Source organism: Culex pipiens, chromosome 3 (assembly GCF_016801865.2).
Source record: "Culex pipiens pallens isolate TS chromosome 3, TS_CPP_V2, whole genome shotgun sequence".
NCBI lineage: Eukaryota > Metazoa > Arthropoda > Insecta > Diptera > Culicidae > Culex > Culex pipiens.
Window position 1 is genome coordinate 108,433,029 of NC_068939.1, and position 576,716 is coordinate 109,009,744.

The 576,716-nt window shown below is 39.1% G+C and overlaps 28 protein-coding genes, 2 long non-coding RNA genes and 1 other non-coding gene across 41 annotated transcripts in view; 17 read left to right on the forward strand and 14 right to left on the reverse strand.

Moving 5' to 3' along the window:
* LOC120430438 (protein TANC2) overlaps positions 1-35,576 on the reverse strand; it is a 163,681-nt gene extending 128,105 nt beyond the window's left edge. For 2 of the 5 annotated variants that reach the window (XR_008212414.1, XM_052709771.1), the window contains exons 1-2: positions 35,218-35,576; positions 19,484-20,445 (exon numbers count right to left, since the gene is read on the reverse strand). Coding sequence is in view for 4 of the 5 variants with exons in the window: in XM_052709771.1 (XP_052565731.1) it covers positions 19,484-20,426 (943 nt within the window). In the remaining variant the exon portion in view is untranslated. Of the gene's footprint in view, positions 1-2,229; positions 2,843-4,198; positions 5,714-15,363; positions 15,688-19,483; positions 20,446-35,217 lie in introns of those variants that run through there. The other 3 variants (XM_052709772.1, XM_052709773.1, XM_052709774.1) reach the window with 3 other exon arrangements.
* Positions 35,577-52,300: 16,724 nt separating this feature from the next.
* On the forward strand, positions 52,301-55,602 carry LOC120421503 (GPALPP motifs-containing protein 1). Its single transcript, XM_039584724.2, has 3 exons — positions 52,301-52,474; positions 53,903-55,133; positions 55,197-55,602. The coding sequence occupies exons 2-3, from the start codon at positions 53,913-53,915 to the stop codon at positions 55,344-55,346; spliced, it is 1,371 nt and encodes a 456-aa protein (XP_039440658.1). The 5' UTR covers positions 52,301-52,474; positions 53,903-53,912; the 3' UTR covers positions 55,347-55,602.
* On the forward strand, positions 52,549-53,807 carry LOC120421504 (phosphatidate cytidylyltransferase, mitochondrial). Its single transcript, XM_039584725.2, has one exon. It carries the CDS (start codon positions 52,725-52,727, stop codon positions 53,733-53,735), a length of 1,011 nt encoding a protein of 336 aa, XP_039440659.1. The 5' UTR covers positions 52,549-52,724; the 3' UTR covers positions 53,736-53,807.
* Positions 55,603-59,946: 4,344 nt separating the features above from the next.
* LOC120421500 (serine/threonine-protein kinase polo) lies at positions 59,947-67,540 on the reverse strand. 3 transcript variants are annotated; one of them, XM_039584721.2, is made up of 7 exons: positions 67,382-67,540; positions 66,711-67,086; positions 62,038-62,262; positions 61,349-61,970; positions 60,941-61,268; positions 60,637-60,883; positions 59,947-60,570 (listed from the first exon to the last, which is right to left on the reverse strand). In XM_039584721.2, exons 2-7 carry the CDS (start codon positions 66,810-66,812, stop codon positions 60,379-60,381), a joined length of 1,716 nt encoding a protein of 571 aa, XP_039440655.1. In that variant the 5' UTR covers positions 66,813-67,086; positions 67,382-67,540; the 3' UTR covers positions 59,947-60,378. The 3 variants fall into 3 exon arrangements, with proteins under 3 accessions (XP_039440655.1, XP_039440654.1, XP_039440653.1); XM_039584720.2 differs by having other exon boundaries at positions 67,373-67,529; XM_039584719.2 differs by having other exon boundaries at positions 66,711-67,518.
* A 9,499-nt stretch (positions 67,541-77,039) lies between these two features.
* Positions 77,040-78,430, forward strand: LOC120421513 (cyclin-C). Its single transcript, XM_039584731.2, has 2 exons — positions 77,040-77,770; positions 77,829-78,430. Exons 1-2 carry the CDS (start codon positions 77,183-77,185, stop codon positions 78,036-78,038), a joined length of 798 nt encoding a protein of 265 aa, XP_039440665.1. The 5' UTR covers positions 77,040-77,182; the 3' UTR covers positions 78,039-78,430.
* A 4,527-nt stretch (positions 78,431-82,957) lies between these two features.
* Positions 82,958-88,491, forward strand: LOC120421501 (protein RFT1 homolog). The gene is made up of 4 exons (XM_039584722.2): positions 82,958-83,410; positions 83,476-83,684; positions 83,749-84,244; positions 87,134-88,491. Exons 1-4 carry the CDS (start codon positions 83,351-83,353, stop codon positions 88,052-88,054), a joined length of 1,686 nt encoding a protein of 561 aa, XP_039440656.1. The 5' UTR covers positions 82,958-83,350; the 3' UTR covers positions 88,055-88,491.
* Positions 88,492-88,714: 223 nt separating this feature from the next.
* On the reverse strand, positions 88,715-90,604 carry LOC120421502 (DCN1-like protein). Its single transcript, XM_039584723.2, has 3 exons — positions 90,451-90,604; positions 89,698-90,282; positions 88,715-89,636 (listed from the first exon to the last, which is right to left on the reverse strand). Exons 1-3 carry the CDS (start codon positions 90,451-90,453, stop codon positions 89,301-89,303), a joined length of 924 nt encoding a protein of 307 aa, XP_039440657.1. The 5' UTR covers positions 90,454-90,604; the 3' UTR covers positions 88,715-89,300.
* Positions 90,605-92,688: 2,084 nt separating this feature from the next.
* Positions 92,689-124,531, forward strand: LOC120421483 (uncharacterized). Of its 3 annotated transcripts, XM_039584700.2 has the most exons (13): positions 92,689-92,845; positions 93,381-93,548; positions 112,159-112,508; positions 112,591-112,882; positions 113,216-113,287; positions 119,470-119,705; positions 119,774-119,859; positions 119,935-120,374; positions 120,442-120,688; positions 120,750-121,841; positions 121,907-122,257; positions 122,321-122,634; positions 122,700-124,531. In XM_039584700.2, the coding sequence occupies exons 3-13, from the start codon at positions 112,301-112,303 to the stop codon at positions 123,526-123,528; spliced, it is 4,167 nt and encodes a 1,388-aa protein (XP_039440634.1). In that variant the 5' UTR covers positions 92,689-92,845; positions 93,381-93,548; positions 112,159-112,300; the 3' UTR covers positions 123,529-124,531. The 3 variants fall into 3 exon arrangements, with proteins under 3 accessions (XP_039440634.1, XP_039440636.1, XP_039440635.1); XM_039584702.2 differs by lacking the exon at positions 113,216-113,287; XM_039584701.2 differs by lacking the exon at positions 92,689-92,845 and having other exon boundaries at positions 92,863-93,548.
* A 5,537-nt stretch (positions 124,532-130,068) lies between these two features.
* On the forward strand, positions 130,069-130,142 carry Trnav-cac (transfer RNA valine (anticodon CAC)). Its single transcript has one exon. It is a non-coding gene; the product is annotated as a tRNA-Val (tRNA).
* A 5,250-nt stretch (positions 130,143-135,392) lies between these two features.
* On the forward strand, positions 135,393-137,227 carry LOC120421490 (uncharacterized). Its single transcript, XM_039584709.2, has 3 exons — positions 135,393-135,720; positions 135,778-136,896; positions 136,955-137,227. The coding sequence occupies exons 1-3, from the start codon at positions 135,652-135,654 to the stop codon at positions 137,162-137,164; spliced, it is 1,398 nt and encodes a 465-aa protein (XP_039440643.1). The 5' UTR covers positions 135,393-135,651; the 3' UTR covers positions 137,165-137,227.
* LOC120421489 (zinc finger protein 184-like) lies at positions 137,213-139,321 on the reverse strand. Of its 2 annotated transcripts, XM_039584708.1 has the most exons (3): positions 139,115-139,320; positions 138,847-139,053; positions 137,214-138,799 (listed from the first exon to the last, which is right to left on the reverse strand). In XM_039584708.1, the coding sequence occupies exons 2-3, from the start codon at positions 138,954-138,956 to the stop codon at positions 137,248-137,250; spliced, it is 1,662 nt and encodes a 553-aa protein (XP_039440642.1). In that variant the 5' UTR covers positions 138,957-139,053; positions 139,115-139,320; the 3' UTR covers positions 137,214-137,247. The 2 variants fall into 2 exon arrangements, with proteins under 2 accessions (XP_039440641.1, XP_039440642.1); XM_039584707.1 differs by having other exon boundaries at positions 137,213-139,053; positions 139,115-139,321.
* A 143-nt stretch (positions 139,322-139,464) lies between these two features.
* Positions 139,465-141,932, forward strand: LOC120421488 (probable ATP-dependent RNA helicase DDX10). The gene is made up of 2 exons (XM_039584706.2): positions 139,465-140,561; positions 140,621-141,932. The coding sequence occupies exons 1-2, from the start codon at positions 139,599-139,601 to the stop codon at positions 141,860-141,862; spliced, it is 2,205 nt and encodes a 734-aa protein (XP_039440640.1). The 5' UTR covers positions 139,465-139,598; the 3' UTR covers positions 141,863-141,932.
* On the reverse strand, positions 141,845-143,316 carry LOC120421491 (oxygen-dependent coproporphyrinogen-III oxidase). The gene is made up of 3 exons (XM_039584710.2): positions 143,106-143,316; positions 142,076-143,048; positions 141,845-142,013 (listed from the first exon to the last, which is right to left on the reverse strand). Exons 1-3 carry the CDS (start codon positions 143,159-143,161, stop codon positions 141,909-141,911), a joined length of 1,134 nt encoding a protein of 377 aa, XP_039440644.1. The 5' UTR covers positions 143,162-143,316; the 3' UTR covers positions 141,845-141,908.
* Positions 143,317-147,936: 4,620 nt separating this feature from the next.
* On the forward strand, positions 147,937-149,579 carry LOC120421516 (dephospho-CoA kinase domain-containing protein). Of its 2 annotated transcripts, none has more exons than XM_039584734.2 (4): positions 147,937-148,129; positions 148,238-148,359; positions 148,666-148,960; positions 149,017-149,579. In XM_039584734.2, the coding sequence occupies exons 2-4, from the start codon at positions 148,248-148,250 to the stop codon at positions 149,318-149,320; spliced, it is 711 nt and encodes a 236-aa protein (XP_039440668.1). In that variant the 5' UTR covers positions 147,937-148,129; positions 148,238-148,247; the 3' UTR covers positions 149,321-149,579. The 2 variants fall into 2 exon arrangements, with proteins under 2 accessions (XP_039440668.1, XP_052565720.1); XM_052709760.1 differs by having other exon boundaries at positions 147,938-148,129; positions 148,187-148,359.
* A 5,387-nt stretch (positions 149,580-154,966) lies between these two features.
* Positions 154,967-183,749, forward strand: LOC120421484 (transforming growth factor-beta-induced protein ig-h3). The gene is made up of 8 exons (XM_039584703.1): positions 154,967-155,230; positions 156,068-156,165; positions 162,910-163,150; positions 180,757-180,921; positions 180,986-181,253; positions 181,316-181,832; positions 182,258-182,973; positions 183,039-183,749. Exons 1-8 carry the CDS (start codon positions 155,163-155,165, stop codon positions 183,513-183,515), a joined length of 2,550 nt encoding a protein of 849 aa, XP_039440637.1. The 5' UTR covers positions 154,967-155,162; the 3' UTR covers positions 183,516-183,749.
* Positions 183,750-184,046: 297 nt separating this feature from the next.
* Positions 184,047-185,290, reverse strand: LOC120421520 (uncharacterized). Its single transcript, XM_039584738.2, has 3 exons — positions 185,083-185,290; positions 184,739-185,018; positions 184,047-184,685 (listed from the first exon to the last, which is right to left on the reverse strand). The coding sequence occupies exons 1-3, from the start codon at positions 185,223-185,225 to the stop codon at positions 184,062-184,064; spliced, it is 1,047 nt and encodes a 348-aa protein (XP_039440672.1). The 5' UTR covers positions 185,226-185,290; the 3' UTR covers positions 184,047-184,061.
* A 2,375-nt stretch (positions 185,291-187,665) lies between these two features.
* On the reverse strand, positions 187,666-188,489 carry LOC120421505 (uncharacterized). Its single transcript, XR_005605991.2, has 3 exons — positions 188,357-188,489; positions 187,865-188,297; positions 187,666-187,804 (listed from the first exon to the last, which is right to left on the reverse strand). It is a non-coding gene; the product is annotated as an uncharacterized LOC120421505 (long non-coding RNA).
* Positions 188,490-188,923: 434 nt separating this feature from the next.
* On the forward strand, positions 188,924-190,241 carry LOC120421498 (uncharacterized). The gene is made up of 3 exons (XM_039584717.2): positions 188,924-189,102; positions 189,153-189,432; positions 189,489-190,241. The coding sequence occupies exons 1-3, from the start codon at positions 188,960-188,962 to the stop codon at positions 190,110-190,112; spliced, it is 1,047 nt and encodes a 348-aa protein (XP_039440651.1). The 5' UTR covers positions 188,924-188,959; the 3' UTR covers positions 190,113-190,241.
* A 6,160-nt stretch (positions 190,242-196,401) lies between these two features.
* On the forward strand, positions 196,402-201,694 carry LOC120421482 (uncharacterized). Its single transcript, XM_039584699.2, has 3 exons — positions 196,402-197,357; positions 200,435-200,828; positions 200,952-201,694. Exons 1-3 carry the CDS (start codon positions 197,291-197,293, stop codon positions 201,163-201,165), a joined length of 675 nt encoding a protein of 224 aa, XP_039440633.1. The 5' UTR covers positions 196,402-197,290; the 3' UTR covers positions 201,166-201,694.
* A 9,271-nt stretch (positions 201,695-210,965) lies between these two features.
* LOC120421519 (uncharacterized) lies at positions 210,966-211,758 on the reverse strand. Its single transcript, XM_039584737.2, has one exon. It carries the CDS (start codon positions 211,756-211,758, stop codon positions 210,979-210,981), a length of 780 nt encoding a protein of 259 aa, XP_039440671.1. The 3' UTR covers positions 210,966-210,978.
* A 65-nt stretch (positions 211,759-211,823) lies between these two features.
* LOC120421512 (uncharacterized) lies at positions 211,824-214,959 on the reverse strand. Its single transcript, XM_039584730.2, has 4 exons — positions 214,910-214,959; positions 213,077-214,209; positions 212,751-213,002; positions 211,824-212,698 (listed from the first exon to the last, which is right to left on the reverse strand). Exons 1-4 carry the CDS (start codon positions 214,957-214,959, stop codon positions 211,824-211,826), a joined length of 2,310 nt encoding a protein of 769 aa, XP_039440664.2.
* A 66-nt stretch (positions 214,960-215,025) lies between these two features.
* LOC120421495 (uncharacterized) lies at positions 215,026-332,736 on the reverse strand. The gene is made up of 12 exons (XM_039584713.2): positions 332,377-332,736; positions 316,325-317,831; positions 306,868-307,195; positions 306,510-306,805; positions 306,285-306,407; positions 288,810-288,849; positions 255,705-255,838; positions 242,525-242,573; positions 222,318-222,608; positions 222,077-222,255; positions 221,800-222,003; positions 215,026-216,873 (listed from the first exon to the last, which is right to left on the reverse strand). Exons 2-12 carry the CDS (start codon positions 317,459-317,461, stop codon positions 216,259-216,261), a joined length of 3,396 nt encoding a protein of 1,131 aa, XP_039440647.1. The 5' UTR covers positions 317,462-317,831; positions 332,377-332,736; the 3' UTR covers positions 215,026-216,258.
* A 124-nt stretch (positions 332,737-332,860) lies between these two features.
* Positions 332,861-366,940, reverse strand: LOC120421497 (uncharacterized). Its single transcript, XM_039584715.2, has 6 exons — positions 366,403-366,940; positions 360,963-361,371; positions 344,154-344,942; positions 341,311-341,439; positions 341,075-341,226; positions 332,861-333,034 (listed from the first exon to the last, which is right to left on the reverse strand). Exons 4-6 carry the CDS (start codon positions 341,432-341,434, stop codon positions 332,945-332,947), a joined length of 366 nt encoding a protein of 121 aa, XP_039440649.1. The 5' UTR covers positions 341,435-341,439; positions 344,154-344,942; positions 360,963-361,371; positions 366,403-366,940; the 3' UTR covers positions 332,861-332,944.
* Positions 366,941-379,403: 12,463 nt separating this feature from the next.
* Positions 379,404-380,975, reverse strand: LOC120421496 (solute carrier family 35 member B1 homolog). The gene is made up of 3 exons (XM_039584714.2): positions 380,554-380,975; positions 380,133-380,494; positions 379,404-380,073 (listed from the first exon to the last, which is right to left on the reverse strand). Exons 1-3 carry the CDS (start codon positions 380,750-380,752, stop codon positions 379,621-379,623), a joined length of 1,014 nt encoding a protein of 337 aa, XP_039440648.1. The 5' UTR covers positions 380,753-380,975; the 3' UTR covers positions 379,404-379,620.
* A 9,209-nt stretch (positions 380,976-390,184) lies between these two features.
* Positions 390,185-406,053, forward strand: LOC120421518 (pancreas transcription factor 1 subunit alpha). Its single transcript, XM_039584736.2, has 3 exons — positions 390,185-390,774; positions 394,911-395,227; positions 405,716-406,053. Exons 1-3 carry the CDS (start codon positions 390,521-390,523, stop codon positions 405,871-405,873), a joined length of 729 nt encoding a protein of 242 aa, XP_039440670.1. The 5' UTR covers positions 390,185-390,520; the 3' UTR covers positions 405,874-406,053.
* A 5,706-nt stretch (positions 406,054-411,759) lies between these two features.
* LOC120421508 (uncharacterized) lies at positions 411,760-412,968 on the forward strand. Its single transcript, XM_039584728.2, has 2 exons — positions 411,760-412,121; positions 412,187-412,968. The coding sequence occupies exons 1-2, from the start codon at positions 411,855-411,857 to the stop codon at positions 412,655-412,657; spliced, it is 738 nt and encodes a 245-aa protein (XP_039440662.1). The 5' UTR covers positions 411,760-411,854; the 3' UTR covers positions 412,658-412,968.
* Positions 412,969-414,654: 1,686 nt separating this feature from the next.
* Positions 414,655-416,316, forward strand: LOC120421507 (ELMO domain-containing protein 2). Its single transcript, XM_039584727.2, has 3 exons — positions 414,655-414,780; positions 414,848-415,668; positions 415,733-416,316. The coding sequence occupies exons 2-3, from the start codon at positions 415,123-415,125 to the stop codon at positions 416,147-416,149; spliced, it is 963 nt and encodes a 320-aa protein (XP_039440661.1). The 5' UTR covers positions 414,655-414,780; positions 414,848-415,122; the 3' UTR covers positions 416,150-416,316.
* Positions 416,317-416,752: 436 nt separating this feature from the next.
* LOC120421487 (serine-rich adhesin for platelets) lies at positions 416,753-453,623 on the reverse strand. Its single transcript, XM_039584705.2, has 13 exons — positions 453,180-453,623; positions 450,309-450,881; positions 450,047-450,243; positions 448,713-449,986; positions 448,544-448,649; positions 441,887-442,033; positions 438,821-439,623; positions 436,888-438,166; positions 433,781-433,958; positions 433,439-433,702; positions 433,132-433,375; positions 419,904-420,186; positions 416,753-419,737 (listed from the first exon to the last, which is right to left on the reverse strand). Exons 2-13 carry the CDS (start codon positions 450,661-450,663, stop codon positions 419,429-419,431), a joined length of 5,439 nt encoding a protein of 1,812 aa, XP_039440639.1. The 5' UTR covers positions 450,664-450,881; positions 453,180-453,623; the 3' UTR covers positions 416,753-419,428.
* A 2,260-nt stretch (positions 453,624-455,883) lies between these two features.
* Positions 455,884-457,245, reverse strand: LOC120421509 (uncharacterized). Its single transcript, XR_005605992.2, has 3 exons — positions 456,832-457,245; positions 456,210-456,773; positions 455,884-456,149 (listed from the first exon to the last, which is right to left on the reverse strand). It is a non-coding gene; the product is annotated as an uncharacterized LOC120421509 (long non-coding RNA).
* A 6,891-nt stretch (positions 457,246-464,136) lies between these two features.
* Positions 464,137-468,404, forward strand: LOC120421506 (secernin-2). The gene is made up of 5 exons (XM_039584726.2): positions 464,137-464,314; positions 464,375-464,619; positions 464,736-464,844; positions 464,908-464,968; positions 466,763-468,404. The coding sequence occupies exons 2-5, from the start codon at positions 464,464-464,466 to the stop codon at positions 467,535-467,537; spliced, it is 1,101 nt and encodes a 366-aa protein (XP_039440660.1). The 5' UTR covers positions 464,137-464,314; positions 464,375-464,463; the 3' UTR covers positions 467,538-468,404.
* Positions 468,405-498,740: 30,336 nt separating this feature from the next.
* LOC120421493 (cardioacceleratory peptide receptor-like) overlaps positions 498,741-576,716 on the forward strand; it is a 179,018-nt gene continuing 101,042 nt past the window's right edge. Inside the window, exon 1 of the mRNA XM_039584712.2 lies at positions 498,741-499,606. The gene's annotated coding sequence lies outside the window, so the exon portion shown is untranslated. The remainder of the gene's footprint in view (positions 499,607-576,716) is intronic.

Genomic DNA, 576,716 nt, shown 5'->3' on the forward strand with positions numbered 1-576,716 from the left:
CCAGGGCTGGCGAAGACGTTGACGGAGGCCTGCACCGGCGCGCGGCTATCAACCTGGATTGCGTGACAGGACCGCTTAGTGTTTTGGATACGACGAACTCTTCGTTAGGGAGCGTCACTTTTATAGCCGTTTGTTGGATTCTATCGGGTTCTGATTTTTGAAAAAGCAAGAATTTGATCCTTATAGTAAACTGTACGAAACGGGACTACAGGTTAGCTAAGGGACAGTTGGTTTCAGAAAAAATAAAAATTTGAAAATTGATTCATTTTAATTGAAATTATCCCTAGCAACAATATGGCTAAACCTGCTCTCCCCATTCACCCCATGAGTCCCGAATCACCCCAGATGACGTGATTATAAACTTGAGCTGATTTAAATAAAAAGTTTATTTCAGTGCATCAAAAAAAAATTTGTTCAAAAATTCATAAATATTTTAATCAAAGGTGCAATAAATAAAAAACTACTTAACAAAATGCGGAAATTTGAAGGTACAAAAATAGAACCAAACAAGTCGAACATATCAAATCGTTTCAATCGTAAAAATCGAACTGAATCTACCAATCAATAAGGCCATTGCAAAAGTTTTTTTTTATGTCCCTCCACTGGGGGGAGAGGGCGACTCAAATATACAAAATGCTATTTAAACCAGTCCAGTTGTTTAAAATCATTAGTTTTCAAAATATCGAAGTATCTAAAACAAACTTTTTGTGATATTGTACATTGGGATATTACAAAAAAAAAATCAAAATATTTTGAAACAAGTCCAAACGTGCAGTTTAATCCATTTTTAGTTAATTAGACTTATACTTCCATGAAAATTTTGGTTTTTTGACAAAATAATTGGCAAATTTAGTGCATGGATTTTCTTTTTTACACCATTTAGGTCCTCTGAAAACAGCTGTCCCTGTTCAGACTGTAGTCCCAATTCACCCCGGTTGACGGTACTTATTTTGACTGAAACATTGAGATACCGTCAGTGGGGGTGACATTGGGTCTGGGGGATGAGATTGGGTCAAAGTATTTTTTTACGGATTTTACAATTTCTCAGGTACTTCTCAAAAGCAAAGTAATCCACTTTAACGACCCCCGGGTCTTTTGTGGTCTCTGTTGCAAGTTTCTGCTCATTTCTAGGCGTCCGAAGGTTATGTGTGGTGAGTCACTCAAAACCTCTTTTACGCAAATGGACCGATGTTTTACTTCCCCATCCGATAGAAGGCGTGGTCATGCAAATCTCGTCTCGAAAAATGCCACCGGGTCCGTCTGGGATTGAACCCAGGCCATACTGGGATTCAGAGGCTACCACGCTAACCACTAAACCACCGGACCCGGCTGGTACTTCTCAATGAAACTAAATTCTGTTAAAAGGGTTGTGCAAGGGACATCTTAAGATGACTTTTCTGAAAAAATCTCGTTCCTAGAACAAATCCTGTCATTTTAGCAGCTGTCTAAAGTTGAGGTACGTTTTTGGCCAAAAATGACCTCTCGAAAAATCAACTTTTTAAATTTTTTGTTGGAATTGATCAAAAAGTACCCAAATGTTTGAAAATCTCTACTTCAAATATTTTAGCATGTCAATACGATTCCCTCGAACAAGAAACACTGTTGGATGACTTGTTTTTACTATATCTTTGTATTTGAGCATTATTTTAGTTTCATTTGACCCAATGTCACTCCCTCAAAGGGGTGAGATTGGGTCAATTTTCAAACGATTGCCATTTAAGGTAGAGTCCATCAAATTACACCATATTTTGGGAAAATGTTAGTAAACTATCTAAGAACAATTCTACGATAAAAGATTTTCGATGTTATTCAAATTGTTTTTGTTATTAAGAAATTACGAGAGGTGTATCGTTTTTTGACCCATAGTCACCCCCACTGACGATAGTATGTTTTTAGAGTGTTGCCAGCCACTGTTAAAAGAAACAGCAATTTTTCTATGCTCCTACATTCCACATTCAGAAGCGTGTTTTTTTTTAAAGCTTGAAATGTATTTAAGGATTGACTTCGTTTAAAAATAGGGTTTGGTAGTAGAGAGTTAATAGACATGGAAGTAGAACGAATTAAGCCATATCAGTGCAATGCCTTAATTCTTATTATGTTTTCTAACTTTCGCAACATAACCGGTGAAAAACCAGCATTAACCTTAAGCAGTATAACATAACAAGCAGAAACATCTTCCACTACCACCACCAGTTAGTTGTTGTCCCTCTCTAAAAGGCAATTACAAACCTAGTACGCTGAGGCTCAGCCCACTTCCAGGTCGCCCGTTACGCAGTCCTCCGATTCCAGCGGTGGCGTTGGTCAGTGGTGCTGCTCTAGCCACAGCACCAGCCGTTCCATTTGGACCATTTTTCGCACCGATGGCCGTCTGGTCTGCGGACGACTGAAAACTAGACCGCGAGCTTGCCTGACCGTTAGACGACGACGTTGCACTTGGTGCACTTGGCGGCGCTGCGCTGATGGCTGCCTTCGTTGCCGTGATAGGCATTTCCAGTATAAAGTTGTAAGTGTGTGCTTTCTTAACTCGTTAACATTGAGTCTGGGCTCGGGGAGTCGTGGTCGGTGTTATCACTTGGGAGTCGTTGAAGACCGGTGACCCGCGAGGGCTGAATTGATAGTGATTTATTATTGAACTGCGATAGTAGCGTTGTACGCACTTGACTAAACAACAATTGAATACCACACTATTTGTAAGGGAATGTATTCGAATCACAGACACAATCACGTTTTTTCATTCGCTTTATAGCAGATGGAATTTGCCATTTAATTAATCTCGGTTTTTCAAAATAATCACCACTATTTATTTATGTTATGGCTTCTTCAATGGGAATTAAATGTTTCTCTGTTGGCTTGGATCTGGTACGTTTCGCCGAATGTCGTTTCGCCGACGGTCATTTCGCCGAATGTCGTTTCGCCGAATGGTACGTTTCGCCGAAAGTCATTTCGCCGAATGGACGTTTCGCCGAATTGAATAAAAATTAACTTTTTTGTATAATTTATGCTATTTGTTCGCTGCAGTGCCATCTTGTAATTCACTCATGCAAACTTGAGAAGGAGTGGCAAGATAATAATATAATAATTTAAAAAAGTAAAGAACGTCTCATGTTTCAAAGAATGCATAAACTCACAGAAATAATACAAATAATTTGCTTAAAAAAATAAGAATGCAAAAACTAACAGAAATTTTTCAAAATGTTATGCTAAAAATCAAAATAACTGCTCATGTTTGAAAGAATGCAAAACCTCCCAAAAATTATAGAAATAATATGCTTAAAAAACTAAAAATGCATAAACTCACCGAAATATTTGAAAAGTATGCCAAAAATATAGAATGCAAAAACTAACAGCAATTTTGCAAAATGTTGTGCTGAAAACCAAAAGAACTGCTCATGTTTGAAAGAATGCGAAAACTCCCAAAAATTATACAAATAATTTGCTTGAAAAACAAAGAATGGAAAAACAAACAGAAATAATCTAAATTATAAGCAGCCAATTAAAAGAACTGCTCATGTTTGAAAGAATGCAAAAACTCACAAAAATTATAAAAATAATTTGCTTAAAAAACAAAGAATGCAAAAACAAACAGAAATATTCAAAATTATAAGCAAAAAATAAAAGAACTGTTCATGTTGGAAAGAATACAAAAACTTACAAAAATTATACAAATAATATGCTTAAAAAACAAAAAAAAATCAAAAACTAACAGAAATTTATCAACTGCTCATGGTTAACAGAACGCAAAAACTCACAGCAATAATTCAAATGATATATTTAAACAAGAATGCAAAAAACTAACAGAAATTAATGCAAAAAACTCACAGAAATTATATGCTGAAATTAAATAACTGCTCAAGTTTGAAAGAATGCAAAAACTCGCAGATTTTTTTTCAACTAGATTATTTTTAAGTCGATTGTTTATGCATATAATAATGCATAAACTTATAAAAATAACATACTAAGAAACAAAAAAATATTTTTTTAAAAAAAGATTGCAAAATCACATTTTAGGAACATTATACTTTTTCAAAATATTTTAATTCAATTTGTGTCCATTTTAAATATTTATTATACGATTATTTGTCAATTCGGCGAAACGTCCCATTCGGCGAAACGTCCCATGCGGCGAAACGACATTCGGCGAAATGACCTTCGGCGAAATGACCGTCGGCGAAACGACATTCGGCGAAATGTCCCGCACCCGTTGGCTTATCTTGGTCTGCTTCTTCTCTGGGCGTCGTTATCGAGGTCTTTTGTTTCGCCGTGTTCTTTCACTTTTTTACCCGAAAATTTATAGTTTCACTCACACTTACGGGCTTCCATGCACTCTTCTTCTTCGCCAGAGATATCATAAACCAGTCGGATAAGATATGCACTGCACCGCATCATACGTTACGTAAGGATGCCCCCACCAGACAGGTACGGGAGCGTGAAGACGACCGGTAGAACATGGGCAAGTACAAAGAGAACCTCTTCACCGGTCTCGTCTCGGGCTGTCTCTACAGCCGTTTCCAGGGAACGTTTTATGTTCCCTGAAGAAATGCAACGTAATTGTACAAGCCGCCGTTACCGGGGCTCACAGAGGTACAAGAATTATGTTTTATAATTAAAGCCGAACGGAACGAACACACGAAGAACGTTTGGTTTTTTTCTCAAATGACGATAACCTGGGGACGCTGATGATGGTCATCGCCGCCCAGTGTTGCTTTCACAGACAACATCTCACGTTTTAATTACACTAGGAGAGCCAACAGCATCCTTTGTTCGGCCAGGGGGCTCACGTACGGGACAAACCACTTCAGTTATTCCTCCACATCCACTGTTTGGCGTGTATCGCGGTATCTTCCTCCGCTTTCACGTAGCTTCCAGAGCAAATGCTCAAAATTTAATTGAATTCATAAACGTACTCACTTCCTACACGCTGCCAAACTAAACACACACACTCATTTCTATTCATCTTTTATTCACGCTATAAAGCAGAACACTCTCTCTATCTACCTGAGATGCTCCATTCCAAAAAAGTAAAAGAAGAGCTTAACACTGAAGTTGCCGACAACACCACCACTGCTCCTCACATCCATCATCGACACTGATTGGAGCTGGGCGGTTCTCTACCGCTCGTATTGTTGCTGTTAATATCCACAACGATGAGGTTGTTCCATATGTATCCCTCTTCTCGCGACTTGTCCGTCTGCCGCGAACACCTCTTCAAATTCCTTCACACTGACGTATCTCACTGGAGCATAAAGATAACACCTATCGTTATCAGCATTCAAACGGGTCGCTTTTCGATAAATGTGCACGTTACCGAGAAGCGCCAGTTCTTGCACAAGTACTGAGTATTCCTCGTATTCGCATGAAGAGAGCGGGCCTCGTGAGATCACCTCTCCATATGATTCACGCGTTGACACACTTGCGATTAAGCGGTTTCTTATCGTCACAGCTGAACCTGCCAAAAACGACCAGTTAGATCCAGCGAACCGACACCGAAAAATAACAACACCAAACACGACAGAAATAGACTCCGTCTCTTCCACAAAGCACAAGAAGCTGCCCAACTCCCAGAAACCGGTATGAGAGTCTGATCTTCAATACCGTCCGGCACAACAAAAAAAAATCTGCACAAAAAACACAGCTAAGAGAAACCCTCGTAGAATTCGCACAAAAGGGCTCCTCCAAAATACACGTCCGACGCGGTCAGTGGCTGTGACTGAACTGAACGCGCAGTGAACACCTTCGGCGAGCGCAAGGTGATGGAGGAGAATCGTGCAGCTGAATGAACCAAGTTGGATTGACTTTGGACCCAGTCAGCGGTGGAATGGATGGAAATGAGTAGCGTAAAAAACTACAACTGGTGAATAGAGTGAACTGCTCGAATCCGTAGAAATGAATCAAAAAGCAAACGAGAGAGAGTTTTGAATGACACGGGACCGGTTTTGGGAGGATGAATCGTTTGTTTTGAAGAGTGGATTCAACAGGTTGTTGGTGGAGGCGCGACATGGTTTGTTTTTGATGTAGGAAGGAAACGCGATTTGTTTTCAATCAAATTTTTAGATTTCTTCGGCATGTAGCAATGTAGCATGTAATCCTAAGTGTAAAAAAAATATAAGGATTAAAAGGATCGTAAATGATATTAAACCTCATAATAATTTTTATTGGTAAAAAAGAAATTAAATTTCAAATGTCAAGCAAAATTTTCAATCAAATAACGCAAAAAAGACCACAACATGCTTGAAATGCGAAAACGTTTGCCAAATATCAATGAATATTTTTTTTCCCTAAGTTCACTTCTTTTTTTATCTGTGGCCCCAAATTTCAAAATTTGTGCAAACCTTTGAAAAGCTTTATTTGATTAAAAATGCAGAATTAATCTTAATTGAATGTATCCTTAGTTGCTTACAACCGATCGCGATCGTACAAGTTTATTCAATGTAAATTTAAATTTTTGGCAATATTTTTTTCGAGATTCTTCGATTTTTCTTGGGGGGGGGAGGGGGTTTAACACTAATCTAACCCTAGCACAGCCAATCTTTCGAGGGCATCCTGGAGAATGCCTTAAGTTGATTGACGCCTAGCATCTTCTTGTCATTTCAACATTTGCAGTGCGCCATTGCATTACAATGCTTTGAAACATCACAAACGTCGAAGCGGCCAGGCCAACTGCGTAAAGTTAACCGCAAAGATCATTCGTTGAAGTGGATTGAGTTTGAGCACGAATGTTCAACCAACAAAACATTTAATGAATCAACAGGGGGATCATTGGGGAGGGGGGGGGGCAACATCTTGAAATAAAATTTACAATGGCTTTAGGTTTGTTTAAACATATTTTTATTTTTTATGCAAATCCGATGTACAGCACCAAACAAAAATTGGAAAAAATCGTCAGTACTTAGATATTTTGGAAACAATGTTTATAAAACAACTCCTTTGGATACATCATAAATTATCGTTCAAGCTTTAGGACATTACTATTACAAATAATTGTATCACTACATTTAATCGAAATAGTACAATTAGAAGTTTTTCTGAAAACAATGTATTATGATTGGAAAGCAATATTGTATTTCAATTAGTGATATTTAAATACGAAAACGTGTAAGTATAACCTATGCATCAGGTTCTCTTACAAGTCATAAATAAATCTTGAAACAAAACTGTTTTAGTTGGCAATCAGTAAAGTTTTTTTTGTTGTAAAACAAATGCGTTCCAAAATTATTATAATGTTGTGAAGCTCTAATTGACTTCCTGGTTGGCAATCATTGATAAATGTTGATTTTCCTAACTTTACAACACTAGTAAAAAGTATCAACACGTGTTGGGCGGTACTAGCCTCAACAACGAGAAGGAATTTTGTGAAATGTTGTTAACGAAGCGAAATTTATATCAACACCTTAACACCTACACTACCAAGCTCGAGAAAAAGGGGGAATTTGTATGGAAACTCCCCCTTTTTCTCGAGCTTTGGAGTTTAGGTGTTTAACACGTTTTTCTTTCAAACATACAATATTTTATTTGGCATCATTTTCAAACCTCTACTTAGCTTAAAAGAAATCATGCAAATTTAAAAACATGAAATTCTTTAGCATGTTTATTATAAACCCACTAGCAGCTGCCCGCTCGCTGAACTTCCTAAGGAAAAACAATTTCAAAGCAAAACATAATGTTGCTTGTTCTTGTTCAAAGTGCTGTTCAAGCAAAAATGACAAACTCGGCGTCCATCGAGCAATGTAACCTTTTTTTTTGCTTTCCGCCGGCTCTTGTTAGCACTAGTATGTATGGTCTTAATGGTCGGAAAAGTCAACCTGTTCCCTAGTGCGACGGCTGTAACCGCTGCTGCTGCAGGCCTAGCCCGTATGCATAAAGACCTACATAAACAATAATTAGTATAAGTCTGATCACAGCGAGCCCCTTCGGAAAACGTTTTGCAATAAATCTCGTCCCGCTGCTAGTCACGATTAGCATCAGGCCTCATTGATCTAGTTCTGGGCTGACCCACGAGATCAAAAGACCCACAACTTGCTGCTGCTGCTGCTATGGCTGTTGGCCAAGCGAAAGGTGTCCAATTCCGCCCTATCGCGTTATAAATTAATAGTCCGTCGTCAACAAGTCTGAAGTGGTATTTACATCCCGACCAAACCCCTCGGTAGCTGTGCGGTGTGAACTCGACTAATACGTAAGTAAATGTAACTAGACTTTAATCATAAGCTGCAGGCCGAATCTGACGTGTTTCAACATTATATACCTTCTGTTTTTCTATATTAAATTCTGAACCCTACTCCTTGCACACATTTATTGTACAAAAATCATTCAAGTACATACTCGATCGCTTTGGTTCTCCTCGTTCATTCAGCTCCTCGAGTGCTTACTTCCACCGTTCATTAGCGTAAACGGCGGTGGATTCGTCGTTCTGCTGATGCTGCCTGCACATGCCATTTGTTACCCAACGCAATTCTGATCGTCGTCGTCGATGCGATGCCCAGGAAAGGCCAGCCACGCTGGGGCAGGGTAATAAAATATTATTAATGCAGAATCACAGAATCTAGTTTGCCTACGCGTGCTCTCGCCCAAGGGATCTCGGGATCGTACGTGGCGTGATTTGTCCGCCCAAGGTTCAGAACTGCATGGACTGCACGAAGCGATGAGCTACGGTTGTGGATTACTTATGCACAGCGTGAGAGTGGGGCGAGTCAAAATTGGCATCAAATTTGAGTATGTACTTTCATCTTGTATAAAAAAAAACTATACACCAGCTGCTTCTGAAGTTCGCTTTCAGTTAATATTAACTGAAAACTGTACTACTGAAATTGTCTGAACTTAAAAGTTAAAATTTGTATGAGGGTCATTCTCCGCCAACTTACACGAAATCGGACAAAGTTTCCCCAACTTCGATTTGCGTTAAACTTTGTCCTAAGAGGTAACTTTTGTCCCTGATTACGAATCTGAGCTTTATATTTCGATATCTCGTGACGTAGGGGCGGTACGGCCTCGTTTATTTTTGAACATTCGAAAAAATACGGGGGTTTCAATAATTTGCAGCCTGCAATGGTGATAATGGAGCAGTGCGTGGCCGAATGGTTACGCTGTCCACTTTGTAAGCGGATGATTCAGTGTTCGATTCCCATCTGCTCCAACCTTCCATCAGATGAGGAAGTAAAATGTCGGTCCGGCCTTGGTTGTTAGGCCGTCAAGTCATTCCAGGTGTAGGAGTCGTCTCCATGCCATAAGTACAAACAACACACCAAACCAAGCCTACTCCGGTGGAATCGCTGGCGGCGTTTGGACTCGCAATCCAAAGGTCGTCAGTTCAAACACTGGGGTGGAAGGTTCCTTGAAGTAGAAAGAGTTCTGGGTGCTCTTACCATTCAAGCCTTCGGACTCCTAGGTTCGAGCAGAAACTTGCAATAGAGACCACAAAAGACCCGGGAGTCGTTAATGTGGATGGTTTGATTTTTTGAATGGTGATAATATTAAAATTTGAGGACAAAGTGATTTTAATGTAATATTGGACGCCCGATTTGATGGCCCACTCAAAATTCCGAAAAGAAAACTTAATTTCAATCAACAAAAAAAGTTGTAAAAACTCTGCCATTTTTCGTTACTTGACAAAATAAAAAATATAAAAATTTAAATTACAAGCCTAGGTTTCAACATTTGGATGAATAAAGTGTTTTAAAATGCATTTTTGCAATTCCGTCGTGAAACTACTTACTTTTCCTGTCATTCTTGAACGACGAAATAGCCTACTTTTCTGTACCAAAAATAACAGAATCGAATAGCAACACTTTTCAAAATAAATGCTGAAAAGCTCTACTTTTTAGCACTAAAATGGGTGCTGAAAAGTTGAACTTTTCAGCACTTGTTTCGAAAAGTAACACTTTTCAACATTTTTTTTATTTAAACGATTTATTGACAAAATACATGAAAATTTTACTTAAAATTTCACTCAATGGGTGTTTTTCGGATTTGCAAAAAATGTTGTATGGAACTCGTTGCAAAACTTGATTTTTTCAGCACTCTTCGTATTTATCCAACTCGGTGAACTTCGTTGGATAAATGTACGACTCGTGCTGAAAAAGTCCTCTTTTTGCAACTTGTTGCATAAACTACTATTTACGCGCGTCCAGTTGCTTTCCAATAATTAGTGTTCAAAATATCGAAGTATTGACGAAAATATTTTTATTTTTTTTTCGAAAAAAAAACTTTTTGTGGTACTGTAAACTGTACATTGGTATTTCATGAAAATTTAAAATATTTCCAAAGGAGTTCAAACATGCTAAATAAGATGATTATAAACGCAGGAAAATGCATTTAAATTTTGAAGTTTTCCGAAAAAAAAAATTTGCCTCCTGATTTTCAGGCCGACTTTGATGGGGAGGGGGCACATAAACTTTGAAATATATTTGCAACGGCCTTAATAATTCACAAAGTTCAGTTGATGATCTGATATTTTTAGATCAAAATAAAAATTGATAGTAAAAAAAAATTATAAGGCAAATCCTATGCTTTTATTCATTACATTTGCTTTTTATTTCAACAACGAACGACTTGCTCTCAAAAGACATATTAATACAAAAATGGAAAACCCACATGAAATAAGTTGACCAAGCAGTTTTTTTAGATTAGTTTTAATGTGTATTACCATGAACCACCTTAAACAAAAAAAATATGGCTACGTTGTTATAGATTAAGGATTTGTGATTGATTATGTACTCGACGCGGATGGCAATACATAACAAGTAATTTTTCTTTACGGATAACAATCAGCGCTTGTACTAACTATAAATTTAGCCCGGATGATACGAACATTTTTATGTGAAAGTGACGTAATAAACCAACGTTCCCAGCAGCAATACTAAGTTGTGAAGTGAATAATTAAAAAAGATACTATAAAGTTGTAAAATCGTGTGAGAAACAAGAAAGGTCTCCAGTGGATCCAATAAGAAATGAACTTGAGCATAAAATAAATATAAATAACAACATTCAATGCCAGCAGAACCCTGAGGCCCATCCAACCAACCACAAGTCAAGCCAAGCCCCGGCAAGATGGAAAATTTGAAAGCAAGCAAAAATCATTAATCATTTCGCCACAGTAGTGCAGTGCAGTGCAGAGTGCAGCGTTCGCTAAAATCTCGAATCATTAACATACAGCGCGCGCAACACAATAAAAACAACCCAAAACAAAACAGCAGAATCCTTCGCCGCGCCAGCAGTTTCGCCCTTTTGCCTTTCCACCACGGGACCATGGGATCCCGGTAGCCGCAGAGAGTCTCAGCTCCATTTAAATGTGATGTCCTCTCATAAACTTTACAACTCGCCTCGAGGCCTCCCGTTCACATGGGCCAGGGCTCCAGCGGAGACTTTGGCGGACTTGAGAGGCAAAGGACCTCTGCAAATGCACATCAATTAAAAGCTTCGCTCCGATTTTCGATCAGACGGCGATAATGATAATTTTTTATCTCTGTTCGCGTTCTTCAATTAAAATCTCGTTATCTTGCCACCCCGAACGCTGCTGGTTGGCACCCGCCCCTTGCCTAGGCCTTGCCTCGGGACACCACAGAGTGCTCCGCAGAAGTAAATCAGCAACCTGCCACCGCCGCCGGATGGGAACAAAAAAATGTGTTGTTGAACCGACTTCAGGTCTGCGTCGTCAACCACGCTGGCTGATCGACCCCTGATGGCCGGTGGCCACGACGGCGGCGGCGTATTTCATAATCTGGCCACAGCAGTGCCACAATGAAGCAGTTAACGATTTCACGGCCACACTCCACAAGAGATCGTCACCTGAGACCGAACCGGACCAGATCCAATACCTGATGCGAGAGCTCCCCGAGAGGTACAAGGTAACAACCACTGATCAACAGTGAGAGATATTGTGTGTTCAGTAAGTAGGTATGTTCAGTGCCCTTCTTTCCGAAGACTTCAATATTTACATGAGAATTGGAGTCATTATTATATCCGCAGGAGTAATTCTGCGACTCGAGTAAGGAACAAGCCACGACTGTGTTCAGCTCTGGAAACGGGCGTCAATTCGACTGCTGATGAAGGCATAATCAGTGGCATAAATCGACCTCACATTTTAAATTTTATTTTAATTTTAAAAAGACAAATTTTAAATTGCAAGCACGATCCCTTCCCAAAGAAGCGAGTCAAGGTTCGCAGTGGGTTTTGTAACAAGCCGACGTCATCCCTGTCATGTAATCGACAGATTTAATACGAGAAAAAAAAACGGTTGGCTATCTGAAGACTCAGCACACTCAAGGTTACACCATGACCGTGCATATCGATGAGCACAGTGCACCCAGACACAAAAAATATAATTAGGGCCACCATAAATTACGGTCGCGATCTCATTCCGGTCTTATCGATTACCGCATAAGATATACACACCGATATTTAAGGGTGGTTCATATAATGATTTTGAACAAAATACGAATATTTGAATATTTTTTATTGGTTCGGTAAAAACAGATACAGAACAATACAAATCGTGCATCGATTTCCAAATTTCATGTTTTTACGTGCTCTAAAAACTGATGTCCCTATTCAGACTGTAGTCCCGATTCGTCTCAGTCGACGGTACTTAGAAAGCAATTCTCTAACCTTTCACAAAAATATGTATTTATTTTGTGTATTTTTTCTTATTTGACGAAATTTTGACAGTAATATCCTACAATAATGTATCGCAATTCGCAATTTTCGCAATTTTCAGTGTAAGAACGGGCCTTGACCGATCTTATGCACCAGGTTCCCGACGAACACGCACTGTCCTTACACCTACATCTCACCCTTGCTCTGATTCAGTACGAGCAACACGCTAGAACACGCTTTGAGTGTTCGTGCCAGGCATGCACACCTTCTTTTCCGGTTACGCATTTTAACTCGGCCGGGGGTGGTACATTACGTAGGGTTTGATGTAAGTATAAGCGCCTAACCATCTATAGTGTGCCTATCAACTTTCATTAAAGCAAAAACTGTTTTATTTTTAGTTTGAATTCAAAAACTAATTGTTATTTTACTGTGTATTGTTTTCTCCTAAAATATTCCCTAATGTTAAGTCGTGTTTATCTGTTGATATTTCTTTTGTCGCGGTGTTTTGTTACAATGTTTTGGACCTAAGCATGTTATTCAAAAGTTTACCAAAAGTACAATAGTAGTATTTGTGTTAATCCTTCAATCATTCCATAAATTGAGTAAGGGCTCGAACCTCACTTGTTAGAAAGCAATAGACAGTAAAGGAGAATATACTTTAGGGACCATCCATAAACCACGTGGACACTTTTTTGTGAATCTGTTACGCCCCCCCCCCCCTTCGTGGACAATTGTCCATATAAAAAAAAACTTTTTTGTATGGATCGTGGACAATCGTCATATCCCCCCCCCCCCCCTCTAAAGTGTCCACGTGGTTTACGGATGGTCCCTTATGAAGAAGCAATAGTAAGAGAATCATAATTGTATGTTAAAAAATAAAAAGAATAAGCTTGATGTAGTAGATGTAGAAATAGGCAATATAGTTAATAAATAGAGATAACAAACAAGCTTAGATTATTGTTATGATGGGCAAGATAAAAAATTATTCAAATAAATAAATAAAGAAGTAAATCAACAAAGAATAGGCAAATGATAAATAGACTTGGTATTATTACATTAGGGGCATTATTTGGAAAAAAGAGTGACAAGCATTAAGAGATACGAGAATCAAGAGTTAATAAAATCAAAACCAAATGGTAAACAGAAGAATTAGTGAAGAAGTACGAATCAGTAGAGCAAAATAAAAACAGGAGATAGATGGTAGCTGGAAATGGAAAGGAGAGAAACACCGTTCTGCGACGTTCAGGTACATCCACAGCAATTGACTCAACATACTGCGAATCAAAACACACAATATTATAAATTGCTCTGAGCTGTTGGTACGAAATAACATCTTCGGAGGTACTCGGATGTACTGCAGGACTGCAATCATAAATATGTATTGACAAGAAAGAACTCAACGTCCCGATCTCACTTTTTTTTTAAGTTATACGATTTAAGCCTTTTTTAATGTTAGTCGTGTTTTAAAAATTCTGAAAATATATTTGTTTAAAGATTAGAGATTTTTTTTTTGAAAATTCCTCGTTATAGAATAGTTTTTAGACATTTTCTATATTAAGCGAGTCAAAAAAGGTTCCATAAGATGCTAGCAACATTATTCTGACTATGACTTGTTATATAAAAAGTTTAAATAAAATTGTTACAAAAACAGAAAATTGTAAAAAAATCGCACTCAACATTTTGATTTTTCTTATAATAATTTTATAAACACGAACTACCCTAGAACTTTATCACCGTAAAACTGTGAACAAAAATTAAACTCTGCTAGCGTTTCGAAGAATGTGCAACTATCGAAGGTAGTAAACAGAGGGGAAGGGGGTGGGACACCGGTATGTACACCTCTTCTCCCAGAGGCCACTCGCAAAGATCGATGCTCGCAAACTCGGACAAGAAAATGGCCCCTCGTCGAGCTACAGCGCAGCATAAGTTCTGTCAGCCCGGTCGCGTTCGCTCGAGCGCCCAAGGTTCGCGCGTGACCTTTAATCGTATTAATCAGAGTTTGGGGCAAAAATTAGCAGTATTAATAATGCAACGCAAAAGGTCACCGTTCGGTCTTGGAAAGGTGCAAGAAAGGTTTATTGCACGACGGTGTACTAGCAAAACGCTTAAGCCGGACGCGCGATGGTCAACCGTGTGCTGGAAGTGGGGGGGGATAAATAACATGTTTTGAGTACTTATTCTGCGGGATATCTTAGGTATGCCGAGACAATATCCAGTCCGAAGCCAATAAAAACCACCCACTAATCGAGAAATTTAATTAATTGATTGGTCGTGGAGAGATGCACTGCGAGTGGATTTCGTTAAACTGGAATCTTCATGAGGTGGTTCTTGAACTTGAAGGAAAAAGGTGTTCAACGTGCATTACAACGTAACAGTCTTAAATGCTGAAGGTGTGATGATTTAAATTTGATTCAAAACTGGATTCATATGACTTTGTGAAAAGATAGTAAACAACTTTATTAGCCGTCTACGTTAGGTATCACATGGGCTGTATACTGGCGCCTTATCGCGATGTAAGGTAGTAAATACAAACAAAAACATTCCGATATGTTGACCAAACCGACCAGAAAACGTTTTCCAGCACAAACCGCTTGTTCAGTGCACACTACAATCCTCTCTCACTTAACTTATCAGTGGAACAGGGCAGGCAATTGAAAACCTTTCCGGCTGATTACACAGCTTGTTGCCTTGGCGCATGCGAGACTGAACAAGTTTAGACACGCAGCAGTTCGGCTCCAAAAATAACAAAATAACCCACAAAAATATAAATATATTTACCGAATCGATTACTGCTGACGACATCGTTGCTTCCTTTGCAAACACGAGTTCCCATTCGGATTCGGCTGTTGTTTCTTCCACATGCTTTTCGAAACATTGCACTCATTTAAAAACTGAACCAAACGCGATTCTCTCTTCTACACTCGGCGATGATTGATACGCACATTCATTCATCAAAAACTCATTCACGACGACAGCCTAATTTCGTACCATCTTCATCGCGTCAGACAATGCCCCCAAAACACTGCACAGCAATGGCCATTGCAAACTTCCAAGACAAACCTCACCTCGAGAGGAAGTTCCTGAAGCTGATAGCCCTCCGCGAAAACAACCGTCACTTTACTTCGTACAGTTCCTATCGCCGTCAAGTCCCGACGAGTTACTGAGAGAGCACTGATGAGTCGCGCCAACGCCAACTCTACGCGATTTTGCACGAACTTAATTTCAATAATTCTGCGATAACGATTCGGGGCTGGATTTGACCAGCTCGGGCAATTTATTTTGGTGTGTTTGCGTTTTTTTTTAACGCCGAAGATGGGGAGGTTAAATGATTCGTTAAATTCAATTCAGAAAAAAATAAACATAAAACTAGATTGCACATGATACGAAAAAAAACCCTGTTTTGCTAAATACTTGCATACAAGCTTGATGCATTGAATTTAAACAAAAATAACCGTTTTTACAAATCATTCACTATAATGCATGCACAGGTGTATAAGCTTGAAATCTATCAACAAAGAACACACACTTATCGATATCGTGGAGACAGTTTCGATGGATTTAGATTTGCATTGTAAATTATGACATCATTAGTTGTCACACGGTTCGCCAACCAACGCACGGCATGACGATCGTTTGGCATTCTTGTCTGGAGTAATATCAGAGCTAAGCTGATAAATGATTACGATTTTGCCCACACATACACACTTGAAATAGCCTCACTGCCCCTGTTCGCATAAATGTCCCATATGCATTTTTATCACATTTTTTAGTGAATGATGCAGTCCGGTTCTTACACTGAAATAAAAAAAAGTACCAAATTCCTAAATTTTAGGAATTTTGCCTCTTTTCCTTATTTAGTAATCGGGTTTTTTGGATTACTTAATAAGGAAAGGAAGCAAAATTCATAGAATTTAGGAATTTGGTACTTTTTTTTTATTTCAGTGTAGACATGTAATCTTTCAGAAATTCCACAAAAATGTTGTACATACTTTATAAAACGGCACTTTTTAACATATCACCAACACGTAGATAACCTTATGGGTGAAACAAATTTACTTTGCGTTTTTTGAGCTTGCTGTTCTTATATATGAAACATTTATGCTAGCGTGAGTAACTCAGCCATAACCGATTTACAATTGAGATGCAAGCCGAAAAACAGTCCTAAAAACAATGCCTCTTTGGATATCTTAAACCCTCCCTGCCCCCCTCGAGAACAATGGTGAAAAAAAAACATTTTGTTCGCATTGCGCATGAAAAAAAAAATTCAAGCTTAAATTGTCTATTGCTCACTTCAATCTTGGAATGAGACTTTCAGAAGTGATGGGAAATCATCTTTTTAGTAGATTTAATAAAATCTCTGCAATACTTTATTTTGATATTTTCTACATATAGTAACCCCTTAAATAAGTCTAGAAATATCGGAGTATACATATTTTTTTTGTCTCCCTTCAAATTTAAAAAAAATATATTATTGCTAAAACCAAGCATGAAAGCAACATTCAAGATTTTTTTAATTCAAAATCAAATCAACAATCAACAAATTTTGGAAAATCGCGTCTATTTCAAATAGTTTAACTCCATTATTCATGGTTTTGGAAATATTTACCATCAAACTAGAAAAATGATTTTCTTGGTCGTTATAGCAAGATAGCACACAAGCGATGATATAATATCAAAATAGGGCAGCGAATGACCAAGAAGGTTAAAGCTACTAGAAATAAATGAATTTAGGCCGTTGCGAATATTTTTCAAAGTTTATGTCCCCCTTCAAAATTGGTCTGAAAAATCAGGGGGCAAAAAAAATATTTCCATGAAAATAGAAGTCTAATAAACTGAAACAATCTAAAATGGATTTTTCTGCATTGATAATCATATTCAGCATGTTTGGGCTTGTTTAAAAATGTTTTGAATTTTTATGAAATTCCAATGTATAGCACCTCAAAAATTTTATTTTTCGCATAAAATAAAATTTTCGTCAATACTTAGATATTGTGGAAACTAATGATAGCAAAACAACTGGACAACATTACTGTTATAATGTCTGAGTCAGTTTGTGATACTTTTTCTATTTGGAAAATTATGCTTTAAGATTTAAATTTTGTTTTTTATCGGTTTCCGGTTCTCCAGAACTAGGGTAAATTCAAATATATATTATTTGTACATAAACTAAAATTTGTTCGAGATTAAGCTTTTATTAGTTATAATAAAACAAATTTTGCTATACGGCAGTTCCCCTATCAGATTAATAATTTTTAAAGATTTTACAATAAGGCCAAACTCCGTAATTTTTCTTTTCGAAATCAGGGAGATGAAATGATATCAAAACATGAATAAAATTTTAAATTAACAACAGATCTTCAGGCGATTCACCCAAAGTTTATTTTTCCAGTTTCAGATGTTACAAGTTATTTTACGCCATTGAATAAAAAACGAATAAGATCACAATCCGGAAAAAAGTAAACCGGACAACATTATTTTCGTTGGAACGTTGGAAAGGTTTTTTTTTATAACATTTGTAATGGACAGCTGTAATAATGTATCAACAATTTGGTATGCTTTAATTTGACTTTAATTTTATTTGAAATCAAAAAAATCAAATTATTCGCTCTACAGCATTGCCTTGGCGTTCTCGATTGCGAGATTCCTACTCGAAACTAGGTGTTCGAAGGCTTGATTGTTGAGGCAATTGCAAACCTCTTTTTACACCTAAGCTTCCATCCACCTCGGGATTCGAACTGATGACCTTTGGATTGTTATTCCAACTGCCTACCAGCGACTCCACCGAGGCAGGACCCAGGGAGACGACTCGTAATTTTATTTATAATATTGAAAATTAGACCTAAAAACATTGAAAAATGTTATCAGCAAATTCAATTATTTTAAGCTTCAGGATGAATAAGAATGTTCTACTGTTGATTAAATATTGGAATTATTATTTACTCATTTCCCGATTGCACAAGAAAAACATTTTCAAAATGGTTCAGCCTGTGCTAAGCAGACTGAGCGACAGCATCATTAACACTCGAGTAGATTTATTAGCTTTTTTTGAAAAAGTTCATTCTTAGAGCAGTATTCTACTGTCCATAAATGCATATTTGTCCCACGTGCATTGTTTGATAAATTTAAAAAAACGCATTTGAAGTGTTTGTAACATCATTGTGTCCACGTGGCCTTAAGTAAAATACTAAATCAGATTTCTAAAAAAAAAATTTGCTTTAAACAAAACAGTCTCTAAATTGCCCCATAAATGATAACCAAGGGAACTTTATCTCTGGCAGATGCCAAAATGCCGCTATATTTTCAGAGGATTGATCCTTTCAAATGCGCTTCGAGAGAAAAAAAAAACATTCTCAAACTCGTTCCACACTCGGCTCGGTTTATTGAACTCGTAAAGCTGTCTGCTCGTTTGGCTGATACATTTTTATCTACATACCAGTCTGGAAGCGGATTTCACGAAGTAATTTTTTTTTTTTGTTTTGTTTCATTCCTCAAGAATGTTGGCGGCAAATCGGCATGTCGAACGTGACTCGAGAAGACAGCGAGCGCGTTGCAGCTCGTGCAAATGCAATTGCACACTAATCGATTACTCAATTCCAATATAAATCAAAGTGGCATCGTTTGGCGATTAGCTTTTCGTACCTGTTTGCAAATTTGTTTCACATTTCACTTTGGTCGTCCCGGACTGACGGTTTGGCAGACGTGTTTTCTAATCTTATTTTGACTTTAGAAATTGGCCTTTACGTTTTGTTATTTATTCATGCAAATCCGATTAACAAATGAATGGCGCCACGGTTAGTGGAGCGAGGTAATAATTGAATCGAGATGGCCTGTTTCGAGCGATTCAGAGAGAATGTGCGTCATAAAATAATCGAAACTTGTTATAAGAAATTTTACGTACCTTTATCGGCGATTTCCTTTAGCTCCGCTTCTGTTTCCTCCGTAAACTCATCCCACCACTTAACACGTGTTTTCTCATTAGTGGCAAATCTAACAACTTCTATGGACGAGTTCATTGAATTCGGCTCGTAAATGGAACTTGCCATCGACGAGAATCCATCAACGATAGAGTTGTTCATCGAATTATTGTTGCCGGTTGAGAACACTCGAGGATCTAACAAATTTTCGTTACTTTTAACTATCAAACTAGGGTCGTTCCATCCACTGCACGTGTTCATCAAGTTCAACTCTCCATAGCACGAGGTGGTCATGATTTTCGGAAACTTCTCCATGGGGCCACCGGAAGTAATCATCACTTGACAGTCTACGGATTGAATCTGACTAGCAGGCTTATCGCGAGGTTTCTTCTTCACCGTTGCGTAAATTTCAATTTCCTCGTACTTTCGATCTTCCAGCTCCACCCGATGATGAATATCTGCGGCCACAACGACCCTCTGGTTCGGCTGGGCGTAAATCTGCTCGATGTTTTCACACGACTCAATATCCAGGATGGCAGACTCGTCAAGCGTCGTAATGAAGTCGTCTGCGTCTTCTGCCTCCCAGCAGATCTTCTTCACCCCAAGATCCGACTCAAAGTCAATGTCGACCGTTTTGATCGGCCGGCGCATCAAATCCGCCGGAAGTGAGGTGAACTCGTTCGTTTGCATCCACGGCTCGTACATGGACACGGGGCGGGCCGATTTGGGCGGCGTTGGACGGCTGCACGCCCCGACGAGGAAGTCGGGCACCATTCTGTCTCTGCCAATAGTGGCGTACTCCGGCCCATCCGGATTGCTCGATTCGTAGTTGAGATTGTCCACGCCGGACGAATTTAGGTCGTCAGTGTTTGTGGACATCGTTGATATCATGGAGTCGTTCAAAAGTTTCTCCGTTGAGTCGTCCATTTTGATTGTGTTTCGTGTCCTGAAACAAGAGAAAAAATAGATTATTTCTACGTGGAAAGCATTAAAATATGTGTTTCATTTGTAAGCATTTTGCAAGATAAATCAATGAAAATTATTTTTAATTAAGTTCTTTTTGTCAAAGAACAGACCCTGTGAAACAGATTACAATCTTTAAGAAATGTGACATTTGAATGTGATTTTGTAGCAATTGGATTGCAGATATTTTACAAAGATAATTCGCTTAGTCCAAATAACACATGATGCAACAAAATAAAAAAAAACACATTCCATTTCCCATATTAAAAATAAATATCTCAAACTTAATTTAATGTGATTTAGATAAATGTTTTGAAGACATAACTTAAGAAACCCCAAGAATCTTTTAGTGTCAGCAACGTCCCCAAATAATGTAACATAAGGAAAAACAAACAATATCGACCATCCAAATCCTCCGCCATCATCAGCGGAAAATGCATCTTCAAAGCTTAGATATTTCTTTTTTCCCGTCCCGTGGATCGAAGTTACCATGCTGGAAAAACTCCCCTCGCCACTAAGGTAGTATTTCCACGCCATACGGTGTCAACGACATGGCGTGGACTTTCAGGGGTACCACGCGTCACGTCGCACCTTGGCAGACCGATGAGTGACAACGGCTGCTGCACTACTCCGAGGTATATTGAATTTGTAAGGTAAGATGAAAACATCGACTAACAAAACAGTATGTACTTAAAATAAATTTTAGTAAGATTCGTTTTTATATTTCAGTTGTGGTCCATGATAATTCCAAGTTCAAATATTTTTAATCTCATATAGTTTGATTGTAAAACTATTTAACACTAGCAAAAAATCCGGAAAATTCTGCAGCGGTTTTAATATTAAAAACAAACAATTAAAAAAATGTAAACGTTAAGCTCTACCTTGAACAATTTACATACTTTGACAGTGTTCCTTTCTCTAGTGCACTCTCTTGTCACTCACTCACGCACGCACCCTCTCGTGCAAAGCAGCTTCCTTTTTTTTCTTCCTTCCTTGCCACCGTTTGTAGAGTCTCATGCGCATCGTACGCTGATCAGTCTGCGCCGTCGCGTCGTCGTCAGCCGGTAGAAAATCTTTGCTGGGGGTTCTTCCTTACGCGAGCGCATCATTTTTCTTTCCACACATTTCCACTTCCACCTTTTTTTATTTTGCCCTGTCTAACAGCCGGTGTAAGACTATAAAATCCCTAGTAGATGCGGCTGCTGTCGGTCCATCGCTACACGCAGTATTAATAAAATTAAAGTTCAAGTACCATTTGGAGTCCCGGTGACGAACGTTCGCCCCTGGCCCTTCAGAAGGAAGGGACACACATTTCACAAGACAGTTGAGGACCATCCATCAATTACGTCCAACGAGTTGACACCTTCCAGGGAAAATTCTTGGAACGGATACTACTTCGGCAGTGGTCTTTGAGGGGTGTGGTGTGATTTCAAAATAAGAATTAAAAAACTTCTTTTGTCACGAAAATTGATATCATTGATTTGAATTGTCCACATTTAAAGTTTATTAAAATCTGCAAAAAAATAGAGTTATACTAAAATCGAACATTTCAGCACTCAAATGAGTGCTGTAATAGTAGTTTATGCAACAAGTTGCAAAAAGAGGTTTTTTTCAGCACGAGTCGTACATTTATCCAACGAGGTTCACCGAGTTGGATAAATACGACGAGTGTTGAAAAAAACAAGTTTTGCAACGAGTTCCATACAACATTTTTTGCAATTCTGAAAAACACCCATTGAGTGAAATTTTAAGTCAAATTTTCATGTATTTTTCCAATAAATCGTTTAAATAAAAAAAATGTTGAAAAGTTTTACTTTTCGAAACAAGTGCTGAAAAGTTCAACTTTTCAGCACTCATTTCAGTGTTGAAAAGTAGAACTTTTCAGCATTTATTTTGAAAAGTGTTGGTATTCGATTCTGTTATCAGAAGGACAGGAAAAGTTGACAGTTTCACAGCGGAATTGCAAATAGTAGTTAATGCAACAAGTTACAAAAAGAGGATTTTCAAGTTTTGCAACGAGTTCCATACAACATTTTTTGCAATTCCGAAAAACACCCATTGAGTGAAATTTTAAGTCAAATTTTCATGTATTTTGTCTATAAAACGTTTAAATCAAAAAAAATGTTGAAAAGTGTTACTTTTCGAAACAAGTGCTGAAAAGTTCAACTTTTCAGCACCCATTTCAGTGCTGAAAAGTAGAACTTTTCAGCATTTATTTTGAAAAGTGTTGCAATTCGGTTTTGTTAATTTTGGTACAGAAAAGTAGGCTATTTCGACGTTCAAGAATGACAGGAAAAGTAAGTAGTTTCACGACGGAATTGCAAAAAGTTCTCAAAATAAATGCTGAAAAGTTCTACTTTTCAGCACTGAAATGGGTGCTTAATAGTTGAACTTTTCAGCACTTGTTTTGAAAAGTAACACTTTTCAACATTTTTTTGATTTAAATGGTTTATTGACAAAATACATGAAAATTTTACTTAAAATTTCACTCAATGGGTGTTTTTCGGAATTGCAAAAAATGTTGTATGGAACTCGTTGCAAAACTTGATTTTTCAGCACTCTTCGTATTTATCCAACTCGGTAAACCTCTTTGGATAAATGTACGACTCGTGCTGAAAAAATCCTCTTTTTGCAACTTGTTGCATAAACTACTATTTCAGCACGTTTTTCACTCACGCTTTTCAGCACGTTTTCCAAACAAGCTCCAGTTATTTGATGCACATAACTGGAGCGTGTTTCAAAAACGTGCACTAATGTATAATTAGTTCAAAATTGTTTTGAGATTTTCGATAGAAATTTTGGAGTTTCATGTCAAATAAAAAAAAATTCACATTATTATTACATTTAAATTATTATTACTTTTACATCAGATAGATAATTCTGTTAAATGTAATGTTCTCATTTTTAAGTGTGTAATGAACTTTTCAGTATTCATTTTTGGTAATGATAATTATGTCATTTCGTCTCTATATCTATCATGACAGCAAATGTAAGTTTTTCAAACCCAGAATGAAAAAATAACATTAAAATTGTTTTAAATCGGAAACGGTGAGCCTAATGAAATGTTCAAAGTTGAGTACCTGTTAGGATTTTACCTCCAGTGCCACCAGGTTAACCCTTCGTAGCGGTAGCCCGTAAAAAGTGGATTTTATTATTTTTAATATCGCTACCTCAAATCAATTTAGAAAATAACCTCACCAGATCCAAATTTTCATATAACTAACAATCCTATTTTGCCAAATACATGAACAAGAAAATAGAAATTTAAAAATAAACATCACTACAATTATTTTTGTGTAAAATTAAGTGTCTGAAATTGGCTAATTTTTGGCACAGAATGCGATATTTGCTGACCAACCAAAACAAAAGAGAGAAAAACATACCACGAAGCTGATGTTTAACATGAAAAAGGCACATTTCGATTGACTAAACTCTCTTAAACATTTTAAATTAAAAATCTAATTTAATGTCGGCTTTCTAAGGACGCTCCCTTGAAGGTATTACACAACGTCAGCTGAAACTAGACAACAACCAACCGGCACAAACGGTGCGCAAAACACATTAGTATACATCTCCTGTTTGCTTAGTAGAGTCATCTTTTTCACATTTTAGTCGCATACACTTAGCACGCCAAGAAAATGACTTTCCTTCTAAAAATAACACCCCTTGGGCAAAAATGTATAGGACTAACGCGTTTTGCAAATGTGGTGTATAGTGTATACTGAAGAAGAAAAAAAGCGCCACTTATTTACTTTCTCCGATGACGCTGCGCCGCGGCAAAGAATGTCGGCAGAAGTGTGTTGTTTTAGTTGGTTTAATTTTCGCATTTTTTTTTTTTTTGTTTTCGTACGCACATATTCCCTTGCGATCAAATTAAAAATATTTGCGCAAAACCAGATACGCACTGGCAAACACTCGAGGGTTGTGGGGATAATCCACCATGCGTGCTAAGAGAGAAATTTTTCCCGTTTTCTGAGTGCTGAGTCTGTTTTTTCTAAATTGATTTATAATCCATAATTACACAGCTAAAAAAGTAGTAATCACCTCCGTGTACGCACGAGAGCAAGCAGCAGTGAAGTGCTCAGTGCTCTATCTTTTTTTCGGATTTTTTCGTCGCTATTGATTGTGATTACCCGCGAGTTTGCTTCTCCAGCATGCCAAAGGCCGGCCGTGGCCGTGGCAGTTCGAGTGCGGCCTCGAAAAACCCGCGAAGTTCGTCTACCGGCCGTGTGCAAAAAGGTAAACAAAACAACGCCGTGTCGACCGCCATCGCGCAGGGGAGCGTGAGCGCAGAAGGCATCGATAAAAAGTTACTACATCCCGGATATGTTCCGAGATCACCAGTGCGAACCCGTTCCGGTACCTCCGGTGCCACAACCAGTGGCACATCAACATCCGCCAACATCCCCATCAGGAACGAGTTCCAGATGCTGAGCGACGACGAAGAAAACAACAACAACACCGACGGTAGTAGCACTACCGACGACGACGACGATGATGATCGTGCACGGAAAAAAGTGTCGACGTTAAAAAAGAACAATTCTCCTACGGAACGAAGACCACCTCCAATTTTTGTTTTGGACACGTTGGCGGACGATGTTGACGAGTTGCTGGAAGGCCTCGGATATTGTCTAAAAATCGGCAAGTCGTCAGTGCAAGTGATCACACTGACCAAAAAGAATTTCGACCTGGTGCTTGAAGAATTGAAGCGTAGCAACTTCAACTTCTACACATTTAACCCAGAGAAGCCCCCTGTCAAGGTCGTCTTGCAGGGTTACCAAGACCGTCCGGTTTCCGACCTGAAGAAGCACCTTTCGGACGCCGGAATAAAACCGCGGGAGATAAAAGTGCTCTCGCGCAAAACAACGGTAACAGGTACCCATACACTGTACCTGTTGTACTTCGACCGCGGCACCGTCAAGATCCAAGACCTGCGGCGGATTAAGACGTTGGACGGTTTTTGGGTAAACTGGCGGTTTTACGCCAAGAACCCGACGGACGTAGCGCAATGCCACCGTTGCCAGAAATTCGGCCACGGCTCGCGGAACTGCAACCTCCGGCCCCGCTGCGTGAAGTGCGGTGAGTCACACCTCTCGGAGGCGTGCGCACTGCCACGAAAGGCGGACTTGGGGGACAAGGCAGAACAAACCAAGCCGCGCGTAAAGTGCGCGAACTGTGACGGCAACCATACCGGCAATTACCGCGGATGCGTCGCGCGCAAGGCCTACCTCGAGGAGCAGGAAAAGAGGAAGAAGAAAGTTGCAGCGTCCCACTCTCCTCAGCGAAGTACGAGCGCAGCCGTTCCTGCAGCTGGACAGCGTACGGTTCCAGCGGAAAACTCAGCGTTCCCTCCTGGTTGGGGGCGTTCGTTCGCCAGCGTGGTCGCTGCCGGTAACGGCAATGCGGCCCAGCAAGAAGTCACCGGGGAAGATCTCTTCACCCTGCCGGAGTTCTTTGCTCTCGCGGGGGAGATGATGACGCGGTTTCGGAGCTGCCGGAATAAGGCGGAACAATTCCTGGCCCTTGGGGAGCTGATGATCAAGCACATCTATAATTGATATTTTTCTGTGATCTAGTGTTAAGCTTTCTCTTTATCTATCCTTTTCCCATTGCACTTTCTGTAAGTTTTTTGAAAACTTTTTCTTACTCTTGCCTTCTATTTAATATTTATAAGTAATAACACATTCGATTGAATTACGATGTAACACACAGCTGAAAGGAACTCCAAAACTCTGTTATGTACCTAAATGAACTCATTGTAACTTGATTATTCACAAATAAACCGAATTGAAATTGAAAAGTAGTAATCTAGCTGCGTGTAAAAGACCTGGGTGTAAAATAAATATTGCATTATTTTATGCAATTTTATGTGGTTTTACATCCTGAAATTTGTAGCCCATCAGTATGAGAAACCTACTTGACCGAAATGTCAAGCTCATATATGCGTTTATCTTTCCAGCTTTTCACCGGTCTGATGGCCGAGTGGGCTAAGGCGCCAGTCCTTACTGTTGGTGCTGGTTTTGAATCCCGTCGGTTGCAACTTTTTTTTTGTGTTTGCAAAAATTGTTCATGCAGTGGGTAACATTAAGTGTTTATTTTGACGAATTGATGTGCATGCTTTTGCTTGCGATTTTACCATCGAATTTTTTGCTGTGTAATCATAAAGTTAATATAGTTTAGTAGACTCCCACACATTTCGAATATTATTTTAACTTTTAAAAAAAATTCAGTTAAAAAAATATAAAAGCCAATGCAAATTGAGCTTGAGAAATTAGTTGTCGATCCACTGACGACCACTTTTTGCTTTTACTAAAAATGGAAGGTGTAATGTTACCTCAAATTAGACTGGAAAAGTAGTGAATTTCAACATTTTCAGAGGTAAAATCACACATTTTTCTGACATAAAAGATGTACCCATTCCCAGATGTAATATTACCATGATGTTTATTACAATGTAATCGTGTTTCCCTTATCAACAGCACGTATTTTATTTAATGTGCTGAAACGATCGTCAAAACTATGTGTGAACAGGTAACAGTCTTTGGCCACTATCGGCGCCCGCCATGTCAGTTTGTAGATCTCGGGAGGATGGATTCATCCTTTCCAAACCATTCAATGGTTTGGTTTATTCCAAATTCAGAACTTTAATATTTTATTCTTCTACTATGGTTAATAGGAACACTAGTTTTCAAGGGTTCTGAAAAGTTTAAAATCTGGAAAACACACATTTTATGCGGATGTGTTTTCATTTTGCACGTACTTGTTTAGAGGAAGAATTTTTTTTTAACTTACAGTGGAATGTGCATTATTCTGGCCAAATCTTAAGAAACTGAAAACGTATACAATAAAACATTTCTACAAATTTGCATTAATTTGTTTAGATTTTTTTAATTATTTCCAAGATTTTTCAATTGACCCTAAACCTACAGTTGTTTTATCCACCCTGAATAATCGTTTAACATTGTAAAAGCTGATAATATAAGATAATAAAATAAGATACCCTTTTACGATACAAAACTAGACTATAACTCCCCACTAGGGTGACAATAAAAAAAATCGACGTCATGGATACCTAAGGCTACCAACTGTACGGATTTTTTCCTTACCGTACGGATTTTCGACCCTCTCCGCGGATTTTAAACAGGCCGGATTTTTGTACGGAATTTTTCGCATAATACGGATTTGTACGGAATTTTAACAACTTTTTAAAAAAATCATTGCTTTTTTGATTGGGTCAAAGCTTTTGCTATTTAGACATTAATAGAGATAGCTTGCATAATTTTCCGGGTTTTCCTAAGTTCAAACTTGATTGTCAATAATTGTTCTTTTCAAATTCCTTACATAACATATTCATCAAATAAAAGATCAAAAGGCTTTCTAAAGTTTGTGAAAACCTTGTGTTATGCTTGTATTTATAGGACCTTTCCAATAAAAGCTCTAGAAATGTTTTCGTGAAAACACTGACAACGATATTATTCGTAAAAGCAAACTTGATATTTCGTAAACTTATAAACGTTTATCAAAAATATTTCTATTTCTAAAATTCCAAATTTATCTAAATAATTCCTTGACATTTTTTGTTATACCATGGTGTCATGTCGGTAAAGTATACGGCTCTAACGTTTTTCCAAAATTTTCATGTTTTCTTGTCACTCTCCTCGATTTTACATTACGTTATTAGTTATCACACGTCTAAAACGTGTGTTTGAATTGACACTGTTAATATACTGAATATATTATGAACATTGAGAAAAATCTTAATCCGAAAAAAGTTCACGCATACAATAAGCAACTGATCTGTAAAGAACAACCGGAAGAATCAATCATTCTCCTACTCGCGTTTCGTTCCATCCATTTTAGAAGAAAGACTTGCTACGCCACACCGGGACCGAGTCTTTGTCTTCGGGATCGATGCTGGGCAACATTAGAATGCAAACGGGGAAAAGGACCGCGAAACCGTAAATCACATCCAATCTACCAAATATTTACGTCTCGCGAGCCGAGTTAGAGATTCAGCAGTTCATATAAAGCGTGAACTCCCACAACCCTGTCTAGTGATGCAAAAAGCGGCAACAAATTAGACGATTTTCTACTCAACTGTCTGCGAAGAAGTCCGTCATCATGACATTTCGTAGCACCGTAACGGAAATCGTTTTTTAGCAAACCCGACCCTCCAACGCATCCCAGTCGTTGACCCAGATGATTCATCGGTGGCCTCAGACGACTTCCGACGGGATCACCCAGCTAGTCTGGCCCGACCCGACGACATCAGGAGGAAGTAATTGCTTCCTTGATTTACTGCACGTCTACTTCTCACGGTTCGCAGCCAAAAAACGCGCGTTTTCAGGTCAAATCGTGCGATTCAAAATTTTCTGCGGTGGCGATGATGCGTTTGTTATCTTGTGAGAAATTTTGCACAATGTTTAAATTTAAAAATATTTTTCCTCCTCCGCCACTTCGGACTAGAATAACTTCAGACAAGCAAATTATAGCCAGACACCGTCGCCGTGGCCGACCGTTGAGCGCCGACCGAGTTAAACGGCTTGTCGTGCCCCCGCGTGCTGGCAGAATGCATTTCCGATGGTGTGGATGCATGCATACGCCACGCCACGACACGCCGCCATACGATGTGGTTTACTGAATTCGATCGTCAACAAAAAACAGCCAGCGCAAACCGGCCGACCGGCCGGCGAGTTGGCGAGAGTCTCATCTTGACATTGACTTTCAGGCCCGGGCGTCGTCACCGGTCATCGTCGTCGCTGCGTCCACGCGGTACGGTGCGTCTCGGCGCAATGTATTGGGTTAGTAGAGTTGATTGATGGCGTACGCATATCTAATAGCAGGTAAAAATAATTAAGCAATTTTAGATTTTATGCACAGATCCGGATGTTAAATAAATTGGTTAGAATTCATCTCAAATACCATCATAGTATACATCGTTGAAGAGGTAGTTGAAAAACTTTTCCTGAGAGTTTAATTTGAAGATCTTGCAAGCCTGTTTCAAGTATCGCCTCTGCAAAAACTGAGTTTTCTTCGCATTTGGTTCCCAAGTAGTTATTAACTCCGATGAAAATTCTTTCCGAAACTTTTGTGTGCCAAATGTTTCTATTAGCAGTGAGGAAGGCACAAGTTAGATTAAATGAGTTTATTTTATTTGTTTAGTTTTTTTTTCTATATTTCTGGCAGTTTTTTTTTCAAATTTGTAGAAAAATTATCCCTCTACTGCCCAATTTTTTCCAAAATTTTTATTTTTCCCCTGTTTAAGAGGTCATTTTGAGCAACTTTTATTCTACGAAAAACTTTACTTCTCTTGGTTTATGTTTTTCTTGTTTCATTTTCAGTATTTTAATTTGCATTTAGGCCGTTGCAAATATTTTTCAAGGTTTATGTCGCCCCCCTTCAAAAATGGTCCAAAAAATCGAGGGGCAAAAAAAATATTTTTTCAAAAAACTTCAAAAATTTATTGAAAATAAAAGTCAAAACAACTGAAAACAAACTAAAACGCATTTTTCTGCATTGATAATCATATTTAGCATGTTTGGGCAGGATTAAAAATATTTTGAATTTTAATGAAATTCCAATGTACAGCAAAACCTTTATTTTTGGCAAAAAAATAAATTTTCGTCAATACTTAGGTATTTTGGAAAATAATGATTGCAAAACAACTGGACAGGTGTATAATGCATTTTTAAACACTTTTTTCATGAAAATGTTAAAACCGTGGCTCTTATATTCAATTTTAATTTTTTTTATTTTTTTGACTTTGGGACATAAACTTCAAAAAATATTTGCAACGGCCTTATCTTGTTTAGTTTATGTTTGTTTTTGGTCGTATTTGGCCTAGTCTACCACCTCGTATCATTACATTTTGCCTATCCATTTTTTTCACGTTTTTACAGTCACTTTTTGATTGTTTTTCACATTTTTTTTCTATAAAATGGCACAATTTTCATTTAAATTGTAAAAAAATGAGGCATAGTCTGGGACACTAGAAAAAATACTGCATATTTCTTTTTACTTAACCCCTTCCCACCCAGAGCAAAATCGAGATTTTTCACGTTTTTCACCATTACTCGTAACTGGATCGACCAAATTGGATGAAATTTTAATTGTTATAAGTTAACATTCTATATAAACTAATGCAGGTTGAAAAAATGCATGGTTGCAGAGAAATTTAATTTTGAACACAAAAATTAGTGGTGCTCTGGAGTAACCATGGGCGTTAGAGGGTTAAAATATAGGAAATGTTAGTAAAAAACACAGCCAAAGTTGACCTCTAAAAAAATGTCATTTTTAAAAACATTGGCAAAGTCACATAAAACAAGTAAAACTTCCAACCCATAAATTTTCAAAAAATTGCAGTGTTCTTCATTCCAATGCTTTTTAAAGAACAAAATTTGGTTGAAAAATTGATTTTTGGCGATTTTTTAAAGCCCATAGAGGGTTAAACAAAAACTTTAAATGTGACAACGAATGCAACATACTGAATTAAACGTATAATACAAGTGCCACCAAACATTGAATACCTAATACAAATATTCAAGAGTTCTTTTTCCTAATGTTTTTTTACTAATGAGCAATTCTCTACGAAATTGGTCTTTTTTCTTCAATTTTAATATTTGTATTTTTTAATCCGACTGAAACTTTTTTGGTGCCTTCGATATGCCCAATGAAGCCATTTTGCATCATTAGTTTGTCCATATAATTTTCCATACAAATTTGGCAGCTGTCCATACAAAAATGATGTATGAAAATTCAAAAATCTGTATGTATCTCAAGGTCGTATCAACAAAGTCCGAAGAAGCAAAATATAGAGAATTTTCTAAGCTTTTCAAAAATATTTTTTTCAAAGTGGGCAAACATGTGCACTAATTAAAAAAAAAGAAAAACTGCGACTATTTTCAAAAAAGTCACTTAAATATGGCTATAACTTGAAAACGGTGCACTTTATCAAAATTTCACTACAGTACTTTTTGATTGCAAATTCAATTTTACATCGAAAAATAAAGTTGAAAAATTTTTGCGACCAAAATTTAGATTTTTGGAAAAAATCAGTATTGATTAAAAAATTCATAACTCGGTCAATGATTTTTTGCACAACCTGGAAATTTCTGAATAGTTGGCATTTTATGTCCTCTAAAACATATAAAAAAAAATAAAAATAGTGTTTTTTGCAAATCAAGTTTTAGTGATAAAAAGTCAAATAAAAAAATCACCAATTTTTTTTCCGTGTATCATTTTTTTCCAGTGTAGTCCGTATCCATACCTACAACTTTGCCGAAGACACCAAATCGATCAAAAAATTCCTTCAAAAGATACAGAATTTTGAAATTTCATACATCGTTTTTGTATGGACAGCTGCCAAGTTTGTATGGAAAATTATATGGACAAACAAAAGATAAATCATACTTTCTAATAGGTGCAAATCATTGGTTGGAACACTACTGATCTAGGAAAAATAGCATTTTGATAAAATGAGCCTTATAACGATCCCTAAGCCTTATTTTGTACTTTCCAAATATTATTAGAAAACAAAGGTTTAAAAAAAAAACTTCATTAAATCTTGACCCGTGGCGTTTACGTCGTTTTGGCGGTTATGTGGTAGTAGAATCAGCTAATAACACTGCTAGAGACAATTCCTCATACTGGAAATAATTAAAATTGTAAAAATTACGGCCGTACGAGCGATTGTTCCTCTTGCCCCATATACTCGTCTTGCCCCACCTTCCCCTAAACGAATTTTATCACCAAGATTCAAGTTTCCCGCCTCATCACCAGTATTCTCGCTTTTTTTTTCATCCCTCTCCAAAACGTCTATCAAGTTCGATAATTGTGGCTGATCGCGCGCGCCTTAACCACAGAGAGAAGAAACCAAAAGAGAAAAACGGAAAAACGTGCGCCGACAGATGAGTAGAAACAACACGTGTCTCCAGGAGGAGGAAAATCGAACCCCGTGTCGTCGTCGGCGTCGTCGTCCAAACAAGGAAAGCAAGAAAAACAAAAAGATCTTTGAACCCCTCCGCAGCATCAGGATCATCTTCACGTGTATCGGTGCGTGCGTGTAGAGAGGTGCGTAGAAGGGAAGTTTTCTTGGTGTTTCTCACTGGCAGTTCGTTTGGGCTGAGGTTGTGGTTGTTTTAGTTGTTGTTATTAGGAAAAAGTCACTGACTTTGGTTCCGCGTGCGAAGGAGGTCAACAACCGCCTAAAAGATTTAGTTGATGCTCCTTTCCCTGCAGCCGTACTGATGAAACGTAACGTCACTCCACGTGGTGAAAAACAGGAACTGAGAGAAGAAAAAAGGTACCTAGTCCCCGTAGACTCGGGAGAATCCCGTTCGGTTTTGGGGTTGTTGGCCTGTGGTACCTCTCGAGAGTGTGATTCGGTGGGTGTTATTTCACGAGTAAATAAAATTGTTTTGAAGTTTTGAGATGTACCATTTCGTTTGCGCGGGTGCCGAAAGGGCGCCAAAGTACCGCGCGTCACGCACTTCGGGAGGGGTCGCACAAATTCTAGCGAACGCACACACCACGTGGAATACGTTTCCCGGTATCACATTTTATGACAAACTGTAAACCATATCGAAATATTGCATACTTCAACTCGAACTGGATACTTCCGGATTCGAGGAAAATCGTGTCCACCGCGGAGACCAGATCGAATCATTGTTCCAAAATACAATCATGTTGAGATTTTAAAGAAAATATGTCAGCTCAATTCACACCCCACAAGAGATTAATCATCATTAGGGCGATTGTCGGGGAAAACCATTCCAGGGGACGGAGGGAGTGAGTATCTGTCGACGTAAATGGAAAAATGATTAGATCTTCACAATTGAACTTTATTTGAGGGAAAATATTTTCGTTACTAATGTACCACGGTGATTTTCGTGGCATGTAATGACTGAAGCGGAAGTTGATTGAGAATCGATTATAGGGATGTTTTAACATTGGGATCGTTAAACATATTCACAAATTGCACCTTAAGACTTTTTTTTCTTTGTGACGAGCATAAGACTTGTTTTCTTTGTGACGAGCATAAAACGAATTTATTTTAAAGCAATTTGAACTTATTTTTTTTAAACAAACAGTTTCAAATGTTTTAAATGATTTTTTATCAGTTGTTTTGCCACTTTTAATTCATTCAAACTTATTTTAAAGTACAGCAATATTTGGAGTTCCATAAAAAGTTTTGTTTTTTCAGGAAAAAGCATGAAAACATGTATTTGTTCATTGATCTTCAAATTTTCAACTTTAAAGTGCACAGCAAAAAAAAAGTAATCCAGCTGCGTGTAAAAAGTCTGGGTGTAAAATAAATTTTGCATTATTTTATTAAATTCTATGTAATATTACACCCTGAAATATGTAGCCCATCAGTATGGGAAACCTACTTGACCGAAATGTCTAGCTCATATGTGCGTTTATTCTTTCCATTCTTAATCGGTCTGATGGCCGAGCGGGCTAAGGCGCCAGTCCGTACTGTTGGTGCTCGGTTTGAATCCCGTCGGTTTCAACTTGTTTTTTGTGTATACAGAAATTGTACATGCAGTGTGTAATATCAATTGTCTTTTTTGACGAAAGTGATGTGTATGCTTTTGCATGTGATTCTACCATCGGATTTTTTGCTGATAACTGCTGGCCATATTTAGTATGTAGTACCGACTCGCCCCAGTCGACAATACAATTTTCATCAACATGATTTTTATTTGTATATGAAACCAACTTAGGTAACAGCTTGTAGTTTTTATATTGTGCAAAATAACAGAAAAGCAGCAGTAAATAAAAGTTCTTTGATTTGACTGAAAATTGGAAGGGGGGGTTCTTTAGCCCAATTATATAGATTTTTTTTTGTTTGGTCCTATGGCGTTGACCTACGAAAAATGATCATTTTCCAAGCCATTTTTGTCGATTTCGCGAAAACATTTTTTTTTTTTTTTTCAAAAAACCTTGACATCTCGCCATATTTACAGTTCTCTTGGACGCTAATAAAAGTTGATTTGTTGAAGTTTTAAGGAATTATTGTTTGAAATTTCAAAAATCCAGGCTGCTATATTCTAGACGAAAGAGCCTACCATGTCTGAAGATACCTATTGTATAAAATGTAAACAACTGCGAAAGGCCAATTTGAGGTTTTATGGTTTAAAGCGGTATACGCACATCGGAAGGAACCGGTCAAAATTTCAAATGGGCAGCAGCGGCAGCGAAAGCAAGCCAGAGAGGGTGAAGAAAAGCTCCAAGAAAACTCTCCCTCTCCTTTGTTCTGCTGTTCGTAAAGCTGTTTCTTGACCCCTTTCCTTCCGATCTCCATACTAACCTTAAGGCTGAACACGATTATTAATAATTTGAGTATGTCCCGATCCTCAACAAATAATTGTGTTAGGAGCTATCCATCAACCACGTGGACACTTTAGGGGGAAGGAGAATAGCGATTGTCCACGGTCCATTTTTTGTATGGAAAATTGTTTAAAAGTAGGAGAAGGGTGTCAGGAACACAACCCACGTGTTTTGTGAATGGTTCCTGAAACGAATTTATAAAAAAAAAATCTTGATGCAATAACTCTTTTTATTAATTCCATCAATTTAATGGAAATAAGATTTTATAAAAACAAAATACCCAAAAGTTTAATTGTTCCATCATTTTTAAAGATGCAATTAACTTTTAGCTGAACAAAATGATGAAGAAAATACTACAGACAGGGATGACGCCATAGGCTTGAATGTTTCACATTTTATAAATTTAACTATCATTATTACTAACCTTTTCGTTGATTGACTTATTCCACGTTTTTCATATTAAACTTTTCCCTTATATAATCCTTTCGCTTACGGGCTAAGTTTGTTCCTTCACTTCGTAGATAGCTGCATTTTACACTTTCAGCATCTTATAATTCACTTCAATGCACCCATGAGCTCACTCGCACGCTTTATTACCATAGGTATGTATTGCACAATAATATTCAAAGTTACACATAAATAAATAAATAACAATAAATAATGCGATAAATAATTCAATAACTTAATGCCAATAAAACGCACACAAAACGTCAGAATTTTCCTTGCCAGGAAAATTCCTGTTCCTGTCTGGATGAGTTCACTACATTCTGAGATTAAAATAAGCACGATCGGTGGCGCGCCGGGACGCGATGTTGCGTCTACGAAACGAAAGTGAAAACTAACTCTCAAGGAAAACAGACAAGACAAGACACTCGGTTGTGTGAACGCAGTACGTCGGCCAACGATTTTCCGTTCCATCCCCAACAGAAAGAACAGGAGCGAGGAGCACACCAGGAAAGCGTGCTGCAGAAGAAAATGCGTTTCCACCGCGAGAGCTCCTGTAGAGCTAGCAGTAATGTGTTAGGAAAAATAAAGCAGAGGAAAACGGAATTCGAAGATCGTTGTGAGAAAATTTACACTGGATTATTCTGTCTCGCTGGTTTAATGCATTTCGGATATGCTACCACGTGTGAAAGAAAAATACAAATTTGAAAAGGTTTTTAAAATATATTAATCATTTAGTTTGCAATGAAACGATTGATTCCCAGTCGACCTCGTCCGAATTTCTCGAGGTGAGAAATATGTCATCACGCCTTCCATCGGCTGGGAAAATAAAATGTCGGCCCCGGCTTCAGTTGTTGTACGGACGTTAGGTCATCCCAGGTGTAGGAGTCGTCTCCCTGGTATAATACAAACAACAACGCACCAAACCCACCAAACAAAGTCTGCTTCGATGGTGTCACTTGTCGGCGGTTGGACTCGCAATCCAAAAGCCATCAGTTCGAATCCTGGGGTGCAAAGTGCAAGGAATGATTTGGGTGGTCTCCCCCACTCTAGCCTTCGGACTCCTAGGTTCATGCAGAAACTTTCAATAGAGACCACAAAAGGCCTGGGGGGTTTTAATGTTTGACGTGGATAGTTTTGTTTTCTTGTTGTTAAATATATTTTAAGGACATAAATACGTTTTTTATCTGCTTTACAGCATCAATTAGATTGGTTTAAATTTGTGGTAAATAAAAGTCGAGAATACTCGCCTGCGCTCGCGTATGCAAGGAAACGCGTAAAGGCCGGATTTAACGCAGAAAAATGTTTGAAAAGGAAGCTTCTTTATCGCTGTTGTTCATCTAATGCAGGGGTGACCAAAGTATGGCCCACGGGCCAAACGTGGCCCGCGAGGTGATTTTTTGTGGCCCGCGGGCCCATTTTGAAAGACGATGTAGTATGGCCCTTTGACCCATCTGTAAAGTTATTTTACAATTTTTAAAGATTAAGTTTAGTTTTAGTTTTTGCGAACCTTTGTATTGTTTGCATCGTCATCAGAATTTTCAGAATTTTTGTGTGACCCAATAAAAGTCGACACAAATATTTTTTGTTGAAAAATCTTATTGAAAGTTTAAATGTGATTAAAAATAGTAATTTCGTCAAAATTTTCATCAAACATTTCTGAAAATGAGTTATAAAACGTTCAAACTTGATTAAAGTAGAAAACTTTAAAAATAGAAAAAAATAGGTATTCCATACTTATCAACATTTGATTGAGATAGACCAAAATTTATTCAAATTTTATTCAAATTGAAGGAATGATTGTTGAAAATATCCATTTGCAACGATTTATCATTATAGTTGCACTTCAGGCCGTTGCAAATACTTTTTAGCTTATGGGGCCCCCTTCAAAATCGGCTCGAAAAATCAGTGAACAAAAAACTCTTTTTTTTTCAAAAAAAACTGTAAATATTCAATGGAACGAGCAATCAACTGTAAACTATTTAAAATGTATTTTCCAGTGTTGCTAATAATTGTTAGCATGATTGAACCAGTTGAAAAAAAATGATGTTAAATTTCAATGTACAGTTTACTGATCCGCGAAAAAATATTTTTTCCTTAAAACTAGGTTTTTTTTTTTAAACATGCGAATGAAAATCGAGTTCACTGGTGTGTCATGATTTAAAACATTTTTTTGTGGAAATGTTGATTATAAAACGTATACGTGGCTATTTTAATGTTTCATTTAAAAAAAAAACTGTTGGAAGAATGTCATTTTTCGTTCTCTATTATTTAAATGACGAAATTATAAAAAAAACATGCAATTAAAATTAAACATCAATTTTTTTTAGTTTTATAAATAGTAGTAACGTATTTTATTTGTTTCAAATAAAAACAATGTTTCACATATGGCCCGCAAGCTCATGTTAGCTTCAAATTTGGCCCGCTTTTAAAAAACTTTGGGCATCCCTGATCTAATGGCATTCAGCACTTTAAGGGGAGATTAACTTTGCCACATAGGGTTATTTTTTTCACTGTTTGATTTTTTATAATTTTTGTATTTAAGATATCATAAAACCCTTTCAATCAATTGTTGTACACATCATGGAGAATGTTTGGTGAAAATATGAACATTTTTGGGGGTCATCCATAGAAACTGGGTGGTCGATAAACGACGTACTTTTGGTATTTTGATATTAACTCGAATCCAATCCGTTCAAATATAGGCAATATGGGTATCAAACTTCATGATTTTGAATGGCCCATTCAGACAAAATAATTTGAGGTCAATTTTTTGACCATGGCCACTTCGGAACCGTTTCTGGGTACCCCCGGGGAACCTATGAAGTGGCCAATATCATATCAAAGCAAAACCCATCAATATGGGTATCAAAATTCTTCATTTTGTCAATACATCTCAAAAATGGTCTTCCAACATATTTTTTTGGCCACTGGCCACTCCGGAACCGGTTCCGGATTTCCCCCCGGGGAAATCTTCGAAGTGGCCAATGTCATATCAGAGCAAAGCCCATCAATATGGGTATCAAAATTCTTCATTTTGTCAATACATCTCAAAAATGGTCTTCCAAAATATTTTTTCTGGCCACTGGCCACTCCGGAACCGGTTGCGGATTTCCCCCCGGGTAAATCTTCGAAGTAGCCAATATCATATCAGAGCAAAGCCCATCAATATGGGTATCAAAATTCTTCATTTTGTCAATACATCTCAAAAATGGTCTTCCAAAATATTTTGTCTGGCTACTGGACACTCCGGAACCGGTTCCGGATTTCCCCCCAGGGAAATCTTCGAAGTGGCCAATGTCATATCAGAGCAAAGCCCATCAATATGGGTATCAAAATTCTTCATTTTGTCAATACATCTCAAAAATGGTCTTCCAACATATTTTTTTGGCCACTGGCCACTCCGGAACCGGTTCCGGATTTCCCCCCGGGGAAATCTTCGAAGTGGCCAATGTCATATCAGAGCAAAGCCCATCAATATGGGTATCAAAATTCTTCATTTTGTCAATACATCTCAAAAATGGTCTTCCAAAATATTTTTTCTGGCCACTGGCCACTCCGGAACCGGTTGCGGATTTCCCCCCGGGTAAATCTTCGAAGTAGCCAATATCATATCAGAGCAAAGCCCATCAATATGGGTATCAAAATTCTTCATTTTGTCAATACATCTCAAAAATGGTCTTCCAAAATATTTTGTCTGGCTACTGGACACTCCGGAACCGGTTCCGGATTTCCCCCCAGGGAAATCTTCGAAGTGGCCAATGTCATATCAGAGCAAAGCCCATCAATATGGGTATCAAAATTCTTCATTTTGTCAATACATCTCAAAAATGGCCTTCCAAAATGTTTTTCTGGCCATTGGCCACTCCGGAACCGGTTCCGGATTTCCCCCCGGGGAAATCTTCGGAGTGGCCAATATCATATCAGAGCAAAGCCCATCAATATGGGTATCAAAATTCTTCATTTTGTCAATACATCTCAAAAATGGTCTTCCAAAATATTTTTCTGGCCACTGGCCACTCCGGAACCGGTTCAAGATTTCCCCCCGGGGAAATCTTCGAAGTGGCCAATATCATATCAGAGCAAAGCCCATCAATATGGGTATCAAAATTCTTCATTTTGTCAATACATCTCAAAAATGGTCTTCAAAAATATTTTTCTGGCCACTGGCCACTCCGGAACCGGTTCCGGATACCCCCCCGGGGAAATCTTCGAAGTGGCCAATATCATATCAGAGCAAAGCTCATCAATAAAGGTATCAAAATTCTTCATTTTGTCAATACATCTCAAAAATGGTCTTCCAAAATATTTTTCTGGCCACTGGCCACTCCGGAACCGGTTCCGGATTTCCCCCCGTGTAAATCTTCGGAGTGGCCAATATCATATCAGAGCAAAGCCCATCAATATGGGTATCAAAATTCTTCATTTTGTCAATACATCTCAAAAATGGTCTTCCAAAATATTTTTCTGGTCACTGGCCACTTCGAAAATTTCCCCGGGGGGAAATCCGGAACCGGTTTCGGAGTGGCCAGTGGCCGGAAAAATATCTGGAAGACCATTTTTGAGATGTATTGACAAAATGAAGAATTTTGATACCCATATTGATCGGCTTTGCTCTGATATGATATTGGCCACTTCGAAGATTTCCCCGGGGGGAAATCCGGAACCGGTTCCGGAGTGGCCAGTGACCAGAAAAATATTTTGGAAGACCATTTTTAAGATGTATTGACAAAATGAAGAATTTTGATACCTTTATTGATGAGCTTTGCTCTGATATGATATTGGCCACTTTTAAGATTTCCCCGGGGGGAAATCCGGAACCGGTTCCGGAGTGGCCAGTGGCCAGAAAAATATTTTGGAAGACCAGTTTTGAGATGTATTGACAAAATGAAGAATTTTGATACCCATATTGATGGGCTTTGCTCTGATATGATATTGGCCACTCCGAAGATTTCCCCGGGGGGAAATCCGGAACCGGTTCCGGAGTGGCCAGTGGCCAGAAAAAATATTTTGGAAGACCATTTTTGAGATGTATTGACAAAATGAAGAATTTTGATACCCATATTGATGGGCTTTGCTCTGATATGACATTGGCCACTTCGAAGATTTCCCTGGGGGGAAATCCGGAACCGGTTCCGGAGTGTCCAGTGGCCAAAAAAATATTTTGGAAGACCATTTTTGAGATGTATTGACAAAATGAAGAATTTTGATACCCATATTGATGGGCTTTGCTCTGATATGATATTGGCCACTCCGAAGATTTACCCGGGGGGAAATCTGGAACCGGTTCCGGAGTGGCCAATGGCCAGAAAAATGTTTTGGAAGACCATTTTTGAGATGTATTGACAAAATGAAGAATTTTGATACCCATATTGATGGGCTTTGCTCTGATATGACATTGGCCACTTCGAAGATTTCCCTGGGGGGAAATCCGGAACCGGTTCCGGAGTGTCCAGTAGCCAGACAAAATATTTTGGAAGAACATTTTTGAGATGTATTGACAAAATGAAGAATTTTGATACCCATATTGATGGGCTTTGCTCTGATATGATATTGGCCACTTCGAAGATTTCCCCGGGGGGAAATCCGGAACCGGTTCCGGAGTGGCCAGTGGCCAGAAAAATATTTTGGAAGACCATTTTTGAGAAGTATTGACAAAATGAAGAATTTTGATACCCATATTGATGGGCTTTGCTCTGATATGATATTGGCCACTCCGAAGATTTCCCCGGGGGGGAATCCGGAACCGGTTCCGGAGTGGCCAATGGCCAGAAAAACATTTTGGAAGGCCATTTTTGAGATGTATTGACAAAATGAAGAATTTTGATACCCATATTGATGGGCTTTGCTCTGATATGATATTGGCCACTCCGAAGATTTCCCCGGGGGGAAATCCGGAACCGGTTCCGGAGTGGCCAATGGCCAGAAAAACATTTTGGAAGGCCATTTTTGAGATGTATTGACAAAATGAAGAATTTTGATACCCATATTGATGGGCTTTGCTCTGATATGACATTGGCCACTTCGAAGATTTCCCTGGGGGGAAATCCGGAACCGGTTCCGGAGTGTCCAGTGGCCAGAAAAATATTTTGGAAGACCATTTTTGAGATGTATTGACAAAATGAAGAATTTTGATACCCATATTGATGGGCTTTGCTCTGATATGATATTGGCCACTTCGAAGATTTCCCCGGGGGGAAATCTTGAACCGGTTCCGGAGTGGCCAGTGGCCAGAAAAATATTTTGGAAGACCATTTTTGAGATGTATTGACAAAATGAAGAATTTTGATACCCATATTGATGGGCTTTGCTCTGATATGATATTGGCCACTTCGAAGATTTCCCCGGGGGGAAATCTTGAACCGGTTCCGGAGTGGCCAGTGGCCAGAAAAATATTTTGGAAGACCATTTTTGAGATGTATTGACAAAATGAAGAATTTTGATACCCATATTGATGGGCTTTGCTCTGATATGATATTGGCCACTTCGAAGATTTCCCCGGGGGGAAATCTTGAACCGGTTCCGGAGTGGCCAGTGGCCAGAAAAATATTTTGGAAGACCATTTTTGAGATGTATTGACAAAATGAAGAATTTTGATACCTTTATTGATGAGCTTTGCTCTGATATGATATTGGCCACTCCGAAGATTTACCCGGGGGGAAATCTGGAACCGGTTCCGGAGTGGCCAATGGCCAGAAAAATATTTTGGAAGACCATTTTTGAGATGTATTGACAAAATGAAGAATTTTGATACCCATATTGATGGGCTTTGCTCTGATATGACATTGGCCACTTCGAAGATTTCCCTGGGGGGAAATCCGGAACCGGTTCCGGAGTGTCCAGTAGCCAGACAAAATATTTTGGAAGAACATTTTTGAGATGTATTGACAAAATGAAGAATTTTGATACCCATATTGATGGGCTTTGCTCTGATATGATATTGGCCACTTCGAAGATTTCCCCGGGGGGAAATCTTGAACCGGTTCCGGAGTGGCCAGTGGCCAGAAAAATATTTTGGAAGACCATTTTTGAGATGTATTGACAAAATGAAGAATTTTGATACCCATATTGATGGGCTTTGCTCTGATATGATATTGGCCACTCCGAAGATTTCCCCGGGGGGAAATCCGGAACCGGTTCCGGAGTGGCCAATGGCCAGAAAAACATTTTGGAAGGCCATTTTTGAGATGTATTGACAAAATGAAGAATTTTGATACCCATATTGATGGGCTTTGCTCTGATATGATATTGGCCACTCCGAAGATTTCCCCGGGGGGAAATCCGGAACCGGTTCCGGAGTGGCCAATGGCCAGAAAAACATTTTGGAAGGCCATTTTTGAGATGTATTGACAAAATGAAGAATTTTGATACCCATATTGATGGGCTTTGCTCTGATATGACATTGGCCACTTCGAAGATTTCCCTGGGGGGAAATCCGGAACCGGTTCCGGAGTGGCCAGTGGCCAGAAAAATATTTTGGAAGACCATTTTTGAGATGTATTGACAAAATGAAGAATTTTGATACCTTTATTGATGAGCTTTGCTCTGATATGATATTGGCCACTTCGAAGATTTCCCCGGGGGGGTATCCGGAACCGGTTCCGGAGTGGCCAGTGGCCAGAAAAATATTTTGGAAGACCATTTTTGAGATGTATTGACAAAATGAAGAATTTTGATACCCATATTGATGGGCTTTGCTCTGATATGATATTGGCCACTTCGAAGATTTCCCCGGGGGGAAATCTTGAACCGGTTCCGGAGTGGCCAGTGGCCAGAAAAATATTTTGGAAGACCATTTTTGAGATGTATTGACAAAATGAAGAATTTTGATACCCATATTGATGGGCTTTGCTCTGATATGATATTGGCCACTCCGAAGATTTCCCCGGGGGAAAATCCGGAACCGGTTCCGGAGTGGCCAATGGCCAGAAAAACATTTTGGAAGGCCATTTTTGAGATGTATTGACAAAATGAAGAATTTTGATACCCATATTGATGGGCTTTGCTCTGATATGACATTGGCCACTTCGAAGATTTCCCTGGGGGGAAATCCGGAACCGGTTCCGGAGTGTCCAGTGGCCAGAAAAATATTTTGGAAGACCATTTTTGAGATGTATTGACAAAATGAAGAATTTTGATACCCATATTGATGGGCTTTGCTCTGATATGATATTGGCCACTCCGAAGATTTACACGGGGGGAAATCCGCAACCGGTTCCGGAGTGGCCAGTGGCCAGAAAAAATATTTTGGAAGACCATTTTTGAGATGTATTGACAAAATGAAGAATTTTGATACCCATATTGATGGGCTTTGCTCTGATATGACATTGGCCACTTCGAAGATTTCCCTGGGGGGAAATCCGGAACCGGTTCCGGAGTGTCCAGTAGCCAGACAAAATATTTTGGAAGACCATTTTTGAGATGTATTGACAAAATGAAGAATTTTGATACCCATATTGATGGGCTTTGCTCTGATATGATATTGGCTACTTCGAAGATTTACCCGGGGGGAAATCCGCAACCGGTTCCGGAGTGGCCAGTGGCCAGAAAAAATATTTTGGAAGACCATTTTTGAGATGTATTGACAAAATGAAGAATTTTGATACCCATATTGATGGGCTTTGCTCTGATATGACATTGGCCACTTCGAAGATTTCCCCGGGGGGAAATCCGGAACCGGTTCCGGAGTGGCCAGTGGCCAAAAAAATATGTTGGAAGACCATTTTTGAGATGTATTGACAAAATGAAGAATTTTGATACCCATATTGATGGGTTTTGCTTTGATATGATATTGGCCACTTCATAGGTTCCCCGGGGGTACCCAGAAACGGTTCCGAAGTGGCCATGGTCCAAAAATTGACCTCAAATTATTTTGTCTGAATGGGCCATTCAAAATCATGAAGTTTGATACCCATATTGCCTATATTTGAACGGATTGGATTCGAGTTAATATCAAAATACCAAAAGTACGTCGTTTATCGACCACCCAGTTTCTATGGATGACCCCCAAAAATGTTCATATTTTCACCAAACATTCTCCATGATGTGTACAACAATTGATTGAAAGGGTTTTACGATATCTTAAATACAAAAATTATAAAAAATCAAACAGTGAAAAAAATAACCCTATGTGGCAAAGTTAATCTCCCCTTAACGGGCGAGCTTCTAAAAAGCGTTTTCAGCCCAAGCAAGTCAGGACCGAGTCCATAACATGTCAAACCAAGGGGTAGGACAGAGAGTAATATTGAGAAAGTTTGAATAATTTTGAGTAACATTGAACCACTCAAAGTTTTTCAATCCTCCCAAACGACGTAACGAATTTTGACACTGACATTTGGCACCAGAGAGAGACTGATTTTGACAGACACAAAACTAAGCCCTAACAACGTGGAGCGGAAAAAAGATCCCATTCCGGTTTTATTGCTGGCAGCTATTTACGGCGTCGATCCTACCCAAGGCTGGCATGGATCCTACCCCTTGCAGGACCAGATCCATAGAAAAATCCGGCATCTCACGCAAGCCGGAATCGGAACGAAATATTGTGTTTTGGGTGTTTCGCGCCGAGCAGCTGCATCCGGAGGAGGATGATCTGAAAGTGTGTAGGGTGCATGGTGGACATGGTACATCGAAACCGAATTAAAAAAAAAAACTAAGCAAAAAGCAGAAATAAACACTTTTATTTATTGGTTTTGTTTGAATCTTTTGGCAAAAACTGATTTCTCCGAGGGGGATGACACTTCGCGATTTGATAAAAATCGCATCAAATCGCGCCAAATTCCACTATATTCGCTCATCGCACCTTCATCGTGGTTGATTTTTGCTTATCATGGCACATCGTGCCAGATCGCGCTCATCGTGCTCAGATCGTGCTCGACTGAAAATATTTTTTTCATGCAGTCAGGGTTGCCATGAAATATTCGTTCATGCAGTTTTCCGCGAAACTGGCCGCACTGTTGAAATGTTTTGATTCTATTCGAGCAGTCAGAAAAAGTAAATAAACAGAAGAATCGAATCGTTTTTGCAGAATAAACCAAACTAATCCGAATGTGATTGAGCGATTTTAATCTTCAAATTAACTTTAAAAATCCTAAACGTGAATTCTTTACCGGCAAAATATCAGGGGGTGCGAGATTCACCTAATACTATGCCAATTCGGTAAGTTAAATTTTTTAAACAGTTGCGGCTGGATTTTAAGGTTATAATCAACCAGTAAACAATTTTTCATTCCTGCAGATTTCTCCCGTCTACGGCCGGCGTATCAACTGGGTTTGCTGGGGATGAAAACTAAAGTGCGTCTCGACCAAGGTGGGCGTTCAGTTCTTTGATGACAACAAACCCGTGGCCCTTCCGGTGACCTCGTTCTACAAGAGCTTCACGAGCCACTGGAGCTGGAACGCATGGAATATGCTGCCGAATCTGTTCACGGGCCTACCTTGCGGTCGATGTTGATGCTCCAGCTCCTGCAGCGGAATCCGGCGGTTGTCGCACAAGATCTTGCGGCCAATGACTCGCAGATTGGCGTAAGCTGCAGTAGCATGTTCGTTATGCGTAGGTTCTTGGCGCGGTCAACTTCGCTGTCGGTATAGAAGCATCCACTCGTTCTGTAGGTCAGACACCGTGTTCCGTACTTGAGCAGATCGGACATGAAGAAGATGCCTCACAGGCCGATGTCCTTGATGCTTTGACACAGCTTGTCCACGGCATCCCACGAGGTTGGTCAGCGTGTTGGCGACCATCAGCGGAACATTATCCAGGCGCCTACGGTAGCGAATCTTCCCAAACGCGCATTTTCGAATCGGTGAATTGGAAGGGGTGTTTCCGTCAAAGGTGTTGCCACCCATTCCGAGGCTAGACTCGGCCAGTAAATGTAATAAAAAACATTTGTGATATTGTGAAAGAGTGTTACAAACAAAAGTTAATAAATGGGATATTCATGAAATTCTTTATTCAAAATGCATTTACACAAAATTAAAAGTGAAATCGTTAACGTTCTAGTAATTGATTGGGTCGACCTGCTGCTTGACCACTCAGCTTTACTTAAACGGCTGGTACAGTGCTATCTGCCGCTCAAACTGCACTTTTGGACGTCCTTGATTAAATTTGGGAGTACATATTCTACATCAGAACCGCGGAACAGTAGCGGAGCGGGCAATTTGTTCATCATTCTCACTTCTACGAGTCGAACGTCGTCAGCTGGCAAGCCTGTCTGTCTGCTGGAAGCCACACTTTTTGACGTCATCTAGGTTACCAACCGCGTCGTCCTCGATTGGTGACAACATACCGAACGTCACCAGCTGGTTCTGGTTGCCGGCCCAGCGCGTCTAGCAAAAGGGGGTTCATGCCGATTAGGTTCGCGTAGGCGTCAATGTCCTGGCCGCCATTTCCTGATTTTTTTTTTTTTAAGAATCGTTTTTAAATTAACAGGATTATTACAGTGTCGACTTGCTTACCTGTAAGGCAATCGGGATGTCGGTGCAGCCGTTGACTCGACCCCATCCAAACCCCAGTATGGCCTGGGTTCAATCCCAGACGGACCCGGTGGCATTTTTCGAGACGAGATTTGCCTGACCACGCCTTCTATCGGATAGGGAAGTAAAACGTCGGTCCATTAGCGTAAAAGAGGTTTTGAGTGACTCACCACACATAACCTTCGGACGCCTAGAAATGAGCAGAAACTTGCAACAGAGCCCAAAAAAGACCCGGGGGTCGTTAAAGTGGATTGCTTTGCTTTTTTAGATTCCGCCGACGCACTCCGACATGGTTGCGTTCTCGAAGTCTTGTTGAACATCTGCAGATGCTCGTCCGAGCCGTCCTCCATGTCGTGCGCTGCAGCCTTGTGCTGAATGATATTGAACATGTGCTGTTGCATCTGGACAAACTCGGGCGTGGGCAGTAGGTCCAACCGGAAGTCGTGCATGACCTCGCAGAAGATTCCCGACAGATCGGCTAGTTCGGCGTCTGAAAAGTGTGCAAACAAGAAGAAGAGCGAGAATGTTAGTTACGGCTGTCGAGTGGCGCCGGGCTCGTAGCGACAGAGCACGCTTGAGTCCTCCTTGTTGGGAAGTCCTTTACCCCGACGACGGTCCGTCCGGATAGGTGGCCGAGTAGCTGAGCGGTGGCATATTCGGCGGGGTCTCGGGCGAGTCTATCATGAACCGTTGCACGATCCGCTGCAGGACATTTTGGTTGCAAGGCGTATTCAAGGTCGCTGGTTGAACAGATTATCGTGCCCGGAACTGGTGCTGCTGCTAATTCCACCAGTCGTGGCTCCAAGTGGTACAGCCGGACCACTTCTGTTGTTGGTCGTTGTCGTGATGCTGCCTCCACCTCCGCCACTCGAGCTCGAGCTGCTTCTGACCGATCTGCTACTTCCGCCGGAAACCTTCTACTCTGGCTCCTCGAGGCACTGCTCGTGGCGATACTATTTACGGTCATGGCCCACCTACTCAACCGGCCAGCTCGAGCGATTATTTGTCCAGCTAACTGATTAGGTTGTTTGTAGTCTTGACGACGTTCGTCGGCACCGATGTGATGACCGTCGGCGGGTTGGACGAGGATGACGAAGGAATCATATTGTTGGCCGCTGCCGCCACCGTAGACTTGGATTTGTTTCTGGTCTGGGACATGGACGATTCTGCGAACACCATTACTTGGAAGGAAGGAGACATGGAAGGAAGGGGATCGGATTGGGTTTGGGTTCAGCGGCCACGGGTCCCGCAACGACTTCCGGCACAACCTGCGCCGGCAAACCTCAGCGACCCGGGCAGGGACCTCATCCTGCTTATCCTCCTCAACGGGTGCTGCAACCACTTTCTCCTTCTAGTATTCAGGGACCTTCTTTCTATTCGGTCTTCTTAACGACTTCAGCCACGGAAACTGGGGCGTCAACAGGGGTGATGGCAAATCGACAGCGGCGACTTCCACGCAGCTTTCTCGCCTTTTACAGGGATCACTCCGGCTTAAATCGTCGCCTTTGGCGGCGCTCTTCGGGGTGGCAGCATCGTCGTTAAAAAAATCGTCCTCCAAAAGAAAATTTCGCTCGAATAAAATTTCAGCAAGACCTGTCATTTGGTTGCTGTCAAACTCATTCGAGCAGTGCACAGCTGAAATCGCGCGATTTGTCTACATCGCGCTCACATCGCGATGAAATCGTGCCAGATCGCGCTCATTCTTGGCAATCGTGGCAAATCGCGTTCATCGAAGGTCATCGCAGTTGAATCCCGAGCTCATCTCGGGAGTGTCATCCCCCTCGGTTCAGAGCCCTCTGAAGGTCCTTACTTTTACGACCACATCCAAATTCTTCATGTGCGGCAGTTGTACTCGTTGATCTCGACCTTCTTGCCTTGGAGCAAGTCCTGCAGAGTTTTCAGCATCAACTCCTCGTTGAACGCGTCCGGATGGTCAAAGTTGAACTGACCCTTCTCGGGGCGGACCTTCTCCGCGGAGGTTAGCTCCCGGTAAAAACTGTCCTGGCTGATCGAGACTACTTGTCGCTGCGTGTGGTCCATGTCAGCCTAGCCCAGCTGTTCCATGATCGTTTGCAGACCGTCGACATTCCGCTGGCGGTTCCTCCCGCCACTCGACGGACCTTGTTCACTGTCTTCTGGACCGTTGCACCTTCTGCTACAGGATCATGTCCCGATCCGTGATGGCGTCCACTCGTCGACGTCCACTTTGTCGGTCAACTCGAATTACCTTGTAGATCGAAAACAGTCGTTGTTTGTTGCATTTTCGCGGTGGCACTTCTTTGCTTTTGAACCAATTCAGGTCGCTCATGAGCCGCTTCAGCTAGATCAGCATCGTATCGTGGGAAAGGCATGTCCACGTAGAAGCGGTTTTCCAGAACCCTCTGACATTGACCACGACCTTCAACCACAGACAAACTTCAACCTCCAACTTTGCAACGGAGCCCGATATCACCCACACTAAAAATCCGCGGCCGGTGGGGTGGTGAATGACCTGTAGCAGAGACCGTTCCGACGTCAGCGGTCAAGACGACATCGACACGGGGATAAATCCGGGAGTTGAACATGTTGTTTCCCGTAGTCTGTGTCCGACCTGAAAAGGCTGCTTCCAGGGTGTTTCTGAAAAATTGAATGAACTAAGAGATTAACTTCCTGAAGACGTCGATTGAGGAGCAAAAGTTTAGCCGTGGGAACCGATTTGGTTGTGCAGCGGACCTGAGAAAGATGACATTTGCCCTTTTCGCAGGGAATCTACTCCCACTGGACAACTAGATGTAATCCGAGATTGTCCGCACCTGTAATAATCCCCGGAATCTTACTCAAGTAGTTGACTTACCTTTTGAACCTTCAGCATCACTTTTTGTTTGTATACACAGCTAACTGTCAAAGTTACGATTCGAAAATTCCGTAACCAGGCTACACAAAATTTCAGGAGGCAAATTGAGTAACTTTGAGTAACATTGAGTCATTTTGAGAAATTGAGTCACTCGGTTACTCTCTGTCCTACCCCTTGTGTCAAACATACGAGAATTCCCCCTATTTTTATTCAAAGCCAAGTCGTTCAGTTTTTCAAGTGAAGGGATACCAATAGGGTTTTAAATTCCTATGTAATTTTTATGTACAATGGTAAAAAACACGATTAAAAACCATTAAACTTGCCACTAAATGAAATTTTTTTGATCACTTTTTTTTAATTTTAATGCAAAAAAATTTAGGGGGAGAGGGGGTAATATGCACCCCCTAAGGGAAAACTGTGATTTCTCAACCATTACAACATTACTGTGGAAGAATTTTGTTCGATGTTCTAAAACAACTATTATTTTTCGTCATCTATGTGAAAAAAGTCTTTAAAAACCTCAAAATTGTTCGAAAATATCAAATTTTTAAAAACATTTTTGATTCATTTCAAACAACCATGCGGGGCATTATGCACCGCAACATTGGGGCAAAATGCACTACAACAACGGGGCAAAATGCACCACAACATGGGGCAAAATGCACTGGGTAAAAGCAGTTTTCACTAGTCACCACTAGATGTCACCGCTGTTTTTACAAAGGAGCTTCACAGCGGTGCATTTTGCCCCGACCACGCTTTTTGCAGAAAATTTAATTAAAAATGCATTTTTTGATGTTTTTGGACTCATCTATCTACAGAATAGTGAAGATTATGGCAAAAACAATATACCTCATCACTTACATTAACAATAAATGCTTTTTATATTGTCCAAAAATCATAATGAAAGTTCAATGAAAATTAGATGAAAACGCAACATTTTAAAGTTTTGCAAATAACTTAAGCAGTTTTTATACTACGATGCTCAATTTTTTTCAGCATGGTTTAGCAATGTTAAGCTTCCAATTTCTATGATTTTTCCCCGGGAAATTCTTCCAAATACCGAGAAAAGCAGGGGGTGCATTTTGCCCCAGGGGTGCATATTACCCCCTCTCCCCCTACAAGACAACATTTTTTCAATGGATCAACTATAGTCCCCTTGGAACAAGCTGCCAAGTAGAACCTTTTCTGTCAATAAGGGCCGCGATGTTAATTTAAAAAAAATGAATTAAAAATCAATAGAGGAGTAAAGCAACTCGCGACAAAATTTTGAGGCTAGGAATTTTGACAGGTATGATTTTCATAAAGTATTCGCCTCCTTTTCTCTCCCACAAAAAAACTGGGGACAAGGTAGCTGTCAAAGGGTTCGTTCAAAAATTACGTCCATGAATAGGGGGAGGGGGGGGGGGAATTGTGGTTTGTGACAGCCCATATTAAAGTTATAGGAAAAGTGCGTGACAGGGGGGAGGGGGGGGGTCTGAAATCCTGAAAATCTCTGGACGTAATATTTGAACAAACCCAAACTAGCAAAGCATAGCATTGGCATAGCATTGGTGTCTACCCGTAGTTGCTACTCTGTTATTGACCAGGACCTCCAAGAATTGCTCCGTGGACCACAGATGAAGAGTAGGAACCAATCATCACCACTTCGCAACTTTCAAATGTCCCTATCATGCTAGCCAATCACAGCGCCGGCCACGACCAGTGGTAAGACACGGGGGAAGTGGATAGGAATTTTTTAGTCCGATACTTGAGTGATGAAGACCGCTAAATCAGCTGCGTCTTCGACTCCTTAATTCTTCGTATGTTCTTGGATTCATTTTTTGGAAGCTTTCCAATTCGGTTCACCAAGCTTTTTGTGGTGAATTCTGATCGTGTTGAAAGTTCAATATTCGCCTAACAATTATGCAACCAGTGTCCTTGAATTCAACTTGCATTCAATATTGCATTTTCCTGTTCTTAGGTTCACACAGATTCCAATCAAGTTTCTTGGATTCTTATAGCATTCTTAATCCTTCTAGACAACTAAGCCTCGATGGTCTGGTGGTTAGCATTTTTGTCTGCTGACCCAAAGGACGGGGGATCGAACCCCGCCGCGAGCTAATGAATTTTTCGTTCATATTCAAGTGTTCAGAATTATTCCTTCTTTCCATATTTTCTCGATAGGGGCAGATGGGAATCGAACCCAGAACCTTCCGCTTACGAAGCGAACAGCGTAACCATTCAGCCACGCCTACCTAGGGGTTTTGAACAAACCCAAACTAGGCAAAAATGTTAAAGTCACTCACAAAGGAACTTTGAGTGATTTGAGTTCATTTCTGACGTTACGATTTTCTCCTCTATTTCAAATCCTTTGCGGTCGTACAAAGGGTCATTGTACCCAAAAAAATAAGCTTCACCGTTGTGAACAATAATATCACAAATATAAGCTCAATTTTAGGACCCAATTGACTAGTTATTGGTACAGATTGCATTCGCGAATTTCGGATGAAACTGCATTCGAATGAGCGAATCTGAATTCGCGGCTGACAGCTGTCAAAAGCTTGAAACCACGTGCTCGGCAGTCGTTGAACAATGGGGTTACAATGTCAACATCAATTTGTCAACTGGTTTAGACGTTCGAGTGCTTTTGAATTTAAATACGGCCGAATTAGCCAACATTCGAATTAACGAATCCGCTCTGTATTCCATTCACAGAGCAAATTTTAATTGGTTCTGCAGATTCCAACACACTGCTCCGATTTTACTGGCAACACGCCCGCAACATGACAGTAAACTCGATGTAACCTTCAAGTCGACTTTTTGCGCTTGTCCGACGTCGGTTTTTAATTTTCGTTTTTGTTCAAAATTTCCGTAAAAGTTTAACAACATATTCCTGCAGGTGTGCATCGGGTTATTCCGGGACCGGCAAGTGGCAGCAGCGTTTTCCGTTTGGCAAGGTGAGTTTGCTGGCGACAATTTGGTTTAGCTTTTTTGTTTGTCAATGCGGCTTGATGGTTTACCGAGAAAATCACTTTGTTTTGACATTTATCATACGATCGAAGTTTGGCGGAACGCGTGCGTACGCGCGGTCAATATTTTGGAAGCAAAATCTTGTTGGTTTTACGTAAAATAAAATTAATGCTTGATGCGGAAAGTTAAAAGTGATTATGTACCTTTGTGACGTGTAAAAGTTGGCGAGGGATTACGATGCTGTCGAGGGGAAATATTTCTCCGATGTTTTACCGAATTTTGTCCCGGTTTCCGCCGAACTTTGCCTTCTGCTTTGCGTACGGTTCCGGTGTGAAGCAGCAGCTGGGATATGACAAGGTCAAGAAGAAGCAGAACATGATTGATTTGATCTACACCGTAGACAACGCTCATCGGTGGCACGCCAGTAATCTGGAACGGAATCCGGACCATTATTCTGGGTTGGGCAGGTTTGGAGGAAACTTCATTGCCAAATATCAGGAGACGCTGGGGGCGAAGGTGTTCTTCAACACGCTGATACCGATTCCGGAGGAGGACGTCGTGATCAAGTACGGAGTTGTTTCGACGAAAGATTTGCTGGATGACTTGACAGATTGGACCAGTTTGTACCTGGCCGGGAGACTCCACAAGCCGGTAGAGATTATTAAAACTGCTGCCAGTTCAAAGCTTCAAAATGCCCTGGAAAGTAATTTGAAGGCGGCCGTTCATGCGGCGTTACTAGTTCTACCTGAAAAGTTTACGGAATTTGAACTTTACCGAGCAATATCCAACCTAAGCTATGCCGGCGACTTTCGAATGATCTTTGGCGAGAACAAGGACAAAGTGAACAACATCGTACGGCCGCAGCTAGAGAATTTCCGCAATCTATACTCGCCAACACTGACCCAGCTGAACCGCGTACTGTATCTTCCGGTGGACAGTAGTGACAACGTGGTCTGCATTCAGGATCAGTCCGAACAGACAATTCTCTACCATCTGAACCACCTTCCAAAGTGGCCCGTTCGTCGTATTGTCTACAAACAAACCAAGGGACGCTACCGGCAGGACACGGAGGACATTCTCACGGCGGTCTCGAAATCGTCCAACTATCAGGAAGTCGTATCCCGTTGTCTCCGATCGATCGTGTGGCAGAGCAGCGTGAAGCAGTCGATCAAGAATATTCCGTCAGCTGGAATTAGCAAATCCATCAAGTACAGCTGGGCAAAAGCGCTCAAGACGTTCAACATGTGAGCCTCTACCGCCGAAACGCTAGTCACCAACTATCGAACCTTTGTTGCATTTAGAATAAACTTATAAACCCAATCGAAATTGGTTGTTGATTCAAATATCACCTGCTTATCAGATGTCTGTCCCTTTTTCAAGTCACAATATGAATCCCTTTCCTCCTTTCATTTCAGATAACCAACCATGTCCGATTCCGACACTTCGGACTCCGACTCGGGAATCCGCTTCAAGACGACATCCACCCGGTACAAGTCGCACGGAGCGGACAAGTACGGATCGTCGACAAGGTCGAGTCGCTCGTCATTGGACGCTGGCAGCCGCAGCAGCACCAGTCGTCGCCGCAGTCGCAGCCGTGACCGGGATCGCCGCAGAACCAGCGATCGACGCAGCAAAAGCAGAAGTCGTAGCCACAGCAGAGACCGCAGAAGGCGTAGGGATGAGCGGAGGCATCGAAGCCGGACACGATCACCAGCGAAACGATCATCGCATGACCGGCGGGATCATCGCTCCAAGTCCAGTAGCAAAACTAGCAGCCACTCGACAAAGGAGACATTTTCCAGCGTAGAACCGTCCAAGATAGAACCGACAAAGGTGTTGGACATATCCGTGTCCTCACTTTCGTCCCAGGATGATCACCTGGGCAAAGACGATGCTCCCGATGATCAATTTGGTCCTGCGCTACCGCCAGCCATGCATAGCAAAGCGCCGGAACGTAAACCCTCCGTCGAAGAAGAAAATGTAGAATCTATCGGACCGGCACTTCCTCCCCATTTGGCGGCTCGAAAGCTTCAAGTTGAAGATCATTCTCCTGAGCAGAGCAAGCCCACAATCGGCCCAGCATTGCCTCCTGCAGGATTCATCCCCGCCAAGGACGCCATCGCTGGTGACAGCTCCGAGTCGGAACTTTCGCCATTTTCCGAAGAAGAACCCGATGCTGATGAGAACGACGACTTTATCGGTCCAGCAATTCCAGGTGCGTCCACGTCCAAGGCACAACTCGAGCTGGAAAAGCGTGCACTGGAAATGAAACTAAGGCGCTTCGATAGCGAAGATGCCAAAGCTTCGAACGCCACTGCACGCGAAGACTGGATGTTGGAACTGCCCGACATCCGGAAGGTCCCCGACATGGGCCTAGGGGCGAGACAATTTAGAACCCGAGAAAAGCCCGAAATTGGCGACCGGTCCGTGTGGACAGACACCCCATCCGACAAGGAGCGCAAAAAGGCCACCGGGGGTGGTCACTCCTCACGGGACGCCAAACGTGACCTCGAGGAGGAAACGGAGCAGCTCCGGATCGCCCAACGAGACAAACAGCAAGAGGAACAGGTCAAGCGGCACAAGAAGAAACACAAACGGGACAAATCCCTGCTCGACATACATCAGAAAAAGCTCAAAAAGGAAAAGGTTTGTAAACCCCGACTAACGCTCCTACACAGCAAACTAAATTAACTTTAAAACCCATTCCAGAAAGACAAAGACGAACCCACCCGGAGGCCGTTCGACAGGAACGTGGACCTGCACGCGAATCGGTTCGACGATGCGCAAAAGAAGGCCATCATGAAAAAGGCCCAGCTGCTCGATACGCGATTCTCGTCCGGGGGATCCAAGTTTCTCTAGCGTCGTTTTGGGTGGGTGAATTCCAGCCGCAAGCAGCAGCAAGTCGTGATTTCTATAGATATGATAAGCTTGTACCGTTTAACCTACTATTTTTTTAGTGTGTACGATTACTTTTAAATTGTGTGAAACTTGCGCATTGTAAGCAAACTAGCGTGTGTTATTGAAAACACATCTTATTCTTACTTTTAATTCGAACGAAAAATGGCGGATTATCAAATCGAAGCGTTACTGTAATAAAGCGGTTAATTTTTAAAAATACACCTCATTTGCTGCGTTCTTTTATTCTGTAACTGTAAGGTGTAAGAGTGGGTTTCCTATCTGGGGACTCACCTCATCACTATGGACTCATCACACCAATCTACAAGATGGGGCAAAGACTCGATTGTACCAACTATCGAAGCATCACAATCCTCGGTGGGGATTATTGCATTCGATCGTAATTTCTCGACTCATGATCGAGATTTCTCGATAGTAAGATAACGACTTACCATCGACAAATCTCCATCTACCATCGACAAATTACGATCGTAATTTTAAATACTGTTGAGAAATCTCGATCGTGGATCGAGAAATTACGATCGTAATTTGTAATTTTTTTTTTATATTTTTTTATTTAAACGGAATATTGAAAAATCTAAGTTCATTTTTTTAATGTAAAAAAATAACAAAATAAAAAAAATCTAAATTTATTTCTTTTTAATTTCAATCAATTTAAAAAACTTAAAAAAAAAATTTTAAGAAAAAATAAAAAAAACCCATTTTTGTTATTTTAAAAATTCAAAGCAAATCGAATTAAAATTCAATAAATATTTAGCAGCACAAGAACAAATTAAAGATATTTAATTTTAAAAATCCGGAAAAAAATATAGGAAATTTGTTGAAAATTGAGATAGGACCAATAATTCCACCCTCCACCCCTCTTATGGTTTTGTTACAGCTACTTATCTTTATTTTTAGTTTTATGTTTTTTCCGCTATTGTTTCTTAAACGCCCTCTCCCTTCTTATTTGTTTACCTTCTGTTTTTGGTATCTCTTAATACCTAGAATGCAAACTTGCGTTTCCTAAACCAATCATTGAGTTTCTAGCACCTCTCGATGAACATAAACTAGAACACAGTAAAAAAAAATGTAAACTTGGAAGGTTGAATATTACCTTTATTATGATGTAATTTTACCTCAGTTTCTGGTACCTCTCGATGAACTAAACTAACATAAACTACGTCATTCATCGCCATTCAAGTGGCATTACTATTTTGACTGTTTCCACTAATTTTAAATTGCAAACAAGCAGGGTAGTAAAAGCCTGATAATCATGCTCTAAATATAGCAGATCTTTTTTCGTCATTGATATTTTTTGAATTTTTAATGGTTTTTGGATTAACTGAAATTCTATTTTAAAACTTTTAAAATTAAAAAAATATATTTTTTTTAATTTGGAAATCTTTGATCTCTTTTTTATTTTTTTAAAAATGTTGAACTTTTTGAATTTTGTTAATTTATTTAAATTTTTATTTGTTTCAAATTTTTAAAACTTTTTAAATTTTTCAATTAAAAAAAATAAACTTATGAAACTTTTCAAAATTTTAAATTTTTTAAAGTTTTTGAAATTAAAAAAAATTGAAATTTTTGAAGTTTTTGAAAACAAGTCTCAAACACATATCGAGATTTTCTCGATCGTCAGTCCTAATAACGACGTCGTCGTGCTATCTTGTGGCACCCACCATTTCGACGTTCCGAGAAAAACGCGTTTTAATGTTTGACCTTGAATAAACAAAAACGAAAGCACGCAATGTAAACAATAACAAACACATTTTGTTTGGCTGACCATTATGTGCATTGCCCCGAAGTTTGGGTGAAGTTGGTTGCTGGAGTCCCGAGTTATAATTACAAATGTTTACGGTAGTCTAACTTGTACGTGCCACAGACAACAGACGTTTGGGCTCGATTCTTCCCTTGTGTAAATCATTGCTACAGATTTTTTAGTTGTGGCAATCCTTTTGCGGCGCTGCAGTCGCTTTGCCCTGACACATTGCCCGCTGTCAAAATATCGCTTTCCGCCTACTTTCATTTTGTTGGTTTTCAACGTTTGTAATCGTTTGTTCTGGTTCTGGTGTTTGAGGATCGCTTGCACTAGAAATTCGGTGGGGGAATCTGACGCGCCGGGGAGAACATTCAAGATTCAGGCCTTTGGTATGGCGACGAGAGTTCGCCGGAAGTGGCGGCACTTGAAGGTGGGGTGGGTTTCGAGGGCGTTGAAGAGGTTGATGCCTTGGAGGTGAGCGTTGAAATGATCGTGGTAGCTGGTTTGTCGGTTCTGGAGATAATCTTCGGAATGCGGTCGTTTGGGGCCAAAACGTTTACGGGGTTGGCCGTGATAATAGCTCTTGCTGACGGCGCCGACGACATCCAGACTTTACCGTGTCATACCTTGCTGTTTTTCCTTCTTCGACAGTTCCGGATTGTTTCGTTTCTGGTTCCGGATCTTTTATCCTCCAAGAAACGCTTGCCCATCCTCCCGATTTCCACCGGGTCTCCTCCTTGCTTTGGCCAGTTGTCGCACTTACATCAATTTTTAGGGAGTGACAAGATAGCACGACAAGATTGAAACTTCTTTCATATAAAAAGTGACAAACATTTCCGGAGCCTTTTTGGTTTTCATTGAATATCTCAGGATTGATATCGAATTTTGGGGATCTGCGAAGGTCAAAAGATGAGGCATCGTGAGCTGCACAAAATGACGTTCTTAACTCAATTTGGCCCTTAATGCACATACGACAAGTTAGCACGACGGCGACGATATGTCGATGGAAGATCGAGAAATTACGATCGAATGATCTCAGTCTACTATCGACAAATTACGACTTACCATCAACACATTACGGTCGTAACATTACGATTGAGAAATCTCGATCGTGAGTCGAGAAATTACGATCGAAATATTAAGATCGAATTCAATAATCACCACGCTCAATTCAGCGTACAAAGTCTCGCCGTCTCCCACATCCTGTGGGACAAGCTGAGACTGATGACCGAGACCGAGACCGAGTCTGCGACAAGACGATTCTGGAAGTACAATCTGCAAACACACCATTTGTATATCGACTTCAAGGCGGCGTACGATTCAGCCATAACAAGCGAACTTTGGAAGACTATGAGAGATCACAACATTCCAGCGAAGTTGATTAGACTGATTTGTGTCACGCTCAACAGCGCTCAATCGATTATTTTTTCGACTGCATCCTGAGGGTCGAGGGCGATCCTCTGCTGGACTCTGTTTCTCTGCCTTCCGTACCGGAGGTTTTGGTTTCGAAGCCTGCTGCCGCCGCCAGATGAAATCCGTACGCTTGAGGCAGTTGCGGTCCGCGGCTTCGTGGACTCCAGAGCAGTTGGCACACCGCTTCGGCTCGACTTCTTGGACTTTGCTATCGTCCGTCTTGTGGGGACCCCCACAGTTGTTGCACCTCGCCTTGAGGTGACAGTTCCATGACCCAACTGCAAACATTTCCTGCACTGGGTCGCTTGTTCCGCTAGGCCTCCCACCGAATGTGAAGTGCTTTCAAGCGCTTGATTTTACTCAGCTGCTTCAGGTTGGTGTACCCCTTGGGGAACGTAACAATGTACGGGGTTTCTCTGACGAGGCGAACTCTCCTTTTCTCTTGATGGCGTTCATCTCCACAGCATCTAGGTATTGCGCTTCCTTGAGGTTCTTCTCGACGTATTCGGGTGAAGCCGGTGGAAATCCTCTGACAACGATGCGGAGTTGCCGCTTGCTTCGTTTTTCGTGGGTATAGAACTCTACTTTATTCTCAATCAAATGGGCCCGCGCGGTTATAAAACGCTCCTCGGAGATACACAGCAATTTGATCCCGAACGGAGTTAGCTTGGCGTAGCTCGTATTCTTTACCACAAGAGGTGGTGGTTTCTTGGCCACTGGAACAGGTGGGACGCTTCCTTTCCCGGCTGGGTTACCATTGTTGTTGTTGTTCTCCACAAGCGAGCTGAATATGTTGTTGCTGAGAAGATTCTCATCTTGGCCATTTCCGACCACGGCTCCGGCAGGAAAACTGCCAAAAAGAGCAAGTTTGTTTGCCATAGACTAAATCCTCCTTAAGCAGATTATGACCGAGCGAACAATTTGATTCTTCAATGCCGTTTGAATTATTTCGGATTGGTGCAGTCAAAAACAAAATGTCGTTGTCCTACTCAAAAATGCACGTTTATTCTAATGGATCATTTTATCTACAACGTTTGAGCCTAACATCCGTATAAAACAACCAGTCCTCCGTAGCTATTTCCTCGGCAATAGTCCTGCGTGTATTTGTACCTTACGAACGTATAAATCTGACCGTGTAACCCTAGGCGCGCGTTTCGTTTTCCACGAATCGGGAAAACCGTTTATTCTTGTTGGGTTTTAGTATTTTTTTATAATCTCTTGCTCTATCTCTCTCTCTCTAGCTTAGATCTGTCGTGCGAATTTCGATTGTTGCAAGTGTGTGGGTGTGTGGGTAAGGCACAGTTCTCTCCTTTCTTTGAATACTGAACGTTTTCCTCGTCGTGTGTTGTGATTCCGCCGCGGCTTGTTTTTTCTTCTTTCTCTTTCATTCATCACTGTTTTAAGTTAAGTTCGACTGGCGCTTCCGGCCGCGCGGTTCTCAAGCATGAAAAGCGTGCCCATTTTTTCTCTTGAACATTTGTGTTTTATTACGAAGCAAAAAAATGTCATAACCTTACTTAAACAAACATACTAAAGATAATGTCATCCGTTAACTAAAAAAAAAGTATACTCTCTTTCTCGTTCTTTCGCTCTCGCTTTCTCGACACACCTAGGCAGTTCTCTCTTTCTTTCTCTCTTGTATCGCGCGCGATCGCCAGCAAAAGTGGCATCGCGAAGTGTGTAAAAAAAACAGTCAAATATTTTGATGCGGACCTCTGGCCGAGTCGCGCTCAGCATCAACTTTAACACAGGGCGTGAGGGGGGAAGGGGGGTGGCGGCGGTATGAAACTAAGCTAATTTAATCCGATTCCGATGCGCTTAGGTGAGCTTCTCGAGCAGTTTCTTCAGCTTCTCGTGGGCGTATCGGATCTTCTGGTACAGGTCACTCGAGCAGCCCTGCTCCTGGATGGTGGAGAACCGGTACGTCCGGAAGTGCTTGTTGCTGTCCATGAGCGTGACGGCTCGCATCAGCGGACACAGGATGATCTTCTGGTGGTCGGAGAAGTTGAGCTAGATGGGGGAAGGATGAGTGTTAGAGTGAAACCCTCTCTTGGGAAAGCGAACGGGTCGTTGTACCTGGACGGTTCCGTTGGTCAGATGCATCACGACCGCACACATCGTGCGGAACCAGGTGTGCAGATGGGGAATACGCGAAAGCTGGTCGCTTTCTACGTTGACCGCGGCGGCACCGGCTTTCACCAAGTGTTCCGTCATGTAGCGCTTGAAGTACGACAGCAGCTTCATTTTCTTCTCCATCTGCGGCGGGTAGTTGTGAATGTCCATGTACGTCTCGGTGCCCTCCTTATCGATAAAGTGGACATTGCTGAAAGAGAGAGATTCGATCATTTGAGGTCGCGCAAACAAGCCAAACCAAACTTACAGTCCGTTGGCGAGCATGATCAGCTTGGTGGTGTCGTTGAACATGACGCCCATGCCTTCGTCGCACAGCTGATACCCGAAGCCGTACTTGTCGCTGTAGTCGACCCACTTGGACACCCAGAACAGGGGCTGCACCGCCGGATCGGTGTTTTCATCGTCGAGATTGACCGCCAGCTTCGGCGGCTTCGAGGCAATCAGTTTGCTCAGTTCCTTGTACAGGTTCTCGATGTCGGTTCGGTAGCCCTCGTTGTGACGCGACATGGTTCCGGAAGCGGTGATGGCATCGTGCAGGTTGTTCTTGAGGAACGACGACTCGAACCGGGTGTCGTCTGGCGGAAGGGGAAATAAATCGAGAAAAACAACATCAATAAAGACAGTTGGCAGGTGTTCAATGCAAGGGCGTTTGTACCGTTAACTTCGGACAGTGGTTTCCTACCCATGCGGTCCGCGTTCTCGAGCTGGTCAGCGCGGGGCGCCATCGTGAGACAGGAAATGGGAAGCGAGCTGGGAATGTAACTGCCGGTGATGAACTCGAAATCAAACAGCGAAGTGACGTTCGGTCGCTTGATCGGATCGGACTGCAGCATCGAGCAGATCATTTCGGCCGCCGTCGACCGCAAGGTCGTCGGGATGCGGTAGTCGCACTTGCGGATCTTTGTGTACGTATCCTTCAGACTCTTGGTCTCGAACGGTGGCTGGCCAACGAGCAGCGTGTACATGACGCAACCGATCGACCAGATGTCGACCTCGTAGCTGTGGCCCTTCTTGTTCAGAATCTCCGGCGCGATGTAGTTCGGCGTTCCGCACAGCGTCTTCTTGCGTTCCCCTTCGTACTCGATTTTGGTGGCCAGCCCAAAGTCACCGATCTTGACGTGCAGCTCGTCGTTCAGGAACAGATTGCCCAGCTTCAGATCCCGGTGGATGATGTGCTTGTCGTGCAAATACTTGACTCCCGTCAGCACCTGGTGGATGTAGTACCGGCACTCGTAATCGGTGATGATCTTACGACGCTTGTGCAGTTCCATCATCGACTGTCGGTTAAAAAAAAAATGAAAACAAATTAAAACTCAACCCTCAACCCAAAGCCAGGCAACTTACCCGCTTCTTGCACAGCTCCAGCACGATGTAGATGTTCTGCGGATCGTCAAAGTAGCTGTGGAAGCCGACGACGTTCTTGTGGTTCAGCGACCGGTGGATCGTGATCTCCTGGGTCATTTTCTCCTTTTGGTTGTGCTTCATCATCAGCTTCTTCGAGACGATCTTGCCGGCGAACACCTCGCCCGAAACCACGTCCATGATCTCGTAGCATTTTGCGAAGCCGCCCTGTGGTGAAGAATGTTACCGCGAGAGAGATGGGGGTTTTAGTTAATTTTCACTAAAATATGACTTGTGCATAGAAATACAGCAACAGGGTATACAAAATTGTAATCGTGTTTTCCATTTCCACCGCGCACCATTACCAAGGAAAAGGATATGGAAGACGGGAAGCGTTGATCTGCCCACCATTGAAAAAACGGCTTATATCCACTTTTGGCAAAACGAGATATTTGCACCAGGTGGTAGAGGATGTTCCAACGCATCTTCTGAAACTTGAATTTCACTGAAATAGTGTTTAGACCTAGCTGCCGATGCGAAAAACCAAAAGGCTAATATGCCACGCTTTTATTATTATTATTTTATTTTATTTTTATTTTTATTTTTTTTATTTTTTTTGATTTGGCATAATAGCCGAATTTTCAATTATGGGCAGTGATGCACTCCTTTTTAAGAGAACATGGGAAAATCTCCACGGTATCCCCGAATAAGTTTTGCTTGAAGTTGGACGGTTTTTAGGATGGTGACGAATACTAAAACGGGGTTTTCGCAGAATACTTAATTTGGAATAGTACCGTCATCTGGGGCGAATCGGGATTACACTTTGAATAGGGATAGGAATTTTTAGAGCACTTAATAGCTTGAAATTTGGAAAACGATGCACTAATTTTGTTTTTCTGTGTCTGTTCTATCCAAAACCAGTAAAAAATATTAAAATATTATTATTATTAAAATATATTTTCAAATATGGGCTACTCATAACTTTTGATCTGGTAACCTTATCTTTAATTTCACAGTTTCATCGGAAAAAGTGCAGGTGGTTTGTCGATTATCCATTCAAATAATGCAAAAGGGTCGTTGTGTCGAGTGTGTCCTGCTCATGCTAGATGATGTTTACATCTGGCATGGAAGGGATACACTCTTTGTTTACAAACCCACAACGACCCTTTTGCATTGTTTTGCTAGACATGATACAGTTGTTGTTCGCTAACTGGGCTGAACGAAAAATAACGAGGGGACTACCGTTGCATAATATTTTTTTGATGAAATATAAAAATAAAAGTTACTTAAATTTATTTACAATGATTACTTTTCATATTTCTTTAATTGAGTCCTAAAATGAAGCTTATGTTGCTGATATTATTGTTTACAGCGATAAAGCTTATATTTCTAAGTACAATGACCTTTTGTACGACCACAATGAGTTTAAAATGGATTTTTAAATCAATTTTGAAAAATCAACCTTGCGGTCCTTCTTGACAGAAAAGGTACTACTTGACAGCTCTTTCCAAGGGGACCATAGTTGATCCATCGAAAAAATGTTGTCTTGTCAACTTTATTTTTTTGCATTGAAAAAAAAGTGATCAGCAATTTTTTTAAGCGTGTTTTTAATCTTTGTAGGGGAAATATGCCCATTTTAAGTCTAATAAGCGGTCGTGTTTGAATGATGCTGGACAATCTGGATTGTTCCTTGAAATTCACTAAAACCAAGTACACCAGCGAGTAGAGCAACTTTTTGTGAACATTTCTGTTTATTTTCACTTTTATTAAAAGTTATGCTATTCCTTTTACAAGCATTTAAAAAAATATTTCAAAAATGCATTCTAATCAGTCGAGTGCATTGGGCCACGCCCATTTTTCTATTTCAGCTTAGTTCTTTTTTTCTTCCAGCGATCTTTTAAGTGACTAAGTAATGGTCAAAAGAACATGTTGCCGGTAATTGAAAGCAATTTTATACCTTAAGCGCTTTGAAATCGTTAGCGCAAGTGAAAAGATATTGATGTCGACTTTCGTTAAGCAGTTAACCTCTGATCTTGCGTGTGGATGTGTGTGCCACCAAAATGATGAGAAATGGTCTCGCAAAATAGAAATTATGATCAAAAGTGCATTAAATTTGATCTTTTTGGTCAGTAAATGGCATAAATTTGCGTGCTTACTCGAGGCGGTGCTGTTGCTGGTAAGTTTATATCCTAAATAGTATTTTTGGAGCTTTAATCGAGCATCAAACTCTCCATATGACGAAGATAGGTGTTTGATTAGTAAGGGTATATTTCCCCTACATCAAAATTTACATAGGGCTTTAGCACCCTATTGTGACTTGAAATTATATAACAGTTTGAAAAAAAATATTTTTTTTTGAGCATGATTTTAGCATCCATCAACCCCTCGGTGATTTCGGTTTTGTTTTGTTTTTTTTACGTTTGTCTGCTTTTTAACTGGGCTACGGCCCAGTTATCGAGCGCCCAGTTAAACAACGCCCTTCCAGTTAAACTTTCTTCCAGTTACCGAACAACTACTGTATTTCGAACTTAATTTCCATCAAAATACCAAAGGTACCTTCGATCCTTGAGGCCGGATCGAAATAACACTTAAGTGGTCATAACTTTTGATAGGGTTATCAGATTTCTAATCTTTTAGATTCAATGGGAAGGTCTTTCAATTACTCATCCAACGATGGGTCTCATGATGGTTCCGGACATTATTTTCATTAAAATATCTGAGATCCGGCCTAAAAAAACTTAAAATTGACATTTAAGTGGTCAAAACTTTTGGTAGGGTTGTCAGATCTTCATCTTCTGGGCTCATTGGAAGGGTCTTCAATTACCCATCCAACGATGTGTTACACGGTAAATCAGGACAACATTTACTTTTTTTATCAAAATATCTCGGAAATTCACGATTCGAGAAAACCGCTTGTGAAAAGTGGACAACTATTTTCAACTCATGATTTATTTGAACTATATGTATTATTTCACTCCTGATAGATTCACAAATCACGTTTAAGGCAACATTAGTTGTGTTGATGCTTATTTATAAAAATATTTAGTGTCTTATTTTAACATATTTAAACTTTTTTCAAAAGCGATTATTTTCCTAAATGAGCAATTTCTTATCACCCGTAAACGATGTAGGGGAACAGCATCTAATTCCAGCGTGCCTCTAATGTTGTCATATCATCACTTTGACATTCAATTACAGGTCATTTAAAGCGTTCTCGACTGAAATAAATAGCTCGACAAGAAGTGAGCAAGCAAGTTTCTATCAAAAAAATTGCAAAATTAGTTGTTTAAATAGTGAAAATCAGCAAATTGGATGTAGTTATGAGCGAATGCTTAACCTGCCAAACATAATCGAATTTCCCCTATTAGGGAACCATCCATAAACCACGTGGATACTTTAGGGGGGGATCTTTGTCTAGATCTATAATCCGACCCATCGTTGGTTAGGTAATCGAACAAACATTTTAACGATTCCAAAACATTAATGATCTGGCAACCTTGTCTCGAGTTATGACCACTTAAGTAATATGTATGTACCTTTTTGAAGCCGGATCTCACTTCTTAAATGTAAGTAAACTACATATGTCCAATTCTATCCTCCAGCCCATCGTTGGTTAGGTAATCGAAAGATCTTTCCAGCAAGTAAAAAAAAAAGTAAATCTTTCCCAGTTCCTGAGGGGAACACCCGTGAAGAGTATCGGGGCCGGCATTTACAAAGCGGATTCAGTGGCAGTTTTTCACTCAACTAATGTTAACATGTTTAGGTTAATGTTAACATTCCATAGGTCGCCTCCCTAAGGTGTCGTGATAAGGTCCAGTTTGTGACGATACACTACCTTCCCTTTACTAAGCAATCGAATCCAGAAGGGAAAAGATCACCAGTTGTGTTGGTCCGAGCCGGGATTGGAACCCCGATCTACCGCTTACGAGGCGGAAGCGTTACCACTAGGCTACGTGGCTCGGACGTGGCAAGTCCAAAACATTAAAGATCTGGCAACCATGTCTCATGTTATGACCTCTTAAGTGTATATTTTTGAAACTGGATCCTTGCTTAAATGTATGTAAACTATGTCCAGATCCATCATTCGACCCATCGATGGTTAGGTAACCGAAAGACCTTTCCATTGAAGATCTGGTAAGCCGTTCTCGAGCGATATTTTTTTAAATCCATGTCACCCACTGTTTTTAAAATGTGAGGAAGGCACCTACCACATAGGTAGATTAAGTTGTTTTTTTAAAGTTCATTAGGAACAGTTCTAGATTTTTTTTAAATATGACCTATTAACATATGAAACAAGGCTACTTTTAGGACATTTTTTTTTTTAATCTGTAGTTTTTTAAGTTAACTTTTTTTTTTTGTCACTCACAAATTTTTAGGGAACATTCCAAAAGCTTAAGTCGAGAAGACTTCCTTGCATTTTAATTGTAAAAAGAATAACATTTCTCAAGAATTTTGCTTAAGTCAACACCATGGATTGTTGTCAACGACGCTAAATCTTTTAAATTTGAGGTTAGATGAATGTAAACTACTTTCAATGTTTTCGATTAGTTTATGCAAAGTCCATAAAAAAGCAACAATCCAAAACGCCCTCGAACCTTAACGATCCAGTCGATTTCCACTACCCAATTTGCGACAAATTCCGATACCCTGATATCCCATCAATCGCTCCCTCTTACCTTGCCGAAGAACCGCAGCCTCTTGTACGTCTTTTTGGAGCTGGCATCGTACAGCTTCTCCGGGATGTCGCTAGCCTTGTCGTCTGGTTTGACGGAACTCATCTTCCGCGCTTGCTTGTCAACCCGTGTTTCACTCTAACTTGAAAATTTATTCCGGATTCCGGACCAGCTCAACGGAAGTCTGGATCGGCGGCTGCGATTTTTGGCACCTTTATGTTCTCGGCGAGCCCTGCAAGGACCTTCTGCTGCTGCTGCTGCGGATGGCCTCTTATTCTTTCCACCTTCTTGCTGGTGCCGTTCTAGCTCTCACTCACTCGCTCTCAACGGGCTGTAGGCGCACAAAACAATCTTCTTCTGCTTCCTTCCGACCGGTTTTCTGTTGTGGCGAATTTCAAATTGACAGAACGTTCGCATAAACGGTCGTCACAAAAATGACAGATCGACGACAAAAGAAAAGCAAAAAAAACGAATCTTTCGGGGGTTTCAAAATCTGACCTGACCGGGGCCCTCAACAATCAATCTAGCAGGCAGGGAGTGGAAAACTTTCCATTGAAGGTTCCCGCAAAACGAAAAAAGGGCCAGGAAATGACCGTTAACTACGAGCAGACCCGTGGAAAATCTCCCCCCGAAACTTTAACGACAAAAAAAAATAACTAACGAACCAAACTAACTTCTTTCCACCCAGATTCCACTTGCTTTCGGCAACAAAAAACGAATCGAAGCGCAAGTGGGAAAACAGGAAGTTAAACCACGGAACAACCGGCACCGGCACACGGGGCAAACTCTTGCTGGGATCTTGAACCAACTCGCAATGATGGAGGAACGAGAGAACTTTTGCGGGCTTTGCAACTGACAACGGGCTTCGAGAGTGAGACGGGGGAGAGAACGCGTTTGCCAGGCGGGAGTGAGACAGAACAACAAAACGGGCGAAAATGCGCGGTTCGAATCGGGCAACAATTTGGGCAAGATGATAGGCAATCAAACGTCAAAATTACCCCCCACTAGAGGGCGCTGAAACTTGGGGTGATGTTTTCATTATAACCTACAGCGAGTAAATTGGGTACTAAAGCCCTATGCCAATTTTTATGTAGAACGGTAAAAAACACGATTAAAAACCATTTCTGATCACTTTTTTTCATTTTAATGCAAAAAAAAAATTTACAAGACAACATTTTTTCGATGGATTAACTATGGTCCCCTTGGAACGAGCTGTCAAGTAGGAACTTTTCTGTCAAGAAGGACCGCGAGGTTATTTTTTCCAAATTGATTTAAAAATCCATTTTAAACTCTTTGTGGTCGTACAAAGGGTCATTGTACTCAGAAAAATAAGCTTTATCGCTGTAAACAATAATATCAGCAATCTAAGCTTCATTTAAGGACCCAATTGGTTTGAAATTTTAAATTGTTTTATTTCACCATAAAATCGATATTAGTAGTAAAAAATAATATTACTGCGGGCGTCAATAATTAGAGTTCACGTGCGGTGATACGACCGCAAGATAATGGTCGCATGACAGCCGCAAGACAACCGCAGAACAAATTTTTGGCTGTTGTCAAAGGTTGCCTTGAGTTTTGAGCAGACTTTTTGGAAAATATTCAAAACAAACCAAGTTGACAGCCAAATCAACCAGAATTTCAGTTCAACTTGCTGATTTTTACACTGCGGTAATAAGGCGGCAATAATCTCCTGTCACTCACAGCGAAGGAGAAACGTGATTTTATCTCGCAATAAGCAATACCATTTTCAGGTAAGAAATAAATAGCTTAATTGATTTAAACGAAAATATTGTTGTGATGGCCGATTTAACCTGTTCATTATCTGATTCAAAATAAGGGAATGTTTTAATCAACCAAAACCTAACTAATCAATTGAGAATGTAGATTATCCAAGTGGACAAATATTTTTTAAAGTCACTTCTACCATAAAAGCAAAGCTCTGCTTGAAAAATGATAATTGGAATGATTTTCAAAATTAGCAATCTAACCTCATTCTCGCTTTTTCAATCCGGATCTCAGAATTTTCAATGAAAAAGGCAACTTAGCAAAAAAATCAAAAAGTAAGTCGATAGAACTTTTTATTTCTTACCTCCTGTTAACTTTATTTTATTCCAAAAGATCAATTTTCGTTAAAAAACATTAAAATAGTTTTCACTCCCCTTTGCACTTATTGCGCAAAAACGTAAACGTAACCTTGCACCAAAGTTCTCCTACTCAAATGTAGGTGGCGAATCGAGTTTTTAACTTTGTTTTTGGGGGCCTATGGTGTCGTAAAGGTGTAAAAGGTTAAACGAATTTAAGCCAATAGGGTCCTAAAGCTTTAAATCTAGAGTTTTTTTTATTAGGTCCTATAAACATATGAAAGACAATAGTTTATTGGTCCTTTTAAAAAAACAACTCTGGAAATCTATTTTTAAGTACAACCGAGAGTATTACAACAGTAAAAAACACGATAAAAAAAAGCAATCCACTTTAACGACCCCCGGGTCTTTTGTGGTCTCTGTTGCAAGTTTCTGTTCATTTCTAGGCATCCGAAGCTTATGTGTGGTGAGTCACCCAAAACCTTTTTTACGCAAATGGACCGATGTTTTACTTCCCGATCCGATAGAAGGCCAGAAGGATAAGGTGGAAACAGGGATCTGACACGCATGCAGTTTCCTGAAGTCCCCGCCAGAGGCGCTGTCAATATTGTTGAAAAGGTCGTAAACGGTCGTTGACGTGTGGTTTTTGAAAATACATAAATTTTGTTCCCAAATTATTTTTTGCCATAGTTTTTTTTTTTATTAGATTTATTGAGCATGAGCATGAGCATGAGCATGAGAGATCACCCATGGTTGCCCCTCCGTTGCTGAACAGAACCGTAATATCCTTTCAGCACTACTGATTATAGGCTTCGACGATCTAGTGGTGTTTCCCTTATCAACAGCATGTATGAATGCGCTGAAAAGATAAAACACCATGATTGCTAAAGCTAGATCAGTTGCGAATAGGTAACAGTCATTGGCCACCAACGGCGCCCGCCATGTCAGTTTGTAGACCTCGATTTTAAGGGACGGGAATGTTAGTTAGCGCAGGTTGCTACTAGGGCAGCTGATTTACTCTGTGCTTACACCCCACAAGCGCCAGGAACCTGAAAATTTGTTAGTAGGATAGGGTGTTTGGTCAGGATTCATCATAGAAGATGATGATGCGACCCAAAATCATAGTGTTTGTTGAAAGATGTTATATATTATTCTCAAGGCAAACAATCGGATGCTGCGGATGAGACATTTCCCGTTTATCGGTTGTTAAATTTTAAATGAAATGGTCTAGTCTTAGACAGCCGGCTGTGGAAAGATAGAACCAAAATCATTTGTAATTAAAGAATGAAGGATTAAACAATGAAACTTTTAACTTGAGATGATTTTACGAGTTTTAAATGATTGATGTTTAGTGAGGTACTGATTAACGGTGCGAACGACGAGTTTCGATGTGTATGTCAAATCAAACTGGCTAGCTGTCATCGGGACAGCCAAAGCCAGCCGCACCTTCACACGCACACACGCACGCGAGAAAAACGAAAAACACACCGACGGCGGACGCGAAAATTCTACGACCCTACGGAAAGGAATCGCAAATCTGACTGGCTCAACTGTCATCGGGACAGCCAAAGCCAGCCGCACCTTCACACGCACGCACGCACGCCAAAAAAACGAAAAACACACCGACGGCGGACGCGAAAATTCTACGACCCTACGGAAAGGAATCGCAAATCTGACTGGCTCAACTGTCATCGAGACAGCCAAAGCCAGCCGCACCTTCACACGCACACACGCACGCCAAAAAAACGAAAAACACACCGACGGCGGACGCGAAAATTCTACGACCCTACGGAAAGGAATCGCAAATCTGACTGGCTCAACTGTCATCGGGACAGCCAAAGCCAGCCGCACCTTCACACGCACACACGCACGCGAGAAAAACGAAAAACACACCGACGGCGGACGCGAAAATTCTACGACCCTACGGAAAGGAATCGCAAATCTGACTGGCTCAACTGTCATCGGGACAGCCAAAGCCAGCCGCACCTTCACACGCACGCACGCACGCCAAAAAAAACGAAAAACACACCGACGGCGGACGCGAAAATTCTACGACCCTACGGAAAGGAATCGCAAATCTGACTGGCTCAACTGTCATCGGGACAGCCAAAGCCAGCCGCACCTTCACACGCACACACGCACGCCAAAAAAACGAAAAACACACCGACGGCGGACGCGAAAATTCTACGACCCTACGGAAAGGAATCGCAAATCTGACTGGCTCAACTGTCATCGAGACAGCCAAAGCCAGCCGCACCTTCACACGCACACACGCACGCCAAAAAAAACGAAAAACACACCGACGGCGGACGCGAAAATTCTACGACCCTACGGAAAGGAATCGCAAATCTGACTGGCTCAACTGTCATCGGGACAGCCAAAGCCAGCCGCACCTTCACACGCACGCACGCACGCCAAAAAAACGAAAAACACACCGACGGCGGACGCGAAAATTCTACGACCCTACGGAAAGGAATCGCAAATCTGACTGGCTCAACTGTCATCGGGACAGCCAAAGCCAGCCGCACCTTCACACGCACACACGCACGCCAAAAAAACGAAAAACACACCGACGGCGGACGCGAAAATTCTACGACCCTACGGAAAGGAATCGCAAATCTGACTGGCTCAACTGTCATCGGGACAGCCAAAGCCAGCCGCACCTTCACACGCACGCACGCACGCCAAAAAAACGAAAAACACACCGACGGCGGACGCGAAAATTCTACGACCCTACGGAAAGGAATCGCAAATCTGACTGGCTCAACTGTCATCGAGACAGCCAAAGCCAGCCGCACCTTCACACGCACACACGCACGCCAAAAAAACGAAAAACACACCGACGGCGGACGCGAAAATTCTACGACCCTACGGAAAGGAATCGCAAATCTGACTGGCTCAACTGTCATCGGGACAGCCAAAGCCAGCCGCACCTTCACACGCACACACGCACGCGAGAAAAACGAAAAACACACCGACGGCGGACGCGAAAATTCTACGACCCTACGGAAAGGAATCGCAAATCTGACTGGCTCAACTGTCATCGGGACAGCCAAAGCCAGCCGCACCTTCACACGCACGCACGCACGCCAAAAAAACGAAAAACACACCGACGGCGGACGCGAAAATTCTACGACCCTACGGAAAGGAATCGCAAATCTGACTGGCTCAACTGTCATCGGGACAGCCAAAGCCAGCCGCACCTTCACACGCACACACGCACGCGAGAAAAACGAAAAACACACCGACGGCGGACGCGAAAATTCTACGACCCTACGGAAAGGAATCGCAAATCTGACTGGCTCAACTGTCATCGAGACAGCCAAAGCCAGCCGCACCTTCACACGCACACACGCACGCCAAAAAAAACGAAAAACACACCGACGGCGGACGCGAAAATTCTACGACCCTACGGAAAGGAATCGCAAATCTGACTGGCTCAACTGTCATCGGGACAGCCAAAGCCAGCCGCACCTTCACACGCACGCACGCACGCCAAAAAAACGAAAAACACACCGACGGCGGACGCGAAAATTCTACGACCCTACGGAAAGGAATCGCAAATCTGACTGGCTCAACTGTCATCGGGACAGCCAAAGCCAGCCGCACCTTCACACGCACACACGCACGCCAAAAAAACGAAAAACACACCGACGGCGGACGCGAAAATTCTACGACCCTACGGAAAGGAATCGCAAATCTGACTGGCTCAACTGTCATCGGGACAGCCAAAGCCAGCCGCACCTTCACACGCACGCACGCACGCCAAAAAAACGAAAAACACACCGACGGCGGACGCGAAAATTCTACGACCCTACGGAAAGGAATCGCAAATCTGACTGGCTCAACTGTCATCGAGACAGCCAAAGCCAGCCGCACCTTCACACGCACACACGCACGCCAAAAAAACGAAAAACAAAAAACACACACCGACGGCGGACGCGAAAATTCTACGACCCTACGGAAAGGAATCGCAAATCTGACTGGCTCAACTGTCATCGGGACAGCCAAAGCCAGCCGCACCTTCACACGCACACACGCACGCGAGAAAAACGAAAAACACACCGACGGCGGACGCGAAAATTCTACGACCCTACGGAAAGGAATCGCAAATCTGACTGGCTCAACTGTCATCGGGACAGCCAAAGCCAGCCGCACCTTCACACGCACACACGCACGCGAGAAAAACGAAAAACACACCGACGGCGGACGCGAAAATTCTACGACCCTACGGAAAGGAATCGCAAATCTGACTGGCTCAACTGTCATCGAGACAGCCAAAGCCAGCCGCACCTTCACACGCACACACGCACGCCAAAAAAAACGAAAAACACACCGACGGCGGACGCGAAAATTCTACGACCCTACGGAAAGGAATCGCAAATCTGACTGGCTCAACTGTCATCGAGACAGCCAAAGCCAGCCGCACCTTCACACGCACACACGCACGCCAAAAAAACGAAAAACACACCGACGGCGGACGCGAAAATTCTACGACCCTACGGAAAGGAATCGCAAATCTGACTGGCTCAACTGTCATCGAGACAGCCAAAGCCAGCCGCACCTTCACACGCACACACGCACGCCAAAAAAAAACGAAAAACACACCGACGGCGGACGCGAAAATTCTACGACCCTACGGAAAGGAATCGCAAATCTGACTGGCTCAACTGTCATCGAGACAGCCAAAGCCAGCCGCACCTTCACACGCACGCACGCACGCCAAAAAAACGAAAAACACACCGACGGCGGACGCGAAAATTCTACGACCCTACGGAAAGGAATCGCAAATCTGACTGGCTCAACTGTCATCGAGACAGCCAAAGCCAGCCGCACCTTCACACGCACACACGCACGCCAAAAAAACGAAAAACAAAAAACACACACCGACGGCGGACGCGAAAATTCTACGACCCTACGGAAAGGAATCGCAAATCTGACTGGCTCAACTGTCATCGGGACAGCCAAAGCCAGCCGCACCTTCACACGCACACACGCACGCGAGAAAAACGAAAAACACACCGACGGCGGACGCGAAAATTCTACGACCCTACGGAAAGGAATCGCAAATCTGACTGGCTCAACTGTCATCGGGACAGCCAAAGCCAGCCGCACCTTCACACGCACACACGCACGCGAGAAAAACGAAAAACACACCGACGGCGGACGCGAAAATTCTACGACCCTACGGAAAGGAATCGCAAATCTGACTGGCTCAACTGTCATCGAGACAGCCAAAGCCAGCCGCACCTTCACACGCACACACGCACGCCAAAAAAAACGAAAAACACACCGACGGCGGACGCGAAAATTCTACGACCCTACGGAAAGGAATCGCAAATCTGACTGGCTCAACTGTCATCGAGACAGCCAAAGCCAGCCGCACCTTCACACGCACACACGCACGCCAAAAAAACGAAAAACACACCGACGGCGGACGCGAAAATTCTACGACCCTACGGAAAGGAATCGCAAATCTGACTGGCTCAACTGTCATCGAGACAGCCAAAGCCAGCCGCACCTTCACACGCACACACGCACGCCAAAAAAAAACGAAAAACACACCGACGGCGGACGCGAAAATTCTACGACCCTACGGAAAGGAATCGCAAATCTGACTGGCTCAACTGTCATCGAGACAGCCAAAGCCAGCCGCACCTTCACACGCACACACGCACGCCAAAAAAACGAAAAACACACCGACGGCGGACGCGAAAATTCTACGACCCTACGGAAAGGAATCGCAAATCTGACTCTTTTTTTTTTTATTAGATTTATTAGTATAAAACAAAGTTCTACTTGACGTTCTGTTCTGTTCATTCCAGAATTATTCTGGAATGATCACGGCAATGACCCTTTGTATGACCACAAAGAGTTTAAAATGTATTTTTAAATCAATTTGGAAAAATTAACCTAGCGGTCCTTCTTGACAGAAAAGTTCCTATTTCACAGCTCGTTCCAAGGGGACCATAGTTGATCCATCGAAAAAATGTTGTCTTGTCAATATTTTTTTGCATTAACCCACCGGAGGTCGCGTACGTGTACTTTGTATACACAGTTTGTAAGAGCACTTGTAAGAAAGGCGAAACCACGCGACTTCCCTAAGGTTAAAATGAAAAAAGTGATCAGAAATGGTTTTTAATCGTGTTTTTTACCGTTGTACATAAAAATTGACATAGCACGCAGAAAAATAAGGCATATTTGAATCAACAAAACATTTTATTGATTTGAAAATCAAGATTTTTGTTGAATCAACGCTAAACATCAAAGCAACTTTTTCAAAACAACAAAAGATTGTTGTGGAATTGAGAAAATCAAGGTTTGTTTCAACGCAAAATCGGCGTTGATTATATTCAACAAAAATTTTGTTGAAACAAACCTCGTGCAGGCTGATTCTACAAAACATTTTTCTGCGTGAGGGCTAGGAGTGTGTGCACGGAGAATCGGCATTACACTTTTTGCAGTTTGATTTTACACCACCGACTAGTTTCAACCCTCGAACTGAAAAAAGTGTAAAGTGCGAACTGCAAAAAGTGTAAAAGTTACATCTTTGCCAGTTCAGGGGTCCGAACTGAAAAAGGTGTAACTTTTGGACTTAGAAAAATTTTGAAGAATCTGCGGAATCGTTTCACTCGCTGTCAGTGTTGGTATTATCGCGCTCTCGCGAGAAAAATTTCTCTCTCTCGAGTTCTCGCCGCGAGTTTGAGCTGCCGAGAGAAACTCACCGATTGCCCGTGCTCTCCTCCGCTCGCGAACAGGCTTTCTCGCGAGCCAGAATTGCCCGTTCGCGAGAAGTTGAACGTGTTAGAAACGAACAAAAAACAACACAGCGATTGAAGTTACACCTTTATACCATCGCCTGGTCCGTATTCATAAGCCTGATAAACAAATTGCTAGCTTGGGACGAACGGATAGCCAGAGGCGCTCGCGAGCGATCGCGTCGAGAGCGAGAACGCGAACAAAAATGCGAGCGCGAGCGAGAAGAGAAAAGTACTACAAGTTCTCTCCCTCGTTCGCGAGCGAGAAATGCTTTCCTTCTTCTCGCTCGAATTCCAACACTGCTCGCTGTCAACATGGAGTTAAACTTAAAGTACCTAATAAAAAGTAAGGACACGAGCAACTGAGCACCCTGCGATTATCTGTCAAAAAATGAGCACCCTTGTTTGAGCACCGCAAACTTTCATGCACACGCATGACTTTTGCATTATTACACCCATACCAAAAATCATGATTTTTTGAGTTCCAAATCCCACTTTTCATACGATTTTTTCAGTTCAACCCATATAACCATTTTTATGGTTGTAGTACCTGAACTCAAAAAATCGTATGAAAAGTGGGATTTGGAACTCAAAAAATCATGATTTTTGGTAAGGGTGTATGATTCTTTAGTCTGGTCAGGTCGGGAGAAGGCATCTTCTGTGCATTCCTCGACATTTTCGGAACGGGTTCCCGCAGCAGTACGAATTAGAAACTCTCCTCGAGGTCGATCAACGGCCGTTGCGGAACATTCGGCCTCACCTGACAGGTAGGTTTACTTCTACTTCCGATTCGGAAGTTGGTTATAATTTTGCGTTCATCTTTATATCCAGGACCACAATCCTCTGCCTCGGTACATTTGCGTCGGGGGCTGCGCTGCGATGGTGCACAAAAGCAAAACATCGGAAAACCATCCCCGCGGTCAACATTTCCGGCAGGCTCACTAGAGAGCGCGAGGATGATTAGCAAATAACGTCACGATACCGGTTAATTTAAAAAAAAATATTTTTGCGAGAACAAAAAGTTTTTGCGGTACTGTACATTGTAATTTCATAAAAGTTCAAAATATTTTCAAACGAGTCCAAACATGTTAAATATGATTATCAATGCAGAAAAGGGCATTTTAGATTGTTCTCAGTTGATTAGACTCACATTAGACTACTATTTTCATTGAAATTTTGATATTTTTTTGAAAAAATATTTTCTTGCCCCCTGATTTTTCGGACCAATTTTGAAGGGGGGAGCGACATACACTTTAAAAAATATTTGCAACGGCCTTATTTCAGTGTAATAAAAACGTATAGTAATATTTTTTTAAATGATTTATTTAAAAAAAGTGTTTTAAATATTACCAAATTACAATACTACTCGCTTATTTTATTATTCGCTACGATCAAAAAATGAGTTACCATACAGAGTTATTGAGTGAAAGAGAGCCTTGTCTCCACTTTACTATTAGGCACTTTAGATTTTTGACATTTCTAGTTGTTGGTTGATGTTAGCCCCCCTCCATCGAACCGCTTCAGAACGGATCCGCAAATCAAAACAACTTTTATTTTTTTCCAACCGAATCTTTTTGGATTTAGTCGCTAAATAAGTGAGACTTGTAAACGCGTTGCCCGCTCCCAGCAGTTAACAATGGCTGGCAACTTCTGGCAAAGTTCACACCACCAGCAGTGGATCCTGGACAAGCAGGACCTGATTCGCGAGCGCCAAGACGATCTGAAAACATTGACCGATGAGGAATATCAGAAAATCTTCATGTTTTTCGCCAACGTAATCCAGGTGCTGGGAGAGCAGCTAAAATTGCGCCAGCAGGTCATCGCAACGGCGACCGTCTACTTCAAGCGGTTCTACGCAAGAAATTCACTGAAATGCATCGACCCGCTGCTGCTGGCACCGACTTGCATTTTGCTTGCATCGAAAGTCGAAGAGTTTGGCGTAATTTCCAACTCCCGGCTCATCACCACTTGCCAAACTGTGATCAAGAACAAGTTCAACTACGCATACCAGCAGGAGTTTCCCTACCGGACGAACCACATCTTGGAGTGTGAGTTTTATTTGCTGGAAAATTTGGATTGCTGTTTGATCGTCTATCAACCTTACCGTCCGCTGCTGCAACTTATCCAAGATATTGGCCAGGAAGAGCAGCTGCTAACGTTGACATGGCGTTTGATCAACGATTCTCTCAGGACGGACGTTAGTTTGCTCTATCCTCCGTATCAGGTAACTGATTACACTGTTAATATTTGGAATTATTTATCAACTTCAATATCTACTCCAGATTGCGATTGGCTGCCTCCAGATAGCGTGTGTAATTTTGCAAAAAGAGCTGAAAGCTTGGTTTGCCGAGCTGAACGTCGACATGGAAAAGGTTCAGGAGATTGCGCGGGCCATCCTGAACTTGTTCGAGCTGTGGAAGAGCTACGACGAGAAGGAGATACAAGGCCTGCTGGAGAAAATGCCCAAACCAAAACCGGCACCGCAGCGGTGATTTGGCGCAGAGCTGCATGGTTTGATTTTATTCTACATTTTTTCTACTTTCTGTTTATGTATGAGATAGTTTCATATTTTGAAGATTGTCGCGTGTAACTGTGGATGTTTTTGATTGTGAACTTAAAACATACTCACCGTTCTCTAACCAATCTATCAATCCAGTTTATTTTTCATTCTGTAAATGTTTTCACATTCATGTAGAAAATGTTCAAAATTATGCTAAAATATGTCTGTTTTACACTTCAAAAACAATTCAACTTTGCAAAGCTTTCTTTGCGAAGTTGAATCATTTACATTTTCTTCAAACCTACTGGAATTATGATCATATATAAAACGTGGTATATTGAACTGATAGCTGTAACACAAGTAATATAAACTACTTCAAAGATACATTTTAAAGCGACTCTTTATTTGTATGAGAAATATCCTTATATCGAATTATATTCATTTGTTCAGAAGTTCTATCTATCGTCAACTGGAGAGGGATGTGTACTTGGGTGTTATAAAATCTCCGCAAAAACTTTTCAGAGGAGTGTGATCTTACCTGTTTTGCCTAGGGTTACGCCATATTGAAGAAAATATTACGGATTTACTAACGACACTTTTATTTTGTGGGCCCTTAAATTCTTGAAATGGAAAATTACACATAAATTCATGATGGGTCCGAACTTCGTTTTCATGAATATAACTAAGATTCGGTTCGGAATTTAGTTATTATCACTTGAGAGCGAGCCCACGAGCAGATCATATCCATCTTGCATCGACCTCACTAATCTGCCTGACTTTCTCAGGGGTTGTTTGGACATATATTACAGTTTCTTGTAATGATTTTACAAAAAAAAAAATATAAAAATTTAATATCAAGCCATAGTCTAAAAACTTTAATGAAACAAGTGTTTCAAAATGCATTTTACCCTAGTTCAGTTGTTTTGCAATCATTAGTTTTCACAAAAAAATGTATGATTCGACGAAAAAAAAACCGAATATTTTCAAAAACATCAAAAGATTTTTGAATAAACCCAAACATGCTAAAAATTAACCTAAGGGCATCTCCAGCGCTGGAGTGCAAATCAAATTTGCACCCGGCTTATGAATACCGAGATCAAATTTGCCACCTTGAAAAAACTCCGTCATCCCCATTGCTAGGGTAGCAAATTTTCCACCGAAACAAGCCCACCGCGGGGGCAAATATGGGTTTTAATCATTGTTTGCTTTCGTTTACCTTTAAAATCAATATTTATGTGTTGATTCATGCCTAGAAATACTAAAAGTTTATTAAAATTTTAAATCCTGTTGAAAATTTCAAAGAATTTCATTTTTAGAAAATGTCGAAAGTTAAACAATTTGCTACCCGCTTTGATTCCCACCAAATTTGCTCTCGATTTTTGTATGTCTGCTCTTGTGTATGATTCAAAAATTCTAAAAATTCCGAAATTCAAAAATTCTAAAAATACAAAAATTCACAAATACAAAAATTTATAAATTTAAAAATTCAAAAATTCTAATATTCAAAAATTCTAAAATCCAAAAATTTAAAAATTTAAAAATTCATGAATTCAAAAAATCAAAAAATCAAAAATTAAAAAATACAAAAAAAACAAAAATACTAAAATACAAAATTCGCAATTCGCAATTTTCAGTGTAAGAACGGGCCTTGACCGATCTTATGCACCAGGTTCCCGACGAACACGCACTGCCCTTACACCTACATCTTACCCTTGCTCTGAGTCAGTACGAGCAACACGCTAGAACACGCTTTGAGTGTTCGTGCCAGGCATGCACACCTTCTTTTCCGGTTACGCATTTTAACTCGGCCGGGGGTGGTACATTACGTAGGGTTTGATGTAAGTAAAAGCGCCTAACCATTTATAGTGTGCCTATCAATTTTCAGTAAAGCAAAAAACTGTTTAATTTTAGTTTGAATTCAAAAACTAATTGTTATTTACAGTGTATTGTTTTCTCCTGAAATCTTGCCTAATGTTGAGTCGTGTTAATCTGTTGCTATTTCTTCTGTCGCGGTGTTTTGTTATAATGTTTTGAACCTAAGCATGTTATTCAAAAATTTATCAAAAGTACAATAATGTTATGTGTGTGACTTTGATCATTCAATATATTGAGTAAGGACTCAAACCTTACTTGTTTGAAGAAAAGGGCGTAGATTAAAACAATAGACAATAAAGGAAAAAGCATACTGCATAAAGTTCGCTACTGAAAGAATAATTGTATGTTGAAGGAAAGAAGAGTAAAAGCTGTATGAAGTAGATTAAAAATATAGGTAATAATTTATGAAAAAAGCTTTGTGATAAAGGATAAATAATATCATATAAGCTTAGATAGCATTAATGACAACTTTAGGAGCCGATTAAAATAATATTTTAGACAATGAAAAAAGAATACATCAAATATGAACCGGAATTAACCCGAGAATTAACCTCGTTCGCATATTAAGGAGATCAGTTTTTGTTAGGGAAAACACATAGCAGTTAAAACTGGCAAATAGAGTAGAGGAGACTTGAAAGATAAGTGAAACAGAACTAAAGTAGTTGGAGATAAAAAGAAAATATAACCCAAGCTGCGATGTTCTAGGTACATCCACAACAGTTCGTTCAACATGCTGTGAATCAAAACAATACCTTCTACAATCACAAATTACTTCCCTTTCCCACATTGCCGCTTTATAATGTAGTCCATGCTCTGCAAAGAAAGGGATGTTAGTAAAATATAAACACTTTAAAATAATGATACAGTTACTTGCGGGAACCTGAGTGACATCAGGGTTTCTGATGTTGTTGCTGTTGTCTCCAGTGTGATAATATCACTCCGAAGTGGTTGTCGTGGTGCAATCGTTCTCCAACCGTAGGCCCAGACACGACATGAAAATGGAAACAAACAAAAACAAAACAAAAAGATGCATTAGTATATGAAAATAAGAGAAACAAAGGATCATGCAATCAAAATAAAATGGTGGATAGTAAACAGAAGCTAAATTAGAAAATCAGTAATACATAATAAAGAAATAGAAGATAGATAGTAGCTGAAAGTGGAAAGAAGAGAAACCCCGTATTGCGATGTATCAGGTACATCCACAACAGTTAACTCAACATGCTGTGAATCAAAACAATACCGTCTACAATCTTCCCTTCCCACATTGCGCATCCCTTTCTTTTGGCCGTCTCGACTCTGACCCTCGCTGGTCAAAGGTTTACGAGTTCGTTTCCACAGGCCACCAGCAAGGTCACGTGTTGTCATCATGATGACGAAACCAAGCCAACGTGGAGGTAAGAAAATGGGTAACTTGCAAGGAACCAGAGCAGCTGTTTTGACCAAGATCAACCTACAGCACTACGGATGTAGTTCCGCTCCTTCGAGGATGTTCCTCACCGGGTGTCAACCGAAAAGGTATCATTTCACCCTTGGCCAGCAAAAAAAAAAAAAAAAAAAAAAAAAAAAAAAAAAAAAAAAAAAAAAAAAAAAAAAAAAAAAAAAAAAAAAAAAAAAAAAAAAAATAAAAATAAAAATAAAAAAATACAAAAACAACAAAAATGCGTTAAAAAGCATATTTTTTTGTACATTTTGAGTTTTGTGGAAAAGTTACCTGTTGTATCAGAATTTGCTAAGTTCCAGCTGTCAAAATGCTTATCCGCCCTTTTCTCTTGTTGCTCCAGAGTTTACAGATCGGCCAATGTTCAAAAATCATAGCAAATCGATAATTGGGTCCTAAAATTAAGCTTAAATTAAATAATTGTTCACAACGATACAGCTTATTTATCTGAGTACCCTGATGACCCTTTGTACGACCGCAAAGGGTTTAAAATGTATTTTATATTAATTTCAAAAATTACCTTCGCGGCCCTTCTTGACAGAAAAGGTCCTACTTGACAGCTCTTTCCAAGGAGACCATAGCTGAAAAAAAGTGGTCAGAAATGGTTTTTAATCGTGTTTTTTTTACCATTGTACATACAAATTTACATAGGGCTTTAGGACCCTTTTTAACATAACGATTCGCTTTTATTTTCATGTGAGCTTTTCTTGTGATCTTTCGATTGATGTATTGACTGACTGTATTTTTTTACGTTTTATATCAAGTTTCCAAAGAAAAACATTGAGTCTTGAAATCCACAAGTTCGGAACACTTTTTTCTTAAGGAGGTTAACAAACTTTTCTCTCCAGGAGTACATATTTTTACAAAATAGTTACTTCACACACTGAAATCAATGAAACTCAAGATTAGTTATGTTTTATGAATACATAGTCTGATAGCTTTTTTTCTGAAAATATCAGTTAAATTCAGGTGTTCCACAATTGTGGGAGGCACAATAACATCCCACAATTATGGAACATAAATTTGGAGTCAGTATTTTGCTGCTCTGAATAAAATAGTCTTGAAATGCAGTTTTTTTTGTTTAAAAAGTACTACTTTTACTAGTGAATAGCAAGAGAATGTCCAAGTAAAGGTCATAAAAATAGAAGGGTCGCCAGAAATGCTGCCTTGGCATGCTATTGCCAAGTTATCACAAAAGTGTTCCGAATTTGTGGATGTTCCGAATAAGTGGGATGACTGTACCAGTTTCTAAAAATATTCACGAATTCATGAGTAATATGGTATGCATCATACCTCGCCGCATACATCATAAAACGATAATTTTGTCTAGTACGTTTTCAAGATTCCTTTTGTTGTTTTCAATTTCAACTAGGATTACAATTGTCGAGTAGAATGTTGCCGCTGGAGCTGTTTACTCAAGAAAAGTCAAAAATGCGATAAAAGAAAGAGGAGATCTGTTGACCCGTTTTCGGGCCTTGCATGTTATCTATAACGATGATGCACCGAGATAAGCCAGAGGATTGTTTTCGAGTTTTTTTTACCTGGTGATGCTATAAGTATAAGAAGAATCCGTACGGAGTTTTGAATCTGCAGTCTTCAGATAACTTTTGAAACCAGTGAACACGGACTGCGTTTGTTCAAGTTAAAATTTGCGTTCAAATTTAAGTTTTAGATCATTTTAATTGAGTGTCGTACCCCTTGTCATAAAAAAAGTATTTGGCAACCCTGCCACGTTTCCACAGCTGACACGACTCACCTGCGACGTCACATCAGCTGGCGCGGTGAAAAAAACAAAACAAAAAACGGAGTTTATTTACCATCGGCTCATAGAACGAGTAGCAGTGGAAAATATTGCGTGAATTGGTTCAAAATTTCCTAATCGAGTGCCAGGTGTAAAATGTGAATGATAAACTTTCGCGCAAACAAAATTGGTAAAAGTACCAATAAAGTGAATTCTGTCGTGCGTTTGGAAAGAGCCTTCGCGGAAAATGGGACGGAACGTGCTGGCCAGCAGCTTGCAGAATGCATCCTTCAGTATCATATTTCAGGTGGGTATTTGCGATTGAGGTCATCTTTCACCTTGGTTCTATTCTAAACTCGTTGTCGTCACCAGATTTTCTGTCGCTGTATCACGTTCGCGATCAACGCGTTCATTGTTCGGAGCGTTGGCCGCGATGTACTCGGGATCACGAACGTGCGACTGCTTCTGCTGGAAAGTACGCTGCTGTTTCTGGCGAAGGAAGCAATTCTCCGGTCGGCCCTCAGCTCCAGACACAACAAAGATTGCAGCTGGGCTCAGCTGATTAACCAGCTTTGGATCACGTAAGACGCCTAGTTTTGCATTTTGTTGTCCTCCTTTTTAAATGCAATCGTTTAATTCCCCCAGCGTTCCGGCGTGCTTCGTCCTGTCGATTCCCTGTCTGTACATCTGGTTGAACTGGCTGTCCCAGGTGGACGACCACTTTTACGTGCAGTATCGGTTCGGGTGCTTTGCGATTGCGTTTGCCTGCGTGATCGAGCTGACGGCCGAAGCGCCCATCTTCGTGTCGCAGGTGTTCTGCTTCGTCAAGCTGAAGGTGGTCATGGACACGGCCCACATCTTTATCCGGTCGTTTGTGTTTATCGTGCTCGTACTGCTGAACAAGGACATTACGATCTACGCGTTCGGAATAGCGCAGATAACCAGCGCCGTGACGATAATCGTGGGAAATTACGTGTTCTTCTACGTGTACATTGTGCGACTGGCCCGGTACCGACAGGAGCAGAAACGAATCGACGACAAGTACGAGTTGAGGAAGCTTTTTGGAGCGCACTACGAGAACATGGATGACTTTCCGTTCACCTCGATCAAGGAGATGCTCCCCGGAGTTCTACCGAATCCGGTAAGTTTATATCCTGTACACTTTCGGGGATGTTTTTACTTTTGAATTCGTTTTAATTTTTCAATAGGGCGTAACCTTAACTGTTTTGCCTAAGTTTACGTACTATTGTTCTACATCTTATCACATGGTGCTTTTTGCACTCTAAGAAAAACATTTTCGATCATAAGTTTTATCAGCACTGGCTGGATCGGGAGAACCTCCCTAGAGGCAACGGCCACTCCAGGTTGTGGCCAAAACAGTCAAAATGGCCGTTTTCATTAACAGTATCAAAAACCAAGAAGCTTGATACCAATATTGCCCAGTCTCGTTTGGCCTTCCATCGGAACACCCCTGGCCACTTCGGATCCTCCGCTTGGGCTGTTCCTTGCGTCAGGCCATCAGCCAACTGCTTCGGGACCATCAGGCCATCAGCTTCCAGGTCCAGGTTGATGTTTACTCCTCGGCGTCCAGCGATAGAATGATTCCCTAGACGTATGCCCCGCTAGGGTGTAATATAGTTGTATGGAAAAAAACAAAGTTGTTCAAATTTAATGAACACAGCAACTTTTCAGTTCCTTTTGGGGTCCTGAGCAACTGCCCAAAGTTTGAGAACGATTGGTTAAGTCCCCACTTTGCGCAAAGCGATTAAATTTTCCATATAAATTGATATGATTGATTTTTTTTGATTTTTCGTTTTATTATTAACTGATCACATTTATTTATTTGCTTCAAATTGTTTTACATTATTGCATTGAATTGAATACATTTGGGTAAAAATGAAAAAAAAATCACTTCAACAACTAATCCTAACTTAAAACTAAAAAATGTAAATTCATTGAAATATTCAAAATCATTAGAACGAGTAAACTACGAACTGTATTTTAAGATAAATCCTCCAAGCGTTCTTACTTGTTCCGCACGAGTTTTGCAACCACGCAGTGTTGTTGTCATCTCGATGAAAATGTTCAGAAGTTCTTGTGGTGAAAACAGGTCACTACTGCACTCATCCGTTGATGTTGGTTGGTTTTCCCTCGGTTGCTGACTGAAGCCTGGAGGTGTTGTATTCTCTGCAACTTTCTGCCGCTGATTCAACGGCAATGGCTGCAGATTTGGAACCACTCGAACAGATCCCGCTCCATGTGACGCCAAAGCAGGAAAATCCACGTCCGTGAAAGTTGGTGGTGTTTTGCGACGATTTGGTTGGTGCCTCGTCGTCGCTTGCTGCCGATTTTTTACAAACTCAGCTCGTTTTGGGCAGCTTCGATTCTTGGTAGAATGGTCGCCGCCGCAATTGAAGCATTTCGCTTCGATGTTCTCGTTGAGTTTTGTGCTCACCTCCGCAGGATGCACAACGACTCTTGATGAAACAGTTCCTTCCACCATGTCCAAACTGCAAGCAATTCGAACATTGTGTCACGTCACGGTGCACTGGGCGATAACGTTCCCAAGGCACGATGATGTTGAAAATTGCCCGAACTGCTTTCAGCTCAGACGGCGTTGTCGATCCTTTCTCGAGATGAACCAGGTACAGTTGATCACGATACTTGATGTCCTTGTTGTGTCTCGTCATCTTGAAGACTTCGATCACGTTCAACTTAAGAGTTTTGAGCTCTTCTTTCAGCACACTCACATCCATGTCGTACAGGCCTCGGAGGACCTGTTTCAGGGGCGTTTACCTGGATCGTCATGGCTGTAGTATTCAATCTTTGTGTTGTTCAGGAAATCCCGAACGTAGTTGTAATCCTTTCTGGTAGGTAGCAGAATTTTGAGTCCATCAGCACACAAGCGAATGGCAGCTCGTAAAGAACCAGATTTGATAAACCCGGTCAGCCACTTTCGCACCGAATCCGATGACGATGTTTTCACAAAAATGGGCGGCAACTTTTCCCGTCGTTCAACTTCTTCCTTCTCGCTCACGTCCACAGGGAGGGTAGCGAACTGGTTTCCAGACAATTTTTGAGCGTCCTTGCTCAAACTGCCTGACTTTGCAGGTAGCGCTTCGGCATTCTTTAGCTTCTTCAAATCTGCCGATCCTGCTGGTGAGGACCGCCTCTTTTTCTTGCCCTGAAGCATTTTTGCACTTTTTAAGCACTTTTCAGGAGCTAAAATCCAGGAGTACCTCACTGAATGATGGTCCACAAAGGAATGAAAAAGGAACTGAAAAATTGCTGTGCTCGCTAAATTTTGACAACTTTATTTTTTTCCATACAACCATATTACACCCTAATGGGATCATTCAAGCACGGAATTATTGACCATTTATTGCCGTTCTACGCATATTTGTCCCATGTTCAAAAAAGTGCAACTGAGAAAACGGCAGTTTATTGCTTGACTAAGAACTCGTGCATAAACCACGTGGTCTCAAAATTTGTAAATCCTTTCTTCCCCTCACATTTTTTTACCTTTTGTATGGCTTTAATCAACTCTTGCTTACTTTTTCAAAATGTCCTATCGACATAGGAAAACCATGGCGCAATGGTTTTTTGAAAAAGTAATCTAGAATTATTAAAAACTCGATGTTTTTAAGCATGTCGTTAAAAGTGGTCTTTTAACTCTCCCAGAGAAATATTTTAATGATTTTTACGAAATCTGTGGTTTTACTTTATGGAAGAGTTGTTAGTAAGCATCCTAATCATTCCCAGTCAAATCAATCCGAATTCTGAAACGGAATCTAATTAGAATCGTATACAAATTCCGTTTCAAACGCAACAACCGGTTCCGTTTTCGAACTGGTTGTTGCGTTTGAAACGGAATTTGTATACGATTCTAATTAGATTCCGTTTCAGAATTCGGATTGATTTGACTGGGTTAGAGAGAAAAGCCCGTTGATTTCCTAGTCTTAGTATTCGGTTTGGGACACGCTAACGCGCACGCACATAACTCCAAATTAAACTGAATCTCTTCTTCCAGAACTCCGCCTTCAACTCCGAGCTCCAAACGCTGGTGCTGAGTTTCGCCAAGCAGGGCTTCCTGAAGCAGGTGCTGACCGAGGGCGAAAAGTACGTGATGTCGGTCAGTCCGGTGCTCACGTTCAGCGAGCAGGCCACCTACGACGTGGTCAACAACATGGGCAGCCTGGCGGCACGGTTCATCTTTCGCCCGATCGAGGACAGCAGCTACTTTTACTTCACCCAGACGATCGCCCGCGAGGAAAAACTTGTCGACCAGAACCGCGAAAAGGTCAACGAGGCGTGTCTGGTGCTGTCGTACGTGTGCAAAACGGTCACCTCGATCGGACTGCTTGGGTTCGTGTACGGCCAGAGTTATTCCGGCACGCTGCTGCTGCTGTACGGGGGCGCTGAGTTTGTGGAAGGTGGCCTGCCGGAGATTTTGCTCCGCTGCCATTGTCTGGCCATTGTGCTGCTGGCGTTGAACGGCATCACCGAGGGTTACATGTTTGCCACCAACACGTCCAAGCAGATCGACACCTACAACTATTACATGGCGTTCTTTTCGGTTGCCTTCTTGCTGCTTTCCTACCAGCTCACAAACTGGCTCGGCCCGGTCGGGTTCATCCTGGCCAACTGTTTCAACATGAGCTTCCGGATTAGCTACAGCTTGTTTTACATCCGCACTCACCTCAAGGACGTGAGTGACACACCCTTGAAGCGGTTCTTGCCTGGGCCGCTCTTCCTCGCCGTGTTGGCCACCGGAGGCATCCTTTGCAAGCTGTCCGAGGCGTACTTTGGTGGCCGGTCCATTCTGTACCACATTGTGGTGGGGGCCGTTTGCGTCGGATGCACCGTCCTGACGTGGAGCTTCGAAAACCGCGAGTTGCTGCGGACGGGAATGGCGAGGTATCGCGAGCGGAAGATGAGCGTCGCCCAGTGAGGGGAATTAGACGAATTTTGAATGAAGACGTCGTCGGATTAAACATTCGATGGAAGGTAGAGTGGAATAATTTTAGGAATCGATCCTTTAGTTAAAGATTGTTACGTATTAACTTATTTATAAATAAGTTACAAATGTTTTCAACTTTTGTTCACAGACCGTTTAGTTAGTCCACAAACTACCATACGTTTGATCTGAATGAGTGATTAGATTACAAAGAGAGAAAAATTAAACTTTGATAAAAATAAAATTAAAAACAGAAGGCAAAATAAAGATTTGAACCCAACGCACATTAAGTTGAGACACGTTTGTTGTTGACCACTCTAAAATTTTGCTAATAAAAAAATGCTAAGAGATATTTATATAAGAAGCAATTTTAAGAGCGATCATCACTGTTTAAGAATGTAATAAATTAAAGTTAGAAGCAATAATAAGAACATTGGTTTCATTACGTCCAATGATGCAGCAGCTAGCAAAAAAACTGCATATTTTTTCCCAAACCAAAGAAGACATTTTACTAATTAATGGCTTTTTGTACATTGCATAGGTTTTAGAGTGAACCCTTCCACACTAAAGAATGATAATAAATTTCTATGCTTTTCAGCATACGCTAACGTGTTTTTCTTTCCTTTCCATTCAGAACGATCGCAAAGACTGTCGTCAAGTTTCATCATTGTTTCTTTTTTAATGATAGTAATCATAATAATGTGTAGTATATATGTATTCAACATTCAAGTAATTCAAATAGTTTGTTTTCTGCATTACTATCAAAGGTTGGTTTTTTTTTCGTTTTGTTTTCAACAGAAATAATTTTGCTCTACTATTCCTAGGGGGTTTCAAACGGAGGCGCGAAAAGTCTATTGTAAATTAGCATCGAATGGTGCAAGTATGTGTCTAAATATACCCACTAAAGATTTCTGTATTTTCAATTGCTATGGCCAGATCGCGCTACGGGTTTTTCGACGGTCCGACCGTCGTGTACAGCAGCACAGATGAATAATCGTGTTTTTTCAAATAATATATGCGTGTTTTTTTTTTTAATTTAAACCAAATACAATTGACTCGGTGTGCTTCTGTAGCGTTTTTTGTGTGTTTGTTATTCTGTCGAATTGTCATATTTGCAGCGAATAATATTCAACGCATTGGTTTGAGAGATTGAATGAAAAATTCACATCTTTTATCAGGGTAAGGGCCTGGTTAAGCTAACGAAAGATCCCGCACACACGCACTCAGGACGCACGCGGCCTTAGTAGTACATGTTGGCCGTACTGCTGCTACTGCTGCTGTAGGGGTTACCTTTGCTGCTGGCGTACGGGTTGGTCGTCGATGACGGCACCGATGCAGCAGACGACGTAGAAGACGTGGACGGTAGATGAACGCCACCGGTTGCGATCGCACTGGTAGAGGTGATCACCGAGGGATGAGTGATTTTGTTCTGCTGTTGGCACCATTCCACGAAATCGTCAATCAAGACCGGCCAGGCGCCTTCCGCGTCGTAGTTGGACATGCTGTCGTCGATGTAGGTGGCAAAGTCCAGCAGCAGGTTCCAGGTGTCCTTCGGGATCGATCGCTTGTGGTTTTCCTACAAAGAAAAAAAGGTAAATGTCAAAGCGCTCTTGAAAAACCCATAAACTCAAACATACCACCAAAAACTTGCACCAGAGATCCAGAAACTTGAATCTGTCCTTAAGTACTATGTTCCAGTAGGCGACTGCCATCTCTAGGTCCAGTCCTTTCTGGCCCGGATCCTTTGCGTAGTTGAAGGTAAAATGGTAGAAATCCTTAAACTTTGTCGGATCCTTAAGCTCCATCTCCAGCAGCGGCAGCTTGGCCTTGAGCTTATCTATGCTATCTACACCGAGGTCGCTAAATCCGTTCACGAACTCATCCTTGCTGAACTCACACTGCGCCTTTGCCTGGAACCGCCAAGCGATGATCAGAACTAGCTTAGACTCAGGACTAAGGTAAAGGTCGTCCAGGAATTTGACCACTCCGTCGGAGTTTATCTTCTGGGGGTCCGCAGGATCGCGATAGCGGCCAAACAGCTGTTCGATCTTCTTCCGATCCAACTCCCGGTAGTAAACATCCGGATTCTGGAAATAGTTATCACACGACAAGTCCAACTTCCAGTCGTTGTTCTGCAAGCAATAAATTGCCGTCTGCTCCCCCGTCTGGGTAAGCGAGATGAATTTTTTCACTTTGTCCTTCTGGTTCAGCTTCAATTTGTTCTGCAAAAATCCGAATTTATCAAAATTTATTCAACCCTTTTGCATCACTGATGTTATAAAACAATGGAGGAAGGGAAAAGGAAATTTCAGATATTTACTTCTCTCCCCTCTAATATCACTTAAATTTCCTTCTCACTTACTTTACCCATCACAATGAACGTCACTTACCATTTTGAAAAGATAAATCCGTTCACCTGCGTGGAAATATTCCGGAAAAACTGCCCCAAAACAATTTTCAGCAGTTCGACATTCTATTCTCCATTACCACTTTGACGGGGCCAGGAGAAAATTGAAGGAAAAAAAAACAACTGATGCTGCTGACAGGACAGCAGCATAACTTGCGTGCAAGAAATATATGCTGCGCACCACAGATGCAAGTACAATAAAACCCCGTTGGATCGACCCCTTCAAGTTTGACACTTTTGTAGTGTGTACAGCCATGCCAGATATACAGATAAATCTGTATTTTACAGATTTTTCGATCCCAAAAATCCCAAAAATCTGTATATACAGATTTTTTTAAAACGGTTATATTTGAAAGTTTCAACAATTTAGTTATTAATTTATGCTTTAATATGATTAAAAAGCTTAAATCTGTTGTTAAAAATTTCAAAATGTCTTCTATGGCTTCGAATGCGACAAGATACAGATAAAATACAGATTTATTTTTAAGAAAATACAGATTTCCCTCAAAATAATCTGGCAACGTTGAGTGTGTACCATAGATAGACGGACTTATCTTTTTCAAAATCTATCAATCAACGGTTAACGGTTAATTTGAACACCAAAACCATGCAATTTTGAACAATTCACTGTTAATTAACACCTTTTAGAGCAAGAGAAACACGAAGATAAGTCAATCGGCTAACCAATATGTGCAAGGTGCTTCAAATGCTAATCAATCACACAACAATTTATTAGCCTGTACGAGGTTTGATTCAACAAATTTTTTGTTGGATATAATCAACGCCGAATTTGCGTTGAAACAAACCTTGATTTTCTCAATTCCAAAAAAATCTTTTGTTGTTTTGAAAAAGTTGCTTTGACGTTTAGCTTTGATTCAACAAAAATCTTGATTTTCAAATAAACAAAATGTTTTGTTGATTGAAATATGCCTTATTTTTCTGCTTGTGAAGATGTCTCAGAAGAAACCTTGATTGGTTGGTCAAATTTGTGCATTCTTTGGCGCCACGAACCCATAGTCATATTTAGTCATAACAGGTTGGGACCATCCATAAACCACGTGGACACTTTTTTTGAAATCTCAGCCTCAGAAATGGCTTTACGAACAGCAGACAAAGGAGATGGAACGATTTCTTAGGGCTTTTCTTCACCCCCTCCGGCTTGCTTTTGCTGCCCCTGCTGCCATTTGAAAATTTGTCTTGGCCGGATCCTTCCGAAGTGCGTATACCGCTTTAATATGGGCTTTCACTTAGTCTGTCACAAACCTCAGACCTATAAGCTTATTTTAGCTTCATTTTAGGACCCAATTGGGTTGCTTAATGGGTCCTAAAATGAAGCTTAGATTGCTGATATTATTGTTTACAGCGATAAAGCTTATTTTTCTGAGTACAATGACCCTTTGTACGACCACAAAGAGTTTAAAATGGATTTTTAAATCAATTTTGAAAAATTAACCTCGCGGTCCTTTTTGACAGAAAATCTCCTACTTGACAGCTCGTTCCAAGGGGACCATAGTTGATCCATCGAAAAAATGTTGTCTTGTCAAAAAAAAAATTTTGCATTAAAATGAAAAAAAAGTGATCAGAAATGGTTTTTAATCGTGTTTTTTACCATTGTACATAAAAACACGCAGAAAAATAAGGCATATTTAAATCAACAAAACGTTTTGTTGATTTCTTGACTTTTTTTTGATAAGGTCCGATAAACAAAAGTAAACATTGAGTGTATCCCGCTTACTCCGATGGACTTTGACATAAGGTGTGAAAGGGATACACTCAATGTTTACATTTGTTTATAGGACCTTATCAAAAAAAAGTCAAGATTTGAAAATCAAGATTTTTGTTGAATCAACGCTAAACGTCAAAGTAACTTTTTCAAAACAACAAAAGATTTTCGTGGAATTGAGAAAATCAAGGTTTGTTTCAACGCAAAATCCGCGTTGATTATATTCAACAAAAAATTTGTTGAAACAAACCTCGTACAGGCTGATTATATATTTTTCTGCGTGAATTGACATAGGGCTTTAGTACCCAAATTGTAACCCAAGTCTGTTTAGTCTGTGACTTTTTCCTCAAATTCAAAACTGTCCAAATTCCCGTCAGCGTGCACTTATGTTGACATATGCTGCTCTCTCTCTCTCTCGTTCACACACACGCGCACGGTTTATGCTCCGCCGCGGATTTTATGCTCGCTCACACTCCAGTCCCAACGATCAGTTCGATTCTCACCGTCGTCGCGGGTTGAAGCGTTGTTGCGTGCGTTGTGCGAATCTCGTTTGCGTTTTTTTTTCCTCTCATTTTGACTGGAATCAGCCCCACATAAAGGCAAAGTGCGCTGGGAGGAAAAGTGCGTTGTTAGCGAAAAAGCAGGCTACAAATCGGTTAGTTTTGGTTGGGTTTTTGTCCTCGAGGGTCGTGGAGATGCATGCGTAGGTGATTGCGACCGAAAGTGGTCCTGGGGGTTGAGTTTTCTACTGATTTTCCACGTCCAAATTTCGATTGCTGGAGGAAGAAAAATCCAAAGTATGCTGAAGACTGGCGTAACCTTTGCAATTGTCTGGAGTGTGTATTGTTAAAAAATCAGTTTTTAGTTATAATGTTTAGTTATCCAAAACTCAAATGAAAAAGTATTTTTTGATAAAAGGAAATGATTACGTCCATACGTCATTTAAAAAGTTTACTCCAGACCAGTGAAAGAGTTTTCTTGTCCCGGAAACCTGTGTTAGTGACAGCTGGCCTGCTGCGATCAAATGTGTGGTAGTGTTCGTTGAAGAGAGAGAGAGAATCGGGCAAAGTTTTGTGATAGCCTGCTGCTATCGTTTTTTTATGTTCTCCAACACCACATAGTTGTGTGCATATTATTGCGTTCGCTGGGAAGAAAATTCGATTTTCACGGAAATTCGGTTTGTGTTTCAGCGGGGCAAGAATTCGGAGCAATTAGAAGAGCAGATCCGACAACCGTCAGTGCATCAGGAAGCAAAAAGAAAACAATCACAACCCAGTTTGGTGGATTAGGTTGTTCATTTCGGCTGGATTAACACACCCGTTGGATTATGTGGACGACTAACTAATTTAGGTCAGAAGGTAAGTAATGTTAGCATGGATTACATAGAACTACTCGACCAGAGTATATTCTGCTTTGATGGTAAATAATGAGGAAGAAACAATCTTCACCTGTTTTAATGTTGCTTTCAATTTCTCTCGCGAATTTCCCTCGTTAAAAACATAAATTCGATTCCGAGCTTCTCGGCAGACATGACTCTCAAAGCGTAGTCGTCCTTGGGAGGCTGCTGATGTCCCAAACATCCTTTTTTTCATTGATTGAACATTTGTGCGTTCGTCTGTCGTTTGTTAGAATGGAATGGAATGTGTGTAACAATTCCATCTAAATTTTTAGCACACTAAACTTTTTGTTAAAAAAACTTGGCCTAAAATCCTATACATTGGCAGTTGTTGAAATTCGGCTCCATAACATTTATTTAAGTGCTCGTTATTTTTTCTAGAGTTGTTAGATGTTCAAAATTTAGAGCTTCTCCGGAAGATTCGATTAATCATATTGACGGTCACACAAAAGATAAGGACATTTTTACCAAACTATCTTAGAGCATCAAATAAGATAAAACATTTTTTAATGATCATAACCATTGTTGAGCCATCAGATTTTGGATATCTTTTCCTCAATGGAAAAGGCTTTGCACAATTCTATCCTAAAATATAATGGCCTGTCTAAGTTAAGTGGTTGTAACTTAGAAAAAGCGTAGGAATTTGAATCCATGGAAAGAAGAGGTGGGCAAAAATAGAGCAAGCCGCTCAATAAGCCGGTTCACTGAAAAGAGCAAACGAACCGTGGCTCACAAAGTTGAGCCGCGCTTCTTTTGAATACAAAAGAACCGTTCCAAGATTGAATGATGTTTAACTTGTGTCTTTTTTTAAGCATTCAAATATTATTCATTGAATATCCAACAAAAACAAGCATGACATTTGTTTCTGAAATTTGAAAAATAGTTTCAAATACAGTACACCGAATGCTGCTCGCTAACTGGGTTGAACGAAAAATAACAAGGGGACCACCGATGCATAATATTTTCCTGGTAAAATCTAGAGTTTTTTTTGAAAAGGACCAATAAGCTATTGTCTTTCATATGTTTATAGGACCTTTTCAAGGGTGTATCCCATTTGGCATAATGTCATTTGGCATAATGCCGTTTGGCATAACGCCGTTTGGCATAATGCCGTTTGGCATAATGGACGTTTGGCATAACGGTCATTTGGCATAATGACCATTTGGCGTAATGGTCATTTGGCATAATGATGTTAAAATTTCAAAATAAAGTCTAATATTGGAATTGCTTTAAGAAGACCACATTAGGTTGTGATAACTGCCGGCGAAAGCTGATTTTTTCATTCCTTAATATTTTTTTTCTTGATTTAAAAACTGCTGGCTATGGGTGCCCAGAACTTGAAACGTTTGTTCAAAATTTTGCTCCACATGCTGAATATTGTTCCTAGGGCTATTTTAAGCCTTGAGCCCTAGATTGAGCCAAATATATTCGACATTTATGGAGCCAAGAATTGAAATGACTTTTCTTCGGACTGGTGACTCTGGGTTACTTTGTGGTTAATATTTCCTTTGAAGAAAGGGACACTTTCTAGGCTTGCCATAACTGCACAGAAAAAAAGTTGAATTTTGGTTGGTTAAATATTACCTCTTTTTTGAGTAATATTACCTAAAAAAATAGTAAAAATGTGAACCTGATGAATATTCATCAGAAACTGATGAATATTCACCAATTTCTTATGTAAAATTAATCTTTTTTTTACACAAAATCTGTCACTATTTCCTGATGACCATCATTTATTTTCTGTGTGCTAAAAAAAGTTGAATTTGCCTTCTAAAACTGAATTTTCTTCATTAAACAGAGGAAAATGCGCTTCAGCTGTGGTCACAACTCAAGCGTGTTTTCCCTTCTTTTTAAAAAAATATTCACCCATATCAGCAGTCTAGAGAGTTTTCCCTTCTTTAAAGAAGGGAAAATTCAACTGATGTTAGTAGTTATCTCAAATCAAACAAAGTGTTCACTTCTTTAAAGAAAGATAAATTCAACTTGTGTCAGCACACGGAGAAAAAGAGTTCCCAAAATCGTGAACAAGCGTTCATGAAAATGAGAACCACGAACAAAGTGTTCAAATTTCATGGTACGTTTTTCAAAATCGTACCATGGAATTTGAACACTTTGTTCGAGGTTCCCATTTTCATGAACGCTTGTTCACGATTTTGGGAACTCTTTTTTCTCCGTGCAGTTATCACAAGTCAAGGAAATTTTCCCTACAGAAAGGGAGAGAAAAATCAAACATATAGGGATAATTTAACTCGTGTTAGTAGTTATCACAAGTAAAGAAAATTTTCCATTATTCAAAGACTGACACAAGTTGAATTTTTCCTTCTTTAAATTATGGAAAATTCTCTTTACTTGTGATAACTACTAACACTAGTTTAATTATCCCTATATGTTTGAATTTTCTCTCCAATCAAGAAGCGAAAATTCTCTTGTGGCAAATGGGCAGTATTCATGATTGCTGAGAGTCGCAGGACTCTCGCCCTTTGCTATTAGTAAGTATCCAGCAAAGCAAAGTGTATAGCATGCATTTGATACTGTCAACTCCCATTCGGCTGTGTTCTCGTCGCTGTCATGTTGTAAACTGGAGCCGAGGGGGGTCCTGTTGTGAATTCTAGTTGGAGGTGGTCCGAAGATCATTGAAGAAGGTAGAATTCGCCATCACCCAAGACACGAAGGCACGAAGGATAGACCATGTCTTGGGGGGTGAAAGGATGATAGGATTTAGTGATAATACCACAATTTTAATATTTGTCTTTCTCTCTTATTTCAGACAAAATGTCTGGTCCGAATCCAAGGTGTTGCAGAAATCTTCCACTATACAGAAGGGGTCTTCCTTCTATCATTTCCTGTATTTTGAAAAAAGGTGGTGCCCCGAATGTGGACATATAGCTTATCACATTTACTCCATACGGTGTGAACGTGACATGCTGTATGTTTGCAATTGGTGCATTGGCTATTTTCAAAACAAGATAGATGTTTACTATTCTTTTAAGATACAATTTAGTAAAATCTGAAATCTATCCATCTATTTATTTTGCTATTGCTATAACTTGTCCCTTACCTCACAAACTTTAACTACTCTATTCTTCAAACTTGGAATCGCAATACATTATTGTAGAAATGTAACTGCTGAAAAAAATTGGTAAGAAATTTGGGCATAACTGTTATTAATATGATTAAAGGTACGTTCAATCTGTTTTATTATATATATTAACTATTCTAGTTTGCTTGTCTTGTCCCATATTTCACAACTTCAGTTGTTTTCTTGTAAACTTCTCGTTACAAGTTGGTATTTCTGTCTAGTTGCAAAATAAGGTTCTTTATTCTTTCTTTCTGTGTTAGTCTGTTCCAATGTTCGATTTTATTTTACATTGTACTTATCCCATTTTTTCTCTTTTTCTCTTTCATGTACCTTGCGAGCATACGATGACCGAAAAAGTCATTGTATCAGCCAACACACGTGTATTTTTCACAAAGCCGCGAAACAGAACAAGTATTTTTATAAGTGCGTGAATAACAATCGGTCGTTGAAGCTCAAAAAATGTGAGAACAATATCGCGCCGTGGTTCAGTGATAATAAGGCGAAGAAATTAGACGAAGATTCCGCATGAAGAATATAGCGGAAATTATGTGTTAATTGCACAATGAGTGAAGGTTTGAAGTTGACACTATCAAAAGGGAATGGTAAGATGCAATAGTAATATTGCTAGGTTTGATAGTGTCAAAAGGTAAGATTAAGGAATAAGGATTATATGAAACTATATTGTCATAATTATTGTATTCACTGAAATATCTATCCGCTTTCTACCCCCAATGTGTCCTGCACTGGGGGTGCCTGGGGTAACTTCGAGTTGACCTGGGCCGCCCGAGGAATTATGTCGTAGGTGGTTCGTGTACTTCTCACTCACCTCTCCTCGCGGCAAGGTTTTCCGTAGGTCTACACTCGAACATGCAACATGGGACAGCATGAATCTTCAGCTGAAGCCGGACGAATGTATTCCGAAATTACAGAATTACAGAATCAAGAAGCGAAAATTCTCTTGACTTGTGATAACTGCTGACTAGCCTGTCCCATTTTGAGGTCATGTCGAGGAATTTCAGGTGCTCACTTCTTAAATGGTAGATTATGATGTTAGGAACAATGTTTTCTTAGACAAGAAAAAATAATAAAATACTTTCTCGCACCCCCTAGTCGATTTACTGAAAAAAGTCACTTTTTTGAACAAATTTTCTAAAATCGCTTGGAATCAATACAAAAACTGTTTCGATCAGGTGTGTATTATCTTCAAACGATAGGTTTTTGTCCATAGATTAAGATGCACTATCAATATTGGACCAAAATTTAAGTTTTTGGACTCTCCCAGGCGGATTTGTGTCGAAAAATTCGCATTTTTTCGAAACTTTTTTCAGAAATGTTCATTTAATTTAGGGTAGCCTATTTTTCCCAGTAAAACCAATACATGCAGCTTGTAGGAAATTTCATGGCGAACATTTTTCCCTCTGAGAAAATGCAATTTCGACACTCCAGAGCCGAGATATTTGAGTTTTAGTGAGGAAAAAAGTGACAATTTTCAAAATTTCTCAGAATTCAGAAGCAAGGTCTACTAATTACAAGATGTAGCAAGCATATGTCTCAAAGGTCAGGGTATGCTTTTTTATAGTAATTTTGGCCGCTGAATCCGAATCTGAAATCAAATTTCGTGTAAACAGTGATGTTTTGGAGCTACACCCTTTTGGAATGTTATTTGCGTGTTTAAGAGGCAGTTTTTGTAAATATTGATCGGTTTGTTCTAGAGGTCGTATCGAGGTGCTCCGATTTGGATGAAACTTTCAGCGTTTGTTTGTCTATACATGAGATGAACTCATGCCAAATATGAGCCCTCTACGACAAAGGGAAGTGGGGTAAAAAACATAAAAAATCTTAAAATTAAATTGCTCGCATTTTAGTAAAACTTCATCAATTCCCACTCTCTTAGATGCATTCGAAAGGTCTTTTGAAGCACTTCAAAATGAGCCATAGACATCCAGGATTGGTTTAACTTTTTCTCATAGCTTTTGCAAATTACTGTTAAATTTTTTTGCAGCAACCTCCAACACCCATACTCTTTTAGTTCAAAAGTTAGGGAATTTCATGGACTATAAGCCTACGGTAATAACTTTTTGGTCAATCGCAGTTTTTCTCATAGTTTTTCGATTTTTCTATAACAAACATTTTACAACGTTAGTTATTGTCCTGTAGGCATCCATAGCGGCTCTTTTTAGTCTAACTTTTGTCATATTCGAAATCCTCGGAAAATTCAAACTTCAATGCCCGTTTACCCCACTTCCCTTTGTCGTAGAGGGCTCATATTTGGCATGAGTTCATCTCATGTATAGACAAACAAACGCTGAAAGTTTCATCCAAATCGGAGCACCTCGATACGACCTCTAGAACAAACCGATCAATATTTACAAAAACTGCCTCTTAAACACGCAAATAACATTCCAAAAGGGTGTAGCTCCAAAACATCACTGTTTACACGAAATTTGATTTCAGATTCGGATTCAGCGGCCAAAATTACTATAAAAAGCATACCCTGACCTTTGAGACATATGCTTGCTACATCTTGTAATTAGTAGGCCTTGCTTCTGAATTCTGAGAAATTTTGAAAATTGTCACTTTTTTCCTCACTAAAACTCAAATATCTCGGCTCTGGAGTGTCGAAATTGCATTTTCTCAGAGGGAAAAATGTTCGCCATGAAATTTCCTACAAGCTGCATGTATTGGTTTTACTGGGAAAAATAGGCTACCCTAAATTAAATGAACATTTCTGAAAAAAGTTTCGAAAAAATGCGAATTTTTCGACACAAATCCGCCTGGGAGAGTCCAAAAACTTAAATTTTGGTCCAATATTGATAGTGCATCTTAATCTATGGACAAAAACCTATCGTTTGAAGATAATACACACCTGATCGAAACAGTTTTTGTATTGATTCCAAGCGATTTTAGAAAATTTGTTCAAAAAAGTGACTTTTTTCAGTAAATCGACTAGGGGGTGCGAGAAAGTATTTTATTATTTTTTCTTGTCTAAGAAAACATTGTTCCTAACATCATAATCTACCATTTAAGAAGTGAGCACCTGAAATTCCTCGACATGACCTCAAAATGGGACAGGCTACTGCTGACACAAGTTGAATTTATCTTTCTTTAAAGAAGGGAAAACTCTCTTGACTGCTGATACAAGTTAAATTTTCCCTTCTTTAAAGAAGGGAAAACTCTTTGACTGCTGATATAGGTGAATATTTTTAAAGGAAGGGAAAACTCGCTTGAGTTGTGACCACCGCTGAAGCGCATTATCCCCTTTTTAATGAAGAAAATTCAACTTTAGAAGGAAAATTCAACTTTTATCAGCAGTTGTCACAAGTCTAGAAAGTGTTCATTTCTTTAAAGGAAATATAAACCTTGAGTCAGCAGTTGAGAGTTTAGAAAAAATGACCCGCAGCTCTTTTGGGTTGGATCCAAAGCTGAAGACGGTGAATTAATATGTTTCTACGTATATGACAAAGTGGAATGCTTTAAATTACAAATAGAAATCTCACTTTTGTGTATATTTGAATGGATGTAGCGCCACTTGCTGATAAAATATTCAATTAATTTTCACCCTGTACACAGAAAAAAAATAGGGTAATATTCATCAGGAAATGGTGACAGATTTTGTCGCGAAAAAAATGTGTAATATTACATCAGGAATTGGTGAATTTTCATCAGTTTCTGATGAATATTCATCAGGTTCACATTTTTACACAATTTTTGATTAATATCACTCAAAAAATGAGTAATATTCAACCAACCAAATTTTCAACATTCCAAATCCAACTTTTTTTTTGCTGTGTAATATGAACGAGTATATGTTGGCATGATGTAACAAAATGTATGTATGTATGTATGATCCCCATACCCGCAGGCAACTTGGTCCTGAAACACATGTGAGCGCTAGGTGAACAATTCGATCATCTTTTACTGCGTAATCTGTACACCCACGTGCATAAGTTTTTTTGCACGAATTTTAATGCTACAAACACCGGCGCATAGATCAAAATGGTTTCCCGCTTCCCTCCCCAAGCGCCGGAAATTTGTAGCGGGTGTAGGGACACTTTGCATAGACGCCCTTGCTCCCATCACGTCACTGAGGGTATGGAGCGACGAGAAATTAATAAGCATGCCCCCTTAGTCGAACCTTCATTAGAGAAGCAGGCAATCCACAACTCACAGCGAACGACCAAGGAAACACCCTACCGCGTATATAGTAATAATTTTGCTTTGTTGTCTTAAGTGATGTGTGTGTGTGTCAGAATAAATGAAAGAATACTTGTTTTATAAAAAGAACGAGCTCACCAGTTGATATCTTCTTCAAAATCAGCTTCTCTTCAAGCGTCTCGCAAGATACACCTAATATTGAAAGGCCGGTCCCCGGTTGGGCTGCTTCCGATTGCAAACGCTCCACTCGTAATCTGCTCCATCGTTCTTCTTTTTCTCTTTTCGTCGAAACAGTGGCAATGTAATCTCCCCGCTGCAACTGTACTCCACCTTAACCGGTCCCACGGCTCCGATTCCCGTTTCGTTCCTGGGATTTTGACTTCGACCAGGTCCATTCACGCGGAGATGGACTGCGCTCGCCACCTTCCCAATGCGCGTTCCAGTGTTCTCAGGCTTCCGGAAGTTGTCCATTTCCCGGTCGAACCTTCGTCGTCGGGGAAGTTTCGACGGCCTTCAGATTCCAGTTCCGCAACCTACCCGGAATGAGGTAGGTTGCGGGGTCTTTAAACTGTCCTGCTCTAGCACCCCCACCTGTGCGATCCATCCATCCAGGCCGGTTTAGCAATCCAACATCCAACGGAACAGAACTCAACCAAAAAACAAATCTTGAGAAAATTCCACTTCGGACAGAGAAAAAAACGACAGCGAAAATTTTGTCGTCCGAACACACGCCTGTTGGCATGATGTAACAAAATGAGTGAATTTCGCGTACATTTCAGGGCATGATCCCCTGGATGCACTGAGCCCGAATCCCAAATATCTGGAGCAACATTTGAAAAGGGCGCATAAGCATTTTGACAGCTAGAACTATTTTGCAAAATCCGAGCCAACAGGTAACTATTTAACAAAACCCGCACCGTTAGAAGGTTGCTGGGAAGGCCAGCTATTGTTTAACACATCGAGTTTTGTGAAAAAGTTACCTGTTGGCTCGGAATTTGCAAAATAGTTCTAGCTGTCAAAATGCTTATCCGCCCTTTTCTCGTGTTGCTCCAGATATGATTGTGACAGGACCTGGCGCTTTGACTTTAAATTTAAATGGGATTTAAACCCGTATAATCGGTATAATCGGTGCGTTTTGGTTTTGAGTTTTGAGTCCCTTAATGATTTTTGAATTTTTCATCAACCTCACGAGCTCATAGTTCGTGTTCCAGGGCACAACCCAGGAACAACCAGGGAACCGAAGAGTGCGGAAAGATTCGTCAAATATTAAGAATGCTACAGAATTTATATCACCACCTTCAACTTTTTCTGTAAGCTCTTCTGGCAGCACTTGCTGCTACTGCAGAGAAGATTGAGGCATGCAACCACCCACTGAGATTTTTGCTTGAGCCTCGACTCGATCAGGCTCGATCTCGAACCAGATCGACTCGAGGTTCGAGCCAAAATTTTCAGTGGGCAAGCAAGCTGCCAGAAGAGCTTGAAGAAAAAGTTTAAATTTCCAGCGGTGGTGTTATAAATTCTGTAACATTCAAAAAAGTGCATCGTTTTCTAAATGTCAAGCTTTAAAATGTACTAAAAACTGCTGTCCTCATTCAAACTGTAGTGCCGATTGATCCCAGTCTATGGAATTGAAATAATTTTGAAAATTTAATATCATTATGCCAAATGACCATTATGCCAAATGGCCATTATGCCAAATGACCGTTATGCCAAACGTCCATTATGCCAAACGGCATTATGCCAAACGGCGTTATGCCAAACGGTATTATGCCAAATGGCATTATGCCAAATGGGATACACCCCCTTTTCAAAAACAACTCCAGAAATATACAAGTAAAAGTTAATCAAATTTATTTACAATGCTAACTTTTGATAATTCTGATTTGAACTTGACTTGAAGTTAAATAAAAGTTCGTAAATAGTTTTTTTTTATTTAGTGAAAATGATTTTTGCATACATTAACCCCTCGGTCATTCCGGCAGGCCAAGGATTGATACCTAAGAGCATGCAATGGCACTGACCTTGTTGCGTGCTCTTCGGTTGACGTCCACGTAAGGAACATCCTGGAAGGAGCGTAACTAACTACATCCGTAGTTCTGTTAGATCATCCGAATTATCTTGATCAGAACAGTAAAGCTCTGGTTCCTTGCGAGTGTCCTATTTTCTTACCTCCACGTTGGCTTGGTGTTCATGATGACCTAGCTGGTGGCCTGTGGAAACGGATCGTAAACCTTTGACCACCGCGGGTCAGAGTCGAGACGGCTAAAAGAAAGGGGCGCGACAATGTGGGAAAGGGAAGTAATTTCTGATTGTAGACGGTATTGTTTTGATTCGCAGTATGTTGAGTCAACTGCTGTGGATGTACCAGAAACATCGCACAATGGGGTTTTTCTCCTCTTCATTCTCAGCTACCACCTATCTCCTATTTTTATTTTGCTCTACTGATTCTCAATTCTTCACTGATTCTTCTATTTAACATCCATCATTTGATTTTGATCTCTCAAAGCTTTTCCACTCTTTTTTACCAATTGATACTGCTGTAACAAACTTTGTTTTGTTTTTTTTTTTTTTTTCCTTAAGGGTGCACAGCAACCAAGGAAGTTGTTGTCTTCTTTTTCAAACATTGACAAACTTACGGACCCAATCCTGCAACAATCTGATTGTAAAAATAAGCAAATTTGGTTGTAAATCGCTTAGTAGACAGTACTTTAGGGGATGAATAAAAAATTATATTGATAGTTACCGTAGTTTCGAAAATACTAAAATATCTATAACAAAAATCTTGGTGCAAAAGCTCTGGTTGATGTGCACCGTTAAAGATATACTTTTCCTTAATGTACTAGTAATATCAAGTCTATTTATCATTTGCCTAATCTTTTTTGATTTTATTGCGAATTTATTTATTTGAATAATTCTTTATCTGTCCTATAAATTATCATTACTATAATCTAAGCTTGTTTTGTATCTCTATTTATTAACTATTGTCTAATTTTACATCTAATACATCTAGCTTCTCATTTTTATTCTTTAAAATACGCTCATCATTCTCTTACTATTGATTCTTGATTTTTACTGTCTATTGTTTTCAATCTTCACCCTTTTTTTCAAACAAGTGAGGTTTGAGCCCTTACTCAATTTATGGAATGGTTAAAGGATTAACACAAATATTACTATTGTATTTTTGGTAAACTTTTATAACATGTAGCAACATATAAACACGACTCAACACTAGGAAAGACTTCAGGAGAAAACAATACACAGTAAAATAACAACTAGTTTTTTTGAATTCAAACTAAAAATAATACAGTTTTTGCTTTAATGAAAGTTGATAGGCACACTATAGATGGTTAGGCGCTTATACTTGCATCAAACCCTACGCAATGTACCACCCCCGGCCAAGTTAAAATGCGTAACCGGAAAAGAAGGTGTGCATGCCTGGCACGAACACTCAAAGCGTGTTCTAGCGTGCTGCTCGTACTGACTCAGAGCAAGGGTGAGATGTAGGTGTAAGGGCAGTGCGTGTTCGTCGGGAACCTGGTGCATAAGATCGGTCAAGGCCCGTTCTTACACTGAAAATTGCGAATTGCGAATTAACCCCTTGGTCATTCCGATTTGTTTTGGTTTTTTGACGTTTGTCTGCTTTTTAACTGGGCTACGGCCAGGTTATCGAGCGCCCAGTTAAAAAGCAGCCCAGTTAAACAACGCCCAGTTACCGAACAACTACTGTATTTCAATGCTTATAAATTAATGCCAAATTTGACAGATTTTCCAACGGTTTACTTTTTCTGAAAGCGTAGCCCAGTTACCGAATGCTGCTCGCTAACTGGGCTGAACTTAAATTTGTGTCCTGAGCTAATTTTCATGTTTCCTTTGATTGTGACTTGACTTTTACAAAAAAAAAAAAAGAAATATTTCATTTATTACACTCGATTTTTGCATCCATTGACCTCTAGGTTTGTTTTTCTTTTTTGACGTTTGACTGCTTTTAAAGGCTGTCCAGTTAAACAACGCCCAGTTACCAAACAAGTATACTGTACATTAGGATAAAAATAGCAGGTTAAACATGGAATATTTATCTGATTTTGAATGCTTAATCGATATATTTCATTGGAAGGTCTGTAGAGACTTTCTCATCAATATACATTGAAAGACTCTAAAAAATAGGATTTATGATTTAGGATTTATTTATTTGAACATCACCTAAAAGTTTTTTTGGGTTCCAAATTTTAAGTTTCCTATTTTTTTGAAAAGAGATCTTGAAAAACAAAAATAATCCTCTTGCCTAATTCAAATTGCCATTTATTGCAGAAGATTTTCTCAAAAGTAAAATATCAGGATTTGTTTAATTTTTGAAGTTTTGTAAAATTAATAGCAATTTTCTTCGAAATCCATAATTAAATTTTGTGTAGAAATCGAGTAGATATCTTAACATAGAGACCGCCAAGACCTATGGTTTTCAAGCGAATCTTCTCGTTTTTAGCTTTTTCTCTAATAACTTATAAAAGTCCATTAAAAACATAAAAAAATCACACCATTCTTTAAAACAACCTTCTCAACAAAATTTAGAAAAAAAAGCCGTTAAAAGAGCCCCTCATTTTAAAGAGCGAGCAAAAATGAGCGGCTCCTAAAAAAAAGAGCGGTTTTGCCCACCTCTAGCATTCTACCTAGGTGAAATTCTCGTATGTCCATCCAATAGTTGGTGTGTGGTGTTAAAAAATGGAAAATGGGTCGAAACCACGTATTGACTATATGGTTGGTAGTGCTGACAGCCACAACTCACCTCCCATGTGAAATTTACATTTAACAAATTAAACATTTAGCCTTGTCGATAACGTGTTTTGATTAGTTTCCTCAAAAAAGATATAACTTTCTTGTACAAACGTTTCAATTGTCGCGTACTTGTAAGTAAACAGTCGAAAAAGGCAATACCCAAACCACAACGAGTTTCTCTTCGTTTGTTGTGACTTCACTTTACTGACTCCACCAGTAACAGATATCATACATGGAAGTTGTACGCGGGGCCGACATACATACCTACTAAAGCGGCGTAGAGTGACCCTTTCACTTTCGATTTCACTGATGAAGAGGATTTTGCTGGTGGGATGTTAATAGTGCTTTGTGATTATTTTCGCGATTCCTTTTTTTCCGTTGATTTTTTGGACATTATCCATGATTAATATGTGTTACTTCTCTATACGCCTGGTTGCCCTTGAATTCCCTTGAAAACATTGTGCGCTGAACTTGGTGAATTTTTCTCCATCCCAAAATATTTTGTTTCTACCGCGGACCATGTTGGTGCGTCGAGTCGAGCGCTACTTTGCAGGCAAATAAGGTGCCAAAAAACAAAACTTGGGACAATCGCACTGCAAGCCGGTTTGCGTTTTGTCGCCAAAAAACGGAACGCGCAGTTAGTTGGTAGATTCTCGAACGTATTAAACACAGAAAGCGAAATAATCCCGTTAATTAATTCAAGCTATCTCTGCTAACACAAACACAGATGCCGGCCGAGAAAAGAATGCGCGATAAACGCTTTCGTATAGTCACACGCCGTTGCTTAGGCCGCCCTGGAAGTGTTTACGGCTTAAGTTGGGCGGAGAAGTGGGGTTCTATTCGATTTTCGCAGAGGGATCATTCTCCGCGCGCATGTTAGGTCGCATGAACTTTGCTTTCTAAAAATAAGGATTGGTGCTCCAAAATCCCATGTTTGGGAATTTATGGTTCAAATTTTGAAACACGTCGTCCAAACAATAAGCACGGCCGCCGGCATCTAGAGTGGCAGATCCAAGCACATGGCTAATGTATACAAGATAAATCATTTTTAGTACCGCGGAGTGGCACTGTAAATCGGCATTCATTAGCCGCGTTATTATTTAATCGTCACGTAAAATGAAGAAACATCATGTATATAGCAAATATAAGCCTTCGCCACCGTTGGAATTCACTCTGGATGAGGATGTGATAATGTGTTATACCATAATATGGGTTTGGGTATGTGTGTAATTTTTATATGTAGTCCATTGCGGACGGCTGGGAAAACGGATGTCGTTTAGCAAGTCTGATGATTTTTATGTTTTTGACAAGTTCAAGGCATAAATTGCTTCGCCATGGTTATCTGGTGGTAGAATGCGCTTTGCACTGCGTGAATCGATACTGGATTGTTGGAAATGACAACACCCAGGTGACCCAGCTCATTGAATGGACTATTTGTTTTTGGATTAAATTTTTTGACTACCAATCAAATTAGGTTTTATAGTGGTCCCTCTTAAATTCTTAAAAATCGGTGCTAAAAAGGCATATTAGGGTGGTCCAAAACCGGACTTACTCGGGGCTACCTGCACAGACAAAAATAATGCAAATTTGGAAGCTGTCATTTTTGAAGGTTGATAATTACCTCTTTTATGGTGTAATTTTACCTCAAAAAAAGTGACATTACACCAGAATAGTGGTAAAATTACACATTTCCAGGGGTAAAATTACGCCTTTTCTGACATAAAAGATGTACCACTTCCCAGATGTAATATTACCATGATTTTTTTGTCTGTGTGCTGAGATCAAAGATTGACCCATCACTAGGCTGACTGACTATTCTAACCGCGGGAACCCCACCACCTATAAGCCCTTGAAGTATGGGGAAAATCGTCAAAATGTATGGAGAAAAGCAATTGTTTCAGTTATTAACCTGTGGGTAGGTAATTCTCCGCCAACTCACACAGCACACAGCAAATCGAAGAGGGGTCGGGGCAACTTTTCCCGATTTCGTGTGAGTTGGTAGAGAATTACCCCTGTGGAAGGCGCAATAACTTCAATTCTTTACAATTCTCGGAACTAAAATCTTCATTAAATCGAAATGTTATACAATGCACAGTGGTCTTGATTGCTAAATTAAGTGCAATGTAATGTAATAAACAACAACAACAATTGAATTTTTGAAAAATGATGAAGTTTTGGAGCTTTTGTCTTGGGAAGAAGGGTATTTTAAACAATCTACAGTTTTCAGGAATATTTTTGGATTTTTTTTTCTGTTTTCGATAAAAAAAATATGCACTCAATCTTACTTTGGCTGAACAAATTTTGACCGGATAGTCCAGTTTCGGGTCCCATTGCTAGTAGAGCAGTTCTCTACGGAATCGGTCTTTTTTTTAATTTTAATTTTTGTATTTTTTAATCCGGCTGAAACTTTTTTGGTGCCTTTGGTATGCCCAAAGAAGCCATTTTGCAACATTAGTTTGTTCATATAATTTTCCATACAAATTTGGCAGCTGTCCATACAAAAATGATATGTGAAAATTCAAAAATCTGTATCTTTTGAAGGAATTTTTTGATCGATTTGGTGTCTTCGGCAAAGTTGTAGGTATGGATATGGACTACACTGAAAAAAAAATGATACGCGGTAATTTTTTTTTGATGATTTTTAATTTCACTTTTTGTCAATAAAACTTGATTTGCAAAAAACAACTATTTTTTTATATGTTTTAGAGGACATAAAATGCCAACTTTCCAGAAATTTCCAGAATGGGCAAAAAATCTTTGACCGAGTTATGATTTTTTGAATCAACACAATTTTTTTCAAAAAATCGAAATAATGGTCGCAATTTTTTTTTATTTCATTTTTCGATGTAAAATTGAATTAATTTCAAAATTCTAAATGCATCTGAAAGGGCTTGAAAAATGCAACAAAATGCAGGGTAGAGCATCCCAATTGGTGAAATCTAAAGGGAGTTATTTGCATTTTAGTGAAAAAAATAGCATAATTTTTAAACTCAAATAAAAAAGTGTTCCATCAAGATATCATCTCGGTTCGACCTGCAGCTTGTAGGGGACATCTGGGACTACCATCTGAGACTGAGAACGCGTTGGGTAAAGCAGTTTAGCATATTATATAGACACTTTTACTTTTAGTGATTTTTTTCGTTGTAAATTTTTGCTCGAGGGACCCCTTGGATCAAATTTTCCGGTGATATTTACATCATATTCGTGTTCCTGAGACAATTTCACAATAGAATGATGCACAAAAACGTTTATCTTCATCCATTTTAACCCTTCACGCAGAAAAATGTTTTGTAGAATCAGCCTGTACGAGGTTTGAATCAACAAATTTTTTGTTGAATATAATCAACAACAAAATTGCGTTGAAACAAACCTTGATTTTCTCAATTCCACAAAAGTCTTTTGTTGTTTTGAAAAAGCTGCTTTGACGGTTAGCGTTGATTCAACAAAAATCTTGATTTTCAAATCAACAAAACGTTTTGTTGATTCAAATATGCCTTATTTTTCTGCGTGTTTAAAAAATTCAAGTTAGAAAAATTAAGAAGCTGCTTTCCTTCTGGTGTCATTCTAGTATCCTTGAAAACGAACTTGATTTTCAATAAATGTGAATCGAAGATTATTTAACTTTCATTTTTTAAAGGGTTAAAAGGGATAATATTAAACATTTTTATGCATGTTTCTATTGTGAAATTGTCTCAGGACACAAATATGATAAAATTATCACCAGAAAATGGGATCTAAGGGGTCTCCCGAGCAAAAATTTACAACCAAAAAATTCACTAAAAGTAAAAGTGTCTTTTTAATATGCTAAACTGTCTTACCCAAAGCGTTCTCAGTCTCAGATGGTAGTCCCAGATGTCCTCTACAAGTTGCAGGTCGAACCGAGTTGATATCTGGATGGAACACTTTTTATTTGAGTTTGAAAATTATGCTATTTTTTCACTAAATGCAAATAACTCCCTTTAGATTTAACCAATTAGGATGCTTCTCCCTGCATTTGGTTGCATTTTTTAAGCACTTTAAGATGCATTTTGAATTTTTAAATTAAATTGATATTTGCCAAAGTTGCAGCCTTTTTAAGATTTTTGACGTTTTTGAACCGTTGACCTAGAGTGCTCATATTTCGGCCAGATGCTAGTTGTGGGTTTTATAGAAAACCTGAATGTATGGGTATCAAAAGATCGGAAATTTTATGCCCTTTCTGATGCCACATAGGTTGACTTGTAAATTGTGGACCGGTTCAGATGCCGGCGGATTTTCCGACGACGTAATTCCGGGTTGGTACGAAATTCCAACGAAAAATCTATTCTATCGGTACAAATACCCCCAAAACGGTGTTATACCCACTCCAAAATTTTTATTTAGCAATTCTATGGTAATATATTGACATTTAGTTGAATTAAAAGTTTGCAAAATTAAGTTTAGATAAGTTTTATATAGAATTTCCAGAGTTATATAAACTTTTATACTAAGTGGTTAGTAAACTTTATATTCAATCCAAATTATTTTTTTAATCAGTCAAGGATGCCTATTTGGAGTTGGGAGACTGGATTTATGGTGATTTGTCAACAAATAACATTATTTATGTTAATTTTTCGAAATGTGTACAAACTTTTTTTGCACCTTTTTTATTTTCGTAATAGTATTTGTTATATAACTTTTTATAGAAAACTTCTTTTCATGAGCTTTTTGTAGCAAAATGTTTGGTATGAGTTTCTCCCTGGAGATGGAGCCACACGTTGCCGTCGTTTCAGGGCTATTTGCAAAGATGGTTTCCGATGTTGATATATATCACACATTTATTTTATATTTATATACTTGTGTTGATAGAAATCACAACATTTATACTATGTAAAATGGCAAGATATTGATTTTTTTTTTGCATCTCAATATTCTTGTTTATAAAATCTGGTAGGAACAGGTTTAAATCTTTTTGATACATCGTTAGCTTAGGTAGAAATTCATAAAGCAACGCTTACGCACAACAGTAAGAGAGGTCTCTTCTAGGCATTGTGGGATTATATTAAATAATTTAATTAATCACAAAAACAGAAGCGTGATTTTTTCTTATCTTAATGAGGGTGTTAGGTTAGGATCTGGTATTTTAATAAATAAGTTTTTTGCAAGGCACTCAGAATAGCTAGTTTTTTTTTGTAACTTTAGATTGTTTAATAATTCCAGGCCGACAGTTCTGTGTAAACGAGTTAAGTGATGCTATCAGAATCTCTGATTATAATTTAAGTGATATACTAACCATTCGGAATTGTCAAAACATCCATAGAGTCTCGATCAATCAATAATGAAATGATATCGGACAAAATTCGTTAATCTGTTGAACTAACGGTTCTCGGATTATGGTTGTATCGACCATTGTTGCGAATCGAGGATTTACAGGAGTTTTGACGATCAAATGGAGCCTAACATTTCAAATGGACACAAGGGTTTTGTGAACAGGAGTTCATCTCTTTCACTCAATTGACAGTTTATATTAGGTATGATAGGGATACACTCTTGTTTGCAGAGCTTCTGTGCCCTAATGAAATGGAAGGCACGAAATAGTCTTCTTAACGAAGAGTATTCAACTTGTAAAGTATGAACTGTTCATTTATGTTTATTGGTTTTGGAAGCGGCAAGTCAGGTTTAAAAACAAGGTAAAGGAATGTTTGGCTTTGCAATTATAATTTCGGGGATTTGAGATTCAAGTTACTTTCAGACAGTTTTGTTTAGGTTGTTGATTCAAGTTAGTTAGTTTTCCGTAAATGAATAATTGGACTTAAATGATCAGTTGAACTGGTCGGAGTGTACTATTTCATTAGCAGATCTGCTTCTAGTTGTAATGTACGACAAGACTACTGACGGACGCGACAGGACGGGGCCCAGAAAAAAGTCCTCAAGATTTATATTCCCTAGACAAGTTGGTTTCCAGTATTTTTTTAAATTTCCTTTAAATTTGAAATACATCATAGGTTTCCTTTGTATAAATCTGCGATTAGTTACATTTTCTTATTTAATTAACTCATAATTTAATTTCTCCGGGCCTTTTTACTTTGGATCATAATTTCAGATTTCCTTTATTCAGTGTTAAACTTAGATTACCGTAACTGCTCAAGTCATCCAAGTTCTTACTACTCACACCTACACTAATTTTCTTTCACCTTCCCCCTCCCGATCCCCTATATCTTCCGGTGGTGTTCATTTTGTATGCAATACTAGTTCGGCCACTACCCTTTTTTCCACAAGAAACCGGACTTGGACTGACTTGAGGCCGCGTCCCCCACCTTGCTCCGTAAAACGAAAACGAAACGAAAATGTTTGGTATGAGTTTCTGAACAAAACTTAGTACTAGGTTTCTGTCAACATTAAATTGTTTAGATGTTTTATCACAATATGTGCATAGTGCCCAAGGGGTGTAAATACTTTTTTTACATACTGTATATGAATTTGAGGAAGGAACCAACCATCCAAAGGTGGATTAAGTAACGTTTATTTCCTCGGTTTAACTGACACAAAGTTACGATTAGTTTGAACATTATAATTAATCAATTCTTCCCATCTGCCCATTTTGCCATAGAGGAGCCATGTCTTCATTGGCCGGGCGTCGTCAGAAAGTCTACCGATCGTGTTGAGCCAAGTGTTGTAGCAAGCGTTCTACCACCACCACCACAACCATGCTGCTAAAGTGATAACCACCAGAGCACGACGCATCATCGACAATGGTGGAACCCGGTGACACGGCAACCCTCTCGATGGCCACACCTGCGGCCCCGCTTGTGCGGCCAAACACGCTGCTGCCACCCGAGAAGGAACCGGTACACTTCCAGATCAACTTGATCGGCGCACCGCCCGAAGTGGAACAGCTGATCGAGCATATCAAAGGCGTTGCGGAGCAGTTTCTCTACCACTGGAAAACATTTCCGATCAGTGAGTTCGGTTTTTTGGCCCCGAAAAGTGCGCTACTCTTAATTGATTAATTTAATTTTGTGCTCTTTTCTTTCTTGCCCAGATTTGCCTACTCCGCTCTCGGTCAGCCCGGGCGGTGGCGTTGGCAATGGCGGAGGCGGCGTCGGAGGCGGAGGAAATTCCGGAGGGGGTACCGGCGGAATGCTCATAGCTAGCGGCAACAACAACAACAACAACAATAGCACGGCCAGCAGCAATCGGAAGTCACGCCCGATCAACCTGCGTGATCTTTTCATTGCGCCACCGTTCGATGAACTGGATGCCGTGGCGGCGGACGGATCCGGCGAACCGAGGCTGCTCAACAACAACCAGTTGCGATCGCTACGTGAACGAGGGTAGGTTCCGTGTCTGCGCTGTGGCCGCAATCAAGCGCGCGCACGCCCTGATATCAGTTTACACCACTCTTTTACTTTTTGTTTTGTTCGTTCGATTCATTTGTTTAGATCTTTCTCTCTGGTTTTCCATTGATGATTGGCAGAACGATTAATACTTTGAATTCTTATGGGTTTTATGCATTAATAACACAACATCGGTAACAACTTACTTTGAGTTTATTTTCCTTTAAAATTTAAACTTTATTTTTCAAACAAAATCGCTTTCATTATTGTGTACCTGCGAAACTTTAACGACCATTCCTATCGATTCTGTGAATATTTTTCCGTGTAAAGCTTGCAAAAGGACAAATTTGGAAAACCGAAGAAATTGAATTTGGAACAATTGGACTCGATACAGTTGACCGGGTAAAGAGGATTCAGATTAGCGTTGGTTTGTTTTTTCTTGTCTGCTCTCTTATCGTTTTCCGGAGTTTTATGATTTCCGTTTTTTGCTGTTGGATTCGATTTTTTTGTTTGTTTCGTCGTAACATCTCAGCCGTTTTGCCTTCTCCGTAGTCGTTTCTTAACAGGTTTTCTCTTTGGATTTTAGTTTTCACAATCACTACAAGTTAAAAAGGTGCAGCATGTGAACATTTTAATTAGATATAAAAAGAGTTAAACGTTTTCTGTACTAAAAGTCATTTATGTATTAAAATATATTTTTACTATCCAGACTGCCACCTTTTTCATGTTTTTGACATTAACAATTTCCGAGTTCAGTAGAGTACGCACTAGGTTTGCAACCATCGATCGAGACATTTTTTAAATGGGCAGCAGCGTTAGCGAAAGCAAAACAGAGAGGGTGAAAAAAAGTTCCAAGAAGTCTTTTCCTCTCCTTTGCTCTGCTGTTCGTAAAGCTATTTATCCCTTTTCTTGGAAGGTGCGTATTGGCCCTAAAGCTGAGTACGGAGCTCAGAAGGAACGTGGTCAAGAAAGTTGTGCATTCTTTTCGTATTCAAACTTGAGTTTTAAAATTTTAACATTTTAAGATTTAAAAACTAAAAATAAAATACTTGGAACTTCAGAAAATTATAAATTTTATTTTTTAAAGTCTGTACCCGATTCTCCGAACCTCCGATACATGATTCGATTATTTAATACTCGATTATCTGACTAGAGATTCGGATAGTAGAATCACGGCGTGGCTGGAGCAAAATATTATAAACCGAAATACCCCATCGGAGATTTATATGCAGAAAGTGTTGTTTTACCGGCCTAAATCAGAATCTACATATAGGGGAAATATACCCATTTTAATCACTCTAAGCCTTTCGACCAATTCTCATCACTTTTGTCGTTTTTCGCATTAAATCAACATTTTCAGATGTATCAACAATGTAGAGTTGCTTGCTCACTTTTATTTGAGCTATTTATCACTTTGGAACAGTCAAAAACACTTTATGAAAGCAGTAATTCATGATCAAAGTGCTGATAGGCCGATAATAGAAATAGGCTGAAAAAGGGTATGGTTCCCCTATGTGAACATATTCTATCGGTGAAAATTGCGTTTTTTCAAAAAAAAAAGTTTTTTTTTATTTTTGGTACTGATTCCACCAATTTCTCATTACTGAATTCAGTTAAATTTACTGAAATCTGCACTACTGAAATTTTCAGTAAATGGAAAATTGCTGAAATTTCAGCAAACTTTGATCGTTTCATACAAATTCAGCGTTCAGTTCAGCGAAAAAATAACTCAAAGTTTCAGTAATGCAGTTTTCAGTAAATATTAACTGAAAACAAACATCAGAATTTGCTGTGTAGAGTCGCTCAAAATGGCCTACTGATCACGGGAAGAATAAAAAATTTCGAAAAAAAATTGAGCAGTAGAGGGTTTAGGTTCACAAATTGATTCAAGTTAAGCAGAAGTTGTCCAAGAACTCGATGCCAACATTTCAAAAAGCATCATGTACAAACCGAGCGTCTTGAGAAAAACGCATTTGAATGTTGAGCATCCATTTTCAATTCCCATTTTAATATAAAAGCAAAATAAGATGTTCTAATGATAACAAACAATGAAAAACGTTGCTCTTATTGATACTTGATCATGCAAATTCACTAAAACATTATTTCCGTAATTTTATTTGAGAAAAACAAACATAACTTCTTTTGAAATCACCAACGTCTATATCGACGCCAACATTTCAAAAAGCATCATGTACAAACCATGCGTTTTGAGAAAACCGCATTTGAATGTTGAGCATCCATTTTCAATTCCCATTTTAATATAAAAGCAAAATAAGATGTTCTAATGATAACAAACGATGAAAAACGTTTCTTTTATTGATACTTGATCATCCAAATTCAATAAAACATCATTTCCGTAATTTTATTTGAGTAAAACAAACATACCTTCTTTTGAAATCACCGACGTCGATATCACCCTGCTGTCATGATTCGTTTTTCTTCGCCGAATGTACATGGCGCTTTGTTCATGTTGCTTTTTTTTCGTCACGAGGTTCATGTAGTCTTTTGTTTGACAGGTTGACAGGGCAATATAAACAGGGACTGCTGATGGCAGAGATTTTGTTTATGTTACTTTATTTAAAATCATGATTAAACAGACTTTACTGAAGTAACTTTTGCTCATTTTTGGTGGAGAGGTAGCTTATTAGGAGTACTTTCAGAATATGCAATAACCCATAAAGTGTCAAAATGTACATGATGCCTTTTGAAATGTTACCGTCGATATGGGTGTGTTCTCATAACTCCTGAATTCACGTCGTTGAATTGACGTTACCGGTTCATCTGTAGACGTAAATAGTTTTTCACCAATTCACGCATGTTTTTCATCCAAAATCTTTGTCAACATGCTTGCTTACTTTGAAAAAGATATTTGAAGTTGTTTTTGTAAGGATTTTCCCGGAAAAACTTGAAAATTTCCACCTCAAACTTTCCAGGTGGAAGAACCGCTTCAGGTCTAAAAACGTCTTTCACTTGAATTGACGTCGTGACGTGAATGATTTAACGTCGGACGTAAATTGCATGCAAGTCTCCATTATGGAAGTCGCAAATATAGTTTGCCATAAAAAAATCGACTTTGCCGAATAAAGTGTATTTTTTTTATCAAATCGTCAGCAAATGTAGCTAAGTTAACATCAACAAGTAAGCAATTTTAATTTGCATTTAAAATCATATAGCAAGGGTGTCCAACCTTTGGCCATGCGGGCCGGATAGTTTTTTTTTTACAATGAAAATACACCAATTAACATATGTTTGGCCTGGATTCAGGGAATTTTAACAAATGTTTACTGCAAAGCAAATCGTTCGAGAGAATATTTTCACACAATTTTAAAATATAGATCATTGGTAAATGAAACATAGTATTTTTGAAAAACAAATGAATAACTTTTACCGTCCTTGGGGTAAATTTTTATAGCTGTTTCATATACGTTTTTGCAAATAATTCGGTGCTTTTGTATTGAAAATTGATGAAATATAATAAATATATGCCTCTTAAAATTCAAAAAGCTTGTCTCAGAACTCATATCTACCGAAATGCGAAAAAAGAAAATATATATATATCATTTATTTAGCCTGTGCAATGGTGCAATCAAATACATATTCAACAAAGGAACTGACTCACTCTGAACCTATGCTTTATCATAAAAACACATTATTTATACAGAAACTTTGTGAAAATAACAAAATCATTTAGAAATCAACTGAAAATGGAGTTCGCATACCAAAAATGCTTTTTAGACAAAAAAAACTCATTGACGGGAAATTAATGTTGGCTCCGGTCTCACCCAGAGTTCTTTGATACTTACTAACATCAGTTTGGCAAAAACCACCCCATCAGTCAAAACTTAGACTTGAATTGAAAATCGTTGGTCGATGATCCTTGTTTGAACGATTGATTAACGGAACATTCATGGTTATGGAAAATCTAAACGCAAATTAAGCAGTCGGAATAACACCCCAAACACCCGGATCAGTTAAATTGTCATTTTTATTAAAAATATAAGTCACTTTCAAAAATTATTCCAGATTTTCGTCGTTTTCAAAAGCTAAGCATTTACAGAAAATGTGCGATCACTGCCATCTGGCGGAGTTTTCCGAAGACACAAACCAATCGGTTCGACGTTAATTCAAAGACGTCTTTTGCGAATTTACGTCAATTCTGGAGTTATGAGAACACACCCTATCACACTGCTTTCATTGAGGGGGACGCTTTGTTATGATTCGTTTTTCTTCGCCGAATGTACATGGCGCTTTATTCATGTTGCTTTTTTTTCGTCGCGAGGTTCATGTAGTCTTTCATTTCGAGCCAAACATTTCATTAGGGCACAAAACCAAAAACCGCGATTCGAGAAAATCGCTTGCAAAAAATGGACAACTTGTTTCAATTCCTATTTAAAAAAGAAGCTTGACTGTTGGTGTTTTTAACTGATGACACGACAAAACACATCATTATCCTCAACTCTGCTTAAATGCTTCTTAATTTTTGTTGATTTTCGCAATAAAACTCATAATTTAAGAAAATCTCGCTATTAGGCCCTTTTAACTTTTCAACTGTTGTTCATAATGGGCCCTTTCTAAATGCAATTTCGAAGAGAGCTGAAAGGGCACTAAAGCGCTGTCACCGCATTGTTGATTTGAATGATGTTTACGGGCCCTTTTGTTTAGTTAGAAATAATGAGGAATTCAGTAGAAATTTTGATAATTGGTGAAGTTTTGTGATTGAATAGTGTAAATAAGGTACGTGAAACATAAAAATTCTTCTAAAGTGTACTGAACAGCAGCCGCGGGACCGTATTAAATATTGTTTTTTGACGAAGTTTTTCTCTGCAGAAATCCTTGGTAAAAAGTTAACCAAACTTTTTTTTCAGGTGAATTAGTGTTAAGAATGCATGAAAAGTTCACTTTATAATACAAAAAGTTCCTTAAGTACGAGAAACTAACGAAAAATAAAAGGGCACATTTGAACATTTTTTTTGGTTTGCAGTGAAAATGGTTATGTGCCCTTTTGTGTTTTTGATTTTTTCAATAGGAAATTGTTTGTTATCAATCTGATTCTTGGAGGGCATGTAGGGAGTGTACTAATGAATGGAATAGTGGAATAATCCTGAATGTTTACGTTTTGGTTTTGTGCCCTAATGAAATGTTTGGCTCGATTTGATAGGTTGACAGGGCTATATAAACAGGGACTGCTGATGGCAGAGATTTTGTTTATGTTACTTTATTTAAAATCATGATTAAACAGACTTTACTGAAGTAACTTTTGCTCATTTTTGGTGGAGAGGTAGTTTATTAGGAGTACTTTCAGAATATGCAATAACCCAGAAAGTGTCAAAATGTAGGGGAGAGTGGGGAGACTTGATCCCCTTTTTTTGTATCGCACATAACTTTGTCAATTACTCACAAAACTATAAACTTTTTGCATGAATTGAAAGCTTAAACATTCATCTATGTTTGGCTTATAAGGGTATATCATCAGATGAACTCTTCGAATCATGCCAAGCGTTTTAAAAAAATATTTTAAACCGGCATTTTAAAAATGTTAGGGGTAACTTGATCCCCCTTTCAACATTTTGAAGAAATCTTAAGCAAAATGTTTCTTATTCATCCAAACTTTAAATTTTCTATAAGTTACAGCAATTTCACATAAAACCTGTACATTTGTGTTCAAAATTTAACATGTTTAGTATGTAAAATATTTAAAAACTTAAAATATTATTTTTTAGGTCAAAATTCAGCATGTTTACAAAAGCTGGAAATTTTTGTTTACAAAACTTTTGAAAAAAGGTTCAAACTGCAGTAAGTTATGTACAACTATACTAAAGGAAACTAAGTATGAAATCCCAGCCCAATTAATTAATCTTGAGGCTGATTCCAAGGACTGCAAAAATGCAGGGATCAAGTCTCCCTAAACGCACTTTTTTAAACAAGTGATTGTAAAAATAGTATGACGATAAATTTAACATCAAATGCGTAAGGGTTTCGAAGTTGATAAGTTTATCAAACAATTCATATACAAAACATATTTTTTTGAATATTTTTTTAGTGTTTTTTATGCATATCAGAAAAAGAAAAAAAGATCTCTTAGAAGTTTTTTGCAACTCGTTTTAGAAAAATGTGTGTAACTCAATCTAAAATTTTTTTAATTTTTTTCTTTGTTTTCTACAATGAGTTTTAGTTAATTTCGCACAACTTTCTAGAACAAAGCTAATTGTTTTACCCACATGCTGATGAGATACAGGCTTGGGATCAAGTGTCCCCGGGGATCAAGTCTCCCCACTCTCCCCTACATGATGCTTTTTAAAATGTTACCGTCGAACTGGCGCCCGTTTCACCTTAAAATTTTTAGATGTAGCCATTTCGCAATAGTCGGGCGGTTTTTAAACAATTCTTACTGGAAAAAGACTTTGTTGCGTGTGGTGCAGTGTAGCTCTGTTGTTTAGTCATTTTAGTGTATGTCTGTTTACGATTTTTTTCCCCACTGTAGCACCACTATAATCTCGATGTAGTTTTCGGCCTCCTGTAGAGTGTGTATCGCTCCGTTACTCCTGAAACACGCTAAACTTAAATTGCCTCCCTTCCCGTTTCAGCGAGTTCGAGGTGCCGAGTTTGAACTTTCCCGGCCAGATGCACCGCTGGCGGCTGTCCCAGCTGCTGCAGAAGGGCTCCGAGCGGACGCGCGACTCGCTGCTCGGCGATTTGGCCATTTCGGCGCGTTTTCTGGTCATCACCGCGATGGGGCGGTTGTTTGGTAACTTCTTCTCGGTTGCTCACGCCGCCCGGGCCCTGCTGCACGGGTTGATTAAGCTTATCGATATGATAGTGGGTAAGTTGGGGGAAGGTTCGTTTAGCTGGCGTAGATTCCTAATTTGGTTTGTGTGATTTTTTCTTCAGGTGTCCCATCCTTGCTGGCACACAATTTAGATAACAAGATTAAAGAAGAGCGCTGTCGCTTCCTGGTGGCTGAACTAGTTTGTAGGGTAAGTTTTGAGGATGAAGTGTGTGTGTGTGTGTGTGACTAGTTTACGTTGTAATTTGAACGTCCCTTTTTTCAGAATGAATTCGAAGACTGCATGGATGCTCTCTGTGGCTACGTCCGGCACCAGCTCCGGCGCGCCACCATGGAAAAGTTCGACGTCAACTGCCAGCAGGCCCAACCGGTGCCGTACCTGTACGTGACGCCCAAGGGACAGGACATCGATCTGCGGCTGTTTTCCAAAGACATAATGCGCAAGGCACTGCCCATCCTCGTGGGAATTCTGGAGAAGGAAACGCGCGGCTGGTTTCTGCACTTTCGCGAGCGGTTGATAGCCGAGCTGCGGGAGCGTAAAATGACCGACGCCGAAATCGAGGAAGAAGTAAACGACGCCGTGATGAAGGAATATCTGCAGCGCGTGTACACGTCCATTCTGTCGAACAGCGATTTGGCGGACCTGGGCGATGCCGTTCCGCAGCTGTTGGTGCAGCAAGCGCAATCGGTCGTTATCATGCACAAGTAAGTGTTTCAGCGTTTGAGGAACATTGCCCCCTTGAAATCTTAACGTTCGCGTCTTATCTTGCAGAGCTGTCGACAAAATTCAGAAGGAATTGAAGAAATCACGCGATGAACATAAGAAGCAGCTCCAGGAGCAGCACCCGGTGCTGTCTCGGATTGCGCCGTGGCTGCGCGCCAAACTCGAAGCCGGCGAGCAGAGTAAGCTGTCGAAGATCACCTGGGGAGCGCACGAGGAGGCGCTCAAGATTGCACTAAAGCTTAACCTGCACCAGACGATATACTTTCTCAATCGAGATATGGCGTTCATGAAGGAGGTACGTGTTGTTGGGTTTCGTCTAGTTTTATCGAATACTAACTTTAATAACTCTCTTGTAGCGGGAACCGGTTCTCCTGAAGGAGCTGAAGAACGCCAAAACGCCGACGCGCAACTTCCAGTGGGCCTGCCGGATTTGGTCGCCCAAGGCGTGGATAATCCGGCGCAGCTTCCAGGGCCACTCGGAGGTCATACCGACCGTGATTACGCAGCAGGCCACGTCCATAGTTACCCCACGGTCCGATCCTAGTCAACCGGTGTTCCTGGTGGAGAAGGAACTGGTGCGTTCGACCAGCACCCGATGGCCAATGTGGCGCCTGCTGAACCTGTTCCAACGCACCTGGACTTGGACGTGGAATATGATGTTCCTGCTGGGGGTGATCGTACCGTGGTGCAGTCCTCTTGGCTTGCGAGCGCTCTTCTGCGTGAAACCATTCATGGCGGATCTGGAACTATCGCAGGTCAACGGGACCTTGTTTCCCCGCAAGACCAGCATCACTCAGACCATGTGCTCTAGGTTGGTTGAGCTGTGGCGACACATTTCCAAAGCGAGAACCCATTTCGAAACGGAACCGGACACGGGCTTCGTCGGAAAAGGCATGACCCGGCACTTGAATCGTCTATACAACTATTTCATAAAAGGTTTCCTCGGATCGCTGCTCATATTGATACTGTTTCCGTTAGTGTGCATTAGCATTAGCGTTAGCAGCATTGCCTTCGCGATTGCAGCTCCGTTGTGGATGCCCTTCATCACCGTCACGCTGCACTTGTACATGATGCTGGTGTACGATCTGGATTGTCCGGACGAAAGTCGTCGAAATCGGTACTCCATATTCCTGGAGGCGGTCGTTTGGAACATCATTACGCAAGGCTTCCTGCAGCCTTTGCTTGCCCTTATGGTTGCCACGTTCATCTGCCCGTTGGTGTCCGTTGTGGTTCTGTTCATCGGCGTGGCCCGCTACTGGATTCGGCTGTTCTGGGACTCGATCACGTTCCATCTGTTTATCAAAAAGTGCGGCCGCGTGCCGGCCAGTGACAGCTTAGCTGTGCGGCGCATCGCCGGACCCGGTCTGCTGCTGGATTACTATTTTTCGATAAAACCCGAGCAAGCACTGGCGGCTTTCGAGGCCAAGATGGAGCTTGACGAGCTGCAGGTTTGTCACCACAAATCGAATCGAATCCTCCAAGCAATAACCTTCTCTCTCCCTCCCACTACCAGGCTTACCAGCACTCGATGGAAACGGTCATCTGCCAGCCGCAGAAGGATTTCAGCCAGTTTGTGGAGGCCTGCTTCGGGCCGTTTTCCGCTCAACTGTCCAAAACGGTCGGCCCGTATCGGCAGCTGGAACGCGAAGGCCAGGACCTGATGACTTCGCTGCACGAAAAGCTGGAAAAACGACGTCGCGATCTGCAAACCGGACTGACGACGGCGGTCAAGTCGCGCATCAAGTTGAACACGATGGAGCTGAAGATCGTGATCCAGCAGTCGGCGTACATGCTGGAGCGTTTCTACCCGGCGCACGTCATCGCGCGGCTATCGATAAGCGAAGACGAGTTTTGGGATGCGAAGGTAAGACGGAACTCTGTAATTTCTAAGTTGACGACAATAACGTATGATTCCGCCTTCCGTCAGGGACTCTCCGTGGGCGATTGGGCCGGACTGGCGGGAATGCTGTACGCGGACATCTTCAGCCTGGACTTTTTGACCCCGCTGTCGGAGACGGACACGCAGTTCAAGCTGGAACCGCACACGCAGCTGGACCTGTTCCGCTACACCGAGATGGTGCAAAACACCAGCGACATCATGGGCATCAACGGGCCCGACCTGCTGGGGAATGTGTACGCACCGCGGGGCAACATCCAGGTGCACTCGCCGTACTTGGAGGTTTCCGCGTTTAATCCGCGCTCGCGCGTCATGATCAACTCGCGAAGGGCCGAGAAACGGAAGTAAGTAGAACGGGGTTGGGGCTTGGGATTATGAATCTGTTTTCTATCAATTTCTACTGTTGCAGTGACACCTCATCTTGTTTGACCACGCCACGGGTGAGAGCGCGGCGGTCGCCGATACCGATGCCGAAGTCGCACAGCAGTTGGAAGCCCTGGAAGCGGAAACAGACCAAGAAGCACGCCTCGGACAAGCTGTTGATTCCGCTGCCGATACCGCATCCGGTCCACATAGCCATATCAATCTACAACCGTGATTCGGATCATCCGATCCCGATCGAGTCCGACATTTGCTGGGACATTTTGCGGTCGATCGAGGAGTGTCAGGGTGACTTGGAGGCGCTCGTACGCTTCCGGGAGGCCGGAGTTGACGGGAATCGTTCCGTTGGAATCAGCGTTGACGGGCTGGCCGCGATCGATTCCAGCATCGATTCGCTAGACTCGGGCTCGTCAAATTCGGGGACCAAAGATAGTATGGACATGATTGCCGGGGCCAGCGAAACGCTGCCGTGCACAAACCGGGAGGTTACCATAATTATGCCATCGAATGCCAACGGGGACGAGCTGGACAACGGAGTCGAAGACGGGAAGAGCACGGACGAAGGTGACGAGGATGGACCGACGGCTCCGACGCACTTCCACTGGACGTTGCGAAACTGGGGCGGCGGAAATGGTGCCCAGTCGGTTGCGGCCGCACGCCGTCGGAACACGAGCTATACCTACAGCACCAGTGGCACCAGCGGCGGCCCCGGAAACATCAACAGCGCCAGCACCATCTCGCAGAACGACACCCAGCTCGAACAGATTCGTGTCGATCTTGCCAGCCCGGAGGACATCTCTCTGGACACGGACAGCTCGCGGGCTGTTTTCAGCGCTGCTTACGGAACTACCGTTTAAAAAGGAGGGTTTGTTTTTGTGATAAAAGAAAAAGTATGGATTTACTTTTACACGACAAACCACGTCGCCAAGGAACACGCGTTGCTGGACCTTTATATTTTAACGTATTTTTTAATTGTTCTGTTGTGTAATTTTATTTTTTTAAGAGAATGTTTATTTTACCCCGAATGGACACAGTCATTTGTTCGTGTTGATTCCCATATTCAGTTTTGTCTAGTCTACTTGTCACATTTTACTTTTGTAATTGTTTTATTTCGTCGTTTTATTTTCGAAACCACTTCGTAAAGTCAGACCAATTTGTTTAACCATCATATGTTAAGAACTAGATATTTATGTACAACTCGCTGCGCTGTAAATGGACGTATCCAAAAATAAATATATTTACAGAAACAAAAAAAAACTTCTACGAGTCTCACACACTCTCTTGAAAATGCATTCAAGCGATAGGCATTTACTATTTAATGTAAACCAAATCAAATAATGATAAATCAATTACAATAGTAGTAGCATAAACTTGAATTTCGTCTAATGATACAAACAAACAAAATACGCAAGAATTTTTTATACATTCAGCGAAACAAAACACAGTTGATCTGCCGAAAACGCGTTGAATATTATAGACTAATCTTAAACTAGCATTGACAACTAAACGATTCTCTCTATCTCTCTTAAACAGTAGTACTGTTGTTGCTATCAACTTATTTGGGCAAGCTGGTTATAAATGTATAGTTTTGCAGTATTTTTATTCTTCCATCATCAGAATTCCACACAAACACACCAAAATCATTCCTTTCTTTAAAACAGAGCGACCACACAAAACACACATCCGCACATCCGATAATAATGCTCGATTTAATTGGTAAGATACGGACAAAGTGAAACAAACACCTCAATAGTTAAGATCTCTTTGAAATACAACAACCAAACTAACAAACAAAAAACGACAACTTTCGGAAATAGTGAACGCGTGTAGCTTGTTACAATTTCTCTCTGTAACAAAGAAGAAATAAAACGAACAAAAAATAATGATAAAACAAAAGTAGCAAACATTACTAATCAGGAATATCAAAATGTCGTAAGCTTGCGCAAAAAAAAACATTAAAAGTTGCTCTCTACTCCAGTTATCATACAAGAACCAAAAAAAAAAACCTCCAAATGCTTAACAGAACAAATAACAAACAAACCCTGTTCGATCGGAATCTCATGCTTCGACATTTCAGTTTGCCAAATAAAAAGAAAAGAAAACGCACAAAACCAGCGTGTGGCGTGTGTGGCCGGCGGTTTCCTTTAAAGCTAATTAGTGCAACATTTAATTTATCGCAGCAGAAACCGTGTTGTTTGCATAATTAAGAATATTCTTGAGTGTAGCTTTGCGGCAGGAAGTAAATGTAACCGTGGTATTGTACATACGACGATAGCAGAACAAACAACAAACAAAACAAGTGAAATGAAATTTAATCATCAATAGTGACAAAAATAACAGAAGTTTCCCTTGCATAAGAACTTATCGAGGAATGAATAAAATCATCAAGCAGTTTGCGATTATAAAAAAGTGTGTTCTTTTTTTTGAGTTTGAAAGAAATGTCTAATCACTCATTTCAAAGCAATTTATACTGATTCCTTTGTGGACCACCGATCAGTGAGGTACTCCTGGATATTAGCTCCTGAAAAGTGCTTTAAAAGTGCAAAAATGCCTCACGGCAAGAAAAAGAGGCGGTCCTCACCAGCAGGATCGGCAGATTTGAAGAAGCTAAAGAATGCCGAAGTGCTACCTGCAAAGCCAGGCAGTTTGAGCAAGGACGCTCAAAAATTGTCTGGAAACCAGTTCGCTAGCCTCCCTGTGGACGTGAGCGAGAAGGAAGAATTTGAACGACGGGAAAAGTTGCCACCCATTTTTGTGAAAACATCGTCATCGGATTCGGTGCGAAAGTGGCTGACCGGGTTTATCAAATCTGGTGCTTTACGAGCTTCCATTCGCTTGTGTGCTGATGGACTCAAAATTCTGCTACCTACCAGAAAGGATTACAACTACGTTCGGGATTTCCTGAACAACACCAAGACTGAATACTACAGCCATGACGATCCAGGTAAACGCCCCATGAAACAGGTCCTCCGAGGCCTGTACGACATGGATGTGAGTGTGCTGAAAGAAGAGCTCAAAACTCTTAAGTTGAACGTGATCGAAGTCTTCAAGATGACGAGACACAACAAGGACATCAAGTATCGTGATCAACTGTACCTGGTTCATCTCGAGAGAGGATCGACAACGCCGTCTGAGCTGAAAGCAGTTCGGGCAATTTTCAACATCATCGTGACTTGGGAACGTTATCGCCCAGTGCACCGTGACGTGACACAATGTTCGAATTGCTTGCAGTTTGGACATGGTGGAAGGAACTGTTTCATCAAGAGTCGTTGTGCAACCTGCGGAGGTGAGCACAAAACACAAGCTTGCGAAACAATCATCGAAGCGAAATGCTTCAATTGCGGCGGCGACCATTCTACCAAGAATCGAAGCTGCCCAAAACGTGCTGAGTTTGTAAAAATTCGGCAGCAAGCGACGACGAGGCACCAACCAAATCGTCGCAAAACACCACCAACTTTCACGGACGTGGATTTTCCTGCTTTGGCGTCACATGGAGCGGGATCTGTTCGAGTGGTTCCAAATCTGCAGCCATTGCCGTTGAATCAGCGGCAAAGAGTTGCAGAGAATACAACACCTCCAGGCTTCAGTCAGCAACCGAGGGAAAACCAACCAACATCAACGGGTGAAGGCAGTAGTGACCTGTTTTCACCACAAGAACTTCTGAACATTTTCATCGAGATGACAACAACTCTGCGTGGGTGCAAAACTCGCCAGGAACAAGTAAGAACTCTTGGAGCATTCTGTAATTCTGTAATTCTGTAATTTCGGAATACATTCGTCCGGCTTCAGCTGAAGATTCATGCTGTCCCATGTTGCATGTTCGAGTGTAGACCTACGGAAAACCTTGCCGCGAGGAGAGGTGAGTGAGAAGTACACGAACCACCTACGACATAATTCCTCGGGCGGCCCAGGTCAACTCGAAGTTACCCCAGGCACCCCCAGTGCAGGACACATTGGGGGTAGAAAGCGGATAGATATTTCAGTGAATACAATAATTATGACAATATAGTTTCATATAATCCTTATTCCTTAATCTTACCTTTTGACACTATCAAACCTAGCAATATTACTATTGCATCTTACCATTCCCTTTTGATAGTGTCAACTTCAAACCTTCACTCATTGTGCAATTAACACATAATTTCCGCTATATTCTTCATGCGGAATCTTCGTCTACTTTCTTCGCCTTATTATCACTGAACCACGGCGCGATATTGTTCTCACATTTTTTGAGCTTCAACGACCGATTGTTATTCACGCACTTATAAAAATACTTGTTCTGTTTCGCGGCTTTGTGAAAAATACACGTGTGTTGGCTGATACAATGACTTTTTCGGTCATCGTATGCTCGCAAGGTACATGAAAGAGAAAAAGAGAAAAAAAAAAATGGGATAAGTACAATGTAAAATAAAATCGAACATTGGAACAGACTAACACAGAAAGAAAGAATAAAGAAACCTTATTTTGCAACTAGACAGAAATACCAACTTGTAACGAGAAGTTTACAAGAAAACAACTGAAGTTGTGAAATATGGGACAAGACAAGCAAACTAGAATAGTTAATATATATAATAAAACAGATTGAACGTACCTTTAATCATATTAATAACAGTTATGCCCAAATTTCTTACCAATTTTTTCAGCAGTTACATTTCTACAATAATGTATTGCGATTCCAAGTTTGAAGAATAGAGTAGTTAAAGTTTGTGAGGTAAGGGACAAGTTATAGCAATAGCAAAATAAATAGATGGATAGATTTTAGATTTTACTAAATTGTATCTTAAAAGAATAGTAAACATCTATCTTGTTTTGAAAATAGCCAATGCACCAATTGCAAACATACAGCATGTCACGTTCACACCGTATGGAGTAAATGTGATAAGCTATATGTCCACATTCGGGGCACCACCTTTTTTCAAAATACAGGAAATGATAGAAGGAAGACCCCTTCTGTATAGTGGAAGATTTCTGCAACACCTTGGATTCGGACCAGACATTTTGTCTGAAATAAGAGAGAAAGACAAATATTAAAATTGTGGTATTATCACTAAATCCTATCATCCTTTCACCCCCCAAGACATGGTCTATCCTTCGTGCCTTCGTGTCTTGGGTGATGGCGAATTCTACCTTCTTCAATGATCTTCGGACCACCTCCAACTAGAATTCACAACAGGACCCCCCTCGGCTCCAGTTTACAACATGACAGCGACGAGAACACAGCCGAATGGGAGTTGACAGTATCAAATGCATGCTATAGACAGTATCAAATGCATGCTATAGAATTTTCAATGAAAAAGGCAACTTAGCAAAAAAATCAAAAAGTCAGTCGATAGAACTTTTTATTTCTTACCTCCTGTTAACTTTATTTTATTCCAAAAGATCAATTTTCTTTTAAAAAACCTTAAAATAGTTTTCACTCCCCTTTGCACTTATCGCGCAAAACCGTAAACGTAACCTTGCACCAAAATTCTCCTACTCGAATGTAGGTGGCGAATAGAGTTTTTAGCTTTGGTTTTGGGGGCCTATCGGAGCGTTACATTTGTCAGAGGTTACTTGACACCTCGTTCCAAGGGGACCATAGTTGATCCATCGAAAAAATGTTGTCTTGTCATTTACTTATTTTTTTCATGGAAATGAAAAAAAGTGATAAGAAATTGTTTTTAATCGTGTTTTTTACCGTTGTACTTAAACATTTACATAGAGCTTTAGGACCCTATTGTCCACGAAAAAAGGAGGGGGGGGGGGGGGGCCAATTAGTCTGCGCAGGTTCAAACACAGGGAAAGCATAAAATGTGGAGTTTTCAGAAACATGTTCACTTTGATTTTTTTTTTTGACAGGGCCGAATGGTTTTTCTCCAAAGTTTGTATGGAGAATAAGTTCCCCCCCCTCCTTTTTTCGTGGACAATAGGGTCCTAAAGCTCTATGTAAATGTTTAAGTACAACGGTAAAAAACACGATTAAAAACAATTTCTTATCACTTTTTTTCATTTCCATGAAAAAAATAAGTAAATGACAAGACAACATTTTTTCGATGGATCAACTATGGTCCCCTTGGAACGAGGTGTCAAGTAACCTCTGACAAATGTAACGCTCCGATAGGCCCCCAAAACCAAAGCTAAAAACTCTATTCGCCACCTACATTCGAGTAGGAGAATTTTGGTGCAAGGTTACGTTTACGGTTTTGCGCGATAAGTGCAAAGGGGAGTGAAAACTATTTTAAGGTTTTTTAAAAGAAAATTGATCTTTTGGAATAAAATAAAGTTAACAGGAGGTAAGAAATAAAAAGTTCTATCGACTGACTTTTTGATTTTTTTGCTAAGTTGCCTTTTTCATTGAAAATTCTGAGATCCGGATTGAAAACGCGAGAATGAGGTTAGATTGCTAATTTTGAAAATCAATCCAATTATCATTTTTCAAGCAGATCTTTGCTTTTATGGTAGAAGTGACTTTAAAAAATAATTGTCCACTTGAATAATCTACATTCTCAATTGATTAGTTATGTTTTGGTTAATTAAAACATTCCCTTATTTTGAATCAGATAATGAACAGGTTAAATCGACCATCACAAAAATATTTTCGTTTATATCAATTAAGCTATGTATTTCTTACCTGAAAATGGTATAATTTGCTATTAATGTCGATTTTATGATGAAGTAAAACAATTTCAAATTTCAAACCAATTTACTCGCTGTAGGTTATAATGAAAACATCACCCCAAGTTTGAGCGCCCTCTAGTGGGGGGTAATTTTGACGTTTGATTGCCTATCAGTCTGATGGTTGAATTAAGTCGGGCTTTTCTGTCAAAAAGAGCCGCAAAGTTAATTTTTGAAAATTGATTTTTAAATCCATTTTTAATCCTTTGCGGTCGTATAAAGGATAATAATACTCAGAAAAATAAGCTTTATCGTTGTGAACAATGTTATCACAAATTTAAGCTGAATTTCTGGGGTTTTTTTAAAGGTCCAATAAACCAAATTCTCAGTTTTAGCTTTTTGGGTGTTTTTAATACCTCTGACTCAAGGCGGTTTAAAAAAAAAAACCTATAGCAAAAACTGGAAATTTGGTTTATTGGACCTTTTTTTTAAAAAAAAAACTCCAGATTTCAAGACCCAATTGGGTCCTAAAATTAAGCATACATTGCTGATATTGTTTACAGCGATAAAGCTTATTTTTCTGAGTACAATGACCCTTTGTACAACCACAACGAGTTTGAAATGGATTTTTAAATCAATTTTGAAAAATTAACCTCGCGGTCCTACTTGACAGCTCTTTCCAAGGAAACCATAGTTGATCCATCGAAAAAATGTTGTCTTGCCAATATTTTTTTTTTGCATTAAAATGAAAAAAAGTGATCAGAAATGGTTTTTAATCGTGATTTTTACCGTTGTTTTGGCCCGCCCGTGTGGATCAATCGGACCGAGCACTGGACTCACAATCCAGAGGTCGCCGGTTCGAATCCCGCGGCGGGCGCTCTAAAATTCTTTGTGTAAATATGGGTATTCGGCGCCGTCGCTCCGTGCCATACTTTCATACACTTAGGAGCCCAGGGCGGCGAAGTCCTTGTAGATAAAAGGAAGACACTAGTGGTTGGTACTAGCAATGGTGGCCGACAGCTATAAAGTCAACTTCGTTTACATAAAAATTTACATAGGGCTTTACTGCCCATGATCGCATAAATGTCCCATATGCATTTTCATCGTATTTGAGTTATTGATGCAGTATGGTTCAAAATCGTGTGCTCTTTCAGAAAAACCTATAACATCCAGTACTTTTTTCTAGAAATCAGGAGGAAATCCATTTTTTTTACGAAAACTTAACACGTAGCCTTATGTGTGGGACAAACTTTAAATGCGTTTTTCTCAGCTTGCTGTTTTTGCATATGGGACATTTATGCGAACATGGGCAGTTTAGTACCCAATTGTCCATATAAAAAAAAAACTTTTTTGTATGGAGCGTGGATCGCCAAAAGGGCCAAAAGACTCATCGTGTGTTTTCTGGATTTTGTGTGAATTTTGATTTTTGTATGCTTGACTAATTCAAATTTTGAGTGCACATGCCGTCATTTCTTCGTGCGTTACACTGTAACTGAAAATCGCACTTTGCTGAGTTCGTTTTCGCACTTTTTCCTACGATTTTTTCAGTTCAACTGCGATTACACTTTTTTGTGTAATCGCAGTCGAACTAAAAATCGTATGAAAAAGTGCGAAAACGAACTCAGCAAAGTGCGATTTTCAGTTACAGTGTAGGGGAGTTTGGGGTAATATGGACAGTGGGGGTAATTTGGACACCCCTTTAAAAATCACGTTTTCTTCGGATATAAAGTGAAAACGGCAATTTAAGTGATAATTAGCCTTAAGGCTAGTAGATTCTATGACAATTTCCGGAATTCCATTTCCCGGAATGGACATTATCCGGAATGGACGTTTTCCGGAATGGACGTTATCCGGAATGGACATTATCCGGAATGGACGTTATCCGGAATGAAATTTCCCGGAATGGACGTTTCCCGGCATGGACATTTCCCGGAAAATTAGTTTTTTTTTTATATTACCTGATATGAGAATAAATGGAATCTTGCCTACTCCGAGGCCTACTCGCTTACTTGTGGTTAAGAATTATTTAGTTTGTACCCCGTTGGTTTGACCTAGTCACATTGAAGGAACTCGATATTTTGACAACAATATGAATGATAAATACATGAATGATAAAAAGAAAGTGAAATGTTCGGACATGACCAATAGATGCTAGCGTTGACTATTGAAACAATACTTTATCAACCACCACGAGATGTAACAATGTAGATCGATAGATATTAGACAAACACTAGATGTTTTTAACATTCTTTCAATGTGTTGTTATGTAAGAATTTTCCCTTCTTTTGTTAGTCAGTTGACTTTTGTGAATAAATTCTACCAATTTTAAGTTGGTATTGAATACCAAACCTCAGGAAAATAAAAATCTTTTCAGAAATTCAATGTATAATGTGTACTTTTTTTAGGAGTCCGGGAACCGTGGTGTAGGGGCAATCGAAGTTGCCTCTCACCCAGTCGGCCTGGGTTCGATTCTAGACGGTCCCGGTGGTGGCATTTTTCGAGACGAGATTTGTCTGATCATGCCTTCCGTCGGACGGGAAGTAAATATTTGCCCCGGTCTAACCTAGAGGTTAGATCGATAGCTCAGTCCAGGTGTAAGATTCGTCTCTCTGGATCCTGTCTCGGTTTAGTCGCTGGTAGACAGTTGAACTCACAATCCAAAAGTCGTCAGTTCGAATCCCGGGGTGAATGGAAGCTCAGGTGTAAAACGAGGTTTGCAATTGCCTCAACAATCTAGCCTTCGGACACCTAGTTTCGAGTAGAAATCTCGCAATCGAGAACGCCAAGGCAATGCTGTAGAGCGAACAATTTATTTTATTTTTATTTACTATAAAGCAGAATGTTTATTTTCAAAGAAGGGAAAACCTCTAGAAAATGAAAAGTTTTTCAGAAAATCAATGTATAATGTGTATTTTCTTGAGGTTTTCCCTTCTTTAAAAATACACGATCTTTTATCAATGTGATGGAATTTCGCGTAAGAAATTTCCCTTTATGTGTTAATCAGTTAACTATTGAGACTAAATTCTACCAAATTTTACTATAAAGCAGGATGATTATTTTCAAAGAGAGAAAACCTCAAGAAAATAAATAGCTTGAGTGTATTTTTAAAGAATGAAAAACCTCGAGGAAGTACACATTATACATTGATTTTCTGAAAAGCTGTTTATTTTCTAGAGGTTTTCCCTTCTTTGAAAATAAAAATTCTGCTTTATAATAAAATTTTATGGAATTTAGTCACAAAAGTCAACTGATTAACACAGGAAGAAAAATCTCTTACACGAAATTCCATCACATCGATTAAAGATCGTGTATTTTTAAAGAAGGGAAAACCTCAAGAAAATACACATTATACATTGATTTTCTGAAAGCTTTTTTTCTACAGAATTTCCCTTCTTTAAAAAAAAACATTCTTCTTTATAGTGCAGAGCTCCATAACGAAAAACTAGTTGAAATTTAGTAGAATTAACAAAAGAAAGGAAAATTCTTACATAAAATCCCATTATTTCGATGCAAGATCGTGTATTTTTAAAGAAGGGAAAATCTCAAGAAAAAAAAGCTATCAGAAGATCAAAGTATAATGTGTATTTTGAAATACACGATCTTTAATCGATGTGATGGAATTTCGTGTAACAGATTTTCCTTCTTGTGTTAATCAGTTGACTTTTGAGACTAAATTCTACCAAATTTTATTATAAAGCCGAATGATTACTTTCAAAAAAAAAAAATTACTATAAAGCAGAATGATTATTTTCAAAGAAGGGAAAACCTTTAGAAAATAAAAAAAAACTTTTCAGAAAATCAATGTATAATGTGTACTTCTTTGAGGTTTTTCATTCTTTAAAAATACACTCAAGCTATTTATTTTCTTGACAGGACACATTACACATTGTTTTTCTGAAAAGCTTTTTATTTTTTTGAGGTTTTCCCTTCTTTGAAAATAAGCATTCTGCTTTATAGTAAAATTTGGTACAATTCAGTCACGTAAGTCAAATGATTAACAAAAGAAGGGAAAATTCTTACATAACAACACATTGAAAGAATGTTGAAAACATCTAGTATTTGTCTAATATCTATCGATCTACATTGTTACATCTCGTGGGGGTTGATAAAGTATTGTTTCAATAGTCAACGCTTGCTTCTATTGGTCATGTCCGAACATTTCACTTTCTTTTTATCATTCATGTATTTATCATTCATATTGTTGTCAAAATATCGAGTTCCTTCAATGTGACTATAGGTGACTATAGGTGAAACCAACGGGGTAGAAACTAAATAATTCTTAACCATAAGTGAGCGAGTAGGCAAGATTCCATTCATTCTCATATCAGGTAATAAAAAAACTAATTTTCCAGGAAATGTCCATTCCGGGAAACGTCCATTCCGGGAAACGTCCATTCCGGGAAATTTCATTCCGGATAACGTCCATTCCGGATAATGTCCATTCCGGATAACGTCCATTCCGGAAAATGTCCATTCCGGATAATGTCCATTCCGGAAAACGTCCATTCCGGGAAATGGAATTCCGGAATTTGTCATAGAATCGGCTAGTACTAGTAATGGCCTAGGAGTATGGACAAATCAAAAAAGATGGAATAGGTTAGATAGTTTTGGTATAATATGTAAAAGTTTCCAAAGGCCGGTTGGCACTGTCTTAAATTCTAATATTTGAAGGTTAGGGAATAAGGTTTTGCAGGGGTTATATGGCAAAAAAGTGGACATTTTTTGTTTAAGGGGGTTGCTTGGACGATGCCTGAGATATGTACGTATAAAAATTGTGCATTTTATCCATTTTTATCATCAAAAATTGCAATTTATGATAGAATATGCTATGGGGGTAATTTGGACATGGCTTGTGGGGTAATTTGGACATACCTGAAAGTCTACCTGTCAGGCAACAAAAAAGTAACTTTCATACATGGATGAGTTTTTAAAGGGATTTAGATAAATTTAGAGGGATTTAATATGTCAAAACAATCAAAAAGGAATGTGAGCAATGAGAACTTAAATTTGAAGGGCTACAGAATGTAAAATTGAAAAAATGATATTTTCAGGCTAATAAATTCAATATAAAGATTGATTTATATCTAGATTTATATAAACATAAACGATACCTTAATCACTAGAAACTATACTTGTGACTAATGTAGAATCAATGTTTAAATCATTTCAGTATTAATGATTAAATTATGTATACTACACTGAACTATTTGTTATCTTCCTGTTGAATTATAGTTCTATCACAAAATCATTATTTAAACCTTTGATGAAATATTGTGAGCAAAACAACACTTCAAAATATAAAGCAATTACAAAACCAGGTTGAAGGATAAAAAACATACTCAAAAATCAAATGTTAAACTTATTCTTCAACATGTGTCCAAATTACCCCAAAAAAGGTGTTCATATTACCCCACAAGGTATGTCCATATTACCCCACAAGGCATGTCCAAATTGGGTCCTAAAATGAAGCTTAGATTGCTGATATTATTGTTTACAGCGATAAAGCTTATTTTTCTGAGTACAATGACCCTTTGTACGACCACAAAGAGTTTAAAATGGATTTTTAAATCAATTTTGAAAAATAAACCTCGCGGTCCATCTTGACAGAAAAGCTCCTACTTGACAGCTTGTTCCAAGGGGACCATAGTTGATATATCGGAAAAATGTTGTCTAGTCAAAAAAAAATTTTGCATTAAAATGAATAAAAGTGATCAGAAATGGTTTTTAATCGTGTTTTTTACCGTTGTACATAAAAATTGACATAGGGCTTTAGTACCCAATTACCCCATAGGGGTGTTCATATTACCCCCACACAAAAATGTGGGGGTAATTTGGACACCTTTTAATTTTTGTGATAAAAATGGGTTTTTCATCAAAATTTATCGAAATGAATGAAATTTTTCCATCAAATATGGTCTCTATTATCCTCTGGTGTCATCCACATTCCTTTAAAATATCCATACAGCCCGTGACAGAGCAATTTCCTTAGGGTGTCCAAATTACCCCACACTCCCCTACGTACGTTACGTAAATAACATTTGAGCGGCCGGTAAAGGTAAGAACAAGATTGTCCATCAGGCCTGGACGCAAACGCAAAATTTTGCGCCTGTCATCATATATGATAGCCTGCCAGTCATCGACCATTGAACAAAGCAACCCCTGTAGATTGTTCGACTGACAGTTGATGGAAAAATCGAACTGGCACAGCGTTCTGCGTTCACCACTGCGTCGAACGGACAATCTTGTTCATAGCTTAATAACGGGTAATAACCGTAATAACTGTCAAAAAGTTAAAATCGCAGCAGGCTTTTTCTGCTGCTTTCCTTGCGCGAGTCACAGCTTCGCGGAATCGGACTCTTCGGAACGGCCACAACCCGTGACCAAAAATGGAAGTAGACCAGCGTAAAGAAATCGGTGGTGTAGAGGAAACGTTCATCGAACACCTGCCGAACGAGGTAGGTGGTTTGGTTTAATTCGGACCTCTCAAATATAACGAAAGCTTCTTGGTCTAGATTCTGTTGATGATCTTCCGGAAGCTCACCTTTCGCCAACTGGTGCAAGCGTCCGCCGTCAGTCACCGTTGGAACGAGTTGATGTTCTACCTGCTCAAGGACCGCGTGAAGCTACGTATTCAGGGCTTGCAATTCAGCAATACTGAGGAATGGGCCCAAAACCGGAATTATGCTGCACTGACTTTTGATGCAGTAAGGTTTGGCCTGCCGAAAGGCTTCAACGCTCGGTGGCTGGAACCGCTGGCGGAGAATGTGAAACATCTCAGGTTTTATTGCATGCGTGCTAACGACGGAGCATTGCTGGAACTTTTGCGTCCCTTTGGAGCGGTCGAGGAGCTGCTGGTGAAAGCTGATAAGCTTGACCTCAGCAAAGCACTTTCGTCATATCTGCGGCTGTGCCGAGGACTGTTGCCCAACTTGCGCCGTCTGACCATCGGCTGCCGTTACGTTAGGATGATGGAGTTGCTGAAGGAGGTCGCGCCGAGGCTTGTGAGCCTTGATTTGGAGTTGCTGCCTCGGTTGCTGACCAAATTTTACGTTTGCCGGTTTGAAAATTTGAAATCGCTCACGCTGCGATTCCCCCAACGTCAAACGAAGATTCCAAATATGTTGAGTCTTTTGCGGTGTTTGCAGCAAATTAAGAATTTGCGGAAGTTGGGGTTATTTGTGAACGACGGCATTTCAGTTTTCCGTGCAGCTTTTGCACTTACATCCGTCGATGATTTGACCTTGGGTGGAACGTTCACTGTTGAGCACTTCTCACAAATCTTCGATGATATTCATCGAATGACAAACTTGCGCTCTCTGAGTATATTCGTAAGAACGGAACAGTTTTTAACTGTGGAGGCAGCACTTCCGTCTTTAGATTCTCTCTGCATCGGAGGTACAATCAAAGTCAATGTATCGATCCTCACAGAAAAGTTCCCTAATCTCACGTTATTGATGTTAACGACAAGAACCTTCGACTGGCACGAGGTGCAAGAAATTGCCAACGCTTGGCAAAGCACAATGCAACATCTGGCGATCGAAATTCGCGAAACAGATCAATCCGTTATAGCGAGCATCTTAACGATGCTAAAGTTGCGTAAACTTTACCTTTATCTGAACAAAGCGTCCGAGGTAAGCCAACATCAATTTTAAACAAACTCAATTCCTCATACAGTTTAAATATTCACAGAACCACATCGCTGCGTTGATCCCCGTTGCCTGCATGGCCACCCTCGAAGAGCTGCACATCCTAGATAAAGACTGCAAGCAGGATGCGACGCTGGCTGAACTCTGCAACTGCAAGCGTTCGTGCACAATCTTTATCGGTGAAAGTCTGATTGAAGATGTCCTGGCGGATGAGATATCATTCGCCAAACAGTTGTGTGAACTTTCCTTATAACATTTTTTCTTAAACATAATGCGAAATTAATGATAACTCTGCAATAAAATCGTCTGCAATATGTTTTAATCGCAAGAAGCTCTTTATTCGCATTTATTGTGCGCTTTGGCCACGTGTCTTCGCAGGGAGCCCTTGCCGCTGTACGAAGCGCCGCACTGCTCGCACGAGAACGCCTTGTAGCCCGAGTGGACCGCTGCCACGTGGTCGTTTAGGTGAGATTTCTGAAAGTAACTCTTCGAGCATTCCGAGCACGCAAAGGCGCGATCCTTTTCGTGCCGCGACCGGATGTGCTTGGTCAGGTGGTCCTTCCCGGCGAACCGCAGCTCGCAGTGGGGGCACACGTGGTTCTTGCTCTCGCTGTGGACGTTCCGGATGTGGGCGTTCAGGTTGGAGTTGGCGGTGAACTTTTGGTTGCAGTACAAGCAGGGGAACGCTTTAACGTCGGTATGCCGCTTCAGGTGGTACTTGAGGCCGGAAATGGAGGTGAACTTGCGGTCGCACAGCGTGCAGAACAGGCTGTCGCTCGATGTTGAGGGAGTGCTGTTTGGGGTTGCTTTTGGCTGACCGTTGTAGAACGAGCATTGATGCTTTTCAAGGTTGCACTTTTTCGCAAACGTTCGTTCGCACAGTTTGCAGGTGAAAGTGTAACCCTTCTCGTGTTCCGTTAGGACGTATTCTTTCTCCTCTCGCTGCACCAGGGACAAGGCTTCCTCGGCTTCGGGAATTACGTTTTCCCTGAATTTAGTATTGTCCTTCAGGTGCTCTTGGCGATGGCTTTTGTACTCGTTGATGCGGTTGAAGTTGGCTCCACAATCGTTGCAAATTAAACACCGAATGTTGTGTTGCTCAGCCAAGTGGCAATGTAAGTGACATTGCTTGTTGAATCCTTCCTCACATCGAGGACATTTGTAATTGCTTGCGGCGGCTTGTGACGGTCCATCGAGGTAGAATTCGTAGTTATCGATGAGGTATTCTTCACCTCCTGCAATGTACTTGGTCCAAATTTGGTCGTTTTCAAATGCCTCGTCCAGAAACTCCTCCAGAATCATCTTATTTGGGTTGGGTTTGGATTTGCCTGCGGAGTTTGCACTCCGAACCAGATTGAAATGCTTCAAAAACGTTTCCTGATGCTCCTCCTGCTCTTCTCTGTCCTGTTCCATGTCCAGCCCAACCTCTTTCGGAAACAGCGAATCGTTCAGCAACTCTTCGTAAGCGCGTCCAGCTTCCTCCAAGTTCGCGTGACTCCCCTGGATGTGCTCGCTCAACGAAGAAACATCCTCAAAGGTCATCTCACAGTGCCCGCAGTAAAATTCCCTGACCAAAACTCCGTGCACCAACCGAACGTGTCGGTTCAGCGTTTTCCTCAACCGTTCCGTCTTGGAGCATCGCTTGCAGCTGAACAGCTTGTCCTTGTGGGCCTCGCGAACGTGGTCCAGCAGCTTCTGCTCCGTACTCCATCCGTGATCGCAGAAATAGCAAATCGCTTCCGCGTGGCAGCTCCTCACGTGGTTCGTGTAGCTCGTGCCGGTCGCAAAGTCTCGAGAGCAGTGCGTGCAGTGGAATGATTCGTTCCCGGTGGAATTTTGGCAATGATTCGTGTGCTGTTGCAAGCCTCGGTTGGTTTTGAAGTGCTTTCTGCAGGTGAGACACTGGAAGTTTCGGTTAACCAGACCGATGTGGACGAGCTTTCGGTGGCGTTCCAGGTCGAGGTCGGTTGTAAAGGCTGAATGGCAAACATCACAGGTTTGAAGTGTTTCTTCTGCATCGTTTTGTGGTTCTTGAGTTGAGTCATTGGCTTCGATGTACTGAATGATTAGTTGGAAGAATCTGTAGCAGGTTTGTGCTTGGTTCGAGCATTCTTCGCAAATTGAGTGGGGTAGCTGCAGCTTCTGTAATTTGTAAATGAGCCCTTGAAATTTAATTGATAGTCGCATTATAATGAATTCTTACCTTTGGAAACATAAAAACATCAAACATTTTCTTTAAACCAACGTTGCTTGTTGCTTCTAAATCGATGGATTTTGTCGATTCCATGGAACACAAGCGACAAACGAAACCGTTTACACACATTTTAATCTTAGAATCTGTACAAAAGGCACTAGAAATCCTAAAATAAATTCGCTGAAGCGCCACTTGCAAGCATGCACACGATGCTAACGGTAACGTGTTTGTAAACAAAAAGCATAAAACAAACCCGTCGGCAGCATAACACGCATAAAACAGCTGATTGGCAGTGTTGCCAGATTTACACTGCGATGCGTTGTCAGCACACTTTTCTGCTCGGGCTGCACAGTTCGGCTGTCAAAATCGGAATGTTTTGATCGCGCGTGTTGCCGTCGCAAACTTCACGTGTTTCTACCGCGAGTGACAACATTCACTTTTGTAGCAGGTTCCCGTTGGTTTTCTCCGCTTTTCGTGTGTAATTTGTGTGAAAATGGCCAAATTCAAGGAGAAAGTCAAGCGCCCCTTTAAAGGTAAACCTTCTAAGGGTGAGAAACCGAACGGTAAAGTCGGTAAACCGAAGCAGAAGCCAAAGCCGGATCGGTTCAAGTTTTCGGTAAAGGACGAGGAAGCTGAGATCACCCGGCTTAGCGAGCTGTACTCCACTGCGAAGGTTGACGAGACCAGCAAGTTTGGCGATTTTCCCCTATCGAAGAAGACCGTACAGGGGTTGGCCCAGGGACAGTACCGCGTTCCGACGGCCATTCAGCGGCAATCGATCCTGCCGGCGCTCCAGGGGAAAGACATCCTTGCGGCGGCCAAAACGGGCAGCGGAAAAACGCTGGCCTTCCTCATTCCCGTGTTTGAGAAGCTGTACACGAATCGATGGACACGGTTGGACGGACTGGGCGCGCTGATCATCACTCCGACCCGGGAGTTGGCGTTGCAGATATTCGAAACGGTTGCCAAGATCGGCAAAAATCACGACTTTACAACCGGACTCATCATCGGTGGCCAGAACCTAAAGTTCGAGAAGAGTCGGTTGCATCAGCTGAACATAATCATCTGCACTCCGGGTCGGTTGCTGCAGCACATGGACACGAACCCACTGTTCGACTGCACCAACCTGAAGGTGCTTGTCCTCGACGAAGCGGACCGCTGCCTGGACATGGGATTCCAGACGGCCATGAATGCCATCATCGAAAACCTGCCAACGACGCGACAAACGTTGCTTTTCTCGGCTACGCAAACCAAATCCGTCAAAGACCTGGCGCGGCTCAACCTCACCGATCCCGTGTACATTGCGCCCCACGAGAAGGAAGAGTACACGACCCCGAGCCGGCTGCAGCAAAACTACGTTACGGTTGAGTTGAGCGAGAAGCTGACGATGTTGTGGTCCTTCCTGAAGTCCCACTCGAAGCAGAAGATAATCGTATTCTTTGCGACCTGCAAACAGGTGAGTTGTTTGCGAATCTTCCAAAAATCGCATCGATCTTAATCCCTTCCCTCTTTCAGGTCCGCTACCACTACGAGATATTCCGCAAGCTGCGGCCGAGCATCCTGCTGCTGCCACTGTACGGTGGCATGAACCAGGAGAAGCGCAACAAAATCTACGCCGAGTTTTGCTCGCGCAGCAACGTGTGCCTGATGGCGACGGACGTGGCCTCGCGCGGCCTCGACTTCCCCAAGGTGAACTGGGTGGTGCAGCTAGACTGTCCGGAGGACGCGACGCAGTACATCCACCGGGCGGGACGAACGGCCCGGCTGAACACGGCCGGCGAGAGTTTGCTGGTGCTGCTGCCGCAGGAAGAGGAGGGCGTGGTGGCGATGCTAGGCCGGACCAAGGTGCCGATCAACAAGATCAACGTCGATCCGAAGCAGCTGTTTTCGCCGCTGGTCAAGATTCAGTCGTTTTTGGCGCAATCTCCGGAGCTAAAGGACACGGCCAAGCGAGCGTTCGTGGCGTACGTCAAGTCGGTGGCACTGATGAAGGACAAGAGTGTGTTCGATGTGTCCAAGCTGGATCTGGACGCGTTCGCCAAGTCGCTGGGATTGCTGGTGACGCCGCGGGTGAGGTTCCTCGCACGGAAGGGCGGTGACAAGGCGAAGAATGTCAAGACGGATGTTAAGGTAACGGTGGACGATGGGGATGATGGGGAGGACGGCAGCGATGATGAGTTGTTTACGGTGAAGAAGAAGAACGCCAACGACGTTGACCTGGACAGTATCGAGGAAAGTTCCGAAGAGGTTCCGGTGGAGAAAAAAGAGTCGAAGAAGAAGCTCACAAAGGTGAAACTGCTGAAGAAGGCACTGGTGACGAATAAAAAGATCGTGTTTGACGACGGTGGCAATACGGTGGAGGAAGTCGTTCAAGAGGAGGCGTATGATATCGAGAAGGCACGTGCGCAGTTGCGGGCCGCGGATGCGGAAGACAAGGAACGGTACAAGAACCTGCAGAAGGCGAAGCGAATCGCGAAGAAGGAAAAGCTCAAGCGTAAGACCGAGGAAGACGAGGAAGAGCAGGAGGAAGTGGATGAGTTTGCAAGTGACGATGATCACAGCGTTGATTTGAACTGGCTGCCAGATCCGGACAAGGTGTACGGTAATGGTGCCGGGGAGGAGGAGGAGGAAAGGCAAGTAGACGACAAGCCGGTGGTAAGTAAGAAGAAACCATCCAAGAAGCGCAAGATTGCGGAAACGCTTAGTGATATAACACTGACCGAGGCAGAACAGATTGCGTTGAACTTCTTGAAGTAAACTTTAATTGCAGGTTTGTATAAAAAAAATCAACAGGAATAAATGCTTATTGTTTCTGAGGCATCTGTAACCACTCTTTCGGGTTTTTCAGTACGTGTGTAATCTCACTCTCCTTGCTGTCCGCTGGGGGCAGGTTCATGTATTCCCATTTCTGAAAAAGCAAGAATATTTGTAGTTGATCCAACTCGACTTGAGATTTAAAAATAAACTTACCGCCGTCAGTGGCAGCGACATCAGGATACTTTCGTAGCGTGCACCGGGCGTGTACAGACCAAACTTGGTTCCGCGATCGTAGATCAGGTTGAACTCGACGTACCGTCCCCTTCGCAGCAGTTGCCACTGGCGTTCGCGGTCTCCGTAGGCTTCGTTCTTGTGTTTCTTCACCAGCGGCAGATACGACGGGATGACGGAGTGGGCGCACGACGAAACGAAGTTGAACGCGCTCTCCTGGTCGGGCTCGTCAAGGTCATCGAAGAAGATACCTCCGACTCCGCGGCACTCGTTGCGATGGGGAATGAAGAAGTACTTGTCGCACCAGGCCTTGAACTTGGGATAGTACGAGCTGTCGTGCTCGTCGCAGGCTTCCTTCAACGTCCGGTGGAAGTGGATCGCGTCCTCTTCGTTCAGGTAGTATGGCGTCAAGTCGGTTCCACCTCCGAACCACCACTGCTTAGTACCCTGCGAGTCGGTCACCTCAAAGTAGCGGTAGTTGAAGTGAATCGTTGGCACCATCGGATTCCGCGGATGAATGACGGCACTAACGCCGGCAGCAAAGAACGGCAACTCTCCGTCCGCCAGCTGTTTCCCCCGCGATCTCATCTGTTGGATCGCTCCCTTCGGTAGATTCCCGTGCACCACGGAAATGTTCACCCCGGCCTTTTCAAACACGTCCCCATCCTGAAGCACACACGTGATTCCACCCCCACCCTCACTACGTTCCCACCGGTCAACGGTAAACTTCTTGCCAAAGTTCTCCTCCCCCTCGAGCGCGTTGCAAAAGTCCGCCTGAATCTTCATGATCAACAGCTCCATCTGAGCCTTCATGTCCTTGGATGCCAGCACTTCCTTCGGCGTAATCGGTTCCGCCATGAACCGCCTCCCGTAACCGGCCGCCATTTGAACCTCGCCCCGCTGATGCAAGTATGTCGCAATGGTGCCCCCGGCGGCCACGCCAATACCTACAACGCTGATAAAAGAAACAAGTTATCTCTAATTACGGGCATGACTAGTACTTTCGACTCACCTCCAAATTCGCCGACCGCGGCCATCGGCGACCGTACGAAAAACTCGCGAGAACATCTCCAGTTAAAAACTACTACAAACTTTGTTGATTAAGCTAAATAACAAAATAGTTAACTTGTTGTGTTTCTTGCTTGAACTTGTGTGAATGAATGTGGACGTGACAGAGCGCACGCATTTACGCTGGAAGTTGACCGACGAGTGTGGGGCGAAACTTTATGCAACCCCGACAGCATGTAAACATGGATCCACCCAGAACCTGAAGGCAAAGGTGGGAGAGATCATGCATGCATGTGTGTGCGCGTTCAGTTTGTCAGACGAGGGATGCTTGGATTGAAATGAAAGGCCGCTGGTATGATAAACTTTTTTGTCCCTTATACTTATATTAATTATATGAAACTACTTACTTTTCCTGTCATTGTTGAACGACAAAACAGCCTACTTTTCCCTACCGAAATTAACAGAATTGAATAGTAACGCTTTTGAAAACAAATGCTGAAAAGTTCTACTTTTCAGCACTGAAATGGATCTTATTTGTGCAACAAAATAATATTAAAATGCCTAGTTAAATGCCCCATATGCATTTTCATCACTGTTGAGTCACAGAGTAACTTTGTGGTTGAGTCATACAGTATGTAAAAAAAGTATTTACACCCCTTGGGCACTATGCACATTTTGTGATGAAACATGTAAAAAATTTAAAGTTTGACAGGAACCTAGTACTACGTTTTGTTCAAAAACTCATGCCAAACATTTTGCTACAAAAAGCTCATGAAAAGATGATTTCTATAAAAAGTTATATAACAAATACTATTACGAAAATAAAAAAGGTGCAAAAAAAGTATGTACACCTTTCGAAAAATTAACATAAATAATGTTATTTGTTGACAAATCACCATAAATCCAGTCTCCCAACTCCAAATAGGCATCCTTGACTGATTAAAAAAAGAATTTGGATTGAATATAAAGTTTACTAACTACTTAGTATAAAAGTTTATATAACTCTGGAAATTCTATATAAAACTTATCTAAACTTAATTTTGCAAACTTTTAATTCAACTAAACGTCAATATATTACCATATAATTGCTAAATAAACATTTTGGAGTGGGTATAACACCGTTTTGGGGGTATTTGTATCGATAGAATAGATTTTTTGTTGGAATTTCGTACCAACCCGGAATTACGTCGTAGGAAAATCCACCGGCATCCGAAACGGTCCACGATTCACAAGTCAACCTATGTGGAATCGGAAAGGGCATAGAATTTCCGATCTTTTGATACCCAAACATCTAGGTTTTCTTTAAAACCTACGTTTTTAAATACCTGGGCAAAAAGTAAGTTTGATCCACGAGAACAAAAATTACGAAATTCCATACATTTTTGGCAGGTTGCTCAAACGAAACCATAACAACGTTTTTGCTTAGGTATTTAAAAACGTAGGTTTTTAAGAAAACCTAGATGTTTGGGTATCAAAAGATCGGAAATTTTATGCCCTTTCCGATTTCACATAGGTAGACTTGTGAATCGTGGACCGGTTCGGATGCCGGCGGATTTGCCTACGACGTAATTCCGGGTTGGTACGAAATTCCAACGAAAAATCTATTCTATCGATACAAATACCCCCAAAACGGTGTTATACCCACTCCAAAATGTTTATTTAGCAATTCTATGGTAATATATTGACATTTAGTTGAATTAAAAGTTTGCAAAATTAAGTTTAGATAAGTTTTATATAGAATTTCCAGAGTTATATAAACTTTTACACTAAGTAGTTAGTAAACTTTATATTCAATCCAAATTCTTTTTTTAATCAGTCAAGGATGCCTATTTGGAGTTGGGAGACTGGATTTATGGTGGTTTGTCGACAAATAACATTATTTATGTTAATTTTTCGAAAGGTGTACAAACTTTTTTTGCACCTTTTTTATTTTTGTAATAGTATTTGTTATATAACTTTTTGTAGAAATCATCTTTTCATGAGCTTTTTGTAGCAAAATGTTTGGCATGAGTTTCTGAACAAAACGTAGTACTAGGTTCCTGTCAAACTTTAAATTTTTTACTTGTTTCATCACAAAATGTGCATAGTGCCCAAGGGGTGTAAATACTTTTTTTACATACTGTAGATGCAGTTTGGTTCAAAATCGTGTGATATTTCAGAAAATCCAAAAATATCCAGTTCTTTGTTCTAGAAATCTGGAGGAAATCCAGATAAAGCCTAATTGAAGTGATTTTAGTATATTGTTTCCATTTTGAGACCTAAATTTAAAAGGATATCTAGCTTGCATATCGTAATAATTTGTGACAGCGATAATGATTAAATCAATCTTTTTGTTTTGAAATGTTTAACAGTTTGTACACTGCCCCTGAATGCATAAATGTCCCATATGTATTTTCATCACTTTTGAATTATTGATGCAGTTAAGGTCAAAACCGTGAGCTCTTTCGGAAAAGCCTAAAACCACAGGGAACAGATGTATATCATTGAACAAACAGCATTGAAAAACGTGTGTAAAAATTCAAAAGAGCAACGTATTTTTTTAGTTTGCACACAAATTAGAGCCTAGATGTACATCTGTTCTCTGTGCTAAAACATCCAATACTTTGTTCTAGAAATCAGGGGGAAATCCAGTTTTTTCTCGAAAACTTTACACGTAGCTTTATGTGTGGAAAAAACTTTTTTTTTGCATATTTCTTTGCTTGCTGTTTTTTTGCATATGGGACATTTATGCGAACATGTGCAGAACATTTTTTTTTCATAAAATTATTTGTGCAGAACATACTATGCAAATAAAATTCAGAGCTGTCATTTGCCAATACATGTTTTATCCTGTAGACAAATTAATTTGACGAGGTTACTGACCCAACTTTTCACGGGGTTAATATTTCAAACAAATAATGATTTTTCAACAATGCACTTAATCATCTGAAAATATTTTATGTATAATATATAATATATGATTATAAAAGCACGACACAAAAAACAATTTTATTGGGGGGAGGTGTCCACGTGCTTCCATCCCGCCAGTTCATATGTATAGCCTTAGTGTTGTGATCACTGTATTTGATATTTTGTGAACCACACCGTATGCTGTACTCGACAGATATGGACTGGTTCCCGGCCGGGCTGATGGGTCTCGCAGCTGGCTAGTTGAACGTACCTGTTAGAACATCAAATCATGATGTTTTATCCTTTTGTTTCCTTAGTAACAGGAGAATAGTTAGTTCTGCGGTTGAAAGGAAACAAACACGAGGGTACAAAGGGATAAGCTCCCCCCGGATGGGGCTAAATTGTGGAACGCTCCCAGTGAGTTTTACTGAGCTGCTTTGGACATTTTAGGTTATAGTAGTGTGAAAATAGTTAATGCTCGGTATTAATTCACTGGGAGGTCGTGTGCAAATTCCCGTGCTTGTGAAGTTCTTTGCAGATACAAACCACTTTAAAAGTATGCCTCGCGGCCTGCTTTGATCTTTTGCTTATTCTATCCGCTTTCTACCCCCAATGTGTCCTGCACGGAGAACCTGGGGTAGCTTATGGTTGACCTGGGGAGCTCGAGGAATTATGCCGTAGGTGGCTCGTATAGTCTTACTCACCTATCCTCGCGGCAAGGTCTTCCGTAGGTCTACACCCGAACATGCGACGTGGGACTGCATGAATCTTCAGCTGCTGCCGGAAGGGTGTATTCCGAAATTACCGAATTACCGAATAACGACACAAAAAACAATTTTATTTTTCGAGATAACACACTTCTTTACGATTTTGTGTCGTTTTGGTCTATGTCTAACAGTTCTGAGGTTCAACAATAATTTAAATCTTTAAATTGCCTGCATTTTTGTGAACTTTGATTAAAATGTTTTGTAGAATCAGCCTGTACGAGGTTTGAATCAACAAAATTTTTGTTGAATATAATCAACAAAAAAATTGCGTTGAAACAAACCTTGATTTTCTCAATTCCACAAAATTCTTTTGTTGTTTTGAAAGAGCTGCTTTGACGTTTAGCGTTGGGTCAACAAAAATCATGATATATTTAATATTGAATGGATTGTAAAGTGTTTTATTTTTACGAAAATCCAGGTGAAGGTATTAAATGCTATGATAAAGGTGACAATCTTAAAAAACACTAAAACTAAAAATTGCATTGCGAGCATTTTAGAGTTAATTAAAATATTAAAATTCAAATTACAATATTTACTATTGCTGTAATAAAAACTATGCAAAATGTGCGTAAAGATGAACATGATGGCAGTAGCTGAAACCTGCCCGTGTGGATCAATCGGACCGCGCACTGGACTCACAATCCAGAGGTCGCCGGTTCGAATCCCGCGGCGGGCGCTCTAAAATTCTATGTGTAAATATGGGTATTCGGCGCCGTCGCTCCGTGCCATACTTTCATACACTTAAGAGCCCAGGGCGGCGAAGTCCTTGTAGATAAAAAGGAAGACACTAGTGGTTGGTACTAGCAATGGTGGCCGACAGCTATAAAAAGTCAACTTCGTTTCAGTAGCTGAAACAGTTAACAATAAAATCTAGAGTTTTTTTTGAATAGGTCCTATAAACATAACTGGAGTTTTTTTTAAGGTCTAATAAAACAAATTTTCTGTTTTTGATTTTTGCCGGTTTCAAGAACACCCAAAAAGCAAAAACTGGAAATTTGGTTTATTGAACCTTTAAAAAAAACTCCAGGTATGTACTCTGAAAAATATGTGCGACGGTCTAAAACAAAATAATTTAATGTACCAACAAATTTCAGCTGAGAATACGAACACGCCCCGTCTCTTTAAAAATCAGCTGTCAAACCGCTACACTGCTGTTGGCTGTCACACAGACGACAGCTGCAGAAGGAAAATATTTTTATGCTAGCTCGTCTACAGGCATTACATGCGATATTTCGATTAGGTGAAGGAGGAAAAAATCGAGTCCTTTGATTTGTGTGTTAATTTGATCGCGTTTAGATTGGATTTTTAACGTTGATTGATTACAGTGCAGTTACTTTAGTTGGAAGATATCAGTTTTGTGTGTAGTGTGAAAGTGGGTTGAATTTTGCCTGTAGTGATTTCACGTGGATCATAAATAAATTCATTGTAGAACCGCCGCCCACATTGTAATATCATTTAATCAAAAGTAATTCAATTCAAGGATTTTTAGCATGTTTCTTGTCGGATTAACCGGAGGCATTGCCACGGGCAAGAGTACCGTCTCAAAAGTGTTCAAACAGAATGGAATCCCTGTTATCGACACCGATGCAATTGCTAGGCTTGGTAAGTAACAAAAACTTGCATACTTAGTTAGTGAGATTAGCAGCTTTGTCGCGGGCACGTATGACGATAAAAGAAGCTTCTTCTTGTCACTCATTCAGCTCACGCATTGATTAGAGGTGTGAAAACTAAATCATTTTTGCTAATCAATCCAAGCCAGTGATATAACTGTTGAATTTGAGACGTTTAAATATGCCGTCACAGTAACAAAATGAATGAACTCGTACTAACTCAACGCATCATTGCATAACACTTTTCAAGTGTTTAACTAAACAAGAGATGATAATGTTTGATTCGATTCTCTTCCAGTCGTGGAACCGGGCAAACCAGCATGGCATAAAATTAAGGCCGCCTTTGGCGATGGTGTATTTCACGCCGACAGCGGCGAGCTGAACCGAGAGGCACTGGGCAAGCTAATCTTCGACAGCCTGGAGAAGCGTACCATTCTCAACGAAATTACCCACCCGGAGATCCATCGTGTCGTCTACAAGGAGGTCATCAAGTGCTTCTTCCTGGGCCATAACTTTGTTGTGCTCGATCTTCCACTGCTGTTCGAGACTGGCATCATGCTTAGCTATATTCACAAAATCATTACGGTTACATGGTAAGCATTATTAAACTTCTCAAATTCGAACGTTTACACGATCTCCCCTCCAACAGCGAAGAAGACATTCAGCTCACCCGACTGATGGATCGGAACCATTTGTCGGAAGCCGACGCCAAGAAGCGCATCAAGCTGCAAATGCCGCTGGAGCAGAAATGTGGCCAGTCTCACTTTGTGATTGAAAATTCAGGTACCCTCCAGGACACGGAGGAGCAAACGCTGAAGATTCTCGGCGTGCTGCAGGACAGCAACCAGCACTGGAAGATCCGGGGCGTCATATTCGCGACGGCTGCGATTCTGTTCTCCAGCATAGCGTGGATTCTGAACTACAAGTACAAGTTTCTCTCCAGCAGCAACTGATAGCTGGGCGGGCGGCAACTGTGACGTGACGTGTAGGTCGATATCGCCAGTAACTAGACTTAGGGCACATTGAAAATTCCATTGGTACGAGTAGATTGATCCTGTGAGCTGTATGTATAAAATAGTGTCATGTGCATTTTTACTTTCGGTGTTTGTGTACAGTGGAATTTTGACAACCATAAACCAGATTTGACTCGGATAAATAGCATAGAACAATAGAAAATTTGGAAATAACCCATGTATGTTTTCTTTTCGGTTCCGAATTTCCCAATTAATTTTTAGAAGGTCACTCCTGAGACTAGTTGTTGCTGAGCTTGCCAGTGTGTTGTTTTCCTTCTTAGCTTGGAAAGACTTCTTCTATCTTAGAACAACTTTGGGTGGAACTATGCAAAATTACTTGAACTATTTAAAATTACATCATGCTTTAGTATTCGGTCGCCCTGCTTGAGAAAATCATCTTTGGTTCTGGATCAGGCGAACTAAACTTAAAAATGATATTGCCATAACAAAGAAAACTGTCTCAAGCCAACCCTTGATTTCTTAGCAGATTGCGGACAATTTTCTCTGAATCGGCTATAATAAAAAATCAAAATCGTCAAAAAATGTCATGGGACCACTTTGCCGACAAATTTCAAATGAAAAGGCCACGTGGTTTTTGCACGAGCCCAAAATCGAGATACCCCATCTGAGATTTAAACGTAGAAAGTTGTGTTTTGCCTGAATCAGAATCTGTATAAATCAAAATATTCTATTAGCACTGGAACGCCCAACGCATGTCCAACTTACACGGACGCCCAAGCCTCCCAAAAAAGGTGGAACGGTAACTTCAACTCGCTGGTTCTCGGGCATTACTCAACCAATCGGGACGATTCTTGTTTCCAGTGATTTGTAAGAATGTCTAGATGATTCTAAAACTTTGCAAAAATTAATTTGATCAAATCTGTAATTTTTGCGACCGAAAACATCGTTCCACCTTTTTTCAAAACGACTGCCTCCACGGAATTTTTGGAGATTTTTTTTACAAGCGAAAAAAAAGTTGGAACGATGTTTTTGGTCGCAAAAATTACAGATTTGATCAAATTAAGTTCTGCAAAGTTCTAGGATCATCTAGACATTCTAACAAATCGCTGGAAATAAGAATCATCTTGATTGGTTGAGTTATGCCCGAGAACCAGCGAGTTAAAATTACCGTTCCAACTTTTTTAGAGCCTTGGGCGTTGGAATGTTAGTGAAACCTCGGGTAAAACCTGAGTTTTTTTATTTTAGGATTTTAGATTTAGATGGATCGATCTTTAAAAACAATATTTCTAACAAAAGATTTGTAGAGAAAATTCTTACATTGAAAACACTTTTTGAACTTTGTAAACCCATTTTGATTGTGAGAAAAATATTTAATTTCAAAGAATTCTCGATTCAATTTAAAAAAAGGTCCTATCTGCACAGGAAACCTTTGTCTCATAGGTAATTTTGAAAATTTAATCTGGAAATCATTTTTATGCAAATTTCGGTTGACCTTGATCCTCTGGGACCATGCATGTCACTCAAAAATCAGCCTAAATATGGTCTTAGTCGCTTCTCTCTGATATGGTTGTGTTAAAATAATTAGAATATCTTTTGACAATCCAACCGGATTTACAAAGATCAAAAGGGGTTTTAAAGGCAAGATTTTTTTTTCTACAAATTATGATATTTTTTTAAAGATCGATCAATCTATAAGGCCAGCTCAATTAAAAATCCGTACAAAAAATCAAAAAGCTAAAATATAAAAAAAACGGATTTTTTCCCGATATAACATTTTGATTTATATGAATCCTGATTCAGGCCTTGGAAAAACAACTTTCTACATATAAATCTCCGATGGGGTATCTCCGTTTGTTATATTTTGCTCCAGCCACGCCGTGGCCCTCCCCTTTCCCCCTCGTGGACAAAAAAAAGGTTCTATAAGCTAGTCAACAGGTTAATAAACTCTAGAAATGTTCTTTCTGTGTTAAATATTTTACCAAAGAAAAGGGAAATAATTTAATAATAAATTATTTTTGCTGACGTTTAATTGACAGTTAATGGCGTCATCCACAAAGTACGTCACGCTCTACGGGGGAGGGGGGGGGGGTGTTGTCGCATGTGTGACAAGGAGGAGAGGGGGGGGGGGTTACTATTTCTTGAATACTGAAAATTCAGTCTTAAAATATAGCTAAAAAAAGTTTAATATTTGATAAACTTTACTCATAAATCAAACACGATTCAAGGTTATTAACACGGAGAAAAAAGAGTTCCCAAAATCGCGAACAAGCGTTCATGAAAATGGGAACCACGAACAAAGTGTTCAAATCTCATGGTACGATTTTGAAAAACGTACCATGGCATTTGAACACTTTGTTCGTGGTTCCCATTTTCATGAACGCTTGTTTACGATTTTGGGGACTCTTTTTTCTCCGTGAAGAAACAGAGTTTTTGATAATAGATTTAATATGCCTAAATCATCAGATTTTCTAAAAAATATGGAGATTTCTGTCACTACAACATTAAAAACTTTTCCAGATAAAACTCCGAGTTTTAAAATAATAATTTTTATAAATCATGCTAAAACTGCACAAAAACCAAGATGGTGGGGAGGGGGGTCCAGCTAAACGTGACGTACCTTTCGAGGGGGGTCAGAGCCAGCGTGACGAAGTGTGACATAGGAGGGAGGGGGGTTTAGCATTGGTCGATTTTAGCGTGTCATACTTTATGGATGACGCCACACGCAATAAATTAATTCTAGTTCGATTTTTTTTTTGTATCAAAAATGTATCTTTTAATGTACAAAAAAATACAAAAAAACATGGACCCTTTCAAAAAGACTTCCGATTTGTATTCGAAAAATTATAAATTACACTATTTCACCTCTGAGTGATAACGGATTACGGTAAGCCACAGACAAACGGTTCAAATAAATACGCAAAAATTCTAGTTTAGATTACCTATTGGTTGAGTGGTTTATCTCAAAATAAAGATTCAATTCGTCAGATTTTATTTTTAATTTGATGTTATTCCTAACTCTTCTTCAGCTACTTTTTTTTTCTTAAAAATTGAAGCATGTTCCTACGTTTCAATAATTAGTCCATTTTCAATGCTTTTAACTTTGGGCAAGTTTTGTCACACTTTTTCTTGACATTTGAAGCTCATATTCAGCACAGATTTGATGATTTGAGATGAATTTTATTGGCTCACTTTTTTTCTGGGGGTTCCCTAGCCGAATTAATTAGACCCATATTTTTTTGTTTGGCCATTAGGGTGACCTACGCCGTGTTAGGGTGGTCTGAAAAATTGCCATTTTCGTCGATTTTCGCAAAAATCACTTTTTTCGAAAAATCACAACTCCTCGCCATTTCAACCGATTTCAATTATCTTATACGCAAATGAAAGGTGATAAGTGTGCTTTTCAAATAAAAATAATAAGAAGTTTCAAAAATCTAGCCTAACATATGAAAAATGCCGTTTTGAAGGTGTATGGACCAACGAGCCTATGCCTGAAAATATTTTTATCGGATTCCCCGGACATTTTTACGTAACATTACTAAAAAATTTGACAGTTTGACAGTCCGCTTTGCACATGGCAAAAGTTTAAACTTAAATCCGTGCTTAAATTGTCTTCTACTCACTTAAATTACGACATATCTCAATGAAATTTTCAGGAGTGATTGGAATTCATCTTTGTAAAGGATTTACCAAATATTCGGAATTATGAAATATTGAGATTTTCTACATGTATGTAACCCATTAATGAACTCCTCCCATTTTTTTGTATGTTACGTAAAAATGTCCGGGGAATCTGATAAAAGTATTTCCAGACATAGGCTCTTTGGTCCAGACACCGTCAAAACGGCATTTTAAAGTTTCATACGCCCTTTTCATATGTTAGGCTATGTTTTTGAAACTTCTCACTATTTTTCTTTAAAAGGCCAAACTTATCACCTTTCATTTGCGTATAAGATAATTGAAATCGGATGAAAAAAAAAAAAAAAACGGGTCTAATTATTTCGGCCAGGGAACCCTCAGAAAAAAATTCAGTCTGATCCGAGCACTTGTTTTTTCCATGCTGTTTTCGTAGGGAATTGCTGCATATTTTTTAGTTTTTTTCTTCTAAAACTTATAATGTTAAAGTTTTCCTCCTTTTCTATCTATTTTTCTAAAGAGTCCAAAAATATCATATTCTTTTACACGCAGAAAAGAAGGCATATTTGAATCAACAAAACGTTTTGTTGATTTGAAAATCATTATTTTTGTTGAATCAACGCTAAACGTCAAAGCAGCTTTTTCTAAACAACAAAAGACTTTTGTGGAATTGAAAAAATCAAGGTTTGTTTCAACGCAAAATCGGCGTTGATTATATTCAACAAAAAATTTGTTGATTCAAACCTCGTACAGGCTGATTCTACAAAACATTTTTCTGTGTGTATGAAATTTTCTCAATTTTTTCAGGTTGGTTAAAAAATGGCAAGTTTTGTGTGGGGATTTTTTTTATTTAGAACTCAACAAAATGAAAATTTGGGTATCTAGGAGAAAATTCCTACAATAGTATGATATATTCATATAGTTCAAATTATTTGCTGGTACTACTCGTTTAATGTTTTTTTTTTTTGTCAAACTTATGTAGTCTTTTTGAAATACTTTTTAAATGTTAGATTTTATTTCTATTGAACAGATTTTTTCTAAGTTTTTTTTTTTTTCTAATTTCGACATGCCAACATTTATGTACTGTGAATTTTCATTATAAAAGCGCATCATTTGATTTGATGGAATGTTTTTTACTTCAGTCTCTTAAATATAACTAAAAATTGCAGAGCGGATTCGCTAATTCGAATGGAACTGCATTCGAATGACTGAATCCAAATTCGGTAATTGGAACGACTGACAGCTGTCAAAAGCATGAACCAAGTGTTTGGAAATTGTCGAACAATGATGTTGAAACTTCAACATGAGTTTGACAACTGGTTTTGATGGTTGAGTGCTTTTTAATTAGAGTACGTTCGAACTAGCTAGCATTCGAATTAGCGGACATTCGAAGTAGCAAAATTCTGGAAGTTGTGACTATTTAGAGACAATCTTACATACTTTGGTCTCAGAGACATGATTTTAATCAACAGCTATTTTTTTATCGAATAATACCGAGTTAGCCCGGCTTGACTGTACTTTCTTCGGAACCTAAATGATGACCGAGCGGGCGATCAGCGCACCCGCCCAAGAATATCAACTCCAGTCCAAGCGTGAAGATCAGCGAAAGGAAAAAGCTCAAACAAACCGGCCTGCCTGCCTGCCTCAAAACCATATGACGAAGTTGGTGTGGCTGCGACTGCGAGTGTTGGTGATCTTCTAGAAACATTCACCACACGTTTGTTGTTGTTGTGCCTTTTTTATGAAAATGTGTGTTATTATTGTTATTTTTTCTTCTTTATTGTATATGCCCGGACAAAAATACAGCTATCGAGAAATTAAAAGTGAGAGTGTGTGCGTGCAACATGGAGTTAAACTTTTCAAAGTGCCATGGTAACCTTCACAGTAACTTCACAGAAAGTTTAACTCCATGTTGCATACACTCTCACTTTTAATTTCTCGATACAAACCCTGTGCAGACGAGCCAAATGTTATAAATACATCCGCCGAACCGGAGCTGCTCATCAGTTGCAGTTCAAGTCTCGGCGGATCAAGATCGATCGTGGGCAGCGTAGCATAGTTTCGGACGTTTGAATAGTGTGTTGTGCCCTACAGTGTGATTAGTGGTGGAAAGTGAAGAAGAAGGAGGAGTGTGATATTTCCAAGAAGTGAAATTCCACCACCCACAAAACCACTTGGGAGAGCGAGGATGAAAAGCTTTCGTCCGATTTCGCTAGTGCTTTTAGTGACGATCCTCGGCTCAGCGAGATGTTTCGAGTAATTAATTCGCTAGTTTCGGTTTTATTACACGCAGTGCACCTGACTTACTAATCTCCATCTCGATCATCTTAATCGCCTGCAGTAGACGGCAATTGGATTGGATAATAAATAATTGCGACTCGCAACGATGGCGCTAATTTGTATATATCCCGAGCTCACGGGCAACAGACAATAGTGTAGAGTGCTTTGGGCTAGACGATTACTAACAACACTGCTGTTAATTGAAAGAGCTTAGTACAGGATGTGAACGCTAAGTAACACGTGTCGCTTTTAAATATAGTTTAAATTTAGCAACGGTTTCGATTGAAATCGCATTTTAGTCATTTTCAACGTTATTGTTTAGGAAATAGTTTCATATTGCATGAGTAATTCTTAGAATGTGAAGTTATTCTAACCCCAAGTTGACACGCTTACCGTTATCACAAGTTTTGCCAATTGGCACTTGTGTGGAGAGCTCGTAACTCGTATTTGCGTTTATTATCCAATCTTTGAATTGCCCTTGTCGCGTTGATTCGTGCATCATTATGTTATTAAAATATAAATCAAATGCCTCACACTACTCTCACCCGGCATCATACCAACCATTCCTAAACTTGCTTACGATGACCAACAAAAATGCAGCTTGTTCGACGACGAGGACGCCCTCAGACTAACCCATCAGTTCGATGAAGACTTTGGAAATTGGCGAAAAAACTTCCAAAAACTTAAAGAATCATCATCATCATCATCGCACAACATTGGTGGTCTGCTGGAAGTCGGCGGTGGCGGCGTCGGCGGTAGTAGCTTTGGCTTTAGTTGGCCTTTTAGTAACGATCGTGATGAACCGAATTCCAGGCAGCCGGCGGAGTTTCCGTTCGGAGCCCTGGACGGCAGCGAGGATGAGCAGCCCGGGCTGAGGGTTGTCGGCCTGGACAGGGATCGCGAGTCGCTAGGTGAGTTTAAAGTTAAAACAAGTATTTTTAAATCTTCCTTCAAGTGTCTCCATTACAACGTTAAAATATAGATTTGTCGATTTGACGGTTAACAAGACCTTGCGCAAATTTTGAACTAAGGACCCTCTCTTGTTTTGTGTTGTGCCTCTATAATTTTTTTTTGTGATTTTTATACAGACATACTTAAACATTTTAAACAATGGTTACAATAAGTCACAATTGACAAAAATTTAAAAAAGAATGATGATCCGATGTTTAAAATAAAATAATTAGTGAAAATTAAGGTTTCTGATAATTCGTCTTTTTACTTATTAATAGAGGCGCATGGCCATTGGCCATTCACACATATTTTTTTTTAAATTGTTGTTGAGTAATTCTTAAGAATTGCAATTATCTCTTTATGTCAAAAGAAGCTATTTTTATCATTTTTTCCATACAATTTCTTAGGTTGGTCATACAGAATAGGCATTTCAATTTACGAAACTCTATATCTTGAGAATGGAATTCTGATCGATTTGGTGTCTTAAGCAAAATTGTAGGGTTATTGTTAGGACTGTTCAGAAAATAGGTATACAGGAAAATAGAATCACCGATTTTTTTTATTTGATTCCCAAAACAGGTATTTTAAAATTTGCGATTTTAAATACAGTCCAGACTCGATTATTCGAAGGCTTGCCAAAATTTCACTTCGGATAATGAATAATTCGGATAAGCGAATCACAAATTATTTTTCTTCATTGGGTTTCCTATGCAGATAGGACCTTTTGAAAGTTTAATCTAGATTTTAGATTGCATTCCCTTGTGTTTACCAACATTGTTAACGTGTTCAAGTTTGTTTAAGAATATTTTCAATTTTTGTGAAATTCCGTTGTACAGCGCCGCAAATATTTTTTTTTCGACGAAAAAAAAAAATCGTGAAAAAATAAAAAAGTTAAAAACGGTTTCAACATTTGAACGGAAATAGTAGTTTATGCAACAAGTTGCAAAAAGAGGATTTTTTCAGCACGAGTCGTACATTTATCCAACGAGGTTCACCGAGTTGGATAAATACGCCGAGTGCTGAAAAAATTAAGTTTTGCAACGAGTTCCATACAACATTTTTTGCAATTTCGAAAAACACCCATTGAGTGAAATTTTAAGTCAAATTTTCATGTATTTTGTCAATAAATCGTTTAAATTAAAAAAAATGTTGAAAAGTGTTACTTTTCAAAACAAGTGCTGAAAAGTTCAACTTTTCAGCACCCATTTCAGTGCTGAAAAGTAGAACTTTTCAGCATTTATTTTAAAAAGTGTTGCTATTCGATTCTGTTATTTTTGGTACAGAAAAGTAGGCTATTTCGTCGTTCAAGAATGACAGGAAAAGTAAGTAGTTTCACGACGGAATTGCAAAATAGTAGTTTATGCAACAAGTTGCAAAAAGAGGATTTTTTCAGCACGAGTCGTACATTTATCCAACGAGGTTCACCGAGTTGGATAAATACGACGAGTGCTGAAAAAATCAAGTTTTGCAACGAGTTCCATACAACATTTTTTGCAATTTCGAAAAACAACCATTGAGTGAAATTTTAAGATGAATTTTCATGTATTTTGTCAATAAATCGTTTAAATAAAAAAAAATATTGAAAAGTGTTACTTTTCGAAACAAGTGCTGAAAAGTTCAACTTTTCAGCACCCATTTCAGTGCTGAAAAGTAGAACTTTTCAGCATTTATTTTGAAAAGTGTTGCTATTCGATTCTGTTATTTTTGGTACAGAAAAGTAGGCTATTTCGTCGTTCAAGAATGACAGGAAAAGTAAGTAGTTTCACGACGGAATTGCAAAAAAGTTTTTTTTAATGCATTATACACCTGTCCAGTTGTTTTGCAATCATAAGTTTAAAAAAATTTAAGTATTGACGAAAATTTTATTTTTGTGAGAAAAAAGATTTTGCGGTGCTTATAACATTGTAATTTCATAAAAGTTCAAAATATTTTTAAACAAGCCCAAACAAGCTAAGGGAACGCTCTTTTGTTACGTAACGCAGTTGGGGGAGAGGGGGGTAGGAGTAAAGACCCTAAATAGGGAGACTGGTCTAAGTTTGCAAAATCGATCTGGCAACGTATGTTTTGAGCTTGGCAACACTGATAAGTTTTGCTGGACGTAAAGGCAAATGCTCGTTTGGATACGTCAAACTCGTGTCTGTTTGGGTACGTCAAATTCACTTCGACCTGTCTCCCTATTTAGGATCTGTAGGTAGAAGGCCGTGTTACGCTCCATACAAAATTTTTAAAATTTGTATGGAAATTTTGTTACAAGGGGGGGGGGGGAGGGGGTCTAAAATCCGATTTTTTGCGTTACGTAATAAAAGAACGCTCCCTAAATATGATTATCAATGCAGAGAAGGGTGTTTAGATTGTTTTGAGTTGATTAGACTTATATTTCCATTGAAATTTTCCAGTTTTAAGAAAACATATTTTTTCGCCCCCTGATTTTTCGAACCAATTTTGAAGGGGGCGACATGAACTTTGAAAAATATTTGCAACGGCCTTTGTTAAAAAAATGGTACACATCAATCAATCAAGAAAGTACATAAAACATCATTTATCCTACGATATCTTCCATACATAGAATAGAAAACAGCAGCTTCAAAGTATGTATTTCCTACTTTTACCGGCTCACCATTCAAGAACATTCACCTGTTCTCACCTTGAACGCAAGTGCAATTATCTGCACACCCCATCAAACAACATTCAATGTGAACGCAAACCGCCTGGCAAACGATCGTCAAAGCTCGCCGCGTCGTCGCGCCAGCAGAAAGCTCTCTCATCGTTTTGCTATTAGACGCATCATTATGCTATTATATGCACACGCCGGCGCAAATACATAAAAGCAAAAAGGTTTTGGTTCGTTTTGCTTTTACCTTTTTCCTCGCACATTGTTTATGGCTTCCACTTTCTTCGCAAACAAACTCGAGTTGAGTCATGGTCTTTACAACGGCAAGTTCGTCCTACGACCACCCAGATAGTAAATGGTGCAAGTAAAAGCACTTTCAGTTGCTGATGATTCACGTTCAGTTAAACTGGAGCTTTCCAGAAATTTCTAGTGCAATGAATGCAGATGCTCTCTGGAGCGAACTTATTTGAGTTATTTCCCTGCTGGTGTTTAAAAGTTGCTTCATCGACATATTTTTACTTTACTTATCGTCGCTCATGTGCTATTTTGTGACAACGATCGTTTTGGTCGAAAAAGAGATAATGATGATTTTTTCTTCAATTCAGCAAACCGGACATGATGCTTAAACCTGAATTCGCAATTGATTAGTAAATTTCACAACCTTTAAAGGATGGAAAGCGGGGTGTTTCAATTAGTAAATTTTATAGACTTCAAAGGATGGGAAGTGGTGTAATATACTTATTTTAATATGATGAAATTATCATCGGAAATTTTGATCTAAGGGGTCCCCCGAGCAAAAATTTACAGCCAAAAAAATCACTCAAAGTAAAAGTGTCTATTTAATATGTTAAACTGCCTTACCCAAAGCGTTCTTAGTCTCAGGTGGTAGTCCCAGATGCCCCCTACAAGGTGCAGAACGAACCGAGTTGATATCTGGATGGAACACTTTTTTATTGGAGTTTGAAAATTATGCTATTTTTTCACTAAAATAACAATAACTCCCTTTAGATTCAACCAATTTGGATGCTTCTCCCTGCATTTTGTTGCATTTTTAAGCCCTTCAGATGCATTTTGAATTCTGAAATTAAATTTAATTTTGTCTATTCTCCCGTTGACTTAGAGTGCTCATATTTTGGTCAGATGCTAGTTTTATATGTATAAACAACCCCTGAAAATTTCAGGCAGATTGGTGAGGTCCAAACGACGTCCCATACAAAGGGGTATGGGTCGATTAAACTATTGATTTAAGCTTATTTTAGTTTGTATGGGAATCTGTGCACACCTGTGATACGTAGTACATTTTTAACTACCGAAAAACACTGATACGAGCACATTTTAAAAACATAGCTGAATATACTTACAGATCAAATGTGTTTGCTGATCTCTAGACCGACGAGCTTACAGTTGAAAATTTGTTTCTATATCCAAAAATTGTGAAACTTCATTAGACACATTCCGGCGTTGCAACGTAAAGAAATTGTTCACTTTTTTCGAAATATGTCTCGTATGATATCAAAATCAGTCCCAAATTTAAAAATTATTACAGATTCGGATTGGAAATTGAATTTTCTACAAGTAGTGACTATGGTAAACTAATTTTATAAGTCGAGCTTTTCTTTGCCACATCGATTACTCCGTGACGTTGCAACGAAGTGAGAAATAGCGCAATGTCGACCATTTTTGGTTTCATACAAATTAATAAGTCATGTTTTGGTGATTATAAACATTTCTAATTGTTAATCTAACTGAGATTGATGATTGGACCAATAAAACAACGAATAAATAATAAAAATGTTTGACCTATCAGCCAAAAAAGTTTTTGTAGCTGGAGAATTTGTCATTAACAGATTTCTGAGATGATAACCGAATGTATATTGAAAGAACATAAAGCACCATGCGTCTCCACCAACATGTACTAGGAACATATTTCGATGGGGAAGCGTGGTACTGTTGGATATTCAACATTTTTGATCATGTTACGTAAAACATCCTGAAAAAAAAAAAACTAAATTCAGCTGTGAGCTCTTTTCTTTTGTCCCCAGACCTTCAACTCAGCATACAAAGTTTTTATTTTTACTTAGGGAGACAAGAAAAATTTAAAATTTTGGAAAATCTTAAGAGAAACTCCCTGGCTTGATTCTTTAGATAAAAATGAGTAACTATGTCAAATTTGAGCCAAATCGGTTAGCGTTTGAGGGTCGCTATTGGTTGTTGAAGTTTGTATGGGGAAAATCGAAATTTGCCCTTGACCGTGAAATTTCGTAAATACCGTGAAATGCCGCGAAATTTTATTAACTAATTAACCAATTGTCCCTAAGTGTATTTGAACATCGAGTTTTTTTTATTCATGCAATCCACAAGAATTTTAACAGGTATTTTGAAACTCATTTTCGAAAATATTGTTTATTACAATGTTTTACGAAAAGTTCCAGCGAAATAAGCTTTGGTTGTAACAATTTGACGTTCAAAGCATGTTTTTTTACCTTTCACAAAAAAATGTGAACGGACGATTTTCAAAACTGCAAAAAAAGAAACTGCAGAGGAGTTTTGCTATTTATTTTGGAATCTCTGTAAAAAGGAAATTTTGTAGAGAAATAAAGTTGTTTATGTTTTTAGAAATTGTTTTAAGCACTTTGCAACACTTTCTAATTTTGTGGACTCGTCGCTTGTGTGCGATCTTGTGACACGTCCTATCTTTTTACAGCAGACGCGTCACAATATAACACACAAGCGACGAAATGGTAAACAAAACTTTTTCAAATGAAATTTTGGCTAAATACTCCAATTTCACTATTCCTGAAACCCATTTGAAAACAAAATGTACTATCTCTTATTCTACTAATTGTACTTTTGGTGGATTTATCGAGAAGTTGTGATTATTTTTAATTTGCCATTCTTGATGCGATGGTGGCTTACTTTTATTTTTGTTATATTTATACCTACTTAGTTTGTAGAGGAGTCACGACGCAAAATTCGACCTTCAGAATCGCTCTTTCTTGGTTTTAAAGATATTTTAGAAAATTTGGGATTGGGATAAATCGTAAATTTCTTTTGTAAAGCGGTGTATGCACATCGGAAGGAACCGGTCAAGAAAAATTTCAAATGGGCAGCAGCGGCAGCGAAAGCAAGCCAGAGAGGGTGATCTCCATACTAGCATTAAAAAGTTTGCAAAATTTCACGAATTTGAGCTCACATTTTTTTTACTGTTCCAAAATACTTTGTGTCAGGGGATAATATTTGTATCTTAAACAACTGCTTACTTTTTCGATAACTTTCCTGTACACAATTACTCTTAAATGACACAATTTTGCGTTAATTTTAAGCAAATTTTTGAGTGCAGTGAATTTTTTTTTTGCGAAAATCGTTTAAAAACTTATTTGTTACCAACTTAATCGCCAAACAAAAAAACTTCAGAATATTTTGGCCAAGGAACTCCCATGCCAAATTTCAGCCAAATCTGAGCACTTTTGATCTGGTTCGTACTGGTTACGTGGAATTGCTGATTATTATATTCTTAGATCATCACAAAAGTTCCACGCCAAAACGTATCCAGGTTTTTAAGCGAAGATGGCGTTCGAATGTTGAACGTCCGAAATGTCAAAATCGCGCAAGAGCACCAACATTAGAAAAAAATGCGGCTGTCATGCCATGGCACACTTTTTTCGTAATGTTGGTACCACTGCGTGATTTTGACATTTCGGGCGTTCACCATTAGAACGCCATTTTCGCTTAAAAAGCTGGTATCCGCTGGTATGGCGTATAAAATTGATATTTTAAGTTGGCTTTCACCCTACACAACAAAAAATCCGATGGTAAAATCGCTTAAAATCGCTAAAATAGTTAATTTCTGGCAGCAATATATTTATTTGAAAATATTCAATAAAGATGAACCCAGCAAAGTTTCACGACACCAATCTTGTTGATGAGCTCACAATAGAGTTATCTAAGCCCGAGCTCACGCACACTAGCACCCCATTTGTTTTGCTGGCGGGTACAAAATTTAACCTCACTTTTTTTCGTGTACGTACACGCAATACATGCGCACGTAGATAACTCTATTACTAACTCGAATCCATTTCTCTTTCAATTGCAGAGTCTGACTCCGCGTCACTGCCCGGCGAATCGTACGGGGGTGGTGCATCGCAGAGTGGCAATCCCGAGCGGCCATTGATCCGACCCAACAAGAGTCCGTTCCCGGGGCTCGATGCCGGCTCGCTGTTCCAGAGTCACTTCAATAACTTCTTCAACGGGCCGGAAACGAGCTTCTTCGGCGGTGGCGGTTTGCCCGGCTTTGGCTTCTTCGACGTCAACGCCAACAGACCTTGGTGGAAAGGGTAAGTTGCGGCTCTATACTCAAGAAGGCAGGTACTTTTGCTTAAGTAGCAGCACATGGCAGCAGGTGTTGTGAGGTGGTTGATGTTTTGGTAGAGTAACTCTGCAAAACCTGCCAGGTTCACGCTCAAGCGTTTGACTCTTTAGGGTTGCTATTATAAATGTTTTGCTTTTCCAAACAAGTGACTTTGGAAAGTAACGCAAGTGAAACTTTCCTTCATTTGAATATAAGCGACAGCGACAAGAGCACACATGTTTGACAAATATGCCACTTTTTGCTGGCCGGAACGTGTCTCTCGGTGAGGTTCTTTCAGTAAATATTTAGTTCATAAACCGCGGTCTGCCAGCCACATCCACATCGTTTGTATTTAGACTGGATGAAGACGGACAGACTGCGAACTCAACATTCAATTCAATTTGCTAAACGTGATAGTGGTCAGCGTGCAATGTGCAAACAGAATAGCGTTGGAGCTCGGAACGAAAAAAAATGTCGCCATTTGCGCCAAGTTTATATTATTGTGTGCCGGCGAGCGCGTTTTGGAGGGTGACGTGGATCATTCTCGCAATTGGGTGTAATTTGCCGTTCTTGATGCGATGGTGGCTTACTTTTATTTTTGTTATATACCTACTTAGTTTGTAGAGGAGTCACGACGCACAATTCGACCTTCAGAATCGCTCTTTCCAAATACTTGTGGTTTGTCGAAAATTGGACCAAACCCAAACAAATAACGCAGCTCTAAAACCGATGGTCTTGCATGTAGATCTAAGCAAAAGCTCCAGATGAATTTGGTCCTCGAAGTTACTGCATTCGGCAGAATAAATTGTTGAGTGACATGCCAATCTTACAGTTGAATTAAAGGCCTATTTTACTAAAAAAATATTTATATTTAATATATTTTCAATGTTTTGTATATTACCCAACTAATTATCCTTAAAATCAATTTTCAACGTTCATATTTACATTTTCAACCAAATTCAATCAAATTGTTTTACTTCAGCAATTCTTCACATTTTCTTTCGTTTCGTAAATCGACTTTCCATCGCAGTTTATTTTTTTTAAACTTTATCCATCGATTCCATATTTAAAAAAAAATTATTGGGTTTTCCCTACAAGTCTCCATAAAAATTTGTGGGTCATAAAAAAGCGCTAAGAAGAAAAATGGAAAACCAGTATCTTGGAAGGGATTTTCTGATCGATTTGGTGTCTTCGGAAAAGTTGCATTGCACTGCTAAACAGTCAAGGATGACTATTTGTGGTTGGAACACTCGAGTGATGGTGATTTATCAACAAATAACTTTATTTTTGTTTATATTTCGAAAGGTGTACAAACTTTTTTGACAATATTGTTGCATTTTTTAAGTAATGCTACTTTTTTTATATAAAGCACCTTTTCGTGAGCTTTCTATGTCCAACAGTTCAGCTGGGTTTTCTGAACAAAACATAGTACTTGGTTTTTGTCAAACCTTAAATTTTTCGCATGTTTCATCACTAGATGTGTGTTTTGCCTTCCTCACCTCTATGAGGAAAGGCTATAAATTCACTCGAAAATGAACTTTTTTATTCGACCTCGTTGACCCACCTGCACGTATACCTATCGACTTAGAATCAAATTCTGAACAAATGTCAGTGCGTGTGTCTGGATGTGAGTTCTTACACCGAAAAATATGCAAACGATTATCTCCCGGCTGACCGAACCGATTTGGGTAGTTTTTGTCTCATTCGATCCGTCTTGGATTTCCACAAGACCCTAGTTAATATTATGAAGTTTTGAAAAGTACTTCAAAAGTTATGCTAAAAAAACGATTTTAGCTAAACTTTGGAATATTGTAAAATGGGTGGTTTTTGTAAGAAAACCTGTCATGCTCCATTTTTAGAAAGGTATCCAGGTTTTTAAGCGAAGATGGCGTTCAAATGATGAACGTCCGAAATGTCAAAATCGCGCAAGAGCACCAACATAAGAAAAAAAATGCGGCTGTCATGCCATGGCACACTTTTTTCGTAATGTTGGTACCACTGCGTGATTTTGACATTTCGGGCGTTCACCATGCGAACGCCATTTTCGCTTAAAAAGCTGGATTCAAAAGACCTTTCCAGCGCGTCCAAAACGTTGAAGATCTGATAACCTTATCAAAGGTTATATAACCACTTAAGTGTTTTTTATACACTTTGTAGAGGCTGGATCTCACATATTTGATTTTTTTTTTGTACAAGTTAAATTGACTAAAAGTGTAAAACTTCAAAACTTTGACAGCTATGGATATTGAAGGAGCCATCACACTACCGCAAACAAACAAACTCGCAATTTTTCGTGTTTGACAGTTTGCCAAACTCGCAAACTTGTTTGCGGTAAACTCGCAAACAAGGCAAAATGCACGCAGGCTGACGTTTGTACAAACAAATCCAGGCAAACAAACATTGCAGGAATACTGGCAAACTGTATAAAAGTGCGAATTTGTTTGTTTGTTTGCCATAGTGTAATAGCTCCTTGAGACGATCTTCTATCAGAAATAGAGACATTTACCCTATGTTCTGATCAAAACAAATCAACCAAATTTTTTTTGAAGGAGTTTAAGACATTATTTTGTCCATAACTTGAAAATTACAAAACTTGAAAACTTGAAAATGTATGGGATGATTTATGGTTTTTGTATGCATCAAAGTGTTTAGTTTTGATTGTAGAGAGCATCTGCAAAAAAAAATCAGATTTTTTCGGTTTCAAAAATATTAAATTTTCTACATTAAACTTTTTTCAGGATGTCTTTTAATTTGTTGAATACAGCCATAAAAAAATAAGAATTTTGTGATTAAAAAATATAAATTTTCTTCGCAAAACTACGTGTTTTCATAGAAAATCCTCTATTTTTCGAATGTTGATCACGTTGATTCTAGGAAGTAACACAACTCTAAAATCACGTTGTATAACTTTAAGATGAGCATTATGCTTAACGATATCTCTAAACTCAACGATTTGTTCACCTTTTTGCTAACAGTCTCCATTAAACTGTTTTTTTTTCTTCAGCTCTAATTTGCATCAATTAACCTTTACAATGTCGCTCGTTCACAGTTGAAGAAATCCGGAATACAAAACGACTCGTTACATTATAGCTACTTCGTTTAAATAAGCTTAGCGCTCTCAAACTACTATCATCTTCTCCATTATTAGTTTAGTCCAGCCGGTGAGTTAGTTAGTAGGTGAAGTAGAGCCGACCCGATGCGGTTTCGAACTCCGACTCCATTATAATCGCTTGACGTGGGAATCTGCTTTAGAGAAAAAAAAAGTCGTTCGAGAGGGGCTTACACAAAGGGTGCAATCTTCGACTGTGTCAAGATCAGCGTTCAGGTCTTGGGTCGCAATAGAAGGTTCAAGGTTAGCTCGAAGATGTCGACCGAGTGTACTTGAACAAAGGTCCATTCGTTAACTTCCGTTGGGACAATCGTTTTGACTGAGCCCGAGATTGCTGCGTAGAAATTTCGAGTACAACGAATGAATCAGAAAGGTTGAAAGCGGTTACACAGCCCACCACAGTCAATCTAACAAATTATAAATTATGCAAATGGGCAGTTAATGTATTTACTTATCAACCATAAAAAAAACAACACACAATTGGGATTTCCCCGCGGGGGCCAGCTGTTGTCCACAACAAAGTTGAACCACAACTTTCAAACTTTCATCGTCTGCTGAGTCACCTACACACAGTCTTTCCAAGAAACGTTCAAAATGTCGACTCAGCCAGCAAGATTACTTCTTTCAACTCTTCTTTCGCCGAATATATTAATTGTACGAACGAGAAACCCATTCTGCTTTTTTTTGGGGGCTTTGTTGCGAAACTTGAAAGAAAGGCAAAAACCGAAACTGCAATGCTCGCGAAGAAGAGGGATGCTGTGAAGATTTTTATTGAAAAAATGCACTTCGATGCAATCGGATGGGAGTGCCACCAGGCCGAGTGCCGAACCGGTTGCTTTCCAAAAAGTGGATTGAGGTGTACCTTGCAATACGGTTCGATTTGGGGAAATTTTGAAATACTTATTTCAAATTAGTTATAATTATTTATTGTTGCTTATAGCATTGTTTTAGTTCGTGTGCAATGTGCCAAACATGTTGTAAGCGGATATCGTGTCTTAGCAGTTGTTTCAAACTTAAAATTGGTATGTTGAAGCTTTTTTGGCTGAGTCGTCTGGTTAGAGGAGATTTGAGATATATACCACTAGATGCTAGCAGATTCTTACTTCATAAATGATATTTTTATGTGTAATTAAATATGTATCTCATTAATTTCTATTGTCCTACTAAGGCTTGTTGTCTTTTTGGAAATGTTTGATTAAATTAATGAAATAAATTAAACGAAATTTGATCTTTAGAAAACATAGGAAAGAAGAACACTTCAAGTTAATAAAAATGTTAGGGTAGCAAGTTTGATTTGGATGTTGTAATTTTGACAACGTTTAAAAAAAATATTTTCCTAAGACAATTTTGGCAGCGTTTTTCACTAAAATTTCTTTTATTACTGTAAGTATGCAGTATTTTTTGTCATGTCCCAGACAACCTAGAAACACCGTGAACTTTGAATTTTTCAAAAATATTTAGACACGGCCGAATTGTTTTTCTGCAAAATTTGTATGGAGAATTAGTGCTATTCGTTACTCCCACATATTGCTAGCAATTTTTGCTTGTATGCAACAGTAACGAACCACCCTCACGGGGTTTTTTTTTGGGGGGGAGGGGGGGGGGGGGGGGTAGTATTTGTTGAGAAATAGCAAGAAAACTATTTTATACATATGAAAGTATGAAACATCCCCTTTCATTTGCGGGGAGAACGAAAATCTTTGGTCGGGAATAATTGAAGTTATCATCGTTTGAAGTTTGTGAACAATACAGAATTGAAAAAGGCGAAATTTCGTCCCATAGGAAAAAAGTTCAAAAACTTCAAACGATGATAACTTCAATTTTTCCCGACCAAAGATTTTCGTTCACCCGGAAAATGAAAGGGGATGTTCCATACTTTCATATGCATAAAATAGTTTTCTTGCTATTTCTCAAAAAATATCCCCCCTCCCAAATAGACCTCGTGACCCTTAATCCCCATACAAACTTTGTAGAAAAACCATTCGGCCCTGTCTATTTTTTTTTCAAAATTCACAGTGCACGTGTTTCTGGGGACCCCAAACTTTATGTTTTGTAGGTCAGTGTAATTCTACATTCTATAGTAGAAAATGTGAAAAACAAGCAAAAAATTGAAAAAGTGACTTTAAAAACATGGAAAAACAAGTACAGTATGGCCCATAAAAAAATGCGACATTGTTATTAGGTGGAAATCGGGCATGTTTTGACTATTTATGTTGTATGTAGCATGTGTACATGTTAAATAGGTTCCAAACAAACAAATAATACATTGAAAATCTTTTCTTTAGCTATACAAAATGTCACAGCACATTTAAACTTAAAATTCTCAAATTTGCTTCCAGCCCAGGCCATATAAAGGAAAAATGATTGTTCTATGTTGATCGTTCTGAAGAGCACCCTGTGGATTTTTGTATGGATTAAAAAGTAAACAGCCTTCACGGTTACTGTTTTTGAGAGCTGTAACAATTAATTACACTGAATTTTACGCATTCTATTAACCAGTTATACTAAAACAGTGAACTTTTTGGAAATATCCCGATTCTGAAAATGTTTAATTTTTTTTTGAGTTTTTGGAGCCTGCAATGATTTAAGGAAAAAAATAATGCATCAAATGATGGTAATTAACTCTAACAGATGCCCCTGATACAACTTTTAGCAGTATAGAGCCGTTGGGCACCCTTTAGAGCCATTGAAATAGGTTTTAAGTTATTAATTTATTTTGACCGAATCACTCAAGATGATAACCCAAATGGCATGTTTCTCTAAAATGCCTAATTTTATCAAAATTTATAAACTTTTTCGATTGGGCGTATTTAAGAGGGACTTCTAACGATGCTTTTTGCACAGGGTTGGATATTTTAAACTGTTCCGTTTTTAAGATATAAGGTATTAAATAAAGGTAAATTTTGTACCAAAAATACATCCATTGTTGTAGCCCACCAATACCCAGTTTTGGCGAACTGCATAAAACTGTCATGAAAATATCTTCAAAACATACTAAACTAACACCATGATACATAAAAAAATCAGTTTGTTAAGTACATTTTAGAATGGAACCAATTTTCTGTGAAAATATGCACAAGTCGCATTTTTTTATGGGCCATACTGTAAAGCAAAAGATAATGATAGGAGTTGGTAGAATAAGCCAAATAGGGGAAATATACCCTTTCTAATCAAACACCTATCTTCGTCATATGGAGAGTTTGATGCTCGATTAAAGCTATAAACTTACCAGCAACAGCACCGCCTCGAGTAAGCGCGCAAATGTATGCCACTTACTGGCCAAAAAGATCAAATTTAATGCACTTTTGATCATAATTTCTATTTTGCGAGACCATTTCTCATCATTTTGGTGGCACACACATCCACACGCAAGATCAGAGGTTAACTGCTTAACAAAAGTCGCCATCAATATCTTTTCACTTTCACTGCCGACAACATGTTCTTTTGCACATTAGTTAGTCATTCACTTGAAAAATAATCCCGAAAAATGTAAATAATAATAATAATTAGCAAGCACCATCAAAAAAACAAAGGCGCTAAGTCTTCTGACGTTTGAATTTTGAATACCCATTCCAATCGAAGGCTGAAGAAAACCGAGCGAGGAGCGAAGGCAAATAAAGACCAAAGGGTGGCCACCAACACCACCAACATGCTGGTGCAGCGCCAGTTGGAGTGAGCAAGTGCTGCCAGGAAACTTTCGCTATAAATGCTACTTTTCGTGAGTGTTCGCTTAAAATTTCATCAATTTTGGCAGCACTAAGCAGACCTGGAAGAAAAAAAGAACTAAGCTGAAAATAGAAAAATGGGCGTGGCCCAATGCACTCGACTGATTAGAACGAATTTCTGAAATATTTTTTTTGAATGCTCGTAAAAGGAATAGCATAACTTTTGATAAAAGTGAAAATAAACAGAAATGTTCACAAAAAGTTGCTGTACTCGTTGGTGTACTTGGTTTTAGTGAATTTCAAGGAACAATCCAGATTATCCAGCATCATTCAAACACTTCCGCTTATAAGGCTTAAAATGGGCATATTTCCCCTACTATCAGGAACAAATTTAAACAAAACAAGATAATTGCAAAAATAAAATACTGAAGAGATGACCAAAAATTGAACACGTGTGCAAACAGGTGACAGCCGTTAGACTCCAGCGGCGCCTGCTATGTCAGTTTGTAGATCTTGACAGGAATGTTAGTTACTCTTGTTGTTACTAGGGCAACCTCTTTAAGATATGCTTCCATCCAACAAACGCCAGGAATCTGAAAGTTTGTTAGTAGGATAAGAAATTTGGTCAGTATTTATCTTAGAAGATGATGATGCGAGGCAAAAATCAAATCCTTTTGATTCAAAGGTAAGATGTATTATTTCCAAAGCAAGCAATCGCATGCTTAGTTTTGGATGGAATGAAAAGTATGATAATGATATGGAACTGCAGTCCGAATAGGGACAGTAGAACACCCATCTGAAAGGAAAAAGCTCTCAGACTGAGGGTGAAACGGATTAAGAAGAATGGCGCTTGAACCAACATTTTTGTATGAACTTTTTTAAAGCATATTTTATGGGCAGTGATAGTGAGCCTCATTGGAAATTCTAGCAATTCAGTATTTATAAATAATATGGAATATCGTATACAGTATTTGTTCGATAGCTCAGTTTAACACTTTTTAAATTCGCGAGAAAATGGAGGGGTTCTGACGGGAGAAAAACACCGCGCGACTTCTCTTAACAAAGGTTCGGTTTATTCTGATTTTCTCTGCTTACAGGGTTGCCAGAAGGGCCATCAAATTTGTCTGCCGTTTTAACGGGCCAAGAAAATAAAGGTGCAAACAAAACACAACATCTACTTTTCCTTGGGCAGTGTGCCCAAACATTCTCCCCCCGTTGAGGCGTCAGGCTCAACCGAAGGCATCAAAGCAACCTTGGTGATTGCTCGCTTGAACTCGCTCGTTGCAGTTTTCACTGTCACCACTCTGACAGCGCCGTCTTCTCCGGGGTGTGTAGCGACGATCCGTCCGCGCCGCCACTGCTGCGGAGGCAAGTTCTCGTCGATCAGCAGGACCAGCTCACCAACCTTGAACTCCTTCACTCCAGCGTTCCACTTCGGTCGTCCTTGCAGCTGATGGAGGTACTCGCCAGACCATCTTCTCCAAAAGTGTTGCTGCATGTACTGGATGTGCTGCCATCTGCTGAGACGTCCGACCTTCTCATCCGCGTACGACGGTTCCGGTAGAGCCACTCCAGACCGGCTGATCAGGAAGTGCGACGGCGTCAGCACCGTCAAATCGTTCGGGTCTTCAGACATCGGGCACAGGGGCCGGGAGTTGAGGATGGCCTCCGTCTGTGCCAGGAACGTCGTCATCTCCTCGTACGTGAGCTTGGTCTCGCCGACGACCCGCTTCATGTGGTGCTTCATGGACTTCACTCCCGCCTCCCAAATCCCTCCGAAGTGGGGGCTTCTCGGTGGAATGAAGTGCCAGCGGATGCCCTTGAGACTGCAAAACTCCTCCAGCTTGTTCTTGTGCAGTTGACTGTTGAACAGTTCTCGAAGGGCTGCAAGCTCGTTGTTGCCACCGGCGAAGCAAGTGGCGTTGTCCGAATGGATGTCGCTGGGGAGCCCACGTCGGCTAGCGAATCGCTGCAGCGCGGCGATGAAGTTGTCGGTTGAGAGGTTGGTCACGAGCTCGAAATGGATGGCCTTCACCACCATGCATACGAAGACGACCACGTACGCCTTCTGCAGCCTTGATCCTCGTCCTCCGGTCTTCAGCATGAACGGACCAGCGTAGTCGATGCCCACCTTGGAGAAAGGTGGCGCGGGGTTGATCCGGTATCCTGGTAGGTTGCCCATGAACTGACTACCAGGCTTTGGGTTCTGTCTGCGACAGATTTGGCACTTCGTAACGACTTGTTTGATCAGCAGACCTGCTCGCAAGGGCCAGTAGCGTTCGCGAACGATGGCCAACAGTCCGTTTTGGCCAACGTGGAAGTTCTCTTCGTGCAGCTTGCGAACCAGGATCTTCGTGACGTGGTGGCCGTCAGGTAGGAGCACCTGATGCTTGCCGTCGTAGGGTATCGCTGAATACTTCAAACGGCCACCGACTCGGATGAGACCGTCCTCTCCAAGGAACGGCGCCAGATTGGACCACGAGTGTTGCTTGTTGGAGTTCGACCGCAGCAGCTTCAACAGGTCACCGAATGCTTGCTTTTGGACCACCGCAAGGATGGTTTTCTCTGCTCGGGCCACCTCGTCCGCCGAGATGCCAGATGTTTCGCGCCGCTTGTGCACCGCCAGGTTGATGTAGCGCTCGACGTACACCCACGACCGCTGCAGTCGTCGGTAGTTGCTGCATCTCGTAAAGTCGATCGCTGGTTTCGGGTTGACGACCGTCAGGACGATCGCCGGCTTGAGTTCTGGTAGTTGGGACTCGTCGAACGGCTCGGACAGGTCCTCTGGTAGCTGGTGTTCCCACAACTCAGGTGCGCCGTCCTCCCAAAGCTCGTGCTCCAGCAGGTCTTCCGGCAGCGCTCCTCGGGAGAGCACATCGGCTGGGTTGTGTTCCGATCGGATGAAACGCCACGTGAACTCTCGAGTCAACTTCTGAATTGCGGCTACACGGTTCGACACGAACTGCTTCAGTGCCGATGGAGGTTTTTTGAGCCAGCACAGAACGATCTTGGAGTCGCAGTGAAGCACCACGTCGTCGAATGGAACTTCCAGGGCGGCCATGACCTTTTGAGTCAACTCCGCCAACAGTTTTGCGCCGCACGCTTCCAGCCGGGGGATTGTTTGCTCCTTGAGTGGAGCCACTCGTGATTTGCTGGCAGCTCGGCACACGCTGATCTCGCCACGCTTGTTGACGCTCCGGATGTACAGCACACCACCGTATGCTCGCTTTGAGGCGTCCGAAAAGCCGTGGAGTTGCACGTTCACCGCATCCGGGGCGATCAGGCATCGCTTCTTCCGCATCTTGCTGATAGCTGGCAGTTGCACTCGAATCAGCCTCCACCGCAGTGAAAGCTCGACAGGAAGTGGTTGATCCCAGGTTAGCGCACGAACCCAGACGTCTTGCATCACCAGCTTGCACAGCGTGATTATCGGCCCCAGGAAGCCGCAGGGGTCAAACAGGCTGGAGATCTCTGACAGCATGATTCGTTTTGTCCATTTCTCGTTGATGGGTCGGGGCCTAGGGGGGTGCCACTTCAGGTTTTCGGAGCGGATTTGGATCGGCTTCGGAACTTTGGAACCCGCTCCAACTTTTTAACAAAATATGGGTAACTTTTTAAGAGTGCAGAATTTGACGTTTTGACACTTCAAGCTGTTTGTTTATATTTTGTTTCGATTTATCAAACGTGGCCGCGAACTAACAGGATGGTTTTATTGTGGCCAATTCCCTTCGGTTTTCCGGGGGATGCTGCTTGAGAAGCCAAGAAAATAGTACGAATGGAACTTGGTCAATTGGATTAGCTTTGGCACCGTTTTTGGGAGAGAAGACGGATCGACGGTTGAGCTGATGTTCCGGGGGGAATCTTGGACCATGCGTTAACACCGTGGCCAGGTTGAATCTGACTGATGTTGTGATGGAGTTTAGTAGTGCGGAAGCTATGGGAGCAGGATTTCGCACGGCCGGGTCCACACGGAGTAGCGCGCATAAGCCAGCGTAAAGGACAAGGTTCTGGAGGAGGAAGTTCTACGGCAGCTGCTCGAGGGAAAGATTCCCACCGTGGACAAATCTTGGTAGCATGTGTCCCATCCGAGGGTACTTCCGGAATCGATCTTGAGCAAGTACCGAAGGCAGTGGGGATTTTGAAGGGGAACCTCGCAAGAGCACGTAACAGAAAGTTTATCGTTCTGTTGGATGGGGCACAACAGGCTAAGAGGCAGGTCACGGGAAGCAAAGGCGAGCTCAAGTGCAGCAGGATGCGGATCGAATGAAGGAACGTCCGCGACGAAATGTTGGTTACTTTGGCTGTCTTCGGTTGAAGCTTGCCCTCTCGAAACTGGGTCTCGTTGCGGTAAACAGTCGATCGTAGTAAAACATATGTAAACTAACTTAAACCCCTATCTTTTTGGATGAATTACTTCCCGTTTAAGAGCTGCCATCGTAGAGTAGCTGAGACGAGGCTTTAGAACGTTCCGTCACCCTGCGACGCACGTGCCGTTCCCAAGCATGTCCCCAAGCACGGCACTCGTTAACAGACCAAAATCCCATCTGTGACGACGATCTAAATTAGCCTTTGTCAATTTTTTTTTCGTATGAACACCTTCCAAGTCGAGCGCACAACCGATCAAATCCGGGAATTCTTTGCCGCCGAAGGCCTGCTTGTCCCAAGCGTCTTAGTCCATGATTCCGGTCATCATTTCAAATGAGTTTACGGAAGACATTCCAGAGATCTTCTCATAAGATTTGACCTCCATCGTACGACCAACGATAATCGTATCTTGCTCGAGTTCGTTTAGCACGACCGCTTGGACGCCGTCAATTGACCGAATCCATTGAAATCCGGCCTAGTCGAGGGACCGAAGAGAAAGCAACGCTTTCTGGAATCCGACGTGAAGAACAAAATCCGGAAAAAGCTTAGACCAGCGAGGTACCCCCGTTACGTTGCTCAGCTGGAACTCATTAGGATGGTTCGAGCCGTGCAAGCTGGGTCTGCACGCGAAGATGGCCGATTTGAACGCCATCGTTGGCGCTTCAATCAGCAAATCTTTATTTTTTTACAATCGCATCAAATACAAAAATGTTACAATAAATTCAATTGTAATTGCCACCAAAACCATTCAAGAAAAGCAATTATTGTACTTTTAGGCATCCAGTACATCGAAGGCATCCAGTTCCGTCAAGTCGTCATTTTTCGGCTCGTACGTCGTATCACGTTTGACCAGCACTTGCTTGCCGGCGGCCGCGTTGGTCATCACCTTCAGCTGAACGCGCATCACGCGAGCCGGACTGTGCAGAAGCTGTGTCCAGAATGTCGAATCTGAATTCGGGCCCCCTGCGCGGTCTTCTTCTCGGTGGCAGCGTTTGACGGAGTTTCTTGGCGGGGCTCGGGTGGCGTCCTTAGACTTTTCTCTCTTGACCCCAGGACTTTTTTTGTGGCTTCCACCTTGACCTTTACCTTACTTGGAGTGGCGCCGGATTCCTCTTTGACATGCCTCCTTTTTCCCGTCTCGGCAGAGGCACGAGCCGTAAAAGACAGAACGGCGATGGCAACCTTGCGCCTTCTTTGCATTTCTTCTCCTCGAGTGGGCTGAGTAGCTGTAGAGGGATAGGCGCCCGCCGATTTGAGGTGATCTTGGCCATTTCCGGTCGGAGGTGAGTGCGATCAAGCGGGTTGAGGTAATGTACTGTATTAATTACGAAAGTGTGAAATTTTCACAGTTTTAACAACCGTGTCGCCTCCGCGACGGAGATCCTTCCACGATGATCAATATCCGGTCGGCGATCTGCTTCTATCCGTCGCTGTCGGAGAGTTCGGTGAGCTTCAATTCCACCGGAAGGACGAACAAGTTGTGGGCAGATACTTGATCTGTGGAGGGAAATACTAGATATTCCACCGGTCACTATCGAGGGCTTACTCTTACCTTCTTTGCACTCCGACAGAACCAATCGCTGATACCTGCTACGCCTCCAAAGCAGTTTCTATACTTTCACAACCTTTTCTGTTTTTCTGTAGGTTATCTCGGGTGACTGCTCCAAAGGCTTGTGCTTATCGTCCCACGTTAGAATCTACAAATAAAGGCTATGATAAAAATAATCGTTTTCATTTTTTGCACTAAATCTTTGACGAACCTTTTTCGGCGACATCTGCCAAACGTCGCCACCTTTTCCCCGTCAAGACTTTTACCGGGATGCTGGCTGTTCGCTGCCTTGCTAGAATCCACAAGCCACTTCCGCCAGTGCCTCGCTCGTCATCAGCAGGGCCACGCTTAGACATGATTCCGGATCGGTCAGACTGTTTTCTATGGCCAACCGCTCGTTGATGGTGTTGTTACGTTGCTGCTGCTGTGGAACATGCGCTCGTTGCCGAGCAGCTGGAAAAATGTCTCACAGTGCAGCACCCAGATTCGCTTCAGCTGGAGTTGATGCGGCCACGAACGTTAACAGGTTCTGGATCGAGCTGCCCAAACTACGCGGACATTCCTCCACCTTTTTACTTGATTGCGTTCGCACTTCACCATGAAACTGGAGAAAAACAAAATATAAACAAAACGATTGACAGCTCAGCAGAGTGGTACACGCTCATATGGATTAAGTTAACTTTGCTTTGAAAAAAAATCGTGGGTTCGGATCGGATCTGGAGCCGACGGAGCCGATCACGCAGTTTCAGCAGTTTCAGACGCGAGAAACCCGCCAGAACCGAAGTGGCACCCCCCTAGGTCGGGGCACTCGGAAGACAAAGTAGTCCTCGAGCGGGTTCCAAATGAGTCCGAGGGTTTTAATTGTGTTGTTGACATCGGACTCCCCGAAATCAACCTGCTTCTCGTGCAGCTCAGCTGGGATCGCTCGTAGCACCTCGGTGCTATTCGAGCAGAACTTGTGGACGCCGAACCCTCCTCGGCGCAGCAGCTCCGTCAGTTCTTTGTAGATTTTGACAACTTCGGCGACGGACGAACCACCGGTCAGGAAGTCGTCGACGTAGCTGTCTCGCTTGACCACTCGCGCCGCTAGCGGGAGATCCTTGCCTTCATCCGTGGCCAGTTGAACCAATGCCCTTGTTGCGTGGTGAGGTGAGCTGGCGAGGCCGTATGTCACCGTCTGCAACTCGTAGACCTTTGGCTGTCTGTCGTCATCCAACCATAAAATCCGTTGATACTTGCAGTCGTCTTGGTGCAGCCTGACCTGCCGGTACATTTTTGGGATGTCGGCAGTCAGCACGACCGGGTGGGTGCAGAACTTCAGGATGATCGACAGAAGGTCGTTTTGCACTGTGGGCCCAACATCCAGAGTATCGTTCAGCGACAGACCAGACGTGGTCTTCGCCGAAGCGTCGAAAACGACTCTTGTCTTGGTGGTCGAACTTGAGGCCTTGTACACCGCGTGGTGTGGGATGTAGTAACCTCCGTCGTTCACGTGTTGCACTTCCTTCATGTGGCCCAGTGTGAGATATTCGGTTAAGAACGCGGAATACTCGACACGCTTGGCTGGGTTCCTGGCCAACGAGATCATCAACTTGTCCAAGCGCTTCCGCGCGTTGTTGTACGAGTCGCCCAGTTGACTCTTCTGGTTGTTGAAAGGAAGCCGGACGACGAACCGGCCTTCGGCGTCTCGAGAGTGGGTGCGCTGGAAGTGTTCCTCGACGGCAGCCTCAGCTACGGTCAGGTCGGTCTCTGGGTGGACGCACTCGATCTCCCAAAACTTCACCATCGTCTTGTTCAGCTCCTCCTCGAAGTGGTTTAGTTGGCACACACGCGGGCATGGCTTGGCCTTTCTGGTCGGTACCGCTCCTCCTAGGACCCATCCGAGTTCCGTCTCGGCCAGTGTTGGCGCGTTGCGGCCGATCTTGACGCGACCGCTCTTGACCAAATCAAAGAAGATTTCGTTGCCGATGATAAGGTCAATCTCTCCAGGGGTGTGGAACTTTGGGTCAGCTAGTTGCAGTCCTGGCGGCAGGGGCCAGGATGCGACGTCGATCTCAACCACGGGAAGGTTCGACGTGATGCGTGGTACGACCAGGAAATCCAACACGGGTGAGGCGAAGGCGTTCACGCAGGAGTTGATCTTCGTGGACAGCACGTACTTCACTCGGGTCTGGATGTCGTTCAAGCCGCTCACCGGTAAGTCCACGCGATCCATCTTCAGCTTAAGCTTGTTCGCCAACTTCTCGGTGATAATGTTGCTGTCAGACCCCGAGTCCAACAGCGCCCGACACTTGACAGTGGAATCGGCTTGGCCGATCACCATCACTTCCGCCGTCGACAGCAGCACTTGGTGCTTCGCACCGCCGACGTTTGCACAGAGGGACACCGCGCTGCTCTGCTGCACTGGAGCGGTTGCTGGACCGCCCGCTGGAACCGAGGATGCCACTGGCAGGCACTGGCTCGATTCTTCCTTCTTCACTTGACCTTGGTTGCTTCGGGTGGCACTGTCGTGCAGGAGACTGTGGTGCTTGCGGCCGCAGCCTTGCACCTTGCACAGAGTCTTGGACTCGCAATCACTCACCCGGTGTCTCGCCTTCAAGCAGTTGTAACACAAGTTTGCCTTGGTGGCAACGGACTTGCGCTCCGGTACGCTCAGGTCTCTGAACGTCGAGCACCGGTAGATCGGGTGATCCTCTTTGCAGTGGCCACACACTTCCGTTGTGGCCTGCACGAACGACTTGAGCAGGGGCTGGGACTTCTGTCCGAACGCTTGGCGTTGCTTGCTTGGGGCCACTGTTGACTGCTGCGCTGGTTGCTGCTGGGAGCGATTTGTGCGCTGCAGAACACGCCCACGTTCCCGCAGGAACTCCATGAACTCCACGAAGTCTGGCAACGCTCCGCTGCCGATCTTCAGCTCCCACTGCTCTTGCGTCTCCTTGTCGAGCTTCTTGTAGATCACGTTCACCATCACTAGCTCGGCTAGCCCTTCGACTGGATACCCGTGACCAGCCAAAGCTTCGCTGTGCTTCGCACACACCTCGACCAGTTTGGAGATGGACTTGCCGCGACTCTCCTTGGCGACTTTCGGGCAATCCAGAATGGCGTCGATGTGCGTGTCCAGAATGAGGCGTTTGTCCTCGTATTCGTCCTCCAAAATCCTCCAGGCCGCGTCGTAATCGTTATTATTTACGACGTCCTGGTCGATCTTGTCCTTGGCGTCGTCAACGAGCGCATTCCGGAGGTACAGAATCTTCATGGCTGGGGGGTCGTTCGTGTAGCGAGACATAATGCTCTGGAACAGGTTCTTGAAACTGTACCAGCTCTCCGGTTTGCCGTTGAAGGTAGGGAACGGAGCTTGCAGGTGCGGGACTGGCGCTGGGGCTTGGATGTAGACAGGTTGTGGAGGGGCAACTGCGGCGGCGGGTGCCTTCGGCAGTTCCAACAGCTTCGTGGTGAGCTCCGACTCGGCGATCCTCGCTTGCAACTTTTCGTACACGGTACTGTGCAGCTTTTCAAACGCCGCGTACTTCCCACGCTGCTCGGCTCTCTTTTCCTTTGGCAGCAGGACGATGATGTCGGAGTAGTTTTTGTCGTAATCGTCCGCGCTACGCCGCAGCGTCTCCTCGTAGAGCTTGAGCAGGTGGACACTCACCGTCACTTCCTCCAGCGAACCTTTCATCCGCTCCAACTTCTCGACGAGCATGTCCCGCCGATCCTCCAACGCTTCCAAGTTCTTCTCCATCCTGCGCTTCTTCTGCTGGGCTTCTTGATCGGCTTTCTGCTGGGCGACGGTTTTCACCACGCTTCCTTTCGACCCCGTCAGAGCGTCGAGAATATTCCTCCTCGTAATTCCGGTCGACACTCCCGTGGGCGTCTGCTGGTCGCTCATCCGTGCACACTTTTTGCCTCTTCAATGGCCACTTTTGCTTTTTTCGCACTCACTGGTCTCGCGCAGAGACGGACTTTTTTCGCACTTGCCAAGATGGCGTCCTTTTCGACGTGCCACAGGCACGCACACTACTGCAGCCGATCGCAACCGGCGTCAGTTTTCTACGCCAAAATGGCGACCACTTTTTCCTTGTGTGCAACGGGCACACACACACAAACGTTTGTCCGCCGAAACTGGCGTGCTTTTTTCTTTTGTGCCACGGGCACACACACACACACTTGGTGGCGTAGCGCCGACCCCAAACTTCCGTACAGTCGAGCGTTCTCAACTGGTTCTAAAACTTCCGTGCCACGGGCACGCACTTTCTTGGTGGCGTAGCACCAACCCAAGAGTCCACTTCGCCCAAGATGGCGACTTCCCGGAACTTGTGCCACGGACACAAGAACCGACTTCACTTTGGCCGCAGCCGAACTTAGCACCGGGCTAATCACTCACGAACCGGGAACCAGCTCCAAATTCTCCGAATAATATCCGGGAGAACGGACCAAAAAATGTTCGATAGCTCAGTTTAACACTTTTGAAAAATCGCGAGAAAATGGAGGGGTTCTGACGGGAGAAAAACACCGCGCGACTTCTCTTAACAAAGGTTCGGTTTATTCTGTTTTTTCTCTGCTTACAGGGTTGCCAGAAGGGCCATCAAATTTGTCCGCCGTTTTAACGGGCCAAGAAAATAAAGGTGCAAACAAAACAAAAAATCTACTTTTCCTTGGGCAGTGTGCCCAAACAGTATTGCTCACTATATTTAAGGAGTGGAACCTAACCATAACGCTGGCCTAAAATCTTCGGATGTAAGTGTGTCCCTTCCCAATTTAGTGTGCTGTTAAATCTTTTACGACACTTTTATGAGCGCACGTTGGCTGAATTTCAAAGCGAGTGAATAATTAAGATCGCGCAAAAAATCAACCGCACACCACTTACGGACTTAAGCATTCACGAATCGTTTCTTCTTCCGCAGAGAAAACGTGTGCGTCGAGCGTGAAGAGCAGCAGGAGGAGGTCGACGGCGACTCCGAAAACACCGAGATCGCGGTGGACGGCGGCAACTTCCAAAGTTTCGGCTTTATTAATCTGAACTTTGAGTCGTGCGCCGAGCATAAGAACAAGCACGTCTGCAAATCGGTGTAAGTTTAAAAGCTTGGTGCACGCGGGGGCGTTTCTGATCTTTCTCCTCTCTTTCTCCACTAGTAAAAACAATAATGGCCAGAAGAGCACCGTTAAGGTCACCCGCCAGTGCTGTCACGGTTATGCACGGCCGCGTAATGGACCCCCGAATGCGCAGTGTGAGAAGGTGGACCTGTACTCGATGGCGGAAACCGCGGAGCGTCTCGGCGCCAAGGAGTTTGTGGCGACCTTGAAGAAGAGCGGACTGGAGTCGCTGCTGGAGAAGGACCTGACGCTGTTTGTGACCCCGGACGGCGCTTACACCAAGTTTGCCGAGCAGATGTGGGAGAATGTGAGTTGATTGATGTTTTTGATTGTGTGGTGTAATTAATGGGTTGATTTTTGTTTCCGTAGAACTTGGTTGCGTTTGACCCTTCGGGTCGTGCGAAACGACAGGCAGATGCTTCCGGAATGACCGCGCGTGATTTGATTCTGGCGCACGCCGTCAACGGATCGTACCACATTGAGGACGTTAGCAACGAGCAATTGCTGAAGACGGAACTGGCAGACACGAACATTCGAATCAACATCTTCCCACGTGCGCCCTCGGACCGCAGCGGAGACCATCCCTACCGGTACACTGCCAACTGTGCGCCGCTGGTCAAGCTGAACCGTGTCTCCGAGAAGGGCATTGTCCATGTGGCCGATCGAGTGCTGATGCCGGTGCGTAACAACATCATGACCATCATTCGCAATCGCGACGATCTGACGGTGCTGAGGACGATTCTCGAAAAGACTGGCCTCGACAAAACGCTTGAGCAGGTTGGAGATGATAAGCACTTTACCGTGTTTGCGCCCAACGACGATGCCTTCCTGAAGCTGGACAAAGACATTCGTAGAAAGCTGAAGGCTGGAAATGGCTGTGCCACAAGTAAGTTGAAACAAAACAGTAACGACCGATGATTCATCATCTTTCATTTACATGCTCCACTGGAGTGGCCATTCTTAATAATGCGCGCAGACGGAACGCCGCTGGAATAGCAATTTAGTATGGGCGTCATTTGGTTATGCGACGTTATGGTTCTTGAGATTGAGTTGGTTTTTCTAAACGACTCAACTCGATGACCACTTGTTGGACGCTTTTAATTGGATGCTTGGTCAAACACAATGCTGACCTGCGAGCATTTTTCTCAGCTATTCGCGTGGTAATCATTTCGCGCATTGTTAAAGTTTCCACGACTCGAAAAATAAACAGATCATTGGCTCAGCAGCGTGCTTCCGCAAGTTGTACTTCCAATAAGTTATGGGTCTAGTTTCGCCGGTCGAAGGTTGACGATTGCGTTCTCTCTCCCACAGATATCTTGAAGAACCACATCTTGGACATCACGTTCTGCTCGCTGGCGGCCATCAACGGTGTCAAGACGTCGACCTACAATCTGCTGAGCGAGAAGCTCGAGTTTGAGTTTGCCTCGATTGCCAAGAGCGAAACCGAGGACATGACGTCCGACAAGAAGATGCAGCGGCTGAGAATCAATGGCATCGCCGGCATTGAGGAGACCGATCTGATGGGCACGAACGGCGTTGTTCACATCATTGATACCGTGCTGCCGACGGACAGCGGAATGCCCATCTCGAACGCGCTGGCTAATCGCAATCTGACCATCTTCAAGCAGCTCATCGACGACGCCGGTTTGGAGGACGAGTTCGATGCGATGACCAACCGAACGTTCTTCATTCCCTCGGACAAGGCTTTCGAGCAGAGCGAGGCTGGACAGTACTGGATTCAGCAACTCAAGGAACATCCGGAGAGTCTGAAGGACAACGCTCGCCTCAAAGAGTTCCTTGAATACCACGTGGCGGAACCACTGATCAAAACGTGCGATCTGCAGGAGAACATGATTAAAACGGCCACCGGAAGTGACCTGCGAGTGAATCTGTACACCACGAATCCCGTATTCAGCAACGTGCTGAACCGTGCGACGGTAAACTGCGCTAGGTTGATGCACTTCGATGATGAGACTTGTGGTTCCGTTGTGCATGAGGTCGACAAGGTTCTGGAATCTCCAAAATCGGTAAATTTCACCCCATTTGTGCCCGCATTTTACAATTCTAATCTTTTCCCCCCAACTCTTTGCAGAATCTGTTCGATGCGTTGAAAACCAACCCCGAGTACAGCATGTTCCTGGCGCTGGTCGAAAAGGCCAACCTTACCGACCTCCTGAACGCCTCTAACGAGAGTCTCACCATTTTCGTGCCCAAAAACGACGTCTTCCTCGAGGTCAAGGAGTGGTACGACCAAACGATGGACAACACCGAAGAGCTAGAGTACGTCATCAGGTCGCACATCGTGCCGGACGTCATCTGCTGCGCCGGAATCGTCCAGTCCAACTGGCCGTTCATCCGCACCATCGAGACCATCAACCAGCAGCGGCTGAAGCTGAACCGCGACCGCCGCCCCCAGGTGCAGAATGCAGGCGTAACCAAATGTGATATTGTTGCCAAGAATGGAATTATTCATGAGATCAACGATGTGATCAGTGTGCAGAAGAAACGACGCGCCGACTCCGAGGGATTCCCCAGCTTCGCCCGTCCGCTCACGTTCTTCTTCAAGTGAGAACGCGGATGCGCGGAGTTTTTATCTTTGCGTGAGGTGCACCGAAATAATCTGATTATCTAAATAAGTTTATTATTTAAAGTGTCTCGCTCTACGAACTCAATCACTTCTGCTTGTTAATTATTTCAACAAGTACGGAACTGTACAACACAAACACTGTAGAATGAGTGATTGAAACGAATAAATCTCATATTTATACAATGACGAAATAAAGATGTAAAATTATCGAAATCTCCTCGTTCTTGATGTTTTGTATTTAACGTGCTTTTTCTTCCTGTTTCATAAAACCCCACCTACCTCCCAAAACTTTGAAATTACTGAATTTTATGAAGACTTGTAAAAACAAACTAATGATGTAAAATGAGTTTTAATTCAAATCTATAATACACAGAAAAAATCAATTAGCTCTACAACAAATATTGAATCTGCATTGAGTCATAACTGCATGATGTTGGCTAAGGTGCATGGATTTCGAAGCATTCCATCAATAAATATATTTTATATGAAAAGAAAAAAAAAAACATTTAATGTTCACAATGTCGACATTCATTTTTTGAGAGCTTTCATTGCCTCCCAATAACGCTGTACTTCAACTCCTTCCCAGTTTGAGTTGGTGATTTTAGTGAATACATTATTTTTCAAATGCTCCATGACATTCTGCTCAATCACGGTCAATCCACAGATAAATGCCTCCAAATTGATGTTCACCAGATGCTCCGTTTGCATTCCGGACAGGAACGTAGCTGGACCGTCAAGTTGAACAAAATGATACATGGCCAGTTTGCCCAGTTCAACTCCTTGCTGTTTGCAGTATTCGCTCGCCTCTCGACAGATCAGTTTTGTCTGATCTTGGCACGGATGCCATGGCTGGGGTCCCGCGTTCGTTAGCAAGCCCAAACCGTGACCGGAAGCGCAAATTATGGCGAGCTTGTTTTCCTCGAAGAATGGGATGTATTCTTTAAGCGAATCATCGATCAGCGTGTTTCTGCAGTAACATAGAACGGTATCGAATCGACCCGGTGCTCCGGCAATCACCTTCTTAAGGACATCCATTGGGTACGCGGACACTCCGATGAATTTGAGTTTACCTTCGTCTCTTAATTTCTCTAGAGTGGGCAAGGTCTCGTTCCAAATCACGCTTAGATCTTCCACAAACTCAACGTCGTGAATCTACAATAGAAATTGATGAAAATAATGGAAACTTAATCTGCATCACATCAAACCTGAACCACATCCAGATAATCAACTCCAAGCAGCTTTAAGCTTTTCTCCACACTTTCGCGTGTCTTTTTGGCACTGTAATCGAACATATTCTCGTAATCCAGCTCGTAGCGTCCCACCTTAGTGGCAACGTAGTACGCGTGGCGTGGCACACCCTTCAACGCTTGGCCAAGAATCTCCTCGGAGCGTCCCTGGCCGTAGTACGGAGCCGTGTCAACGTAGTTGATTCCTTTGCGCAGTGCCTGGTGGACTGCCTTTATGCCGGTTGCTGCATCGAGATCCCTTAAGTGATATGTATTTGTATATTTTTGCGTTCAGAAAAATGATCATTTAGAAGATATCTTACCCGTAAAACTTGCTCAAGGTACCGGTTCCAAGGGATATTTTAGAAACCTGGAGGCCAGTTCGACCAAATTGGTTATATTGCATCTTTCGGACACTTTCTTCATCGTGAAAACCATTCACAAAAGTTGGTGGTAACTGCTCCATGGATAGATGATGACTGGCTGGATTTTAAATTAATCACTGATAGTCTTTTTATAGCTTCTGTCCCATGTAGGTACTTCTTATCAATGCTGCTCAATTGTTTGGTAAATTAAAACACTGGCTTGAAATACTTGCATACACCAAGTGCTACTATAACTTGATAATTATCTTGAATTTTTTAATCAAAGCTCGCTGATTGTGTGCAATACATGATACTAAATTGATATCAAATTTAAAATTCAGGACACCACTGATAACACTGATGTACATATAACAAGTGAAGCAAAGAACGTTGGTTCCAAACAAATCTCAACCAAAATTGAGGCGATCCGCCCAAACCAGAGAACGTCAGATGGAAGAGAAGTTGCATTCAACACATGCATTCATGGTGTACCACCATGGTAAGTGGTGAAAGCTCAGTAAGTTAAGCTTATTATTAAGTTTTATAGCATCGCATGGACAGTTAGGCTGTTGCAGTCATTTGAAATATTTGAAATTGTTTATTCAATTTGTCTTTTTTTTTCAAAAATCTCAAAAGAATTCTAAGTTGATTGTGGATTAGGGTGACAAGAAAAAATGTAGAGATACCCCCTGGCTCGATCCTAAGTAACTGTGCCAATTTTGAGCCAAATCGGTAAAGGGTTGCTATGTATCGTTGAAGTTTATATGGGAAAAATCGCGAAAATGTATGGGGAAAAACATCGCTTCAGGATTTTGGCAGTAGGTGGCCCAAAATTGTCCAAGTGTGAGATTCTTGTAGGAAATTTAATTTCCTTCAATTTTGTCGAAGGGTGCAAGAAGATCTGAGTTGATCCTGATGAGCTATTAGCAATGCGATGAAAATAAATCGGCCTATATACTTGAAAGGATATATGGGGTCTATAGGAAGTATATAAGAAAATACCTTTACTAAAAAAATCACCAAAAATCAGGATAAACTCTGATCGTTTTGCACTCTTGGGCAAAGTTGTAGAGAATTGAATTTCCTACAAGACAATTTTGGGCGAGACCCGCGCCACCTGGCAGAATAAAAATGAAACGATGTTTTTCTGCATACATTTTTGCGATTTTCCCATATAAATTTCAACTATAAAAAGTGACCCTTACGCCTTAACTGATTTGGCTCAAAATTGGCACAGATACTTACTTTAGCCAAATGAATCTAGTCAGAGGGTATCCCTGACGTAATTTTTTTTATTGTCACCCTATTGTGGATGGAATCAAAGCTATTCTGACTTACTTACTTGCCCACCAGAGTTCAAAAACTGAAACAGTTACATTTTCCCATACAGTTTGACGACTTTCTCAGTCAAATTTTAATGGCTTATGGTCAGATTGAGCCCATATTTTCGATTCTGATTCGAAAATATTTCAATTTAAATTATCAAAACCAATAACATCGTTGAATAATAATTTGCGATTCGAGTTGTGTAGTGTAAAAGCATGCGGTTCAAGTCTCCAGAAATACAGATTTTGGTTGGTTGGTTGAGGTCCCCAGGTTTCCACATCATGCTCTTTGAAGCACAATTTTATGTTGCACGGTGTAATAAGTGCTTTTAAAGCATGTATTATATTATTTTTATCATCATACAGTACTAATGTGTTAAACTATATTATTTTCTTTTTGAAATCATCATTATTTAATTACAGTCATTATTGTTATTGACCTCATCTTGAAGTTATAAACAACCGACACCTCTTGACGAACTCGGGAGCTATAACGTGTGAAGCACAGTTTAAATATACTATAAATTCTTTATTACAGCAACACAGCAGAAGTTTGAAGTAAACTACTGCGTATTTATCGTCATGTTTTATAAGAAATCTGCCTTGATTAATACAAAGCAAGCAAATATTTATGGACGCGTTAGGTTTCTTAAAATAGTTATACCGCGGAAGTTTAAGCTATGTATTTTTCTGGAAAAGAATTAGAATTCAGTTCTTTAGATTGTTGATTTGCTTGGGACAGAGTTTGATAAAAAAACAGCAGCAATTCATATTTTTCTTATGTACACACAAAGAAAAAATACTGTAAATTTAAAAAGATCGTTCGTTGGATTAAAAGTTCGCGTTGGTGAATATTCGTAGAAAGTTCAAACTTTTTCATTTAAAAGTTGGAAAGTTTTTGATACTACCATGCATTTCTGGCACAAAATCGTTGTATCGGTAAAAGTTTTTTACTTTTATTATAAGAAGAAACTTTTTATGGTAACAATAAATAACATTTCACATTACAGTGATGATTTAAGAAAAAGTGATGGATTTTATTTCTTTTTTTATTTTTATTTTAATATCAAAACTGCTACTTATGCTGCTTAACGTCGCGGCCTTCATTTTGGAGCGCGACAGCGATGTAGAGGACAGGGTGGTCTCGTTGCCGGCCATCATCAGGACAGACTTGGAGGAGTTGGCCATTGGGTGTTGATTCGGGAAAGGAAGTCGACGTTTTCCGACTGGGTAGTGAAGCGCCTGAACCGATAGTTCCAGATCACTTGGTCATCCTTCGAGAATGACAGAGATGTTGCCAGTTCATCCGGCCGAAGCTGCGCAGTCGCGAGTTGAGCGTTTGCGGGCGGGAGTTGCTGAAAGAGTTTGAAAGTAAATTAAATTGGCTAGACACTGAACACATTCTCAATACTCACCGGTGAATTCTTCGGTATTCCAGATAGATGTTCTTGATCAGGTTCGTCGGATATCGCTCCAACCTCTAGAAGTAATCCGAGTACGACAGCTTCAGGACCTGCGGCTTTACTCGGTAATACTCGTCAAACATGTCCCGCACCGAGAAATAGACTGCGGACCCTCAGGACATCCCACAGTGTCCCGTCATCACTTCCGGCACATAATGCTGCTGGTGGTCGTAAACCGCCGGCACCGAGTGCAACATCCGCGCTGACCACCTCCGATCGCTTCTCTCTTCCGTCGGATCCTTCTCCTCACCGATAAAATTTACTTTATCGTACTTGTTCAGAAAGCGGATGCATTAACCTGCTCCAACTTCAATCTCGTCTACCCACCCCGGGCCACCACCACCGAATACAACCGGTGCAAATTCACATCCGCATACACGGCGTCCTACAAAAACAAACAACATCAAAAACAAACGCCATAAAACACCCAAGCTTCCTTCTTACCCATTCGGGTCGTAAAACAGCTGTAGATCCGGCAGGAAGCTGGCCTTATCCTTTTGAAAACCAACTTTCTCCTAATCCCCCAACCTTGTTCCGCACCATCCTCCTTCGAAGGTATCCGCGTTCAAGTCCTGGCTGCGGACGCGTTCTGTTTTGATTGACGTCGTGGACCACCACTCACTAACCACCGGAATCACCTAAACGTTTGTTTACATTTTGGACTTAGACGTACACGGTTTCACGAGAACGACAAAATGAAAGAAATTATACAGTCGAATTAAAAGTTAAAACTTTTAAATCAGTTAGCAAGGAGATTTTCAAAAACTGTAGCAGTAAAAGTTTTCATTTTCAAAACAAGAAAAACACTTTTAATGTAGCAAATTTTAACCACTTTTCAATTCCAAAGTAAGTTACTTTTGTCATTAACATAATATTTTTTTGTGTGTAGGTACATATAGTGCTTTGTAATAGCTAGTCCGCTATTGGGAGTTCATCGCTTCATTTTTGCTGTATCACAAAATAAACACTCAACGCAATACTGATAACTTCTTCGATGAACATTTATAAAATCAGTCAGAAAGTCGTCAGTTTTCATCTACACTCAACATGGATCAGTTGCCAGCAACGTTTGTGAAAGGTTTTCACGATGAAGAAAGTGTCCGGAAAATGCAGTATAATTTATTAGGAAAAACTGGGCTACGCGTATCGAAAATAGGATTCGGATCCGCACCCTTTAGTGCACTCTTTGGGTTAGTTTCACAACAAGTTCTTTCCATGATCCAACTTTGAATATTTACAGAAAATTCGACGAAACGGAAGGCATTCGTGCGGTACACTTGGCGTTGCGCAAAGGAATCAACTATCTCGATACGGCCCCCTTCTACGGTCAGGGTCGTTCCGAAGAGGTTCTTGGAAAGGCGTTGAAGGATGTGCCTCGTCAGGCGTACTACGTTGCAACAAAGGTGGCCCGTTACGAGAAGGACTACGCGCGCATGTTCGACCACAGTGCCCAAAAGACGCGCGAGAGCCTGGAGAAAAGTTTGAAGCTGCTCGGAGTGGGTTATCTGGATGTGGTTCAGGTGATTATTTGGAGTAGTGCATTCCTTAAGCGGATATTATTTTTTGAGCATTTTAGATCCACGATGTGGAATTTGCACCTGATTTGAGTGTCATATGGAATGAGACTTTGCCCACTTTGGAGAAAATGAGAGATGAAGGAAAGCTCCGATTCATTGGAATAACAGGATATCCTCTGGACGTTCTTAAACAAGGAATAACCGGAGCTCCTGGACGTTTTGATACTGTTCTTAGTTATAGCCGTTACACACTGATTGATGATTCGTTAGCAAAATATCTTCCATTTTTCGAGAAAAACAACTTGGGGATAGTTTGTGCTGCTGGTCATGCCATGGGGATGCTGACCAATGCGGGACCTCAATCGTGGCATCCGGCTCATGAGCATACAAAGCAGATCTGTTGGGAGGCGAGCGAGTACTGTAAGCAGCAAGGAGTTGAACTGGGCAAACTAGCCATGTATCATTTTATTCAACTTGACGGACCGGCCACGTTTCTCGCGGGAATACAAACGGAGCATTTGGTGGACATCAATTTGAAGGCGTTTTTCAGTGGTCTGACTGAAAAGGAGCGGAATGTTTTGAATTATTTGGAACAGAGTGTGTTCCCGAAAATTGAGCATTTTAACTGGGAAGGTGTTGAATTGCAACGTTATTGGGAAGGTATAAATTCAGTGAAGAAATAATTCAAGAGAACTTGTTAAAAACCATTTTAATTAAAAAAAAAATGTTTCGATTTTAGAAATATTGCATGATCAAAACATGTCACAGAATATTTGCATGAAATTATATAAAATAATGATATAAAATTTTAACCCATGGTTTTCACTCTAAATTGATAGGTTTTATGTTTTTTCTGGGTCCATAGTAGGGTATAATCACGAAGAACAATGATAAAATGACTCTCACAAATTGTAGTTTCAACCAATCAGGCTCATATTTGGGAGAAAAGGCTACTGGATAACCTTTTGACATAAACATGGCTTTGGTTATGGACGCTCCCGTGCAAAGTTATCTATAAAAGCTTGATTCTGGGTTGTAAGAGTAATTTACATTTTTGCACGTAGGCTGGCATTATTACCAAAACAAATAACTCTTCAAAATTCTTTAGTCATTTTATAGAGCATAATTTGGGCTACAATGTCTTTTCATTAGATTTTACCAAATTCAAGGTTACCGTTATCAGGGGTGACATTGGGTCATACAAAAATGCTGAAATTTGTATCACCCAATCTCTCCCCCAGACCCAATGTCTCCCTTGATGATGGTATACCCAGATTCCAGAACTGTGAGCAGAAGTTGTAAAATGTATGCATGCTGGAAATTTTTAACTTTGCCTGCTTTTTAAAATAATTCCTCAAATTGGGCAAAATGGATGGAATGCAAATATTGAATCATTCTAAACGAAATTTTATAGTAAAATCACTCTTTTATAAGCCCTCTTATTGATTAAAGCAGATTCTGTGGGTGTAGGTGTAATTAAACATGAAATTTAAAAAGGGGGTATGTGGAAGCGTTGTTCTGTCACGATTGTTTAGTTTGCAATGGTTCGTGAAATCGGATTTGAATCATATTTCGGATTCTCTTTGTATTCTTAAAACCCACAAATTCTTCTTAGAATTCGAAAATTGGTCACAAGGAACCAGAGTTACGACTGACGCAAGTTTGCGTTGTCCCGTCACGCCAATTTTTTGGTCGAAAAAAGGTGCTCATTAATCGTATTTAGAAGCAAATCGTGTAACAGACCAGTTTTAGATCGATCTAAACTTAATGCGCCCTCCTGAATCCAAATTTGCCTGTTGATTTTCCTGAGTCTCAAAGGGAAGCGAGATATTCAAGATGGCGTCTTATATGGCGGCTGAATGGAAAAACCACAAAAAAGGATTTTAAATTCAATTGACTAGTTAAGTCAAATTCAACTAATTTGGGATCGCTGAACTCGTATACGGTCTCTTGAAAACACCAAAGTATTCAGGGAACGTGAAATTCAAGATAATACAGAAATGTAACTGGCAGTCTACAGATCAAATTTAATTAACTTGGGGTTGCTAAACTCGAATATAAGCCTTAAAATATTCTAAAGTACTCAGTGAATGCAATATATCTTGGATTGCACATTTCCTGAGTACTTTGGAGTATTCTATGGCTCATATTCAAATTCAGCGACCCCACATTAGTCAAATTTTACTTGTTGATTGCCTGATATACCTCTGAAAAAAATTCTAGCTTCGCTATATTGCCCGCCATCTTGGATTGCACATTCCCTGAGTATTTTGGAGTATATATTGGTACCTTTTCCCACATATTTTAATTGAAAAATTGTAAACATATGCGTACAAACGTTGGCCCGTCACGAAAGAATCTGTCTACTTTATTTTTGTATACATAAATATTAAGTTGGCCCTAAAACAAGTCGAAAATCCAAATATGAACTGTTTAGGCACATATAAATTAAGTATTAAAATTGCTGTCCTAAGGTAATTGAAAATTTTATTTTAAGTTTCGTCAAATATACTTTTTGCAAATTTCGAATTTTTGGACCACACATCGGAAAATGACACAATATATTAGAAAAAACATTATTTTCATAGGTTCATTTATTTCCGGAAGTAGCTTAGCTGTAACAATGTATACAGCATTTTGTGATATTTTTTTATTCAGAATTTTGGAGGTTTGCCTTGAAATTTGAATATTTTTTTAGTTCCAAAAATGCTTATCTTTTAAATGTTATGTTCGTTTTTTTTTATTATTTTTTACTTCCAATACATAGAAATCTCTCTTAATGCTAAGGCGTTACGTTTTAAACTAAATTAGACTGTTTAGACTCCTTTTCATAAAGTTGTCCTACACCTCTATGATGTTGATATTATCCTAAAAAAAAACTTATACTTGATTTTTTTGAGAATTTGTCTGTAGATCATGTGGGTCTTGTGGCGCAGGGGTAGCGGCTTCGGCTGCCGATCCCGATGATGCTATGAGACGCGGGTTCGATTCCCGCCTTATCCACTGAGCTTCTATTGGATGGTGAAGTAAAACGTCGGTCCCGGTTTCTCCTGTCTCGTCAGAGGCGCTGGAGCAGAAATCCCACGTTAGAGGAAGGCCATGCCCCGGGGGGCGTAGTGCCAATAGTTTCGTTTTTTCGTTTCTGTAGATCGAATCAAAATGAAATCAAAATTAAGTCCTTAATAGCACAAACGTTTCCTGTCCCTATACACCCCGCAGTTCAGTTTCCTCAGAACTACACGGAAGCTTAATTAAAATTATGTATGACGTCATGTATGCGAAGTACCATAAACTTACTGACTCATTGACGCGTTAACTCAATCGCTGCGTGAACTCGTCATCTACACAGCCACATGTCATGTCTTATGTTGTACACATTAACTCACCAGTAGCATAACCAGCCCAACTAACTCGGTGCTGATGGGAAACTAGTATTTAGTAGAGCCACCGACTGACCAGCTGATGCTGCCTGTATCCCAAGCGGGGAAATGCGGAGTGGCAAGGAAAGAAGTAAATTGCCGGGGTGAAAACATTGCTACTACTAGCCTACATTTTTAAAAACCTGTTACTAGTATAGTAAACATCCACTTTGGCAGCGGTAGCCGGCTCTCGGTGGCAAATGAACATCGTTTCGTTTTATTTTTATGATAAGAAGTGCACAACGAATGACGTAAGGTACAGGAAAAAGTAGCACCTAACGTAGAAGCATTGCGCAATCTAGGAAAAGCATCATTTATAGACAGGCAGAATCGGACTTAACACACAGAACTAATAAGGTTAATACACCGTTATCAATCGGACGATGGATGAAGTTCGCTTCAATCAATGTGGTTGCTCTTTCTCAGATGGGATTGCATAATTTCCGCGACACTTGTTATGTTACGATTCTGTTGTTCAAGTTTATGTGCGATACTTAGCAGGGATGCCAAGAGACGATTTTCCGAGAAAAAACAAACTTCTTTTCCGTATTTCTGTAATGTAAATTGTAGCAACAGCGAGCAAACCATTTCCAGCGCTCGTTCTGGCGTATAATCGAAATGGAGAAATAATTTTCCTTTGCGGGTTGTAGTATTTACACTTCAAAAACCGCGCATCGTCCTCTTCCGATGGGCTTTTTCCTCCCTCTGTAGGTTGAGTACGGTTTTTATGCTCCACCTTGTGGTGGCCATGCGGTTAGTATAACACGGTGAACATGATTGTCTTTGCGTGGTTTAGGCGCGAAAGGCTAATTAATGGCACCATCATAATCGTATGTTGAACCAGTACCATGACGCTGAGGAAGTTTGAAACTTGATGCCATTATGGTTAAACAATGGAGTTTTAAATTTGATTTGTTTCCCATCAGGGTAATTGATTTGATGAACAGTAATTCAATTAGATTTGTATGTGACACTAAACGAATAGAAGGATTTTTAAAATCAACACTAATTCCGTATAGAATCCTTAAAAAATACTTGAAGCTTACATATTTCAAGTCAATTTTTTGTAATAATTCTCAATAGATGTTTATGAGTATTTGAATGCTTTTTCGTTAAAATTTCATTCATCATCATTTATATCTTTAAAAAGATCAATAATTAAATCAACCAATTTCCAATTTGTTCAACGTTCGTTTCTCGCAACATTATTATTTCTCTCTTTCTGCTATTTTCAAATATTTTAGTATGTTTAAATTATTAATTAAATTATGGTAGAAAAGTAACTGTTTCAGTTATTTTGAATTTCAGAGAGTATTGTAATTAATCAATGTTCAATTCAATGTCGCCTTATTTGTAGAAACAAGTTTCAATAAGGCCGCTGCAAAAAAATTCAAAGTTTATGGGCTAAAACATATGTTTTTCAAAAAGAAATTTTAATAAATGGGGTTTAATCGGCTGAAAACAATCTAAAATGCATTATTCAGCATTCATAATCAAGTTCAACATGTTTGAGCTCGCTTAAAAATATGTTGAATCTTGGTTAAATTCCAATGCACAGTACCGCAAAAAGTTTTTTTTTCATTGCTTTGTTATTTAAAAAACTAATGATTTTAAAACAACTGGACTGGTGTAAAATGCATTTTATTTTTTTATCAACCTCCCCCATTCTCGACTTTGGCCAGAGTCGAGGGACATAAACTTCAAAAAATATTTGCAGCGGAACAAGTTCATATTCTACACAAAATAGGGATATGGATGCAACTCACACGAAATTGGAAAAAAGTTGCCCGACCTCCTTTTAATTTGCGTTTCATTTTTGACATCTCGTGACGGTGCAGTACGACCCTTTTTATTTTTGAACATTCTAAAAAAGGCCTTTTCATTTTCTACTTGAAATAGTGGTGGTTTGAAAATTTGGTGTAAAAGTGATTTCTATTTAAAATTGGTCGCCTAATTTGATGACATACTCAAAATTCCGAAAAAAATACATCATCAAAACAAACGACTAAAATAGTTTTAAAACCTTTGTCGTTTTTCGTTTTTTTAAACCTCTTTAATTTTTCGTTCTGACGTTGCAAATATTTTCCAAAGTTTATGTCCCTTGGCCAAAATCAAGGAGCAACAAAAAAAAATGAGAAATGTTGAATACTTGACATGCTTTCAACATTGCATGAAAAACCGTTGTAAAAGGCATTATGCAGTCATCTCACATATTCGGAACAGTTTACAGATCGCCTAATGTTCGAAAATCGTAGAAAATCGGTTATTGAACATAATAATTTGCTTTTCCAATCAACTGCAATCAACTGAAATCAATTTTAAATGCATTTCCCTACGTTTAGAATCATGTTTGCGATGATTTGATCAATTCAAATATCTTTTGAATTTGGGTTAATTTTTGATGTACAAATCCGCAAAAATCCGTTTCACAGTAAAAAATAATGTAAATTTGGAAGCCGTAATTTTGGAAGGTTGAATGTTACCTCTTTTATGATGTAATTTTACCTCATTTTAGACTGAAAAAGTGACATTACACCAGAAAAGGGGTAAAATTGCACATTTCCAGAGGTAAAATTACACCTTTTTTCTGACATAAAAGATGTACCCCTTCCCAGATGTAATATTACCATGATTTTTTTTTCTGTGTTTACTGTACAGTTATTTGCAATCCTTATTTTTGTGGCCTTTTTTTGTTCTAAATGAAAAATCTACCCTTCTACATTATATTTCCCCTCTAATAACATTTCCCACGATTATTTTCAGTTGATTAACGAAAAATGAGGATATAAAACTATTTCTGTATTTTTCGATGAAAAAACCGTTATCACTAAATTGACTCCCGAATTTAACATAAAAGTACGTTCAACACCAGATTAATTAAAAACAACATTTCCCGTTTTTTAAACACTTAAGTGATACATCATATTTTTTGCAGTATTCTTCAAAAAGCTCACACTTTTATGACAATATGCACACACAGAAAAAAAATCATGGTAATACTACATCTGGGAAGGGGTACTTTTATGTCTTTTATGTCAGAAAAAAAAATGTGTAATTTTACCACTACTCTGGTGTAATGTCGCTATTTCAGTCTAATTTGAGGTAAAATTACATCATAAAAGAAGTAATATTCACATTCTAAAATTACACCTTCCAAATTTATACAATTTTTTGCTGGGCAGCCTTATTAAATTGAATGGTTAAAACCTTTATTATCAGATTCGATACATCGCACCGATCTGAACCCAGTTTAACGTTTCTGATTTACCAACACCCAAAACCAATACAATTAATACGGCCCACCAAAATCGATCGAGTTCAGCATGCATGCGTGTGATTCGGTGCTGTATAGGGTATGAGGTCTCATATTGGACTTGGTCCAATCAATTGGCTGCTTCGCTTACAAGTTTATTCAGATAAACCGTGAACAAGCCAATTGTGCCGATTATGCCGGGTGGGCTTTGGCAATATCTCAGATGAAACACATCTCTCTGATATTGGCAAACCATTTTAGATGTGTGTGGTGAAATTGATGGTGCGAAAGGGGTATTGAAATATTTGTAGAACGCTTATTTGAAATGGTTGGAATTTTGATTTAGTTTTAATGGCTGTTATTTTAAATATCGTTCATAAAGCATGTATGATTGATGCTCGAATTACGCTATAGTGTGAACGAACAGTCTAATGATATGATTAAATGTAGAGCAAATTATATACAAACTTTACTGAGTGTTTTATAAAAACAGAAAGCTATTTATCGTTATGCAACTGCAAACAGTCGCTGCTCGCCACCGTCGTCGTCGTCGTCGCCTTTTGGCAAAACCGCGAACTGCACGCACCAGGAACTAAGAAAAGGAAAACCAATAAAAATGCATTTTCCATTTTCCCTGCCAGGCTAAATAAATACCAAAACACTCTCGCTATCTTCCGTGCTGGTGGCAATTTTCCTCCCTCACACGTGCCAACAAGTTTCACTTTCCACCGCGTTCCGTCTCTGTCTGCGCAGCTGGTTCGTGGCCTGCTGTTATGTGATCTGGAAAAGCAAGCTTTCAGCGTTTCAGGTTCTCTTTCTAAGCTTGGCCACCACCTCCACCTGTGTGTTTTCCCTTTCTCTCGCTCTCTTTCGGAAGAACTCCAGACCCGAATGCGAGCACGTGGAACGAAGTTGAAAGAATCTCCGAGCTTTCCAGCACTGATAACCCTTTTTCGTAGGCCCCCACAGAAAGCTCCCTCCTGAGGCAAGCTTTTGTTTGTGCTTCATATAATAGCTTTGCTGGCCCAGCGTACGACGACCAGTCATCAACTCGTGCTCCAAGCAGACGTGTGTCTTCCCTCCTCACCACAGGTGTGTAGAAGAAGAACCGAGAATAACGGTGGTTTCGCGCAGTGCTAACCGTGACTTGAGGCGATTCGGTTGGAAAAGTTAGCTTTCAGCTCAGAAAATGATGAACAAGTTGGTGATTTACGGCGTGTTGATGGCGGTGATGCTGATGGAGGCTAGAACCGAAGGTAATTAAAGAAGTTTTGCACTACTTTCCAAAAGTAATCATCCAATCGAAAGTGAATCCAGAGTTTGATAATGTGATGTGATGTGGTGAATCAATTCCTGAGCAGTGATCGTAACGGGGAGGCTGAAACCGGTTAGCTCATCGCTGTACGGCTCAAATACACCAAATATGTGTGTGGTGAAGGTTGTTTTCGGTATGACACCGGTGTCAGACAATTGGTTTCTCGTTTTTGGATGGCGAGACAAATAGCTTGTGATTTTTTTTGTCGCGATTATCATTATCGTTAAAGAGACACAAAATCACATACTTGTTATTACGCAAAGAGTTTATCATTAGATGTGAAAAAAAATTCTACAAACTTTCAAAAGTTGATAAATGTGTTTGATTCATGCAGTAAATTCTTGTGTTTTGTGGGTTTCTATTTCAAATTGAATATGAAACTAACAAGTTATTTAATTGCAATTTGTGGAACTGCAATGAAATTTGCCACGTCAAGTGACGAACCCGCCTTGCTGGTAGAATAACAACTTTGCTGAATACAAAAAAAAATGCAATGTGCATTTAAACATTGGTAAATTGACATGCAATTTTTCAAAAATCTAAGTTTCTACAAAAAAAAAACAACATTTCGCGTAAATTGTAAAAAAAGTTTTACATAAATGCAAAGTAGTACATATATTTAAACTGGTCCAATCATGCTAAAAAGTTTTATAAACGCAGAAAATTATAAATAGTTTTCAGTTGATTGCACGTCTGTTTCCATAGAAATTTTGAAGTTTTTTTTTATCAATTTTTTTAATTAATTTTCGAGCCAATATTGAAGGGGAAAGCCTGCAAACAAAACAAAATTGATTGAGATACACGTTCGTTTCTTTTTTAAATTCTGTCATTTGGGTGAATTGGGATAGATGCATTAGCCTTGTTACTGTTTCTGTTACTGTTACTGCACAATATTTGGATATTATTCATTGGTTTCGGATAGAACAGACATAGATTAACAAAAATAGTGCATCGATTTCCAAATTTCAAGCTTTTAAGTGCTCTATAACCTGCTGTCCCTATTCAGACTGCAGTCCCGAATCACCACAGATGGCGGTTCTTTACTATCGAGTTTTCACCGGCGGTTGGTTCAACCATATACTTTTCTGAAAACTGTTCAAAAAGCTTCAAAAAACCATTCATTTGCTTCCGATTCTTTGATCTGAATTTTGAAATAAGTTATACCTATTTTCAACACTTTAACAAATCAGAATATTATAGTTCTTAAATTATTGAATTTATGTTTTGCAAATACATTACTAAATAATTTAGACGTTTTGAAAAAGTCTATGCCGCCTGTCCTCGTTTGTGCTGTTCAATAATATTCTACAAATGGCCAACGAAATAACACCGACCAAAAAAATTTCTGCGCAGGCTCAACTCGAGGGAAAGCATAAAATTTGGGGTCCCCAGAAACACGTGCACGTGCACACGAATGGTTTTTATCCAATGTTTGTATGGAGAATTAGTGCGTGTCAAGATTTTGTTTCCTCTCCCTTCACAATTTTCCCAAAAAAGGGGACAAAGAAATAACACATAAAAATATATATTGTAAAACCTTGCAAAATAAGTTGTAAACTACATCATATTCGGAACAGGTAACAAAACGCCCATTGTTCAAAAATCATAGAAAATCAATAATTGGACATAATGATTCGCTTTCACCTTCATTTGAAAGCTTTTCATGGGATCTTTCGATTTATGGGACCAAAAAGTCGGAATAGGTTAAGTAGTTTTGGTATAATATGTAAATGTTTCCAAAGGCCGGTTGGCACTGCCTTAAGTTCTAATTTTTGAGGTTTGGGAAATAAGGTTTTGCAGGGATTATATGGCAAAAAAGTGGAAATTTTTATTTAAGGGGGTTGCTTGGACGATGCCTGAGATATGTACGTATACATATTGTGCATTTTATCCATTTTTATCATCAAAAATTGCAATTTATGATAGAACATGCTATGGGGGTAATTTGGACATGGCTTGTGGGGTAATACCTGAAAGTCTACCTGTCAGGCAAAAAAAAAAGAAACATTTCACTATTGGTTGAGTTTTTAAAGGGATTCAGATAAATTTAGAGGGATTTAAAATGTCAAAACACTCAAAAGGAATGTGAGCAATGAGAACTTTCACAAAACCCCTTTTTTAATTTAGATAAATTTATTTCAATATTCGAATGGATGAAAATCTGATTACTGCACATTTGGCGTTCAACTAGACTCTAATGTTGATTGTTTTTGATTAATTTCTTTGACATTTCTAATTTCTATATGCTAGTTTACAATAATATTTAAATTTGAAAAGCTACACAATGTAAAATAAAAAAAAATGATAGTTTCAGGTTAATTAGTTCTATATAAAGATTGGTTTGGATAAATTTGGATACCTTAATCACTAAAAACTATACTTGTGCCTAACCAGAATCAATGTTTAAATAATTTCAGAATGGAAATTAAATTATGTATACTACACTGAACTTTTTGTTATCTTCCTTTTGAATTATAGTTCTATCACAAAATCATTATTTAAACCTTTGATGAAATATTGTGAGGAAAAAATCACTTAAAAATATAACGCAATTAAAAAACCAGGTTGAAGGATATAAAACATGCTCAAAAAATCTAATGTTAAACTTCAACATGAGTCCAAATTACCACAAAAAAGGTGTCCATATTACCCCAAAAGGTATGTCCATATTACCCCATAAGGCATGTCCAAATTACCCCATAGGGGTGTTTATGTTACCCCCACACAAAAATGTGGGGGTGAATTTGGACACCTTTTACTTTTTGCGATAAAAATGAGGTTTTCATTAAAATTTATCGAAATAAATGAAATTTTTCTATAAAATATGGTCTCTATTATCCTCTGGTGTCATCCACATTCCTTTAAAATATCCATACAGCCCGTGGCAGAGCAATTTCCTTAGGGTGTCCAAATTACCCCACACTCCCCGACATATTTTTCTCGAACAAAATTTATTATTTTATTTTGTAGATGTCGTTTTGAACCTACTAATTCAGTATCTTTAATAAATCTCCACAGAGAGCCTCTTCGAGCAAGACTTGGGCGACCAGTTCAAGATTGACGCCTCAACACGTGGCCTGCAGAAGGTGAACCTGCGCTGCGGAGCTGATTCCATGCGAGTCGAGTTGAAAACGGAGGAGGACTTTGACGGCGTCATGTACACGCGGGGTAGTTTCTACAAGCAAAGCGAACCTTGCTTCGTTAAGCCAAAACGAGCCGGCAAGACGCTGGAGATGAAGTTCAACCTGGACCAGTGCCAAACCATCAACAACGGTGAGATTTACTCAAACATCGTGGTCGTTCAGCACGATCCGGATCTGGTTACGCCCGGAGATGCTGCCTTCGCCGTGGAATGTGACTTCCGGAAGCCACGTGGCGTTACCGTTAATGCGGAAATTCAAGCTCGGGACAGGTAATGTATTGTTGGATTGCGGTTGTTTTGGTTTTATGTGGTTGCTTCAATTTTACTTTTATTTTCGCCAATGACACCAATTCACACTCACGCACATGGGAACAACATCAACATCAACAACAGCCACGTCACACCAACATCACGAATCACACTGACGAGTCCCGATCCGTCAACACCCACGCAAGATCACGATGAGCACAATTCCGTGTTCAGTGAGGGCGACACCGTCACGTTCATCCCGAGCCAGTTCACGAACAAAACCGCCCAAGAGAAGCGTGTGAAGGGCTCGGTCGAGACGGTGGAAATTTCCTCCAAAAGAATCACTGACGAACTCTAATTGGGGAGCACTCGCCAGCGAACAAGCACACTTATTTATTATTTATTACAAGCGGCTCACTTATGTACGTTAGGGTTATTAAATATTAACATTCTTTCTTTCTCTTGTGATTTCAGCCCAGTTTTGCAAAAAGTTAACGCCACCCCCTCCCATCCTGGCAAATAACTTCTACTAACAGCGCATGCAACAATTCCCTAGATTGCCAACTAGAACGACTGAGTTTTAACGGTTTCGGATAATTATGCCAAATTGTTAGACCGACCAAACTACCTAGCATTACACCATCGATTAACGTTACTAACCAACCCCACCCTCCCTTACAAGCAAGTTACCCGTAGCTCGACGAGACGCTCGACTGACTGAAGAAGGTAGCCGATATTTAGTGTTTAGTATTCTGCAGAATGTTTTACTTATTTTCACTGTTATAAGTGAGCAAAATATATATGAACAGCAAGCGTGAGTGAGTGAATGTTTGGGAGAGTGCATGAGTGAGAGGCCATTGTTTGTTGAAATAAAAATGATTGATTAAATATTAAAATTGCGTTTTATTTTTAACCTTTCGGATGTCACATTTTTCGGCCTCCCATACAAATGCTCCTCAAAGTACACTAGCACGACTACCGAAAGGATTTAGGATCTCAGTAGTAGTTATACAAATATCTTTAAATATCCCCTTTCAAATGTTGCTCCAGATATAATTGTGGACATTAGAGTGTAACAAAAATGACTTTTTGGCGGGCATTCAGAGGTTTTTTTTTCCGGTGGGGTACTGAGTTTGATTATACGTAAAAAGAGATTTTTTAAAAAATGACAATTTTTAAGGCATTTTTGCCACTAAACCGTTTACTTTCAACATCACTGGCGTGTAGGCCAGATCCTTGCGCAAGTTTAGATATATAAAATGAAGTTTTGAGCAACCTGGAGCTCGGTTCAGGCCTTCAAAGTTTGGCATTTTTTGGAAAAATCGGCCCCAGCAAAAAAGGTATAGGCGTCGCGCCTCGAGACCCCAATTTGAGCATGCTAGTGTGCGTGGGGTCGGGCATAAATAACTCTATTCAAGCACGGGGTGATTTTAGCAACAATGCGTCGGTGCGTATCATGGTATCATCGTAGGGGAACTATTCCATTTTTCAGCCTATTTCTATTATCGGCCTATCAGCACTTTGATCACGAATTACAGCTTTCATGAAGTGTTTTTGACTGTTCCAAAGTAATAAATAGCTCAAATAAAAGTGAACAAGCAACTCTCCATTGTTGATACATCTGAAAATGTTGATTTAATAGCGGAAAATGGCAAAAGTGATGAGAATTAGTCGAACGGCTTAGAGTGATTAAAATGGGTATATTTCCCCTATATGGTATCAATTGCCATGGTTGGTCTTTTAGTGTGCTTTCCCCCAAGATGACACAATTCAAAACAGTGCTGAAAAGTACTAATTTTATATCCTTTTTTTATAGGGCAAAGTAGGTCGTTTCGTTTCTCCGGAAGGACAGGCAAGCAGAACTGCAAAAAGTTACTTTCAACATGTTGAGTAGGGTGTCCCATTTTGAGGTCATATCGACAAAATCTTCGGCATCACTTCCTAAATGGTAGATTATGATGTCAGGACCGTTTTTTTCTCAGAAAATAATAGAACATTTTCTCGCGTTTGTCTATTTACTGAACAAAGCCACTTTTTATCAAATTTAAGAAATCCAATTGAAATCAATAAACAAAATGTTCTGGTAAGGCTTATTTTTACATTGAATGATAGGATTTTGTTTAAGGATCATAATGCACTGCTATTATAAGTAAAAAAATATAAGTTTATGGTTTCTACTTTAGCAGTTCCACGTCTAAAAAAAGAGATTTTTCCCAGACTTTCATTTTAAATGTTTAGGTAAACGATTTTTGGAACGAATAAATGTAACTTGTAGCAAATTCTCGAGAAGAAAATGCTATTTCAACACTCCACTCCACTCCAGTCGAGAATTCGGTTTTAGCCGAGGTTTTAGCTTAAAAAGTGCCAATTATTTGGCATTGACCAGGAAAAAGTTTTTTTTTGCAATGTTGGCTTTTTGTTTTTTTTTGGAGCCAAATTACATGAAAGTAGTTTTCATTTAATGGCTAGTACGCACCTCCCAAGAAGAGGGGCCAAGAAATCACTTTATGAACAGCAGAACAACCCCAGTCACGAAATATTCTAGCAGAGTTGGTCCTGCCAGAATCGTGCCAAAACGGTGGAACATTTCTGCCAGAATGCTGTATGAATATCCAGTGGATATTATCCACCTCTGTTAGAACTGACGTGGCTGGAAAGGAGAGGGAACGGTTTCTAGAGACTTTTGTTCTCCATCTCTGGCTTCCTTCCCGAGCATGGGTAAATAACAAGGGAAATGCGTAATAATACCTTTCTCTGGTATCAATACCAAATTTTGGCATTCCTGGACCCTTTAAAATTTGTCTTAAGGATTATGCAAGAGCAAAATGTGGTATCATACCAAATTAAGGTATTGTTTTGATATTGCAAAATTGCAGAATTTGTCAATGGTCGAACACCACATTTTGGTATTCTTTTGGTATTAAAGTGTTCTATCAAATTCCTCTGAAACTATGGGAAAATTTTGACCAATTTTGACAAAATAATTAATTTTGCGCCAAAATGATGTCTCAAAGCGAATGCTTTCATTGAAAACTGGAAATTTCAAACTTGATTTTAAACATTTTTGATATACCCCCTACAGAAATGAATTGAAATTGTGGAAAATTGTCTAAGTCAGGATGCCACATTTTGGTATTATTTGGTGATTTTAAATAAGCAACTGTTGCACTAAAAATGGTATGAAAATACCAAATTTTGGTATTACTTGTGCAACTACCAGCGACCAAAATGTGCCCTTGGTTGCCCAGTAATAGATGGTAAAATACCATGAAATCATACCAAAATCATGTATGTGGAAGACCACAGGAATACCAAAATCTGATTTTCCATGGGCGCGGGAATACCTGAAACTAAAACCATGGCAATACCAAGTTTTGGTATTCAAGCAATGCTCAAAAATCCAGAAAACCTCAACTTGGTATTGAAATGGTTTTATTTTAAGATATTATTTTACCCTTGGAATAACATGGTTTGGTATTGTTATGCCTTTCCACATACAAGACTTTGGTATGATTTCATGGTATTTTACCATCTATTACTGGGCAACCAAGGGCACATTTTGGTCGCTGTTATTTGACCAAGTAATACCAATATTTGGTATTCCCGTGTTATTTACCCCTGCTCGGGTTTCGCTACCGCTGCTCTGCCCATAATTGAAAATTCGGCTATTATGCCAAATCAAGTATTCCGAGAAAAACGCGTTTTAGTGTTTGTCACAAAATCTCCGTCAAGGCAATTTCCCATAAGAGTGGCATATTAGCCGTTTGGTTTTTCGCATCGGCAGCCAAGTCTAAACACTATTTCAGTAAAATTCAAGGTCCAGAAGATGCGTTGGAACGTCCTCTACCACCTGGTGCTAATATCTCGTTTTTGCCAAAAGTGGATATTAGCCGTTTTTTCAATGGTGGGCAGTGCTGCCCATTTGAAATTTTCCATGACAGGTTACTTATCAAGTGCGTTCTTCACTCAAATCACTCACAAATTAAACCAAAACGTGCACATGCTAGGAGGTAATGAAAAATTCAATATTCACGTCAAAACAAACTTATGTAAAATTTTCTCGTTAACACAAGGTCAATATTTTATGTAAAATTAGAGCTCTATGTGAAAGTTGAGCAACCAGTTTTCAGATGTGAACAAATCTCTACAAAATCGGTCTTTTTCATTTCATTTTAATTTCTTTATTTTTTAATCCGGCTGAAACTGGCCTTTGGTATGCCCAAAGAAGCCATTTTGCATCATTAGTTTGTCCATATAATTTTCCATACAAATTTGGCAGCAGCCCATACAAAAATGAAATATGAAATGTACATGGTAAATTTTTTTTTTCGATTTCTAATTACACTTTTTGTCACTAAAACTTGATTTGCAAAAAAACACTATTTTCTCATTTTCTGATATGTTTTAGGGGACATCAAATGCCAACTTTTTAGAAATTTCCAGAACGGGCAAAAAATCTTTGACCGAGTTATGAATTTATGAATCAATACTGATTTTTTCAAAAAATCGGAATATTGGTCCCAAAAATTTGTCGAAAATCGAATTTGCAATCAAAAAGTATTTTAGTGAAATTTTGATAAAGTGCACCGTTTTCAAGTTATAGCCATTTTTAGGTATTTTTTTTAAATAGTCGTAGTTATTCATTTTTTTAAATTATTTTTTTCCCGTGTAGTACATATCCATACCTACAACTTTGCTGAAGACACCAAAAAATTCCTTCAAGAGATACTGATTTTTGAATTTTTATATATCATTTTTGTATGGACAGCTGCCAAATTTGTATGGAAAATTATATGGACAAACTAATGATGCAAAATGGCTTCTTTGGGCATACCGAAGGCACAAAAAAAAATTCAGCCGGATTAAAAAATACAAAAATTAATATTAAAAGAAAAAGGTCGATTTCCTAGAGAATTGATCAGCTTTGAAAGTCAGCTATTGTTTAACACTTCGAGTTTTGTGAGAAAGTTACCTGTTGTCTTGAAATTAAAAAAAATACAGCTGTCAAACTGCTTATCCGCCCTTTTCTCGTGTAGCTCCAGATGGCATCAACACCCGAGCAGGGGTAAATAACACGGGAATACCAAATTTTGGTATTACTTGGGCAAATAACAGGGACCAAAATGTGTCCCTGGTTGCGCGGTAATAGATGGTAAAATACCATGAAATCATACCAAAGTCTTGTATGTAGAAGGGCACAACAATACCAAACCATGTTATTCCAAGGGTAAAATAATACCTCAAAATAAAACCATTTCAATACCAAGTTGAGATCTTCTGGATTTTTGAACATTGCTTGAATACCAAAACTTGGTATTGCCATGGTTTTATTTTTAGGTATTCCCACGCCCTTGGAAAATCAGATTTTGGTATACCTGTGGTCTTCCATATACATGATTTTGATATGATTTCATGGTATTTTACCATCTATTACTGGGCAACCAAGGGCACATTTTGGTCGCTGGAATTTGCACAAGAAATACCAAAATTTGGTATTTTCATACCATTTTTAGTGCAACAGTTGCAGTTAGTGAAAAAACGGAAATGATCCATATGCAACAGCCACCTGATGATTCCATGTTGTTCTTAGTGATATTCTTCACCACATCGAACGCATTTGTCATTGATGAACGGCCTGTGCTTGAAGTTTTTGAAGATTTTAAAAAATAACAGGATTGAAAAATAAGTGTTATTAAAATGAAACTGGATTGAAATTCACCAAAATTCAATAATCTGTCGATTAACTCGTTTTTCAAAGTATTTGGTTATCCCAACTTAGAGAAATTTTAACGTTTTTAAAAAAAATCTTAGTGGGTATAAAAAAAAATGAAAATCAGCTTTAACATTTTTGGGTTTCAAGCAAGGGTGTCTCACCACATCGGATGCCACCCGAATGTCAACCAAATGTAGTCAAATGTCATCCCAATGCATTGCACCTCATTCAAAGCCACGGTTCGATACCCTCGTACTGGAGGTTCCCAAATAGGTTCCCATTCGTTCGTACTAGAACACTAGTCACACGTAATCCACGATACGATCGCTGACTGACCTATTACGTCCATGTTAACAACACGGTCTCGCTCACACCTCACCTCACCTCTCTGTTCGGGCGTTCGCGTACACTCTCTCGTGCGCTCCCGCCGAACAGCCGTACCTCTCTCCGATTCCTTTTCCCGTCGTGTCCGTACCCTCTACAGTCAGGTACGCTCATACGAGAGCACCGGTCTGGGATGGGCGCGCGCTCTTGGTGGTAGATACATCTCCGACACATCTCCGAGTGCGCACCGCTCCGAAGAACCACGTATGACGTCCATGTTAACAACACGGTCACGCTCACACCACACCTCACCTCTCTGTTCGGGCGTTCGTACACTTTCGTGAGCTCCCGCCGAACAGCCGAACCCGTATCCGATTCCTCTCTCCGTCTCCGTCCCTATCTCCTCTCGCCCACCTTCGTCGGGTCCTCTCTGCGGGCCTGCGCTCATACGGGGGCACCGGTCTACGGTTGGCTCGCGCTCTCGGTGGTAGATACGTGTATGTATCTTCGAGTGCGCACCTCCCGTAAAACCGCGTATGACGATCCCGGTTCAATGATGGAGTTTTCATATACGCTCATGAAGGGCCTCCATTACCAAACTTGACTCCCCATAGGTACGAGAAAGCAGAGCGTTCCCCAAAAGACGACTTAAAATTTGTATGCAATAAAAATGATCTCCAACCGCCTGCATCACAAGTCGGGGCAAATCGGGACATCATGTCCGCGGACGTATGCATCGGTGTTGAACGAAAGTCCCCGTACCCCCCAGCCTGGAGTTTGGTCACGTCCTGGCCACTCCCGGAACCGGTAAAGATTGCTTCCCCCGAAGGTAGGCATGCTCTGCGGGACCTCTTCCGTGCCCGTAGACGGGGCCACCATACACGCGTGCGCTACTACATGGGTCGACGATCTCGCACTTCCCGACCCCAGGGTCCCTGTCCGTGTGGAATTGCATCTGGAATAGTAAGCGTATATGGTGACCCCGACTCGTCATGCAAATATTTTTTTTAACCCGTTTTTTTTTCATTTCTTCTTCTTTTTCTTTTTTTTCTTCTTCTTCTTTTTCTTTTTTTTCTCTTCTTCTTTTTTTTTTTTTTTCTTCTTCTTCATTTTTTGACCAAAGCTCATGAGCGTACATCGGATAAAGTATATGGGGCGTACGCTGGCAAGGTCGAGCGCAAGCGACGCTACATGCTGCCACCAACACTGTCGGCGTACACCAGTCCATGTATATGGAGTGTACGCGGGTTTGCGCACACGATGTTCCCAGTCCTAGGACGGTACATTCCTTCGAAGTGTACGGATGCGCACCCGAGGTTGCCTACCATGTCAACCTTTTTCATATGCCAGACTTAGGCAAATTTTGCCAATTTAGGTGAACTTTTTTCCCATGTAGGCGAAACTCGCCTCCAAGTAATCCAATTTGGCCTCCACTTAAGTAAACCTTGTCTCAGCGTGGATACCGGTACCTAAGCTCATCGGCGTACACCAGTCCGTGTACACCAGTCCACGTACACCAGTCCGCGTATATGGGGTGTACGCGGGTTTGTGCACACGATGTTCCCAGTCCTAGGACGGTACATTCCTTCGAAGTGGACGGATGCGCACCCGAGGTTGCCTACCATGTCAACCTTTTTCATATGCCAGACTTAGGCAAATTTTGCCAATTTAGGTGAACTTTTTTCCCATGTAGGCGAAACTCGCCTCCAAGTAATCCAATTTGGCCTCCACTTAAGTAAACCTTGTCTCAGCGTGGATACCGGTACCTAAGCTCATCGGCGTACACCAGTCCGTGTACACCAGTCCACGTACACCAGTCCGCGTATATGGGGTGTACGCGGGTTTGTGCACACGATGTTCCCAGTCCTAGGACGGTACATTCCTTCGAAGTGGACGGATGCGCACCCGAGGTTGCCTACCATGTCAACCTTTTTCATATGCCAGACTTAGGCAAATTTTGCCAATTTAGGTGAACTTTTTTCCCATGTAGGCGAAACTCGCCTCCAAGTAATCCAATTTGGCCTCCACTGAAGTAAACCTTGTCTCAGAGTGGATACCGGTACCTAAGCTCATCGGCGTACACCAGTCCACGTATATGGGGTGTACGCGGGTTTGCGCACACGATGTTCCCAGTCCTAGGACGGTACATTCCTTCGAAGTGGACGGATGCGCACCCGAGGTTGCCTACCATGTCAACCTTTTTCATATGCCAGACTTAGGCAAATTTTGCCAATTTAGGTGAACTTTTTTCCCATGTAGGCGAAACTCGCCTCCAAGTAATCCAATTTGGCCTCCACTTAAGTAAACCTTGTCTCAGCGTGGATACCGGTACCTAAGCTCATCGGCGTACACCAGTCCGTGTACACCAGTCCACGTACACCAGTCCGCGTATATGGGGTGTACGCGGGTTTGTGCACACGATGTTCCCAGTCCTAGGACGGTACATTCCTTCGAAGTGGACGGATGCGCACCCGAGGTTGCCTACCATGTCAACCTTTTTCATATGCCAGACTTAGGCAAATTTTGCCAATTTAGGTGAACTTTTTTCCCATGTAGGCGAAACTCGCCTCCAAGTAATCCAATTTGGCCTCCACTTAAGTAAACCTTGTCTCAGCGTGGATACCGGTACCTAAGCTCATCGGCGTACACCAGTCCGTGTACACCAGTCCACGTACACCAGTCCGCGTATATGGGGTGTACGCGGGTTTGTGCACACGATGTTCCCAGTCCTAGGACGGTACATTCCTTCGAAGTGGACGGATGCGCACCCGAGGTTGCCTACCATGTCAACCTTTTTCATATGCCAGACTTAGGCAAATTTTGCCAATTTAGGTGAACTTTTTTCCCATGTAGGCGAAACTCGCCTCCAAGTAATCCAATTTGGCCTCCACTTAAGTAAACCTTGTCTCAGCGTGGATACCGGTACCTAAGCTCATCGGCGTACACCAGTCCATGTATATGGAGTGTACGCGGGTTTGCGCACACGATGTTCCCAGTCCTAGGACGGTACATTCCTTCGAAGTGGACGGATGCGCACCCGAGGTTGCCTACCATGTCAACCTTTTTCATATGCCAGACTTAGGCAAATTTTGCCAATTTAGGTGAACTTTTTTCCCATGTAGGCGAAACTCGCCTACCATTAAATTAACTTTGCCTAAAGGTGGATGCCGATACCAGAGATCATCCGCGTACACCGGTCAGTGTATATGGGGCGTACGCTGGTACGCTGGTCATGCGCACTCGACGATGCATACTGCCACCATCACTGTCCCCATTACTTAGACGGTACATACCGAGAGGTGGATGGTCTGCGCACTTGACGCTGCATGCGTTGCCCACTTGTACCGTTCCCAGACTTAGTCAAATTTCCTACTTGAGGCAAACTTTTTTCTCTATGTAGGCGAACTTCGCCTACCATTAAATTAACTTTGCCTAAAGGTGGATGCCGATACCAGAGATCATCCGCGTACACCAGTAAGCATATACGGGGCGTACGCTGGTCATGATCACTTGAAGCCGCATGCGTTTTCTACTTGTACTGCGGACACATGTTCAATCCAAGCCAACTTTGCTTCTTAAGCCAACTTGGCTTAGCATCCCATAAGCGAATTTGGCTTAGCGACGTGCAAGCCAATTTGGCTTAACCACTTTACCACCGAAATGGTCACCGACTCAGTCAATGTACCGCGACCCATCCTCCGCCGCGTCCGTACACAGTGTACGGTACACGTATATGAAGCGCACGCATGTTTGCGCGCTCATCATAGCTCACTCGTTACGCTGCCCCAACTCAGACAACTGTGGGTACGTATTCATCTCACCTCAGCTCAGTGGTGCCTTCGCAGGCAAGAACACTTCCCCATTTCCGGGACTTAGACGAATTTTGAAACTTTTTCCATTTCATGGGTTGCATACATTTAGGGGCAACATTTTTCAAAGAGTATAACCCGGGTGTTTGTAGGAACCAGTACATAGGCTACTACAAACACCCGGGTATAACACCCCCCCTGACTATTCAACCACCACCTTGGAGGTTGAATAGTCAGAGTGTCATCAAGGATAGTAAAGCACACTCTAAGAGTACGGACATTATATAATATGTATTACTTATGAGCCTAATCAACCTAGCTTGCCCTAGTTAGGCATGGGCTGTTTGTAACGTATCATACGAGCTTTTTCCTGAACCTTAGACGCAGTAAGCATCCACACTACACTACTCTTCTTAACGTGAAACACCTTCCCGTGGTCATCTCGTATCAGGTAGATGTGCTTATCGGACGTGCTGTTAGGCAGCGCGATCTGGCCCGAAAAGTTTGAAAACAGATGCTTAGCTTCATACACCTCCTGACCGGGTTCATGGTCTTCATGGTCCTCCGTGTCAGACTCACTATCGGAAACGATCAAGTCTTCCCAGTTCCGGTCCCCGAGGGCATGTACACTAAACTCGAAAGATTGTTCAGCCTGCAAGAGGCCAAGCTTGCCCAAGACCTCAGATGCCCTCCCCTCAGCACTGGTTAGTGCGGCTTTTATTTCAGCATCCGTCGGCAGTGTCGGTAGCACGGACACGTTGGTCGGACCCGTGTGACCAGGGAATCGAAACTTAATACGGTTACGGTGCTGAATTTGATGCAGCATGTGAGCTCGCCGCAGCTTTTCGCCGATTTCCTTGAAAGTGAGGTTCGTCTGAGTATGGTTCATTGTCGTCATCGATCGAAGATTCCGGAATGTCGCCTCGACGTCCTGACTGCCGAAACACCTCACTAAGAATTCCTCGGGTCGGCCACGATCGCGGCAGTCTCTTGCTGCCAGCACAAGGCTGTGAGCATTTATCTCAAGACAAGCGTACGTGTTTGCTGTCACACATTGGAAGCTGCTTGTTCTATTCTTCAATGTCCAGTTCCTCCACGCCCGCATGAAAAACAACGCCTCCCTGTGGAAATAAACGGTGTTTAATTTAAACCCAACAATTGTGCCATAGATTAACTGTACCAGAGCATTGAGATGGCTTCAATCGGCGCCAACGATACATCAGTATATGCTCGGTATATAGCGCTCATGTAGCGGAGCAGCACTACCGTGCCCTCGCTACCAGGCACATGTTCCTCCAACAGGTTGATAACGGCTTCCTCCATTACTTTTTCCGTAGGTCGAAAGCTCATGAGGTCGGTCGGGTGAAGATCACCGTACGTGAGACCGTGTTTGTCCTTCGAAACCTTATCCAACAGGGCATCGAGGTGGGTAACGCTAGCCACCGATGTACCAATCATTAACGCTCGTTTGCGATTGAACAACTTGCGCGCTAGTTTGTTCACTGTGTGCGTTATATCTTGGTACAGATAGGTGCGCTGAACAAGTTTCCAAAGAAATCTAACACCTAGCTCATCACACGGTACATCTGCCAATTGCATGATGCTGAGCATTGCCTTCAGGAGAGTTGGGTCCCCATCTGAAGCTATACCAAAAACGGTGATGCCATGCTTCTTCAGCAAGTCGATGGTGTGAAGCCAACGCTTGAGTACATCTGCATACGTAAAGCTGTTGTCCGTACCCATGTAGAACAGCACGTACGGGGCCGCATTTGGATCTAGAGGTACTGCTAGTTGAACGTATGCAGTGCTTGCCAGTCGGCAATTTTTCAACTTGTCAGCCATATCCTGCGCATTGCTGGCGTCAAAGTAGTTTCGTTTGGGAAGTCCCGTGTGGTCAAGCGGAGCTACTAGTCCAGTCAAAGTGTTTGTTCGCTCGTCGTACTGGGCACGCGGGGTAACCCTCGTCCCATCCTCCGCAAGCATCACCGTCAGCGGATAGCCGTTCTCGGTCAGGTAACGCTTCAGACCCGCCGCGTCGATCACCCCTGAAAAAATAGGAAGTTAATGAAGGTTTAAGATTAAACCAAACATTCTTACCATCTTTAATGTCCGTTGTATGTTTGTCCATGTGCCTTAGAAGGGTAGCTCGGCTTATGCCGGGAACATTCCCAACCATGAACTCATGATACTTCTTCCCAGCCATTATGTATCGATACAACGACATGTCCTTTTCTTCATCGGTGTAGTGTAACTTGCATGCACTCTTAAATGCGATGGTCTCATAGAGCTTAATCAGGTTATAAGCCTTGGAAGTTGCCACAGGACATTCGGCTGCACTGTCCCGTGGTTCTAGTTTCCCGACGTTTTGTTGTCACTCCTCAGAAAATGCCCACCCCGCAAGTGATGATGGTGACGGCTGCTACCTTCGCCGGCGTATTGATACTGATTGATCAAGTCTGCCACCGACTTTCTGCTCGGTTGACATACACCGCTACCAGCAGCTCCATCACCGCCAGCGCTAACAGGAGCTGTACCATCGTTACCGCTTTCCGCAGGTCCACCATCGCCACTGCTAACAACAGTTTCACCATCGACAATAGCAGCTTCACTACTGTCACCATCATTTGCAGCTTCCTCATTGCTACCGCTTCTCGAAGCTCCACCACTGCCATCGCCAACAGCTGCTTCGTCAACGCTATCGTTTCTCGAAGCTACACTACTGCCACCGCCAACATCAGCTTCCTCAACGCTTCCACTGCCACCACCAACAGCGCGATCCCCGTGAGCGCCATCTCCATCGCTATCCGTGTCCTCTTCTGAACTTAGACTTGCCAGTTCTTCTTCTCTTCTACGGACCACTCCCCGTAAATGTGTACGAACATGCTGGTAATAATTATTCGTAACCCAATTGCCACCAGAACGCTTGCACATGGGACGTGTTTTCTTGCATACTGCGCACGTAACACGTACTGTCGCTTGGTCCCCGGTGTTTGAAATGGTAAGCACTGGCAAGTCTACGAAGTAGTCGGGGTCGACTCCACATTCCTCGTGCTGACGGTAGTAGTTGGCCAACTTCTCTAGAAGCATTTTCTTCGAATCGTCAGCAATAGGATTTACTTGGTCTGTACCAATTTCTTGGCACCGTCTCGCTAGTACAGGTGAGCCCTCGATGAATTGGCGTATCCCGTACTTTTGGATCAATTTGCCTACATTGTTGATCGAAACCTTTTCAGCGGCATGCACAGTGAATGTTGCCAGATCGTTCTGTTGCCGGCCAAACACATCGTACTTTGACCTTGTGAGCCCTCGGCTTACGGCATCATCGAAAATTTCGACACCACTCTTTCTGACATCATCTTCGATGAGTTTCGGCCATTCCACACTTGCCTCAGCGATGACTTGCGATGCTGACAGGTCGAACATATCCAGCAAGGCCATGACTCGATGCGGCACGAGACCGATCACCTTCTGGACACGTTTCCAGAACCGCTCCTTTATCTGCCCCCTTTCTTCGGCATTCATCCTTGCTGCTATTGTGATAGTCAGTACAACGGCACTATTTTAGTCTGCAAGGAAAGGAGAAAGACGTTTGGTTAGCAAAGGCAGGCAATAAAATGGCAAGTTTAAATGCATTATAATGCATCCGAACACATCGGATGCATCTTTTATGAGCCACCCCCTGGTTTCAAGTCATTTTAGCGCAAAATAATTATCTCACCAAAATTTATAAAAAAAAATCCCAGGGTTTCAGAGGAATTTGATGAAACCTTTCAATACCAAAATAATACCAAAATGTGGCATCCTGACTTAGAAAATTTTCCACAATTTCAAGTCATTTCTTTAGGGGGTATATCAAAAATGTTTAAAATCAAGTTTGAAATTTCCGGTTTTCAATGAAAGCATTCGCTTTGAGACATCGTTTTAGCGCAAAATTAATTATTTATTTACCCATGCTCGGGCAGCTCCACAAAATTTTAGCTTGATCAGAAAATGTTGCCCTATTATGTGTACGATTGGGGTGGAATGACTTGGAATGACCCATATGGGAAAGGCGTTCTTTTATGATCGAAATCGAAACAAACAATTTTTTTTCATTTTCGATTGGTTTACCTTTATTTCATGAAACTGTTTTTTTTAGTTTAAATTTTGTTATCTTTATTAGCTTTTAGTGTAATGTTCAATGGAGGTTTATCTTTTTCTTTTGTCTCGTTCACTATTCTTCCTTACATGAATTATCAACAGTTTAATGTACATACCATATCTTTTTGTCTTCTTTCTCACAACACTCGCACTCTCTCGCTCTCATTGCCGCGCGCTCAATACATAATAGTTGCTGAATTCCACTCACTCTCGACCTCGGCCATATTTTGTGTTTTTGTTTTAAATAATAATTTACAGATATGAAATTCTTTCTTTTGTCTCTAGCGCAATAGGATAATCGATTAACCGAATAGTTGCAATAAGCGACCTGGCGGTGGCGAGTGACTTGGTTTGATTTTTTTTTTTCTTTCTCAATTGTTTAATTTACATTGGGTCACTTTCCGCAGCAGCTTTAATTTGCTCTTGTTTTCAACACTACTTAATAAGTTTTTCGCTTATCGCTAGCTGTGTGCTTAGTTTAGGATTCTCAATTTAAATAGATATCTTGAAATAAGTTTGGTTTATCTAACATCGTTTCGTGTTTTCAACCTTCTTTTTTTTTTTCTCCCGAAACAAACAATTGTTAAGTCTGCTCTCGAAAGTTGTGTTGCTCCCTATTTGCGTTTAATCTGTGTGTGTGTTTTTGTCTGTCGGTGTCTGGTATAAACAGAAAGTTTTAACTACATCCATAGCAGTACAGCATGTTTGGTATGTACGATTATTCTAACTGTAAGCGGTTTGCTGAAAAATTTCTACGCACACGTTGAATAACTTGGTTTGCTTTGCTTGTATGTTCAAAATTGTATTGTTTCAATGTCTTGCTTTTTACACACCCCTGGTTTGTACTAGTTTCTTCTCGACTCGTTACTCGCGCGCGCTCTCTCTCTCTCTCTCTCTCGATGCTTGAGGGAAATTAACGATTTGTTTTTGAAATAATGGATGACTCTGGCTTCCCCACTCGTAATCACATGCGTCTCGAAGCTCAGGAAAGGAAGTTCAGCAGCACTCTGATCACAATGCTTCTCTCGTTCTTCGTTCTTTTGCAGTGGCGTTTTCAAAAATATTAGAATCATTTTGCTTTTTTTATTCTTTTATTTATCTCATGTTTGTATATTGATAAGGCCTTTAATGTGCTTCTTTCACAACAGTTTTCGTTTCATTTTTGTTTTAATATCGTCGTTCACACAATCAGTAGTTACAAAAAAGAATCAAACATGCAAGACACGAATTGCAAAACAAAAAAGTTGTCGTCTGTACAGGAAAAAATGTATTTATATCAGTTTGCGAATGCTGCTTGTTTCCCTTTGCTGAAGTTCACTTTGGTAGCATAAATCTGCACGAAAGAAAGAGGTCTAACAAACACTTTTCCCATCGCTAAAAAGGTCAACTTAAAAACGATAGAGATTAAAAAACAAACAAACGGTGATTAAAATTGCAGGAGCCTTTCTCGTACTCGTTCTCGTTTTTACTCGCTAACCAAACCGACTTCTCTTTGGACATTTGCTGCTAGTGTATCACGTATGGCGTTTTGCTCCTCGTTCAACATATCCGGGACGGGCGAACCACCGTTGGAGCTGCGCTGGGAGGGGGATTCGGCGGCGGGTGGCGGAACAATCGCTTCCTCCCCTTCCCCTTCACCGTTTTCCTCCGCCCCTGGTTCAGTCTTTTCGGCGGCGCCTTCCTCCCCCTCCACCTCCGCCGCTTCAGCTTCGTCGGCCGGTTCCTCCTCGATGCTTTCGTTGCTGTCTCCCCGCTGGGACGCGCCCAGCTTGCTGCTTGGTGACTTGTGCAGCCGCGGGTCGGTCGCGCGCAGGGATTCCGAGTTGCCGATTCCGTCGCCGGTTGGCCGCAGCACCAGGTACAGCAGGATGTCCGACAGCGAGATAATACCGATCACCTTCTCCTCGTCGTCCACCACGACCAGTCTGTGCACCTCGGCCCGCACGATGCGCTCCATGATGGTGTACAGCGTTTCGTCCAGCTTGCAGTGCTGGACGCCCTCGAACCACGCGTTCCGGTGCTCGTTGGCCGTCTTGAGCGAAACGTCCAGGTCGTTGTAGGTCTTTTCGGCGGCCAAATTCTGTGAAGGGGAGGGAAAGATTCGAGATGCGGTTGAGAACAAGTTTCGGAATTTTCAAATTAAGCAATTTTATCGCAAAACGCAGTATTATAAACATAAAAAAAACCCAATAACAAAAAATAAATAAATTAAAAATAATGGAAAAAAATTATAGAATTCAAGTATCATTTTAATCAGAACCATGCGTCTGAAAATCATGTCCCTGCTCACTGAGGAAAGTTAGACAAAAATCGAATTTCAGTAAAATCCGAGATTTACATTTCGTCGTCGTCGTGCTAACTTGTCGCACGTGCATTTTGGGCCAAATTGAGTTAGGAACGCCATTTTGTGCAGCTAACAATGCCTCACCTTTTGACCTTCACAGATCCCCAAAATTCGATTTCAATCCTGAGATATTCAATAAAAACCGAAAAAAACTCCGTGCATTGTTGTCACTCTACATATAAAAGAAGTTTCAATCATGTCGTGCTATCTTGTCACTCCCTGAAAATTGATGTAAGTGCGACAACTGGCCAAAGGGATTAGAACGCGTTTGACGCACGTACAAGTTAGACTACCGTAAACATTTGTTATTATAACTCGGGTCTTCGGCAACCAAATTCAACCAAACTTCGGGACAATGCACACAATGGTCAACAAAACAAAACTTGTTTGTTATTGTTTACATTGCATGCTCTATTTTGGGTTATGCATGGTCAAACATTAAAACGCGTTTTTCTCGGAACGTCGAAATGGCGGGTGCGACAAGATAGCACGACAGCGTCTATTTTAAGGAAGGACGGAAGGGGTTTAAGGAAAGACCATTATAAATAGGAAATCATATCAAAGATCTGATAATCCCAACTAAAATTATAAGTACTCGAGTGCAATTTACTTCGATTTTCAAAATTAGGTTTCTTGATTTTAAATAAATTGACTTGACTTGACTTGCCAGACGGTAGTAACAAAATGCATGCCATTTCAATTACAAATACTGTGAAATAACAGAAAGTGTTATGGATTCTTCTTGAAAAATCCATTTAATAACATAAAAAAAATAATAACGACGAATAACAAAACTTGTAATAAATAACATAAAGTGTTATTGGTCTAGTATAGAACAATATCAATAACGTTCATGCTTAAAAGACAATCACACCGTCTTGGCAGACTGAATACTAATATTAAAAAGGACATTCATTGAACGAAAAGCTCTAGAAGGATAATGAAGAAATCGAATCCATAGAAACTTAGGATCTTTAAGTTCTCAAATTACTTTCGTCTTCTCGGGATAATCCAAGATATTATTTATTGATATTTATGTTTTCTCTGTTCCGCGAACAGAACTATGTTGTTGTTTGAACACTCCGAGCTCAAACTCAACCAACTTTTTTTTTAATTTATATTTATTCAGATTTTTTCTTCTATGTACATTCATTCAGTTAAAATAATATTGAGTGTCCAATCACAATCGATGACTTTTCACCTCAATTTTGAATACTAGCAACTTTCATTTATTCATGAAATATTGTAGCTTTCGCTATTCAGTGATTTCAAATGTAGGAGGTCCTACATGTACAAAAGGGAAATGGGATACCTTAAAACTAACTTAAGAAACTACATAAAGAGCGGATCAATGCATCTGAAGACTGCAATGATTTTTGTCGAAATGCATCAATTATCTTATTGGACATAACATCCAAAGTGTCAACTTCGGTTAATTGATGAAGTTCACTGGTGCTGAACCAGGGAGGAAGTTTCAGAATCATTTTCAGAATTTTGTTCTGATCCTCTGAAGTTTTTTTTTCCTGGTTAAGCAACAGCTTCTCCAGATTGGCACAGCATAAAGCATGGCAGGTCTGAAAATTTGTTTATAAATTAATAGTTTATTCTTGAGACAAAGTCTAGAATTCCTGTTTATAAGTGGATACAAACATTTAATATATTTGTTACATTTAACCTGTATACTTTCAATGTGATCCTTGTAAGTAAGGTTTTTGTCAAAAGCAAGTCCAAGATATTTCACTTGATCCTCCCACTTTAAATTTACCTCATTCATCTTTATAATGTGGTGACTTTTTGGTTTAAGAAAATCAGCCCTTGGTTTGTGAGGGAAAATAATAAGTTGAGTTTTTGCAGCATTTGGAGTAATTTTCCATTCTTTCAAATAAGAATTGAAAATATCCAAGCTTTTTTGGAATCTTCTTGTGATGACACGAAGGCCTTTGGCGGAGATGCTTGTATCATCAGCAAAAAGTGATTTCTGACATCCTGGGGGCAAATCAGGCAAGTCAGAAGTAAAAATATTGTATAATATTGGACCCAAAATGACGCCAGCACGTACAGGTAGTTGATCAGATTTGCTGTTCTGATAACATACCTGCAGAGTACGATCCGTCAAATAATTTTGGATAATTTTCACGATTTAAATCGGAAAATTAAATCTTTTCAATTTCGCAATCAAACCTTTATGCCAAACGCTGTTAAATGCTTTTTCTAAGTCTAGAAGAGCAGTAGAACAACCCTCAGATTTGTTGCTTCGAATTAAATTCGAAACTCTCAACAACTGATGAGTAGATGAATGCCCAAGGCGAAATCCAAACTGCTCATCAGCGAAAATTGAATTTTCATTAATGTGCGTCATCATTCTACTAAGAACTATTCTTTCGAATAATTTACTAATAGATGAAAGCAAACTAATGGGCCGATAGCTTGAAGCTTCGGCAGGATTTTTGTCCGGTTTCAAAATCGGAATTACTTTGGCATTTTTCCAACTACTGGGAAAATATGCCAAATCAAAACATTTGTTGAAATTTTTTACCAAGCTACTCAAAGTTGCTTCTGGTAATTTTTTAATTAGAATGTAAAAAATGCCATCCTCACCAGGGGCTTTCATATATTTTTTTTTGATAATAGAACTCTCAACCATCTTAAACAAATCATGTCTGTGGCAAACTTTAGGCAGTAGGTCTGACCTCTTTAGCGTTGGTGACGTTTCATTGCGTTGTATTGCAATGACGCAATTTCAATATTTTGAAATGGAAAATGTCTACAAATAGGTAATTTTCCTCATTTCATATTTTAGACCACCATTTGGCACTTAGAAAAACATTTTTTTATCGATTCGATTTTTTGTGAGGTTGTATTTCAGAAAATAATTGTCCGATTTGAAAATCTCAGAGAGAAATTGTACGACATTCGTGTTTTTTTCTAACTTTGCAGGGTAATTTTTTAGAGACATTTTTTCTATTCAGCTGGAACTTCGATATTTTGCAAATTCTTGCTCGATAAAAATAAATGCTTTGAAAGCAGGGTGTTCATAAGAAAACTGCTATAAATGGTTTGAACTTGATAGATACAAAGCTGTGAAAAACAAATTTCAAGATTTTTTAATACTTGAATGTTATACAAGGTGTTCCAATTTTTAAAAGTTACAAAAAAGTTTTTTATATCGCAATGTTTATTCTAAAAAATGAATAATTAGACAACTTATATTTTTTTCATATTAAAATTGGCATAAATACCAAAATTATGAGAGTTTAAAGAAATAAAAACTATAAAAAATCCCATCGAAAACAAGGGGGGGGGGGAGGGTTTCTGGCAAAATGTGAAGAACTTTTTTGAGGGGGGTTCAACCTTGCGTGACAAAGTGTGACATAAGGGGGAGGGGGGCGGGGGGTTGGGTTAATTTTGGCCGATTTTTGCGTGACATACTTTATGGATGACGCCAATATTGGAAATATTGGAAATTGTAAGAATAACGATCGTACGAGCGATTGTTCCTCTTGCCCCATATGGTCGTCTTGCCCCACTTTCCCCTACACAGCAAAAAAAAGTTCCCCTTAAACATATATATGATCTGATCTGATAAGATCTGGAATTATTTTTTTTTTTTGGGAGGGTGGTCCAGCTGCACATTGTTGATGTTGAAACCTCTAAACTGGGCCCTCGTCCTGTCACGTCCGTCAGTAGTCTTGTCGTACATTACAACTAGAATCAGATCTGCCAATGAATTAGTACACTTCGACCAAATAAACACTGACGCTGTATGGATCTGACTCTAGAATAAATGCACAGTTGTGTGTTATTCATAAGCCCAACTTATTCAATTATTCATTTAAGTCCAAATATTCATTTGCTAACTACTTTGGATTGAAAATATAAATTTTAATCTAAAATCCTCTAAACTTAATGTTCAAAACTAAACGTTCCTTTGACTGTTGTAATACTACTTCTATCAAAAAACAATAAAAATTGTGAACTGATATACAAATAGGATAGAAATCGCGATTTGAAAAAGAAATGACCATTTACGTCAAAAGATCCGTAGTTCCTCGATTCGCAACAATGGTCGATACAACCATAATCCGAAAACCGTTAGTTCAACAGATCAACGAATTTTGTCCGATATCATTACATTATTGATTGATCGAGACTCTATGAACAATTTGACATAAAAGAATGCCTAGTATTCTACATCAATCAAAGTTTATTGACAGCATTACTCTAACTTAACAATTGCAACTAACTTTAACATCAAATAGATTTGGAAAGGATACAGGTTTATTTTAAATGCTAATGCTAAGCAACAAATTAATTGTACTATCCAGAAGACCCAACCTAAATCCCACATTGTGATAGTGAAAAAGTCACAGAAGCAGCGGTGTCTTGTGCAGTTGTGATATTTTCACTATCGGAGAACTACCTAGTTCACGAAGACAGCTTATCGGTCAACGCTTAAGCCCTGGGGCTGCGACAAAGCGAGTTCTCGTAGCATGAAGTGGTGTCCATAGTGCTTATAAAAAAGAATGTATACCCAAATTTTAACTAATGCACTAGGATCAAATCATGCCCCTTGACTTTACAAGGCCCAGGGATCTGATCTGATAAGATTTGGAATTAATTGAAAATTTATTCAAAACGGATTTTCACCCAGCAAATACTCACAATGACATCGAACTTGGCGTAGATGTCCCGCAGCCGGCCCTCAGCGTCCACCATCGGCAGGGCGGACACGCGCCGGTCGACGAACTTGCCGAGCGCCGTGATGATGCTGGTGTCCTCGGTCGCGATCTCGATGTTGTCGTAGCTGCCGATCCGGATCTCGCGGAGCGTCTTCTGCATGTACGACGGTTTTGGTAGCTCATTAATCTGAAAGGAATTTGAGGTGAATTTAGAATCTTTACGAATTCTCTGGGTTGGTGGATCGCGGTCCAGAACTTACATATAAAAACAGGAATCTAAGTATTCTTTTGTGAGTTAATATGTACAATACGTTGCCGGTTAGCGGATCAATCACCGGTAACCGATGGATTCGATTGTGGATAAGCGTTTTGATGGCATCGTACAGCGATGCGTCCGGTCCGATACTAACTAGCTTCTTCACCTCCTCCTGCAGGACGCCTGTAAGTGGGATGGTTAGGTTATTGTTCTGGCTAAGGGAATGGCTTTCAAAATGGACTCACTCCTCCAAGTCTCCAGCTTGTGCTCCTCGAGCTCGTCCATCGACGAGTGCGGCGACTTGTAGTACATCTTGAGGATCTTGATGAAGTCGGTGATGGTCAGCATGCCGATAAACTCCTGCCGCTTGGAGTCCCAGAGGGGTGCCGCCCGGACGCCGTTGTAGACGAGCGCGTAAAATGCCTTCTTGACGAGCAGCTGGGTGTCGAACACGACCAGCTTGGCCGACGTCGGCACCAGGTCATAGCACTTGTGGAATCGGAAGAACTTGACAAAGATCTGCGACTCGTCCTCTTCTGAAATGGGACGAAAAGACGGAAACAAGGTTAGAACAACTCGAATCGCTTGGAGTATGGACCCCCTGGAAGAAAAGAAAGAACTAGAAATCTGCACCGTCCCTCCCCAAAGACCTTTCTTCAGCAGGTTGGCCAGCAGCTGCTTCCAGGCGCCGGAGATGGCCTCAAACTCGCGGATGCTCTCCAGCGGGTACGTTTCGGTGTTGAAGAAGTCATGGTCGCCCGCCCCCAGCACCAACCGGCCCGCGTAGTTGGAGTAGAAATGCAACGTTGGCCATGGCTGCCGGCCGAACCGTAGCTGCTGCTGCTGACGCCCACCCGGCCCCTGGCCATAGTTTGGGCGGGGTGCGTTCCTTCGTGTACTAATCTTTTCAAAGTTTGGATTCACATAACACACTGCGGGTCGGAACGCCGAGGTGGTTGTGGGGGTGGTGGTGGCGGTCGGAACGGGACAGGGACAGTGAATCGACGGAACCGCAGGTGGACAAAGAGAGATAGATAAAGACTTGCGTTCGAATACCTTCACGTAGTGGAGCGATCGCGGCACATTTGGTAACATTTTTGTTTTGGGAGGTGGATGTTATGCGGGGATGTTGTGGGAAACTTTTTAATTTTGAATTTTGAAACAGGGATGTGATCGGTATGGAGGTTCGCCTGATGGGAGGTGTAAAGGACCTAGGTGTGGTGCAAACAGTGTGTTTTTTTAAAGACATGCCGCTCGAAATATAGCACTGCAATCGACTAGATAAGAATTAAAAAGTCTCTACAAAAAAGGGGGAGGACTCAGAAAACGCCAAGAGTGAAAGTTAGGAGAAAATTAAATAAAAGTATAAGATTAATTGAATAAAATGGTTGTTGAACGTTGATATATCGCTTTTAAGTACTGGAGCAACATTTGAAATGGGCGCATAAGCATTTTGACAGCTGGAACTACAGTTAAACCTCGTATAAGAGCGCCTCGCATATGCAACTTTGCATATACGAGTCATTCCACCTGATTCGGTTTTGTCGCAAGAGTTGCATATGCGAGGTACAGGGCTTATGGGATTTTGGCTATATGGGAGACATGGGCTATATTTTTATAAAAAATCAACTAAACTATACAAATTTATAATGTTTTGGAATCGTTATGAAGTCAGCTACACAGCTACACCAAATTTACATGGTTTACGATGTTCTAGATCATCCGAAACTTCGTCAAGTTAAGGCCTATGTGTTCAACGCCGTACAAGTATGAGGTAGGCGATTTGACTGTGGTTTTTGACCACAGATCATATCCGGATAGCCTCAGGGAGGTTCAGGGACTAGTCTACCGATATGTGGTGATGTTCTGGGTCTTCTATAGAGTCCCGGGAGTTACGACCGACGGGTCTACCGCCGTAACACGGCAGAGGTCGGTGTTTTTTGACCTCAGATCATATCCAGATAGCCTCAGGGAGGTTCAGGAACTAGTCTACCGATATGTGGAAATGTTCTGGGTCTTCTGTGGAGTCCCGAGAGCTACGCCTGAAGGGTCTACCACCGTAATAAGGCAGAGGTCGATGGTTTTTGGCCTTAGATTATATCCAGATAGACTCAGGGAGGTTCAGGGACTAGTCTACCGATATGTGGAGATGTTCTGGGTCTTCTATAGAGTCCCGGGAGTTACGACCGACGGGTCTACCGCCGTAACAAAGCAGAGGTCGATGGTTTTTGACCTTAGATAATATCCAGATAGCCTCAGGGAGGTTCAGGGACTAGTGTACCGATATGTGGTGATGTTCTGGGTCTTCTGTAGAGTCCCGGGAGGTACGTCCGATGGGTCTACCGCCGTAACACGGCAGAGGTCGGTAGTTTTAGACCTCAGATCATATCCGGATAGCCTCAGGGAGGTTCAGGGACTAGTCTACCGGTATGTGGTGATGTTCTGGGTCTTCTGTAGAGTCCCGGGAGGTACGACCGAAGGGTCTACCGCCGTAACACGGCAGAGTTTGGTGTTTTTTGACCTCAGATCATATCCAGATAGCCTCAGGGAGGTTCAGGGACTAGTCTACCGGTATGTGGAAATGTTCTGGGTCTTCTGTAGAGTCCCGGGAGGTACGCCTGAAGGGTCTACCGCCGTAATAAGGCAGAGGTCGATTGTTTTTGGCATTAGATTATATCCAGATAGCCTCAGCGAGGTTCAGGGACTAGTCTACCGATATGGGGTGATGTTTTGGGTCTCCTGTAAAGTCCCGGGAGTTACGGCCGATGGGTCTACCACCGTAACAAGATAGAGGTTAGAAGTTTTCGACCTCAGATCATATTCAGATAGCCTCAGGGTGGTTCAGGGACTTGTCTACCGATGTGTGGTAATATTCTGGGTCTTCTGTAGAGTCCCGGGAGTAACGGTCAATGGGTCTACAGCCGTAACTAGTCTACCGATATGTGGTGATGTTCTGGGTTTTTGTAAGATTTCGGGAGCTACGGCCGTTGGGTCTACCACTGTAACAAGATAGAGGTCGGAGGTTTTTGACCTCAGATCATATCCGGATAGCCTCAGGGAGGTTCTGGGCTAGTCTACCGATGTGATAGGTCTTTTGTAAGATCCCGGGAGTTACGGCCGATGGGTCTACCGCCGTAACAAGATATAGGTCTGTGGTTTTTGATCTCAGATCATATCCGAATAGCCTCAGGGCCGTTATTTCCGGGACTCTACAGAAGACCCAAAAGATCATAACACATCGGTAGACTAGTCCCTGAACCGTCCTGAGGCTATCCGGATATGATCTAAGATCAAATTCAGTGACCTCTGCCTTATTTCGGTGGTAGACCCATGGACCGTAACTCCTGGGACTCTAAAGAAGACCCAGAACATCACCACATACCTGTAGACTAGTCCCTGAACCTCCCTGAGGCTATCTGGATATGATCTGAGGTCAAAAAACACCGACCTCTGCCGTGTTACGGCGGTAGACCCGTCGGTCGTAACTCCCGGGACTCTATAGAAGACCCAGAACATCACCACATATCGGTAGACTAGTCCCTGAACCTCCCTGAGGCTATCCGGATATGATCTGTGGTCAAAAACCACAGTCAAATCGCCTACCTCATACTTGTACGGCGTTGAACACATAGGCCTTAACTTGACGAAGTTTCGGATGATCTAGAACATCGTAAACCATGTAAATTTGGTGTAGCTGTGTAGCTGACTTCATAACGATTCCAAAACATTATAAATTTGTATAGTTTAGTTGATTTTTTATAAAAATATAGCCCATGTCTCCCATATAGCCAAAATCCCATAAGCCCTGTACCTCGCATATGCGTGCTTCGCATAAGAAACCCCCATATGAGGTGCATATGCGAGGTTTAACTGTATTACATATCGAGAACCAGGCAATCGCTCTAAAAAATGAAGTGCACGCCTTTGCCCCGTATGTGGGGCAAAGTAAGCACTATGCGGGGCAAAGTGATTTTTCAGTTAATTTTTGTGTAAAAGTTAACTTTTCATCGTGTTTTCAATTGGGGGTTGTTTTTTACCCCAAATGAAGATAATTTTATGGTATAGTAACTTATTTAAACAAAATAGTATTTATATAACTAAAGTTATTTTTTTAAGGGTAAAATACCTTCCTATTTTCGCATTCCACCTGAAGTGTGCAAGAAAAAATGCAAATATGAAAATTACCATTTCCGATTATGCTTAAATTTGGCAGAGCTGTTGAGACTATCAAAACATGCCAAAATCCCGAATTTCATCCAAATCGGGCCACCCCCTTCCATTTTTGTACCCTCCCAAAAAATCAACTTTTTGGCAATTTTTGACGACGATAGCTCAGGAACCACAAATCTTAGAGGGTCGGTCTTAAGCTCAATTTTGAAGGAAATTGGACGTAGAATCCATTTCCGTGATCAAAATTTAGATTAAAACATTTTTTCTATCTGTATTGCGCAATTGAAAACTTCAAATGGCCGTATCTCAAAACAGCCCTATTTATTTTTTTAATTTGACCTCACCATCGTATTGCCCTGCCAATTTTACATAAGAATCACTTATCGACAGAAAGGAATATGTTTCGTTCCAGAGATATCAAATTTTAAAGTTTTAAGTATTTGAGATTACCTACATCAGCTACACTCGCCGCATCTGCTAGAAGCACTCAGTCGTGCTGATCAATAATTATTACCTGGTGTATCCCTTCTCTCTGGTTTCTGGTTCGAATATCCGAGGTTTTGATTATCGACCCCAAATACGTGCTTTTTAGGATGAAATTAAGTATTTAAAAGGTCGGTGTGCACCTTTGCCCCGTGCGCACTTTTTTCCCGTACTACTCTACATTTAAGAACCTAAATGGTGTCATTCACTTTTGGAGCAATGATGTTTCCGAATACAAAGCCCAGAAGTAGTAAATTTAAATTAATAAATAATCACAATGTTTTAAATGAGATAAAGTAGGACCAGGGTTGCCAGCTTGCCAGATACAAATCTGGCACTGCCAGATTTTTTGAGTAGCGACTTGAAAATTAAATCAATTCTATATATCTTCCAGACTTAGTGTTATATCAATAAATTTATGATTATTTTTTCTGTAGACTTTTTCGTCTGTGGCCCCAAAATTCAAAATTTATAAAAAGAATAAAAAGTCTTTATTTGATTAACAATGCACACATAATTATGCGATACATCATTTGTCTAAATAGTGTTTAATATATTTGACAAGTTTGTTCTTTTAAACGACAGCTGCAGTCAATGATTTTTTAGGGAAATATTGAATAAACTCAAAACAAAACTTGAAATAAAATTTGCAATGACCTAATTAAACTTTAACTCTCTACAACCCAGACGGGATTCGATTTAAAAAATAGCCAAAAATCCATTTTTCAACCAATTTTTGATCTTCAAAAAGCATTGGAAAGAAGAACTTTTAAAATTTTGGAAAATTTTAGGGTTGGAAGTTTGACTTGTTTTATGTGACTTTGCCAATGTTTTTAAAAATGTAATTTTTTTAAGGGGTCAACTTTGGCTGTGTTTTATACTAACATTTCCTACATTTTAAGTAAAAAGAAGTATGCAGTAATTTTTTCAAGTGTCCCAGACTATGCCTCTACGCATTTATTTACAATTTAAATGATAATGGTGCAATTTTATAGCAGAAAATGTGAAAAACAAGCAAAAAAATAATGAAAAAGTGTCTGTAAAGACATGAAAAAAATAGATAGGCAAAATGTATTGATAGGAGGTGGTAGAATAGGCCAAATACTACCAAAAACAAACATAAACTAAACAAGATAAATGCAAATTAAATTACTAAAAATGAAACAAGAAAAACATAAAACAAGAGAAGTACTGTTTTTCGCAGAACAAAAGTTGCTCAAAATGACCTCATGAACACAGGAAAAATAATAAAAATCCAAAAAAAAATTTGGGCAGTAGAGGGTTAATATTTAATACTCAACTGGAAATTGTGCCATAAAGGAGCGTTCCAATTATTTCTACATTTCGGTCACACAAAGTATTTGTTATAAAATCTGCTTATCATTTGAGTTTATGATAAGTTATAACTAGCGAGCGGTAAAGTTGAATCATTATTGTTGACGTCTTAACAGAATTTAATCTTTTTTATTAATCAAAATTAAATTGATTTTGCATGATTTCTTAGTGCTACATAAAACATCAACTTCCAAGAATGGTTATTTTGTAATGATAACAATTTTGTTTCAAAATAAAAATAATTAATTAATTTTATTTTCATTTTAAACTTAAAATACGAAAATTGTTTGATCATAAATTGTAATAGATTATAACAAAATATATTTGAAAGCTTAAAAAAACCATAAGAAATCGAATAAATATTTATGCTTTTCGCTATTTAGTAGCATAACATGTTTCAGAATGTTACATTTTATGGCATTTCAATGTTTCGCAATTTCACACAGTAAAAAAGGTTGAATTTTAGAAGTTTGAAAATTCCTAAAATATGTATTGTGTGTATTGTGATTCAACAAAACCTGATAAAAGTTCCAGCATTTCCTGATGTAAAATCACACATTTATTGATACAAAACCTGTCATCATCCCATATTACATTACGATAATTTTTTAACTCTGTACTTAAAAATTATGTCCTTTTCGGATTTTTATATAACTACATTTAAATCGATCACCAAAATAGCAAAAATCGGTCATTTATTTAACAAATTCAAGTATTTTTTTGTTTCACCTCAAACGTACACAAAACTCGAAATCAACATTTTCTTATTAAGCTTAAATTAGGTGGGGCTTTTGATACTATCAAAACAGGCAATAATCTCGGTTTTCGTTTAAATCGAAGATGATTTTTTGAAAAATTTGTTTTTTCTTGCGAAAATAGTTTAAAAACGCATTTTTTTGGACCACCTTCACCGCCAAACGAAAAAAAACTTCCACAGTCTCTAGGTCGAATCGAGTTGATATTTGGATAGAACCGTTTTGCCTTCTTCACTGAGGTAAGGCTATAATCCTGCTCTAAAATTGAACTTTATATTTAAAGCTCGAAAACCCACCTTGATGTATACATATCGACTCAGAATTGAAAACTGAACAAATGTCTGTGTGTATGTGTGTGGGTATGTGCACGGAGAAAAAAGAGTTCCCAAAATCGTGAACAAGCGTTCATGAAATTGGGAACCACGAACAAAGTGTTCAAATTCCATGGTACGTTTTTGAAAATCGTACCATGGAATTGGAACACTTTGTTCGTGGTTCCCAATTTCATGAACGCTTGTTCACGATTTTGGGAACTCTTTTTTCTCCGTGTGTGTGTGTATGTGTGTGTATGTGACCAATAATGTCACTCAGTTTTCTTAGCACTGGCTTAACCGATTTTGACCAAACCAGTAGCATTCGACTTGGTTTAGGGTCCCATACGGTGCTATTGAATTGTTTGAAGTTTCGATAAGTAGTTCGAAAGTTATGTATAAAAATGTGTTTTCGCATATTTTCGGAAGTTGAATAAATGGCAGTAAACTGAACGAAACATCATCATGTTATACATCGTTAGTTAGGTAATTGAAAGACTTTTCCAACGAGTCCAAAACATTGGTAATCTGGCAACCCTGTCTCGAGTTATAACCACTTAAGTGATATTTATGTACTTTTTTGTAGCCGGATCTCATTTAAATGTATGTAAACAATGTCCGGATCCATCATCCGACCCATCGTTGGTTAGGTAATCGAAAGACCTTTCCAACGAATCTAAAACATTGAAGATCTGGCAACCCTGTCTCGAGTTCTGACCACTTAAGTGATATTTATGTACTTTTTTTGTAGCCGGATCTCACTTAAATGTATGTAAACAATGTCCGGATCCATCATCCGACCCATCGTTGGTAAGGTAATCGAAAGACCTTTCCAAAGAATCTAAAATATTGAAGATCTGGCAACCCTGCCTCGAGTTCTGACCACTTAAGTGATATTTATGTACTTTTTTTGTAGCCGGATCTCACTTAAATGTATGTAAACAATGTCCGGATCCATCATCCGAGTGATATATGTGTTATTTGTATTCCGGAACTTAACGAAATTAGACGAAATTTGTGTGCAAACCCATCATATCACATATCACCCATTGTCGGAAAAGAGTGAGGAAGGCACCAACCACATAGGTGGATTAAGTTAGTTTTTAATTTGAGTTTGAAAATTGTGCTCTATCGCAAAAATGCTGATAACTTCTTTAAGATTTAACAAATTGGAATATATCACTCCTCATTTTCTTTTGCATGTTTTTAGCCTTTGAACGTGATTTTTTTAGCTTTTGAAATTTTATTGAATTTTGCCTAAGTTATACCATTTTTAAATTTTCGACGTTTTTAAACTTTTGAATTCTATGTCCTTATTTGACCTAATATTTGGTCCAGATGCTAGTTATATTTGTCCAAATAACCTAAATAAATTTCAGCTGGATTGGTGAGTTCCAAACGACTTCTCTTACAAAGGGGTATGTCCTGGTGACGGTAAATAAAATTATTGAAATCGGTAAAACATTGCCAAAATCGTAAAACAAAATTAAAATTTGTTCAGCAAATAAAAACCCCAGCTCTGAACGGGCTTTGATGTGAAAATTCGTCAAAAATATTTTTTTTAAATCAATTTTCTGGATCTGAATCTGAAGTTTAAACTTTTTTTCTGGTTTATGAGCCGTTAATTTTTATTGCATTATTTTTAAACTAAACTTCAAAGCAATCTAACATTGTTGCAGTGCTATATTTCCGAATGTTTTCCTATAGAGTGTTAACAGTGCACGTAGGACTCAGCGAGAATACTTTCAGATTTTTCGCTTGATGCTGTCGGAGGGTTTGGAGGGGCCACAGCCGCCGCCGGCGCCACTCGTGGACGTGGTGGTGGTCGTTGACGAAACTCGGCTACACTGAAGGCAACAAGTGCTGCAACTGTCACTACTACTAAGAGTACTACTACTACTAGTGTTGCTGGTGCCGCTGGCAGTTCTCGGGACGCTAAATTTACTACTGGTAGTGCCAAAATAGTAGCCAATGTGGTCACTGCTGCTGACGCCGCTTCCATCGCTGACATCCGACGCCGACGGTGGACAATAGTGATGACATGCACTGCAGCAGCTGCTGCAACTGCTGCACTTGCTGCATCCCTTCTCGTTAGTCATTTTAGGGCTACAATGTTCTAAACACGAAATGAAATACTACGCGTGAGAAACACATCAACGAGGAGAAATGGTGCGAGATTAGTCGGTTTCATGGTTGTTTTCCTTTTTTTCACATGAGTACACCCACAGCAGACGGTTTGAGAGTAGCATGCTTTCAATTTGGATTGATAGGTTGAAAGGATAATGCACTCGGATGAACTTGAGAGCAAAATGCTCGCAACTGTTTCGCGCATTATTCTCTCCGTCCTTACATGGAAGCGCTTCACTACTAGATTGAGAGCTCTTTCCTCTTGGTGGGGCTGCTGTGGGTGTTCTTCGTTATCTAAATGTTTTTTGTTTGTTCAAACTAGGATAACAAGTTGGATTCTTTCAGTCACATTTAAGGAACACCGTGTTATGCTTCTATCGATCGCGGTTTTGGGCTGCGAAATGCTTTCCTCCATTATAGCATCCCGAACATCGTGGCCGTGACCAAATGGACGACGGATGTGGACCTTTCCGCCAAAACGCACAAAAATGTTCTACGAACAATTAAAAGTTATGTCAAGTCACCGTGTTTCCCCCCTTAGTAACTTTCGGTGGCGGACGACGACGCCATTCTATTTTTGGCCCATCTCTAGTGCCAATTAAATGTGAATTCTTCACTCTTGTAGCGTCTGCCCGAAATCAGCTGGCGAAAAGCGTTTTCGGTTTGAATCACCACCAAAGCATCAAACAGTAAACATCTGCCTGCGAAGAAAATGCTTTGTTTCACGAGGAAAATTAATTCCAATAGCATTAGCATTATCGATCGATCAATCATGCATGCAAGATTCCTGGAGAGACCCAGACGAAGCAAATCCCATTGGGGCTGGTCTAATCTAATCATCACCACTGATAATGTTGATAAGCGAAAGCCGTGTATCTGGAGCGAAAGTGCGCCAATGCGGCGACGACGACGAGGACCGAAAGATGACATATGTCGGGATTTGAGTTGTGACGATAAACGCGGGAAGGGGCATGTGAGCAATTCTCTACCAAAACCGGAAATGGATTTTATTTGTATTTTTTGATTTGGCTCAAACTTTGTGGGGGCCTTCCCTATGACCAAAGAAGCCATTTTGCATCATTAGTTTGTCCATATAAATTTCCATACAAATTTGGCAGCTGTTCATACAAAAATGGTACGTAAATATTCGAAAATCTGTAACTTTTGAAGGAATTTTTTGATCAATTTGGTGTCTTCGGCAAAGTTATAGGTATTGTTGAGGACTATTTAGAAAAAAATAGGTACACGGAAAAAAAAATTTCCCGATTTTTTTATTAACTTTTTTTTCACAAAAACTCAAATTCCCAAAATATGTATTTTTTGATTTTCGAGATTTTTTGATATGTTTTAGGGGACAAAAATCCGCAACTTTTGAGCTATAGAGAAACATGGTCAAAAAATCTGCCGCCGAGTTATGATTTTTTGAAAAACTGGTGATTTTTGGAAAAAATCGAAATTTCATACATACAATTTTTTTGACCTCATTTTTTTATGCAAAATTGAATTTGCAATCGAAAATTACTTTACAGATTTTTTGATAAAGGGCCCCGTTTTCAAGATATAGCCACCGAAAGTTTGATTTCAGCGAAATATTTGCAGTTTTGCGATTTTTAAAAATAGTGACCATGAGTGACCATTTCTAAAAATATTTTTTTTGAAAAGTTCAGAAAATTTGCTATAAAATTGTCTAAGAGACATTGAAGATTGGACCTCTGGTTGTTGAGATACAGCGGCTTAAAGAAAAAGAAACACGAAAATTGAAGTTTTCTAAGTCTCACCCAAACAGCCCACCATTTTCTAATGACGATATCTCAGCAATTAATGGTTCAATTTTCAATGTTAATACATGAAACATTCGTGAAATTTTCCGATCTCTTCGAAAAAAATATTTTGAAAAAAATTAAATCAAGTCTAACATTTTAAATGGGCATAATATTCAATGTTTGGCCCTTTTAAAATGTTAGTCTTGATTTAATTTTTTTCAAAATATTTTTTTCGAAAAGATCGGAAAATTTCACGAATGTTTCATGTATCAACATTGAAAATTGAACCATTAATTGCTGAGATATCGTCATTAGAAAATGGTGGGCTGTTTGGGTGAGACTTAGAAAACTTCAATTTTCGTGTTTCTTTTTCTTTAAGCCGCTGTATCTCAACAACCAGAGGTCCAATCTTCAATGTCTCTTAGACAATTTTATAGCAAATTTTCTGAACTTTTCAAAAAAAATATTTTCAGAAATGGTCACTCATGGTCACTATTTTTAAAAATCGAAAAACTGCAAATATTTCGCTGAAATCAAACTTTCGGTGGCTATAACTTGAAAACGGGGCCCTTTATCAAAAAATCTGTAAAGTAATTTTCGATTGCAAATTCAATTTTGCATAAAAAAATGAGGTCAAAAAAATTTTATGTATGAAATTTATATTTTTCCAAAAATTACCAGTTTTTCAAAAAATCATAACTCGGCGGCAGATTTTTTGACCATGTTTCTCTATAGCTCAAAAGTTGCGGATTTTTGTCCCCTAAAACATATCAAAAAATCTCGAAAATCAAAAAATACGTATTTTGGGAATTTGAGTTTTTGTGAAAAAAAAGTTAATAAAAAAATCGGGAAATTTTTTTTCCGTGTACCTATTTTTTTCTAAATAGTCCTTAACAATACCTACAACTTTGCCGAAGACACCAAATTGATCAAAAAATTCCTTCAAAAGTTACGGATTTTCGAATATTTACGTACCATTTTTGTATGAACAGCTGCCAAATTTGTATGGAAATTTATATGGACAAACTAATGATGCAAAATGGCTTCTTTGGTCATGGGGAAGGCCCCCACAAAGTTTGAGCCAAATAAAAAAATACAAAAAATAAAAATGGTCGAAATCGGCCGGTTTTGTAGAGAATTGCTCATGTGCGTGTTCAAATTTGGAACAAAAGGATATTTTTAAGAAAGACCTAAAGTTGCAAATTTTGTCCCCGCGATATTTTTAACCGCTCTGTATTGTTGCAGTTGTGTACACCTGTCAATGGCGTGGAGACATACTGTGACCGTCGTGTTTGCTTTACGCAATCGCCATTCTGCAAAATTTATTTATGAATCGTATAGGAATATTTATTTTTGTCCAAATTCAATTTCTACAGGTTTCAATTTAAGTACGTGGGTAATTCTATACCAACTCACACGAAATCGGGAAAAGTTGCCCCGACCCCTCTTCGATTTGCGTGAAACTTTGTCCTAAGGGGTAACTTTTGTCGCTGATCACGAATCCGAGGTCCGTTTTTTGATATCTCGTGACGGAGGGGCGGTACGACCCCTTCCATTTTTGAACATGCGAAAAAAGAGGTGTTTTTCAATAATTTGCAGCCTGAAACGGTGATGAGATAGAAATTTGGTGTCAAAGGGACTTTTATGTGAAATTAGACGCCCGATTTGATGGCCTACTCAGAATTTCGAAAAAACTTATTTTTCATCGAAAAAAACACTAAAAAAGTTTTAAAAATTCTCCCATTTTCCGTTACTTGAAGGAAAAAATTTTTGGAACATGTCATTTTATGGGAAATTAAATGTACTTTTCGAATCTACATTGACCCAGAAGGGTCATTTTTTCATTTAGAACAAAATTTTTCATTTTAAAATTTCGTGTTTTTTCTAACTTTGCCGGGTTATTTTTTAGAGTGTAACAATGTTCTACAAAGTTGTAAAGCAGACAATTACAAAAAATTTTGATATATAGACATAAGGGGTTTGCTTATAAACATCACGAGTTATCGCGATTTTACGAAAAAAAGTTTTGAAAAAGTTACTTTTTGCGTTTCTCTTTGTTTCGTCGTCCGTGTCTGTCGCGGGTGACCATGAACGGCCATGATCGATGACGACCAACTTTTTCAAAACTTTTTTTTCGTAAAATCGCGATAACTCGTGATGTTTATAAGCAAACCCCTTATGTCTATATATCAAAATTTTTGTAATTGTCTGCTCTACAACTTTGTTCAACATTGTTACACTCTAAAAAATAACTCTGCAAAGTTAGAAAAAACACGACACTTTAAAATGAAAAAAATTGTTCTAAATGAAAAAATGACCCTTCTGGGTCAATGTAGATTCGAAAAGTACATTTAATTTCCCATAAAATGACATGTTCCAAAAAAATTTACAGTCGAGTAACGGAAAATGGGAGAATTTTTAAAACTTTTTTAGTGTTTTTTTCGATGAAAAATACGTTTTTTCGGAATTCTGAGTACGCCATCAAATCGGGTGTCTAATTTTACATAAAAGTCTCTTTGACACCAAATTTCTATCTCATCACCGTTTCAGGCTGCAAATTATTGAAAAACACCTCTTTTTTCGCATGTTCAAAAATGTAAGGGGTCGTACCGCCCCTCCGTCACGAGATATCAAAAAACGGACCTCGGATTCGTGATCAGGGACAAAAGTTACCCCTTAGGACAAAGTTTCACGCAAATCGAAGAGGGGTCGGGGCAACTGCTGTGTGAGTTGGCGGAGAATTACCCACGTAGAAAAACATTTATTTATGTAAAAAAATATCAAAATTGTTAAACCATCCAATTGCCTTAACATAAAAAAATGCTAACAATTTAAAATCATTCGAAAAGAGAGAGAAAAAAAAAAAACAAATTTCAATATAAAAATTAGAGAACCTTCTTCCGCAAATCAGATTTCTTTGCATTTTTTTTAATTGGACGTTACTTCGGCCTTGCATTTCCTATGTGGAAAAAAGTCATTTTGCATCATGTAACGAGTCTCCATACATTTTTTGGAGGCTGGTCATATAAAATGGGTACGTAAATGTATGAAATCCTGCAGGAACTTTCTGATTTGGTGTCTTGGGCAAAGTTGCAGGTTATGATTGAAAAAATGGGTAGCAAATTATTTAATTTAAATCATTTTTGATTGTCAAATCAAATACCTATTTACGATTTTTTTTTGTTGATAAAATTTATACCGTTCTCAAGTTACAGCCACTTTTGGGTAAAAGATTTCGATTTCTTTTCGTTTCAATGCATTCTAATGATACTTCTGAAATACAGCCTCACAAAGAGTTCGAATCACCGAAAATGAGCATTTCTAAGTGGCAACATATTTTTTAACTGACGACATTTAAAAAAAAATTTGTTCGATGGCGACGCAATCTTTGAAAAATATTAGCAATGGGCTGATTTAAAATTATAAAATCAAGCATAACTTTTGAAAAGGTGTTCAAATATATCATTTTCCTAATTTTATATTTCAGGCCACATTTTAAAATTTTGATTTTTTACAAAAGTTTCATTGTTTAACATTGAAAATCGAATCAATAGTTTTTGAGATATCATCAGTTGAAAATTACTGGCTAATTAGGTGACACCAAAAAAAACTCATTTTCTCTCAGAAACTAATTGTCCAATTTTCAACCTCTCAGAGAGAATTTTTAGGAAATTTTCTAAGCTTTCAAAAATGTGTGGCTTTCCATCATATAGTATTCTTAAAAACCGAAAACCGTGCAAATATCCGCAAAACGAAACCTTAAAATGCCTTTAACTCGAAAACGGTGCACTTTATCAAAAATTCGGTAAAGTATATTCGAAATTTTTTACCACATTTTAGATGTTTTTTTTTTAAATCGTACCTTTAGAACCAGATTTTGCATCATCTGCACTATGACTCAAAAGATGTCTTTTTGAGTCCAATAAAACATATAAAAAAAACCGAAAATAAAAAATATGTATTTTGGGAATCTAACTTTTAGTAAAAAAAAGCAATTAGAAGTTTTCACAAATCTCAGTGTTAACGATTTTTTTTTGCGTTTTTCATAAAATCTCTGATATACCAACATTATAAAATAAGCTCAATCTATAAAAAAAACCATGCAGTCAAATGTTATTTTAAATATTTAAAATTCATTTCATGCAAATTTCTTTGAAATTGAGAAGTTTTTTTTTAAACTAAAGATTGCAAAACATTTGCCACTGTGTATTTTGCATTTTAAGACCCTTTTTAATTGATATTTTGTAACAATTACTTTAATGATAAACTTTGTTAGTTTGTCACCGACAACATCCAAAATAAAAAAATGGATAAAACTTTGCGAAATCAAAAATAAAATGGACTTCACTAAAAATAATCAAAAATATCATCAATATTCTTAGAATTTGAAAGCAGACCAAATCTATGTTAAAAATGAAACAAAAGTTCATGTATCATAGGTTTTAAATGGCAATTGATTGGCTGTGTTAATTTCATATTATTGCGACCATATTTCATTAAAACTATGAAATCTCACAACAAAACATGCAAAATGACTTGTTTAAGTATTTTTATAGAAATCAGTCAATTTACAATATTTATTAATAACATTATTAAATTAGTGAATTATAAGAATATTTTGAAAGGATTCCATATTATTAAATGATTTCAAATCAGTCTAAAATCCATAAACCACATTAAACCTTTGAAAATATATCCTATACAAACTTCAATTTACAAATTACGTGGTTTTGATCCAGTAGTATGTGATTATTTGCCACATTTTGTTTTCATTCTTTTCCGAGAGAGAAAAATACTATGTATTATATGGTTATATTTTTAACATCAAATTCTAAAATTTCTAATATTTTGTAATTGATATGTTTTGATAGATTTTGGTACCTAAAATGTTAATATAAAAGCTAACAAAATTTTTTATAAAATAAAAAAAAGCTTTTGGCGTCTTCGTGTATTCAAGCACCCTTCATCGGGTATCATCACAATTTGATCCCAAACAGCAGCCAAATCTTTTGCCGTTTCACTTCCAATCAATCGCAATCATCGCCGATTGCCAAATTGCGCGTCCCGGTGGCCACCAAAGCTCTAACTAGCGACGACGCTGGCAATTACTCACTATTAGGTGTCACATCCAATTCTTGTCTACAGCGATTCGGTTCACTTGCTGTACGATTGAACCCCGCGAGCCGACCCGGCACACAACACAAACAATAACAGCTGTCGGAATCAATCAAGATCGAGATCGTCGGGAAGCTATTTGGCACCCAACCCGAACCCGATGCCAGGCCAAAACAAGCGCGCTTTGTGTCTCAGGACTCGGGGGGTAAAATTAGTCCCAATTAACGCCCGCAGGACACCAGCAGGCAGCCGTGGCACTGATCTTGAGATGAGTTTGGATTATTTTAAAAATATTCCCTGAAAGGCCACGATCACCAGTTGGCTAAAACTGGTGTACAACTGGTCGTCGGAAAAATGTCGAGCGTCAGTTGTTGTGGAATGTTCCGGCGTCGTCGTCACCTCGCCAAAACTGCCAAAAAGAAGAAGCATTTCGGCTTGATGACCAGATGTCGCGACCCAGAACAAGCGCCATCGTGGTCGCGCCGCCGTTTTGACGGATGACGGCGATCGAAGGAGGCGGGGGTGTGCTATCCGTTTAAGAATAGCCGCAGGAATGACTTAATTTTAGGTGGCCGCCGAATCTTCCTGTGTAGCCAACTCATGGAACCGTTGAAAGCATTTCCAAACATCCAGGAAAAGCGCGATCGATAGTTGCACAATCTTCACTACAAACAGATGTGAACTGCGTGGGGGGTCAACAGAGGTGGAGGAAGGGGGCCAATTGGGGTTAGATCAGCAGTTAGCACACAGAACGCGGTGGGTATTCTCGGCAAGGCCACAAAGTTTCACATAACAACTCCACTGTACTCTGACTCTATATTTACAAGAAGACAATCTGTTCGGTACGCAACGCTTTTCACGCGGTAGGGACACTCGAGGGTTATTTACACGAACGCGCGCGAGACAACTGCGGAATTCCGGGATTCACTGCCAACTTCTAGAGTACAATCTTCCGGGGCATTCGCACAGATCTTCCGAGCGACCGAGGCGTTTGGTTTGCCGCGAGCTAGATTCTGAACTGAACGGAGCAGGCGGTGCAGAATCTCTCCTGGCTCTAGCTTGGTCGATCGATCGACGGCCGTGATCGTCACGACACGAACAGAAGCAGGCCGTGACAGATGTGAGAGCAGCTCGGACGGTCAAGTTCGTGAGTGTTCATCCGGGTGACCAGTGGTCACCTTGTCGGGTGGTGCATGCGCAGTGGGATGTGACGTCACAGACTTTTTGTTTGTGACGTACTTTGGTTTGGTTTGGCATCGCGGAAGACGCCACGATCGGGGTGTGAAAATTGAGATCGGTTCAGTAGTAGACAAATAGAGGATATATAGATGTTTAGTACAAGCGGACCTGCTAGTAAACGTGAGTTGGTGGATGTTCAGTTAGTGCGCATGCGTCAGCAGATGACGGACAATGTATGAGAAGCCGCCATAATTGCGGTATAATTGGATGTAGATTGGTAAAATCACGAAAGTGCAGCGTCGGAATATGAAACTTAAACATTGGACCAGCAATGTGACGAACGAGGATTGCTTTACTTAGCGGGGGGTTGTTTGATTTGGGAAAGTACGTAAAACTGATTTGATAAGTTCTAATCAGCCGGTTGACCTTGAGAGATATTTACCTACTGATTAGCAAATTGCGTGAGACTTTTTGCGTGATTCAAAGATATGAAGGATTATGAAGGAGATTCAATTTGAAAGTGATGGTCCACACGTCAATGCTATCGACAATGATCGGAAAAATGGCTCATATGCATTAAAAATGCCAACAACTGAAGTGACTTTCAAAGCCTATGAAAAAATGAACTAGGCTTGGGATGCTCGAGTTTTCGTCTAATTTAGGGCATATATTTGAATAATCAAATTGTAAAAAAGTAGCTTATTGTTTTAAAATTACTAATTTGATTCATCCAATTTCCGTTTAGAATGAATTGAAATATTTTTGAACAATTTCTCGGGTTAGGGGTGAAACGGATCACAGAATGAATAACTTTCTAATTTTTATAAAAGAAATGTTTTATAAAATTATTTTTCAAATCAAATTTACTGCAACTCCACCACGCCAAACCCTAGTGGAATTTCCCGAGGATTCCGAATTTGTCTAAATTGAGCCTAAACTTCACTTTTTGAGTGAAGTCTTGTCTGTCTACATGGCAAAAATTAACGGTGTTGAATGTTTGTTATAGAAAAATCGTAAAACTATGAGAAAAACTGCGATTGGCCATACCGTAGACTGATATTTCATGAAATTCCCTAACTTTTGACAAAAGGGAAATATGGGTATTGGAGGCTTTTGCAAAAAAACTGAGGTTTTAAAAATATGTATTTATTTATTTTACAGGAAATTGAAAAAGCTATGAGAAAAAATTCAAACCGATCACAAACCACGCTTATTATTTTAGAAACAATCCAAAAACTCATGGTGTACATTTGATTATGTTTTTTTAAATTATTTTTTCGGTAAAAAAATAACTCAACAAATTAAATTAGAAAAGCAGCTATTGTTTTTGAAATATTTTTTTTTGTCTATAGACAAATTTGAATATATTTTTTTTGAAATTAAACGGTATTAGCTGTTTATTTCGTCATGAACCATTAGAGTTGGGTTCCAATAAGCCTTTCCTACCGACAGAATTAATTTTTAGTTCATTCCAAGCCAAAAACTAATACATAGCTCGAATTTTGTCTATTAATTCTTTAGAATACATACTTTTAAGAAAACATGCAGCACGCTAGGTTAAGAATTGAAATTAAAATTTAATACTACCGATAAGCACTAAAACTATCTCAAAATGCTTTATTCATTCAGAAGTTTCACATCTTTTTTCCGAAAAAATAAAATCAGCTCTAAAATGCCTTAACCCTCTACTGCCCAAATTTTTATTTCGAAAGTTTTTATTTTTCCCGTGTTCAGGAGGTCATTTTGAGCAACTTTTGTTCTACAAGAACTTGACTTCTCTTGTTTTATGTTTTTCTTATTTCATTTTTAATATATTAATTTGCATTTGTCTTGTTTAGTTTATGTTTGTTTTTGATAGTATTTGGCCTATTCTACCACCTCCTATCATTACATTTAGCCTATCTAATTTGTTCATGTTTTTACAGTCACTTTTTCAAGTTTTTGCTTGTTTTTCACATTTTCTCCTATAAAATGGCACCATTATCATTTAAATTGTAAATAAATGCGTAGAGGCATAGTCTGGGTCACTAGAAAAATTACTGCATACTTGTTTTTACTTAAAATATAGAACATTTTAGTAAAAACAACAGCCAAAGTTGACCCCTAAAAAAAATATTTTTCAAAACATTGGCAAAGTCACATAAAACAAGTCAAACTTCCAACCCATAAAGAATTCTTCTTTCCAATGCTTTTTAAAGATCAAAAATTGGTTGAAAAATGTTTTTTTTGCGATTTTTTAAATCGAAGCCCGTCTAAAGGCGGGGTTGGGTTGTTGAGGGTTAAGCGTTTATATCGACCGAAAAACCAAAAAAAATCAATGCTATGCAATGTATTCTGAATAGTTTAATGACCGATTCTTAGCGAAGCTACACCAAAAAGTCACTTTTTTCAATTTTCAATACGATTTTTTAAATGAAAAAAATCATTTTTATTATGATTCAAAAATTGCAATGTTTATTAAATGCGTTTTCTTACCTTAAACACCAAAAATATTGACCAAATATTGTCTGCAAGCCATCGAATGGGAGAGGAGTTTTTACAAAAATCTGCTCCTTTCGTTGTCCCGTCACGGAAAGAAATGGCTGGCAAAAACTCAAATTTCAACCAATTCGTTCAGTTCAGGGAGCAAAAGATTCGTTTTTTAATTTGTGATAATGTGTAGAAGAGCCAAAAGTTTTTAAAAATCAAACTGGCAAAACTGTAGCGATTATTGTAGTGTGCCTTTTGAAAGTCCAGTTTTACGATGTTGTCCCGTCACGCTACATTTTCATTTCTGGGGAAGCACAGGTACAATATTGTTTATTCTACATACCATTTCTTTGTAGGAAAATCAATTATCTTTCCAAATATGTAAAAACATTGGGGGGTTTCTTCTTTTATTTTGCCATTACAACCAAAACGCTGAAAAAAACTTGGGATTTTTTTTAAAAGGAGCCGAAGAATCGGTCTAATATAGTTTAGCTTAGTTCGCTCCTTATTTAAAAAAAGGAGGAATTAAAATTTAAAATAAAATTAGCATTTACCTTATTTTAAAGATCTTATTAAAAATCGATTTCGTTTTTTTCACACAGTTGACATTAGAATCTTCACCCCATAAACGAGAAAATATTTAAGGAAATTATTCGTAACAAGATCTGTAACGTTGGCATTGAGGGACGGTGCAGATAATCTTTTTAACGGTGGCGCCGAAAAATGTCAACCCAATCACACTTACCCAAATCAGATAAGCTGACTTTCTCCAGGAAGGGATCTGCGACGGGGAGCTGTGAAGAAAATAAAAATAAAAATGTAAGTTGATGGGGTCATAACAAGGTGGGTTGTGGCAAATTAAAGTTTATGTTGTGGCGCTCAGAAGTTAAAAATAAATGCAATTTACGTTATTGTTGATTGAGGTGGTCGATCGCCGGAACATGTTCTTCCGCAGCGAGTAGCTAAACTTGGCGTACCACGACGGAGAAGACCTGCTGCTTCCGTGGTGGTGGTACTTCAAGTTGTTGCCACCGCAGGGTAAGGAACTGGACAGCGGACATGGCGGTTGCGAGGGCGAGGCAGGATTGCTGACGGATCGTGCCGCTTTGTACTGTTCCCGAGCGGTGGAGGCGGCGGTGGCACCGGAACCACTCTCGTGGGGATGAAGCACGAAGCTGTTCCGGTTTGAGCTCAGGTACACCTGGGCGGCGTGCACCTGTTGCTGGAGGAGACTAGGATTTGGCGCGGAACCGGTCGAGTGCCGTTTGGCCTTCGGGCGTTCTTTGGGCGATGGCGTGGTTGGCGTTCGACCTCCGTTGACGTTCCGGTTGTTACGGATCGTGATGGGACTGGTGCGGGGCGGGACGCGGAACTCCGGCACCGTTTCCAGCTCCTTGCGGTCCGGGTGGCCGCCCAGGATGGACGGGGTCAGAGCGTCGGTGTTGAGCGATTTGGAGTGCACCAGGGGTGGGACAATCTTTGGCCGGGAGATTGATACGCTCGCGGCCGGCGGAGACGCATCAAACAGGGAGAAACGACGGAACATTGTACTGGATTTTATTTTTCAAATGTTGCTTTTTCCAATATATCACACACTTCACATGGTAGCGATAAATCACGCTGTAACTGGTGGATGCTGTGGGTGTCTGCTTGTTTTATCACTTCGAACCGTTGTTTACACCCTCGTACGGATCTTCACAGGTCTTCTTTTGGGAGTAAAACAAAAAATACGACGCACAACTCTCCCTGCCGAGAGCAAAAATTAAATTATTTTCAGAAGAGCTTCCTCCTCGGACTAGTCGGCGTATGGTCGTGGTTATTCGCCAATTTTTCTCGGCGTAGAGATTTTTGTTCATTTTTTTCTTGGCGGACGCGACGCCGGCCGGGTTCCAAAAATGTTCACTTTTTTTGGTTTGAGCGTCGTCTTCTTCGCAAGTAGACGCGAATGAGATTTTTTTTTTGTGTGTGGCGGCTGGTTATTTACTTGGCCAAATGTTTGTTTACAAAATTAGAGTATGAGAGAAACCAGAATAAATACAGAGATGCTAAAATACAGCTTTTTCGATGGGTTACATATGAGACACGAGGAGGAAAGACGATTTTTTGGGATCTTTATGTATTCTCAAACAGTGCATTTTGTATGTTTTTGGGCACGTGGGTGACATTCGATAAGTAAGATGCTTAGAAAAAGCTTTTTTGTTTATCTGAGTCGTATATGCAACTAACGTGGAGCTTTTTTGTAGTCTAATGAAGCACAATGGAAAAAGAAATACTGAAAATGTCATTTAAAAACATGAAATAAAATTGCACAGGTACCTATTTGTTACAAAGTGGATTCGCTAGTTGTCAAACAATGGGGTTAAAATGTCAACATCAGTTTGACATCTGGTTTTGGCGTTTGAGTGGTTTTTAATTCGAATTTCTTCGAATTAGCGATTGAATTAGCAGACATTCAAAGTAGCGAAATTCGAATTTAAGAATTCGCTCTGTAGACCTATTCCATAAGACATAAACTTAGAAGATCTGGTACACTGTAAGATGTCGTATCTTTAGTGAACTTTTCACATCTGGTCAAGGATGAAGGCAAAATTTAAATTGAGATAGAGTTTTTGTTTTACCTTATTGTAATAGTAGATGCAAAAAAATGATTTTTTCAGCGAGGTTTACCGAGTTGGATAAATACGACGAGTGCTGAAAAAAACAAGTTTTGCAACAAGTTGCTTACAATTTTTTTGCAGTTCCGAAAAAAGCTTTTCAAATGCAATTTTATGTCAAACATCCATGTGTTAAGTAAAATCACCACTCAAAACAAAAAAATATTGAAAAATGTTACTTTTCGATACTAGTGCTGAAAAGTTCAACTTTTTAGCACCCATTTCAGTGCTGAAAAGTAGAACTTTTACGCACTGGTATTGAAAGGTATAAGTTTTCCTTTCTTTTATTTTTGGTAGAGAAAATAAGGCTCTTTCGTCGTTTGAGATGACAGGAAAAGTGAGTAGTTTCACGACGGAATTGCAAAAGGATATTTCTCGATTAAATTTTCAAAAGGCTCTATCTGCATAGGAAACCCATGAGGGATAGGTTGTTTTGAAAATTTAATCTAGATTTAACAGGGCCGGTGGTGTAGTGGAAAACGAGGATGCCTCTCACCCCAGTTGGCCTGGGTTCTCTCCCAGTCGGTCCCGGTGGTATCTAAGATACGAGATTTGTCTGATAATGCCTTCCATCGGAAAAGAAGTAAATATTGGTCCCGACCTGTGTAGGAGTCGTCTTCCTAAATAAAACCTACTTCGGTACATTCACTGGTAGGCAGTTGGACTCACGATCTAAAGGTTATCAGTTGGAATTCCGGGTTGGATGGCAGCTTAGGTGCCAAAAGATATTTGAATTTCCTCACCGTTTTGGGCCTTCGAACTTCTAGCTGCCTGCAAGTCATGCCTTAGAGCGAACAATTTTATTTGATTTTTGAAGAAAAATATTTGAAAACTTTTTCGACTCAAATCATTTTGTCGGCGGAAACAATAAGTTTATAGTGTTCATGAAACCTTAATCGACGCTGTATATCGTCCCGAAAGATAAGTTCGCAATTCGGAAGCGATATTATACGCCGCGAGGTTGTAGCAAAATGAAAAACAAAACAACAATTTCTCAAATAAACCGCCACAACTACAAACATCACCTCTCGCTCTAAAACAGTCGGGTCGAGTCGGCAAGATCCTGGCAAAGAGTTTGTATACAACACCCTCCACATACACGGCGTCCGCTTACAGCAATTATCGATTCTGGTCGGCTTGAAAACCTACGAGAAATTGTCGGTTGTTTTGGTTTCATTCACGCCGGGTGAGAAGCGATGAAAACAAAAGTATATAAATAAAACAGTGGTGGGTTGTTTTGTTGGCAGAGTAAATTTCGAGTGTGTGTGTATGTGTGAGTGAAGATCATTCCGCGTGTTTACGCCAAAATCATTCTTATGCATTCCGCGTCGTCGCCGTCTTTGCTCTTTTCGAGGAGGGTTTTTTTCACTTTGTTCTTGGCAAGCTGCTTTAATCACAGATGACAGTTGCAGAATATGAGATAATTTTACTCGGACTGCTCGGGTAAAGATATATTGCCTTCTGGGCGATTGTTTGATCATACTAATCAATGGTGAAATACTGAGCAGTTTTAGTATGAAGACTTGGATTGCGGATAATTCTATAGATATTTTAGTCTCATATCGAACCGGTTGTTACGTTTGAAACTAAATTCGTGTACGATTCGAATCGAATTCCTGTTCAAAATTCGAATTGAACTGACTGGGATCCTGCTTTTCAATGACCAGGCCTACTACGTAAAGTTTACCACAGAGATGATTCGTTTAACTGGGTTGAGTTTGAGTACGGAAAATTCAAACAAAAATACAGTATTGAATCAGAACCTTTTGGGATGGCAACTGGTAATTCCATAAATATCCTGGACACCAATAAGCTTCGGAGTTCAATCTTTCAAGATTGGTGTCAAATATTGAGATTTTTTCAACACATACTAGACGTTCACCAAAGTGACTTGCGTGTTACCATTCTGCCTGTCTTCTATACGCAGACATTATCCGCGTGACCGCGTGATTGACAAATTCCACCCAAATAGTCAAGTCACAACAGCCACACTAAATTGACCACGAACCACTTACCGTGCCACTTCTTTCCGCAAAATTGTAGCATGTCAAACCGCGACCAGATACGAGAAGGTTTGTGTACCATTTACCACACTTCCAAGATCACCATGGAGGCATAGGCCTGTGTGTTACCTGTTGCGTTTCTTAAACGCGAAAACCTCCACCAATCACGCTGCTTCCATTCAAAGTCGGTGGCAGAGAGATCAAGGTCGCGCCTTCGAAAAAAGGTTCCGCGGGGGATCTTGCGTATTCTGCTACGTACGGAAACGTTCGAAAAACGTGAGATTTGTGTGCAGGGCAACCTTGCGCGATCAGTCGATCGCTGGGAACACGTCTTTCAATACCGAAAGCCAAGTCATGGGTGCAGCCAGAACCAGCTCGTAGGAGGTGGTGGTCACCAACGGCTGATAAAGGTAATTACGCGGCTAGGCGCAGTTTGAATTTATTTCAAGCATTCCTGATTTCAAACTTTGGGTGTCACGCGCACTGGATTTGTTTGTACCGTATTCTTTCTCTCTCTGTTTGCAAGATTGTGTTTGCCGGCGATAAATATGGAGCAGCCAATTTCGGGTTGGTAACAAACTGGGCATAAGAGACGAAATTGTTCACATAGCATCAACGCTGATAATGGGAAGGTGTTGTTTTGTTTTTGATTCAAATCCCCTCCCTGGGGAAAATGTTTTTACATAATAACCACAATCATGGAATGCAAAATTAGAGGAATCCAAACAGGGGAATACAGCGTATCATCTGCTCAATATTTATACAATTGACTTCAAGATGGCTTTGTTCGAATACATGAAATGGAATTGGAACAGTGTGTTTGATTGGATTTGTTTATCGTTTATTAGAGAGCATTGCAACAATTAAGGAAGATAACGTTTTTCGACAATTAAAAAAATGATAGCCATTAGTTGCAAACTAAACATTGGTCTGAAGTAAAATAAAATCACACCGATCAACAATTTATTCCATTAAACAATCGGCGTAACTAGTTATTCGTTCAAACTTAGAAGAAAAAGCATTCGGCAATCGCAATGTTTTTTGTTTAAATCAGATTGCTCGTGATCCTGCGGGCCGTCTTGTTTATGGTTTCCCATGAATTAATAATGCGCAGTCTAATTTTTCATTTTTGTTAGTTTGTGTTATTATTGGTTAGCAATTTTAAATGTTTCTTTGATGTTCTAACATTAGAAATCTTTAATGCCTGACAAATTCTTAACGGGAGATAATAAAATGAAAGAATGTCGCCATTTCAAACATTTAACTGTTTTATTCTATCTAAACAATTTAAGCCAATTGCAAACATTAGTTGTTACCTCTAAAATTTCAAAAATGTTTTTTTTCGAAAGGGATGAGATTTTTTTCGCAGGAATTTTATTTTTTGACATTGAAAATCGGATCAATAACTTCTAAACTGCCATATATCTTCAATAGGGTACATTTTGCGCACTACAACAGAATTTTAAGAACGAAAATATATATTTTTCAAAAGTGATTTATATTCATTTGAAAACATCTTGTAAAAAATATAACTTTTAAACGGTGCATTTTATCAACATTTCACAAAATTATTATTCAATAAAAAGAGTTGATTTAGCATCAAATCATTAGGCCGATGCCAAATTTTTTAAAAGTTTTTAAACCTCGACTCTGGTCGGGGTCGAGAAGGGCCCTCCTTTCACGGGGGAAATAAAATAAAAATTGAAATAACAAGCCAAAGTGTCAACATTTAAATGAAAAAAGTGTTTTAAAATGCATTTTACACTAGTGTACCGCCTTAGGTTGTTGCAAATAATTTTTAAAGTTTATGTCTCCCTCCCAAGCTTCAAAAATGACTATAAAAATCATGGGGCAATTTTTTTTTCAAAAAACTTCAAAATTTCACTGGAAATTTAAGTGAAATCAACTGAATTCAATTTATACTGCATTCCACTGCGTTTCAAATTATTTTTAGCACGTTCGAATAAAAAATCATTAGAATTTAAGTGAATTTTCAGATCTTTTTTTTTAGACCCAATGATTGGCATTCAACTGTACGGTTTATGGGTGTATAATGCATTTTGGCTTGTAATTTTAACTTTTATATATTTTTTATTTCTTATTTAAACTCAAAAGTTTATTTTAAAGGTCCTATGTGCTTTGGGTTTCCTATATTTATAGAATTTTCTTACAAAATAAAATCTTGAATTGACTTTGTGGTAAACAAAAGTCAAATATCAAAAATCGTATTTTTTCATATTTTTGTTTAAGTAATACGTCAGCTCCTAAAGTGTCCACGTTGTTTCCCCAACAAATGAAGCTTTTTAGTTGAACCAGCCTCCGGCTGAAAACACTATAATAAAGAATACAAATGCAGCTCAAAATGTTCAGTTTAATCACAAGTATACTCGTAAGAACAAATTTTACTGGTGCGCAGGTTACGGTATATTCTCAAACCATAAAATGTTGGGTGATTTTTTCAGCCCCCTTTTAGAAAAATATTTTCAAAAATAAGGGTTCTCCCATATCGTTGTGATCGTGCTGTCTAGTCGTATGTAAATTTTGGGCTAAATTAAGTTACGAATGCAATGTGGCTGTGTACACCCAAACGGTGGTCGCATGATTGTGATGCATGACGGTATGAAAGTATATCAGAATCTGCATGAAATCTGTCCTCATGCATTTTTAGCGATATAGGGGTATGATATTTTGCCCGTTACCGACAATTATCGACAGTACCGATGGCTGAACGAGGATTGAACCATCAACTTCTTGATTGTTGATCCGACACGCTACCACCGCGCCATGGACGCTTTAAGAATTGTGATGGACAGATCACAAACATATTCTTCTCTCTGGAGTGTTGCTCAGGGACGCGCCAGCATTATATGTGTTGGTGAGAACTGCAGATCGCTGACATGTTACCAAGTGGGCAAAAATGAGCTATGAGTTTGCTGCAAAAACCTTTAACAGACCATCTCAATGACATAACTGCCTCGGCTACCACAGCTTGGTGACAAGATTGTAGTCAGAAGTCGATGCATTACACTTGTTTTGTTTAGATGGTGTGGTGGAAAATCAGTTTGCCAACTGTGATGAAAATTATTCCGCAGCACTCTACTGCGGTGCAAAGTGCACAATGTTGACAGTTCTCAGTCCTGCAAAGCAGTGTGATGAAAAAATCTAGGCCTAGCTCGATTGACACAAAACTCTAGGAATTGCTGCAAGGCGCAAAATAAAATGTAACATTTTATGCAGCAAATCCACTGTTGAAGACTTTGATATGTAAATTTCCTTTGGGTGTACACAGCAAAAAATCTGATGGTAGAATCACATGCAAAAGCATGCGCATCACTTTCGTCAAAAAAGACACTTGAAATTACACACTGCATGTACATTTTTTGCAAAAACAAAAAAAAAAAGTTGCAACCGACGGAATTCAAACCCAGCTCCAATAGTAAGGACTGGCGCCTTAGCCCACTCGGCCATCAGACCGATGAAAAACTGTAAGGATAAACGCATATATGTGCTTGACATTTCGGTCAAGTAGGTTTCCCATACTGATGGGCTACATATTTCAGGGTGTAAAATCACATAAAATTGCATAAAATAATGCAATATTTATTTTACACCCAGGCCTTTTACACGCAGCTGGATTACTACTTTTTTAGCTGTGTAGCTTTCAATGCCTCTTCTTTTGACATTCATAGATTCCCAAAACTCGACTTCGATCCTGAGATATCCAACAAAAATCGTGAAAACTCTACGTCAAAATTGTAATCTCAAAATTCAACTTTTATCAGTCAATCCGTTATTTGGAAGACTTTGTTCTTGCATGATTATTTAACCTTCCCAATAAGGTGTAAATTTGTTGCAAAACTACTTCTTCCAGCCATGTACTTCCTGATGAAATCATCACCATATACTAGAAGCGTCACGCTAGAATTCCCCACACTTTTCCAACTCGTACATATAAAGAAGTAAAATTAATTTCACTCTAGTTATAAGACCGACCCCTGCCATCGTCACCGCGGTTCGATTCCAATTGCCTCCCGGGCAGAACAAAAAAAAAGTGCATCCAATTAAGGCATCAGCGCCGTTGATGCCCGGAAGATTCTCAGCCAAGAAATTGACAAACAACCACTCCGCACACAAACACAGTAACGTGTAACGATGCAATTTCTCCCCTCTACACACATAAACATTCCATGTACAGGCAAATATAACGTGTGTTTTAGTTTGAATAATTTCCTTTTTTATCGCACTTTGTTTTGTTGTTGTTTTATGACCAACCACCATGCACTTGTTTGCCTTGTTGTTCACTCTCTTGATAAAGATAGGATAGAAACACACTCGCGACACTTTCGACACTTTCAAGCCCACGCAACGCAAGGGGGTTCAACAGCACCTCTCACTGTGTACAGTTGATAAGAGATATAGAGGGCTTCGACGTGTGATGGATTAAAGAAGACACTTGGTCTGCTTCGCCGTGGTCATTATTTGCACAACAAATGGTCCTCGTACACGCGACGTGCTCGATCAGAAGTCTAAAACCGTAACTCACTAAGTATCGATAGCTGTTGCTACTGGAATAGAACTACACGGCAAGAGTCTCGAACAGACGGGAGTCCACTTAAGGACTAGCTTTCCAATTACAATTACTGGACCCGCGCGCGTCAAATGCATCGATTCATTTCCGTTACGTTCTAGAAGCTCAAGTTGCACGCACGCACGAAGAACGTCGTCAGACTGGAATTCTAAGGAGGCTTTTAGGTCTGTGCTTCGGAACGAGCCGCGAACTCACAGGAGGTTGAACCAGAACTGCGCGGCGCGAGCTGTGCATCGAAAAAGGAGCAAATTTCGCACACATCTCGCTGGGCACATACTCACATACCACCTTTCTGTACGTACGACATACAAGTTAAATTCAACCGACGACGTTGTGGTAGTGGGTTTGATATATAGAAAACGTATCAGGTCTGTGCTGCTGAGAAGCCGGCGATACGACCGAGCCGCGATGATCAACATTGGTTGCGTTTGTTTTCCTCCGGTTTGTTTACACTTGAGCCGTGGTCGGAATGAACGACTTGTCCCACACATACAGACACAAGGCGCAAGTCCGGACTGGACAATTCCAGCGGAGAAGAGCATTTCGAGCAGTCTTGGAACGATATCAGCTCTGCCATCAGTACTGCGGCTACTTTCAACCTTCAGTGCAGAAGAAATTCGACATTTTAGCACATTTTAAAACAGTTGGAGAGCAAAAGTAAACAAAGTCTGTGTGAAACGATCGTTTGTTTGATCGCGAACTTGTCTATTAAACTATATAAGATTAGATCGCCCAACTGAACGCACCTCATTCGCGGGATCGATTATCTCGGTATAATTATGATCATGTTGATCGTGTGCGGGGTAGTAAACAGGTATTTAATAATGCCTACGAGGGACCTTAGAACAACAGTAGTAGCAATATAGGTTAAATCTTGAGGCGGTGACGACGGGGGTTGACGGGGTAGAATCCACGTATAGAATACCTGTTGAGTATTTCCGAAGGTCTCTTTTTCGAATAGATCAACCGACTTCCGTTGGTGGGGAAGGGATAGAGCTTGATGTTAGTTTAAATTTAACGTAAGGTCGTCAAGTTGTTCGATTAGCTAATTTTTAAGTTTTGAATCTCATTTAACTGAAAAAAAAAACTCGATGTTGATACTTATTAGAACAAACAACTTTTGGATTGCGAGTACTATGCGTCCTGGCCATCAAGGTCGGTCATTTCATAAATCGATTTTTATTTGCTCTCTTAAACTGCGTATGGAAGCTGGTTGATAGTTAAAAAGCAAAAGTATCGAACTGTAGAATTTTTATATGTCTAGTTGATTTTTTCTGAAAATTTCCTATGCTTATTTTTATTGGCATATCGATACCCATGTACTCTCTTGTTCTATCATGATAGGAATCTCAGCAAGATATGTAAGATAAATGTTGATTAAAATTTCGAAAACGATAAAAGTATTTGTATTTCGAAACTTTTAGGGATATAAACTTATTACGGAGCTTGTTCGGTAATTGGGCGTTGTTGAACTGGACTGCTTTTACTAGGTTGTAGCTCAGTCAAAAAGCAGATAAACGTCAAAAACAATAATATAGTCGAATGATCGATAGGTTAATGAACGCAAAAATCAATGTCAATAAATAAAAATAAATATTATCAAGTTTTTATGAGATTTCATAATGACAAAAAAAAAAATGATGGTTATGGTTTTAACACATTTTTTATTTTCTTTAATTTTTTGTACTTTATTTTTTTTTTAAATGCATTGACGATCCCTTGGTAATTTTCGATCAGTCCAGTTAGTGAGTTGACCGAGCCACGTAGCCCAGTGGTAATGCTTCCGCCTCGTAAGCGGTAGATCGGGGTTCAAATCCCGGCTCGGACCAACACAACTGGTGATCTTTTCCCTTCTGGATTCGATTGCTTAGTAAAGGGAAGGTAGTGTAAACAAACTGGACCTTATCAAGACACCTTAAGAAGACAACCTATGGAATGTTAACATCAACCTTAACATGTTAACATTAAGTTGATTAATAAACTGTCACTGAATCCGCTTTTTAAATACCGGCCCCGATACTCTTCACGGGTGTTTCCCTCAGGAACAGGGAAAGATTTACTAGTTAACGAGCAGTATAACTGTAGTACTAATTTGCATTTGGCAAATGTTTGACAAAAAGTTCGCAAGACATAAGGTCGAATGGACAAAAAGTCGAATGAATTAAACGTCAAAAGGCCGAAAGGTCGATTTTTTCGAAATTGTAACTTTTTGATTTTTTGATTTTTGGTGACATTTTTAAGGAAAGCGAGGCCCGAGCATGGGTTAATAACAAGAGGAAATGTGTAATAATACCTATCTCTGGCATCAATACCAAAATTTGGTTTTTACTGAAACCTTTGAAATTTGTCTTAAAGGTTATGCAAGAGAAATTTTTTGTATCATACCAATTTAAGGTATTGTTTTGATATTGCAAAGTTGCAAAATTTGTCCATGATCGGATACCACATTTTGGTATTTTTTGGTATTACGTATTTTAACAAATTCCTCTGAAACTATGGGCAAAATTTGAACAATTTTGACAAGATCATTAATGTTGCGCTAAAATGACTTGAAACCCATAAAAGTTAAATTAGATTTTTTTTTTAATTATTGACATCCCCACCAAGAAAATTTGTAAAATCGTTGAAATTTATCTATGTTGGGATAACCAAATACTTTGATTAACGAGTCAATTGATTTTTTTAGTGAACTTGAATCAAGTTTATTTAATAACATTTATTAATCTTGTTATTTTTCAGAAGCTTCAAGAACTTTCACTAACTGTAACTGCATAAATGGCATGAAAGTATTTACCGAATTTTGGGATTACTTTTGCAAATAACAGCGACCAAAATGTGCCCTTGGTTGCCTAGGTAGGGAAAAGTTTGTTTTTAAAAATAAAAAAAAACCAAATTATCTTAAAAGGCGAACTATTTTTAGAGAGCTGCACATATTTGAAATATCACTCACAATATTATAAAAAATAGGAATTAAAAACTCTCGAAGCAATAGTTTGGAAGATTTACTATTTATTTGAATAAATTGATCCTCATAACAAAATTCCCATACAAATTAAAAAAAAAATGTATGCAGCGTAACACAAACATCAACCCTCCCCCCTCCACATCAAGTGCGTTACGTAATAAAAGAACGCTCCCTTGACAGTTTATGATTTTTCAAAAATGTCAAAAATAAATTCTAAAAAAGTTTACAAACAATTCCATCCTAAAACAGGATTTCTTTAGGTACCTTTTACTTAACCCTCTCCGATATCAAAGAAACTTTGTAGATATGTTATCCTAAACTTACATTAACCATTTTGTGTATATGAAGTCAGTTGCACTCGTGAACGACAGAGAAGGGCGCAAGTTACTTCAATATTTTTGTATTCTGTACAGCCGTTGCATCGTTTCAAAAAGTGGTCAAAGTCAAACTTGTAGGAAGTGACGGGCTTTTTAAAAAAAATACCCTAAAAAACAATCCACTTCAATGAGATTTTGGAGTTTTATGTTTAAAGGTCAAATTCGATGATTTTGTTTTTGAAATACTCTGAGATTTTGCAAAAAGCCTCACAAAAAATGCTGGAAGGTATATGGAAGGTTTTTTGAATTGTTTTTTGAAACCAAAAAAAAAACAAAAAAAAACCTGGACTTGAGTCCGGAGTACAAGATTTTAATCCGGATTTTTACTGTTAAACTTCCAGTTAACAGTATAACATTCCAAAAGTTCTAGCTTGTGACAAATTGACAGAGCAAATAGTTAAAGAAGCACGCGGTGGAATATTTTCGCCCAATTTATTCCGTATGCTAATTTGCACGCGCAATCCAGTTCTATCTCGTTCCTTTTTGCATTGTTACCCAAAACCGAGTCGCAGAAAAATGGACTGTTGAATCAGCAATCTACGATAATCGTGCTTCAGAAATATTCGCGCACTCGCTAGTATCTTCAGGGAAATGAGCAGGGCGGGTTTCGAGTTTGCTTTGATCGCTCGAAGGCCACATTTGAATATAAGTGGATCTTTTGCCCGGCTTTTGGGCAATCAACCAGAAGCATCACGCTAACCAGTTGACCAAATTTGCAGGTGTCTACCGGTGGTCGCCTCAAATTAAATTGCTAGTGTAAATCAAATTCAGGCTGTGAATTTTGAGAGTTGGTACTGTTGGTAAGTGGACGAGATTTTGGTAGGATTTTGAAAATTTGATTGCATGAAATGGTTGTAACATTACCTAAAAATAATGTCGATGATCTCAACTGTTTCGGATATAAAAGAGCCCCACGCAAGGCCAGCAAGCTACAAGTCAACGACGTGCTTGCACAGATTCAACCGCTAGCTCGACTGCATCACTGTCCTATCGCAAGCGGCTACCCGTTGAGTTGGAGTAAACAACAGCGACGATTATTTATGCAGTTTGCTGATAAACAAGCACTAACTAACACAAAACCACAGGAATCAATCTGTACAAACTATTTACACACACGCGGATGAAACCCAGGCCCACGCTCGATACATCGGTGAAAATGTGGTTGATTTCGCCAGAAGACCACACCTAACCAACTCAATCGATAATAATTGTTGCAAATTGAAGTAACTTTTGAAGCGTGAGCAATACGCCCGGTGGGTATGCAGCAGCCACAACAGGTACGTGTACACTGGGCCACAAAATAAACTTGAATATATTAAATTTGTTGTTGCAACTTACCCCTCGCGAATCTCGGAACAGGATGGCTGCGTGGTACGGATCTAGGGTTCCGTCTGGCCGCAGCCCTCGGCTGGCACCCAACGACGCTCGACGACGTTCCGCAAGTTCTGCCGAGGCCCTTCGCATATGGGCCGCTGTGAAGAGAGTTTGAAAAGAGGTTAGAATTGATCAACCAAAGTTAAAAGAACAATATTGACTTTTTCGCATTTCTCCCTCATCGTTGGTTTTAAATTTAACAGTATTTTTTTATTTGCCGAATTGTGAAGTAATAATAAACATCAAGCTTTTTATTTTCGCGAACGTGGGTGTTAGGAAAAGTATTACACTCCGTCAGACATCATAAAAATAAACTTGTTATTCTTGTTTAATGCGACACGGAAAAAGTTCTCCACGAATAAATAAAGCGTTACGAATTCATGAACAAGCGTTCTTCCCACATGTTATAACCTTATCAAACTCTGTAATTCACGACGTTTAAACACATCATTCACGGTCCCGGCAAAACCAATTCTTTCCGTGTACCTATTCCAACTAACTAGATATTGCTGCACCGTGGCCAGAGACCGGAGGTAGCGGGTTACGGTTTGTTGTTGCTATTAATTTGCCGGATTGTTTACACCACCGACCGGCACCGGCCGTTGTCGAAAGGAACTGCTCACGTAAGAGTAACTTCGTGACAAGAATGCAAGCAAAACAAAAACCAATGAAGGCGTCGTCGGTGGCTCCGAGCAGTCGGGTTGCGCGCGTTCTGGAACCGGTGGCGATGGTGTCACACCCATTTTTTTCTGTTGTCGTCTTGGCACCTACGCCAACAGGTTCAGGCATTAACAAGTTCTGGCGTTTAGCTGCCGTAATGAGTAATAAAGGTGTTTGTTTGTGGTATTTTTTAATGGTAGGTGTTGAAATTATATGAATTGCGATTTTTACTGCTCTTTTGATTTTTAATATATCAGGAACCAAAATCAAAAGTTTTCCGATTTTGCAGTCAAGTTGTATATGACAATATAATTGATATAATTGATTTTAAGCAGTTTAACAAATGATCAAAACAAAGCCGATCGCAGACTATTTTGAGTCAGCTTTGAGCGACAAAACGCAATCAGCCTCTCTGAGCCATTCGCTGTACTTCCCGATTGGAGTGAGAGGGAGAGCAAAGAGAGAGTGTTCAGTAGCGATTGGCGTGGAAGTGACAAACGGTCAGATCAGTTTTTCGTCGCGTTCGATTTGTGATCGCGAGTGAATGAGTCTTTTTGGAGCAATCAGGACCCTTGCACGAATACCAGGTTATGGCGGTCTGTGGCTAGATTCCTAATCGGTCCGAAGGCTTGGATGAAAAGAGAGTATCCCAATCTTTTATTAATCCTAGGTTTCGAATTACCTAGTAACCTCTGGATTGCGATTACAGCCAGCCAGCGACTCCACCGAACCAGGCTTGGACTGTTTTGTCTGTACCAACTCCAGCGATACGACTCTTACTCCTGGAATGACCTAACTTGACACTTCGACGGAAGGCGTGATCAAACATTTCTCGTCTCAAGAAACGCTAACCGGCTAATTATTATAGGTTTTAAATAAATTTGATTAAAAACATGTCAATTTTACAAATCCTCCCCAAAATACGGTCAGCTAATTGTCCGACAACGTCGCACCAGATGGCTCGCAACCGCGGCGCGACAGTGCTTTACTAATCCTTTCGCTTAGTCAACTCCAAGTGACTAACGCTGACGTGTCGCACCCGACAACTAGGTTTGACCGTAGTCCCGTAATGTAAATCGATTGACCCGACCAGGTCAACCAAGTTTTCATGGTCACGTGCACGCGGCCGATCTTTAATGAGCTGAACAAATCAAGTGTGCTGCACTTTGGAGGTACAGGCAAAAAACGAGGCTACGCACTGCACTGTTTAGTGTGTTATGGCGGGGTATTTTGCTGCGCGGATAAGCTCAATTTGCATTTGAATAATGTGTGCGCTCGCCCGAGCTCTTCTCGGCTGTTTGCGCGCCCGGTAAATATACAGGAAAAGTCGCGATAGGTTGTAGAGATTTATGAAATGAGTTCAAAGAGACGGGGCAGCACGTTGGCTGGCAATTGCGACTAGTTTGCAAGATGTGTTTGGTTGTGGAATGTTGTTGATCGAGGGTTAAGTGGGATGTACCTTCTATTTGCCCTCCGCGAATTACCTTCTCTGAGTATCTTATTGTAAATATTGTAAGTAGATTCGCAATCGTCCAGGATTCGCTTGGTCTTTTCCACGTCCAGCGAACGGGCCCGCTTCCGGAAGTCTTCCTGGTCGTTTTGGTTCAGCTTGGACAGATCGTCGGGGGAATGGTCGGTGGACTCGTTGATGGACTCGTGGCGCGTTCGTCCGGGCCAGATGTGGGCCTTCTTGCCGAGGTATTTGATCATTTCGGCGATCGAGTGATGGTGATGGCCCTTGTGGTGATTGTGCTTGTGGTGTTTGTCCGTGCTCTTGGTCGAGGATGAGTGCGACATCGTACTATCGATGCTAGACTGCGAAATGCTAGACGCGAGTTTCCGTACGAAGCTGCTGTTGTCGAACCGGTTCCGCTGTCCGAGGTAGCGACTGTTGTTGGGCTCCAGGTGGTGCACGTTGAAACCTGAGTTGGAAGCTGGGGCGTACTCGTCGAGCGAGTGGAAGTTCTGGTTCCGCTGGAAGAGCATATTCCGGTGGTGATCGGAGGCGAGCGTGAAGCGCTCATCCTGATCGTCGTATGCACCCGTGTGCGTAAAATACTGGTGGTCGGTTTTGTACTCGTAGATATCGTCCAGGTCGTGCGGGAAATAGCCCGCGTGGTTGGCCTGCGGTGGGGAACCTGCGCCCTCGAGCGATCCGCGACGACCCTGAGTGAGGGGAGAAACGTTGTGTTAGATTGACCTGCAAAACCTTCAGGTGTTCAAGTCTTCGATTTTTTTTTTCTAGTCTTCTTTTCTTCTAGTCTCCTAGTTTTCTAGTCTTTTAGTCTTATAGTCCTTTAGTCTTTTAATCTTCAAGTCGCCAAGTCACCAAGTCGCCAAGTCTTCAACTCTTCAAGTCTTCAAGTCTTCAAGTCTTCAAGTCTTCAAGTCTTCAAGTCTTCAAGTCTTCAAGTCTTCAAGTCTTCAAGTCTTCAAGTCTTCAAGTCTTCAAGTCTTCAAGTCTTCAAGTCTTCAAGTCTTCAAGTCTTCAAGTCTTCAAGTCTTCAAGTCTTCAAGTCTTCAAGTCTTCAAGTCTTCAAGTCTTCAAGTCTTCAAGTCTTCGAGTCTTCAAGTCTTCAAGTCTTCAAGTCTTCATGTCTTCAAGTCTTCAAGTCTTCAAGTCTTCAAGTATTCAAGTCTTCAAGTCTTCAAGTCTTCAAGTCTTCAAGTCTTCGAGTTTTCAAGTCTTCATGTCTTCAAGTCTTCAAGTCTTCAAGTATTCAAGCTTCAAGTCTTCAAGTCTTCAAGTCTTCAAGTCTTCAAGTCTCCAAGTCTTCAAGTCTTCAAGTCTTCAAGTCTCAAGTCTTCAAGTCATCAAGTCTTCAAGTCTTCAAGTCTTCAAGTTTTCAAGTCTTCTAGTCTTCTAGTATCCAAGTCTACAAATAACCAGTCTTCTAGTTTTCGAGTCTTCAAGTCTGCAAGTCATCAAGTGAACTCAACAATCAAAACTCACCGTAACGTTCCGCTTGGAGAGCTTCTTCACGCCGGCCCCGCCAAACTCCATGCAGGCCGAGGCCGGCCGCCCGTCGGGGGACTTTTTGCCTCGAGGTATCGAGATTCCTAGGCTGTGGTACTCCTGAGAAGTCGGCGAGCGGAATGACGTTGACAGTGCACTGGGGACATGTCGGACGTCTGCGGAGGACGGAATGGAGTTTGGCGTGAGAGGATTTACCAAAGTTGAATGAATAAAAAAATTTCAAACTACCTTCATGGGATGCACCCGGCGGCCCGGCATCGTCTACGCTGCGGGACCGCTCGTTCGGTGGTCTGCCGGCAAACTGGCTTGTCTGCGAGGACGATGCCCCTTCGCCGCCGTAGGCCGAGTGCCAACTCTCCGTGCTGGCTTGCTTCTCCAGGGCATGCTGTCGGAACAGATGCTGAATACCGTGCATGGTGGTAACTTTGGCTCTTGGTTTGAGGCCGTGGTTTTTGCTTTGTTGCTTGCTTGCCTCTCAGCACTAAATGTTTCTTCTTTCTTTCTTTAAGCGAGTTGATTACATGATTTGTTCACTTTTTTTTCCAAGTTTCCCTCCTTTGAGTTCTTCTACGACACACTTTTCTCCAAATACTCACTAAAGTTTATTGCACGATGCTTCCAATGTAAACCTTTCTCTGCCAGATGGAAACGAATACAAAAACTTGTGAAAAACGTGCGGTGCGAAATTCCATACGTGAAAACCATTACCCAGAACCCAACACGCGTTTCATTCTGCGGATCAGCTGACGTATGAGCCCAGAGAGTAGAAGGGGAAAATTTCGCAGCACGTCCCACGAATGGCGTCAACCGGACCAAACCGGAGACGCGAGAGTGACGTGCCCCAGACAATAAACAACGCAGCTAGAATCTGCGCTCGCCTGGCCTAGTCACGGAATTTCATGTTGTGTTGTGTTGTTCGTAGTAGAGAGTCAATCGAAAACAACAAGTCTGAACAACAGCCTGACGTTCTCTATTAATATCCAGCGTAACACCTTGGTTTACAGCGGTGACTCGGTACGGATCATTGAGCAGCGGGGGACAACAGAGTTGTTCAGAATGGGGGGAAATTGCATTCAAGCTAATGAGATAATTCCAGTGAAAAGAGACTATGCAGTTCCAGGACAGTAATTGAATGCTCCTGGCTAGGAGCAATTAGCTCATTAGCGTAACTTGGTAGACATTTCTCCCGGAAATGAAACTAATTGGTTACAGGATTAGGGGTGAACAATTAAAACCAGTCCAGCTTTTAAGATTTTTTTTTAAAGAACAAACTCTGCAATTCAAGGTATTCAAGTCCATGTTCAACGTGTTCAAAAATCTTTCTGTTTTAAATTCATAAAATCTCTATATCTTGAATCTCGAAATTTCACAATCTTTAAAACGGTTCAAACGGTTATTTTGTAACCTTTAGTTGATTTACTTGAGTCGAAAGGCAGAATCTACTTTTTTTGCCAGATTGATTTAAAAAGTTCCTCATTATCTCAGTCTATATTAGCCTAGCCTTGCATCAACAACCGAATTTTAAACAAAATATCTTGGTTAGCTGACTTTTAACATATCCTGATTTACTTGAGTCGAAAGGCAGAATCTACTTTTTTTGCCAGATTGATTTAAAAAGTTCCTCATTATCTCAGTCTATATTAGCCTAGCCTTGCATCAACAACCGAATTTTAAACAAAATATCTTGGTTAGCTGACTTTTAACATATCCTGCTAAGCAAAAAACAACTGCTAATTTTGAAGTCATAATAAATCAAATCATAACTCGTTTATTTGCAGTTTAATTTGTGTCAAGAATTTATTCTTTTTTTGGCCAATTTTTCAATATTAAGAACTATAATCATAAAAGGTATTTTCGAACATTATTAAATTTGACGAAAAAACTTACAATTATGGTTAAGAAGGGGTTACATACATGTAAATCGGCACAAATTTCAAGGGTTGGTATTGGCACACACTCAAACTTTTTTTTTAATTTGTTTACAGGGCATTAACATAAACATTTTTAATTTCTTCAAATGTGGACTCTGAAACAAATCATCATTTCGACGCTGTCGTGCTATCTTGTCGCACCCGCCATTCCGACGTTCCGAGAAAAACGCGATTAAATGTTTGACCTTGAATAAACAAAAACTAGAGCACGCAATGTAAACAATAACAAGTTGTTGTTGGTTGCTGGAGTCCCGAGTTATAATTACAAATGTTTACGGTAGTCTAACTTGTACGTGCGTCAAACGTGTTCTGACCTGAAATCCCTTTGGCCAGTTGTCGCACTTACATCAATTTTCAGGGAGTGACAAGATAGCACGACATGATTGAAACTTCTTTTATATGTAGAGTGACAACAATGCACGGAGTTTTTTTTCGGTTTTTGTTGAATATCTCAGGATTGAAATCGAATTTTGGGGATCTGTGAAGGTCAAAAGGAGAGGCATTGTTAGCTGCACAAAATGGCGTTCCTAACTCAATTTGGCCCAAAATGCACGTGCGACAAGTTAGCACGCCAGCGACGATTTCTTGAAATATTTTAGAATATTAAAATACTTGTTCGGTAACTGGGCTGAGAACGTAGCCCAGTTACCGAAAGCTGCTCGCTAACTGGGCTGATCAAAAAATGCCGAGGGGACCATAATTCCATAATATTTTCTTAGTAAAATATAAAAATAAATGTTACTCAAATTTGTGTCCATAATCATTTTTTCATTTTCTTAAACTGTGATTTGAAATTGCACAAAAACAAGTAAAAAAGTTTTATTTATTACACCTGATTATTGCATCCATTGAGCCCTCGTTAATTTAGGTTTTTTTTTTTAATTTTTTGACGTTTGTCTGCTTTTTAAGTGGGCAACAACCCAGTTATCGAGCGCCCAGTTAAAAAGCAGCCCAGGCACCTAACAAGTACTGTAGGGGAAGGTGGGGCAAGACGACCATATGGGGCAAGAGGAACAATCGCTCGTACGGCCGTAATTTTTACAATTTTGATTATTTCCAGTATGAGGAATTGTTGCTAGCAATGCAATTAGCTGATTCTACTACCACATAACCGACAAAACGCCGTAAACGCCACGGGGCATAAGATTTAATTAAGTTTTTTTCAAAACCTTTGTTTTCTTATAATATTTGGAAAGTACAAAATAAGGCTTAAGGTTCGTTTTAAGGCTCATTTTATCAAAATGCTATTTTTTCTAGATCAGTAGTGTCCCTACCAATGACTTGCACCTATTATAAAGTATGATTTAACTTTTGGTTATTTTTGTTGAGAGCTTCTAAAAAATCTTGTTCATGTGGGGCAAGTGTACCATATGGATTTTTAGTATGGAAAAAAATACGAATTGCTGCAACAACATATTTTATTGGGAAACAAATACATAAAAGAACTTAAAAACTGATACACAATTGTTTAAAAAATTGTCCATGCAAAATATAGTGATATTATGAAAATTTACTATTTATCATCCAAGTAATTTTTTTTTTTGTAAAAACGATCAAATTTTCAGTAAAATATTATTATTTATTCTAAAAATGAAAGAAACGTTTCAAATACATTCTAATCTGATGTATCTAAATGATAACAGTTCAATTGTTAGCAAATTAACATGTTGTTTCATGCATTGTTACTCTTGCCCCAACGGGTTGTTCGTCTTGCCCCACTAGTTGAGAATCAAAAATTTTAAAATCAATTTTTTACATTAAAAAACAGGATTTTTTAAAAAACTTGTTCTATCAAAGTCTTAGTCAAGACCTGGAATAAGATGATTATGAAAAATCCGACAGATTTTCTAACGTTTTTAATGGGTTATTACGAGCAGTTCCTTAGCTTGTTACACTTGCCCCACTTTCCCCTACATTGGGGTGACAAGAAAAAATGAAAATTTTAGAAAATCTTAAGAGATACCCTCTGGCTCGATTCTTTAGGAAAAAAAATAGATACTGTGTCAATTTTTAGCCATATCGGTTGAGGTTCAAGGGTTATCGCTAAAGTTTGTATGGAAAATTTGCAAAAATGTATAAGGAAAAGCAAAAAAAAAATTAAATTCAATCAAAAGGAGACGTTAAATGTGTCGTTGTCAAGTATGAGATTCTTATGTAAAATTTTATAACAATTTTTATCCGAGTTTACCCTGACGAGAAGCGATTTAATGAAGACGTTTTTGTATGAGAAGATTTTTTTTCAAAAACTTTAACGATCAATAGCGACATTTAAACCTTAGCCGATTTTGCTGAGAATTTTCATAGTTGCTTATTTTTGTGAATCAAGGGGTATCCCTTAGCTCGTTTTTTTATTGTCACCCTACTGTACATGCTTGATATCTTGACATTAGAATATATATAAAGAAACTATTAAAATCTCGAGTTTTTGAATGATGAATCATTTAAGATCATAAAAAATTGGGATCTGAAATATTTTAGACAATAGTCGTTCTTCAAACATTGAAACCTTCAAATGCAAGCCAAGTCTAGCTTCAATAAATTCCAACGTGAAGCCCTTTAATCTTGATGAAAATTCTGCATAAACGAAATTTAATTCCACCGTGTAATTACAATCTTGACTAATGCCTACTTCGTAAACTTTTCCTCTCTTCCAGCGAGTCGCTTCTAATTGCAACTCTAAAACACGATACAGGCGTCGTAAACGGGCCCTCAAGCCAACTTCACGCTGGTTGGCAAGGATAAACGAGAACTTTTCGGAGCAGACCCGGGATCTAATATTGAAGCTAAATGAATTTCTTTTCGCAGAATTGTGACACAACGTTAAACACCCCGCGAGACATTGCGTCTCCATCGTGTGACCAAAATGATATGTATTTTTTTTTTGCGAAATAATCAAAACTGGATGTGCTGACTCAATAGCCGCACTTGACACCTTTTTGCAGTACAAAATACGATTGATTTGGTGGCAACGGGTGACATTTTGCTTGCATTGAACACATCACTTTTGCTGACAAGTATCACAATGTGAACGGTTTCGCAAGGAAAAGCTGATGTTGGAGTTGGGTCGAGTTTCGATCGACCTTATTGCGTTTGAGGATAACCATGTGAGGTTATTTGCTTTAACTTTTAGATAAATTTCAAACACTTACATTTTTATGTGTATTTTAATCTATCAAAATTGAAAAATAGGTGTTACGTTTCCTTTTCTCATATTTGCAGCATTGCCAGATATTTGATATCTTTTCAATATGGGAAGTGTCAAGGCAAGGTTATTGAAAAGATTTTTTCTAAGTTAAGTTAACAATGCTTCTGAAACTCCGTATACAACAAAAGCTGATAACCCATTCCTAAAATCAACAAATATCCAAACCAATCTGCTCAAATATTACACGGAAACCCAAGTTTCACGTCCACTGTTATTGACATATCCCCACGACTAGTTCCCGAATCGAACTGCTCGTCGAACCCCGTTCATTAATCTCAATTGAATTAATTAAGCAAAAGTGACCAGACTCTCTCGCTCCCAGCTGGGAATCACGTTGCGTTCCGGCAATATGATAAAGTGGCGATCCTTCTCACACGGGCCAACTTTTATTGCTAATAGACACCAGTCAGCAGACACAGGAAGGAGACCGGACTCGCAGGGGAAGCACTTGTAACCTTGATATATTGATGAGCAAGGCTCTGCGAATGAACGCGTCATGGTCTAACGAATGGCACGAAACTCGTCCAAACAGTGTGAGGAATTGATTAGTTCCAAAAATGGACCCAATTGATACCATCGGAGAAGTTTGGTATGTTTCAATTACTAATTCCTTTGCTCACAACAAGAAAATATTGATTACGGTGTCGTTTTTCTCTGCACCACAACCGTTTATCGTAACTTTACCTACCAACCTAGTCAAACCGCACAAACCCTTACGTAATGTGTGGAAGGGGACGACCGGAAGTTAAGACGGAGCAAAATAAAACCCCAAATATCGTGTGACACAGCCGCGTTTTGCCTCTGAAACACGCCACACGCAGAGGAGCATGGTCCGAATTTGGCTGGGGCCTATAAAAAAAAGTCAGCAGCCAGCGAAAACCTTCAATGAACGTCGTAATTGAGACGTTACCCGGGGTTTAACTACGGTTGAATTGCGTCGGTGGTCTTGAGTTTAAGCAGTTTTGACGTTAAGTTTTTAAGACTTGCTGCATGTACTTGAAAATTAAACTGTCATTGCAGATCAGTTTACAATCGAATTGATCTGCGATTCCATGAAATCCGCTGGTTGGTTTTTGATCTTGGATATCCACTCCACTCGGACTCTCATTTAAGTTTTATAATTAGAAGAGTAAAGTGGCAGCGAAGATAAATTACCTCGTCAAATCGCATCTAAGGCAATTGTGGGGGTGGTGACGCACGATACTTCAATCGTGTAGGAATATTCCGATCTTTTTCGTTAACCGGGTCGACCTGGTTCTCTTTGTGACATTAGTGGATGTTGAGAAAAAAGTTAAACTTATTTCCTTCCAGATTTAAATTAATATCTCCATGGATTTTATTTTGGTAGACCATTCTATGTTTGAAGAGGATTATTCCAAATGTTAAAAAAAATACAAATTTCATGCTAAATAAAAAAAAAACCAAAGGTATCAAAATATGCTTCATACACTGTTGCCGTTATTTTACTGTCACTAATTTGAAAAATATCAATGAATTTATGAAAAAAAATCATATTTTTCACGACTTTTTTTGGAATTGTTTGTTTTTGTATTTTTGATGAAATAGGAATTTTTTTAGCTTTTTTACAAATTTTGTATATGGGTACACTTTTGGACTCGACCTTCACCGATTTAGACCAAACTTGGAGGGAATGTTCATCTATTGATAGTTAACAGAAATCTCAAGTTTGGTGCCGATTGGACCATCCCTCTTTTTTGGCACAGCCCTCTTTTTGAAGATTTTCTAAACAAAACATATTCTTTTACTCTTTACTTTCCAACTACTTACATTTATATATGTTTTAATTGATCTCCATCGTGTCCCCCGGACAATTTTACATAAAAACCAATGCATATCTCAAACTAAAAAAAACCATTGCCAAGAAACAACCCTATAAAAATAAAAACTCTGAATTCAAGTAGCTTGGTATTGAAAATCGTAAAGTTTCGTTTAGTTGTTTAAAAGTTATGATGCAAAATCTATTTTGGGCCGTGCCTAATCACAACAAAAGAGCCGTGTGAGGATTTCTATTTTCTTCAGAGGCGAAATTATATAGTGGTTTACAGTCAGTGTTGCGTTCCTCACGCGCTCGTGAGCGCTCACTTTTCGCTCATTCGTGAGGAGGAGCGCTGCGCGAGCTAGCTCACGTTTGCCCGCGCTCACGTTTGCTCCGATTTTTTCAGCTCACGTTTGCTCCACGCTCGCGCTCGCGCTCATTTTGCGCTCACGGAGCGCTCATTTTGGACGTATCGCTAATCATTTAACGTTTTTGAAAAAGTTTTTTTTTCAATTCTAGATGGACTTTTTGCTTAAGGTGCAGCAGGGCTGTGAAAATATCACTTTGTGAACAAATTTTATGATATATGAATTGGAGTAGCTTATTTTCATCAACCATGTTTTTGAATAATAGGTTGGATTCGCAAGGGTCAAATCATCAGTTGAATGTATCAATATTTTCGAATTAATAGGCCTTATTGTATTAAGGTAAGCAGAGAGGTGCGGGGGTAGGGGTATAGACGCCTTAATAAAAGGGCCTGTAAATCTTAGATAAACTTACAACACAATGAATTGATTCAAGAGGATTTATGCTTTGGTAAGTTCGATTCAATGTTATGTGCTTGGTTGATTAAAATGTAACATTAACTACATTTCCACAGTGTGGGTCAGAAAGAGCTACCATTAAAAAAAAGTTATTCCGTTTATTAAATCTTTCAGTGTTTCAGTGTTTAGAAACGGCTGATCATTTCTATAAAGTTAGTCTTTATTTGCTTTATTTGGAAAAACATTTTAGAAAATAAGGTACAATTGTTGAAGCAGTTCTATTTTTAAAATTAATCCTCAAAATTGCTAAGGGTTGAAATAACCCTTTTTGACTCAAATCATATAAATTGTCAATATTTTTCATCACGAAAAGGGTGGCTCTTCTTCCCCCAATTGGATTTTATTCAACACTTCCGCAACCAAGCCTCTGAAAATATTAAATTTCAAGTTATATATGATTTTTTGAACATGGATGATTGTAACTGTTTAAAAGGTTTTAAAAACTTAAAATATTAAGAAATTGTATATATATTTTTTTATATATAACAAGCAATACAATGTAATTGGTCCAATATGGATTTGATTTGTAAACAAACAGTGCATCTCTTCACGTCAATGAATGTTTACATTATGAATTTAGTTTTCGTTCCTTGTTCAAAAAATGTCTAGATTTTGAATAAAACATAAATTACGGTTCGCTGACCAAATCCATTTCATTCCTTACTTTTGTTTGTTTTCTTGTTTGTTTTTGCTGCCTGTGCAAGGATAGTTCTAGAAACTTCGATTCAAGCAGGCAGATGCATCAACAGGAAAAAAAACTTCTACCTACTTTGGCTCACCAGCTCACGTGAGCGCAAAACGCTCCGGTGAGCGTGAGCGAGCACGAGCTACCTGATAAAAACTCACGCTCCAGCTGAAGCGAGCGCACCTTCCGTGAGCGCTCGCTCATTCGCAACCCTGTTTACAGTATAAAAGGTTACTTTTTTACCAGTAGAAGTCATGACCGAGCTTGAGCTTTGAAAACACGTAAATGGATATAGAATTATCAAAATGTTTCCTGTTCTGTTGCAGATCTACGGAGCAAAATGCTCATAACTAAAAAAGTTCTATTAGTATAATTATGATATTCTGAATTCTGAATAAGACTGTTGCTAATATTTTTTTCGATTACATCTAAATTTTAATAAAATTAGACTTGGAATCAACTAAAAGCAAAAAGCAAATAAGTAATTTTCCTGTGTTGATAGTCATTTTAGTATGATTTGGCCAGTTTAAAAATATTTAGAATTTTTATGATCAAGGGCCTTTTAAAAAAAATCAAAGATTTTTTATTAAAAGGTATTTAACACCATCACTTTTTTTAAACCAATTTGAGTCTGCGTCACAAAAATATGTTGAGAGAAGCATGTTACAGAATTTCTATCATCAAAACTTCTATTGTATTCTTTTTTTTTCAAGATAAGAATAAAAGAAAAATGCACTTCAAATTCTCCAGCAAAACCATTCAATTTCAGAACTAATAACCATCAAATCTAACAACACATCGTAAAATCACGACAAACGAGCAATTTCAATCTGGAAGCAAGGTCTGAAACTCAGAATTCTGCAATGAAAACCGGCGCGTGTTGACAAATTGATTGCCCGCACGGTCTAAATTTTATTTATCGCCTGGACTAATTTAAGACCATTCCGGCGTTGGTTGCAACTTGCCACCGCACATCGCCGTCGCCGATGATGACATGGTCTTGCCGCAATCTGCTCAGATTTTTTTTAATTGGAAAAAGGTCTTCGTTATCTTCTTTTACAGCTCATACAGCGCAGATTCACAATTTCATCACACTTTCTCGCGTGACTTCATTATCACCAACGACATTCATATTGCACGACTCTGGTCCGAGAATCGGTGGCAAAATTCTGATAGGCTCGTATTAATTTACATTTTAAAGCATGAATTTCGAGAGCAGTAGTATCCGTAAGATGAGATGCTGCGATTCTTGGCAACAAAAAAAAAACTGCTTTGTGTCTGATGCGGAGAGCATCGCCGAGAAAATCGATATTTTTCTGGGAGGCGCCAAAATGTGGAACACACACAGTTTTTCACCGTTTTTGCTCGTGAAAGAACCAGCCGGGTCTCGTTATCCTTCTGAGCGTAGTTTGCCACCATTAACAATCTATTCATCACCATCACGTTTATCTCACTGACAAATGGTTCATCTTTTTTGTGTTTGGCAAATCTTCTTGGGTTCACAATGTTATCTTCATCGCAGTAATCACAGATTTTGCGTCGAGTTCTTCTCATTTTCTAGCAGCAATTCGAGGGTGTAACAGAATACCGCTGGTTTCGAATGTCGAAGAATTTCATCAGCAGCGCATACTTCACAATTCGTTGACCTATTTTACACGTTGGCGATGTAACTAATCCCTCTCTTGTCCATGCATGCGTTTCCATCCACTTTACAGTCATTGAACTGTTTTTTTTTTTTTTTTTTTTTTTTTTTTTTTTTTTTTTTAATTTATATTTATTTTGATTTTCTCTTCCATGTACATTCATTCAGTTAAAATATTATTGAGTGTCCAATCACAATCGATGACTTTTCACCTCAATTTTAAATACTAGCAACTTTCATTTATTCATGAAATATTGTAGCTTTCGCTATTCAGTGATTTCAAATGTAGGAGGTCCTACATGTACAAAAGGGAAAAGGGATACCTTAAAACTAACTTATAAACTATATAAAGAGCGGATCAATGCAGCTGAAGACTGCAATGATTTTTGTCGAAATGCATCAATTATCTTATTGGACATAACATCCAAAGTGTCAACTTCGGCTAATTGATGAAGTTCACTGGTGCTGAACCAGGGAGGAAGTTTCAGAATCATTTTCAGAATTTTGTTCTGAATCCTCTGAAGTTTTTTCTTCCTGGTTAAGCAACAGCTTGTCCAGATCGGCACAGCATAAAGCATGGCAGGTCTGAAAATTTGTTTATAAATTAACAGTTTATTCTTGAGACAAAGTCTAGAATTCCTGTTTATAAGTGGATACAAACATTTAATATACTTGTTACATTTAACCTGGATACTTTCAATGTGATCCTTGTAAGTAAGGTTTTTGTCAAAAGCAAGTCCAAGATATTTCACTTTATCCTCCCACTTTAAATTTACCTCATTCATCTTTATAATGTGATGACTTTTTGGTTTAAGAAAATCAGCCCTTGGTTTGTGAGGGAAAATAATAAGTTGAGTTTTTGTAGCATTTGGAGTAATTTTCCATTCTTTCAAATAAGAATTGAAAATATCCAAGCTTTTTTGTAATCTTCTTGTGATGACACGAAGGCTTCTACCTTTGGCGGAGATGCTTGTATCATCAGCAAAAAGTGATTTCTGACATCCTGGGGGCAAATCAGGCAAGTCAGAAGTAAAAATATTGTATAAGATTGGACCCAAAATGCTTCCTTGAGGGACGCCAGCACGTACAGGTAGTTGATCAGATTTGCTGTTCTGATAACATACCTGCAGAGTACGATCCGTCAAATAATTTTGAATAATTTTCACGATGTAAATCGGAAAATTAAACCTTTTCAATTTCGCAATCAAACCTTTATGCCAAACACTGTCAAATGCTTTTTCTATGTCTAGAAGAGCAGCGCCAGTAGAATAGCCCTCAGATTTGTTGCTTCGAATTAAATTTGAAACTCTCAACAACTGATGAGTAGTTGAATGCCCAAGGCGAAATCCAAACTGCTCATCAGCGAAAATTGAATTTTCATTAATGTGCGTCATCATTCTATTGAGAATTATTCTTTCGAATAATTTACTAATAGATGAAAGCAAACTAATGGGCCGATAGCTTGAGGCTTCAGCAGGATTTTTATCCGGTTTCAAAATCGGAACTACTTTGGCATTTTTCCAACTACTGGGAAAATATGCCAAATCAAAACATTTGTTGCAAATTTTGACCAAGCTACTTAAAGTTGCTTCAGGTAATTTTTTAATTAAAATGTAAAAAATGCCATCCTCGCCAGGGGCTTTCATATTTTTAAATTTTTTGATAATAGATTTTATTTCATTCAGATCCGTATTAAAAACATCATCTGATGAAAACTGTTGTTCAACAATATTCTGAAATTCTATTGAAATTTGATTTTCAATAGGACTCAGAACATTTAAGTTGAAATTATGAGCACTCTCAAACTGCTGAGCAAGTTTTTGAGCTTTCTCCCCATTAGTTAATAAAATATTATCACCATCTTTTAAAGAAGGGATTGGTTTCTGAGGTTTCTTAAGAACCTTTGAAAGTTTCCAAAAAGGTTTGGAATAAGGTTTAATTTGTTCGACATCTCTTGCGAACTTTTCATTTCGCAGGAGAGTGAATCTGTGGTCAATAACCTTTTGCAAATCTTTTTGAATTCGCTTCAGTGCAGGATCACGAAAACGTTGATACTGTCTTCGGCGAACATTTTTCAGACGAATCAAAAGCTGAAGATCGTCATCAATAATGGGAGAATCAAATTTGACTTGGACTTTAGGAATAGCAATATTCCTAGCATCCAAAATTGCATTAGTTAAAGATTCCAAGGCTGAATCAATATCAGCTTTGGTTTCTAAAACAAAATCATGATTTAAATTATTCTCAATATGATGCTGATACCGGTCCCAATTAGCTTTGTGATAATTAAACACAGAACTATTGGGTCTGATAACTGCTTCATGAGAAAGTGAAAAAGTTACTGGAAGATGATCAGAATCAAAATCAGCATGAGTCACTAAAGGACCACAATACTGACTTTGATTTGTCAAAACCAAATCAATTGTTGATGGATTTCTAACAGAAGAAAAGCAAGTTGGCCCATTCGGGTACAAAACCGAATAAAGACCAGAAGTGCAATCTCTGAATAGAATTTTACCATTGGAATTTACTTTTGAATTATTCCAAGATTGGTGTTTGGCATTAAAATCACCGATGATCAAAAATCGAGATCTATGCCGAGTAAGTTTATTCAAATCCCCTTTGAAATAATTTTTATTTTCCCCAGTGCATTGGAATGGTAAATATGCAGCTGCAATCATAATTTTCCCAAATGAAGTTTCAAGTTCAATGCCCAAACTTTCAATAACTTTTAACTTAAAGTCACGTAACGTACTATAAGTCATACTACGGTGGATAACTATTGCAACTCCACCGCCATTTCGATTCATTCTGTTATTGGTTATAACTTTATAATCTGGATCACTTTTCAAATAAGTGCCAGTTTTTAAAAATGTTTCGGTTATAACAGCAACATGCACGTTATGAACTCGTAAAAAGTTGAAAAATTCATTTTCTTTCGCTTTTAAAGAGCGAGCATTAAAATTCATAATATTGATGGAATTACTTAGATCCATGATTAAACTTCAGGGTAAGAACAACATCATTCGCAAATTTTAATCCAATCTGGATAGCTTCCATCATGGATGTAGCATTACTCATTGTTTGAATCAAACCAAACAGTGAGTTTTGCAAAAAACTCATTTTTTCAAACGTAACATCGCCGAGATCAGAAGATCCCAAAGCGTTGCCAGCAGAAAAATTTTCAAATGAAATTTGAGGTACCTGCCCAATTTGAAAATTGGTAGAGGATTTAAAATTCGTGGATGAACCCGAACCCGAAACGACGTTGGCATAAGAAATGCCATTGCTGTTACCTAACTTTTCCACGGTAGGGGTATTGTTCGAGTGAGACAGCACGAACGTTTGATTTAAAGATGCAGGTACAACCTGACTTTGAGAAAATTTCGGTTTGGATTTCGGCTGATGCTTAGCACGAGAATCCAAAACCTTTTTTCTGATGGGGCAATCCCAGAAATTTGATTTGTGATTTCCACCACAATTTGCACATTTAAATTGGGTGACTTCTTTCACGGGACAATTGTCCTTGTCGTGAGAAGAATCCCCGCAAACCATGCATTTTGGAACCATGGAGCAATGATCAGTACCGTGACCGAATGCCTGGCAACGCCGGCACTGGGTCAGATTCTGGCCATTACCGCCATGTTTCTTAAAATGCTCCCACTTTACCCGTACATGGAACAAAAACTGAACTTTGTCCAATAGTTTCAAATTGTTGATTTCATTTCTGTTGAAATGAATCAGATAAAATTGTGAAGTCAAACCAAAGCGAGAAATATTCCCGTTTGATTTTTTCTTCATTGGTATTACTTGGGATGGGGCAAAGCCAAGCAACACCTTAAGTTCGTTTTTGATCTCATCCACCGACAAGTCGTTGGAGAGACCTTTTAGGACCGCCTTGAATGGACGAGCATTCTTGGTCTCATACGTGTAGAAATTGTGTTTGTGGTTTTTCAAATAACCAACAAAAGTTTGGTGATCTTGTAAAGATTCCGTCAACAAGCGACATTCTCCTCTTCGACCAAGCTGGAACGAAACCTTCAAATTGCAAGTTTCCTGGCAATTCTTCAGTTGCGTTCGAAAGCTGGCCAAATCGGAGACGGAAGTCACTACAATTGGCGGAGCCTTTACTCGTTTCTCGACGGCAGAAGGCTCAGTACGAGGAGAAGGATCCTTGTCAATAGTTTCGGATAAAACACCGAAACCGTTTGCCAATGGAATTGGAGGATTGACCTCACTTTCAGAATCAGAATCAAACCTCGGATGAGGCTGTTTTCTTTTTCTGTTTCCGTTAGCCGGTTTAGCGTTCAAACGCTTCACCGACGTAACGATCAAATCTTCAGAAGATTTGCGTTTACCTTTGTTTTGACGCATTTTGCAAGCAAAGTTCTCTTAAAAAGATGGCTTCGTTTGTAAAATACAACAAAATTTCAGGTGGGGTTAGTCTTGAAAAGACTGTTTAGAATTTGGGAAAATAACTCAGGTAGTCTTTAAAAAGACTGTGAATTTTTTTTGAAATAACTCTGAGCTTAGGTAGTAAAAAATACCGCAGCTCTAGTGTCCGTTCACCACGAAGGTTCGCAAGACACTGATTCATTGAACTGTGTGGAAAGCGTGGGAAAGAGCGAAACACTCGTCACGTTTCACGTGAAAACTGCTCTTTCCGGAAAAGAGACACTTGGTCGAAAGCAGCAAAATTCCGATTCAGAACTGGTTACGATATACTGTGTGTGTTTACTACAAACTCGCTTTGCCCACTACTCCAACGAAAACGAAGTTGACTTTATAGCTGTCGGCCACCATTGCTAGTACCAACCACTAGTGTCTTCCTTTTTTTAATCTACAAGGACTTCGCCGCCCTGGGCTCCTAAGTGTATGAAAGTATGGCACGGAGCGACGGCGCCGAATACCCATATTTACACAAAGAATTTTAGAGCGCCCGCCGTGGGATTCGAACCGGCAACCTCTGGATTGTGAATCCAGTGCGCGGTCCGATTGATCCACACGGGCGGGACTACTCCAAGCAGAAGTGAATTTTCCTTTCCCGGTGTCCAAGTTCACACGCACATGCACACACACACACGTGTTCACGAAATACGGGCGCACGCGACAAATGCCTCAAAAAATTTACTATTATGTAAGACGAAGAAGGAAGAAACACCCCCCACCACTTCCCTTCTCCCCCCAAGTTATGCTTTTCTATGCTGCGAGACGCGCCTAAACCAGTAAAAAAAAAAAAAAAAACGCACCCACTTTTACTCTTATTTTGGGGAAACCGACGAAGGGCAAAAGAGAGCTCTACAAAGCACGAACACACATCCAACTGGCGCGAGAGCTCAACGAAGACTGGACGAAGTGACGACTGCTGAGACGGCGAGTGAGCACGAGGCTCTAGTCTTGGGCGCTTTTCTGAGCAACTTGAGCGCATTTACTCTCACTCTCGCAGTGGTGAGAGGGAATTTCCAATCTCAGTCACGGGAGAAGAATGTTCAAGTCGCGTGCTTGGGACCATGTGCGTATGAGGGTGAAGCATGTTCTTTAGGGTGCCTAGAAAAATCAAAAACAGCTGGAAAAACTTTATTGAGCTATTTTAAGCTTTTGTAACAAGTTTTAGCTTTATCAAATGATCAGGCATAAGCACAATAAGGTCCAACCCACTACTTATCTCAATAAATTGATAACGGAAAAGCTTATTTCATTTAAACCGAAAACGGCCTAAGTTCTTTTAATTTAAAAATAGTTGATAACACATTCCGCCACATTTTTTTTTTGTTTTTATTTTTGTAGAAATTTAAAAGAAAACACCTCTATATTTTTACAGATTCTGAAAGTACGTTAAATTTGCCATCAACTTTGTGTTTAGGTTTTGACGTTTTGGTTTCTGTTCTACGTTACAACGCGAGAGAATTTGTTTTTTTTAAATATTTAATTGAAAAAGCTGTGTTTTTGCTCTGCTATTTTTTTTTTTTTTTCATTTAACATAAATTTGACTTTTTCGTTAATCGAATGTCTTTTTAATTTGATTTTTTGTGCACCCGCTTTATATTTCGTGACGTTGCAACGTAAACTTGTATGAAATAATACTTTTCGAAACTGTTTTGAAGTTTGACACTTATCTTGACGGCAAATAAAAAACGGGAAATCAATAGTTTCACTGAAAAAAAAAAATCAATTTTTTTTTTCGGATTTGCAAAAAATGTTGCATTCCTCCGATGTAAAGCTCGATAAATGTACGACTTGTGATAAAAAATCTTACTATTAAATTACTTTTTCATCATCACTAGTAATACTTTCCAAGATAAATCCACTTTTGGTTTTATGCCAAAGATTAGCTTTTTTTTTACAAAATTGGTTATGGTGAAAAGGGAAGCCTATTTACGCCGAGTTTTTGGAAATACCTTCAAGAAATATACCGTCAAAACAAAAATCCAAAACAATTCAGAAAATGTTATTACACGGTTAAAAACCTTGTAAGCATATCCGGTAACTTTATGTTTTTGAGTTTGTAAACATAGAAATGTTTCCGAAATTGTCAACATTTTGTTCCGATTTCGAACAACAATTTTGTCGGTTTTGAAAACATTTACATTGAAATTGACAATTTTGGAAACATTTCTATGTTTACGAACTCAAAAACATAGAGTTAGCGGATATGCTTACAAGGTTTCTATCCGTGTAGAGGACATGGAGTTCGGTAGGAACGAAAGTCCCCAATATATCCCATTTTTTCTTTTTACGGTGTTCTTATAAAATTGCTTCCAAAAACTCTCAGGCTTCTCGTTTCATCTTTAAAAACCAACTCACACGAAATCGGGAAAAGTTGCCCCGACCCCTCTTCGATTTGCGTGAAACTTTGTTCTAAGGGGTAACTTTTGTCCCTGATCACCTGATTTTCAAAACTTTTTTTTTGCAAAATCGCTATAGCTCGTGATGTTTATAAGCAAACCTTATGTTTACAAATCAAATTTTTTTTAATTGTCTGCTCTACTACTTTGTAGAAAACTGTTACACTCTAAAAAATAACCCTGCAAAGTTAGTAAAAACACGAAATGTTAAAATGAAAAAAAAATGTTCTAAATGAAAAAATGACCCTTCTGGGTCAATGTAGATTCGAAAAGAACATTAAATTTCCCTTAAAATGAAATGTTCCAACATTTTTTACAGATGAGTAACGGAAAATGGCAGAGTTTTTTTAAACTCTTTTAGTGTTTTTTCGATGAAAAATACGTTTTTTTTTTTCGAAATTCTGAGTACGCCATCAAATCGGGCGTCCAATATTACATAAAAGTCCTTTTGACATCAAATTTATATCTCATTACCGTTTCAGGCTGCAAATTATTGAAAAACGTGTCTTTTTTCGCATGTTCAAAAATGAAAGTGGTCGTACCGCCCCTCCGTCACGAGATATCAAAAAACGGACCACGGATTCGTGATCAGGGACAAAAGTTACCCCTTAGGACAAAGTTTCACGCAAATTGAAGAAGATCCGGGGCAATTGCTGTGTGAGTTGGCGGAGAATTACCCATATTTGATTGTGAGCTTCAGCAATTGTCGTGTTGAATAAGAGCAATTTTTTAACTTAATCAGTTCACTTTTTTTTTCGTGAGCAAAAAATGTAACAGGAAAAGTTTTTTTTCAATTCCGGTTTTGTTAAATGAGAGTGTGTTGTTTAAAAAAACATAAATTTGTTATCTTAAACACAAGGTCAATCTTTAAAAACATTTAATAGAATTGCTGAAATGGACTGAACAAGTAATATTCCCGTTTCATTTCCCTGCAAAATAAAAATCAAATATATCATTTCAAGATTTATTTAACATCAACATTTTCTTTCTTTTTTTTTCATAACGTTAATATTTGAAAAGAAAATACAACATTCAATCCTCTAAAATCTAGCAGCTTTGATATTGTTGTCTCCCTGCATCAGCTTATCGCGTGAATTGTATTCTGATAACAGAAATTCTGTTTACTTTTGGTTGGATTTAGTTGAAGGCTGCAATAATCTTGTTTATCGTTACGATCTCGATTTACGCTTACAAGTTATGTTTTCAACAGATTTTAAAGCTGTACCCAATACACTGTTGCTAATTGAATTAGTGATAAAACGACTCAATCCAGCCACAAAGTTTGTCCAACTCTTACTCAAACCAATCGCAATGTCTCGTTAAACGAATTTACCGAAAATAGCTTTTCACTTTCCCTTTACTACGCCCTTACGTTGACGACGTTGATTTTCACGTGCCAAAACTTTCGCTTTTATTTGCAAGCCTCACCCAACAACTCCCGCTTATTTGAGAACTCTAGGGCCTCCGGAAAACCCCTCGCCGGAGTGGCCCCCGGCCGCCAAATGTTTCTCTAAATGTATAATATCGCCACTCGACACTCCTGGCTGGAACAGGAAAGCTGTTTTCGCTCTTTTCGATAAAATTGTTTACAATTTCCTGCTCTCTTGGAAAATTTCGAGCATGCGCAGGAGATTTTCCTTTTATTTGCGATTATTAAGGGTAGATTTTGTAAATAAGGCGATTTTAAAATAAAGATGAATTACAAATCAGTGTAGATTTAGTTAGTTTGTTTAAAAAAAACATCATTGAAGAATAAACCGGATGAGCCAACAATTGGCGATTGACCCTATCAAAAAGAACTTCCTTCCTGTCCCCACCCCACGATGATAAAGTGCAACGGAAAAGCATCAAGTTAGTTATCCGATGGAAAAATGGATCAAGGCAGTCACGTAGACGCCAGTGCTTAATGGTCTTTTTCCTACTTTCGAGGTTGTTTCCCTGTTGCGCGAACTTTTATCCCTTTTTTCCTAGGTCCCACAGAAGGAAACTCTTTCAATAAATTTGCGGGGGACAAAGAATATGGGGTTTTCCCGCAGAGATCACATGATGACCCATTCCATCCTTGAGCTCACAAATTGAAAAGAGAGGGAGAATATTGTATTTTTATCGGGCCACGTGATTTGATGCGTAACATTTTATTTTCGTTTGTTGCTCTAATTTTTTTTAAGCTCATGCAATGCTTTAAAAAGTTTTACAAAATTAAAGCTTGATTGAGGTTCGATGACATATTTTATTCGGTAAAAAGGTGACATCAGGACGGCGCTGTTAATCTGTTTTATCAATAATTCATACTCAAGTAGACTAGGCATATAATTTCATAAAACATAACCCCAAAAATATTCCGATGGCATGAATATTATTTTGCAGCAGATCATCAATGGGAAAAAAATGTATTGGAGAAAACACATTTAGAAAAAAACGGCAAAGCCAATCTTTTGTGTGTGATGATGTCAACGTTTAAAGAACAAGTATTGAGATGCTGTGTGTTCAAATAATATGAGTGTAAATATATCATCAATATTTTGTATACATAGACGGTTGTTATTATCACATTGTTATTTTAATTAATTGTTAACACCTAAACTCCCAAGCTCGAGAAAAAGGGGGAATTTCCATACAAATTCCCCCTTTTTCTCGAGCTTGGGAGTTTAGGTGTTAAACAATCTCATTTTTTCATTTGTAACAGTATATCTTAGGTTTTTAATACAGGTTTTGTGGAAATACTCGAAATAGTAATATCAACATAGAAATAATAGTTTCCACCCACGTCCTTTATCCTACACATTCAATCATAGAGACAATGTAAGCAATGGCTCATCAGCTGATGGATCCTATTCGGTAAATAAATGAGAACCAACCGACGCATATTCCATCCCCCGGTCATCCATCACTCATTCATACATGACTGACGCTTCTCGCACAGCTGTCACAATGCGGTTGGGTGATAATCTTGGACGCGGCTGATGGGCTGGCCTGCGATATATTGTTTCCACTCTTCATGGCAAAAATAACGATGATATTTGCAATGAATGACGATTGGTGATGGTGGTGGTGTTTGACGAAAACAAATAAGTGAACGAAAGTTGTCTTCTGTAGCGGCACGTTTTGGTGTCCATTGAATTACTTAATTGTTTCGTATTGTATTTTTTTAAGATATCATAGCATTACTGTGTATGTATTTTTCGAAACTTTTCGGTCAATTAAAAAATATATTTTCCATTAACATGTTTTTTTTTAACTTAGCAGGGTTACTTTTTAGAGTGTGGGTGGAATGATTCTTTGAACGTTCACTGCCTATGATAAATCATGAAGGATGCAAGTACTTCTATATATATATATTTTTTTTTTTGTCTGATCTACAAATTTGTATAACATTCTAAAAAATCTTTGAAAAGTTACAAAACCTACAAATCATTACAAAAAAAAAATCTTACTAGAAATCATATAAAGTGGATGGTTTCGTAGCTGCCATTTTTTAGGGGATCAGGGATAAGAATTACCAGAGTGTCACGAAAATCAAAAAGGTGTCGGGGTAACTTTTTCAGATTTGTGTGAGTTGAAAAATCTCACGGAACTTTTTGCAACTTCTATGTTTATTAGCTAAGTCACTATTTACACAACAAACTAAGTTAATAACAGGAACAAAGCCTTTGGAAAAAACATGAAAAATAAGAAAGATTTGATTTAATTGGAGATTTGTTTCTGGAACTTTCTGTTATTTTCACTTGTGGTTAAGGGGAAACGGAAAGGCAGCGCCATATTGATTCCACTAGTCGAGTTTTTGAAGCACCTTTTAAGAAATTTCGTAATTTACAGTCATCCCTCATATTCGGAACAGTTTACAGATCGGCCAATGTTCAACAAATCATAGAAAATCGATAATTGAACATAATGATTTGCTTTTACCTTCATGTGAAAGCTTTTCTTGCGATCTTTCGATTGATGTATAGACCGGCTGTACATTTTTACGTTTTATATCAAGTTTTCTAAGAAAAACATTGACCCTTGAAATCCACAAATTCGGAACACTTTTTTCTTACGATTTAAACAAACTCCAGGAGTACATATTTTTTACAAAATAATGACTTCGCACTCTGGAACCAATAAAACTAATGCTTAGTAATGTTTTATGAATGATCTGAAAACTTTTTTTGTGAAAATATCAGTTAAATTCAGGTGTTCCACAATTGTGGGAGGCACAATAACATTCCACAATCATGGAACAGGCAATTTGGAGGCAGTGTTTTGGTGCTCTGGATAAAATAGTCTTGAAATGCAGTTTTTGTTTAAAAAGTATTACTTTTACTACTGAAATAGCAAGAGAATGTCCAAATAAAGGCCCTAAAAATAGCAGGGTCGGCAGAAAAGTTGTATTTTGCATTCTATTGACAAATTACCACAAAAGGGTTCCGAATTTGTGGGTGTTCCGAATATGTGGGATGACTGTACATAGTTCTGTTTTTTACAGACGCTAAATAATTCGGTAGCAAGCAAACTGTCGAGTTGAGAAATTGATTTAAGTTGAAAAGATTTCCAAAAACTGGCATCCCGTTTCGCCTTAAATATAATCGAAAGCCTAAAAAAATGATCTCGGAATAGCACTTGTAAACTATTTGTTTATTACATTGACTTATATTAACAATTATTCGATTGTTTGTTTTCGACTGGTATATAGGATTTGATGATTTTTTGGCTTCCGGTGTTTGAAAATGCCCGACGTTTCGGCTCGGGGTTTGAGCCTTTTTCAAGGGGACTTTAATTTATTGGAAAGAAACACACATTAAATTGTCATTTTTGTTGTGTTTCGAGGTGCAATGCTACTTTTTTTGCAGTTTAAGAAAGAAAACCATAAAACAATGAAATCGGAACAGTGAATTCAGCAGTAACAAATATTTTTGATTCTTTGGGAGCAATTAAGATTATGTCGTCCTCAAAACTATTTCCGATTTCTGATGAGATAGGGTTTTAACAACTTTGCCCAATACACCCAATTTCTATTACCTAATCTGTGGTTTCTACTGCATTTTATTTGTAAAATGCTAGAGTAACACTTGTGTTTATCCATTACTTTCTGTTTATGGTGTCTTCGGGTCATATTTGGAACCAGGCCTGCAAAAAGTTCCCAACCTAGAGTACACATGAAGCAAACCAAAATGTCTGTTCACTGCTAGCATGTGACTGTAAGCCTACGCGTGCGCCTATGCCTATGCGTGCAACGTCGAATGAGCGTTGGTCGACTACTGCCTCGCATTGCAGCTGCTCAATGAGCTACACCCAAAGTTAAAGACCGAGGGGATAGTCCTCCCGAAAAGAAACGTGAGGAAAGTACTATTTTGCGTGAGTAAAGTCCTCTCGCGTGTTCATTCGTTCATTGGAACAGTTCATTCTATTGAGTGACTTATATGGACAAATGAACGCCCCTTAGTCACCGAACCATGGTGGCCCATACGGCAAAGGCACGGATCAATAAGCCGAAGGTCTTGGGTTCGAGTCTCGGTACCGGTACTTTTTTTTTTTTGATAGATGAACTCTTTTAGAAAATGAACCCATGAGTAAAGTACTATCGGTAATTTCGGGATTTATCCTCTCCGTCCGCACACAGTACCATTTTACTACCGAACTGTGCTCTTTATCCTCTCGTATGCCGGTGCCCAGTTCTGGGTGTAGGACACTCACGACTGCGCCGGGGTTGTTTATGTCACGGTTTTGTGGTTCAGTGAATGGATCTCGAAAATTCGTGTCAGCGTCGCCGATTTGACTCCTGACATTTTCAGCTCTGTTTGGAACATTAACCCTATGCAACCTAACCTCACCTATAGGCGGGCTTCGATCTAAAAAAAACCAAACATCAATTTTTCAATCAATTTTTGATCTTCAAAAAGCATAGGAAAGAATAACAACAAAAACTGCTCAAAATGACCTCCTTAACACGGAAAAAAAAATTGGATGAAAGGACAAAGTCGCTTATTAATTTTTGTTCAAAATTAAAGCGATTTTACGCCCTTTTCAAATGTTTGTGTCTTTTTTTGTGGAAACAAAAAAACATTCTGTTTGTAGCATGTATAATGATTTAAAAATTTAAGGAGGGGTTTTTCGATAACCCAAATGGACTCTAAATTAACTCTTAATAAACACGACCAATCGATGAGGATTAATCTTGCATTATCATTTCACAAGTCTTCAACAGATGAATCACATTTAATTGAGTGCAAAAAGGATGATGTACAGTTCCTTTAAATGATTTTACATTTTTCGATTAACAAGTAATTCAGAAGTGATTCATCAGCTGGTATGTTGTTGTCAAACTTTAAATCTACCAATAATTTAATGAAAACATTTTGTATAAGGCCACATCGTAAGAAATTCAAGTGCTGGGCTGGTCTTTTGACGTAGACTTACGTCTTTGTCGAAGGTACTGGGGTACCACTCCAAAAAACCCGGGCCGAAGGCCCTGGAATATTGCGTCATCCGTCAATCGCTTATATCTTCCTTCCCTCTAATCGAATCGGCACGATTTTGGTTGCATTCGATTCGAAAATTATTCAGCAATTTGCTATTAAATTTTCAATGTTGGCAAAATAGTTTTACTATTGAAACAACTCAATGTTTTAAAATGTTTTCAAAATGCAGAGATTTTGCAAGCGAAATGAGCGCTTCCCACTCACGGACGGGAAGGTCAAGTACCTATTTTGAGGGGAAAATCACACAAGCAGCGCGACCGGTACCGGTCGCGAAAAAGGAGGGGAAGTAGCGAGCCGAAAACATATATAAGAAACTGCGCCAGATTCCAGACCATCATTCACGTCTCAGACGTCGGACCGGCAGCAGCAGCAGCAGGAGAGAGAGGGACCAGAACTGCAAAAGAAGCGCGCATCGCCTTCTCGTCGTCACCGTCAGCCAGTTGCCTCTCGATGGCCGGACCGTTTGGATCTTTCGTGGTAGGGGGTGAGGATTTCCCAACTCTTCGGAGTTGCCTCACTCCTCGTCCCACCCGTGATGAGTCGGTGAAATGCCTTTCAGGAACTTGTGTTGGTCTTCGGGGGTGACGGATTGCACAGCTTTCTGAGGCTGCTCCCCCCCCCCCCAACCCCTCTCTCTCCCCCACATTATGCTACCAAACTTTCATTCGGTTCGCGAAAAAAACGTTTTTCGTTCTTCTCTCCTACATTCGATGTTTCCATTGTTTAAATAAGGCTTTCTAGTCAAAGATTTACCGACACATTCAAAGTATGGTTACATGGCAGTTGCGGTCCGATTGAGTTGACTGAAGTGTGTAAGTTCTGTCTTTTTGGGGGGTCCATCTCCCATTTACGATCTTATTCCGTTAATGTATTTCAAGTATCTAGCTAATTCTTCAAAATTAAGTTATGGAAAACTCTATGTCCACATCTCAAAACTTTACATAGTCTACGCCATTCCGGTTATGTCTGTGACATAACTACTTTGACTTTTATTTATTCTTTGAAGCTCAACTTCTAATCAAACTGTTCTTTGGACAACATCTTCCGAAATCCCTCACTTTTTCATTTCCTTTTCATTTGAATTTTCGATGAAATTTGTACACTTGAATTCCGTACAAATGTTTTAATTGGTATTGGATATTGATCAATCAATAGCAATCAATGTAATTTGAATTTTATTCAACTTGAGGAGACAGTTATGTGAAATTTGACCCACACACTAAAAAAATACGAACATGAATCCGACACGTGAGTTATACGGAAAACCACAGTTATCTTCGTCGAACAACAAGCCATTCATCATCGAATAACAAGAACGTCTTGAGGGCCGGTCAATCCCACCTGGTTCGTGGCTCGTGCTCGCAAGAAGCTATCAAAAGTATACTACAAAACAACAACAACAAATTCCACACCGTATCGTGTCGCGTATACGCACCGCGTACACCGTACTCTAAAGTACAAAGTCGCTCGTCAACAACAACAACAGGTTGGATACATCGAGTGGAAAACACCGCCGACCACGTTGTCGGCCGTCGCAGTGATTCACCACAAATTCTCTGACGACATCGGACTCGGCACGTTCACCACATTGCACAAGGGAATTTGGCGGAGCTATCCTATCCTCTCTCTATCTGGGTATTTGTTTTCGCTTTAAAGTTTTAACCAACGAGTCTACCGCGGCCGACGCCGTCGCCGCGCGAGTTATTATTATAGATGTAAAACGTTGTAACACAACACATTCGAGACTCCCTCGAAGGTCGCCACCAGCCTGGGAGCGTGAAACAGTCACGTAGGCAGACTCTAACACTCGGGGTTTTTCACTCTTCTTTTTCACTTTGAGTACCGATGCGGTTGGATATCTCTCCACGGAAGAACTGCGCATTTCACTGAAATCACTATGGACTCTTCTGGTGTGTGATTCTTTGGCTATTCATGAGGTCATATTCTTGCCAAAAAACCGGTCAATATTCTAATTTGAACGTTTCTGTTCACTGCGAAGAGAAGCGATCCAGCTACGGTGGAATGTTACGAGTCTACTGCACAAGCAACGCGACGTGAATGAATAACAACAACTCCTGCCAGCAGGCACCGCGTCGAAGCACCTCATCTGCGCCGGATCTCTAGGGTAGACCCGCCGGTCTGTTCAAATGAAACTTGAACCCCACAAGCAACTCTACCGAACGCGTCCCAATCAAAAGGTTCAAGTACAACTGTCGACACTCAACCTTTACGGACTCCGGTTTTGTATTCCAGCCTGACGGGCTTTTCCAAGTGTTGGTGTTGGCTGGCAGCCGCCGGGGTTTGCTGCTGAAGAACAAACATGTTAGCGTGCATCAGCAGCAGCAGTTGGAACGAGGTTGGGAGAACGGTTTTACGAGTGTTGTACAATATGCCGGCTGGGCTAGTTGAGGACCCGAGAAAGACGGTCTTGGGGATGCCAGCGCACAAACACACGCGGGGGCAACGCAGAGAATCGTAAAAGTAAACACACGCGGGCCACTGTTGGGTTGTGTTTGTTTTTTTGCTTTGTTTTCGGACGGCAAAGTAAATTTGGCGAGGGCATGTGGGAGGATGCTTTTATTTGCTTATTTAAAATCTTTCTAGAAGTAAGGTGAAGTCAGGCGTTGATGGGCGCAAATGAACGCAGAAATGATGTTTTTTTGTTGTTGTACATTACCTTTCTTGTTTTGTGATTTTCTTCTTTAAATTTGAGTAATTTTGTATGCAATTATCACCTTAGTTTTCCTTTTTTTCTTTTGATAATGTTAGGTCCGATCTAAAACCTTAATTTGTTATCTTTCGCCTATGTCAAGATTTTTATGTATTTTTTATTCTTTTTTTTCCTTGATTTTAACTTTCTTCAGGATAGGTTGTTATAACAAAACACTCAAAAAATATTTTTTTTAATTAGACCTTCTAGACCCACCTGCATGTTCTCAATCGACCTCGAATCAATTTCTGAACAAACGATTGTCTGTAACTATGTGGCTGTGTGTGTCGATTTCCCTTAAACCTTAACCGATAGTTTAAATAGTTTAAATCAGCAAATTGGGTGGTAATAGGCACGATTCCACAATTTGCTAACATGAGAGAATTGCAGAAATAATCTGAATCCATAGCATAGCATTGGTGTCTACCCGTAGCTGCTACTTCGTTATTGACCAGGACCTCCAAAAATTGCTCCGTGGACCACAGATGAAAAGTAGGAACTAATCATCACCCCTTCGCAATTTTCAAAGGTCCCTATCATGCTGATCAATACCGACGCCGGCCACGACCAGTGGTAAGACACGGGGAAGTAGATGGGAATGTTAGTCCGATACTTGAGTGATGGGACCGCAAAATCGGCTGCGTCTCCGACAAAGTATCACATGAGTTTTGAGGGGTTAGTAAGATGGGTATGAGGTCAGGATTCACTGTGATAGGTGATGCGACCATAAGCAATTTGTTTATCTGTTGAAATTTTAAAAATCTTAGGCAGCCGGCTGCGGAAAAATACATAGGGGAAATATGCCCATTTTAAGCCTAATAAGCGGTCGTGTTTGAATGATGCAGGATAATCTGGATTGTTCTTTGAAATTCACTTTAGCCTTTGATTGGAATGGGTCGTCGAAATTCAAACGTCAAAAGACTTGGCGCGTTTGTTTTTTTGATGGCGCTTGCTAATTATTTACATGTTTCGGGATTATTTTTCAAGTGAGTGACTAACTAATGTGCAAAAGAACATGTTACCGGTAGTTGGAAGCAATTTTATATCTTAAGCGCTTTGAAATCGTTAGCGCAAGTGAAAAGATATTGATGGCGACTTTCTTTAAGCAGTTAACCTCTGATCTTGCGTGTGGATGTGTGTGCCACCAAAATGATTAGAAATGGTCTTGCAAAATAGAATTTATGATCAAAAGTGCATATAATTTGATCTTTTGGCCAGTAAATGGCATACATTTGCATGCATACTCGAGGCGGTGCTGTTGCTGGTAAGTTTATAGCTTAAATAGTATTTTTGGAGCATTAATCGAGCATCAAACTCTCTATATGACGAAGATAGGTGTTTGATTAGAAAGGGTATATTTCCCCTAATTGATTATTTAAAAAGTGTTTTAACCGAACGCGTGCCAACCGAGCAGTAGTGCTATGGGCTGGACTTATCAGTATATTTTTACTGTTTATACGATAACGCGAGTAAATTTTTAAAATAGTGAATAAAATACGCTTTACTCTTCTTAAAATGGATAGTTTGATAAGTTAATACTAAAACTGCCAGTTGGAATAAATTATTACGATCAACAAATTTGAACGAAAAGAAAAGAGGACACCGCGTAAACGATTGTGATGAAAGTAAAACAATAACTTAAACGAACTAGACCGGCGGCGTGCCTTCCGATCAACGATGATAAAAGAAGGACTAATTAAAAATAAAATATAAAATAAAAGGTTCCAAAAACAAGATGCAGAGTAACCAAGGGGTCCCGCTACTCACAATCGAATCTTAACAGCGATACAACAAAAATGAAAGAAATGAAAATGCAAAAACTAGTCTGGGCGTCCCCGTGGCCAGCGCACTTACTTTCTTTCCTTAATGTCAGTGTGTCTCTCGATATAACGATTCTATAGAAATGTCTTTTGCACCGTGAAAATTTAACACATTTTATGCACAATTTCCGCGACGCCGTGCCTTCTGATCAACGATGATATAAGAAGGGCTTTTAAAATCACAAAACAATTAATGTAATCTTCAATTGCAATCTGAATCCCTCGAAAAAAACATTTTGAAATTTAAAAAATAAGACCAACATTTGAAAAGGGTCTGCAGTTGTATAGAAGTCCCTTTCCCACAAACAAAATATTCTCGAAATTACATAATTCTGATATTCTCACGACATAACACCCCACAAAACTGGAAAAACAAGAACCTACCCTCGAACTAACTGGGTCACATTCAGGAACTATTTACAATAGTGTTGAATAACCCATAAGGGCATCTGTGTGCGTGTTCTTCTAACATCTTTAAACATAAGCCGGGTTCAGCGGCCATAAAAAAAACACACTGAGAGCGACGAACAGTCGTATGAAAGAGGCAGCAAGGAAATTCAAGGTCAGTCAAGCCTTGCTGCATTAATATGTAGGTATCCCTCCCTCCATTCGATCCTCGACATCCGACAACAAAATATGTGCTGTTTTCTCGCGCACCCCAAGTCGGGTTATGAGCTGCTGCTGTTGTTGTTGTTTTTACCGGGGGTTTTGTTTTGCTCGGCATGTACGTGTAAATATCAACAACAGCACATGGAACGGAATGGGATAGATACAAAACGGGCAAAATAACAACGCAGAACCTGCCCGATGTTATACTTTCGGTGCAGATATTATTTATTCTTTTGGATAGAAATCGGTGCATGTATTTGTGACATAATTTGTTTTGCGTTTTCATCTTTAAAGCGAATTGATGAAACTCAACTTTCTATTTCTCGAAATGTCAATTGATTGACATTGAATTGCCTTGTTTTAAAATGCATCTAAGGCCAATGATTAACGTTTCTGTAAAAATTTGAGCAAAACGAAAGATATTACTGAAAAGAATGTTCAATGACTGATTTTTGAGATTTTCAGGAGAATAATCGACATCACCAATACAATTACAGCTTAAACGTCAGAAAATGCAGACGCATTTTGTTGACGATCAATGTTTGTAAACAAACAATTTTGGTAAATCTAACAGCTATGAACAGTGGTGACATCTACTTGTTGAGGTTCGTTTCAAATGTAGTATACAAGTCAGAACTCAGCTGATTTCTTGCATACAACCTTAAGGTTACTTCGTGTTTTTTAATACATACAAAGTCGCTTGTTAGTAAGCGTTTTTAATATAATGTATTCTCAAGTATTGGTGATGGCGTTCCGCAAACCGTTACCGTGTATTTGTATTGCCGCAAGATGTAAACAAACAAGTTTATCACCGCAAGCTTTTAAACGCTGAACACATACAAATAAATAAAAAAATGAAGTCGGAGGGAGAAATGCGATGTTTGTCAACAACAAAGTGTATCCAATCTGCGCCATGTACTTACTCTGGGCGGCCAGCTGTTGTTGATGTTGTGCCGCTGCTCGCTGAAAGGGAAACGAAATGGAACGAATTAGTATTCTATTTTTGGGGGTTGATCGGGGTGGTGTTGTGCAGTCGCGTTTAACCAATTGACTAAGTAAAGAATAAAAAGCAAACCAGTTCCCGCTAGCCAAACACTGCACAGCGTTACAATACAGATGGAGACGACGAAGGTTGTCGGTGGTAAGCCCTCTGGCAAACCTGATTTCATTACACACATTTGAAAGGTGTCCAGCCCTTTGGTTTGGGTCAAGTGTATCACGTGGAGCGCATTAGAACGCTCAGCGAGTGGCACACGTGGCCACCAGGGACGGATCATTGAAAAGTTGCTTGGTCATTACATGCTGGAGGAGGTGTTGATCGGTGGAAGGATAACTGGATGCATTTATAAAAACACAAGCCTTACCCGACAAACTTCGTTCTGCCTTTTTTCGTTTGTTGACGTTTTTAACTTTTTTGCTTATTCAGCCTCCTGTGACCAAAATTTGATTTTACGTAACTTTTCCCATACAATCTGCAGATTTTCCGGAATCGGTTCCAGAGTGGCCAAAGTTGTAACTTTTTTGGCGTATGAACCTTCCTTGGACTTATACGAATCCAACGCAACAAAGAGCACCTTGATCCGACGCTCCGTATTAAATTGATTCGCGTTCGAACAAAACCGACGAAATTTTTTATATATATAGATTATGCAAAAATTCATCACATCGTATTGCTAGATTTAACTATATTTTTGTAATAGTAGTTTATGCAACAAGTTGCAAAAAGAGGATTTTTTTCAGCACGAGTCGTACATTTATCCAACGAGGTTCACCGAGTTGGATAAATACGAAGAGTGCTGAAAAAATCAAGTTTTGCAACGAGTTCCATACAACATTTTTTGCAATTCCGAAAAACACCCATTGAGTGAAATTTTAAGTCAAATTTTCATGTATTTTGTCAATAAATCGTTTAAATCAAAAAAATGTTGAAAAGTGTTACTTTTCGAAACAAGTGCTGAAAAGTTCAACTTTTCAGCACCCATTTCAGTGCTGAAAAGTAGAACTTTTCAGCGTTTATTTTGAAAAGTGTTGCTATTCGATTCTGTTATTTTTGGTACAGAAAAGTAGGCTATTTCGTCGTTCAAGAATGACAGGAAAAGTAATTAGTTTCACGACGGAATTGCAAAAAATATTGTAAGGACTCGTGCTTAGTAGAATTGGGATAATTATGCATCATGCGTCTCCATTGAGTATTTGCTCCAAAAAATAAATCAATGGAGCTGCATGGTGTTTAGCTCTTCAAGCCCGAGGCGTATCCAAAAGTTGGAAATGCAATTTTAATCAGATGCATTTACCCTACGATACAGGGGAAAAGGCATTTCTAACTTTTAAGAATCATCAAAATCGGATAACATTTGACTGAGAAATAGCTGCTAGAAGTTTTGTATGGGAGTTGATTATGGAGTCGGAGTCGATAAATGTACAAAATTCAGAGATAATTTTCAGATTCCAGATTTGGAGTCGTTGAGGAAGTCACCCGACTCTGAAATAATGGTTTTATGTTTTTACGTAAAAAAAAATATTTTGATTATTGTCGTTGATTCGTTGAGGAAGCCACCCGACTCTGAAATAATGGTTTTAAGTTTTTATGTAAGAAAATTTGATATTTTGATTATTGTTATTTTTGTATTTATTTATTTTTGCAAGGCCGTTGCAATTATTTTTTGAAGTTAATGTCCCTCGACTCTGGCCAAAGTCGAAGGTGAGAGGGGCATAAAAATAAAAAATAAAATTGCAAGCCATGGTATTAACACTTGAATGAAAAAAGTTTTTTTAATGCATTGTACACCTGCCCAGTTGTTTTGCAATCATTAGTTTTCAAAATATCTAAGTATGAATTACTAATTAATTTGCTTTTTGCGGTGCTGTACATTGGAATTCCACAAATATTTAAAATATTTTTGATCGATCCCAGACATGCTAAATATGATTTTAAACGCAGGAAAATGCATTTTAAATTGTTTTCAGTTAATTAGAGATTACATTAGAATTTTAAAGTTTTTTTTTGAAAAAATATTTTTTTTACCGCTGATTTTTCGGACCGACTTTAAAAAATATTTGCAGCGGCCTAATTTTCTAAAAACAATAGCTTTGATAACCTCTCGAAATGTTTATGAAAAGATTATTTGAACGAAACCATGAACTGCAATATTCATTTATTGTTAGAAATAAGGTTTTTTTTTAAAGCATCATAGATCGAGAATTATTAAAACAAAATCAGTAAAAAAGGGAAACTAGAGAAAGTCTTATCATTGAACACCATAATTACTTGCAAAATAACTTGCACTCCGGACCGCTGCAGGGCTTCCACGTCTAGGGATCGGCTGCGCTGCTGCCGGCCGGTGGGCGGCAAATCCATGCCTCCGGTCCGCCGGAGCAGTTTGTTCTTGAGGTACGTCGACATGTCTTCCGATTTCCAAACACTCAAATAAATTCACCTGCTCTTCTTATGGATTGCACTTGATACTTTTTATTCCGGTTGCATCACCGCATTTTTCCTGCTATTTGATGGCGGATCTTCTTACACTTTAATTGTTTTAATTGCACTTTAAACCAAACGTTTAGCCACTTCAAATCATCTTTATTTTTCTAACTGAAATTCTTGCCATTACGACATATGACTGATTGGTTTGTTTATGTCAGACTTCGGTGGGATGGTTCTTTCTCCCTAGTTACGCAACAGCACAATTGATCATTTCCGTTCCACAGGTCGTCGCTGTGTCTTGGATTTGATAAAAGTGCGCGTTGTATCGTTTCTAATCGGCGTCGGTTCTCGAAAGAGCGAGGGCTTCGTCATCGGGCTGACCAACGCTGAGGACTTTGTCAAATGATAATGTTTGCCCGCTGGACACTCCAAGCGCTTCTCTATTATCGTATTTCGCGTCACGTACTTAAAACGGACCTGTTATCACCAGCCAAGAAGGCGTATGGGCCAAATTCAACCAACAGTGCGAATTGGATCATCCCAGCACTGCAGTAGGCAAAATCTGAATAACTGTTTACGTTTCGTACGACAAAACAGCGAGCAAACGCCATTACATCACCCCGACCCTCAGTCGGTCATTGGGCCGATTGGTCAGACAGATCTGCTGGGACAGGACGTACGTCAATGCAGCTGATCGTCGTCATAATGGAGAGTAGTAAATTGCCGTTTGGAGGCGCGCAAAATGTAAGTGATTGGCCAATTGAGAGCCAGTGAGAGAGATGTGGAACCTGAGCCAGGGTGAAAAAAGAAACATTTTCGCTTCAAAACGTGTCATCCGTAAAAACAAACTAATCAGTCAGGCATTACCGGCTTGAAAAATTTTCCAACTGCAAAAAGGTGTCTCGCCATCAACATCTGAGCATCTCACAGACTACAGAACTATTTGCAAACTATTTTATCACCTTTCCCGGGGCCTCCGAAGCAAAACCGTAACGAATTATCTCAATTTTGCCATTTGCAGGTTGTTTTTGCTCGGCCACCAATCAATGGGCAAACACGAGCAGTCGTCCACTTGAAGTGGATTTGTTCTTACTGCCTTCCCCCTCTTTAAATGATAAAGTTTATGGTGATGACGATGATGTACGATGTCATATGATTTGCATAAATACTGTCGAGTAAAGGTTGGGGTTTTGGAAGATAAAAAATCTTAGATTGTTTGTTCTTCTCTGGCTCTGGCTTCTGCTGTGAAAATGATGGAATTCAAGTTGTGTGAGATAAAAATCGCACTTAACATTTCTTAAAATTTTAGCCTAAGCAGCAGCAGTTACAAATAAACATATCTAATGAAAATTGAAACCAACTATTCATTTTTTCTATCCATATTTACATACAAACAGAAATCACGTGTCTTCTCCATAAAACGGTATCCGCTAGATGCAAAAGAAAATGAACTAGACACAGCTTCAAAACAAACCACAAACAGGTGCAAAGCAACAAACCCGCTCTCATATTGGACATTTCGTTTAGCAGTTTGCCTCGCTTAGACAATGAAACGAGCAGCATCAGCTCATCTTTCACGTGGTTATTTTTGCACACACACTGCATGCACCAACGCTAATCGGTTACAAGTGTAACTCGGCAATTGTGTATACACTTTGTCATTTGATACGGTAAGGTTAGCTTAGAATTTCGCTGGTTTTAGAAGAAAAAAAATTCTACCGATAGAATGATGATTTTTGATCTAAATTCTCATAGCCAGGTAATCATCCTAATTAGCAAATCTTTACTTATGACATCGTGAACTGCGCTGCTAATGTGATTAGTGATCCGGTATTAATCTTGACTAATTTGGAAGTTTTGAGCGATAATAAATAACATCATCCATTCGACACTGTTTTGCTCTCTTAGGGAAATTATCTTAATCGAGCAATCATCAGTGAAATGAAAAAAAAATCTTTTCATTCAATATAAAACAGCTATTGTATGTCTACTGGTTTTGAAATACTGAAAAAAATAAAAAGATTATGTCTGCTGCTTATCTCTTCCGTAATATTTGCTACGATACAATCGAAAAAAATTGCAACGGCCTCATTGATATTTTGCAAATTTTTGGTAGTAATCAGCATTTCGCGATTCTTTTAGTTTAGTTGTTTTACTCCCGAGAGTTGAAAAAAGGTACCAAAAAAACTTTTCAATTGACGAAAATTAAAAAAGTATTTAAAAATCTTTTGGATAAGCATAAGTAACTTTTTTTTTATTCTAAGCTTCTTTAAACGTTGGCATAACTGTTGTTTTTTTTCAACTGGCCAGAAATTTGAAGTTTCGATTTTTCAGTGTTTTTCAATGAATGGACTCAACTGTACAAAATTTCAATTATCCGAATCTCAAAACCACAAATAGAATGATTTAAACAAATTGTTAAGCGATCCCAAATTTTACAACAAGCTTTTTTTAATCTGTGGTTCAACTATCCAAAATTTTGATTTCCTAAAGTGAAATTTGTGCGCGGAATTCGTATAGTTGAGTCTGTGTGATGTTGAAAGTAAACGCATTAGTGGCCAAAGTGCAACAAAAATTGCTAATTTGAAAAAATGCTTTTCCGGTTTAAATCCCATTTAAAATTTAAATGCAAAGCGCCAGCTCCTGTTTCGTCTCATCAACCTCATATTTGAATATGAAGTATTTGAAATGAATCATAATTTTGAATATAATTAAATTAATTCAATTTGAAAAATTCTAAAAAACGTATGATAAAGACCACAGCGGACTAGGAAATTTCTAGCAAAACAATGTAATTGGGCCAATGTCGATGTGTAAACAAAGATCCTGCTTATTCGTAATGTAAACATCAAATGATGTCAGCAGGATTACACTTCGACATTGGCCCAATCACATAGTTTTGCTTGATTTTTAAACTATAACGTTTTAATTTTCTCATAGAATCTTGCAAATGTCATTTCGTTAAGAAAGCATACCACTGATTAGTTTAAAATTGGTGGCGACACTTTCACGTCATGGTGGAAATGAATGAGTCGGCACGTTTTCTGATATAAGATAAACTTTATGTGGCATTCAAAATTTTAATGGATTTCGATCAAGATAAGTTTTTGTTCATACAACAAACGACACTTCCGGAGAGTTGAAATTGTATGCAGATTTCCACAATTTATTCACTCAAACCAGTTTTCCAGTTGACCATAGTGCGTTGCGTTATTCTACAACTTCACACAGCTCTACAATTTCTTCCTTTTTACGGCACACAACTTTTGTGATTCAATCAACAACAAATAGGTCACTCTACCTACTACAAATGAGTTACACACCCGATGTAATAAAAATATCAATTGCCATTAATCACTTTATTGCTTGTACTACATTTTTCACACTTCTCATCGGTTCAATCGATTCGCGCTGGTAACTGGCCTTGCCCAACTCTGCCTTAGAAGCTGCACCAAATTCACAGACTGCGGCTCGCTGGGTTCAATCACCGTTTCGGCTGATTCGATTCACGAAATGCTTCACCCGTGGAGCGTGACACAATTTTTCCAGATTTCGAAAAAATATCATCTGTTTCTTCATTCTTCATCACAAAAAAGAACAACGGCAACAAAAACACCTCACTCATCGGTTTTGCAAACCTGAAAATGACGACGACGATCAGATCTTGGCCGCGACCGAACTGCAAGTGGCTGGCGAATCGCGCGACTTAGCGGCGGTTCTCGCGGAGTTGAAGAAAAATAAAAACAACAAACTCAGCTGAGCGATACGCGACTCGACTTGGACAGATCTCGCACGGATACTGAACACGGTTGCCGCTCAGAGTTGCGGTCGCAGGAGGTATCGCTGGAATTGAGCAGCTCTTTTTCTAACTTCGAGGGTGTGTGCGTTTTGGTGGGTCGCGAAGAGGGTGGTCGCGTGCAGTCTTTATCCAGGCACCGCCACCACCGCCGGTGAGGATGAGGAGACGTTTGCGAGCGCATCAAGTGTCTAAGCTGGGCTTGAGCTATGCGACCTTAGGGGAGGAGGGGCAACAGTTGGAATCAGCTTTAAAAAAGTGTACTATTCCTGGTGAAAATGCACATACTGCCAACGAAAACATGATTTAGCTTAAACCTGATTGATTTTTAAAAGAACTTGATGGCTTGGAAGGCATGGGAAATCTAAGAGCAATTAAATAAAAGTTTTGTGGATCTCAATTTACCATTAAAATATTAAGAATATTCAGACACTGCCTTTGCAGAAAATGGCAACCAAGGGTCCTGATTTCTCAAAAAATACTCAGTCACTCGCGAGCACAAAACTAGCGCGACGAATAACTGCTCTGATGTATCCCTACCGTTTGTCACTTCCACACCAATCGCTACTGGACACTCTCTCTTTGCTCTCACTCTCACTCCAATCGGGTAGTACAGCGAAGGTTCAAAGAGACTGATTTCGTTGAATCGCTCAAAGCTGACTAAGAACAGTTTGCGATCGACTTTGCTATGATCATTTAAGAAATTGCTGTTATCAATGTTATCACAAATATTTTGCAATTTTGTTGACATCAAAGACACATTTGACAGTAATTTCCACCATGCCAAACTCAACTTGACGGCGGCAAACTGAGCATATTTGTATGTGACTCGGGTTGACAGACGGAGTAGGCAAGGAAATTCATGAAGTATTTGTTTCGCTGAGTGAAGCGATTGACCAAGTCGCTGGCAGTTACTGAGTCGTGTTCGCTCGCGAATGGTTGCGCACTCCAGTCGGCAAAGATTCGTTCGGTGATGAGTGAGTGGTTTCTGATCTTCGAACTGAAAATCACGACCCTTGATGGCAACTCGCGCGTTCTTTCGTGGCGGTCAGACCCGGCCATTTGAGATTATGTTGAAAATCACCATTTTTGTTGTCGTCTAAATAGTTTTTTTAGCAGGATTTTTTAACACTGGATCGCCCAACGCATGTCCAACTTACACGGACGCCCAAGCCTCCCAAAAAAGTTGGAATGGTTACTTCAACTCGCTGATTCTCGGGCATAACTCAATCAATCGGGACGATTCTTGTTTCCAGAGATTTGTAAGAATGTCTAGATGATCCTAAAATTTTGCTGAACTTGATTTGAACATATCTGTAATTTCTCCGACCGAAAACGTCGTTCCAACTTTTTTAAAGCCTTCGCGAAATTTTTGGCGATTTTTTTTTACACTCAAACAAAAGTTGGAACGATGTTTTTGATCGCAAAAATAACAGACTTAATCAAATTGATTTCTGCAAATTTCTAGGATCATCTAGACATCCTAACAAATCACTGAAGAAAAGAATCGTCTTGATTGAGTGAGTTATGCCCGAGAACCAGTGAGTTGAAGTTACCGTTCCAACTTTTTTGGAGCCTTGGGCGTTGGAATGTTAACAACTAAATGAAACTTTACAATTTTCAATACCAAGCTGGGAGACTTGACCTGAAATTAAAAAGTTCATTTTTCGGGTAAAGATGGCGAAAAAGATAATGCAAATCATAATGTTTATTATTTTACTTCTTGAATTTGTAAATATTGAACGAACTCTCAACTCAACTTTGTGAAATTATTGATTTTTGTGACCCCTTTTTCAATAGTTGATTACCTATTATATAATAAACTGCATTATTTCAATATTTCATCACCGCCATATTGGCCGCCATCTTGGATTTAAAAATTTAAAATCACTTTAGCGTACTTAAGAGCGAGTTTTTCACCAATGTGTAACAGGTCGTATCGAGGTGCTCCGATTTGGATGAAACTTTCAGCGTTTGTTTGTCTATACATGAGATGAACTCATGCCAAATATGAGCCCTCTACGACAAAGGGAAGTGGGGTAAAACGGGTTTTGAAGTTTGAGGTCGAAAAAACATTAAAAATCTTAAAATTGCTCGCATTTCCGTAAAACTTCATCAATTCCAACTCTCTTAGATGCATTCGAAAGGTCTTTTGAAGCACTTCAAAATGAGCCATAGACATCCAGGATTGGTTTGAATTTTTCTCTTAGCTTTTGCAAATTACTGTCAAAAATCGATTTTTTTAAAACCTTAATATCTTTTTGCAACAGCCTCCAACACCCATACTCCCATAGGTCAAAAGATAGGTAATTACATGGACTATAAGCCTACGGTGTTAACTTTTTGGCCAATCGCAGTTTTTTTCATAGTTTTTCGATTTCCCTAGAACAAACATTTTACAACGTTATTATTTTCCCTGTAGGCCTCCATAGCGGCACTTTTTGGTCTCAATTTTGTCATATTCGGAATCCTCGGACAATTTCACGTAAGTTAGAAGTTTTGGAATTGTAAATTTGATTGGAAAAATTGCCATTTAGAATGAATTAAAATATTTTTTAACAATTTGTTGGATTAGGGGTAAAACAGGTTTTCGCCTACTTGATACAGCATTTGACGTATTGATCACAGGGTAAATAAGATCTATTTCTTTTTTCAAAAATGTTTTATTTAATTATTTATTAAATTAAATTTACAACTCCAATACTTCCAACTTACGTGAAATTGTCCGAGGATTCCGAATATGACAAAATTGAGACCAAAAAGTGCCGCTATGGAGGCCTACAGGGAAAAAACTAACGTTGTAAAATGTTTGTTCTAGGAAAATCGAAAAACTATGAGAAAACCTGCGATAGGCCAAAAAGTTAACACCGTAGGTTTATAGTCCATGTAATTACCTATCTTTTGATCTATGGGAGTATGGGTGTTGGAGGCTGTTGCAAAAAGATATTTAGGTTTTAAAAAAATCCATTTTTGACAGTAATTTGCAAAAGCTAAGAGAAAAAGTCGAACCAATCCTGGATGTCTATGGCTCATTTTGAAGTGCTTCAAAAGACCTTTCGAATGCATCTAAGAGAGTTGGAATTGATGAAGTTTTACGGAAATGCGAGCAATTTTAAGATTTTTAATGTTTTTTCGACCTCAAACTTCAAAGCCCGTTTTACCCCACTTCCCTTTGTCGTAGAGGGCTCATATTTGGCATGAGTTCATCTCATGTATAGACAAACAAACGCTGAAAGTTTCATCCAAATCGGAGCACCTCGATACGACCTCTAGAACAAACCGAGCAATATTTACAAATACTGCCTCTTAAGCTCTACAATCAAAAATTAGACAACGAATTTTTTTTTCGATTTATGATTCGATTATCCGAAGTAAATTTTTTCCGAGGCCTTCGGATAATCGAGTCTGGACTGTACCTCGCTGGATTGATGCTCTACTTTCAATTTTTTTTATCGAATTTTCTTAATGTTTAGGTTTTATCAAGCCATTTAAAGAAACTTTTGTTTTGCGAAAACATGAATTTACTTTGCAAAATGGATCATGCTAATACTTATATGTTCTAATTAGACTTATGCAAACATTTTTCAAAGCTTATGTGCCCTCATAATCAACATTGGTTCGAAAAATCATGGGACAAAAAATAAATTTGTCCAATAATTTTTAAAATTTCAATGTTAATAGACGTGCAATCAAATAAAAATACTTTAAAATGCATTTTACTGCGTTGATAGTTCTTCAGATGCTCTCCCCTATAATTTTTCGCGCTTTATTGGTCATTTTCTGACACAGTTCAAGTGTCTCAAATACAGACAAAATAAACAACCCCCACACTCAAGCCACACCGCTCTGTCTCAATGGGATAATGAACGGAATTTATCTTCCTTTTTTCTTCTTCTTTTTTATATTTCTTCTTTATCCCCACTCACTGTCTATATCTCAAATCTTTTCAACAGGTGACTTTACGCGCCGCGATAGCGTTTGACAAAAAGGGTCGCGGAATGACAACTGTGCGCGCGCGTCAAATTGACCTTCAACCAGCAACCGACCGCTGCACCGTACGATTCGCGACTCAGCGATTGCAGGCCGCGTGCGAAAGTGGCGGTGGCGGCGACAAATCTCAACGCCATCTAACCGGAGAGCTCAGCCGATTATCGCTGGAGCAACGTTTGAAAGGGGCGTAACGGCGTTTTGTTTTGGTTATGCTTGAGGGACTTTTTTTCAAAAGGTTATCTGATCTTAAGATCTTAGCTTTTCTTTTTTAATAATAAAATGATAAAAATCGCTTAAACTCAGTTGTCCAAATTTCGAATCATCCTTTTCACAAGCTGTTTCAGTTATGTCTCTGTGGTACTCTAAGTGGCTGAGTGCACAATAAAGTGCAATGAGATGGAAAGCGCACGGTGAATATAGGCTTGCAGTTGGTGGCCGTCGATGGGAAAAGTAATCGATCCGCGGGATCAACAAACAACTGCCAACTACCACAACGGTAGCGATGACGAAAAACAACCAGAATAGAAATAAATGCACACTTTTAGTTATGGGTTTTCGAATCGTCGTCGCAGCCGAGAAGGGGTTGGCAAATATTGGGCGCTGATAAGAGTTTTGCCAGCTAAATTAAAAACAAATGGTGAGATATATGAGACTATACTTGTGAAATAAGCTCAACCGCTAATAGTCATCGCTGCGAGCTGTTGAACTAGTTTGGCTTAAGCCTTTTATGGTCGTTTCAGTCGGTAGCATTTGCTGCATTGTTTTACAAATCCAACTGAATGTCCAGATTGCATACCTCAAGCATTTAGAACGCGAATCATCTTGGCCATAAACGTACCACAACTTTAGACAGCTGGCAAAATGACAGGATTTGTTGTAGGAACGAGATTTTTTCAGCTAAGCCATCTTAAGATGCTCCCTACTGCTCTAATACGTGCTGTCCCTATTCAGACTGTAGTCCCGATTCGGCCCAGTTGACGGTATTGTTTCTAAGTTCAAATTAAACTTGCTCTATGAACAAATTATTAAAATTTAAACCTTTGATCCAATAAAAAAACTTAGACCGAATAGAAAGTGGCATGATTTCTGCACCATTCGATCCGAATTGAAATCAACATCTTTCTTTCCTTCTGTCAACAGTAACCTGTCCCATTTTGAGGACATGTCAAGGAATTTCAGGTGCTCACTTCTTAAATGATAGATTATGATGTTATAAACAATGTTTTCTTAGACAAGAAAACATAATAAAATACTTTCTCGCACTCCCTATTCGATTTACTGAAAAAATCACCTTTTTGAACAAATTTTCTAAAATCGCTTGGAATCAATACAAAAAATATTACAATCTGGTGTGTATTTTGCTAAAACGATAGGTTTTTGTCCACAGATTAAGATGCACTATCAATATTAGACCAAAATTTAAGTTGTTGGCTTCTCCCAGGCTAATTTATGTCGAAAAAATCGCATTTCTTCGAAAAAAATTTCAGAAATTTGTTCCAGAAAAACCAACGTATGCAGAAAATGCAATTTTGACACTCCAGTGCCGGGATATTTGAGTTTTAGTGAGAAGAAAAGCGCCAATTTTCAAAATTTCTCAGAATTCAGAAGCAAGACCTACTTTAAGCATATGTCTTAAAGGTGAGGGTATGCTTTCTAACAGTAATTTTGGCCGCTGAATCCGAATCTTGAATATAATTTCGTGTAAACAGTGATGTTCTGGAGCTGCGCCCTTTTTGAATGTTATTTGCGTGTAGTGCGTCCATCCCGGGAATTCCCGGGATTTCTTGGTTCCCGGGATTTTTTATAATTTGTCCCGGGAATTCCCGAAATTAAAAAAAAAACAAATTTTGGTCTGGAAATTCAGATTTGGTTGTGGGAATAGATGAACAGTTGAATACCTCATAATCGATAATAACTTTAAAGCATTATAATTTGTATTCGACATATATCAGCATTAATTTGGTTTATTAGGGAAATATTATGATTTTAAAATTGGAAAAAAATCAAATCAAATTATTGTTCATCAAACACCTGCATGTGGGGCAAATCAGGACAAATGAAACGAATTAAGACAATGGAGCATTTCCATTCGAGCAGTTTTTGCTTTTTCTACAATGTATTCCTTATGGGAGAACTGTCATTTCTACCACTCGTATCCGGTTATCCATTATTAAGCCATTATTATTGCATGATGTTTTGAATGACTTTGGTTAATACACACTCAAAAAAATGAGTTCGCGTTAACGTGAACAGCCTTCATGCCGATGGGAACCAGGAAGAAAACTGTTCACTTTCATGGTGCAATGCACTATAAAAGTTGAACAGTTTTCTTCCTGGTTCCCGTTGGCATGAAGGCTGTTCACGTTTACGCGAACTCATTTTTTTGAGTGCAGGAACAGAACAAAATGATTTCACAGAACACCGATTTCCAAATTTATTGCGCTAAAATCTCCTTACCTATTCAGACTAAATTCTTGTTTTTTCCTACATGGCGGTAGTAACTTAAAAATAATATGTTTTTTCAAAAAAAAAAAAATTGTGAAAGTTGAGCTTTTTAGCACTAGTATCAATAAGCATTTTTTTTTTAATTTTAACGGTGAATTTATTTAACACATGGATGTTTGCAAAAAATCCCTTCAAAAGGCGTTTATTCGGGATTGCAAAAAATGTTGTAAGTAACTTGTTGTGAAACTTGTTTTATCCAGGGCTTGTCGTATTACTTTTTCAAAACAACTAATGCGCCAAGAGTTTCGTATGTCATAGGACATTTTGAAAAAGTAATCGAGATTTATCCGATAAATGTACACTCGTACTGAAAAAATCTTTTTTTTGCCACTTGTTGCATAAAATTTTATTATTTAAAACATGAAATTCAAAACTTATCTAAAATTTTACATTGACTGGTGTCATTTTATTTGTTGTCTCCTCTTGTTTTTTAAAAGATATTTTCAAAGAAATTTTCAAGCTTTTCTGGTCATGTCATATATAAATGAAATATATTTATGTTAGACTTATTTAATTTGAATTACATTGTAGATCTTTTAAAATCCAAAGCACAACAAAGAACAAAACAAATATTTAACTTCACTTAACCTTTTTAAAAACTGCCGTCCTTGTTTAGATTGAAGTGTAGATTATTACCAATTAATATGATTGAGCTTATTCTATGATTTTAAGCTTGAAAACCATCACAAATATAATGAAAAAATAGATTTTATGACTGTTTAACAAAATTCCCGGGATCCCGGGAATTCCCGGGATTTCAAAAATATTTTTCCCGTTTCCTGGGAAATTCAAAATCCAGGAAATTTGGACGCCCTATTTGCGTGTATTACCTGCAATATAAATCGCTTGTAAGTTCGGTCAAATCTCGGTTTTTGTTCCTTTTTTTGATTGATATTTGACTCACAGAACTATTTTAGTTTTATGTTTTCTCATGTTCTGATTATCTTTAGAATATAAAACTACTGTAAGAAAGCATACCCCGACCTTTAAGATATATGCTTGAAACTTCGTGTAATTAGTAGCCTTGCTTCTGAATTCTGAAAATATTTGAAAATTGGCGCCGTAATCTGGGGTGAATCGGGACTACAGTCTGAATTGGGACAGCAGTTTTTAGAGCACTAAATGCTTTTAAATTTGGACGCCCTATTTGCGTGTATTAGCTGCAATATAAATCGCTTGTAAGTTCGGTCAAATCTCGGTTTTTGTTCCTTTTTGATTGATATTTGACTCACAGAACTATTTGAGTTTTATGTTTTCTCATGTTCGGATTATCTTTAGAATATAAAACTACTGTAAGAAAGCATACCCTGACCTTTAAGACATATGCTTGAAACTTCGTGTAATTAGCAGCCTTGCTTCTGAATTCTAAGAAATTTTGAAAATTGGCACCGTAATCTGGGGTGAATCGGGACTACAGTCTGAATAGGGACAGCAGTTTTTAGAGCACTTAATGCTTTTAAATTTGGAAATGGATGTACACATTTTGTTGGCCTGAGTGTGTTCTAACCGAAACCAACAAGAAAAATCAAAATATTGTGCTCCAACATGGTTTAAACTGCTGTCCCAATTCGCCCCATGTGTCCCGATTGACCCCAGTTTACGGCACTTTTTTTTCTCCCACGGTGCACTTTTTCAAGTACTTTAGGTTAAAAAAACGGCAGGTTGAAGATAGGCTGTTTCCCGACATTTTGAGAGCTGAATCGACATATTTCGTTGGGTGTTTCCAAGTTGAGTTCAGTCCAAAGGGAATGATTTTCTTGACAAAATATAAAACTTTTCATTGCAAGCGGATCGTAAAGATACATCAAAGTATTACCGGAATACAAATTTGAGCATTTAAAAATGTTTAACTTGGAAAATTTTACCAAAAAACTACTAAAAGCCCATAAGATCATACAATCGATTAAATCAAGATAAAGAAAAGAGTATTTCCTCAAAATAAAATATTTCGTAAAATTAATAGCAATTTTCTGCAAAATATTTTTTTTAGTTTGGGTGCTCTCCCAATCGAATTAACGTTTAGGTTCGAGTAGTAATCATGACATTCATGAATCATGAATAAAAACACATAAAAAAACGCACCATTCTATGAAATAGCCTTTTCATCAAAATTTTAAAAAGGGTACAAGAGCCGTTAAAAAGGGCCACTCATTTTTCCTAAAAAAGAACGATTTTGCCCTCCTCTATCCCCCATCAGAACACCCACAAACTCGAAACACCCTTGAGTATGGAGAGGAGATCTCTCGCCAAATCAGCAGATAGATTTTCCTAGTTTGATTTTGCTGATATCTGCAAAAAAAATGCTGTGCAACATCATAAGCAGCAACTTGTTTCATGTCAGACAGCAGAAAATCTATCGAATGCTTTACTGTTATAGCGAAATTCTCTACTAATCTGGTAGAAATTCTACGCGAAGATGGAGCTCACTTCCACGTTAAAATTTCATATTTTTTTGTCATTTAGAAAATAATTAGAAATATAGCGGAATTATAAGGCACACCTCGTCTCTTTTGTATTCAAAGTGATGTAACGTTTTTTGAACCATAGTCTCTTCCCCCACTCCTCAAAGTTTTCCCCAAAAATCAGGGGACAATTTTTTTTCTGGAAATAGAAATTATCACAGATTTGCTTACTGGGCTGATCGAAAAACGACGAGGAGAACATTGATGCATTATATTTTCTTGACAAAAAACTTAACTAAAAGTAACTCAAACATATTCCCAGAGCTGCTTACTCCTTTGAATATGACATGAAATTTCATGAAATCTTAAATATGAAAAAAAAAACTGGGGCCGTAGATCGAGAAAAAAGGAAACTATTAATTTTTTGTACTGCATGCTTCAGAATGCTGAAAATTAGGCATGAATTTAAAATTTCTTTTTTGATAAATAAATGTTCGGCCCCCCTTGACACTCAGCAAGGGGTTTCCAGCATCAAGGATTACTGACCAGTCTAAATGGAATTACCAGGATTACTGACAATATGCCACGGATTACTTTGATTTCCCAGAATTACTTGGGACTACCAGAAAAAACGCAGAAATGCTAAAATTTATAAAAATAACTTGGAATTACTGCCTAGCTTCCAGAATATCGAGAAAAGTCTTTGGAATTTGATCGACTGACAGCTGTCAAATGCACAAAACCACGTGCTTAGCAATAGTGCGTCCATCCCGGGAAATCCCGACACAAAATTCAAGAGATTTTTTCAAATCCCAAGATTTCCCGAATCCCGAGAATTTCTAAATTTTGTACGGAGAATTCCCGGAATTAAACAAAAATCTAATTTTGGCCTGGAAATTACATAAGCATTACAATTTATAAGTTTAAACTTTTTTTAAATTTTACATAAATTGGTACCATTTTATTTGTTACCATTTTTGTTTTTTTAGACATCTGAAACCAATTTTTCAAGCTGTTTTAGTCATGTCATATAGAAAAAAATTAAAAATAAATATTTATGAGATACTTATTTAATTTGAATTAGAAATGTGGTGTATATAAAATTCAGTGCACAACAAAGAACAAAAAAAATCTTGAAGGCTATCTAGAAACTGCTATTCTTGTTTAGATTGATATTAATAGTATTGAGCTAATAGTATGATTTTAAAGCATGAAAAACATAACTGATATAAAGAAAACATTGATTTTCGAACGTTTTCAAAAAATCCCGGGAATAAAAAATACATTTTTTTCCGTTTTCCGGGAAACTCAAAACCCGGGAAAATTGGACGCCCTACTTGGAAATCATCGAATAATGGGGTAAATATCAACATCAGTTTGACAACTGATTTTGACGTTTGAGTGCTTTTTCATCCGAATGCATTTGAATTAGAGAGCATCCAAATTCATCCAGCATCCATTTCGAATCCGCTCTGTTCTTTTTACAACCATAAAAGGCATCAAGCAAAAGTAAAATGCATTCTGCCGATTTCCCTTTAAAGAATTACTAGTAGTTACTTGAATTGATGAGAAATACAGGAATGACTGAGTAACTATGGAATTACACGAATTACTACGGAATTACTAGGTAATTATAGAATTACAGGAATTACTGCAGAATTGCGGAGCTATACTGGAATCACTGAATTACTTACTCAAAATCCGAATGATCCCATACTAGCTGGGTTGGTTTCTTACATGAAAATTAATAGGCGATAAATAGAATCGTAAAAGGTTTATCAAAATTATCTTTTTAACCGTTATTTTTTATTATTTTATTCTTTTCTGAAGTATGTTTTCACAAAAAAGAATCATGGAATTACCAGAATTACTGGGATTATTAGGAATTACCAGGATTTTTTTGGAATTACTAAGTAAATCCGGAATTACAGAATTACTTGCTCAAGTTCCAAGTTATTTCGGATTAGTGACCAGTCTGACACGATGCTGGAAACCCCTTGACACTCAGTTTTCTAATTTTCCTGGGCACCCTAATAAGTAACCTGTTCACAAAGCATCAAAACCCCTACATCGCGTTTCCAAGTACCTCTCCGTATCAACAACGACAAGCTTTCCGCTGAATACTCGAGCGAGCTTTTCCTCACCTTCCAATTCAAAGCGCAGCTCAGCGCTATCTGTGTTCAAACTAGCTCACTTTGTTTGGCTGAGCGTGCGAGCTTAAAAAAACAACCCCCCTTTTCGTCCCCTCCCACAGATGCATGCCGCAGATCAGATTACTTACCGCTTTGCGCTTGTCCGCTTCCGACACTGCCGAGTTGGACCGGTGCCTGAACAGGTCCATCACTTTTGTCATTGGAGACTTGCCGGCGTCGGCTCGCCGCACCGCCGTCACCGTGTGGTAGTACTAAAATTAAAATTTGCACCGTTAGATGAAGCGCTCGTATTCGGGAAGATGTCACGAGTGGCAAATTCCACGGGAAAGACCGCGTCGTCGTCGTTTTCGTACCTGTGCATCGCTGCCTGCATGTGGATGGGCGGATCCGTCACGCACCTTCGCGGTTGCAGTGCTGGCCGGTTGCGTCGCCGTTGCCGTTTGGTGACTGTGACGACCGCCCACATGCAGGGCCGCCTTCATGCTGTTCATAATGCCACCGGAACCTCCACCGATGGTCCCACTGCCACTGGTGCTGTCCTTGTCCGAGCCGGATTTACTCGAATCATCTTTTTTCTTCTTCGAGTCCGACCCTTTGCGGGTGCGGAACACGTCAAAAATCGTCGGCCTTCGATTTGGACTGGCAATACCTACAAATAAAAAAAAAACACTTAATTAAGTCGACACCCCAAAACCCAACACTCTCACTCACCATGCACGGTGGATTGGTTCAGCACGGGACCTTCATCCCCACTCCGTCGTCGTTCCAACGATCCGGACCGACCACCGCTGACCCGTTCCGTGCTGCGAGATATGTTCTCGTGCTTGCGATTCAACTTCTCCAACTTGGCCGCCTCGCGCTCCAGCCGCCTGGCCGTTTCCCGCTCCATTTTCTTCTGCTCCTTTTCCTGCTTTTTGGCATCGCGCTCGCTTTTCTTCTGGCGCTTGGAGGAGCGCGTCGAGTCCGTTGAAGACGACGAGGACGCGGCCGGCGCCGTTGATGGCCGCTGGAAGGTACTGCTGCCACCATCGCCGGAGTCCTGCGCGGGGGAAAAAGAAGGGGAATTTATAAGAGAATTTGTCACATTGGATATCATTTATCGGTCAATTTGGTTATTTCTCTATGCCGCTGAAATTATTACATAAGTTTCCTGTTTGTGATCAATTAGTTATTTTTAGCTGACTACAAAAATAAGATTATTATTCTATGTTTGTTGAATTTATTGAGAATAAATATAGTTTTTGTAATGTAGTTTTTTATTTATTTTGTTACACCCAAATCAAACCATCTAAAATTGTCAAAAAAAACATTTTTAACCAAAAAACAAAAATAAAGTTAATGGCACAAGAAAATGTCGGAGATCATAGCTAATGACAAAAAAACTTTTTTTTCGAAATTTTGTTAATGAATAACTCATTTTAATCACAAAGATACAAAGGCGTCAAAACTACCCTCAACAATTTTGCCTGGGTTTAATATGGAAACAAGAGGGTGGGGGGGGGGGGGGAGGTTAATATGATTCCATTTGGGTGCAATATGGTTGTATGAAAAAAAAAAAAATGTCCAAATCTAATGTGCACAGTAACTTTTCAATTCCTTTTGGGGTCCTAAACAATTGGGTACTAAAGCCCTACGTCAATTTTTATGTACAACGGTAAAAAACACGATTAAAAACCATTTCTGATCACTTTTTTCTCATTTTAATGCAAATTTTTTTTCGATGAATCAACTATGGTCCCCTTGGAACGAGCTGTCAAGTAGGAGCTTTTCTGTCAAGAAGGACCGCGAGGTTAATTTTTCAAAATTGATTTAAAATCCATTTTAAACTCTTTGTGGTCGTTCAAAGGGTCATTGTACTCAGAAAAATACGCTTTATCGCTGTAATCAATAATATCAGCAATCTTTGCTTCATTTTAGGACCCAATTCCTTAAAGTTTTGGGAACGATTGGTTTAGTCCTCACTTTGCGCAAAACCATTCAATTTTCTATGGGAATTTGCATGGGAAAAACTTTTTTTTCGGATTTTGATATTTATAAAATTCTCGTTTCATGCTGTACTAAAACCGGATTCATATTCGAATACTATGAAAGATGCTCTACAACTTTCCCGAAGAGAGTATGGTGCTAACTTACTCCTATAAAACGATACAGCGTGTTCCAAAATCGTCTAAAACGTGTTTTTTGCTCGAAAATCACGTTTTAGACGAGTTTTGAGGACGCTGTATCTTCTTTCAGGAGCAAGTTTGCACCTCTTGGAACGAATGGCTAGCACGAGGCGCTCGCGGCTAGAGCGTGAACGCGAGAAAAAGGCGAGCGCGAGCGAGGAGAGGAAAGGACTACAAGTTCTCTCCGTCGCTCGCGAGTGAGAAAAGCTTTCCTTCTTCTCACTCGAATCCCAACACTATTAAATAACATTGGAAAGAAAACAAATTTGGGTTGTAAGTTTTACTTGTTTTAAGTGACTTTACCAATGTTTTTAAAAATGTATTTTTTTTTAGGGGTCAACTTTGGCTGTGTTTTGCCTTCCTCACATTACTGAGGAAAGGCTATAAAATCACTCGGAAAATGAACTTCTTAATTTGACAACCTAGACCCACCTTCACGTATACATATCGACTCAGAATCATGTTCTGAGCAAATGTCTGTGTGGATGTGTATAGGTGGGTGGACAAAAAATTGTCACTCGATTATCTCCGGACTGGATGAACGGATTTTGACCGTATTAGTCTCATTCGATCCGTCTTGGGGTCCCATAGGTCTCTATTTAAAATCAGCAAGTTTAGCAAAGTACTTCAAAAGTTATGCTAAAAAAACGATTTTGGCGTATGTCCGGAAGATTGTAAAAAAGGTGGTTTTTGCAAGAAAACCTATCATGTTATACATTTTCAGAAAATTATTGAAAAGATCTTTCCAATGAGCCAAAAACATTGAAGATCTGACAACCCTATCAAAAGTTATTAGCACTTAAGTGTTATTTTATACACTTTTTGGAGGCCGGATCTCAGATATTTCAATAAAAATGATGTCCGGATCCATCAGGCGACCTGTCGTTAGTTAGATAATCGAAAGACCTTCCAAATGAATCTAAAACATTGAGGATCTGACAACCCTATCAAAAGTTATTAGCACCTAAGTGTTATTTATACACTTTTTGGAGGCCGGATCTCAGATATTTCAATGAAAATGATTTCCTGGTCCATCATGCGACCTGTCGTTAGTTAGATAATTGAAAGACCTTTCAAATGAGCCTAAAACATCGAGGATCTGACAACTCTATCAAAAGATTAGCACTTAAGTGTTATTTATACACTTTTTGGAGGCCGGATTTCAGATATTGTGATAGAAATATTGTCTGAATCTTCCATGTGAACTATCGTTGGAAAGGTTTTTTATCAGACCTTGCTGATGAGCCAGAAATATTGATGGTCTGCGAACCCTATCAAAAGAAATGAGTGATAAAGTTGATTCGTTAGACATGTTAAGAGGGAATGATTCTATTTTTACTGAATGTATTGACTTTATGAATATGAGGAAGGCAACAACCACCTAAAGGTGGATTAAGTAACGTTTTTTACTATCATTTCCTATATTTTAAGTGAAAGTAAGTATGCAGTAATTTTTGTAGTGTCCCAGACTATGACTCTATGTATTACTTTTTAATTGATACTGGTGCCATTCTAGAGCAGAAAATGTGAAAAACATAAAGTTTGAAAACGAATTTAAACTCAAATTTGGAGTCGAAAGTTAGTTCATAATGTTTTGGGTAGAGAGCACCGTTTTCAAGATTAAGTCACACACTTTGAAGGTTGGACCCCACATTGCTGAGATATCGCCACAAAAAAGGGGTCGTGCATAAACCACGTGGCCTTTTTTTGGAGAATTTTTGACCCCCCCTCCCCCCTCATGGTTTTTCGTGGTTTTACGCCAACCCCCCCCCCCCCCCCCTATATGGCCACGTGGCTTTTTCCTCCCAGGTGAAAAATCTTAAAAAAAAAAAACAAAATAAGTATAGATTTCAAAAATGTTTATCCACAAACGATGTACCGTCAGTGGTGGTGACTTTTGGTCAAAAAACGATATTACTGTTGTTATTTTAACACAATAAAAACATTTCAAATTATATCGAAATAAATAATGTTGGGGAATGCTCCTGAATTTACCAACATTTTCCCAGAATATGGCGAGTATAATCACACCGTTTATAAATGCCAATCGTTTTAAAATTTTCTTTTTAACACTGGAACGCCCAACGCATGTCCAACTTACACGGACGCCATATAGTGGAACGGTAACTTCAACTCGCTGGTTCTCGGGCATTACTCAACCAATCGGGACAATTCTTGTTTCCAGTGATTTGTAAGAATGTCCAGATGATCCTAAAATTTTGCAGAACTTGATTTGAACAAATCTGTAATTTCTGCGACCGAAAACAGCGTTCCACCTTTTTTAAAAAAAACTGCCTCCGCGGAATTTTTGGCGAATTTTTTTTTACACGCGAAAAAAAAAGTTGGAACGATGTTTTTGTTCGCAAAAATTACAGATTTGACCAAATTAAGTTCTGCAAAGTTCTAGAATCATCTAGACATCCTAACTAATCACTGGAAAGAAGAATCATCTTGATTGGTTGAGTTATGACCGAGAACCATTGAGTTGAAGTTACCGTTCCAACTTTTTCGGAGCCTTGGGCGTTGGAATGTTAATTAAGCATGATTGATTCCAATGATTCAGTGTGTCCAAAAAAGTCGAGCTGTTTAATTTTTTTCTCCATACAAGAATCAGAGACATTCAATATTCCGACCTTTTGAAATGTTAGTCTTAATTTTTTTTTTGAATATATTGATTTCGAAAAGATCGGAAAATTTCACGAAAGTTTTATTTATAAACATTGAAAATCGCACCATTAGTTGCTGAGATATCGACATAAGGAAATTATGGGTTGTTTGGGTAGTAAACATCCATTTTTCTGTTTTAAAATCTTTACATGGCAATATCTCAGCAACAAAGCAACAAAGAATTTTCTCAGCATTTCAAAAATATTTTTTTTCAGAATTGGGCAAACATGGGCACTAAATTTTTTAAATTAATAACTGCAACTATTTTTAAAAAAAGTTACCTAAAAATAGCTATTACTATGAAAATTTCACTAATGTACTTTTAGATTGCAAATTCGATTTTACATCGAAAAATAAAATGGAAATTAAGTTGCGGTCAATATTTCGATTTTTTTTTTAATCAGTATTGATTCAAAAATTCATAACTCAAACAACGATTTTTTGCCCGTTCTGGAAATTTCTGAAAAGTTGGCAAAATTAAAAATAGTGTTTTTTTTTTTGCAAATCATGTTTTAGTGACAAAAAGTGAAATTAAAAATCAGCAAAGTAAATTACCATTTATCATTTTTTTCAGTGTAGTCCTTATCCATACCTACAACTTTGCCGAAGACACGAAATCGACCAAAAATTTCTTCAAAAGATACAGATTTTTTAATTTTCATTGATGCCAAATTTGTATGGAAAACTATATGGACAAACTAATGATGCAAAATGGCTTGGGCACCAAAAAAGGTTTCAGACGGATTAAAAAAATCAAAAATTAAAATTTAAGAATAAAGACCGATTTTGTAAAGAATTGCTCGAAAATCGATTTCGTGTCTTTGGAAAAGTTGTAGACAACGCGCTAAAAATCATTCTTTTAGTCATGGACATCCAAATTGTTTAAGTCTTACTCTTACTTTGAATTGATTTTGCTATCGGCTACGTGTTTTGATAAATTAAAAAAAGATTGAGCTAAAATTTGGAATTTATTTTACATTTTTTTTTCAGTTGTTTAAATAGGCAATTATCTACGATTTAAGATTTTTGATTCAACTTTTGGTTGCTGAGACCTCAAAAAAAAAATACAAAAAAAAATAAGTTAATTTTTTCAATCTTTTCAATATCTTTGAAATTGTTAACACTGGGACGCCCAACGCATGTCCAATATACATGGATGCCAAAGCCTCCCTAAAACGTTGGAACGGTAACTTCAACTCACAGGTTTTCGGGCTTGTCTCCGCGGATTTTCGGGCGATTTTTTTTACAAGAGCAAACAAAAGTTGGAACGACGTTTTTGATCGCATAAATTACAGATTTGATCAAATCGAGTTCAGCAAAGTTTAAGGATCATCTAGTAATCCTTATAATTCACTCAAAAAAAATGTCCCGGTTGGTTGAGTTATGCCCGAGAACCAGCGAGTTGAAAATACCGTTCCATCTTTTTTAAGGAGTTTTATTTATGTTGATCTTTAACGGCATTGTATTGAAATTTATTTCACAAATTGATATCGGCATTTAAAAATTAAGTGTCTCTTTAAAACTTAAATTATTTTAATGTGTCTATATATTTGAGTGGTTTTATCTCAAATATGAAGTTGAGGGTATTGTATATTTTCTCAGCTTAAAGAAAAACTAATATTTTCAGGAAAGGGCACCTTTGGCCCCTATTTGTTTAATCTTTAAATTAATTGAGAAACAAAAACAATGTTTGCTTGAAGCTCGTTTTTTTTCTCTAAAAATCTAAAATGTTTGCCCATGTTTCTCTTTGGCTCAAGAGATGGTCCCTATAAACATAAAAAAAAAACTTAAAAAAAATACCTACAACTTTGACGATGGATAGTAAACGTGTATTTTATGAAATGTTATGTAATATAACAATCCGAATTGTGTAACCCATGAAATTAGGAATACCTTTTAGACCAAAATATTCATTAAATTTTTTGGTGGATCTTAAAGTTTGTATCGTTAGACGTTTCACTTGCAAATGAGGTAGTGAAACTGAAATTTTGCGCGATGATCCTGAAATTGGGGATTTTAGTTTCTTTGTACTTAAAAAAATATTGCATGAGAGAGGAGATACAAGATATCTTGAGTTTGTTTTAAGTGTCAAAAGGAAATCTTTCGATTAAGATTCTTCGATCACTTATAGGACCAGCTACGGTATTTAGCTAAGATCTGAGATTTTGAAAATATTTTTTTTTCGCAGAGAATCATTTCTAGACACTTCATTTACAATACATATTTAGTTTTTTGCCTTGTTACGAAAATCTTATAAAATTGTCAGCAATATTTATTTTTTAAGTTGTTTCAAAATAGAACTATCGAACACTACATCTATTTTCAATGCAAATTTGCAAGCACATTTTTAGCTACTTGATAGCATCAACAAAAAAATGAAATTGTGTTTGCATTTTGTTACGCATTTTTTAGGGTATATTAACTTTGGATACTGTCACTTTATTTTTTAACAGCTTTTAAACTTTTGCAAGACGTATTTACATGAGTATTAAAAAGTGTACATTCAATAACAGGCTCAAAGTTTTGATCTGCCGAAATATATAATTCAATATCGAATTGGAAAATATTATGACATTGAAATATAAGTAATAATTTTAAACACAATAATTGTATGGTTTTGAAGTGTAACAAAAAATGTATGCATATAAGTAAATTCAAAGCGCGTATTTTTTTGTTCTTTTTAAGAAAAGATTTTTTTTTAAAAGGCCACGTGGTCAGCCGTCGACCCCCCCCCCCTCCCCCCCATGGCTTTTCATGGTTTTTTTTGGTTGGATTTCGGACCCCCTCCCCCCCCCCCCCCCTAAGGAGACCACGTGGTTTATGCACGACCCCAAAAGGCTGATACCGCCCCCCCCCACCCCTCAAAGTTGGCCCGAAATATCGGGCGGCAAAATTTTTTTCCAAAAAACTGCAAAATTTCAATGAAAATTTAAGTGCAATCAGTTCGTTTTCGTTTTCGTTTTACGGAGCAAGGTGGGGGACGCGGCCTCAAGTCAGTCCAAGTCCGGTTTCTTGTGGAAAAAAGGGTAGTGGCCGAACTAGTATTGCATACAAAATGAACACCACCGGAAGATATAGGGGATCGGGTGGGGGAAGGTGAAAGAAAATTAGTGTAGGTGTGAGTAGTAAGAACTTGGATGACTTGAGCAGTTACGTTAATCTAACTTTAAAACTGAATAAAGGAAATCTGAAATTATGATTCAATCAAAAACTAATTTGAGATTTATACAAAGGGAACCTATGATGTATTTCAAATTTAAAGGAAATCAAATAAATTTACTGGAAAATTAAATATGAAAACTAACTTATCAAGGGAACATAAATCTTGAGGCCTTTTTTTCTGGGAAAACTAACTAACTTGAATCAACCTCAACTAAACTGTCTGAAATCCCCGAAATTTTAAACACATAGCCAAAAATTTCTTTACCTAGCTTTTAAACCTGTCCGGCTGCTTCCAAAAACAATAAACATTAATGAAACGTTCATATTTTACAAGTTGAACACTCGTTGTAAAGACGACTATTTCGTGCCTTCCATTTCATTAGGGCACACAAGCTTTTCAAACAAGAGTGTATCCCTATCATACTTTATGTAAACTGCCATTTGAGTGAAAGAGACACAATCCTGTTCACACCTGTGTGTCCTTTTGAAATGTTAGGCTCTATTTGATCGTCAAAACTCCAGTAGATCCTCGATTCGCAACAATAGTCGATACAACCATAATCCGAAAACCGTTAGTTCAACAGATTAACGAATTTTGTCCGATATCATTACATTATTGATTGATCGAGATTCTATGGATTTTTTGACAATTTCGAATGGTTAGTATACCACATAAATTGAAATCAGGGATTCTGATAGCATTACTAAACTGGCTTACACATAACTGGAGTCTGGAATTATTAAACAACCTAAAAAAGTTACAAAAACAACTAACTATTCCTCCCCATTATCAAACAGATTTAAACCTGTTCCTAACAGATTTTACGAACAAGAATATTGAGATTCAAATAAAAAATTTCAATATCTTGCAATTTTACATATTATAAAAGCTGTGATTTCTATCAACACAAGTATATAAATATAAAATAAATGTGTGATATATATCAACATCGGAAACCATCTTTGCAAGTAGCCCTGAAACGACGGCAACGTGTGGCTCCATCTCCAGGGATGAAAATTTAAGTGCAATCAGTTGTAATAAAATTAAAATGCATTCCTCTGCGAATCATTTTTAGCATGTTTGGGTTGAATTTTTGTAAATTTTCGATGTTTATTATCGCACAAAGTTTTTTCTCGCTGCAATTTTTTTTTTTCGTCAAATTTTACATTTTTTGAAAACTAATGATTGCAAAACAACTGAACTAGTATAAAATGCATTTTAAAACACTTTTTCCATCCATATTATTTTTTTGCGACCCCGGCCAGAACCAAAAACTTTGAAAAATGTTTGCATCGGTCTAAAAAGAAACATGAAAAATTTGATGTCACCTTTTGTGATGGGGTCACCCAAATTGCATCAATGTTTTAAATACCAAAATCTCAGTTACTTTTTGTCTGATTTTCAATGTTAAAAAAAGGTTCAAATCATAATATTTGTAAAAGAGGGGACCTGTAGTACATGTACATGGATAAAAAAGAGTTGTAGAAATTGGCGTTTGGAAAACCGGAATATCCACGGGAACAACCTTCGCTTAAAAATTGCCATAAATTCGAATGATCTATGTTTTTGGACCTCTTGATTGATAAATCTTTGAATTATAAAAGATCACCCGTAAATCATATTTTGTTTTCATTCGATATACCTATAACAATACATCGGGTCAATACAAAAAAAGAGTTATTCATAATTTCGGAAAATACCCGAAAACTACGCCAATAAAAGACAAAAATGAGTTATTATAATTATCAGACAACGCCCGTTATCTTAGTGGGTTACATACAAGCACTCATGGGTAAAGGCCAACCCCGCAGTTGTACAACACACGCCATCCTATGTTTATCAGTTCCCACTCAGTTTGTTTTGAGCAAGTACATTGCCATCGATTGGTTCATTGAGCAAAGCGACGCGGCGAGATGCTGACAATCATGTGGTGTCCAGGTCCAGCAGTCAGTCTCGCGCTAAACCGGGTAACGCCGCACAATACTAATTTCTTCGCGAGCTGAAACTAGAACTGGAAACCTTTCTGGACCCCCCGCCAATTAACACCAATTAACGAAATGTCACTCTCGCCACCCAAACCAAGCCCCAGTCCCATTCCGTCGTCGGCCATCGAAAAAGCCGTACACATCAATAGCAATCTATGTTAATTAACAGTAATTGTTACCCAACTTACGGTCGGAGTGCCTTTCTTGGCGTTTGGCGAAGATGCCGCCGGTAGCGTCGCGGCTTTGGGGGACGCCGGCGTTGATCGCCTGGGTGAAGAAAGTTCGCTGTCCTTGCGCTTGACCCACACCTCGTCCAGCTCGAATGGAATGGTTTTGCAATGGTTGGAGCCGCTGCCATCGGCGGGGGTACTCGTTGAAGTGGTGGTGGCCGAGCTGGATTCGTCCTCGGAGGCGCACGCTCCGGCCACGGAATTAATACTGGAAGTGACGGGTCGGATTTCGACCAGGGACGAGTCGAAGAAGCGCTTGTCCAGGTGCGGGTTGGGGAAGGGAGACTCGGGCGTGAAGATACTCTTCAGGGACATCCGACTGGTTGGGGAGCTGAACTGGCTGCAGGGAAAGTGGATGGTTTGGGAGTTTTGGGCGGCCGTCATGGGTCGCAAGTTGAGCGATTCTGGTCGGAGTTGAGGCGTTTCGGTTGCCTTTGTGACCATGAAGCGGGACTTGCGGACGGTTGTCGCTGTGGGGTTGTCGTTAGTGGGTGGTGAGGCTCCTACGGGAACGGGTTCCTTTTTAAGGGTGGTTCCATTGGTTGGTGGAGTTCCGTGGTTGCTCTTGAGGGCAGCCTTTTCTTCCTCTTCATCTTCTTCCAAACATTCAGACAACCTTCGTCGCACTGCAAATGGAAGCACCAACGGGTGGGCAAACGCGGGAAAGTCAGCTCGCCGAGGACTCATCGGAGATTTTGGACAATTCTCGATCCACGAATACACATCTTCCTCGACGTCACTCACACTGCTATCACTCGACGACCCAACGGTCTTTTTCCGTATTTTCTTCGTAGGTGTAGTCACCTTCTTCACCGGAAGCCCATGATCATCACCAAAGTCACTGTCCGAGTCCGATCGGATCGTTTCCAGGTCCTGCATGGACCGCTCGAAAATGTTCTCAAAGTCTTCGTCCGTCAACGGAGTCGTGGGGATCTCCCGCGGGGCAGAATCCTTTGCCATCGTGACGACCTTGGCACCGTCCCCGATAAAATCAACCTTCTTCTTCACCTTCTTCTTGCCGTCGTCCTTACATTTCAATCGCTGCTCCAACTGCTTCTCGTTTTCCAATATCAGCAGCCTGTTTGCAGTTTCCATTTAATTAGCGTTTCTAAGCTGCTCCAGCGTGTATGCGTCCCTCAACGAGGTTGGCCCGGGATGCACACGCCTGCGATTAATGAAGGTTAATTAATTTGTACTTTGTTGTTCCTCGCGTTGAATATCACAATTAGTTCTCCACCGACGACGAGTGCTTGTGCTTTATTGTATGGAATGACCTCCGATCAGCTGCGATCGTCGAGCTCCCTCGCCTGGGATGATGAACCGACTGACTGAGGCGTCACAATCACCCGGGTGCTGGCATCGAGCGACAGCAGCTTACAACCGCAGAGATTATAAAGAAGAGGTAGACGGTCCGCGGTGGTCACGTTCTGCACACTCATTGGCTTCTGCTGCTCTGGTGGACGACCTGAATGAACACGGGCGGGAAGAAATGGTTGGGTCAATATTGGAACAAGGTGCGACGTCAAACGATCGCCGAATCACAACCTGCGAGGGAAGAGGAATTGCTTCAACGCGAATCCGGTAAATCGCTGCTTCAAACGGGTTTTTGCATTGGGTCGAGGTTATAAATAACTGACCAACTAATTGTTGTGTCATGCAGTCTTCCTTCCGAGGAAATTGCAAGCATACTGAATGATGGTTGCAAAGAATAAGCTAATGCGCTTTTAATGCAATCATATTAGAGAAGGCGTAAAAGTTACTGATTACGTAAAGGTTACTTTGGTGAACCGGGACTACAGTCTGAATATGGACAGTAGTTTTTAAAGCACTTCAAATCATTTAATCTGGGAATATATGTACATAAATTGTTGTACTGGATCTACTCTAACCGAAACCACCCGGGAAATTAAAAATAGCCATCAAAATCATGGCTAAAACCACTGTCCCATTTCGCACCATATGATTCGCCCCAGATTAGGGTTTCTGATGTTCATTTTTAAATTAACGTCAAGTTGGAGCTAGACTTTTTTTTTATTTGAAGAAAAAAAACTAATCCAAACTTAATTAAATTGGATTTTAGTACATAAATTGTTGCTCTGTATCTACTCCGAAACCAGCCGGGTAATTGAAAAAAATTCTTCAAAATCTTGGCTAATTTCGCACCATGTGTCCTGATTCGACCCAGATGAGGGTTTCTGATGTTCATTTATAAATTAACGTCAAGTTGGAGCTGGACGTTTTCCAATATTTGAAGAAAAAAAACCTAATCCAAACTAAAATCAAATTGAATTTTAATTCTAAGTGTCGCAGAACTCGAACATGATGGTACAAATAGGATAATAAAAGAAACAGGAAAACAATATTTTTTTCATGATTTGTAGTACTATACAAACCCTAGGACTGTACTAAATTCACCTTGAGCGATTAGTGTAACCTTTTTTATTCCCGACACTAGATTTCGCATACCGTCAGCTAGGGCGAATCGGGACTTCAGTTTCAAAAGGGGCAGCAATTTTTTGAGCACTTAAAATCTTGAAATTTGGAAAACGATCCACTATTTTTGTTGTTCTGTGTCTGTTCTATCCGAAACAAATAAAAAATTTAAAAATACTGTACAGTAACAAGTATAAGCTGCTATCCCAATTCGCCTCATGTGTCGCGTTTCTCTCAAGATGGTGGTACTTTGTTTTATTAAAAAAATTTAGAGCACTTAAAATCTTGAAATTTGGAAAACGATCCACTATTTTTGTTGTTCTGTGTCTGTTCTATCCGAAACATATGAAAAAAATAAAAATACTGTACAGTAACAAGTATAAGCTGCTATCCCAATTCGCCTCATGTGTCGCGTTTCTCCCAAGATGATGGTACTTTGTTTTATTAAAAATATGATTGTTTTTTCTTCCAGATTTTTATCGCTAGTCTAGGTTTATTTTTCTATATTTAGCAAATCGTCAGCTGTGTGCTATCTTGTGACATAGACCATTTTGGTCGAAAATGAGTTAATGATGACGTTTTGCTATACTTTACAAACACTACAAGATGCTTTAACCCGATTTTGGAAACTCGCTTACGTTTCCCGGATATCGCAATACACACTTGTGACATAGACCATTTTATCATCAAAATGATCGTGCACACTTGTGACACGTCCAGTGTTGCGATCCTCACGCGCTCGTGAGCGCTCATTTTTCGCTCATTCGTGAGGGCGAGCGCTGCGCGAGCTAGCTCACGTTTGCCCGCGCTCACGTTTGCTCCGATTTTTTCAGCTCGCGTTTGCCCCACGCTCGCGCTCGCGCTCATTTTCCGCTCACGGAGCGCTCACTTTGGAAGTATCGCTAATCGTTCTACGTTTTTGAGAAAGTTTTTGTTTTTCATTCCTAGTTAGATTTTTTACTTAAGGCGCAGCATGTAAGTGGAAACATCACTTAGGAACATTTTTTTTATATATTAATTGGAATAGCTTATTCTTATTAACTATGTATTTAAATAATAAATTTGAATCGCGGGGGTCAAATCATATTGGAGATCTACAGTCAGAGCTGAAAATATAGATATTTTCGAGAAGGGTATGAGCGCCTAAACAAAAGGGAATGAAAACCTTAGAAAAACTTACAAAACAATTAATTAATTCAAGAAGATGTATGCTTTAGTAAGATCGATTCAATGTTATGTGCTTGGTTGATTAAAATATAATATTAAACTGTTTTATGAACCTATACAGTTTTTTGACTACCTTTCCAGCGGGTCAGAATGAGCAACCATTAAAAAAAGTCATTCCGTTTAATAAATCGTTTAGTGCTTGGAAACGGCTGATTGTTTTTATAAAGTTAATCTTTCTCATTCTGGAAAATAGGGTGAAATTGTTGAAACAGTTCTCTTTAAAAAAAAACCTCCAAATAGCTAGCGTTTGAAATAACTCATTTGAATGAAATAATATAAATTGTCATTGTTTTGTTTTACCACATAAAGGGTGGCTCCTCTTCCCCCAAGTACATTATATTTAACACTTTCGCTACCAAACCTCTGAAAATATTCAATTACAGATTTGATTAGATTTTTTGAATATGGACATTCTCTAAAATGTTTCGAATATTAGAGATTATTAAATCTTTTATAAAGCGCCTTGAGTCAAAACTCCGGATTCTAAAAATTTAAAATAAACATAATTTGTCAATCATTTTAATCAAACAGTGCGACTCTTCACGTCAATGAATTTTTACATTAAAAATGAGTTAGCTCTTTGTTAGAGCACTCAAGAGTGAATCATCCTGCCCCTTCGCTAATTCTGAATTTAAAATAGAGCGTTTATTTCGGTTCGCCGAATAAATCCATTTCATTGCATACTTTGTTTGTTTGGCCACTTTTTTGGTTGTTTTACTGCCTGTGCTGAGATAGTTCTAGAAACTTCTATTTAAACAGGCAGATGCTTCAACAGGAAAAAAACAACTACCTACTTTCGCTCACTAGCTCACGTGAGCGCAAAACGCTCCGGTGAGCGTGAGCGAGCACGAGCTACCTGATAAAAACTCACGCTCCAGCTGGAGCGAGCACGACTTCCGTGAGCGCTCGCTCATTCGCAACCCTGGACACGTCATACATGTTGTTGGAAAATGTGGAAAAAATTTCTTGATTGCTTCAAAAAGTTTAGCTCTATCATCCATAGTTTTGAAAATATTTATCATCGGTTAAACTATTGATTTAAGTCTATTTTAGTTTGTATGGAAATTCTGTGCACACTTGTGACACGTAGTACAATTATACTTTCGAAACACACTTTTGACACGTGCTTTTCAGATTTTTGATTACATAATTTACTGTATCTTTTAACTGGTGTAACCAAATTAGTTTAAACTTGGAGCGTTTGTTAAGCGATAGTATACGAACCGATTGCTTCAAAAAGTTTGGCTCTATCATCCATAGTTTTGAAAATATTTATCATCAAACTTTAAAATTCGATTTTCTCGAAAAGTACTAAATGGTCGTTGTCACAAGATAGCACACAGCTGACGAAATATTGATGACTTCCCGGGCAGACGGTAATAACAAAATTCATGCCATTTCAATAACAAATACTGTTAAAATAATAGAAAGTACAAGCTAACCCCGACAAACTTCGTATTGTCTTTTTTTGTTTCTTGACGTTTTTAGTTTGTTTGATTATTCAGCCTCCTTTAATAAAGATTTGATTTTACGTAACTTTTCCCATACAAACTGCAGATTTTCCGGAATCGGTTACAGAGTGGCCAAAGTCGTCACTTTTTGGCGTAAGAACCTTCCTTGCTTGGACTTATACGAACCCAACGCAACAAAGAGCACCTCGATCCGACGCTCCGTATTAAACTGATTCGCGTTCGAACAAAACCGACGAAATTTTTTATATATATAAGAAGAAGATTATGGAATCTTTTTGAAAAATCCATTTTTTCAAAAGAGTTTAATAACAGTTTATGTTATCATTTAACCATATTTAACTAAATTTGTTATTGGTCTGATATTGGTTGAAAGCCAAAACAACTTTGGAATAACATATTTTGTTATGGAAGAATACCTCCAACTGTTATTGGGATGATCGGATTAGTTGTTAAAATAACAAAAAAATAATAACATAGATTTGTTCGAAGAATAACTTAAAATTTTATTAGTCTGTTATTACAATAATAACAATCCAATATCACAAAATTCATAACGACGAATAACAAATCTTGTTATAAATAACATAAAATGTTATTGGCCTAGTATTTTCAAATACCGTCAGTGGGGGTGACTATGGGTCAAAAAAACGATACACCTCTCGTTATTTCTTAATAACAAAAACAATCTAAATAACATCGAAAATCTTGCCAGTTGCCAAAATAACAGGATTTGTTCAAGTAACGAGTTTTTTTCAGCGAAGTCATCTTAAGATGTCCCCTACACAACCCTTTTAACAGAATCCAGTTTCATTGAGAATAACCTGAGAAATGGTAAAATCCGTAAAACATCACTTTGACCCAATCTCACCCCCAGACCCAACGTCACCCCCACTAATGGTATCAAAAAATGTTATTCCCAAGTTATTTCCGTCTGCTCGGGTTGCTTGATGATCAAATAAAACTGATGCCATTGAAAAACAAAACGGAATTAGAATCACAATAAAATATTGAAAAATAATTAAATGACGATCTTGGCAAATACGTTCCTACACGTTATTGGAGAAAATCTAAATCAAATTCCTTATCATGACACATCACACTTGCATTATGAACGTCAGCCTGTCTAGCCGGTGTGTGCTGCGTGGCAAATTGCATTGCAATCGCACTACAAACTGTTCCAACAATCGCCGCATTTTATCATAAAGTATTGCAAATAGTGTGAGTACAAAACACACACACACACACATTCACACATCGACACACACACGCCGACTGCTGCTGGCAAAGGACAAACTATGCAACGTGCATTCTATTATAAACACCAGCCCGTTTAGCGGCACGATACGACGGCGAAGCGTTCAACGAGATGCCGATAAGGAACATAGACAAGTTCCAGCCAACCATTCCGCAAAATGCAAAACGCTGTGACGGTTGGATGGTAATAAAAAATAGTTTTCATTGAACCCACCGCGATAATTTGTTTAACGTCGAGGCTGACGTCTAGACATTTAGCACAAATAGTTTGGCTATCGTTTGAATATCAAACAATTTATTTAAATGAATTAATTGTGGATGTTTTCCACGAGTTCAATATGTATTCATGTTTATATATTCAATATTTTTGAAAAACTTTCAGCACTATTCGTATCTGAAAAACATAAAATATCGCTGAAACCTACATTTTCTCAAGATATTTACAAAAAGTAAAACACGGAAAAAAACCATTCCCGAAATCGTGAATTGTGTTTTATAAAAAACCGTTACATGTTACATAGGTTCCAAACAAACAAATAATGCATTGAAAACCTTTTCTTAAGCTATAAAAAATGTCACAGCACATTTAAACTTAAAATTCTCCAATTTGCTTTCAGCCCAGGCCAAATAAAGGAAAAATGACTTTTCTATGTTGGTCGATCTGAAGAGCAACTTGTGAATTTTTGTATGGATTAAAAAGTAAACAGCCTTCACGGTTACTGTTTTTGAGAGTTGTAACCATTAGTTACACTGAATTTTACGCATTCTATTAACCAGTTATACTAAAAGAGTGAACTTCTTGAAAATATCCCGATTCTAAAAATGCTACAATTTTTAGGAGTTTTTGGAGCCTGCAATGAAACGAAACTATTGGCACTACGCCCCCCGGGGCATGGCCTTCCTCTAACGTGGGATTTCTGCTCCAGCGCCTCTGACGAGACAGGAGAAACCGGGACCGACGTTTTACTTCACCATCCGATAGAAGCTCAGTGGATAAGGCGGGAATCGAACCCGCGTCTCATAGCATCATCGGGATCGGCAGCCGAAGCCGCTACCCCTGCGCCACGAGACCCACAGCCTGCAATGATTCAAGGGAAAAAAATGCAGCAAATAATGATAATTGACTCTAACAGATGCCCTGATATGACATTTAACAGTATACAGCCGTTGGTCACCCTTTAGAGCCATCGACATACATATGTTTTAAGATATTAATTTATTTTTAACAGAATCACTCAAGATGATAACCCAAATGGCAAGTTTATCTAAAATTACAAATTTTATCAAAATTATAAACTTTTTCGTTTGGGCGTATCTAAGAGGGACTTCTATTGATGCTTTTGGCACAGGGTTGGATATTTTAAACTGTTCCGTTTTTAAGATATAAGGTATGAAATAAAGGTAAATTTTGTACCAAAAATACATCCATTATTATAGCCCACCAATACCCAATTTGGGCGAACTGCAAATAACTGTAATGAAAGTATCTTCAAAACATACTAAACTAACACCATGATACATAAAAAAATCAGTTTGTTAAATACATTTTAGATTGGAACCAATGTTCTGTGAAAATATGCAAATGTCGCATTTTTTTATGGATCAAACTGTATTTATTTTTTTATTTCAAAAATGTATGCACTTTTGACGAATTCGACAACTAAACTAGTAGTGAGAACTCAACATCTCTGCGGGAAGATTGTAGTTCTATAGCATTGCTACGCGAGAGCTCCTCTACAAGTTTGTTTGCATATTCACAAGTGGGATGTAAAAGGGAGTAACTAAATTAATTCCAAGTGCCATTAGCGCGCGTGCAAGAATTATTGATGGCGTCAATTTGAAAGCTCGATGTCATTGCGGACTTCAAATGCCCTCCACTGATCAAACGATTATCACAACAATGCATCTTGCACAGTAATAAAATATAATTTTGAAACTTTGAAACATTTTCAATAAAATAAATAAGACCGGCCTAAATATCATATAGTCAAATTTTAACTAGTATTTTTTTAAGATTTTTGATTGTGCATTCGTCCTACTCAGTTGGTTTAAAATAATAAATTGATCTATAAAATTGCCCTCTCGTTCGCTAGTGAGACGTCAAGCGATCGAGCGAAAATCGTCAACTGGAACAATCAGATAATTATCTGCGTTGGAGCGCTCCATACAATTAGTCACAGTCACACACGCGTGTGATTGTAAGTAATACTTTAACAACACTAAGAAATCATTTTTATTACTTCCAGCGTTGATTCAATGCATACAGTTTCATCACACTATTTGTATTGACTTTGTGAGGCCGATTTGTGATGCCTCTAATTGGTGGGTGGCAGTTGATGTGTGTTTGAGTCGACTCCAAATTAGATCATCGCGTGTCATCTGTGGATGATTCGAGTAGGTATTTTACGGTGAATTTCAGTTGAAAGGATTTGTCAATTTCAACAAAGGAATAAACCTTAGTGGGGGTTACTTTTAGTCGAATGATATAACCATTACAATTTTGAATATCAAAAGCAATTCAAAAGAAAATAATATTGTTTCAATCTTTGATAGTTTACTAACGTTTTTACACTCGTTTATTGTTCGATTTTTTTTTTTTAAGAATTACTTTCAACTCAATTTATTTTCCAAATAATGAAAGATCATAGATTGATTTGCGAAATATTTTCCAATTACATATTAAACTTATCAATTCATTTTATTACGCACTTTTAGTTATTGATTCATTTGAAGAGGAATCTATTAAATCAAAGCAAAGAGACAAATATTTACTCAAAACTCGAACAATCAAATACCATTTCTCAACTTATCTTGTTTGTTTGTAAGGTGGTACATGTGCTTTCTATTGATAATAAAATCTCGACTCTAGCACGTGAACTACTATCACGTGGTATCGTTTCGTTCTACGTTCCCCAGATCTTAATAAATTTCGACGACCTTCTGATTCACCAATCAATTTCATCAACCAATGAAAGATTAGCGCTGTCGCGTACGATTCTGCTTCCTAATCGCAAATATCGACCGGTTTGCGCCCCGGCACAAGAATTCATTAACAATTTCAGCTCAAAACAGCTTGGCATGTTGTGGCCTTTGCTGTCCCAGATAACGACGACCGGCGACGAATTGGTCGTTGGCATTCACAACCACGCGTCGACGTCGTCCGAGACTGCGAAATTGATGTGCAAAAGTGTATAAAATCTGTGCTAATAAAATGCTGTGCTGGGTCGTATATTTTCCAACAGTGACACAGGATGAATTTGTCAACATGATAAGAGAGTAAGAATGTCGCTGATTTTGCGCAACGTAAACTACGCTGGAAGTTTTGATTCGCGTTGAGGTATTCCAGAGGAGAGCTTCACCGTACTCTTATCACAAGGTCTCTCTCGTTCGCTCGGCTTGATAACATCCCATGAGAGATGAAAAGCGACACGTTTATTGCCTCTTAGATAGCAGCAAGTTGTCTGATCAAAAACACAAGTGAAAATTAAATTTCATAACATGCTAATGAAACCTGATTGCACTAGTCGCTGCACCAAACAAGCAACTTGGGCTGTAGGAGGTTCTCCGAGCAAGCAGAGGCATACTTGCACAGAGTTGCACATTTACAGCCGTCGAGCTCTAGCACGTGCTGCAAACAGCAAATTCTTCCCACTAATACACAATGCTGGCGGGACGATACTAGACTGGTTCGAATTTTGTTTTTTTTTTCATCTTTAATAACAGAGAGGAATGAACCCAAGCAGCAATCGTGATTTGAACAAGACTTTAAGAATTATTTTACATCAAAAATTGGATAGATTCTTATAAAAATTGGTTTCACTAGGATATCACTGAGAAAAGGCTAATATCCTGATCTTTAAATGATCTTTTCATAGATTGCTCGTGGACCACAAAATAAGGGGACCCTCCCCAGAGGTTAAATTGTAGTTCAATCCATCGATAAGCATTAATGCAGAATTCGAGCCAAATCAACCGTAAATCAATGAAATTGCTGTATTTCTGGCATTGTAAAATGTTTTATTTAAAAAAGTATGAGGGCAACACAAATTTTACATACAGTTTTGAGTTTCCTCCTACTCTCTCTAACCCACCCCCCACCCCCCCGCTCCTTTCGAGCCTGAAGATGGCGAAAAAAAAAGTTTTCATGCAAAAAATACTTTTTTAAATTGCTAACAACTTTTCAGGATGGAGTTTTACAACTTTGGTATGTTGGACAAAGTTGAAAAGCATTAAATTTCCAATGAGAATCTCACATCTGGGAATGTTTCGATGAAAGTAGGACACCATGCAGACAAAACCGTAAGAAAATTGGGAATTTAAAAAAAAAATCCGATTTTTCTCATACAAACTTCGCCTACGAGTATCAAATGATTCTGCTCATATTATGCCCAGAGTCCTAAAATAGCTCAAGGAATGATATTTAGCTTGTGGCGCGAGGTTTTGAAAAAAGTCCCATATTCTGAGAACTCTAGTGCCCACCCATCCACACTAAGGCGTCCCAAAAAAATGCTATGTTGCGGAAACCTTTGGGCCCCCCGGGTTTCGATATATTTTTGCCTCAGGAATAGTGCGTCCATCCCGGGAATTCCCGGGACAAAAATCCCGGGATTTTTTCAAAACCGGGAATTCCCGAATCCCGGGAATTTTCATAATTTGTCCCGGGAATTCCCGAAATTGAAAAAAAAAATCAAATTTTGGTCTAAAAATTCAAATTTTGTTGTAGAAATAGATGAACAGTAAAATACATAGTAATCGATACGAACTTTAAAGCATTAAAATTTGTATTCGGCATATATAAGCTTTAATTTGACTGATAAGGGAAAATTAATTAAAATTTAGTCATAGATCCGCAAAATGCCTGGCGCTTTAAATATTTTCTATTTAATTTAACGTATTTTTGAAGACTATTTATCATATTTATATTTATGATATTAAAATTGAAAATTATCATCTTAAATTATTTTTCATCAAACTTCGGATTTTGGGGCAAGTAACGAAATAAGACAGCCATCTAAGAAAAAAAAATTGCATCGTTTTTTGAATAACTTCGGTTAAAACAGGAACAGAAAAAAAATTTAGTACACCGATTTCCAAATGTATTGCTCTGAAATCTCCTGTACCTTTTCAGTCTGTATTCCTGATTTTCCCTAGTTGGCGGTAGTAACTTAAAGAGAATTATTAAAATATGTTTTATATAAAATAAAACATTCAAAAGTTATCAAAAAATTTGCATTGACTAATTTTTTTTAAATATGAAGGACAATAGCTTATAGGACCTTTTTTTTAAAAAAAAAACTCTTGTTTTGTTGTCGCTTCTCGTTTTTGTAGATATTTTCAAAGAAATTTGTCTAGCTTTTCTAGTTATGGCATGTATTAAAATATATAGAAGAAATTTATTTATAAAACACTTATTTAATTTGAATGACATTGAAAATTTAAATTTGAACTTTTTTTAAATAAAAAAACAATTTTAATTTCTTTTAAGTTTTTTAAAAACTGTCGTCCTTGTTTAGACTGAAGTGTAGATTGTCACCAATTATTATTATTGAGCTTAAAAACATATCAAATATTATGAAAACATACATTTTATGACTGCTTCAAAAATTTCCCGGGATCCCGGGAATTCCCGGGATTTCAAAAATATTTTTCCCGTTTCCCGGGAAATTCAAAACCCGGGAAAATTGGACGCCCTACTCAGGAACAACTTTTCGATGCATCGAAATATTCTCAAATGTCATTCTTTGCTCACGATTTGCGATTTACTGAACAAAAGCTTGTTTTAATAAAAAATATCATATTTTGTTCTAAAATATTCCAAAGAAGGTTTAAATCAACAGTTTTTATTAAAGGTTGTATAAGCTATGGGATTCAAACTAATCTTTAGATATGTAAAATAAAAAATGAGTTTTGGTTTTTAAAGAAAAATTATAAAAAAACAGAGGCAAATAATTTAATTTTTCAATATTTAACATGTTGCTTATGAAAAAATACAACGTCCTGGACCAATATAAATACAGAACATTATCGATGGTACCCCTAGCTATGATTTAAAGTGAAATACGAAGTGAGAACTTGTTTCAAATTGTTGTACATTCGTATTTCACTTATGATATGAAAACTGAGGAAAAAACCTATCGAAATCCGGGTGAGCCCGAAGGTTTCTACAGAATCAATTTTTTTAAAGAAACCCTAATGCTCACACACACACACCATAAAAATAAGAGAAAATAAATTTCGATTAATTTACTAGCTTCCCAAAATCCAAGTTATGAACCAGTCTAATCTTTACACTCTCCGAGTTCTCTACAAAATCAGCAAAAAACCCACACCAAAAACTGACAGTCGTCGCCGTCGTCGTCATCGTCAACCCCATCTTTATGGGCATAATTAGAGTGTCAAGGTTTGCATTGTCATTAAAGTAAAATACTGCCAATGAGAAATTACAGAAATGCTGGCCTCGCCGTTCGGGCTCGGAGGAATCACGAGTGTGAGCTCCCTATCTAACTAATGATTGACGGTTGTAATGAAACAAAATCATTTCCCTTCGTGAATTGCGGTATCAGAGTCTGGGCTGGCGATGACGTCAATCAAATTCCTGCTCGAAATCTCCATGATTCACGTCAAAACATTCGACACCACATGGTTGTTGTTACAGTAGACCAAAATCTACTTTTGGGATCCCCCAGAAAAAAAAAACACAAAAACTTGAGACAAGACAAGTGGTTTCGACAGATTCCGAGCAATGCGAAAAACGAAAAAAAGGAACCGAAACCAGTTTCCGAATAGTGTGAGACTTTCTCGAACAAAAAAAAATCACGGATACAGACGAAGAAGCGGTAGAAAACAAAGTTGTTGGATTCGCAATCAGCTGATCACGTTTCGCTGGCGGTGGGTCGATAGGCTGACAAACAGGCAAGCAACACAGACATTATGGGAGCCGCTCGGAGTGCGCATGCAAGGCCCGTTCATACAAGGCTGCTTGTTTGTGAATTTTAAATGAGTTCATCGATAGTGTGGTGGAGGTTACAGTAACTAATGCGACCGTGTGTAAGTACTGTACGTACTTTTTTGCGATGGTTAGAGCAATTAATCGCTTCGAACTCAGCGGAAAGCACTTGCTTCAAAGAGCTTAATGAAATAAGTTAAGGAGGAAAATTAAGGTTTTAAGTTCTAGAAACCTCTTGAATATACCAACCAATAAAAATATGCTTTTCGGGAATTTTACTTTAAATAATAATATTCAAGTTTTCACATATGGGTAATTCTCCGACAATTCACACGAATTCGGAAAAAGTTGCCCCGACCCCTCTTCAATTGGCGTGAAACTTTGTCCTAATTTTTGTGCCAAATCATGAATCCTAGCTCAATTTTTCGATATCTCGCGACGGAGCAACGGTACGACCCCTTCCATTTTTGAAAATTCGAAAAATACATGTTTAAAATAATTTGCAGCCTGAAATGGTGAGGGTTTGGAAATCTGGGGTCTAGGGACTTTTATGTAAAATTGGATGCCCGATTTGACAGTGTAATCAGAATTAAAAAAAAACGTATTTTCATCGAAAAACATAAAAAAATAGTTTCAAAATTCTGCCATCGACTGTAAAAAAATATTGGGGTATGTAATTTTATCGGAAGTTTAATGTACTTTTCTATTCTGCAATAACCCAAAAGGGTCATTAAATTTTCTAGTTTTTCTAACTTTGCAGGATAATTTTTTTAGAGTGTAACAATATTCTAGAAAGTTGTAGAGCAGACAATAACGAAAAAATGATGTTTAATTATCATCACGAGTTATCGGGTTCTTGCGAAAATATTTTTTTTTAAATGTAACTTTTTTGTTTTTCTTTGTTTTGTCGTTCGTGTCTGTCGGGTGAACTTGAACAGAGATCAATGATGAACGACGACCAACTTTATCAAAACATTTTTGGGTTAAATCACGATAACTCGTGATGGTTACAAGCAACTTTGTAGAACAATAGTACACACTACATATAACCCTAAATAGTTAGAATAAACACGAATTTTAAAAATGCAAAATGACCCTTTTGGGTTAGGGGTAATCCATACAAAAAAGATTTATTTATGGACAATTATCCACGAGGAAAGCGGGCATTAAAATTTCCAAAAATGCTTCCACATGGTGTAAGGATGGTCCCTTGTAGCAAATTCGCAAAGTACATTCAATTTCCCATAAAATATTTGTTTTATTTCATATGGGACTTGATACTTCCATAGTTTTATGTTAGTCCCTTGAAAAAACTGTATATTTGTTTTCCAAATTTTATAGGTGATAAAGAAGTATTTTTGTTGTATCATCTTTGCCGTATAAGCGTGACGTAGTATGTGGATGACGCGGATTTTTGTATGAACATTAGGGTGAGCAAAATTGGTTAAGATTACCGATTCACTGTTTCTGTAGAACTTTAAAGATATTGTATTTTGAAAGTTAATACATTTTCAGACCTTACTCGCATTGCTTTAAAGTTTTTGAAGAAGTTGTAGAGCGTATTCCCGTAATATGACACTTGATAAAGTTTCGAATAAATTAACACAATCTTTCAACAACAAAAAACGAAGAAAAAATCGGCTGTTTTCATGGAGAATAGCTGTTACAATATTCAGCGTTATAAGCAGCATAATTTTATGATTATGTTGCTGTCTATATTGAACAAAGTTGATATTGTTATCGCATTTTATAACTTTTAAATATAAAAAAAAATCAGGGTCGCAAAACGATTTTAACTTGCCTTGTGCAACACAGACAAACAATAAATGGTTTAAATTTAATGAAGATTGCTCTACAGTCAAAAGAAGGAATAAAACAACTAGGTGTCAAAATATATCGAACAAATTTTCGAGGGGATCAAGGCGAGACCAACAACGTATTACAATATGGATTCCATAATATTCAAGACGAATGAAAACGCGTTTTTTTAGTAATCAAATTAACACGTCTATAAATACGACAGGAAAATCCCAGTCACAATACTCTCTCATCTTTTTTTTAAGTTTTTGTTGTCGATTTTCAAAATACCACAAAGATATCAGGTTCAAATTTGTTTTTATTAGTAAGAAAATATAATAAAATCAAAACATTATTCATTAAAATAATTGAAAAGAACTTTATTTAATACGTTTGAATGTTTTTGGGCAAACTATATTTTTAATGGGAAAAACACAATTAAAAGGTTGATTAGGTGTTATATTCATAAACAACAATCATGATGGCTACTAACTATTTAACCGAATATCGGTTTACCGTTTGCGTAATTCTTGTTATTTTCAACCAAAATTTGGTAAACATTTAAAACGACCGAAAATCGAAAAAAAAGTAATGCGCAACGAGTCTACCAACATTTCAGGTGCAAATATGTTTAAGAATACCATACATGCAAAATTTATATAGTAAAAAAATCTCTAGAAAAAAACCTCACTGAGAATAAAAAACAAAGATTGCAATTCAATCTTGATTGCATAGAAAAAGCTAATTTTAAGTAGTAAAAAACTAATAAATTATAACGACCATTGACCTATCGGACCACTATGGTTTCACTTCACTCTTTCAACTCCGAGATTCCGTTGAAGCAATTCCTCAATAAAGTGAAAAAATATTTTTATTCTTACAGATGCCGCTAAACGTCGACGTCGGATCCAAGCACCGGCTTCATCATTCCGTTGACCTCGCCGGTCGCGACGCGTCTCGTCAAAGACTTTGTGTGACTTTGTGAGCGCGCAGACAGCAACACTAGCAGCAGCAGCAGCAACTAATCCAGTTAACGAACGCGTGTTAAGCTCAGTTCACCCTCACTCTTTCTTCGCTGCTTGTGTGTTGGTTTGCTTTCGATAGATATGCGGGTGGTATCAGCAGACTGAGTTTGCTGAATTGTTTACTCTATTTTTTTGTCACTTTATTTAGCACTTTGATCTAACAATTATTGCGATCACACGGTTTTTGTAATTTCCTCTTTTGCTTGTTTTCTTTTCTGTATTGCTTGTTCGCGAAGTTTTTGCTGATTCACTGTTTCCTTTTCACTACGCACAAAAAATTAAACAATTAAAACTCATAACATTACCAATTGAAAAAAAAGATAACAGCTTTTATTCTAGCAACACGCAAACTTTTTCTTCCAATTTTGCCTTGTTTTTTCGCGAATTTTCCTCACCAACACCACTCTTCACCCAGCGTGGATTGTTATTCTTCGTGAGTCACTTTTGTTTTCTCTTTCCGCTTCTCTTCTTTTCCTTTTGATCGCTCGTTTCGACGATCGAGTGGATAAATTTGCTGAAATTCGCCGAAAAAAAGAAACTGAACACTTTCAAAAAATAAACAGCAACAACACGCGATGGGTGGTGGATGGCCGGCAATGGGAAGGAAACGGAGAAAGCCCCCCTCGAAAAGACAACAAAGCGGGCGCGCCTATTCAGCTGGGCGAGTGGAAAACTCCGATGACCGTCTATGTTGGTGTGGATCGTCGCTAGGGTGGTTCCGGGTTGGAGATTGATTGAAATCACCATCCTCAACAATTGTGAAATCTTAAGATTTCCGGAATATATGTACAGGAAAAAATCTTTTTTAAAAATCGGAAGCAAAAAAAGATTTGAAACTAATTGACAAACAATTCAAACCAATATTTGAAGTGCTGAACAAAACGCATAAGGGTAAAACCTCATTTCTTATTACCCGGATTGATCTCGAAAAATTGCCTCATAAATAGTTTGTTTGACATATCGATTAGCAACTCTAACGTACATAGAAGATAACGAAAAAAAGTGTCGTCACAGACAAAAATAAGTCTGGTCAAATCTATCAATAACCAATGTAACACTCAATTTGAAAAAACGGAAACTCATCACGCAAATTTCCACAGCTAATTTACAATAATTTGACAGTTGCTTGAAACTGTTTGCACGCACACATTTCGTGTGTTACGCTCGTTTACAATACAACGCGTTTATGTTGTTGATTAATTTGCTCAATGTTTCAATTTATTTGTCTAAGCTATTTTGCTCCATTTGTCCTTTAAGATATTTTCTGATGTTTTTGTCCTCTTTTAGGTTAAACACATCATGAACTATATGAGATTAGAGAGTTCGATTACTAATCTCAAAATTTAAACTTTTTTCATCAAAATTTTCAAAAGTAAATAATATCCTATAAGTTTTACTGCATATATTCAGGGGTTACATACACGTAAATCGATCCAATTTCTTTTTTTGCGTTGGCAAGGAAAATTATTTCCATGCACAAAAGACTTTGTTAGCTGCACAGCTTTGGTCTCTTTGACAAAGTTGAAAAGCATTTAATTCCCTACAAAAATCTAACTTTTTGGAATATTTTAATGAAAATTGCGACACCGCCTGACAAAATCAGAGAAATATTAGTTCCTCGATGTTTTTTTTTTCATTTATTCGATACAAACTCACCCTCGCGTTTATCAAATTTTGTAATATTTGGCTCATAGCGAAAGTACCGCTAAACGTTTTTTTGAAATCTGTAAAATAAAAATATTCAACTGCTCTAAATCTAAACTTGGTTAAATTTAGTAAAAATGGGCTGAGATAAGACAACTTGAAGATAACAAGTTCAAAAATGGGGGATAATATTTGATGTAAAGACTCGTCAAGTGGTTTAAAAAAATATAAAAAAATAAACTCAGCACAACAAAAAATCCGATGGTAAAATCGGATTTTTCTTTTTCATGCTTTTTGTGTACACGTTTGCTCATACAATATTACATGCTTTTGCTCACAAAGGTGATGTGCATGCTTTTGCATGCGATTTTACACAGGAATTTTTTACTTAAAACTTTTCAAAATATCGCTTGAAAAAAGAAATATTGGATAGTGTTCTAAATTTTTTAAATCTATATCTTCTATATATATATAAAATTTCGATGGCTTTGTTCGAACGCGAATCAGTTTAATACGGAGCGTCGGATCAAGATGCTCTTTGTTGCGTTGAGTTCGTATAAGCCCAAGAAAGGTTTATACCCTAACTAATTTACATTTTGGCCATTCTGGAACCGTAAAATCAAATTTTGATCACAGAAGGCTGAATAAGCAAAAAAGTAAAAAAACGTCAACAAACGGAAAAAAAGGCAGAGCGATGTTTGTCGGGTAAGGCTTGTGGACCTCACAGCAAAAAATCCGATGGTAAAATCGCATGCAAAAGCATGCACATCACCTTCGTCAAAATAAACACTAAATATTACACGTTGCATGTACAATTTTTGCAAACACAAAAAAAAAGTTGCAACCTATGGGATTCAAACCGAGCACCAACAGTAAGGACTGGCGCCTTAGCCCACTCGGCCATCAGACCGATGAAAAGCTGGAAGGATAAACGCATATATGAGCATGACATTTCGGTCAAGTAGGTTTCCCATACTGATGGGCTACATATTTCAGGGTGTAATATTATACAGAATTGCATAAAATAATGCAATATTTATTTTACACCCAGGCCTTTTACACGCAGCTGGATTACTACTTTTTTAGCTGTGTATAAACTATTTGATTCCTTCTATGTAAAGGACGTTATAAAAAAATGTGTTTTTTTACTGAAAATATCTATTTTCTAATTATTTCTATTTTTTAATTATTTTATGTTAATTTTATGCAGTACGGTTGAACTTTTTTATCATTCAGTTTTTAACATTTGGAAAAAAATAAAATCGATAAGAAAGGAGAAATTCTCGTAATCCATCTGCTTTTAAAAGACCTGGGTTAAACAAATATGCATTATTTTTAAAAATTGTATCGGTCTGGTAGCCAAACGGACTTAGGCTCCAGGCCTCTCTGTGTGTGCTGGGTTTGAATCCTGTCGGTTGCAACTTTGTTGTGTCTGTGATGAAAAGTTGTGCATACTTTTGCATGCGATTTTACCATCGATTTTTTTGCTGTGAAAATATCGGGCTATTTAGGGGAAATTCTCGTATGCTGGCAGGTTAAGCTCTCGCTTCAACTTCATCAAATTTGCTGATTTTTACTATTTAAGCAACTTATTTTGTAAAACTGTTGATAGAAACTTGCTTGCCCTACAACTTTATTCTGTTGAAAACGTTTGTTATAAGCTGATATGACAACATAAGGTGCCCGAAGGAATTACATGCTGTTCCCCTATGTGGACAGCAGGAATTTGTTTGTAAATATCACAAATTTTCAAAAAAAGGTAGGATATCTTCATTCAAATTATTGGTTCATTATAGCTACTACACCTCATTATTTCTCTTTGAATATTGAATATCTCGTAAAAGACTAAAATAACTTGATTTCCTTAGGTAAATAATATTCAGTATTAAATCAGTCAGGGTTTGGTGGCAAAAACCATGTGAATAACAATTATAGCAATAATAACAATTGAGAATCAAAGCAACAAATTGAATCAACAAAGTTGTTCGGCACAATTAACATCACATTTCAGTTAAACATTGAGAAAATAGATTTGTCCATAAATATAAATTTTATTCATCGACTTCAATAAGGACCTCAAAACCACAACCAGTTTTTCTTATATTTGGTAAGATAATATTTGTCTAAGTATTTCGAATCCTTGGATGTAAAATTTATATTTTTCTTTATTTTCTTCTTGAACAAACATTAATCTAAAATGCCATGCAAAGCTGACAATCGAGCTGGTATATGGTTATTTTCGTTTAAAACAATGTGTTTTACCGTTTTGATCACAGTGTCAGCGGTTATTTCTTGCAAAAAGTAAAGAGACACTTCGGACTACCACTACGTGGCATCACATTGGTAAATAAGACACCAAGTACTGTTCCATCATGGGACATTCCGTCGTAATTTATGACAGTGGAACGATTAGCAATCGTTACAGCACCGCGGCGCTGTAGTACGCTTTGTTGCCAATTCAGATGGAGTCTTGCGATAAACCAGAACCACCCTAGCAATCTTCACCACACAGCTGAACTGCATCAACACCTCCTCAGAAGTAACAACAACTATTCGTACCCAACCGGAGTCGCCTTCAAGCACTTTCTATATATGCACATTCACAATTTTTTGTGAGTGTATGCGCAACATGCAACAGCAGGTATGTCACGCACTGATCTCGATCGACGATTTGTTACACTCAGCTCTTGCACTGAGCAGAATATGACTGCCAGTGCAGCTGTGCCTCCGACGATAATGATCAACTATTGGACACTCCTTTGGTATTTGCACATATTGCACTTATGCTGGTCCGAGATAACCACTACCACTTTGCACTTTTATTTCGCGTTTTTTTCTGCCTTCTGTAGAACACTATCTCGTCATCGACGTTCCAAATGGAGAGTGCTTCGCGACTAGAAGCAAAACTCAACAAAACAGGACACGTAATTCATAAACTGTGTTTACCGATCGAAGCAAAAAATAAAACGACGAGAACGAACCTCAAATTAACAAGACAAAAGTCAACACCAAAGGAAAGTGGAAATTAAAAAACATGAAGCAACACAAGAGAAAAAAAACTCGCAGAATTACAGCGCCGACCGCGAAATCGCGCACGACACACGACAAGCCAGGCTACGGCCAAATACCAACTGAAGCAAAAGCCGTATGCAACGAAACGAGCGACGGCCGAGAGCAGTGCTGCTAATGTGTAATAAGTGTGTAACGAGTGTGTGTATGTGTTTGTTGTACAAACATCACCCAAAGTAGTAATGACTGTGACGAGTGAGTGTGTTCGTGAAATGTGGAGAATTTTTCAGTTTTGTCAGGTTGGTAACGCGCACTGGGTGAACGTAAAGCAGAAGAAGACGGACGTGACAAACAGGCCAAAAACAAACCGCGCGACGCAACAAGCTGTGCCGATGTGACTACAGCTGATCACACGGTGATGTGCGTGCGATGTGACGTTGCATGCGGACAGGGTGGAAGTCGGTGGACTTGTGAAGATGTCTCGTTAATTGCTTGTAATTCTAGCAAAACATTGTAATAGGGCCGATGCCGAAGTGTAAACAAAGAGTCTATCCTGCTCGTTCCTAACGTAAACTTCAACTGACGTGTGCAGGATAGACTCTTTGTTTACACTTTGGCTTCGACCCTTTTACATTGTTTTGCTTGAATTATAAGTTTTCAATAAGATAAGAGATTTTTCAAAAAACAATTATTCGTAAAGATCAAACATATATTTTTAAAGCCAAACAAAGATGAAACATACATCAATTCTTTTCAAAAAGTATCGGCGTTTGAAAAAAACGAACAAACTATTTAAGATGTTATTATTCACCGGGCAACCTGGGACCGGTTTCCGGAAACCCGGTGATCGGCAAACTTGACTATTTTTTCCTCACTGAGGTAATCCCGAGCATGGGTAAATAACAAGGGAAATGCAAAATAATACCATTCAATGGTATCAATACCAAATTTAACTTTTCGCGAGCCCTTGAAAAAAATTCTAAAGTGTAAGTTTATACCAATCTGTGGTATTATACCAAATTTTGGTATTGTTTTGTTATTGGGCAAATTTTAAGAAAATGTCGAATTTTGACATACTGTTACTTACATGCTTAAAAACGCAAATCTACTCCAAATTAAAGCCAACTATTTTAGTTTGGTCTAAAAAAGTCATTTAATGATCTTTATAAATTAGGGAATACCATACATTGGTATTGTAAAGGTATTTTAAATAAAAATATTTTAAAATAATGGTGATTCAATAAAAAAATCTATTTTAAATGATGTTTAACATTCTTAAAAGTATGCTGATACATTTGAGAATGATAAGAAAAACATTTATCTATTAAGACGATTAACTTTACGACAACAATAGGTTTAACGTGAAAAATTTAAAATTTTAGAATGGATTTTACTTATCATTGTGTGCCTTTTTTGTCATAATCGATAAACTCAAAAAAATAATGTAAATCTTGGTTAATTCGATAAAATAACTCTTTCAATACCAAAATGTTGGTATGCATGTGGTATTCGAACTTCGCTCTAAAATTCTTTTAATATTGGATTTGTGTTGAATCCTATTCAGCTGGAATCATGCATCTTCGAAAATCCCACGAAAAATGCCACGCTGCCTGGGCTATAGCCTTTCTCCTTCTGGTTTAGTTTGTTTCTCTTTCTTAGAATTTCCTGATATTTTTGCCTGCAGCTAAAACATGTTGATGCAGCAGCAGCTCGTTTTCAACAAGCGTTGATAGCTCAGTTGGTAAACGGGTAGCTAAAATGGTGTCTGCACCTTACCTGTCATGAGTTCGATTCCAGTATTCCTCTAGTTTTCTTTACCTGATATTTTTTGGCTCTCCAAGCAAGACTTCGTTTTCCTGCCTGTTCGAAGGATTTAAATATAGCATCAAAGTTCTACCCATTTCTCATTGCAATCCCATTAGCCAAATTGAATTCCCGCTGTAATCCTATAGAGAATTCCCATTGTTTTTTGCCCAATGAGATTTTTATTTACCCGGAAAGTTGTCATTTGTCTGGTATTCATTTGCCCTTGGAATGGCACGTTTTGGTATTGCTTTGGTCTTCCCCATACAGTTTTTTGGTATGATTTCATGGTATTATACCATCTATTACTGGGCAACCAAGGGCACATTTTGGTATTTGTTATTATGCCAAGTAATACCAAAATATGGTATTCCCGTGTTATTTACCCCTGCTCGGGAAGGCTATAATCCTGCTTTAAAAATCAAGAGTCTTTTTTGAAAAGGTCCTATAAACATATGAAACACAATAGCTTATAGGACCTTTAAAAAAAAACTCTAGAAATGAACTTTTCACATAAAGATCGCAGACCCACCTTCAAGTATACCTATGGACTCAGAATCGAAAACTGAACAAATGTCTGTCCGTCTGTGTGTATGTTTGTATTTGTGTTAGCAAAATTCAGTTTTCTCAGCATTTGACTCGGTTTATGGTCCCATAGTAGTAGTAGTGTATACAAATGTGTTTTCGCATATATCCGAATGTTAGGTAAATGTCCGGAAATCATATAACCTATCATCATATTATATACCGTTTGATAGATAATTTCCAACGAGCCTAAAACATTGAAGATCTGGCAACCCTGTCTCCAGTTCTGACCACTTAAGTAACATTTATCTGGAGTTTTTTTGAAAAGGTCCAATAAACCAAATTTTCAGTTTTTGCTTTTAGGATGTTTTTTAGTACCCCTGACTCAAGGCGATTTCAAAAACACCTAAAAACTCCAGTTATGTACTTTTTTGAAGCCAGATCTCACTTATCTGAACGAAAACTATGTCCGGATTCATCTTCCGACCCATCGTTGGATAGATAATCGAGAAACCTTCCAAACAAGTCCAAAAAATCGAAGATCTGGCAACCCTGCCTTAAGTTATAACCACTTAAGTGATAACTATGAACTTTTTTGAAGACGGCTATCACTTAATGTCTGTAAACTATGCCCGAAATTATCGTTCAACCCATCATTGGTTAGGTAATTGAAAGACCTTTCCAGCGAGTCTAAAACATTGAAGATCTGGCAACCCTGTCTCAAGTTTTGAGCACTTTGGTGATATTTATGTACTTTGTTGAGGTTGGATCTCACCTATCTGAACGAAAACTCTGTCCGGATCCATCATCCGACCTATCGTTGGATAGGTTATTGGGAACTATCCAAACGAGTCTGAAAGATCGAAGATCTGGCAACTCTGTAAATACTTTTTGAGCTAGATTTTATTTGAACTTAGTTGGTTCCATACCTAAAACCTTGTTTTCTGTGTAGTTTCGGAAAAAGGACTTCCTAAGAGAACCGGATTTGGTCAAAAACTGGATGTTTGTCGATTTTTTTTAAAGTTTGGGGTTGAAAAGGACCTCAATACCGTAGAAAGTTTAAGGTCATTTCCTTGAAATCCTCTTACCCTCGGTGCCTTCCCACTTGGATGGTAACTTGGATTTCATTTACTAAAAAACATTTTACTAAGAAACATTTGTTTTGTTTCCTAGACGTTGCCGTGAATTCTCCCATAGCTGGGTGCTCATCAAGCTCCCATTTTGCATCGCTTTGTGAATTAATACATCTCTTTCTCGATGGTCCCTGTAATATTGACAGGCAGAAGGTTATGGTTTTTTTTTTCATCAAAATCATGATTTCTTAGTTACAAATGGTTTAAATCCAAATCCATGAATATTTTCCCAAAATAACTGATCGGATGACAATTGCTCGCCAATTATTGCTTTATGACGATAGTCAAACGCATTTCCGAAACTGACTAAATTTGCTGACAGGTGTGATCTAGGCCACTGATGAAAATGGATAGGTCTCCCCGCAATCCACCCGAGAAACCCAATCCCCAGTAAAAGAACCAAATTGCACCGATCCAATTAGCTAACCGGCCACACCTACCTTGTCGTCGTCAAAGTCCCAGTCCGGAGAGGCCTGCCGATCCGTCGTAATTATGGGCGGTGTTATGGTGGCGCTCGGCGAATTTTGTGGCTCCTCCGGAATGACGGAAAAGCGGCCACGCTGCAGGAATGGCGATGCGGGCCCATAGTTTCCTGGGTGACAGAAGAGTGTGAGAGTTAATTGAAACCGTGCAAATAAGAGTCGCTTGGGCGATGGCGCAAAAAAAAAGAACATACCTCCCTGCGGTACCAGCCGGAACCGTCCAACGGTGGTCTCGGGTGGTCCCGCCGGTGGCGCCGATACGCGAAAACGGCCCCGGCGCGTGGCCGAGCCCTCATCCGATCCGCTGTCGTCTTCCATTACATCTGGTGGAAGAAAGAAAGGAGAAAATAAAACGGACCATCAATAATAAGTATTGCACGCCAAAAGGAAACTCATAAATTCATAAGATTATGGTTATTGTCGAGCTGTTTATGATGCATTCATTATCAGGATATGCCTTCATCTACAGCAATGAATTGTGTAAACAAAATTTGTCAACAAGGAAGCAGTAAAGCGATCTTCCAAGTCACTGGCAGCTTGCGAACCGTGGTAGCTCACGATTTATTGTATCAAAGCGGGCATTTGTATCAAGATATCTTTTCAAAAATGTCTCGTTTTGAGCTCATTTGCCATTTTTGTCAATCATTTCAACGTCAAAGGCAAATAAGTCAGATTCTCGCCTTATGCGGGTTTTAAAATACCACCATAAATGTAATAAGCAAATAATTATAAGACATTGAAATTTTACGACCAAAATTTAGAGAAAGCATCTAAGCAAATCTTACAAAAATCAGGGATTCCTCCTAAAATTATCATATACATCGAAAATATTACCAAAAATTGATAATTTGCTACTTCACCTCGATTCTGAGGGCAGATTCAGATTCATCGGCAAAATTGCATGGAAAACATATGCAGTCCAGACTCGATTGTCCGAAGCTTCAATTAACCGAAGTTCGATTATCTGAAGGTTTGTATGTTCACGACCAAAATATTTTTTTCGTATTTTTTGTTTTCTCACAATTAACATCGAATTAGAGTTTTAGGCCGCTTTAGTCAAATTTAATTGCCTTTTAGCATGCTGAATACATTTTTTCAGTATAGTTTAAAAACCGTCCTTTAGGCCGCCATCCTAAAAAAAAAAAATCTGAATCACTTCAGAGCATGTTTATTTCATATTCATGTCATATTCAAGCTCAACAATCAAAAATAAGACAACGAAAAACACAAACTCTGCCATTTTCCGTTACTAAAAAAAACTTGGAACATGCCATTTTTAGGCAAATTTAATGTTCTTTTCGAATCTACATTAACCCAGAAGGGTAATTTTTTTTACAAAATTTTTCATTTTAAAATTTTGTGTTTTTTCTATTTTTGCCGGGTTATTTTGAAGAGAGTCTTTTTTTGGAATTCTGAGTACGCCTTTAAATTGGGCATCCAATTTAACATAAAAGTCACTTTGACACCAAATTTCTATCTCATCACCGTTTCAGGCTGCAAATTATTGAAAACCCCCTCTTTTTTAGCATGTTCAAAAATGAAAGGGGTCGTACCGCCCCTCCGTCACGAGATATCTAAAAAAAGACCTCGGATTCGTGATCAGGGACAAAAGTTACCCCTTGGGTCAAAGTTTCACGCAAATCGAAGAGGGGTCGTAGCAACTGCTGTGTGAGTTGGCGGAGATTTACCCAATTACGTTATGGTGCAACCCCCGTACACTTTTCATTAAAGAAATCTCGAGTTTAAAGAAAAATACCCCTGAGATTTTTTCAACGTTTGTAGTGCAGATTTCCCCCTCCGGATGCAACCATACGCTTAAAATTTGGCTTGGCTTTGTTTTAAATATTTATGAATTGCATTAAGTCCAAAATGACTCTATTTTGTCTGATCTTGCCTTAAGGGGTTACATATATGTAAATCGGCAAAAATGTCAGAGGTTGGTATGAGCAGACATTTAGACTTTTTTTTAAATCTGTTTTCAGGGTTTTAAAATTTACATTTTCATCTATTAATAAAACAAATTTGAGGACATTTGGTTGTATCATTGCCGAGATAAAGCTATTTTAAGTTAGCAGTTTCAAAAACGGGTGCCACGATATCTCAACACTGCTTTGACCAAAACGGCTCAAAATTTTGGTGAAGACTCGTTAAACCGGTCCCGTGTGCATGACGAAGGCCGATTTTCAAAAGGTTTATTTAAAAAAAAAGATAAAAATATTTTTATGTTTTTCATATAAAAAATCGTCAGTATTGGATTTTTGTATTTTTTAAAAAAGCAAAATTTCAAAATCGGGCTTCTTCATGCACACGGGATATGTCTTGAGAGTTTTCACATCAATTTCAGCCAGTTTGGTCAATCCCATCTCGAGATATCGTGGCACTCGTAAATCAACTCGGTGTTTTGAGAAAAATGCTCAGAAAGTTTGATAGTCTGCTTTGCGCATGGCAAAAATTTGGGCTTTAAATCGTCTCTTACTCAGTTTAATCATGAAATATCTTCATGAAACTTTCAGGACTGAATGAAAATCATCTTTTAAGTAGATTCAATGAATTTGCTGTAACATGAAATTTTGTGATTTCTTACATGTATGTAACCCCTTAACCTAGAGGTTAGGTCGTTAGGACAGTTCAGGTGTAGGAGTCGTCTCCCTTGAAAAGGTATAAATCAACTTCAGTAGAGACGCTGATCGGTAGTTGGACTCATAATCCAAAAATCCAAAAGTTCGAGTCCCGAACTGAATGAAAGTAAGGTGTAAGAAGAGGTTTGGATTTCCTCATCGTATCAAGTTTCGAGTAGGAATCTTGCAATAATGACCTCCACGGGTCGCTGCAAAGCGAACAGTTTGATTTTCTTGATTTTAGTCAGTAAGCAATCTTCCTCTACTGAATCCCCGAAAAAAGGTCACTTAGTTTACAGGATTAATTTTTCCCCTATACATTTTGCTGAAATTAATCGCACAATCCGCAAATTTGTCAGTTCGTCAAATATTCTCTATTTATAAAATTTCGAAGAAACACAGAATTACAAATAGCTCACCTTCCGCTGTTTTGCTGCTCCCTCTCCAGCTGCTCGGAGATGCTGTTTTCGAAGCTATTGTGAGGGTTTGTTTCGCAACACAACCGAAAAATTCACAGAATCACTTTTTTTCGTGCTGTTGTCAAGATTTTGCTTTCGCTTCTAAGCACGTGATAAATTTCTTCTCCGCTAGGATTCGTGTGTAATTTCGCTAATTTTTCCACTTGCTGACATGTAAGATCTCAAACAGAAATTTTCTTTTCGCGCCTTGTACACTTTTTACCTTCTAACTTTTCTGATACATTAGGCAACAACACAATTTTCGTACGCTTTGATCTTCTCTCGATCTTGATAATTTCTTCTTTTTTTTCTTTTATCACTTTACTCGCGTTTCTTTCTTGTATCAAAAAATGCCCGAATAAAAATAGACCGATGTCGTGCGAATTTTTGTTTACGTTTTTTTCCTTCACTCACAACCCCTCTCGCTACAAGTTGGCTTGCTTTCAAACACCTCCCAAGCAGTGGGACGTTGAACTACCGATGTTCAAAGCGCAAGGAAAAAAAATCTGCCGACACGATCAACACCTGCGGGAACCGAACCCGAGGACACTCGCAAGCCACGAGAGTGACGCTCAGCTGACTGACGCGGACGAGCTCTTCCTTCACTCTGGTCGGGCAGTTGGGTGCACTTGGTCAATTTGCTCAACCAATTTGGTACACTTTGGTTGTTTGTTTTATTAGTGTTGGTTTGCGTTTCTCGTGCACAGATCTTGATTCGGATGAGTAGTTGACTTAATTATCCCACAGGGTCTGCAAGTATAGAAGGTGAAAAAAATGGTACAGATTTAATGAAGGGTTAATTAGGCTGTTGAAAATATTTTTAAAAGTTTTTGTTACCCCCCTTTCGGAATCTGGGGGCAAAAGATCCAATAAAATGAAATGTCATTTTTTAATCAAAATTTTTCACTTGTGGCGGAAAGGAAGGGGGCCCGCATAGAAAAAAACCGTTTGAAAATCATTTGTTAAAAATTCAATCAACATTTTACCAAATAGTGTAGCCACTATTTGGTAAATCGTTTTTTTAATTCCTCACCGTCTCTCAAATAGTGAACTATTCCCCATATATGTTGTTAGCAATATTCACTATTTGATTTTTTCTTCTAGCGAAGCTTCATCAAATGCTTTTTGAAAGTTCATTTTTGCGTATATATTTTAGGGATTTCACCATTTCTCAAATGGTATTTTAATGGTTTTAAATAGTTATTTTAGCAGTTTTTCATGGTAAATTACGATTTATGAAAAAGTTGATACAATTTGAAATGCATTCAAGTCAAATAATTCTTATTGGGATTTCAAGGGAATTTCGAATTTTAATATTGCATGACCAAATAACTTCATTTTCATAAAAGCTTTTTTATTATTTTGCAATATATACATTTTTAATTTTCTATGGCAAATCTCTGGCTACGTTAGATCATTTCTAGTAGAATCTGAAAAGAAAAACAAAAACACTAAGTATCTATCCTTGAAACAAGGAATTTAGGTTAACTTGTTTATGCTTTCAATGCTGTCATCAGCTGATGCAAAGTCACTTGCGGTTGGCGCCTTCGATAAACAAATGCTGTTCGTAACTTTGGGTTCGATGCTACTATCCGCTGAGAAATTTAACGCCCCGATCGGAACTTGTAAGCCTGATTTTATTCAACCATCAGACTGATCGGAGCGTTACATTTCTCAGAGGGTACTCGCCGCCTTCACCAACTTAACCCACCCCGTTATTAGGAGACGTTTGTCAGCTGTTCTTGTCGGTGAGCAACCTGCAGCACATTTCGAGCTGACTAATCCTCACCACAGATCATCTGGATCGTTCTACCTCCGGCTTGCACGCCCACCTCCTGTAGCAGCTACTGGGTGTGTTCGATGTCCATGCTCCCTACTGGAATCTGTTTACACTTGGTGTCCTGGAGCTGTCAAATCTGCTATCTGTTCGCGTCATGCTTGCCCTCCAACTTTAGCGGCACTGCCTCGGCGTTTACTGGTTCGAATTCTCACTTTCGTCTGGGTGATCTGAGTTGGCAAACTATCCGGAGTTTGCTGATGCCTCAGCTCGACCTTCACCTTGGGCCAGCGTTGGGCGCTGGCTCGGGAAGACCTGAGAAAAAGGAGGAGAGCAATCAAACAAAAGCAATTCGAGAATGACATAATTTCGCATATAAAACATACCATATTACTGCAATCACCATCCTGCTGCTGCAGGCGTCAGAATGGCCCTTCCCTCCGTCCTGGTCCTGCTCCATCGTGATGACGTACACAAACCGCCGCCGCATTCACTTCCCTCTAGTCCGGGAGGATTTTCTAGAAGAGGCTAACAAGGTCCCCGTCTTCGTGTTGAATCCGCTGAAACCGCAGCAGAACGCAAATGTTACCGATGCAATCGAGATCTTACTGCGCGTCCAGAAATTGCATCATTTTTTTTTTATAATTTTCACTGCAGTGCACTAGCGAAGCACCAAAAAAATATTCACGGACGCGATGAAAGGATGCAGCGTAAAAAACGTCAAAACAAAAATAAATCAAACCAAATGGTACACGGTTAAGAGAATTAGGTGAAATTGTGCACGGTTAAAAAATTAAATCTTTGTGTGATTAAGTTTTGAACTAATCCAAATCTAGCAAAACAATGTAAATGGGCCAATGCCGAATCGTAAACAAAGAGTCTATCCTTCTCGTGAGCAGGGTCGGCCTTTTATATTGACATTTGCCCATTAAAGTTGTTTTGCGCACGGAGATAGAGGAGAAAATCGTGACGTCAGAAATGAACTCAAATCACTCAAAGTTCATTTTGTGAGTGACTTCAACATTTTGGCCTAGTTTGACAGCTACATTGTCCCCATTTTTTTTGTGGAAGAGAAAAAGAGGCGAATACTTTATGAAACTCATACCTGTCAAAATTCCTAGCCTCAAAATTTTGTCGCGAGTTGCTTTTCTCCTCTATATCGCTTTCCCGGCTCCAATGGTTTGGCGAAAATAAGTAAATAAAAAGTGAAAAGGGGGAAAAAGAGGTATCAACTGCAAGACTCTTTTATTTTAGCATGAACGACCATGTTCGACGTCCGAAGGTGCCACTCGCAGACCCGCGGCGGACCCTTGTTCCTGGACAGAGACCGAGCATTCCCGCTTGACCACTAGCAGCAGCGAGATCGTAACTACGGTGATCGGAACTTGGACAACCGATAGAACTGCGGTTGGCACCGGATTCTTTCGTCGTCGAGGGGAGTTCGCAGGACCGTGTGCAGAAATGTCAAGAGAACGCGAGCAGGACGATAAAATGTAGAGCAAAGTGTTCAAGCCGGAGTTTGATCCGGAATGTCAGGCGTTGGTTGCTTCGGAGGGCGGTGTTCATTACAAAGGAGCGAGACAGAAGATTTGGCTGTTTTCGATTACGAGCGATCGCTTCGGTACGTGGCCAAGACCTATACCCAGGAGCTGCTACATGAAAATATCATTCAGGACTTGTGCGGCCAGCGGAACGAGTGAATGTGCAAGTTCCCCTAGCAGCATTCCTGGTCAAACTGGTGGTGAGAAAGAAAAATTAAGTAGGAAATGGCGTTCACTAACATCTCGTTATAGATTTCCCTGCGGCAAGGACCACCTGATCAAGGTCGGTAGTGCATTTCTGGTGCTGCTGCAGCTTAGGCCTTTGCCTGTGGTAATCCGGGAAGAATTGTGGTAGCTGCAAAAGGCGGAATATATGGGCTCGTTAAAGTTGCGGCACGGTAACGACCTGCTCGCAATAGATTACCTGTGGGACTGCGATGTCCACAAGAGAAGCATGGTCGACTGCTACAACAGAACAAATGGATCGTCTGAGAGGGAAAGGCCGGCAAGAAACCACTGCGGCAGGCGATCATCTTCGAGAAGTTGGCTCTGTGCAGCAAGGCTGAACGATTTGCGGATCGAGAGGTAAAGCTATTTGATCTCCTGATGGTAGACCATACCCACCAGTGCTGAAAATGTCAGGGGTTTTGACGCGAAAATCGGCGACGCTGACACGATTTTTTCAGATCCAGTCACTGAACCGCAAAACCGTGACATAAACAAACCCGGTGCAGTCGTGAGTGCCCTAGTTCATTGAGCAGCTGCAATGCGAGGCAGTAGTCGACCAACGCTCATTCGACGTTGCACGCACACACATAAAGAAACAAGTTTTTACACAAAAAGTTTGTATTTATACTTGGAAATGTATTTTTGAATATAAGTTATGGTTGTTTGAAGTGTTTTGCACAGTCTTGAACCATTCAATTGTTCAAAAATAGTCAAAATAGTATTTAAAGAGATTATACGAGTCAGTCATATGACACGAATTGAGTGAGTGTAGCTCATTTTTTCACGTCGCGCATTCTCCAGCAGCCGACCGGCACGAGTCAGGCGGCAGTGGTTGAACGGACACAGTAGGCTTACAGTCACATGCTAGCAGTGAACTGACATTTTGGTTTGGTTCATGTGTACACTGGGTTGGAAACTTTTTGCAGGCCTGATACCCACATTAACTCAGTGCGGACGTTACGCATCGGCGGCCGTTACTGATCGTGTGGTCCGCCCTAGAACCGCCCTGGCGGACCGAGGGCGGGCCGCCTGTGCGGTTGAAATTTGACATTTGAAATTTTTCAATTTCGTCCGCCCTCCATCCGCCTTGGCGTGCAATGGGCGCATCGCCTGGGCGGTTCAAACTGATCGCTGAAATGTTTCAATATCGTTCGCCCCTCAATCGCCGCGGCGAGCCAAGACTGATTGCCGTGGCGGTTTGCATCTGAAGGAATTTATTTCGAATTTGACATTTCAGTCAGTTTCCAACGAGCTTCGGTGGGTGTTGTTATTTAATCGGCGGCTGCTGATTTTCGTTGTTAAGTTTGTGTTGGGAGAAGTGTTGTGTTGTTTAGATTGTTTACTTATGTAAACAAACAGTTGAAAGTGCGTTTGAAATAGTGATTGAAGGTTGTTTTGCAAGAATAATCGTTATTGTTGGTGTAATTTATGTGAAACCCCTTATAAATATTGTTGGCAGATGTGCAAACATTTGGAATACTTAGAATTTGATATGTTTCATTGTTGTTATGATTTGATTTGTTCTTTTTTGTATGTTTGTATGGAAATTTGGTGTACATTTTGGTAAAAAGTATATCTTTCCCAGGGAAACCTCTTGAAGAGTATCGAGGTGACATTTACAAAGCGGATTTTGTGCCAATGTCTACTCAATTAATGTTAATGTTTTTTTGTGTGAATGTTAACACTTTAAAGGTTGCGGGTTCAGTGCCAGCAGTGGAGGCAATTAGTGGTGCAGCAGCGATTTTTGTCTTTCTTTTGTTTGACGTTTTTCAGGTGTGCATGATGCAGGACGTGGGTAGGAAGTAATTTCAATTATTTTTAATTATCAGTTCAGCGGCAACAATATCATTTAAAATTGTGTTTAATTTTTTTTACAGCTTCCTGGATCATTTATAAATGAACTGCTTATATGTATTTATCTATTCTTCATTTGATTTATTTGAATGTTTATATCATTCCTATTCCTTGTCCTTTTTTCTACCATTCCTCCATACCATATATGATCAAATTTCATGAACTAACGACAGTTACTGAAATAGCAATGGAACCATCTGAAGAATTTGTCTTTAAAATATAATTATCTTGCTTCCAGCTTCTGGGAATCTTCTTCAATTTTAATGCCTACATTTATCTATTCACTAGATGATTTATTTAAATGTTTATATCCTTCCTTATCCTATTCCTTTTCTTTCAGCAATGGAACCATCTGGAGCATTTGTCTTTTTAATTATAGTTGTTTGTTTTGCAGCTTCCCGGAATCATCTTCAAAATTACTGCTTATTTGTATTTATCTTTTCACTGTAAGATTTATTTTTATATTCATATCACCCATACAATGTATGATCAAATTGAATGACAAGAAAGAACATGGGGTGTAATCAACTAGGATACTTTCTTCGGATTAGCTGCGCTTGTGTTTGATTAGATTAGAGTATGAATTGTTAACATTCAATACGTTGCCTGTTTATGTGTTAGTACCAATAATACATGAACATTTTAAATAATTTAGTTTTTGAGAATTAGTTTAAGAATTATTTTTATTTGCAGGAAATGGAAAATCTTCGCAACAAGTTTGCTTATCAATATATTATTTTGTTTCTTTATTTTTTTCATCATTTCACCTCAGTGAACTAACAACGCACGTAAGATGTATTGAGAACAAAATTATTTTGAAAATTATGTTTTTTTTTTTTTCATATTTTTGTTTTTTTTTCTAAATTTCAGCACACAAGAATCTACAGAGATCTGCATTTCTATATAAGGCACTTTGTGTTTTTTTCAGTTTTAGATGAACTTGAAAAAACACTATCAGAATCCTGAAGGAACCTGAACGGGTATTCTGCTTGGGCGGATGAAATATGTATGAATGGCGAATCGAGGGCGGGCCAAGGCGGTTGGGGCATTTTGGGCGGATGAACTTTATATGGGGGGCGGATCGGGGGCGAGCCGCTGGCGGACCAACCTACAGGGGCGGCCGAACCGTATATGAGAGGCGCATCAAGGGCGAGCCAAGGCGGTTGGGGCTTTTTGGGCGGATGAATTTTATATGGGGGGCGTATCAAGGGCGACCCGCTGGCGAACCAACCTACAGGGGCGGCTGTACCGTATATGAAAGGCGTATCAAGGGCGAGCCAAGGCGGTTGGGGCTTTTTGGGCGGATGAACTTTATAAAGGGGGCGGATCGGGGGCGACCCGCTGGCGGACCATCTTACAGGGGCGGACGAACCGTATATGAAAGGCGGGTCGAGGGCGAGCCACGGCGGTTGGGGCTTTTTAGGCGGATGAACTTTCTATAGGAGGCGTATCGAGGGCGACCCGCTGGCGGACCATCCTATAGGGGCGGTTGAACCATACAAAACGGCGTATGTGGGGCGGATGAACGGCGAGTGAAACATTTCAAGGCAAACCTGGGCGACCCCGGGGCGAGTCGCTGGCGGACCAACGTCACGATAAAAAAACTGATCGTGCGCCAAATTGTTGCAAATTTTATCCGCCAGCGGGTCGCCCGTGGTCCGCCAAATCAAACGCTGGCGGATCGCCAGAGCGGTTTGGCGGTTCGCCAGCGAACCGCCGGCGGGCTGCCCAGTCAATGTGGGTAGCTTTAACCAACTTTCATCCCACTTTAATTTACATGAACAGCATAATAACAATCGAGCGAGAACATCAAGTACATCTGGACGTACGAGATTTACCAGCTGCTGTGGAAGCAGGCCAGGCGGAACCACCAAATCCGAAAGCCGAGACGTAGGTACTCGATGGACACTTTCAGCAAATCCTGTCCAGCCAGAATCAGATCAGTGATCAATAAGCAGTACTGGGACCAACAGCTCTTCCGGTAGTGCCGTGGCAAGCTCGCCCAACGGAACGATGACGATGGAATGGGCAGGAGTTCTGCCAAGTCGTATGTATCACGAGCAGCACTAGCAGCATTAGCGCAACTGTAAGCATAACCCCCTGATAGCAGCTAACGCTTATGCAAAGGTTATCAGAATGTGTAACTGCATTAAACTGGGCGGTTTGCAGTTAGATTCGGCAGACACATAGCACCTCTGGTGAGGAGGTCGTGCAGATCTATATGTTTTGGATAACTGCGCATTTGACACATTCTGTTGCTCCAGACTTCCAGTTTCGGAAATACATCATCAAACAAGTGGACGCAGGCAAAAATATATATAAATGATAATAAAAGTTCTTAAACATATGTAATTCCTAGTTTTTTTTTCAAATTCCCTTAAAAACACATCAACTTATTCTTTTCGAAAAAAAAAATTAAGAGAATCTGACAAATAATAAATTTATGTTCAAGAATATGATCAAATTCTAGCACCATTTAAAATTTAAATTAACAATTTTGCAAATACTAACTATTTGTGAAAACATCACCACCATATTTTCAAACCAACAATTTGACAAATCGTTATTATTTCCCATAAAGTAATTTGATGTTTCTTTATGTTCACTAAATCATCCTCGTTCATCCGGGGGGGCTCTAGGATTTTCAAAAAAGTGTCTACGTGATTTATGAATGACGCCAGCTAAACCGAATCAAGCATGAAAGAAATGATTTTCCCATTCATTCACACTTTTTAGAAAGGTGCAATAATGTGGTCATTTGGCAACGCAACCAACACCTAAAATAGAAACCCATCGATTTTCCCAAAATAAGATTCTTGAGGTAATCTTGTTAGTGACGTGGGCAAATATGTCATCAACACAAAATTCTTATTACATTTTGGTTCTAGCAATATTGATATGAATTTCAGAATTAAACCTTTCTTCAAATTATCTTTTCTCAAAAAGGTTTGTTAAATCATTGCTAAGAACACCTTTAGTATTGAATTTACACTAGAGCGTCCAATTTCCCGTCCCGGGATTTCCCGAAAAAAAATATTTCCCGTTTCCCGGGAAATTTGTAAATTTCCCGGGAATTCCCGAAATCTACCAAAAGTATACAATTTCGTAATTTTTTGGCACATTTTTTTGAAATAAACAAAATGGTGAAAGAACTCAACTCACTGATAAGTTCAATAAGAACAGTGAATTTAATTGAACAATTTACTGATCTTATTCGTCGAAAAATTTCATTTCAAAATTTTGATCTTATGGAATGAAAATAAAATATTTTAATTTTGGTAAGTTTTTTAAACAAGAATTGGAAAATTTAAACTTGAAAATAAAGTACCCCAAGATCCAAAATCAAAATTGAGCTTCTTCTACGTTTTTGTTTACCACGACCAAATTGGATGAAAATTGAATTTGTATCATTAAATGTCTTAAAGAGGGTTGTGCTAGAAAAATCAGGTTAATTTGTTTAAAAGTATTCGAGAAATTACAGTTTCAAGTTGAAAATTTTATAGAGCACTAGGTTTAAATATGAAACTACTAAACAACTGATTTGCAATAAAATTTCTTTCAACCGGAGTTATTCAAATCATTGAAAAATCCTTGAAAACTACTTCGGTGCTTAATAAATGCAAATAGGGTATGTGTCCCTATTTTGGGCCTAGTACGTATTTTGGGTCTACCAAACTTAATTCAACGAAATTGAGCTTTTCACCAAATCTGGCAGGGATCTGCCACTTGAGAATGATACATGCAGTCATTATCTTCATTTTGGTGGGCAAGGATCATTCACTTTTTCCTCCTAAATTAGAAATAAAGCAAAAAATATATCACTCTTCACATTTTTCTTGGCAAATCGCTAGGTGCCCATTAGGTCCAAAATATTCACCACTTTTGCTTACCGCTTGTTGACACTCAGCGTCACGGTTTTCATCGCTCAGCACATGAATGAGAGCCGTCCCTTGAATCTCCAACCACCGGCAATGTGTTTTTATTGGTGGGTTGCACAATCTCATTGCAAAAACAATCACTAAACTGCCACCAAATCAATAAAATAACTGATTAAAGTTGCTTCATCCATATCGGAGAGAAATGGATATAATTTCGGTACATTTGACAATTCTACAAACTGTGCCAGTGTGTGTGCGCTTCTCGAATTTTACAGTTTTTCTTGCATATTACGAGCTCGTTGTTTGGCTACGCAACAATTGTTTAACTATGTTTAAAACTCGTAAAGAATGATATAAATCATGTCCAAGCTAATTATGCACGTAATGCAAGTGAAATCAATCATTCTAATGTTTATTTGTGGCTTAAAACATCACAATGATTTAGCATATTTGTCGACCGAATTTGTGCGGCTGTACTGTACGAGCTGGGGCTGAACCGTACGTCAAAAATTCTCGCCACGTGCTTCGAGATTTCAACCAATCAGAAGGTAGGCCGAAAATATGCACAAAGAAGGTCGTATGCTAGGAGCAATATCCCCAAAATAGGGGCAAAAAGTGTTTTAGTTATTCGTGCTATTACAGCGATATAAGGTATTTTTATCAAAATGTTGATAATGTACGAGCTTAAGCATTAAAAATCCAACTTATTCATGTATAACAAACTAGGCTGCCAATAGCAGTCTTTGAGAATACATCAAATTAAAAGTGCGCTCTGCTTAGTAGGCCCATAATAGGGACAAATACCCTTTGTTTCAAAAACTCGCTCCAAATATTTGAAAACGTTATGTTGTGATTGCATGAAAAATGGTATTTCTAGATAAAAAGAAGATTTTTAAGATAATTCAATGCTTATCTATTTATTCATGAGCTCAAACCAGAAAGATTTGCTCTGGAAAATATATTTGTCATGAGAAACAAATTTTCTGCATTATTTGTTTTCATTTCTGCCTAGTTATCAATATTTTTTTTACTCTCTCTTATAACCTCTCATGGTCACAGAGACAAACTTAAAAGCAAATTTATGGTTTTAGAGCATGGATGCATTTTACTCACTGTCAAGGTCATGGCATCAATTGATCCTCACACTTATTTTAACCATTACTATTGCTAATCTATACAATTTTGTTGCAAAATAATAATCAGAACCAGGAACAGATCAATTTTCGAAAAAAATAAAATTTCCCGGGAATTCCCGGGATTTCCAGGGAAATTTGTTGAAAATTTCCCGTTTCCCGGGAATTTTGTAACCCCGGGAAATTGGACGCTCTAATTTACACAATCTTCGCCAAATTTATTTGTTTGTGTTCGGTTGAATGGTTCTACGCTTCGCAACGCGTCACTTCGAGCTGCAAATATACAAACAATTTGCAGCTCTGCAAAAACCCCGGCCGGACATCCACACGTTGAGTCTGCCGATTTGGACGAGGCGCCTCGGTTCTAAAATTCCGCCCGACTTTAATGTAAACACGTGCGCAAAGTATCAATTTTCACGCGCAGCAAGGCAGCAATAGCTTTGTTGACATTGCGCTGTCAAGTTTTGCGCCAACATTGCGGCTTTCAAAGCGACTTAACGCAAACGAAAGTGCTGGCTGCATCACTTCCGCCGTTTACGCCTGACGCCCGAAGGTTCAACTAATCTGAATCGGTACATTTCATCAAGTGTCACTCCACTGTCACCAGCTGACGACCGCGCGTAGCCGGCAAGCAATTTACATCAATTTAAATTTCATTCTCTCTATTAGTCATCGTTTGTGTTCGTAAACTCGGTGTCAAACGCAAATTGATTCTACAAGTAAACCTAATAAACGGATGCTGGCTGGTCTGATTCTGCAGAGTGTGTTGGAGCGAAATTGAACAAAAGACGCTACTTCATTCACCAGTGTTTGAGATTTTTCAGCAAACATTTCTAGTCTTCACATTCTTTCGTGATTCTGCAAGTCACTCCTAGAGTTATGTTCTCCGAGTGAAAGTTTAGTCATTGTTAGCTTGTACCTACACAACACTCATGTGTATGTGGTCGCATTTCACAACGAAAAAAAAAATCGATAAAAAAAACCTTGTACCAATTAGCAACATGCGATATTTGATGAACCCCGACTGGGTTGAACTCGTTTCATAGTGGTGACGTCTGAGTTGGTTGATTTACGGTAGTGTACCACAAAATTTCACGTCAGCTTGAATGAAGCATATTTACTCCTGAAGCTTGAATGAAGGATACTAACAAATTGATTTGGAAACATAAAATATGTTTTTTACAAAAAAAAATCAATTTATTAATATCTCACAATTTCTGCGTTTTTTTTTTATTTTTTGGTAAAGTTATTGGGAAAGTTCATCAGCTAATTTAAAAAAAAAGTTCAAAAGCGCAAAATTTTCAATTCCGTCTATTTTTTGAAAAAATAAACCTAGAGGTTAGGTTTCCTAGAGGATCTTAAACTTACTGCTTCGTGAAACATATTGATGTGCTAACCTTCCTTCCAACTCTTTGATCACATTTTTGAAAATTTATGATAACATGGAATGCTTTTATTCATTTCAAACGTCTTTGTAAGAGGAACAAACATCACACAATTATTTAGAATAGCGATTTAAGCACTACGATAAACATGGCATTACCTTGTTGGGCGATTTTTGTTTTGTTTTTTGTTTCAGGATATTTTTTTATTTGCTTCTCTTGTTACTGTCGCTGTGTCATTTAATTACTTTCTAATAGATTTTGTTAAGGTAATTTTCGTTTTTTCAGCATGATTTTCTAATGTTTTCCACTGCATGTTAATACAGTGTATAATAGTTTAGATTACATAATTTAGAAATATGCTTTCTAGATTTTCTAAGCATAAGGTATTTGGGAACTATGCTGACAATAAATAAGGATAATGTTGTTCTTTGTCTGTTCTATCTGGACCAAATAAACAAATATCAAAATATTGTGCAGTAACAATGCTTTTTCAGGTTAAGCTGTCCCAATTCGCCTCATGTGTCACATTTTGCTACAGATGATGTCATGGAAGTTTTCAAAATAAGCAAACTGGCCATAATAAACCCTCGGACTTGTTTCGTGTGCCTTTGCCTGTGATATTTTTGCCATTTTTTGTACTAACAGTCCCTTTGCTTAAAGTCAAATAAGTAAAAAAAAGTTACGTAATAAAAGTACGCTCCTCACACCTTAACTCCCAAGCTCGTTAAAAACGGGGAATTTATATACAAAGTAAGTGCCCACTAGTGTCATTAGGGGAAAGTGGGGCAAGTGTAACAAGCTAAGGAAATGCTCGTTATAACCCATCAAAAACGTTAAAAATCTGTCGGATTTTTTTATAACCATCTTATTCCAGGTCTTGACTAAGACTTTGATAGAAGAAGTTTTAAAAAAATCCTGTTTTTAATGTAAAAAATTGATTTTAAAAAAATTGATTTTCCGTACGTTCTTCTCAACTAGTGGGGCAAGACGAACAACCCGTTGGGGCAAGAGGAACAATGCATGAAATAACATGTTAATTTGCTAACAATTGAACTGTTATCACTTAGGTACATCAGATTAAAATGTATTTGAAACGTTTCTTTAATTTTTAGATTAATTAATAATATTTTACTAAAAAATTGATCGTTTATACAAAAACAAATTATTACTTAGATGAAAAAAAGGAAATTTTCATAATATCACTATATTTTGTACGGAATTTTTTTTTATCAATTGTTTATCAGTTTTTAAGTACTTTTATGTATTTATTTCCCAATAAAATATGATGTTGCAGCAATTCGTATTTTTTTCCATAATAAAAAAAACCATATGGTACACTTGCCCCACCTGGACAAGGTTTTTTAAAAGCTCTCAACAAAAATAGCCAAAAGTTAAATCATACTTTATAATAGGTGCAAGTCATTGGTAGGGACACTACTGATCTAGGAAAAATAGCATTTTGATAAAATGAGCCTTAAATCGAACCCTAAGCCTTATTTTGTACTTTCCAAATATTATAAGAAAACAAAGGTTTTGAAAAAAACTTCATTAAATCTCATGCCCCGTGGCGTTTACGTCGTTTTGGCGGTTATATGGTAGTAGAATCAGCTAATTGCATTGCTAGCAACAATTCCTCATACTGGAAATAATCAAAATTGTAAAAATTACGGCCGTACGAGCGATTGTTCCTCTTGCCCCATATGGTCGTCTTGCCCCACCTTCCCCTACATGGTTTTCAGCGAATAAGACTCCAGCTTCGGATAAATTTAGCAAACCCGACTTCGACTCCATTTCTTGCATCTGAAATTTCAGAGACTCCGACTTTCAGAATTTGATGACTCCAACTCCGGGTCCTAAAAAAAATACAGGGTTGGTCCATAAACTACGTTATTAACAGCTCATAATTCTGCTCTACTAGTGCGTCCATACCGGGATTTCCCGGTTCTCCCAAAATTGAAAAAAACTCACATTTTGGTCAGTAAATTTAGATTTGCTTGTAAACACAGTGAAACAATTAAAAACATAGTTATCAAGGACGTTGAAGCACTACATGTTTCACTGGACATTTGGCCTAGTAAGGGTTTTTATTGGAAATTTTAGTGTTCAGATCCGTAATTGCCTAGCTCTATGGATTGTAAGAGTTTTTAAAAGATTTGGTATTGTATTTAAGTTTATAATTATTTAATATTTTTTATTAAAAAAAATACATTTTCCTGATTTATTATTTTCCTCTTGGTCTCACCATCAGATGAGAATCAGAACAAATGTAACAAATTGTTTTAAATGATACATATCTCGGGTGAGTTTTCAGGAAGCCGTAAAAGCCACCGTGACCTCCACCACTAATTTACATTTTTCTCCAAATTAAAACAAAATTTCATTTATCTCTAGCACTAGAAGTACGTGTAGATGAACAATCTCAAGCATTTTTAAAATTGTTTTTTCGTAAGTAGGTCGAGTACCGTTGCAAAAAGAGCTTTGATTACCAATAGCTCTTACGTCTTTTTGAAAACTATCGCCCCCTCCCCTCTTCAAAACTGGTCCGAAAAAACGGGGGGGGGGGAGGGGGATTTTTTTCAAAAAAATCTTGAAGATTTCAATGGGAATAGAAGTCTATTCAACTGAGAACAATGAGTGTTGCCAAAGGGTCCCAGAGACATCACTGAATATGAACCATAATCGGAAACTTGGTAGAATCGTATTGTTACGGCGGTAGACTGCAAGATCTGTATTTCAGGACACTTTGGAGGACCCAGAACATCTCAAAAGTGATCCACATAGCTCATAGTGTTGCCAAAGAGTCCCAGGGACATCACTGAATATGAATCATAATCGAAAACTTGGTAGAATCGTATTGTTACGGCGGTAGACCCCAAGATCTGTATTTCAGGACACTTTGGAGGACCCAGAACATCCCAAAAGAGATCCACATAGCTCATAGTGTTGCCAAAGGGTCCCAGGGACATCACTGAATATGAATCATAATCGGAAACTTGGTAGAATCGTATTGTTACGGCGGTAGACTCCAAGATCTGAACTCCAGGACACTTTGGAGGACCCAGAACATCCCAAAAGTGATCCACATAGCTCATAGTGTTGCCAAAGAGTCCCAGGGACATCACTGAATATGAATCATAATCGAAAACTTGGTAGAATCGTATTGTTACGGCGGTAGACTCCAAGATCTGTATTTCAGGACACTTTGGAGGACCCAGAACATCCCAAAAGTGATCTACATAGCTCAGAGTGTTGCCAAATGGTCCCTGGGACATCACTGAATATGAACTATAATGGGAAACTTGGTACAATCGTGTTTTTATGGCGGTAGACTCCAAGATCTGTATTCCAGGACACTTTTGTTTTTTGCCTGTTTCTGTTTACTCATAGAAAAATTTAAGTACCGGTACCAAAATTGTAGATTAACACAGCTCAGAAAAATTCAGGCCTGAAAGGGAAATCAAAAATTTAATGAATGTATTAAGAAATGGTTTTATAGCCATCCTAAAAATAAATCCTGAGTCCCAAGAAAAACACCAAGGATCTAAAAAATATGTTTCTCGTTTCTCGGGGAAAATAAAAACCCTGAAAAATTGGACGCCCTATGATCTACCATCCTCGAGGTGCTTTACATGCTGTTGGTGAAGTCTGAAAAATATATGATTAAGCCAAAGAGGCAAATGGTAGGAAAGTTGCGAAAAGAAGTGTTTTGAAAAACATTTTGAAAAATTAGAAAAATAGATTATTTTTTACTTCTAAACCAAGTTAGGCCGCTGCAAAAAAAAATTCAAAGTTTGTTTCGCCCCCTTCGAAATTGGTCCGAGAAATCAGGGGACAATATTATTATGATTACTTAAAACATTTACCGCATTGATTGTCAATTTTAGCATGTTTGAGCATGTTTAGAAATATTATGATTTTTTGTTAATCTGTGATGTACAGTACCGCAAAAAGTTTTTTTTTCTCGAAAGTATAATTTCATCAATATTTAGATATTTTGAAAACCAATGATTGAAACAAACTGGACAGGTGTATGATGCATTTTTAACCATTCAAATGTTGAAACCTGTTGAAACCATGGTAATTTCTATTTAAATACTTTTTTGAAGCCCTTCCCATCCTCCCTCATCCTTCGACTTTGGTTAGAGTCGAGGGACATAAAGCTCAAATTTTACATTTTTTATAACAAAAACAATTCAAATGTTTTCAAACACGTTTTACTCAGTACTATTCTTAGATGTTTTACTAACTTTTTTCCAAAATATTGTGGCATTTGATGAACTCTAACCTTCAATGCTAATCTTTTTAAAATTCACCCAATCTTGGTTTCAGCATAACTTGTTTGGAGAAATTGTATTGACATGCTGTAATATTGGATGTAAAGTTTAACAAGTTTAATGTACGTTTCGCTCTTTGACACAATCTCACCCCCACTGACGGTTATCGAAATGGTTTAAATCACGACAAACTCAGCTCATAGCTAAAACCATCCCAAATCCTGTCCCCGAGTAACGACTGAATTAATAACCACCAATGTGACTCGCGTCAATGGCCCCTAACCGAACCCGAAGAAGAACAAGGCAACAAAAAAGAGTTCAAACCGGGTGCCAAAACGGCAAAACCCCCAGTCCTCGCCGGTGACGGCAAGTCTCGCTCGTTCGGGGTGCAATTTTCCTCAGAAGTCAGTCACAGTCACAAGCAGCAGAACAGATATACAGTTTCCCAGTCAATTGTGGTGCATACATTTGAGGACTGGCCAGAACAGGCCATAGAGCTGTCCTCCGATGCGGTCATCACCAAAGACAATTGCGATCGATTTAAAAATAAGGGAGTGCAGCGTTTCACCCCCCGAGGTTATGCAATCTGGTGAAATTGAAGCTCAAAAAAGCAAAAAAAAAAGAACTGCGAGGGTGAGTCCTTTGAGCTGGGGACTCGAAACATGATGGTGACTCTTATAAATAAATCGTTGCCACTAACCTCTTGAATAATTTCTGCAGAATTTGCTTCCTTTGGGTTGAGATTGCGGGACGGAGAGCGAACCTGCCCCTACGTCAGAGAAAAAATTCGGACCAAATCGTGAAAATGCACCACAATGCCGCAGTCGTCGTCGAAGGGAAAATCTGTAAATGGTCTTCTTCTGCTAGAGGTTTTTTTTCCTTGCAGGCGGCACTTTTCCTCGCTGCTGTTTTATTTTTTTTTATGTTGCTTTCGACTCTTTTTTTTTCGCCGCTCTTTTGGCAGCCAATTTTCCGACACTGACACAACTGGGTGAGAAAAACACTTGCGAAAACGGCCCCCCAAATCAATACAATTCACACACTCACTGTGGGGGGTGCTTTGCTGTCGATTTTCCGCGAGATTTTCACTTCTCGACACGCGTAAATTGCTGGGGAATTGAGGAAAACCGATGACAATCTGGTTTCAAGTGGATTTCACTATTTCATAACCATGCAACACCAAGGGGTTAGCTTTGCACGAACCCAACTATTTTCTTCCTTTTGTGGTTTAGTTCGAGGGAATTTCACGGAAAATCTAAAAAGAAAAGCAACACTTTCAGCACGACCCGCATGGAAAAACGTCGGGAAAACTCTTAGTTTTCCAAGCGAAACGTCCACAGCCAAGATTTCCTCACTCGAAAATGATTTCACACTCACGCACGCACGGAATTTTCTTGTCGATTTTTCTTTTTTCAATCTGGACCCGCCGCAGCCGCGACCGAACGAGCGACCGACCGATCGACGACAGGAGCAAAAATGTAAAACACCAGCGCTTAGTTCGCTCTGGGCCGAGAAGGAAATGACTTTTACTGTTGTTGTTTCGCCGCCACCCCCCGTGTCGACTCGGTGTCGATGTCGGTGGCACCACTACACATGGATGCCCCCAGAAGAAACTGCCGGCGAACCGACTCGTACCACTACATTGATGCACGGTGTCCATTAGGACACCGGGAAAGTGCCGGAAAATTCGCCGCAGATTTGTCTTGCACGGAGAAACTTTCTTATGAAAGTTTCATAATTACAAACATATGTACTTATAACAACTAAACTCAAAACATAAACAAATAATGAAGTGGTAGTTTATGAAACACAACATTTTTGAAAATCGGAAAAAATAAATATTAAAAAGAGTTTTTCAGCGAAGAATGTGTTTCTCCGACAAAGTTTGTTTGGTTAGCTGCATCAACCATACGAAAATAATTTGACACCTTCCGGCCTTGCAACGTCACGAAATGTTTCATTTCATTATTACAGATTTGGATTGGAAATTAAATTTTCTACAAGTAGTGAGGCCGTTGCAAATACCCCCCCCCCCCCCTTCAAAATTGTTCTGAAAATCAGGGGGGCAAAAAAATATTTTTCCAAGAAACTTCAAAATTTCCATGAAAATCGAAGTCTTACCAACTGAAAACAATCTAAAATGCATTTTTCTGCATTGATTATCATATAAAGCATGTTTGGGCTTGTTTAAAAATGTTTAGAATTTTTATACAATTCCAATGTACAGCACCGCAAAAAAATACTGTGACTGTGGAAAACTAATTTTTTGTTAAACTTTTTATTTGCCACATCGGGCACTCCGTGTCGTTGAAAAGGGGTGAGAAATAGCGAAATTTCGACCTTTTTTGGTTTCTTACAAATTAATAAATCATGTTTTATTTATTATAAAGATTTCTAATTGTTAATTCATCTGCGATTGATGATTGGACCAATATAACAAAGAATAAATTATTCAAATGTTAGAACTAACAGTCAAAACGTGTCGTTTTTGTCGCTGGAGAATGTGTCATTTACATTTGCTGAAAATTCATGAGTGTTATAATGATTTTTCAACACTGTTATTTTTGGTGCGGATAGGTAGGCCGTATCGTAACATAAGAATGACCGGAAGAGTAAGTATTTTCAAAATGAAACTGCAAAAATTTAATTTCAGTTTTGTAACACAATACAAAGTGCCATAAAAAACTTTAATAATCATTTGTATTTTTTTATAAGCTACTAATATTTTTAATTATTTCAAAAAATATAAAACGTAAATAAATCAAAAAAGATTTCGAATCATTTTCCGCAAATTAATAAAAAATCAATTATCTCCGTGTTGCATGACGTCATCGTCGCACAGACACAACATCAAATAAAGTAGCAGTATTGTGTTGGTGGATTGGCTGCAGCAATTTTTCCCGATTTTTCCGAGCGGCCGGCGAAAGTTTTCCGCATAACAACCGTAGGCCAGAGGGAGACGGCGCAGTATGGGAACACGAAAGAGAATATGAGATAAACGTCTGTCAAACGAGCTTTTTCGCCGGAATGGTTGAGCTATGCAACTGCACATTGGTCGTGTTGGTTAGTTCAGAGGATATAAAATTAACAGAATTCGGTGTCTCAGTTTGTGTATTGTTATAGATTCAAAAATCTTTTGATAAATTAAATCATACACGGAGAAAAAATGTGCCCAAAATCGTGAACAAGCGTTCATGAAAATGGGATCCTCAAACAAAGTGTTCAAATGCCATGGTACGTTTAAAAAAAAATCAAAAGCGTAGCATAGGATTTGAACACTTAGTTTGAGGATCCCATTTTCATGAACGCTTGTTCACGATTTTGGGCACTTTTTTTCTCCGTGTAGTGATTGAAAAATCTTCGAAATGTTTCATTTCAAAAGCAGTTTGGAAGTGGAACTCAGGCAAAGCGGACGTGTTTCTGAAGAGTGGAGCATTTTGCTCATTGTAAAGTTCAAGGATAAATTCGGACAAAATGGAGAAAAAACGTGATTTCACTTTGCGTCTCAGCTTTGAAGAAGGAGCTAGGAGCCCCACGGACAAGGAAGTATTTGAATTCTTTCGAAAACAAAACTGGAGAAGTGGTGTTTTGAGTGCTTTATACCGTGAACAACATTTGATATTTGTACGCTTCAAGAATCAAAGGTTGGCCGGTAATGCATTGAATAGGCTAGGAAGTGTAATTTTGTTTGAGTATGGTGATGGAAGAAATGACAGGTATTTGTAAACGATGCTAATGTGGTAAGCAAATATGTGAGGCTCTTTGGTTTGCCTCCAGAAGTAAACAATATTGACATTGAAACCAGTCTGGAAAAGTTCGGAAAAGCGCAATAAAAAAAAAAACCCTGAATTCAACCATCATTCAACCTGAACCATCATTGACAGTCATTGCCCCAAAAGTGAAGGACACCTTCTATGACCTTAAGTCATTGGGTAAGTCTGCCAAAGGTCTCGGGTTCGATTCCCGTAGTTGAGACTTTTGGTTTTTTGTTCGACGGATGAACTTTTTTTTTGCAAATGAACCTCGCGAGAATAATTCTTTCGCTCATCTCGAGCTGTGTTCTCTGTGTCCGTGAATGGTACCACTATTCCCTCGATTCGAGGCCATTGCTCTCGGACATTGCTGCCCTGTTTTGGGTGTAGTATTTTATGTAAAATTTAAAAAAACATACGTAGGTCAGTCACTGAATGAACAACCCCTTATTTTAAACCAATTGAAAAGGTTTAATTTTCCGATTTATATCGAGAAAATTATCCAAAATTATTTGACGTACTCTGCAGGTATGTTATCAGAACAGCAAATCTGATCAACTACCTGTACCTGGGTGCTGAAAAGACAGAATGCGTAACGTGATTTTCGAAAGCTCCCCACTAATACAACTGCACTACAGCTGTAAACATAAACAAAGTAGAAGGCTATGTTCAAGCTCAAGCGTGACATATTTTTTGCTGCTGAAGTGAATTATTATGAAACATTTTGGATCTGTTGATGTTGATGTTTTCGATGAAAAATTAAGTACTTCGCACTTTTTTCTTCGTAGACTAAACGATGGGCGGCCAAAAGAGGCCTTTTTTGTTTTCCACGTGATGAGAAATTGTGTCAAAAAGGGGGGGAATTTCGTGAATCAGAAGAGCAACCGAATGGAAGTTACGAGATTATGTATCTTTGATGTGTAGTGATAATATCGGAGTAAGATTATCCAATATTATTTTGAAAGTACTATTCATAGTTATTGATAATTCGTCGCTAACATTTAAAAAACCGTCATAAACATAGGTTTTGCGTGAGACATAGCGATTATAAAATTTTAGCGACGAATTATGCCAATCTCAATTTCAACCCTCTTATTATGATGTTTTGACTTCGAATACCTCAATAGCCATCGATTTTTTTTTATTCCTGACTAAATAAATTATAGATCGATCACAATACTTGCCACTTCTTGGTATAATTATGCGAACAGTAAATTGGTTCCGCTTTGACAGTTCTAAATTGAGGCCGCTTTGCGGACAACTATTCTGCACCCAGACCTGTACGTGCTGGCGTCCCTCAAGGTAGCACAAGAAGATTACAGAAAAGCTTGGATATTTTCAACTCATATTTGAAACAATGGAAAATTACTCCAAATGCTGCAAAAACTCAACTTATTATTTTCCCTCACAAACCAAGGGCTGATTTTCTTAAACCAAAAAGTCATCACATAATAAAGATGAATGAGGTAAATTTAAAGTGGGAGGATCAAGTGAAATATCTTGTACTTGCTTTTGACATAAACCTTACTTACAAGGATCACATTGAAAGTATACAGGTTAAATGTAACAAATATATTAAATGTTTGTACCCACTTATAAACAGGAATTGTAGACTTTGTCTCAAGAATAAACTGTTCATTGATGCATTTCGACAAAAATCATTGCAGTCTTCAGCTGCATTGATCCGCTCTTTATCGTTACAAACTGGACCTTATCAAGACACCTTAGGAAGACAACCTATGGAATGTTAACATTAACCTTAACATGTTGACGTTAAGTTGATTAATAAACTGTCACTGAATCCGCTTTATAAATGCCGGCCCCGATACTCTTCACGGGTGTTCCCCTCAGGAACAGGGAAAGATTTACTTTTCTTTAATGTACATGAAAAAGGAAATCTGAACAAATATAAGTTACAAAAAAAACAAAAAAAACTCTTTTTTTCAACCAAGTCAAAACTTGCCCCGTTCCATTTGTCACAACTCTTCCAAAGACACAAAGCTCCAAAATTGCACAATTTTTCGAAAAAAAACTATTCCCGGTTATTGGAACTGTTGTTCAACAAGTTTGTTACCTGTGGTTTGATTCTTCACTTCCTGATCGAGTGTGTAGCACACTGTGTATGAATGAAAAATAAAAGCCAGTATATAAAACAACCACCTTTCAGCTGATAAGAAAATGTGAATCAGAAAAAACTGTCTATAATTCCTGATAAAAATGATGCCACACATGTTTCCGTCAATCATGAAGCGTACAGGTGTAAATTTCAAGAAACGCAAAATCAAGTTTACCAGGGAATAAATATTTTCCCACTGTTCACAATTGGGTGTACCGAACCAGCTGTTAGGTGACGAAGAGATGCTTCGTTCTAGACCGATGACGTTATACCTCGACTCACTGCGCAGGACACGCCACAAGAAACTACGCGCGATGGCCGGCGCGGCGAAAATCCGTCAAATCTTGTGACCGGTCGCAACTGGTCACGTTCCCTATGGGAATATATTTTTGCTGGACTTTGGATTTCGTGAACGTGCTCCTCTGTTTCAGATTTGGATAATCTTCTCGACGTATCTTCAAATTGCACTTCCTTATTCTTCACGCTTCACGCACTACCGATCTGGAGTGACTTTGGGTCGTATTTGGTGAACACTTTGACGACGTATTTCGCACAAAACTCTCCTTGGTCACTACTAACCTTCTCAAACTTTTTAGAATTCTTAGGTTCTTCTGGAATCACACATCTTCAATCCAAAGAAGAAAAAAATGTTCTGGAATGAAAATTTGCCTCTTTGCGATTAAATGCCGGGAGCGCGACTGACTGACACCCGAAACCCAAAGTCAAAGCCAAAGCTTAAGTAGACTAAGTACAGTAGAGCAGAGCTCTACCCAAAATACTGGCTGGGCTGTGAGAGTGAGGGAAGCAGAAATTTGATCGTCTGTGTCGACTCACGCGATAAAAACTAGTGCACACTACAGATTGTCTAGGGAAACAGATTGGCCAATGTTTCTGGACACCAAACGTGCTGGACACCAAACGCCCTTTACGCCCAGCAAAACTGGCAGTGTTGCAAGCGCAAAACATACGTTGCCAGTGCCTGTTTATTTTGCATTGGCCAGTCTGTTTCCCTAGACAATCTGTAGTGCACACGCGTGGTTCCACTTACGGAGATCAACGCGCGCGCGAAATCGTCAATCAGCTCTGCTTGCTAGTAGATGCGCAAAGTACTTAACGAGGAGCAGCGGGCGAGGATGTGTTAGTGGCTCGATTAGTATACGTATCAGAGAATAACAGAGAGGATGTAAAGGGAGGAAGGGGTTTAGGGGGTGTCATTTGAAAACAAGTATGTTTAATAAAATATATTTTTTTATTTATTTTATATGGTATGATATGATTATATCGATTTATTTTAAATAAAAGTAACTTGTCATCCCTTTATCTTTAGTTTGATATTGGTGATATTTTTCTTATTTTTTTAATAATTTTATTATTCAACAGTATCATTTTTTTGGTTAAATTTATTTAAAAGATAATTGTGGGGCACCGTATTGGCGTTTGTGAATGAACCCCGAATAGTCCCGCCTGTCAGGTGACAGACAGGCGGGCTCAGTGACAGATGGAAGGCAACACAAGCTCACGCGTGTGTCAACGTGGATCAGCCTCTTCCTGGCACATCCTTTGGACGGAGCAGACGTGCTCCCTCGGTGGTCCGACTTGGGGTAATTTCCCCGGACGGTGGCTGAGTTCACACATTGGCGATCCTGCCAGGAGTACCACAATGGAGTACCCGACGCGGTTGGTAGTGAGCAATGCATTTCTTATGGAGCGAACTGTCAAACTACCACTCGAATCGGGTATTCCATTGATGGTTCTACTGGAAGAGGAAAATAACGACGTTGGGATTGCCCCAAGTTTGGCCAAAGCATTTCGTTTGTTTTCTCAAGTGGCAGAAGGAACTCTAGTCGATTTTGTGTGTGCTTTTCTGGTGTGACTGGAATTTGTAAGTGCTTTGTTTTGATTAAAACTTTTTTATTCAGAACCGTGTGGCGAGAGTGGACCTCCGTCAAAAATTGTTTTAGTAGGAACCGATGGTGTTCAGGCGCGGTGTTCCGCCAGAGTTTGTTTTCTTCAGGACGAGGTCTGACAGATCAACTTGCTACTTCGCCGCGTGTGTGTACTGGCGAGAGTGAACATCCGCCAAAGTTTGTTTTGATTGGAACCGTTCGTGTTCCGGCGTCAGGGGACCTCCGCCAGAGTTTGTTTTGATTGTAACCGCGAGCGTTCCGGCGCGATGGAACTTCCGTCTCGATTTGTTTTGTTTGGAACCGTACGAGTTCTGGCGAGAGTGGACTTCCGCCTATTTTTTTGTTTTGATTAGAACCGTTCGTGTTCCGGCGCGAGGGGACATCCGCCAGGGTTTGTTTTGATGGGATCCGAAAGCGTTCCGGCGCGATGGAAATTCCGCCTGGGCTTGTTTTGCTTGGAACCGTGTGTGTTCTGGCGAGAGTGGACCTCCGCCAAAGTTTATTCTGATTGGAAACGTCTGTGTTCCAGCGCGAGGGGACCTCCGCCAGGGTTTGTTTTGATGGGAACCGATAGCGTTCCGGCGCGATGGAACTTCCGCCTGGGTTTGTTTTGCTTGGAACCGTGTGTGTTCTGGCGAGAGTGGACCTCCGCCAAAGTTTATTCTGATTGGAACCGTTCGTGTTCCGGCGCGAGGGGACCTCCGCTAGGATTTGTTTTGATGGGAACCGATAGCGTTCCGGCGCGATGGAACTTCCGCCTGGATTTGTTTTTTTCGGAACCGTACGAGTTCTGGCGAGAGTGGACCTCCGCCAGGGTTTGTTCTGATTATAACTGTTCGTGTTCCGGCACGAGGGGACCTCCGCCAGGGTTTGTTTTGATGGGAACCAATAGCGTTCCGGCGCGATGGAACTTCCGCCTGGATTTGTTTTGTTCGGAACCGTACGAGTTCTGGCGCGAGTGGACCTCCGCCAGGGTTTGTTTTGATTGGAACCGTTTGTGTTCCGGCGAGAGTGGACCTCCGCCAAAGTTTATTCTGATTGGAACCGATAGCGTTCCGGCGCGATGGATCTACCGCCTGGGTTTGTTTTGCTTGGAACCGTGTGTGTTCTGGCGAGAGTGGACCTCCGCCAAAGTTTATTCTGATTGGAACCGGTCGTGTTCCGGCGCGAGGGGACCTCCGCTAATGTTTGTTTTGATTGAGACCGATAGCGTTCCGGCACGAAGGAACTTCCGCCTGGATTTGTTTTGATTGGATCGTTAGTGTTTGGGCGCAAGGGAACCTCCACCAGGATTTGGTCGGAACCTTGTATGTTTTGGCGAGAGTGGACCTCCGCCAAAGTTTGTTTTGATTGGAAGCATTCGTGGTCCGGCTGAGGGTTTGTTTTGTCCCGGGACTGCTGTTGAGATGTTTGTGTGGATTGTTTTGGTTTGCTAGGGCAGCGACCGAGACATTTGTTTACACCCCGGCTTCCTCCTCCGTGGCTCCACCATCTCGGGAGCCACTGCTTCCTTTGCTGCTTCCTGCGGGTCGAAAGCGATCCATTGATTTTCCGTCCGGAACTGCGCCCGGCAGCGGAGGGAACTCCGCCGGCGTGAACGCCGGAACTGCTGGACTCTGCTTCTCCGCCTTCCTTGCCGGCGGGTTCGGTTTCGACGCCTGCTGGCGCCTTCGGATGAAGTCCGCACGCTTGGGGCAGCTGCGGTCCGTGATAATGGCTATGTTTTCCACGAGGCTGGAAAGCCTTGGGCTGAGATGATGGCGTTGAAGAGATGGGGCAGAATAGGGAGCACGAAAGGGGCACAGCAATTTAACGAACGAGATCGGGATGCCGTCTGAACCCGCGGCATTCGTGTGTATGAATATCTTCAGGCAGACTTCGCCAACGTTTGTGCGTCGGGAATTAAACTCGTTCGCTCCGTGATTGACCACTATCCGGTGACTCGGTTTTCTTGGTGGTGCGGTGCTGTCGCGGCCGCGGCGCCGGTGACCTTCTGCGAAAAAAGCCGTTGAGTTTGTCCGCATCGATCTCGTCAGAGGAAGAATGCACTGCTTGAACGAACTTTGGGTGCCTTCTCGCTTGAGATTACTCCACAGTTCCTTGGCGGAGAGATCGTGGCCTGATCGTCACCTATTCACCTGTTGGTATTACTTGAGTAGAGCTTGAAGGCTAGATCTCTCAGTTCGGTTGCTTGTTTGATTTATGGTGTTATCCACGGAGCACGCTCCTCGCGCACGGGATAGGGTGTATCCAACTGATTGGTAATCTTAGTGGTTATCAGATCAATTTTGTTGTTGCCGTCCACGGCTTAAAAAAAATAACGGTCGAAAATCTTGTTTGATTGTTTGGTAGCAGTTTGATATACCGACGTGCTGTTAAGAGTAAGACAAGCATGGCCGAATGGTTATGCTGTTCGCATTGTGAGCGGATGATCATGGGTTCGATTTTCATCTGCTTCAGCCTTCCATAGGATAGGGAAGTAAAACATTGGTTAAGTGGCCGTTATGTCAATCATGATGTAGGAGTCGTCTCTCCCGTATAAGTACAAACACCACACTAAACCTAGTCTGCCCTGGTGGAGTCGTTTGTCGGCAGTTGGACTAACAATCCAATGGTTGCTAGTTCGAATCCCGGGGTGGAAGGGAACTAGGTGCAAAAAGAGTTTTAGGTGCTCTCCCCTTCTCAGTCTTCGGACGCCTAAGTACGAGTAGAAATCTCGCCATAGAGACTGCAAAGACTGGGACCTTTTGCAAACTAACTCTAAAGTAGTTGAATAGTGAAAATCAGCAAATTGAAGAGAGCGCGTGCTTAATCGATTCCCATCTGCTCCAACCTTCCATCGGATGAGAAAGTAAAATGTCGGTCCCGGCCTTGGTTGTTGTTAGGCCGTTAAGTCATTCAAGGTGTAGGAGTCGTCTCCATGCCACAAGTACAAACAACACACCAAACCAAGCCTACTCCGGTGGAATCGCTGGCAGCGGTTGGACTCGCAATCCAAAGGTCGTCAGTTCAAACACTGAGGTGGAAGGTTCCTTGGAGTAGAAAGAGGTTTGGGTGCTCTCCCCATTCAAGCCTTCGGACTCCTAGGTTCGAGCAGAAACTTGCAATAGAGACAACAAAAGACCCGGGGGTCGTTAATGTGGATGGTTTGATTTTTTTGCGTGCTTAACCAACCTAACCTACGAGAATTCCTCCTAACATTTGATAATTCCTGCACCAAAATATCAAAGAGTATTAAGACCATCACTAAAGCTTGCGCGATCTCTTCCTTTGTCTCGTGATTCAATTATTCCTATCACTTTGGAACCGACTACGCAATACGTTTTGTCAAACTGCGCTGGCAAAATTGGTTTTGGGGTTAAAAAAAAAACTGTTGAAAGAGGATGATTGTGATTGCTGGAAGGAGAGAGAATAGGAGAATGTCAAACCATGTAGCTAAAAACAGAGAGTTTGATATGTTTATAACTCTGATCCATAATAACTAAATTGTTAGATTTTTTTGCGAAGTTTCATCAAGGTCTGAGATAGACACAGCAAAGCTGGGGAAAAATGAAATCTTTACATTCCCAGAATAGTTGATACTAAAGTGTTTGCAAACTTGTTTTTTTTTTTTTCACTTGTTCATTCCAGAGGTGTGAGATTTTTTTTTCTCTTGTTTTTTTCCCGAGAGGAGAAGGGAGATGTGGGGCACCGTATTGGCGTTTGTGAATGAACCCCGAATAGTCCCGCCTGTCAGGTGACAGACAGGCGGGCTCAGTGACAGCTGGAAGGCAACACAAGCTCACGCGTGTGTCAACGTGGATCAGCCTCTTCCTGGCACATCCTTTGGACGGAGCAGACGTGCTCCCTCGGTGGTCCGACTTGGGGCAATTTCCCCGGACGGTGGCTGAGTTCACACAATAATAGAATCAAAATTGTTCTAATCATAACATTTCTGGAGCAACATTTGAAAAGGGCGCATAAGCATTTTGACAACTGCAACTATTTAGCAATTTCCCAGGCAACAGGCAACTATTTTACAAAACCCATAGTGTTCAATGGTAGCTGGGGAGGTCAGCTATTCTTTCCCATTTCGAATTTCGAGAAAAAGTTACCTGAAGCTTGAGAAAGAGCAAAATAGTTCAAACTGTCAAAATGCTTTTCCGCCCTTTTCTCGTGTTGCTCCAGATTTTAACCAAATTGAGCTTCACATCGCCAACTTTTTTTCCCAATTTTTAACCATTTTCCTGTGTTTATATTGTACATTTTAGTCTTTTGTGTACATTTATCTTGTTAATGTTTTATGTTGTCTATAAGTATTAGGTCTATACTGTGATTTGCTTGTGTTTGTTAATTGTTTTTTTTTTTTCATTTTCGCTATTAAATAGGTGGGTGTAGGGTTATTGAGGATTTAATATAAATCATGTTATGTTTGTGTTTCTGCGGAATTTCATGTTTTACCGACAGTGGGGGTGACATTGGGTCTGGGGGTGAGATTGTGTCACAGTATTTTTTTACGGATTTTACAATTTCTCAGGTTCTTCTCAATGAAACTGAATTCTGTTAAAAGGGTTGTGTAGGGGACATCTTAAGATGACTTCGCTGAAAAAATCTCGTTCCTAGAACAAATTCTATTATTTTGCCAGCTGTCTAAAGTTGAGGTACGTTTTTGGCCAAAAATGACCTCTTGAAAAATATTTTATCTAATAATTTTTGTTGGTATTGCTCGAAAACTACCCAAATGTTTGAAAATCTCCACTTCAAACATTGTAGCATGTCAATACGATTCCATCGAACAAAAAACACTTGTTTTTACCATATCGTTGTATTTGAGCATCATTTTAGTTTCATTTGACCCAATGTCACCCCCTCTAAGGGGTGAGATTGGGTCAATTTTCAAACGATTGCCATTTAAGGTAGAGTCCATCAAATTACACCTTATTTTGGGAAAATTATAGTAAACTATCTAAGAACAATAATTGAATTATTTTACGATAAAAGATTTTCGATGTTATTTAAATTGTTTTTGTTATTAAGATATTACGAGAGGTGTATCGTTTTTTACCCATAGTCACCCCCCTGACGGTACTTGAAATTTTAGAATTTCATAGAAATTGTACTTTCTTCACCCTATATTCCTGTCCTTACTATTTTTTAAACTAGGTTATTCAGCTTCTGTAAACAGAAATATTGTCTTCCATTTTAGATTTGATTTTCCGATTAGCCCCAGTTGACGGTAGTTTTGAAACACTAACAGATCCTTTTCAATCCGATCTAGACAGATACTCAGATGGTTCTGTATTGGTCTAACATTTCCTTAGGAATCTAGTCAAAATTGTTGTGCTCCAGCAGTTGAAAAATGAATCAGGATTAAAAATAAATTAAGGTTATAAAATCTGTATTATTTACAGTTTTTCACTAAAACTTTTTTAAGTATCATTTGAAAATATGCTGCTCCTAGTACGATACTTTTTGATATTTTAAGTTTCTTATTTATTTCTTTAATTTGTACTTTTTTAGTCTGACTTTGCCTCTGAGAGCAAAGTATGTTATAAACAGTTTTGTTTTCGTTGAATCCGTAAAGAATTCTAAAAGAGTTACACTTTTTTGAATTTGGTTTTTTTTGCGATATGAAATAACATTAAACAGCAAATGCTTAGTTTTTCAAAATATCGTATTCCGCCAGGATTTTTTCTGATTTCAAACAGATTTTTAACAGAGAGAGACAGAGAGAGAGAAAAGGATTTTTTTTGAATTTGATATTTATGAGATATGAATTAAGAATAAATAGCAAATCCACCGCTTTGGATAATATTTGACTAAAAAAAAACAATATTTCTGTGCAGGAATGAATGAAGGGTTGGGCATTAATTTTACAAACAAACTTTGTCCTCAATCAAATTTTGGTTTTGTTTGATCTTTGATTCGATTTTTAGAACAGATTCAGGTTTAGCATCGTCGTCAGCATCCTGGTCATCCAGGTCTTCACCACTTGAGGTTTCATCGGCGGTATGAACGCCATTTTGTTGAGAAGCAGATTTGAGAGCACATTCAGATGAGTCCTCTGATTGTCGAGCTATCCAATACGCTATCCGGCAAAAAATAAGGAAATAATAAAATAAAATCTATGTAAGGCCGTTGCAAATATTTTTTAAAGTTTATGTCGCCCCCCCCCCTTCAAAATTTATCCGAAAAATCAGGGGGCAAAAAAATATTTTTTTCAAAAAACTTCAAAATTTTAATGAAAATAGGTGTTAAATCAACGCATGCCAAATAAGTTACATCCAGACAGCGCCGTACCTAGGGGTTGGCGCGGTTGGCGACCGCCAAGGGCGCCAGCCCTTGGGGGGCGCCGAAATCGATGATTGTACAAAATTTTCATGTCAACTATAACATCCTCATTAGATATTTGAAACAGAAAGGGCGCCGAATTATGAAATAGAATTACAAATAACTAGATAATTTGGTTTAAAATATTAAAAAAAAAAAATATTTAGGGGCGCCAAAATCAATTGTATGAATATTTCAATCGAAATGTTTTTTGAAAATTCATACCTATATTTATTTTTTCATCAAAGAAGGGGCGCTCAAGTGGCAGAAAGTTAAAGAAGTTCTAGTACCTAGAGCTTCTCAAAATAAATACACGTTTAAGTTTATACCGTTGTATAATGCAGTTTAAGTCATTCCTTCCAGACTAAAAAAATGTCCAACTATACGTTATTTTCACGTTAATTTGGCTGTGAATCACAATCAGCCAAATTGAGAAAAAATAAGGTATTATTTTTGAGCTTCTTTTAAATAGGAATTATTTTAACATTAAAATGTATACCTTTCTTTTGAAATTTTTACGTTCTCGAGCAAGGGTCCTGATTGCTCAAAATCAACCACTCCATTCGCGAGCACAAATAGCAGGCGACGCGATACTGCCCTGATGAATTCCTACTGTTTGTCACTTTCACACCATTCGCTCCCGAACACTCTCTCTTCTACTCTCCTTCTCTCTCTGATCGGCTCAGTCTCCGAACGGCTCAGGCAGGCCGAACGTCACCGATCACTCTGAACTGAAAACATTTTTTCTCTGATGAGCTGCGTTATACTCATTGATTTGGGTTGCCTAAAATCAATGTTATCAGTTAAATTGTGCATTCATTTTGATTTCATAACATTAAAGACACCTTTCAAAGAAACTTCCACCAAGAAAAATTCAAATTGATGGCAAACTGAGGGCGTGAAGACAAAAAGACTGCCGAGCTGGCATTTTTTGAGAATGGCTCTTCGCTGAGCATGGTAGTGTGTGAGTGTCGTCGAGCGACGGAGTAGGCAAAAATGTTCACGATGTATTTGTTCGCTGAGTGAACAGTTCGGGCCACTCGCTGGCTGCTTGCGAGTATCATTCGCTCATGAATGCTAGCGGGTTAGAATAGGCGACGAATGGATAGGGAGTGAGTGGTTTCTGTTCATTGAACTGAAAATCAGGACCCTTGTTCTCGAGTAAAAAAATGGCCTTTGAAATATTTTCAGCTCGAGTGAAAAAATGGCCTTTGAAATATTTACATACTCTTTTTCAAAAAGCTAGAGTTTTTAATGTGGAAAACTGCTGTAAATTTTCACCGATAAGACCAACATTATTTGTTCAGAGCGAGTTGTGGCGCTTTAACCACGGCAAATGTAAAAACAAAAAAAAAATAATATTTTATCGAGGTTTAAAAACATTGGTATAGTTTTGACCGAGCCACGTAGCCCAGTGGTAACGCTTCCGCCTCGTAAGCGGTAGATCGGGGTTCAAATCCCGGCTCGGACCAACACAACTGGTGATCTTTTCCCTTCTGGAATCGATTGCTTAGTAAAGGGAAGGTAGTGTATCGTCACAAACTGGACCTTATCACGACACCTTAGGGAGGCGACCTATGGAATGTTAACATTAACCTTAACATGTTAACATTAAGTTGAGAATGAAACTGCCACTGAATCCGCTTTGTAAATGCCGGCCCCGATACTCTTCAAGGGTGTTCCCCTCAGGAACTGGGAAAGAAAAAAAAATAGTTTTGCGCAAAACATATTTTTCTGAAATATAAAATTTAATTTTACGAATTTAAAATGAATCAATGAATACTGTTGAAAATAAGATCAATGCAAAACATAATTGAAAAAAATAAAATTATGAAATACGGACAAATTACTCGTCAATCCTTAGAAATTTTGGAAACTTCTGATTACAAAACAACTGGACAGGTGCATAATGCATTTTAAAACACCTTTTTCAATTCAAATGTTGGAACCGTAGCTTGTAATTTAAATTTTTTACTTTTTTATTTTCTTGGTCAGAGTTGAGGTACATAAATTTCAAAAAATATTTGCAAAGGCCTAAATTGATTTTGACGAAATTTTATACTTCGATGAACTAAGCTTGCTGGGATTCCTATCTAGATAGAACAAGATAGCTCACGGGCATCGAGTTATTATTTTTTTCAATTTTGAAGAAGGATTTTTTTCTTTTTTCGTTGTAATTAACAAAATAAAATCCAAAGCTAAATCAGCTAATTATTTTACGAATCCGGGAAAGTTCTTTGCTATACAATCAAATACTAGATCAGATCAAATTATGCAGGCTTAGATATATAAATTTAGCTGACAAGTTATAGCAAAATTTATCATTATTGAGCATTTAATTCTGTGCATTTGTCTGAAAAATAAATTAAAAAAAAAACAAAAACCTGCTATCATTATCGATTTTATGAAATCTGAGAAAATATTCAGCCAACTTAACTCCTATAATAAAATTTCAATTCAACCTATCTTATATTATCTGAAAAATAAAACATAAAATAACTGTGTTTATGAATTTGACCATATTTAGGTCTCCAATTGCAATTATAAAATCAAAACTCATATTGAAGCAATCATTGAAAATTAATATCAATTTATCCAAATGCTTGTAAATTTGGGAGGGGCGCCAAATTGATGTTTTGCCAAGGGCGCCGTAGACCCAAGGTACGGCTCTGCATCCAGATTTTTAAGCGAAGATGGCGTTAGGAATGTTACACGCCCGAAATGTCAAAATCGCGCTTTGGTACCAACGCTAGAAAAAAAGTGTGGCTGTCATATCATGGCACACTTTTTTTTGTAATGTTGGTACCACTGCGCGATTTTGACGTTTCAGGCGTGCACCATTCGTAACGCCATCTTCGTTTAAAAAAACTGAATATATATATGATGGTTTCCATGTCAAATTCCAAAAAAATTAGTGTAATCTATCCATCTATTTATTTTGCTATTGTTATAACTTCGTCAGCTGTGTGCTATCTTGTGACAACGACCATTTAGTACAATTCGAGAAAATCGATTTTTAAAGTTTGATGATAAATATTTTCAAAACAATGAATGGTAGAGCCAAACCTTTTGAAGTAATCGGTTCGTATACTATCGCTTAACAAACGCTCCAACGCTCAACTAATTTGGTTACACCAGTTAAAAGATACAGTAAATTATGTAAACAAAAATCTGAAAAGCACGTGTCACAAGTGTGTTTCGAAAGTAAAATTGTACTACGTGTCACAAGTGTGCACAGAATTTCCATACAAACTAAAATAGGCTTAAATCAATAGTTTAACCGACCTAATCAATATATTTTCAAAAACAAAAGATTGCATTGCCTTTAGAAAGTATGTAGCAACATAAATTTGTGAAAAACAAGAATTTTTTTCCACATTTTCCAACAACATGCATGACGTGTCACAAGTGCACGATCATTTTGATGATAAATTGGTCTATGTCACAAGTGTGTATTGCGATATCCGGGAAACGGAAGCGAGTTTCCAAAATCGGGTTAAAGCATCATGTAGTGTTTGTTAAGTATAGCAAAACGTCATCATTAACTCATTTTTGACCAAAATGGTCTATGTCACAAGATAGCACACTGCTGACGACTTGTCTATTACCCCACAAACTTTATCTATTCTATTCTTTAAACATGGAATCACAATACATTACTGTAGAAATGTAACTGCTGAAAACTTTGGTAATCGCTATCGGTAATCGAAGTAATTACGCGTATGACCGCCCTAATTCTCCATACAAACTTTTGAGAAAAACCATTCGGCCCATTTTTTAAACTGATTTTTTAGAAAAATTTAAAAGCCCGTGTTTCTGAGGACCCCAATCTTCATGCTTCCCCTCGAGTTGAGCCTGCGCAGTCATTTTTGTCATTTTTTGTTGGTCAGTGCTATGGTCCCCTTGGAACGAGCTGTCAAGTAGGACCTTTTCTGTCAATTGAGTCCCATCAAAAATTTTAAACAGCAGATTTTATTATTCACATCGATAAAGCTTATCTTTCAAAATACAATGCATTGTACTCCCACAAGAGGTTTAAATTGAATTTCAGCCCCGATCCCTTCAGAACAAAATCGAGATTTTAAACCAGTGTTTCTTAACCTTTTACGATCTATCCCCCCCTTGACTGTTTTGCAAGAACTTCATTATGATATACGCGTATGATATTTAACCTGATATTTGGTACGATATTATGCGCGTATGATACGCCGTATGCGATATACTCGAAGTGATTAACCCCTAGTCAAATTCCACGATTCGTTTTTGAAAAAACGTACCATGCAATTCGAACGCTTGTTCACGATTTTGGGAACTGATTTTTCTCCGTGTGGACACTGAAGTATTGACCCAAATTGATGAATTTTGAACACTTAAACTACCATGCGCGCGGAAGACTCGTTTTTTTTTGCGGAATTCAATGCATGACAGATAACATTTTACATAAAGCAGTGCGCCTTGTCGTCGAGATATTTGATTTTGAAGCTAAAAACAAGTTTGGCGGCATTTCTCTTGACAGAAAATCTCCTCTTCTAACTATGGTTTAATAGTTGATCCATTATCGAGATTAGTCTTTATTTAATTATTCTGCAATTGGATTTTGTTTTTTTTTTTTTCATAGAGACAAGCGTTCAGAAATTGTTGTAGAGCGTGCATTATGTATTCTATGATCATGAAAATTAACATAGGGCTTTTATTGACTCTATTGTTACTAAATATTTAAAAGCGTGAGCAATGCTATAGTAAAGACAGTTGGTTTTCACTCACTTCATCAAGTTTAACAAAAATGAAATTTTAATAATTATTTAAAAAAACCACATTAAAAATGGAAACCCAATGAAAACCTGGTGTGCTTTCGCTAAGAATCGGACACTGAACCGTTGAACCTCAATTTCCCCTATAGAATGCGATAGATTCGCAACCAGTTCATGAAATGGAATGAAATTTTGCACGTAGGTGTTAAAAATGAAGTAACGCAATGTTCACCAAACCAATTTAAAATGTTCCTAGGGTTACTTACTTTGGTTCGGATATGCCTTGACATTAACAAATTAGTACAGTTGGAAAGTGATTTCAGTTTTATTATTTATACTTTTTTTCTAACTTTTGATGGAGACGGTTACTCACTGATTTAATCTAATGTCAGGATTAAAGCTAAGCAACAGTGTGTACACATTTATATGAGGGGTGCCCAATTTGTGTTTAAATTCTGATTTATTGTACATTAGTTCCTAACCATGATAATGATTTGTGCAGCCGTGTTTTCGAGCCTTCACTTCATTTCACCAGCCCTTCAGTCTCACTCTTGTCTTTTGCCTTCAGTGGAGGCTTACCGCCATTACTCGGAGCGCCCTTCTTACCGTAGAACATATCGGCAAACAGGCCGGTAAACACCAGCACAGCGCCAATCCACTGCCGTCCAGAGAGGCTGTTGCCAAAGAATAACACAGAAAAGAGCACGGTAAAGAACTTCCGGGTCGTGGTGACCACGGAGCATGCGAGCGCTCCAAAAGACGACACCATCATGAAGATGAACAGCTGGCCAAGAGCTCCGGCCAGGGCTAGGGTAGCCAGGTGGTTCAACATCTGGGGGTATTTGATGGCAAAGTTTATAAAACTGAACGCTTCGCCGGATACGAGCAGTGGGACGGCTACGAAAATCGTACTCCAACCGTTCATCGCAAGCATCATGTGCTGGGCCGATGGAGAACTGTGCTGACGCATTCGTTCCTGGAAAGGGGAGGTTTCAGATTAGTTATTTTGCTTACGTTGAGATTGTAATTGAATACCTGAACAGCTCCAGTCAACCCGTCCATCGTGAGGCTCAAGATAAGCAGCAGTTGACCCAAACCTTCATTCTCCAGTGGGGCATTGCTTGTTTTACCATCCTTAAACATAAACAGAATGACGCCGATGACGATCAGCAGGACAAACATGTACTTTTGCAGCGTGTAAGACTTTCTACCAAGGAGAACGCCCAACAACATCACCGGAATTGGTTTCGCTGACTTGGCAACAACTTGCATCGGGTAGGCTACCCACAATAAGGCCATGTTCGAGCTGATCATAGCCAACAGATAAGTAAGTGAACTACTGGCGTAGTACATCTTGGGAGTCGTGTCCGCTCCTTGTGGACTTGCAATCAGTATAGCTGAAATATTTAAACCACCGATTAGAAAATGCTCATTTAACCCAAGCTAACAAACCAACCTTTGGCGAAGATCCAGTTACAGACGCACTGCACCCCGACCAGTGCCAGCGTAAATGTAAACCGTTCCCCTCGACTACCATCTTCCTGGAGTTCATCACCGTACGTGCCCCGGGTGATCTTCTCCTGGATGATCCCAAAGTAGAAGTAGCACACAAAAATGCCAACGGCAGCAATCACGACCTTCTTTCTATCGGACATGGTTCCACCAACTTAAACCACCGAAACCAGAACCCTAGAACCAACTACAAAACAACCCCGGTCGGTCAGGACCTGAATTGACACGCGTTAACTTTGGCGAGAAATCAAAGCCAAAACATCATTCTTCTGGTCCACTTTGAAGCTGACTGCCGTTTCTTTATTTTGCGGCCGTGTAAAAGAACACGTCAAGCATTCGCTGACAGCTCAGAGTGGGTGGGTTGGGAAACGAAAGGGTGGTTGGGTTGAGAGAGAAAGATTGTAAACAAGGTTTGTTGTTTTTTTTTTTTTACGGCGACCTGTTTTCACAAGTTTTTTGATGGCATTGAGAAGTTGTATGCAATTTTAAACTATGATTAATAAAAAAACAGGAATTATTTTAGCGAGAACGCATTTAAAAGAATACTATTTAACACAAATAATTAATGCAGTGAAAATGTTATTTTTCAATATACGTTTAAACTTATTTATGGTAGTCAGAAAAATAAACAAAAAGTAAGATCTTGCATGCAACAAAGTCCAACAACAATTCAAACGAATCATATGAAAGGCAAAGAAGTCAAAACGGTGTAATCGTAAAGCTGCCACCACGTGGAAGGTACCGCAAGCTTCAAATCGTTGGTCGTGTACTAGCTTGTACCTTGATTGTTGTTTTGGTTTACTAAATAACACAGAACGATGTATTGTACCAAGGGGTTTACAGCATCAAGGATTACTGATCAGTCTGAATGGAATTACCAGAATTACTGGCAATATGTCACGGATTACTTGATCTCCCAGAATAACTTGGGATAACCAGAAACCAACAAAAAAAATGAATTAACAAAAATAACAATACAATTACTTGAAAAAAAGACTTTTGAATTGGATCGACTGACAGCTGTCAAACGCACAAAACCACATGCTTGGAAATAGTGGGTCCATCTCGGGAATTCCCGGGACACAATTTACGGAATTTTTCAAAAACCGGGAATTTCCGAATCCCGGAAATTTTTATATTTTGCACTGGGAATTTCCGGAATTGAAAAAAAAAACAAATTTTGTTCTGAAAATTCAGATTTGGTTGTAGAAATGTAGAGAACGCGTTTAAAGATTTGCAAAATGCCTGGCGCTATAAATATTTTCTATTTAATTTTATATATTTTTATAAAAGACAGTCTATACGTAAATTTGTGGTTTTTTAATAAAAATAAAAATATTATGATCAATTAATTTTCATCAGACACCGCTATCTGTGGCAAATCAGGACAACTGTATCAAACCAGCCAACTTGTTTGCATAGTGATTTATTTAACTGATTTCGGTTGAAACATGAACAGGACAATACAATTTGTACACCGATTTTTAAATTTATTGTTCTCAAATAACCTGTACCGTAAACTGGGGTCAATCGGGACACATGGGGCGAATTGGGACAGCAGTTTTAACCATGTTGGAGCAAAATATTTTGATTTTTCTGGTTGGCTTCGGTTAGAACAAACTCAGACCAACAAAATGTGTACATCCATTTCTAAATTTAAAAGCTTTAAGTGCTCTAAAAACTGCTGTCCCTATTCAGACTGAAGTCCCGATTCGCCCCAGATTACGGTACCAATTAAGAATGAAGTCCAGATTATCCCCAGTTGGCGGTTACGACTTGACTTGAAGATAATTTGTAAAAAAAATTATATAAAGCATGCAAGTCGTCTAAAATTGTATTTTTCTTTACTTGAAAATTTATAGGCAATAAATAGATTCATAAAAGATTCATCAAAACTGTGATCTAGTTTAAGCTTTTTCTATTTCTATCCCCTTTCCTTTGCAATTTCATTAAGTTTTTTCTATTTTTTTTCTTACTCTTAATAATCTCTTAGTGATATGTAATAATCGTTCCAAAATGGATTGAGATTTAACACACAGCTGAAAGGAACTCCAAAACTCTGTTATGTACTGCGAATGAACAAATTTTAAAATGTTTATTCACTAATAAAACCGAATTGAAAAAAATGAAATTAAAAGATTCATCGACATTATTTTCTGACGTATGTTTTTACAAAAAAGAATAATAGAATTACCAGGATTACTCTGGAATTACTGAGTAAATCCGGAATTACAAAATTACTTGCCCAAACTCCAAGTAATTCCGGATTAGTGACCAGTCTGACATGATACTGGAAACTCCTCAGGAAACCCCTTGTATTGTACGTCTTGATTCTTGCACACTCTAGCCACTCTAGCACTGAATGAGCGACTTTTGACAAATTGCTGTCATGAATGACGTTCCGGGGCCAACAATTACTTTCCCGTCCGACGATCAGAAAAATCTCGTTTAGATAAAATGCCAAACACGTAGAAAATTTTAAAATTTCATATAAGAGATTTTTTTTTAAATCCATCAGCAGTTGTGTTCCAGTTAGAGCTTCTAATTTTTCCGAGTTTTGAGTTTCCTGGGAAACGAGAAAAATATTTCTCGAATCCCGGTAATTCCCGGGACCCCGGAATATTGAATAAAAACCATTTTCCAGTACTACTGCTAAGATTTTAAAGCTTGAAATCATATAATTAGTTGATAACCATTTATTGGTGATAATATAGACTACAATCTGAACATAGACAGCAGATTACTGACAGCCTTTCTGAGCGTTTTTCTTCACCCAAAACTGGCAGCGCTAGTCCGAGAGAATGATGGTCTCGAGTCGAGAGAATAGTGGTACCATTCACGGACGCAGAGAACACAGCTCGAGATGGGCGATAGAACTATTCTCTCGAGGTTCATTTGCAAAAAAAGTTCATCCGTCAAACAAAAAACCAAAAGTGTCGACAACGGGAATCGAACCAGAGACCTTTGACAAACCAATCCAATGACTTAGCTGCCTCGGCCACCACAGCTTGGTGACCAAGGAGAAGTCAGAAGTCGATGTATGACACTTGTTGGAGATTTATTGATTCAACTAACGAATGAACTCATTTGTTATGATTGTGTGAGTTGGTACCATTATTCTATCGATTTTGGCACTGAGCCCTCAATAAATTTTGAGAGAACGATTATCTCGACTCTGAATTTTGTGTGTTGAAACACCGAGTTGATTTACGGGTGCAACGATATCTCGATTTTGGATGGACCCAATCTGCTGAAATTTTGGATGAAGACTCTCAAGACATATCGCGGTTGTATGGTTTAACTAACTTTAAATCCAGAGTTTTTTTTTGGAATAGGTCCTACAAAAATTTGAAAGACAATAGTTTATAGGACCTTTTCAAAAAAACTCTAGAAATGGCAATATCTCGGCATTGATACATCCAAATGTCTTCAAATGTATATTTTAATGAAAACGAATTAAAAAAAAGTTTAAATGTGTTCTCATACAAACCGATTTGCCGATTTTCATGTATGTAACCCCACAACAATGAGCAAACAAACTCAGCTGCACGTGATTTTATTTGGGATTAAAACGGTTAACCCTCTACAACCCAACCCCGCCTCTAGACGGGCTTCGATTTAAAAAATCGCCAAAAATCCATTTTTCAACCAATTTTTGATCTTCAAAAAGCATTTGAAAGAAGAACTTTTAAAATTTTGGAAAATTTTAGGGTTGGAAGTTTGACTTTTTTTATGTGACTATGCCAATGTTTTTAAAAATGTAATTTTTTTAGGGGTCAACTTTGGCTGTGTTTTTTACTAACATTTCCTATATTTTAAGTAAAAAGAAGTATGCAGTAATTTTTCTAGTGCCCCAGACTATGCCTCTACGCATTTATTTACAATTTAAATGATTATGGTTTCATTTTATAGCAGAAAATGTGAAAAACATGCAAAAAATTGAAAAAGTTACTGTAAAAACATGAAAAAATTAGATAGGCAAAATGTAATGATAGGAGGTGGTAGAGTAGGCCAAATACTACCAAAAACAAACATAAACTAAACAAGATAAATGCAAATTAAAATACTAAAAATGAAACAAGAAAAACATAAAACAAGAGAAGTAAAGTTTTTCGTAGAACAAAAGTTGCTCAAAATGACCTCCTGAACACGGGAAAAATAAAAATCTTCGAAAAAAAAATTTGGGCAGTAGAGGGTTAAGATCCTTGCAATGAACTCTTGTCGTATATCATCTAATACGCCAGAGAGAGTTCATCCCTGCAAGATGATGAACGCGATGAAAAGGAGAGCAAATATATCCCATCCAGAGAGGCTGAATGGGCGCTTGCTTTTGATAGGTCCTAGCAGGTAAAATTTTACGTAGGAGTGGTCTTTTTAGAATGAGACCTTTTTTTTATCTTGATTGACAGGGAAACTGTGCCAGAATAATAGTTTGTTTTTTTTTTCAATGTTGGCTGAAGTTTTAGTTTTATCAATGATTTTTCAGTGTCTCACATTGCATTGCTCGTTGTTGTACATTTTCGGATGAACTTAATTGTAATTTTGAATTGATAATTATTCGATTAATTACAGTTTTGAAAAACGGATGCTGAACCTTCAACCTTTGGCTATTCTTTTGAAAGGCAGTTGTTGTCCATTATCGCACTTTGGAGATCATTATACAAACATTATCGGGAGAGATGCGAGCGCTCACCCTCGATTTCCGCTTGTTGGTTTTACACGCAAAACAACATCGAGGGTGAGCAGCAGTTTTACCCTAATGTACCCATCAAAGGAAATGATGGTCAAATTTCTCAATTTATCAATTTATCGGCTGCGGAACAAGTTTTCATTCAAAACACGAACAATAATATCTTAATTTTGCGTTTGCCGCTTGGAAGATTTTTGATTTAATTTATGCAGCTGCAATTTTTCCTCCCGGTTTTTGTTTGGATAGGAGTGAGTGAGAGAAAAAGAGTCCCCTTGCCGGAGGCCAAATCGTTTTGTGGTTAAGCATTATACCCTATGGGTTTGATGATGATGTTGCCGTTGTTGTTTATGGATGGCTAATTTTGTCGATCATTATCGTAATGCAGGCGTGATTATCACTGCTCATGCAATTGCAGCGCACGTGGTTTGCACGTTAAGCTGAACTTAGGTAATTGTCGTTAAAACACTAAAACGAATAGTTACTGTTAAGAGAATTTTGCTATTTCGCATTTGCTACCATACAAAAACACACCCTCGATAACATAAAACATTCAGACACCCTCACCTTTGCCGGCGACACCAAACAATCGAATTGTACGCACTTTGTTCCAATAACACGACCAGAAATAACACGGAACATCTGAAGCACCAGGTGTCCCATAACCAAAACTGATAAAGATTCCTCCCCCTCCTCGCTCGATTTCCACGTGAAACAACAAATTGACCCCTTTTAGGTGAAATAAAAGGACGAGGCCTTTGCCACACACCGCAGCACAGCACCGAGAGGACATTATTTGTTTCCGGAACACAAGTGGCGCAAGTGGCAGGCTGAACTGTCCCTACCGGAAGTAGTTAAATGCCATACGATAGTTATTTAATTGTCGGTAGGTTCTTCATAATTTATAGCTTTGACCGGAGGCCAGACAGTTTTGCGTTTTACGTGCGATGATGTTGGTATGGTGTAGTTAATACACTTGCGTTTTTAAGAACAGTTCAGACTCAAAGTCCTCGCAAAAACGTAAATTCGGATAATCGAATCACGATTGTTGCTTACTTTGGACTGTTGAACTCAGATATTGTTTCAAAAAAATTTAAGATGATCTGGTTTCGAATTTGACCTTAAATAAAGTAAAATAAAAAAAATCTTTCATAATTCAAGCCGAAGTTGCTTAGACAGTAGCCCGGGTCAAAAAAATTAAAGTTGCTCAAATCAAAAATTATATGAGATTGCCCGAAAGGGTACTCAAAATGGAGGCTCAGGCCAAAATTTCAGCACATTTGGTTGAAAACTGGCTTGCCTTGAGCAGGAACAAGTTTAAATGGGAAATAACCCGTAAAACTGGAGCATTTAGGTAAATTGCTCTGTACAAGTCAGCCGTTAACAAATGACGACTTTTGCATACCATGAGGTCCTAGGTGATGGTCTGGGGAACAATACCTCTGAAGGATGCAAGACGATCCGAGGCCCCTGGCCTTGCCTTGAACCGGATTCATTCCGGCGTCGCAGAAATTCTCATGGTCCCAGCTAAATGTATAGGGAAAAATCAAAGCACACTAAGAAGGCTGCCTCGATCAGAGGACGCCACATGGCAATCAGCTACCACGTGGCAGGAGGGTATCATCAACTTTTGCTCTTAAAATGGTTTTGTTATTCCCAGGACACTTTATTCAACCAGATATTTGATCAAAAACACCTTAACAACGCTAAATGTAATTTTGAAGCCGAATTTGAAGTTATTTTCCTGCCACGTGGTGGCTGATTGCCATGTGGCGTCCTCTGATCGAGGCAGCCTTCTTAGTGTGCTTTGATTTTTCCCTATACATTTAGCTGGGACCATGAGAATTTCTGCGACGCCGGAATGAATCCGGTTCAAGGCAAGGCCAGGGGCCTCGGATCGTCTTGCATCCTTCGGAGGTATTGATCCCCAGACCATCCCCTAGGACCTCATGGTATGCAAAAGTCGTCATTTGTTAACGGCTGACTTGTACAGAGAAATTTACCTAAATGCTCCAGTTTTACGGGTTATTTCCCATATAAACTTGTTCCTGCTCAAGGCAAGCCAGTTTTCAACCAAATGTGCTGAAATTTTGGCCTGAGCCTCCATTTTGAGTACTCTTTCGGGCAATCTCATATAATTTTTGATTTGAGCAACTTTAATTTTTTTGACCCGGGCTATTAGACAGCTTATTTTAACAAAAATCACGAAATGTTCAATCACTAAATTATTTTTTTCATGCTTTGCATCACATCAGTAATAAATTAATGCAGAATCTTGTTCCAGAGCAATGATTTTTTGGAAAATATCAATAACCTGCTCAAGAACATTAATTTCATTTTTCAGTGAATCAACAGCAACACTGACCTTGTTACCGAAAAACGTATTTCTGATATATAAATTTCAATCGTGCGCTTAAAATTTTCAAAAGATCATGTTTAGTGTCTCGAAGGTTGTGTTACGCTTCAAACAAAAATAATGGAAATTTTGTTAAGAGGAGAGAGGAAAAGGTTGCAGGTTGTGATTAGGACTTTTCAGGAAAAAATAGGAACATAAGAAAGGCAATAGGAAAATGATGCAAAATGGTTTAGGACATATCTCGGGTTAGTTTTGAAAAGGTCGTAAGCGCCAGTTGTCCAAAATTGAGTTTTTGACACGGTTGCACTCCTCATACGGAGAAGTCACATACGTCCTTGGTGATTTAAGATCGTAAGTACTGATAATTTGAAAACTGTACTTACGCTCATGGAAAAAGGACGTAAGTTCGGTTATAATTGCTTTATAATTATGCGCACATAAGTTTATCGAAAAATGATGAATATTAATTATGTTGCTACCCGGTAAAATCATTTCGCTGATTAAATGACTTAAAGGATGCGCGGCGAATATTTTCCAATTTGGCTGCATGCAAGTTTCAGTCATTTATTCCGGGAGAGATGGCTAGTTTCCCCCAAAATCATCATTTTGTGTGGCAGCTTAAACCAACACAAAATCAGGATGCATATCTGATCAGGAACAAGCGATAATAGCCGCATCCCTCTGATCACGCATAAACGTCCTTTCAAAACTCCAGGAACCCCCAATGTATGTATGATAAGGTAAGGCGGGATTTCCCAGCTGTCAAAATAGTTAGCACGAAACCCGGATTTTATATGGAGATTTTCAGAAAAGTTCAATTTTGACCATTTTTCGGACAAATTCCACCGGATTTTTTTTTCTGTAGGGTTGTTATAGCATTCCAAACTGAACCGAAAAACGCGTTTAGTTGAATTTATTTCTTTGAAAAAATATTTTTCACTTCAATTCACTTGGGACTACCAAAGCTTATGGTTAAAGCAATGATTTTGACTATAAATATGCCCTTGAAACCTATTTACATTTTAATAAGAATTACTTGAGCTCTTTCGACTTTTTGAAAACTAACCCGAGATATGATTTTTTGAGAATAAATTTTGAAAGAAAGGAAAATCTGGACAAAAAAATATAAAAATTATTCTTCAAAGTAAGATTGAATCTGCAATCGAAGGGTAGAAACTTCAATTTATAGCTATATTTAGGTTTCAATTTTCGAATTTTGAGGTTGCTTAAGTTTAAAAAATAGTACTTGAAAGGAAAACACATCTGAAAAAAAAATATTTTTGGAAAGCTGAAAATATTTCATATATTCTTTTTCTGGAACTTTGAAAATAAGGCATAAGTTTATGATTTACAGCCTCATAATCAATTCGAATCGATGAAAATGAATTTCTCCAAGCGTCACCTAATAAGCCTGTAATTTTCAACTTACGATATCTTGGAAACGATTGGTTCAATTTAAAATGTTGAAAATTAAAACTTTCGCGAAGTTTTCTGATCGCTTCAATAAATATAATTTAATATTTTTAAAATCGAGCTTGATTTTTGAAAATGTATAAAAATAGGTCATACAGTGCGATACCTGTTTTGGCAACACGACTTTTCGACACAATCCTCGCGTCAAAAATTACAGATGAATCAGACTAACTTAATTTTTCTTCTAATTTGTTGATCGAAAGCATTGGCACAGAAATAATTTTATGGAAAAATGAAAAAAAGAGAAAAAAAAAAGAAAAGAAAAAAAAAGAGAAAAAGAAAAAAGAAAGAAAAAAGAAAAACAAAAGAAAAGAAAAAGAAAAAAAAGAGAAAAAAAGAGAAAAAAAAGAAAAAAAAAGAGAAAACGAAAAAAGAAAGAAAAAAGAAAAACAAAAGAAAAAAAAAAAGAAAAAAGAGAAAAAAAAAGAAAAAGAAAAAAAAGAAGAAAAAAAAAGAGAAAAAAAGAAAAAGAAAAAAAGAAGAAGAAAACAAAAAAAGAGAAAAAAAAGGAAAAAGAAGCATTGCCACAGTATTCCATATTTTAGAGCAAATTACAAAAAAATATTGAAATATATGCCATAGAGAATGCATGGACAATTTTTTCATCCAAATAAAAAAAGACAAAAAAAACGATTGGCAATAATAATCGTAGTAAACCACCAAGGGGGGGGGTTGTAATTTATGTTTTTTTACTAAACCTGAGTAGTTTTATTGCATTTGGTATTTGGTATTCTTTACCAGAAAATAAAGCAACGTTGTACTGACGCTATAAATCAATAAAAAAAAACAACCTTTTAAAATATAAACAAGAATATTTGCTTTCACAAATGTCGTACTATTTTCAAACTGTAGATTGAAGATAAACAATTATGTTTGGAAAAGAACCCTCATTTTTTCATCAAAACATATTTCCCCTAATCACAACAATCCAAAATGAATTTTATATCCCAGCCCTCACCTAGAATGAACCTTTGGTTGGTTCATTCATCCTCTCTCTTGATTCAACTTTCCAAATTTCCAAACAGGGGAGGAAACGGTGCGCCAGGGACAATTAGTCCTTTGCCGACTGCTTCACTGGTAACACCTCATCATTGTCCGCAGCCGTTGGCGCATTCACACCGGAAACAATTAGCAAGTGGTAACTGTGCTACCAGCTAATAGACCGCACGTGGCCACCGGATAGCGCGGTCCCGCCGGGAGTTTCTAAGATGGCTAATCGGTTGTTTGCACAAGTCACGTGGCAGTGATTTCTCTCGTAAAGTGTTGAAGTGGCAAACAAATGGCACGTGCAATCATGTGAATTTAGTAATAGTGCGTGAAAGTGGAAGGCATCATCTAGTCATTGTTTGTGATAAGTCAACTATTAGAAGTTAATAATAATATTAAGCAGTCACCATGTTTTCGATGGATACGTTCGATTTTGAGGCCGTCATGAGCCGTCACCTGTTTGATGGTCCGGCGTTGCAGCATCACGGGCAACCTCACCATCATCACCACCATCAGCATCACAGTCACCTGCAGACGGCCAGTGTGGACTCGACGACCTCGAACAGCTCGGACTACTTCCTGGGCGACGATGAGAACACAACCGACAGTGACTCGTTCTGTGGGTACAACAGCGATCAGGAAAATAACGACGGGATTAAGGAGTAAGTCGTTATTAAGAAATTTCGTCCCTATATGTGTTAAGAATGATCAACTATGAATTTTTTTGCTTATTTTTCGTTTGTTTGTGGTTCATCAATAGTAGTTTATGCAACAAGTTGCAAAAAGCAGATTTTTTCAGTACGAGTCGTTGCTTACAATTTTGGTATTGAATGGTATTAATTTTACATTCTGTTATTTCTGGTAGGGAAAAGTAAGCCGTTTCGTTTCTCCAGAAGAATTTTGTAAATTTCCCGGGAATTCCCGAAATGCAAGCGGAATTTACAAAAAAATAATGATAGAACTCAATTTTATATCATTAAATTTAATTTGCTATTCTTTGTCAATTCGTCTAAAAACTTCATGTTAAGGTTTATTTCAGATTACAATAATTTCTGAAGCATTCACAACTGGGAATAGATCTTATTTATTTGCGGGGCAACACAAATTACGATTTTTTGGAATGAAAATAAACTATCATAATTTTGATAATCTTTTAAAACGAAATTTGTTGTTATATCAGTTGAAAAAATGTAGCTCTATCCACCAAGATCAAAATTAAGTTTCAAAAAAAGTTTTTTTTTCGTTTTTTTACCATGACCAAATTGAATGAAAACTGAATTGGTTTCATTGAATGTCTCAAAGAGGGTTGTGCAAGAATAATTCTTTTAACTGAAGTCATTTATTAGGCTGAGTCATAAAAAATCATAAAAAAATTAAATTGGTATATATAAAAGTTGCCCGAAAAAGGCAAACATATTTTTTTTTAAACTTCGCTCCAAATATTTGAAAACTTCTAGTTGTGATTGCATAAAATGCTATTTCAATTAAAAAGCAGATTTTAAGGTAAATTCAATGCCTATTTATTCATTCAAGAGCTCATACCAGCATGATTTGTTCTGGAATAAATATTTGCCATGAAAAACATATTTACTGCATTTTTTCTCATTTCAACTTAATTATCAATATTATTCTTTATCATATTCTCTTCAACTGACAAATTTAAAAGCAATTGTGTGGTGTTAATATCAATTTTATAATAAAAAATACTTATCACAATTTTTCGATATTTTGAACGAATTTTAAAGACAGCTTATAACTGTTGGTTTTTTTTACAAGCAGTCAAGGCACTCATTGATCCTCACACATATTTTGACCAATTAAGTTGCTATTTTATACAATTTTGTTGCAAAAAATGAATCAGAATCAGGATCAGATTTTTTTTTGATAGATTTAAAATTTCCCGGGAATTCCCGGGATTTCCCGGGAAATTTGTTGAAAATTTCCCGTTTCCCGGGAAATTTGAAACCCCGGGAAATTGGACGCTCTAAAAAAAGGTGAAGTCCAACTTCAAACAACTGTGTCTAGGCTCCCTGTGAACGGATTTTCATAATTCAAGAAATCAAAGATGCGGACAGATGTCTAGATTGCTTTTTTGAAAAGTCAAAAGCAGAGGCATGTACCCTGAGTTATTCCCAAAACGTTGGAATCGTTTGTTGAATAATAATCTGTCTCAAATTTTATCAGAATGCCAGTTACAGTTCAATTATAATATCCAAGACCATTTTGGACCGACTTTGGGACCGGTTCCAGAATCTCCGGTGGAACCCTGATTTTTGATAGCACGGAGCATTTACGAGAATATTTTTTACCCACACTATGCAGATCACAATTCAGCATTTTCAAAATTAAGCTCAATGTTTTACGCACAAAACCATTTTTGGACATATCTGGCCACTTTGGAATCGGTTCCAGGATCTCCGGTGGAACCCGGAATATGGTCAACCACGCAGTTATTCCGGAATTATTTTTGTTCAAACAATATAGGTGTCTGAGTTCACATTTTTTAACATGAAGATCATTCATATTGTCCAAAATCATTTTTGGACCGACCTGGTCACTTTGGAACCGGTTCCAAGTGCCTCAGTTATTTGAAAATTTGAATTTCGGAGATTTTTATGAATTGCAGCTTTAAAATGCTTATAATTCGAAGTAGCTGCAGTTGATCAAAAATTGTACTAATATCTTTTCCAATTGCAAATTAAATTTAACACGCAAGAATATTTTTGGATTTTTTTTCAAAGAGTTTCCAAAAAATCAGATTTGGCCGAAATATAAACGTCCATCATGTACTAAAGCTCAAAAATGGCACTGAAACATATTACACAAAATAAAATAAAATCAATGTGGGTAAAGTTTTTCAAAATCGAGGTTTCGTAAAACCAATGCGAATTATATTTCAAGTTTTTGTCCTCACCTACAAATTCTCCAAAAAATCAGGAAGCAAAACAATACAAATGAAATATATATATATTTTGCAATTTTTTTAACAGTACACAGAAAAAAAATGATGGTAATATTCATCAGGATATGGTGACAGATTTTGTGGCAAAAAAAATGATAAATTTTACCCCAGAAACTGATGAATTTTCATCAGTTTTTGATGAATATTCATCAGGTTCACATTTTTACACATTTTTTATGTAATATTACTCAATAAAAGAGGTAATACTCAACCTACCAAATTTTCAACATTCCAAAATTCAACTTTTTTTTCTGTGTAGCATAACTTTAACAAATGACCGAGCCATGTAGCTCAATGGTAACGCCTCCGACGGCCCCGAGAGAAGGAAAAATTGAAAAAAAAACCTTCTAGATTTGCTAAGGAAAAGGATAGAAATAGAAAAGCTTAAAACTAAATCACAGTATGTGTTGTCTATTGACGTCTATTGATGTTTTCCCCCAGCTGAATTTTTTTTATATATATAGATAGATTTCGACGGTTTTGTTCGAACGCGAATCAGTTCAATGCGGAGCGTCGGATCGAGGTGCTCTTTGTTGCGTTGGGTTCGTGTAAGCCCAAGGAAGGTTTATATGCTAACTAATTGACACTTTGGCCACTCTGGAACCGATTTCGGAGCATCGGAAAATTGGATGGAGAAAGTTACTTAAATTCAAATTTTGATCACAGGAGGCTGAATAAGCAAAAAAGCAAAAAACGTCAACAAACAAAAAAAAGGCAGAACGAAGTTTGTCGGGTAAGGCTTGTAATGCATAAAGCGCTTTTTGTGAGTATTTTTTTTTATCCCAAACATGCTAAATATGATTATCAATGCAGAAAAATGCATTTTAGATTGTTTTCAATTGATTTAACTCCTATTTTCACTAATTTTTTTATGTTTTCTGTTGTTTATGTTTTTTGAACAAAAATACAAAAAATTACAAAAAAAAATAAATAAAAATACAGGCCAAGGATTCAACATTTGAATAAAAACCGTTACTTTATCCACCTTTAGGTGGTTGGTGCCTTCCTCACATTCATCTAGTCAATTCATTCAGTCAGAATTGCATTATTCTCCCACAATAACAAGTGTAACAAACTAACGTCATCACTCATTTCTTTCGATAGGGTTTCAGATCTACAATCTTTCTGGCTCTTCGGTAAAATCTTTTGATAACTAATCCAACGATAGTTCGTTTGATAGATCCGGACAATATTTTTATTCAAATATCTGAGAACCGGGCCCTAAAATATGAATAAATAACACTAAGGTGCGTATAACTTTTGATAAAGTTGTCAGATCTTCAATGTTTTGGACTCGTTAAAAAGGCACACTTTTTGCAATCTTCCGGACTTTAGTCAAAAAAGATTTTTTAACATTTCTTTTGTAGTACTTTACGAAACTTCATAATTTTCAAAAGGGACATAGCAATCCACTTTAACGATTCCGGGTGTTTTGTGGTCTCTATTGCAAGTTTCTGCTCATTTCTAGGCGTCCGAAGGTTATGTGTGGTGAGTCACTCAAAACCTCTTTTACGCAAATGGACCGACGTTTTACTTCCCCATCCGATAGGAGGCCAGGAGGATAAGGCGGGAATCGAACCTGCGCCCCATAGCAACTTAGGGATCGGCAGCCGAAGCCGCTAACCACCGCGCCACGAGGCGCCAAGGGACATATGGGACCCTAAACAAACTTTTAAAAATATTTGCAACGGCTTTATCAGATTTCTTCGTTATCATAATCATAATCATAATAATGTTTCAGTATTTAAATTTCACCTTTTCAAATAACTCCAATTATTCGAATTTTTAAATCAATCATCTAACCATAACCCCTCTGCGCCCTCTCTCCCACCCCAGCATTTACTCCACCCGCTCGTCCAAGTACCGGCGGCCCAAGTGTGCCTCCCAGCAGGCCCAACAGCGGCAGGCCGCGAACCTGCGCGAGCGTCGCCGCATGCAGAGCATCAACGAAGCCTTCGAGGGCCTCCGGACCCACATCCCGACGCTGCCGTACGAGAAGCGCCTCAGCAAGGTGGACACCCTGAAGTTGGCCATCAGCTACATCTCCTTCCTCGGGGACATGCTGCGGAAGGACAAAAACGGCAACGAACCCGGTACCAACGGGCTGAAGCGAGCACCCGTCAAGGAACCGCCGAAAAAGTTCATCGTTCGAGGTAAGGGGGAAAATGGGGTGAAATGGTCCTAATGTTTACGAAAAGCGTTATGAAGCGAACCAAATTTAGAACCGTGACGAACGAATCATCATGAAAGTGCGATATTAGAACCCCTTAATTTCTGCGCAAGGAATCGCCGAACACCGGTTCGTGGTGATGATCGCTTTCGTATTAATCCACATGCCCAATCCGGGAGGGTCGGTTCTACAGCTGGATCACATCACGGTATAATGACAGATGAATGGAGCGGCCAAATTAAGCGTAAACCGTGGCTAATTTAGTGCATGGAGAACATCTCCGGGGCGATGAAAATTGATGGTTTGCTTTCGAAGCAGCAGCAGCAGCAGCCGGTTGACAAAGTGTTTTCTGGTTGCCACAATATGGTTTTGACGGGGAAGAGTTCAGGAACACCAAATGGTACTCTGACTTGCAGGATGAATCCTATTGAGCATTATGAAGGTACTTGGGTAACACGTGATGCGAATGAATGAGTTTTTATTGCGGTTGGTGTTTATTCAAGAAGTGGGATGATTTTGCCAGTGATATTTTTTGTTGCATTGTATAACACTTAAAAAATAGGTAAATAACATCTTCACAAATGTAGCCATTAGTCTAAAAGTGATCGTTTCTTTAAATAACTGGATTTTCGTCAAAATTATTAAACCGAAAACTGCATCTTTTTATTTTTAGTTTAAGTACCCATGATTAGGAAACAAACTGGATAATTTATTCATAACGGATGAATATGCATAAAAGACTCGTATGCCAACATGGAGAGAGCATCTTTTAAAATCATTTTTTCAGTTTTCTTTCGCCAGGGTACGTTATCCATTAGTGGACCCCTTTCCTATAGTGGACCATCTGAAGGTTTTTTGATAAACAATTCAATAACATCACAATTTCAAGCAGATATTTGTCTACAAATCTTTTATTTAGCAAGTTCAGCATCATTTAAAACGATTTTGACTGACATTGGAGTGTCCTTTTCGCCAGAATAAGTGTTTTGAGTTCGACATCATTTCAGATGTCGATCTGTCCAAAAAAAATTTACTGATTTTTTCCCTTCAGTAAGTCGAAATAATGTGAGTTTAAGAAACTTTACTAAAATAAAACAAAGAACTGCTTTACATACAAAAATGGAGAAAACTGTGTATTTGAGTAAAAGTTTTTCTTAAACATACAGTAAATGCTTTTTTTTAATCATAAATCAACACAGATTTTGTGTAAAAAATGATTAATTTTACCTCTGAAAATAATGAATTTTCATCAGTTTTTGATGAATATTCGTCAGGTTAACATTATTACACATTTTTTAAGTAATACAACCCAAAAAAGAGGTAATATTCAACAAAGCAAATTTTCAACCTTCCGAAATTCAACTTTTTTTTATCTGTGAACCTAATAGAATATATTTAAATCATGAGTATAAATATACCTTTTTTCATGTTTAAAGTACTAAAGTTGCTGAAACTGTAAGAATTTAAAATTAATCAACACTATAGTTAATTGTACTAGCTGAAGCATCATAATGAAGTTTGAAATGATATTTTATGAGAATAAATCAATAACAAAACATTTTTGCAAATAAACATGCGTGGTTTTATCAGCAACTGTAAACAAATCTATTGCTTTGTTTTGGTCGACTATTTAAGTACCGTCATTGGGGGGTTACATTGGGTCTGGGGGTGAGATTGTGTCACAGTATTTTTTTACGGATTTTACAATTTCTCAGGTTCTTCTCAATGAAACTGAATTCTGTTAAAAGGGTTGTGTAGGGGACATCTTAAGATCACTTCGCTGAAAAAATCTCGTTCCTAGAAAAAATCCTGTTATTTTGGCAGCTGTCTTAAGTTGAGGTACGTTTTTGGCCAAAAATGACCTCTCGAAAAATCATTTTTCTAATATTTTTGATGGAATTGCTCGAAAACTACCCAAATGTTTGAAAATCTCCTTTTCAAACGTTGTAGCATATCAATACGATTCCATCGAACAAGAAACACTGTTGGATGACTTGTTTTTAGCATATCGTTGTATTTGAGCATTATTTTAGTTTCATCTGACCCAACTATTGGCATTTAAGGCAGTGTTCATCAAAATCCACCATATTTTGGGAAAATGTTTGTAAACCATCTAAGAACAAATCTACGTTGAAAGATTTTCGATGTTACTTAAATTGTTTTTGTTACTAAGAAATTATGAGATGTGTATCGTTTTTTGACCCATAGTCACCCCCACTGACGGTAATTAATATGGAAAAATGCATTAAAATTACTTTTTTAATAATATTTTTGATTACACTGATTCTTGACACGTTTTATTTCATATTTTTTGGAAATAAATGAGTATAAAAGTCTGTTAAGTTTTTATGTTGTTTTTAGCCATATCTGTTAACAAAATTTATTTGTTTACAGTGAAAAATAAGCAAGTGCCCACTTTTAACCTTTATATCTATTATTAGACCCACACCATGAATCAAAACATCAAATATCTGTTAAATTTGATATAAAAACAACAGTTTTCCTATAGTGGACTCGGGGGTCCATAATTGAGCATGAGCATGAGAGACCACCCATGGTTGTCTTTCTCCGTTGCTGAACAGAACCGTAATATCCTTTCAGCACTACTGATCATAGGCTTCGACTGTCAAGTGGTATTTCCCTTATCAACAGCATGTATGAATGCGCTGAAAAGATAAAACACCATGATTGCCAAAACAAGATCAGTTGCGAATAGGTAATAGTCATTGGCCACCAACGGCGCCCGCCATGTCAGTTTGTAGATCTCGATTTTAAGGGATGGGAATGTTAGTTAACGCAGGTTGCTACTAGGGCAGCTGATTTACTCTGTGCCAAAATCATAGTGTTCGTTGAAAGGTATTATATTTTATTCTCAAGGCAAACAATCGGATGCTGCGGATGAGACATTTCCCGTTTAACTGTTGTAAAATTTTAAATGAAATGGTTTAATCTTAGACAGCCGGCTGTGGATAGAACCAAATAATATTTATTTATAAAATGAGGTGTTAAACGCAATGCTGCAATGATAGCGTAGTCTGATTTTTAATTATATAATCATTTAGTTCATGAATTTGTTACGGAATAGACGCGACGAACTCAACCATCAAGTGCCTTCCGATCTTCTTTCTGTTAGCTAGATAAGGTATTGATTTTCGTTGCCTCTCGAGCTACGATGCTATGGAGAGGGCTTAACACACAAACAACCGACGTCGAGCCCTCCGAGCTACGGAGCTATGGGAAGGTCTTTTCAACACAAAAAAGACTCGTGCACCAAACAACGTTCTTGATGAATCAAAATAATTTTGTTACGCGATAAACCTAACGAACTCAATCGTCAACTTGTCATCCAATCAGCGATGATGAAGAAAGGGCTTGAAGCACACAATAACTCACCGATTAATATGAATAATTTTCAAGATCGATCTTGTTTTATAACTACAGCGCGACTCACTCCTGATTTTCACGATCCCGAATACAGCACAAAACGAACACCGCAAAAATCCATCTCACAATCCTGATTTGTTTTTTTCTTTTTTTTCATTTTTTTTTTGCTTTTTTCACTTTGCACACAAACACAACCATAATTGAATAATTTCCCCCAACCAACGCGTCCCTTCACTCACCATTCTTGCAGGCACAATCCTGATTTTTTTTCTTCATTTTGCACACAAACACATCCATCCACTTGCACTGGTGGAACATAATCTGAACACAAACAGCGACACAAAAGAGACGAAAATTATCGCGAAAAAAAAACCGGACTGCGCGTCCCCAGAAGCACTGCACTTATCAGTGGACTCGGGCAAAAAACACTTTTTTCAAATGACTATTTTTCTGCACAAAAGCAAATAATTGATGAAACAAATAGTCAGAATTGTTCAAAAGACTTCAGATTTCATTGTTTTGAACAAAGGCTTATGAAATAGTGCTTAAAATATTGAAAATTGTGAAAAATGCTCGTTGGCTCTACTAGGGGGTCCACTAATGGTTAAGATACCCTATAACGTGTATTGAGACAAAAATATCCGTGAGACTCCTATCACAACCGTTATTTTTTCATCCCAATTTCAACAATTAGAATTTTAATTAATCAATAAAACAAATAAGCTTTTGCAATTGCAATACTTTTAATGGAAGAGATTCTACGTTTTCAACAAGGGTTTAACTTGACACTAATTTACAAGCGAGAAATTTTGTCGGGACCGCTGGTGTAGTGGAAAGCATGGTTACCAGAGGGGGAATAACAACATTTTATTCAAATTTATTTGAAATATGTAAGTGCAAGTAATTGTTATATGCAACATCAATATTTTTTCTCAGGTTTCTTTGAAGTAGTCTTAGCACATAGCTGCCAAAACAAAAAAATAAGGAATTTTGGTCGGAAAGTCGGTCGATGCAAGTTTTCTTTTGATTATTTTATATATTTGTTAATTCTTCATTAACATTAACATTATTTACAAAAATTATTGAATTTTTTTATCCTTTCAAGTTTATAGAACTATGAAAAATAAATGAGTCTCAAAAAAGTTTCAATCATCAAAAAATAATATTTGAATACCGTAGTTCAGTTAAATGAATTTAAAGAGTGTTTTCGGAATTGCAAAAAAAAAATGTATGAAACTCTTTGCAAAACTTGACATTTTTTTCAGCACTCGTCGTAAATACGACTCGGTGAACTTCGTTGAATAAAAGTACGACCCGTGCTGAAAAATCAGCATTTTGCCACTTGTTGCATGAGCTTATTTTAACAGTTTTAAAAAGTCACTTTCAAGGCTGTAAAATCGCTACCACTTTTTTAAAAGTTGGGTTCTTTTTAATTCCCTGAGTCAAAGAAGCCGCTTTTTTTAAACTTGATTTTAAATTATCAATTTACAAATTTTTGGTCAAGGTCAAAGTTTAAAAACTGTATTATTTAAAAATTCTTTTATAAAAAAATGCAAGCATGAAAATTGTACTGCAATACACCTTGAAAAAATGTTGTTAAAAAATCTAATAATTACATAAAGTTTACAAGCTGAAAAAAATAATTTAAAAATCCAGCAGTTTTTGCTTAAATTTTAGTAACAATATCTATTTTGTTTCTTTCTACTTGATCCTATTCGGTTATTCTTTTCAAACTAATGCTCAAAACAAATAACAATTTTAAAACTGTATTTATTGTATTTCCACAACCATATTTGATATCTCTATGGAAAGCATTCAAAAACAAGCTCATCGTTTGAATCGAAAAAAAAACGTTACTTAATCCACCCTTAGGTGGTTGGTGCCTTCCTCACATTTAGAGAGTAATGCTATCCAAAATAGATACAAAAGGACGGACCTTTCAGTGTTCTATCAACTTGATTCATACCATCAGATTGGGTAGTAAGATCATCATAATTCAGGGCTCTTATGTGCCTATAACTTTTGATAGGGTTGTCAGATCTGCAATCTATTGAACTCGTTGGAAAGGTCTTTCGATTACCTATCCAACGACCAGTCGCATGATAGATCCGGACAACGTTCTCATCAAAATATCTGAGATTCTGCCTCTAAAATGTGTATAAATAACACATAAGTGCTTATAACTTTTGATAGGGTTGCCAGATCTGCAATCTATTGAACTCGTTGGAAAGGTCTTTCGATTACCTATCCAACGATCAGTCGCATGATAGATCCGGACAACGTTTTCATCAATATATATGAGATCCGGCCTGAAAAAAGTTCATAAATAACAGTTAAGTGCGTATAACTTTTGATAGGGTTGTCAGATCTGCAATCTATTGAACTCGTTGGAAAGGTCTTTCGATTACCTATCCAACGACAAGTCGCATGGTAGATCCGGGCAACGTTTTCATCAAAATATATGAGATGAGGTTCATAAATAACACTTAAATGCTTATAACTTTTGATAGGGTTGTCAGATCTTCAATGTCTTGAACGCGTTGGAAAGGTCTTTTGATTACCTATCCAACGATAGGTCGCATGAGGGATCCGGACAACGTTTTTATCAAAATATCTGAGATCCGGCGTCCAAAAAGTGCACAAATAACACTTAAGTGCTTATAACTTTTGATAGGGTTGTCAGATCTTAGATGTTTTTGACGCGTTGGAAAGGTCTCTTTATTACCTTTCTAAAAATGTATAGCATGGCGGGTTTTCTTACAAAAACCACCCTTTTTACAATCTTCCGGACTTTTGTCAAAATCGTTTTTTTAGCATAACTTTTGAAGTACTTAACTAAACTTTATAATTTTCAATAGCGACTTATGGGACCCCAAGACGGATCGAATGAGACCAAAACGGTCAGAATCGGTTCAGCCAGCGCCGAGATAATCGAGTGCATATTTTTTGGTGCACAGACCCACATCCCTACACACACACACACACAGACATTTGCTCAGAATTTGATTCTGAGTCGATATGTATACGTGAAGGTGGGTCTAGGAGGTCAAATTAAGAAGTTCGTTTTTCGAGTGATTTTATAGCCTTTCCTCAGTAAAGTGAGGAAGGCAAAACTCTCTCCCCATTCACCGTGCCAGAAAAGATACATTCAAATCCATAACATCTGTAGATCAATCCCAAACTTCCCACGGCCCACGATCGATAGTGGGTGGACCACACAAATGAACACACGATGACGGGTTGATGATTTATACCACGAAAATGAAGCAACATCACCACGCCACAGAAAAGAGGATGGGCTAAATTTATGAAATACTTTTGCGCATGTCTCGCATTCTGTCTGGCTGGTGAAAATTTGGAAAGAACATTTATAGCCAATGTCGGAGGGGGTGGATTTGCAACCGGGAAAAGACTGTTGGATGAGTGTGGCGTTTAACACCTGTCTCACATCCCATAAATGTATAAAAAATGTGTATTTGCTTGGCTCTGTGATGAAAACTCAGTAATTTAGCAAATTTATCAAATTGTCACAAGTAGTAGAGAAAGTTTAAACAAATGATGGTTAAGATAATTGGCAAATGGATATTGTTAAATTAGCCTTAGAGTTTATTTCATTTTTGTTAGAAAGATTTGGATAACGTTACTTGACGTGATTTTTTTTTCTAAAAAACAACATTCATGAGGTCCAGTATTCTAGGCTCAACTCCAACAATGTAAATTTCGTATCGTAATCCAAAAGTATGTATGACATAAACCGTTCTTCGTATTAAATCAATCAAACAATCAAACACCCCTAACGCCCTCGAAACCAAGATAAGATACGCCACAGTGAGCACCACCTCCACGCGTGAGCCCTTCCAACCCCTCGAACAAAAACTGCTCGAACCACCGGGAAGGATCGTTTCGCACTCGAAGTGAGTGTTTCTTCCTGAAATGATGCCGGTGGGAAAAACGACGGTTGCTCTCCCGCTGCTGGCTGAGTAAATAATTTTCGCTAATGCCCTCTGCGCGCTGGGGTTCTAACATCACTTAAATTGGATTTGTAAACACTCGACGAGGACGACAACGTGGCAGCAAATACAACGCCGAGTGGGTTCTGGGCTTTAATTTGTTCCCAATATCCTGGTCGCGGTTGGGTGGAAATTTCTGAGGGGAGCGAGTGCAGGACCATATGCTTGGAAGGGCGAATGTGTTTTTGATGAATGAAAGGAAGAGCAAACATAGGTGTCATCCTTTGCGATACCTTTCTTGAATGGGAAAGATGCAAAATGCTACAACTTTGGGAAGTGAAAATTTCTATATTTGTCATGATAATCAAGGAATTACCGTAAATCGGGAAGACATTGATAGGATTTCAATTATTTTTTCAAGAATTATTTAAACGAGTAGACTTGTGTAGGGGTAGGCCACACAATGTCCATGTACGTTTTATTTAAACATAGTTTTCACAATAGAGCAATTCTCCACGAAATCGGCCAATTTCGACCATTTTTTTTATATTTTGATTTGGCTCAATTTGTGTTATTGGTTCACCCATACAAGTCTCCATACAATTTTGGCAGCTGTCCATACAAAAATGGTAAGTAATCATTCGAAAATCTGTAACTTTTCAAGGAATTTTTTGATTGATTTGGTGTCTTGGGCAAAGTTATAGGAATTGTTGATGACTATTAAGAAAAAAATAATTACACGGAAAAAAATGTTTGCCGATGTTTTAATTTCCTTTTTTTCACAGAAACTCAATTTCCCAAAATACGTATTTTTTCTAGATTTTTTGATTTTTTTGGTTTTAGGGGACAAAAACCCGCAACTTTTGAGCCATAGAGAAGTCTGGTCAAAAAATGTGACGCGGAGTTATATTTTTTTTTGAAAAAAAAAGTGATTTTTGGAAAAAAAATCAAAATTCCAAGAAAAAAAAATTTACCTAGTTTTTGCCTTCCTCACCTCAATGAGGAAAGGCTATAATAGCAGGGGTGCTCAAAGTTTTTGGATGGCGGGCCAAATTTGAAGCCTAAATGAGTTTGCGTGCCAAATGTACAAAATTATTTATTTAATTGTTAAAATTACGCTATTTTAATTTGAAAGACTAAAAAATACATCTATCAGCTTTTTGAAATTTCTGTAATTTTTTGAACATTTTTGTTTTCATTTTCATTTAAAAATTATAGAAAACAGAAGTAACAGTTTTCAATAGTTCTGCTGATTTTATTGTTTTAGGTATTTGAAAAGGGTGGTATTTAGCTGGGTGCTTAATAGTGGTTCGCAAAACGGCCTCAATTTTGACCTGTCAAAGTGGAACCAATTTACTGTTCGCTAAAAGTAGAGAGTATTGTTTTCGATCATTAAACATTGTTTTTATTTTTTCAAGAATGAAAGATTAGTGGCGTTTGAGGACCTGGAGTTGAAGTCAAGAAATCTTAAGCAAGTTGAAGACGAGATCGTTATTTTTTATAATTATGAATGGAAGTTATTTATGGAGTCGATGTGGTTGTATCCATCCAGAAGCTGTCTTTATTGTTTGATTCCGTTTAAAAACCTACTGGTTTAGTGAAAATCTTCTCTGTTTGTTGGATTAGTTTCACTAGAATTTGCGATATTTTTCGCTGAACCAAGAAGTGCTGCAGGATTCCAAAATCAGTCAGGGAATTTATCTGCGACATCGCAGAATGACACTATCGCCGCAGTTCTTCAACACCCGTAAAAAATAAAAACCTCATCTAACCGATCGATACTTGAAAACAAACACAATTTTCCAGCAAACAATGTCAAAAACTAGACAAAATAAATTACATACTACTGATTATAAAACAGCTCATGTACCAGTAATAAAAAATTCATGCTTGTGCTTGAACAGCCTCATACTTTGTAGATGTAAACAAAGTGGGATCATTCGAAAATCACGTTACACGTTATTTTCTCTCTTCACCCAGGTTTTTAGTTGATTTTTCTTGTGTAATCATTTTTAATATTTTGAAAACGGTTACATGGAATCTAAAAAAAAAGTAACGGCGTAATATTATCTTTAAATTTTGTGTAAGAAATGAAAAATCGCTGCAAATTTTTTTTTAATTAAAAAGATTTTTGAACAAAATATTTGTGTCGTTTAATGTGGTTTAAAATGTGGATAAATCAATTGTTTTTAATAACAAAGCATGAAAAAAACGATTAGCATAACAAAATTTAATATAAACCTTTTTTTTTAATATAAAATCACTTTACAAATGGTCAAAGGGCCATTTTTCATGATCATTCAAAATGGGTCCGCGGGCCACAAAAAATCACCATGTTTGGCCAGCGGGCCATACTTTGGTAACCCCTGAGTTAGATAAATACGACATGTGTTGATAAAATCAAATTTTGAATGGAGACGAATACAATTTTTGTTTTGCTATTCCGGAAAACATCGTTTGAATTGGATTCTTCCAATTAAATAAATTACAAGGGAATTGGCTACAGATGATGAATGAATCATTGAATTCAACGTTTCGCATCTTTGAAGATCACAGTTTTATATTATGGCAAATAGTTTTGAAGAAAAGTAAAAAAAACACAAAAGATACTGAAACATTTGAAAAAATAAACACTCAATTAATGAATTTAAATAAAATTCTTGATAGTTTGATTAATTGAAATAAAATTATTAGAAATTGGAGAAAAACCATGAAAAGCAAGTTTTTTTTTGACAAAATTGAAAACATTAAAAAAAAAACAGACAGAAGAGGATTACCCTAATGTATTAGATAACTTCTCGGATTAGTTTTCAAAAAGCCGTAAGAGCCATTGGTAAACAAAGTCCTTTTTGCATCGGTATTCGACCTACTTACGAAAAACCAATATCGAAAATGCTCGAGATTGTTCATCTACACGTCCTTCAAGGGCCCCGAACTAAAAAATAAATGAAATGTTGTCTCATTTTGACAAAAACGAAAATTAGTTTCAGAGGTCACGGTGGCTCTTACGGCTTTTTGAAAACTCACCCAAGACTTTATTCAATAATACAAAGGAATTATAAAGAAAATTTACATTCTATCGCTCACTGAAAAGGCACACTTCTAACTGATTTACTCCCTTTCCTCTAAATTCGCAGGTGGTTCCGGCCAGACCCACTCCCTCTCGTGGCACCGGAAGGGTGATCGCAACGCAAACGGACGCTACTTTGCACGGATCTGGCGTCCGGAGGATCCCCGAAGCAACCAGCGAAACATCGCAGCTGGCCCTTCGACCTACTCGAACGGAATGGCCTGAATATTTTTCAAATGCATCGTGTTCCTGTCCAAATTTCGTGCCGTACATTTAAATAGCATTTATTAATTTATTTCGCAATTCTAATTGATGAACATTGTGAACCGTTTCTAGTCGTTCTAGTCAGAGCTCAGTACTTTTGTTGGTATTTATTGTAAATAAATTTTATTTAATCGAAAAAAACTCACGTCTCACACATCATTTGTCCGCATTTGAACAATCGCTTCGGCAAACAACTTCGGTAGCTAATTCTCACGCGTGTCCAACGGGATTTTTGGATTTTTCAAGTCATCAACTGGTAAGTTGCAGGAAGTACATTAGAAAGCTATATGAACACCCGTCCGAAACGAGTTTCCCCTGGTGTTTTAATATTCGGTCGTAAAAAGAGCATCACCTGAACAAACATTGGCAACCGACGGTGCGTCGGCTTTTCCTCAGGGGGAAACTTTCGTCTCTTTTAAGCACTGCAATCAAAACAGTATCGAATTCACTTGGTGCATTTCGATTGAGGATTCATTCGATTTGAAATTTCAGCTTCGCGAATCATCAATAGACGATCGCAAAAAATAAATTTAGTTTTTTTAGTTTAATCCAAATCTGAGAAAGATTTATTTATTTCTAATTAAATTCGTGATATAGTTTCCATTAATGCTATATTTTTTCGACACAAATTTTAATCTCCTAATCTAAAACCCCGAATCGGACGTTACACGAACACTTGAAAATTAATGCCATCCACAATTAAAACCGAAACGCATCCATCAGTTTATCATACATCGTGGTAATATACATCTCTGCACTCAATTGGGTTCGTTTTTTTTGCTTTCTATAAACTTCATTCATCAGGAATTAATTTAAAACCGTCGGATTATTTCACGCGCCAGTCCGAAGGGTGATAGCTTTCCAGGATTTTAAAACGAACACACTCTAACGCTTCATTTAGGGGTTGCATTATGACCCCTTGGATTAAGGCAATTCTAGATTAAATTTTCAAAAGGTCCTATCTGCATAGGAAACCCATGACTCATAGGTTGTTTTGAATATTTACTCTAGAATTCAAGGCAGCAAAGCATCAGGCAGGACAGTGCAATTTGGGATTGAAGGGATTGATTATTTTAACTGTGAAAATAAAAACTTAAAAATTCCTATTTGTATGGGTTGATATTCTTACGGAAAAATATAGAACGTGTTACAAAAATCGGAAAAGTCACTTAGGTATTTCTGATGGGCCGTTACAAATATTTTTTGAAGTTTATGTCCCCCGGCTCTGACCAAAGTTGATGGGGGGGGGACCAAAAATAAAAAAATAAAAATTGAAATTACAAGCCTAGGTTTAAACATTTGGATGAAAAAAGTTTTTTTAAATGCATTTTACAAGCGTCCAGTTGCTTTCCAATCATTAGTTTTCAGGGTATCGATATAAACTTTGAAAAATATTTGCAACGGCCTTATTGCAATTTTAATAATGAAAATAGTTTTTTACCCAATTTTGCCGTTTCTTATTGTTATTCTAATGGTGTTCAAAGATGCATCGTTTGATTTAACCTTCTAACGCCCAAGTTTTTTTTTCGAGCATTTTTTATTTTTTCCGATTTCATTTGTTCGTTTATTTTGTTATTTGCATTTTGTAGTTTTTTGTTTTATTTTTAAGGTTATTTTTAAATTTTTTTAAATATTTTTGCTATAGAATTGTACATTTATAATTTGAAGTGCATAATTACGTACCGCAAAACAATAATTTTAGCAGAAATAGAGTACTTTTGGGCTGAGAACATCGCCCAGTTACCAAATAATGCTCTCTAACTTGGCTGACTGAAAAATGACAAAGAGTCCTTCAATTTAAAATATATTTGGAAGAAACAAGAAAAAACAAAGGTAACTCAAACACATTTCCAGAGCAAACCCTTTCAATATCATTTGAATATGACATCGTGAATCATGACATTTTTTTAAACATTGGAAAAGACACATAAAACAAATCAAACTTCTAAACCTAGCATTATATTAAATTTGCAAATATATTCCCTTCGAATTTGTCCTTAAGGGTACACAGCAACTAAAGAAGTTGTTGTCTTCTTATTCCAAAATTATTGAACTTAAGTTCCCAATCCTGAAAAAATGTGATTATGAAAATTGACAAATTTTGTTGTAAATAGTTATGGAAATAGTAGCTTAGGGGATGAATCAAAAAATATATCGATAGTTCCTGTAGTGTTGAAGATACTAAAATGTCTGCAATGTAACAAAAATCTGGGTGTAAAAGTTCTGGTTGATGAGCACAGTTAAAATCAGTGAGCAAAAAGTAAAAACACAACATATTATTATTTTTTTCCTTGGATGGCCCACCTCTTACCCATACACAGTTTTTGTAGCATGGAAGGTATATGAGCAGATATCTTTCGATAATTCTTCGTTCGTGTTTAGAGAGTGTCCTGTAATCTTACTCCACTTCCGTGTATGCCCATCCATATCTCTCTTTTCTCATCACAAGGCGCTCTTACAAGTTATATGTTGAGTCTTTTTTATCAATCAGATTGCAGCAATTATTTATCCATTTAGGGTATTGGAACCATTTGCTATTCCACACGCATATGAGCACATAGGGTTAAACCGCGCCCAGATTCGCGTTACTTATGATCAGATTTATCATATGCGGCCCAGAGTGATTCCATGCAAATGCGTACCGATAATGAAGATGGCCGACCGTCATAACGTGCTCTTCGTCACAGTACCATCGTGGGTCACTCTACTCCAACGGCCGTTGCCGTACAAACTCCTTGCAGCTCCTTTTAAACTCGTTTATATTGCTCGAAAACTTTGCAGCCTCCGGAAGCTGGTTATAAAGCTTAAATCCTTTGTAGAATAGCGAGTTTTGCGTGCATGCCTTTTTCCAATTCTGCAACCTGAGATCGTCAGCTCCTCTAGTGTCATGCTCATGGATATCCCTTCCGCATACCATGGCTTCCGTCAAGTATTGTGGTGCCATCCTTTCCTTCATACGAAAAACAAAAACAAGGGTGTTGTACTCAATTCGTTGCTTCACCGACATCCACTGCAAACATTCGAGCATGCTCCGTCGTGGCGTCAATCGATCACATCTAAGGATGAGCCGCATGATCTTACTCTGTAGAACTTGCATTCTTTTGAGTTGCCGTTGTGTTGCCAAGAATAAAATTGATGAACAGTAATCGAAGTGCGGGGCGATGAGCGAGTTGTACAACAACACCTTTGTCTCTGCTGTCAAGTAGCGATTAATCCTACACAAGACTCCAAACTTTCGTGCTGCTTTCCGAATGGTGAAATCAATGTGTTCGTTGAAGTTCAGCTTTTCATCCAGCATGACCCCGAGGTATTTCATCGTCGTTACCCGCTCGACGCTTCCACCATCCACCATCCATTATTGGGAATGAAAGTGTTCTTAACTGAAAACCATGTGAAAATTAGTTTCCTTATCTTATTTTTTTATCATTTTCAAGTACATTTGAGATCATTTTAAAATATTTTAACACTTTCAAGCCTGGAAAATCAAAATTTCCAAAATTTTAATTTTCGTACGGATTCCATCGTTAACATCAACTTTAACATGTTAAGGTAAACATTAACCCTCTACAACCTAACCCCGCCTTTAGACGGGCTTCGATCTAAAAAATCGCCAAAAATCAATTTTCCAACCGATTTTTGATATTTAAAAAGCATTGGAAAGAAGAACTCTTAAAATTTTAGAAAATTTCAGGGTTGGAAGTTTAACTTGTTTTATGTGACTTTGCCAATGTTGTTAAAAATGTCATTTTTTTAGGGGTCAACTTTGGCTGTGTTTTTTACTAACATTTCCTATATTTTCAGTAAAAAGAAGTATGCAGTAAATTTTGTAGTGTCCCAGACTATGCCTCTACGCATTTTTTTGCAATTTAAATGATGATGGTGCGATTCTATGGCAGAAAATGTGAAAAACATGCAAAAAATTGAAAAAGTGACTGTAAAAACATGAAAAAATTAGATAGGCGAAATGTAATTATATTAGATGGTAGAGTAGGCCAAATACTACCAAAAACAAACATAAACTAAACAAGATAAATGCAAATTAAAATACTAAAAATGAAACAAGAAAAACATAAAACAAGAGAAGTAAAGTTTTTCGTAGAACAAAAGTTGCTCAAAATGACCTCCTGAACACGGGAAAAATAAATATTTTCGAAAAAAAAATTTGGGCAGTAGAGGGTTAAGCTAAAAAAATAAATATTTGCCACTGAATCCGCTTTTCTATTCATGAAATATGAGAAAAAATTACATTGCATACTACAGTCATCCCACATATTTGGAACACCCACAAATTCGGAACACTTTTGTGATAATTTGTCAATAGCATGCCAAATGCATCTTTTCTGTCGACCCTACTATTTTTAAGACCTTTATTTGGACATTCTCTTGCTATTTCACTAGTAAAAGTAGTACTTTTAAAACAAAAAACTGCATCTCAAGATTATTTCATTCAGAGCAGCAAAACACTACCTCCAAATTGCCTGATTTGTAGGTTGTTATTGTGCATCCCACAATTGTGGAACACCTGAATTTAAATGATATTTTTTCAAAAAAAGTTATCAGACCATTAAAAAAACATAACTAAGCTTGAGTTTCGTTGGTTTCAGTGCGTGAAGTCATTATTTTGTAAAAAATATGTACTCATGGAGAGAGCCAAAGTTTGTTTACATCCGTAAGAAAAAAGTGTTCCGAATTTGTGGATTTCAGAGTCAAAGTGTTTCTCAAAAAACTTGATATAACAGTTAAAATTTGAAGTTGTTTGATACAGCATTCGAAAGATCGCAAGAAAAGCTTTCAAATAATTGGCCGATCTATAAACTGTTCCGAATATGAGGGATGACTGTATAATAAGGTATAGTAAAATCGATTGTTCGTAATAATTTACCATGCGACAATCATAGAACAGAACATCTTTGTTTCAGCTTTCAATCAATATTACAAATCATTCAAATGAAATATTGATTTGCAATTTTCTCTGTGCACAGACAAACAGCAATTGAGAGATTCGACAGAAACGTGCACGCATCCTGGTGGCGAGTAGAAGCACTACGCAACGATGTTCGGAATGACAGCGTGCTTGGAAATATTTTTTTTTTTTTGCAGTTTTTGATTTTTATTTCCTTCAAATATTTTTTAACGTCGATGAAAGTTGTTGTAAAGTGTGGCAATCGCATAAACGAATCAAATGATGTATAAATCATAGGGGCTGAGTTAATTTTTAATGTTTTTTCCTCAAATTTACCAAAAAGATCTTTTGAAAAATTGATTTAAATATGATTTATTTGATTGATAATGCTCCTTATGTGTGTATTATTGATAGAACAAACTATTAGAGTCATATTACAGCATAATTACAATAATTTTCTCAAAAATTTGCCAGTTATTCGTTTTTTTCCAAAAAAATCATCAAAATGCATTTTAAGGTCAATATTTTGGTCAAAGGGGAAGAAAAGTAAAGTTTAAACACTTTTACATAACATTTCATCATTACTTTTAACTTTTGCAACATTTAACTCAAGTTATCCAAAATCTCGATCATCTTTTTAGAAAAATCGTTTAAATAAAATACCAGTCACAATTAATCACTACAAATCACCACGCATTATGATCGTTAGCGAAATTGCCACACTTTGCAATACCCCACTTTTCTAAAAATGCTTGATTTTTCATCAAAAACGCGATTTTTCCCTAAAAACTGCTCAAACTGTATGGGGGCTGTCATTCCGAACACCGCTGGAACAACAGCGAACCTAGCGGAAAAAACGTCGTCGAATTCTTCAATAGGCAAATACACTCGCGTACAGAATTGTCGCACACACAAACTGGAAATAATTTAGCGTCAAGCTTAGCGTTCCGCTCGCCACTGATAACCAGTACGCTCACAAACACGACCGTGGTCAGTCACATTCACTGCGAGTCTCTCCGTTCCGAGTACGAGCTTAGAAATGACCAGAAACTGGGGCAAGTGCTGTGGCGACGAGGTCGATATCATCTACTACGATGAACGATACCGGGAAGCATCGATGGAGGTGCTCCGGAAGTCGTTCTTCCTGAACGAGGCCGTCTGTATCGGCTCGGAGGTGAATCTGGACCCGCAAGCTCAGAAAGACCTAGAACAACTCTGCCTGGACGTAGGCCGCAGCGGAGTGTCTCTGCTGGCACGGCACGTGGCCACCGACCGGATTGTAGGAGTTTCGTTCAACGTGCTGCAGGTAGGAAGGTTGATGCCAATGATGATGAGTTGCATATGTTAATGAGTATTCATTTATCTTTCTAGACGCCCAGTGCACCGGGTGACCTCAACTACTTTGAGTCATTCCGCGACGATCATTGCATCTCGCCGAGCTCCAAGAGTCTGATGCAGTACATGATCACGATGGACGCCAAGGTGGATCTGTTTCAGAAGTTTGGAATCGATTGCCTGCTGGAGATCATGTTCCTTGCGACGTTACCCGAAATGGAGGGAAAGGGCGTTGGGACGCAACTGGTCGCGAGCTCAATCGAACTGGCCAAGCTGCTGAAGCAAGGTCAAGCAACGGAAAATCTCCCTCAAGAATCGATTCACAAACGACCCCAGCTAGTGTCGTCACTGTTTACGTCGAGAATCTCGCAGAAAGTGGGCAAAAAGAATAACTTTAAAGAAATCAACGAAGTCCCGCACGCAGAGTTTGTGTTTCGGGGCAAAACGTACAGCGATCGTATCGGACCCGATCATCCGACGTCCGTACTGATGATAAGAGAAATTTAAAGTGCTAATCGATGGAACCACAGACCAACTATTAAATACAATAAACGATTTTTTGGCACACGCTTCGCTTCGCAACGTAGATATGGTCTTTGAACAATGGCACAATCAAAATCACTGTACCAGCGTATCCAGCAAAAGGGCTAAACATTAGACAAGAAGCAGTAAAGTATCACCTGATAAGCGCGAAATCCGCAAATGAGACGCACAAATGATAAGAAACCACGCGTGAGAAGAAAGCAAGTGTGGCTTGGAAAGAGAAACTTATGCTTTATTTCGTGTACGCTGAAAAAAAAATACTAAAAATAAATAAAAGCTCAAAAAAATTGGGTACTCTTGAATGGAAAGAAATTGCTTATGATGTGCATTGTTCAACATTATGTACAATTTTATACACATCAAGAATATACTTGGCAATATATTTATTCAATTATCTTGTGACCGAAAATCAGTAGCAAAAAAACTTCTTCATTTCAATCACTTTATTCTAGTATCGTATATATCGTTTTAAAACAGAGGTGACCAAAGTATGGCCCGCGGGCCCATTTTGAATGATCATGTAAAATTGCCCTTTGACCTATCTGTTTACTAATTTTATAATTTTTAAAAATTAAGGTTTAGTTTTTGTAGACCTTTATTTGTTTGGTATCGTCATCAGAGGTGAAATTATGTCTCGGGGTGAGATTGAGTCATACAAATTTCAGAATTTTGGTGTGACCCAATCTCACCCCCCAGATCCGATGTCACCCCTGATGACGGTAATGTAAAATATAGTTGCACTTTAGGCCGTTACAAATACAGTTTAGTATATGGGGTCTCCTTCAAAATCAGCTCGAAACATCAGGGAACAATAAACATTTTTTGTTTTCAAAAAACTGCAAAATTTCAATGGAACTAGACGCAAAAATGCAATCGACTGAAAACAATTTAAAATGCTTTATCCTGTGTTGCTAATATTTTTTAGCATGATTGAGCCAGTTGAAAAATATTTTGAGTTTTTGTCAAATTTTAATGTACGGTTACTTTTCCGATATTAAATATTTTTTTCCTTCAAAACTAGGGCGGCGACATAAACTTTGAAAAATATTTGCAACGGCCTAATTTGATTTGATTTTTTTTTTGCATTGTTTAATGCTCAAATTCGTATCCGGGCAATTCAAAATTCAAATTATTCGCTCTACAGCATTGCCTTGGAGTTCTCGATTGCGAGATTCCTACTCGAAACTAAGTGTCCGAAGGCTTGATTGTTGAGGCAATTACAAACCTCATTTTACACCTTAGCTTCCATCCACCCCGGGATTCGAACTGACGACCTTTGGATTGTGAGTCCAACTGCCTACCAGCGACTCCACCGAGACAGGACCCAGGGAGACGACTCCTACACCTGGACTGAGCTAACAACCTAACCTTTTTTTTTTTAGGTTAGTCCGGGGCCAACATTTACTTCCCGTCCGACAGAAGGCGTGATCAGACAAATCTCGTCTCGAAAAATGCCACCGGGACCGTCTGGGATCGAACCCAGGCCGACTGGGTGAGAGGCAATCACGCTTACCCCTACACCACGGTCCCGGCACCCCGGGCAATGTGTTGCTGTATTTGCATGACAAATTGTACAAAGAAAAGATATATTTTCGGTCGTATCGGGGTTTCCAGCTTGGATTTTCCAGAAATTTGTAACAAAATGATGGCTTGGAACATAAAGAATCGATGGACAAAATTTAATCTTAATAAAAAAATATTAAAATAAAAGAGGAAAAAATGCGATTTTTTTTATTACTTAGCTATATTAAATGTTATTTTTTATTAAATTCAATGATTGAAAAACTGATCAACTTCCAGAAAATTTCGGTTCCAATTTTCAAAAATATTCCATAAATTTTCCATTTTTTAGGTCTGGTGGACGGAACCAGTACTAACTGTGATTACACCGTACTCTGACATACCGTAGAATTATTGCATGCAAGGCAAATAAGCAACACAGGCATATCTTGACAACACAACCAAACTGAGGAGGAGATGGTAGGGGTAGCTGTGAGGTGAGCTGGGTTGTTTTCTGGGAGGGTGGTAAACAAACGAATTCTAGTCAGGCCAGCTAGCTGAACGTTCAACAAAATTTAATATTGCGTGTACGTTTCAACAGATTCCGGATTTCTTGACGATTTTGATTTATTAACATCCTTTTTTGTATTTTAGGATTCAATTTGAGCATTTTAAATTGGTTTGAAACTACGTGTTTTTGTTTAAATAAAGAAAATCCTTGAAGATTTTATTCAATACATTTTAACACATTTTTGGAAAGATTCTGGCAATTCACGCGTCATGCGCATTGCGCCTCAGCTAGAATAGAACAAAAAGTCGGTCATCCTCAGTAGTTATGGGAATGTAACCACGTAAACAGTTTGTTCAATAGTCGCCAGTACACTTGTCTCAACAATACAATAGTTTGCCTCTCGAAAGAACCCTGGACGATGTTACCACCAGCCAGCAGCACAAAGATGGTCTTCAAAGTGTTCAACTTTTTCTACTTCCTGGCGCGGCCACTGCTCAAGTGGTTCCTGCATCGCTTCACGAACCTTTGCGAGTTGCAGCGGATATGCTACGGCTGTGCCCCGGGCGCACTCCGCACCCGCAAGGTCCAGATGTCGCTGGAACTGTCCCGGAAGCCACGCATCAAGCAGATGGTGATGATCCTGAACGAGCTGGTTAGCCACGAGGTGGACGAAACGTTTCTGAAGGATGAAATCCACGGCCGTGCTATTGCGACGGTGCTGCAGGTGAAGAAAATCAACCCAAAAGTCCACGTGGACTTTCCGCGGTCGTTCGGCACGTGCGCCGAAAAGATCTGGGGCTACAAGCGGCTGTTCTGGCTGGTGGAACAGCTGCGGAGTACTCAGTATGACTGCGAGAATGACGAGCACGAGCGGAAGCTGCTCTGCCTGTGGAAGCTGCTGGCCGGACCGGAGGAAAGCCTGGAGGGCCGGGTGACGAACCAGTGGCAAAGCATTGGGTTTCAGGTGAGAAGACGCTCTTCACAGGTTGTTGTATCGTCAAGATTACAAGTGTTTTTTTATTCCCCAGGGAGACGACCCGAAGACGGACTTTCGCGGGATGGGCATCCTCGGGCTCGACAACCTGCTCTACTTTGCTCAGGAGTACAATGGGACGGCGCGGCACCTGCTCTCACACTCGCACCATCCAACGCACGGGTACTTTTTCGCCATCGTTGGCATCAATCTCACCTCGATGGCGTACCACCTGTTGAAGTCGGGGGCGGCGAGGATCCACTTTTACAACCAGTCCCGGCTGACGGTGGACATGTTCCATCAGTTTTACTGCTACCTGTTCTTCGAGTTCGATCGGTACTGGGTGGAGTGTAAGCCGAAGAGCATAATGGACTTTAGCTGGATCCAGAAGAACTTTGAGGAGAATGTGAGGAAGATGCTGACCAACGATAGCTGCAGTTTCAAGATGAATTTGTCGGTGGAAAATGTTTAATGGTTTTTTAGAAATAATATTGAACCTGCCGCGCTTAGCTTTTATTCTAAAACAAGTGGCTTAAAGATTGTGTTCTTGACCTCGGTGGAATGTTAGATTAGGAAAATGTGTGATTTAGTTAAAATTTTAATTTGAAACTGCACGTTTGAAAAATAAACATGCTTTGCAAGTCTGAAATTGTGGTTTCATTCGAGGGCGTTGCAAATACTTCACAAGGTTTATGACATTAATTCCCCCACTGAAAAAAAAAAACATAAAATTCCTTACAATTCCATTTATTTTTTGTCTTGTAAAATGCATTATTGTTGTATGCAAGTATTGACATAACCCCACTTTTCCAACTCAATCCGCAAACGCAAACCATACCAATTCGTTTCCGGAGCATTTCCTGAAAAAATATCGAGCAACAAATGTGTATCGTTTTACGTTTTCTTTGATAATTAGCGGTTTTGTTGCTACCGCATTTGGCGCACGTGACGTACGACTTGTGTTGCTGCCAATTTTATTTGAAAATTTCAGAAACAAAAGATATGTTTTTATTACTTCTTCTGATTGAATTGAGAGATTAAGGATGTGATATTACGCCATTTGAATAAGGCTAAATTGTGATAGTTTCATTTTATTTCTTCATTGCACTAGATATCGCGGTACAGCGTGCTTTCGACACTCTTTAGGTATTTTTTGTAAGGGTTTCTAGTTCTCACTAATTCGAATAGATCATGCATTTGCTGGATATTTTGCTTTTCTTTTACGATTTACGTTACTTCACACAATGTGTTTCCTCTTGAAATGTATTCTGCTGAGAATTTTTTGTGCAAACGAATTGATCAATTTGTCTCTGTTTAAGCGCACAAAGCCTGTTCAACTGTAACTTTGAAATACCAGGGCATGAATTACCTGAGTGCTGTCTGTCTGTGTCTGTGGTTTACAATTATTTCACATCAAACTATATTGCTACGACGATGTCCACGAAAATAATTCAACGCGTTTATGAAGCTTAACAATTTGCTAGTTGAAAACATAGGAGGCATACAAAAACGAAAACGGGTCAATCGGGAACAAACGCCAATTCAGGGTTTCCAACGTACTCGACTAACGATTCCTAACTTGCTTTAGAAGTTGATCTAAATACAGATGGCATGACTTCGAAAAAAAGAGTTTAAAATTGTATTTACAACATTACTGCGTTGTACATTGTGCTACTTTCTTACGGGCTAATTTGAAGTTGTGATCCATACTGTGGGTATCTTTTTGATGTTTTTGTACACAAATAACTTAAGGTGGGAAAATAAAAACGATGAATGGTACAGACTTAATCTCAAAAAGAATTTCATTATTGTACATTGTATTTTTCAAATTACTTTTTTGTCAGTTTTTTTTCTTCAATTTTTGAGTATGGCAAAGCTGCTATTTTAAGATCTTTTTTTTTATTCGGCTGTACTATCCATGTTCACTTAAATATTCGATAGGCATAATCATCACTTTTGATCAGAAAATCCAAAACAATTTCCAGTAATTTGTTCTGGAGAAAATCCAGTTTTTTTCGCGAAAACTTAGAATATAAGCCTTATGTGTGGAACAAGCCTGCTTTTTTCTCAGCTTGCTATTTTTTGCAAATTGGACATTTATGCGAACATGGGCAGTGTACTTCTTGTTTCAAAAGAGAGAGAAAAATATGAAATTTAACAATGCTGAGTTTCTCAGAGACTTATTCAAAATTACATTTGTGATTCGAATTCAATTCTGTGAAAATAAATGTAGGGAAAATTCTGATAGTTTAAAAATTCCGTTCTGTTTGCATCCAATATGCCAATTCTCATTCTTTAAGAAGCTGTAATTGAACGTCAAAGAACTGATAAGTCAACGTTAAGTGCCCGATGGAAATACATGGTGACCCTCTAACCATGATTTTTTCTAAATTCTGTTAAATGAGCAAAAAAAAATTAATGAAATTTGCAAACATAACCTTAATAATAAATTTCGAGGATCTAAAAATAACTAAAAAAAACTCAATAAATATCATGACTTTGCTGTGATAATTTTGTGTTCTAAATGGTTTCTTTTATAGTTAGAAAATATCCAATCAACATCTCAAGATGAGCTTCGATATTTTGAGATCTTTCAAAACAGCATAAAATATCTTCAACAATAACATTTTTTGTTATTTTGGTTTTATCAAATATAATTCAATGCGTTATTTATTTGATAATATTTTCAAAATTTGAGTTATCAAAACATATCTTTGACCTGGCATTATATTGAATGTTTGGCCCTTTTGAAATGTAAGTTATTGATTTTAAAATTTTCAAAATCCTTACCATTTTTTTTTTATTTTTTTCATTCAGCATTTTTTTTCAAATAATTGTAACTCGTCGGTAAACTTTGCTTTGGCTCAAAAGTTGCATTTTTTGTCCCCTAAGCATTTAAAAAAATCAAAAATTTAAAAATATGATGTAGGGAAAATATTTTTTTGTGAAATAAGTTGATTTAAAAATCAGCAAAAAAAACAATCCGTGTACCTGTTTTTTTCTGAAAAGTCCTCATCAATATTTACAACTTTGCCCAAGACACCAAATCGATCATAAAATTCCTTAAAAAGTTACATATTTTCGAATATTTACGTACCATTTTTGTATGAAGCAAGGCTGACACACAATGGCTCCTTTGATCATAGGAAAGGACCCCACAAAGTTTGAACCAAATAAAAAAATATAAATATAATCCATTTCCGGGTTTGGTGCTGAAACAAAATTATGAAGCTTAACATTTGGCAAAATGTTTAGCAAATATGTTGCCTTTCCCCCCCGCACTTCAATAAAAAAAAGGGAGAGAGGGTTATCCAGCAGAGAGAGAGCGAACAACAGAGCGAGCGGGAGAACGTCAACAAAATCGTGCAGAAATGCAATTCTGTGGGAGAGAGTTTGCCCGGGATAAATTTTGGTGATTTCCTTTCTTTTTTTTTTGCAGTGAGTGGGTGCTGAAGACGCATTCAATGAGTGAAAGTCTTTTAGTATTTGGCATGCACCGATGATGATCAGATTTGGGTGCTGATTTTGACGGTGCCCCCATTCCGGTAGCAGTCTTTCCGAAAGGAAGTAATTTTTTTGTTCAAACTAATTCGCATGGCGAGGGGGGTGGGTGTTAAATGTGTGTTTGTTTTTTTTGTGTGCTTTTATATGTGTTGAATTGCTAAAACTTTATGTACACAATTTTTTTGTTGTTGTAATATTTATATTAATATCTGTAACATGGTGTCAACCCGTGTCTTTTTCTTTAAGCCTAGTGCCGTTGCCTCTGCGGAAGCGGCTGCTGATGCTGCGGTTGTTGTTGTGGGGGTGGATGTGGCGCGTGTGCCGACGATGACGACGAGGACGCAGGATGGTGGGATGGATGGGAATGGTGAAGGTGCAGCTGGTGGGCGGACGGTCCCAGGTTTGAACCGCCGCGTGACGCCCCGTGCGAACGTGATGTCGACGGAACGGTCGGTGGCGTTTGCCGGAGATGGTGAGGAGGTTGCTGCTGCTGCTGCTGCGGTGGTGGCTGTTGGGAATGGTGCTCCTGTTGGTGATGCTCCAACAAGAGCGGAATCTAGGTGGTTGAAAAACAAATCGTGATGAAACTATTCGACACGCTCTTGCTCTACACAAACACACGCATACACGCACTCGTGAGATTTACGAATGAAGGTGATTGGATGAGTTTATGAATGATTCAACGGACCTAACCGCTTCTTCCGACATCGAGTCTACTCTACCTGATGGGCGGTGTTGTAAATCGTTTGCTGCTGACTTTGATACACCGAAGCTGCTGCCGCCGAAGAAGACGACGATGACGAGGTACTGTTGCTGCTGGGTGCGTTGCTGGAGCTGCTGCTGCCACCTCGTCGGGAGTGTGACGAGGGCGGGGGTTGTTCCGGAGGCATAGATCCGACGACGTTGGAAGACGCCGTTGCCGCCGATGCTAAGGATGTTGGTGGAGGCTGTCGACCGGTTGAGTTGGATGGGTTTGGATAGGATTGACTTGACGGGGAGTGATGCCTGGAAAAGTTGTTATTTTGGAGTTCATTATGGAGTTATATGTGGCTACGCATTAAATAAAGATAAAATTATAAATTGTGCTTACATGGTTAGAAGATAAAGGAAACTAAAATATGGTCATCGTTCACAATTGGCCTTTGACTTAGCAGCATTCACCTTCAATACTTTTGATTAGAAGTTAAACCTTTGGTTTCTTTTGTCGAAGTGTTTAACAAAATATCTCATAATTTTACACCATCATAAACTATTAATTGACCGGTTCACCTCTACATAAAGTTGGATTGTTATTTGGGTTAGTTTTGGAATTATGTAAAAAAAATCTAATTGCATAATGAACCTCCATGAAGCTATCTGTGTGTGATCTGAGGTCAAAATATAAATCATTTGCACCACTATAAAATCGACGACCCAAACGTAAGCATGCCTTTCGATCAACGGTGATATAGAAAGGACTTGGTATTAGCATGTAACAAAATGGCCGAATTTTGCGAGCATTTCAGGACATGATCCCCTAGGTGTACTGAGCCCGAATCCCAAAGTTTAGTCTGATTGGTTGCGAGAGGGCTATATCTCGGCAATGATATAACCAAATGGCTTCAAAATTGTTTTGTTAATAGAAAAAATGTGTATTTAAATGCCCTGAAAACAGATTAAAAAAAGTTTAAGTGTGTGCTCAAACCAACCTCTGACATGTAATGTTTAGTACAATAACCTAGCAGAACTCATCCGACGGTGTGCCTTCCGAGCAACATTGATTAAGTAAGATTCCTGAGGCTATCTCGGCCTTGTAACAGCGGTAGAACCATAGGCCGTAACACCCTAACGTTCTTGGTTAACTTAAAACATCTCAACAGGAACAATAGAGTATCGTTGATGACCTAGGACACCCCAGCGAATCATATCTCTGGTAGCCGAAACGTCCTGAAGCTACGCGAGTCGAAAATGGCCTACCTCATGCATGTACGGCTGTATACACTTGGGCCTCAACTTGAGGAAGTTTCGGATAACCTAGACCTAGAATATCGCAACTTTATGGACGACAAAAATGTCTTCTTGAGGATATCGAAGCATGGAATATCGACAAACAGAGAGTGTCTACTGTTTGTGTCATTATTTTCATTTTATTGATAAGTATTAGTATATTGTATTTTAAGAATATTGTTCAGCATTTGACTAGTAGTAGTAGTAGTTGTATAGAATGAATGTAGTTTAAATATTGTTTTTATGTCGAGAAATTTTTTTTTCAGGAAATAGATGAAGAACTTATAATCCGGAAAATTTCCGTTACGGGAAGTGTCCATACCGGGTAATTTTATTTCGGAATCTTTCATTCGTCCAATCCGGAAAACATTCTTTCTGGGAATTGGGATTCAAAAAATTGTCAGCGAAAAACAAAATAAAACGCTTTACAGAAATCTCGTTCAGTCGACACCACGGTCGAGAATAAATTTTGTTATCACGTTAAATAGGAAAATAATATTTTCAGCAAAAATGTCTTTGGAGAGTTATTAAAAAGTTTAAGTAGGGGAAATATGCCCATTTTAATCACTCTAAGCCGTTCGACCAATTCTCATCACTTTTGCCTTTTTCCGCTATGAAATCAACATTTTCAGATGTATCAACAATTGAGAGTTGCTTGCTCACTTTTGTTTGCGCTATTTATAACTTTGAAACAGTCAAAAACACTTTATGAAAGCTGTAATTCATGATCAAAATGCTGATAGGCCGATAATAGAAATAGGCTGAGAAAGGGTATAGTTCCCCTATAAACGCTTTTTTTAATCTTAGACTGAACCTATCCTTAAGATGTAATTCACAAATATTCTATAAATTTAGATGATGTTTTTTTTAAGGAAGTTTAATAAGTAGGGTTAATGAATTTTCACGATTTCGCGGACAGCGTGAAATTCGTAAAAATTGAAGATTTCCGTGAAATCTCGTGAAATTTATCAATTTTCTCAAACATTGCTTAAAAATAACAACAGAATAAATAATTTATCCATGAAGACTTTTTATGTAAATTTTATTAGTTTTCAATTGAAAAACCATAGCAAAAAATACATTAACATAAAATTGTTACAACGTTTACTGAGAAGTAAATGCTACGAATACTTGATAATGATGTAATAAAAATCAGTCAAAGTAAAAACCATATTCTCAGAATCAGTGATGCAAATGAGTGATAGAAAAGCTATCCATTGATAATCTCTGCACCAAAAACATCCGAGAGTATAGCGGCCGTCACTACAGCTTGTGAGAACTCTTCTTGTGTTTCGTGATTCCCAGCGATGTCATTCTCTCTCTATCACTCCTCCCCTTTTCCTCGACTATGCGCTCTCACCGCTGAGTCTCTCAATCTCTCCAAAAACTGCAATGAAAGAACGCGAGATGACGATTAGGAGCCGACCACGCATGACGTCCCGTTAAACTGCGTTTGCGAAATTGATTTTGTGGCGGCTTTTGTGGTTAAACGCTGTTGCGGTAGGATGATCGTGGAAGCGGGAATGAGAGAGAAAAGGAAAATGTCAATCGCGAGTGGGTAAACACGAAAACGTGTTCGGCTATGTTCGGCGCTGAGAGTTTCAATGAAGAGAGAAGAGCAGTTCTGGAGTTGTTTTTGAAAAGGTCCTATAAACATTAAACATATGTAAGACAATAGCTTATTGATCCTTTCCAAAAAAAAACTCTAGAGTTGTATTTGAGGCATGAATATTCAGGCGGGATAATTGTAGTTGCTGAGAGCCGATATTTTTTTTTTAACAACCCTGCTCAGAATCATCAAGTTATTCCAACCCAGTCACGAAATATTCTAGCAGAGCTGTTTCTGTCAGAATCCTGCTAGAACGATGGAACATTTCTGCTAGAATGCTCTAAGAATATCCAGCCTTGTAAGAACTCTGCTAGAATCCTGCTAGAACGTCGTGACTGGGAAGGATACTAACGTCATGATTCGAATTCCCGGACGCTTCGAAACCCGGACACGTCTTCTTGTTTTATCAATTATTTTGATATAAGTTAGCATTATGAATGTCAAAACTGTGTTATTTCATGAATACTAACATCAAGTTTTATTTAAAGTTTGTTTGAACGCTGTAATTAATGTCAAAACAATAAAATAAAATAATAAAATTACCAAAAATGCGAAACATTTCAAGTGAAATATTACATAGGCTTCCGAAGCACCGGGAAGGCAAAGCAGAAATTTATGGTTTTGATTTCCTTTAATTCAAGCAAATTTTTATATAAAATATCGATTGTTTTGATGTTAACAGCTTATTTGAGACCTAGAGAATGCCATTCACTAACATTTCAGTCCAAATTTGTGCGATTCATTATCAAAAACGGATCACTCGGAATTCGAAGCAAAAGTGTCCGGATTTCGAATCAGCTTTTATCAGTGTCCGGGATTCGAAGCACAACAAATCATTTTATTTTCCAAATTCTGATGATAAATTGTTAGAAAAGACATATTTTGCATGCATTCTCTTAAAACTGACTGTTAATAGTACATCCTGATGATATTTCTTCATTTCCAACTTATTACATGATTTTTTGTCAGCTATAACGAAAATGATATGCTACTAAGTGTCCGGATTTCGAATCATGACGTTATCATCAATCATTTGGTTGTTGTTCGGACCCAATCCCGTCTGGCCACGAAACGCGTTCTCACCTGTACCGTTTGCGCTGTCGCTCCTTTCTACGTTGTGTCTAGTTGTTGTGTTTGTCCTCCGTGTGTTGTGTCGTCCTTCTGTGTCCCAAATCCTTCCTTCCCGTGCACGTTTCCTCTTCTCTTTCTTTGCAGGTTCTACAGGTATGTTCCGGACAGCAGCGGTAGCAGAATCACAGGTAAGTACCCGGGTAAGTATGTTCTTCCACAGGTAATGAAAACGACGACTTTAGCACGTAAAAACTACAATTTTATTCCGCACAAAGAACTTCTTTCTTCTTCCTTTATTTCGCGTAAAACGTAAACAAATCTCCTCAGAGAAACGCGAGACGACGACCGGCTGCGACGACGATTTATTTGTACTGATACTACACTCAAGCAGTGCAAAAAGGAATGCAAATAAACTACGCGATAGTGCGCGTGATCTGCACGATCAACCACACCACTACAGTTGCCCTGCCGTGTGTACACACAAGATAGAAAATTATAGCAAGATAGAAATTTATGCTACACGGCAGGGTGACAACTCAACTTGCTATCGCGACCGAACATTCCGGCCACCAAAATTCTGTAAGAATTTAAACTATCAAAATAAACTAAACCTATTTTGCTTCCTTAGCGACTTAAACCTAGCACTGTTCAAATTCAAAATAATCTTCTTAGCGCCTTCTTCGCCCATCTCCGTTGCGCTGCATGGATGTCGGTCGACAGCGATTCCTCCGATCACGGTGCGCCTTGTGACGGTTGAGGGTTGAAGGCGTTCGAAGTCTGCCCGATCGAGTCCCTCTCGAAAGGCAGCAAGCAAACTCGGGATGCTTGTCGCTTGTAGACAGCACCGTTCGGCAGGCGCAGCTTCACGACCCGGACGACGCCATCAGGGCCGGGGTATACCTCGACGATGCGGGCAAGAGGCCACTCGATTGCCGCCTTGTTGTCCTCCTTGAGGACAACCATCTGGCCAGCCTTCAGCTGGATTGCTTGCGGGAACTTCTGGTTCTGATTGTGGAGTTGCGAGATGTACTCTCGCCTCCACCGCTTCCAGTGCTGCTGCACCAGTTGTTGCAGCTGCTGGTAATGCTGCAGCCGGTTCGTGGGGATGTCCGAATAATCCGGATCTGGGATCGCCAGCAGCGACGTTCCGGTCAGAAAGTGCCCTGGTGTGAGCACGTCCAGCTCGTCCGGATCCTCGGAAAGTGGAGTGAGCGGACGGGAATTCATCGCTGCTTCGATTTGCGCGAGGACGGTACTCATGTCCTCGAACGAGAGTTGTCGCTGACCGAGCACACGGATGAGCGACGTCTTGGCGGACTTTACTGCCGCCTCCCACAAGCCACCGAAATTCGGCGCTCTCGGTGGGATAAACTTCCAGTCGATGCCACGACGAGTAGCTTCGTTGGTGACCTCCTCGATCACCGTAGGGTCTTGCAACAGATCGTAGAGCTCTCGCAGATGGTTGCTAGCTCCCTGAAAGTTCAGGCCGTTGTCCGAGTGGACTTCCGAGGGCAGGCCTCGGCGCGCAACGAAACGTCGCAGGGCCGCAAGAAACGCCGCGGTCGTCAGATCCCCTACCAGCTCAAGGTGGACCGCTTTTGTGCTGAAGCACACGAACACGGCGATGTACGCCTTCAGCGCAGCTGCTCGACGGTGTGCGGGCTTCAGGTAGACCGGGCCACAATAATCTACACCGGTGACGGTGAACGGACGAGAGGGAGTTGTACGAGGCTTTGGGAGTTGACCAGGGGGTTGCTTGACAGGGACAGGGTTGCTTCGGAAACATCGCACACAGTTCCGATACGTGTAGGTTGCCAGTTGTTTGCCACTTAGCGGCCAAAACTCCTGGCGAACTTGAGCGAGCGTCATACGAGGACCAGAGTGGAGTGAAATTGCGTGGTACGCGACGGCTACTTGTCGCGTGAAAGTGTGACTGTTCGGGAGTATCATGGGATGTCGGGTGGAAAACGCTTCGCCTGCGAGTCTAAGCCGGCCACCAACACGGAGTACGCCCTGCTGATCCAGAAACGGGTTCAACAGCTTCAACGACGAATGGGCGGGCACGAGTCGGTGGTTCGCGAGTGCCTTGATCTCCGTGGCGAAAGGTTCCTGCTGCACACTGCGCACCAGCGCCAGTTTAGCTTCCTTCAGCTCGCCAACGGTGAGGTACGACGTTGTGGATGGCTTCTTGCGACGCTGACAGTTCCGAGCAAATCTCATGCAGTACGCCGTGATCCTCAGCAGCTTCCAATAGCACGCGTAGCGATCGATGAGCGGGTGAGGTTCCGGGGATTCCGACACCACCAGAATGTTCTTCTTCTTCTCCAACAGTTCTTCGGCCGGATCTTCGGTCTCCTCGTGCTTCGCCTTGCTCCAATACTCCTCGAATGCCTCCAACCAGTGCGGACCTTGAAACCACAGACGCAGTCCAACGAGATCCTTTGGCATCACGCCGCGCGAAACGAGGTCCGCCGGATTCTCCGTCCCCTTGACATGGTTCCAACGATGTCCCTTCGTCAGCTCCTGAATGTGCGAGACTCGGTTCGCGACGAACGTTGGCCAGACGTACGATGGCGACTTGAGCCACGCCAGCACGACTGTCGAATCTGACCAAAACCAAGTTTCCGTACCCTCCATCTTGAGAGCTTGGACCACTCTACTGTACAATCTCGCTGCCATCAAAGCCGCGCACAGCTCCAGTCTTGCTAGAGTGACCTTCTTCAAACCTGCAGGACGCGACTTCGCCGCCAACAGGCAAATCTTGACCCGTCCCGATGGGTCAACTGAGCGAACGTATATGCATGCTCCGTATGCAGCCTCCGATGCGTCCGCAAACACATGGAACTCGACGTGCGCTGGATTCTCCACGAATGCGCACCTGTCGACTGCTATCTTGGCTAACTCGGGTAGTTGCTGGTGGAATTCCGTCCATTGTGTCGCCAGCGCCGGCGCCAACGGGTCGTCCCACCCTTGCGTCGCTACCCACAGCAGCTGCATCCGGATTTTGGCCCATGATATCACCGGTGCAGTGATTCCGCTCGGATCCCACAGCTGGGCGATTATCGAGTAGACCCTTCTTCTGGTCCACGGTCCGCTCACGGACAAACTCGACACGTCGATTCCCAGCACATCTGGCCCAGGTTGCCAGTTGATGCCCAGCGTCTTCACCTGCTCCTGGTCGAAGTTGAGCTTGGTCTGCGTCCCCAGGTCGTCCGCAGCCAGCCCCGCCAACGCCCCTGTGGCGTTCGACACCCACTTGCGCAGCCTGAAACCGCCCTTCAGCAGCAGCTGCTCCAGCTCTTGCCGCAGCAAAAGCGCTTCTTCCTCGGATTCCGCTCCTCCGATGAAGTCGTCGACGTAGAAATCCCGCAGCAGTGCTTCCCTCGCACGTTGGTACACTTCACCTTCATCATGCGCCAGTTGCTGGAGACATCTTGTCGCTAGGTACGACGATGGGGCCAGGCCGAAAGTGACCCGAAGCATCTCGTACGTCCGAATGGGCTCCGACGGTGACGGCCTCCACAAGATCCGCTGCAGAGGAGTGTCGTCGGAATGCACCTTGACCTGCAAGTACATCTTCTCGATGTCAGCGACGAGAGCAACCTGCTTCTTCCGGAAACGAAGCACCAGGTCGAAAAGCGGGTCCTGGAGAACTGGACCTACCATCAGCGCTTCATTCAACGAATGATTTGACGTCGTCTTCGCCGAACCATCAAACACCGGTCGAATCTTCGTGGTTGTGCTCGATTCCTTGAACACCGGATGGTGAGGAAGGTAGCACTCAACGCGCGTGTCGCCCTTCAGCTCCTCCTCCGATACCAATCTCATGTGGTCCTGCTCGAGATACGTGTGAATCGCTTCGCTGTAACGCACCCGTAGCCCTTCGTCTTTACCGAGTCTGCGCTCGAGCTGCATCAATCGTCGTACCGCCATATCCCTGGATTCGCCGATCATCTTCTCAAAGCCCAAGCGCTTCGGAAGCCGCACCACGTACCTTCCCGTAGTGTCGCGTGAAAACGTCGTCTGGAAGTGCTCCTCGCAATCCTGCTCTTCTTGTGTCCGCTTCGGTGCCTCCTGCAGCTCTTCGATGGTCCAAAACCGCTCGATTTTCTCCTCCAGGGTCGCGTTAACCGAAACATGACAACTCGGGACAGGGTTGAGGCTTCCCAAGTCCGTCTTCCCTGCTGCTATCCAACCAAAAACCGTGTTGACAAACAGCGGAAGACCTTCACCAGGACGCTGGATCTGTACCTGACCGCCATTCAACAGCAAGAACTCGTAGAAGTGCTCCAATCCCAACAGCAGGTCAATCGGAGCGCGCTTGTTGAAACCGGGATCCGCCAGAACCATATCCGACGGGAGGTTCCACTCGCCGATGGCAATCGTTGCCGACGGCTGGTCCTCGGTTACTCGTTTCAGTACCAGAAACTCCATCGGTACGGTATAGTTCGAGACGCGCGAGGAAATTATTGCCGACGCCGAGCTGTCAACCTGCATCCGTGCGCTGCCGACACCGGATATCGGTACGCTGACCTTCTTACGGGGCAATCGCAGCATCTGGCATAGCCGCTCCGAGATCAAATTTGCCTGCGACCCGCTATCAAGAAGTGCTCTCGCCGTGTGCAACTTTCCGTTGCAGTCTTTCACCGAAACGAGAACCGTCGATAAGAAAACGTGAATCTTCCTCGACTCCGCTGCCACGTTTGCAGCGTAAATGGTTGCCACAGAGCTCGTCAGAGCCTGCGGTGTGCTGGCCGTTCCCGTCCCTGCTGGCGGTACGCTAGAACCAGCAGCCTGCTGCACCACCGGGGCCAACCTGTTCGATGCCGAACCACGGATACCCGCTGGCTTCTCGGGGTGGATCAACGAGTGGTGCCTACCACCACACGTACTGCAGCGTGCAGCAATCGGGCACGTCCACATCCTATGTCCAACACGCAAGCAGTTCTTGCACATCTTCTGCTCGTAGATTGTCTTGATCCGCTGCTCCACCGACAGCCTTTTAAAATCCGGACAATAAGAAGCTTGGTGAGATCCCTTGCAAACTGGACACTTCTGCGGGCCAGCATCCGTCGCAGCATTCACCACAAGCTTTGGGAAGGGCTTCTTTGCTGGCTTGCCAGAAGTGACAGGTGACGATCGCTGAACTTCCGGTTGCTGATCGACTGCAATCGCTTCGAGAACCCTCGTCTGATTCTCCAAAAACTGGATCACATCACCGAACGTCGGGTCCGCTAGTTTCAGCGCCGCTTCCTCCCAGCTCTTCTGCGATGCATCGTCCATCTTCGACACCAACAGCTGCGTCAACAAAACTCCCCAGCCCGACGAAACCTCACCCAGCTGATCCAAGATCTTCGTACACCGGTCGAAACAGTCGATCACTTCATGAATCCCACTCGCCGTCAACTTCTCCGCGCGCGGAAAGTGCAACAACGCGTTGACATGCCGTTTCTTATTGAGATACTTGTTGGAGAACCGTTTGACAAGAGTATCCCACGCAATCTCATAGTTGATCTCGCTCAACTGGAGATTCTCGATTTTTCTCTCAGCCTCTTCAACCACGCATGACCGCAAATAGTGGAACTTTTGAATGATCTTTAAATCCGGGTTGTCATGGATCAAAGACTTGAAGGTGTCATGGAAAGGCAACCACAGATCGTAATCCCCGTTAAACTTTGGCAATTCAATCTTGGGCAGATGAACGCCAGCATGCACTTTCGGTGCCCCATCGTTACAACCAGAAGAAGGTGCAACCACCTTCGGCATCCTAGCTAGCAACCCTGCCCTTACCTCGTAGTACAGTTCCTCAAACCTCCTCATCATGTCCTCTCGCTGCTGCTCCTTTTCCTCCAACTGCTTCACTCGCTTCTCCACTTCTTCCTTGGACGCGTCGGCAGTGACGCCTGCCTCGTAGTCCTTGTCCTCGAGCTCCTCGATCTCCAGCTGCAACGCTTCAAACTCCTCCCATTTTCCTTCGAGCTTTTCCATCCGGACAGACACTAGATGCTGTTGCGTCGCCGCATCGTAGCCCTTGAGGAAACTCTTCGATCGAGTCAGGTGCGCGATGATCAGGTCCCGCTTCTTGACCAGCTTGGCCCTAGTCGACATGATGACGCAGTTGGCACACTGTGGGAAAAGGTACACAAGCGAAGCACCACAAACAACGCGCTTAACGGAATGGAAAGAGGCTCACCTGTGAGCCTGTAAAACTAGGCCTTTTATGTTTTACGCCCAACAGGAACAAACAGCAACTTTCCGTCCTTCCAGCAGTGAGCAGTGCAGTGACGTCACCAGCGCGGCAGTGTCACACGTCGAGAGCAGCGAGTTGTCCACCGGAGCAATCCGAGAAAGCAAAAGGGTTGCAATACACCGTCGAGCAAGAATTCGTGCCGAGTACTCACCCTGTGAGCCTGGCAGTACAGGCCTTGTAAACCAACCGTATAAAAATACGCGCCCCCGGTAAACAAAAACACCTGTCCAAACACGCACAGAACTGCAGCAGTCCCCAGTACAGCACAGGTACCGCTCGTACTCGAAACCGTCGCCAATCACACAGCAGTCGGCCGTATTGTTCGTGATCGTCAAAATCGTTCAGCAGCAAACTCCAACAGCAGCAAAACGTCCCAACAGGACAGTACCGAGAAAGTACAACAACGTTGAGGATTCCAAAACGTAAACAGAATAGACAAGTGTACTCACCGTGTGAGCCTGTCCTCCAGGCCGTGCACGTCTTAATGGAAATCCTCTCCCTCGCAGGGTCGTTGACCTCCTCTTCCCGGTCGTTGAACTTGTTGCTGTTGCTGAGCGCCAAAACAAACAGTCGCGATGGCCGCAAAGTCTTTCTTCTCCAGCAGCGATGGCGAACTCTTCTCGGCGCACAAAGGTGATCGCGATGGCGTCTCGCTGGGCCACCCAAGGAACAAATCCTGGTCACGGCACCAATGTTCGGACCCAATCCCGTCTGGCCACGAAACGCGTTCTCACCTGTACCGTTTGCGCTGTCGCTCCTTTCTACGTTGTGTCTAGTTGTTGTGTTTGTCCTCCGTGTGTTGTGTCGTCCTTCTGTGTCCCAAATCCTTCCTTCCCGTGCACGTTTCCTCTTCTCTTTCTTTGCAGGTTCTACAGGTATGTTCCGGACAGCAGCGGTAGCAGAATCACAGGTAAGTACCCGGGTAAGTATGTTCTTCCACAGGTAATGAAAACGACGACTTTAGCACGTAAAAACTACAATTTTATTCCGCACAAAGAACTTCTTTCTTCTTCCTTTATTTCGCGTAAAACGTAAACAAATCTCCTCAGAGAAACGCGAGACGACGACCGGCTGCGACGACGATTTATTTGTACTGATACTACACTCAAGCAGTGCAAAAAGGAATGCAAATAAACTACGCGATAGTGCGCGTGATCTGCACGATCAACCACACCACTACAGTTGCCCTGCCGTGTGTACACACAAGATAGAAAATTATAGCAAGATAGAAATTTATGCTACACGGCAGGGTGACAACTCAACTTGCTATCGCGACCGAACAGTTGTAATTATTATCATACCAAAAAGTTGAAATTGACTAAACAAGTATTTTCTAATAAGTTTTTGAAAGATTGCACAGATTTTTCAATTTAATTGATATATTTTAGAAATCAATTGAAAGAGTAAATGAATTTTATTTTTGATCTTATAATTACTTTTCTAGAACATTTCAGATTTTTGTTGAGTCCTATTTAATTTTCAGGATATTTGATTATATGGGTTGATGGTTCCCGTGAAAGTTAAAGAAATACCACTTTTTTCGTATGTTCTGTTCTAATCTAAAAATATTTTAACTGGGCAAAATGTCACAGAAATTTCAAGTTATTTAAATCATTTCGGCTAGACAAGATTGTTAATGTCATTTAAATAACAAATACCATTTTAATAAAATAACAGAAATTGTTATGAAATCTTCTTGAAAAATCCATTTTAGCATAAGGGTTTAATAACAGTGTATGTTATCATAACGAAATGTGTTATTGGATGAAAGCTAGAACAACTTTGAAATATCATTTTTTGTTATGGAAGAATACCTCCAACTGTTATTGGGATGATCGGATTAGTTGTTAAAATAACCAAAAAAATGTTATTCCACAGTTATTTCCGTCTGCCCGGGTTTGAAGTGACACTCTTAGTCAAGATCTTTTATTAGATTATTGAAAATTGTATATATATATATTCAAGCATAAGAAATAGTTTCTGTTATTTTAACATAAGAATTTCAAGGTTATTTTCAATAATTTACGATCCGCGAAATTTCCGTAAAATTTTGTATTTTGGAATTAGGGTCCTCGTGATTTTTCTAGCTTAAAATATCACTAAGCCTGTTAATAAGCATTATAAGACTGGTTTGCAGTAATGAAAAAAAATGTAGTTGTATCATATGAAATGTGTGAAAAGTGGCATCCACCTTGAGCTGCAAAAGACCCACAACCTTCCCAGGGGAAAATACAAAAATGAAGGAACTGAACAGAACATTTCTCTCAACAATAGTAAAGATAACGCAAGGGTGTGTTCGAAACGAATGAAAGTAAAAAAACAGAATTTAGTCGAACCAATTAAATTTTATTTACTAAAAATAATTAAATTAAATATTTCTGGTCGATACCTTCAACTAGTCTGACGTTTTACTTGTAAACCAAGTATAAATTATTGTATAACTGAAAAATAATAACTAAACCTAGAAGGCAGGACAGTTTACTTTATTTTTTTTATACAAAAATAAACGTATAAAGTGTTAAAAAGCATTTTGCAGCCAACTAAAGAAAACGAAAAAAAACATTTGTTCCGAAGTAAAAACTAAAAACAGACAAAATAAATCACTTTTTCTATCGCGCTAAACAGCGAAATTGCTGGTTCAACTTTAGTCATAATCGCACACGGAACGAACAAGTCCCGCGTGTGTCCGGCGTGTGTCGGCTACAAGAGTGTGTATGTGACCAGGCAGCAGAGATTGGCTAGGCCAACCGTTCGGAGAAGGAGGAGACAGAAACCAGCAGGAATCATACACCACCACCACCACTTTTGGTTCCTCTCAAAAGTTGACGTAGATTGTGTTGGGTTTTTCGCTGAGGCGCGCAAATTTGTGATTTGTTTGTGTGATAGACGGAGAAGGCCAAAGATATAGAAATAAAGAGCACAATAGAAAGAAAAAAAAACGTATCGTAAATAAATAAATGGTGGGAAATTATAACAAAGAGGGGTAAGAAAACAGATTGCCTTCCGAGGGGTTTCCCGCAGGTTGGTTCCTTACCTGATCGATGAGCTGTTGGTGTTCTGGTGTGTCGTGTTTGAGTGTCTAAAGTCGATACCATTTTCCAGTGGTAACTGACCGGTAGAGTTGCTGCCAAAGTGAGATTGTGTTTGCTGTTGTTGCTGCTGCTGCTGAGACTGATGCTGCTGTATCCGACTACTCCGGCTGGAGATGGCGCTCGTCGTGGTCGTCGTACTTCCACCGCCGTCGTGCGGTCCGTTGCCGTGCATGTTGTTGAATTGACCTGCAAAAGCCACAATGTGTCATGCTGTTTGAGATTCCCACCAACTCATTCAAGTCAACATACCTTGAGATCCCGCGGAACCGGTTCCACTTCCGCCTGCCGTCCCCGAAGGACCGCCTCCTGTTCCACCACTAGCGCCGCCACCACCGCTTCCACCTCCCCCTCCCCCAAGACCAACCCCTCCCAAGGCGGCCGGGTTCAACGGAATTGCCAATCTCGCGTTTACCGCCAGCAGGTGATCTCTCCGCGCAACCAGATTGTTCACGTGATCCTCAAGCCGGATGTTTTCACTTCGCAGTTGGTGCAGGCAGGACAGTAACGATGCGACTGTAAACAAGATACACAAAAAGACAAACCATCAGTATCGAAGGGCGGACAGGACATGGACGCGGATAGCGGACTCACTGTCAAAATGTTGCGCCTGCTCCATTAGGAATTGAGATCCTTGTTCCCATTGCCGCTCGAGCAGCTGCTCCAGACTCTGGGGGGTGTTACCGTTGGCGGTGGCCGTCCCACTGCCCGATAGCATCGAGCTGAGCGAGGGTGGGGCCGGTTGGGGAGCGGTCGCGTTGCTGGATCGGGCCTGAAGGAGGTGGAAAGTGTTAAATTTTGACATATTTTGTAAGGGAATCATATAAGTTTAGATAAAATAAGTTTTTTTTAACGAACAGGAGCTTTTTCTTAATTTGGTCAAATTTTGAACTACCATTAATTTTTTTCTTAGGCTTTGGGTTATTTTCATAAAGCCCTTGAACAGTCTCTTTCTTTTTTTCACAATTCTAATAATATCTCTTTTCTAATTTTCCTTTTTTCTTTAACTCACTACTTGAACTTCTCCACTTTTATTTAGTTCACTCTTTCATTATTTTTACTTTCTGTCTGTCTCACTATTACATCAATTATTCTTTTTCTTTTTTTTCTCTGTTCTCTTTATCTCTTCGCTTATCTTTCTCTATACTTTATCCCTCTCCTCTTTTCCTCTTCTTTTTAGGTATTTTTTCCCTATCACTCTTGTTTATTTTGCTTAAATTTTTGTTTCTCTACTCTTTTTCTTTTCTCTACCAGAGTCCCATTGTTATCGTCTTTTTATCTCGCTTTCTATTTTCTTTTTCTCTTTTGTATTTCGCCTTTTCTTACTAGTATGTTTCCGCAATTCTTTCTCTTTTCCATTACGATCTTCCTTCTTCTTTTCTGTGTCACAATTTTATTCACCTATATTTTTTATAATCTTTTACTGAATCTTAAACTGTTTGTCAAGTTATGTGCTATTGGGTTTTTTTTTCTAGCTTTCTCTTTGATCTTATATCTGTTGAGCTATGGTATCTCGGCTCTTTGTTGCTAACTGTTTTTCTCTGCTGTGTTCTGGCTCTAATTTTAATTCTCTGCATCCTCTCTTTATTCTTTTTATCCTGTTCTCCTTCTCTTCTTCTCTTTCATCCTTCTATTTTACTCTTATTTTTATTTTTACGGTTCATTCTCTTACATTTAACACTTTCTCTTTTTGATATTTCGTTGCTAACATGCTCTATGAGTTTCACAACTCTCTCTCTCTCTCTCTTTCTCTCTCTCTCTCTCTCTCTTTCTCTCTCTCTCTCTCTTTCTATCCCTCCTTCTATCTCTCTATCTCTCTTTTCATACCTCCTTCTATCTCTCTTTTTATACCTCTTTCTATGGATCTTATTATCTCTTTTTCTTTTACTCCTTTCTCTCTTTCTTTCTATCTCTTTTTCTAGAAAAAGAAAGAAATCTCTCTTTTTGTTCTTCTTTCTTTCACCCTCTATCCCTCCTCTTTCTCACTCATACCCAGGGTTACCAGGTCAAAATTGAAAAAAATCTCTAGTTAGCCATCACGATCTCCGACTTATTTAGATTTTTCCTAAAACAAAGCGAATCTCCATTATTTTTCAGTAAACAGCATTTAAAGTACGTGTAGATGGACAATCTACAGAATTTTTGAAAAAAAATAGACGAAAATTGATCGAAAACCGGTTTTGTTTACAAATGGCGCTTAGTTCCTTTTGAAAACTAACCAGAAAAATCTTGCCAGGTACTGATAAAAAATCTCTGAAAATCTAGCCAAAAAAATTAGGAATCATAAATCGGGGAAGGGGAGGTAGGATATAAATTTATTTATAAGTTCGTAGGTAGATTTTTTCGTCTTCAAATTGGTTAAATTTACATTTTCATAAAAAACTGATAATTTTTGCGATTTTCAATGAATGAATAATTTTTATTCTGCCGACACTTAAAAAATCAGGCCTTCCCACATTTATCTGGCCATTTGGCAACCCTGCTCATACCTTTCTCTTTTCTCTCTCTTTCTTCTCTTTTACCTCTTTCTCTTCTCTATTCCCTCTCTCCTCTATTTTCTCTCTCTCTTTTCTTTTTTCTCTCTCTCTCTTCTCTTTTGTCTCTCTCTCTCTTCTCTTTTTTTCTCTCTCTCTCTTTTCTCTTTTTTCTCTCTCTCTTTCTCTCTCTTCTCTTTTTTCTCTCTCTCTCTTCTCTTTTTTCTCTCTCTCTCTCTCTTCTCTTTTTTCTCTCTCTCTTCTCTTTTTTCTCTCTCTCTTCTCTTTTTTCTCTCTCTCTTCTCTTTTTTCTCTCTCTCTTCTCTTTTTTCTCTCTCTCTCTCTTCTCTTTTTTCTCTCTCTCTCTTCTCTTTTTTCTCTCTCTCTCTCTTCTCTTTTTTCTCTCTCTCTCTCTTCTCTTTTTTCTCTCCCCTTTCATTTATTTTCTTTTCAGCACTGGTATTAAAAAAAAAAAATTATTGATTTTGAAATCTGTTATTTTTGGCAGTTAAAAGTAGGCCGGTTCGTTTTTCCAGTAGGGCAGGAAAAGCTGACAGTTTTACAGCGGGATTGCAAAAAACAATTATTTTGTAAGTAGAGGAAATATACCCATTTTAATCACTCCAAGCCGTTCGACCAATTCTCATCACTTTTGCCGTTTTCCGATATTAAATCAACATTTTCAGATGTATCAACAATGGAGAGTTGCTTGCTCACTTTAGAGCTATTTATTACTTTGGAACAGTCAAAAGACTTTATGAAAGCTGTAGTTCATGATCAAAGTGATGATAGGCCAATAATAGAAATAGGCTGAGAAAGGGTATAGTTCCCCTACTATTTTATTTTCTTTACCGAAATACTGTAAAATTTTACCAGATAAGGTAAAAAATTTGAGTTTGTTGTTTTTTTTTGGTAATAACTTGACAGATTGTTTACCGACTTACATTTTACCATCGGTAAAAAATTGCCATGTAAAAAAAAAGCAAAGAAATCCACTTTAACGACCCCCGGGTCTTTTGTGGTCTCTGTTGCAAGTTTCTGCTCATTTCTAGGCGTCCGAAAGTTATGTGTGGTGAGTTACCCAAAAACCTCTTTTACGCAAATGGACCGACGTTTTACTTCCCCATCCGATAGAAGGCCAGGAGGATAAGGCGGGAATCGAACCCGCGCCCCATAGCAACTTAGGCTATATGTACGCTTCATGAATTCAACGAAAAGCCGACTTACCGCTTGACTCTTTCCGGGGAACGGCGGTCCCAGCATGGCCGTCGGCGCCTCCACGAACGAGTGCGCATCGACCTCCATGCACAGCTGGTCGGACATTTTCTGCGCCACCGTACTGTTCGGATTGAGCTGGTTGCCGAGCATGTGCGTCGCGTGCACAACCCCATTCTGGAACAGTTTGCTGTCCTTGGCATCGAGGGGAGGTCCGGCGCCACCGCCAACAGCGTCGCCGGCGATTCCGACCCCGACAGCGATACTACTCTTGCCAGCGTTCGAGTTGGTCGACAGCTTCCGGTTGCGCTTGTTGCTTCCGCTGCGAGCCCCCGCTGTAACTCCTCCCGTGTCCGATCCGGGCGAGCTGGGCGGGGACTCCTTGACCACCATCGGCTGCGGCGCGGTGATGATCGTCGAGGTGGCCCCCATTTGGGCCGGATTTGCCGCTGCGGAGAGGATGGTGGTGGTCGGGGTTTGGGCTTCGTACGAGAACTTGAGGCCGCCGCCACCGCTAAACGACGAATTGGAACCGAAACTATTGTCCGGCGTTCTGGAAGTAGATGGCGAGGGTGTTTCAACCGACGGTTGCGAGGATCTAAGCTTCTTGCTGCCGGTGTGCGTGACCACGACAGCGTTATTACTGTTGTTACTGTTACTACTGTTACTGGTGTTATTATGGTTATTGCTACTGGGGTTGGTGCCGACGCCGCCGTGACCGTGGTCCGCGGTTGTGCTGCTGCTTTGGAAGAGTTTGGCGGCCACCAGCGGAGACGCCGCCGGAATGACCGAGCCAACGCTCTCAATGACCGGCGTTCCGACCGAAGGGACGACAGCGTTAGAAGAGCTGACCAGCGCGTTGGCGGCCGGGACCGTCACGGAGGACGACGAAGAAGCGGAGGGCGTAAAGTGGGAAAGCTTGTCGGAGTTGTGGGCAGAGTGGCGTTCCGGGAGTTGCGGTCCGGCAGCGGTGTTACTGTTACTACTGTTACCATTGGCCGTGTTAGTGTGACTAGGCGTAGAGCTACGACTGGTGGAGGTTGTGGTGGTGGTGGTGGGCTCGTTAGACGGATAGATTGCGTTGTTGGTAGAGGAGGAAGGGGTGGAAGAAGAGGACGATGTGCCGGAGCTGATGAGCGGGGACGAACGGTGCTGCTGCTGCTGCAGCTGTTGCTGTTGTTGTTGTTGCAGAGACCGTTTTTTGGAGATTCGTGTTTTACCAGCACCGCCGCCGCCGCCACCCGAGTTGTTTCCACTTCCGGTACCACCACCACGTTCTCTTGATTGTGATCTGTGTACAAATGGTAGTGGGTGGGAGAAAAAAACATTGACGTTTTTGTTGGAGGTATCGATCATGTTTCATTGTAAGATACCATGTGAGTGAAGAACTGAACTGAACGGAACTGAACTGAAAAGTGGAACTGAGGAATTGTGATGACTTACTGCTAAATACAAACCAGCTTTGTTTAATCTATTCAATTATCTAGAATTGGGTTAGTTATTTGAAGTTGACGTGGAATCGAACCTGCTTTTTGAATTTCTACAATTTTTGCCGAAGAGTGCGAAGCGATTCGACCACTCTGAAGTTTGCTAGTTATAATGATATAAATTTTAATCCCAATGCCGTAGGAAGGTTTAACAAGTGCAAATGGTTATGTTACATACACGGCCAGTATGCCAAAGAAAATTGCTGGCCTTTAATTTTGATACCTATATCATCCAAATTCGCATGTTTCTGAAAATTTTCCCCTGTCGGATTATCCCTGAGGGCTACCACCGGTCATTGCAAGTAACCTAAAATGCTGGTTTGTATTTTGCAAAAAGGTCAACTAATCTACAAAAGCAAACTACAAGCTCAACCTGACTAAAAACCATGCTAACTAAATCTCATAATAATGAAAGTATGTAAACCAAAACCAATCAAAACAAAAATTCTCCTCCTTACCTCGACCTCCGCCCAGCCAGCTGTTGCTCCTGCTCCTGAAGAGCCGTAATGCGGGCGTTCGTCGTGGGCGCCTGCTTCTCGAAGGTTATCTTGAGACCGCCATCACCCCCGGGCGTAATCGGGGACGACGACGTGCTCTGTATGGCACTCATCGGCGGCACGGGCGAAATGCTCTGCAGTACGGACACACCCCCGGACAGACTGCTGCCGGAGTTGAGGTCCATCGCCGCGGTCAAGAATAGATTGTTGTGCGATTGTGGTGGCGGCTGCTGATGCTGCTGCGAGCTGGCGCTAGTAATGATCGAGGGTGACGATCTCATCGAGGGCGAGTGCCGTTCGAGGATCGAGTGGGCCGCATTCTGGATCACGTGGCTCGGCGCCGGCTGCTGGATGACCGGGCTGGACCGGTTGGAGGTGTGCGCGTTCAGCAGCTGGTCGGAGCCGGATCGGTGCGCAATTTGCTGGTACAGACTCGACCCGGGTGGCATTTGACCGGGGGAGATGATGTTCGGGGTGTTGCCACTACTGCTGCTGTTGTTGCTGCTACCCGACTGCTGACTACTACTCGTCGGCGGCGGGACATGGCTGTTTGAGTTTGTGGCGTTGTTGCTGCTGCTGGTTGTGGTGGAACTGCTGCCGCTACTACCACTGTTGCTCGTCGGTAGATTTATGCCAGGTACGGTAGCTGTCGACAGGGGAACCGACACCACTAGACTGGGTGTGTGCGGTTGGTTTTGTTGCTGTTGCTGCTGTTGTTGTTGTTGCAGTTGTTGTTGCTGCTGCTGAAGTTGAGGTGAGTTGGACTGGGGAAGAAATAAGGTAGTAAATTTTGATCTGTTAGTATTTTTAAGTTTAAAGAAAGTAAATACATTAAGCTTCATCTATTGTTCACGATTTTAAAGAGGAAACAGAGCCGGTTGCCTTTCTCATAAAAAAGATGCACATCGTAGTCTACTGAAAAAAACTACCTACTCGGTTTCAGCCAGATCATTAACAAAAAACGTCGTCAGATTTTTTAAATTAACTTGGTTCTGGAATCTGATTCAGTTTACGATCGATCTAGTCGTACGTGGCATTGAAATCAATAATAAGGGAGTGGTATGTCCCGACAAAATCCTTGCTGGCGCCGATACGTGACAGAAGATGATCTTAGACAGCGACAGAAGATAATCTTTTTGAACACGTTGATTAAAGCTGATGCCTTGGTAATTCTCACATTCCAACCTGTCTCTCTCTTATTTTCACTCTTCCGGTAACAGTTCTGTGTCCCAGACCTTGAGTTCTGCATCGTTTCAGCTGTTCCATGTCTTGGCACTACAACTCTTCCAGTTGAAGCTTTTTAATCCGAAAGATTTAGGATTACTGTCTTCACAACTGTTTATACGTGTCCTTGTTCCCTTGGGTATTGTGCAGTATCCACTCGTTCCGCGCCATTCCCAGCTCGTTCAAATCCACCTGACATTCTTCGTCGAACACGGTTCAAGTAATCTGTGGCGTTCGATGCAGTTTCGCTGACGGGTTCACTCGTCACAGATAATATGGTTGATTTGGGTCTTCATGTCGTTCGGTGATCTCGAGAGAGTAATTTGTGCTGGAAGAAGGTACTGCGTATGACCATGGTCCTTGGAGGTCGCTGAACCAGTCTAAACTCTTCCGTCTGCCCAACCTGAGCGTTTAAGTCGATGACAAGCTTGACGTCGTTTTTTGAACACTTTCTGTACTCATGTGTCCAATTCCAATTCCGCTGCGGAACTCTCACGCTTACTTACAAGATCTTCCTCTACATGGTCCAGTCATCTCGCACATTGTGCCCCCTCCGCCGCGTTCCAATCGGCTCTGAAATAAAAATCAACTTCACCGGATTGATTTTCTGATTCGGTTGGCCCAGCGCGTCTGGCATTCTTGCGATATGTCCGGCCAGCCTTGGCGACTTTCCGAATGCTTGGCTCGCCATAGAGTTGGGTAAGCTTGTGGTTTATCCTCTCCTCCATACATTGTTCTCACGTACTCCGCCAAAGATCGTCCTAAGCACTCGCCGTTCGAAAACTTCAAGCGCTTGCAAGTCCTTCTCGAGCAATGTCTCGTGCCCGTAGAAAACGACCGGTCTTATCAGCGTTTCGTACATGGTGCACTTCGTACGCCGGGAAAGCTGACCAGACCTTAGAGTCATGTGGAGTTCATAGACTACCGGTGATGATGCGCCTCCGAATTTCTTTGCTGCAGTTGTTGTTCGACGTCACTAACGATACGAGGAAAGTAAGCACATCAACGACCGCGAACACGTCGCCGTCAATCGTCATGCTTGGTCCTATACGAGCCCTAAGGGACTCGGTTCCTCTTGCCAGCAGATACTTCGTTTTCGCCACCGAGCTACCTCCTCGAACGTTCTGCCGAAAATGTCCATGTCTGGACCGGTTGATAATCGTGCCCCGCATTTGAAGCCCGCCCGTGTCATAAGCCTGTTGAAACCGGCTGGAGATACCGTCGCCTTGTCGCATTCCATTGCGCGATTCGATTGGGTCAGACATCGCACTCTAGATCTTCACGCTCCATCCATCGTTGATTTCTTCATTCTGATCAACTTCCCGGGAAAGTCGGGAATGATCTTCCATAGCTCTTCGCGGTCGACCGAGTCGTACGCGGCTTTGAAATCGATGAACAGGTGGTGCGTCGGGATCTGGTAGTCGCCACATTTTTGTCGTCGCGACAGCGAGCCCCCAATTGAGAGACTTGCAGTTCCACGTACCAAGTTTCCAATCCCTTGGTCCCCATAGATTTGGTCGGCGATTGGATCGGCTTGCATCTGGAGTTTTCTGCACTGAGTTTTTATTGCGGGTGTGTTTAGCCATCACCAACTCCCTGTCTCGCCGGAGAATCCTCTTGCCAGCACTGTTTAGGGTCCCACACTAACACTGGGACTTGTAATCAGCTGCTTCTAACCTGGGATACAGACGCTGTTTCGAGCCGTTCCTAACCTACGAACTGTTCCAAGTTTCCAATAGATGGCCCAAGTTCCTGTCAATTAAAAAATATCGATTAAAACCCCCAAATCCCAAACGCACTCACCTGCGATTGATGCTTAATGGAGGAGGATGAGATAACGTTCGAACCGTGCTGCGTCTGCTGCTGCACCAGGTTGGGGCTCACGTTTTGCAGGTTAGGATCCCCGCTCGTCGTCGTCGGCTGGAGTGGGGAGTTTGGTTCGGTTTTGGCCTGTGTAATAAAAACACGATAAAGAGGGAAAGAGAGAAAGAAAAACAAACACATTAGAGTACATCGTACAGCTTTGCACACACAAAAAATAATCATTCAATGGGCAGAATATGCAAATGCTGTCTACAGGACATAAAGTATAGCGCGCGCGCTGATGGTCAACCTCTAAAATGGGGGGAACTTTTCAACACAATTGGCGGCTCCCTACCCTGGTAGTAAAAAAACACACTTCATCGTCCGCGGTTCGGTCCCTTTTGCGTTTCTTTTCGCGCCGTTCCTTTTTGTGGCTCTTGTGTTTCATCCTCGATGATGTCCTGGGGAGGTTCAATCACACTTTATTGTTTTGCCTTGTGAAGGTCACCGCCGAATGCAAATCCCAAATCAATGCCGCTGGTGTTTTGAATAATGTCCTGGGACAAGCCAAAGGCTCGTCGATTCACCTCCCACTTGGAGTACACTTCCGATTATTACAAATCACAGAATATTACGCGACAATTCGAGTACATTACGTCTGGACGCGCGTGCAGACGAGGAGCACATGTCCTGTTTGCAACTTCAACAGCTTCGGTCTCGGTTTTTGTTTGCCCTTTCTCAGTTTGAGATTTCTGTTTTTTACCTCGAGTGTTGTATACCCTTCACATCTACAAGGATAGCGTTAGGGCAAACACTGGAGAAAAGTGAGAGTAATAAAATCCTGGCGCTCTTCTCCATTCCCTTTGCCTTGCAGAGTCCCCAGATTGAGGATACATTCAGAGATGACGTAACGCCGCTCCTTATACACAGCCATAAGCTTGTATCGAAATGTGTTACGTAATTCGTGAAATCGCACGCTTTGGTGAAATGCTGATGTCCTGCTCCCTTCAGTAACACGCTGCGCATGTGTGTGTGTGTTTGTGTGGTTTCAACACACTATGGCGAGGAGACGAATACCTTTACAGAATGAAAGGATGAATTAACAACCAGCGTACGAATGGAACAGAGAGAGTAATGAACGCGGTTCGGTCGTCGTCGTCGTGTCTGGCTTGGGTCGTTCTACCTTCTATTCTACGTGCGGCAGAGGGGTTGATGTGCGGATATTTCAAATCAGATTTTGCCTGGGTTGGACCTGGGATGATGACTGCCAAATGGCGGTGAATTTTAATGTTTGGTAAAGGTATGGGAAGGACGATGACGTGATTGTGTGTTCGGGGTGTGATACAACATGTTGTACAAATTATTACTGGTTAGGGGGTCGTTCGTAAATTACTTTGCAAATATAGAGATGGAAAGGGGGTCTGTATTTTGTGACAGCTAATGTTGAAGGTATATGATAACCACGTGATAGGGGAGAGGGGTTAGAAATAAAAAAATTATGGATGTTATATTTGAACAGCCCATAAGACAGTTTGTTAGTAAAATGAATATAAAAACATCGATTTGAATTGATTATGAACTCAAAAGATAAACATTCGGACATTGCAAAATTTTATAACAGCCATCCATGAGCTCCAGTTTTTTTTACACTTCTCTTTCAAAAAAGAAAACATTGAATACTTTATTTTAAAATATTTTTCAATCAACTATAGATTTTTTGCATCAATTTGACAGTAAGACTGTATTAGAACATGTTTTCTAATTTTTTTTGTTCTTTATAGTCATGTAAGATTGCCTTAACATAAAATTATCAGCTGAAACACTCGCTCCTAACTCCATCCAAATTGCTAATTTTCACTGTTTAAACAACTTATTTAAAAAATCTGTTGATAGAAACTTGCTTGCTCACTTCCAGCTAATTATCACTCGATTTCAATTGAAAACGTTTTTTTATGAGCTGAAATTTTACGTCAAAATGCTGATATGGCAACATTAGAATCACGATAGAGTTAGATGCAGTTCCCCTATACATTGCAAAACATGTATTATCTTGTTAAATGATTATATAAAAAGTAATATAAAAATCTATATTATATTTTATAAACAAATGAATAGGCAAGCGCATGCTATTTTTTTAATTTTTAACATATTCGATGTTATACACCAATTCCCCACGAAAACAGCATGATTCGAAAAAAAAGTTCTCCGATCGGGCTCAAATTTTTTCTGGGGGTTCCTTGGCCGAAATAATAAGACCCGTATTTTTTTTGTTTGGCCATTAGGGTGACCTACGCCGTGTTAGGGTGGTCCGAAAAATGGCAATTTTCGTCGATTTTCGCAAAAACAACTTTTTTCAAAAAATCATATCTGCGCCATTTCATCCGATTTTAGCTGTCTTAGACGCAAAAGAAAGGTGATTAGTTTGGTTATTTGGGAAAAATAGTAAGAAGTTTTAAAAATCTAGCTAAACATTTGAAAACGTCGTATGAAAACTTAAAATACTGTTTAGAAGGTCTCGGGACCAAAGAGCCTATATCTGAAAATATTTTTATCGGATTCCTCGGAAAATTTCACATGACATATCAAAAAATGGTAAAGTTATGTTTTCGATACTCTGAGATACGATTTTTTGAAAATAAAAACTGGGAAAATGACAAAAACGGGACAAAATCGACTTTTTTCACTAAAACTGCGATAATTTGAAAATTTCAGCGATGACCTATACATGTTAGGGTACCAAAAGTTGCGTTGCGTAATTACGAAAATTTTGGTAACCTAACATGTATAGGTCATTGCTGAAATTTTCGAGGTTATCGCAGTTTTAGTGAAATTTTTTTTCCCGTTTTCGTCATTTTCCCATTTTTGCGCGTGGCACGTCGAAAAAACCAGTTTTTATTTTTTTTTTAAATCGTATCTCAGAGTATCGAAAACATAACTTCACCATTTTTTGATATGTTATGTGAAATTTTCCGAGGAATCCGATAAACATATTTTCAGACGCTCTTTGGAGATATAATTTTTTTGAAAAAAAGGTTTTTGCGAAAATCGACGAAAATTGCCATTTTTCGGACCACCCTAACACGGCGTAGGTCACCCTAATGGCTAAACAAAAAAATACGGGTCTAATTATTTCGGCCAAGGAACTCCCAGAAAAAAATTGAGCCCGATCGGAGAACTTTTTTTTCGAATCATGCTGTTTTCGTGGGGAATTGCTGTATATCTATTGTGCATTTTCAATTCAAAATCAAAAACATAATTTTTGTGTTATCCAAATCAAAAAAAGATTTAACAGTCTCCTCTAGCCAAAATGATAAACATTACTTGAGTTTTTTGTTTTATTGTTAACATTTTGAGGCCAATAGAAAATGTTTCATTTCCCCCATCAAGAGTTTCATTTGAAAACTAAGCAAAAATAAAATCTATAACTAAATTAAATTTCATGAAAATTTCACGCAACTCAGACATTTTTTTAATTTTAAAAAGACCTGAATTTGAATATGAAAAGTGGCAAAATATCAATGAAATAATGATTTTTTTTTTTGTTCTTCAAAAAACGCGTGCAGTGTGTGGTTCATGCGTCTTCGCCACACTCCGTCAGACACCTGAACTCCACCGTAGATTATTCGTAGCACCTTCGAAAACTCCAAGGGCACGTTCGTCCTCCTGCCGCATCGTCCAGATCTCGTGGCCTTAGAGGACTACCGGTCTAATCAGTGTTTTGTACATCGTCAGCTTCGTGCGGCGTTGCACTCGATCCGAAGTGAGGATCTTCCGTAATCCGAAGTACGCACAATTCCCAGCAAAAATACGAGTCCAAAAATCTCTTTGCTGGTGTCGTTGTCGGCGGTTACCAGCGATCCCAAGTATACGAACTTGCCACAACGCCGATGTCATCGGCAAAAGCATCTGGTAGGACTTGTTCATAATCGTGCCACTCGTGTCAAGGCCCGCCCTTCGAATAATATCCTCAAGGACGATGTTGAACAGCGCACAGGATAAGCCATTACCTTGCCGCAGCCCTCGGCGTGATCCAAAGGGTTCCGCTAAATCCCCCGAAACACGCACGTGACACATCACACCATTCAGGGTAGCCTTGATCAGCCGAGTCAGTTTATTCGGAAATCCGTTCTCGTGCATGATCTGCCGTAGCTGCTCGCGGTCTACTGTATCATAGGCCGCCTTGAAATCGATAAAGACGTGATGTGTGGGCACGTTGTACTCACGACATTTCTCGAGGATCTGTCGGAGACAAAATATTTGGTCCGTGGTAGCGTGCGCTCCAGTGAAGCCGCAGTCCAGCTTATAGCCCTTTTTGTAGATGAGGCACACGACACCATCCATCTATTCCTCCGGTAGCGTCTCCTCCTCCCAGATCTTAGAAATCACACTGTGGAGCGCCCTCGCCAGTTTCTCTCCTCCATACTTGAAGAGCTCACCGGGTAACCGATCCTTGCCGGCAGCTCTGTTGTTCTTCAGCTTCCTGATCTCCCTCTTCACCGATCAGGTGCTGGGAACTGTTCCACGGTGGGTAAGAAGGGGATTATTATGCAACTTGCATGCACCTCGGAAATTCCTTCGGGAGGTTGTTGGGGGGTCTATTCTGAGTCAGAAAAATCGATGCCCAAAATATTCTGTCGGTGAAAACTGATTTTATCTCGATTTGAAGTTAAAAAACCTAATATATCACCTAAAACCTCAGAAATACGTCTAAAATCTCAGTCTAACTTTGGACAAAGAAGTTAATTTTCATCAAAATATCAATTCTTAGTTCCCAAAATATAATCCTGACATAGCACACCTTAAATCGGTCCATTACTTGAGTCCCAGTGTCATCAGGAGGTGTAAAATAGTGTTATTTCTAAAAAAGTATTATCAATTTGCTCTGGTAAATCAACTGTCATGTCTGAATTCAAAAACTAATGTTGTAGCATTGTTGCAAACAAAATGAAGAACAATTTTGCAGAATAAAGTATGACAATTTATCCATTTTCAGTAAAGTTATGTCTATTTTAGTGGGAAAATTGTTGCCAATTTTCAAAATTCTTCGATATTTAGCTCGTTCCTGTTATAAACAGCTACTACGATCATACTCAGTAGGATGTAACAAAAATTACTTTTTGGCGTGCATTCAGAGGCTGGTTCCGGTGGGCGTACTGTGCTCAAACCCCAAATATGAGCTTGATTGAACTTAATAGGAGCTGTCGCTTTGCATTTGAATTTTAAATAGGATTCAACTCGTAAAACACATGTTTTTCAAAAATGTAAATTTTTTAGGCACTTTGGATACTGAAGCGTTTATTTTCAACATCACCGGCATGCAGGCCAGATCCTTGCGCATGTTTTGGTATATATAACATTGAATTGACGCACTCTGGAGCTCAGGCCTTCAAAGTTTTGATTTTTTTTGAAAAAACGGATCAGCAGAAAAGATAGGCGACCATTACATTTTGCTCAAAACTTCAATTTTATATATACCAAAACATGCGCAAAGATCTGGCCTACATGCCGATGATGTTGAAAATAAACGCTTCAGTGGCCAAAGTGCCTAAAAAATCTACATTTTTGAAAAACATGTTTTTTGCGAGTTGAACCCTATTTAAAATTCAAATGCAAAGCGACAGCTCCTTTCAAGTTCAATCAAGCTCATATTTGGGATTTGAGCTCAGTACGCCCACCGGAACCAGCCTCTGAATGCACGCCAAAAAGTAATTTTTGTTACATCCTACTGAGTATGATCGTAGTAGCTGTTTATAACAGGAACGAGCTAAATATCGAAGAATTTTGAAAATTGGCAACAATTTTCCCACTAAAATAGACATAACTTTACTGAAAATGGATAAATTGTCATACTTTATTCTGCAAAATTGTTCTTCATTTTGTTTGCAACAATGCTACAACATTAGTTTTTGAATTCAGACATGACAGTTGATTTACCAGAGCAAATTGATAATACTTTTTTAGAAATAACACTATTTTACACCTCCTGATGACACTGAGACTCAAGTAATGGACCGATTTAAGGTGTGCTATGTCAGGATTATATTTTGGGAACTAAGAATTGATATTTTGATGAAAATTAACTTCTTTGTCCAAAGTTAGACTGAGATTTTAGACGTATTTCTGAGGTTTTAGGTGATATATTAGGTTTTTTAACTTCAAATCGAGATAAAATCAGTTTTCACCGACAGAATATTTTGGGCATCGATTTTTCTGACTCAGAATAGACCCCCCAACAACCTCCGGAAGGAATTTCCGAGGTTCATGCTAGTTGTATAATAATCCCCTTCTTACCCACCGTGTGTTCATCAGCTGAGGGCGCTCCAAGGTCGACTCGATGCTTGTTGAAGAACTGCTTCCACCGGGCCAACACCTCGCTTTTGTTCACGATCAGGTTTCCCGCGTTGTCCTCTGCACACGTCGGCTGGCGGCCCGAAACCTTTGCGGGACCGGTTCACATTCTCGTAAAATTTCCGCGACTCATTAGCTCGGAATAGTTGCTCCATTTCTGCGCAGTCTCGGTCTTCCTGCTGGCGCTTCTTGAGCTTGAATACCGCGACCAGGCCCGTCATGATGAGTTCCCTTGGTTATCATTAGTCTTTAATGTCTTGCGACCACCCCTACCCGTAAACCACGAAAGATTAACTGCAACCGACTTACCTTCTTTATGCTCTTCTCGAACCCACTCAGCGACGCCGGATCGATGTTGTCATTTTTGTTCAGCGGCAATGGCACGAGAGAAACCGCTACGTCCTTGATCAGATCGCTGCAAAACGAGAAAAAGAATAAGTATTGCTTTTGTTACGGAACAATCTCCTAAACCACCCACCGGTTGATATCAATGTCCCCGCTTGCGATCGAGGTCGGCGTCGATCGGGCGTCCGCCTTTCGCTTCTTCGCGACACCCGATCCCGAGTACGAGGAGTTACCACCTCCGGACATGTTCAGCTGCTTGCTACCGCTGCTGTTGCCGCCACCCGGAGTATTCTCGATGACTGAAGTGGGCGCCATGTTCGAACCGATGCCGGATGATTGGCTGGTCGGGCCACCAGCATTGTTGGAGTTGCTGTTGGAGGAGGTGCTGCTCGTGGTGCCGAATACGGAGTCGGAATTCACGACGATCGTTTCAGTGAAGTTCGACGTGGTAAATTTGGCAATCGCTTCCTTGGACAGCAGGTCTTTGTTACTGCCGGAGTGATCGTGCGGTGGTTTGATGATGAGTGTCGTTGGAATTGCCGCGGGGGAGAGGGAAGCCGCCCGGGCTGAAGAGGCCGCAGCGGAGGAAATTTGCGCGAGCGTCTTTTCCTGCTTGATGCCATCTTGGTGCTTGTTTGACGACGAGCTGGTCATTGTTGATGGGAGTGAAGAGGACAACGGGTCGTTCTCTTTGGGGAGTGAATTTCCTAGACTTGAGCTGACGCTGTTGACGTTGCTTGCGGACGAACCGAGGCCACTCGGGTTGCTGTTGGTTCCGCCGCTGGATTTCGACGACTTGGAGCTCTTGTCCCGCTGTGAAGATGAGGAGGAGGACGATGAGGACGAGGATGGTTCCTTGTCGTGGCCCTTGTTTGTACCGGAGACTTTATTTACATTTTTGCTATATTTGTCCTTGTCCTTGGTGCTACCGCTGGACGAGGACGCACTGGTTTTGTTGTTGCTTCCTGGCATCGTACTGCTGCCAGCATTTCCGGAGCCCATTCCGGTCATGCCGGAGGACGCCGAGGACGTCGATTGGCTGTTCGCTCCGAGGGAGTTGCTTCCTCCGCTGACCATTCCGCCCGAAGTTGGTCCGGATGTAGACGAGGAACCAGCGGAGCTCTTCGAGGCGCTCGACGACTTGCGTTGCTTCGAGGAGGAGGAGGACGAGGAGGCCGCCGCCGAAGACGATCCGCCCAGCTCTCCGCCGGGCATTCGACTGTTGGACTTCATGTTGCCACTTCCACTGTTGCTGTTGCCGCCCATGGCACTCCCGCTGGAATGCTGCTGCTGCCCGGATGATGCCGGTTCCAGTTCCTTCTCGGGCGACGACGGTCCGTCGCTGGAATTTGTTTCGTGGCTAATCGGTTTGTACGGTGGAATCGTCTTGACGTTGCCACCCTTTTTCTGTTGAGAGATAAATTGCTTAGACTAACCATTAAGAACCTCAAGAGTCAGCCAACTTACCAATTTACTATAATGATGCTGGCAATAGCCGCAGTACTTGACGTTGTCCAGATAATTGCCGGCTTCCTCGCAGAGCAGACCCAACTGTTGAGCGCACGTCACGTGGAACTGCTGCTTGCAGCCGGACTTGTTACACTGCATGCAGGCACCTGCCGTCGAACGCGACCCCTTGCCCATCTCCTGACAGATGTAACATGCTGTAAAAAAATCAAAAAGTTACTCCACAAATCAACTCCCACTCCAAAGAAAACCAAAATCTCACTTTTATTATACCGCTCCTGCGGAATCAGCTGCAGGATGATCGGCTCCATCGTCGTCACGTTCCCGAAGCGCACCTCCGGGATGTACAGCGCGCAGACGACGTGCGCCCAGCCCTGGTTGTCCGTCCGCTTGAGGGCACCATCCCGCGAGGGGCACAGCTCGCACCGGACGCGTGCCGACCTCTCCTGACTTTCACACTTTCGACAGTACCAGGGTCCGCTCGGGACCGTTACGATTCCGTAACATGCCTGGTGTACGGCCACCGCACAGCTTTGGCCGTCGCAGTAGACCAGAGGGTTCTCTGACCAACCCCGATCATCGGAGCAAACACAGCAACCACCGACCATCTCCTTCATTCTGGCCCGTGGTCTAGGGAAAAGCGCTATCCATCCACCGATTTGCAGGTTCCGTTGCGCTTTGAAATTTGGGGTATAATTCAAGTAAGGAAAGAAAAAGAGTCTCGAACACTATTCAAAGTCTATAGTTTTCACTTTATTGCACTTTCACTTTCACCGGAATAAATGTTTATTAGCCATTTTTGTTCACTTCTAACTTACTAAAATTTAAAAACTACCTGTAAGAAAAGGAAAAAAAAGAGCACGTATTTTTGTCAGGTTAAAATTGCGAGCTCCCCAAACACCGACGTTAAATTCATGTACCTAGAATGCATAAAATTGGCTGCAGAAAAAATGCTTTCCGGCTGTTAACTTCAAGTAGGGGCAGGGGGGGCAGAATGGACCGCCTAAGGGAAATGCACCAAAAACCATAGAAAAATATGAAAACTTATGAATCCTGTGTAGTAGGCTTATGCTTTGGAATGTTCCCTTCAATGTTGTATACTTGGTTGATGAAAATATTTTACTTAAAACTATTTTTGAGCCACTTTAAAAAAAAAGTTTTTTCGACTAACTTTCCAGGGTGCGGGGCAGAATGGACCACCCTGCGGGGCAGAATGGGCCACCTTAGAAAACAAGCCATTTCTTCTAATACAACGTTGAAGGGTGATAAGAAGTTACTTGAGGGACCTTTCCATTATAGTTTCCATGAAATTTGATCACTTTTATAAAAATAGTAACTTAAAAAAAACAAAGATTTTTGAAAATAGTGTAAATATGTCGAAAACAGACACTATTTTTACAACTAAGCGTCGAAACAACAACTCTGGAACCGATTCCGGAAAATCTGCAGATTGTATGGGAAAAGTTACGTAAAATGAAATTTTGATCACAGGAGGCTGAATAGGCAAAAAGTTAAAAACGTCAACAAACAAAAAAAAAGGCAGAACGAAGTTTGTCGGGTAAGGCTTGTTTTTTTATAATTATGAATGGAAGTTGTTAATGGAGTCGATGCGGATGTATCCATCCTGAGCTGTCTTAATTGTTTGATTTCGTTTTAAACTTTGACAAAAACTTTGAAAAATATTTGCAACGGCCTTATTTGGATAAAAATATTTGAGGAAACCAAAAAAGATTTAAGAATAAAAATAAAACGGATCGGATTTTTTTTGATAATAGTATTCGACCATAAATCATGTCTTTTGAACACCTGTAAAATTATGTTGTTTAATCTTAATGTGGCCCATAGTCGTGAGACAAAGCTGGAAAAGTTTGTGTGGAGAATTAGGACGGTTTGTCGCTGTAGCATATGTACAATCCAAAAATTGCATGCAATATGTGGGAGTAGCGAACAGCAATTATTCTCCATACAAACTTTGGAGAAAAACCTTTCGGCCCTGTCTGAATATTTTTGAAAAAATCAAAGTGCACGTTTTTCTGGAGTTTAGCTTGCGCAGAAGTTTTGTTGGTCGATGTAATTTTTGTTATTACATTCTATCGGCAATGGTAACGTTGCAGAAGGCGATCGTTAAACAAAGGAAAAATACTATAAAAATATAATTATTTGCTCTAAAAGGCTCGATGAAATCCCAATTTCTGCAAATCTCAACACGTAACCTTGAGGATGAGACGAATTTGTTTGCATCTAACTACGATTACGATCAAACCACATCCCTGATCACCATTTACAATTTGAAGAGTGGTTTCAAATATAGATATGTTTTTTCATAGTTGAAGAGTTAGAGTAATTATAACATTAATTTTTAACATTTACACGCAAGATCCTCTGTAATTACTCTTAGCTTTAGGTATAATGTAATTACAAAAGCAGACCAGTACCGAAAAAGATCTAATAAACATCATTTTATGAAAAAAACATTATTTTTACCAAATTTAATATTTACACTTGTGATTGTTCATTGTTGATTGTTCAAACTTCGATAGTTCCAATTACTAATTTGATAACAAGCAATCCCCGTCCCATACATCAGTACAAAATCGTTTACAAACTTTGAAAGACGATCTCCACGCGCGCACAAAAACCCATCACAGAACAGCGTGCCGCGAAACGTCTTGACGCGCCACCGCCTCCCTCCTCCTCCACCGCGTCCCTCTTCTGACCCTCACCTTATCCCACCCACCCAGCAAGGGGCAACCCATCAAAGCACGCGTTGCCTCTGGAGCTGGGCTGGATTGATTCTTCCAGAGCGGTGCGGCGTAGAGCGTCTTCATTGCGTTGCCCTTCTGCGTCACCACCCCCTTCCACCCACCACAACACTCCATCCCTCTCAATCACACACAAACAGACACACACACGCGGGACACAAAATTGTTTTTCTAATCCCGTTACCTTCTCGCTCACTCTCTCCCTCCTTTCCGTGGGGCCTCCCCTGCCTGTGGACAATCTTCCCTCCGCGGCGGAGGAGGACGGAACCTTCTTCTTGCGCGCACACACACGCACGTACACAAACACACACACACACAGCTACAAGAAGCAAGCGCAGCAGGGATAACTCAATGGAACGTCGAAAACTCACTTTTACACTTTCTCCCAAAAGGATTTTCCTGCGTTTCGTCCCGGTTCCAATTCGGTTTCCGGTTCCGGAATGTCCTCGGGCGTGAGGCGCAAGAAACCGCGCGCGCCCTTTCTTCCACACTCGAAATCCAAGCTTGCCTTGCGTACAGTCTCAACCTGGCCTGCTCTGCCTTTGCTGGATGTGGTGATGTGATGGGCTTGCTGTCCCGAAAAAAATCCTAAGAAAAAAGCCCCCTTTTTGGCGGCCCCGAAAGCCACTCCCGCGAGGCAGGTTCCACCCGGCGTAATGTCCACCGTGTTTGGGCCGGTTCCGGCAGCACTTTTCAACACTTTTCGGTCGGTTTTGCGTCGCGAAAGTACACAAACTTTTGACAACCCGTACGCGAGATTAATGTTGTTTTCACACGAAATTCTCCATTTTATTTCTCCGCCTGACACCGGCCAGGGATGCCAGTTTGACAAGGGGGAAGTGCTGGGCGGGAAAAAAATAAACACGCATGAAATTTTAAATATTGCAGTAAAATTGTGAAAAAATGTTATTAAAATTCTTATAATGTTCAATTCCACACAAATCCATTAAAATAACCGTCAAAATAGCAAAAAAATCGTTTATTTTTGTTGCATAACAAAAGGGAAAACAAAACTACAGAAAATAAACCTGCAGCACTGCCGTATCAACGACGTGGAGTGCGGTATTTTATCATTTGTGATAGACCGGTCGATGGCGGGGCACTCACGAAATGAGTTAATGGCGAGGGGGCCAACGATATTCAAATGTGGAGATATCTCAATGTTAAAATTTTGCTTAAAATTTCAAAAATCAATCAAAATAATGTAAAAAGAAATTTGACATTTTTTAAATAGGTCCTATAAACATATAAGACATAATAGCTTATAGGACCGTTTCAAAGAAAACTCTAGAACGGAATCGACGTAACACCTTATAATGTGGCCCTCTTAAACCTTGCGGTTTCGTCAACGGATCCACAGGCGTGTCCCAGTTAACTCAAACCGAATTCTGAAACGGAATCTAATTAGAATCGTATACAAATTCCGTTTCAAACGCAACAACCGGTTCCGTGTTCGAACCGGTTGTTGCGTTTGAAACGGAATTTGTATACGATTCTAATTAGATTCCGTTTCAGAATTCGGATTGATTTGACTGGGGTATCGTTCTTTTTGCGACAAGACTCCGCCTCCCGGGTCTCCTAGGTGTGAAGGTATGGCACGGGGAGAGGGCACCGAATACCTATATTTACACTTAGAATTTTTTGCTTCCGCCTCGGGATTCGAACCGGCGTCCTCTGGATTGTGAGTCCAGTGCGCGGTCCGATTGATCCACACAGGCAGAAAACGTGCAGAAAACTCTAGAATTGATTATGAATCATGAATACAAAATTTAAATTAAATTACTAAAGGTGGCATCCGAGGTTGCATCCCGGACGCAAGGTGTTCAAGGTGAAGTGGGCGACGCTGAGAAACTGACTGTAGACTTTTCTTCAGAGGTTTACGCAAAAGCCCGAGATCGACTACACCGAGAAGCTTCATCGGCAACCTCGGAATCGCCCAGAACGCCAACGACATGTGTCTCTACAGCCGAGAAGCTGGAGACAATAAACGTGATAGGATGAAAGGAGTTCTGAAGATTAATCAGTGCGACTACTTTGGTGGACTCCGCTGAAGGTAAAATAAGAGGAGAAGCAGAGAAAGTTGAAACCATACCGCGAGCTCACCGTCGCGCACACGGTCGCGCATCCCTCACAACAAGACCGGATCTCACTGCGATCGTGAACTACTTTAGTCAGTTCCAGTCGTGTCCAATGGATGAACATTAGGTTCATCTTGGGTTAATCTAAGCCAGGCCTGCCAAACGACCGGGCCGTGAAGCCATTGCATTCGGCCCGCGATGGCTTTTCAAAATAATTCTATGAACGGCCCTTAAGGCTGTCCATGAAATATTGAAAATAATAAAAATTAAGATTCACATCAAATTTAATACGCAAAAATTTAATCCTTATTATTTTTTCATTGATATTTTCAGAATCAATTATCAAACTAAAATACGGTGCAGGAAAACAAAAATTACTTATTTCATAAAACTGTTAAATTTATGAAAAATTCGATTGTTGCCTAAAAATGTACAAAAAGACACCAAATTATAAATTCATTCAATTTTTAATTTTTACTGAGTTTACTGTCGTCGGTTTACTTCTAATTGATGTTTTTTGGACCTTTTTTTTAAAAAAAGCTCCAGATTTCTTAAATGAGTCAAGAAATCAGGGAGCAATTTTTTTTTTTTCATAAACATCAATAGTTTTATGAAAGTTGAAGAAAAACTCATTGAAAACTATTCAATATATATTTTTCCACTCTTTTTAAATATATTTTTGAATATTTTGAAAAATATTTAAATAATTGAGTTCGAGAGCCGAAACCACTTTACTTGACTCGTTTTGTCTTCCTCACACACAAAGAAAAAATACTGTAAATTTAAAAAGATCGTTCGTTGGATTAAAAGTTCGCGTTGGTGAATATTCGTAGAAAGTTCAAACTTTTTAATTTAAAAGTTGGAAAGTTTTTGATACTACCATGCACGAGACCATGCATTTCTGGAACAAAATCGTTGTATCGGTAAAAGTATTTTACTTTTATTATAAGAAGAAACTTTTTATGGCAACAAATAATAACATTTAACATTACAGTGATGATTTTTGAAAAATGGGATGGATTTTATTTCTATGTTTATTTTTATTTTAATACTAAAACTGCTGCTTATGCTGCTTAACATCACGGCCTTCATTTTGGAGTCCGACAGCGATGTAGAGAACAGGGTGGTCTCGTTGCTGGCCATCATCAGACAGGCTTGGAGGAGTTGGCCATTGGGTGTTGATTCGGGAAAGGACACAGATGTTGCCAGTTCATCCAGCCGAAGCTGCGCCGTCGCGAGTTGAGCGTTTGCGGGCGGGAGTTGCTGAAAGAGTTTGAAAGTAAATTAAATTGGCTAGACACTGAACACATTCTCAATGCTCACCGGTGAATTCTTCCGTATTCCAGATAGATGTTCTTGATCAGGTTCGTCGGATATCGCTCCAACCTCTAGAAGTAATCCGAGTACGACAGCTTCAGGACCTGCGGCTTTACTCGGTAATACTCGTCAAACATGTCCCGCACCGAGAAATGGACTGCGGACCCTCAGGACATCCCACAGTGTCCCGTCATCACTTCCGGCACATAATGCTGCTGGTGGTCGTAAACCGCCGGTATCGAAAAATTAAAAAGAGAGATGTGAGCCGGTAACATGGAGTGAAACTTTCACAGCTGTCATGGAAATCTTCACAGAGGCTTGACAGAAAGTTTAACTCCATGTTGCACTTTTAATTTCTCGATCGAGTGCAACATCCGCGCTGACCACCTCCGATCACTTCTCGTCGTTTCCCTCTTCCGTCGGATCCTTCTCCTCACCGATAAAATTTACTTTATCGTACTTTTTCAGAAAGCGGATGTAAATCTGCTCCAACTTCAATCTCGTCTAACCACCCCAGGCCACCACCACCGAATACAACCGGTGCAAATTCACATCCGCATACACGGCGTCCTACAAAAACAAACAACATCAAAACAAACGCCATAAAACATCCAAGCTTCCTTCTTACCCATTTCGGTCGTGAAACAGCTGCAGATCCGGCAGGAAGCTGGCCTATCCTTTTGAAAACCAACTTTCCCCTAATCCCCCAACCTTGTTCCGCACCATCCTCCTTCGAAGGTATCCGCGTTCAAGTCCTGGCTGCGTCGTGGACCACCACTCACTGACCACCGGAATCACCTAAACGTTTGTTTACATTTTGGACTTAGACGTACACGGTTTCACGAGAACGACAAAATGAAAGAAATTATACAGTCGAATTAAAAGTTAAAACTTTTAAATCAGTTAGCAAGGAGATTTTCAAAAACTGTAGCAGTAAAAGTTTTCATTTTCAAAACAAGAAAAACACTTTTAATGTAGCAAATTTTAACCACTTCTCAATTTAAAAGTAAGTTACTTTTGTCATTACCATAATATTTTTTTGTGTGCACCTCAATGAGGAAAGGCTTTAAAATCACTCGAAAATGAACTTCTTTATTCGACCTCCTAGACCCACCTTTACGTATACCTATCGACTCAGAATCAAATTCTGAACAAATGTCTGTGCGTGTGTCTGGATGTGAGTCTTTTTTTTTTTTTTTTTCATAAAATTATTTTTATTAGGTCCTTTTTGGTACTGGGACCTGGTTAGGACCGAGTCGGCTTTTGTAATTACATTTGACTTAATAATTACAGAGGATCTTGTGTGTAAATGTTAGTGGGAGGGAAGCCGATTACCCGCGGCCTACTCGGGGTTAGTAGGGAAGGGATTGATGTTAAAGAAAAGGCGTGGGTAGGGAAGGGGGATTGTGTAGGGGTCTTGGTTGGCTCTGCTGGCCTTTGCGTTTTGTCCTCAGCCGCAACTCGGTGTCCAGCTGCTGGGGCGATCTTGCTTTGCTTCCGGTGCAACCAGAAACGACGGCTTTGTGTGAAGGCGAGTTATACTAACTAGAGGAAAACTAACTGAAGGGAAACTAACTGGAAGAAAACTAAATAGATATTTTGGAATCTAAGAGGAACTGATAGATAGGATAGAGAACATCAAGGTCTAGTTGAGATAGCGCGTCTCGCATCGGGATTTCTGGTGGTCTTCCTCGGGCCCTGAGGGTATCTTTCAACTTAATTCTGTGAACATGGTGATCTGGACACGCCCATACGAGATGGTCGATGTCCTGATAACCCTGCCCACAGTCACAAAGGTTCGTATCACTCATGTTGATACGGTACAGATGAGCCTTGGACGAGTAATGGTTCGACATAAGGCGGGACATCGTTCTGATGAATCCACGCGTCAAGTCCATTCCCTTGAACCAGGCTTTTCTTTGCACCTTAGGTCGTATGGAATACATCCAACGTCCTTTGGTGTCGTCGTCCCATTGATTTTGCCAATCCAGAAGCGCACGCTGCCTCGGAAAACCGTAGCATTCTTGTAGGCTAATTGGCCTTTCATAAATGTCTCCACTCTCAGCACCCTTCTTGGCGAGCAAGTCCGCTTTCTCATTACCCGGAATCGAGCAATGAGCGCGGACCCATACCACCGTGATGCTGAAGGACTGAGCCGCCAGGTTGTTTAAAGTCTTGCGTATTTCCGTGAGGAAAAACGTAGACTCCCTGGTCGGCTTCAGAGTCCGGATAGCCTCAACAGAGCTAAAGCTATCGGTGAAGATGAAGTAGTGGTCAGGTGGCATGGTCTCGATGATTCGCAGTGCGCAGTAAACCGCGGCTAACTCGGCGACGTAAACCGAACTCGGGTCCTTCAGCTTAAAGAACAGCTGATAAGATTCATGATAAACACCGAAGCCCGTACAGCCGTCGAGCTTGGAGCCATCGGTGAAGAATCTGTTGTTTGGAGGAACATGGTTGTACTTTGATGCGAAGATCGACGGTACAACTCCCGCAGAAGATGGTTTGGGATACCGCGAGTATCGGCTTTCATGGACGTGTCGAAGCCAATCAGGGTGCTGCTGGTTAACGGAGGCGTGCGCTGTACCGTTGTGCTCGGGCTCCACTCCCACGATGACATAAAGTCATAATATAGAAGCATGCGCCGAGACTCAACGTGAAGGTTCAGCAACGTTTCAAAGTTGTCAATTACCAGTTTATTCCTGTAATCACACCGGATCAGGAACCGGTAAGACAGTTCGTAGTAACGAGTTCGCAGAGGCAATACTCCCGCCAAGACCTCGAGGGTCATGTTGTGAGTTGAGTGCATGCATCCCAAGACAATGCGAAGACTTCGGTACTGTATCCGCTGGAGAACCAACAAGCGTGATTTCGCAGCTGATTGGAAGCAGAAACTGCCATATTCCAGCACCGAGAGTATCGTTGTCTTGTACAGTCGAAGCAGGTCAGAAGGATGAGCACCCCACCGGTTGCCAGAGACGCTGCGCAGAAAATTAGTTCTTTGCAGGCACTTTTGCTTCAGGTAGTTGATGTGCTTCCCCCATGTTCCCTTTTGATCGAAGATGGTACCCATGTACATGAAGTGGTCCGACTGCTCGATAGTCTTTCCCGAGAGAGAAAGATTGAGCTGCGGCGGTTCATGCTTCCCCGTAAAAACGACCAGTTCCGTCTTCTCCGGAGAGAATTCAATACCCTTTTCAACTGCCCAATGGGCCAAGTTGTTCAGGGTATCTTGCAAGGGTTCTAGCAGATCGGCTTCCTTCTTGGCAGCGATTGAAACCACTGCGTCATCTGCGTACTGTATAAGGGTGCAGTCTCCGGTCAAGCAATCATCGATATCGCTGACGTAGAAGTTATACATGGATGGGCTAAGGCGTGAGCCTTGTGCCAAACCCATGTAACTTATCCGGGTGATTGCCAGATCACCTTGCACAAAGTGCATGTGTTTTTCTGACAACAGGTTGATGAGGAAGTTGCACATCGTCGGATTGAGACCGCTTCGCCGAAGCTTTACTCCCAACACCTCGATGGAGACTGAATCAAATGCACCCTTGATGTCTAGGAAAACAGAAGCCATTTGCTGTTTTTTACCACGGGCTATGTCGATCCCTGTGGCCAGCAAGGCTAGACAGTCGCTTGTTCCCTTGCCTCTCCGGAAGCCATACTGCGTGTCAGACAGCAAGTGCTCTCGTTCCATCCATGGTTCGAGGCGGTCGAGGATCATCTTCTCCAGCAACTTGCGTAGACACGACAGCAAGCTGATTGGACGATACGAGTTGTGGTCGGACGCCGGCTTACCGGGCTTTTGAATGGCAACCACCCGGACCTGTCGCCATTCGTGTGGAATTACGTTCTGCTCCACCAACGTGTTGAACAGTTTCAACAGACGCTGCTTGGCGACGTCCGGAAGATTCTTCAGCAAGCTGAACTTGATCTTGTCCGGACCAGGAGCAGTGTTGTTGCCCGTCAATAGTGCTATGGAGAGCTCTACCATCGAGAAGGGAGGATTAGAATCGCTCCCATCAACAACGTCGAATGATGGTTGTGTCGGCACCGAGTCCGGGCACACCTTCTTGGCGAAATCCAATATCCACTTGTCCGATTTTTCCACACTCTCGTTCGGAACGGAACCTCTACGCATGGCCCTCGCAACGCGCCACAGAGTGCTCATGGACGTATCTGCTGGTAGTCCTTCAACGAACTCCCGCCAGTACATTCGCTTCTTCCGCTTCAGAGTATTACTGTACCTGCGATCAAGAGCTCTGTACTTTTGGAAGTTCGCTCGGATTCCACACTTGCAGAAGTCCACATAAGCTTCTGACCTGGCCGCCGAGAGATCCGTACACTCCTTGTCCCACCAGGGAAGTGGAGGGCGCGTTCGGATGTACGGTCCCGGGACGGGTTTCGTCTGAGCTTGTAACGCACTGTCATAGATCAAATTAGCCAGATACGCATATTCTTCAAGCGGTGCCAACCCTGCTCGCAACTCAACTCCAATGGAGACTGCCTCCGCGTACTGTTTCCAGTCGATATTTCGCGTCAGATCGTAAGGCATCTCCACCGTTGTCGATTGCTGTGGGCCATGGCTAACCAGAATAGCGATCGGCAAATGATCACTGCCACGAGGATCTTGGAGCACGTTCCAGTCACAGAGAACTGCCAGACTGTTGGAACAGAGCGACAAGTCGATGGCACTCGCCTTCGTACCAGACGTGGTTGACGTTGGTGGTGTTGCAATGCGCGTAACTTGCTTGTCCCTGTTTAGGAGGGTCATCTGGAAGTCGTCGCACAGTTCATGAATCAGATATGCTTGAGGGTCTGTCTTGTGACTTCCCCACTCGGTGCTGTGAAGATTAAAGTCACCCAGAACCAATCGCGGTGCCTGCAACAGCTCAAGCATACCCCACAACTTTTGTCGAGTTAACGACACCTGTGGAGGAACGTAGACGGACACAATGCAAATGTCCAGTCCTCTGATCCTGGCCTGTACTGCGACTGCTTCGATTCCTCCTAGCTTCGGGAGCGTGACCTTTCTAAAAGTGTGGCATTTCCTGATCCCAATCAGTACGCCTCCACCTCTATTTGGTCCTGCCCTGCTCTCTGTGATGATGTTGTACCCCCGGAAAGCTGGCGTCTCATCTCCGATAAGAAACGTTTCGCTCAGCGCAAACACATCACAGTCCCGTTCGAATGCGAATTGTTGAAAATCGTTTAACTTGGGGGTTAAACTTCTACAATTCCATTGTAGAAAGGAGATGCCGTTTTTCGTTTTTGGTGTATTACCCATCAAAGGAAATGAACGACAAGAGGGGCATCGTGCTAGCAAGCTGTTTCCCGATGTGTCTAGCGAGAGGCTCAAACCGCTTTATGATTAAACGCGTCGGTTCACTCACAAAAGAGCACAGCCATTCCACGATTGTGGAAAAAGGAAGGACTCCTTTGAAGGCATCGGTGATCGGATTCGGTTGAGGAACCGGTTTCAGGGGGATCTTTGGCAGCTTGGGAACGGGCTTCAGCGGCTTGAGAACGGGCTTCGGTGCCGGCTTCGGAGCGGGCTTACCCGACGGACCGAAAGGAAAATCCTCCTCGAAGTTCAACGAGTCACTTTCCTTACCCTTGCCGCCAGCGGCTTTTTTGGACTTGGAAGCCTTGTTGCGCTTCGGGTTTGGCCCGGAAGAGTCACTTTCCTCGTCTCTCTGGAAGAGGACCTCCACATCGGAATCTTCGTCCCCCGAATCTTCGTCCGCCAAAGGAGCGAAGCGATTGGGGTGGGTCACCTGACTAAGGATTTCCGCGAAGGACTTCTTGGAGCGTTCCCTCAAGGATCGCTTCATCTTGTCCTCGCGCTCCTTGTACTTTGGGCACTGTCGAGTTTTGTGCGGTTCCCCGCCACAAAGCAGGCATTTTTCAGCCTGCTTTTGGCAATCCACGTCCTTGTGGGGGCCGGCGCACTTTGAGCACTTGCTCTTGTTGCTGCAGTAGGTCTTGGTGTGTCCCAACTGCTGGCAGTTTTCGCAGCTCATCACTCGCGGAACGTACAATCGAACTGGAAGCCGAAGCTTGTACAGCTCAATGTAGTCCGGCAGAGCTGACCCTGCAAAAGTCACCCGGAACGAGGCAGAAGGAATGAACTTCTTCTGGCCAGCCTCGGTGGTGACGTTGCCCAGTTGCCGGCACTCGAGTACCTCCACAGCTGGAAGTTTAGGGTTCTTGAAGCGTCCCACCGCCCTTGAGAGGTCGACAAGCGACAGACTGTCATCGGTCACCACGCCGTCGATCTCGACTTTGTGGGCCGGAATCCAAACACGGTACTCAATGCTGAACCGCAGATCAGTAACGATCTGATTAGCTTGCACCGCGGAGTTCACGATCACGCGGAGCTTGCTCTTGTTCAGCTTGGTACATTCGACCACCCCAGGATAGTGCTTCTGCAAATCCTTGGTGATCTGTACAAAGTTTAACGGCTTCTGTTTGGGCCGGAAGAAGACCACCCATTCCGTTTGCGATCCCTCTTGATACTGACGAGGACGAGGAATCGGTTTTTGGGAATGAGGATTCAGGGGCGGGGGGGGATTTGGATCCGGATTCGGCACCGGTGTTTTAGGAGGAATTGGATCTCGATTGGGAGGAATTGGATCTGGATTGGGAGGAATCGGGTCTGGATTAAAGGGAGGAATCGGTGGTTGAGGGGGAACCGGATTCGGATCTGATTTAGAACGCTTTCGCTTCGTCCTCTTAGACCCGTCCGAGGATCCCCCTTTACCGCCAGGATCCTTATCCTTCAGGAAGAGGTCCCTGTTGGTGGTGTTTGAAGGAACTCCCAAAACAGAGTCCTCCATTTCCACGTCCTCGTCACCCTCAAGGGTTGAATCGGAGTCGAATTCCTCATGGTCCGACTCGGTCGGATCCATGTTTGCGAAGAAACGCGATAAACTAAACGAAAATGAAAGTGATGAAACTAATCGCAAAAGTAAAAAGGAGAAAGAAAAAAAAAACTAACCGAAAAAAAAACTATGAGAAAAAAGAAAAAAAAAAAAACTAAACGCTAACAAAAAACTCGCCTTTCGCACTCACCGCCGAACTGGCCGCACTGGCTGCCGCCCGCAGCGGGATGCGCGGGAAGCTCGTTTTCGCGCGCTTGTTGTTGTTGTTGTTGTTGTGCTGCCTGCTGCCAGCCACGTAAACAACGGGGTTGTCTCCGACCTGGCCTGGCCGAAAACTGGTCCGCCGACCGCAGTCGACTCTCCGGGGCCGATTCCACCGACCAACGACCGTCTCTCGCCTCAGCTGCCTCCGCGGCCGCTGCTGCTCACTCCTCCTGCTGCTGCTGCTCGGATGCAGGAACTCGTTCCTCTTCCGCTGCTGCACCGCCGCCGTGTCCACGACGACCAGATTGTGGCCTCTCTGACCACCGGAACGGGCTTGTCCGCTCGCACACGCCTCGGAATCGCCGTGAAAAACGCGCCAAACACACCGCGAAAAAACACGACTAACCGCTGAGACTTCTGCCGGAGCAATGCTGGATGTGAGTCCGTGCACTTAAAAATATGCACTCGATTATCTCCGGACTGGCTGAACCGATTTAGACTGTTTTAGTCTCATTCGATCCGTCTTGGATCTGACAATCCTATCAAAAGTTATAAGTACTTTAGTGTTTTCAATACACTTTTTTTGAGGCCTGATCTCAGATACTTTGATAAAAATAAGTGTTATTTATACGCTGTGTAGAGTATTCACTTTATGAATGTGAGGAAGGCACAACCACCTAAAGGTGGATTAAGTAACGTTTTCGTTTTCTAAATAAAAATCTTTATCTCAAACAAGACCCGTTTCACCCCTGCGACCCTTAAATACCACTCAGTCACTCACTAGAGGTGAGTGACCGCACCACTCATTACGAAACGTCACTTTATGAATGATTTTTCTGTCTGTCTGGCTGTCATTCATTGAGCAAAAATCTCGCTCTGCAGGCTGGCTGGCTCATCCCTCTTCCACGCACGTACAAATTTACGCAAGGAAAAGTGCATTCAGGAAAAGATCATTTTGGTGCGTGCGGTGAAAAAGTTGAACAGTTTGTGAGCCAGTTCCGTGATTAGAGGGTTTGTGACAAGGTTTGAATGGTTTGTTGGGCGCATGAATGAGCCGATGAAAACTTCCTGCTTTTCTTCCAGATCTCTCCATCTCCCAGTGGGCCAACTTTCACTTCATTATCGATTTGGATAGTGTGCAGCAGCAGAGAAAGAAGTTTTTAGTTTCGGAAATGTCTGGAATCTGTGGGGAAGCCTTCGTCGTCCTTGCTCCATTGACCGCCACGGCGCAGACCGTCATTTACGGCCGGAACGGGCTCGCCGGGCAGGGCTCCGACGTGAGCGAGGTTCACTTCTATCCAGCATCCGAGGCCAGTGGACCAGTGAAAGTAAGGGTCTGACTTTGCTTTATCGTGTCTGCTGCAGCAGTAGTGATTGATTTTTTTTTGTTTCGCTTTCCATTTTTCATCTCTTCTCGTTCAATGCAACTCTTCATCGTCATCAGTGTGACTCAGCCGAGGTGGAAGCGGCAGCGACGTTTTCTGTGATTTTGAGCAAACCGGCCGGAGTCTGGGGCGCCGAAAGTGGTTCCAACGAGAAGGGCGTTTGCATAGGTAATGAGTTAGAGCAATGATAAGGAATACGGATTGAACGTTAATATGTTTAATTTTCAACAGGTTTAACGTTTAGCGAGGGACATCCCGTCGACGGAAAGCTTAACGCAACCGACCTAGTGAGGTGAGTTTTGTAACTCTTGAGAAGCGTATAACATTTTGAAGGAAAATATTGAAGTCTTAACCAAACCTGTCACTCCATTTGACTACCTCTCGATATGGACTAAACTGAAAATAATACTATTCCGGCTGTGTCACGGTATAACAACTTTGATTGTTCTGTGAAAAAATTGAGCAAACATACTTTTGACTTTGTACGTAATGCTATCTGCCGTGTGAATTCAATTTTTGCAATAATGTTGCCTCTACTTTTTAAGGGCATCAAAATTTTAAAAATTGTCAATTGCAAAATTCAAACATTTTAAAATTCATAAATTCCAGTAGGTAAATAAATTCAGAAACTCAAAGATCTGAATATCCGAAGACCTTGGCAAAATTTCACTTCGGATAATCTAAACTTCGGATAATCGAATCACGAAAGTTTTATGTTTCGTTGTCGTATTTTTGATTGACCCCTAAACTACTTTAAAGTGATTTAGAATTTTAAAATTCAAGATGGCGGTGATGAAATTAAAAAAAAATGCAATTTTCCAAGGAAGGTTCTTACGCCAAAAAGTTACAACTTTGACCACCCTGGAACCGATTCCGGAAAATTTGCGGATTGTATGGGAAAAGCTGCGTAAAATCAAATTTTGAGCACAGGAGGCTGAATACGCAAACAAGCTTAAAACGTCAGGAAACCTAAAAAGGGCAGGACAGCATGTCGGGCGAGCAGGAACTGAAACGAGCGGCCCAAGATTGAGCATTAGGGCGTCCAAAAAAAAGAAATGTTGTCAAATATTCAGTGCTCACCCTTAGAATGATAGATTAGGATGTCAGGAACAATGTTTCCATGCAACAAAAAATCTCAAAAATGGTTTACAACTCGCGCGCGGAGCTTGAATGAAAAAAGGGCATTTTTCGAGTATTTTTCAGAAATGCGCGTAACAATCATACTGAAGTCATTAAAATTTGGTTGCCTTGGGCTTCAAATTATAGTTTAATGTCCACTGAACAAATTCCTGTACAGATAGAGTCCATAAAAGCTTGTGTTTGGGCATAGCAGGGCGTTTTAGGGAGAAAAATTTGTATTTTTTAGCTAAAAAAATTCAAAAATTACTCCCCAAAACGAGCCAAAAAAAATTTGAATGTTAAATTAAAAAAAACAAAATGATCTCCGTAAAAAATTTTATAAGCTGAATTCATTAGTTTTGGCTGCACAAATTTTTGGCTCGTTTTGGGGAGTGATTTTGGAAATTTTTTAGCTTAAAAAATAAAAACACAAGCTTTTATGGACTAACTATGTCTGAACAGGAATTTGTTCAGGGGACATTAAACTATAACTTGAAGGAAGCCCAAGGCGACCAAATTTTAATGACTTCAGTATGATTGTTACGCGCATTTCTGAAAAATACTCGAAAAATGCACTTTTTTCATTCAAGCTCCGCGCGCGAGTTGTACACAATTTTTTTGGATTTTTTTTTTGTTGTATGAAAACATTGTTCCAGACATCCTAATCTATCAATCTAGGGGTGAGCACCAAAGATTTGACAATTTTTCATTTTTTTGGGTCGGCCTATTGAGCATTCTTGGAAATCTTCGATTAGTTCAGTGGTGGGTCGCGGTCGGCTCCCTGTGTCCACTATAGAGAATTTTAAAGAATTTAAAACATTGTACGTTCGCACGATCGTACCTCGCTAAAAACCCTGCACGGGGTGTAAACTTGAACTAAATTGTGTGAAGACTGTCGAAATGTACACATGAGTTTGTGTTTCTTAACATATCTATAACACAACCACCTGCACTTTTTTCGTTCCAGATTGGGCCTGGAGCGCGCATCGAGCGCAGCGGAAGCCGTCGACGTGCTGACCTCGCTGTCGGCCGGTGCCGGCCCTGACGGTGAATCGAAGGACTCTCCCAAGGCGGCGTTCGTAATCTGTGATGGTGCGGAGGTGTGGCTGCTCAACATTGTGGGCTCACTTTGGGCCGCCCAAAAGGTGACTTCCAGCAGTTTGGCGCTCAAACCGGGTTTGTCGGTGGGCGCGCAAATCGACCGCAGCTCGGATGACTTGGGGGAGAAGCTGAAGAGCGGTGGGCTTTGGGACGGATCGGGCGAGCTGAACTTTGGCGGTGTGTTTGGGCTGGACGCGACGCGGTCGTGGCCGGGAAGTGAGCCGGGAGCGGAGGGCTCGTACGGGTTGGCGCAGATTTTCGAGAGTTTGCGTGCGGCCGGTGCCGATCAGAAGGCACTGTCCAGTCACGTGTCGGTGCTTTCCGGTGGTGGCGGTTTGTCCTGCCACTGGTTCACGGCGACGCCTGATCCGTTGGAGTCGGTGTTTAAGCCGTTTGTGTTTACGCCGGGAGCGAAGATTTCTCCGCTGACCAAAGCGCCCGAGGGCGAAAGCCAAACGTTGCTGCACAAGTTGCATGGGAATCGTAAGTGGGAGGCGGTCGGTGATTTGCTGCGATCGCTCGAGGGCACCTGCGTGGACGAGGTTAATCGGTTCATTAGTGAGCACTCGGGTGAGCCTAACCAGGAGCTGGACGAACTGATGAAGGATTGCGTCGAGGCCGAGGTCAAGTTCTACCGTTAAAGGGTCGGCAAAACTAAACATACCAACAGCGAATCAGACGCTATCTAATAGCACCAACACACACATAAACTGTAACCGTACTTTTACGACATTCCTTAACTAATAAGACTTGCTTGATTTTTTTTTAGTATTTTGTATTATTAAATATACCAAATTGATAGCGAACGAACCGTGTTGTAGGTTAACAAAGGCCACTAAATGCAGATCTGACTGGTGTGAGAATGAACGAAAAAAGTACGAACGACGGAAAATATTCAAAATAATAATTACTATTAGCTTAGAAACGAGCATTCTTTTGCAAACCAACTTAGCGAACAAGTATTTTCTACACATTGATAATAACGATATTGTATTGCATTTTTATGTTGCGAGTGAGCTTACGCTGTGTTCAGGTGTATTCCCCAAACGAAAGCATTTGTGTTACTATCATAGACAAGTAGATATAACTCACAATCGAGCAGATTTCAAAGAGATTGTTTCATAGATTTCCATTGTGTACGTACGAGATCTCAGTAAGTAACTGTGTATTTGTCTGTCATTATTTATTTATTAAAGCTTTGCCAAACGAGAAGTTTTCTCTGTGTTTTGTTTTGTGATTTGGCCAGTGGTCGAAATTTCCTTGACCGTATCCTAGAATGGCTTCGTTCTTTAAAACACAAACTGTAGTTTTTACAATAGAAATTGACAATTTAAAACGTTTTGTGCTCGCGCGCTCTCACGCAGGAGAAATTAACTAATTGCGTCTACAGTAATAATATGCCACGTGTATCCATTTCTCTCTATTGAAACAAACCAAAAAACAATACTGGAATTATTCTATCGATGCATGCGAAACAACAACACAATAAATTGAACTACAAAAAAAAAACAACTCGCTCACTTTCGCCATGCTTTAATTTTTTGATGAACAGTGAAAGAAATGACCATGCAGGCCAAGGATTGATACCTAAGAGCATGCAATGGCACTGACCTTATTGCGTGTTCTTCGGTTGACGTCCACGTAAGGAACATCCTGGAAGGAGCGCAACTAACTACATCCGTAGTTCTGTTAGATCATCCGAATTATCTTGATCAGAACAGTATAGCTCTGGTTCCTTGCGAGTGTCCTATTTTCTTACCTCCACGTTGGCTTGGTTTTCATGATGACCTAGCTGGTGGCCTGTGGAAACGGATCGTAAACCTTTGACCACCGCGGGTCAGAGTCGAGACGGCTAAAAGAAAGGGGCGCGACAATGTGGGAAAGGGAAGTAATTTGTGATTGTAGACGGTATTGTTTCGATTCGCAGTATGTTGAGTCAACTGCTGTGGATGTACCTGAAACATCGCACAACGGGGTTTTCTCTTCTCTTCATTCTCAGCTACCACCTATCTCCTATTTTTATTTTGCTCTACTGATTCTCAATTCTTCACTGATTCTTCTATTTAATATACATCATTTGATTTTGATTTTACTAACTTTTGATCTCTCAAAGCTTTTCCACTTTTGTTTACCAATTGATACTGCTGTAACAAACTTTGTTTTGATTTTTTTCCTTAAAATATACTTTTCCTTAATGTACTAGTAATATCAAGTCTATTTATCATTTGCCTAATCTTTTTTGATTTTATTGCGAATTTATTTATTTGAATAATTCTTTATCTGTCCTATAAATTATCATTACTATAATCTAAGCTTGTTTTGTATCTCTATTTATTAACTATTGTCTAATTTTACATCTAATACATCTAGCTTCTCATTTTTATTCTTTAAAATACGCTCATCATTCTCTTACTATTGATTCTTGATTTTTATAAAATAAATTCTCTTTTACTGTCTATTGTTTTCAATCTTCACCATTTTTTCAAATCAGTGAGGTTTGAGCCCTTACTCAATTTATGGAATGGTTAAAGGATTAACACAAATATTACTATTGTACTTTTGGTAAACTTTTATAACATGCTTAGGTCCATAAAATTGTAACAAAACACCGCGACATAAGAAATATCAACAGATAAACACGACTTAACATTAGGGAATATTTCAGGAGAAAACATTACACAGTAAAATAACAATTAGTTTTTGAATTCAAACTAAAATAAAACAGTTTTTGCTTTAATGAAAATTGATAGGCACACTATAAATGATTAGGCGCATATACTTGCATCAAACCCTACGCAATGTACCACCCCCGGCCGAGTTAAAATGCGTAACCGGAAAAGAAGGTGTGCATGCCTGGCACGAACACTCAAAGCGTGTTCTAGCGTGCTGCTCGTACTGACTCAGAGCAAGGGTGAGATGTAGGTGTAAGGGCAGTGCGTGTTCGTCGGGAACCTGGTGCATAAGATCGGTCAAGGCCCGTTCTTACACTGAAAATTGCGAATTGCGAATTGCGAACAGTGAAAGAAATGACCATGATGAGAGTTTAAAGTTGGTGATAATTGCCGCAAAACCGCCAATAAACCGATCGCAAATGAGCTCATTAAGTTCCTCCACCTTTAATCGCAAAAAACGCAAAAACCCGTAACGCACGTGTGTGTAAATTAATTTTTATTACCGGCTGATCGGCAATTTGTTTACGTCGCTGCGTGTGGTGCCTCCCCGCCGCGGATTGATGGAGGTCGGGTTTTCGCCGAAGGCAAAGCAGATTGGGCGCGCAGATTGGGCGCATCCATACAAAAAGATACAAAAAAAAGGCGTCTGCGATGCGACACTTTTTTGTGGGTTTTTATCGGTGAAAAGTGTGCGCGTTTTGGGGTTTGGATCTTCCTAGAAGTTGGAGGAAAGGCTGTTTTCTGTTGCAACTCGTGCTGCTTGAAAAAATTGCTTCAAGCATAGCATTTACCGTAAATGTGAATCAATTTGACTTAATTTATCAATTTATCAATCACATATCATACATTTTTAGTTATAAAAATAATTTCGAATAATAACAATAAAGATTAACCTTTAGAAAGGAACACTTATTTTGGGCATATGGGTCATTCCATCTGAAGCGGAACAGCATTTGAAAATCACCTTCTCCGATCCTGATCAAATTTGGCAGGGCTGTTGATACTACAAAACATAAATCCTGAATTTCATGCAAATAGGACCGACTCCTCATTTTTGAAGGAAATTGGACATAGAATCTATTTCCGTGATCAAAATTTAGATTAAGATATCTGGAGCAACATTTCAAAGGGCGCATAAGCATTTTGACAGCCACGACAAAAAAAATATTAAATATTTTTTTCGCTCTACAGCATTGCCTTGACGTTCTCGATTGCGAGCTTCCTACTCGAAACTAGGTGTCCGAAAGCTTGAAGCAATTGCAAACCTCTTTTTACACCTAAGCTTCCACCCACCCCGGGATTCGAACTGACGACCTTTGGATTGTTAATTCCAACTGCCTACCAGCGACTCCACCGAGACAGGACCCAGGAAGACAACCTGGACTGAGCTAACGACCTAACCTCTAGGTTTGACAGGGGCCAACATTTACTTCCCCATCCGACGGAAGGCGTGATCAAATCTCGCTTCGAAAAATGCCACCGGGACCTTCTGGGATCGAACCCAGGCCGACTGGGTGAGAGGCAACCACGCTTACCCCTACACCACGGGTCCCGGCCAACAGGTAACTAATTAACAAAAACCACAGTGTTGAAAGGTAGCTGGGGAGGCCAGCTATTGGTTGCGCTTCTAGTTTTGTGGAAAAGTTAACAAATTCCTGAGAATTTTGAAATTAGATCAAACTGTCAAAATGCTTATCCGCCCTTTTCCCGTGTTGCTCCAGATATTATTTCTACCTGTATTGCGCAATTGAAACTTAAAATTATCAAAAAAATATTGTATAACATTGCAGGAAACTGGAGTTTAGACGTGAATGTAAACAAATAATGTTAACAAAAATAGTTGAGCAATTCTCTACGAAATCGATCTTTTTTAGAATTTTATTTTTTGTATTTTTTAATCCGGCTGAAACTTTTGTGGTGCTTTTGGTATGCCCAAAAAAGCAGGGGGGCGACATCTATTTCTCACTTCAGGCAGCTCGCCCGCAGCCAACACAAGCTGTCAACTTTGGCACCAGAACAAAAGGAAGCTGTCAATTACCGCGCCAGCACAAAAGAACAGCTGTTCATTACGGAACCAAAACAAAGCAACTGCGCACTGTAAAAAAAGTACAAAAACTGCAGGCATAAAATGGTAATAAAGTAATCATTGTTTTTATGTAAAATTTTACCGCAATGTACGTTTAAAAGTTAGTGTTTATTTTTGAGGTGATTTTTATCAAATTATTTGCAAAATAAACTACTGAAGTTGGGAATTTTAAGCACACATCGGGCCGATGACCTCATTTAAAGTTGTACTTTTATCACATGAAACGTTTAACTTAAAAACTGTTTAATTTGTCTTTTACTACAGTAATTCTTATAACAAAAATTGAATTATTGATAAAAAAAATATTTTTGTTTTCACTGTGCGCAGTTTGCGCGCGTTATTAAACTCAATCACCCAATATGGCGGCCTTTAGCATCCCCCTTCAAAAAAGCCATTTTGCATCATAAGTTTGTCCATATAATTTTCCTTACAAATTTGACAGCTGACATATGACATATGAAAATTCAAAAATCTGTATCTTTTGAAGGAATTTTTTGATCGATTTGTTGTCTTCGGCAAAGTTGTAGGTATGGATAAGGACTACACTGAAAAAAATTATACACGCTAAAAAACATTGGTGATTTTTTATTAAACTTTTTGTCACTAAAACTTGATTTGCAAAAAACACTATTTTATTTTTTAAATTTTTTGATATTTTTAGGGGACATCAAATGCCAACATTTCAGAAATTTCCAGAATGGGCAAAAAATCTTTGACCGAGTTATGATTTTTTTAATCAATACTGATTTTTTTAAAAAAAAATCGAAATATATGTCCCAAAAATTTTTCAGCTTCATTTTTCGATGCAAAATCAAATTTGCAATCAAAAAGTACTTTAGTGAAATTTTGATAAAGTGCACCGTTTTCAAGTTAAAGCCATTTTCAGGTAACGTTTTTGAAAATAGTCGCAGTTTTTAATTTTTTTAAATTAGTGCACATGTTTGCCCACCTTTGAAAAAATATTGAAAAGCTTAGAATATTCTCTATAGGGGCAGGGGGGGCAGAATGGACCGCCTAAGGGAAATGCACCAAAAACCATAGAAAAACATAAAAAATTATGAATCCAGTGAAGTAGGCTTATGCTTTGGAATGTTCCCTTCAATGTTGTATACTTGGTTGATGAAAATTTTTCGACTTAAAACTATTTTTGAGCCACTTAAAAAAAAAAGTTTTTTCGACTAACTTTCCGGGGTGCGGGGCAGAACGGACCACCCTGCGGGGCAGAATGGGCCACCTTAGAAAACAAGCCATTTCTTCTAATACAACGTTGAAGGGTGATAAGAAATTACTTGAGGGACCTTTCCATTATAGTTTCCATGAAATTTGATCACTTTTATAAAAATAGTAACTTAAAAAAACAAAGATTTTTGAAAATTGCACTATATGTCGAAAAAAGACACTATTTTTACAACTAAGCGTCGAAACAACTAAAAAATCAACTTTTGTTGCATTAAACGTGATTTGTGAAGCTACCAGGAGTAAAATAATCCATTTAGCTCAAATTTTGTAACTTTTGCTTGTTTTTATAAGGCAGGAAAAGGGTGGTCCATTCTGCCCCCAAGTGGATTTTAATTTAACACTTCCACCACCAAGCCTCTAAATGATTTTCAGGTTCCGTTGTTGTTTGTATACCTTGGTAGTAGCATCTAGTAACGTTATAAGCATTGAGCAAACTTTTTCAAACAATCCAACTTTTCAGAAAGCTTATTTAAGAACCTCGAAATAAACAACATTTGCGTGGTTTTTTCAATAAATTTACATTTTTGCTCATAATTCGAAAAATACAATGAATTCAAACGTCGTTTTCGGTATGGTGATGCTATTTGACGTCCTTTATAAGACCCTTGCCTTACAGTTGGTCTAAATCCATTCTAAAGCCCAAATCCAAGGGTGGCCCGTTCTGCCCCCATGGTCCATTCTGCCCCCCCTGCCCCTATGTTGCTTTTTGAACTTTGTTGATACGACCCTTAGTTGCTGAGATATTGCCATGCAAGTGTTTAAAAACAGGAAAATTTATGTTTTCTAATTCTCCACCAAACAAACCTCCATTTTCTATGGTCGATATCTCAGCAACTAATGGTCCGATTTTCAATGTTTAAATATGAAACATTTGTGAAATGTTCCGATCCTTTCGAAAACAATATTTTCAATTTTTTTAAATCAAGACGACTTTTTCAATATTACGCCCTGTTTAAAATGTTAAACATGGTCAAACATGAAAACGTGTTTTTCTCGCAACGTCAAAAAGCGACGTTCGACAAGATAGCACGACAGCGTCGATTACTTGCAGGGGTGTTATTCCTTTATATTGCAAAGAAGCTGAACATTTTTCGTTAATGTTTACTCAAATATCGATTTTTTCAAAAACCAAAATTAAATAAAGCATATCTCCGGTACCAGATTTTGCACCATCCTAAACTCTAGCGCAAAAGTTGCCTTTTAGTTCCCACAACCGCCTAAAAACATCTCGAAAATTAAACAAAATCATGTTTTTTCATGTTCATGGTTTTTTTTTGTGAATTCCATTTGAAGAAAATCCCTTTTCAAACTACAGATTTTCTAACGTTTACATTGCCAGTTTGTATGACCAACCCTTAAAATTAATATGGAGCTTTTTATTGAAAAACGTATGATGTATACGTATAATGCATTGACAATGTTTCATTTTTCATTCAAATAAAAACAAAAATACAAAGAATAGTCAGTTTGCGAACTCATAGGGACTGTGGATTTACACCCCATTCCGGACGTTATTAGATTCGCTGATATTTCAACTAAAATCAGCTCTGTTGTTATTATTTGCAATCTTGAGTGCACTTGAGGGCATTTTCACACAAACACGTCATTACAATGCTAGAAAAACATCCTTCAATTAAATAGAAGAGTAGTTCTCTAGAATTTCGCAAAAAAAAATCAGATTTTAATTTCGACTCTCCTAAGAAACCTTTCGATAATTGAGGCATCGGATAATCGATCCTGGACTGTAAAATCATTTTAGTTTTGGAAATTATTATTTTTTAACTCCTTTCAGCTGAGCTTCTCCTAAATCAAACCAACCGCCAACATTGCAGCCCTAAGAAGTCATTGTATCACGTGCCAGGTCAGGTTGTTACGTGCAATTGTCACTAAATTGGTCGTAATTTAAAACCAGCAGCAGCTGTCTGCTTGCTTACGCTATAGATAGTATGTAGAAGCTGCTCACTTTCCAAGACCGGAGACGTCGCGACGTCCTTTTCAACGCTCAAGTCTGCTGCGGGTTGCTTCTGGTTTTATGATGCACGATGCCCGTGGCTGCAATTTGTTACAACTTGTAAATCCAAGGACGGACTGGCTGACGAAGAAGCTACCTCCTACCGTGACTTGGGCTAAGACGTGTAATCCATCCTGGGCCATCCTGTTGGTTGGTTGTTAAGGTTGATAGCTAAGCTCACGCAAGTCCATCACAAGACAAGACGGAATGCTCCTCTGTGAGTAATGGTACGTCGTCCATTGGGGGTGTTTGTTCAGTAAAACTATCACTTAAACGTCTCACGAGCACGCTCTGGATCCTGAAGGGGGGTGGCACTAAAACAAGTATCAAAGGAAGAAACCGGTGTCTGTCGGATGATCAGGGTGTTTACAATTTAAAGTTACTAAAATCTACTTTTTAGATTTATATTTCTGTTATAATACAATTTTCATTACTTGCTTTTTGGGCGTTTTTAAAACCCCTTGCTCGAGGTGATTTCAACTTTTTTTCAACTTTAAATTTTAACAACAGAAATATATTATCAATTGTTGTGATACCATGTAATAAAAAATCCCTAAAAGTTTTCATCCGAGTACAAACGGTCAGACGATACTCTGTCATCAGCGAATACTCGCGACCGGATGGTCTCAACAAGAAAGGGAAAACTGTACAAAACAGCCAATATAAAACATACACACCATAAGTTAGTCTAGACATTAGTCATTTGAATTTTTATGCATCCCTTCATCGCTTGCTTCGGTCCTGCTGACGGTATTCTTTCGTCAGCTCCAAGGAAGTTTCGTTGTTCTTTTGTACATGAAATATGCAACACTTTGAGACTTTTTTTTCTTTTCTGTTCTGCAACCAGTTCAGTTCCCACGCCGCCAACGCCAGACGTCAAACAAATGATGGCACCTTCCGTTTACCCAAGACCATCCTTGGGCGAACACGTGGGAAAAAAGCTCCCAGCTCGTGTGACTTGGACCAGTTCCTTTAAGAAAAGAGACCAAATCGTTGACAAAAGCTCGACGTATGTAGAGTACATGCATTTTATCATCTTTCACTACTCCTTATGTAGACGTTAAGTGGAACCTAAACCTGGCTGGTAACGAGCATAGCTAATCTAATATGCATACCAGGCTGATGTATAGGAGCACATTGTGTTGCTGGCACACGTGGAAGGCATGATGGATGTGATGCTCAATCAAAGCTCATGGCAAAGACGCAAGATTCCTTCAATAGAAGAGACTTACCGCAAATTTAGTCAGTGAACACACGGCTATGAATAGAATCAGAGTTGTGCTTTGCATTTTGTTGCTGGTGTTTACGTGAATTGCTAATAAGTCACGACATTCTACAAATTGAAGTGCACGTCCAATAAATAAATGAAAAATTGTTTACACAGAAATTTGTTGCTGTGTAAACAATGAAAAAAATCTCTGCAACACTACGTTATTCCATTTTTCAAACTAAATTGAGGTCGTTGCAAATATTTTTCAAAGTTTAGCCAAATTTCACTCTTCTTTATAGTGCTGACAACTCAGAAACAATTGGTTAAATGCTTAAGAGTAATTCCAGCTCAAATAAGGAATTCTTCTGGCACTTATGTACCCGACCCTCTCCAATGTCAATGAAACTTTGTAGACATGTTATCCTAGGCTTATATAAGCCATTTTTGTATATATGGAGCCAGTTGCACTCGAGAATGACATTTGAGAAGGGCATATGTAATTATCACGGTATGGAGGAAGCAAAATAGTAAGAATCGAAAACACCCATGGGAGATTCATACGTAGCAAGTTTTGTTTCACCTGTTTTTTAATACTAATGGAGACGCCTGGTACAAAATAAAAATTGATTAAAAAATACTTTTTTGAAAGTTTATGCTTATCAAAGGTAGAAGAAATGTAAAACATTTTGAAACACGACATGTAATAAGCCTTATTAACAAATATTAAAAAAATACTCGAGCCACCATGCGCCTCCTCCTATGGTATCTTATATGGGAAAACAGATTTTTTTTCTGAAAAACTCTATTTTCACCGATAGAATATTTTAAATCAAACATATCCTTAATCAGGAAGGTGAAACACAACTTTCTACGTTTAAATCTCCCATGGGTGTTTTAGATTTATAATATTTTGCTTCCTCCATACCGTGAATTTAAATATTTTTGTATTCTGTAATTTAAAAATAATCGCATCAAAAAGTAGTCAAAGACAAACTTGTAGGAAATTTGATGGGCTCTCTGAAAAAAAAAATGCACTGAGAAAAATACACGCCATTTATATGAAATTTTTAAATTTTAAAGTTTAAAAGTTAAATTTTAAGGTAATGTCACGTTTTTTTTCGTTCAAAATTTTTGAGGAAATAGCCTAAGATGTTACAAAAAGACTCACGAAAAATTCAGGATGGTATGTCTCTCCTTAAAAAAAAAATACAAAAAAAACATTTACTAAAACTGTTTTCTAGAAAAGTGGTCTAAACCTCAACATTTTCAAAAACCGATAGTGAGAATCGATTCTCCAGACAATTTTACATAAAGCCTCCACCATTGACCATTGAGCAATTCTCTACCAAAACCGGAAATGGATTTTATTTGTATTTTTTGATTTGGCTCAAACTTTGTGAGGGCCTTCCCTATGATCAAATAAGCTATTTTGTGTGATTGGTTCATCCATACAAGTCTCCATACAATTTTGGCTGCTGTCCATACAAAAATGGTATGTAAATATTGAAACAGCTGTAACTTTTGAGTGAATTTTCTGATCAATTTGGTGTCTTCGGCCAAGTTGTAGGTATTGTTGAGGACTTTTGAGAAAAAAATAGGTACACGGAAAAAAAATTGCAGATTTTTTAATCAACTTTTTTTCACTAAAACTCAATTTCCCAAAATACGTATTTTTTGATTTTCGAGATTTTTTGATATGTTTTAGGGGACAAAAATCCACAACTTTTGAGCCATAGAATAAGATGGTCAAAAAATCTGCCCACGAGTTATGAATTTTTGAAAAAATAGTGATTTTTGGAAAAAATCGAAGTTTCATGCAAAAACAAGTTTGACATTATTTTTTAATTCAAAATTGAGTTTGCAATCGAAAAGTACTTAACAGATTTTTTGATAAAGGGCTCCGTTTTCAAGATATAGCCACCGAACGTTTGATTTAAGTAAAATATTTGCAGTTTTTCAATTTTAAAAAATAGTGACCATAAGTGACCATTTCTAAAAGTTCGGAAAATTTGCTATAAAATTGTCTAAGAGACATTGAAGATTGGACCTCGGGTTGCTGAGATAGAGCCGCTTTAAGAAAAAGAAACACGAAAATTTAAGTTTTCTTAATCTCACCAAAACAACCCACCATTTTCTAATGACCATATCTCAGCAGTTAATGGTCCAATTTTCAATGTTTTTAGAAATGGTCACTTACGGTCACTATTTTTAAAAATTGAAAAACTGCAAATATTTCACTTAAAACAAACTTTCGGTGGCTATATCTTAAAAACGGAGCCCTTTATCAAAAAATCTGTAAAGTACTTTTCGATTGCAAATTCAATTTTGCATTAAAAAATAATGTCAAACTTGTTTTTGCATGAAACTTCGATTTTTTTTTAAATCGCTTTTTTTTCAAAAATTCATAACTCGGCGGCAGATTTTTTGACCATGTTTCTCTATGGCTCAAAAGTTGCGGTTTTTTGTCCCCTAAAACATATCAAAAAATCTCGAAAATCAAAAAATACGTATTTTGGGAAATTGAGTTTTAGTGAAAAAAAAGTTGATAAAAAAATCTGCAATTTTTTTTCCGTGTACCTATTTTTTTCTCAAAAGTCTTCAACAATACCTACAACTTTGCCCAAGACACCAAATTGATCAGAAAATTCACTCAAAAGTTACAGCTGTTTGAATATTTACATACCATTTTTGAATGGACAGCAGCCAAAATTGTATGGAGACTTGTATGGGTGAACCAATGACGCAAAATAGCTTATTTGGTCATAGGGAAGGCCCCCACAAAGTTTAAGTCAAATCAAAAAATACAAAAAATAAAAATGGTCGAAATCGGCCGATTTCGTAGAGAGTTGCTCCATTGTCCTATGTTTAAAAAAAATCCTTGTGAAGATAAATCGGTTTTAAAAATAAAAATGTTGAGAAACAGGTTTTTAAGCGGTTTTTGGCAATTTCTATATGACAGGCTTGATTTTTCAGTCTCGAAAATATTTTTACCGGAAAGCTCGTCCAATTTCTCATAAGTTTGCCTTTGACAGAATTGCAATAGGATGTATGGGCTTGCAGATATAAGCTTAATTACATTGCTTATAACCAAAAATAGAATATTTTTTTTCAGTGTTGGTAAAATCCCGGTTGTATGGTAAAATCCCGGATAGTAAATAAGCTTACGTAAATATTAAAACGAGTCAAATTGAAAAGCTGTCAAAGGCAAACTTATGGAAAAAAAATTACAAGGATTGGACATAGGACAATGGTCAATGGTGGAGACTTTCATGTAAAATTGTCTGAAGAGTCGATTGCCACATCGTTTTTTTTTTAATTTTGACGTGTAGACCACTTTTCTAAAAAATAGTTCTAGTATTTTTTTTTGTATTTTTTTAAGGAGGGAAATGTCATCTTGCATTTTCGTGACTCTTTTTGTAACATCTTATGCTATTTCTTCAAAAATTATTACGAAAAAAAATCATGACATCACCTTAAAAATTAACTTTTAAGCTTAAAAATTTAAAAATCTCATAGAAGTGGCGTATATTTTTCTATCAGTGTACTTTTGTTCAGAAAGTCCGCTCAATTTCCTACAAGTTTAAATTACATATGAACATGTCTACATTTCCTTGAAATCGGAGGTCGGGTTCAAAAGTGCCAGAAGAATTCCTGATTTGAGCTGGATTTGCTCTTAAAATTTAATTAGCAAAAAGCAAAATAAAAAGCTAATCGAAAATAAAGACCTTTGCTAATATTATTCAAACATTAAAAAATGTCTTGAAAAATCAGGAAGCAATGAATATGTGTTTTCAAAATACTTCAAAATTTTGAATAAATTCGAAGGGCAATTAATTAAAAATAATAAAAGTTAAAATTTGACAAGGCCTTTGGATATGCGAGTCTTGATTGTATTGGTTTCAGATAATTCAAATTAAATAACCAATACAAAGTATACGCGGAGTAGCAATTTCGTGCACAACCTTTCGCAATTTTCTGATCAACTTGTTGCTCTTGTAGAAATAAATTGCACGTTGCGCACTAATATTGTACCTCGAATCTTGTTGGACCGCGGTCGTAAAGTTAAATGAGTTTGACTGTTGTAAAATTAAACACCTTCGATTAAATTATTTTCTCTCTCTGTCAATTCCTCGGTTGGCCTCTTTTTCAAAAGATCTGTGCAATTGGCACTGGACCCCAAACGTGTGCATGTGGAGCAACTGATGCATTCCAAAATGCAAATTTGGTCCGCAAATGAGTTTACAATAAAAGGCCAAGCGCTTCAAGGATTAAAATCATTCCCGCTGCTGGCTTACAATTTAAAACCCGTAAAATTTCGTAAAAGCGACACTGATAGCTTAATCAAATCGAATTTGGGTCTTTTTAGTGCACTTTATATGAAATGGGCGAGCGCGTTGCGAAATTTACGAGCTCGCGACTGTGTGTGTGTGTGTGTGTGTGTTTGATTGCACTTTTTGGGTTGTTGTTGTGGGCTGCCAAGTGTGAAAAATGTGATGGGATTTTCGGTGAAATTGGATTCAGCTCAGAATTTAATTAAAATCGAATCTTAAAAAAAAGGAAAACTTTAATGTTTTTCAAAAGCAATCACAACTAATCCACTAACTTTTCTCAGTGCCTGCCCAATCGTGTCATGTTTACAAGCGTGTTAATATCTGAGGCGTTAAAATGATATAAATTATCCGACTCTTCACTCGCTTGGTTTGTTTGCGTGAACTATTTTAAGTTTGCTGTGAATGCATAAAATCTAAAATTACAAAGCGGACCATTTGCCGAGCTGGCGGGAGTTGGGTAGTAGTTTTGTGTTAGTCAATAGGGCTATTCTTAGAATAGTACCCCGCCAATCTACCTGGACTAGCGTCGTGGCCAGTAAGTCTGGACGTGTGTTTACAGAGGGGAGTCAAATACACTACTTGTTGATTTATAGATTTGGAAGACTAGTGAACTTTGCAGTGTTTGGTTGGACATATTTGAGATGAAATGATAATGTTTATGTTTTCATATTCCAAATATTTGTGGTTATATGAATGTTTATTTTATTACTTTATGTTTAAAAAATCGATAAATCTGATTTTTGTGAATTCTTTTTTATTATTCTCGTTAAACTTTTAAATATGATTAAGTATTATATGGATTTATAAATACATAAAGTTTGCTCGCATTCTTACTATTTCCTTATATTTGGCCTAGTATTTACATTACTCGTAAGTTTTTAGGTATCTGCCGTTTGGGAATGAAACTTACTCTCATTATCTTCATTTTGAATAAAAAAAAAATGTCTACTGAATTGAGAAATAATTCTGACTTAGTTATCGTTTCAGTTAAAAAAATAAGTATTAAAAACAACACCTGAATGATTTTAAAATGTTATTTTGTTTTCAATAAAATGCTGCTCATATATTTAAAAAAATAGTCAATTTAGCAACTTTTTCTATATTCATTTCAGTTTGAAAACATATTTTTTCGGAATTGTTTGTGTTTTTTAGAAATGTTTTGAAAAATACTGACATTCTGTTTCTTAATGTCTCTTTAATACACAGTTCCTTTGCCTAATAATGATGTAATAATAGTAGTTTTTGCAATTCCGTCGTGAAACTACTTACTTTTCCTGTCATTCTTGAACGACGAAATAGCCTACTTTTCTGTTCCAAAATAACAGAATCGAATAGTAACACTTTTCAAAATAAATGCTGAAAAGTAACACTTTTCAACATTTTTTTGATTTAAACGATTTATTGACAAAATACACGAAAATTCGACTTAAAATTTCACTCAATGGGTATTTTTCGAAATTGCAAAAAATGTTGTATGGAACTCGTTGCAAAACTTGATTTTTTCAGCACTCGTCGTATTTATCCATCTCGGTGAACCTCGTTGGATAAATGTACGACTCGTGCTGAAAAAATCCTCTTTTTGCAACTTGTTGCATAAACTACTAACATAAATACGAAGAGTGCTAATCAAGTTTTGCAACGAGTTCCATACATTTTTTTTTTGCAATTCCGAAAAACACCCATCGAGTGAATTTTTAGTCAAATTTTCATGTATTTTGTCAATAAATAGTTTAAATCAAAAATATGTTGAAAAGTGTTACTTTTCGAAACAAGTGCTGAAAAGTAGAACTTTTCAGCATTTATTTTGAAAATTGTTGCCATTCGATTCTGTTATTTTTGGTACAGAAAAGTAGGCTATTTCGTCGTTCAAGAATGACAGGAAAAGTAAGTAGTTTCACGACGGAATTGTAAAAACATTTTTAACCAACCCGAAGGTCCTGTGAAGGTGAATTAGCAGCTCGAGATTAACTGTCAGCCGGTTTTGCCAGTTGATTTTCTGTTATCATAAATTAAAGGTACAAAGAGCCACGTGCAACTTTATTTGGAAGGGCCGACGCTTTTTCTCCATGGTTTGTTTGGGGAACCAGTGCGATTAGCTTCTCGTGCGTATTGCATGCAATTTATATGTTTTATGCAACATCGATGAACCAACCTAATTCACCATACAAATCTTTGAGCAAAACCATTAGGCCCTCCCAAAAGTTTTTCGAAAAAAACAAAAAATTGTTGGTCGGTGTGATTTGTAAAGCTTGCATAAATGTGTTTAAGACACATTCCGCCGTGTCGTTGAAACGCTTTGACTTTTCTTTTTTCAATATTTCGGCTGTAACTCAAAAAATATATTGAAATGGTACATATGTCATTACAGATTCGGAAGAGACATTCCTATAAGAAACAATGTTGAAACATTATTTTAAGCGAATATTCTATTTTTGAGAGGGGAATATGTAGCGTGACGTTGCAACGCGTGACTTTTTCTCAATCCTGACCCAATTCATGTTTCACCATTAACTCTGCTCTGTCAAACGACAAATTTGAAGTTCTTCTTCCATTTTTAGTGTAAAATTGGCCAACAAATCGAATGCAATCATTACTTTTTCGAAAAAATCAATCCTCGATTTTTAAAGACCACTTACATTTCGTGACGTTGCAACGCTCTGTTTTGCAACGTCACGAAATTTTTAGTTTCAAAATAAATCATAGTTTTTGTTAGTTTGAACAACTGTAGGTTAAGATTTTATTATAAAACATTAATTGACAGTACAAGGACATGTGAATTGATTGGCCCGCCCATGTTAGACCCCCCTCTCCTCCCCCTATACCGCTTTCACAGTAGCAGTACAATTTACGAAGTTTTCCAAAGCGTTTTCAAAGGAAAAATAAATTGTTTGAATTATTCCATTATCACAAAGGACACCCCTTCCCCCCACTTTCCCCTCCTCTCTCCATGTAATGGGACGTCCATGCATTACGTAACGGCGTAATATAAAGGGGGGGGGGGGGTTCGAGGATTTATACAAAAAAATGTTTCGGAAATGTATTACGAGGGGGTGGACGGGGTCTAAAAATATAAATGTTTTGTTAAGTAATGCAAGAACGCTCCCTTAATATTTTAATAGTTTTGAGCAATTTACAAAACACGTGGAAGTTTTAGAAGGGAGAAGGAGCTTCAAGTTTTCAGGAGGGCTGAAATTTATAAATAAATTGCCCACATCGTTTGTTGATGGCCCCTAAGGGGTGATCTGCAAACAACGTAACTTATTTTGTTGACTTTTGTGCTTTTTAAATTAAATTTGAGGAAATAATAAAACTGTATACCTGCGCAACATAACATTTTTAATTGCGAACAACTAAACGTTGCATACAACTTATTTAGGTAAGGGTTCGTCCAACAACAAAGTGACAAAAGTTTGTAAAAAAAACAATCGAATCACGTGATTTTTTTTGTTTAGTGAACTTCACTGTAATTTGGCCTACATAAGGGTGTGAGTTAAAAAATTATTCGCTGCGTTGTATTAGAATGAACCCTCACGTAAATCAGTTTATCATAAAGGGGCCATCCAGTAACCACGTGATTACTTTTTAGAAAGTTTTAGATTTTTTTCCCCTTGTAATGATCGGTCTATTTTGGTTTGTTCAACAAGTTTCATAAAATACCTACTTTTTTTTCGAGTTGCATACAAACTTAAGTAACGGAATTTGTGAATGACCCATGTACAATTCTTCTGTAAATATGCTCGGAAACATTGTATAAAAAATATATAATATTTAGTACCGTCATCTGGGGCGAATCGGGACAACAGTCTGAATAGGGACAGCAGTGTTTAGAGTATTTAATGGTTTTAAATTTGGAAATGGATGTATACATTTTGTTGGTCTGAGTCTGTTCTAACTGAAACCAACCAAAAAAAGCAAAATATTGTGCTCCTACATGGTTAAAACTGCTGTCCCAATTCGCCCCATGTGTCCCGATTCGCCCCAGTTGACGGTATCCTTTTATCGTCAAAAAACAACTACGCATACACCTTTTTTGCCATGTGACCAATATGATTTAAAATTTCTTGACGTTGCAATGCAAACTTAAACCTGTTGTAACTTTGGATCTAGACAAACAATTTAGTCGCTCTAGGTTGCATTTGAAAGCTCTTTCCAAGTACAAATAGCATCCAAAATATCAAAATGATTGAATGTTTAGTTTTCTGTTGGCATAAACAACTGTCCCTTTTTCGTGACGTTGCAACGCAATAAAATGGTAAACTTACACCAGTTTGAAAAAATACTTAACTTAAGATAAACTGCAAATCCATTACATTTCCGTTTAGTACCTACATCTAAAAACCTACAAAATGCAATCAAAAGAATAATTTTTGGATTTTATTTCGCTGTAAACCAGGAGTTTTTAGAAAAAATGCTTTAAAACGATGATTTTATCACGAATTGATGCATAACTTAACATAATGATATTTAACTGATCAATTAATGAAAACCATGATTTTTGAAGCTTCAAGTAGTCTAGAATTGAGGAAAAATATCCAAATAGCTCATACACGCTTTTCAAAATTTCATCCTAAAGTGTACACTGCCCATGATCGCATAAATGTCCCATATGCATTTTCATCGATTTCGAGTTATTGATGCAGTTTGGTTCAAAATTGTGTGCTCTTTCGAAAGAGCCTACACACTACGAAAAAAACATGAAATTTTCGGTTATATTAGATGCACATAACTGGAGCATCAAATCAGACCTAATGTCGCGTTGAATAAGACGTAAAATTACACGACCATAAATCATCCAAGGTCGTGTAATATTACATTTAACGTGACTCCGGTGAATCGCTTTTCGAATAGGAATCTTATAATTCTTATTGGAATAAAAAAGCCTGTTAATACTGTCCAAAACTAAAATGTTTTTATTGTAACACATCATAATTTTACGACACAACTTAAATCACAGCTCAACATGGTTTTTCTTCTTCAATTTTCCACCGGATTTTCGCCCTTGGCTTTTGTTCCACTTGAAATCTTTCGGCTTGTCATTTGCAATCCGTCGGACACCCCACGGAAGAAGGCATCAAGGTGGCACAACTGGAGAAAACTCACTTCTTGCGGACTACGATTTAATTCACTCCGGGAACTTCCTCTTTGGTGGAAAGAAATTGTTCAGCCAACAACAAGAAGCGGCTTGCCGGAACAGTTCATCATGGGTGCCTGCCGCAACCTGCCAAAAACGAGACGACAAAAAACATCAGCGATCTGTTGCACCACTTTAAACATTAATAAACTTACCTTTATCTTGAACGGTAGCAGGTTCTGGCCAGTAAAGGTTCGAAATTGAAGATTGTTTCGCTCGAAAACAACTGCTGCAACAAATTTCTTAGCGACGTCGAGCATGGCGAACGTTTTGACAGTTCACCACTCGGACGAAAATGTAACGGCTGAAGCGCGTGTAATCGGGTTTCATTTGATGTAAAATTACATCTTATTTGATGCTCCAGTTATGTGCATCAAATAAAGCGTAATGTTGGGTTATTTGACCTGTAATTTTAGGTTTCACATAATGTAGAGGAGTACCAATGGGAATTTTATCAATTTACGTCATAATATACACAATTTTACATCTAAAATACGTTTACACGATTCAATAATAGGTCAATTCAACGATTACGCCAAATTTTTTAGTGTGCAGGACGCATTCTTCCCAAAAACTTGAACTACCAGCCCGGATGGTTTCGTACGTGTTGAGTCCACAGGCAAAACCTTAAAGTGTCAAACGTGACAGTTCATCAGACCGTGACCAGACACGGCAGTCTGGGACAATAAACAACCCTCGGTAATGGCTTGGTTCCCATCGGGAGGAATATGCGCCCACGTACATGGCTGCACCAAACCCGTGGCCAAATTTTGTCACCATCCGCGCCGCCAGTTGATTGATCGGAGACCTTCCCGAGGACAAGATAAATGGGCGGACATGTTTGCATTCTGTGCTTTAACAATGTAGTTTTTTGAGGGTTAACGCATTCGTCGGCGGTGTGTCATGTAGTGCCAGTTTTGCAATTTCGTATTGTTATTGTCTTTGGTTCAATTCAATTTAGTTTTGTGCTCCGTGCAGCTTTTCAAAGAAATATGGGTGAAAATAATGATAAAAAATTATTAAATCAAAAAATTAAAAAAAAAACAACTATAATTAACAATGAAGGTTGAAAAAAGTCAACTCAGTATATGTGTATATTATAATATAGAAATTGAAAAAAATTAAAATGTCACCACATAAATTTCATTGTTGCACTGAAAAAACCTCGTCACGCAACGTTTAAACTAGTGTCGGATGTCTTAATCGTTGTCAACCAACACGCACGTAGATATATGTCACCCACAAAAACTTGTCAAAAGCAAAACTATGTCTTCCGTTCCGAAGAACCGTGCCACCTTTTCACGAGTATTACAATAAAACAACATTTATGTTCTGTAGCACGTTCGACGCAAAAAAAAAGTTTTATTGAGTGTCATTTGTTTTGGCGGGTTTGTCGAGAGGAGGACCCTTTCCTCACCTTCTGGAGGAGGGTTTCTTGGTCATGTGTCAGGGTGAGAGTCGGTGGTTGTCTGGCCATCGTCGGACACCTTCGCACGTAGATGTTGTTCTCACCTGTTGAAGGGTGAATTTATGGAGCTTTTGCTAATGGTTGGTAGATGTCTTGGTTTTCTAGTTATCTTCAAGTCCACAGTAGTGGTGAAAGAATTTAAAACTTTTCAAAACTCAGCTTCGCATTTTTATTGACCTTTTTTATGTTTTAAGCCATTGAAGATTTTTAATTTTATACGATATCATTAAATTTATAGCCAACAGAAGAAGGCTTTCTCAACAGCTCTTGGTAGTAGCTCCTACTTGTAGTTGATGACGACCAGCTTACCAACCTTTCATACCCAATGTGACCCAATACTGACCCAGCCCAAGTCCCCAAAGCAGCCAGCACCATGTAACGTGTGATGAAAGCGAGGTGAGAAAGGTGAATTTTTCAATCGATCAACAATTAAACCGTCGTAAATTGCTTTATGGTCGTCTCACGGCATTTTATTTTGGAGCATAAATTAGGGCCGGTGACGGGCCCGAACGCCGCCGAGGTGGCCAAATACAGTGGACTTTGGGCACTTTTTTTCGCAATCGCCGGGGTGATCTTCCCGGGCGGCCTACAAGAAGAAGACGTTCACGTCAATGGGCTGGACGTAACGTTCCAACAGGGTTGGGACATGCGAAGCACAGTGGAAGTTGTTTGTAAAAGCTGGTCAAAATTAACAAAATTAACAAAATTAACAAAATTAGCAAAATTAACAAAATTAACAAAATTAACAAAATTAACAAAATTAACAAAATTAACAAAATTAACAAAATTAACAAAATTAACAAAATTAACAAAATTAACAAAATTAACAAAATTAACAAAATTAACAAAATTAACAAAATTAACAAAATTAACAAAATTAACAAAATTAACAAAATTAACAAAATTAACGAAATTAACAAAATTAACAAAATTAACAAAATTAACAAAATTAACAAAATTAACAAAATTAACAAAATTAACAAAATTAACAAAATTAACAAAATTAACAAAATTAACAAAATTAACAAAATTAACAAAATTAACAAAATTAACAAAATTAACAAAATTAATAAAATTAACAAAATTAACAAAATTAACAAAATTAACAAAATTAACAAAATTAACAAAATTAACAAAATTAACAAAATTAACAAAATAAACAAAATTAACAAAATTAACAAAATTTAAAAAAAAATATCGGTAATCTGTGTCCAATATTCGGAAGTAGGAAACTTTTCTTCGCACAACTTCCAACATTGGATTTGCTCCACACACACGATGCGATGCTTTTGCTTTCTTGCCCAAGTCCAGTTTCCTGTCCTGTTGGCGGTGGGGAGGTACCATACTGACACTTTCCTACTCTCTTACCTGCGCTGCTGAACATTGACTGCCGGATAACTATACACCACAGTCCGCTGCGAGTGTGCTATTATCGTAAAAAGTTTTATTTTATGCAAATTAGTCGCGAAAATTAGCATTTTTATGTTTCGTTGTTTAATCAATCTTCGTTCTTTCTTTCCTTCATGAAATTCGTCGCGCTTGTTGGGAGTGTAGTTTTTTTTTCTTTCGTGGAAGCTCAACAGGTTCAAGAAATTATTTCAACCAGAAGGATTGAATCGCCCGTCACGACGAATTTTGCAAATTTGGCATGTGCTTTTTTGTACTTTTGTTGGCTATTGGATATCGAGATTCAATTTTCGACTTCTGAATGTATCTCTATCAATAGAGTTTCTTTTTATTTCTATTGATTTCAAACAGTGATAGGCGAAATGTTCGATTCTCTGGATATAGCTTTTATACTTTCTGCTTTGACTGTGGGTTGGTCATTCAAATATGCTGGATTATTGATCACATTTGTCCATATTGGTTAAGAATAGATAAGTTTCAAAAAAATATAACCGATTTCCTTTACTTTATGCAAACTTTTAAAAAGTAGGTCATCCTTTACGATAAGCATATTTGCCAAAAAATTCTGCGAAAATATTTTCACGGTTGTTTGTGATTGCCAAGCTTATTTCGGATAGTCTAAACGGAGGCTTATCTCTAGATCGTCTAAACCGCAGACCAAATACCGACTAAGCAAAGCACACTCATTAGACAGTAAACACACGCATAAATAAAAAAAAACCCATCTCTGGATGGTTCCGATTCACGTGTAGTTAGTTAAACAGGGTGGCATTCTGCCGATGGCATCATTTTTTGTGAGGCGAAATTCAGGTCCAATTAGAAAAAAAAATGTGAAACCGTTGTAAACAAATCATGGTGAGAAACGATCGTACATAAATTGCACTAATCCGGATTATCTAATTTACGCGACGCACGGTGGCGGCTGCCGGCGTCTTTGGGCGGCCAGCTACCTTTCGTAAAGGGACACTGGTTGATAAAAATAATTGTCAGCACCCAAAGTTAAAGACCGAGGGGATAGTCCTCCCGAAAAGAACCGTGAGGAAAGTACTATTTTGCGAGAGAAAAGACCTCTCGCGTGTTCACTCGTTCATTGAAACAGTTCATCCTATTGAGTGGCTTATATGGACAAATGACCGCCACTTAGTCACCAAACCATGGTGGCCCATACGGCAGATGCACAGTTCAATAAACCTTCGTCTTGGTTTCGAGTCTCGATACCGGCACTTTTTTTTTTGATAGATGAACTTTTTTGGAAAATGAACTCATGAGTAAAGTACTCTCGGTAATTTCGGGATCTATCCTCTCCGTCCGCACACAGCACCATTTTACTACCGAACCGTGCTCTTTATCCGCTCGTATGCCGATGCCCAGTTCTGGGTGTGATGACGGTAACAGAAATTACGATATTAAGGAATGTCAATAAACTAAATCATTTATATATAAATATATATATAGATGATTTAGTTTATTGACATTCCACAATATCGTAATTTCTGTTACCGCCATCAGGGATAACATTGGGTCTGGGGGGTGAGATTGGGTCATACAAAAATGTTGAAATTTGTATGACCCAATGTCACCCCCAGACCCAATGTCACCCCTGATGACGGTACCTAACCTGTCAGGATGCCTTCCAAGCTGCAATACTACATAAAGGACTTCTTTAAACATGCATGATTACAAGAAATGTATTGCAATATGATTTTAAAACCTATTTCATTAACGTAACACAATTTTTGTCACCCAGTGTTCCAGTTCGCCAATCCAGACTAGGCAAAGCTTCGGCGTTGATATGTGATCTGCCTCTTCGTGGCCGCCTCTTGCGTGGTTGGAGACAAAATCACACACTAACAGTGCCGCCATCCGAGGATAATCCACGCCACCGGAGTCTGCTGACCAGACTGGACACCCCAAACAAGAATCGACGGATCGCGTAGCCACATGTAGTTCAGGAAGAGGCACTTGGAGAGCATGTTCCACTGGATGCTGGACGAAGAGTGAACGCACTTGCGGAGTACGTCGTCGTCGTCGTCGGAGTATATGTCGGTCAAATGGTTCGGGAACGTTGAGCGCGCGAGCAGAAATCTTGGATACGTACATGGAGCCGAGTGGCCGAGCAAACGAGAAGAGCGCAGCAGCGGGCGGCGCGCAGTCCAAACACGTTTAAGCTGATGATTTGTTTATTTAGATTTAATCGACACGCTGCTGCCGGCTCTGGACTGACCAGAGAGAAGTTTATGGGAGGGTGAACGGGGCGGGGTGAGGTTGGAGAGCAACAAGTGGTATATCATGCTGAGAACATGTGTGTGGTTATGCACTCAGGGATTAACACGGCTGATTGTGGAGTTGTATCCGCAAGAGTGTGTATCAGCTCATGGTGGGAAGACTGTCGACATTAATTTGTTGAACATTCAGAGGAGATTCCCGAATCTCGTTTTGAAACAATTCCAAGGTTGAGGATTTTCGAATTCCATGTGATTGTACAGGGGATCATCCGAAAACTACGTGGACACTTTTGGGGAGGAGGAGGATTTTACTATTGTTTACGTTTCATACAAGAAAAGGTGTTATTGTATGGACAATTATCTGCCAGTTGGAACGGAGGGGGAACGTGGTTTATGATTGGCCCCACAAAAGAGAAAAAAAATAATTTTTATTTCTAGTTTTGTCAGTTTCTCCTCTCTTCCCCCTTTAAAATTTCCTAAAAAATAATAGGGCACAACAAATATTGACTGGTATTGAAATTTTCATTGAAAAATCTAAAAAAATCTAAAGTAAATCGTTTGAAATGGTATAAAGATTGCTTATGAATTATGTAGAACGCTTGTTTATGCATTTTAAATTAAATAAAAGCCGTAGTAATAGTAGTTTATGCAACAAGTTGCAAAAAGAGGATTTTTTCAGCACGAGTCGTACATTTATCCAACGAGGTTCACCGAGTTGGATAAATACGACGAGTGCTGAAAAAATCAAGTTTTGCAACGAGTTCCATACAACATTTTTTGCAATTCCGAAAAACACCCATTGAGGGAAATTTCAAGTCAAATTTTCATGTATTTTGTCAATAAATCGTTTAAATAAAAAAAAAATTGAAAAGTGTTACTTTTCGAAACAAGTGCTGAAAAGTTCAACTTTTCAGCACCCATTTCAGTGCTGAAAAGTAGAACTTTTCAGCATTTATTTTGAAAAGTGTTGCTATTCAATTCTGTTATTTTTGGTACAGAAAAGTAGGCTATTTCGTCGTTCATGAATGACAGGAAAAGTAAGTAGTTTCATGACGGAATTGCAAAAATTCTTTTTTTAAATTTTATGTCCCTCGACTCTGACTAAAGTCATGGGGGGTCTGTCCATTTTTTTAACATTAAATAGATTCCAAAATATTTATGTTTTAACGAAACAAAATATTAGCGAAAACAAATTCTCATCAAAATTCAAAATACTTTTAAATTTTATTTAAAATTTTGAATTTTTGGACTACACATTTTTGATAGTAGCTTAACTGTAATGATGTAAAATGCATTTTTGTGATACATAATGTTTCGAAATTCGGAAAATCAGGCTTTAATCTTCTACAACCCAACCAAGCTTATAGGCGGGCTTCGATCTAAATATTCGCCAAAAGTCAATTTTTCAACAATTTTTAGATTTTTAAAATGTATTGAAAAGAAAACTGTTAGCATTTTAGACAATTTTTTAGTTGTAAATTTTTACTTGTTTTATGTGACTTTGCCAATGATATCAAAGATGTCATTATTTCAAGGGGTCAACTTTGGGTGTTTTTTAATACAATATCTTCTATATTGTGTTGGGTCCTTAGTTTTTGTAAGCGAGTATACTACTTAAAATTTTCTAAAAATAAATCGTCAAAACGACATTTGAAGTTTTCATATGACTTCTTCAAATGTTAGGCTCAAACTATTTTTACCTGAAAGTCCAATTAATCATTTTACATTTACGTCGGATAAAATCGCGCGAACTTAGGACTTATGGTTAGGATTTACGTAAAAATCGATTTTTTGTGAAATTGGCTGTAAAATGACATCTTTAAGATGAAATCGATTATAAAAAAAAATAAGTTTTAAATAATAAAAACCTTTAATAACAGATTTCTTCTAGAGAAGCAACAGGTGCGTGACACAAATTTCTCCCACACACACGCACCATAAAGTGTCGCACGGAAAAATGTCGCTTCACCCCACCACCTCCCTCGAGGCCGGATGCCGCAACATCCCAGTAAAAATGTTGCGTTGCGTGAGAGTGAGAGTGCTACAAGAAAGGTGCGACAGCCCGAGAGACGTTTGCCGAAGTCGGTGAGCTTTCATTCACAAATCCACAACGGAACCGGTCTCGGCCGGCGGCCGATCGATCGCCAATAAGACGCGGCATGTACTGTGTAGCACTTGGCTTGAAGTGTTTGTTTTTACACGCGCGGGGAGTGATTTTTGTCTTGTTTTCACGCTTGTGCGATGTTTACAATGTCGTGCTTGGAGTACTCTGTGCAGAAAAAAACAAACAGTCAATCACGAGGGGAAATGCGAAAAGAAAAAAAGCGTTTGGTTATAGCTGATATGATACTTTGAAGTTTGCTTAATTTTTTGTTGATCTAAAATATGGTTTTGTAATAATAATTGTGTATGTGTATAGTCTAAATATCTTGCTGCTGTCTGACAAATCGAGTCGTTTTCAAAAACTCTGCATTCTTAACTGAACTTTATTATTTTTCGCTCGAAGAAAATTAAAACAGTTTCAACAACTACGATTAAGTTTGACGTTTGGTATTCACATTGTTGGTCTGGCTAGAAAAGTCCAATCTAGAGCTAATTACAAATGCGACGAACTGGAATATTGAAGGGCATTGCCACTAGCTTAACGCTCCTGAATTCCCAGAACCGGATGTCCAGCGGAAACTTTTCCAATCTCTGCATTCTATCGCAAAACTATTTGACAAGCGTTGCATACATCTCCAGGCACTGCCACGGCTGGGCCAATCCTTGATTGATAAGGGAAACCTGCTAATTTTTATGCCGAATCTTTTTTTTTGGTTTCTTTGCACGAAACTTTCATATCAAGCAACATTTCTAAGGTTTTTTTTAAAGGTCCAATAAACATATGAAACACAAGAGCTTTTAGGAGCATTTCTCCACCAAACCCGGAAATGGATTTTACTTATATTTTTTTATTTGGCTCAAACTTTGTGGGGGCCTTTCCTATCACCAAAGAAGCCATTTTTTGTCATTGGTTCACCCATACAAATTTCCATACAATTTTTGCCAGCTGTTCATACAAAAATGGTACGTACATATTCGAAAATCTGTAACTTTTCAAGGAATTTTTTGATTGATTTGGTGTCTTTGGCAAAGTTGTAGGTATTGATGACAATTATTTAGAAAAAGTAGTTACACGGAAAAAAAATTAGTGATTTTTCAAATAAACATTTTTTTTACAAAAATACAATTTCCAAAATTCCAAATTTTTTCCAAATTTTTTTTTGTGTTTTAGGGGACAAAGTCCCACATTTTTTTAGCCAGCCATTTTTTTCAGAAATATGGACCAAATTTTTTCCGACGAGTTATGATTTTTTTTTAAAGTACTTCTTAGCGTGGTTCACGGATATATGAAAGAGACAAAAGTGTTTAATTTCGAACGGATCAGCCGGAATTTTCATGTCCCAAAGGCTAGCCTGAAAATTTGAGTTTGTTTGGTTAAGGTTTAGTTGTTCCAGTTTAGATCTAAAGTTAGAATGGTCTTTCAGTCAATTTGTTTGATTTATTTTTCACTTTGAACTCTTCCTCTAGAATGTTTTCCTATAGGTACTCGATAAATTAGTTTCAGAGATTTCTTACAGGTTTTGATCCGGGGAACAACTTTGTAGAACATCGCAAAGTACTAGGAATTGATCCTGAAAAGACACAGGTTAATTTTTTGAGCATGTTTTGAAATTTTGCCGAAAAAAGTAAACTCCAAAAAACATCCTGTATCTTTTGGGGATTAGTTCCCATCGCTTTGCAATGTTTTACAAAGTTGTTCCCCGGATCAAAACCTATAAAAAACCTAGGAATAGAAAAAATGATAGGGTTTTGAGAAATTTTCTCTAAGAAGATGTTAAAAGTTACAATTCTCCATAGAAAAAAGATTAAAGTTTCTTACTAAGTGTTTCAAATTTTCAGGCTAAGAAGTCGTACTTGCATGGTGTGTATATATCAATGTTATGTACCTCATAACTTTTTGCCTTTCTTTGAGTAGATAGGGGCATCTAACTCCTTCGTGCCTCTTATGTTGCCATATCAGAACTTTGACGTTTATTACAGCTCATAAAAAGCGTTTTCAACTGAAATCGAGTGATAAATAGCTCAATTAGAAGTGAGCAAACAAGTTTCTATCATCAGTTTCACAAAATAAGTTGTTTAGATAGTGAAAATCTGTCAATTTGATGGAGTTAGGAGCAGTCATGCAATTTGAACGGAACCCGTTCTGCGTTCGTTCTCTTTTTTAAAACGAACTGAACCCACCGCGCAGGAGCCATTGGTTTTCGTTCCAAAAACAGAACGTTACTTTTTCGTGCCGTTCTCTTCAAAGTTTGGAACGCGTTCTGTGAACCAGCCTGTAGCCAGAGGCTCTCTATGGCAACTGTTAAACTTAAATAAACATTCAGTAGAATGATTTGTACAGAGCTTAGTTAGCTCGGTGGTAAAATGCAAGAACAGTATTCAAAGGAAATGAGTTCGAATCTCAATTTTTTGAAATATTTTTTTTGTTGTTGGGTACCAATTTTTTGACGACGACTGAAATTACATTTTATACAAATCAATGGACACTCCAGCTGGGAGGATAGGGAGACTAAATGAAACGGATAAAAAGCAAAAAGCACCCCAACTAAAATGGAAACAAAAATTTATTGCCACCGTGATTTAAAAAAAAATAATGCTTTTCTAGTTCAGGAAAGAGACTTGAACTCACTACCTCTGATTACTAAACCTAATTGTTACCACTAAGTTAGCAGTTCTGATATGTAAATGGATGATTAACAGTCAATGAAGTTAAGCTAGTCTACTGAGGTCTTATCAAAGGAAAATGTTGAAGTTCTGAACCGGGTTCTCCGTTCGTTTCAAAAAAGCCTACTGAACGAACGTTTCTTAGAGACGAGCGTTCGTTCTCAGAGCTGCTATTTTTCGTGTTGCTGTGTGAACTTGAACGAACGGAGAACCCGTTCAAAAGCATGACTGGTTAGGAGCGAGTGCTTAACCTGCCAAACATACAATCTCTAAGACTTTCGTTCTTGGGCTAGCTTGTGTCATTTTTTCTTCTAAATTTGTTTATATTCACCACCTTTTCAGAGTCTTGCCACTTTTTCAGTCTAAATTTGAGGTAATATTTCATCATAAAAGAAGTAATATTATAACTCACTAATGTACACAAATTTTTACTGTGAGATAATTCATACTTGGGTAAGAAAAAGGATTAACAGGTGATTAACCGAGAACAGTGATCATGTAGTTAAATAACACAAACAGGGCCATTAATGTGTCAATATTTTGCATTTCTTAACGTTTTACGTACGTTTAGCGAATGACATCTGATTAATCTATTTAACCAAAACATAAATAAATTGAGTGGAAAAATTTCAACGCACTGCACAAGATTAAAAAATACATAAATAAAAGCATTCGGAACATATTTCTTGTTCGAATTGAACTGGTAAAAAAAAAGTTCAAAAATTGTGTTAAATTTCACAACTCCGAGTACGACTCCGACTTCAGCTCCTTGAAAGATTCCGGCTATTCGAGTTTCGAGAAGCTCGACCAGGTCCCCAAAAAGACTCGGCTCCACCGACTCCGACTTCGACTCCACAGACCTAGGAAAACTATATAGGGGAACTATACCCTTTCTCAGCCTATTTCTATTATCGGCCTATCAGCACTTTGATCATGAATTACAGCTTTCATAAAGTGTTTTTGACTGTTCCAAAGTAATAAATAGCTCAAATAAAAGTGAGCAAGCAACTTTCCATTGTTGATACATCTGAAAATGTTGATTTAATAGCGGAAAACGGCAAAAGTGATGAGAATTGGTCGAATGGCTTAGAGTGATTAGAATGGGTATATTTCCCCTATTTCACTTGATTTTAAAGAAATTGTAAAAATTTACGAATTTCATGCGAGCTTGAACCAGAAGATTCGGCGGCTCACGTGTGGATGCTTTGATTGAAAATATGGCCTACATTTTAACCAATACACTTTGTTTTAACCCCGGTGGTTTGACCTCTTTTTTTACACGGCGCTGAACGGCCTTTTTGATATTGCTCCATATAAAAGTGACAGATCGTCAGTTTAGATATCTTGACTTTTTTTTGAAAAGGTCCTATAAACAAATGTAAACATTGAGTGTATCCCTTTCACACCTTATGTCAAAGTCCATCGGAGTAAGCGGGATACACTCAATGTTTACATTTGTTTATAGGACCTTATCAAAAAAAACTCAAGATATATACTTTTTTGCAATTCCGTCGTGAAACTACTTTCTTTTCCTGTCATTCTTGAACGACGAAATAGCCTACTTTTCTGTACCAAAAATAACAGAATCGAATAGTAACACTTTTCAAAATAAATGCTGAAAAGTTCTACTTTTCAGCACTGAAATGGATGCTGGAAAGTTGAACTTTTCAGCACTTGTTTCGAAAAGTAACACTTTTCAACATTGTTTTGATTTAAACGATTTACTGACAAATACATGAAAATTTGACTTAAAATTTCACTCAATGGGTGTTTTTCGGAATTGCAAAAAATGTTGCATGGAACTCGTTGCAAAACTTGATATTTTCAGCACTCGTCGTATTTATCCAACTCGGTGAACCTCGTTGGATAAATGTACGACTCGTGCTGAAAAAATCCTCTTTTTGCAACTTGTTGCATAAACTACTATTTCAACTAAACTTAAAGTGTCAAATAATAGTAGTTTATGCAACAAGTTGCAAAAAGAGGATTTTTTCAGCACGAGTCGTACATTTATCCAACGAGGTTCACCGAGTTGGATAAATACGACGAGTGCTGAAAAAATCAAGTTTTGCAACGAGTTCCATAAAACATTTTTTGTTAATTTAATCTAATCGGTCTTTATCGGTGAAATCTGACGCAAATTTTAGAAGAAAGATAATGATGGAGCGCAAGGGTAATGCAGTACGGTTTTGTCTTGAATACCAAGCTACCAGAGCAAGGCTCAAGACACATCCCAGAAATATCCGAACGCAATAAATGTCATCGGTAGAACCAAAGTAACGTGCCGGTTGTATGTATAGGCGGTGTGCGATCATTTCTTTTGGCCGTCCGGGAGTCATATGGATGACGCTGCAGGAATAAGTTGTCTCTGTACATTTACTGTGTGTTTCGCTCAGTACTTGTACAGAGCCAAATTAGAAGGCTAAAAGACTTGATCACACACACATACTTCCTCAAATGGCCCTCGGTTACTTAGTTTTCCGTCCTTTATATCTTCTTCTATGACTCTTAGTCAACCTATCCACCTAAAAATTTCATTATCTTTCTTCTAAAATTTGCGTCAGATTTCACCGATTAAGACCGATTAGATTAAATTAACATCAGTTCTCGGTGACCAAAACAATATGGGAATAAAACATTTTTTGCAATTTCGAAAAACACCCATTGAGTGAAATTTTAAGTCGAATTTTCATGTATTTTGTCAATAAATCGTTTAAATCAAAAAAATGTTGAAAAGTGTTACTTTTCGAAACAAGTGCTGAAAAGTTCAACTTTTCAGCACCCATTTCAGTGCTGAAAAGTAGAACTTTTCAGCATTTATTTTGAAAAGTGTTGCTATTCGATTCTGTTATTTTTGGTACAGAAAAGTAGGCTATTTCGTCGTTCAAGAATGACAGGAAAAGTTAGTAGGTAGTTTCACGACGGAATTGCAAAAAATATTAATTTACATCATAAGAATTTGATATGATTCAAAAATTTCCGTCGGCTCGGATCACAAGAATATTCCAGCAATGCATCCGTTGTTCAAGTTCAAAACAGCTGAACTTTCACAATCGCGTGATTTTCTCCACGTGTGCCAAAGTTGTCTGCTGCACGAGTTGTGCTGCATCACGTGCGTGCAACAGTATCTTCCCTTCGTGTCTTGTAGCATCGCACAAGAAGAGAAGTTGCGCCTTCAGTGAGTAATTCGTGTAGCAAAATAATCATCACGCTGTTGGGTTCTGCTGCTGCTGGGGTCTCGTACACACACTTTTTTGTACTCATTTTGGGGCGCGCTGCGATGCCGTCAGTTGGATTCCGCTTGTCGGTAGCAACGGATCGAACGCGCGCGCGTGCCTGCCGGAAGGTGTCGTTGGACATACGCAAATGATCTACGCGCGAACGGAATTTAGAAGTTGTCGCGCGCGTGTTGTGAGGTTTTTCCGTTGAGAAGAGTTTTTTTTCGGGGGGAGTTTCCCGGCCTGATTTGGGACCAGACCGCGGACCTATCTGCGGTCATTCCGCGTCATGTAGTCCGCGAGAGGTGGACCTGGCTGCTGGGGGTGAAGTTTTTCGTGATTGTGAATCAGCGTCAATCAGGAGGAAAAACCGAGAGATGAAAGTGAGAGTTGTTTCTGGGTGGAAATTTATTACCGCAGTGGCGGTGGTGCATTTTGGCCCAACGGGAGGTCTGCGATGTGGCCCGGGAGGAGGGAGGTGGCCACAAACATAAATTGAACGCGTTCCAAGGGGGTCGCGCAATGGCCACCCACGAGGAGAAGAGGGTGGGAACCATCAAGTGGCCGTTTGGCAGTGAAAAGTTTGCCCGCATTTCAACTGATTAAATAGCGAGGAAAAAAGTTCGTTTGTTTAGAAGAATTGTGAATTTCACTGATTAAAATAAATTATGAACGAGCATAGTGCAACGAAACAGAACGATAATAATCGTCTAAATTGCACTGTTTTTTTCTGCTCATTCAGTCGGCACAGAGTGCAGTGAAAAGAATGTGAAAGTTAGTTTTTTGTTCTGTGAAATAATCGACAGAAGGCAGAGGAAAAAATAATATTAAATGCACTTTGCGAACTGATTCAAGCGCGAGGGGAAAACGCATAAAAGATTCTTTCGAGCGCATTCTTGGAAACGACGACGACAACAACAACAATCAGAGGACGAAGAGACCAAGGTAGGTGTGGATTGAGCGCACGGTGTCTTGTTTTTCTTTTAATTTAATATGAATTTAATTACTTTCCTCGGGAATGTTTTGGTGATGTGCTTGGGAAAAGTTTTAGGTGTAATTCTTTGTAACTGGGTGAATGTGGGAAATTTTTAAACGTGTTCTCAATCATCAACACAAAACATTTTTTTTTTAAATATAAAGCTAATTTTCAATTTAAACTCATAAAGTACCTTTAATATTCATTGGGATCCAGGAGGAAATTCTACCTCGAATGGAACAATAGGGTGTAATATCAAAATCGATTTTCCAGCACAGCAATTTTTTAGTTCCTTTTGGGGTCCTAAACAACTCCCCAAAGTTTGGGAACGATTGGTTTAGTCCTCACATTGCGCAAAGCGATTCAATTTTCCATATAAATTTGTATGGGAAAAACCATTTTTTTGGATTTTGATATTTATAAAATCCACGTTTCACACTGTACTAAAACCGGATTCATATTCGGATGCTCTGGAAGGTGCTCTACAACTTTCCCGAAGAGAGTATGGTGCTAGCTTGTCCCTGAAAGAAGATACAGCGTCCTCAAAACTCGTCTAAAACGTGATTTTCGAGCAAAAAACACGTTTTAGACGAGTTTTGAACACGCTGTATCTTTTTATAGGAGCAAGTTAGCACCATACTCTCTTCGGGAAAGTTGTAGAGCACCTTCCAGAGCATCCGAATATGAATCCGGTTTTAGTACAGTGTGAAACGTGGATTTTATAAATATTTAAATCCCAAAAAATGTTTTTTCCCATACAAATTTATATGGAGAATTGAATCGCTTTGCGCAATGTGAGGACTAAACCAATCGATTCCAAACTTTGGGGAGTTGTTTAGGACCCCAAAAGGAACTGAAAAATTGCTGTGCTCGCTAAATTTGGACAACTTTATTTTTTTCCATACAACCATATTACACCCTAATGGAACAATACTTGTGTAATTGCCTTGTTGTGATGGAACCAAAGTGCACACTTGGAGAAGGTTGTCTCTTCGCGGTTAAAGCACTGGATAAGCTTGGGATTCATGAAAGTTTTGTTTTTATTGAAGACATTACCTTCTGGGCAGATTTAATTTTATTAAATGGTGAACTAGACTTGGCTGGTTTCGTTTGAAAAGATTGTTTTGTTTTTATTTGCAGAGTAAATTTTTATGAGTTAAATGTTTGTGTTTAATGTACATTTTGAATCTTAATCAACGCAGAACGGTCACTTTTTCATTTAGATTTTTTTTTCATTTTAAATTGTGTTTTTTCTAACTTTGCAGGGTGCGGGGTAACACGAAATTTCAAAATGAACAATTTTGTTCTAAATGAAGAAATGACTCTTCTGGGTTAATGCAGATTCAAAAAGTAAATTAAATTTCCCTTAAAATGACATGTTCCAAAAATTTTACAAATAAGTAACGAGAAATGGCAGAGTAAAAAACGGCCCATGCACAAAACCGATTAAAGTGTTTTCTTATAATTTTGTTTGTCATATCTTATATTTTTTGTTGAAAATTTATGATTGAATATCAACTGTACGGATGTATAATGAAGTTTCCAATGGTTTTTCCATTGAGATGTTAAGATTCTGGCTTATTATTGGGTTTTTCTCTACAAACTCACACGAATTTGCCCCGACCCCTCTTTAATTTGCTTGAAACTTTGTTCTGAGGGGTAACTTTTGTCCCTGATCACGAATCTGAGGTCCGTTTTTGATATCTCGTGACGGAGCGGCGGTACGACTCCTTTTATTTTTGAACATGTAAAAAAAGAGGTGTTTTTCAATAATTTGCAGCCTGAAATACTCAAAATTCCAAAAAAAAAACCTATGTTTCATAGAAAAAAAACACTATTTTTTATACTCTGTCAACTTTGCAGGGTTATTGTTTAGAGTGTAATAATGTTGTACAAAGTTGTGGAGCAGACAATAACAAAAAATTTGATATGTAAACATAAGGGGTTTGCTTATAAACATCACGAGTTATCGCGATTTTACGAAAAAAAAAGTTTTGTAAAAGTTATTTAACTACTTTTTGCGTTTCTCTTTGTTTCGTCGACCGTGTCTGTCGCTGGTGACCATGAACGGCCATGATCAACGACGACCAACTTTTTCAAAACTTTTTTTTTCGTAAAATCGCGATAACTCGTGATGTTCATAAGCAAACCCCTTATGTTTATATATCAAAATTTTTGTAATTGTCTGCTTTATAACTTTGTAGAATATTGTTACCCTCTAAAAAATAACCCTAGAATGGTAAAAAATACACAAAATTTTAAAATGAAATTTTTTGTTCTAAATGAAAAAATTACCCTTCTGGGTTAATGTAGATTCAAAAAGTACATAAAATTTCCCTTAAAATGACATGTTCAATAAAAAAAATTACAGGTGAGTAACGGAAAATGGGAGAGTTTAAAAAAATATATTTTTTTCGGTGAAAAATACTTTTTTTTAGAATTTTGAGTGCGCCATCAAATTGGGCGTCCAATTTTACATAAAAGTCCGTTTGACACCAAATTTCTATCTCATCACCGTTTCAGGCTGCAAATTATTGAAAAACACCTCTTTTTTCGCATGTTCAAAAATGAAAGGGGACGTACCGCCCCTCCGTCACGAGATATCAAAAAACGGACCTCGGATTCGTGATCAGGGACAAAAGTTAATCATTAGGACAAAGTTTCACGCAAATCGAAGAGGGGTCCGGGCAACTGCTGTGTGAGTTGGCGGAGAATAACCCTTTTTCAATCACTATATTCAAAAAAATAAAATAATAAAAAATATATATTAGAGAATACATTTTTAAGCTAATTGAGTGTAATTCCAAAGGAATGATTAACAAGAGAAACCAGTCATTGAAATCGAACCCCAATGGTGACGAGTTTGCTTTTGAACCTTCAATTGTTTGAACCCGTGTTTGAACATTTGTCTTGAAAAAAAAGTTTAAGCAATTCTTGAGCTTTGATTTAGCTTTGACATGTTATTTTATCAAAATCCATGGAATTTTTAAGACAAAAAAAAATGTTTTTAGCCGAGAAAACCGTGCAAACCAAACAATTGTTGTCACCAGAGTTCAAACCCAAAGTCACCAAAGTTTGAAACTCAACGTGAACTTGGGTTTGTGTTCGAACATCCGCACAAAAGAGAATCGAAAAAGAGTTTCTGTTTGGACGCGGGTGAGAAAATTTTGACAGAAGATCAAACAATGAACGGTTTGGCTAATGACTGTTTTGCAGAATTTTTTTTTAACTCTTCATCCTGACTAATTTATAACTCTTTTTGTTCAAAATATCACATTAGCTAAAATAACACTTTTTTATGTATGTTTTGCCAACTCCATGTTATTTCACTAGGTTGACTAATACTGACATGTAAAAGCCTCCTCAAAAATAATAGTAATTACCAGACAAAGTTAAACATATTCTGACGCCACAAGCGAATTTCTTTTCTTTTTCACGGTGTGTTTTTTAGAACAAACTAATGATAAAAAAATCGGTATGTCTGATATTTGGCACCGTAAAAGAAGGGCTCTTTCCCGACATTTTGCGGGGTATACCGAAATATTTCGTCGGGGGGTCTAGAGTAACTTTTTTTTTTTGATGAATATTTTTCGATGTTATGGGATATTTGTTCAAAAAAGTCACAGAAAATCGGTGCATTCATGTTGGTATCACTCAAATTTCTTTTGTATATGCCTTGGAGACTCTAACCAACTATATTTGACCAATATTTAACCTTCAATAAAAAAAATCGAACCGAATTTTCCAGATTTCTAGCTTTCTTTGAAATTACCTCAAAATTCAAGCTGGATACCCCGAAATGACCGAAAGTAAATCTTTTCTTTGTAAAATTTGTCATGAAAATACTGCAACACACAGCCCGGATACGAATTTGAGCATTAAACAATGCAAAACATGGATTATTTAATTAATATGCTGTTAGGTTAGGCTCAGATTTTTTTTCAATCCTCTGCATCCTTACACCATTACATTTCAAAACATTTTAGAATCAATCACATTGTGGAGAACAATTTCTGAACAAGTTCCATAAAAAAGTATCAGTTTTGGTTCAATATAAGCAGAGATATGCCCAATTTCCTGAAATAAATGCTATAGAATAATTTTCATGAATTTCGTCAAAACTTGTTATAATTTTTATGATTCAAAAAAATATTATCATCATAAAAAATATCTTAGTAGGCAGTGCCGATCATGTGAAAGGTAATTAAATAAGGAAATTTTGGAGAAAAGCTCGATTTATTTCAGGAAATTGGGAATATCTCTGCTTATATTGAACCAAAACTGGTACTTTTTTATGAAACTTGTTCAGAAAACTATTCTCCACAATGTGATTGATTCTAAAATATTTTAAAATGTAATGGTGTAATGTAACAGAGGATTGAAAAAAATATTTTCTGAGCCTATTGGGTAATAATCAGCATATTAATTAAATAATCCATGTTTTGCATTGTTTAATGCTCAAATTCGTATCCGGGCTATGTGTTGCTGTGTTTTCATGACAAATTTTACAAAGAAAAGACTTTCTTTCGGTCGTTTCGGGGTTTCCAGCTTGGATTTTGGGGTAATTTCAAAGAAAGCTAGAAATCTGTAAAATTTGGTTCAATTTTTTTTAGTGGAGATCAAATATTGGTCAAATATAGTTGGTGAGAGTCTCCAAGGCATATTCATAAGAAATTTGAGTGATACCAACATGAATGCACCGGTTTTCTGTGACTTTTTTGAACAAATATCCCATAACATCGAAAAATAATCTTCAAAAAAAAGTTACTCTAGACCCCCTGACGAAATATTTCGGTATAAGCCCTTCTTTCACGGTGCCAAATATCAGACATACCGATTTTTTTATCTTTGAGGTCTCGAAAAAATACACCGTGTTTTGGCAAATACATTAATTTCACCGTGTGTGTTGTGTTGTTGATACAGCAAATCAACATGAATGGTTGTCGGGGCCAAATAAATTTCTAAACAAATTCTCGCTGCCAGGCTGTGCTGCGATTTGAATTTGCCGCGTGTCAAACAAGTAACAAAGCATATTGGAGGGGGATGAGGAGATGTTTACTTTTTATGAATATTTGTGTTGCTTTAAAAGCTGGAGGTGAATGAGAATCGCACAGATTTGATACAAACCCGGCACCGTACGTTTGATAAATGTTTCAAACGAAAGGCCAACTGTATACAGCACATCTCTAGCCCAAAAATATCATTTTTTAATAAGCACCAATGTAATGAGACATGAAACGAATAAACACTTTGTTGTTGGTTGTTGGTTTGTTGTCCCAGTTTACAAGTTACATTAGGGGTTGAGACTATATTTTTAGAAGTGTGTTTTAATGTTATTTTTAAAACGACAATTTGATACAAAATATAATTTTGATGTTGCTTAAAAAAACTTTTTTTCCTAATCCTGTCCAAAATTGACTAATCTCTCTTGTTTCCTACGCAATGGTGTGGCAGAAGAAGATCAGCCCGGCTCAGTGATTGCGCGTATATTCCTATGTAAATACTGGCGGCGCACAAACCGTCAGCCGAGACCTCAACTGCACCGGTTCCTCCCCCCTTTTGCCATTTCGAAAGGAAACAGCATCGTCGACTGTCACCATCATCCTCCGCCCCAAGAGTGCGAACAAAAAAGCACGAGAGGAGTATAACAAACTGACAGAAAATTATTGCCGGCGTTTTCTGAAAATGAAAGCAGAAATGTCACATCGCCCCTTCAACACGGCTTGGGCAAATTGTTGGATGTTCATTCCGATGGAATCGGTCCTTTATTTAGAGCAGATATTTTGCTTTGATGTACGATAAGAAAAATTTCTTTCGGTGCGTGGAAAAAATGAGTTTTCTGCAAGCTGGGCTGGAAGACGACAGAGGGAATCTATATTTGGATTTTTTTAAAATGCGTTTGATCTTAACAAATTGAAACGTTATCAAGCAAGACGGAGGCAATGAGTTAAAATGTATTAGCTGACGTGCGAATTTCTTAGGAAAATCTTAGTAGTAATTCTTTTTTATGTGAACCTCACACAAAGAATTGACGGTCAAAATTTATTATAAGTTTTGCCGAAAAGAGAAGTTTTCGTTTTTTGTTTATTGGATTCCAGAGTAAACAGCAGGAAGTAATAATGAAGATGAAAAGATACAATCCGAAGGCTGAACTGAGTGTATTTGAAAGCTTCAGAGAAGGCACATTTTTATCTTCTCGAAATTTGCTACGCAAAATAGGTCCCTTAATTTAAGGCATGAGTTGGTCAATAATTAAGCAGATGATACCCTTTATCACGGTCCTTCAATCTATATTCATAGAAGGATTTTTTCTAACCTTTGACATGAAAAAAAAAACAACTTTATTGTGATTAAAACAGTATGATATGAGATATGAGTCTGAAAACTCCCTACACACCTCATTCAACTACCTTCAGACTCCACCTTGCATGTTATTTCTATGAGAGTTCATCCAATTACAATTTATCACCGACACTTGGCCGCCACCGCGTGAAGTGTGCCCATAACCTGTGATAATCCTTGGCTCCCCGGCAGGTCATGTCATCGTGCGTGTCACTTCGAATAATACAGACCGCACTACCCCCGAGTGTGTCACGTGTGCGACACCGGACCGGATCCGGCAGCTGATGTGACTTGTGGAAAAGTAATATCCAAGGAAGGTAAAACTTCCACTTCAGGGAAGCATCACATTAAGTTGGAGGAAATGTACAGCCCTAAATAAACTTGGAACAGTGCATCCTCAACTAGAAAACCCTTAATATTTTAAAGATAAATTCAGCTTTGACGACCAACATTTTAGAATCACAAAAAATCATTGAATGTAATGGACAGACAAAATATTCTTTACGAAAACATCAAAATTGATTAGAATTGTACAAATGTTGAAAACATATTTTTTAAATTTATTTTGTACTTGCAATTTGGATTTAGTTATAAATATGCAGTATGAGTTTCTGAAAAGTTTGAATATTGCTTGAACTTATGCAACATTGATAGTGAAAACAATAATAAAAATACAATAATTGAAATTGCAATTTGAAACCATTTAAACCATTTGAAAACGCATTATACACCCGTACAATTGATATTCAATCATTAGTTTTAAAAAAATGTAAGATTCGGCAAAAAAAAAATTGTGCGGTTTTGTTCATCGAAAATTCAATAGATATTTGAAGTAACACAATCATGTTAAAATTGATTCTAAATGCAGAAGAATGCATTTCAAATAAACAGACTAAACAAATTAATTTTAGTTGATTGCACTTAAATTTGTATTAATAGTTTGAACTTTTATAAAAAAACATTTTTCGAAAAATAAAATTGATTTTTCGGGTCGACATTGAAGAAGGTGACAATAACTTTAAATAAAATTTTACCAGCCTAAGTTGAAAATTAGGTTACATGGAAAAAAATACTTATTTTTTGTTTAAATTTTTATCATCAAATGTTGATTGATGCATCTTTTATTTAAGAAATATTTGAAATGTTAAAGGGAACTACAAAAGGCATCTCTTGTTCTTGAGTAAAGGAGGTGCTAACTCTTGTACAGGAGAAATGTATTTAAAAATATATTCTTAATTCATCAGAATCAAGAGTAACATTTTGAATAGGCACTTATTATGAATATTGTCAAATGTTAGACTAGATTTATAAATTTTGAAATTATTAAATAGTAGAACTTTCATTTCGACAATAACTTTAAATAAAATTTGTATCAGCCTTAGATGAAATTGAGAAATACTCATTTTCACCAAATTTCTATCATTTTCACAGAAATAAATTGTTTTTTTTTTCGAAAACATGATCGATTGCAAATTTCATTTTGTATCTAAAAATGTTGTTTTTCAAATCTTGTTTCACAATATTTTAGCTTTTTTTTTGCAAAAAATGTTTTTCTTTCAACAATTTCCCGGAACCAAAATAATTAGACTTGTATTTTTATCACCCTTATTGACCTACGCCGTGTAACCCCGCGTCGTTTAAACCGATGTAAGATGTCTTGGCAGCAAATGAAAGGGCTTTAAAAATCGAAACAAAAAAAAATAATAAAAATTTCAATAAAACTGAGATGCTTAAAAATATCGAGAAAAAATAGCTTTTTTCAATAAAACTGAGATAACATTAAAATTTCAGCGATGATCTATACTTTTTTGGGTACCAACATTTTCGCAATTGAAAGACGCAACTTTTTTTCGGTTTATGCTCTATTCAAATGGAATCGCTGTACATGCAAAATGACGTCTTTCGACGTAGGAACAAAGTCTCATTAAAAAAAATCAATAAAGTAGAGAATTACCCGATATATGATTTCAGCCCATGTTTTGTTGTTGTTGACAGATGTGACAGCTTAGTACACTAGCAACTATTAATAGAGTAACAAACTGTAAAAAAAGTTAGTTTGTTCTACAACAGTTCTTCTTTCTTAACAACCTTGGCCATTAGTCACTTCAAAGTGTTTCATGAGAAAGGGATGACTGTTCATATTTTCTCGACCATCAACACTTGAACGAATCACGTTCTGCTGCTGCGGCTCTTCACAGAGGTTGAAATCTTATGCTCGCCAGCATCGGAATCTGGAGCGGCGAGGGGGCGGCTTCTGAGGCATCAGAGGCCACATTTCGACGTCGAGTGACTTTTAATTTCGTGACCGAGATAACGACGAGAGAAGCTTTTGAAGGGAATGGTGCTCGACAGGACAGAAGCAGAAGCTTCTGCACGACCTTCACGGTTGCGTTGGCCGATCCTTGTTGTCGTTATTTTTCTTTCCTCGCTACGAGAAGAGCACTCGACGACGAAGTGGTTTACTTTCGATGACGGAAAACTGGCCCTCCGGGGGCACGTCACCGTGAATCTTCCGTCACCGGAACTGGTACAGACGTAATTTGCGACGATGAAGCAGTTACCACATCGGTGAGTTCGTCAACTGTGGGTTGTGGCTGCGTTTGCTGGCCGCCGGGGATTACGGGCTTGAAATGAAAATGTATTAAGCTGAGTGAAGACTTCGGGAGCCTTTTTTCCGGTTGCAAGAATGTATCGTTTGTGGTGTTACGACTTTCTTTGGGGTTTGTTTTTCCTAAGCAAAGCGATTTGTGTTTTATTTATTTAGGACATCTTAACCTTTCGCGGGTGAATCAGATTGTTTTGGGACGAGTAATCGTCTTGAGCAAATTTGCTTGAAATAAATTTGAAGAAAAGGGACATTTTGATTTGTTTTCGAGACATTGTTTTACAATCAACACGAAAATCATCAATGTTATTTATCACCACGTATTGTTGGAATTTTCCACCTCCTCGGCTGTTTACGGTTTTGTCAATAACGTGCAATTGCTTATGAAAATGGAGGATATCAACAGTGAGCCACGTGTTGCAAAGTGTAAGTACAATGTGGTGGTAAACACTGCACAATTCGTTGCTGGTGTCTCATCATTACTCATTGGTTTAAAATGTAGATTCTGAACGTTTGCGTTTCCTATACTACCTTTAGGTAGCATAAGCTTTCAAAAAAGTATTATTTATTTAAGAAAAAAAAACTATTTTTATTTTGTAACAGGCTTCTCCATTAATATGAAAAAAAAAACACTTTTTTCTGAAAAAACTTAGATTTCATTGATAGAATATCATGAATCGAACATATTTTTAATCGGGAAGGTGACACACGACTTTCTACGTAAAAATCTCCTATTGACCATCTCGATTTATAATATTTTGTTTCCGCCATAACGTGTGTCTGCTTCGCCGGACACTCTGTTATTTTTAACAAATCTCTGATTTTCTTTGAGAAAATATTTTAAATTTGATCTTTGTAAGACAACTTTGAAGATTTTGTTCAAGGCTTTGAAGTAATTTTGAAGTATGGAAATGAGTATTTTTTAAAGTTAATTTCAAAATTTAAATTATGTTATAATTTTGGAGCAAAATTAGGATGCCAATGGTCAGAAGTTAATGATGTTGATCTTATTTGAACATATCTCTGTATAAAAAAGAAGTATTACTTGTTTTATGAAAACTGCTTATTTTTATAATTCAGAGTTAATGATATGATCTTTCAATTCTGATTAAATCGTCTGTTGTGTGTTATCTTGTGACAACGACCATTTAGTACTATTCGAGAAAATCGATATTTAAAGTTCGATGATAAATATTTTCAAAACTATGAATGATAGAGCCAAACTTTATGAAGTAATCGGTTCATATACTATCGCTTAACAAACGCTCCAAGTTTCGACTAATTTGGTAACACCAGTTAAAAGATACAGTAAATTATGTAAACAAAAATCTGAAAAGCACGTGTCACAAATGTGTTGCGAAAGTAAAATTGTACTACGTGTCACAAGTGTGCACAGAATTCCCATACAAACTAAATAGTAATTATTGTACATAAATTTATCTTTAAAATAATTAGTTTTAATTGCAATAATAAAAAAATGATACACTTTAAAAAAAATCTTCGCTGCTTTATTTTTAAATCAAAAAGCATAATTTGAATATGTTGAAGAATGGCAAAATCATTTTTTTTCAGAGTGGCTTTGCCAAATTGACCAAAATCTCACAAACATTTGATTGCTATTTGGTATAGGGTAATTCTCTACCAACTCACACGAAATCGGGAAAAGTTGCCCCGACCCCTCTTCGATTTGCGTGAAACTTTGTCCTAAGGGGTAACTTTTGTCCCTGATCACGAATCCGAGGTCCGTTTTTTGATATCTCGTGACGGAGGGGCGGTACGACCCCTTCCATTTTTGAACATGCGAAAAAAGAGGTGTTTTTCAATAATTTGCAGCCTGAAACGGTGATGAGATAGAAATTTGGTGTCAAAGGGACTTTTATGTAAAATTAGACGCCCGATTTGATGGCGTACTCAGAATTCCGAAAAAACGTATTTTTCATCGAAAAAAACACTAAAAAAGTTTTAAAAATTCTCCCATTTTCCGTTACTCGACTGTAAAAAATTTTGGAACATGTCATTTTATGGGAAATTTAATGTACTTTTCGAATCTACATTGTCCCAGAAGGGTCATTTTTTCATTTAGAACAAAATTTTTCATTTTAAAATTTCGTGTTTTTTCTAACTTTGCAGGGTTATTTTTTAGAGTGTAACAATGTTCTACAAAGTTGTAGAGCAGACAATTACAAAAATTTTAATATATATACATAAGGGGTTTGCTTATAAACATCACAAGTTATCGCGATTTTACGAAAAAAAGTTTTGAAAAAGTTACTTTTTGCGTTTCTCTTTGTTTCGTCGTCCGTGTCTGTCGCGGGTGACCATGAACGGCCATGATCGATGACGACCAACTTTTTTAAAACTTTTTTTCGTAAAATCGTGATAACTTGTGATGTTTATAAGCAAAACCCTTATGTATATATATTAAAATTTTTGTAATTGTCTGCTCTACAACTTTGTAGAACATTGTTACACTCTAAAAAATAACCCTGCAAAGTTAGAAAAAACACGAAATTTTAAAATGAAAAATTTTGTTCTAAATGAAAAAATGACCCTTCTGGGACAATGTAGATTCGAAAAGTACATTAAATTTCCCATAAAATGACATGTTCCAAAATTTTTTACAGTCGAGTAACGGAAAATGGGAGAATTTTTAAAACTTTTTTAGTGTTTTTTTCGATGAAAAATACGTTTTTTCGGAATTCTGAGTACGCCATCAAATCGGGCGTCTAATTTTACATAAAAGTCCCTTTGACACCAAATTTCTATCTCATCACCGTTTCAGGCTGCAAATTATTGAAAAACACCTCTTTTTTCGCATGTTCAAAAATGGAAGGGGTCGTACCGCCCCTCCGTCACGAGATATCAAAAAACGGACCTCGGATTCGTGATCAGGGACAAAAGTTACCCCTTAGGACAAAGTTTCACGCAAATCGAAGAGGGGTCGGGGCAACTGCTGTGTGAGTTGGCGGAGAATTACCCTATAAACATTCCCACAATTTGTATGATGCTGTATTTAGGATCCTATTATGCTAAATAGTTATTTTTTGGACATAGAAAATTGGCGGCAAAAACTCAATATTTTTTAAATGATCGATCCGTTCAACGGCGAAAAATAAAACTTCCCGGGAAATCCCAGGAATTCCCGAGAATTCTCGGGAAGCTTAAAAATTATCGAAAATGATTCTAGTCTTGGCTTTGATAAATATTTTGCAACAATATTGTATTGAACATCAACTTAAATTATCCAAATGAAAAATGGATACATTGAACGCTAGTAAAAAAAATCATAGAACTCCAAGAAAATGTATTGATTTTTGATGAGAAGAGTTATTTGTTTGTCAAAGTGTTTGAACAGTGAGTAAAATGAATCCATGATCTGCATCCACAAAATTACTTTCAAATTCAAATCAAACCAGCAAAGAACTCTTACAAGTTTTACTGGTTTCAGGTCATGAAAAACATACATGTTTTTTATATTGAATCTTCTTACAACCTTCTTACCGGCGCTTAATTAATATTTAACTTCATATTGAATTTCTCGAATACCATTTGACATATTCTTCTTGCAAAACCCCTTTGAAATATTTATTTTTATAGTTCAATGTTCATCCAAGTTAGTTGCGGTAAACAGAAACGAAAATAAAAACTCGATTATGATCATGTCAGGAAGGGGTTAATACCTCATTTACAAACAAGCAAGATCTATTCCCAGTTGTTAAAGCTTCAGAAATTAATAATATCTGAAATAAATCTTTGCATGAAATTTTTAGACGAACTAATTAGTTCAATATGAACAGTAAATTGAATTGAATAAAATCATATTAAGTTCTCTCACTCATTTCTTTTGCAATCTTTTAAAACTTTGGTTCCAAATAGTTAAGAAAATGTGATTCCACTTGAATTTTGGGAATTCCCGGAAAATTTGTAAACGGGAAATATTTTTTTCAGGAAATCCCGGCAATTCCCGGAAATTGGACGCTCGAGAAGTTAATTAAGATTATTTTTTCTTTAAATTTGATAAAACTGTTATAAAAACTTCCTTTCCAAAATTCCAGTTCCAAAATACCATTGCAGCAACGATCCATTACTGTGCTCGCTGTGACTATGTAGATTTACCGTTCATATTTTCCGGCATTTGTATTGCATCAGTGTGATCGAGTGGTACCTGTGTACAGTTTCAACATGTTTATGTTTTATTTTCCAATCAATCGCATCCGATCCGGCTGCCGGCGGTGGTTGTTAGCGGAAAAGCTTTTCCTTTACGCAACCGGGTTCTTTTTTTCCGCTTCGAGCAAGGGTAGTTTTCCATCAGGCGTTGAGTGCATTATTTGCTCCACGTGGCGCCTGAATTGATCGGCTTTCTACGAGCAATTGGCGTTTCCCCTTTTTCACATTTAAACAAGAATATAAAATTTTCTAGAAGATGACGCATTAAAATAGCATAACTTTAGGCTCTTTCAAGAGTTCCGACGCCCATCAACTGGTTAAAAGAAAATGGTAAAGGGCAATTCGTTCACAGAAAAGTTGTTTTAAAAGTATGTAGAGAGAGCAAACTAATTGGACAAGGGTTTAAAAGCCGGTTCATTTTGCAAAAACAACAGGGAATGTTTTTAAGAGCTCACTTTGAAAGAAAACTTAAAACATTGAAAAGTTATAATGTTTTCTTTTCGAGACGATACTTAAACAAGCCCTTGAAAATATTTCATCAAGAGTGCACTTGTAAAGCTTCGTTCAACATTGTAAGTTTCTTCCTGGGCACGCATTTAGGCACGTGACTTGACTCGTTTTGTGCACCGTTTCAGAGAAACCAAAACAAAAGCTCTCAATCTTAAAGCAGATGGGCCCATCTGACTAGTTCATCGCCGTTACACTACTATAGTGAGTAAAAGTAAAACTTGCTTAAATTCTTTCTTCTACTTTCGCTGGGTAAAGAAAGATTGTCGTGGGTGGATTCAGCTGATAGTGATCGATTGGGAAAGCGGGTGGGTATTTTTCTTGGTTTTATGATCGGGCGTTTTGGTGGGGATGGTTGGCGCCCAAAGCGAATAAAAAAAAGACATACTGCCACTCGTAAACTTTGTGGACAGTTGAGTGCACAAATCTTTGGAAATAGTGTAATAGCTATTTCACGTGGTTGGATGATAACCGTTTAACGGAACGAGATTATTTACATCATGATAAAAATGTAAAAATGTTCTTAAAAGTTTTCGAGCAAAAATTATATAAAATTAAGTAAAATTTAGAAGTATGTATAGTATTTTTTAAATAAAATAGTTGTTTTTATTGTTTCTCTTTGTTTCATCGTTCGTGTTCGTCGTGGATGACCCTGAACGGTTATAAGTCGGTCATTTTTTTCATAACTTTTTTTTCGTAAAATTGCGATAACTCGTTATGGTTACAAGAAACCCCATTATGTTTATGCATCAACATTTTTTAAAATTGTTTGCTTTAAAACTTTGTAAAACATTTTAACACAAAAAAAGTAATGGGACCTTTCGTAAACCACGTGGACACCTTAAGGGGGGAGGGTTTGGCGATTGTCCACGCTCCATACAAAAAAGATTTTATTTGCATGGAAATGGTCCAGAAGGGGGGGGGGGGGTTTGAGATTTTCAAAAAAGTGCCCACGTGGTTTATGGATGGTCCCAGATACAAAAAAAAAAAAACACTTTTCTCTAAAAAAAACGAGTTATACCAACTATCCGTCATAAAAATTAAAAAATGGGCTTTGGATTCTTGATCTGGAACTGAAATCACCCTTAAGGCAAAGTTTAACGCAAATCGAAAAGGGAGCAGTTCTCTACGGAATCGGTCTTTTTTCTTTAATTTTACTTTTTGTATTTTTTTAATCCGGCTGACACTTTTTTGGTGCTTTTGATGTGCTCAAAGAAGCCATTTTGCATCATCAGTTTGTTTTTATAATTTTTCATAAAAATTTGGCAGATGTCCATACAAAAATGATATGTGATAATTCAAAAACTTGTATCTTTCGAAGGAATTTTTTGATCGATTTGGTATCTTTGGCAAAGTTGTAGATATGAATATAGTCTACATTGAAAAAAAAATATACGCGGTTTAAAATTTTTTTTAATGATTTTTTATTTAACTTTTTGTCACTAAAACTTGATTTGCAAAAAACACTATTTTTTTATTTTCTGATATGTTAGGACATCAAATGCCAACTTTTCAGAAATTTGTAGAATGGGCAAAAAAACTTCGACCGAGTTATGATTTTTTGAATCAATACAATTTTTTTTTTCAAAAAATCGAAATATTGGCCGCCAAAAATGTTCAACTTTATTTTTCGATGTTAAAACGAAATTGCAATCTAAAAGTACTCTAGTGAAATTTTGATAAAGTGCACCGTTTGCAAGTTATAGCCATTTTTAGGTAACTTTTTCAAAATAGTCGCAGTTATTCATTTTTTTAAATTAGTGCCCATGTTTGCCCACTTTTGAAAAAAATATTTTTGAATAGCTGAGAAAATTCTGTATATCTTGCTTTTTTTGAACTTTGTTCATACGACACTTAATTGCTTAGATATTGCTATGCAAGTGTTTAAAAACAGGGAAATTGAAGTTTTTTAAGTCTCACCCAAACAACCCACCTTTTTCTAACGTCGATATCTCAGCAACTAATGGTCCAGTTTACAATGTTAAAATATGAAACATTTTTTGAAATTTTCCGATCTTTTCGAAAACAATATTTCCGAAATTTTCAAATCAAGACTAATATTTCAAAAGGGCGTAATATTGGTGTCTGTTTATGCTGACTTCAACAATACATTGCATGTAAACAGAGTTGAGTTGGAGAATTTGAACGGTGTGCGTCGCGGTCATCACGCAGGATTTTCGTTGCCGTTTCCGTCTTTGTTGTCCCCCCGATTGTGTGTGTATTTCGATCCGGGCGGTTTCGGGATGTTTGACAGTTGAGTTGGAGAATTTGAACGGTGTGCGTCGCGGTCCTCGCGCAGGATTTTCGTTGCCGTTTCCGTTTTTGCTGTCCCCCCGATTGTGTGTGTATTTCGATCCGGGCGGTTTCGGGATGTTTGATAGTTGCGTTGGAGAATTTGAACGGTGTGCGTCGCGGTCCTCGCGCAGGATTTTCGTTGCCGTTTCCGTTTTTGCTGTCCCCCCGATTGTGTGTGTATTTCGATCCGGGCGGTTTCGGGATGTTTGACAGTTGAGTCGGAGAATTTGAACGGTGTGCGTCGCGGTCCTCGCGCAGGATTTTCGTTGCCGTTTCCGTTTTTGCTGTCCCCCCGATTGTGTGTGTATTTCGATCCGGGCGGTTTCGGGATGTTTGACAGTTGAGTCGGAGAATTTGAACGGTGTGCGTCGCGGTCCTCGCGCAGGATTTTCGTTGCCGTTTCCGTTTTTGCTGTCCCCCCGATTGTGTGTGTATTTCGATCCGGGCGGTTTCGGGATGTTTGACAGTTGCGTTGGAGAATTTGAACGGTGTGCGTCGCGGTCCTCGCGCAGGATTTTCTTTGCCGTTTCCGTCTTTGTTGTCCCCCCGATTGTGTGTGTATTTCGATCCGGGCGGTTTCGGGATGTTTGACAGTTGAGTTGGAGAATTGGAACGGTGCGCGTCGCGGTCCTCGCGCAGGATTTTCGTTGCCGTTTCCGTCTTTGTTGTCCCCCCGATTGTGCGTGTATTTCGATCCGGGCGGTTTCGCGTTTTCGCATTTTAGTTGGTTTTATCTTTCCACAGCCGGCTGTCTAAGATTAAATCATTAAATCATTTATGCTAAACTCAACACCAAATAACCGGGAATAGTCTCATCCGCATACTCCGACTGTTTGCCTTGAGAATGCATAATACATCACACCATTAAACAAAATTTATTGATTATTGGGTCGCATCATCATCCTCTATGTTGAATCCTGGCCATTACCTTACCCACTAACAAAATCCCAAGTAGAAGTAGTTTTCCGGCACACGCGGGGGTGTGGATATCGTATAGAACCCACCCTTGGTAGCAGCCTGTGCTAACTAACATTCCCGTCCCATTCCCTCGAGATCTACAAACTGACATGGTGGGCGCCGTTGGTGGCCAACGACTGTTTCCTATTCGCACCGGCTCTAGTTTTGATGATCGTGATGTTTTATCTTTTCAGCGCATTCATGCATGCTGTTGATAAGGGAAACATCATTTGATCGTTGAAGCGTGTGACCGGTTGTGCTGATGGGATATTATGGTCCTGTTCAGCAACGGAGAAGGACAACCATGGGTGGTCTCTCATGCTCATGCTCATGCTCATGCTCACTTCAACAATACATTGCATGTAAACATTGGCACGAAGCGAGAGAAGAGAGCTAATGAAGAGAGGGAAAAGAGAAAATCGGTTGACAGCTTGTTCGCTGGAAGCAAAAACGCCAAACAAAAAGAAGACTACTGCGGTCAAAAGTGGTTTGCTCGTGGCACGTCAGTTTTTCAAAAAAAAGCAAAAAGATATATATATTTCGTTTAGTTAACCTTCAAAAACCTTCAGATATGTTTAAACATAATTCCAAAATTCGGTTTTAGATGCTAAATCAAATTGAAATTTAAATTGACTTAAATATTTGTGCCTTCCTTACTATCTAATTGAATTAAATGTACCATTGAATGGTAATGTTTATTTTTTTTTTTGTAAAATATTGAGGAATCAGTAAGATTCCACTTGATTTGCATCAAATTTGCATTACAGGAAGACAGTAATTAGTCACTTGCAAAAAAAACCAAAATAAAAAAAATAATGATGCTATCCCAAAAATCTGCTTGTCTGACTCACGAAACGGTTCAACATTTGTTTGTTTACGAGGGTGGCTGCTTTAATGTCCATCATCGCCAGATCGCCCGTGGTATTAATCTCGAAGTGACGACGATGAAAATGATGAACGCGTTTTGTGTGGTTCGCATTTTATTTATGTTAGTTGTTTTTTTTTCTAAAACACAGGGGTTCATATAATTGGATCTACACAAGAAAGGAACTCTTCACAGAAACGTGACACTAGTGGTGGTGGCTTTGAGTTTTGGGTCGTTTCCTTATTTTTGAAAAAAGTGTCACCGGGGCCGCAGAAAAGAATTAGAAAACACAAGAGTAAAAGGTGTGGGATGTCATAATTAGATGTCGTACGCATTTTTGATGTTTTTATTTTAGACAAGCGCGGGAATTTCTTTTGAAATATGTGGGTGACGTGCTGGCGTTTAGTAGAAACGCGTGCCAAAGGTGTGCCCGGTTTGAGTATTTATAGAAGATTTATTTTTAACCTGGCTTTTGTTGCTTTGCACACTACCTGGAAGAAGGAGAGAAGTGTTCAAATTGGAATCGAAGAGCAAAGCGTAACTGTGGCAATAATTGTATGATTTATTGTGTTGTAAATGAGACAGGTTGTTTAAGTCATCTGTCAATTTAGATTTTTGTTTTTTTTTCAGGATGTTCATGTTAATTACATTGTAATTTGAATATAAATAATTAGTACACAATTGTAGTAAAGTTTCTTCAAAGAGAAAAGAAGTAGATTCTTGTTGAAATAAGTAATAAGATTTTTTTAAGCCTTGACTCAAAACAAAGTTCCAACTGAAATACTTCAAAATGCTAACCACATTTAATCACGTCCTCCACGGTATAATTAAATTGGTGTAATTGTTCCCGTTACGCACCGCAATTATGCGCCTTAATCACTTGTCGATCGATCGTTGTTGCCTGATTCTTCTGCTTATTTCTCCCGCTCCAGTTGCGAAATCTTTTCGCGGTCCCAAAAACTTTTAACCACTTTTCGGGCAAAACAGGCATAACGTTGCACCATTTATCGGATCGTTTAACTTTTAATAACGTAATTACACACAACTGGTGTGCCCGGCTCGTGATGAAGTAATTGGTTTTAATCAAGAAACGCGAAACACCCCGCAGGACCTCTGATTGACAGAAAAACAGGAATATGACCGGAAGCCGTGGAACTTGGGTCAACTGGAGGGACAGAGAGAAAAACAGCGGGACGATCCAGTAAAGGTCGAAAGAATTGTTCGGGCAAAATTGATAATTAGCTTGAAATTAAATTTCCCCAGAGAGGCAAAAGGACAGCGGGAGTTGGGAGGCCAAATTTGATTATCTTTTGGTTTTTGCTGAGATGTTGAGAATTTGGGGACGGAACCGTTTTGTCATGACTTATTTTGAAAGCCGCAATTTGGGCTGAAATTCCAAACAAGTTATACGTGGAAAAGCGGTGTGCGATCCTTGCCGAACGTCATGGAATTGTATAGTTGAACTAGAGTTTTAAGAATGAAATTGCTAAATATATGTTAGTGAGCCATAAATAGGCATTGGACTGAAATAAGTTTGCTAGTTGAACCCATGACATAGATCTGCCAATTTGATGTGTTACCCTACAGCGTGCTGCATGAACGACCTTTTCCTGGAAATGGAATCCAGTGAAGGTGAAAATATTCACGTTCACTTACATTCCAGCGTGTTTTCCTCCCATACTTGACGTAAGCTTTTGCTTTGCATCCGAAAAATTTGAACACAAACTGTAAGATACCGGTCCCTTGACACCCCCATCTCGTACCAAATATCTTTGGCAAGCATTTGAGGAGCTCAAACGTTTCCGCTCTGGCTTCTTTCCTTCCATGTTACGAGCACGTGCAAATATTTTCATCAACATCTCAAATGGAAGTAAGTCTCGGATCGTGCCAAAAAGGAAATAACTATGAATGAAGATTTGTTCCGGAGATTTAGCCACCATAAGTCAGATTGTGCCAATGTATTGAATACAACATTCGCGTGTACAGATTGAAAGTAGGAAAAATAAGTTTCCTCACAGTCGGTTATAGCTGCAAGAACATCAATGGAAAATGAACTCAGCACAGAGCTGAGCGCGCCAACAAACCCCCTAACGACTGTTGACTTAACCTGAAATCGTTAGCAGCACACAACTCATCATTTTTCGCCGGATCCAAGAGCAAATAAACAAATTAGCCGACACAATCCCTCAAAGAGCCGGCTTTTGCAAAACGCACTTCTCGCAAATTTGCCGCTCCGGTATAACTGTGCCACTTTGGGCAGGATAACTAAGTCAGTCAGGTCAGTGAACAGAACCGCACCTTGGCAATACTGCTAACGGGTTATAACAACCGGTCGTCATAATTTTTCCGCAAAACGAAAGCAAACAAACTCGAGAATGCGCGTAGAAGCAGCCGAACATCACCATCATCAATATCTGTAAATGAGCACCACCTTCAACCAGCCTCAACCCGACCGGCTGCTGCCAAATCTAGTGATGATCGAGTACAAAATAGGTTTTCAAAGTGAGAGTTAAATTTAGAACATCTATGCAGGGTTTAGTTTTTGGCTATTTTTAACAAATGAGATTTTTTTTTTATTTCCAAAGAAAGCATGTGGTTGTTACTTTCTTAGACTCACACAGAATTTGTTTAATTATTTATATTTTTTTTATTCTATTTTCTGTTTTCATTAGTTGGCCCATAGAAATCTTCACACAACTCGAAGTTTTGACTCGACAAAGTTGCAGGTATTGCGCCCAAGTAACATTTTTAAACCAACAAGCCACCACTAAGTTTTGTTGAGGTTTTATTGTAGCATCTTGATTGCTTAGTCGTTTTATTTGGGCATTCACCGCAACCAACAAGCAAGAGCTAATTAATAGGTTCTCACAGGGTTTTATGCCCCGGACATAAAACCGGGTGGAAATAAAAGCCGACTGGCTTTCAATAAGGTTTTATGAAAGTTTTAATAGAGACTTGAAAACCAGATGGCAATTCCATGCCAAACGGTTTTATCGCATGCTTTGTTAAAACCTAGGGTGTTGTAGCTGTCAAGTGCCATTAGGCATGCAAAAAGCTCACTTATAACCATAAGCTCCTAAAAGAGCATTTATCGCGGCCAAATAGCTGTGCATAAATATGGCGCTAAACGCGTGCTCTGATTGAATATGATAGACCGCCATCTTGATTGAAAAAATAGAAAACTGAAAAATTTGATTTAAATTTGATGAAAACACACATTTATGCTGAATTTCTGGTATGATTAATATAGCGATAGATGTTTAAAAATATTATGATTTTTTTTTCAAAGAATTGCAATAAAATATTTTTTTAACATTTAACACTATGATTACAAAATATTGATTTTTGATGAAGCGAGTTGAATTTTTTGGCTCTATCTCCCATACATTTATCAATAAAATTTCAACCGCAGCTGAATTTGAGCCATCAATTGCGAGAAATAAATTTTCAAATTATTTGGATTACCTCTAATATCTATTATTTATCATCGCCATTTTTGACAACCATCTCCATAATTTCATTTGGCAAGACGTAGACCTTTTCTTGCCAAAATAAAACCTATTTGGCTTAAGACGTTTGAAGACGTATGAAATGTCATTTTTCCATAACTCCTGACTAGGTTTTAACAAAGGTTTTATCAAGGCTTTGAGGATGTTGTTAGGATTCCGTTGTAAAGCCTTGAACTCCTATATTTGTTTTATAAATAGGCCGTAACAACCTTTTGCGGAGGTCCTTTTAGGTTTTAAGTGGGGTGTATCATGGTTCTGGGGAGTTTGTTGCGACTAAGGGGTTTCAATGTTGGTTTTGGCTGATAGGTTTTATAGCGGTTGTGACAGCTTTGATAAAGCCTAAAATGTTACTTGGGCGTAGTTTCTTGGGAAAAAACTAACTTAATCCACCTATGTGGTTGATGCCTTCCTCACTCTTTTCCAACAATGGTTGATATGTGATATGATGGGTTTGGACACAAATTTCGTTTAATTTCGTTAAGTTCCGGAACACAAAAAAAAACACACATATCACTCAAGGGCTCATAAGTTGCATCATAAGTGGTCAGAACTCGAGATAGGGTTGCCAGATCATCAATGTTTTAGACTCGGCCTTTCAATTATCTTACCAACGATGGGTCGGATGATGGATCCGGACATTGTTTACATACATTTAAGTGAGATCCGGCTACAAAAAAGTGCATAAATCTCACTTATGTGGTCAGAACTCGAGACAGGGTTGCCAGATTATCAATGTTTTAGGCTCGTTGGAAGGTCTTTTGACTACCTAACCAACGATGGGTCGGATGATGGATCCGGACATTGTTTACATACATTTAAGTGAGATCCGGCTACAAAAAAAGTGCATAAATCTCACTTATGTGGTCAGAACTCGAGACAAGGTTGCCAGATCTTCAATATTTTAGACTCCTTAAAAAGGTCTTTCGATTACCCAACCAACGATGGGTCAGATGATGGATCCGGACATTGTTTATATACATTTAAGTGAGTTCCAGCTACAAAAAAGTACATAAATATCACTTAAGTGGTCAGAACTCGAGACAGGGTTGCCAGATCTTCAATGTTTTATACTCGTTGGAAAGGTCTTTTGATTACCTAACCAACGATGGGTTGGATGATGGATCCGGACATTGTTTACATACATTTAAGTGAGTTCCAGCTACAAAAAAGTACATAAATATCACTTAAGTGGTCAGAACTCGAGACAGGGTTGCCAGATCTTCAATGTTTTATACTCGTTGGAAAGGTCTTTTGATTACCTAACCAACGATGGGTTGGATGATGGATCCGGACATTGTTTACATACATTTAAGCGAGATCCGGCTACAAAAATAGTGCATAAATATCACTTAAGTGGTCAGAACTCGAGACAGGGTTGCCAGATTATCAATGTTGTAGACTCGTTGGAAAAGTCTTTCAATTACCTTATCAACGATGGGTCGGATGATGGATCCGGACATTGTTTACATACATTTAAGTGAGTTCCAGCTACAAAAAAGTACATAAATATCACTTAAGTGGTCAGAACTCGAGACAGGGTTGCCAGATCTTCAATGTTTTATACTCGTTGGAAAGGTCTTTTGATTACCTAACCAACGATGGGTTGGATGATGGATCCGGACATTGTTTACATACATTTAAGTGAGATCCGGCTACAAAAAAAGTGCATAAATATCACTTAAGTGGTCAGAACTCGAGACAGGGTTGCCAGATTATCAACGTTTTAGGCTCGTTGGAAAAGTCTTTTGACTACCTAACCAACGATGGGTCGGATTATGGATCCGGACATTGTTTACATACATTTAAGTGAGATCCGGCTACAAAAAAAGTGCATAAATATCACTTAAGTGGTCAGAACTCGAGACAGGGTTGCCAGATCTTCAATGTTTTAGACTCGTTGGAAAGGTCTTTTGATTACCTAACCAACGATGGGTTGGATGATGGATCCGGACATTGTTTACATACATTTAAGCGAGATCCGGCTACAAAAATAGTGCATAAATATCACTTAAGTGGTCAGAACTCGAGACAGGGTTGCCAGATTATCAATGTTGTAGACTCGTTGGAAAGTTCTTTCGATTACCTAACCAACGATGGGTCGGATGATGGATCTGGACATTGTTTACATACATTTAAGTGAGATCCGGCTACAAAAAATTACATAAATATCACTTAAGTGGTTATAACTCGAGACAGGGTTGCCAGATTATCAATGTTTTGGACTCGTTGGAAAGGTCTTTCAATTACCTAACTAACGATGTATAGCATGATGATGTTTGGTTCAGTTTACTGCCATTTATTCAACTTCTGAAAATATGCGAAAACACATTTTTATACATAACTTTTGAACTACTTATCGAAACTTCAAACAATTCAATAGCACCGTATGGGACCCTAAACCAAGTCGAATGCGACTGGTTTGGTCAAAATCGGTTCAGCTAGTGCTGAGAAAACTGCGTGACATTATTGGTCACATACACACACACATACACACACACATACACACACACATACACACAGACATTTGTTCAGTTTTCAATTCTGAGTCGATATGCATACATCAAGGTGGGTTTTGGAGCTTAAAATAAAAAGTTCAATTTTAGAGCAGGATTATAGCCTTACCTCAGTGAGGAAGGCAAAAAGGTTCGCTTTAAAAGAGTCTACCCTTACTTTAAAATTAGGTTTGATGATGTGTTTTTCAAGATTAGAGTCATTTAAAAACTGCGAATCAGCGGATGTTTTCATTTTTTGCTCAGAGGTGCGTAAGGAATTGATGTACACCAATTTCTAGGATTGCCATTCTATTCAAAATAGGGTTATTTTGAGAATCGTGAAGTTGTTATTTTTTCAAGATATTCCTTACAATACGTGGTATATCACCCGGATCGACCGTTTTCGCATACATTTTACCAAATCTACAAAGCAACACCAAGACAAACCCGCTCCCCAGGGTGGCTCATCTGCGGCTGTCTAATCCTTCGGATTGCCGGCCGGCACGCACCAGAGCAGTAAATTTATCACGATTTTCCCCAAAACATCACGCCTCTCGACGTCGGCATCCTTTTGAGCTATTAACCCGCCCACCAAGACATGTCCTCTGTGACACGACAAGGAAACGCCGGCCGACCAAAGGCGGAGATTAGGCTCGTTTGTCACTTCCTTTGTAGTGTGCGGTGTTGCAGAGCACTTCCTGGGTGTCTTGTGTCTCTAGGCTTTGTCGGATTTTTGGCCGGTCAATGACCTCTCAAGTGGAAGTGACAAACTGTGATTTTTCCACCGCATTGGAGGCGGATTGAATTAATGGCATTTCATTATTTGTCGATGCGAACGGAATGCGAATGAACTCTTGCTCGATACTTGTGAATATGTACGGACGATTGAACTTATTGTGATAAATTGTGTAAGTGATTCCAAACTGATCCTATATAAGTAATATAAATTTTGAAAATCGACCTCTTTTAAAATCCAAATCCAAATCCAAATTTAGGAACAAAACAAAACAAAACAAAACAAAACAAAACAAAACAAAACAAAACAAAACAAAACAAAACAAAACAAAACAAAACAAAACAAAACAAAACAAAACAAAACAAAACAAAACAAAACAAAACAAAACAAAACAAAACAAAACAAAACAAAACAAAACAAAACAAAACAAAACAAAACAAAACAAAACAAAACAAAACAAAACAAAACAAAACAAAACAAAACAAAACAAAACAAAACAAAACAAAACAAAACAAAACAAAACAAAACAAAACAAAACAAAACAAAACAAAACAAAACAAAACAAAACAAAACAAAACAAAACAAAACAAAACAAAACAAAACAAAACAAAACAAAACAAAACAAAACAAAACAAAACAAAACAAAACAAAACAAAACAAAACAAAACAAAACAAAACAAAACAAAACAAAACAAAACAAAACAAAACAAAACAAAACAAAACAAAACAAAACAAAACAAAACAAAATTTCTATGATAGCTACATTAAATAAATGACTTTTGTTTGGATTCCTTCAAAACATGTTTTCATCGAGAGCAAACGATGACAAACTTGGTAAACAACGATCCTATTCACCAGCCAGCATCATCAACGCGGTTGGCTTCCTTTACACAACAGCAGGTTTTACACAGTTAACCTTCCGGTAGTCGCGCCAGAACATTTTGTACGAGTGCGTCGTATCCCGTGACTGCCGAAAGGATAACCACCACCGTCAGGCGAGTTGCCACATGTTGCTATCGGTGGATCACGGCTCCAGACTGGGAGCGTTATTCGCCGTGACAGCAGTTGAACACGTTCCCAGTGGTGGTGTTTGCGCCACGTGAGGCTCTCACTTACGACAACTGAATCCTTTCGCGGTTAACTCGGGAGTTGTCCGTGAACTGCGATGGTGATGTTTTGCAGAATGGGTTCCTGAATTCGGGCTACGTGTACTATGAACGATCCCTACTTTGAACGTAAAACAGAATAGTGTGTTGCTCATACTAAGCTAGTTGAAAGAGTTGGTACGTTTGGTGAGAACAAACGAGAACTAACAACTCTATAGAGGAGGAACACATGTCGTATTAAATTATTCTCGACGGGACACGTGTCCGCAGGGCTTCAAGAGAATCAACCGGTTGCAATTTTGGCTAATTGAATGTTTATTTGTTATTGTTTTATGCGTCGTACTCAGTTATTGGAAATTTAATACTCTTTCGACCCCCGCACAATGAATCAACAAAAGGTACAAAGTGGTCCAAAGTCCCAGATTCTTCACCACCACCCGTCGTCACGAGATGTCATCTCTGCAAGGACCTGTTCTTCTTATGGTCAGCTCTGCCAGCAAGCGCGTTTCGCATCGCAGAACTTGGTGAAAGTTGATTTACGGAAAGCGCTAATTGCAATCAAGGTATTATCTTACATCCAAGAAATATAATAAAAACAGCGTTGGCCGACCAGACCTCTTCAATCTGATGCTACTTGTGTTACCCTACTTGAGGTTCCACTTAACAACGACCAACCGAACCGAAAAGACAACGGCTAAAAATTCGGACAGTTTACAACTCATCTTGGCAAAAGGTGATTCCTCTTACCTTTCGCTTCAGGGCAGACATCGTGGGTGTGCTCGCGGAACGGCCAAATATACCTGTGCGTAGCCAAATTTTAAAAGTGATTCCATGTTCTGGCTGTTATTGATGTTATGGAATGGTAATTAATTAACTGCTACAAGAAATAAATTAAAATTGACAGCCTCTTGAGAGAGCGAACAAAAGGCACACGAACCAGGAGCAAAACAGTTAAGGAAAAGACGCAAACTTGAGCCACACGTGAATCGAAGACAAGAAAGGTGTCCAACTGCGGTGCTTGGCACCCTCCTGCGATTGCCATTCTTCGAAACACCAAATACACCTACATTCACCGGCGATGATTCGTTGATTTACACTTCAGCATCGCCGGCGAAAAGATCAATAATACCGTGGCAGTAATCAAGCAATGAGAAGTCCCAACTATTAGCATATTGGAAAAGTTTTTGACCACACCATCGTGCATCAGAGCCCTTTCTTTGCAGGAAGAGAGCATCGAAATTAATTGAAGGAAAGTTTATCCTTTAAACTTTCCCAGTTGAAGGGAAACAGATTGTCAGTTTGTCAATTTTCTTGGAATTCCTTAACGATCTGGAATGGCGCACACCATGATGGAAACTTCATCGAAGCTTTCCGGGAATCATCTCAGGAATAGCAAGCAGAGTGCTTAAACTAACCATACATGGGATGTTTGCTTAAGAAGGATTACTGATTTGATAATTGGAAAACCAAGCTCCTGCTACACTATCGTTTAATTCGCTTTTACACCTACCTATCAATGAATTTCACTTGATCGTTGATTTACTTCATGATTATTGTAAATAAGCAATTTTCACCGATTTAGACCTTTTTATTTTTTTTTTGTATTTTTTAATTTGGCTCAAACTTTTACCAAAGAAGCCATTTTGTGTCATTGGTTCACCCATACAATTTTTGCAACTGTTCATACAAAAATGGTACGTAAATATTTGAAAATCTGCAATTTTGACAAAGAACTTTGTCCTAAGGGCACTGTCTACGGGTGTCAATCCAAAATTTCGCGAAGCGAAAGTGTAACGATTTTTGTAATTGTTTAAACGCTTATATCTTCCACCCCATTCAAGCAATCTGTATTCTTTATCCACCAAACGAAAGGGGAAGTCTTAAATTGCAAGAAGACTACCTCACATAGTTGATAAAACTTTGTTAAAGTATTGAAAAGTTAAGATGAAAATAAAAAATGAATGCAGGAAAAATCCCGGCCGCTGATTGGCTGAGAGCTCTTAGCAATTTTTGCCTTGTCTCCTGCTTTCGTGGGACTGTCGCGCGAGAATGTTGCACCATGGTTGCCACATTTCATGCCAACTATTTAAGCTAACAGATAGCCTCAGAAAATTTCAGTACCTAACGCGGTTTCGTCAAAGACGGGTCCACGTTGGTAATTTTATTGCTCAGACACACACATGCACACATTGATAGGCACAGGTTGTGCACCAAATTGGGAAGAATTCTGTTCTAATGAAGACTGTTAGGACGGTCACCGGAAAACCAGAATGATTTGAGGCAATGGATATTGGCCACACCCGGAGTGGCCATGGCCCTGGGTAAGATTCTACCGGGGACATTTATCGAACCATTTGAATTGGGGAAATATGGGTATCAAAATTCGTGGTTTTTGATACTGGTAATGAGAATGGCCATTTTGACAACACTGGCCACACCCGGAGTGGCCAGTGCCTTGGGGAAGGTTCTCACGGGAGGACATTTACGGAACCATACAAATTGGGGCAATATGGGTCTCAAAATTCATGGGTTTTGATACTGGTAATGAAAATGGCCATTTTGACAGGATTGGTCACACCCGGAGTAAACATGGCCCTGGGGGAAGGTCTTCCCTGGGGGACATTAACCTATCCATACGATTTTGGGCAACATGGTTTTTAGACTGGACTTGAAAATTGCCATTTCGATAGCGGTTGTAAGGTACATGATTTGCCGGATGCAGCTCTATCGCTGCCGTTTTTTTTGTGGAAGAGAAGGCGACATTTTCCGAACCATACTTTTTTGTCAATATTTTCGTGTGTTGGCAATGAGTTGCGTGGTGTTCGTGGGGGAGATCGGTTGAAGAATCGACGCGCGAGAATCCACGAGAAAGTGCTAGAAGATTCTTGAATTTATTGATAGAAAGCTTTCATTTCGTTTTGAAAGCCCATCCCAAAGCATCGTTGCTCGGATGGCACGCCGGCGGTAAGAAGTAAAAACATACGCGAATGATAAGTCCTTCTCATAGCGTCGTAGCTCAGAAGGCAACGATTATGGTTCACAGTTCACATTCTGGTCATATCATCTACCAAGATGAATCCTGACCTTCCCTTTCCTTCCCTTACTAACACAATTCCCCCACTTCCCGTGATGCTTGAAGGAGATGCTGTGGATTCAACGGTCTCATGCGGTGTCAACAGGTATAGAGCGACAAACTCTGTGTCTGATGAGTCTGCAACTTCAACTACCGGACTAACATTCCTACCTTTGTTGAACTGCATCTCCTTGGGGGGGGGGGGTTGGGGGGGGGGCGCCGGTATTGACTTAAAGCAGAGGTCTTCAGGGGTTATACAGTGAGGATGATTAGCTCCCACTACTCATCTGTTCATTGTGTAACTTCAGCTGATCCGTCAATAACGGAGTAGCAGCTCATTGGCAGTCAACCATGCTCATGCTCAATATTTTCGTGTGTTGGCAATTTAATTCTTCAGAGGTGCCAATTATTGAAAACTTTAAGAGACCATCCACAAACCACGTGGACACTTTTTTTTAAATCTCAACCCCCCTTCCCTCGTGGACAATTGTCCATACAAAAAAAAACTTTTTTGTATGGAGCGTGGACAATCGCCATACCCCCCCCCCCCTAAAGTGTCCACGTGGTTTATGGATGGTCCCTAAATTAGAATTAATTATTCAGGATTAAATAAATTTGCAAAGAATTAAAAAAAAATATAAATAAAAATAGAATATTTCTTCAGAGTTTTGTACAAAGTTCTTTGTCTTATTGGTCATGTAGGGACATAACCACCTGCACCTTTTTGAAGGAATTTTTTGATGGTGTCTTCGGCAATGTTGGAAGTATTAATAAGGACGGTTAGAAAAAAACAGGTGTGTGTGTGTGTGTGTGCAACCAACCAAACGGGACCACGCGGTCGCTTCTTACAAATTGAGTTGTTTCCATGTATTTTTAGATCTACATTCTATACATGCAAATAACTCGCATAGGCATTTGGAAGGTGTTAGCTCTGCCGAGCTTCGGTGACCCATTTCTACGCTGGCTAGCCGAGCGCGAGGTACTTCAGCTTTATCGACAAGCCCCGCCCTGAAGAACGTTTGGACCAATCGGATTCAAACGTTATTTAGAACTTCCGAACCCTTGTCAAATGGACAAGGACCCAGCGCGTATATAGTTGATAGTAACAGTATTCCTAATTCCAGTCATAGCTCACCAAGTCGCGATGGCCTAGTGGTTAGCATTTTTGCTTACCAATCCAAAGGACGGGGGGGATCGAACCCCGACTCGAGCGACTTTGATTTTTCGTTCATGTTCAGAGTTTCAAGATTAATATTTCCTATACTTTCTCGTTGGGAGCAGATGGGAATCGAACCCAGGACCATTCGCTTACAAAGCGAACACCGTAACCGTTCAGCCACGGCCGCTCCTTAAGGACGGTTAGAAAAAAAAAACAGGTACACGGAAAAATAAGGCTTGCTGATTTTTTCAATTCAATTAATTTCACAAATACAAAATTTCCAAAAAATATTTTTTTTTTTGCAATTTCGAAATTTTTTAATGTTTTAGGGGCCATAGAGGAGTAGGTCAAAAACTTGTCACCGAATTATGAACTTTGAAATAAATGTGATTTATGGAAAACTTGAGATTTATACAAAAAATAAACTTATTTTATTATGTTAATTTGAATTTTTAATCGAAAAGTACTGTTTGCAATTCTGCTGTAAAACTGTCAACTTTTCCTGTTCTTCTTGAGAAACGAAACGGCCTACTTTTCCTTATCTGAAATAAATGAATGGAAATTCAATACCTTTCGATACCAGTGCTGAAAAGTTTTTCTTTTCAGCACTGTAATGGGTGCGGAAAAGTTAAACTTTTCAACACTGGTATAAAAAAGTAACATTTTTCAATATTGTTTTGTTTTGAACGGTGAATTTGCTAAACACATGAATGTTTGACATAAAATGTCATTGAAGAAGCGTTTTTCGGAATTGCAAAAAATGTTGTAAGCAACTCGTTGCAAAAAATCTTCTTTTTGCAACTTGTTGCATAAACTACTATGACAGATTTTTTGATTAAGTGCCTCGCTTTCAAGATTAGTTTAATTTCAGTGATATATTTGCCGTGCCCATTTCTGAAAATATTGTTTTTAAGAGTTCAGAAAATTTGCTACAAAATTGTCTTCTGGTTGTTGTGATACAGCGGCTTGAAGAAAAGACATGGGAAAATAGAAATTTTCTTACCCTCCATTTTCTAATGGCGATGTTTCAGCAATTAATGGTCCGATTTCAATGTAAAAAAACATGAAAAATTTGTCTGTTAAATTTTTCGAATCAAGATTAAGCGCAGGGCGTAATATTGAACTTTTGGCCCTTTTAAAATGTCAGGCTTGCTTTATTTTTTAATATTGTCGTAATTTTTAAAAATCGAAAAATTGTAAATATTTCTTTGAAATCAAATTAATCTTGAAAACGAGGCACATTATCAACAAATCTGTCAAGTACTTTCGGGCTTTCAGGGCTCTGCGCAAAGGTCTACACACCAGTGATGTTGAAAGTAAACGCTCTAGTGGCCAAAGTGCCTCAAAAATAATAATCCCTGAAAATAAAAAAATATATATAGAAGATAAACTTTTGACAATTATCAAGAGAAAAAAATCGGAAGGGAACTTGGCTCTCCTTTCTCGCGCACGAAAAATCGGTAAAAGGAAACTGAAAAAATCATCACCGGAATTATTCGGTGGAACATTGATTTCTATACACAACACTTGCAGGTGTAAAGTCACTCGTCCAAAAATTACCTGTCACTAGAGCGTCCAATTTCCCGTCCCGGGAATTTTGTAAATTTCCCGGGAATTTCCGAAATTCAAGCGGAAGTATACATTTTCTCAACTTTCTGGTACATTTTTTAAACTTTAAAAAAAAAAAAAAAATCTAAATAAAAAAACTTATTTTAATAAATTCAATTTACTGTTCTTATTGAACTTATCAGTTCGTCTAAAAATTTTATGATAATAATTTCTGAAGCATTCACAACTAGGTATAGATCTTGTACGATATTATGAATAAACTTACGATATTAAAAATAAACTATTAAAATTTTGGTAAGCTTTTTAAGCAAAAATTCTTGTTATATCATTTGAAAATAAGGTAACTCTTCCCGCCAAGATCAAAATTGATTTTTTTTGTTCTTTCAAAAGTATTCGAGAAATTACAGTCAAAAGTTAAAAATTTATAGAGCACTTGAGCTACACTCAAAAAAATGAGTTCGCGTAAACGTGAACATAGCTCATGCCAACGGGAACCAGGAAGAAAACTGTTCACTTTCATGGTGCAATGCACTATAAAAGTTGAATAGTTTTCTTCCTGGTTCCCGTTGGCATGAGCTCTGTTCACGTTTACGCGAACTCATTTTTTTAGCGTACCAAGGGCGTAAAGTTTAAATCTGAAACTACTAAACAACTTTTTTTTTCTATGAAAATTCTTTTTACCGAAGTCTTTTATTAGGCCGAATCATTAAAAATATCATTAAAAAACTACTTCAAAAAATGTAAACATATTTCAAATACTCGCTCCAAACATTTGAAAACTGGAAGTTGTAATTACATAAAAATGGTATTTCGAGTGAATAGCAGATTTTTAAGGTAAATTCAATGCTTATATATTTATTCATGAGATTAATCCAGTAAGATTTGTTCTGAATAAAATATTTGCCATGAAAAACCTAAACCTGGCTATTTCTTATCAATACAAAATACTAATCATTATATTTTGAGCGAACGAATTTAGAAAATTTATATATTTTCCTGAAGTTGTATGTTTTTTTACAAGCAGCCAAGGCATTAAGTGAACCTTACACTTACTCTGACCATTAGAATTGCTATTTTATACTATTTTGTTGCAAAATATTGACCAAAACCAGGATCAGAACAATTTTCGATTAATTTAGAATTTCCCGGGAATTCCCGGGATTTCCCGGGAAATTTGTTGAAAATTTCCCGTTTCCCGGGAATTTTGTAACCCCGGGAAATTGGACGCTCTACCTGTCACAGTTCGTAGATGAACAATGTTTGTAAGCAAACCTAAATAAATTGATTCAAGTGGTGCTAACAATGAAAACCATAATCAAATCTTCTTCTGATAGATTTTTTCGTTGAGTTCGGGAGCGATTTTCTTTTGCATGTTTTGTATCATCTCTCTTTCACGGGTGAATAATGTTCGCAAGTGATAAAGATTTTTTTTTTGCGATTACAGTCCAGACACGATTATTCGAACCCTTGATTATCCAAAGTTTCGATTATCCGAAATTCGATTATCCGGATGTTTGTATGGGACTTCGGAGTTGGTTGTGTGTTAAATTGAAAATTGCATTTTTCAATTTTTCATCACCGCAATTTTGTCCGCCATCTTGGATTAATTCTTCGATTAATTAACTTCGAACTATCTTGGCTTGTTTATTTGCATCTTGTTGTAAACTCCTCGAGTTATGACGACTTTTGAAACCGACTGCGTATCATGGAAAGTATATTCCATGATCATACTGCATTATCTACAGTTGATATTGAGCTGTTAGTGGTAGTTTTTTTAGACTTAGCAAAAATTTCGAAAATTAAATTTTTTTCAAAAATTTTACCCGAACATCATGAAATGATTATTTTGACTTTGTTTCAAATTTATGCTGGACTTAGCAAAATTTGCAGTCACTGACCGAAGTTTCAATTTCCGATACTTAGAATAATTTTCATGAGCTGATATTTTAAAGTTTGATTTTATTTATGCTGGACTTTGAAATTTTTGCGTATATTTTTTAATTCTTTACTTTTTACAGAAAAAGCATTTTTTTGAGACTTAGAAAATTTTCGGGAGTTTGGAAACATGATAAATTATTTTGATATTTATTTTTGCTTTGAACCAAAATTTCGGAAAAATCGACGAAATTACAGGAAATTTTCGTCCGATTTTTACAAAAACATCAGTTTGTTCCTAAAATAATGTCCCTAACAAAACGTCTTCATTGAAATTTTGAAATTCGAAAGTTGGTTTTTAATAATTATTGATATACCCCCTACAAAAATCGTTCCGGCACTTAGAAAATTTACGGGATCCGTATCACGACAAGATTTTCGGTAGAATTTATTTGATTTTTTGGACTTAGCAAAATTTTGGCTTTTAGCCAGTAAAATTTCGGAAAAATCGTCGAAATTACAGGAAATTTTCGTCCGATTTTTACAAAAACATCAGTTTGTTCCTAAAATAATGTCCCTAACAAAACGTCTTCATTGAAATTTTGAAATTCGAAAGTTGGTTTTTAATAATTATTGATATACCCCCTACAAAAATCGTTCCAGCACTTAGAAAATTTACGGGATCAGTATCACGATAAGATTTTTGGTAGATTTTTTTAGATTTTCAGGACATTGCGAAATTTTTGCTCACAGCCAGTTGAATATTTTTCAACATTTTGAAAAATTATTTTGATAAGAAACATTACCAGGCTTTTTGGAATTTTACTGTTGATTTTTGGACTTATGCAATTTGAGGAATATTTTCATAAACTGTTATTTTTAATTAAAAAAAAATTGAATATAGAGACTTTGGATTTTTTTGTGATTTGGAAAATTATTATAACATTTTGGCAATTCAACACTTTCTCCACAATTTTTTAATGAGTTTTTAAAGTAAAATAATTTTTCAACTTTGAAAAATCTTGTTTTGATGTAAGTGCGTATATTCCTGCAATATTACTCATATTTGTGAAGAGGAAGAAGGGGGGGGGGGGGGGGGTCTGAATTGTGGCGGGGTGCATTAAAAACCAATAAAATTGTTTTTGGGATCAAAATCTACTTTATGAACTTGATATGATTTTTGGAAGATTTCAGTTGTTTGCTACTATAAACTCAACTTGATGTGGCGTTGTTGGTCAAATAAACTCAACAAGATTTTTCGCAGATACGCCTCGAACAATTTATGTTCGTGGCCATGTTCGGTTATCTCTTAACCATACCCTGGGGTGAACTTGACTTGTTCGTGTTTTTACGAACATGGGTAGATTTTTCCAAGATGCAACTTTCTGCCCGGCCCGGCCCGGGTCGGGGGCGCATCATGGGACGAACAAAAAAATAACTTGAGTTGTTTTTGATATCATGGCATGTTTGATATTTGTTCCAAAAACTCTTAAAATGCGCGCCGAAATCTATGTTCCTTTCTATGTTTGTAGACCTTTTATCATCAGTTGTTAAATTTTCATTTTCTCGTGATATTACCGGACTTAGAAAAAAATCGAAAACCGAATTATTTTGGGACTTAGAAAAAAAATTGACCTCTTTATCATGAGATGATGTTATTTTGTTTTATCATGCTTTCACTGGACTTAGCAAAATTTCGAAAGCCAAATTATTTTGGGACTTAGAAAAAATTTCGAAATCTTTATCATGAGATGATATTATTTTTTGTTTTATCTTGTTTTTGCTGGACTTAGCAGAATTTCGAAAGCCAATTTATTTTGGGACTTAGAAAAAATTTCGACCTCTTCATCATGAGATGATATTTTCTAGTTTTACCTTGTTTTTGTTGGACTTAGTAAAATTTTCACTCCTTGACAAAATTTCACTTTTCCTACACTTAGAATATTTTTTAAAACCCTGGATTATGAGATGATTTATAAAGTTAATTTTTTCAAGCGGGACTCAGCTAAAATGACAGTTTTGTTAGTGGATATTTTTATTGATTTTTTTTTCACTTTAATTTACTTTAAATGCACTAGTTAAACTAGTCACATTAAAAAGTATTTTACCGCATATAAAATTTCATCGCAAAGAGCAAAAATGAGCCCACGCGCTCGCTCACTCTCTCTTTTTTCTCTTCTTTCGTTCAATGCTCGCACGCAACGCGCGCGACATGTCGTGACAGGAATCGGCAATCGGCAGACAGACAGCTTTTGCGTTCGTGGCGGGTTGGTTTGTGTACGTTTTCGCGCAGTAGTTTTCCGCGGATAAATTGTAATCCGCGAATCGCCGCAAGTTGTGAGTACGTTCTATGGCCGAGGGAGTGTGTGTTCGTTCGTTCCGTGGCATTTGGGAGCCGTGATATGTTGTGGTTAAGTGATTGTTTGTGTTTTTGTGGCGGGGGGCTGCTGTGTTTGTTTACGTTTTTGGTGCAGTAGTTTTCCACAGATTAACAACAGCCCGCGAATCGCCGCTGGTTGTAAGTGCGTATTTTGGCCGTGGGAATGTGCGTTCGTTGGTGTCGTTTTATGTGAGAGTTGCGAAATGTTGTAATTTATGTGAAAGTTGATGTTTCTGTGGCTCTGTGGAGAAGTTATGTTAGCGAAATCCTCCTGCTTACATGCGGCAGGTCATCGTTCCTCCTCCTCCTCCTCCTGCCGGTGCTGTTAAGACGTGGATCAACGCCGGAATGATTTTGGCGAATTTGACAGTTTTCGGTGGAGGAAAACAGCAGTGTCGATTTGTTTTGGTTTTTGTCGTCGCGTCATCAGAATCGCGATTTGTGGGGAAACCGTATTTGATCCGTGTGTTTTCGCGAGTGTGCGTGTGATTGTTTACGTTTCTGCGTTCATGGTGGTGATTGGGGACTGAACGTGAAACTGTGACATTGTTTCTATCGTTTTGGAGTGTCAGCGATAGAAGGATGAACCTTCCTCTTGTGATTCCGGAGGAGGTGGCTCGAAAGCAGTTTCACGGAGGAAGATGAGTCCACCTGAAACCCGACAAATATTTTTCGACGATTTTTAAAACTCAGATGAGTATTGCTTATTTTCTTTTTCTTTGTTTACTATTGAATTTTTAATTATTCCATAAATTTTGTTTGAGAATTGATGCTTTGTGTTTTATTTTCTCTTACAGATCTACTAAAGGGCATTTTCTGGACATTCGGCTTCTAGTATTTTGTTTAGTTTGACCAATCAGCTGCAAAAATGGATTGTGCTGCAATCATATGCTCTCTGGATGCATTTGAAGAGGATTAACAAGGTATGTACGAGAATTATTATTTCAAAGTGAACCTATCACTTCAGTTTAGAAATTCTTTCAAACATTTCAATGTTTGTTTAGCAAAGTTTAGTTTTTCATTCTGTTATTTATGCTGATTTTGAATACACATTATTGACTTTTGACAGATTGATATAAAATTCTTAAAATAAATTATTTATTGATAAGGATTGCATATATTTTTTAGTTTCTTTCCTCTAAAGACCATATTTTTGTTTATTTTTTGTTGTTTGGGAATTTTATAAATTTAAATGTTTGTATAAGACCGAGCCACGTAGCCCAGTTGTAACGCTTCCGCCTTGACAATATTTACAAATTTCTACACTTTCAAATAGGTTTGCTAAAATTTCAGGAAAATTTTCAGCGGCCAATGCAAATAAATAAGTGCATTATTGATTTGTTTAGTTCAATTGTACATATTTTCGAAGCTTTTTCTTTGACTTGGCTTTACAAAAAGTTTGATTTGTTTTAATATTGTTAGTAGTATGCAATTTTGGATGTAATTTCTTATTGCCCCCTGATATTTCGGGCCAACTTTGAAGGGGGAGTGACAAAAACTTTAAATGTAATTTGTACCAGCCTTACTTATTCACACTAAACTTTGAATTAATTCGAATTATACGGCAAATGATACAGTCATCCCACATATTCGGAACACCCACAAATTCGGAACACTTTTGTGATAATTTGTCAAAAGCATGCCAAATGCATCTTTTCTGTGTACCCTACTATTTTTAGGACCTTTATTTGGACATTCTTTTGCTATTTCATTAATGAGCAGTTCTCTAGGATTTCGGTCATTCGATTTTTTTTGTATTTTTTAATCCGACTGAAACTTTTTTGGTGCCTTCGGTATGCCCAAAGAAGCCATTTTGCATCATTAGTTTGTCCATATAATTTTCCATACAAATTCGGCAGCTGTCCATACAAAAATGATGTATGAAAATTCAAAAATCTGTATCTTTTGAAGGAATTTTTTGATCGATTTGGTGTCTTCGGCAAAGTTGTAGGTATGGATACGGACTACACTGGAAAAAAATAATACACGGTAAAAAAGATTTGGTGATTTTTTTATTTAACTTTTTTTCACTAAAACTTGATTTACAAAAAAACACTATTTTTAATTTTTTTTATTTTTTGATATGTTTTAGAAGGCATAAAATGCCAACTTTTCAGAAATTTCCAGGTTGTGCAAAAAATCACTGACCGAGTTATGAATTTTTTAATCAATACTGATTTTTTCAAAAAATCGAAATTTTGGTCGTAAAAATTTTTCAACTTCATTTTTCGATGTAAAATCAAATTTGCAATCAAAAAGTACTTTACTGAAATTTTGATAAAGTGCACCGTTTTCAAGTTATATCCATATTTAAGTGACTTTTTTGAAAATAGTCGCAGTTTTTCATTTTTTTAAATTAGTGCACATGTTTGCCCAGTTTTGAAAAAAATATTTTTGAAAAGCTGAGAAAATTCTCTATATTTTGCTTATTTGGACTTTGTTGATACGACCTTTAGTTGCTGAGATATTGCAATGCAAAGGTTTAAAAACAGGAAAATTGATGTTTTCTAAGTTTCACCCAAACAACCCACCATTTTCTATCGTCAATATCTCAGCAACTAATGGTCCGATTTTCAATGTTAATATATGAAACATTTGTGAAATTTTCCGATCTCTTCGAAAAAAATATTTTTGGAATTTTCAAATCAAGACTAACATTTCACAAAGGCCAAACATTCAATATTACGCCCTTTTAAAATGTTTGTCTTGATTTGAAAATTCCAAAAATATTTTTTTCGAAAAGATCGGAAAATTTCACAATTGTTTCATATATTAACATTGAAAATCGGACCATTAGTTGCTGAGATATTGACGATAGAAAATGGTGGGTTGTTTGGGTGAAACTTAGAAAACATCAATTTTCCTGTTTTTAAACCTTTGCATTGCAATATCTCAGCAACTAAAGGTCGTATCAACATAGTCCGAATAAGCAAAATATAGAGAATTTTCTCAGCTTTTCAAAAATATTTTTTTCAAAACTGGGCAAACATGTGCACTAATTTTAAAAAATGAAAAACTGCGACTATTTTCAAAAAAGTCACTTAAATATGGCTATAACTTGAAAACGGTGCACTTTATCAAAATTTTAGTAAAGTACTTTTTGATTGCAAATTTGATTTTACATCGAAAAATGAAGTTGAAAAATTTTTACGACCAAAATTTCGATTTTTTGAAAAAATCAGTATTGATTAAAAAATTCATAACTCGGTCAGTGATTTTTTGCACAACCTGGAAATTTCTGAAAAGTTGGCATTTTATGTCTTCTAAAACATATCAAAAAATAAAAAAAATTAAAAATAGTGTTTTTTTGTAAATCAAGTTTTAGTGATAAAAAGTTAAATAAAAAAATCACCAAATTTTTTTTTACCGTGTATTATTTTTTCCAGTGTAGTCCGTATCCATACCTACAACTTTGCCGAAGACACCAAATCGATCAAAAAATTCCTTCAAAAGATACAGATTTTTGAATTTTCATACATCATTTTTGTATGGACAGCTGCCGAATTTGTATGGAAAATTATATGGACAAACTAATGATGCAAAATGGCTTCTTTGGGCATACCGAAGGCACCAAAAAAGTTTCAGCCGGATTAAAAAATACAAAAATTAAAATTGAAGAAAAAAGACCGATTTCGTAGAGAATTGCTCTAATATAAGTAGTACTTTTAAAACAAAAAACTGCATTTCGAGACTATTTTATTCAGAGCAGCAAATCGCTGCTTCCAAATTGCCTGTTCCATAATTGTGGGATGTTATTGTGCCTCCCACAATTGTGGAACACCTGAATTTAACTGATATTTTCACAAAAAAAAGTTAGCAGACCATTCATAAAACATTACTAAGCATGAGTTTTACTGGTTTCAGAATGTGAAGTCATTATTTTTATGAAAATATGTACCCCTGGAGCGATAAAAAAGATTGTTTACATCGTTAGAAAAAAGTGTTCCGAATTTGTAGATTTCAAGGGTCGAAGTTTTTCTTCAAAAACTTGATATAAAACGATAAAATTTGCAGTTGTTCGATACAGCATTCGAAAGATCGCAAAAACAGCTTTCAAATGAAGGTTCAGTTATCGATTTTCTATGATTTTTTGAATATTGGCCGATCTGTGAACTGTTCCTAATATGAGGGATGACTGTATACAAATATTTTTAAAAATTTAGATTGTCATTATGTTAAGTCTTCCAGCAGATTGTTTGCTATAGTTTTTAATTTTAGGCTAATTCAATAAAAATAAATTTTACTAGAAAATCACATTATATCATTAAATTTATTTGTTTTATTAAAATACAATTGAAAAACAGTCTATATGAAACTTATATCTTCTTACTGTGTATTACGCTTTCTAAAGCAACCAAATTATTACAGAAAAAAAATATCTGGAAACATCACAACTTGTTATGATACGTTTATGTTTTTGTATGATATTTTTCGCCCCATATCTTTCCAGGAAAAAAATGAACTGGTCGGGATAATTTTATGTTTATGGATGATATTTTTCCGCACCATAGCATGATAATTTGAAGTTTCCAACACGAACTTAAGTTGATAATTTTTTGATATGCGTAGAGTAAATTATGTTCGCGTTTATGTTTGATTAACTCTTAACTGGAAGTTAACAGGTACTTGACATGTTTGTGTTTTTGCGAACATGACAAGTTTTCAGGAAGATGTAACTTTCTGCCCGGGGGGCAGAAAGTTACATCTTCCTGAAAACTTGTCATGTTCGCAAAAACACAAACATGTCAAGTACCTGTTAACTTCCAGTTAAGAGTTAATCAAACATAAACGCGAACATAATTTACTCTACGCATATCAAAAAATTATCAACTTAAGTTCGTGTTGGAAACTTCAAATTATCATGCTATGGTGCGGAAAAATATCATCCATAAACATAAAATTATCCCGACCAGTTCATTTTTTTCCTGGAAAAATATGGGACGAAAAATATCATACAAAAACATAAAAGTTTCATAACAAGTTGTGATGTTTCCAGATATTTTTTTTCTGTAATAATTTGGTTGCTTTAGAAAGCGTAATACACAGTAAGAAAATATAAGTTTCATATAGACTGTTTTTCAATTGTATTTCAATAAAACAAATTAATTTGATGATATAATGTGATTTTCTAGTAAAAATTATTTTTATTGAATAAGCCTAAAATTAAAAACTCTGGCAAACAAACTGCTGGAAGACTAAACATAATGACAATCTAATTTTTTTTTAAATATTTGTATAGAGTCATCCCTCATATTCGGAACAGTTTACAGATCGGCCAATGTTCAAAAAATCATAGAAAATCGATAATTGAACATAATGATTCGCTTTTACCTTCATTTGAAAGCTGTTTTTGCGATCTTTCGAATGCTGTATTGAACAACTGCAAATTTTAACATTTTATATCAAGTTTTTGAAGAAAAACTTTGACCCTTGAAATCCACAAATTCGGAACACTTTTTTCTTACGATGTAAACAATCTTTTTTATCGCTCCTGGGGTACATATTTAAAAAAAAAAGTGACTTCACATTCTGAAACCAATAAAACTCATGCTTAGTAATGTTTTATTAATGGTCTGCTAACTTTTTTTGTGAAAATATCAGTTAAATTCAGGTGTTCCACAATTGTGGGAGGCACAATAACATCCCACAATTATGGAACAGGCAATTTGGAAGCAGCGTTTTGCTGCTCTGAATAAAATGGTCTCGAAATGCAGTTTTTTGTTTAAAAGTTCTACTTATATAAATGTAATAGCAAAGGAATGTCCAAATAAAGGTCCTAAAAATAGTAGGGTACACAGAAAAGATGCATTTGGCATGCTTTTGACAAATTATCACAAAAGTGTTCCGAATTTGTGGGTGTTCCGAATATGTGGGATGACTGTATCATTTGCCGTATAATTCGAATTAATTCAAAGTTTAGTGTGAATAAGTAAGGCTGGTAAAAATTTTATTTAAAGTTTTTGTCACTCCTCCCTTCGAAGTTTGCCCGAAAAATCAGGGGGCAACAAAAAATTACATCCAAAATTGCATACAACTAACAAAATTGAAACAAATCAAACTTTTTGTAAAGCCAAGTCAAAGAAAAAGCTTCGAAAATCTGTACAATTGAACTAAACAAATCAATAATGCACTAATTTATTTGCATTGGCCGCTGAAAATTTTCCTGAAATTCTAGCAAACCTATTAGAAGTGTAGAAATTTGTAAATATTGTCAAGGTGGAAGCGTTACAACTGGGCAACGTGGCTCGGTCTTATACAAACATTTAAATTTATAAAATTCCCAAACAAAAAAAAAATAAACAAAAATATGGTCTTGAAAGGAAAGAATCTAAAAAATATATGCAATCCTTATCAATAAATAATTTATTTTCAGAATTTTATATCAATCTGTCAAAAGTAAATAATGTGTATTCAAAATCAGCATAAATAACAGTATGAAAAACTGAACTTTGCTAAACAAACATTGAAATGTTTGAAAGAATTTCTAAACTGAAGTGATAGGTTCACTTTGAAATAATAATTCTCGTACTTACCTTGTTAATCCTCTTCAAATGCATCCAGAGAGCATATGATTGCAGCACAATCCATTTTTGCAGCTGATTGGTCAAAGTAAACAAAATTCTAGAAGCCTAATGTCCAGAAAATGCCCGTTGGTAGATCTGTAAGAGAAAATAAAACACAAAGCATCAATTCTCAAACAAAATTTATGGAACAATTAAAAATTCAATAGTAAACAAAGAAAAAGAAAACAAGCAATACTTATCTGAGTTTTAAAAATCGTCGAAAAATATTTGTCGGTTGACTAGTAGAACCAACATCTGTAGCCACTTCAGGTGGACTCATCTTCCTCCGTGAAACTGCTTGCGAGCCACACAATTTAATCATCTCCTCGGGAATCACAAGAGGAAGGTTCAGAAACGTAAACAATCACACGCGCACTCGCGAAAACACACGGACCAAATACGGTTCCTCCACAAATCGCGATTCTGATGACGCGACGACAAAAAACCAAAACAAATCGAAACTGCTGTTTTCCTCCACCGAGAACTGTCTAATTCGCCAAAATCATTCCGACGTTGATCCGCGTCTTGATAGCACCTGCTGGAGGAGGAGGAGGAATGATGACCAGCGACATGCAGGCAGGAGGATTTCGATTCTGCGAACTGCGGCTTTGTAATGCACCCGCTAACGTAACTTTTTCTTCTCCAACGAGCCACAAAAACATCAACTTTCACATAAATAACAACATTTCGCAACTCTCACATAAAACGACACCAACGAACGCACATTCCCACGGCCAAAATACGCACTTACAACCCGCGGCGATTCGCGGGCTGTTGTTAATCAGTGGAAAACTACTGCACCAAAAACGTAAACAAACCCTTGTCCCTTGTCCTGGCGAATCCGCCAAAATCCTTTCCTCGTTAATCCACAGCAGCATCTTGGGCAAGAGAATTACTTTTCTGGAGCAGCGGCTTGGCCGAAACTTTCCTTGCACCCGTCAACACGGAGCGAAACTTTTTCTTCGCCCCCCAGCCACAAAAACACAAACAATCACTTAAACACAACATATCACGGCTCCCGAACGCCACGGAACGGACGAACACACACTCCCTCGGCCACAGAACGTACTCATAACCCGCGGCGATTCGCGGACTACAATTTATCCGTGGAAAACTACTGCGCGAAAACGTAAACAAACCAGCCCGCCACGAACGCAAAAGCTGTCTGTCTGCCGATTGCCGATTCCTGTCACGACATGTCGCGCGCGTTGCGTGCGAGCAGTGAACGAAAGAAGAGAGAAAAGAGAGAGTGAGCGAGCGCGTGGGCTCATTTTTGTGCTTTGCGATGAAATTTTATATGCGGTAAAATACTTTTTAATGTGATTGGTTAAACTAGTGTATTTAAAGTAAATTAAAGTGGAAAAAAAGTCAATAAAAATGTCCATTAACAAAACTGCCATTTTAGCTAAGTCCCGCTTGAAAAAAATTTAACCTTGTAAATCATCTCATAATCCCGGGTTTTCAAAAATATTCTAAGTGTAGGAAAAGTGAAATTTTGTCGAGGAGTGAAAATTTTGCTAAGTCCAAATAAAACAAGATAAAACTAGAAAAAATCATCTCATGATAAAGAGGTCGAAATTTTTTCTAAGTCCCAAAATAATTTGGCTTTCGAAATTCTGCTAAGTCCAGCAAAAACAAGATAAAACAAAATAATATCAAAATAATATCATCTCATGATAAAGATTTCGAAATTTTTTCTAAGTCCCAAAATAATTTTGCTTTCGAAATTTTGCTAAGTCCAGTGAAAACATAATAAAACAAAATTATATCATCTCATGATAAAGAGGTACATTTTTTTTTCTAAGTCCCAAAATAATTCGGCCTTCGATTTTTTTCTAAGCCCGGTAATATCATGAGAAAATGAAAATTTATCAACTGATGATAAAAAGTCTACAAACATAGAAAGGAACATAGATTTCGGCGCGCATTTTAAGAGTTTTTGGAACAAATATCAAACATGCCATGATATCAAAAACAACTCAAGTTATTTTTTTGTTCGTCCCATGATGCGACTTTCTGCCCGGGGGGCAGAAAGTTACATCTTCCTGAAAACTTGTCATGTTCGCAAAAACACAAACATGTCAAGTACCTGTTAACTTCCAGTTAAGAGTTAATCAAACATAAACGCGAACATAATTTACTCTACGCATATCAAAAAATTATCAACTTAAGTTCGTGTTGGAAACTTCAAATTATCATGCTATGGTGCGGAAAAATATCATCCATAAACATAAAATTATCCCGACCAGTTCATTTTTTCCTGGAAAAATATGGGGCGAGAAATATCATACAAAAACATAAAAGTATCATAACAAGTTGTGATGTTTCCAGATATTTTTTTTCTGTAATAATTTTGTTGCTTTAGAAAGCGTAATACACAGTAAGAAGATATAAGTTTCATATAGACTGTTTTTCAATTGTATTTTAATAAAACAAATTAATTTAATGATATAATGTGATTTTCTAGTAAAATTTATTTTTATTAAATAAGCCTAAAATTAAAAACTATAGCAAACAATCTGCTGGAAGACTAAACATACTGACAATCTAAATTTTTAAAAATATTTGTATACAGTCATCCCTCATATTAGGAACAGTTCACAGATCGGCCAATATTCAAAAAATCATAGAAAATCGATAACTGAACCTTCATTTGAAAGCTGTTTTTGCGATCTTTCGAATGCTGTATCGAAAAACTGCAAATTTTATCGTTTTATATCAAGTTTTTGAAGAAAAACTTCGACCCTTGAAATCTACAAATTCGGAACACTTTTTTCTAACGATGCAAACAATCTTTTTTATCGCTCCAGAGGTACATATTTTTATAAAAATAATGACTTCACATTCTGAAACCAGTAAAACTCATGCTTAGTAATGTTTTATGAATGGTCTGCTAACTTTTTTTTTGTGAAAATATCAGTTAAATTCAAGTGTTCCACAATTGTGGGAGGCACAATAACATCCCACAATTATGGAACAGGCAATTTGGAAGCAGCGATTTGCTGCTCTGAATAAAATAGTCTCGAAATGCAGTTTTTTGTTTTAAAAGTACTACTTATATTAATGAAATAGCAAAAGAATGTCCAAATAAAGGTCCTAAAAATAGTAGGGTACACAGAAAAGATGCATTTGGCTTGCTTTTGACAAATTATCACAAAAGTGTTCCGAATTTGTGGGTGTTCCGAATATGTGGGATGACTGTATCATTTGCCGTATAATTCGAATTAATTCAAAGTTTAGTGTGAATAAGTAAGGCTGGTACAAATTTTATTTAAAGTTTTTGTCACTCCCCCTTCAAAGTAGGCCCGAAAAATCAGGGGACAATAAAAAATTGCATCCAAAACTTTTTGTAAAGCCAAGTCAAAGAAAAAGCTTCGAAAATATGTACAATTGAACTAAACAAATCAATAATGCACTAATTTATTTGCATTGGCCGCTGAAAATTTTCCTGAAATTTTAGCAAACCTATTTGAAAGTGTAGAAATTTGTAAATATTGTCAAGGCGGAAGCGTTACAACTGGGCTACGTGGCTCGGTCTTATACAAACATTTAAATTTATAAAATTCCCAAACAACAAAAAATAAACAAAAATATGGTCTTTAAAGGAAAGAAACTAAAAAATATATGCAATCCTTATCAATAAATAATTTATTTTAAGAATTTTATATCAATCTGTCAAAAGCCAATTATGTGTATTCAAAATCAGCATAAATAACAGAATGAAAAACTGAACTTTTCTAAACAAACATTGAAATGTTTGAAAGAATTTCTTAACTGAAGTGATAGGTTCACTTTGAAATAATAATTCTCGTACATACCTTGTTAATCCTCTTTAAATGCATCCAGAGAGCATATGATTGCAGCACAATCCATTTTTGTAGCTGATTGGTCAAACTAAACAAAATACTAGAAGCCGAATGTCCAGAAAATGCCCGTTAGTAGATCTGTAAGAGAAAATAAAACACAAAGCATCAATTCTCAAACAAAATCTATGGAATAATTAAAAATTCTATAGTAAACAAAGAAAAAGAAAACAATCAATACTTATCTGAGTTAAAAAATCGTCGGAAAATATTCGTCGGGTTTCAGGTGGACTCATCCTCCTCCGTGAAACTGCTTTCGAGCCACTCAATTGAATCACCTCCTCCGGAATCACAAGAGGAAGGTTCATCCTTCTATCGCTGACACTCCAAAACGATAGAAACAATGTCACAGTTTCTCGTCCAGTCCCCAATCACCACCATGAACGCAGAAACGTAAACAATCACACGCACACTCGCGAAAACACACGGATCAAATACGGTTTCCCCACAAATCGCGATTCTGATGACGCGACGACAAAAACCAAAACAAATCGACACTGCTGTTTTCCTCCACCGAAAACTGTCAAATTCGCCAAAATCATTCCGGCGTTGATCCACGTCTTAACAGCATCGGCAGGAGGAGGAGGAGGAGGAACGATGACCAGCGGCATGTAAGCAGGAGGATTTCGCTAACATAACTTCTCCACAGAGCCACAGAAACATCAACTTTCACATAAATTACAACATTTCGCAACTCTCACATAAAACGACACCAACGAACGCACATTCCCACGGCCAAAATACGCACTTACAACCCGAGGCGATTCGCGGGCTGTTGTTAATCTGTGGAAAACTACTGCACCAAAAACGTAAACAAACCCTAGTGCTTGTCCTGGCGAATCCGCCAAAATCCTTTCCTCGTTAATCCACAGCAGCCCCCCGCCACAAAAACACAAACAATCACTTAACCACAACATATCACGGCTCCCAAATGCCACGGAACGAACGAACACACACTCCCTCGGCCACAGAACGTACTCACAACCCGCGGCGATTCGCGGACTATAATTCATCCGCGGAAAACTACTGCGCGAAAACGTACACAAACCAACCCGCCACGAACGCAAAAGCTGTCTGTCTGCCGATTGCCGATTCCTGTCACGACATGTCTCGCGCGTTGCGTGCGAGCAGTGAACGAAAGAAGAGAGAAAAGAGAGAGTGAGCGAGCGCGTGGGCTCATTTTTGCGCTTTGCGATGAAATTGTATATGCGGTAAAATACTTTTTAATGTGATTAGTTTAACTAGTGCATTTAAAGTAAATTAAAGTGAAAAAAAAAAATCAATAAAAATGTCCATTAACAAAACTATCATTTTAGCTAAATCCCGCTTGAAAAAAAATAACTTTATAAATCATCTCATAATCCAGGGTTTTAAAAAATATTCTAAGTGTAGGAAAAGTGAAATTTTGTCAAGGAGTGAAAATTTTACTAGGTCCAACAAAAACAAGATAAAACTAGAAAATAAAATGTCCATTAACAAAACTATCATTTTAGCTAAATCCCGCTTGAAAAAAAATAACTTTATAAATCATCTCATAATCCAGGGTTTTAAAAAATATTCTAAGTGTAGGAAAAGTGAAATTTTGTCAAGGAGTGAAAATTTTACTAAGTCCAACAAAAACAAGATAAAACTAGAAAATATCATCTCATGATAAAGAGGTCGAAATTTTGTCTAAGTCCCAACATAATTTGGCTTTCGAAATTCTGCTAAGTCCAGCAAAAACAAGATAAAACAAAATAATATCATCTCATGATAAAGATTTCGAAATTTTTTCTAAGTCCTAAAATAATTTGGCTTTCGAAATTTTGCTAAGTCCAGTGAAAGCATGATAAATCAAAATAACATCATCTCATGATAAAGAGGTCAATTTTTATTCTAAGTCCCAAAATAATTCGGCTTTCGATTTTTTTTCTAAGTCCGGTAATATCATGAGAAAATGAAAATTTATCAACTGATGATAAAAGGTCTACAAACATAGAAAGGAACATAGATTTCGGCGCGCATTTTAAGAGTTTTTGGAACAAATATCAAACATGCCATGTTCACAAAAACAACTCAAGTTATTTTTTTGTTCGTCCCATGATGCGACTTTCTGCCCGGGTCACTTTCCGCCCGGGCCGGGACCCGGGCAGAAAGTTGCATCTTGGAAAAATCTACCCTTGTTCGTAAAAACACGAACAAGTCAAGTTCACCCCAGGGTATGGTTAAGAGATAACCGAACATGGCCACGAACATAAATTGTTCGAGGCGTATCTGCGAAAAATCTTGTTGAGTTTATTTGACCAACAATGCCACATCAAGTTGAGTTTATAGTAGCAAACAACTGAAATCTTCCAAAAATCATATCAAGTTCATAAAGTAGATTTTGATCCCAAAAATAATTTTATTGGTTTTTAATGCACCCCGCCACAATTCAGACCCCCCCCCCCCTCCCCCCTTCTTCCTCTTCACAAATATGAGTAATATTGCAGGAGTATACGCACTTACATCAAAACAAGATTTTTCAAAGTTGAAAAATTATTTTACTTTAAAAACTCATTAAAAAATTGTGGAGAAAGCGTTGAATTGTCAAAATGTCACAATAATTTTCCAAATCACGAAAAATCCAAAGTCTCTATATTCCATTTTTTTAAATTAAAAATAAAAGTTTACGAAAATATTCCTAAAATTGCATAAGTCCAAAAATCCACAGTAAAATTTCAAAAAGCCTGGTAATGTTTCTTATCAAAATATTTTTTCAAAATGTTGAAAAATATTCAACTGGCTGAGAGCAAAAATTTCGCAAAGTCCTGAAAATCTAATAAATTCTACCAACAATCTTGTCGTGATACGGATCCCGTAAATTTTCTAAGTGCCGGAACGAGTTTTGTAGGGGGTACATCAATAATTATTAAAAACCAACTTTCGTATTTCAAAATTTCAATGAAGACGTTTTGTTAGAGACATTATTTTAGGAACAAACTGATGTTTTTGTAAAAATCGGACGAAAATTTCCTGTAATTTCGACAATTTTTCCGAAATTTTGGTTCAAAGCAAAATAAACATCAAAATAATTTATCATGTTTCCAAACTCCCAAAAAATTTCTAAGTCCCAATTTTTTTTTTCAGTTTCCTGTTCTCGAAAAAAATTTAAGTATTGAATATATTTTACTGGCCGAAAGCCAAAATTTTGCTAAGTCCAAAAAATCAAATAAATTCTACCAAAAATCTTGTCGTGATACGGATCCCGTAAATTTTCTAAGTGCCGGAACGATTTTTGCAGGGGGTATATCAATAATTTTTAAAAACCAACTTTCGAATTTCAAAATTTCAATGAAGAGGTTTTGTTAGGGACATTATTTTAGGAACAAACTGATGTTTTTGTAAAAATCGGACGAAAATTTCCTGTAATTTCAACGATTTTTCCGAAATTTTGGTTCAAAGCAAAATAAACATCAAAATAATTTATCATGTTTCCAAACTCCCAAAAATTTTCTAAGTCCCAAAAAAATGCTTTTTCTGAAAAAAGTAAAGAATTAAAAAATATACGCAAAAATTTCAAAGTCCAGCATAAATAAAATCAAACTTTAAAATATCAGCTCATGAAAATTATTCTAAGTGTCGGAAATTGAAAATTCTGTCAGTGACTGCAAATTTTGCTAAGTCCAGTATAAATTTGAAATAAAGTCAAAATAATCATTTCATGATGTTCGGGTAAAATTTTGGAAAAAATAAAATTTTCGAAATTTTTGCTAAGTCCAAAAAAACTACCACTAACAGCTCAATATCAACTGTAGATAATGCAGTATGATCATGGAATATACTTTCCATGATACGCAGTCGGTTTCATAAGTCGTCATAACTCGAGGAGTTTACAGCAAGATGCGAATAAACAAGCCAAGATAGTTCGAAGTTATATCCATCAACTCACTTTCCGCCCGGGTACAAACTAGTTATGTTAGGAAAGTGAGGTTTTAACAAAACAATTGGGATCCACGGTTTTGACACATGAACTCTAAAACTTAAGAAAAAATCGGAAATTATGAAGCATAAGTGCAATCATTAATTTTCTAAAATGTCCTATCAACTATGGGATTCTTTATGTTTATGGGACCTTTTCAATAAAACTCTAGAATTGGGAGTGAAATAAGATGAACGTTGTTTCAATTGCAATTAATGTTACATTTTCATCAACACTCTCACTGCCACATTTAGTGAGTACAAACAATTTGTTCGTAAACAAACGCTCCTTGACGAGTAAACTCAAATTCTTCTTTCCGAAATAAAAATAAACCCAAACCAGTCAGTGCAAACATACACGACATCCAACAAGCAAGCTCGCAAACGGCATGCACACTCTCGCCAAATGATTGATGGCATAATAAATAAGAATCCAGCAGAAAAGTGAAAAGTGCACTGTTTATATTGCACTGTAAACTTCCCCCTCGCCCCATGGGATACCACCGTGGTTGACACTTTGTTCTGGACCAGTTTTTTGCTGCGTGCTTAATGTTTGTCGTAAATTTAATTCAATTAGCACTGAATCCGCGGCAATCAGAAAATATCACTCGAATCGCAGAAAAAAACGCGTGAATGTGAGGATTTTTTCGGATATATTTTTGGGCATCCGTTTTTAAGGCGCCGCTACCGGTTGCACGGTGGGTCAGTTTTGCCCATTTGGTGATCAATGAGTGTTTAGTGAAAATCTAACGATAAAGATTAACATGTTTTCTGAGAAGATTTTTTTCTGGTGCAAGTTTTTTTTTCGCTGCATTTTTAAACTTAATTTCATAACTTTATTTTTATTTGGGTACTACAAAATTAAGCCATTCTTTCCAACCAAATGTCCCACTGTCCATCGTCAAAGGGATGTCATCTGAATGTTTTTGCAGCCATAAATACAAACTCTACACACACATTCGCCCAACGCTCCCGCCTTTTACAGTCCCAATTGCTGATGAATAGGTCATTAGTGGAGATTTATCTCGCGGGCCGCGTGACTCAGGACTGACTGTGGCCAGACCATGTCCCGGCGTTGTCACTCGTGAATTGGGGACTCGCGCACAAATGAAGGTCAAATTTGTGCGACCAATTTTTCGCCTGATTTGGAGATTGTTTACGAAAAACGGGGACCACACCACATATGTCACGGGAGGGATCTCCTTGTCCGGTTTCTCCGGTGATCGATCCGAAGACCTTGCGGGAGGTTGATTGACACAGCTGAAATTTGATCGGGCCGAGATTGGGGCTTGTGCAAAAATATTGTCCTCCTTTTTTTGCAAAGGATTTATTTTTGGTGGCGTGCGCCAGTAAATTTAGCTTTATATTGATTTATGCCATCGAATATTTATTCATCAATCAAATTGGAAACATGAGCTGAGATGGAATCGCAGAAACAGAAATCTTGAAACTGACTTTCATTAAAAATTTAAGTTGAAATACATTATAAAGTAGAATGGTTTAATTAGGGTTTGGAGCAAAATTTGAATATTTTTGGCGCGATTCCAAGTAGGTTAGATATTTCCTAAATTTTGATCCTTTCATTATCCCACGGAATTTTTATCCAAGAATTAATTCACAAATTTGCTTTGTTGCACAGCTCCAATTAGCAAACCTTCCGAAAATGTTCATCTCTTATGATTAATGCTGTTGCTTTCGTCTCTGTCTGCTGTATCATAAATTATATTCTCCAACCAACATTATGCTTGTGCTTTTGCCTACAGTCAACAAAGCGACTGGGATGTTTCCTTTCCCCATGGGGAAACCTTCGTAGGGACATTCCAACGGAACGGGAAAAGTCCTGGAATATCCCATGAAACGCACTTTATGACTTATCCCGTACGAGCAGCCCCAATTGCGCCGAGTTACGGCCTCCAAAGCTACTTTTTCACATTTCATTTGGCGTGTGCCCTGTAATGAATGCCGTCTATTCCCGCCGAGGGCCAATAAATCTCTTGACGCCTAGATATTTTTTTTCAACTATTTTCTGTGGACCAAATCCCAGCAGGACCCGCTGCTTCCGCGGAAACTGCTGTCGTAATCGGGGGCATATTTTTATGAGGAAACAGAGCAAAAATTCCACTCATTTCCATATGCTCTCCCCTCTCGGAAGCACAACCTGAATTTTGGGCCAACTTGGTCACCCAGATAGATTCCACTCCACGCGAAATGGGTGAAGAAAATAGACATTTGCATTGCTTTCTCGGGGTGAAACTATAAATTTATTGTCACTTCTTGCAATCGAGTGCAGTTCCTGGCGTTAAATTTATCACCCTGGGAGTAGGTTTTTGGCAGGTTGTTTTGAACTTCGCTTGGTTCACAAGCGATTGAATATTTGAATGTGAAGTTTGTGAGTTGATTTTTGGTGTTTCATGAGTTTAGGTAACTGGAATATCATCCCAATGAATCTATTAGTTTGAAGATTTGGCATCCCTCTCTCAACTGATGATCACTTATGTGATAATTTTGTACTTTTTTGAAGCCGGATCTCGCTTATCTGTTTTTAAACTCTATCATCAGACTAATTTTTAGATAGGTTATTGACAAAGACAATCCATACGTAAAACTTCAACTTTTTATCTATTCTCTCTTATGAGCAACAGGTTAAATTAAGCAAACAGACCCTGGAATACATTTAAATCACGCATCTGAGTTACGGCATTAATTTCCCGAAAAACGTCACCCATCACCTGTTGTGTTCAGACGTAAAATTAAACAACTTCCGTCCCAAGTTAGTTTCGTGTGTACGCACGTTATCACAATTCCGGTAAAATGAACAAAGAATATGTGTGTCACGGGAGCACGGCGGTAATGGCGACGAATGAAGGTTACCCGTGGTGGAGTGCTATGAGAACCACAAAAAGGCGTAAATTTTGTGACCAAGTCGCGCGACTTTTACCACCCACTGCCCGCCCACGCACAAGAAAACAACAACTACAAAGAAAAACTCAAACAAACTCAAGAACAAGAAAAAAAAAAACACGTGCAGAAGTTTCACTCACTTGAGCTCACAACAGGCAGCTCTGCTAAGAATTATGTGGCAGGCTAAACAAAACATAATGAGAACGCGAAACTCCACTTTTCTAATAGAATTATTGTTCCTTCAGAGTTGTGCCCTAACTAGGTCGCTCCAACTCCGTTTTTACCCTCGCTGTTTGTGTTATTAGGGCGAAAAATGCTTGCTATCATCGTTTCGCTGGACCATTAGTACGCAAGTGGCTCTGGATGACAGACCTTTGCTGGCCGTAACAAAAGTGCTGGGATATTTCAAGGAAGAGAATAGAAAAAAAGATTGCATTTACATTGAGCGGATTTTTTTCGATGATGAAAAAACGCAGTACATGGTTGCCAGAATTCTGGGAGCCAATTTTTTTTTGTTATATTCAGTGTATGCTACTTTGAAATGTATGCTCAGGAACTGTATACAGAACATTCTTTCTTATCAGAAACGCATTGTTGTGTTCTATGGGAGGGCAAACAAGAAAAATCATTCCAAGAAACTTCTTTCGATATAACGATAGTGCACTGTTCTATGATTTTTTTCTTCGAAATACGAAATATTTTTTGCATTCTTTAAATCCTCTACAACCTAACCCCGCCTTTAGACGAGCTTCGATATACAAATTGGTCAAAAATCCATTTTCAACCAATTTTTGATCTTTAAAAAGCATTGGAAAGAAGAACTCTTAAAATTTTAGAAAATTTTAGGGTTGGAAGTTTAACTTTGCCAATGTTTTTAAAAATGTCATTTTTTAGAGGTCAACTTTGGCTGTGTTTATTTCTAATATTTCCTCCATTTTCAGTCAAAAGAAGTATTCAATAATTTTTGTAGTGTCCCAGACTATGTCTCTACGCATTTTTTAACAATTTAAATGATGATGGTGTAATTCTATAGCAGGAAATGTGAAAAACAAACAAAAAATTGTAAAAAATTACAGTAAAAACGTGAAAAAAATACATAGGCAAAATGAACAATAAACATAAACTAAACAAGATAAATGCAAACGAAAATACTAAAAATAAAACAAGAAAACATAAAACAAGAGAAGTAAAGTTTTTCGTTAAACCAAAGTTATTCTATAAAGTGCAACATCAATCTATAAAATGATGTTTTAACCTAGCAAAAATATTGTATGGTTAAAGAGAAATCCACGAAAGAAAAGCTTTACATCTACGCATAAACAGAGGTTTCTCTGTATATTGATGTACCTTTTGAAGCTGGATCTCACTAATCCGTATGTAAACAATGATCCTGCATTCCTGTTTCATGTTGAATTATATTGATGTGGTTTCCAAAGAATTGATAATGCAAATTATAAAAAAAACCTGAAAAAATATAAAGCATTTTTAGTGTTCAGTGCCTTTTCAGGTCGGGAATCGTGGTGTAGGGGTAAGCGTGATTGCCTCTCACCCAGTCGGCCCGGGTTCGATCCCAGACGGTCCCGGTGGCATTTTTCGAGACGAAATTTGTCTGATCACGCCTTCCGTCGGACGGGAAGTAAATGTTGGCCCCGGAATAACCTAAAGGTTACGTCGTTAGCTCAGTCCAGGTGTAGGAGTCGTCTCCCTGGGTCCCTTCCTCGGTGGAGTCGCTGGTAGGCAGTTGGACTAACAATCCAAAGGTCGTCAGTTCGAATTCCGGGGTGGATGGAAACTAAGGTGTAAAAAGAGGTTTGCAATTGCCTCAACAATCAAGCCTTCGGAAACCTAGTTTCGAGTAGGAATCTCGTAAGCGAGAACGCCAAGGCAATGCTGTAGAGCGAATAATTTGATTTTTTTCAGTGTTGTTAAAATATCAAACTTTCAGTTCTCAACAACTACAATGGAACACCCGCCGCCTAGCAGTTTTTGACAGTTCGCTCTAGAGGGTGACGACTCTCGAGATTTTCAATTTCCCGGGAATCAAGAGTTAAGTTTTGCCATTTCCCGGGAATTCCCGGGACCCGGGAATTTTTTTAACAAGCCAATAGAATCAATATCTTAAAATGAAAAGTAAAAAAAAACGTTTCTTTTTAATGAATTCAGATACAGTCAATTCATACTAATCCAATGAAATGCAAAACTAAGTAAACTCATTGTTTTGAGGAACTATTTCTGGACTATTTCTTCATTTTGATTTTTTACCTCAATCTACAAATACAAAATCGTTTGTTGAGACTTTTTGAGACTCGAAATAGCAGTTAAAAATGTTTACGAATCTTCATTCGCACTGAGTGATTCTTGAAAGTTAAAAACTTGTTGTTGAACTTGTTATTAGATTTTTTTTAAAGTAGAAATATAACTAGTATATAATTTTCTATTTATGCTATATGTCATTTTTGCAATATGATAAATAACGACACAAAGTAAAAACTTTAAGTTGATTTTTTCCTTCTTAAGATCAACTGTAAATGTTCAAAATTATCGGACACTAACATTACAAAGAATGTCTGAATTTTATTCCCAAAATATAATTTAATATGCAAAACACAAAATTACTTATTGACATCAAAAAAGGAAATTACCTCGATACAGCGAAATTGACTTACTAAGAATAAAAAAAAACAAGATTTATCTTGAAAAGGTTTTCCTACTTAAAAAATAATGAATATTTCATTCCTAGTGTGTAACTGCTAAGAACGTTTCAAGGTAAATTTTGGGGTCGAAAATTTTTGGTTTCTCTCAATTATAGTTATTAGAATTTTTGAAAAGTTAAAATTTACACTTTTAGAATAAGAAGATTAGAGAAGCATTGGTTTATTCCATTTCGAAAATAGAACTTTGAACATCCAATATTCTAAACAATTTCGAATTTTTCAAATGCTTTTCTGATTAAATTATTGATTTTGGTTCGATATTTGTAAGTATAAAATTTCCCGGGAGTCTCGACCAAATTTCCAGGGAATCGAGAGGTCGAAAAATTGCCGATTTCCCGGGAATTCCCGCTCGTCACCCTCTAGTTCGCTCCATAAGAAACACAATGAAAAAAAAGCAAAAACTGCTACGCCTGAACATTCATGCCCTTTTATAAGCAAATGAAAGCTTTGTATCGCTCATTCAGGGTTGCCAGGTTGCCAGATAAATCTGGGAATGCCAGATTTTTCAAGTATCTGCCAGAATAAAGATTCATCCTTCTCTGTGGCAGTTATTGACAGATTTTGCCAGATTTTTCACTTTATGCATATTTTGAAAACTTTTTGAACAAATTTGATTGAAAAAAAAAAAACAAAAAATATAATGTGTTTTTATATAAGAGAATGTAAATTCAACATTTTTGAGGCCATAAAATCAGTTAAACCACTTAAATCCTACAACACTTTTGAATTATTTAATATCTTCCCTCCCCTTCACCATTGAGAATTGATACATCTTCGTCTGCCAGATTTTTCCAGATTTTTTGACGATATTTGGCCAGATTTTTTAGATTTTGACCTGATAACCCTGCGGCTCATTTGCAATACTGAACACAAATATCGACATTAGGGATCTGGCTTGATTTCTTAGGCAAAAATAAGTATCTGTGCAAACATTGAGCCAAATCGGTTGATGTTTACGGATCGCTATAGAGCGTTGTAATTAATATGGGGAAAATCTCGAAAATGTATGTGAAAAAAACTCAGTATTTTTCTGCCAGGTGTCGCAGGCTCGCCCAAAATTGTCCAATTGTGAGATTTTTGTTGGAAATTCAATTCCCTACAGCTTTGTTGCAGAGTTGAAAAGGATTCTTGTTGATCCTGGTTTTTTGATAATTTTAGCATTCATTAGTTTTTTTCAAGTATTTTATACACGGTTATGCGGACAAATATTTTACTCACTTTACAATTTAATCTCATTAGAAAAACTGAAAACAGTTATGTATAACTGAGGCACAGAGCTTATGGGATTTTGGCTATACGGAAGACATTTGCTTTGATCCTATGAAAAATCATCACATTAACTTATAAATTAAAAATCCATTGTAATTGAAATAACATCGAATTTGTTATTGATTTTGTTGTAATGGTATCAAATGATCGGGATTTTTTATACGTTTCAAAAGTAACACACTTTTTTGAAAATATTCAAAATTTTCATAAACTACGTATTTTCGGAAAAATACTAAAATTTTAAATGTTTTTTTTTACAATATGAGTATCAAATCGGGATGGAGGTATTTTTATACATTCGAAAGTCATAGCGTTTTTTTTTGAAGATAATCAAAACATTCTTTAAATGGGTATCAAATGGTCGGGTTTTTTTAATATATTTCGATAGTAGTAAAACTTTTTGAAATACTCAAAATTTTCACAGAACAACGTACTTTTGAAAAACATACTCAAAATTTTATTATATGGGTATCATTCAATCGGATATTTCTTTGTTAAAACTGATTTTTTTGTTTTTTTTTTGTTGAAAATACGTAGTTCCGTGAAAGTTTCAAGTGTTTTCCAAATTTATTGTAATTATATTTTAAATATATGAAAATTCCCGGTCATTGTGTAAAAAACTTGTTTTTTTTTATTTTTCCGAAAATACGTAGTTTTGTGAAAACTTTGAGTATTTATGAAATTGTTATAACTTTCGAAATGAATGAAAAAATCCCAATCATTTGATACTCGTATAGCAGAAACAAAAATTGTTAGTATTTTTTCGAGAAACATTGCATTTTCAAAATAAAATACGGAAAATACGTATGAGTTTTCAAAAAAGTGTCCACGTAGTTTATGGGTAGTCCCTAAGCTCTGTGCTTCAGTTAAGCACTGGGTCGTGTTAAGCCGAGGCAGCTTAAGGAGATGGTGGTCCGATTTGGATGAAAAACGGAATTCTTGCTTGTTTTGTTGGTATCAATAGCTCCACCATATTTCAGCTTTATCAGAAAAAGGTGGATTCAAGTGCTGATACGGTTGAAATATCCGGGATTCTTGGCAACACTGCCATTTACCATATTTTCTCTCCCAATCCCATTAAAATGTATAATGATTAGGACACTTTTTCTATGCGTTGCCCCAGCTTCCTTGTACCCATTATACTAATGAAAGCCATCGTTCCCTATTCATTTCTATGCCTAAAATGCTTCTGTTGTTGTTGGTAGTCCTTTGAAGCTCCCACAACAATTGGTAAAGATCCCTCTAGCACAATTCATGCTGGCAAAAAGCGCGCCCTGTTTACTTCTCGGAACTCGTCAAGTATTCACGACGAAGATGTGGGGTGCGGCTCAAAAAGTAGTTCCGGCCTGGAACACAAAAAAGAAAAACAGCCCTACAAAGGATAAGCCTGCGAATAATCTCCCCGATTTGGGACGCTCCCGGAAAAATAAATACTGAAAGTGCAATGTGTGCGCGATAAAGCGATTTTTCCACCCCCCCAATCTCTGAGTCACACCAAGACTTTCACTTAACGAGGCCAGTTCCCTCGAAAATGAAAGAAAATCAGTGGGAAAAAGTTGTGGAAAGATCTTTGGCTTTGGATAAAGTAGGTTAAAGTTTGCGATTGAGGTTAGATTTTCCACACGAATGAGCTTATCATCGGGATGTTATGGTTGTAATTTTTCGATGATGGAGGGATAGAGGGAAAATTGGTTCTTCTCCGGGATGGTATCCTGTGTGTTGGTTCCGAAAACTTGTTCCGGTGTGTTGATGCGATCCGCCATGTGGGTTCTGGAGCATGTCTTTTCCGGGAAGTTGACGAACCGGGACGGCGTAAAATTTTGGAAGGAAATTGGTAGCAAGTCGCAGCTTGAGAGGAAGTTTGAGAGGTTGCACTTTGACTTGTGAGTTGAGGGGAGCTGAATTCAATTTAAAAAAGTCCTTGTGGCGCTTGCACATTTTATTTTTGTTTGAAAAAGAAATAAATCCAATTACCTTTAAATGATTCTTGATAAATCTGATAAAAGTCTGTGCTTGGTTTATGACAGGGGTGCTCAAAGTTTTTGGAGGCCGGGCCAAATTTGAAGCTCAAATGAGGTTGCGGGCCAAATTTACAAAAAAAAGGTTATTAAAAAAATTTAATTACGTTATTTTGATTTAAAAGATTAAATTTTAGTTATTTAAAAAAATGACAATTCAAAATAATAGACAATACAAACTAACGGTTTCCTATCGGTATTGTTGATTTTATTGTTTTAGGTAGGCAAGGCAATTTGAAAAAAAGTTTTTAGCTGAATGTACTTGTGTTTTCAAAAAAAAAAGTTTTATTTCGAAAATGGTGACATAAAATGTTGAATAATTTATCTAAAGGTGTAATTTTATTTATAAGTTTAGTGTGGCTTATGAAAAATCGTTGAGAGCCAGAATTTCAACACTTCAATGAAAAAAATGTAAGCTTCCGTATGGTTAAACTGCAATCATTATTTTCAAAAAAAAAAATCGACAAAAAAACATTTAACAGAAAAAACATTTATATATTTCAACGAAAATAAACAAGAAATTATAATATTTTTCATAAACCTAAACATGTCCAAATGATTCTAAATGCAAAGGAATGCATATTTATTTAATTTCAGCTGATTGCACCTAAATTAAGTTTTTTTTAAGTTTTAAAGTTTTAAGGAAATATATTTTTGCTCCTTGTTTTCGAGCCAATTTATTAAAAATGGAAGAGGGGTGGGTTGATTTTCATCGACGAAAGTTTTGAAAAATATTTGCAACAAACTTGATCCTCAGATTTCCACAACTTGTCTGCCTGAATCAGTTGGTAGTCAATCAGATGCGTTATCTAACTGTAATGAGTTCAAATCCTGAAGGAAGTGCAATGTATGTTTCAGAGTCAGTTCATAAAAGGGTTATTATGACTTGCAAATTAATAAAGAAAACTTATATTTTGGCAAATATTCCAGAATTCTACCAAAGTCAAACTTGAACTTTTTTTTTATATATTTCTAAAAATGTTTGATGGAAGTTTTGACAATATTTACTAGTTTCACTCACATTGAAACCTGTGAAATTGTTTTAATTATTAAATATTATGAACAATTTTTTTGTATCCTAAAGTGGGGATCAAAATATTAATAAATCATAAACTTTTTTTTATTAACAAAAAATAAAAAAGATTAGCGCATATAAAAGTTTAATATAAACCTTAACTTTGAAAAAGTAAAAAATAACTTTACAAGTGGTCAACGGGCCATTTTACATGATCATTCAAAATGGGCCCGCGGGCCATAAAATATCACCGTGCGGGCCACGTTTGGCCCGCGGGCCATACTTTGGTCACCCCTGGTTTATGATGAATTTTATTATTATCAAACAAAAAAATAGCTTTTCCAATATTCTTTTTTGTTAACCTCAATTTGAAACCCTGCTTGTTGAGGGCATCGAAACAGAGCATTGAATTTCGTTTCAATGGAAAAAAAATAACGCAATAATAATAATGCCCAGTCGCTCGTTTCAGGTAATTGCAACTTAAAACCTGAAATCACATTGCTCCGAGAAAAATGTGAGAGGAATAATGTTTACTTTAATGTAATTTTGTGATTCTGTTCAAACATAATTTTTTCTCCAATTCTGAGGAAGGTTTGTTATCCTTTGGCAACATGGACATACGATTTTTTAGAATTAAACCTTTCGCTTAATGTAAAGCAGGGGTGGTCTACTTTTTGGCCTGATCTGATTTTTCCGAAGCAGTGACAGGCTGGATACCTTGATATCAATTGACTATAAAAACACCAAATTTCATTGGCTGATGCATGTTTTTTAAAGTTAAATTTCCTCAACACAACAATAAATAAACAAAATTAATGAGGAACGATAAAATTAATTGAACCGAAATAGAATTCTTCGTTGTTGTACACCTTTATTCAAATATTTTACACAATATTTTCAATTGTTTTCAAACATACACACACAAGGCGTACAAAAATACATATTGAATATTTTTCAATTCGATGTTCTTCAACTTTCTTCAAACTTCAAACTTTTGCTCCCTGATTTCTTGACTCATTTTGAGACATTGTTCAATATTTTAAAAATTTTTGCAGCGGTCTTTGATTTCAGTATGATTAATTTGCTTTTTTTTCACTTTTCTTTCAAAAGTTTATCACTGAAAAGTTGTCTTGAAAACATTCATTATTTTTTGCTTCTTCATTTATAAAAAAATCAACGTTAATCACGTTCCTCAAAAAAGAAAAAAAACATCAAGAAGTAAACATGAAGATTTAAACACAGTGAAAACTGTGTGTAATTTTTTAATTAAGACACTGAATTAAAAAATTACAAACATTTTTAGACAAAAATCCATATTTTTCATGTATTTCCCATTTTTACGAAATGGATAATTTTGTTTTCTTGAGACATTTGTCAGCTTAATAATTGATGCAGAAAATATCAATAAAGAAATGATTTGAATTTGAAACAAAAACATTAAAAAAAATACAAAGACAAAATTTAAACAGGGGAAATATACCATTTATCAGCCTATTTCTACTGTCGGTCTATCAGCACTTAGATTATGAATTACACCTTTCATAAAGTGTTTTTGACTGTTCTAAAGAAACAAACAAAACGTGAGTAAGCAACTCTCCGTCGTTGCTGTATCTAAAAATATTGATTTAAAAGCGGAAAACTTTAAAATGATGAGAATTGTTAAAATGGCATAGAGTGATTAAAATGGGTATATTTACCCTAATATGTTTGATTAGCAACATTTTATTACAAAAGCAAAACATAATCAACAAAATGATTCTAATTTTTTATGTGAAAATTTGATCGAAAGCTATATGTTTTGTAAATTTAGACACTCGATTTATTTATTGAATATTTCATGAACAGCCTAAAGAGTCCGTCAAAGAACTATTTTGAAAAGCTGTCGCGGGCCGGACGTTGGGCAGGCCTGATGTAGAGGGTCAACCTGACGTACAATTGAGGCTCTCTAAACTATGTTCTTGAGAAATAAGCCAAACAATATTTTGGTCACCGGACAATATTTTGACTGAATTACTCGAAGGAAGTGGAAATGCCACATCCTTGAAAACATTTCTCTGAAAATTTCACGTTCCTGAATGCAGGGCTGCGAAGTCGGGTCATGTTTCAAACGACTCCGACTCCGGCTTTCAGCTTCAACCGACACCGACTCCAACTCCAGCCTACCAACTCTAGCCGACTCCGACTCATGTTTTCCTCAAGGAAAGAAAGTTCGAATCAAAAAAGGGAAAACAAGTTTCTAGGCTATAATTTTTGTACGTTATTGAAACATAAATCAAAAAATATCTCCAGATTTCTAGGCATTTGTAGAAGAACAACTTTGTAAGTATATTTGGATTTATTTACTTAGCCTCAAATTTACATATATATGATTATACAGCAATTCCCCACGAAAACAGCATGATTCGAAAAAAAGTTCTCCGATCGGGCTCAAAATTTTTCTGTTGGTTCCTTGGCCGATATAATTAGACCCGTTTTTTTTTTGTTTGGCTATTAGGGTGACCTACGCCGTGTTGGGGTGGTCCGAAAAATGGCAATTTTCGTCGATTTTCTCAAAAACCACTTTTTTCAAAAAATCGTATCTCCGCGTCATTTCATCCGATTTTAGCTGTCTTAGATGCAAAAGAAAGGTGATTAGTTTGACTATTTAAGAAAAATAGTAAGAAATTTCAAAAATCTAGCTTAACATTTGAAAAGGTCGTATGAAAATTTAATATGCTGTTTTGAAGGTCTCGGGACCAAAGGGCTTATGTCTGAAAATATTTTTATCGGATTTCTCGGAAAATTTCACATAACATATTAAAAAATGGTGAAGTTATGTTTTCGATACTCTGAGATACGATTTTTTGAAAATAAAAACTGAGTTTTTCGACTCGCCACGCGCAAAAATGGGAAAATGACGAAAACGGGAAAAAATCGACTTTTTCACTAAAACGGCGATAACTTAAAAAAATTAGCGATGACCTATACAACCTATACACCGACTCCGGCTCTGACTCCGACTCCGACTCCACAGCCCTGCCTGAATGTCACTTTCTTGAATTATAAAATTTTCATTTCCCCGAAATCACAAAAAAAATCCGAGTCAGAGATAACGTGCCTGACCAGGTTCTGGAAGTGGATTTCGGAGCCATGACTATCCGGGGAAATGATCATTTGGCAAAATGATTATCGGGAATGTGGTCGATTCGGGAAAATGGCCATTCGGAAAAATTGAACTTAGGAGAAAGATGCAGTAATGAAAGGTTTTTTTAATCGTTTGAACTAACTACAGTATAACGAATTCATTTGAATTTTAAACTTGAAGCCTTTTCACCGCAAATTGTCCACAGTTCGTTAGAAAATAATGGTTTCCATCGCCACAAACTGTAAAACTCCTGAAAAAAGGGTACACACGTGTGTGCGGTGTTCATCACTCTGCATAATTGCACCGCAATTACATCATGGATGGTGGCATCAATGTGCTGATAATTTGCGTTAATTTGCCGCAAATAGACATTGAATTCCACATGAGTGCCCTCAGAGCACCGTTGGTCTCGTATGTTATGACAGCCCGCAGGGAAGCTGACATTTAATTAAAACCAGTAACAACAATGAGCAAGTTTGTCTAGCTCGTGGGTGGGTTGGTTGGTTGGAGGAAAAGTGGAAATGTGCACGGCCAGCAGTATCGTCCCGGTCAGAATGGTCGACTCTTTCTGTAACGGTGAAACCCCGCTGGAAACGAAAGCGAACGAAAAGTTGAGACATTCTGCCATTTTTGGGATGATATATGTGTTTTCATTCTAGACGACGACGATGGACTATAAATATACATAAATATGGAATTGTGGATCGACTTCCTCCCCCATAATGGGCCCAGGGCTGACTTTTGGCTGGAGGGGTTTGGCCGTCGTCGTGAGCGATTATATTTATAAAACCGCGGTCGTACTAAATCAAAAATTATGAAGACATGTTGTATAGTAAAGATCGCAGAAAAGAAAGATCGGAAAAATGCAGCATCGGCAAAGTCTGGCCAACCAAACAAGCTAAAACGCCACGTGTCAAGATGTTCCTTACTGCTGGATCAGATGCAATTGCTGAACACATAACTTCCATCAGTATATCGCTAATAGTGGAGATACGTTTTTTTTTCAAAATATTGATCAAAATATCAAGTATCGAACAATTCCATAAAAATTTAGAAAAAAAAACTGCTATTTGAAACGTCTTTATTTTTAGGCAATTCAAAACACTCCAACAATAAGTCACGTTACCCTTCAGCTATTGCCACCAGAGGGAGATTCAATCTACGCCCGCGCCCGCCTGTATTCGATTAGCTGGAGTCAGAATCGGCAAATTTTTGTTTGAAATACGGTTGTCATTCGAGATGATGAATCGGCTGCGCGAGCGCGCAAAGACTGGCGTGGAGTTGGGGTTTTTCGATGGATGGATTAATATTACCGAACGGAAGCAATGGCGTAATGAAGCAATATGAGCTGGAGGATGGGTTGGTGAATGAAATAATTGTATTAGTGAACCTCACGAGCGTGCTGGGATTCACTAATCGGCCAATTTTCAGCGTTATTTTTTAAAAGGCGATATCCCCACGAAAACAGCATGATTCGAAAAAAATCCGATCGGGCCTAAAATTTTTCTGGGGGTTCCTTGGCCGAAATAATTAAACCCGTGAGCAATTCCAGCCCAAAACAGGAATGTTTTAAGGTACTTTTTTTTCGACCCTCTCCTATTTCAATGAAACTTTGTAGACATGTTATCATACGCTTATATAAGCCATTTTTGTGTATATGGAGCCAGTTTCACGCGATAATGTCATTTGAGAAGGGCGTAAGTGTTTTAAATATTTTTGTATTTCGTAATTTAAATACTGCAGTATTTCAATTGGATGTATGGGCTTACAGATATAAGCTAATTGCATTGCTCATAACTGAAAACAGAATATTTTTTCAGTGTGGTTTTATAATGGTAAACTGGATTTACTATCCAGGTTACTATACTACGCTGAAAAAATATTATGTTTAAATATTAGCTTAAATCATTAAAAAAACGAGTTATATTGAAAAGTGGTTAAAGACAAACTTATGGGAAATTGGACGAGCTTTCCGGTAAACATATTCTCGAGACTTAAAAATCAAGTCTGTCATAAAGAAATTGCCAAAACCATACAAAAACCTATTTTTTCAACATTTTTATTTTTAAAACCGCTTTAACTTCACAAGGATTGGACTTAGGACAATGGTCAATATGGAGACTTTATGTAAAATTGTCTGGAGAATCGACTCTTGTGTTCGGTTTTTCAAAAACTTGATGTTTAGAGCACTTTTGAATAGCATCATTGGTGCGCTGGAAGTGGGGACGCGAAGTCGTGATTATTCAGGTTAATTTTTTGGTGTGCTTTTGTGTCGCTGTTCGTATCGGATGAGTGATTGTGCTAATCGAATAATAGCATCATTGGTGCGCTGGAAGAGAGGACGCGAAGTCGTGATTATACAGGTTAATTTTTTGGTGTGCTTTTGTGTCGCTGTCTGTATGGGGTGAGTGATTGTGGTAATCGAATAATAGCATCATTGGTGCGCTGGAAGTGGGGACGCGAAGTCGTGATTATACAGGTTAATTTTTTGGTGTGCTTTTGTGTCGCTGTCTGTATGGGGTGAGTGATTGTGGTAATCGAATAATAGCATCATTGGTGCGCTGGAAGTGGGGACGCGAAGTCGTGATTATTCAGGTTAATTTTTTGGTGTGCTTTTGTGTCGCTGTTCGTATCGGATGAGTGATTGTGGTAATCGAATAATAGCATCATTGGTGCGCTGGAAGTGGGGACGCGAAGTCGTGATTATTCAGGTTAATTTTTTGGTGTGCTTTTGTGTCGCTGTTCGTATCGAATGAGTGATTGTGGTAATCGAATAATAGCATCATTGGTGCGCTGGAAGTGGGGACGCGAAGTCGTGATTATTCAGGTTAATTTTTTGGTGTGCTTTTGTGTCGCTGTTCGTATCGAATGAGTGATTGTGGTAATCGAATAATAGCATCATTGGTGCGCTGGAAGTGGGGACGCGAAGTCGTGATTATTCAGGTTAATTTTTTGGTGTGCTTTTGTGTCGCTGTTCGTATCGAATGAGTGATTGTGGTAATCGAATAATAGCATCATTGGTGCGCTGGAAGTGGGGACGCGAAGTCGTGATTATTCAGGTTAATTTTTTGGTGTGCTTTTGTGTCGCTGTTCGTATCGGATGAGTGATTGTGCTAATCGAATAATAGCATCATTGGTGCGCTGGAAGAGAGGACGTGAAGTCGTGATTATACAGGTTAATTTTTTGGTGTGCTTTTGTGTCGCTGTTCGTATCGGATGAGTGATTGTGGTAATCGAATAATAGCATCATTGGTGCGCTGGAAGTGGGGACGCGAAGTCGTGATTATTCAGGTTAATTTTTTGGTGTGCTTTTGTGTCGCTGTTCGTATCGAATGAGTGATTGTGGTAATCGAATAATAGCATCATTGGTGCGCTGGAAGTGGGGACGCGAAGTCGTGATTATTCAGGTTAATTTTTTGGTGTGCTTTTGTGTCGCTGTTCGTATCGGATGAGTGATTGTGCTAATCGAATAATAGCATCATTGGTGCGCTGGAAGAGAGGACGCGAAGTCGTGATTATACAGGTTAATTTTTTGGTGTGCTTTTGTGTCGCTGTCTGTATGGGGTGAGTGATTGTGGTAATCGAATAATAGCATCATTGGTGCGCTGGAAGAGAGGACGCGAAGTCGTGATTATACAGGTTAATTTTTTGGTGTGCTTTTGTGTCGCTGTCTGTATGGGGTGAGTGATTGTGGTAATCGAATAATAGCATCATTGGTGCGCTGGAAGAGAGGACGCGAAGTCGTGATTATACAGGTTAATTTTTTGGTGTGCTTTTGTGTCGCTGTCTGTATGGGGTGAGTGATTGTGCTAATCGAATAATAGCATCATTGGTGCGCTGGAAGTGGGGACGCGAAGTCGTGATTATACAGGTTAATTTTTTGGTGTGCTTTTGTGTCGCTGTCTGTATGGGGTGAGTGATTGTGGTAATCGAATAATAGCATCATTGGTGCGCTGGAAGAGAGGACGCGAAGTCGTGATTATACAGGTTAATTTTTTGGTGTGCTTTTGTGTCGCTGTCTGTATGGGGTGAGTGATTGTGCTAATCGAATAATAGCATCATTGGTGCGCTGGAAGTGGGGACGCGAAGTCGTGATTATACAGGTTAATTTTTTGGTGTGCTTTTGTGTCGCTGTCTGTATGGGGTGAGTGATTGTGGTAATCGAATAATAGCATCATTGGTGCGCTGGAAGTGGGGACGCGAAGTCGTGATTATTCAGGTTAATTTTTTGGTGTGCTTTTGTGTCGCTGTTCGTATCGGATGAGTGATTGTGGTAATCGAATAATAGCATCATTGGTGCGCTGGAAGTGGGGACGCGAAGTCGTGATTATTCAGGTTAATTTTTTGGTGTGCTTTTGTGTCGCTGTTCGTATCGAATGAGTGATTGTGGTAATCGAATAATAGCATCATTGGTGCGCTGGAAGTGGGGACGCGAAGTCGTGATTATTCAGGTTAATTTTTTGGTGTGCTTTTGTGTCGCTGTTCGTATCGGATGAGTGATTGTGCTAATCGAATAATAGCATCATTGGTGCGCTGGAAGAGAGGACGCGAAGTCGTGATTATACAGGTTAATTTTTTGGTGTGCTTTTGTGTCGCTGTCTGTATGGGGTGAGTGATTGTGGTAATCGAATAATAGCATCATTGGTGCGCTGGAAGTGGGGACGCGAAGTCGTGATTATTCAGGTTAATTTTTTGGTGTGCTTTTGTGTCGCTGTTCGTATCGGATGAGTGATTGTGGTAATCGAATAATAGCATCATTGGTGCGCTGGAAGTGGGGACGCGAAGTCGTGATTATTCAGGTTAATTTTTTGGTGTGCTTTTGTGTCGCTGTTCGTATCGAATGAGTGATTGTGGTAATCGAATAATAGCATCATTGGTGCGCTGGAAGTGGGGACGCGAAGTCGTGATTATTCAGGTTAATTTTTTGGTGTGCTTTTGTGTCGCTGTTCGTATCGGATGAGTGATTGTGCTAATCGAATAATAGCATCATTGGTGCGCTGGAAGAGAGGACGCGAAGTCGTGATTATACAGGTTAATTTTTTTGTGTGCTTTTTTGTCGCTGTCTGTATGGGGTGAGTGATTGTGGTAATCGAATAATAGCATCATTGGTGCGCTGGAAGTGGGGACGCGAAGTCGTGATTATTCAGGTTAATTTTTTGGTGTGCTTTTGTGTCGCTGTTCGTATCGGATGAGTGATTGTGGTAATCGAATAATAGCATCATTGGTGCGCTGGAAGTGGGGACGCGAAGTCGTGATTATTCAGGTTAATTTTTTGGTGTGCTTTTGTGTCGCTGTTCGTATCGAATGAGTGATTGTGCTAATCGAATAATAGCATCATTGGTGCGCTGGAAGTGGGGACGCGAAGTCGTGATTATTCAGGTTAATTTTTTGGTGTGCTTTTGTGTCGCTGTTCGTATCGGATGAGTGATTGTGGTAATCGAATAATAGCATCATTGGTGCGCTGGAAGTGGGGACGCGAAGTCGTGATTATTCAGGTTAATTTTTTGGTGTGCTTTTGTGTCGCTGTTCGTATCGAATGAGTGATTGTGGTAATCGAATAATAGCATCATTGGTGCGCTGGAAGTGGGGACGCGAAGTCGTGATTATTCAGGTTAATTTTTTGGTGTGCTTTTGTGTCGCTGTTCGTATCGGATGAGTGATTGTGGTAATCGAATAATAGCATCATTGGTGCGCTGGAAGAGAGGACGCGAAGTCGTGATTATACAGGTTAATTTTTTTGTGTGCTTTTTTGTCGCTGTCTGTATGGGGTGAGTGATTGTGGTAATCGAATAATAGCATCATTGGTGCGCTGGAAGTGGGGACGCGAAGTCGTGATTATTCAGGTTAATTTTTTGGTGTGCTTTTGTGTCGCTGTTCGTATCGAATGAGTGATTGTGGTAATCGAATAATAGCATCATTGGTGCGCTGGAAGTGGGGACGCGAAGTCGTGATTATTCAGGTTAATTTTTTGGTGTGCTTTTGTGTCGCTGTTCGTATCGAATGAGTGATTGTGGTAATCGAATAATAGCATCATTGGTGCGCTGGAAGTGGGGACGCGAAGTCGTGATTATACAGGTTAATTTTTTGGTGTGCTTTTGTGTCGCTGTCTGTATGGGGTGAGTGATTGTGGTAATCGAATAATAGCATCATTGGTGCGCTGGAAGTGGGGACGCGAAGTCGTGATTATTCAGGTTAATTTTTTGGTGTGCTTTTGTGTCGCTGTTCGTATCGGATGAGTGATTGTGGTAATCGAATAATAGCATCATTGGTGCGCTGGAAGTGGGGACGCGAAGTCGTGATTATTCAGGTTAATTTTTTGGTGTGCTTTTGTGTCGCTGTTCGTATCGGATGAGTGATTGTGGTAATCGAATAATAGCATCATTGGTGCGCTGGAAGTGGGGACGCGAAGTCGTGATTATTCAGGTTAATTTTTTGGTGTGCTTTTGTGTCGCTGTTCGTATCGAATGAGTGATTGTGGTAATCGAATAATAGCATCATTGGTGCGCTGGAAGTGGGGACGCGAAGTCGTGATTATTCAGGTTAATTTTTTGGTGTGCTTTTGTGTCGCTGTTCGTATCGGATGAGTGATTGTGGTAATCGAATAATAGCATCATTGGTGCGCTGGAAGTGGGGACGCGAAGTCGTGATTATTCAGGTTAATTTTTTGGTGTGCTTTTGTGTCGCTGTTCGTATCGAATGAGTGATTGTGGTAATCGAATAATAGCATCATTGGTGCGCTGGAAGTGGGGACGCGAAGTCGTGATTATTCAGGTTAATTTTTTGGTGTGCTTTTGTGTCGCTGTTCGTATCGGATGAGTGATTGTGCTAATCGAATAATAGCATCATTGGTGCGCTGGAAGAGAGGACGCGAAGTCGTGATTATACAGGTTAATTTTTTGGTGTGCTTTTGTGTCGCTGTCTGTATGGGGTGAGTGATTGTGGTAATCGAATAATAGCATCATTGGTGCGCTGGAAGTGGGGACGCGAAGTCGTGATTATTCAGGTTAATTTTTTGGTGTGCTTTTGTGTCGCTGTTCGTATCGGATGAGTGATTGTGGTAATCGAATAATAGCATCATTGGTGCGCTGGAAGTGGGGACGCGAAGTCGTGATTATTCAGGTTAATTTTTTGGTGTGCTTTTGTGTCGCTGTTCGTATCGAATGAGTGATTGTGGTAATCGAATAATAGCATCATTGGTGCGCTGGAAGTGGGGACGCGAAGTCGTGATTATTCAGGTTAATTTTTTGGTGTGCTTTTGTGTCGCTGTTCGTATCGGATGAGTGATTGTGGTAATCGAATTATAGCATCATTGGTGCGCTGGAAGAGAGGACGCGAAGTCGTGATTATACAGGTTAATTTTTTTGTGTGCTTTTTTGTCGCTGTCTGTATGGGGTGAGTGATTGTGGTAATCGAATAATAGCATCATTGGTGCGCTGGAAGTGGGGACGCGAAGTCGTGATTATTCAGGTTAATTTTTTGGTGTGCTTTTGTGTCGCTGTTCGTATCGGATGAGTGATTGTGCTAATCGAATAATAGCATCATTGGTGCGCTGGAAGAGAGGACGCGAAGTCGTGATTATACAGGTTAATTTTTTTGTGTGCTTTTTTGTCGCTGTCTGTATGGGGTGAGTGATTGTGGTAATCGAATAATAGCATCATTGGTGCGCTGGAAGTGGGGACGCGAAGTCGTGATTATTCAGGTTAATTTTTTGGTGTGCTTTTGTGTCGCTGTTCGTATCGGATGAGTGATTGTGGTAATCGAATAATAGCATCATTGGTGCGCTGGAAGTGGGGACGCGAAGTCGTGATTATTCAGGTTAATTTTTTGGTGTGCTTTTGTGTCGCTGTTCGTATCGAATGAGTGATTGTGCTAATCGAATAATAGCATCATTGGTGCGCTGGAAGTGGGGACGCGAAGTCGTGATTATTCAGGTTAATTTTTTGGTGTGCTTTTGTGTCGCTGTTCGTATCGGATGAGTGATTGTGGTAATCGAATAATAGCATCATTGGTGCGCTGGAAGTGGGGACGCGAAGTCGTGATTATTCAGGTTAATTTTTTGGTGTGCTTTTGTGTCGCTGTTCGTATCGAATGAGTGATTGTGGTAATCGAATAATAGCATCATTGGTGCGCTGGAAGTGGGGACGCGAAGTCGTGATTATTCAGGTTAATTTTTTGGTGTGCTTTTGTGTCGCTGTTCGTATCGGATGAGTGATTGTGGTAATCGAATAATAGCATCATTGGTGCGCTGGAAGAGAGGACGCGAAGTCGTGATTATACAGGTTAATTTTTTTGTGTGCTTTTTTGTCGCTGTCTGTATGGGGTGAGTGATTGTGGTAATCGAATAATAGCATCATTGGTGCGCTGGAAGTGGGGACGCGAAGTCGTGATTATTCAGGTTAATTTTTTGGTGTGCTTTTGTGTCGCTGTTCGTATCGGATGAGTGATTGTGGTAATCGAATAATAGCATCATTGGTGCGCTGGAAGTGGGGACGCGAAGTCGTAATTATTCAGGTTAATTTTTTGGTGTGCTTTTGTGTCGCTGTTCGTATCGGATGAGTGATTGTGCTAATCGAATAATAGCATCATTGGTGCGCTGGAAGAGAGGACGTGAAGTCGTGATTATACAGGTTAATTTTTTGGTGTGCTTTTTTGTCGCTGTCTGTATGGGGTGAGTGATTGTGGTAATCGAATAATAGCATCATTGGTGCGCTGGAAGTGGGGACGCGAAGTCGTGATTATTCAGGTTAATTTTTTGGTGTGCTTTTGTGTCGCAGTTCGTATCGGATGAGTGATTGTGGTAATCGAATAATAGCATCATTGGTGCGCTGGAAGTGGGGACGCGAAGTCGTAATTATTCAGGTTAATTTTTTGGTGTGCTTTTGTGTCGCTGTTCGTATCGGATGAGTGATTGTGCTAATCGAATAATAGCATCATTGGTGCGCTGGAAGAGAGGACGTGAAGTCGTGATTATACAGGTTAATTTTTTGGTGTGCTTTTTTGTCGCTGTCTGTATGGGGTGAGTGATTGTGGTAATCGAATAATAGCATCATTGGTGCGCTGGAAGTGGGGACGCGAAATTGTGATTATGCAGGTTATTTTTTTTTTTGTGCTTTTGTTTCGCTGTTCGTTAGGGGTGAGTGATTGTGGTGATCGAATAATAGCATGACTTACTGAATTATTTGTGTCTTGAGCGTAATTTTTGTTGAGTAATTGGTGTTTTTTTGTGATTCTTTTTTTGAGATCTTAATTAATTGTTTTGTGATTTTCAAAGCCCTTCCTATATCATCGTTGATCGGAAGGCACGGCGTCGGGTGGATTGTGTATAATGTTTTGAATAAGGTTTTATTTTTAATGGTGAAAAAGCCATTTCTATATAATTATCGAAAGACGCACTGACATTTTGGATTAATTAATAGTGGAGTGAAATAATTGTGTGTGAGTGACTTTGTGTGTTAACCAAAAAGACCTTCCCATAGCATCGTTGCTCGGAAGGCTCGCCGACGGGTCTGTTATGAAAGTCCTCCCCATAGCATCGTAGCTCGGGAGGCATCGAAAAGCCAATACCTTATCCTACTAACCCAAAAAAATAATAATCACGTGATGCTTGAAGGAGATGCTGTGGATTCAACGGTCTCAAGCGGTATCAACAAGTATATAGCGAAAAACTGTGTGCTTGATGAGTCTGCAACTTCAACTATCGGACTAACATTCCTCCCTTTCGTTGAACTGCAGGCTTCTTGGGAGGGCGCCGGTATTGACTAATAAAGAAGGGATCTTCAGAGGTTAAACAGTGAACGGATGGTTGGCTCCCACTGATCATTTTTGATTCATTGTTTAACTTCAGCTGATCTGTCAATAACGGAGTAGCAGCTCATTGGCAGTCAACCATGCTCATGCTCATGCTCAACTTGATGTTTAGAGCACTTTTGAAAAAAAAAACAGTGAGGTGAGTTGCTCCATCCTGCATTTTTCGTAAGTCTTTTCGTAACATCTTATGCTATCTTCACAACAATTTTGAACGAAAAAAAAATCGTGGGTTCACCTTCAAATTTGACTTTTAAACTAACAAATCCAAAAATCTCTTAAAAGTGGAGTGTTTATTTCTTTCAGTGTATTTTTTTCGGAAAGCCTGAAAATTTCCTACAAGTTTGTCTTTGACCACTTTTTGATAAGATGCAACAGCTTCGAGATACTGCAGTATTTAAATTACGAAATACAAAAATATTTAAAACACTTACGCCCTTCTCAAATGTCAGTATCGAGTGAAACTGGTTCCATTTACACAAAAATGGCTTATATAAGCGTAAGATAACATTTCTACAAAGTTTAATTGAAATCGGAGAGGGTTGGGTACAACCGATTCCCTATTTGACATGGAATTGCCATTTTCGTACACGGAGAAAAAAGAGTTCCCAAAATCGTGAACAAGCGTTCATGAAAATGGGAACCACGAAATCCCATGGTACGATTTTGAAAAAAGTACCATGGCATTCGAACAATTTGTTTGTGGTTCCCATTTTCATGAATGCTTGTTCACGATTTTGGGAACTCTTTTTTCTCCGTATGAATTTTCGCAAAAACCACATTTTTCAATAATTCATAACCCCACACCATTTGAACCGATCTTAATTGTCTTAGACGCAAACGAAAGGGTATTAAGTAGGTTTTATGTAGTAAGATAGTTTCAAATATCTTGCTTACAATTGATTGATCAAATTAAAAATTAATTTGCTGTTATGAAGGTATCGAGACCAAGGAGTTGTTTGAAAATATTTTTATCGGATTTCTCGAAAATTGTTACAAAAATATCAAAAGCGGTGGATTTATGCTCTCAATACTTCGAAATACGATTTCTTGAATAAAAACTGGGTTTCCGGTACGCCACGCGCAAAATCGGGAAAATGACTGTGTTCACTAAAACTGAGATAACTTTTAATTTTAAGTGATGACCTATACATGTTAGGGTACGAAAAGTTGCGTCTTTTTCTAAAAACATCATTTTTTAAATTTTCTTTTAGGTTGCAACAAATTACCTTACACTTAAGCCTGATTGATCTACAATGACAAATCGGAGAATGTTGCGACTGTCACTTTTGCCCCTTTTTTGGCTTAGCATTGCCAAACACACAGGAAACAAGTAAAATCATCAAACTTAATCTTTGTTTGCTGTACGATATTTTCGTTTTGATTCTCATATCACGTTGTTAAATAATTTCCATGGTCAATTTTGTTTTATTTGTTTCTAGTTAAATCAATTCCTAGCAATCATTTAAATGGACCCTTATCTGCTATTTTGAGTTTGTAGAGTTTCAAACCTAGCCCACTCTTGCAATTAATATGTAGATATGCTCAAGCTCAATTCTAATTAAAGTTTTGATACCCAGCCACAAACATTTGTTCTGACGTTGGCATCAGCTCGATGTTACATTCATTTGTAAAACTGTCTCGTGCATGAATTTAATAAATTAGCTAGCAACACTTGTCAGCCTTTGCGTAGGAACAGTGTTGTGGTAGAGTAAAGAAACTTGCTTTGACCTAATGCTAAATCTTCTGTTTCATTTGGTATGCTTCAACAAGCTGCACAGTTCACAACAAGGTCGTTTACCCTTTTCCTGGCAAAACGTCAGCTACAGTTTGCTGGCAAAAGTACGAAGATTGCCGCCTCAAACAAGCGCGTTAAAAAGCACGCGTTACAAAGGAATGTGATTTATTTGCCCGCTTGATTCATCCGCCCAATTGCTTTCCGACTGACCTGACATATTACCGCGAGTGCATGCCTCTGCTGTTGTGCTAAATCGAGACAGGGAGGTAGAAAAAAAGGTCAAATACTTAAAATTCCCAGCACGATAAGGTTTAAGAGCGAGTCCACGAACAGGGCATACCCCTTTGTATGGGACGTCGTTTGGACCTCACCAATCTGCCTGAAATTTTCAGGAGTTGTTTGTACATATATAACTAGCATCTGGCCAAAATATGAGCACTCTAGGTCAACGGGAAGTGGGGCAAATCGGGACACAAAGTTTGATGGTTCAAAAACGTCAAAAATCTTAAAATGGCTATAACTTAGGCAAAATTCAATTTAATTTCAAAATTCAAAATGCATCTAAAAGGGCTTGCAAAATGCAACAAAATGCAGGGTAAAGCATCTCAATTGGTTATTTCTAAAGGGAGTTATTGGCATTTTAGTGAAAAAATAGCATAATTTTCAAACTCAAATAAAAAAGTGTTCCATCCAGATATCAACTCGGTTCGACCTGCAGCTTGTAGAGGACATCTGGGACTACCATCTGAGACTGAGAACGCTTTGGGTAAGGCAGTTCAACATATTAAATAGACACTTTTACTTTTAGTGATTTTTTTGGTTGTAAATTTTTGCTCGGGGGACCCCTTAGATCCCATTTTTTGGTGATAATTTTATCATATTCGTGTTCCTGAGACAATTTCACAATAGAAACATGTATAAAAATGTTCATTTTCATCCATTGTAACCCTTTAAAAAATAAAAGTTAAAAAAAAAATTGAGAAGCTGCTTTTTTCTGGTGTCATCTAGTATCCTTGGAAACGAACTTGATTTTCAATAAATGTGAATCGAAGATTTTTTTTAACTTTTATTTTTTAAAGGGTTAAAATGGATGAAAATGAACATTTTTATACATGTTTCTATTGTGAAATTGTCTCAGGAACACGAATATGATAAAATTATCACCAAAAAATGGGATCTAAGGGGTCCCCCGAGCAAAAATTTACAACCAAAAAAATCACTAAAAGTAAAAGTGTCTATTTAATATGTTGAACTGCCTTACCCAAAGCGTTCTCAGTCTCAGATGGTAGTCCCAGATGTCCTCTACAAGCTGCAGGTCGAACCGAGTTGATATCTGGATGGAACACTTTTTTATTTGAGTTTGAAAATTATGCTATTTTTTCACTAAAATGCCAATAACTCCCTTTAGAAATAACCAATTGAGATGCTCTACCCTGCATTTTGTTGCATTTTGCAAGCCCTTTTAGATGCATTTTGAATTTTGAAATTAAATTGAATTTTGCCTAAGTTATAGCCATTTTAAGATTTTTGACGTTTTTGAACCATCAAACTTTGTGTCCCGATTTGCCCCACTTCCCGTTGATCTAGAGTGCTCATATTTTTACCAGATGCTAGTTATATATGTACAAACAACCCCTGAAAATTTCAGGCAGATTGGTGAGGTCGATGCGAGATGGGTATGCTTTGCTCGTGGACTCGCTCTTAATTGTTTTCCTGACAAGATTCATGCAAGATGCGAACTCCTCCTCCTCCTCCCTCGCGAACGTGACATCGATTTAGACTGTTGCTGGGCGCTTCCTTTTTGGAATCCGTTCAGCTCGTTGAATCGTCTGGGGATATCGGAAGGCCCCACCGGTGGGAATTGACTGGCAGTAATGGCCCCTACGCGACCGAAGAAGAAGGTTCATTAACTATTAATGAAATCCACAACAAGAGAGCATGTTCTGATCACGATGACAATGTCAGGTGTGCGCGGTTCGTTTAAAGAGGATTCTTGTAGCACATTTGAGCATCAGTTTTCAATTTTAGATTATTGGATAATTTTTAAATAATTTATCACGGAAATTTTAAATGCCGAATGAGTTTTGGATAGGACATCGTTTCCAAATTTCAAGCTTCTAAGTGCTTTAAAAACCACTGTCCCTATTCAGACTGTTGTCCCGACTCGCCACAAAATACACTAGAAAATTTTTTGAAAAATCATGTTGCATTGGAACTTAATAATTATTGCTAGATTTTTACCAGATATTAGATTTTGCTCTTGGAGTGAATGGTGTCCCAAAACCTTTCACTCTAAAAGCAAAATATCAATTATTCAATTTCCCAAAAGATCAAATTTCAAGCAAACCATTATCAAACACACCGCGTGGGTGGGATTCCCACTCAGAAAGAAGTGTTTAGAGCTAATGCTTTCCACTTACGCTGCATTAACCTGTAAAGAGTGCGTGTTTTACACAGCGAAATATACGACATAATCACGATTTATGACTGCCAG

What these genes read in the sequence shown, in the direction of transcription:
- LOC120421513 (XM_039584731.2), top strand. Translation starts at nt 77,183, where the DNA reads ATGGCTGGCAACTTCTGGCAAAGTTCACACCACCAGCAGTGGATCCTG. An exon ending in TGCTCTATCCTCCGTATCAG is followed by an intron (nt 77,771 to 77,828) that starts GTAACTGATTAC and finishes TATCTACTCCAG; the next exon opens with ATTGCGATTGGCTGCCTCCA.
- LOC120421506 (XM_039584726.2), top strand. Translation starts at nt 464,464, where the DNA reads ATGTCTGGAATCTGTGGGGAAGCCTTCGTCGTCCTTGCTCCATTGACC. An exon ending in AGGCCAGTGGACCAGTGAAA is followed by an intron (nt 464,620 to 464,735) that starts GTAAGGGTCTGA and finishes CATCGTCATCAG; the next exon opens with TGTGACTCAGCCGAGGTGGA. An exon ending in CGAGAAGGGCGTTTGCATAG is followed by an intron (nt 464,845 to 464,907) that starts GTAATGAGTTAG and finishes AATTTTCAACAG; the next exon opens with GTTTAACGTTTAGCGAGGGA.
- LOC120421490 (XM_039584709.2), top strand. Translation starts at nt 135,652, where the DNA reads ATGGAAGTAGACCAGCGTAAAGAAATCGGTGGTGTAGAGGAAACGTTC. An exon ending in TCGAACACCTGCCGAACGAG is followed by an intron (nt 135,721 to 135,777) that starts GTAGGTGGTTTG and finishes TTCTTGGTCTAG; the next exon opens with ATTCTGTTGATGATCTTCCG. An exon ending in ATCTGAACAAAGCGTCCGAG is followed by an intron (nt 136,897 to 136,954) that starts GTAAGCCAACAT and finishes AAATATTCACAG; the next exon opens with AACCACATCGCTGCGTTGAT.
- LOC120421496 (XM_039584714.2), bottom strand. Translation starts at nt 380,752, where the DNA reads ATGTCCGATAGAAAGAAGGTCGTGATTGCTGCCGTTGGCATTTTTGTG. An exon ending in TAACTGGATCTTCGCCAAAG is followed by an intron (nt 380,495 to 380,553) that starts GTTGGTTTGTTA and finishes TAAATATTTCAG; the next exon opens with CTATACTGATTGCAAGTCCA. An exon ending in GGTTGACTGGAGCTGTTCAG is followed by an intron (nt 380,074 to 380,132) that starts GTATTCAATTAC and finishes TCCCCTTTCCAG; the next exon opens with GAACGAATGCGTCAGCACAG.
- LOC120421504 (XM_039584725.2), top strand. Translation starts at nt 52,725, where the DNA reads ATGCTGTCGAGGGGAAATATTTCTCCGATGTTTTACCGAATTTTGTCC.
- LOC120421518 (XM_039584736.2), top strand. Translation starts at nt 390,521, where the DNA reads ATGTTTTCGATGGATACGTTCGATTTTGAGGCCGTCATGAGCCGTCAC. An exon ending in AATAACGACGGGATTAAGGA is followed by an intron (nt 390,775 to 394,910) that starts GTAAGTCGTTAT and finishes CTCCCACCCCAG; the next exon opens with CATTTACTCCACCCGCTCGT. An exon ending in GAAAAAGTTCATCGTTCGAG is followed by an intron (nt 395,228 to 405,715) that starts GTAAGGGGGAAA and finishes CTAAATTCGCAG; the next exon opens with GTGGTTCCGGCCAGACCCAC.
- LOC120421487 (XM_039584705.2), bottom strand. Translation starts at nt 450,663, where the DNA reads ATGAAGGAGATGGTCGGTGGTTGCTGTGTTTGCTCCGATGATCGGGGT. An exon ending in CGGTTCCGCGGGATCTCAAG is followed by an intron (nt 433,376 to 433,438) that starts GTATGTTGACTT and finishes TGGCTTTTGCAG; the next exon opens with GTCAATTCAACAACATGCAC. An exon ending in TTTACAACACCGCCCATCAG is followed by an intron (nt 419,738 to 419,903) that starts GTAGAGTAGACT and finishes TCAACCACCTAG; the next exon opens with ATTCCGCTCTTGTTGGAGCA.
- LOC120421497 (XM_039584715.2), bottom strand. Translation starts at nt 341,434, where the DNA reads ATGGAAGACGACAGCGGATCGGATGAGGGCTCGGCCACGCGCCGGGGC. An exon ending in CCGGCTGGTACCGCAGGGAG is followed by an intron (nt 341,227 to 341,310) that starts GTATGTTCTTTT and finishes TCTGTCACCCAG; the next exon opens with GAAACTATGGGCCCGCATCG. An exon ending in GGGACTTTGACGACGACAAG is followed by an intron (nt 333,035 to 341,074) that starts GTAGGTGTGGCC and finishes GGCGAATTTCAG; the next exon opens with CAAATTTATCCACTCGATCG.
- LOC120421489 (XM_039584707.1), bottom strand. Translation starts at nt 139,234, where the DNA reads ATGTGTGTAAACGGTTTCGTTTGTCGCTTGTGTTCCATGGAATCGACA. An exon ending in ATGTTTTTATGTTTCCAAAG is followed by an intron (nt 139,054 to 139,114) that starts GTAAGAATTCAT and finishes TACAAATTACAG; the next exon opens with AAGCTGCAGCTACCCCACTC.
- LOC120421520 (XM_039584738.2), bottom strand. Translation starts at nt 185,225, where the DNA reads ATGGAGCAGTTACCACCAACTTTTGTGAATGGTTTTCACGATGAAGAA. An exon ending in ACCTTGAGCAAGTTTTACGG is followed by an intron (nt 185,019 to 185,082) that starts GTAAGATATCTT and finishes ATATCACTTAAG; the next exon opens with GGATCTCGATGCAGCAACCG. An exon ending in ATTATCTGGATGTGGTTCAG is followed by an intron (nt 184,686 to 184,738) that starts GTTTGATGTGAT and finishes TTTCTATTGTAG; the next exon opens with ATTCACGACGTTGAGTTTGT.
- LOC120421483 (XM_039584700.2), top strand. Translation starts at nt 112,301, where the DNA reads ATGGTGGAACCCGGTGACACGGCAACCCTCTCGATGGCCACACCTGCG. An exon ending in GCTTATCGATATGATAGTGG is followed by an intron (nt 119,706 to 119,773) that starts GTAAGTTGGGGG and finishes TTTTTTCTTCAG; the next exon opens with GTGTCCCATCCTTGCTGGCA. An exon ending in TGGAGCTTGACGAGCTGCAG is followed by an intron (nt 121,842 to 121,906) that starts GTTTGTCACCAC and finishes TCCCACTACCAG; the next exon opens with GCTTACCAGCACTCGATGGA.
- LOC120421512 (XM_039584730.2), bottom strand. Translation starts at nt 214,959, where the DNA reads ATGAGAGCGAGAGAGTGCGAGTGTTGTGAGAAAGAAGACAAAAAGATA. An exon ending in AAAGAAGACAAAAAGATATG is followed by an intron (nt 214,210 to 214,909) that starts GTATGTACATTA and finishes AGACTAAAATAG; the next exon opens with TGCCGTTGTACTGACTATCA. An exon ending in TACAACGGACATTAAAGATG is followed by an intron (nt 212,699 to 212,750) that starts GTAAGAATGTTT and finishes CTATTTTTTCAG; the next exon opens with GGGTGATCGACGCGGCGGGT.
- LOC120421508 (XM_039584728.2), top strand. Translation starts at nt 411,855, where the DNA reads ATGACCAGAAACTGGGGCAAGTGCTGTGGCGACGAGGTCGATATCATC. An exon ending in TTTCGTTCAACGTGCTGCAG is followed by an intron (nt 412,122 to 412,186) that starts GTAGGAAGGTTG and finishes TTATCTTTCTAG; the next exon opens with ACGCCCAGTGCACCGGGTGA.
- LOC120421500 (XM_039584721.2), bottom strand. Translation starts at nt 66,812, where the DNA reads ATGAGTTCCGTCAAACCAGACGACAAGGCTAGCGACATCCCGGAGAAG. An exon ending in GGCTGCGGTTCTTCGGCAAG is followed by an intron (nt 62,263 to 66,710) that starts GTAAGAGGGAGC and finishes TCTTCACCACAG; the next exon opens with GGCGGCTTCGCAAAATGCTA. An exon ending in ATCATGCTCGCCAACGGACT is followed by an intron (nt 60,884 to 60,940) that starts GTAAGTTTGGTT and finishes TCTCTCTTTCAG; the next exon opens with CAATGTCCACTTTATCGATA.
- LOC120421498 (XM_039584717.2), top strand. Translation starts at nt 188,960, where the DNA reads ATGGATCAGTTGCCAGCAACGTTTGTGAAAGGTTTTCACGATGAAGAA. An exon ending in CCCTTTAGTGCACTCTTTGG is followed by an intron (nt 189,103 to 189,152) that starts GTTAGTTTCACA and finishes GAATATTTACAG; the next exon opens with AAAATTCGACGAAACGGAAG. An exon ending in GTTATCTGGATGTGGTTCAG is followed by an intron (nt 189,433 to 189,488) that starts GTGATTATTTGG and finishes TGAGCATTTTAG; the next exon opens with ATCCACGATGTGGAATTTGC.
- LOC120421502 (XM_039584723.2), bottom strand. An exon ending in TCTGGTGCAAGTTTTTGGTG is followed by an intron (nt 89,637 to 89,697) that starts GTATGTTTGAGT and finishes TTTTCTTTGTAG; the next exon opens with GAAAACCACAAGCGATCGAT.
- LOC120421516 (XM_039584734.2), top strand. Translation starts at nt 148,248, where the DNA reads ATGTTTCTTGTCGGATTAACCGGAGGCATTGCCACGGGCAAGAGTACC. An exon ending in CGATGCAATTGCTAGGCTTG is followed by an intron (nt 148,360 to 148,665) that starts GTAAGTAACAAA and finishes ATTCTCTTCCAG; the next exon opens with TCGTGGAACCGGGCAAACCA. An exon ending in AAAATCATTACGGTTACATG is followed by an intron (nt 148,961 to 149,016) that starts GTAAGCATTATT and finishes CCCCTCCAACAG; the next exon opens with CGAAGAAGACATTCAGCTCA.
- LOC120421484 (XM_039584703.1), top strand. Translation starts at nt 155,163, where the DNA reads ATGAAAAGCTTTCGTCCGATTTCGCTAGTGCTTTTAGTGACGATCCTC. An exon ending in GGCTCAGCGAGATGTTTCGA is followed by an intron (nt 155,231 to 156,067) that starts GTAATTAATTCG and finishes ACCGAATTCCAG; the next exon opens with GCAGCCGGCGGAGTTTCCGT. An exon ending in AAGCACGTCTGCAAATCGGT is followed by an intron (nt 180,922 to 180,985) that starts GTAAGTTTAAAA and finishes TTTCTCCACTAG; the next exon opens with TAAAAACAATAATGGCCAGA.
- LOC120421503 (XM_039584724.2), top strand. Translation starts at nt 53,913, where the DNA reads ATGTCCGATTCCGACACTTCGGACTCCGACTCGGGAATCCGCTTCAAG. An exon ending in AAAAGCTCAAAAAGGAAAAG is followed by an intron (nt 55,134 to 55,196) that starts GTTTGTAAACCC and finishes AACCCATTCCAG; the next exon opens with AAAGACAAAGACGAACCCAC.
- LOC120421507 (XM_039584727.2), top strand. Translation starts at nt 415,123, where the DNA reads ATGTTACCACCAGCCAGCAGCACAAAGATGGTCTTCAAAGTGTTCAAC. An exon ending in GGCAAAGCATTGGGTTTCAG is followed by an intron (nt 415,669 to 415,732) that starts GTGAGAAGACGC and finishes TTTATTCCCCAG; the next exon opens with GGAGACGACCCGAAGACGGA.
- LOC120421501 (XM_039584722.2), top strand. Translation starts at nt 83,351, where the DNA reads ATGGGACGGAACGTGCTGGCCAGCAGCTTGCAGAATGCATCCTTCAGT. An exon ending in CCTTCAGTATCATATTTCAG is followed by an intron (nt 83,411 to 83,475) that starts GTGGGTATTTGC and finishes TGTCGTCACCAG; the next exon opens with ATTTTCTGTCGCTGTATCAC. An exon ending in ATTAACCAGCTTTGGATCAC is followed by an intron (nt 83,685 to 83,748) that starts GTAAGACGCCTA and finishes TAATTCCCCCAG; the next exon opens with CGTTCCGGCGTGCTTCGTCC.
- LOC120421488 (XM_039584706.2), top strand. Translation starts at nt 139,599, where the DNA reads ATGGCCAAATTCAAGGAGAAAGTCAAGCGCCCCTTTAAAGGTAAACCT. An exon ending in TCTTTGCGACCTGCAAACAG is followed by an intron (nt 140,562 to 140,620) that starts GTGAGTTGTTTG and finishes TCCCTCTTTCAG; the next exon opens with GTCCGCTACCACTACGAGAT.
- LOC120421491 (XM_039584710.2), bottom strand. Translation starts at nt 143,161, where the DNA reads ATGTTCTCGCGAGTTTTTCGTACGGTCGCCGATGGCCGCGGTCGGCGA. An exon ending in CGCGGTCGGCGAATTTGGAG is followed by an intron (nt 143,049 to 143,105) that starts GTGAGTCGAAAG and finishes TTCTTTTATCAG; the next exon opens with CGTTGTAGGTATTGGCGTGG. An exon ending in TGTCGCTGCCACTGACGGCG is followed by an intron (nt 142,014 to 142,075) that starts GTAAGTTTATTT and finishes TTGCTTTTTCAG; the next exon opens with AAATGGGAATACATGAACCT.
- LOC120421519 (XM_039584737.2), bottom strand. Translation starts at nt 211,758, where the DNA reads ATGCGGGCGTGGAGGAACTGGACATTGAAGAATAGAACAAGCAGCTTC.
- LOC120421482 (XM_039584699.2), top strand. Translation starts at nt 197,291, where the DNA reads ATGATGAACAAGTTGGTGATTTACGGCGTGTTGATGGCGGTGATGCTG. An exon ending in GATGGAGGCTAGAACCGAAG is followed by an intron (nt 197,358 to 200,434) that starts GTAATTAAAGAA and finishes AAATCTCCACAG; the next exon opens with AGAGCCTCTTCGAGCAAGAC. An exon ending in GAAATTCAAGCTCGGGACAG is followed by an intron (nt 200,829 to 200,951) that starts GTAATGTATTGT and finishes CATCAACAACAG; the next exon opens with CCACGTCACACCAACATCAC.
- LOC120421495 (XM_039584713.2), bottom strand. Translation starts at nt 317,461, where the DNA reads ATGGAAACTGCAAACAGGCTGCTGATATTGGAAAACGAGAAGCAGTTG. An exon ending in ACAACAGCTGGCCGCCCAGA is followed by an intron (nt 255,839 to 288,809) that starts GTAAGTACATGG and finishes CTCTCTTCACAG; the next exon opens with CGGCCCATATGCGAAGGGCC. An exon ending in AGTCAGCTTATCTGATTTGG is followed by an intron (nt 222,609 to 242,524) that starts GTAAGTGTGATT and finishes GTCCCATTTCAG; the next exon opens with AAGAGGACGAGTCGCAGATC.